The sequence below is a fragment of the Gopherus flavomarginatus genome, chromosome 13 (genome assembly GCF_025201925.1).
Source record: "Gopherus flavomarginatus isolate rGopFla2 chromosome 13, rGopFla2.mat.asm, whole genome shotgun sequence".
Lineage (NCBI taxonomy): Eukaryota > Metazoa > Chordata > Testudines > Testudinidae > Gopherus > Gopherus flavomarginatus.
Window position 1 is genome coordinate 16161613 of NC_066629.1, and position 576716 is coordinate 16738328.

At 46.5% G+C, this 576716-nt stretch overlaps 7 protein-coding genes and 1 long non-coding RNA gene across 48 annotated transcripts; 4 read left to right on the top strand and 4 right to left on the bottom strand.

The window, feature by feature from the left end:
* The first annotated feature begins 21039 nt into the window (after positions 1–21039).
* On the top strand, positions 21040–97687 carry PRDM10 (PR/SET domain 10). Of its 6 annotated transcripts, none has more exons than XM_050921554.1 (23): positions 21040–21265; positions 38737–38884; positions 41271–41435; positions 43300–43359; positions 47227–47346; positions 48889–49108; positions 49714–49955; positions 51260–51463; positions 53895–53967; positions 54897–55014; positions 56134–56263; positions 62418–62648; positions 73977–74324; positions 76280–76435; positions 78258–78437; positions 79597–79707; positions 81059–81259; positions 82726–82869; positions 87083–87253; positions 88837–88977; positions 91415–91583; positions 92517–92629; positions 94001–97687. In XM_050921554.1, the coding sequence occupies exons 2-23, from the start codon at positions 38834–38836 to the stop codon at positions 94235–94237; spliced, it is 3585 nt and encodes a 1194-aa protein (XP_050777511.1). In that variant the 5' UTR covers positions 21040–21265; positions 38737–38833; the 3' UTR covers positions 94238–97687. The 6 variants fall into 6 exon arrangements, with proteins under 6 accessions (XP_050777511.1, XP_050777512.1, XP_050777508.1 ...); XM_050921551.1 differs by having other exon boundaries at positions 21042–21265; positions 38737–38926; XM_050921552.1 differs by lacking the exon at positions 21040–21265 and adding an exon at positions 21267–21348 and having other exon boundaries at positions 38737–38926.
* Positions 97688–100599: 2912 nt separating this feature from the next.
* Positions 100600–101465, bottom strand: LOC127033698 (uncharacterized). 2 transcript variants are annotated; one of them, XR_007769187.1, is made up of 5 exons: positions 101383–101465; positions 101154–101229; positions 100849–100886; positions 100735–100772; positions 100600–100658 (listed from the first exon to the last, which is right to left on the bottom strand). It is a non-coding gene; the product is annotated as an uncharacterized LOC127033698 (long non-coding RNA). The 2 variants fall into 2 exon arrangements; XR_007769188.1 differs by having other exon boundaries at positions 101154–101191; positions 101383–101429.
* Positions 101466–101783: 318 nt separating this feature from the next.
* Positions 101784–138415, top strand: NFRKB (nuclear factor related to kappaB binding protein). Of its 4 annotated transcripts, XM_050921540.1 has the most exons (28): positions 101835–101904; positions 103750–103781; positions 104467–104567; positions 105775–105930; positions 106874–107075; positions 107549–107676; positions 110218–110392; positions 111387–111488; positions 112345–112418; positions 116804–116888; positions 118385–118565; positions 119844–119952; positions 120457–120583; positions 121437–121502; positions 122585–122664; positions 122763–122806; positions 123769–123829; positions 124957–125131; positions 126466–126572; positions 127164–127287; positions 128534–128658; positions 130443–130663; positions 130803–131079; positions 132785–133006; positions 133606–134391; positions 135108–135214; positions 136594–136729; positions 138004–138415. In XM_050921540.1, exons 4-28 carry the CDS (start codon positions 105796–105798, stop codon positions 138127–138129), a joined length of 3975 nt encoding a protein of 1324 aa, XP_050777497.1. In that variant the 5' UTR covers positions 101835–101904; positions 103750–103781; positions 104467–104567; positions 105775–105795; the 3' UTR covers positions 138130–138415. The 4 variants fall into 4 exon arrangements, with proteins under 4 accessions (XP_050777498.1, XP_050777497.1, XP_050777499.1 ...); XM_050921541.1 differs by lacking the exon at positions 103750–103781 and having other exon boundaries at positions 101784–101904; XM_050921542.1 differs by lacking the exon at positions 101835–101904 and having other exon boundaries at positions 103493–103781; positions 123772–123829.
* A 14533-nt stretch (positions 138416–152948) lies between these two features.
* On the bottom strand, positions 152949–192694 carry LOC127033657 (transmembrane protein 45B-like). Of its 2 annotated transcripts, none has more exons than XM_050921739.1 (7): positions 192627–192694; positions 165219–165338; positions 161739–161924; positions 157277–157486; positions 154956–155140; positions 153968–154113; positions 152949–153133 (listed from the first exon to the last, which is right to left on the bottom strand). In XM_050921739.1, the coding sequence occupies exons 3-7, from the start codon at positions 161920–161922 to the stop codon at positions 152992–152994; spliced, it is 867 nt and encodes a 288-aa protein (XP_050777696.1). In that variant the 5' UTR covers positions 161923–161924; positions 165219–165338; positions 192627–192694; the 3' UTR covers positions 152949–152991. The 2 variants fall into 2 exon arrangements, with proteins under 2 accessions (XP_050777696.1, XP_050777695.1); XM_050921738.1 differs by lacking the exon at positions 192627–192694 and adding an exon at positions 188132–188340.
* Positions 180269–236757, top strand: ST14 (ST14 transmembrane serine protease matriptase). Of its 5 annotated transcripts, XM_050921570.1 has the most exons (21): positions 180269–180326; positions 181190–181340; positions 187247–187343; positions 213238–213397; positions 214320–214447; positions 214947–215017; positions 216489–216649; positions 217579–217614; positions 217978–218215; positions 219981–220120; positions 220521–220618; positions 221693–221802; positions 223378–223508; positions 224777–224881; positions 227373–227480; positions 228974–229087; positions 229464–229586; positions 230065–230251; positions 231742–232016; positions 233046–233182; positions 234118–236757. In XM_050921570.1, the coding sequence occupies exons 4-21, from the start codon at positions 213241–213243 to the stop codon at positions 234277–234279; spliced, it is 2481 nt and encodes an 826-aa protein (XP_050777527.1). In that variant the 5' UTR covers positions 180269–180326; positions 181190–181340; positions 187247–187343; positions 213238–213240; the 3' UTR covers positions 234280–236757. The 5 variants fall into 5 exon arrangements, with proteins under 5 accessions (XP_050777527.1, XP_050777529.1, XP_050777525.1 ...); XM_050921572.1 differs by lacking the exons at positions 180269–180326; positions 181190–181340 and having other exon boundaries at positions 187241–187343; XM_050921568.1 differs by lacking the exons at positions 180269–180326; positions 181190–181340; positions 187247–187343 and adding an exon at positions 191176–191655.
* Positions 236758–242229: 5472 nt separating this feature from the next.
* ZBTB44 (zinc finger and BTB domain containing 44) lies at positions 242230–415648 on the bottom strand. Of its 27 annotated transcripts, none has more exons than XR_007769141.1 (11): positions 415490–415582; positions 396775–397449; positions 394793–395311; positions 387600–388667; positions 387341–387424; positions 377414–377498; positions 364922–365085; positions 361120–361203; positions 342611–342801; positions 329635–329815; positions 242671–242768 (listed from the first exon to the last, which is right to left on the bottom strand). XR_007769141.1 is itself a non-coding variant. In XM_050921631.1 (11 exons), the coding sequence occupies exons 4-10, from the start codon at positions 388615–388617 to the stop codon at positions 348191–348193; spliced, it is 1563 nt and encodes a 520-aa protein (XP_050777588.1). In that variant the 5' UTR covers positions 388618–388667; positions 394793–395311; positions 396775–397449; positions 415490–415582; the 3' UTR covers positions 347099–347541; positions 348185–348190. The 27 variants fall into 27 exon arrangements, 20 of the variants coding, with proteins under 20 accessions (XP_050777580.1, XP_050777578.1, XP_050777590.1 ...); XR_007769145.1 differs by lacking the exon at positions 242671–242768 and adding an exon at positions 259527–259610; XR_007769144.1 differs by lacking the exon at positions 242671–242768 and adding an exon at positions 312717–312903.
* Positions 415649–439576: 23928 nt separating this feature from the next.
* ADAMTS8 (ADAM metallopeptidase with thrombospondin type 1 motif 8) lies at positions 439577–471002 on the bottom strand. The gene is made up of 9 exons (XM_050921567.1): positions 470005–471002; positions 456305–456544; positions 455244–455376; positions 454048–454215; positions 453025–453323; positions 449699–449882; positions 448963–449135; positions 448694–448869; positions 439577–446075 (listed from the first exon to the last, which is right to left on the bottom strand). Exons 1-9 carry the CDS (start codon positions 470635–470637, stop codon positions 445343–445345), a joined length of 2739 nt encoding a protein of 912 aa, XP_050777524.1. The 5' UTR covers positions 470638–471002; the 3' UTR covers positions 439577–445342.
* A 23416-nt stretch (positions 471003–494418) lies between these two features.
* ADAMTS15 (ADAM metallopeptidase with thrombospondin type 1 motif 15) lies at positions 494419–526230 on the top strand. Its single transcript, XM_050921563.1, has 8 exons — positions 494419–496017; positions 509427–509559; positions 511412–511579; positions 512882–513165; positions 514165–514342; positions 518349–518530; positions 519410–519585; positions 521565–526230. Exons 1-8 carry the CDS (start codon positions 495052–495054, stop codon positions 522343–522345), a joined length of 2868 nt encoding a protein of 955 aa, XP_050777520.1. The 5' UTR covers positions 494419–495051; the 3' UTR covers positions 522346–526230.
* Positions 526231–576716: the final 50486 nt, after the last annotated feature.

Sequence of the window (576716 nt, forward strand, 5' to 3'; positions counted from 1 at the left end):
TGCTCCCCTCAACTCAGCAGTTGAAAGGTTGTAATTGAACTAGCCTTCAAATAGTAGTATTATATGGGGACTTTAATTAAAATCTTGATGGAAGATTTAAATAGGATTATGTCAGTTGTAATAGTGGTGAATGATAGTTCCATGCAAGCTAGAAATTGCAGAGATAGAACTGAGCCAAATCTAATTTTAGGAGCTAAAATACCACCCAAACAAGGAAAATTTGCAGGTATAAAGATGTTTTCAGCTATCAGTCCTCTAAGCAGCTTTGCAAAGACACCATGTAAAAATAATTTGATTGCAATTTCCTCCATTATTGTACATAACATTCTTCCAACAAAGACAACTATAGTAGAAGTTAGGATGAATGAAAAGCCTTTTGCCTTTCACCTCTAGTCGCATCCAGGCTTCAAAAACAACAGAGCTCATGACACAGCAAATCCAATTACAAGAAACGTTGCCAAGTTGTGTCCAAACACAGCAGCTTTTTTCAAAACGCAACTAACAGTCAAATGGATGCATCTGTGCACACCTATTCTGCTGCCTGTGTTTGTGTCAGAGTGTTTCTGGAAAATCTGGGCAGCTATCCCATATTGCCTCAGCAGTGGATAGAGTATTTGGAGGACATGAAAGCAGAGCAGCAGCATGTACGGTAACGCACTCTGGGAGGAAGAAGGACTGGCCAAACTGATTACACAGGCACACAGTGGGGTTCCCTACCATGTGGCAATACAACCTTACAACTTGCTTTCAGAGGAAACCATGTGCCATCCTCACCATCTGACAAGGGTCAAATACACTTAGGTCCAGATTTTTAAAGGTATGTAGTTGTTGCTGTGCTCAGCATTGCAATGCCTAACTGATTTAGAAGCCTAAATCTCATTTCCAAAATTCCACTCACAGTAGATGGGATTTAGATGAAGTACCTAAATCACTGCTGAAAATGAGATTTAGGCTACTAAATCAGTTAGGCATTGCGATGCTGAGTGAAGCAATATCTAAATACCTTTAAACTCTGGGCCTAAGCTACTACAATTTATTATTAACTATGTTGTACATGGGCAGCAGCCCCATCTAGGGTCAACCATGCAACTAACTCAGGGGTCTGCAACCTTTCAGAAGTGGTGTACCGAGTCTTCATTTATTCACTCTAATTTAAGGTTTTGCGTGCCAGTAATACATTTTAACCGTTTTAGAAGGTCTCTTTCTATAAGTCTGTAATATATAACTAAACTATTGTTGTATGTAAAGTAAATAAGGTTCTTAAATCGTTGCCTACCCCTGAACTAACTGGTTATTACAAGGCTAATGAAGAGATGTAGTGCAGACGCAGCCTTTACAAGTCAGCTAGGCCCAGATGCTCAAAGGTATTTAGGCACCTATCTCCCATTTTAATTCACTAGTAGTTAGGTGTCTAAATGTCTTTGAGGATCTAGGCCCCACAGCTTGGTCCAAAGTCTATCTACCCAATAGCCTTTGGGTAAGAGTACTTATCTGAAAAACAGCCAACTCCAGTAGGAAGTCACCACTCATACTTGACATTGGTCCCTTGAGTTTGGCAATGGAACTTGCTCAGAAAAGGTCCAAGGCTCATACAGAGTCAGAACTCAAACTTGCCCTCGAGAAGATGACATTCGAAGTCACAAAGACAATACATGGGACAAGAGGTGCAAAGACTTCATGGGTAAGGACAGCAATGAAGGAAGCTTTGCTGAGGAAGTGGGTTTTAAACTCTGGGTGACAGAGAGGGCTCCTGGTGTACGGGAAATAAGAGGCTGTTCCAAGGACAGAGGAGCAGGATGATGGGTCCTTAAAAACCAGGAAAAATGGTGCAATTCTGACAGTAAAAATGACAATAACTGTTAAGAAGAGGCCTACGGAATGAGGGGGGATGTGGAATGAAACACAGATAAATATATATCGTAAGTAGGGTGGAGTTGTGCTCAGAAGACAAGGATAAAACATGAAAGATGATGCTGCAGGCAAGAGGGAAGCTAATGCAGGGATCTGAGGAGGAGAAATAATGTGGTAGAACAGTGAGAGATTGCTGTATTTGTGGGTAGTGGCAACTCCTTCTGTCCCTCCACACATGCCTATTTTAACAGGGTGGTCTGCCCTTTTCCATGCCAGGAATCTGGGAACAGCCAGCCCTGTTTGAGTACCAAACCCAGCTGGGAAAGGGTCAGGTATAAAGGGGCTGAGAGAGCTCAGTTGAGAGGTACTGTGCAGGAGGAAGATGGGCTCCTGCAGCAGACTCTAAAGTAGGGGGATCAACGGGAAGGGTATGTCTTCCTATTAGCCCTGAGAGAGGCAAGGGGAAAAGCCTCTGGAAGATGTAGCCCAAGATGGGCATAGGAACTGCTTCGTTTTAATGTTGGCTGTTTTGTATTGGCATTAATAAACCGTGCCCTGTGGGGAAGGCCTGAAAGAGACTTGGGTGTGGCACTGTTTCGCACTGGCCTGCAAATCTTTAAGGGGCATGGACCCTATCTTGAGTTATCTCACGGGACCCCTAGCATTTGAAGAGTACTACTGCTCTGTATTCTGCACATAAACATGTACCGTTAATCTGGATTTCACATAATGATGTTGGGCAGGTATTTTAATTAAACCATTTTTTGTAAGATTTACATTGTGGCTTATGTTATCTGTTACAGTGATGGATTCTAATCAGATCCTGTCTCACATACAGGCACAGACTCTTATAAAGAGACCCCATGTTATTCTGATCCTTGTTTAAGTAGACTCCAGAATACATTAAAAAGGAAAAAGTTGAGAAGTTTGCTTCTTGGGCTAGTTGAAGAATGGCAGCATCGGCCCTTGCCAATGGAAGCAGAATTGTGTCTCATGCTTAAGCATCCTTTAATTAGCAGGAGCCCAATTGTCACTAAAAGTCAGCATGTGTAAATGCTCTTTGGTGGCATTTTGTCGGCACTTTTGCTGACAAAATACTTCCAGCCCCGCCTGCAGCGTTAGCTTTGTGACAAAGCCGCATTCACACTGCTACTTGCATCGGCAAAATTTTTGTCTTTCGCAGGAAGGGTGACCAGATGTCCTGATTTTATAGGGACAGTCCCGATTTCTGGGTCTTTTTCTTATATAGGCTCCTATTACCCCCACCCCCACCCCCGTCCCAATTTTTCACATTTGCTGTCTGGTCACCCTATTTGTGGAGGGGTGCGGGGGAAGCTTTTTTAAGTACCCGTGAAAGACAAAAGTTTTGTCGACAACTTCACAGTGTAGACATACCCTGGGAGATCTGACCAGGAAATGGATACTGGTGTCTCCAGGAGAAGAAGTGGTTCGCCTGCAGCTTATGTCCACAAACTTAGAGCCTTAGAAGGAAATCAAATGACGGTATGGCTACACTTGAAATTTCAAAGCACAGCCGTGTCAGCGCTTTGAAGTGTGAGTGTGGTCAGAGCGCCAGCAGGTAAACCACATCCCTTAATGGGTGTAGCTTGCAGTGCTGGGAGCCGCGCTCCCAGCGCTGCGGCACTGATTACACTGAGGCTTTACAGCGCTGTATCTTGCAGCGCTCAGGGGGGTGTTTTTTCACCCCCTGAGCGCGAAAGTTGCAGCGCTATAAAGTGCCAGTGTAGCCAAGTTTCTTTCCTGAAGTATTCTGGTGTTTCAGAAGAGGGGTCACCCCCATGAAGACTGCTTCTCCAAAGTCCAAGCCACTTCTCCTATAGTTTGCTTCTTATTATTGCACCTGCCTTGAAATGAACTGAATTTAAAATGTATCTGGTTTGGAGAGCTGGGTTCTTTGCTGAAGTGTTATTTTACAACTTCTTATTACAGTATTCCTCAGTGCATAAGAAGAGATACAGCAGCCCCATGCCTCCAACATCCGCAATCTCAAGTGAATTGATGGCCTTGTTTTCTCAGCAGTAGAGGAATACAATTGCACAAAGACAGGCTATAGTGGGAGCTGGCATTTTTAACACTGATATCAATAAGACCTGCAGTTTTAAAACAGACTTACAAGGATTATTCTGATTCTAAATTTTCCTCACTTGTCTCAATTATTTGTTTTTATCCCTAAGGACTACACTGAGATGTAGCTATCTATCTGTAACCTGTTTGTATGAGCGATGTACCCTCACTGCCTCTCGACTGTATTTTGATCTCACCCACCGTTCACCCCACATTGGGGACATGACAGACTGTATATGGTATATGCTGCCCAATACCAAAATACTGAACCCCCCCCCCCGTAGTCTGTATGCTATCCCCGATGAAACAATAACTGATGCTTTAAACTCTCTGTATCGTTTATTTTCAAATATTCACTAATAAACATTAAAATCTGGTAAATTATACAAAGGACGTCTTAAGTAGAGCCCTATTGGGGTTTGATTTTTTCCTTTAAAATGCAAATAGCTAGTAGTTAATTCCCCATTTGGGATCTAACAGCTGACTTTAAAATATGCAGCTATGATAGAAAAATACATTTCAGAAACTCCTGTAGTGTGGGAAAAGAAACATTGTTACACGAGTAGATTATTCTAGTTAGGCAGATATCTTTATTCATCTGCATTTTAGGCACCTTCACCAACAGTATATTGAAACACATAATTATTCATAACTCATTACAGGCAAGTCTCATCTTACGCAGGGATTCCGTTCTGCGGTTAGCATGTAAAGCGAAAACCACGTATAGTGAAACACTCATTGAGTTGAATGGCGGGTGTAATCACCCAAACTACAGATGCAGTTTTTATATTGTTATTTTTCTTTTTTGACCCTGTTTTTGCCAACCGTGCAAAGCTGAATTCGTGCATGTTAAATGAGCCTAAGTTGCGACTTGCTTGTATTGCTTTTGGCCAAATTCTGCACCAACATACACCTTGGTGCAACCTCACTGAAGTGTATATAAAGGTGAAATTTGACCCTGTTGTCTACTCTGTAAAATACTGTAAAAATTATACATCAGCACATTTAAATGTATTAGTGCAATAATCTCCCTCTCATTAAAAGAAGTCATACTTAAACATTCTGCTTTTTTGAGAACTTAAAAATTCAGCATGTATATCTTGAAAATAGAACCAGCTAACAGAAGAGTTGTTTGCCACCTTTACCTATTATACACTCACTTATTCTCAGCTTCAAAAATGACAGAAAGGCTATCCAAACCAAGTATCAATCCAACGATGAACTGAAAGTGAGATTTCCTTACTAATTCTAAAGGAAAATTTGCCATCTTATTCTTCCATGTCACCTTCCTTTCAATTTCAGTAACTGCCAGTTTTTCAAGTATAAAACATAAGAGAACTGAATAATAAATAATAATAATAATAAAAGCCAGAAAACACTTACGCCTTTGAACCACATGATGTTTCAAAAAATCTGCATCCTAGTAAAGACGAGCAGGGTCCAGTTCTCTCTGTGCTAAATGACATTGTCTTCTAGCGAAATCATTGGGCCTTCAGAATGTTCACGGGATCAGTCCCTAAGTAGTTAGTTTAACTAGAATCCTTGTATCTGCTAGTTGTTCCATCTTCTGGAAAATATATTTGATTCTCACATTTTAATATAACCCCTTCCAAAAAGATACATTCGTACACACACAAACACACACTGAACAGTTTTAATCCCATTCATGCCTCCAAAAATGGATTTATTTGTCATAAGGATAGCATGGAATGAATGAAATTTTGTCTAAAAAGAAATGACAAAGCTAAATGTCCATTGTAGTCTAATATTAACAAATAATATCTAGTTACAAAAATATACAGTATTTGGATAGCTCCAAGATGGAGAACATTTGCACAGCTCAGGATGGACATCAGGCTGCTCCACAGCATAAACTAGAGGAGCCTATAGTCTACTTTAATCATGATGGCTGCTGCCAATGGGCAAGAGGCCATTCTGGCAGCTGGGGGTTGCCAAGATGCCCTTGCCATGTGTCCCTTCCTGACTATCCCCCCGCTCGCCACACTGCCATCCTTGAGTGATGACTGGTGGTATAAGAGTTACTACAGTGACACTCCATCACCCAAGGATTCCACTATACTGGAGGGTGGCAGGGGAAGCCAGTTTTAAGACCAATTTGCATAAGACACTGACTCAAAAATGCCCTAAAGCAGGGCAGGATCTAGGCCAAAGTCTCTGCCCATATCTAAGGCCCTGATCTGGCAATGGGTTCTGCAAGCACGCACCCTTGTGCACATGCAGAATGCTGTTCACTTCAATGGGCAAAAAGGTAAATCCCAGGACAGATCCCTTGGCAGAGTCACAGACTAAACAATGCCTGCAGATCCCAAAACCTGAACAACAATTAGTTAACAGTGAAAGTATTCCTCAAAGAGGTACTTACATTCGGGGGCAGAAGGGGGGAATTGAATATAAGAAAAACAAAACTTTTTATGCCTTTCATCTATTTGCTTAGTATCAAAGCTATCGAGGATCTCTTCTCTCTTTAGTGCTAGAGACTGGCTTGAATCAAAACATTAAATCTAAAAAAGCCCCTACTCTGAGGTATTTGAAATCCACTCTTGGATCTAAAATTTATAGTTTGAGTCCATCTCTAGTAGCTATGTGTTTAACTCCCAGTGACAGTGAGTTGCAAGATCTTTCTCTCTTCCAGCCAATCCTCTTGTATCTGATTTTGCAGTGAACCCTGAACTGGGTTTGTCTAATTCCCAGTCAGATTATTCATGCCAGGAGTGGGAATAATTGACATGGAATGCAGGCTGAGTGGGTCTGAGTCAGGGCATATACATGCTAAGGTCTGTGGATCCTGGCCTCCTAACTCTTGCTGAGGGCCCCCCAGAGCATCCTCTCTGCAAGTTTCTGGGTTCCCAGAACCAGATCATGACACTGTACCTGTACCTTCTGGCTGGGGCTTTTCAGGCATATGCATACAGAGAAGAAGTCAGCCCATACTGGTGAATTTGAGAAGTCATTATAAGTAAGTAAGTAAATCCTTTTATCCATTAGCTGAATATCAGTGACATTAAAGCAGAATGTTTGGAAGCCTTCATGATCCATCGCTAACTTGGGGCACTCAGCAGTTGTCTTTCCAGTGATCTGCCACAAACCATCCATCCATGTTCTCGCAGGTCATCCCTTGGCTATGTCTACACGAGCATTTTTGTTGGCATAACTTTTATTGTTCAAGGGTGTGAAAACAACACCCTTCTGAGCGAACAAGTTACACCGACAAAAGCGCTGGTGCGGATACCATTACGTCGCAGGAGACACTCTCTTGCCGACATAGCTATCGTCGCTTATTGGGGGTGGTTTAATTATGTCGACCTCGGCAAAGAGCAGCTACATGGGAGATCTTACAGCGGCACAACTGCAACACTACAGCTGTGCTGCTCTAAGATCACTAGTGTAGAAATGGCATAATGACCAAGTTAGTTTGTTTTTTGTATAAACTGTTTCTCTTCATTCAAGTTTGTTCCAGTCTGAAATTTCTTCTTTAAATACGGATGAAGAAAACAGACGTGTACACTAAACTGTCCTACTTACTGTGTCTCAAATATTTGCCTATGAGGTTTTCAATAATTATATGATTCACTGGTTGGTAATGCATAGTCACAGCACCTCACCTTCTGTGTGGCAGAGGGTTCTTTTATTGCAGATCAATCAAGCAGCCAGATGTTGAAAAATCTAATAAAAGAGCATGAAGCAATAATAATTTCAAGGTGAATAAAGCCATTTAGTGTATGTTAAAGGACTGCTGTAAAGTTGTTTAGGCCTAAATTATGCTGCTGATATGCTTTTACCATGGCGTTTTTTTTATTTAAATGAAAACAGCATTTTGTTGAGGTATTACATTTCCCTGCAGCGTATGCAAGCTAGACATTGTAGCACAAAGTGCCTGAGAATCGGAAAATAAACTAACTAGAAACAAAACCAAAACTCACACTGATTTTCATTTTCAAAGCTAAGTAAAATGTAAACAGCAAAACAAAACCCCAAAGGGTGAAAAATAAATCAGATTGAAAAAAAAATCTTTCAGTTTAAATAATCATGAATTATTAGTAACAATGGTAAAAGCATTTTGAAATACATATATACGAACCTGAGTGAAAGTGGAACCTGGGCTCTAACTTACTCACACCCACCATGTCAGCTAGCCTGGATTGAAAGCATCAGCAAACTCTAGTAAGAGGTTTGCATGTCTAGATGGGAAGGATGCTTAGGGGCAACATCTGGGCTAAGTCTGCATTGAAGACATATTCTCTGTGATATTTTCCAATATGATCCAATATGCTGTGACCATCAGGCCCAATTTTAATTCTTGTGTAGGATGGAAACCTCAATGTTTTTTTGTTTGTTTAAATGGAATTAGACCCTAAAGAGTGCACTGCTTGACATGTTACTGTACACAGTATATATGTGACTATAAAAAAATAAAAACTGCTTTTCAAAATCTGGCTAGGTAATACAGATATTAGGACTCTATTTTGTCTCAGCCTTTCAGATATATAACTCTGTAGGTTGAAAAACCAATAAGCTGAACAAACAAACAAAAACACAGCATGAGTTTGCCACGTTCCCTTTTCAGGAACAATTGTATACATTAAGCAAAGAATAAGAGTTACTAAAACATTCTCTCTAGCTCAGGATTTCTACCCTAGACCCGCAGTCTTGGATTCAAAGCCCATTTGCTCCTGGAGCAGCTTCTTTTATGGCACTATCCAAAGAGCCCCTGTATTAGAATGATCTGTTACTAAATCCTCAATTACCCCTAAACCCTGACACAAGCTTTTATATTTTACAAGCTTTCCAAAGCAATGAATTGTATATCTGCAGTGCAGAGACAATGCAGGCAAATGAATCAGTCAGGGCCTTTTAAAAACTGGATATCAGAATATTTTATGACTATTTATAATGCATTTCTTTTAATATTAGTTATGAAATATTACTTTCCACCTGACAAGTGGCACGGAGAAATAAAAATAAAATCAATCAGCAAAATTGCAGACATGCAGAGAAATGATTTTTGTTTAGAATCTCCAGACTGCTTCATCCTTATTCCCAACCCAGAGACTGAACAGACATCACTAAATATAACATCATTCACTTCTCAAAAATGTCTTTAATGGAGTTAATGGTGTGTGCCTCATGTCCTTCCAAAACATCGAATACTTAAATCACTGGAAACCAGGAAATACAGAGTCAAGGTACACACTAGCTGCCGTCCGACAACTGTAACTCTGCCCCTGGAGCTGGCAAGATCCAATGAGGATATATTGTAGGAAGGTTTCAGTCAGGGCTATCCTATAATAGGCAGCCATAAGTAAGTGTGCCATTTTATATGGAGTGTTGTGTCCCACAGAACTACTTTCTCATTCATCTGCATACACACCAAATTCTTGACCAAAGGACTCCAAATGTGCACCAAAAAAAACAGTCCTGCACCTGCTGCGGCATAACAATATTCAAGATAAATTCATTATGCACGTCAGATAGATTTTAGAGCATTTTAAAACAGGGCCGCCCAGAGGGGGGGCAAGAGGGGCAATTTGCCCCGGGCTCCGCAGGGGCCCCCACGAGAGTTTTTTGGGGCCCCGGAGCGGGGTCCTTCACTCGCTTGGGAGCCCCAGAAAACTCTTGCGGGGCCGGGGCCCCGGAGCTTCTTCCGCTCCTGGTCTTCGCTGACGGGGGAGTCCTTCCGCTCCGGGGCGGAAGGACCCCCCGCCATCGCATTACCGCCGAAGCGGGACCTGCCGCCGAAGTGCAACCCGGTCTTCGGCAGTAATGCGATGGCGAGGGGCCCTTCCGTTCCGGGACCCGCCGCCGGAGTGCCCCGAAGACCCGCGGCGGGAGGCCCCCGCCACCGAATTACCGCTGAAGAGCAGGCTGCGCTTCAGTGGCGGGTCCCGCTTCTGCAGTAATTCGCCGGTGGAGGGCCCCCACCGCGGGTCTTCGGAGCACTTCAGCGGCGGGTCCCAGAACGGAAGGGCCCCCCGCCGCCGAACAGGGCCGGCTGTAGACATTTCGCCGCACGGGGGGGCCCCTGCCGGTCCCGCGACTTCGGCAGACCTCCCGCAGGCGTGCCTGCGGATACTCCACCAGAGCCGCGGGTGCTCCACCGGAGCCGCCTGCCGCAGGCCCCAGGAATCCTCTGGGCAGCCCTGTTTTAAACCTTTAAAAGAGCACAAAGTATCAGGGGATGAATATTGGGAAGCAAAAGATCAAGTGACCCAAATTGGCCCCCAAATTCTACGTCAGCACCTGTTGTAACATACCAGTTTTCAAGATAATGTCCCAATGCATGTGGATTATAGAGCACTTTGAAATGTCAGATATTAAACCAGCAGCTTTGGGTTCAGGGCAAAACTTCCAGGAGCCATGCGGAATACAGGCAGAGAGCACCTCATGTGCATAACGCATATTCTCAGAAAGCTATGTAGGAAAAGACTCAAGTTTACAGTAGAGGAGGGATAGCTCAGTGGTTTAAGCATTGGCCTGCTAAACCCAGGGTTAGGCATTTAATCCTTGAGGGGGCCATTTAAGGATCTGGAGCAAAAATCTGTCAAGGACAGTACTTGGTCCTGCTGTGAAGGCAGGAGACTAGACAGTTTTTCTAAGAGCTCTAAAATCCACATGCCTAGTCAAATTGTTTTTAAAATTGCTGTTCCTCATGCAGATCTGGGGTAGGGTTAGTGGTCTTAATTTGAGGTAATTTGAGCAAGGGGTTCTTGAGAGATAGCACCCCCCCCCAATCATATGACAGCAACATTTTATGGTTCTTATAATTTTTTTGTGCACACCTGTAGCTTAAACTATGGCTCTAATGCTCCCCAAATTTATATAAGTAAGAAAAGTCTAAGCAATACAGTATTAGGAGACAGAGGGGTAACTGTGTTAGTCTGTATCAGCAAAAACAATGAGGAGTCCTTGTGGCACCTTAGAGACTAACAAACGTATCTGGGCATAAGCTTTTGTGGGCTATAATCCACTTGGCTATAACCCACTTTGAAAACTTATGCCCAAATAAATTTGTTAGTCTCTAAGGTGCCACAAGAACGCCTCGTTTTTTTTAGTATTAGGAATGTAATTAGGAATTTCTTGGAGGATTAATTGTTATGCATGATCCAAAGTGTAAAGCATCTGGATTCATTTGACAGAAACTGCAAAGCGGGATAGGGTGATGGTTCCTCCCAGTGTGCCCAGAACTGTGAATCATCCTGTTACTCCCCCTGCATTAGTGAGAGAGAGACTTGCTGGTGCGAGTGTCAAGCTCCCTGACACCACCAGCCACCCAGACAATCTTCTCAGATCTCTGCCGGCCCTAACTTTACTTTGCAGGGTAATAATAGGTGCAACCCAATCCCTGAGTCCCTCTGAAAGCATCCTCCTGTAATATCCAGCCCCTGCCACTGGACACCCACAGTAATTACCGGGTTTACTGTTCCCAAGGGAACACTGTACACACAGCTTGATTGGTACAACTCAGAAACAGGTCCTTTATAACATAACAGCATATAGATATATTTACAGTGAAACAATCGTGACTTTATGATCGAAGATTCAGATTTAAGAGATACTAAGGATAATGGAAACAGAAAATGGCTACATAGAAAACAAAAAGTACAACACACTCCTTAGAGTCTAAACTTAACTGTAACAGGCTACAATCCGTGTCTAAAATAGTTTCTCACCTAAAACAATCTCGCCATCAGTCTACATGCCTGGGAACTATGGTTCATGGATGCATAGAGTGCTGTCTTTTTTTCCTCTCTCACTGTTGGACAACAGGGTGCTGTTGTTCCTGTCCTCCAGTTATAGTCTAATAAACCTTTGATGTGCACCTCTAAACAAAGCTCTTTTCTTCCCCCCTGCTGCTGTTCTCTTCCTGTTGACTTCCCATCCCCCTGGATGTAAATTGGGTTCCAATGCTTAGGCTTCCAATGCTTAATCTACATATGAACCTAGGCAGACATGTTAATCTACTTCCCTTTGTCTGGCAAAACCTGTTTGTCCACCTAGCTTTCAGTACATATACACAACTCCTTACATTTCATCCATACATATATCTTTGCAATGATTGTGAGGATCAATTAGCTTCAATTAGACACCATACATGGTTTTCCTTCTGGATAGATACTATGAAAATGGTGTGGTAGGTGTAGTGACTTTGTCAGGACTGTTAGGAATTGCTGACATAGAGCAGTGAACCTGTTGCCAACTGGCACCAATAGGCCTTTGTGTCATAGTTAGAGATAAGGGCAATCAGCTCCATTGAGATGTCAAAAATATTCATAAAATCCATGATGTATTCCATGTTCTGGGCTGCAGGATACACAAGCACTTTCAGTTGGAACTGCAGCAAATTGTTCACTGTCAGTCTGAACATCTGTGAACTAGACTCAGGCTTGTATTAGCAAATCCTAATAAGAAAAGCCACACTGGGTCAGACCGAAATTCCAGCTAGCCCAGTATTCTGTCTTCCAACAGTGGCCAGTGCCAGATGCTTCAGAGGGAATGAACAGAACAGGGCAATTATTAAGTGATCCATTCCCTGTCATCTAGCTCCAGCTTCTGGCACTCAGAGGCTTACGGACACCCAGAGCATGGGGCTGAGTCCCTGACCGTCTTGGCAGCAGCCGTTGATGGACCTATCCTCCATGCACTTATCTAATAAATCCTGAATTGTTTCACTGATTGCAAACTGGGATTACACAAGTTCAATAAATAATTTATAATTCCATAATTGTTGAGAAAAAGCTGAGCTCTAGCATACTTGAGGTTGCAAGAAGAGATAATAACATGTATTGTAAATCTGCTTCCTTGAAGACAACATCTGACCTTTGGGTCCCCAGCCTTCAGTGAAAGACTGGCTCGAACTCTGGGCATGCCTACATCATACGGCCCTTGGTTGCATCTGAGTGACATGAAATGAGCTCTGATGACAATAGAATGTCCACATTTTCTAAAAATACAATTATTGATAAACTAATCCAAAAAGCAAAGAAAAAAAAATGAAGGGTGAGATCAAGGAACCAAATTAACACATTTTAATCTTTAGTATAATTAGCTGCTAGGGTCCGAATTTGAAATGTTCCTGTGCCATCAGACATTTCTTAGAACAAGGCTCTGCTAGCCCTGTCTATCCTGGGCTGCTTTTTACATTTCCTCTGTGTTAAGTCCCATAAATGTTTCCTCTCCGAGTAGTGTTCGAAGGAGGGAGTCTTTCAGTCAAACACTTCTGCATGTTCTTCTGGTTGCACACTTGTCATGGCAGACACTTTTGCTTCATTCTTAACACATGTCCCAAATATTCCCATCTTCTTTCCTGGACATCTTTAGAGATAAGGAGTTGCTGAACTCGGATGGATCTTGGCATGTTATAAATTCATTCATTTAATACCTAATATTTTTCGAAGGCATTTGCTTTTGAACACCTTTCTGTGCATAGAGTGGAATAGATTGATTTCCCAAACTCAGTTTTGTTTCAAAATATCTCATTCCCTTAAATTACTCACCAAGATCAGATTCTCTTCTACCGAGACAAGTATCTTTTAGAGGATATATCCAAATATATTTAAGTGCAAAGAATAAATCAGTAAAAGTGTTTTGACAATAATCCATAAGGTGGCCTAAATCAATAAGGCTCTATGCTGACGCTGGTGTTTGCCTCTGTTGAGTTAATTGCAGGATCAGTTAATTCACACAGGAAGCTGCAGTGAGATGTAGATGACATATGCAGTGCTGCCAATTTTTGCAATAATTGGTGTGTGTCTTAAAGCCCCAGCACCTAGGGTGAGAATCTCAGCTTTCATTTAAAAATAGTACATTTCTAGCCCTCATCGATGTGGAAAAAAACATAAAAACTTGATCCCTAAAGGCTCAGAACCAAAAGGCAAATAAAGGGAATGCCATTTTTATTGTTTTAGTCTCATGATCTTTAAGTCAACCTCATGATTTTTGGAGACCTGACTCATGATGTTTGAATGCTTGGTGATGGCAGTACCACCCGTGGTCGAATTCTGGAGATCTTTTACTCAGACAACCATTGCCTCAGAATGAGACTTTTGTGTGAATAAAGCCCTGTCTACAGTATTTTATTAGCCATCAATATAGCTACACTGGTGCATGGTTTGCACTGGTCTGAAGCTGGGATACGTTGCAGCAGTACACATTATATTTACACTAGGGGTTTATACCAGTGCAGATGCACTGATACAGCTATATTAAGGTCTGATCTAGTGAGGTGCTGATAGGGAAACCCCCCCCGACACCACCTTACCCAAGGCCCCAGGCTTTTTTGCTGAAAATAAAGTAAGAGTAGGCCCTTAGCTAGAAGCAAGAGTTTTAACTCCTGCTAAACTTGTTTTTCTGTACAAAGGGCACGCTGAGGCAAAAAAATGTGGCCAGGGCCCCAAAAAGAGGAACTAGAATTGGATAAAGGGGAACCAGAAAATCTGTTAAGTTATAACAGCTTTTAGTTTATTATGGTTTATTAAGTTGCTTGTGTGGGCGTAAAATATAACTCATGATCATTTGACCAAAGGTACACCAATAGGTATTTTTGGACCCAAGTTCCTCAAAAAGGCCTGAGCTACGTGCAATAGCGTAACCACAAGTAGGTGGAAAACCAGGTGTCAATGTCCTGACGATCGCGAAACCTGTAAAATGGGGAAGTAACAAAGGAGCAGGCTTGCAAATTAGCTCATAACCGGTATATTAATAGCAATTGTTTTTAGCAGATGGTTAGAAGATGTTATTGTATTAACCAAATAAGGTATCATCGGATGTATGAGTTCATATGATAATTTGCGGTTTTCGGCTTTATAAACCCAGGTATCACTGCTGTAAGGCAGAGCGACTTACCCTTTGCTAGGGGATTTGTCGTCTCTCCGTGTGTACACATGTATATCTGATTGATCAATAAAGGAGCCTCAGGCTGTCTGATCAACTCAACACGGTGGTGGTCACTTTCCACGACAGTGCCAAGCACCTTCAGCTTCCATTCAAGTTAATAGGAATGAAGGGTGCTCTGTTTCTCAGAAGATCAGCTCCCTGGTGGCTAAAAACTAGAGCGGGTCACAAAAATTTCCATGGGAAATCGTCAATTCTTGAAAAGAAGAGCAAAAGGGAAAAAAATTCTGAAGCACCATTTCAAAACAAAACATTTCACTTTGAATCAACATTTCATTTTCCAATGTCAAAAAACTACATTTCAATTGAGAAATGTCATATTTTTCATTTCTGAACTGAAATTTTTCAGAACTTGTGATTTTGCAAAATTTTTCAATATTTCTACTTGTTTGATTCAGGATGAAAACAAATGTCAAAATGTGGAAATTTTCCCTACTGTTACTCCAGGAAGAACTTAAAAATTGACATTTCTCATTGACAAGACTGTTCACAATCATGGAAATACTGAAATAGTCAGAGGGACTTCTAAAAACTTGGTAGAAAATTAATGTAATAGATATTCTTACATAATAAATCTAAATAGTACAATGATCGGCACTCTAACAGTACTTCAATATAGTAAATATTTAACTAAGGTAATATAATACTAAGGTTTTCCTTGTTAATTCAACTTGTTTATTTGTAATATATTCAGAAACTTCAAAATGTTTAATTCCTGAGGTTTTGATTCACCCAGCCCTGTCTTTCTAATGGAGCTGAAAATAACATGGGTCTTTTATTTCCTTCATTGTTTGTACACAACTGATCTAATTGGGAACAATATTACTCTACTGCTTCTGCAGAACCAAGATCACAACAGATTTTTGTGGCTCCTACAAAGATGGCAACTATCAACACTGAAGGAATGTAATCAGATCTGCTGATATAAACATCTGCCAACAGGGTTCCAAACATTTTAAGTACCAAGACAAAAGAAAATTAGTTAAATTGGAATTAAAGCTGAAATAAATTTCTCCACGGTAGTTTTCTGGAAAAAGCTCCAGTTATTAAAAAGTCTTGAAATACATACGCCACTGCTTCACTACTCTTTTATTCACCCTACCATGAGTGCCCTCCATGTAATGTAATATTATTTTAATTGGGGTAGCACCCAGGAACCCCAATTATGGAGTAGGACCCACAGTATTAGGCACCGTACAGACTCTAAACAAAAAAGTGGTCCCTGCCACCCAAGAGTTTACAATTTAAGATGGGGTCTATCAGAAGTATCAAAGCAAGATAACACACAAAACCCTCTTGGCAATTTTGTCTGGCCTTGGGCCCCAGGCAAACTTCGTAAATGCCACCTTAGGCCTCAGACTTTGTAATTTTACATTGAAGCCACAGAAATATTGGCAGGCTAGTGGCAAGGCGTTTTCCATGAGGGGATCCTTGACAGAACGCATTCCTCCAGTTGGTACACCAAAGCTTGGCTTTGTTAATGCAGACCTTCAGGGGAAACTGTAAAACTCACCTTTTCCCTAGTCCTTTGATATATTCTTTATTAAACATGCACTGGAGATTTTGAAATGATTATATAGCCAGATCCTCAGTTGGGGTAAATCAGCATAGCTCCACTGAAGTGATTTACATGAGCTGAAGATCTTGCCCATTGCCTTAGGGCGCATTAATTAATGTCAGAGTTCTATACATTCTTATAGGGTGATGTGCCTGAGTGGAATATTTTTTATGAATGATCTGTCTGATGTTCTGAAATGTGCTGATTATATGATGGTGTCTATAAGTGTGGAGTCTCTAAGCTTGTATTAGCTTGATGCTGTCTAGAAACTGACATGCATTTTTTGTGTATTTTTGCGATTTTTGTATTGAAAATGGATCCCTTGAATGTGAACTGTACTCTCCTGCTCATTTCTTATTTTGACCTTTGCACACATTTTTGCAAATATTAGAGGGCAAAATTATGGCTGTGTGTGAAGGTGAAGTGGCCATCAGCAGTGATGAAGATGGGAGTAGGAAACTGGCTTGCTTATCTGAACATTGTTTAGAGGTTCAAGATTTTTTTTTTTTTTTAAAGGTGCAGGTCTTCTGTAAAACAAAATGTAGAAATTTTGTGGGCATTACGTGGACATCATTATATCTTTAAGTTTTCTATTAGAGAATGACAAATATGATTAACTTGGTTTGTGACGATGAGAGATTGAACTGGAAGAACCAATAAAGGAGAAAAGCTTTGTTTATTTGTGTGGTCTTTTGATGCAATGATCCCCTTAATCTAAGTTTAAGATGGCTTCCTTCTAAATTATTAATCTTATACCAACACCTCCACTATATCTAGTATCCTATCCTTATGGTATAAAACAGTGCAGTGTATTCAAACAGTTCAGAGGTGGTCAAGATAGAGCTGAAATTTTCCAATCTTCCAATTATTTAGCTTATAGACAGACAGAGGAGCAGCAGGGGAGTGACAAACTAGTGATGGAATGTACAATCCAATTTATGGTTCAATTTGCAAACCCTGACTCATGTAAGTAATCATCATGCATATGAGTAGTCCCAGTGACGTCAATGAGGCTACTAATGTAAAGACTACTTATGCAACAACTCACAAGGATTTACAAGATTAGATCAATGTTCTCCATACAGATTTTTATATAATCTGTAACCCATAATACTTTACAGAATTAGACAGTACCACAAAAAAGAATCAAATACATAGTAGCAAAGAAGGGAATTCAGAGATACAGGCAGGGGAGTATAGAGGTATCTTTAGCTTAGATTTGAAAGGAGGAGGAGAGTTGATGAGCTGGTGTTGAAAACTATTCCAGGTGCTGGAGCTGCAGAGGAGAAGGTTCTTGTACTGACAGTGGCTTTGTTGTGTGAGTGGTATGCTAATAAGCAAGTGGGGTTCAGCCACACAAGTTTTGTGAAGTAGGCTGATACACGGCAATGGGCCAAAAAGAAGCCATAAGATCACTTTCTAACTGTATTTTGAAATGAATGAGAAGAAAGCAGAATTGCTGGGAGGATGTGGGTGCATTGTACATCCGAGATGGCAGACAGCACCACTCGCAGACTTGCAGAGACCACAGGGAAGGGAATTGCAATAACTAAAACAGGAGAAGATGAAGGAATGGATAAGAAACTCAGCTGAAGTACTACTGAGGTAGCAGTATAACAAGGTGATAATGCAGTGATGTGGGAAAAAGTTCAGGATCAAGGATTACATCAATATTCCACACAATTAAGGAAAATGGGGAATTAATTAATGTAGTTTATTCTGGGTGCCTAGAAAAATTACATTGGTTTGACAATGAAGCTCTTTCTTTCTGGGATGTGTGTGTGAACATGAGGACACTAGATAAATGGGCTCTCCATCAAAACACCAGAAACAAAAAGGATTAAAAGAAGGGAAATGTAGGCTTTACATCTGATTTCAAACACAAGAGTTGATGACTCATGGTTTTCTCTATTTGGCAGCCCTTTATATCATATGATGTAGTGTATCCTTAGGCCCAATAGTTCTCTTCTGCTAAAGAGGGAAGCAAATACCCATAAATAATCCTTGGATTGTGGCCAGTGCAGGAGGAAGAGAAAGAATGGAACCAATGCCACATATTCTTATGTGCCAAGTTATAACCCAAGACATGTATGCATGAAAATATAACACAGTAGCATATGTATATTTAAGCAAATGTAACAATTTTCCTATTCTCCAGTCCAGAACACTAAAAAGGCACTATCAGGTAGCGTAGGCCTAAAATGCAGATTTGCTTAAAATACATGATTAAAATGTTTTCACGAAGTTCAAATTGAAAATGAACCTGTTTTTCTTTGTTCTTAAACATTCCTTTGCTGTGTTTGCCACTCAAACATATTAGCGTTATGTCAGTGTGAAAGTATGAAATTGACTATAATAAAATAATAATAATAATAAAAGGAAAAGATGACTGTTTTAATCATCTAAGCAAGCACACAATATCAGCAGAGAAAAGCAAAACAGAGCCAAATCTTGCTCCCTTTACTAATGCAAGTAATCCTACTGTCTTCAATTTTTAAAACTACTTTAGTTTTAATAATCTCAGGTGAAATTATTGACACAGGTAAGGCAATAAGCATCTAAGATTTTTAAATTGACAGTGTCCCTGTAGGTTTTAAATTTAAATAATCTAGTAAACATTCAACATTTTAGGAGACTACTTCAGTATACACTCATTAGCCCTTCCAGCATAGAAAAACTGAGCATCATACATCTTAAAAATAGAAGTTCTGGACTAGATCCTCACCTGAAAATCAGTTCTATTGAATCAATAGTGCTACATCAATTTACGTCTGATGAGGATCTAGCCCTCTCTGTGTTCTCGATATTGAGTCTTTGTGGCACTTTTTGTAAGAGTAGTGCTTTGCCTCTGTGTCCTTGATCAAAATTTCCCCTTCCCCTACTGCCCTGCTCTGTAAGTTAGCTGCCATACTCCACTGAGGAGATAACTGCTCACAAAGCAGCTGCATTTCAGTGGCGCTGGATATATATCATTTGTAAAGGAATTTGAAATATTATGAGAATGAAAGCTGCTAAAAAGTATTCTTTTTAAAATAGAACTTGCCAAATAAAATAACTTTCTGGGTATGTGGTAAATAAACACTAAGTTAATTAGCAAAAAGAGTATTTTTCTGTGCCATACCAATATAAAGTCTCCCCGGACCCCTTAAAAAGAACAGTGGTAACCCAAGAGAGAATGGAATATCAAATGGGTAGTTCAGAAGCTTGACCTATGTCAATTATTATCCTTGATTTATTTTAGATGACATTTAAAACTCAAATTTATTATATAACACATGAACAGAAAGTAGAAGTAAATGAGACAAACGATGCAGGAGTCTCCAGAATATATCAGAGCATCATCTAATAGTCAGGTATCACCCCAATTATATATACATTTCCTTGTGAACTGAAGTTATCCCTAATAACATTTTATAGTTTTCACTTTAGAATACAAATTCTAAGTGAGTCTATGAAGAAATAAACCAAATTTCTGTTTCTTTTATAATTAGCAAATATCCTTTCCCAAAGAATTTTGGGAGAGTGCAGCTAGTGGTAGTTTTAAAAAACCCACCTTTTCCAGCCAGTCTAGACAAAACTCAGAGTAAAATGTGCGTTAGATTAATAATTTTGTATTTACATGTTTTTTATAAACATCTGTGAAGCATTGTGTGTTCAAGTCTGTGCTGAAGATGCTATACAAAAATATGAAGTGTAAATGGACTAGGATCAATGTCTTTATTATACAACAGAAGCCAACTGACCACCCCCGTGGACCCACAAAAAACAACAAGAAAATAAAACCAATGTTCTCAAACAAAAAGTGAATTTAGGTTAGATTTTAAATTTATTTTTTCCCCTACAGAATAATACAGTGAAGAAGATGAAAGGATCACTTATGTCATCTAGTTCCTCCCTCCATAGGCATCCCTACAGCATGTGCACCAGTGCTTTATGTCTATAATATAATAATTCCTTACATTTATAAAGCAGCCTTCATCTCAAAGAGTCTAAAAACCCATTACATATGATGCAAGCACAAGAATTCCTTCAACTCCAAAAGGCAGCCACCTCTCAATGGCAGGAGGCTGCACCCAGTGCGCAACGGGCAGGGTGGGGAAATGTAGACCATGACTACCCAGGCACAAGGCCCCTCTTACAAGAAATGTCCCGAGGGCAGAACAGATGGAGACACAGGATGGAAGGTCCCATCACTGAAATGCACACACACAGCAAATGATACTGAACTCAGTTTATCTGGAGGATGAAGGGCTGGCTGAGTCCTGGAGTGTAGGGCCTAGAGACGAGAGAATAGGGTGAGAGGCTAGGTGTCAGGACGCCTGGGTTCCATGCACTGCTCTGTCACCCTGAACCAGCCAGCCCAATTCTCCATGAACTTTCTATTTGCTTCCCTTACCCGTGGAGTCATTTCCCTCCCCCCCCGCCCAGCAGGGGGCGCAGTTGGGCTTCCTTTCTCCCCGTCTACCCAACAGGGGGCACTACTCTACTCCCCTCACCTCCTCGCTCAGCAGGAGGGCGGAGCCCGACGCTGAGAGACGCATTATGATTGGCGAGCAGGCCCCGGCGGAGCTGAGCTTGAATGAGAGCGGCGCTGTGATTGGTGGATGGTGCTGGGGAGGGGTGGAAGCCCCGGCAAGGGTTCCCCTCTTCTTGTGGATTAAGGGGGGGGCTTTGCTTCACCTCCCCCCTTGGGACCCGTCCGCTTTGTGCTTTCTTTGGGGGAGGGGGGTGCGTTTGCCCGGTACCCGCGGGCTAGGGACTCCTGACCAATCAGCATGCAGCACTGATAGCTGTTGCCAGGCAGAATATGGTAATGAGGTCCGGGCGGCGCCCCCCCTCCTGCTCTGCAGCTACCATTGTGAGGTGAGGACAGGTGGGAGGGTTTGGGGCGGCGGCGGGGCCAGCGGCGGCGGCCGGGGTGCGGCACCCACATGGGACCCCCTCAGGTAACGCGATGGGACGGTCCGGGAGGGGACTCCGGCCCAGGGGCACTGCAGAAACAAGCTAGGGGTTTGGGCTTGTTGTTTTAGTCGCACCCAAGATGGCGCCGGAGCCGGCGGCTCCTTAGCGCTGGGGCCGGGACAAACCGTTCGCTCCCGCGGGTGGGGGGAGTAGGGCGCTGTCATTCCCCCCCTCTCGCAGGAGAGGTACAGTCCGCGTCTTCCCCACCTCCCCGATCGGGATCCCCCACCCGCCCCGGACAGGGGGGTAAGGGGCTGCCCCCACTCGCGTTTCCCCCCTCCCGGATGGTACAGTCCGGACCCCGGCACCTCATTAACGGGAGGGGGTGCCGGAGCCATCTTACTCCCCTCCAACACGCCAGGCATTTTGCCCCCGTGTGGCCCGTTCATTTTCCCCTGCCCCCGTCGTTGGATCATTCCCCCCTCCTTCGGTTTCGGTCTTCTTCCTCTCCCAGCCCTTGCGGTGCAACCTCTCTGCCTCTCCCCCCCTCCCAGTCCCAGAGTGGTTGGGGCTGAGTGACCGTTGGGTGACAGGCCAGCCGTGGGGGCTGTTGCACCTCGCGCTTTGTCGGGGGGACAGTACTGTGTGCTGTGGGGAGACCCTTGTTCTGACTGGCTACAGGCCTCGCACCCCCCTCTCCCTTTGCCTCTGGGGGGCTCGCGCCCCCTCCTCTGATTGGCTGGTGTTGGGGTCGTTTTGTGTGTATGTTGGGGAGACCGCTAGGCTCTAGGGCGGGGGAGCGGTTCTGCCCCCCACTCTGATTGGCTGGGGTGTGTCTGGTCCCCCTTCTCTGATTGGGGAAACGAGTTGGGGAGACCGTTGGGCTGCTAGTGCCCAATTCTATTGGTGGGGCGGTTTTTCTGCCCAGTGCGCCCCCCCCCCCCCACTCGTGATTGGTCGTCAGGGGCTGGCTTGGCTGGTGCCTTGTCCTGGTGTGCTGGGGACTGAGGCCCACTGGGTCCCCCCCCCCCTCAGCAGGAGGGGAGGTTGCCCAGGGTGCAGATTGAGGGAAGAAGCCGGGGAGTGGGCGTCCTGGGGATGTTTCAGGGGTGCAATGGGTGGCGCCTCCCCAAATCAAAATGAGAATGAGTTGCAATGCGGGAACCTTTGCAGGACCCAAATTTGATTTGGGGTACAAGAAATATTCCGTATTTCTCCTAAGCAATAGCAATTGTAGGAATACTATGGCAGGGCTATCTTACACTGACTACCTATCCCAGGATTTTGGGGACTGTGCTGTTTTTTCCTGGGTGTGATCCTTCCTCCCTAGCTCATGGGACACTAGGTGGCCTTAAATCATGAGAGGGGCTGTTGAAATGTGTATATATTGAGATGCTGACAATTTGGGATCTCAGTCACAGAGCCAGCTTTTGTCTTCCAAATCTTATGAGAAGTTTAAAATGGCATGATATTTTAATCTAGAGATTTAGCAAAAAGAAACACTACTAGAGGAAAGGAGATAAAACTTTGGGATGAGTGTGGTGAGCAAGAGGAGGAAAACAACAAAATGACAAATGTAGGCTGGGGTAAACCCGAACAGTATTGTAGTGTTTCTGTCACCTCCCTTTATGGAAATCTAAGAATGCTCTGTACCTGGATGTTCTGGACATGTCAGCTTGTGGCACATGTACTTTAACAAAGGCCCTTATTTTGCTTTTATCTCTTTCAGTTTCTGAGGCCTCTGCATTTTTTTTGCATTAGGTAGCTTTATTTTACTACTAAACATATTGCTTATATAACACTGTATGGATATGTTGCTGCTTTCCGAACAATTTAACAGCCAAGGGCCCTGACTCAAATTGCTTAGAATGCAAGGCTATATCGGCAGAACTTAAGTCACTGAGGGGTGTGAACCCCCTGAGTGATATAAGTTACACCTACTTAAGCGCCAGTGTGGATAGTGCTATGTCATCAGGAGAGGTTCTCCTGCCAACATAGCTTCTGCTGCTTGCTGAGATGATTTAATTATGCCACTAGGAAAGCTCTTTTCTGTCAAGATAGAACGTCTTCACCAGATGCACTGTTGCAGCATTGTACAGGTAGACGTGCCCTAAGTCTGAGCAGTCTGATGTGTGGGAGATCAGTTTTAGTACCAGAAGGCAAAGCAGTATCTTAGTGAAATGAAAGCAAGAAATCTTTGTGAAAGAAGGAACTTTGAAGGAGACTGCACCATATTTAGTGGGCAGCATGAAGACTAGAAGGCCAAGAATGGGAGAAAGACAAAGGGAGTAGTTAGAGAAGTTGATGTGTAGCAGCTTGGCCAACAAGAGGAGGCGGAGAATGAAATGAGGACACAGATTTAGGTAGGAGTTTGATGAAGTTGTTGTAGTCCCATCAAAAAGACTAAGACTGTTTCTTTGAGAGACAGATCTGGGTGCAAATTACAGTCAGCAGTTTGTAAAAGGAATCACATTTCTCTGAGTAGAAGATTCCTGTTATAATTTGCAACCCATGGTCAGTTGGTATGATTGCTTTTTGAAAAAAATTCAGCATCAGGATGTTATGCTGTCCTGGGATGCGTTCAGAATGCTTGATTCCCTGTTATAAATAGATTTTTAGCAGCTAAATCTAATAAACTGGGAAACGATTTAGGAACATGGTAATGGGATTTTAGTTGATCAGATAATATGATGACTGATGTGATATAAGAACCTAGATAGATCCATTCCACACAATTTGAGTAAAGATTTGTTTGTGTTTGGCCAAATTATTCTCTCTATTATATGGTTAAATAAATTGCAACCATTACTCCTATCCTGGAAATAAATAGACTTTTGTGTCCGAGGTGTAAATGTGATTTTCATCTCTAGTCCACCAGTGAAATATAAATCTTGTGGTCATACATTACCTGATTACAAACATCCAACCAGAAGGCCCTAGACCCTGAATTCATTGAAATAAATGTGTTTTTGATGAATGAAAAGTCAGAAAAAAGACAGCAGTCATGACTCAGTAGTCAGTGAGGTTAAACATATTGCACTTTCTAGCCCTCTTGCTGCCATGAGAGCAAATTATTCCAAAGGCTCTCAGAAAATTTACTGACCTCCCATGTGTGCTGGGATATTTAAGTTAAGTGTGGGATATAACTTGTTGCAGACATGTGTTGCTACTTTTGAACATAATAAACCATTTTGATATTAAAAGCTGGATGACAATTCACAGCATAATTCAGCATAAAACAGGGATTTGGAGCTGTGCTCCGGCTCTGCTTCAGCTCCAGGTGAAAACCTGCAGCTCCACTGCTCCAGAGGTGCTCCATGCACTGCTCCAAAGCCCTAGTATAAAACCCACCTTGCATGATGATCTTGCTGTCTTTGTATCTGATTAGTGGTGAAAGAGAGTATTCAATGCTCAGCACCAATAGCATTCAGCTAATAGCCATTGCTGTTTTTCCTGCAAACCTTTTCTGTAGCCTTGAGTAAATCAAAGCAACCCTTTTATGAACCAGTGTTGTAAAGGGATTCTCACTGAGATACTGCCATGGCTTTATGACTCTCTGAGCTGAGAGGTGGACCATTACACTTGCATAGCTCCAGTTTTCTCCCATCTTTATCCTATCAGAACAGGGGCAAAAAAGAATATTTGGAAACCCCTTGATGTTGGTTTCTCTGTGGGATCTCCCTAGCTGGCCTCAGCGGGGGCACTGCTTTAACTTCAAGGGTCCTGCTGCAGGATCTGTCATCTCCATTTGTCAGAGTCTTCTGCATATTCTCACTGTTGAGGACAGGTGCCCTTTCCCCAACTGCAGGAATATAAAAGGGCAACACCCTTGAAATTCAGATGCTCTTAAGTGTGTGTGTGTGTGTCTACTTCAGGAACCCTCATATCAAAAATCCCCATGGAAGAAGAACCAAAATATATTGAGCCCAGCTAATCCCAGGAGAAAAATGCTACCTCCAACCATGATTTCCAGCTAAGCAACTCTGATCTGAGACTGCCTACACTACAGCTTATGTTGGTATAACTCAGGGGTCAGCAACCTTTCAGACGCAGTGTGCCGAGTCTTCATTTATTCACTCTCACTGAAGGTTTTGTGTGCCAGTAATACATTTTAATGTTTTAGAAGGTCTCTATAAGTCTGTAATATATAATTAAACTATTGTTGTATGTAAAGTAAATAAGGTTTCTAAAATGTTTAAGAAGCTTCTTTTAAAAATTAAATTAAAATGCAGAGCCCCGTGGACAGGTGTCCAGGACGCGGGCAGTGTGAGTGCCACTGAAAATCAGCTTACGTGCCGCCTTTGGCACACGTGCCATAGGTTGCCTACCCATGGTATAACTTGTGTCGCTCAGGGGGGGTAAATAAATCACCCTCCAACTGCCATAAGTTACACCAACATGAGTGCTTCTGTGGACAACACTGTCGGTGGGAGAGCGTCTCCCACTGACATGGATTCTGTCACTCGCCGGGGCTGGAGTCATTAGGTCAACAGGAAAGCTTAGAGGGGCTACATTAGAGAGCTTACAGGGGTGCAGCTGCATCACTTTAAATTCTCTAGTGTAGCCATGCCCTGAGTCTCCTTATAAAGAGATGAAAGAAATCACTCTCTTTTTTTGCTTCCTTGAAAAAAAGGTGGAGAAAGAATTACTGTGATGGCCAAAAGATACTGGTATGGTGGAAGCTGTTAATGGATGCCATCAAGCAGGTCTTTGATCTATAGAGTAGTGGTTCTCAACCTTTTTCTTGCTGAGGGCCCTCTCAATATGCTATAAAAATGCTAGGGCATGGCAGAGGGTGCGGGGAGGGAGGACCCTTGGGCATAGGCATAGTTTTACTTTGGGGGTGAGGCAAGGGCTGGTGGGGTTTGAGCCAACTCCACAAAGCAGGGTCCAGGGAGAGAGTGCCACATCCATTCCCTGACTCGCTCCGGAGGCCACCCAACCTGTCTGGGCTGTAGGAGGATGCAACCAAAAATATAACTCCAAGGGGTCAGTTCAAAAAGTTTTAAAACCGCTCAGGGTGCAGGGAGAGGCTAGCTAGGGGCTGTGTACGGACAAGGGGGTAGCTCAGGGTGCAGGGAGGAGTGTACCTAGGGGCTGTGTGCAGGCAGAGTGTAGCTCAGGGTGCAGGGAAGGAGGTAGCTAGAGGCTGTGTGCAAACGGGGTAGCTTGGTGCAGGGAAGGCGATAGCCAGGGGCTGTATGCAGGCAGGGGGGTAGCTCAGGGGGCAGCTAGGAGTTGTGTATGGGCTGGGGATGGGGCTCCCAGTGCAGCTCCCAGCTTCAGCCATCCACTGCTCCTGGCTTGAGGAGGGGCGGGCTGCTGCCTTCAACCCCGCGCTGCTCCCAACTGATGGTGGGAGGGGCCACCGGCTTCAGCCCCAAGCCGCTCCCAGCTGGGGCAGGAGGGCCGCCAGCCTCAGCGCTGGGGCTCAGGGGAACTAGGTTTCAGCAACGGGGTTCCACAGCCCCCCTGAAAGGGCTCGTGGTTTCCCCATTGAGAACCGCTGCTATAGACAATCACAGACCTGGTTAAAGTCATGGGTGTGCTAAACACCCTTTTTTCTGGCTGGCTGGAAGGAGCAATTAAATGTTTATGAAGTGAGATAACTGAAAACTATAGAAGCTTCTGGCCAAGGCAGTAGTCTGCATCACAACCCCCGAAAAGGATCAGAGAGTCAGCTCCTTGGGCACAGAACTGACTGGAGAAGCAGACTTGGAAATAGTGACCAAGGAAACTGCCTGCTGTTTTTTGTTTCTAATGTATTCAGGGATGGAAGACTTGTGTATATTCTTTGTAAGTAAATAGGATTGAACCAAAGAATGTACCTGAGTACACAGATAATGTTGCCTGTTTGGTCTGAATGGTTAGCCAATACCGGCATTGTTTCTCTCCCTAATGGAAACAATGCCGGTATTGGCTAACCATTCAGAGCAAACAGACAATACTATCTGTGCCCAAAAAAATGGGAAGTGAATGTCCCATGCTCAAACACCATAGCAATTTTTGTAGTGTAAGAACCTAAATAGAAGACAAAAGAAATGGAATCAGATGACAGGAGGAAAGCTCTTTGGAGAGCCTCTCAAGAAAGCAGTTATATAGGCAGCGGACAAGGAGAAGATGTCTTTTCCCTCCGAGCAGACGGAAATATATATATAATTTCATAGGAATAAGCCCTACTTTCGGGGCTTTTCTGCCTCCAAATTCATTGGACCAGAAAACAAGATGACCTCGGAACTGACTCAGAATCAACTTCTTTCAGAGCACTTTGCTGTAACTAGAGCTTAGCATGATTCACCACCTTACTTGCCTAAAGATCTGTGTCCCATGGGGAAGACTCCTCAGCGTTGCAAATCCTGGGGCTTCTGCTTTGAGCAGGTAGTAAGGAATATGCAACAGAATCTCTTAGCACTCTCTCTCCCTTCAAACTCTTCATAATCAATTCTTCCCTCGTCACACTTTGTCCATTTTCCCCAAGAACTCCAGAATCAGGAAGTTAGTTCAGACTGGAGTAATAGAAGTTGTTCCAAGGAAAGAGAGGTAGCAGGAAGTCAGCTCTTCCATCTTGGTTCTGAAATAATTTGGTAGAGTTAGGAATTCTGGATTTATATCTCTTGTCTCCAGAATTTCTGAGTCATCCCCAGTTCAATTTCACTGTTCACCAATCAGTAATCTGCTTAATTTACTGGACTGAGAAGCACAGGGTCAAAGCCGTTCATCCTAAATAGAATTGACCAGATCCACATCAGTGGATACCTGTCATTTCAGCTGGGGAGCCCATTCAAACAATGTTAATGCTGAGGCATTGTTCAACTCTTGCAACATTAGCTTCCCAGAACTAAGGTATGTCGTTAGCTCTCATAAGGTAAAATTATCAGCATGTCCTCATTATAGCTAATACTATGACCATGGCCTACGCTAGTCAGCTAGGGGACACTAAACCTCATTCTTTGTGTGAGAAAGTGATGTCCTTTCTCAGGTATTCAGAGATGAACATAGCCTCTCTGGAAGTCTTTGATACTGAAAGGGAACTCTTTGCCACTGTCTTCTAGCTCAGTCGGAAGTGAGAGGATTCATAATGGACTTTTCAAACCTTTCTTCTCAAGAAGTTAGGAAACCCCAGTAATAACACCATGCAGGGAAAGCCAGTGCTTTGTCTAGACCTGTAGTTTATGCATTTTCTGAGACTGCCAGCAAGAGTGCAAGCTGCAGTTTTGGTGATATGGATGCTTGTCCACTGGAACTTGGACTGAAAATCCGATTAACGCCAATCGCAAAATTCCCATTGACTTCAGTGGGGCTGGATTTCATCTCCCATCCATAACTCACTTCACAGTGATTGATAATATAGGGGCTGATGTAGCCTTCTGATTCAATGAGTGCACTGGGAGGGGTTGGGGGTTGGGGAGGAGGTAAGAGAGGGCCCAGGCCTCTCGGGTTGCTGCCCTCTCGGTGGAGATAGGGGGCTCTGCCCTGTGTGCAGCTTTGGGTCTGCTTCCAGTTCCATCTCTCCCTGAGCTCCAGACCCACTGCTGATGGGAAAGGTATCCCCGAATCTGTGCTCTTGCCCTGGCAGGTTGACTTGGGCCCAGCATAGGGTGACCAGACAGCAAGTGTGGGGGTGGGAGGGTGTAATAGGAGCCTTTATAAGAAAAAGACCCCAAAGTTGGAACTGTTCCTATAAAATTGGGACATCTGGTCACCCTAGCTCAGCATGAAGATGCCGGTGGTGGTGATGGTGGGATCTGGGACAAGCAAGTTGCTCCCTGTGCTATCTATGGCAGGCGCCAAACCTGATTGGTGCTGAAACAGCATACGCCAGGTTGCAATGCCACTCACTCAAATTTGGCCTGGTCATCCCTCCGTCAGACTAGGACAAACTGACCCTTTGTTGGTGGGGTGGCAAGGCTGAATTTGAGTGAATGGCATTGCAACCTGGCACAAGGAGTCACAGTGCCACTCTCTCAAATTTGGCCCAGCAGCTTCTCCATTGTGATGTGGGGACAGCCAAGTCAAACTTGAGATGGTCCTGTGCAAAGGCACTGAATGCAGATTGGTTGATGTGGGCCTGATCTCTGTGAGTGCAATTGCACCCGTTGACCTCGACTAGAGCTGCCCTGGGATGCTAATAAATTAGTCGCTACTGACATAAACTGGATTAAATCTTGTGGTCTAGAAATGAAGAACACCATTCTCTCCTGCCAGCATCTGAAACCTTCCAAGTGTGTGTGTGTGTGTGTGTGTGTGTGTGTGTGTGTGTGTGTGTGTGTGTGTGTGTGTGTGTGTGTGTGTGTGTGTGTGTGTGTGTGTGTGTGTGTATATGTGTGTATATGTGTGTGTGTGTGTTAATTATTCATTGGTTTAAAGACATTTTCTGTTACGGAAAATATTTACCAAATAGAAACGTATCAATTTTCATATAAATGACAGACATTGCTGCTGGAATTCACTCTGAGGTGAGTTCACACTGGTATTATGAGTACAAAAGTAGAGGGTATTTATTATTCTGTATATGTTATAAAGGTGCCACTGTCCCTGTGCAAATGACTTTCTTAGCTGAACAGTTATTTTCTGCAAGTAAAAGGTTAGACCCCTATTATTGAGATAATATATTAAGGAGACAAATTAAGAGTTTTACGTTTGTAAAATTTAGTAACCAGTATACTAAACTGCTCCTGTCCCTGACACTGCTGTCACAGAAATACTAAGTGACAGATTATTTGTTATTCTCTAATTCAAAATCCATCATATCAATAAATGGTTGAGCTGCCTTATTTTCTAGAGAACATTTCTCAGATTAAGGACATGCTGAGATCAGTACCCGAATCAATGTAACTGCAGCTGCTTGAGTATCAGGAGCTCCTTAAAACTGTCTGCTTAGTGCAGTGTCCCTATAGGAGATACTGCCTGTTTTCCTCTTCCTGTAACTTCACCTCAGTCACCATTAAAACAGACTGTGTATTTTCTACACCGAGGACATTGAGGGATCTTTGTTATTGCATCGAAAAAGGAACACCTTTTTGGTTTCATTGTGATCCAGGACTTTCTGTTCCACCGCTAAAGGTTCCCTTCATACTAATTTTTTTAGTCTTTCATATGTGCTATCCTAAAATCCTTCCTTCTCTGCCTTTTACAATGTAAAATAATATCAAATAAACAATTTGAGACAGCAAATCTCAACCTTTTACCACTTGGGACCCCGAAACTAGCCATGGCATCTTGCTGTGACCAACTTAAATCCTACAGTTTTGGTGGACCTGTCCTTGGATTCATGGCAAGAAATTATGGCTGGTGTATGAGTCCTGATGCAGGTGGGGCTATTGCTGGGTAGCATGGAGGGGGACAAGTGCTTTATGATGAGGCTATTCATTGATGGTGTTGGGCGGTGGTATGGCTTGGGATGAGATTGAGGGTGATTGGTGCTGTTAGGGAGGATAGTGTTTGGATGGGGAACTGGCTAAGAAGGATGGGTGGGGTAGTTGTACTGGGGTTAGCAGGGCCCACGAGGAGGTTGATGCTGGGTGCAGAGTTGTGGATGAGATGTGTCTGTCTATGCCCAGTGCTTAGCTGTGGGCCATGCCACTTCCGATTTCCCTACAGTTGAATGCTGTGAGAGCTGCACACAAATTGGTTAGGGGTGGGGGCAGAACGGGGAGAAGGTAGGGGCAGTCACAGAAGGTGAGGGGAGGAGAAAGAGGGAGGAAATTGCTCCTTCCCTTCCTTGTCCTTGCTCCTGCTGAGTCCTATTACCCCTAGTTTCTTTTATCCGTGTAACTGGTGGTATAGGTCAAGCCCCTTCACTTGAGAATTCCTGAATTTAGCTCATTATTTTCTACATTTCCAGTTTTCCATATCACTGTCGAGGTGCACACCTGCATTTTGTCTTGCCCCAACCTTCCCTCCAATTTTGCGGAATCTCAGTGGAATAATATATTATTTTGGATATAATTGTTTCAAAGAATTTGCAGAATTAATAATAGAGTTGCAGTTATGGACAATAGAGTCTATATGACAAGGTGAAGAAGGAAGAGCGAGACATTAGAAGGTATCAAAGATGTAAAGATGGGTTTACACATGAGTCTTGGAAAGAGATGGAGAATTATAGCGTCGCATCACAGACGCATTTGACTTACGTGATTTTAACTATACGTACTCGACAAAACACACAAAAAAAGAAAAATAATTTAAATACTGTACCTCTAGTGCGAGTGATTTCACCGGCCATTCCACTCAATGAGTGTTTGACTATACACAATTTTCGCCTTACGCACTGACTTCAGAACCTAGCCCCCACATAAGATGTGACTCCTCTGTAGAGGCAGAGGCACGCAGAGAGACTTGAGCCAACATTGATAAGATTTTGGAAAGGTCAGAAAGGAGGCAAATGCTGGAAGAGAAGAGGGACAGAGTCTGTGAGGTTGGCAGGAGTCCCCAGAAGATTTTAACAAAAGTAGGACAATTTTAAACTGTATCCTGAAATGAATGAGGAGCTGGTGGAGTTGTTTGAGAAGTTTTCTGATGGGGTTGCACTTTATAGATTTAAGAAGACAGGCAGCTGCATTCTACATGTGCTGGCATCTGGAGGACTGGACTTGGGATGCCAAAGAGGATGGGGTTAAAGAGCTAGGTATTATTATTACTACAGGAGATTAAACCATGGATGAGAGTAAATAATCATTTAAATAGATCTTGCAAGAGAATGCTCACAAGAATCTGAGTGCATGCACCAAAGGCAATATTGTGTTGAATTTAAATAGGTAATTTCCTAATAATAAAGGAAAATATGTGGGTTTCGCCTCACGCCATATCCTGCTGTGTTGTTTATGCTGCATTCTATTGGTATCCTGTTTCTTTCACACTTGAGGATGATGATATGATGTATTTATATCCATTATCATTGCAGGCCTTGTGTCATCACCTGATTTCATACTGAGTGAAGCATGCCTGCTATTTTGAGGAGGAAAATGCTCTCTTTATGGGTGCTGTAAATGGTTTAGCATATTGCGCATTGGCATACTGCTTAACTTGCTGTTTATGCTCTATATGTGTCTCTGGGATACTATAGAAATTTAAGTAATGGAGTAATGTATGCATCCCTTCTGACACAGTAGAATCTCCCATTGGCATATTTGCACTGATGTGCTTGTATTCCTAAAATGTCAAACTTCTGCACGTGGTGTGGAAGAGCCCCCAAAATATTTGGAAAGAGAAATGTATACATGTAGAAAATGATCCATAGACAGGTAGCATGGATAGAGAGAAGAGAGCATTCCCTCATTATGCCAGATGTTTGGGTATCCCAGACAAAGGACAAGGCCCGTGGTCTTTCATATATAATTTAGTGGAGGCACCGTTCAGAATGATGGACTAGCACAGATTTGACAAATTTTCCATGTAAATAAAATTAATTACAGTCTTGTGCACAAGCTATATTTGAAGAAGCTAGGTTGTAATTAAGCTAAATATTAATGAGAGTTGTATTTTATTTTTATGGTTATACAACGAGGTGGCCAAACTTGTTGGCCTTCCGAGCCACATACGACAATCTTCAGAAGTCCGAGAGCCAGGGCACACCTGCCAGGAACCGGGTGTTGGAGCTTCAGCCCTGCTCCTGCTGAAGCCCTCAGTCCTGGCAGGTGCGTCCCATAGGGCTGAAACCCCAAGACCCCCCACTCCTCACTGGGCAGAAGCCCTGAGACCCCCCTCCTCACTCTGCAGAAGCCCCCACCACACCATCCTGCTGCATGGTAGAGGTCCTGAGCTTCCCACCCCGCCCCCAGTCTGGTGGGTGGAGAATGGTGGCAGGTCTGGGGCGCTCTGCATGCCGCACTTTAATGGTAAAAGAAGCGCATGTGGCTCGCAAGCCACAGTTTAGCCACCCATGTTATATAGGCTACAGATGGTAAAGTAAACAGTGCATGTTACCCTTAAGTTGGGCCACTGTGAAGTCGATGTCAGCTCACTCAGTTACCACCCTTTCTCAACAGCTAATCTGAATGCAATATTTCTGTTGGGTGTACTGAGTCAGAGGGGGACTGGACACATGTCAAGAAGTTTCCTTGGTAGATGACTTGATCCAACTGTCACCTCCTTTTAAAAGTTCCATAGCCACATGCTAGCTTGAGTATCTGTTACTTCACTGTGCTCTAAGCCAGTACTGCTGAGAGAACTGAGAAGATCGTAGGGGAGCCCTGACGTGCAGAGACATTAGTACTGATATCTTATAAGTAGGAAAGCTGGAGTGGATCTTGAAGCATTTGGAAGAAAGAATAGCAACCTCCCAGATTAATTCAAGGAGGGTCACCTATGTGTAAGGATCAGCAAGGAAACTTCTTTCAGCCTGTCCCCTTAGCATCTTCCTATGAGCTCAATTATAAAATTTGTTCAGGTTTGGTCTGCACCTCAAACTTAAGTTGACCTAGGTACATTGCTCAGGGCTGTGAAAACTTGCATGCCCATGCCATTGCAACCTATAGTTAGGTTGACCTAACTCCCAGTGTAGATACAGCAAGGCTGACAGAAGGATTCTTCTGTTTACCTAGCTACCACCTCTCAGAAAGATGGAATACCTGCACCAGTGGAAACACCCCTTCTGTCAATGTAGGAAGTGTCTACACCGTGGTGCTATAGTGGCACAGCTACAGTGCCATAGCTGTGCTGCTGTCGCGTAGCCACCCTCAGGTATTTCCATTTCCTGGCATTCTCACCTTCAGTGTCTCAGGATGTAAAGTGACTTCTAACTAAACCATTTTCAAACGTTCTGAAGTTGTGGACTCTTTTTCAAAGGCCTTGTCTCCCCTGGAAGTCTTTTGCTCCAATATAGCAGCACTGATGCAAATGCCCGGTGTAGATGCACTGCAGTGGTGTAAAAAGAGATTTGCAAAGTCACTTGTGCCTTGTTCCAGGGAAAGGTGTTTTGCTATATATTCTGATGTATTGCAGATATATAGACATTCAAATAGAACAATAACTTACCAGATTTCTTTTTTACACTAATTGAATCAAAGGCACTAACAGGTTCTGCAGGTTCTCAAAAGAATGTGGCTTTCAGAACCAACATGGTCTAGTAGTTACAACAAGTGACTAAGAACTAGGATTCCTGCATTCTCTATGTGGCCTTGAAGAAATCACTTAACTTCTCTGCCTCAGTTCAGCCCTGGTGTAAGCAAAATTTCCTCATCTGTAAGCAGTGAAATCCTCACTGTGCTCTGAACAGAATCTCAACACATCAGGCCAGATCTTCAGCCACCATATAACAGCATAGCTCCATTGAACTGGAACTATAATGGAACTATGCCAGTTGATAGAAGCTGGCTGTTCAGATTCAGCCTCCGGGTGTTGAACCTTTGAGTTCCATGCCTGAGTGAATCTTTCACCCTTCCCTTCACAAATGTTATGGAGGGTACAGCATGTGGATATAACCACAGGGATGTTGTTATCGGCCGGGTCCAGCTTCCCATATAGAGAGCGACAGTGGCCTTTTAAACAGCCAAAAGCACACTCCACAGTCATTCTGCATCGGCTCAGCCTGTTGTTGAACCGCTCCTTGCTGCTGTCAAGGCTCTCTGTGTAGGGTTCATGAGCCACAGCATTAAAGGGTAAGCGGGGTCTCCAAGAATCACAGTGGGCATTTCGACTTCCCCTATGGTGATCTTCTCATCTGGGAAAAAAGTCCTGGCTTGCAGCTTCCTGAACAGGCCAGTGTTCCAAAAGATGCATGCATCATGCACCTTTCCAGGCCAGCCTGGGTTAATGTCAATGAAACGCCCATGGTGATCCACAAGCGCTTGGAGAACCATAGAGAAATACCCCTTCCAATTAACGTACTCAGAGGCTAGGTGGGCGGGTGCCAGAATTGGAATATGCCTCCCATCTATCGCCCCTCCACAGTTAGGGAAACCCATTTGTGCAAAGCCAGCCACAATGTTGTGCACGTTACCCAGAGTCATGGTTCTTCTGAGCAGGATGCGATTAATGGCCCTGCAAACTTGCATCAACACGATTCCATCAGTCGACTTTCCCACTCCAAACTGGTTTGCGACGATCGGTAGCTGTCTGGAGTTGCCCGCTTCCAGATTGTAATAGCCATCCAGTTCTCCACCAGCAGGGCAGCTCTCAATCTCATGTCCTTGCGCTGCAGGGTGGGAGCAAGCTCCTCACACTGTCCCATGAAAGTTCTGCAGCCACTGCTCATCATCCCAGACTTGCAGGACAATGTGATCCCACCACTCAGTGCTTGTTTCCCGAGGCCAAAAGTGGCGTTCCACAGTGGTGAGAATGTCCATGAATGCCGTAAGCAATCTCATGTCATATTCATTACTGGAGTAGATATCATTGTTGGAGTCCTCACTGTCAGTTTGGATCTTAAGGAATAACTTGACTGTCAAATATGACATGACGTGACTCGTCAGCATATTCCTCAGCAGTTCGGTCTCCATTCCCGCAGACCAAAAGGAAAGACAGAGCACGCAGTACAAAAAACGTTGAAAGATAGCGCCAGAAGCACAGGGATTGCTGGGAACCGATGCATCACGGGGCGTTGGGACAGGACCCAGAATGCCCCATACTCCCCGCCCCCTTCCCACAAGCCACAGCACCAGAATGGTAAGAGCTGCTCTGTGGGATAGCTGCCCATAATGCACCACTTCCAATGCCGCTGCAAGTGTCGCAAATGTGGCCGTGCCAGTGCACTTGCAGCTGTCAGTGTGGACAGACTGCAGCGCTTTCCCTTCTGTGCTCTACGAAGGCTGGTTTAACTCAAAGCGCTCTACATGTGCTAGTGTATCCATGCCCTGAATATAGATTAAATCAAACCCAATGCCTTCTCCCTAAGCTTGGCTGTTCTTAGTTTTTCCCTGCAATAATTATATTGTAACGTTCAGTTTTGGGGCCAAAGAAGTCATTCCAACCTCCTTTATATTCAACATAGAAGAGCTATACCTACCACCATGAGTCAGCAGGAATGAATCATCACCAGCCTTCAAGATTCCATTACCTGTTTAAAGGGTGAGTCAGTCAAAAACCTCTGCCACACTGTTACACCATCTGTTAATTGGTTATATTCATGCTTTGCACTTAATTCAGTGCTTGGTTTACTTGATCAGAACCTTAGTAACCAAATCTCTCTCTCTCTCTCATGTACATGTAAATAGAATAAATAAGCCAAACAATAAAACCTTCAGCATTTATTTTGATCTATTTTGATTGTTTTAGGCAGGTAGTTATTGGATAATTGATTAAACTACTGGCTATGCAATTACTGCTATTCAATTAATACTGACGGCCAAAAACTTAGAATAAATTAATAGGAAAGGAATGCAAGAAAGATGGTTATGATATTATGATAAATACAGCTAAACGCTGTCTTGTTTAGACTTTGTTATTAATATTTATTATTATTATGCGCTGCACAATCCATTATATACACCCTGGTGATCATATGGCTAACAAAAAATCAGTGAATTATTTCAGTTAAAGTGACAGAAAGGATTTGATAAGAATAAGAAGAAAGTCTTATAATAATACTTACCTACATTACCAAGCACTTTGAGGTGTTTGGATGAAAGATGCTATAGAAGGTCAAAATACTATGTATTATTATCTATTATAGTCAATCCTTTCTTTAGCACCTTATAATATAGCTGCTTGGACAGCAGTGTTGATGATTCTCAGCCCTGACCATTGTTCAGTGCAGCTAATAGTGTTTTTTTCTTACTGGTAAGATCTCTGGCTAACGCGTCACTCATTGATATGGCATTGTATTTTTTCTTGCTTCTTCGGCTCTTTGCCCAGATTTTAGGAGTGAGTACTGTGTGGGCTGTATATATACCATCACTCATGAATGTAACATTTCTGTTTTCTTTTCCCCAGAGTCTAATGGCATGAGTGTATGTGAAGTCACATGACATATCCTACTATTTTCCATCAACCTTTGGGTTGAGCAGCATATGCATGTGATGTGTTTCTTAGCATGAGGGAGTCAGTGGGAGGCTGTTACCAGTGATGATAGCATGACATTCTGTCTAATAACGCACAAAAACCTCTTGCCTCCGTTTGTTGTTTTTCAGTGTGGAGATAGTGTTAATTTTTCCATCACTCTATGGGATGACGTTACAGTAAAACTTTCCTGAATTATTGCTTTGTGCATTCTAGGGAAGACCTGTGTAGGATATATGTGCTCAGGTCCTGCAAGGCTCCTTGGTTGTTCGTGAAATTAACAGAAGGCAGAAAATGCCTGGTTTTTCCCCCTTTTACTAACTTGTCAGTGACAAACCGAATGCCAGCATTTATGGGAATAAATTATGACTATAATAATTTGCCTTTAAAATGTAAATCAATGATAGCATCAATGAGGAACCACCTTTTTTCTTTCTGGTGCACAGGCAGGTGCTGGCATCAGATCAGCCCAACTAGACAGTCAGTATAAAATAAAGTTAATTGGACTTGCTGAAAAATCAAATGGGCTCAGCCTCATGCTAATTCCTAAATCTATGATTTAATATGACATTGGAGACAAAGGACTGGGAAGGTGCTGAATGACTGACTAAACTAATCAGCAGAGCTATAAATTACACTTCTGAGATTCCCAATGGCAGCTTGAGAGGCTCAGATAAAATCGCAAGGGGTGAATAAAACCTAGCATGGAAGCAATTTGTCAAGATTTCCAGGCTCACATCGATTAGAATTTAAGCTTCATTGTTCTTCTCTGTCTGTTTAAAAAAAATGTCTAGTTTAATAGTACTGTATTTGAAATGCCAGCTGCACACAGAGAGTTGCCTCTAAACTCAGGATCGGTTTAGTGTTGCATTAAAAATTAAACAAATACATTGAAAAAACAGTGGCTGCCTCTGAACATAATGATTATTTTTGTGAAAGACTGAAGTTCAATTCCCAGCACTATCCCTTGATCCCTAGGCCATTAGAGGCTGAGAAAGTTGTAGACGGAACATCTTGTAGCCAGGAAGAAACAAACCCTTTCTGACCAGTGCAGGAGCAGAAGTGACGGGCTTCAAAAGAAATCCAGTCTAACCCTAAGCTGATGGATGATCTCTGAAATGTGATGACCTTGAGGGAAGGGAAATGGATCTTTTTTAAACTCCTCTCTCTGCGCTGCAATAGTTATCACATTCAGTGCTGCAGGATGGGAGGGTTGCTCCATGAGTATCTGTTTCTCCCAGGCCTCCTAAGGAGCTCTGCCATTTGCAGTTGTTGGCCTGTTTCCTCATCTGCTGTAGATAGAAAATACTGTACAGCAGGATTTGGGAAAGAGAACTGAGAAAAAAGGTGTTCATAAAATTAAGACTTCTGTCATAGAAGCACATCCCTGCATGTGGTAGATAGTAACACCTTTCAGCTGCCTTTCTGTTACACTTGAAATTGATTGCAATGTACTCAGCTATTTAATATCTTGGGTCTCTTTTCTCTCATTATAGCCATGTTACAGAAGATCACCTTGTCTTGTGTGAGTAGAGACATAGCGAACACATGAATCTATTCAGCCAAGCACTGCTTCAGTAATTAGCTATCACCATGGAGCACCACAGCAGGGACGAGATGGATTCGAAAGAGGAAAGTCCACAGGTGTGGTCTGAATCTGCTGAGCAGGAACAGAATACTGCTCAGGTGACCAGCAGCTTCTAGAAATGTCTCTGATTATTTCTTAGAGTCAGGGATTGAGTTGGGCTTGCTTGCAGCAAGTCAACAAGCTCATACTTTTTTTCCGGAGCCTGCCATCTTGTGCTCCAGAAGCTAAGCTTGAGAAGAAATCGATGCGTAGCCACTATGTTTGCAAAGTAAAGCTTGAGCAATTGAACTGAGTGTAAACCAAAGCTGTGAACTCTGTCTGAGTTTGCAGACAGCCTGAAACAATAGCTCTGAGAGATATTAACTATCCCTATTCATTTTGAGGGATGTGATCTCTGGAGCCTACCAATGGCCATTTAAATGTCAACATTGTCCACAATTTCACTGCTAGTATAAGCACACAGCGCCGGGGGACAACAATCATAAGAAGCTTTGCACAATCTGCTGGTAGTGGCATCAGGAATGGACATAGTTGGGCTTGGAAGCAGGGGTGGAAGCTTGGGAAAGTACCACAATTTCTTTCTTTCTAATTGGACCTCTGGTTAAAGTTTTGTGATAGTGCAGTAGGAGGTGGTGCCAAAAGGAAATATGTATTTTCCAGTGACCACTACAGCCAAATCCTTCTTTTATGTGTAAGGATTCATTGAATTAGTCCAACTGAGGTCAGTAGGATTAGTCACATGACTAAGACAAGACCATAATACATATGTAGTAGATTCCTACTGCCATTTTTTCATTGTAAGCATAACAGAAAGTCACATCACACATCCGCTTTTCTTTAATTTTCTAGCACCAATGTGGATCAGTTCAAAGCATCACTGTCAAGAGTAATATCATATATGCGGAATTTTTTTTAAACCGTGGTTATTATTGGGCCTTAGATTTATAAAAATCTCATTTACTTTACATTGCTTCTGTTTCTCTCTTTCCATTCCACTCAGTTTGGACAGCAAAACCAAGTTTCATTAGTTAAAAATCAGTTGCATGTTTACTTCTCAAATATTAGTAAGATACTGTTGCTCAGGGTCTCAGCAGTGCAGAGGAATGATTTAAAATACACATTAAAAACAATTATTCAGTTTTTGTTTCACTAAATTTGCACAGGATTGTGAGTAAGGCCTTGAAATCCTGGCCGTCCCAATAACTTGCTCTCTGGACTTTGCAGGAAGCTCCTCCTGCTGTAAAATGGGAATAACAATGCTTACTTCCTCTAGCTACTGCAAAGGAATGTTGTGAGGATTCATTAGTACTTTCACAGCATCCTGGAAATGAAAGGCACTCTGTGCATGCTGTATATTATTCTCATCATTATTATTACTTTTTAAATGTCATTTTATTTTCAAGATCTACGTTTGGTGCCTAAACTAAGATGCTTATGTTTTTTCTTAGAAAAAATAACCCAAAAGACCAAACAAAATCAATTATTTTATAACAAGTTTTAATAAAATAATATGAATTTTATTTCAAACTCTGTGAAAGTGCAGTACCTGCATATACTCTGGCTAAGATACTTTGGAAATGGTTACCTAAAGTTAGGTTCCTAATTCCATATTTAGATATCCAAATAAATGGCCCAGCTTTCAAAAATGCTGAGCACTTCAGCTCAAAGTTGTCAAGAACAGAACACTTGCCTACTGGCAACATAATTAAGAACAACTCATTTCAGACAGGCCACCATGGACGACAATTTCCAGTCACTACCTGGCTAGATACGAACTGCTGGCCTGGAGATGCAGTCTCTGTATCCTATAAGCAGCTTTAGGAGCTATCAAATAATTTTTGCAATTATATTTTTTTCCATTCAAATAGCTTTATGCATGTACATTTTACAGGGAAATAATCCCACATATCACATTCCAACATTACAGATATAGTAGTATCACTTGCAGCAGAATCCGTAAGTTCATGAACTATTTTAGCTGTACAAATAAGAACTAAATAATTACTATCCAAATACAAAACTGAATAAATGAAATAATATAAATCCACAAAATTGTATTAAAATAAATTGAAAAAGTATATAAACAATTAACAAGGCTTGTCCTGTGTCATATGAACTTATTTTTGCAAAAAGCAGAAGGGAAAAGAATGATCCAAGAACTAAATGTTAGGAATGGCTATGTATAAATATTTATGTCTCTAGTTAAAATGCAGAGTAAAAAGGAAAAGGATGTAGTGATTTTTATGTCCAGGTTTCTACCTCACTGGCATTTAGATTAGGCTTCTCAGTCCAAATTATACAATGATTTTTGTGTTATGTCCATAACAATTGGCAATGTAGAATGGACTCAGGAGGTCTTTAGATGATGAATATGGCTATTATGAGTGTGGACACTTTCACAGAGGCATTTATTTAAGGATATCATCTTCATTTCTTCTCCAGGTGCACTTTGTCCCTGAAGGTGGAACAGTGGCACAAATTGTGTACAGTGATGATCAGGACCGTCCCCCGCAGCAGGTGGTCTACACGGCAGATGGCACCTCTTACACCTCAGTGGACACCTCGGAGCACACATTGGTTTACATCCATCCTGTGGAGGCTACGCAGGCACGTGTAGTTCCACATCTGCCCCCTTCCTGCCCCCTGTGGGCTATACAGAGTAATAATTTGATTCAGGATTAAAGCCAGCTGCCTGCAAAGTTATGTGATTTGTATAATGGCCATCAGCTGTGCATAACCACCTCTCTCTAACCTTTGGTGAAGAGGAAGTATGTACTGTTCATTCCAATCAACTCTGGATATGTGGTAATCAAGGGATGCTGGGGCTATTAACCAGGAAGTACTGGCTATTTTATTTCAGTTAGACTGGACTGTAATTAAATCAAAGGTGTTTGTAATCACTGTAGAAATTCTGCCTGCGCTATAGTCCATAAAATGCTAAAAGCTGTAGGCTGTGAATACTTAGGAGAAGTCTCCTTGTTTTGCACAGCACAGTTCTGGTAATTAATAATAATAATAGATTCTGCACTTGTATAGCACTTTTTGTCATAGGCAAAAAAATGGATTTGAGAGGCCTGATTTTTGTCCTGCATAATTATTAGATTAAATAAATATCCTATAACTGCTGTTTCTGATAGCGTATATTTTATATGATATAGATGTATGTATCTATAGCTCCATGTGTATATATAATATATTTAAAGGGAGAGAGACCTTGTCAAGAGCATTTAATCCCTTTGCTGATATGGCAGCATTCATATTAACATTATAAAAGAACTGTATTTGGTATATGGGGCAACACCAGAGTTGCGTTTTGCCCCATTTTCCAACTATGTCATAAGACTCTGAACTAGTATATACAGAATTTCTCATAATATGATGCATAGGCTGCCCACAATTTTCAAGTCCCATCCAGTTTGAGAACAAAGCAGTGAGGGACTGAGGTGTTGTGAGAGGAGATGGCTCACGAGTGGAAGTGCCTAGAAAGTTACTAGTCACGTACCTCAGAAGGCCCTCAGACTTAGTCTTATTGTTCAAAAGATGCTGTAGTGTGTAAATAGGACACTAACATACATTTGAGCACACTGCATTGTAAAGCACTGATTGAGTTTTTACAGTATTGTGTTTATTCATTGTGCAGCCAGACCCCTTCAAGGGGTGATATTTTTAAATCTCAGAAGCCAAGGAGAGTTGACCTTGGTCAGTACTTAGTTTTCCTAGGGTTTTCTCTTTCCAGATGCTGTGAGAAGCAGTGATCGTGGTTCACTGGGTGGCACTCCTTCTAGTTACCAAAACAACTCTGGAGGTGTCGTTTCTCAAATGAGATTAAAATCCAACTTCCTGACCACTTGTAGCCATTAAAGATTGTTTAAATATAGGAGCTGTTTGATACATCTTCTTTTAAGGGGCTAGTTCCCACACTTGCAGAATGATGGATTTAGTAGTCTAACAGTCTTCCATCTCCAACTTCTTTACGTCTTCTTTACTCCATTTTGAGTAAACATTTTACCTCTCTCAATATCCCTGTAATTTCAATTGAATCTAATATGTCTAAATTCTTGCCCTAAATTGTTCTGTAGTGTTCCTGTGTACTGTTAAACAGCTGTTGTATTTCATCCTAGAGGTTGTTACCCTTTAGCAATGGAGAAAAATATTATTCCATATATATGATCAGTAAAGTCTGTAAACACCTGTTGGGTATCTGAATGAAAGGTGCTATATTAATGTAAAATTATTATACTTTTATGGAGCTGCCACTAGTCTATATGGAGGCCACTAGTTTCTGTTTAATTTCTGCATAGATGGGGTTACTTGTATAAACTGAATACAGCTGCCACCGTAGTATGCACTTTAGACTTCAGTAGAATAAATAATTCTTACATAGGTTGCTTCTTAGCAGGAGAGTAATTCTCCTTGTGTGATTTGGTAGTAAACTGAAGCCTGACTGATAACCCTTTTTTGCTTTGTTTAGACTCTATTTACAGACCCGTCCCAAGTGGCTTATGTCCAGCAGGATGCCACAACACAGCAGGTAAGAAGCCCTTTTTTTCTACTGGATCCTAAATATCACAGTGAAGGAACTCTCAGGGCTTGGCTACACTCAAAACTCCAAAGTGCTGCCGCGGGAGCACTCCCGTGTCAGCGCTTTGAAGTGTGTGTGTGGTCGCAGTGCCAACGCTGGGAGAGAGCTCTCCCAGCACTGCAGGTACTCCACCTCCCCATGGGGATTAGCTTGCAGCACTGGGAGCCATGCTCCCAGCGCTGGGGGACACTTTTTACACTGGCACTTTGCAGCGCTGTAACTTGCTGCGCTCAGGGGTGTGCTTTTTTCATACTTCGGAGCGAGAAAGTTGCAGTGCTGTAAAGCGCCAGTGTAGCCAAGGCCTCAGGGAATGCAAGGGGCACCATCGTGGATTGTGTTTTCTACTCTGGTACTTTGAGTTATGTCCAAAACAAATTGTGTTCTCTTTCAGTCAATCAGTACCAGCTTCTTGGTGATCATGAGCAACAAACCTTACAATAACAAGCCTGTGCTATCTTGACCAATGTGTGTATAAATGAGTAGAAAAATTGTAGCAGAATTCAATTTTAAGCTTTAAAGGGGTTATATTATTACTACTCTTGATTTTTTTTTCCTCCTTAATATTATGAAAAATCAGGGCCGCCCAGAGGATTCAGGGGGCCTGGGGCAAAGCAATTTCGGGGGCCCCTTCCATAAAAAAAAAGTTGCAATATTATAGAATACTATAATCTCGTGGGGCCCCTGTGGGGCCCGGGGCCTGGGGCAAATTGCCCCAGTTGTGTCCCCTCCCCCCTGCCCCGGGCGGCCCTGTGAAACATCCCTCAACAGTGTCCCTTTAAATGGGAGAATAGGTATGTGTGATTGTTTTGTTTTGTTTTGTTACTTTTGGTTTTTAGTTTAGTCACAGGTAGCCAGCCAGGCTTCTAGATTTCCTCAGACAGGATGTGATCCAAAGACCATTGAAGTCAATGGAGTCTTTCTGCTGATATCAGTGGACTATGGATCCAGTTGTTAATTTGCCAAACATTTCTCAGGTATTTCTTAGGAAAGTAATTGTAAAAGCTAAATAGTTAAATTACTTTGTCCATGACTGATATGTGTATTCCAGGCTTTCTGCTTGATGTGCTCACCAGTTTGAAATTGACTAGGAGCAGCATGAAATTGAGGACTGTGGTTGTGAAGGCTGGACGATCCGAGATTTTTTTTTTCTGGGTGGGTGGGGAAGGATTGTTTTTCATTTTATCTAATATGTATCCAAGGATTGGATAGTGTCACGTGTCAGAGAGGTAGCCATGTTAGTTGCATCTGACGAAATGGATATTCACCCACGAAAGCTCATGCTCTGAAACGTCTGTTAGTCTATAAGGTGCTACAGGATTCTTTGCTGCTTTTAAGGTTGGATAGTTCAAGGAAATGGTAATAAGATATGGATACTTTCACTTCTAGGTTATTGGTTCAAAGTCAGCCCTAGTCATTACTGATTTAAAAATCATTACCATTTGATAGCTGTTTAGTGACCTATATGAAGTGAGATGGTAGATCTCAATCAGCTCCATAGTATAAAAGGTACCACCGCTACAATCAATTCTATCCTGCAACCTTGTTAACAGTCACAGCAGAGACTTGAAGGAATGAACAGAGACAGAGAACAAGGTCCTTTCTCACTGCTAGAAGGAGACCCTCCAAATCAGGGTTGAGGCACATGGGTAGAATGTGAAGGAAGCTTACAGTGCTGTTGTCTGTGCTCCACCTATTCTGTGGATAGAGGATTGCAGTCCATAGTTGCCATTCTGGCATTTTTTATTAGATTGGATTCATATTTAAAAATAACAAACAACCCCACCCTTATTATTCTCTGCTTAATCTGTGTTTTTTCAGTAGGCTTTTAGCTGTAAATGTATGGTCAAACTTAAATCCAGAAACTTTATGTACACAATGCAAGTTATACACTTAAAACACAGCAAGGGGATACTGGCTCCCGTCCCCACACATATGGTATCTCCTGATAATGACAGGATATGCCACGTGAGGACCAAGCACTTTATTTCTATATCCCCAACCTTCTCACCAAGGTCCTGCCCCTACACTAACATCTTTTAATATCATCATTTTCCCAGGCTAGGACTTCCATTTGTTTATGAACCGTTATCATATCATTAGAGCAGCTGCTGCTTCTGCCGGTGTTATACATACACATTTCCTGTGTGAAATCTGAACTAATCATAGCAGTTAAAATGATAAAGAAGGCTCCTCCTGTCTTTCAAAAGAACTCGATATGAGAGGGCCATTCCAAGAATTTTTTTTAAAGTAATGTTGATTCCTTACAATGCGCGTAATGGAGATGAGAGTAACAATGTGTTTGAAGTGTGGTTATATATGGAGGTGCTAATATGATATATGCACAGACAGAAGCTTTGTGTGAACTCCTCATTGCTGGCAGGTCTGGAGGCATGCCCCTGAATAATGATGCCTGTTGCATTGCCATTTGGCATAAGGAAATGTCAATATCAGGCAGTTAATTTCAGCTGTCTTCTTGGCTGCATCCTGGTCATTTTCACACTGTTCTCTGCAGCCCTAATTGAAAAGCAATTTTATAAATTAGACCAATTAAAACAACAACAAACTCAAAGGAACTAGGAACTTGAGTATCCACGTATTTTGTGGGTTTTGGAGTTTTTTTTGTCTGTTCCCTGAGAGAATACTTTGCAGCCTTTTGGGGAATTGCATTAATTTACAGCTCTCTAATATACTGGCCAATGCATCCATTCTGTTGTGCCCACTCTAGTCCATAGTGAAGCCTGGACTGTTCTAATATTATCTCTTTTAGAGCAGAACTAGAATTAGAAAACATATACCACCTCCATATGTATAGCTATAAGAGAGGCTTTCTCCCTCTCCGTTCTTGACTGCACACCTTTTGTTCTGGTTTTTGATCATCATTTAGTTCTCTCAAGGCCTCTCTATAGATGGACAAGGGTTTGTGTCTCAGTTGAAAGACTGCTTATATAATTACATGCAACACTAGCACCAGTCAGTGTTAAAGATTAAGAAAGGTGAAAGTTCAGACAGCACAGTGATGAACATCATGTAAAATACCTGCATAGAAAGTAGAAAGCAGCACTCAAAAGTCAGGAAAGGTCATTCCTGCAGTATTAATTCAGCAGCCTTACACATCTGAATTGTTCTGTGGGAGAGGTAAATTAATATACTCAATAATATTTTCAATTAAGATGTGTGTTACTATAACAAGGAAAACAAGAATAGAAAAATACTCCATGTGCCGTGCAGCCAGCTAAGGAGGCCAGTAGATAATGCTAACTTTTGAAATCTCGAGTTTTGAGTGCTTCATCTCTCAACTTAATCTCATTATTACTAGTTTCTATAATGTATTGTCCCTTGGTTTGTTAAAGGAAAAGAAACAGAGAAGAAATTAGGGAGCTATAGTCTTTGTTGCAAGGGAAAGGAAAAGAGAGGGAAAAGTGTGTATGTGGGAAGAACAAAAGGAAAAACAAAGTCCCCGGTGCATTAGTTCTAGCCGGAATCAGCTAGCGAAAGGGCATTTAAACACACTTGCAGCTAGCATGGTTTTAATCCCAGACTGGAAAGAATCTTAAATTCAAGCTGAAAGGCGGAGATGGAATATTCCAAAGCTGCAAAATTCAGATCTGGATTCAAAACCCTTTCCCTTAAATTCAGGAATGCTTGGGTCCAGGTGCTTGGTTCAGGCCCATCATCTCTACCAAAAACACCGTAAGAACTCTGCATTTTTTTTTCATCTTGTGAAGACCTCCAAGAAGCTTTGTGTGCAGGGCACTGCCCATGTATAAGTGACTGATAGAAATGCTGCAGTGCTAAAATGAGTGCCTATGATTTTAGGTAACTGTGCTCTTGCCTGCTGCTGCTCAGAGCATGAATTCCACCAACCTCTCCGTGCTCGGCAACGTTGCCGAATCCCCACAGCAAATGGCTCTGGAGCAGGGTCCACAAGCAGACAGAGTAAGTTGCCAGGACCCCTTTTAAATGTAAAGGTACTCTGATTTCACTGCTCCATGGAAACAGATGATTAAATATGTCTGAGTGATGCGAACAAAAGTTTTAATGAAGGCTTCTACACCATTCCACCATCTTATCATGTAATGTGGGGCTTTTTTGAGGGAGTGGGGGATATTTGTTTAATGTATAGTGAAACATGCTCTAGGGACTGTTCTACCTGAAGCAATCACTTTAAAGCAGCGGTTCTCAAACTGGGTCGGGACCCCAAAGTGTGTCGGGACCCCCTTTGAATGGGGTCACCAGGACTGGCTTGAACTTGCTGGGGCCCGGGGATGAAGCCCGAGTCCCACTGCCCAGCGCTGAAGCCATCAGGCTTTGGCTTCGGACCTGAGCGGCAGGACTCAGATTTCAGGCCCCCTGCCTGGGACTGAAGCCCTTGACCTTCAGCTTTGTCCCCCCTGCCTGGAGCAGTGGAACTCGGACTTTGCCCTCCCTGCCCCCACCTGGGACAGGGGGACTTGCAGGCAGGCCCAGGCTTCAGTCCCAGTTCCTGGGGGCAGGAAGTAATTTTTGTTGTCAGAAGTGGGTTGTGGTGCAATGAAGTTTGACAACCCCTGCTTTAAAGTATTTTCCCAAGGCTTTGAATATCAAATTCAATAATTCCTACTATTATATGTGACCAGTGTCCGTTGGTATCTTTTTGGTAGTCTGTTAAGACAGGTTTTACAATATATAATCTTTCTTGTTCTCTTTCTGAGATACCTATTTTGGAGGTGAGATATTTTTGTACATTGTGTAGCATTTACCTCTGCTTTTTGTGTGGATGAAGGGAAAGAAAATCTTCATTAAAATCAGAGCTAAAACGAAACACCCATTAGCTATTAAGAATCAGCCTTGTTGTCTTATGTTGATAGGGTTTTAGATCTTAATTATCTACTTCCTTATTGAAATCTGCCTCTGTGTGTGTGTGTGTGTGTGTTTGTTTGTTTGTAGGTGCACGTGAGAGAGTGTGTGTGAGAGAGAATGTGAACTCTGCCTCTGTGTGTATGTAAGGGGTTGTTTTCATTTGCTTTCATGGTAGGAGGGAGAAGATCATATATCAGAGCGTTGAATAATTGCATTTTATAAATCAAAGTAAATTAAAATAGACCCAAGGTACTTTCTTCAAGCACAGACAGGGAGTGGGATTTGTTTAGTTGCTAAGACCCTCTGAAGATTCAAAATTCCTCTCATTTGGTGCATCCTCCTGATGTGTCACTATTTTATGGGGTTGGGTAGATATTTTCACAAAGCGCCTACCTGGCAGGGTTCACAGTACTATGAACGGTGAAGCATTACAGGTCACATAGCCTCAGCGATGATATACTCATGATTTCACTCTCCCTCATTCTCTGTTTGGTTACAAAGGAATCAAAGAGGTGAAGAGTAGGTTAGCAATAATCTTATTTTCTTGCCTTTGTGATAGAGGTGATGATCTCATTGTGAGCTTTGATAACCTCTGGGTAGGAGAGCCATCTAACTTTGTGTTGTGAATTCTTTCCTTAGGCATCATTACCAGTGCATAACCAGGTATTACCTCCTATGGAGGCAGTAGATGGTTCTGATCCTTTAGCACCCCTGCAGAACCCAATGGGGAGGATGGAAACAAAAGAGGAAGATGATGACGATGAGGAGGATGATGAAGATGAAGACGAAGACGGGGAAGACACTGACTTGGATGAATGGGACCCAGATCCACCTCGACCCTTTGACCCCCATGATCTGTGTAAGCGTAAGAGGAAGCATTTAGTTTATTGCCCTTTTCCCCCTTCCATGGTTGGTTGGTTTGTTTTTTTGTCAACCATTTGGTAAGTGGAGTCAAAGACCATGCAGGGCTTTAGAGATCATAGCCAACATCTTGGATTGCACCTAGAATCATAGGTTTCAGAGTAGCAGCTGTGTTAGTCTGTATCTGCAAAAAGAACAGGAGTACTTGTGGCACCTTAGAGACTAACAAATTTATTTGAGCATGCTTGGGGGTCGCATAACTAGAAGCATATGTACTCACACCAGCCTTTATCTGACTTTGATGGTGGACAGCTGCATTCTCCATTAGCTGGGGCCTCTGAGATGCTTTCAAGGAGTGAGTGCACTGTTTGCTTATAAGTAAAATGGGAGGCTTCTCTTCTATGTTTCATTTTAAGATGACAGCCTTCTTAAAGCATAAACAGACCATTGGCTTGAGTGCCGTGGTACCTGCAGCAATTTCTGACAAATATTCAGGTCAGAGGCGGTTAAAGGGAGCTCATATCTTGTGTATAAGGGCCTTTCTTTATGTCAGTGCATGAGAATTCATGTCCATTATTCATTTCCGCTCTGACTGTGTTGCAGGGTGTGAAGAGTGTAATAACGCACATCCCTCAGTGTGTCCGAAACATGGACCCTTGCATCCAATCCCAAACCGGCCAGTGCTGACCAGAGCAAGAGCCAGCCTCCCCCTGGTGCTCTATATAGACAGGTTCCTGGGGGGAGTGTTCTCCAAAAGACGCATTCCCAAACGCACACAGTTTGGCCCCGTGGAGGGACCGCTGGTCAGACAAACTGAACTGAAAGACTGCTACATTCATTTAAAGGTAACACTCTGAGAGAGAGAGAGAGAGAGAGAGAGAGAGAGAGTGTGTGTGTGTGTGTGAGAGAGAGAGAGAAACTGTACACCTACTTGTTTTTCATGCCCTAGAATCTGTTGTGATTTTATCAGAGGTGATCTCTCGACACCTTCATTTTACTGCAATGCAACTGTTACCAATCTGGTACAGCCAGAGAGCTACTTAGTCATCCAAGGTAGTTGCAGAAAGCCACAAAAGAGTCAAGGTGCACATCTTGATACTGTTGTGCTGTGAAATATCTGTCTCATGACACTGAGTGCTGTGATTCACTGTTAGTAGACTAAAGCAGAGTGTCCACACAAATGTTGCAACTCCATCTCAGGACCTTTTGCAGCCATTGTGTTGTGGCATGCTATGACTTCAGTTGGCAGAATTTCTTCTTTCTGCCTCTTCCTCCCCTGACTTCTAGACGGAAGGGGGATTTTCTCCTTTTTTCAAATCTGTTTAGATGAAAGAGGAGGGATTTGAATGGCTCTGATCTATTTGCTCACTGATTTGCGTGCAGGGAGTACTCCTGTATTCAGTGGAGGTGAGGCCACAAAGAGCTTTGAGAAGCTGTAGAGGCACAGACTGACGACCACTAGTCCATATAACCTAATACGTTGGGTCAGGGATTGGCAACCTTTGGCATGCGGCCCATCAGGGAAATCTGCTGGCAGGCCAGGACGGTTTGTTTGCCTACAGCGTCTGCAGGTTCGGCCGATTGCAGCTCCCACTGGCCGCGGTTCACCATTTCAGGCCAATAGGGGCTGCGGGACATCCCTCAACCCACACCGCTTCCCGCAGCTCCCATTGGCCTGGAACGATGAATCACGGCCAGTGGCAGCTGCGATTGGCTGAACCTGCGGACGCTGCAGGTAAACAAACCATCCTGGCCTGCCAACGGATATCCCTAATGGGCCACATGCCAAAGGTTGCCAATCTCTGCATTAGGTCTTTGCCATCTCCAGTTTCCATGGCCCATTTGCAGAGGTACATCAAGTATAGATGAATGAACATACTTCTTTCACTCACCATCTGAGGGAGGGTCCACTGTCTCTGCATGTCCCTTACAATCATAGATCCCATCTGTGTCTATTTTTAAGCCCCTTCCTAAGTTCCATCTGTTGCCAGAGTCCTGTGGGAAAAGTGAAAATCTCAGCTCTGGCTGCATTATCTTCCCCATGGAGAAGCTGTAGTTGTCAGAACAGATTTTTAAGGACCCAGGTTCCTTTGCAGTATGTGACCACTGTGAAATTCGACTACTCTGTGCATTTTGGTTTTTGCCCCAGGTGTCTCTTGAGAAGGGTGACAGAAAAGACAGGGATTTACAAGAAGATCTGTGGTTTGAGCTGTCCAGTGAGGCGCTTTGTAACTGGATGATGTTTGTGCGTCCAGCCCAGAATCACCTGGAGCAGAACCTGGTGGCATACCAGTATGGCCACCATATTTATTATACAACAATTAAGAATGTGGAGCCCAAACAGGAACTGAAGGTAAGAGACTGCAGTGCCCACCCATCATGAGTCTCCTTTATAGTGGGAAAGAAGGTAAATTGAATTGTAGAAAATATCCCAAATACCCAACTCAGTAAAGATCCCACGTATGCTACAAACTGAAACCCTGTTATCTCTAGACGTGCTTGTAACTTTAGTGTAGGCAAAGCCTTAAACATTAGCATTGATTGCTCTAAAATAGTCTGAGCAATTTCTTAACCTTTTTAGCTTGCTAGAGCAGATGGGGGCCTGATCCACAGCCCAGGGAAGTCAGGAGAAAGACTTTCATTGATTTCAGTGGGTTTTAGATCAGATCCTAAGTGAGGAAGCTCAAAATAAATATATGCAAATGATCTCTCTCTCTCATAGTGTATTCCTAGCAGCCTTCTTGACTTGTACTCCACTGATTATAACCTAACTAGTACTGCAGCAGTGTTATGTTCTGTTTTCCTCTTCCCATTCGTCCCACCCACACATTAATATCATTGGCTGCTGGTGTACTAGTGCTCTGTAAACTGATGAAGTCTGTTGCTTCACTCAACTTTCCTGTGACTTTTGAAACTTATGCTCCACACATAGAATATAATTTTTAGGTTTCTGGTTAAGAACATGATGGAGTTACTTTTTGTGCCAGACTGAAAACATTTTAATTAAATTGAGCTTAGGGCGGGATGGTTGGGAGAGGTTGCTTTAATTTCAAACATCCATTTTGAGAATTAATTAGAAGGCTGATTGCCGCTGTCAGGAATTTTCTTGCTGTTGTCTGTGTCCTTCTCTCTCTCTCTCTCTTGCCTTGTCTACATACAGAAGTTTCAGTAGCTTAACATAAATCTGTTTTAAACCCAAGTAGTAAAATCAGACCAAAACTCTGTGTAGAGGGACACTTATTTTGAAGTTAGAGTGACATTTTTGGTTTTATCTTAAATCTGTTCCAAATCATTTTAAGTTGAATGAATATAAGCCTGGTTTATCTCAGTTTAAGAGTGTCAATATGGTCTTTTGTTCCCATTTAACTAAACCAAATTGAAATCACACTGTGGATAAACCAGCGCAAATCTGCATCTTGACAAATCCTTAATCTTGTTTCATGTATTAGCAGTGCCATTTGGGGGCAAAAATCAGGCTGATAACAGAGAGTTAAAACATCTCCATAGTATATTTTTCTTTCTCCAATTAGGCATTCATGAAACAGTAAGTTTTGAGTAAGAATGAAGCCAGGAGGGTCATTAAAGCAGAAGCTTACATTGCTTGACAGACTCATGGGCCTTTGTTGTTAATGAGCTGTTAGTTTCCCTTTTCCAGGAATATTTGTCCTCTCAGTGAGGTGCCTGGGAAATAACAAATACCTGCTAATGACTCCAACAAGAGCATCATTTAGGCTTGGCTTCTGCTATACAAATGTACTCGGTTCTCCCAGAAGAGAAATACACAAATGTGTCCCATGTCTTTCACTCTAAAGGTTTTGTCTACACTACAGCTTATATTGCAGAACTTATGTCACTCAGGGGTGTGAATAACCCCCACTCCCGAGAGAAATAAGTTACACCAACATAAGTGCTGGTATAGACAGCGCTATGTCAGCGAGAGAGCTTCTCTCACCAACATAGCTTCTGTTGCTCATTGGAGGTGGATTAATCATGTTGATGGGAGAGCGCTCTTATATCAGCATAGAGCGGTTACACAAGAGATCTTACAGTGGCACGGCTGCGCCGCTGTAAGCTCTCCAGTGTAGACATAGCCTAAAATCCTGTTTAAGGCTCAGTCAAACAAGCCATTTGTAAGTTCAGTCTTTTTAATGAAATGGGTTGCTAACCTCTGAAACAGTACCAGAATCCTAACCTTGACCCTGCCTCTACTGAAATCCTTATCCAAGCTGTAGCAATTTTCTGTCTTGCTTACTGCTCTTCTCTCTTCATTAGGCTTCTTCAGTCCCAGTTCTCTAAATTACAGGGAGTCCAGGTTTTTCTGTAGGAAGCAGGAGCATGATGGTCCAATCCACTATTACCGTAAACACATTTTGAAATGAATCTCTGCATGCCATGCTGCATATTGTCTGTAAAGAAAAAAACGACCATCTCTTCTGGAAGAATCCCTGCTAAACATGTATTCCATCTTTTAAGATCATATAGTCAAGTCTAGTGAGATTAACCTCATTTCCTTTCCAAGTAGTGGTTACCATGTGTGAGATGAAGATTCATATTAGGAAACGGTACCTGAAAATCAAATGGACACACTTTGTGAGCAATGCTGCTTTATTCCTCAGCGAGGGCACAATGAACTCAGCAGGCTTTATCGAGGGTGAGAGGAGCAATACAAGTTATTGGGTCAGATGAGAGGACTAAATCCAATGCTTAAGAAAACCTTCAATGAATTCCCCTCACTTCGGGGTTCATCTGAGAAGATGCCTTTTTGCCTTGTGTGTTTGGTCCAGGTGTGGTATGCAGCCTCCTATGCAGAGTTTGTGAACCAGAAGATCCATGACATATCCGAGCAGGAAAGGAAAGGTAGTTTGGTCTTTTTACTTTCCTCCTTCTCTGTGGCTATTGTTTTAAAAAGAGGTGACTAACTTTATGACCCATTATAATGGTCCCAATCTTTCAGGCAAAAATTCAAATGGGAATCTTACATATGCCAGAGTTCCAATATGGCGCCCTCCATTTGCTGTTATAACGCTAAAATCAGGATAATTCAGCCTCATGCTTAAAAGCTTCAGGTTATTACCAGAGGGTGTGCAAGAAATTTCCCCTCATGTATATGGATATATTACTGGGGGCTACAAGAGAGGGGGTTGCTTTTCTCTGAAGTATCAGGTCACTGATGGTGGTGGAGTCCTGTACTTGAAGTACCAATGGTAAGAGCCAATATGATATATCTGTGTTGCAGTTTTGTTGGACAGTGTAAAATACAATAAAACCTAACCTATATTAAGGAGAATATCCTCACTAGGCAGCCTCCTGTCTTAAATAACTGCTTCAGAGTCTCAAGGAGGTTTAACCACATATACAAAGGAATTGATTTTTGCTGGTCTGATAAGCCAAGCTTAAGTTTCTGGGTATGTTGGACTGTATTTTTGTAATTATTTACTTGAAAGACTTATCTGTTGTTTAGAAATGCAACTTAATGTATGGAATTTGTTAGGAGGGCCATGTAAATATTTAATCTCTCTCTGGCCTTCAATATAAATGTTCCTCAATCCCATTCACTACCCTCTTCCTTTTTGTGCAATCAGCTCATGTCAGCCTATAGATCAGGGATGCTAAGGGAGAAGCTTGCTACCATATAGAGCTATACAGTAGAGGGATTGCAAGGCACAGTCTTCATATGGAAATGTGGCCTGCAGAGACTACTTGGGACAAAAGGACTTGGAGAAAACTTAGGACATTTAATTGTTGATGACTGAGATGCTGTCATTGATACTTTCAACTTAATATAGTTCTCCGAGACCAAGAGAAGAACTGGCCATGTTATGAATGTAATCGTCGCTTCATGAGCTCAGAACAGCTCCAGCAACACCTCAACTCCCATGATGAGAAGCTGGACTTCTTTAGCAGGTATTTGTGATTTTGCAGAAACTGAATTTCCCAACTCCCAGCACTTTATATCCTGTCTATTGATAGCACTAGTGATAGGTGACTCTCCAAAGGTCTGGTTTTATTATTAATTATATAGCACGGTAGATATACGGGATGTTTTACAGAACTAGTAGAAGAAAGGGCCTCTAAACCCAGGGGTTTACAGTCCCACTCAGACAAACATGGGACAATGGTTCAGGCAAAAGAAGGTAGGGAGATATCACTGGGGAAGCGATTGGCATAGGTGGCTTTGTATAAGAAGTGATTTGAAGGAAGGGAAGGGCACTTGTTATATGGGAAGTCGGGGTACAATCCTGTCCTATTAAAGTCAGGGAAAGTTTTGCTGTTAACCTCAACAGGGCCAAGATTTTAGCCATTTGGATGCTTATCAAATTTACCCTGACCTCTTGAGTCTTCAGAATTGGGCTAGAAATCTCAAGAGAACCAACTTTCTGGTGACATTTCTGGTGCATCAGCTCCCTGTTGGGCCAGAAATTGAAAGTACAGAAATGTCCAAAAATTGCAAGTGAGAAAGGTATCCACAAACATTTTAAACCTTGAAAGGTTTGAATCTAGAAACGAACGGCAGGTCAGCAGGAGAGAGGGAAAATATCTCTTATTTTTTCTGAACTTGACTGCGTCTCTCTCATTAGCAAGGAAATGGGTGCTAATACATAAAAAATGGAACCCCTCAGATTGCTGTCTGACATCAGTAGAGAAGCATCTTTCTTGGGACAGATGTTATGCTTTCAGGTTTTAATGTTTTCCAGGATGCCTAGAGAGCTGCCACTGGCTGTCACTGTAGAGGATTTGATAAGAGCGAGTAGCTCCACTGCTTGTCCCTACAGTCCCGCATCAAGTGACATATGTTTTTTTGGCATGGGGTTTTATTTCCATTGGGAGGTGATAGAAGTGTGCACCAACCAGAGACCTGGTTTTTGCTTCCAAGGTTTCTTCACTTTTTGTAATTTACTGGAGGCCATTATTACTGAACTGACTGGGTAATTTAGGGGTGATTGCTTAGAAAAAGTGCAGGAAAAGAGTGGACTCCAAATCCATGTCCTCTTTCTCTAACTCGGAGCACTGTATGTTCTGCAGAGCAAGAGGCAGAGGTCGCGGGCGAGGAAAGAGGAGGTTTGGGCCAGGCAGACGGCCAGGGCGCCCCCCGAAATTCATGCACTTGGAAGTAACCAGTGAAAATGGGGAAAAGTGTGAAGAAGGAACTCAGGTATATTTGGGGAAGCGGTGGAGAAAAATATCATCTACGATGTAATCTCTTGATTTATGCCTGTGTTACTGAGGGCAGAATGCGGACGCTAGTTTTTATTGTTCTGGCAGTGGCACCTCAGCCAGGGGAAAGCACAGTAATTTATTTCTAACTTGCATTTCTACAGCCCTTTTTATCCCAATGGCTTTTTATCACCACTTACTGGAAAACAGTTATGGGATGGAACCTGGCAGCTGTTTAACAATGCCACAGTAGTGACAGCATTGCACAGCTGTGTAGGGTGGACTGTGGAAAAGGTCATCTCCAGTTGAAACTGCAGGGGGGATTTAGGTAAGCAGTGGAATTGGGCTGGTACAGTAAGGCCAGGTCTACACTAGAAACTTGCTATATAATAATGTTGGTTAGGGGTGTGATTCTTTACAATATTTTTATACCAGCCAAAAGCCTGAGATGCAGTTATACCAGCGTAAAAAGTCCTTTTTCTGGTACATTTTATTTCCTTTGAGGGAACTGATATAAGCTATCCCTGCAAAAAAACCCTCTCTTTTGCCAGGATAAAGTGCACCTCACCTGGGAGGTAGGGGAGTGTTGCTGGTATAGCTCTGCCAGCAAACTCTTTCTGGTACACATCAGGCTTAGAGTTAATGCCCTTCTTTTTACGAAAAGCGTCAAAGGTGATCAGTGGTTTAGTTTTATGTCTCAGATGAAAACCAACATCTGGAGCAATGATCTGCCCTTAGGCATGTTGCTGGGGCATTGGTTCAGTACTGACTGAGAGGGAAGATAGCATACGTTGCATACAAATGACTCTATTGCATCTTTTAATGCAACACTTAGGAAAAGGCAGATCGATGTAATTGGGGACTCCCTAACTAAGAAGAACAGATAGGCATGTCACCAGAGCTGATCCAGAGAACAGAAGGGAGCTGAGGTATGGGATGTGAACCTGAGGATCCTAATGAAAGCAGGAAAGGATCCGCCGATTATCATCCATGTGGGAACAAATGATACTGCTAGATTCTCACTGGGATGTGTTAAGGAAGACTATGCCAGACTGGAGAAGATGCTTAAAGAAATGGAGGCTCAGGTGATCTGTAGTGGGATTCGACCTGTGCCTAGAGGAGGAGAGCAAAGCCGAGATAAGATTAAGATGGTTCAGGCAGTGGTGCTAGGAGGAGGGCTTTGGGATGTTCGTCCCCTGGGAGGCATTCTCGAACAGAGGACTGTTCTCTTGGGATGAACTCCACCTGATCAGGGAGAGTAATGGACTTAAAGTGTGGAGGCTGGCACAACTGATTAAAAGAGCTTTAAACTAGGAATTCAGGAGAGACAGCTGTAATCTCATGCCTGATTCCAGTATTGAGTGGGAAGAAAATCAAGTAAAGGAGGATACTGCAATGGAGAATAGAACAACAGCGGATAGGAGAATGGACATCAAGAGGAAAGATGGTGCCATTCCCACTGACAGTAACAGTCAGGCGATACTGGCAGAAAAATGACTGTACCTAATTTGTCAAGAAATCTATGTGAGGCCAAGCAGAAACAACAAAGATGTCTGTACACCAATGCAAGGAGCCTAGGTACAAAATGAAGGAACTAGAACTACTGGTGCAGGAAGTGAAACCAGACATTATAGGGATAACAGAAACATGGTGAAATAATAGTCCTGACTGGAATACAGGTATTAACGGGTACATGCTGTTCAGGAGAGAGAGAAATAAAGGTAAAGGTGGTGGAGTAGCATTGTATATTAATGATGAGGTAGACTGTAAAGAAATAAGCGATGGAATGGATCAAATGGAATCTATTTGGGTCAAAATCACTTTGGGGGAAAATGTTAATAGAGGCTCTGCTGGGATAGTGCTTGGGGGTCTCCTACAGACCCCCAGGATCCAAACTGGATATGGATAGAGACTTGTTTAGTACTTTTATTGAAGCAAATGCTACTGAGTATTGTGTGCTTATGAGAGACTAATTTCCCAGTGGAGGACAAATGCTACTAATAGATATTCTGGATGTGATAGCCAACAGATTTTTTTTTGCCAAATAGTCACTGAACCAACAAGAGGTAATGCCATTTTATAGTTAGTATTAGTAAGTAGTAAGACCTCATAAGAGAACTGATTATAGAGGACAACCTGAGTTTGCGTGATCATGAATTAATTCAGTTTAAACTAAATGGAAAAATAAACAAAAATAGATCTGCGAATAGGGTGCTTGATTTCAAAAGGGCAAACTTTAAAAAATTAAGGGAATTAGTCAGGGAAGTTGAGTGGGCTGCAGAACTCAAGAATCTGAATATGGAGGAGGTTTGGAATTACTTTAAGTCAAAGTTGCAGGAGCTTTTAACAGAAAGCCTACAAGGAATGGAAGAAGGAGTGGATCAGCAAGGAAAGCTCTCTCTTAGATATCAGAAACTTTAAGGATAAAGTGAAACCTGCCAAAAGCCAGGCAGAGTTGGACCTTGAAAAGAAATTTAAAACCAGTAGTAAAAGGTTCACTAGCCATTTAAATAAAAAGAAAACAAGAAAGGAAGAAGTGGACAGCTGAGCATTGAGGACGGGGTAGAGACTAAAGATAATCTAGGCATGGGCCCATCCCTAAATGAATACTTTGCCTCAGTTTTTAATAAGGGTAATGAGGCGCTTGTAGGTAGTGGGAGGGTGGCTAGTGAAAGCAAGGATATGGAAGTTGAAACTACCACATCAGAAATGGAAGCCACACTCAAGCAATTTAGTGGGACCAAATCCAGGTCCCTGATAATCTCCATCCAAGAATATTTAAGAAACTGGAATACGAAATTGCAAACCCAATAGTAATGATTCTTAATGACTCCATAATCTCAGGGATTGTAATCTATGACTGGAGAACGGCAAATAAAGTATCTATATTTATGAAAGGAAAAAAATATGTTCTGGGAAACTATAGGCTTGTTTGTTTGACCCCTATTGCGTGCCAGATCTTAGAACATATTTTGAAAGATAGAGTAATTAAAGGTAGCTGTAAATGGCAATTGGGATAAAGTACATCATAGGTTTTAGAAAGATAGATTGTGCTAGACCAGTCTGATCTTTTTCTCTGAGAAGATAACTGATTTTCTAGACAAAGGAAATGCAGATCTAATTTGCCTGGATTTCAGTAAAGCATTTAGTACAGTTCCACAGTGGAAACTATTAGTTAGATTGGAGAAGATGGGGATTAATATGAGAACTGAAAGGTTAGTAAGGAACTGGTTAAAGGGGAGACTACAGTGAGTCATACTGAAAGATGAACTGTCAGCCTGGTTGGAGGTTTTTAGTGGAGATGAAATTTAATAAGTCAAAGTGAAAGGTCATGAATTTATGGAATAACAACAAGAATTTTTGCTGTAAACTGGGAATTTACCAGTTGGAAGTGGCAGAGGAGAAAAAAGAACAGGGTATATTGGTCGATCACAAGATGACTATGAGCTGTCAATGTGATGTAGCCATGAAAAAGGCTAATGCAATCCTAGGATGCATGAGGCGAGGTATTTCCATTAGAGACAGGAAAGTGTTATTACCATTGTACAAGGCACTGTTGAGACTGGAATACTGTGTGCAATTCTAGTCTCCTGCGTTTAAGGAAGATTAATTAAAATTGGAACAGGTGCAGAGAAGGGCTTCTGGAAGATGATCAGAAAAATGGAGAATCTGCCTTACAGGAGAAGACTTAAGGAACTTGGCTTGTTTAGCCTAACAAAATGAAGGCTGAGGGGAAACACGATTGCTCTCTATAAATACATCAGAGGGATAAACACCAGAGAGGGAAAGTAGTTATTTAAGTTAAGGGTCCGCGTTGGCACAAGAACAAATGGATATAAACTGGCCATCAACAAGTGTAGGTTTGAAATGAAGCAAAGGTTTCTAACCATCAGAGGAATGAAGTTTTGGAAGAACATTCAAAGGGAAGAGGGAGGGCAAAAAACCTAACTTTTGTCAGACAGAGTGTGATAAATTTGTGGAGGGAATGGTATAATGAGGTTGCCTACAATGGCATGCAGCCTATCCACAGGCGCTATTAGCACATACAGTAAAACCCTGTTTATCCGACCTTCCATTATCCAGCTCTCCTTATCAACTGAACAACCAGCACAGAAGGTCCAGAAGCAGGCAATCTCTCCTGTGGCAGCCCTGCACTTTCCCATTATCCAGATTATCTGAATTTTTGATTATCCGATCTGGCTCTGGTTCCAATTAGATCGCGTAAATGGGATTCTGCTGTATCTGCAACAGCTGGACATGGGACACTAGAAAAGGAGTGTTCTGAGTTACTACAGCAAATTCTTTCCCAGATGTCTGGCTGGTGGGCCTTGCCCACATGCTCCAGGTCTAACTGATCACAATATTTGGGGTCGGGAAGGAATTTTCCCTTAGGTCAGATTGGCAGAGATCCTGGGGGCTTTTTGCTTTCCTCTGCAGCATGGGGCAGGGGTCATTTGCTGGTTTGCTTTGTAACTTGAAGTCTTTAAATCATGATTTGAGGATTTCAGTAGCTCAGCTAGAGGTAATGGGCCTGTTGCAGGAGTCACTGGGTGAGATTCTATCACCTGTGATGTTCAGGAGGGCAAATTAGATAATCATGATGGTCCCTTCTTGCCTTAAAGTCTATGAGTCTAAGTCTGTCATCTGGCACAACTCTACTTGTCTTAGCAGACAAGGCTCAAGGTGGTATGGCCACAGATAAATATAATTAAGTAGGGCCAAAGGATAGAAATGCTACTACATTCTACAACAGGCACCTTGTGAACACTGCGGCATGTCAACTCTGAATGCCATAGGAACGCACTGTGTACATCACTGCTGGGGAGGAGAGACGGACATGGTGTAGCACAGCATGTCATTTAGGAGGCTCTCAAACTCTGCAGCCACTATAGCTGTGGTAGGGTTGGAGAGTTCTTGTTACACTGAGAAGCACAGTGGAAGAGACCTGATGCCCTCCTGACTCACATTGACTCAACTCAGTGCTGTGTATTATCCACTGCTTAAATGAATGGCCTTACCCAGCCTTTCATAGATGTTAAAGTCAGAAGGGACTATCATCATTATCTAGTCTGACTTCCTGCACAGAACTTCAACCAGGAATTCCTCATCAAGTTCAGCAGTTTGTGGGAATTTACCAACCAAACCAAGATTTGAACCTTGGATCCTCAGATTAAAAGTCTCCCCTGACTGAGCATTCAGTCTGGCTGCATTTCTCCTTGCAGCGCTCTCTTTCTCCTCCCCCTACTGCTGAGCTTTGCCAGGACACCTCTTGTGCTTAGATGCCCTTGGCTCCCCATTCCATGGCTTTCATCTCACTCAAATCTCACTAGTTGTTTTGTAAGCAGTTAATATAACAATTATTTTTCTTAAGGTATTGGAATCTTCCATCCCAGAATATTTATTGAAATTTGTCAGGGAGGAGAATGTGGGGTTTGGGGTTTCAGGCATTCTGCTTCTCAATCCCAACATCCCCTCCTCTTCTGAACTGGTCTAGTGAACAGAAAAGCAGCTCTGCTGTGTAACAAATGTAAATTCAACACACAGTTTGGTTTTGCTGCTGCCTAGAGAGGTGGAGACTGGGAGTCAGATATGAAAATAAACAGAACACAATTTTATGTCCTAGTGTCTTACTCCCAGCTTCACCGCTCCTATTAGTTTGCTGGATCGGGCAAACTTTGAACATGAAAACATCATAAGATTTCAATTCACTTGACAATTAACTTGCACGAGAGAGAAACCCTCTGTATTTCCCCTGAGGCCCCATCTACACTAGGATTTTCCCTTAAAATTTCCCACTATGGCTAACAGGTTCATCTCCCTTGGTGATAGCAATGGTAGGGCTCTAATGTTGCTAGGCCACCTGTGGTTTAACCCCTGTGTCATAAACAGGCTTGGATAATATGGTGGTTAGAACATGGGCTCCCACCCGCAGCACCAGCTACACTACTGCTCCCAATGTTGTTACCACTGATGGAGCTGAACTGCTGTCAGCAATGGGAAATTTTAAAGGAAAAAGGCTAGTTCAAGCCAATGTAAGGAGTGTGATCATTTTACAGTGTGCAGAAATCCAACCACCTGCCAGTTGAGTATTATTAGAGTCTTTCTTGCTGGGTGAGGGAAATAATCACTGGCTGTGTGATTTGCGATTTCAGGACTTGCTGAATTTTTCCTGCAAGGGGCAGTTTGATGAGGCTGGACAAGCCACACTGAATGGGCTGGAACAGCAGGAGCAGACCCCAGTGCCGCCAGAGACACAGTCGGCACTGGATCAACAACCAGAAGGCCATCCAATGCAACTCCAGCAGCAGCAACATGATGAAAGCCCGGTGCCTACGCAGAGCACCATGACAGCAGATGACATGCGGCGAGCAAAGCGCATTCGGGTAAGTGAAGATGATGGTGGCCCATGCCCTCTCCTGCGCTCTCACTTTGCTTTAGCCAGTGGAAGCCTTGGTTGGCCAGTCAGGTGGCAGCTGGTCTTTTTCTCCAGTGTGGTGTCCGTCTTCAAATCCCAAAGACAGCATCTTACGCTCAGAAAACTCCCTCTCTCAGAAAGGAAGACAAATCTAATACAAAGAGTTAGTGTGTCATGAGATGCTAGTGAGATTTGGTCACTAGTTGGAGCTGATTCAATTCCAGCACAATAATTCCTTCATAGAAACATAGTCCATCCAAGTTGGCAGGTAGGAGCGCTCTGGACAGCCGGCCAAATCATGATGCTGTGGCATGGATTAATGGCCTCTTCAGAGCACCATCTGCGTGTCTCGCAGATTTGTTGGCTTTAGAAGTCATTGCCAAAGAGGCATTGTGTCCATTCATTCCTATGATGATGAAGATGAAGATTTTTAATGATAAAATTATTTCTTGGAGTAGGAAACCTTCTCCATTTATGAGGGTAAAAGCCTGTGCTGAGAACTTTACTTTCCAACAGTAACCACTTTGAACCTGTGCTTTGTGGCAGCTGAGAAAGCTGCTTTTTCCACTTTGTGTGGGAGGGAAATGATTCAGGCTAATAATCCTCCAAGCCATGTAATTGTGAGATCGGTTTATTTAGCCTAAAATCTTTTTTTCCCCTCCTCCATGTGTAAAATTTTGATTACAGAAGGAGACAGCTGCAAACAAGTTGAGACTTCATTTTTAGGGGATGAGAGAGAGAAAGAGAGAGAGGATTAAAAAAGGAGACAATGAATGATTCTTATGGGGGACATTGAGCCAGACTTTACTCTCAGCATACACCAATGTATATATGACAGCACTGATGGTGTTACTTAACAGATACAGTGACTTAACTAAAAGTAGAATTTGGCCGAGTCACACTAAAAATGCATGAGTGTGAAACTTATTAAATGCTTGGCATCTACGAGCCACTGTTCTGTGAAGTGGTCTTTCTTTTGATCTTCCTCTCTGTTGAAAACACTAGACTAGTAATGGTGTGTTTATGTAAGGCCAGGGGCGACTCCAGGCACCAGCACAGCAAGCGTGTGCCTGGGGTGGCAAGTTGCTGGGGGGCGGCCTGCTGGTCGCTGTAAGGGTGGCAATTCTGCAGCGGGTACGCAGAAATGCTGCCAAATCTGCGTGACCGTGCTTGGGGTGGCAAAAAACATAGAGCCGCCCCTGGTAAGGCCACCAGACAGCTGTAATCCAAGAACACTGGGAACATGGCTGGTAGGAGCAGACAGTGGTGGTCAAACTATTATCGAGTAAGGAGCCAGCTGCTGAAGCTCTGACAATAAATAGCATTGGACCACTTCCCCAGTGTGTCTTGATTCATTTTGCATAAGATAGTACAACTTCTGTCCTAAAAGGTGCAATCGTGGGTGTGATGGGGAGAGGTGTTTCATTGGATTTCTTTAATTACTGGGTTTAAAAAAGATCTGAAGGTCTCACTCTTGGTTTGGAGGTAACGGGGAAGAGATTGACTTGGTTTGTCTCATGCATTAGCCTGTTTCCTGGAAACTTGAGTTTGGGTCACAAGTGAGATGAGTGTGGTGGTTATTTATTCCTCAGTGACATGTTTGCATCACAGATCTCCTCCCTCAGCTCCCCTTGCAGATTGGCATATTTGACAACCCTTGATTAGCAGAATCTAGAGATGTTGGTTCTTCAAAGCAGAGGTTTTTCAACTCAAGGGGGCATTGGAAGAACTGCATATGGGATGGTTGCATAGAGCCTGCCTAGGTTATGTTAGACTGTGAGCAGTTGTCATTCGACCTTAGATTTTAACCATGAAAATTCACACAGTACTGTGACAGTTTGTCAGAACTTACTCTTCCAATGTGTGCGTGCAATTCACTGCACCCTGTTATCACAGTATGTGGCTAGGAAATGTCATAAACCACCAAAGGGAATGGTTTCAAATATGTAAAACATCATTTATTTTTAAAGAGCAGGTACAAAATTTGTGGCTACCCATTGGGACCTGGACCTAGGTAGCTGTAAGTCACCCAGATTACATAGATTGGATTTCTTACTCAACAGCAATAATTTGGCACTTGTCTTGACCTGATAGTTGAGAAACTATACAAGAGACATGAAAGTAATTTCATTTTCATAAGCTTGATGAACCTCTTCTACCTTTCTAAGAAAGGAATAAAGCATGAGGTGATGGTAGGACTGCCCCTCTTCAGGCAAACAATTCCAGTCAAAGATTTAAAAGAAATAATTATCATGAAGAGGCCTTGTGTGATTTTTCCAAGCCTTTATTAGGCACAAACCTCAGTTTTACTATGTCTCCTTCTGTTGCACTCTGAAATTAAACATAAAAAGGTATCCTGGAGTATGAGTAGAATTAAAAAAATAAAATAAAGCTTTTACATATGTTCAGACATTTGCATCCTAGATATAACTGAGGGTGCCTTGTTCAATGAATTGACGTTCTTTAGAAATGACACAATTCTTTGGTATCTGCAACAAAGGGGAGCAATATTCTTTGTATTTTAAATAACAAAAAATGACTTCTGCATTACAATACACAGTAATAATAAACTAACTCTTAATGGACGTTCACATGTGTACCATTGCATTAGCGTTTATATCGTCCTGTAGCATGCAGCCTCTTGAGAAAAGCATAGTAACATAAACCTATGCGTATGCAAGGCTGACAATGTGTCCAGTAGAGGGCAGTATGCATGTAGGACTTGATCCAGCCCTCTTGTTAGTCAATGGAAAGATTTCCATTGGGTTTCAGTGGGGGCTGGATCAGGTCCACACTGAAGGAAGTACATAGATATATCTGTCACTTCTCTCTTGGGTTTCTTGTTTACAGCTCTGGCACTGATTTGCCTTTGCAGTTCTAGAACTTGTTGCCTGAAGTAGACATCATCTTTTTGAATGTATTCCATGAAGTAAATAATTCTCTTGAGACATATTCTGTTTCATTTACTCACATGATCACATGGCGAAGATACAAAGCTGTCATAACACAGTGTTACAACAATCAATATAAATATAAGGCTTGCATGGAAAGCACCTGTCAAGATGAGGACCATCCTCCATGTTTTGGGAAGGTACAAATCTACATAACAAGAAGGCTACTATTTTTAGGCTTTAAGTCAGAGGGAATGGCTTAATGGTTTAAATTTCTAGTTTGAAACACTGAGATTCACTGGAACAATAGGTTCAAATCCTGGTAGGGTCAACACATGCCTTCTTCTGTAGAGTTCATGGAGTTTATTCTGCGGGAGACTTGAGATCAGACCTTAAACACTGAGGTCCTGCCTTGTTTTATGTGGACACTAAAGATCCTATGGGACACTTTTTTTGTAAGAGTAGAGTGTGACAGACTGACAATATATTGGACAAACCTTATGGAATTAAGATAAACTTTACTGAATGAATTTAAACCTTATTGAATTAGGTTTAATACCTTCGGGGTCCATTGTATTAAAAATGCACTTTTTTATGTGTCATCGTGGAATCGCATGTAACTCCTCGAGGAGGAAGGGGATGCAAATATAATTCCTCCGGTTGTCAGCTCTTTGAAGCTCCCCCCTGGAAAGGTTCGGATATACTAGTTCACACTGGATTTTTCAGGGACCAACAGACAAAGTAACAACTTTTGGATAATTAGCCTGGTTTTACGTAGGCCCAGGGCTTTCTTCCTGATCCCATAACTAGATCGGACCCCTAGCCCACAGGAGGTCCTAATCCTCAGGGAAGGGCTGGAAGAACTGGGCCTAATGAGGCACCATAAGACTGAGTGCTTGTTCTGAGATGAAGCTGTGATGACCTTGAAACCTTGGTGGGATGCTGAAGGACTGCTCCTGCCAGAGCCCATTTTAGAGTTGGGGTGATCTATTAGCATGTGTGTAGGTTCATTTATTGTTTGTAATGTGTTTTGTCTGTAGTGCTCTTACCTTGAGAACAAAAGAGGCTTGCATAAAAAGAACTTTGTGGGCAGTCACACTGTTAGCTGTCTCTGAAGAGAAAGCCAGCAGGCCAGCTTGAGCAGCCTGTCTCTGTTGGGAATAACATGGTGAAGGCAGGGAACTGTTCAGCCGGGAAATAGCCTCTCAGAAGGACTGGAAATGCTGCTTCAAGAGAGGTGACAGCCAGAGGAGCCAGCGGGTGCCCTTGCTGAAACATAGGCAGAGAATACAGGTGCAGTTGCCCTGAACTGTGACATAGGGGTTTACATCATCATCTTTGGCCAAAATAAATGTTTCCTACCCACTGTTGTGCACCATCCAATGTGTTCGTTAGTTGCCACTCTCTAGATGCATTTCAAAAATGGCTGTACTTACCTAGGCTTGATCCTGAAAGTTTCTCCATGTGGATGACTCCCTGCACTCATGCAGAACAGCTTGCAGGACAGAGGTGCTGTTTCTAAAGCACAAAGGGATCCTTCAGGCTGAAAGGCACAATGGAAATGTAAGAGATTATTAAATTCTGATGAGTATCAACCAGTAGGACAGCACTTAAATCACTACCCGTTACTTGCCAGCAATCCGATCCTGGCATCCATAACCTCTTTATCTTCCCATAGCTACCACCTCTTGCCAGGCACATTTCTTTCTCACTGAGACTTTGCAGGGTTCATTCTATACTTTTTAATAAACACACTATCTGAGAAAACATGAAAGGCACAAAGACAGTGTGTTTTAAAGGTTATCTGTGATTTTCATCTCTTCACTCTTACTCACATCTTAACTCCTTGTAGGCAGTTATTAACTGAAGGGCAAATCCTGAACTCCCTGCTTAGTTCTTACTGAGGCTAAACTCCCAAAACTTCCTAAGTGAAGAATGAGCTAGGACTTCCAGATCTGGCCCTGACTGATAATGACCCACAGGAGACTGATTTCTGCCCAAGTCAAGTCTTCTGTTTTACGGTCCATTTCATAACATAAATATTTTTCTCTCCCCCAATGCTGCCTGCTCAGTTGGAGCTGCAGGTAGGTTTAGTTTTTATCCTGTGTCTACCTAATGGAACGAAACAAAGTTGCCTGCCATGTCATTTTGTGCAACCTCTGCTTAATGTCTCCAGATGGAATCTGCGTTGGTGATGGTCTTGTGTTTGTTCTTTTGTATACAGATCATGCACGAAACTGAGTGTCATCCCGATAACTATGTGTTTGTATAGTTTCGCTTAGTCCCCTTCAGACTGATCCACTGCAAGGAATTAATAATAGTTAGCTCTTTAAAAGATGTTTAAATGAATCATCCAAAACATTAAGCTGGGTATTTAATGGGCTGTCCCTTTGCGGCCTCAGAACCTGATTCAAGTCTGTCTGGTGCACCTCTGTGTACATGAGTTTGGTAGTTTGTTAGTTTTCAGTGGCTTTAGTAGTCTGGCAGAGTGTGCACCATCACAATATATTTTAAACCTTTCTGTCTAGCGCTTTTAACAGTTCCCACTTAGGAAATACCTGATATGGAGTTGCATGCAATTTGAAAGAAACATTTTGAAGTACCTTGGGTTTGACCCGCCTTAAAACTACCTTAAATTTGGTGGTCAGTCATATAGATTCATTTAAATATCTAGTTTTCTAGTAAATTAGCATTTCTTGTAATGACTATTAACAAGTATTGTGGTGATAAGGTCCATAGTAATGCCTCTAAATAAATAGTTTTTAAAAATGCAGCACTTGGTTGTTAATAAATATATTTCAACAACTACCACCACTTACGCAGGACTCCCAAATGTTCATTGTTGAAACTTTTAGGGTAAAATCCTGAACCTATTCAAGTCAAATGGGAGTTTTGTCATTGAGCCAGGATTTCACCCTGGATTCAGTAGCAATAATTAAAGACACACTGGTCAACATAAAACTAATTTATAAACAAAATATCCCTTATCTATGTTACTAATAACAACTACAGATAATACAAGTGGGATAATTTAAAAAATCAGTTATACTTTTACTATTTTCTTTTTACATACTTTGAATGTAAATGCAAAATGTTATGTATTTATTTATATTTTAAAATGTGCTCATCAAATATCTTTACGCATACTTACAGAAATAACACATTCATTAAATAAAAAAATAACATACAAAAATTGTGCACATCACTCAGTTTTGGCTGAGACTAGTCTGGTCAATATCACTTAAGTTTCCAGTCAGTTTCACTTTACTGGTTCTCATGGCATTAGCACCTTACTACAGTGTTTTGAGTTTATAATATAGTGAAAGGAGAATGTTTAAATTCAAAACTAAATGGAAAACAAACAAGCAACCGCCCCCCCTCCCAACCGTCCACAAAACCAACAACAACACTAGAGAAACATATATACTGATTTTGTAAATCCCCTTACTTTTTTCAAAATCCAAAATACAGATTTATAACTAGTTGACAATAGTGCTTTAATTAACAAACTATCTCCAGAGCAGATCTGGTAATAGTCATGATGTAATTGTACATATAGGGTAATATACAGGAAGTGCCATGCAGTATCAGTCCCAGGGTCCAGCTAGTCCAATATTCTGTCTCGAATACAATATGAGTACCAGAAGTGTCAGAGGAAGGTGTAAAAATCCCACAGATGTGAGACAATCTGCCCCTCACATTAGGTCTCATCCTTATTTCTAAGAATTAAAGATTGGCTTACACCAGCTCTATTAAACCATACAAAAAGGAAACAGGATGGATCATGGAATTGGTAGCTGGGAATCAGAACCTTTCCCGCTTCTTGATCATCTATTCAAGACCTTCTTGGTCATCAAACCTGATCAGAAGAAACTGGAGAAGGGGCTCGTCGCCATCTTATAGCTGCTTTTTGGCCTGCGTGAAATGGGTCTCAGTCCAGTTCCCAGCGAACAGGTGTTTACCTCATTATTGGTCCACACTGATTGCCTCTGCTGAGACATTCATGAATATAAGGGGAGAAAAATCTGAATCAAGATGCAGTGGGCTGCCCTGAGAGTGGAATTTTGCTCTGAAATTAAAGCCAAGCCTGACTGCTTTTCTAAAAGTCTTTGTTCATTGCTATCAAGGAAGAGCCTCATTGGCAGTGGGTGAGGAACTGGAATGGTGTAGCTATCTATAAAATCCAACAAAAGATATTACCTCCCCTATCTATGGTTATCTTAACTACAGGTAGATCTTTTGTAACACTTATGTACAACCATGCAGAGTGTGGCTTCATTGTTTCAAATTCTGCAATTAATTACACTTAGAGCTGAAAAAGGAAAAGAAAAATGATTTTTAAACTTCGAAGAGATAAACAGAGGAGAGTATAAAAGTCTCCAAAAGCCTGTTTGTAGATCCTCATCTGGGGTAATGAGCATAGCCTTTTGGACATCGATGGAGCTATGGCAGTTTATTCTGGATGAGTATCTGGCCATCTGTTTTGCCACTGTGGTAAAGTATTTGGGTTAAATACATTAAGAAACAGTACTGGAGGAGATAGAAATTTGAATTGCATCTGTCTAGACTGTTTGACTTCCTGGTAAATCCCTGTAATTAACGGAAAATTATGCATTTTTTTATTTCAAAGCACAAGTAAATTGTTATACAAACAATAGAAACATGTAAACCCAAGATTATGGGACAGATTGAAGTGCACATAGGGAGCTACACCTGCTTACTCTAGGACTGAATTTGGCCCAGTGTTTCTTAAGAGAATTGGTTTTAGCTGTTAGAGGTGGGGACTGTGAGTCAGCACTTCTGGGTTCTGTTTCTGCCCTTGTGTGACTTCGGGCAAATCACCTCACCTTCCTTTGCCTCAGTTCCTCCATCTGTAAAGGGGAGATAACAACACCTCCCAGAGACACTGTGAGGTGTAATTTCTCATATTTGCAAAGTGCCTTGAGCTCTTTGGCTAAAAAGAGGAACAAAGAGGACCCCGGGGAATTACAGACCAGTCAGCCTAACTTTGATACCTGGAAAGATACTGGAACAAATTAGTAAACAATCAGTGTCTAACCACCTGGAGGATAAGAGGGTTATAAGGAATAGCCGGCATGGATTTGTCAAGAACAAATTCCAAACCAACCTATTTTCGTTCTTTGACAGGATTACTAGGACCAGCTGTCTAGGAAGCAGTGATATATCTTGATTTTTAGTAAGGCTTTTGATACAGTCCCACATAGCATTCTCATAAGCAAACTAGGGAAATGTGGTTTATATGAAATGACTAGAAGGTGGGTGCACAACTGGTTAAAAGATCATAGTCAAAGAGTGGTTATCAATGGTTTGCTGATCAATGGGTATCAGAGGGTGCGTCTGATTTGGTCTCTCAGGGGTCAGTCCTGGGTCTGGTACTGTTCAATATTTTCATTAATGACTTGGATAATGGAGTGGAGAGTATCTTATAAAATTTGCAGATGACACCAAGCTGGGAGGAGTTGCAAGCACTTTGGAGAACAGGATCAGAATTCAAAATGACCGTGACAAATTGCAGAAAATGATCTGAAATCAACAAGATGATGAAATTCAGTAAAAACAAGTGCAGAGTATTTCACTTAGAAAGGAAAAATCAAATGCATAATGACAAAATGGGGAAAAACTGGCTAGGTGGTAGTACTGCTAAATCTGGGGGTTATAGTGCATCAGAAATTGAATATGAATCAACAACGTGATGCAGTTGCAAAAAAGGCTATTATCCTTCTGGGGTGTGTTTTTAGGTGCGTTGCATGTAAGACACTGGAGGTAATTGTCCTGCTCTACTCGGCACTGGTGAGGCCTCCCCTGAAGCATTGTGTCCAGCGCTGAGTGCAACACTAGGAAAGATGTGGACAAATTGGAGAGAGTCTAGAGGACAGCAACAAAAATGATAAAAGGTTTAGAAAAGCTGACCTCTGAGGAAAGTTTAAAAAAACGGGGCATGTTTAGTCTTGAGAAAAGAAGACTGAGGGAGGACCTCATAACAGTCTTCAAATATGTTAAGGGCTGTTATAAAGAGAACGATGATCAATTGTTCCCCATGCCTTCTGAAGGTAGGACAAGAGGTAATGGGCTTAATCTGCAATAAGGTAGATTTAGGTTTGAATTAGGGACAACTTTCTAACTACAAGGGTAGTTAAGTTCTGGAATATGGTTCCAAGGAAGGCTGTGGAATCCCCAGCACTTGAGGATTTTAAGGACAGTTTGGACAAACACCTGACAGGGATGGTCTAGGGTTATTTGGTCCCTGCCTCAGTGTAGGAGGCTGGACTTGATGACTTGATGACAACAGACGTGTTGGCGCATAAGGTGCTACAGGACTCTTTGTCACTTTTTACAGTGTAAGAGTGACTCCCAACGCCAGTGAAGTCCATTATAAGGCACTCGGGATTTCAGCTAAATTAATCACTGGTGTCGCTGAACATTCCAAAATCCTCTAATTGTGACTAGAAATTTTCCCTTGCCATGGGATGGTGTCTGAGATTACATGGGAAAAGGGAATTGTGTGTGTGTGTGTGTGTGTGTGTATGTATAGTGTTTTGTAGTTTTCTATAAACAGTTGCTGTTACATTTTGCTTTTACTGGAAAGAGTGGACGGTTTCCTCCTTTACAGTTTAGACAGTGGAGAAAACCATTCAGATTCTCTTCATGTGTCTGTAGCCCAGTACTCCAGAATAACTTCCGAGGTACCTTCTAATTCTGACAGAGCAGCTTTGAACCCTGCTTTGTCAGTATCTGCTGTTTGACACTGACTCAAGGGTAGCAGCGCATGCCAGCCAAGAAGTCCCATAAATAAAGGAGAGTGGAGATGGTTTTAACCAGGGAATTTTGTTCTCTGTTTACTCTAAAGCATGCTGATAACAAGCATGTTCAAACACAGTGACTAGCAGCATTCTTGCCTTGTTTCTCTGACTAGCATGGATGTGGATTAAAAAAAAAAAAAAACAAAAATCAGAGAAGCTGAGTGGAAAGGAGACAACAGTAAACACTGGAAGGGAGATCTTGTCTTGATGGAGTGTAAAAATTCCTTAGATTTTAATAGCACTGTGAGAGAAATTGCTGAAGCCCCAGCCCTTTTCAGTCTTCTGCACTGTAATATGGGATTTCATATTTGTTAGTGTAATCTGCTCCCATATGCACTTCCAACCAGCATAAAAAGTCCCTGGCCCCTACTGAAATGCAGGCCCACTGGGCAACCAACTATTTCCACAGGTTGCTAGTCCAGCTGTGACTGCTCCTACAGCAGACAGAGCAGAGATCAGGAGTTGAGCAGGGCTACGCTGGATTTGTCTACTTTAGAAGGCAGGAGAAGGAAAGAAACAGCAGTTATTAAATGTTATAGGAAAACTAGATCAAGGGAAAACAGACACTGAAAGAGGAGGCGAGAGAGAGAGAGAAGAAAACATATACAATAGAAAGAAAGAGAATGAAAGAAAGAAAAATGGAGTGAAGGAAAAGGGAAAGAGAAGGAAGCACGATAGCAGGAGATATATAGTAAGTTAATTTAAAAATATATATTTAATAGCATTTAATGTCTAAACATTGTAATGAATAAAAATGCAATTAATTCTTGATTAGATTTATCAAATACCTTTGTTTGGCCCACAAAGTTCCACCAAAGCTCTTACCAGAACTCTGTATGTGTTTCTCTGTTAGTGTGTTCACTTCTCTATTTCACTCACGAACACACACACAGTGTGCGTTTAAGGGTAGAATTGTGTGGGTTCCCCACAAGATATTACTTGTTGCTCTTGAAGCTGCCTATCTGGCCCTGCTGTAATGCTTTTGAAACTCCCATTCCTCTTTTTCAATAATACTGTGAAGGTTTAGGTTAGCCAGAGATCCACTTGATCCAGCCTTATTAGTTTGGGGCCATGCTAAACCACTGCTGCAGATCTCTCTGATTCTCCTTGATGCAGAAACCAACCCCCCCGAAAGCTGCAGATTCCCAGAGGCTCTCCTAACAGATAATGCATATGAGTAACTGAGAGATGCCTAAATGTGGTGGCTAATCAAATATAAATACACAGAGCCTTGTCCTGAGAAATCAGCTAGATGCCAACACCTGGAGAGGGAAGAGTGAGTTTATGTTACAGAAAAATTATGTGTCAAAATGTGTTTAGAGCAGGGCACAGGGACTCAGGACTCCTCTGAGTTCTATTCCTGGCTCTGCCGCTATCTCACTGTGTGACCTTAGGCAAGTCGTGTAACCGCTCTCTGCCTCAGTTTCGCCATCTGTAGAATGGAAATCATACATTTTTACCTCAAAGGGGTCTTTTGAGATTTAACTGCTCAATATCTTGACTCACTTACAATTGATAATACTTGTATGTAAAGTTTGTATGTGATAATAAACACTGATGTTCTTTCTTGGGTGTGTCTTTCAGAATGCTGCTCTTCAGCATCTGTTCATCCGAAAGTCCTTCCGTCCATTCAAATGCCTGCAATGTGGGAAGGCGTTCCGGGAGAAGGACAAGCTGGATCAGCACCTGCGATTCCATGGGCGGGAGGGGAACTGCCCTCTGACCTGTGACATCTGCAATAAGGGTTTTATCAACAGCGGCGCCCTGGAGAGTCACATGAAGTTCCACTTGGACCAGAAAACATATTCCTGTATTTTCTGTCCTGAGTCTTTTGACCGCTTGGACCTGCTCAAAGATCACGTGGCAGTCCACGTCAATGATGGCTATTTCACCTGCCCTACCTGTAAAAAGCGCTTTCCTGATTTTATCCAGGTGAGTGCCGTGCTGACCACATGGCTTCCAGGTCTTTGGCACGTGTAATGCTTCTCAGTACTGTTTCCATTCAGGCCAGCTTATGCTGTAAGTCTGTATGCTCTTACAAGCTAAGAAGGATTAGTTTGTGGATGGGAAAACTGACAGCATTGCAGGAAGTGGTAACATTCATTTTGTAGATGGCACTTTTCCCTCTCGATCAGTAGTGACCCAATACCTCAGCATGGTGTAGTGTGGTTGGTGCAGTGTTTTGGACAACATGAAACAGCATTCTTGATCGTTCATGGTTGTTCGAGATGCATTGCACAACAGGTTTTTCCCTCTTCCTGGATGCAGCAGACATCAGAATGTACCCTTGACCCTAACTGCTAAACTTACATATTAAAATGCATTATATATTTAAAATCCCATGGCTTTTTTTGGCAAGTGTAATGATGTTGACTCCAGGGCAGTAATTCCAGAGCATTTCAGTATGTTCTGCTTCCATAAATTTCTCCTGTAGTTGAATATATTCCGCTTCATTTCCACATTCCGTACAAGTAGCTGCGTTTGAGAGGTGGGTGATATAACTCCTTTGTGCAGTTTGTGGGGTCCTTCAAGATGAAAGACATTACAGAAATTTTAGAGTACTGTTTTCTTGCTTGGTGAGAAAAATGTAAACCTAGCTTACATACATTCATTAAACTTAACATGAATGAAGAAGATGACATACATCTCACTAAGGTACCAGGACCTGAGACTAAACATGGAAATCCAGTTTCAAGTCAAGTGATAAATCCAGGAACTGATAGGCATTATCCAAAAGTTCAAAGAAGAAAAGATGTGGGGGGGATTATTAATACAATCCTCCACCACAAAATAATCCAGCCTCTTTTAACATGGAGCAGAAAAAAAAATAAGCTAGTTACCTAAGCTATGACCATCTCCCCCATCAATTTTCCAGTTAAACTGATCTAGTAAGGGAAAAGTTCCCAAATTCTTTCCACTTTTTCATATGCTGCTGTATGAATTATTAGGTCCAGTCACTCCTGCAATTAATAATCAGAAATCATGGTCTACTTCTCTGAGTAATTATTGTTGTGCAGATATAGATACCAAGTGGCTCCATGGTGCAGAAGGAAAATAAGAATTGTGTCAAAGACCCTGTTCTTTTCAGTGCCAGGATTTGGAATTCCAAGCCTTACTAGCTGTTTTATTAAAGATCTTGCTGTGCACCTGATGAGGCAGAGGACATTCCTAAAACATGCAAAGGAAACTGCATTCAGGAAGGTGTTCAAAATGAATCGCTCCCTACGTTCCATGCATTCTGTAACTGCCACCTAATTGTTTCTGATCAAAAGGAATTAATCTATGTTCTCAAATTTCCTTCAAATGAAAGAAAGAGAGGGAATGAGCATCAGCTGACTGTGTGACTCGAAGATGTTGGTCTAGTAAAACCATTGCCACTACATCAGCCATCCTTTTTTATTGTCTTTAAAATACCCAGTCATGCAATTGCAGGTGCCTTCGAGAATCATTCCTAGGGATATCAGAGTGTCCATGCAGATCTGTAACAAGGATTATGAGGATTCATTCATTATGCTGTTAGCATCTGTTAAGCTATCAGGACCCCAAGTATTCTGATAAACCACGTCTTTCACGCTGAAGAATTGAGGTTTCCCTAGGACAGACTAGAGAACTCTTAAAAACTCTTTTGGCACATCTCCACGTCTCCCAGATGTGCAGGAGAATAGGATTCCAAAGCACCACTAGGGAACTGCTTTGTCTAATGTTTTCTTGGAAACTGTTATTCAAGGCTGTTCAGTTTCTTGTGCTGATGGATTCTATCCGAAGAACAGAGCTTCAGTAGTAACCAAGTCTCCCCCTGGTGTTCTGAGAGCTGCTGTGATGGTTCCATGGTCTGTTTGCTCCATATCTTGAGTGCCCTGAGTTTTCTCTGTGGTCTTCACTGCCAGGTGAAGAAGCATGTGCGCAGCTTCCATTCGGAAAAGATTTACCAGTGTACGGAATGCGACAAGGCTTTCTGCCGTCCCGACAAGCTGCGGCTCCACATGCTGCGACACTCGGACCGCAAGGACTTCCTATGCTCCACCTGTGGCAAGCAATTCAAGGTAACGAATCTAATGGGCTGTGGTGTTCCCAAAGCGATACTGGAACAGCATTTTCTCCCTCCTTTGTCAGCAAGATTGTCCTCCCAGAAACAGAAGCAATCAGCACCTATAGACATGCTAGGTTGGCAAGCAGATTGCATGCACTGTTCCATGCAGTGTGTGTGCTGCAGCATATGTTTTTGCCTTACTCTCTCTAGCCTGAGCAAACAATTCAGCTCTTGCTTATAATAAGCTTGTTAACACCAACGGGCAGGTCCATTCTCCTTCCATCCGCTTGTAGAGTCAATTTGTTGGATAGTGTTCCTGCAAAGTGCCACCAACATTGTGCTTCCCATTACTTGGTTTAGAAAATCTTTTTTACTGAGATCAGTGGACTAATATCCCAGACAAGCCACGAGAAATAAGTTATAAGTGGCTATGGAGATCTGATCCTAACGTTACAACTCTAAGTACAGAACAGAGGGAATTAAACTGCTGTAGAGATTTTTAAAGGGACTGTTTGAAACTGAACTGGACCGAAGGGGAGCAAAAATCTAATAAACACGTGTGAGAGTTTTCTGGTAAGATCCACACTACAATAGTGTTCTAAGTTTGGTCACCACAGCATGAAACTATAAGATGCTTCAGCCTCTGAAAAGTTAAGAAGAGTAGCACAATGTGATCACAGCATCAAACTAGAAGGACAAATGAAACAATGGCATTCATGCTGCCTAGAGAAAGGGTTATTTAGAGGAAAAGTGACAGAAATACTCTGCTCATGGGGGGAAGTATTGTGTAATGGGCTCTGCCCAAGAGTTGGGACTCCAGACTTCCATTACCAGCTGTGATCTTGGCTTATTGTGCGGCGTTGGGCAGGTCACTTTAATCTCTCTAGGCCTCAGTTTCCCCATCTGTAAAATGGGTGTAATAATATAGCCCCCTATAATGCCTCAGGAGGATAACAATGCCTGTAAAACATTTTGAGATGACAGCTGCTGCAAAAGTGCAAAATGTTACTATGTTGTTATAATTATAAAGCCTTTCACAGCATGGATAACATCAGCCCTAGTAGCTATTGTTACCATAATGCAGAGTGCAGGACAGAGGTGCATAAACGGAAAGGCTTGGGTGGAAAAAATGTACCACGACAGTGGGCCACCTAGTGAGATCATTTTGAAGTAGGACTCCCACTGAAGTCGGGAAGATAACTAAGAATGGATGCATGTGTATCTTTGCATTGAACAGAGCCAACTGCAGCTGCCCTGTTTTTTTCCCCTTGTGTTTGGCATGTGTTTGTGAAAAATGCCATAATTCAGGCCTGAGACCTCTGCCCAGATATAGCCAGTGGAGGTGCAAGCCTCGTCTCTGCCTTTGAGAGACTTTTTCTAGAGGTTGGGGGCGGGGGCGGGCTTGGCCTCTGCTGCTTAGTCAGCAGCTGGGCTCTACCATCAAGGGTTACATTTCGTGCCAACTTGTAGTCATGGGAACCCTTTGCCACTGGGAACTAGACTGAGACCCACCAGCTCATCTCTCGGAGACCAGTGAATTAGCATTAGTCAGGTAACTGCTTTCAGTGCCTGCCAGCCATAAACTTAGAAATGAAAGGTTCTGTAGCTTCTTACTGATCCAGTTCTCCAGTCAGCTTCTTTAATAATGAAGGTGCAGCCCACAGAAGCAAAAGTTCCCAGCATGCCGTGCTCCATCCATATCGTAGCAGCCTGCTCCACGTTGGAGATGACAGTTCCAAGAATGGACCTATCTGTGGTATGCATTTTGGCCACCCCTTTAACAAACAAATGCTGTAAAATTGATTTTTTTCCTCTCTGACTGTTGTCCTAAACAGAGGAAAGACAAGCTCCGGGAGCACATGCAAAGGATGCATAATCCAGAAAGAGAAGCTAAGAAAGCTGATCGAATCAGCCGCTCCAAAACCTTCAAGCCTCGGATAGCTTCCACCGACTACGAAAGCTTCATGTTCAAATGCCGACTGTGCATGATGGGCTTCCGGAGGAGAGGCATGTTGGTTAGTGTCCTGATGCTCTTGAGATCTCTGCCAATGAGCTTTTGTCAATTAGGAATGATTTGCTACATAAGATAGCTTTGTATTTAGCTTTAGTGAATAGTAAAGAAATGCCTGTAGATTTCAGGTGATTAGAACAGAGGAATGCTGAGAAAGAACTGCAGGAATTGTAGTTCTTACAAAGGGTCCTCTTTTTGTTTCTTTCCTTTCTTTTTTAGCTGTCCCCATGGTGTATAAGCATTGTGATGCATAATACAACCATCATAGTGCTGTCTGGGCACCAAGTTTGAGATTAGTAACACAATTGCATAGTCCAGATGGGACAGGGAGGCTCCACTGCTCAGTTTCCAGATGTTCCTCTATTATTTACTAGGAAGTTTGCTTTGTTCCTCTGTTCCCACTACTGTTTCTCTCTCTTTTCTCGTTTTTGGCTCCTTCCTGTGAGGGACCTCACCAGCCTTTGCTGCTGAGGGAAAGCTTGTGCAAACACATCTTTATTGCACACCACAGGGGCTCAGGGTGGTTGTGATCTCTGCTAATAAAGAGTTACACAGCCAGGGGGCTTCTGATGATAACACCTTGTTCCCAGCCCTCTGGGTTTGAGCCTCTTCTCATCTTATGTGGATCAGGCATGCACATTCTAGTATCTGCCCCACAAGAAATAAAATTCCACTTCGGGAAACCGTCCCTGTGAGATTAGTGGGGAAGGATGCTCAGTGCATTGGGAACCTTGGTATACACACAAACTGTAGTGCTGCCTGGAGCCAGCAAATTCTGGAGTAATGCGAAAAATCAGTCTGAATCAGACCCCCGCCTGGGTGTTCCATGGCACTGGCTCAAACAAAATTAAACTAGTGTATATCAGGAACATTCACCAAAGGAAATTTGTATGAGTATATTGTTGCTTTTTCCAATAGCAAGCCTTTCAGCCACAGAAACTGAAAATGGGATGCAGGGTGACTAGGTTCACTTTCAGTAACTGACCACAATGGATGTGAACCCCAGTGCCATCAGATGAGCTGGGTGTGTGTGTTCTGGTTAGCACTGTTTTGGTGGGGCACTGCACTGGCGAATCCATACTCCCCGTGACCAACAGTAGAGTCCATTGTTTAGCTTCCAGCTGTAACATACTCTCTTATTCTGATTTGTTTCTTTCTCTTAGGTGAATCATTTATCAAAGCGACATCCAGACATGAAAATAGAGGAGGTGCCAGAGCTAACATTGCCCATCATCAAACCCAACAGAGATTACTTCTGTCAGTACTGTGATAAGGTGTGTAAGGAAGTCACCAATCAAAGCAACAAGGAGTCCAGTGGCGCTATAAAGACTAACGAATTTATTTGGGCATAAGCTTTTGTGGGTAAAAAACCCACTTCTTCAGATGTATGGAGTGAAAATTACAGATACAGGCATAAATATACTGGCACATGAAGAGAGAAGGAAGTTATCTTACAAGTGGAGAACCAGTGTTGACAAGGCCAATTCAGTCAGGGTGGATGTGGTCCTCTCCCAATAATTGATGGGGAGGTGTCAATACCAAGAGAGGGAAAATTGCTTTTGCTATTCAAGCCCAAATTAATAGTGTTAAGTTTGCAAATTAATTGTAGCTCTGCAATTTCTAATTAGGGAGTTGCACACTTTGTAGCTTCTGTAGGCTCAGCTTGTTTCACACACCACAAGCGCCTTGCATTGTTGGAGCCCACGTGACTAAAGGTCTGGTTTTCAGAGGTGCCACGAACCCGCAGTTTCTTTTGACTTCAGCTGGAGCTGTGGGTGCTCAGCATTTGTAAAAGGGAATTAGGCACCTATTTACCTTGAAGGATCTGGACCTAAGACCTTTTATTATGAGCTATCCACTTCTTAGCCACATTTCAGTAATTCCCAGTGCTCTGTGTAGCCTGCAGCTGCTTCTCCTTTACGTTTGGGTGCCTGCTTTTTCTGAGTATGACCCACTCATTGACCTCTCTTTCTGATATGGACTTCTATTTGTTCCATAATGTGATTCACTGATGCCTCCTATATGTGGTTTAGAAGAGCATCCCACTCCTTGCTGAATGTTTCTTTAGTTTTGTTTGGCTTGCTTCCTTTTTAGATTATTATAAAAGGTTACTTTGTTGTTTTTCTCTATAGCTCCTATAATGTGTCTAAAGAAACTAGACTTGAAACAGACTTGCTGATCCCTTATAGTTATTAAAGACCCAGTGATGCTTCAGCAAGAGTAGAGATGTTAATCCTAGTAGCCTAGGCAAATTCCAATTCTGGTGATTACATTCTGCCTCCCATGACATTTCATCTTTGAATGTCAGTTGAATAGGGGTTTCCTCCTCAATTCCTGACCTAAGTAGTTGTGTGGTGCTGGGTTTCTGTGCAGTGTCAAGTAGTTATTACATGCCATCCTGGAGATAGTTGTCTCACTAGCTGGTAAAGTGATATGTGTGTGTGTGTGTGTGTGTGTGTGTGTGTGAGAGAGAGAGAGAGAGAGAAACAACTATCATAAAATTGTTGTACAAATCCCTGTTAAAAGAGGCTTGTGAACTTTCTGGATGGAGACACACAAACTCTATCTGTTTGGGGCACTGCCATTGGTGTTAGGCTGCTTTTATTCAAAAATTTTGACCCACAGGTGTACAAGAGTGCCAGCAAACGCAAAGCCCATATTCTGAAGAACCATCCCGGTGCTGAGCTACCTCCGAGTATCCGGAAACTGCGCCCAGCGGGACCGGGAGAGCCAGACCCCATGCTGAGTACTCACACCCAGCTCACGGGCACAATAGCCACTCCACCAGTCTGTTGTCCTCACTGTTCCAAACAGTACAGCAGTAAGGTACTGTGAATGTCTCCTTGCCTTAGAACAGAGCCCCTCCCTAGTGACGTTCCGCCACAGCTCTTGCATTGGTCAATCCAGGGGTTCAGCCCTTTCATCATGAATCAGACAACAGATTTCAAGCTAACAGAGCACTAACAATGTGAACACAGTTTACTTGATTTACAAAGAAAGGAAGTGTTTAGTGGTTAGATTAGGGAACTGGTTGTCAGGATTCCTGGGTTCCATTCCAAGCTCTGCCACTGATTTGCTGCGTGATTTCTACGAGCGTAGGTTAAACACTTCCCCCAGGCACAAATTCCTTCCTTGCCCTTGGTATCGCTGCCACCACCAAGTGATTTAAACAAACATTCAGAGAGGGCCACTTGGAGCCCTACCTCCCCAAAATATCCCCCCAAGCCGCTACACCTCCCTTTCCTGGGGAGGCTTGAGAAGAATATCCTAACCAACTGGTTACAAAATGAGCACAGATCAAACCCCCTAGGTCTTTAGAACACTGGAAAACAATTAGGTTCTTAAAGCAACTTACCCAACATTTTTAAATACATTTTTATCTGCTTGAGTGTCAGGGCTTGTCTATATGTGGAGATTGACCAGAATAGCTACTGTGGACTAAGCTCTTAGAGAATACCTTCCCATGTAGACACTCTTATTACAGAATAAAAGTGTTTACACAGAGTGTTATTCCAGAATAGTTATAGCACTTTAAATTCAGACCCTGCCATATTCCAGAAAAACATCCCTTAGCCAAAGGAGATAATACTTATTCCCTTCCTGGGTACATGAGTTTAAAAGAGTTTTTTTTTTCCTTTTCCAGGGTTGAGTCCTGATGAATTCCTGGTTTTCTAGGAGCAGGCCTTGCATGGTACAAGCAGAGCTTTTGCTCACAGTATTTCCTGCTTTTTAAACACTGGCAGACGGATTTTCCAAAGTGTGCTCTCATTTTGTATGCCTCCAATTTTGGATGGTCACTTGAGACATCTTGGGCCTGACTTTCAGAGCTGCTGAGCATTCACAGCCCCACTTGAAGACAATGGTTGTTGCAGGTGCTGAGCACCTGTCAAAATCAGGCACAACGTGTCCCAAGTTGGACACCCAAACTCTGAGGTACCCAAAATCAGGGCCACTTCTGTGAATTTTTTCCGTAGGTTTTTCAAAACTCTCCCCTTAGGTTTCTTTTGGTGGGTCTTTTTTTATGAGATGGGTAGTAAAGAGAGGAACGACAGAGTCAGAGACAGAAGAGGCTTTCTGCGCTCTTCTGAACGAGTACTGAAAACATATGACTGTGTGGGGAAGATTGGTCCATGGGGCCATGAAATTTGAGAGGCAAAAGCTGATCATCAGGCCAGTCTAATTAATATGGACTCCATGGTCTTTGTGTTTTCTCACTGGTGACCTGAGCTTTGTGTGGTCTGAGGAATCTCGCTGGCCATCTCCCTAACCCTCTTCTCTGCATCCGTCCACAGACCAAGATGGTACAACACATTCGCAAGAAGCACCCTGAGTTTGCTCAGCTCCCTAACACGATACACACGCCTTTGGCAGCAGCCGTCATCAGTTCCACCCCTGCAGTTTTAACCACTGACAGCACCACCGGAGAGACCGTTGTGGTAAGAATGCAAAGGATGGTAATCCAGGCCATCTGAGTGAAACAGTTAGATGTCCTAGATCATATTATTATTAGCATTTGCTTGGCTCCCACCACTTTGGTATTACAAGGCTTATGTCGAGACATTCCCACAGATCACTTCTACATATGAATCTTTGCACTTTACTGTTGTTCCTCTAGAGGTTCTGTATTTCCCTGTTTGAAGATCTAAAGATTTGCTCACTAGCCTTACCCCATGCTCTCCTGTCCTCACTCCCCATATGTTATGGACGCCAGATGGTATTTTTGGAAAAAAAAACCTATGTGATTGAGGAGCACAAGTGCCAGCAAAAGTCAATGGCACTTGTGCTCCTAAATCACTTTAGCACCTTGGAAAATCTCATGTTCCATCCTAATGGCGAAACACTGGATGAAACTCCCTTTAGTGCTAGTCAAAGCCACCCCTTAATCATTTGGGTGGGGTGTTATTTGAGTGATCTGAGCTCCCTCCATCACCACTGGTGAAGCGTGCTGCCTCCACAACACTCCCAACTCCCAAGGCAGTGATTGGCAGAGACCAGAAAATTGTTCTTGTCTCCCCTGAATGGGAAAGGACCAACCTCCAGCAAAATTTAAAAAATGTCATCCACACTTTAAAATTTATTTCAAGACTGTTCACTGAAACTGTTAGTAACCGTGACCAGAGTGTGCTTGAGAGGGCAAACTCATCCATAATTATTATTATTTATATTACCATAGCACTTAGGGGCCATAGTCAGAGACGAGAACCTTATTGTGCTAGGCACAGTACTAACAGAAAATGTCCCTGATACTTCTGGCTCAATACATCAGATTAACCAAGTGTTAATTGTTTCTTCATGTTCGGTAAATACAATAGCACAGAGCAGCACTACTTCACTTAGATAGGTAGGATAGCTGGAATATATTTGGAGAAAAGATTATTCAACCTGGAAACACGGACCAAGCTCCTGGAAGAACAAAATTTCTGCTTCTATAAAGAATAATTCTGAGCTTGTGGATACAATTTTTTGTTTATTTATTTATTGTTTATTCTATTATGATAACACCTAAGAATACCAAACAGGATCTGGGCCTGTTGTGCACAACGGCCGTATAAACACAAAGCAAAGAGCAGTTTTCAGCTTCATTACAATGTCACATTCTAGTATTTGAGCATTTAGATCTGCATTAAGATTGTGCACTTATGTGCCTAACTGAAGCTCCCATATGCTGGAATAGGACTTTCTAGATAGAGCTCTTGATGCACACGTTTGCGCTGATACGTGAATAAAAATGCTACAATCGCAAGGAGCAGAACTTCCTCTTTATTTTTGTATCACCTGAAAATACTATTGTAGAAATCATTTTCTGATTGACAGGGCTGGTACAAGCAGAGAAAAACGAACAGCCACTTTGCATCCTGCTTTTTGGGGGAATATGAATCCCAGGCAAGATCTGTAACTCATGCAGCAGCCTTATCTGCTTCTTCAGCAGCTGGACCAGATGAGGAATAAACTCATCTCTGGCTGCCTAGGACCCTCTCTTGCTTGGCAGTCCTGTAGATCATAAGGATGGCACTTACCATTCAGTTCAGTTATACCAACAGGAAGATTTTCAGAATGTTCCAAAGACGAACGGTTACATTTCCCACCTGCGAATCCAGATCTCTTTTGGCTTGTGAATGAAGATGGTAACAGTGTGATGTTGGCACATGGGGTTTCTCTGCACATGGCTGAGTGAGGCTAAGGCTGAATTAAGTGGGCACTGAGGATCACCAAACATAGGTCCTGTAGCTGGGACTGGCTGGAACTAAGTTTGGAACCCACTAGCATAGGCAGCAAGAGTCAGTGTAGAGCTCCAGCCTTTGATTTCTGAGCCAGAAGCTGTTTAGTTTCTGATCAGCATTACTTGATCTAAAGCAGAATGGGCACAATGCCAATCACAGAGGCACTTTCCACAGTGCCAGGCAGCATGAGGAATCTTGACCACCGCTTTGGAAGTTTCTGAATTCCCCTGCTTCCCTTCTATGCAGAGGGAAGAATGGAACTATTAGGTCCCTCAGCCTATTGCAAGGCAAGAATTAAATCCCTGCACTCCAACAGCTAGGGAAGAGAGAAGGGAGATGGAATCCTTGTTCCCAGGAGCCCGGGGTGGAAAAGTGTAGAGATGTGATGACAATCTTGTGAAACTACATCTGTACAAAATAGCAAGACTACTGGCAAACACTAAATGGATTAAAAACTGGCTAACTGATAGGTCTGAAAATGTAACTGTAAATGAAGAATTGTCATCGGTCAGGTCTGTTTCCAGTGGTGTCCCACAGGGATCAGTTCCTGGCCCTACACTATTTAACGTCTTTATCAATGACCTGAATAAAAACCATAAAATCATTACTGATAAAGTTTGCAGATGACACTAAAATTGAAGCCGTGGTAAATAATGAAGAGGACAGGTTAATGTTTCAATGTGACCTAGATGCTTGGTAAACTGGGCACAAGCAAACAATATGTGTTTTAATTTGGTTAAGTGTAAATGTATACATCTGGGAACAAAGAATATAGTGCAGGCCGTTTTAACGGGATAGGGGACTCTGTCCTGGGAAGCAGTGCCTCTAAAAGATTTGAGGGATAAATTAGCTGAACATGAGCTCCCAATGTGACTCTGTGGCCAAAAGAGCTAATGCGATCCTGGGATGCATAAAGGGGACTCTTAAATAGGAGTAGAGACATTATTTTGCCTCTGTATTTGGCACTGATGTGACTGCTGCTGAAATCCTTTGTCCGGTTCTGGTTCGCACAATTGAAGAAGGATGTTGATAAATTGGAGAGGGTTCAGAGGAGAGCCAAGAGAATGTTTAAAGGACTTGGAAATATGCATTATAATGATAGACTACAAGAGCTCGTATGCAGCATTGTTGTAGCTGTGTTGGTCCCAAGATATTAGAGAGAGACAAGGTGCGTGAGGTAATATCTTTAATTGGACACTTCTGTTGCTCAGAGAGACAAGCTTTCGAGTTACACAGAGCTCTTCTTCAGCTCTGTATAAGCTTGAAAGCTTGTCTCTCTCACCAATGGAAGTTGGCCCAATAAAAGATATTACCTCACCCACCTTGTCTCTCAAAGAGTTCTGTTTAGCTTAACAAAGAGGTGGTTAAGGGGTGACTTGATCACAGTCTGTAAGTAGCTGCATGGGGAACAATATTTCATAACTGGCTGTTCAATCTAGCAGGGAAAGGCATAACACAACCCAGTGGCTGGAGGTTGAAGCTGGAAAAATTCAGAGTGGAAATAAGGCATTAACAGAGAGAATAATTAACCATTTGAACAATTTATCAAGGGTCATGGTGGATTCTCCATCGTGGGAAATTTTTAAATCAGCACTGCATGTTTTTCTAAGAATTATTCTGGGGCAGGTCTCTAGCCTGTGTTAGATGGGAGGTCAAACTAGATGATCCCAGTGCTCCCTTCTGGCCTGAGGGCTTGGCTACTCTTGAAACTCCAAAGCGCTGCCGCGGGAGCGCTTCCGCGGCAGCGCTTTGAAGTGCGAGTGTGGTCACGGCGCCAGTGCTGGGAGAGAGCTCTCTCAGTGCTGGACGTACTCCACCTCCTCATGGGGATTAGCTTGCAGCGCTGGGGCACTGTTTACACTGGTGCTTTGCAGCGCTGTAACTTGCTGCACTCTGGGGGTGTATTTTTTCACACCCCTGAGCGAGAAAGTTGCTGCGCTGTAAAGCGCCAGTGTAGCCAAGGCCTTAGACTCTATGAACCTATGAACTGTTCTCTCACATTTACTCACCATCATGACACGGCCATTGCAGACCCTTCACAAGATGTGATTATTTTGTGGTTGTGTGAAAGTTCTGTCTTTGGCAAGGTGGTCCACCAGCAATTAAAAGCTGAGCACAGCTGCGTTGAGTAACAGGAGAGTAACTCTAAACCTGGGAGAGAATGCAGTTTCTTCCTGTATGCCTTGTCCCTGCCAGTGGTAATGAAAGAGAGAGAGCATGAAAATATGGGTCCCCCCCAGTGCAGAACAGAGCATTCCCACTGGCCTGATTGCTGACAGAATCTAATTAAGTGGAGCTCCACACACTGTAAACTCTTCTAAATTACTGACTAAGCTTCAGTGATTTAGGTTAGGTTAAGTACAAATGTGCAAAGTATTCAGTCCAAGAGATAATATTGCATGATGCACTGTGTGCCTCTCTTCCTCAGACAACAGATCTGCTGACGCAAGCAATGACAGAACTGTCCCAGACCCTGACGACGGACTATCGAACCCCACAGGGAGATTATCAGCGAATCCAGTACATCCCTGTGTCACAATCCACAGCTGGCCTGCAGCAGCCCCAGCACATACAGCTGCAGGTTGTGCAAGTGGCCCAGGTAGGTAATATACTGAAGATGTATTTTATATCTCTCCCCAAGCCGAAGTGACACCACAGTTTTGAAGACTTTAAAAAAAATGTTTTGATGGTGAAAGGTTTTGGGTAGTTATCACCTGGAGACTGAAAATCAAGCTAAATTGCTGGTGCTGCTCCAGGGACTGCCTCTCAGGAACTGACAAAAGTGGGTCAGTGGGTGACCCACTTCTGCAGTTGAGAGAAGCAATTTGACACCCCTACCCCCCCCGAAACCTGGAGCCAAAATCTGAAAGTTTGGAAAGTGTTTGCTTTCCCCATGTATTAACTCTTAGAGTATTCATCCTCTGTGACATTCAGTAACCCCTTAAAAATAAATATAGAGGGTAACAGGATTAGTGGAGCTGAGGAAATGGATTTCAGGCAGCTTTGCGCAACCAGAGCAGCTCCTTTAAACCCTTCAGTCTCTGATTGCTTGGGTGGATCTGAAAATATCAAACAGCTTATATTTGAGCCTGAAATGGGGAGCTGTTTCCTGTCCTTTTGTTGCTCATTTTTAGCAATGCTGCACCCCTTGTTAACAATGGCCTAAATACTGGCACCATTTGACGTGAATTTATGAAGTTTTAATGATTCAGATGCTGAGATTCTGGTGCCTGCAGCTTTGAATTGATTTTAACGAGGTGTGATGTCTCTAATTAAATAACTATAATTAAGTAGAAGTTGGTGCCTCTAAGGGCTTGGCTACACTTGTGAGTTACAGCACAATAAAGGAGCCCCAGGCGCTCTAGCTCACTACCCGTCCTCACTAGCAAGGCACGTTGAGCAGTCTAACTCTGCGGCTACAGCGCTGCTGGTACTCCACCTCGGCGAGTGGAATAACGTTTGCTGCGCCCCGCAGTGCCAGTGTGAAACTCCATCTCCGCGAGAGGTGTAGCACTTAGGTGTAGTTAGATCGATATCGTGTCAGTGTAGAAACTGCGTTGCTTACATTGAGTGGTGCTGCCTGTCAGAAGCCATCCCACAGTGCCCACACTGACAGTTAAATCTATGCAAGTGCTCCTGGTGAGGACGCGCACCGCCAGCAAAAGGAGCATAGTGTAGACATGCAAAAACGATTGAATTACTGTGGTGGCTGTACGTCGACCTAACGTAGGTCTACTTAATTTTGAAATGTTGACTTGCCCTTAGTCTCTCTGTGCCTGGGATCCCATCTGTACAGTGTACTTCCCTACCTCACAGGGGTGTTGTGAGAATAAATACATTAAATATCGTGAGGCAATCAGATGCTATAGTAACTGGCACCATATAAATTGATAGATTTAATAATTAGAGAAATGTCTCTTTGCGCAACTAAATTGCTCATTTACCTTCCATTATGACGCATTTTTTTAGCCCTGTTTACAAGTTAGCAACAATCCTGTTGTAATGCAGGCTACTGATCACTCCAAGTGTTGCTTATTGTTTAATATTTGTATTATGATAGTGCCCAGAGGCCCCACATCAGGATCATGGTCCCATTGCTCTAGGTACTATGCAAACAGAAAGGTGGACACAGTCCCTGCCCCAGAGAATTTACAGTTCACAGCTCTGCTTTGATTTTCCAAGGCTACCTCACCTCACCAGTCCCAGCATTCCACGGTGGACGTTGGACAGCTGCATGACCCCCAGACGTACACCCAGCATGCCATCCAGGTGCAGCATATCCAGGTCACAGAGCCAGCCCCAACAACTCAATCATCATCACAGGTATCCCACGCTTTCAATGCAAAGAGCATTCTCCGTGCCAGGATGCTCAAGCTGGAGTTTTATACAGCTCTGTGCAGCTGATGCGCTGTCCGTAGGACTCTCATTGAAATCCTTAAGAGTACGGCACGTGGAGCTGTTGCAGCATTAGGACCTAGAGATTATTTAAAATAGTTCCCAGATATTCCCATTTATCACATCATATGCAAGGTAAGGGTGTAAAGACACTTGAGTGGACATATTTATGACTCCATATGGTTAAAGGGATGAAAGAAGTTCACAGATCTGCAAATACTGGCCATCCTCAGAGGGAGTTCATGGGAACATGGGCATTTTAGAAAGACATTATGGACTCTGCATGAGACTAGGAAATCCTGAGTTCTAATCCTGGTCTGCCATTAACCAGTTCTCTATGCCTCAGTTTTTCCATCTGTATAATAGAGCTAATGATACTTAGAGTATTTGTTATGTCTATACAGTGCATATTTGAAAATATAAAGTGCCTATGTACAATGGTGGTGGGTATTTTAGAAATGCAGAGATAACTTATCAGACAGATGGATAACTTATTTACTAATTTATTTAGATTGTTTAAATGGGCAGTTTCTTTTTTAAAAAGCAAGTCTCTTCACATATGTACAAGATTAACATATTATTTAAACAAAAGCATTTACATGCTCTCTTGGTGCCAATAAAGGATTCTCAGGAGTCTCCCAGTCATCTGTCCTAAAACCCCATTTGGCTTCACTCCCTCCCTCAGAAACGCTTGAGGTAAAATATAGGCCTCGCAGTCATCAAATTAGGCTGTGGCCAACACAGGAGTGAGGTAATCTCAAAGGCCTTTCACTGAAAAGGCTCTGCCAGGAGCCCTCTCTTATATAAGCCAGGGGATCATGCAGAGAGGCAGTCCTGAAGGTATGTACAGCCCCCACATTGCTCTCTAGCTACTTGTTTTAAAGCAGTGATGACTAATGGCACAGATATTCCCAGGGTCTGAAACCAATAATGAATTATTTCTGTTACACACTGAAACTATCTGAAGAAGAATTAAAGTTCTTTTCCTAAGTGTCAGAAAGTTCAAAATTCAACTCTTGTTGCCCCAGAGAGTGTTCAATTTGTAGTACTGGTCTTTTCTGAGCAGTTAAAAGACTTGTACGGTTTCTGGTTCTGATCTCGGCTCCCTGCCCCAGACTTGCCGTGTGACCTTGGGCAAATCAGATCTCTCTACCTCCGTTTACCTATCTCTGAACTGGGTCTAATAATACTGACTGAGCACACAGAGAGGTTGTGAGGCTAAATCCATTAATGTTTGCAAAGGGCCTTGAGCTCCTTGCATTGAAGGAGCTATAGAAGGTCAAAGCACTATTATTATTATAGTGACTAGTGGTAGAGCAGGACTTCATTGTAAACATGCTACTAAGTTTATGGTTGTCCACAGAACAGGTGCAGCATGGGTGGCAGCAGCGCAAGGTGTTCCCATGCTGTTCTGCCACCCTTGACCTGGTATGAGAGAGACCTAAGGATGAGAAAGGAGTTTATGCTCCATGCGCATTCATTCAGAGCTTGGCCTCTTCTGAGACTGCCGGTTGTGGGAGTGGTTATAATATGGACATTTTTTCAGTTAGGAATGACTCTGGGAACCCACTGATTCCTGTGCCAAAAGACAGCTGCAAATGTACAATAACTATTGAGCGCTGCCGACCTGGGCTGAGGTTTGCATTATCAACTAAAGGATTAATCCGATAGTATCCTAATTCTAAGGGTATGTTGACCCTACCCGCCGGATCGGCAGGCAGTGATCGATCCAGTGGGGGTCAATTTATCATTTCTAGTCTAGACACGATAAATTGATCCCTGAGCGCTCTCCCGTCGACTCCTGTACTCCACCACCATGAGATACACAGGTGGAATCGATGGGAGAGTGGCAGCAGTCAACGCACTCCAGTGAAGACACCATGGTAAGTCGATCTAAGTACGTCGACTTCAGCTACATTATTCACGTAGCTGAAGTTGCGTAACTTAGGGTATGTCTACACTACCAGCTGGATCGGCGGGTAGTGATTGATCTATTGGGGATCGATGTATCGTGTCTCATCTAGACGCGATACATCAGTCCCCGAACGCACTCCCTGTTGACTCCCGAACTCCACCAGGGCGAGAGGCGGGAGCGGTGGCCGTCGATCCTGCACTGCGAGGACGCGAAGTAAGTCAATCTAAGTCGATCTAAGATACATCGACTTCAGCTATGCTATTCTCATAGCTGAAGTTGCATATCTTAGATCGATTCCCCACCACCCCAGTGTAGACCAGGCCTTAGATTGATCCCCCCTCCAGTGTAAACCAGGCCTAAGAAGAACGTACCTCCAGCAGTACAAATGCGTGTAAGCCGTATCCTGCTGGCAGATAAATAATTATTTCTGCTTTCATGGTGTTGTTCTAGGTGGGAGCTCAGCCATTGAGTCCCTCATCACAACAGTCTCAGCAGGAACTCAGCCCCTCCCAAATGCAAACGACGACATCAGCACCAAGCCAAACTCTCCAGCAACAGCAAGGATCCTCAGTCCAGCACACGTATCTACCCAGCACATGGAACTCATTTCGTAGCTACCGTAAGTATCGGAAATGGAGGAAGGTCAGCAATCCCACTAACTCCCTTTGGGACTGGATTCAAGTCTCTTAGCCCCTTTTCCTCCATTTCCCCAGCTGTAAAATGGGAAATGCAACACTTCCCTACTTCACAGAGGATTAGGAGGATTCATTAGTTAATGTTCATTAAGCTCTTTGAAGGGGAACAGGGCTATATAAATACAAACTATTATTATTGGACTTTCCCCTTTCCAGGCTGGAGTCGCACCCTTGTGTTTTAAGTGGTCTGTTTTAGCAGGCTGGTTTCTCTTTTCCAAGGAGTACATTTGGCAAGAATAAGTCTGCCTTGGAGAATGGATTGTTTAAATGCAGAGGAAAGCCCTAACGCATTCCGGAAAGGCTCATTTAGGAGAGGGTGACACAAAATGGACTTTTCGCACCTGATGTCAAGTACCTTCCTGTGCAACTCTGGCCAGCAACCCTCTGAATCCTGGAGCAACACATCCTTGAGGAATACTTCCATGTATGGCAACAATGGATATGATGGCTGTGGACTAAAGAGATCCTGAGATGATGTCAATTGGTGTAGCTCCACTGAAGTCAATAGGGCGATGCTGATTTTCACCACCTGAGGATCCAGCCCTAGGTGTCTGATTCTTTTTTCCACAGGATCTCAGACTTTGCCGAGATACCCAGAAGCCCAACACTTAAATTGTACGACCGGCGTCAGTTGCTGCCTAATCTTAAAGCCCTTGGAGACTGGGTGCCAGCATGCAACTTCCATCTTCATTTAAGCAGCTGCACTGCACTTAATGCTGAAACTTGTACTCTTTGTCAGTCAGCCTGACCTCTGCGTTAAAATGAGGATAGTCACAGGCCCCACTGTAGCACTCCTTGGCTTTATCCATACTAACCTCTGAGAGTCTTTAACTGTATTTCTCGATCCTCTCTTCTAGCATCGGAAATTCAGATGATGGCCATCCCACAGGGTCAGTATGTGATCGCAGAGACAGCGGTAGGCACTCCTGTCACCACAGTGAACACAGGGCAAGTGAAAGCAGTCACCCAGGTAAGCAGAAGGAAGGCAGTCTTTGTTCTGGGAGGATGAATTAGAGATAAAGCTCTCGGTCTGAACACATGAAAGAAACACCAAAAGAAATGTCGGAGGGACACAAAGTAGGAAACATGTTAGTGTCATACCAAGGATACATGTAAAGGTGTTTTCTGAAGTTATGTGCCTTACAATTGATAAAAACTGAATGTGCGTGTAAGTGACAGAGAGAGAGAATTGTATGATCTAAAAGATCATAGGCTTTCTGCAACACTTGTACCAAGTACCATATTGAGGCAGTGTCCATAGCTACGCTTGCAACCCTTAGTTACATAACATGCTGGGACTCCGGCGGCCCAAGGCTGAGGAGCAATGTGGCATTGTTCTTTAGGGTCCAGGAGGCAAGAAATGATCTGTTTGGTGGGAGGTGTCAGTCATCTACTTCAAGGGAAAACACAGTTAATTATTTATGTAGTACCACAATCCCTATGAGGTGGGGTAGCAGGGTGATCTGCCCCTTTAAGGGGCTGCAGAGCTTAGGAGCAGCAAGCCCTGGCCTAAGGAGAAGCCTGGCAGGTAGGAGCTGGGAATCAAAGCCAATCATTAGCTGCTGCTTAGCTGGATATGCTGGTCACCCTGCTACACAAAAGTGAAAATGAAGAACCCTGTACCAAGGCATTTACAGTCCGATGCCACTGTTTGGCTGACATATACTCGTATGAGTGGCTTTACATGAGCAAATAATTCCATTTAGCTCATCAAACTGAGTCCAGTAGGACTATTCCCTTGCATAAACGATTGCAGGATCAGGGCCCAGATTAGTAGTATTGATTAGTTATAATACTTGAGATAGGTAAATGTGTATTAAAGCTGGCTGCAGATAGAAATGAATTTTCAAAACAGTTTTTAGAAACTTTTGTCATTGTTAAACTCTTTGCATAACTGAATGGTGTGAATGGACTCAGTGAAAGCTGCCATGATACTTATATTGTCTAGCAGGAGCTCCAACATACTAATATAGGATACAGAAAATGCAGCTCCAACTGGAATGTATGGGAAAATAGTAGACTTTTTAGCGTCATTCTAAAATAAGTTAGTTATTTTAATTTTTTGCATGGGTGGATTAATTATATAGTTGGTTTTAGCCAATGTTAAATTAACCCTTTTTTTTATAGTAGTTAAATGAGCCTTACAATTTTGAAAGTATCCTGTTTGTGTTTTATTCTGTAAACGTTTGAATTCAATACAGTTTAATTTTATAATCGCTCATTCATATAGACAATATTCCCCAGTGCTGAGACAGAAAAGTTGTAATAAGGTGTGAGAGAAAGACGGCTATTCTGCTGGTCTGAAATATCACTGTAACTTGTGCTTCTACTTTCTGTGCAGACCCATTATGTGATATCTGAAGGTCAACCCGATCTGGATGTAAAACAGAACTCTTCACTCTCCAGTGGGGTGCAAGTGGGTGTGTCTCAGCCATCAGCACACTGTGACCCCTTGGAATCACAAACAACCAATCAACAGCAAACCACACAGTACATCATCACTACAACCACCAATGGGAATGGGGGCAGTGAAGTGCACATCACTAAACCAAGAACTTTTTCCACAGAGCACGAATGAAGAAATCCCATCGTGTCACCTGACTTTAAGAACAACCTATCCCCCAAAACATCTGGGTGTCCTGGAGCTCATTATGTTTTAAAGTATTCATGCACATAACTTCAGCTAGAATCTTGGCGCTCTTGCTGATGCTTTATAAGGGGGTTTAGGTCACAGCAACAACTAAAAAATACCCTCAAAACCCTTTGGGAATGGTGCCATCTTATGCAAATCTTCAAGAAAAAGGAAAAAATGAGAAGTGGAAACTGTGCTTGCCCAGAACTTTACTTTTTGGCATGTCTGATGACCCTTATTTTTCCTTTGAGGAAGTATCACAGTAGACAACATTTATTATAAAGGTAGGGGAAAATACTTGCCAAACAAATAGCTAATGGCAGATTATGCCCCATGTACATTTCTACCATCTGCAGTTAAACAAAAAGACATCATGTAAACTGCCTATGGTATTCGCTTTATGTCAGAACTGCTCCCTGTGTCTTTATTTTTAAATGACCAAGGAAGAAGGGAATATACCAGCTAGATAAAGAGCAGACCACCTGGAAAGAAGGAGCAGCAGCAAATCGGTGACTCCTTGTGTACACGTGAGTGTGAGAGGGACAGATGTAACAATGAAGCTGTGAAACTGTGTAGAAGCAGTCAATTAAATTATTATTTAGCAACCTTTTAGAACTGTTTACATGCTGTCTGTGCTGCCCTGCCAAGATGTTCTGGGGAGAAGGAAAGATGCAGTCTTGAGACCTCAATGTTTGGAATTGAAATCCTAATAGCACATGACGGTAACACTGAGCCTATTATGTTTTTTTTTCCCTACACTCACAGGGAACTCTTCTTTTCTCTTGTAAACCAATAAAAGGCTCGGTAATGTTTAAAGCTCTATAGTAGCTTTGTGCTGTGACCCCTAATGATGGTTGTATGAAGAGAGAATTGGGGGAGGGAGTTTAAAGAAATGGATTTTTTTTTTTAAACTTTTCTTTGGTAGTTTTAAAGTAAAAAGGCACTCTGAACTCTGTGCCTTACAGTTGCCGTTTGAAACTCACTTTAACCTGCAATGTCAGAAGAGAACCTTTGTAACCTGCTCCCTGTGTACACACTTTTTGCAGACGTGGTATACTTATCTCTAGGGCTGCCTCAAAATTTAATGTCTTTTCCCTGTGAAGGTTGAATGGAAAGTTGGTTGCTCTGATAAAGTTGGTTGCTCTGATTTTCCATGTACCTTGTGCTGCAATTCCTGTGGACTGTTTCATAAAATCACCAGCCTTGGACTCAGGAAACACAAAAAAAGAATGCTAGTGGACCACTATTATAGGATAATGAAAGCCATCTCAAAGGATTGCTTGATCTGGCAGACCTGGTATTTTACAGAGCTTGTGTTATGGTTTGGGACCAGGAGACAGGGAAGCTGTGTCTTTAAAGCAGTTTATTTGTTCTTACATTGCTCCCCTTTAAGGATCTGTTTGTTTGTTTTAAACCAAGGGGAAGGAGGTAATTTTTATTCTGGTGCTTAGGAGGATACCACAGCTCCACAGACTTCATATGCCTAAATCTTTACTGACTGCTTGAAGAGCTACCCCAGAGTGTCAGTGTCTAATAGGATACATTGTAAACTTTGGTCTTAATGGCCTTTTGTGACATCATAATTAACAGATGAAATCTCTATTTTGAACAACTTTTCTTTGGTGCTACACTGAAGATCCCTTGCTTACACAAGTGTGCCCGTTGGTTCTGGTGGGGCTACTTGTGAGTGTGTGTAGGAGTTGCAGTAGCAGGCCTGATGATGCCAAGCCTTAAACTGAAGTCCCAGTCTAAAACCGTAACTGGACAACTACTTGATGGCAAAGTCTGATGACACATAATGCTGTGGTAAATAACATATCTGTTCATATGGAGTGGAAACAATGACTGCATGATGACATAAACCCTGTTTAAATATTGGCTGGCTCAGCACTGCTTTAGGGTAGTCTTGAAGTGATTGGCCAAAATGTAGACTAAATTGGTACCTGGGATCCTCCTGCTTTGACTGTCCCGAAATGATGGAGCATTAACAAGTTAGGAGCTTGGGTTCTGCTCCAAAGCCCACTGAAGTGAATGAGCATTTTTCCATTGACTTCATTGGGGCTTTGGATCAGGTCCTTTCTTTGCGGCGGTGCTGAGCAATGGTCATTCCTATTGATTCCAACTGGAGCTGTACATGCTGAGCACTTCTGGAAATCAGGCCCTTGGTATGTTGTTTGTGTAGGAGAAAAGAAAGAAGCTCACTGGCCTGACTTTGCCTCACAGCTTCTTATTAAAAAAAGGAGGCTTTTCTCAGATTGCCAGATGATCTACTGACTAAAAATGAAGGTATACACGTTCCTCTACACACTCCTACAAATTTAAAGTCAGATATGTGGTACTACAGATAATGAGAAGTAGGTGATTTGAAAATGTCACATGGTAAATAGTTACTGTTTTACAGGAGTCTTTTAAAGTCTTTAAAGGTCCAGTTACCAGATATGAAGAATAAGCCTTTAAAGCATTGCGAATGTAGGCTTTAAAAAACAAAGTTTTCTTCAACTTTGTTTAGAAACCATCACTTAATGGGGACGTTTGTTCTTGTACCAGTTACTTCAAGTTAAAAACTAGCCTGTTGTTATGGAATGCAGTTTGAAAATGGCCTTTTTGAGCTTATATCTTGTTTATCGAGATTTTTGTTCTGTGTCTCACAGCGGCACAACATACAAAACCACCAGCCAGAAACCAAAGAAAGCGATAGTTCACTTTGTGTCTCAAATTAATGGATGGATGAGAATACAATATATACAAAGAGAGACATAATCTTCCCTGGGAATTAAGCATCATGCATTTTCATTCCAAAGTAACGAATTATAATGATTACACAGATCTGGGGAGAGAACAGAAATTTGGTAGTGAAAAACAGTCCTACAGTTGTGTCTGTAGTGCAGGGCTTCTCTTAAAAATGAAAATCTGTTTCTATGGCTGTGTGCAGACCTGCAGTGCAGAAAACATATAAATTTCTTTTCTTTTGCTGGAGCCAGCCCAAAGATCTCTGTCTCCTAAATAATGTCCCATCAGAGCTTAATTGTGGAGTACCCTTCATTGTCACTGAGAGCTAAAGGCTGCCCTAAGAATTACATGCTGGGTGCTCCGTTTGGCTTCCATTGAGTACCCCTGCTCCTGCATCTCAGCCCAGAAGTTGGCCCTGATTCTCTGCTCTCCAAAAGAATCTTACTTGCTTCTTTCCAAGAACTGTTAAAACACCTGGGACTAAATCTGGATCTTTTGTGAGACACTGAAGCTGACTGACTAGTTGCATCATTCTGACCCTGTTCTGTTATTTAAATGTGTATGTTTGTTGTACATTCAGTGACTGTTATAGTGTTAATAGTATCGTGCTACCTGGCAGTTGTAAAAACAAAATTAATAAAGTTTTCTTCTTTTTTAAATACTGAACATGATTTGTGCATTCATGAGAGTTGCAGCAGCAGCTGCTGTAGTCAAATATGATTCAACTTACACCTGTAAATTACTTGTTTTAAGCTTCCAGACCCCTAATTTCCAGTTTTTGCATTCAAGGCATTGTATAATTCTGCCCTTCCGTACTTCTGTTCTTGGGTCTTTTTGTATTACCCTCCACTATGCCATATACTGATTGTATAATTCTCCAATAAACACCTCCTTCTCTTCTTCCATGCTGCCTCCCACCCATGCATGAAAAGTCCACCCATGTGCAAGGCCACTATCTTTGCCTTGATCAAATCCTTCCTCAGGACCCAATTTATCAGCGTAATTTGGTATTGTCTTTATTCTATAGATAGCCACCAAATGTCATACAATTTTTGGTAGCATCCTAATCATACACCTAGACCATGTCTACACTAGAGACCTTATAGAGGCTCAACTGTACTGCTGCAGCTGCACCACTGTAAGATCTCCCATGTAGCCGCTCTATGCTGATGGGAGAGAGCTGTCCCATCAGTGTAATTAAATCACCCCCAACAAGCAGTAATAGCCATAGCATGGTGTGGTGGCCACTGGAAATCAGTAGCTAAGCAGTTCAAATCCATCCTATGTCACTAGTGGCTAACGGCTGATACCATGGGATGATTGTTTGGTGACCTTTGTGAATATGGGTGTCAGTCCAGTTCTTCATGACAGATGTCTGCAATACATGGGGAAAAAACATGTCCAACCCTTGTTGGCAGTCTCAGCAGTATGAATGGAATGGGCCATGGAGACACCTACCCACTCCTCCCCAGATCTCTCTAGGTTAGGGTTCAAGAATACTGACCAGATAGTGTGGAAAAGCTTTCACTGCTGCTACCCAAGTTGTATCCGTGCTGGAGAATCTGAAGACATGAGGTTCCTGGGCTGTCAATCTGGTACCTTTCCACCAAAACTAAATTAAGTGATAGGAAAGAAAATAAAAGTCTTTGGTTTTTTTGCTCCCCAGCCTGGCAGGGGCTGTGAGTACTACATACTCCTCATCAGCAGCCCTGCCAGCAAGAATGGGGCAGATTCTGAAGGTACTGCTACTTGGGCCTTTGGGACTGGAGGGATGGTAGCTATGATACAGGATATGAAGAGTGGGGATGGGGAGCGGGAAAGATCCTCATGGTTCTGTAAGAGATGCTGGAGATGGGAACCCCATAACTGAAGTGTTTATAAAACTGTTTGAGGCCTAGACAAAAAAAATGAAATACAGACTATGCTGGTATAACCAAAGATTACACTCAGTGAGCTAAAAAGAAATGAAAGGATTCCTGTGTCTCACTCAGAGTCACATATGGCATTAGCCGCTTGATGGTATCTTTTCTGCAGAAGGATGTACAGAGCCAATGATGTAATAATTAATGCAGTCCTTCAGAAAAATAATAGATAGGACTTCATATCTGAAAAATCAGAGGGGCTTTAATCTCATCACTGCTGTTAATGTATGAACTGGCCATGCAAACAGTGGTTAATTCCAAGGAGAGGAGCGTTACCTAATGATGTAGCATCACATCAGCACCATGTGATTTTCCTCTGTGTATTCTTGATGAAGTTTCATTTTGACATTTTAGGCAATGATCTTTCAGAGCAGTATTTGAGGAGCAGAGCTGGCTCCATGGGAGCTGCAGACCCAGGGTCTAGGAGGACAAGAGCAATTGGGGAGAAGGGTCTTGGAGGACTCATAGGATTGAGCATTGAGGAAGGGAAATAAAATGAGCTTAAACTTGGGCACTGTAAAAAGTGGTGATTGTGGGTTTTAATGATGGGAGTTAGTAAGGAACCTCCCCTAACTTCATGCTATTGCATAATTGTCTACTATAGAGAAAATTCCTTCCTCCAAAGCACTTGGCAACAGACATTGTAAGTAAGGCTACAAATCTGTCATGAATTCTGTGATTTTATGAGATGTTTGTGATTTCTTGAAAATTCCAATAATTCAGCCCCGGGCAGCAGGGCTCCGGCTTCGCCTTCAATAAATCTATGATTTATTGTTTATTGTCCATGTCGTGTCTCTGACTTTTAATAAAAATACCTGTGCTAAAATCATAGCCTTAATTATAAGAGAAAAGATGCTGGATTAAATGGATCTGAGACAGTGTGGCAACTCCTATGTTCTTAAAGGGTGTAACTGGTAACTAAGGTGGGGAAAAGGGAATGAAATGGATTCCAGGGGAGGAGCACAGGGGACCACCTGCATAACTGCTGCAGCTGAACTGATTCCCAACGAAAAGTTGCCCTCATCAAACAGCCTTGTACATGTTTGTAAAGACAGGTTTAGCCTGGTCTGGCAGCTGTCCAGGTAGCTCAGTCACAGCATGTGATAAACCAGTTTTGGCTACAGAAACGCATCAAGCATGTTTAGAGACCTTGGAACTAGCAAGTGCAAAGTCACCCCTGCAAGGAGAATGCTGAGAAAAGCTCAGACTCTGTAAGACCCCCCCCATATATCTACACACCCCTCCACACCAACGCACCTCCCCACACACCTATGCACCCCCTCCCCACCAATGCACCTTTCCCCACATCTATACACCCCTTCCCCACCAATGCACCTCTCCCCATACCTATACACCCCCCTCCCCACCAATGCACCTCCCCCATCTGTACACCCCCCTCCGCACAATCCACCTCTCCCCATACCTATATACCCCCTCTGCAAAATGCACCTCCCCCCACATCTGTACACCCCCTCCGCACAATGCACCTCTCCTCATAGCTATACACCCCCTCTGCACAATGCACCTCTCCCCATATCTGTACACCCCCTCCGCACAATGCACCTCTCCCCATAGCTATACACCCCCTCTGCACAATGCACCTCTCCCCATTGCTATACACCCCGTCCGCACAATGCACCTCCCCCTACATCTGTACACTCCCTCCGCACAATGCACCTCTCCCCATATCTATACACCCCCTCCGCACAATGCACCTCTCCCCACATCTGTACACCCCCTCCGCACAATGCACCTCCCCCTACATCTGTACACCCCCTCCGCACAATGCACCTCTCCCCATATCTATACACCCCCTCTGCACAATGCACCTCTCCCCATACCTATATACCCCCTCTGCAAAATGCACCTCCCCCCACATCTGTACACCCCCTCCGCACAATGCACCTCTCCCCATATCTATACACCCCCTCTGCACAATGCACCTCTCCCCATACCTATATACCCCCTCTGCAAAATGCACCTCCCCCCACATCTGTACACCCCCTCCGCACAATGCACCTCTCCTCATAGCTATACACCCCCTCTGCACAATGCACCTCCCCCCCACATCTGTACACCCCCTCCGCACAATGCACCTCTCCCCATAGCTATACACCCCCTCTGCACAATGCACCTCTCCCCATTGCTATACACCCCGTCCGCACAATGCACCTCCCCCTACATCTGTACACTCCCTCCGCACAATGCACCTCTCCCCATATCTATACACCCCCTCCGCACAATGCACCTCTCCCCATTGCTATACACCCCCTCCGCACGATGCACCTCCCCCCCACATCTGTACACCCCCTCCGCACAATGCACCTCTCCCCATAGCTATACACCCCCTCTGCACAATGCACCTCTCCCCATTGCTATACACCCCGTCTGCACAATGCACCTCCCCCTACATCTGTACACTCCCTCCGCACAATGCACCTCTCCCCATATCTATACACCCCCTCCGCACAATGCACCTCTCCCCACATCTGTACACCCCCTCCGCACAATGCACCTCTCCCCACATCTGTACACCCCCTCTGCACAATGCACCTCCCCCCACCTCTGCACCCCCAGCTATACACTTCGCCCCTTCACATCTATGCACCCCACTTCCTCGCTCAAAACCCCTGATTCCTACTTTTTCCGGGGCCGCCCCCTGCGCTGCGCTAACCCCGCCCACAGGGCTGCAGCAGCTAGTTCGAGCCACGGCCGCTACCTGCCATTACGCATGCGTGAGAGGCTGCCGCGCAGACGCTTGACATGGAGGTCGCCGGGAAGAGGAGGTGCGCATGCGTACCAAGGGTCCGTCAGGCTCTGCTGGGAGCTCCGCCTGCTGGGCACCGTGCTCGGGCTCGGGCTCTGGGGAGAGGGTGCGCGCGCACGCGCCTCTCCCCCCCCTCCCTCGCTCCGCAACCTCACTGGGTGCTGCTCCCCTCCCCCACGAAACTTAGAAGCTGGGTGAGCCGCATGCGGCCTGGAGCCGGTTGGGGGGACTCCTGGGGGCGGGGAGCGGGGGGCCAAGGGCCTGCGGGGGGGGGGCTCCTGGGAGCGGGGGGCCAAGGGCCTGCGGGGGGGGCTCCTGGGAGCGGGGGGCCAAGGGCCTGCGGGGGGGCTCCTGGGGGCGGGGAGCGGGGGGCCAAGGGCCTGCGGGGGGGTCTCCTGGGTGTGGGGAGCGGGGGGCCAAGGGCCTGCGGGGGGGGGCTCCTGGGGGCGGGGAGCGGGGAGCAAGGACCTTCTGGGCGTGGGGGGCCAAGGGTCTGCGGGGGAGCTCGGGGGGGGGCAAGGGCCTGCTGGGGGGGCTCCTGGGGGCGGGGAGCGGGAGGCTAAGGGCCTGCAGGGGGGCTCCTGGGTGTGGGGAGCGGGGGGCCAAGGGCCTGTGGGGGGGGGCTCCTGGGAGCGGGGGGCCAAGGGCCTGCGGGGGGGCTCCTGGGTGTGGGGAGTGGGGGGCCAAGGGCCTGTGGGGGGGGCTCCTGGGAGCGGGGGGCCAAGGGCCTGCGGGGGGGCTCCTGGGTGTGGGGAGTGGGGGGCCAAGGGCCTGTGGGGGGGGGCTCCTGGGAGCGGGGGGCCAAGGGCCTGCGGGGGGGGCTCCTGGGGGCGGGGAGCGGGGGGCAAGGACCTTCTGGGCGTGGGGGGCCAAGGGTCTGCGAGGGAGCTCGGGGGGGGCAAGGGCCTGCTGGGAGGGTTCCTGGGGGTCGGAGCGGGGGGAGAGGGGCCTGCGGGGGGCACGCCTGGGGGTGGGGAGCGGGGGGGCAAGGGCCTGCGGCGGGGGGCTCCTGGGGGTCGGAACGGGGAGACAGGAGCCGGGGGGGGCACACCTGAGGCGGGGCAAGGGCCTGCTGGGGGGCTCCTGGGGATGGGGAGTGGGGGAGGGCAAGGGCCTGCTGGGGGGCTCCTGGGGATGGGGAGCAGGGGGGCAAGGACCTGCGAGGGGGCTTCTGGGGGTGGGGAGTGGGGGGGCAAGCGCCTGCGGCGGGGGGCTCCTGGGGGTCGGAACGGGGAGACAGGAGCCGGGGGGGGCACACCTGAGGCAGGGCAAGGGCCTGCTGGGGGGCTCCTGGGGATGGGGAGCGGGGGGGCAAGGGCCTGCTGGGGGGCTCCTGGGGATGGGGAGCGGGGGGGCAAGGGCCTGCTGGGGGGCTCCTGGGGATGGGGAGCGGGGGGGCAAGGGCCTGCTGGGGGGCTGATGGGGAGCGGGGGGGCAAGGGCCTGCTGGGGGGCTCCTGGGGATGGGGAGCGGGGGGGCAAGGGCCTGCTGGGGGGCTCCTGGGATTGGGGAGCGGGGGGGCAAGGGCCTGCTGGGGGGCTCCTGGGGATGGGGAGCGGGTGGGCAAGGGCTTGCGAGGGGGTTTCTGGGGGTGGGGAGTGGGGGGTAAGGGCCTACGGCCGGAGCTTCTGGGGGTAAGGGCCTGCGGCGGGGGCTTCTGGGGTCGGACAGCTGGTTGGTCTATGGGGTGAGGTGGTTGGGTTCCCAGGGATGAGCTACTGGCATGGTGTGAGGGTTCCTGGGGAGCAGGGTGATCCTTGGAGAGAGAGGGGCTTTTTGTTGAGGGTGGTTGGCAATGCTGTCCAAGCCACTGTTTGTTACCTGGGTCCCTTGTGTGGATATGTACCCTCAGCCAGGCAATTTCTTTTTCTCCATCCTGTGCAGTTACTGTTTGTTCATTGTAGTGTTGCTTCTGACTTTGGTTATCAACTTTTGCTATTAGCAGAAAAAGCATTGAGTTATTTTGGGGGATGAGCACTCCCTGAAGAAATACCTAGACTTTGCAAACAGATCTAACTGGGTCCATCCTTCTTTCCCAGGGCTCTTTGGAAGGGAGGGTTAGAGAGGGATGGTGAGTGCCATTTGAGAAGTTTGTTTTGTTATATATTAGTGGGTGTATATTGTTATGGTTTCTGTGGTTTGCATTTGATTTGTTTTGGTTGCATTTTATCAATCGTTTATGTTATATTTTGTAAGTGTTTTGAGCCTGGAATAGGTCACAAAATCTAAATAAATTTGAAAAACACATTTGAAAATAAATGAGGGTGATCTGGAAGAATGATGTAACTCTGCGTCTTATAGTAGCTGGTGTAGAATATCATGATTGTAATATTTTTAATAGGGAATGGTAGGTCAGGCATTGAATCTGCTGTGTAAATGGTCTTTAGGCAGTGGGAGCAAGGACTGCTGAGATTTATTCCTGACTCTGCCACTGGATTTTAGGCAAGTCCCATAGCCTCTGTGTCTCAATTTCTCTCTGTATTGTAGAACTAGTATGAGTTCTCATACCTCACAAAGCTTACAGGGCATATTTTGTAAACCCCATTGAAATGTTAGTTGACAATATTGGATTATAATTGTCTTTATTGGCAATGTAGTTGTCTGTTTCTCCAATTTATGATGAATTCATGTGGTTTAACCAGATTATTTATGAGGCTAAAACCCCTGAACTTTTGTTTTAATTTTAAAAAAGTAAACATGTATTCCCATTTTTCTACTCTTACTGATTAAAGTTCAATCTCTTGTTTTATTCACAGATCAGGTATGCATGAGACGACTTCAGTTCACATACTTTAATCCCGCTTCTCGAATGTTCTTAATCCTTGGCTAGAGTGTCCGCGCTTTCTGGAGGCAAGAGGTAATTCCTCCTCTGAACCAATTTAGTTCTGAAAAGGGACTCATCTCCTTTGATATATTGAACCAAACTGCACTAAAGATTGGAATAGAAATGAGATTTTAAAATTAATTACATTCAGTGTTCCAGTGGCTGAACATGAATCAGGATTCACATACAGGGCAAATTAATGAATGGCTTAATGTTTGTTGTTTGGGCAAGACTGATGCTGCTGAGTAGTTGGCCCTTTGTAGATGGTGTATTGAAGTCACAACCACAGAAGCGAAGTTGTGAATTCTTTAATGTTATATTGCTACTTAGTGTGGCATGTTTTGCATGGAGGCATGAGAGTAATGTTTAACTCACTTGTAAGAAAGCTTCAGGCTGCTATGGAAAATAAAGGAAGTATATTTACAGGTCTCGCATCTGGTCAGAGCCATGAAGTATCTTTGCAGACCAGTAGCCTGAGGTCTGGTTTGCTCAGCAGGCAACACCCTCTAATTCCAGTAGCTCTTTGTTTATGATTCTTTATACACTTCTCATCTATTCCCTTATCTTGGGTTTTTCTGTTTCTCGTAGTTTGCATTACTCTACTTACAGGTTTCACCCTCTTCAGAATCCTGGGTTGTGAGGCTTCTGATCACGAACCATAAACCATGTTGTAAGATTGAATTTAATGTAAAGGTGATTTATGTTTGGGCTTCCAAATTAGTTTGTGTAGGAGAATATTTTTTTAATTTGGATTTAAACATTCCTCGATAGTGTTTCATCCCAAATATTGCAGCAGTGATGTAGTGCATAAGACTCAGAGTGAAACTGACCGGGCCGGTCTTTATTATTTAAGTTTAGTGACAGGCAAAATATTAATTGCATGTATAGTGAAAAGTAAATTATTAGGAATGCAAACAGTTGGTAGTGTTGTAAGTGGAACAGGTAAACAAAATTTAAAACTATGGTTATTAATCATCTAATATCCATTTCTGTTTCCCTAATGTTCTTTATATGTACTCTGTGTATGTTTGTGTGCAGGCATGTCACCTGAAAGAGGGATAGTCCCTAGTACACCTCTACCTCAATATAGCGCTGTCCTTGGCAACCAAAAACTCTTACCGTGTTTATAGGTGAAACCGTGTTATATTGGACTTGCTTTGATCCACGGCAGTGCGCAGCCCCTCCCCGCCCTTTGTTGTTGGCAAATTTATGGCAGCAGATAATAGTTGATTTTGTTCAGGGACTGAAAATACAGTGAAAAATGGATTCTCTGGACCACATGCTGACAGACCCATTGGAGCTAGGACCATGTGGGGAGGGAAATGGCACACGGATCATGGAGGACTGCATGCTAGGAGCAACAAGAGTTAGCCTGCCAGAGGACCTCCTAGAGGATGTAAGTAATAATAAGAGCACTTTCCATTTCCAGAGTGTTTGATAAACATAACTACTTACTTGCCTCACAAGGAGGTTGTGGGTATTATTCTCACTGTTTGACAGAGGAAAGTCAGAGCAGTTGTGGGATGGGGGGAAAAGAGGGGTAACATCTTCAGGTGTCCCAGGCCCTGCTGAAAAAAGGTGGGTTTTGAAATCAGCTTGACTCAATCTGGTTAGTTTAACACAATTGGAACTCTCTCTTCCCTAGACATCTGTATAGAGACAGTTTTAACAGCTAGCACAGGGGTTCTCAAACTCGGAGTTGGGACCCCTCAGGGGGTCGCAAGGTTATTACATGCAGGGTCACGAGCTGTCAGCCTCCACCCCAAACCTCGATTTTCTTCCAGCATTTATAATGGTGTTAAATACATAAAAAAGTGTTTTTAATGTATAAGGGGGGGGTCGCACTCAGAGGCTTGCTATGTGAAAGGTGTCACCACTACATAAGTCTGAGAACCCCTGAGCTAACAGTTGAGTTACCTTGTTGTGTTGTAGCCTGGGCTCCCTCCTAGATTACAACATAGCTAGCTAAACATGATTTTAAAGGTGTTGAGTGATGTTTCCAGTCGCATTAACTAAATCTATTTTAAAAGCCCCTTTTGTTTTCTAGTCTGTTCCTTATCTAGTAAACATAGTGACTCGCAATCTCTTCTCAGATCTAATATTAGAACATCTTTCTGTTACTTTTATACCTCCTGATCTCTCTCTCCATCTGCTGTGGGTCCTCATGACTGGAATCCTTTAATATGTTCTCCTTTCAGTGTTTTAGACTACCACTTTCCACAGTCTGTACCCGACAGTGTCTTGTTACTTTTATTTCCCTCTGGAAAGCTTTGAGGGATAAAGATTTGTTAAAGATGCTGGCAGGCATTTTGCTTCATTCTTGTCTTTATCTGCTTTAGCCTGAGATCTTTTTTGAAGTTGTCAGCCTATCTACGTGGCAGGAGGTTCTGACAGACTCACAGCGAGACCACCTAAAGAAGTTCCTGCCCCATTTCCCGGAAAACAACCCTGAGCACCAGAACAAGCTCATCCCAGCTCTGTTCAGCGGAGAGAACTTTCGCTTTGGAAACCCACTGCACATTGCCCAGAAACTCTTCCGGGGTCAGTGTCCACTCATTCTGCTTTTAACTTTTTTTTTTTTCTTTTTATTTAATGTATATCTGGTGAAAGGTACCAGGTTGATAGCGAAGGGGGCTGAAGCTCTGTTTATTCGTGGAGTTGGTACAATGCAGACCTGTTTGCTGAGACTGTCAACAGGGTATCAGCTAGTGCCAGCTGTGCCATTTTTGTGATGTGTACACTGGTCTGCTGAGCTCTCCAGATGTATTTCTCAGAGGACACTGTAATGCGGCAAGAACTCTTGGTCATGTGACCTAGAACAGCAAAGCTCCAGATCTTGTCACTCCTCCGAGAACTGCAATCTCTTTGATATTATACTTGATTTTTCAACAGGTCGTGGCTGCTGTAGGATCTGGGTTATTTATGTAGAGAAAATAAACTGCAAACTTTTAAAAAGGCTTTAATCTCATCTTGCAGTGAAGGGAAGTCAAAACAGTTTTTATTCTTTTCTACAGATGGGCACTTTAATCCTGAAGTTGTGAAATACCGCCAGCTCTGTTTCAAGTCCCAGTACAAACGCTACCTGAACTCCCAGCAGCAGTACTTCTACCGACTCCTCAAGCAGATCCTTGCTTCCCGCAATGTAAGTTCTTGCAGGGTGCAGTGAGTTACTTGATACATTACATGAAGAACATGATTTAACTTGGTCTGTTGAAGGATTCGGTGGTGTTCATGTAGCCGCTGTTCCCTGCTGGAATGTTTTTTTTAAATACTGCAGCTGTTTTGATTTCAGGCTTGGTTGGTCCCTAAATGTAAAGCTGCTGAAAGGATTCTGGATGCTCATGCAGATATTTGACAAGTATCTATCTTATCCTGAACCTGCACAGATACCTCACTCTTCTATGTAGTGCCTTTTTTTTTTTTTAAATTTTCTTGAGGACCTCATTGTTTCATAAACAATTTATAGATTCCACAGTCGGAAGTGACCATTGTGGTCATCTATTCTGACCTCCTGTATAACACAGCACATAGAACTATCCCCAAAATAATGCCTAGAGTAAATCTTGTGGAAAACATCCAGTCTTGATTTTAAAATTGCCAGTGATGCAGCATGACTCGTGGTAAATTCTTCCAGGGGTAGTTACCTGCTCTTAAAAATTTCCAGCTTATTTCCAGTCTGAATTGGTTTAGGTTCAACCTCCAGCCAGTAGATTGTTATACCCTCTCTGTTAGACTGAAGAGCCCGTTGTTAAATATTTGTTCCCCATGCAGATATGTATAGAGTGTAATCAAGTCACCCTTTAACCTTCTCTTCGCTAAGCTGAATAGATTGAGCTTTGCGTCTGTCACTAGAGAGATGTTTTCTAATCCTTTAAACATTCTTGTGACTCTTCTCGGAACCTTCTCCAATTTATCAACCTTCTTCTTGGATTGTGGGCCCCAGAACTGGACCTAGTATTCCAGCAGCAGTTGCTCCAAGGCCAAATATAGAGACCAATTATATTTAGCACTCAGCTTTTCTCCCCTCTCGCTCCTTCCATCCCAGCAAAAGAAATATTGTTATTTTATGGATTGGCAAAGTGATGGTCAAGTGACTTCCCCAACATCATGTTGTTCAGTGGCAACGTTGGGACTAGAACCAGAGAGTTTGGACTCCCTGGGCTAGTCAATTCCCAGTGCTGACTTCTTGTTACCTGTGTTAGCAACCCCTTATTACTGACTCCAAGTATTTTGCTCTAACCATTAGTTTGCATTCCATTTTCGTTACGACACTGGTATCTTGGCTTTTAAATGTATCTGACTAGGAGTGCAGTTAAGTGTTGTTTGAGGTTATTTTTTAATATAACAATGTTTTCATCAAGTTGGTAACCTTCATGAAAAAATACTACTGTATTAAACATTAGAAACGATTTCTCTTCAAATTGTATAAATCTTTCACCTTCTTTTAAAGCTGGCTGCGTATGTTGTTTGAAGGCTAATTGGACAGTTTTTCTCCTGCTGAGATTGAGTTCAGTGTCCAGTTTCTTTTGTAACTGGTCCTAAAAACCTAAATGTATCCACTTAGATGTTACTGATGCCATACCCTTTAGCAGGGGAAACCCAGAGTATGAACTTGAGTCTCTTGGTAGGTAAGGAAGGAGGAACTGACTTCAAAATAAACCATTTATTTGTAATGACGTCGCCACTTCTGCTATTAGTCAGTAGCTTCACCTTTCTTAGGCAGTCCTTAATTAACCACATGACTCCTGGACCTTTGATCTGACGATCTCAAAAGCATTTTACAGATACCAGTTAAACTCCACTATCTCTTGAAGAAGCAGATCTTGGAAGCTGCAGTTTGAGTGAAACTAGACAGTGCAGTGGAGGTACTGTGGTAAGGAGTAGGGAGAGTTTCTTGCCGCTAGCAAGTAGAACAGGTCTGGACTCGTGGAAGGGCCACTCCTACCCTGCTATGCTGGGAAGATTGCTCCGTCTGTGCTCCTGAAGCATCTTGCCTGTCCCTCAGGCCGGGAATCAGAGAGAAGAGATGTCACAACAGCAATTTAGGCTGGAGGCATATAATTGCTGGGCTCCATGCCATGATGGTGGCTTCTAGCTAAGGTTAGATAGGGAAACTGAAGTGTTTCACCTATTGAGTGGGAGGGGAGCTCTTACATTCAGGATGGAAATGGGAGGTGGGGTTTATATGTGGGACAAATATCTCTTTTGTTATCCTAAGGGTTAAACTACTTTTTTCCTTTTTCTTTTGAAGGATATTTTCCCCACCTGTTGATTTAAAGCCAGTGTTCCAAATGTGTGTTAAGCCTGATGGAGTGCAAACCTCTTCAGGTGCTCTTCCAAACAATGACTAGTCTATTCTTGACAAAATGGATCATATAGAATGAGAATAAGGGATAATGAGAATGGAAAGCGATGCAGTAATACAATCAGTTATTAGACTTCCCCTTCATTAAGAACTGGCATACTTTTTGGGATTCCCTGCATACTAAATGCTAGAATGCTGTTAGTTAGCTTGTAAAGAACTGGGTAGATGATACCAGCAATCATGTAATGATGATATGTTAAAATTTTTAAACTAATTACATTGATCTGTAGGTGGGTATAAGTTACTCATTCCCCACAAAGCTGGACTTTGCATCCCAGAGTCTTCCCTGTGTTGTAGATGTCTGTCTCTTTACTTCAGCACCTGCTCAATCTGGCTAGGAAAGGTGGCCCTGATCTGACCCTTAAGAAAAAATACCCATCCCCTCCGTGTGGCCCGGAAGAACGGGATAGACGGACACATCAACGCTACCTGAAAGTCCTGAGGGAGGTGAAGGAGGAATGTGGAGACAACACCTTATCCTCTGATGAAGAAGGTAATGTAGCCAGTGTGTCCCAGGAATAGCATGAGAGACTGGGGTGTGGGCTGGGCTGGAAAGCCCTCTGCAGATACTGGCACAGTTGAAAGCCTCCTTTGGCCTTGATGCCGGAACTGGACATAGTGACTTTCCCAGTTTCCTAGGACTTTTACTTTTTATTGAAGAATGATAAATCCTTCCTCAATATCTTTCTGACATAAACTGGCCTTACACAGTGCAATGGATGGCTCAGGGAACTGGTGGATAACTGATAATACAGACTTCCAGCTCTTGGTGCCTGGTTCGAGTCCTGTCCAAGATGATAGTAATCAATGGTTACCACCTTCTGACACGCTTTACGCCTAGGTGGGGATTCAGAATCAGGTTCCTAGTGGATAGGAGTGCACATCACGGAAACCGTCACCTTTATTTACTCTTAAAGTTCATGTGTTTTCTTTCCCTGACAGTCTTTTGTGTGTTTGTGCGGGCTGGGAAGTGGGTGGACCATGGTTCTCCTGCATGTCCTGGGGCAGATACTCAGACTGTTTATTTGCAGGTGGAATCAATACCATATTTTTTTCAGAGCTTTATACAAAATTTTATTAATAATGCCTCACAATACTGCTGTTAAGGAGATAAGAATCATTATCCCCATTTATAGATAGGGAAATTGAAATATTTATGCAAAGATGAAGTGGCTTGGACAAAACCCTGCACAGCATCAGTGTTGGGATTAGCACTGAGACTCAACTACCAGACTAACTATTAAACCACTGTTCCTCTAATCCAGGTCTGCTTTTCATGGCTGTTTAAATAACCCATCCAGTTGGTGGAAGGGAAGCTGCCAGGGAAGTGAGGGGATGGGGAGAGTGTCTTTTTGACGGTAAAGTAGCTATTGGATTCATGTTTCATTGATATGGCTCCTTTGAACCCTGGGGACAGTGTTAATAGGCTATTTGGGCAGCATTCCCTGTAGAAATAAAATTGAATTTACAACTTTCTATTTTCTCAGATCTAAGTTCCTGGCTTCCAAATTCTCCAGCACATTGCCCGAGTCCAGCTCTTCCCGTCAGAGTGATCCCCACATTGTCAACTCTGGATATGAAAACAGCAGGTGAGAACTGAGCGAAGGCACAAGTGAAGTAGTGAGGAGGTGCTTGGAACTACTTACGCCATGTCTACTCTACCATGTATGTCGGCAAAACTTATGTTGCTCAAGGGTGTGAAACATGCGCCCCTCCACACCTCTCCCCGAGTGACATCTTTTGCCGGTGTAAATGATAGTGTGCACAGCAGTATGTCAATGGGAGAGCTCTCTTCCATCATCATAGAGCGGCTGCACGAGAGATCTTACAGCGATGCAGTTGCATCCGTACAACTGTGCTGCTGTAAGGTCTCTAGTATAGACATAGCGTTATTCTGGAAGGGTGATTTCTTCCAGTCCTTTCTGGAAAGTCAAGGACATCATGAACATGATCTTTTGTAATGCTTGACTTTGTTCTTGATCCTTGAGGTCTCTAAATATACTCCTTCCGGTTCCCTCCTTTTCTTTTGAGGCAAAGTAATATTTTAACACACAGCCATCCTTCCTCTCTGTTGTTGTGATGTGTATGTTCATCAGTGGTCACTCTCTAATGGGTAAAGCAGCCCCCCATAATGCAAATAGAACAGTGTTACTATATATCAAGGGAGCTAATGCTAGGGCTGTCTAGTCAAATCTGCACACTCCTCTTACACACTACTCCCAAGAAAACCACCAGGAAAAGCTGGATAAGAGAGTGTGGTGCCTTTCATGACCTGGTCTGGTTGCGTCACAGACTGAATTTCAAGCTGTCAAGTAGCATTTAGCTATTAAAACTTGAAGACTGTTGAAGGCGGGGATGGATGAGGAAAAGGTATGTTAAATTACTGCAATAACAGACTGACAAGGAATTTTGGTAATAGTTTTTCTTGGGTTTATTTCATTGCAGATAAATTTGATTTTGGGGAGAATGACCTGAAGGTGATGCTGAAGAAGCATCATGAGAAACGGAAACGTCAGCCTGTAAGACACCTAGGAGACATGGGGCTGGGGATTACCTCTGTTTGTTTTTTAGCTTGTCTGTCAGCTGTAAGGTATAATGCAGTTATGGCTGGTAAAAGTATTGTAATTTCTTAGGGCCCCTTCTCATACAGCTCCTCTACTTTCCATCTGTCATATCTGCCTTACCAGCCCCCAGTGAAAAGTTTTTACACCTTTTTCAGCCCTGTGAAGTCAGCTATGGGGAGACCCAAGTGGGGTTCTATTCTTCTTCCTCATGCATCCTCAGCAAAATTTTCAGCTAGGTGGTGGGTTTGGAGTCTCTGAGGGTGGAAAATAAAATTAATCTTGGTTTCCAAATCCCAGGGTGTTGGAGAATTATGGCTTTGCAGGCATGGTCCCTGAAAGTGCCAGGAGTTAAATGCCAGGAGTTAAATGTTTGAGTTCTAAACTGCAGTTTGATTTGGGATCCTAGGGAGAGAATACATCTGGAACTCATGAGAGCTTTGTCACTTGTCAAAGCATAACCACAGTTTAACCTTTGTAAGGCCCTAGGGTTAAGTCTACATGGATATTTAGCTTTTGTCTTTTATGCTGACATCTACAGAGGTCTCCTGGAACTCACCAGTGATGTGTTATGGGGCGATTAAATGTTGTTTGTGAACTATATGCCATGCTTTGTATGAAGTATATCAGGGGTAGGCAACCTATGGCATGTGTGCCAAAGGCGGCATGTGAGCTGATTTTCAGTGGCACTCACACTGCCCGGGTCCTGGCCTCCAGTCCAGGGGGCTTTGCATTTTAATTTAATTTTAAATGAAGCTTCTTAAACATTTTAAGAACATTTACTTTACATACAACTATAGTTTAGTTATATAGTATAGACTTATAGATTCACAGACTCTAGGACTGGAAGGGACCTTGAGAGGTCATCGAGTCCAGTCCCCTGCCCTCATGGCAGGACCAAATACTGTCTAGACCATCCCTGATAGACATTTATCTAAGCTACTCTTAAATATCTCCAGAGATGGAGATTCCACAACCTCCCTAGGCAATTTATTCCAGTGTTTAACTACCCTGACAGTTAGGAACTTTTTGCTAATGTCCTTTTTCCTAAATCTCCCTTGCTGCAGTTTAAGCCCATTGCTTCTTGTTCTATCATTGGAGGCTAAGGTGAACAAGTTTTCTCCCTCCTCCTGATGACACCCTTTTAGATACCTGATAACTGCTATCGTGTCCCCTCCCAGTCTTCTCTTTTCCAAACTAAATAAACCCAATTCTTTCAGCCTTCCTTCAGAGGTCATGTTCTCAAGACCTTTAATCATTCTTGTTGCTTTTCTCTTTACCCTCTCCAATTTCTCCACATCTTTCTTGAACTGTGGTGCCCAGAACTGGACACAATACTCCAGCTGAGGCCTAACCAGCGCAGAGTAGAGCGGAAGAATGACTTCTCGTGTCTTGTATCAGAGGGGTAGCCGTGTTAGTCTGAATCTGTAAAAGCAGCAAAGAAAGGTGCACTCTATAAGGTGTTACAGGATTCTTTGCTGCTTCTCGTGTCTTGTTTACAACACACCTGTTAATGCATCCCAGAATCACGTTTGCTTTTTTTTCAACAGTATCACACTGTTGACTCATATTTAGCTTGTGGTCCACTAGGACCCCTAGATCCCTTTCAGCCATACTCCTTCCTAGACAGTTTCTTCCCATTCTGTATGTGTGAAACTGATTGTTCCTTCCTAAGTGGAGCACTTTGCATTTGTCTTTATTGAACTTCATCCGGTTTACCTCAGACCATTTCTCCAATTTGTCCGGATCATTTTGAATTTTGACCCTGTCCTCCAAAGCAGTTGCAATCTCTCCCAGTTTGGTATCGTCCGCAAACTTAATAAGCGTACTTTCTATGCCAACATCTAAGTCGTTGATGAAGATATTGAACAGAGCCGGTCCCAAAACAGACCCCTGCGGAACCCCACTTGTTATACCTTTCCAGCAGGATTGGGAGCCATTAATAACTACTCTCTGAGTATGGTTATCCAGCCAGTTATGCACCCACCTTATAGTAGCCTCATCTAAATTGTACTTTCCTAGTTTATCGATAAGGATATCATGCGAGACCATATCAAATGCTTTATTAAAGTCTAGGTATACCACATCCACCACTTCTCCCTTATCCACAAGGCTCGTTATCCTATCAAAGAAAGCTATCAGATTGGTTTGACATGATTTGTTCTTTACAAATCCATGCTGGCTATTCCCTATCACCTTACCACCTTCCAAGTGTTTGCAGATGATTTCTTTAATTACTTGCTCCATTATCTTCCCTGGCACAGAAGTTAAACTAACTGGTCTGTAGTTTCCTGGGTTGTTTTTATTTCCCTTTTTATTGATGGGCACTATATTTGCCCTTTTCCAGTCTTCTGGAATCTCTCCCATGACTTTCCAAAGATAATAGCTAGAGGCTCAGATACCTCCTCTATTAACTCCTTGAGTATTCTAGGATGCATTTCATCGGGCCCTGGTGACTTGCAGGCGTCTAACTTTTCTAAGAGATTTTTAACTTGCTCTTTTTTTATTTTATCTTCTAAACCTATCCCCTTCCCATAAGCATTCACTATACTAGACATTCCTTCAGACTTCTCAGTGAAGACCGAAACAAAGAAGTCATTAAGCATCTCTGCCATTTCCAAGTTTCCTCTTACTGTTTCTCCCTCCTCACTGAGAAGTGGGCCTACCCTGTCCTTGGTCTTCCTCTTGCTTCTAATGTATTGATAAAAAGTCTTCATGTTTCCCTTTATTCCCATAGCTAGTTTGAGCTCATTTTGTGCCTTTGCCTTTCTAATCTTGCCCCTGCATTCCTGTGTTGTTTGCCTATATTCATCCTTTGTAATCTGACCTAGTTTCCATTTTTTATATGACTCCTTTTTATTTTGTAGGTCATGCAAGATCTCGTGGTTAAGCCAAGGTGGTCTTTTGCCACATTGTCTATCTTTCCTACCCATCGGAATAGCTTGCTTTTGGGCCCTTAATAGTGTCCCTTTGAAAAACTGCCAACTCTCCTCAGTTGTTTTTCCCCTCAGTCTTGATTCCCATGGGACCTTACCTATCAGCTGTCTGAGTTTACCAGAATCCGCCTTCCTGAAATCCATTGTCTCTATTTTGCTGTACTCCCTTCTACCTTTCCTTAGAATTGCAAACTCTATGATTTCATGATCACTTTCACCCAAGTTGCCTTCTACTTTCAAATTCTCAACGAGTTCCTCCCTGTTTGTTAAAATCAGGTCTAGAACAGCTTCCCCCCAGTAGCTTTTTCAACCTTCTGAAATAAAAAGTTGTCTGCAATGCAGTCCAGGAACTTATTGGGTAGTCTGTGCCCCGCGGTGTTATTTTCCCAACGTATATCTGGATAGTTGAAGTCTCCCATCACCACCAAATCCTGGGCTTTGGATGATTTTGTTAGTTGTTTAAAAAAAAAGCCTCATCCACCTCTTTCACCTGGTTATGTGGCCTGTAGTAGACTCCTAGCACAACATCACCCTTGTTTTTTACCCCTTTTATCCTAACCCAGAGACTCTCAACACTTCCGTCTCCTATGTCCGTCTCCACCTCAGTCCACGTGTGTACATTTTTAATATATAAGGCAACACCACCTCCCTTTTTACCCCTGTCCTTCCTGAGCAAACTATACCCATCTGCACCAACATTCCAGTCGTGTATTATCCCACCAAGATTGTGATGCTAACAATGTCATAGTTGTATTTATTTATTAGCACTTCCAGTTCTTCCTGCTTATTACCCATACTTGTCGCATTTGTATATAGGCATCTAAGATACTGGTGTGATCTTGCCTCCCAGTTTTGCCCTGACCCTCCTTTCTCTCTGCCATTATAGCCCACGCTCTCTCTTGTTTCCGACCCATCTCCCAGGTCTTCATGTTCTCCACTTACCTGTGGGATTTGCTCACCTGTCCCCCTCGAACCTAGTTTAAAGCCCTCCTCACTAGGTTAGCCAGTCTGTGTGCAAATAGGGTCTTTCCCCTCCTCGAAAGGTGAACGCCATCTCTGCCTAGCAGTCCTTCCTCGAATAGCATCCCGTGGTCGAGGAAAGAGCCCTTCTAAAAATGTTAAAATGTATTACTGGCATGCAAAACCTTAAATCAGAGTGAATAAATGAAGACTCGGCAAACCACTTGTGAAAGGTTGCCGACCCCTGAACTATATCATAATTATGTGAGGGGGTGAATATGGAGGTTCCAGGGGGCTGCTTTTTAGATATAGAGTGCCACAAGGGTTAGGTAGTTTCCTCGGTTCACCTTCAGTAAGCTGAGTTTCTGTGGGCAATCCACAGATAAGTTCTTGATCTCACCTTTTTCTCTGGTGCCTCTTTCCCCTATCCCTCTTTGTCCGGTGTAGGACCACCCTGACCTAGTGACAGGGGACCTGACTCTCGATGACATCATGACCCGTGTGAATGCCGGCCGAAAGGGCTCCTTGGCAGGTCAGTGACTTGGGTGCAGTGTTGTCATGAGAATGTGCCCCTTGGGCTTTCTGTTGCTGCAACTCTACAGAGGGAAGGAGAGTGGTTGGTTGTCCATCAACTTACAGTCCACTTTGCCTGTTACCAATAAACAGCTCGGAATGTTAACAAAAATAAACATAGGTATAGATTTGGGTCTGGAAAAAATTTCCTTTTCGGAAATAACCCCAATTGAATGGTTACTTGATAAGCCATTGGATCTAAATAGTGTAGACACAGGAGATTACATGCACAAGGAAAGCTGAGGGTAAGTATAATATGTGGCATGTTAGATATCTAGGTCAGTGGTTCCCAAACTGGGGTTCATGAACCTCTGGGGGTTTGCAAAATGTTACAGGGGGTTCTCGGGAGGGAGGAGGGGGTATTCCCTAATGGTGGGCAGAGCTGTCCCTGGGGACTCTGGGCAGCACAGGATCAGCAGCCTCATGACTTCTAAGAGCTAAGCAGATCAAAACAAGCATATCTATCACACTGAGGAGATTTCAACTTCAGGACTCCTTATAAGAAATAGAAAGGGAGGTAAATATTTTTTGCTGTTTTTAAAATTAAATAGGCAGCTAGTATTGTTTTTGAAATTATTATGAAGAACAAGTTTAAGCTTTGTTGTTATGTATGTTGTTTGCCAGGAGTGCTCAAGCCTTGAATGCTTGTGTAGGAGGAACAATTTTAGTTGGCTTCTTAAAGACCTTCATGCTGTTTCACATCTGATACTCCTTGATAAAACATAGGAGCCTTGTCTTATAACAGGTTTATTCAAAGTGCCACAAGCTACGAAAGTGAGATCTTGGAAGAATATTACTGTTTTCATAATGTAATAAAAATACTGTAATGATAAATAATTAATAAGCATGTCATAAAACCAAATTTTATATTTCCAAGGTCAGTGCTTTTATATTTTATACTCAGGTAAAGGAGAAAATCCCTAGAAATATTCATTTTTAGGAGGGGATTCGTGAGACTTGAAATTTTGGTGAAAGGGGTTCACAGGTTGTTAAAGTTTTGGGGAATCACTGATCTAGGTAAATACACCAGTCTTCCTAATCTCAGATTTCACTTATTTTTTAAACACCCCTTTCCCCAACTAAAGAGTTTCTCTAGTCAAGAGCAGTGCACTGAGGAAGAGAGGGGGATTTTCTGTGCAATCTCCCTACAAATAATGCAGAAGATTGAATCAGTGCCCTGTGGCAATGACTGCTTGTCTTGCAGCAGTTCTGGGTGAACTGCTGTTATATAGGGATATGTATAATATTATACAAACACCTTTAAAGATACAAAAAATAGTCAGTCACTTGCTCCAAAAAGTTAATCTCGATTCCAGAGGAATAATTTGATGGTAGAATTAAATGCATGCCAAACACATTTCCAAATACATAACTGAGTATCTAGTTAATTTCTGATGCCTAATGTTATACACTGAAATGTTTCGCTGAGATTTGTTCTGTCTCTTTTATCCAAAGCCTTGTTTGATCTTGCCATCATGAAGAAGAAGGTGAAAGAAAAGGAAGAAAAGAAGAAAAAAAAGTTGAAGGTTATTAAATCCGAGGTGGAAGATTTGGCCGACTCCTTTAGCAATGCTGATGGAATCCCCCCAATATCACAGGACCCATCCACCATTGCTCTGTCAGCTGTTAAAGAAGAGTAAGTGGTTTCCAGAAAGTGAATGGGGGTGTGTGGGGGGGGGGGAGAGTATGTGAAAGAGAGTGAGAGAGAGAGGCTATATCTATACTAGAAGCTAGGGACATGATTCCCAGCTCACAAACACACACTTGGGTTAGCTCATTGAGAGCTACCGTGAGTATAAATAGTAGTTTAGCCATGATAGCATGAGCAGCAGAAGCAGTGGCATGGGTAAGCCATGCTGAGTACAAATCCACCTGAATCACCTGTATATATTTGCATGACTAAGCTATTGCAGCTACACTACTTTTATGCTCCCTTGCTAGCTCTCAACGAGCTAGTGTCGGTAGGCAAGCTGGGAATCCCATGTGTAGGTCATAGTGGAGATGTAGTTGCAGATCAGGAAAGGTGCCTGCAACCACCAATAACTTTTCTAAAGACATCCGCTGTGTTTAGTTTTCATCCAGACTGCGCCCCATTGAGTGTGGTGCAGCATGTGCATTAGAGCGAATGGCCTTCCCTCAGAATCAGTCCTCCCTGTTTCTAGCTATTTTATATAACTACAGTTAAGCAAAAATGGATAAATGGGTGGAAATAATCCCTTATTTTGTCAGAAATTCCAAAATAATCCCCATAGCACCTCCTTCTGGGATGAAATGGGATGGGAAAGCATAGACCATGGTTCGAAAATGTGCCTCCTGCTGTGGGTGCAGTTCTTAAGAACCCCACCAGCAGGCCCACTATAATCAAGTCAGGAATCCCAGTTACAACATGATAGGGCACTGTGAAAATTTAAGTTCATTTAGTGCTTGGGACCTTACACCTGAGATACAGAGTTCATTTGGTAAACTGAATCAGGAGCATTCTTTAATACAACTAGTCACAAAGCTTCTCAAATCAAATGGTGGTGGGGTTCAGTGGATTGACTGAGGTGCATTGGCAAAGCTCCGTACAGTTTCCAGAGCTGGAGTAGCTCGGGACTGAGGTTCACTGACAGAGCTATGGAATAACCTTTGCCTGTACCATGTCTGGCTCTAACCCATGCTTAGCAGCTCTTCACTCTTCAATCATTACTGGGGGAAAGTCACAGCTGTCTCATTTGGTTGTGAGCCTTTTCCCCCATATAGGCTTGGAGGGAACCATGAAGAAGGCTGCTTGCCTCTGTTTCATGCAACTTGTGGTGCATAAGCTTATGTAATTATATAGGGTTTATCCTCATTTCTGTGTGTATGTGAAATGCTGATAAAATGTTATTAAACGCAAATTATTTAACATTTTTATGTTTTTCTTCATTCAAAGACCTCTTGAAGAGATCAAGCCATGCATTGGAGTAAATGAAATCTCTTCCAGCTTCTTCTCTCTCCTTCTGGAGATCCTCCTTCTAGAAGGACCTACTAGTCTCTCTGTGGTAAGGATCTACTAATTGATAGCTCTTGTAGAAGTCTTTCTATATTCAGCAAAGTTAGGGAATTTTGTGTTAGTTACACATCAGTGATTCCACCCGAATCAAATGAACAAGCCTTTAGATACCCTTCTTGGTTTTAAACATGTTTCATAAACGCAGGGGAAGTCCACTTTTGCATCATTCATAATATATTTGAACCCATCTGACTGTAGAACTTCTCTCTCCCTTTTTTCCTGTTCATATATTAACTACAGCATGAGGGGGGTGCAACTTGTTTTTCACATATGCAGCCTTCATTCACACTGGTGCAAGAGCTTTCTCCTCTGCAACTTCTGTTGTCTGACATAGGTTCCTCCTATGTGTGTCTCTTCACAATTCAGCTGGTCACATCATTTTCTTTCTTGACTACCCTTTCTTTCTCTCTGCTGTATATTCTATTAATTCTATATATTAAACCTTTAGAGCTTGTATGAAAGACACTGTAAATGCTTCTTGTTTCTTTTTCAGCTTGAGGATAAAGTTCTGGATTGGCAGTCTTCCCCTGCAAGCACTCTGAATAGCTGGTTCTCCTTTGCCCCTAATTGGTCAGAACTGGTTTTACCTGCTCTGCAATATCTGACAGGTGACAGCAGAGGTAAAACTCGCTTATTCAAACTCCAGTACAAACAAAATTACTATTTTTATCTGTGTTGGTCTGTATTTTAACCCCAGTCAGCAATTTAATTCCCAAAAGCACTGAGTCATTGCCAGCGTTGCTTGTACCTCTGACAGGGGTTCTGCAGCATAGTTCAGTGTTGTTGCCATTGTTTTGTATCCTGTTACCACAGTGCTTGGGACCCAGCTTGGTTCCTGATATCTTTATAAACTTTGTATGTTGAACTGAGTGCTGGTGAAAGGAGCCTGAAAGAGCCCTGAGAACTGAAGTTCTCTGATAATCCACAGAACAGGTACGACCTGGGTAGTGGCAGTGCAGGCTTCTTCCATTATGAGCCCTGCATTAAGACCCCAACACTGGGAGCACAAAGAGAGTTCAGTCTCCATGGTCCATTTGGTCCCTGGCTCCTTAGTTGAGGCTTCTAAAAGAGGAGCAGTTAGTATCATTTGTGAGGATGGTCTTTGCAATGTGGGTTTTTCACTGGGAATTGGGCTGTTGTTTCCCAAATTCATTTCATGTTGGCCAAACAGCAGCCACATATGGTCACTTCTGGTCTCTTTCATTCTGAACAGGATTCAAACTGGCAACCTAAAAGTGAAAGGCTCAGTATTCTGTTCTGGTCTATTGAGGTTTCCACGGCCACCCCGACCTGCTAAAATACCCTTCGTCAACTCCATATTTAGAGATGTAGTGACTTAATCTGTTAGAGTGCTTTATTTCTCATCGTGAGACTAACTGCAGCTTGAAAGACAGTAGTAAAAGTTTGCATGTGCGCCTTTGTAAAGCATCTGTGGAACATGGATGTGAAATGCCTTTATCTCTTCCATTGCAGATGTTCCTTCCAGCTTTTCTCCCTTTGTGGAATTCAAAGAAAAAACTCAGCAGTGGAAATTACTTGGTAGGTAACTTGTTTCGTACCATGTTTTCTAAAGAGTTAAGATCAGATGTTTTCTCCAGGTGTTTCCTTCCCAATTGGCTGCAGCTTGGCGAAATGAGAAGAGCAGCTATTTCAGTAGTCAGCTGCTCTCTCTACTGTTAGCTATGGCAAGACCTCTATAACCTGCAAGACTTACGAGAGGAAAGTCTTGTCTGTGCCACCATTAAAGACTCAATGATACACATGGGACAGCTATGTAGAGTAAGTGGCCAGAGGGGATGGAGCATCTTTCTTTCTGTTGTTGACCTTCACTTCCATCATTCAAGCATGACTAAAACATTTTTTATGTTTGCACTTCTGTAGTGCCTTCCTCCCAAAGATCTCAGTGTATTCTGTAGACATTAATTAAGCTCATCAGTCCTCTGTGAGGCAGGCAAGTGTTGGTACAGATGGGGAAACTGAGGCATAGCTTGATGGATGCTTGCCCAGGGTGTCAATAAGTAAATGGCAGAGCAAGGAATAGGGTCCCGACCTCTTGACTTGTAGTTCTGTGCTCTAGCCACCAGGCAAAACTTCCTGTCCTTAACCACAGTGATTCTTGCTCGTATTCACAGGCTTAAACCAGTTGTGAGCTTTGGACTCAGGAAGGTACTCCTGCTCTCCCTTCAGAATTTTGGTGTGGGAATTTTCTGCTCAGGGATTAGGGGACTGGGTTTCACTTTCCTGGGGTTCACTTGGAGCAATGAGTGAGGATCATCTGTCAGTATCAGATGCACTTATCCCACAGAATCTTGCCTGCCATTGCTGAAGTTTGGGGAGTTGGATATTGACTGTTGTTGTCTTCCTTCACTATACTGCTGTATCCACCTGTGGGATAGCTAGGGCTTCCTGAACAGCTTGTGTGTATTTAACTCTAGCGTAATAATGGTGTGTATGGAGTTTGATTTACGTGTAAGTGGAAGTTGCTCTGGAGCTGAAGGTATGCAGAGTGAGGGACGTGGTGGGAACTGATCAGGATGTACAGATAGGAAGGATGGTGCTGGCTCCATAAAGAATAAAGAACTTCTCCTAACCATTTTTTCTTCTTGGACTTTTTGTACCAGGCTCTTCCCAAGACCACGAGAAGGAACTGGTAACGCTCTTCCAGCTCTGGTTGGAGACCAAAGACCAGACGTTTTTCAAGGTGAGGCAGTCTCTCCTTCCGTAGCATAGATGCCAGCAGGGTTGTAAACAGATAATAGCAGGTATCACAGGCTGACATTTCTCTTTGTTTCTTGTCAGGAAAACGAAGACAGCTCAGATGCCACTACACCGATTCCCCGGGTGTAAGTATTTAGCAAAGAGGCCTCCTGAAAGCCCAGGCCTGTGAAGCCTACTAAATCTGTGGGATTGAATCATCAGCCTCTGGGCCTGAATTGCTGCTTCTGGAGCAGCCGTCACCACATACTGTCTTTTCTCTTCGTAAAGCTTCTGTCAGGGCCACTTAGTCAAGATCTTTGCTGATGACTTTACTAATGACATTAACAGACCTTTATCAGTATAAGTCTTGCAGAGCCAGTGCAGCACCAGTAGCATGAGCTGGATTCTGTGCTCCTTTTGTGCATTTCTGACCATAGAAGCTTCACTACAGACCATAGCTGGGTTGTCAGATCTCAGGTTTAGTTTGTTGTCCTGGCCAAATTCCTACTCTGGCAATTTAGACTCTTCCTCCTTAAGTTCTCCCTACCATTTCAATTACTTGGGGAATTATTCTTTGCTTCCTGCTTACATTTCTGTGTAATGTGAGTGTGCTTTGTTAGACAGATGCTACATTCCATCCTAGCAGTAGCAGCATTTTGATGGTCCCTAAATTACAGATCACGTGCATTTCTGTAGAACCTCTTCTCTCATTGTCTCAGAGCTGTATGTATTTTAAGAAATCTACCTCACAGGAAATTTGTGAGACAAGTACAAATACTGACACACAAATGAGGGTGCAGAGAGGTGAAGTGACTTTTCCCACAATCCAGATAGGATTTCAGTGACAGAGCTGGGGATAGGACCCATGTCTCCTGACTCCCAGAACCCTGCTCTCACTTCCAGATGATGATGATGCTTTTGCGTGGATTCAATTTGGAGAATGCTTTGAGATCCTTAAAGATGAAAGGCTCTGTATTAATATAGGTTCATTCAGAATCTGTTCCTCCTGTGTGAGACACATTTGCAGGTAGGCTGTGTCCTACTCGATGTCCTTTGGACCTATAGTTTGACTGTAGTCATTGAGGACTGACACTAATCTTTGTTTCAGAAGGACTGACTATGTGGTCCGTCCCAGCACTGGGGAGGAGAAACGCGTTTTCCAGGAGCAGGTGAGGGAAGAGTCCACTGTTTCAATGTGCTTGTACTTAAGTCATCTGGCAAGTAGGATAATTTAGGACAGGAGTCAAATATTTTCTGCAAACCTCTTACAGTGAAAATGAGAACCATTGTAATATATCTGTGCTGCCTTCATGCATGCTTCACAGCACGTTGCATTGAGAATAGAGCCCAGTACTTTCAGTGCTCCATACACTAGTGCTTTCCACTTGGGATAAAGGAGAGAATACATTCAAATCAGTAATAGTAAGGCTTGCATCCGTGTTGCAGCTTCCCACCACATGACAGTCACCTAATCAGTACTCTTGAGCAGGTCTGATTCCATCCACCAGCAGGCAGTGGAGCATGGTTGCACACACCAGGAAATAGTCAGTGTAGAAGATGTTCGTAGTAGATGTTGGTCTCAATGCATCTTACAGGCTGGCAGTCCATGTAAGGGCCTGTGCACTAGGAGAATTGCTCTTCCTCTTCCATATGGATGCTTCATATTCAGCTTGTGTTCAACAGTGTGACGTGTATGCAGCAGGTCACTTTCCCACTTAAGGTGTGGTAGAATGGTGGGGTATACATTGGCATGAGAATCCTTGCCACCTGGTTGTAATATGGTTTCTGTCACCTGCGCTGGCTCCATTCACTAAAGGGAAAATAAGCTGGTGGAATTCACCTTTCATGTTGGGAATCTCTAAATGATTTGACACTTGTGATAGTTGCTTAATATTTTGCAACACTTCACATTCCTCCCCCCTTGACTCTAACTGATTGTTAGTTTAGCCAATTCAAGCACAATACATTTAATTCGTGTTAAAAATAATCCTTTGTGTAAGAGGTGTTATATTGAATTAGGACCTAAGGGCACCAGTTGTCAGGTGCTTCAGGGAGAGGCTTAAAAGCCCCTAGTGCACTTCATAGTGCATGGTGTTGAATCATGGGAGATATTTCTTTCTGACCTGACTGTTACTGCCTCACACCCTGAAGCATGAAGAATGAGTCATTTCACCCAAGTTGTAGTGCAGGTGTTCTGCTCTTTAGATACATGGCTAATTGTCAAATGTGCTAAGACCTTTTCCGTCACCATATACCTCCTGCTGAGCTGTGTCCTCTCCCATCTCCCCACATCCAGGAGCGCTACCGTTACAGCCAGCCCCACAAAGCCTTCACCTTCCGCATGCATGGCTTTGAGTCAGTGGTTGGTCCTGTGAAGGGAGTGTTTGACAAGGAGACCTCGCTGAACAAAGCCCGGGAGCATTCTCTCCTGCGATCCGACAGGCCTGCATATGTCACCATCTTGTCTCTTGGTAAGGTGGCAGTGTCATCTGCAATACAGCTTTTTTTTTTTAAAAAATTTAATACAAGTTGCCTCACACAGGGAGTTACACAGCAAAATCTTAGCTGGAGGAATGGGGAATTGGGTGACATAGGCAAAGAAGAAACATGTTTCAAATGAGGAGCTGGTAAGGAGCTGGAGAGGTTCAGGGAGGCTGTTCCAGATGGCAGGAACAGCAGAAAAAAAATTTTTGCAGTTGAGAGAGCGATAGGAAATGGGGAGTAAAGCAGAGAAGGAGAGAGATGAGATCCTTGAGGCTGGTTGGAGCAAACCATGGAAGGTTTGGAAATGGGGAGAGGTATTTTGGGCTGGATTCTGATATAAAGGGCCCCCAGGGGAATTGTTGGGCAAAGTGAGTGAGGTGTATGAGAAGGTGGGTGTCAGCATTCTGCACATGCTGGACTCAGGCAGTACGGAATAGGGGCTGCAGTAGCCAGAGAGAGAGAAGTCGATGGAAAGATGCAGAGTGGGGGTGAATCCAACTTTGTTTTAGAAAGCTGGCTCTTGTCATATGCTCCCATGGATAACGTTTTCGACATTGTTTCTGTTCTACATTTTTATGCTCAGTGAAGAAAGAGATATGGATCCATTACAGATCAGGTCTTAGTTTTGGAAAGAGCCTGTTAGGAACTGTGAGCCATGGGGATTTAACTCATGCCTGAATGCGCTATGGTACTGCCTCTTCATGAAGCGGAGTGTTAAGTCTTCTGGCAGAAGGCCCAAAGGCGTAGTCCACAGTACGGGCAGAGATAGCCATGACTCATAGCTGCCCCTCCCTGTAACTACATTTGGAAGACCATCTTTAGCAGTTGTGGGTTTCTGTTGCTGAAACAATCTCTACTGATTAAGAGGGAAGTTTCAAGCAGGAGCAAATGTTAGTGCAGAAGGTATTTTGCTTTAAACCATTATGGAAGACTACATGCAGATTAGGTACAGCTCTTGGGCTGCTGGTTGCCAGATTGGCCCTCTGTATTGCAAAGTTTGGATGTTTGATGTTGAGTGGCAGAGCCAGAATTTGCACCCCTGAGTTAGTCCCTCCAGCCCACAGGCCCGCAGGGGTTGAAGATAGTGCATGTTGCCCTGGAGCTGCCCTTTGCCATTTATGCAGTATCAGTATGGTGGTTCTGGAAAGGTATCCGTGGGAAACTCGCCTCAGTCAAAGGAAAGAGGGAAAGAGCCCATGGTGGGGAGCCTGTGGCTGAGAAGGAGAAACAAAACAGGAAAATATAAATTGAAGGGCTTGAAGACAGTTGCTAAGATTTGCAGCTGGAGCCCTGACTAAGCCTTGTTTTCCTGTTATCTCAGTTAGAGATGCTGCGGCCCGCCTTCCTAATGGAGAGGGTACACGTGCTGAAATCTGTGAGCTGCTTAAAGATTCCCAGTTCCTGGCTCCCGATGTCACCAGTGCCCAAGTAAGTTGGAGGACAATAGTCCATATAGGGATGGTTGCCATTTCTAAGGCTCAGAAACCACCATCTCCTCCTGAAAAAATCCACTGATGAAGATAGGCACTGTTTGGTGATGGACATTAGGCCCGGTATCTTGTGGCTCATGGAGGTGGAAATGGGAGCTGTATACCATTTCATTGGGCTGCTACAGCACCCACACCCTGTTTGGGCTTTGGATGGCCAAAATACAGCTAGCAGGCCAAATGTGGCCTACAGAGTTCATAGACTCTAGGACTGGAAGGGACCTCGAGAGGTCATCGAGTCCAGTCCCCTGCCCTCATGGCAGGACTGCCATACTACTCTCATCTTTGCTACAGAGCTGAAGGTCTCAGCAGTGTGAAGCTTCATCTTGATCTGGGTAGACAAACAGCAACATAAGCTGGAAGCTGCATTCTCCAAGAGCTGCACCTCCTTATTCAAATGAGGTTCGCTAATAATCGCTTCCATTTTTATGCCAGATAGGTTCAGCCTTTAAATTCCTGGTCATTTACGAATGTGGCCATTGTTTGGGCAATGTTTGAGCACGTTTAGTTTACTGTGAGTTCTGTTTTTCAGGTTAATACAGTTGTGAGCGGTGCCCTGGACCGGCTACACTACGAGAAAGATCCCTGTGTGAAATACGATATAGGACGCAAACTGTGGATATACCTGCACCGGGACAGGAGTGAAGAGGAGTTTGGTAGGTGCTTGCTGTAGGGAGCTGTAAAGCATCTGGACTGGACTTGTTTTTGACACTTTAAAGTTCAGTTTAAAATCTCAATATAAATATTTGAAAGAGTTGGTGTCTTTCAATATAAAAATGTCCTGGCCTGTTACTACACCAGTAGGGAAGCAGTGGCTCTGAAAACGATTTCGGGGTTGTGGCGGATAATCAGCTGAAAGTGAGCTTCCCAATGTCATGCCCTGTCCAGAAGAGCTAATGGGATCCTGGGATGCATAAACAGGAGAATCTCAAGTAGGAGCAGAGAGGTTATTTTACCTCCGTACTGTTCACTGATGTGACCACTTCTGGAATACTGTGGCCAGCTCTGCTATCCACAGTTCAAGAAGGATGTTGATGGTTTGGAGAGAGTTCAAAGGAGAGCTGTGAGAATGATTAAAGAGTTCGAAAATAAGTCTGATAATGATAAGACTCAAGAAACTCAATCTATTTAGCTTAACAAAGCAAAGGAATAAATGTATAATAACAGGCTGTTAGGTCGACCAGAGAAAGGTATAATGCAACCCATTGGCTGAAATTCAGACTGGAAATATGGCACAAATTTTTAACACTGGAATACTTGGAACATTTTACCCAGGGTCATGGTGAATTCTCCATCTGGCAATTTTTAAATCAAGATCAGATGTTTTTCTAAAAGATCTGCTCTAGGTATTACTTTGGGGCAGTTGTATGGCCTGTGTTATACAAGAGGTCAGACTAGTTGATCACAGTGATCCCTTCTGGCCTTGGGATCTATGAAATATCTTTTACATTAGTAGAAATTAGAAAATGTTAAAAAATCTTATTTGTCATCTTTTGTGCTGTTTATTATTTGCTTATCTTGGGTAATGAAATGAGTATAGTCGATTTCACTTCCCTTTCTGGTCAGTTTCTGGTCTTTATGACACCATACCATTAGCTGTTGAGCACCGATAAATAGAATAATGTATCAAGTTGAAAGATTTGAATGTTTGTCCAGAAAAGTAGTGATCCATGTGCAAGAACTGTGTACAGGTGTACATACACGGTGTACAGGTGTAGTAGATGCATATGCAATTGTCTGTGTTTTTGTGCACATTTTTTTCACGTGGATTTCCATCATCTTGGCCAAACTTCCAGATCTTTGTCTGATTTATTTTTTGTTGATTGACAACTGACAACTTTTGATATGGTGTCTCTCAAGAATCTAAAGTTGGTGAATAGTCATTCAAGTCTGCTGCCTCAGTTTTTCTTTATTCAGGGATTGTCCCCCAATTGTTCCTGTCTGCAGAACGGATTCACCAAGCTCAAGCTGCTGCAGCAAAGGCCAAGAAAGCGCTTCAGCAGAAACCGAAACCTCCAGCCAAGATAGTAAGTTGCTTTGTGCAAGTGTGTGGTACAAAGAATACAGGGGGTAGGATGCCTTTGAAAGTGGGACGCTGAACTTTTCAGCTTGAGGCTATTGGTTCATATTCAGTCCATGTTCATAGGGCTTCAAATCATTACCATCTGTTGGAGTTAGATTCACACACACAGAATGAATTGGTGAGTCTCAGTCCAGTTCCCAGTGGACAATTGTCCATGCTACAAAATCCACACCACAGTTGTCACTAATAGTCATCGGTAGTGGTGGGCTCAGCAGAGAGGCCAATGAAATGGAATTATGCATCCTTCCCTAAGTTGAAGCTCATTGGCAGGCTGCTGTGTGTATGACGCTTGTCCTGCCATTATCTGTGCTGTACTTGAGCTATGGTTAAATAGAGGACTTCATTCTCCAGGGCTGTCACTCCAGCATTTTTTATTAGCGCTAAATAATTTTTGAGCAAAATTATTTCCAGTTAGAAAACTAGTGAGCTGGCAGCAGGAGGTATGAGATTATTAGGTCTGTCTGACATAGTGGAAATAGAAGACTAAGAAATCTGCATACATCCTTGTCAAGGTATGATTCCCCCACTCTGAACCTCAGTGTCCAAAAGATGGGGTATGTGCATGAACCCCTCTAAGCTTAATTACTAGCTTAGAACTGATAGAGCTGCCACCACCCAAAAATATAGTGTTTTGGGACACTTTCTAGCCCCTAAACCCTTCCCTGGGGACCCCCAGACCCAAATACCTTGGATCTCAAAACAAAGGGAAATAAACCATTCCTCTCCTTTGTTCCTCCCAGATTCTCCCCTCCCTGGGTTACACTGGGAAATAACTGTGATTCAAACTCCTTGAACCTTAAAACAGAGAGGAAATTCACCTTCCCCCCCTTCTCTCCCCCTCCCAGACTCTCCCTGAGAGAGAGACAGTGATCCTAACACAGAGAGAAATCAGGCTTTTCCTCCCCGCCTTCTCTCCTTTCTTCCACCAATTCCCTGGTGAGACCAGACCCCGTCCCCTGGGGTCTCACACAAGAATAAAAAAACAATCAGGTTCTTAAAAAGGAAAAGCTTTTAATTAAAGAAAGAAAAAAGTAAAAATTATCTCTGTATAATCATGATGGAAAATGTTACAGGGTCTTTCAGCTTATAGGCACTAGAGAGAAGCCTCCCCCCAGCAGAAATACAAATTGCAGCAAACAGAGATACAGTCCTTCCAGCAAAATACACCTTTGCAAATAAAGAAAACAAACATAAATCTAATCCACTTTCTACCTATTACTTACTATTTGAATAGAAGAGACTTTTTCAGAAGATTGGAGAGTCTGTATACATGTCTGGTCGTTCCCAGACCCCAGAGAGAACAAAGAAAAACTCAAAAAGCACGAACAAAGGCTTCCCTCCACCGAGATTTGAAAGTATCTTGTCCCCTGATTGGTCCTCTGGTCAGGTGTTCCAGGTTTACTGAGGTAGTTAACCCTTTACAGGTAAAAGAGACATTAACCCTTAACCATCTGTTTATGACAATCCTCCACTACTGAAATGCAGTCACCCCGAAAGCACCAGTAGCCAAACAGCTCCAGTCATCGTTTGCCACACTGGGAAGGGAGGAGAATCATTATCCTGTAACCCCAAGGTCCTGCTTTTATGGAAGGTACTTTAAGGGCTCGTTTACGTCAGCACAGAGAAGAGTGCCTCCATTTTTAAGGTCTCACCCACAATATCCCTGCGCAGTGAATTACTGCACTTGTTTCCATAAGGACCCTCACTCCATTTGTGCTTCTGTTGCAGAAGTCTAGTAGCAAGGAGAGTTCAGTGAAAGTGTTCCCCAGCAGTGCTTCAGAGCCCAGCCAGCTGAGCCTCAGTGACTCCAGCATGCCACCAACCCCTGTGACTCCAGTGACGCCCACCACACCAGCCTTGCCAGCAACACCCATTTCACCTCCTCCAGTCTCTGTGGTTAGCAAGACTGTTCCAAGTGTTGGACCGGAGCCAGCTAAGCCAAGCCAAAGGTAATGCTTCCCCTGCACTCCTTTGTGTTCCAGTATCAGCAGAGAACAAGTTCAATGCATGAACTGTGGGCACTGTTGGTCTCTCTTGTTGCCTTTCTGAATAACTTCATTAACCCACTGACTTTCCATTTCTCCATAGCGTTCTCTTGGTGTCATCTCCTCCTATGCCTCAGCTTGGGACACTGCTCTCCACAGGTCAGAGTGCACAGACACAGGCTGGGCCACAGCCACCTCCCGCCAGGGTGGTAAGCCATACCTCCGCCTCCTCGGGACTCCCCCAGGTCCGAGTGGTCACTGCGCAGTCCAGCCTCCCACCTGTGTCTCAGCAAACCCCAGTGGTAACACAGCAGCAGCAGCAACCTGCATCAGTGCCTCAAATACGTGCTACAGCCACACAAACAAAAGTACCACCTCAGGTGAGGATAGCCATGTAGAAATGGTGAGCCAGCTCTCAAGTACTTTTCACCCTGATAGATCCCATAGCACTCTGGAGATGATGTATATACATCAGTCACCAGCTGCTAACAAGCAATCTCATGAGAGGTGGAGCACACCAGCCATGCTAGACCAGCGCATCTGCATAACAGTCTTAGTATTATTTCTCACTCACTTATATGGCACCATAAATTGACTTAGAAGTTTACAAACATAGAAGACCCAAAGCACTTACAGTCTAAGACAGACAAGGCAAATGAAGGAAAGAATGGAGCAGAAGTTCAGGAAAGGTGGCAGGTGGAGACAACATTGGGAAGAGAAGGCTTCCTGGAAGAAGTGGGTTTTAAGGAGGGATTTAAAAGGCACTTAGAAGAGGGGAGACGGTTTCAGGGCTAAGAGGCAGCACAGTACAGAGAGAACAAAACTGAGAATGGGAAAATATGGAGGAAGTAAATAGATGAGAAGAAAAAGCACGAGACACATGATTGTGTAGGGACCTGGAATTAACATGTGAGACACTTGTGTTTAGTGCAGTAAGTGGCTTTCTGTCTGTGAGGGGATTCAGATTAAATATGGCTGATATGCTCAGTGACGAGAGGAAAGTGAGGTTAGCAGCAATGTTTGGTTTAGACTGGAGGTTGCGGAGAGGAGAAATAGAGAGGCCAGAAAGGAGATGGTTACAGTGATGAGTGATGGCTAATCTCTTTGGGGCAGCAGTCATCTTATTCTGTTTGTGCAGCACCTAGCACAATTGGGCTCTGATTCCTGGCTGGGGCTGATAGGTGCTGCTGCAATACAAATTATTACTAAGTCGTGAAGTCAAGAGATGACAAAGCCTTTAGCAGTGGAGACTGTAAGCAAAGGGAAGACTTTCATTATAATGAAGATGTGGTAACGGGCCTTAGCAAAGGAACTGGATATAGGGGGAGAAGGAGAGAAATCAATGATAATGAGGTTATGGGCTTAGAAGGAGGAAGGTAGTGGAGTATTAATGAAGGTAGCAAATGGGAGTGGATCAGGAGGGAAGATGTTAAATTCAGTTCCGCAGAAGATGAGAAAGTGGCAGGATGTCCATAAGGAAATGTCAGGGGAGAACAGAAGATGTTGGTCTGGACAGAAGGACATGCATCGGAGGACAGGGTACATAGAAGAGAGCAGCTCTGAAGTTATGGGGTCAGTTTTTTTGGAGTGCAACATGAACTGTCCCTGGTTTGAATTTGGCCAGGTCAGCAGGGTTGATGCTTATTTTTGTGAAAACAGCCACGTGACTTTTTGCCACGTGATTAGGGCCCTTGGAAGGATGGATTAACCTACTCAGAAGTTACCCAAGGAAAAATGGACACTCTGACACAAGCTACTGCCTGCACTCAATCCCTGACTTTGGAGTCTGGGTACCATCCTGTTTCGATGAGGTGAAACTGTTGTTGTAGGTACAAATTTGTGGCCCAATAAACTTGACAGTACACACCTTTTGCCAATGAGGGTTTGGGGTAGCTGTGTTTCCAGGCCTTCTTAAAGAACAGTTTCAGGGAGGGACATGAGTGGAAGCATATGAGTCAGGGCAGAGAGAAGGGTCCCAGGCCTGTTGGACAGTGTGCGGGTGAGTGGCAGAAGGGCAGAATGGGGAAGTGACCATACGTCTTTTGCCTGTGACCATGCATCTTTTGCCTTCACTTTTTACATTAGGCTGTTATGACTGTACCAGTGAAAGCCCAAACCAGTCCTGTACAGGTGCAACGGCCGGGAGCATCTGTGACAGGACAGGCAGGTATCGCTGTGACGGCACTCTCTGCAGCATCCAGCCCCACTGCAAAGCCAGCAACCAGTTCTCCAGGCAGCTCTGGCCCAACCTCCTCCTCTTCCACTGCTGTCATCCAGAACGTAGCTGGCCAGAATATCCTTAAGCAGGTGAGAGGCACAAATGGGAAGCTGAACTGTGACTCACTCTTCTATTCCTTGTGGCTTAACAGAGGGCTTAGGTGTCTAGATGTGAAAGGCTAGTGGAAAACTACAGCAAGTTCATTACCGCCGGAAGGTTTTGTTGCCCATGCAGGTTCAGGCAGTTGAAGGCTTGCTGGGTTTGGACCATGTTTTCAAATTCCAGTGTATGCACTTGGTCACACTGCAAGTGTATATGTGGGTGTGTGTGGAACATGCAGACACCAATGGACATTTTTGACCCCTTTTGGTTACTAGCCTGGTAGCCTTGGATATTTCTTCCCCGAGCTTGACTGAAAGGGAACTAGAATCTATCGTCCCTCAATCTCTTGTGTGGTGTGGGGGGGAAGGGAAGAGGTGCCAACGAATGAGTCATCGACACCATTTCCAGCAGCACAGTGCTCTCTAGAGCCTTATTTGGAGAATTGGTTTGATTCTGATGGGGAAGAGGTAGAAAGAGCAGCATCTGCTGAGTAATATCAGCCTGTTGGGAAGTTTTGTTTGTGTCTGGCTGCTTCTCTGGTCATTTTCTCACTGAATATAACAATTGTATCTTTTTGAACTTTCAGGTGGCTATTACAGGCCAACTTGGCATGAAGACCCAGGCTGGAAGTGGCATCCCACTCACAGCTGCTAACTTCCGGATCCAAGGAAAGGATGTACTGCGCCTGCCTCCCTCTTCCATCACCACGGATGCCAAGGGACAGACTGTGCTGCGGATCACCCCAGACATGATGGCCACCCTTGCCAAGTCTCAAGTCACCACAGTCAAATTGACTCAGGACCTCTTCACAGCTGCTGCCGGAAGCACCGCTAGCGGGAAGGGCATCTCTGCAACTCTGCACGTGACATCCAGTCCTGTCCAGTCTGCTGATTGCCCAGCCAAGACTAGCACAGCCACTTCTGCTTCTCCCAGCCCTGCTGGGACCACAGTTGTTAAAGTGACACCTGACTTAAAGACTGCAGAGTCAACCAGTTCAGCTTTCAGACTGATGCCTGCTCTGGGCATGACTATGGCAGACCAGAAAGGCAAAGCCATTACTACAGTGGCATCCACTGAGGCAAAGCCAGCTGCCACCATAAGAATTGTGCAAGGGCTGGGGGTTATGCCACCGAAAGCAGGGCAGACTATTACTGTAGCCACTCATGCCAAGCAAGTGCCCTCTTCCTCTTCAGTGAGCATGCCTGGCACAGTTCATACCTCAGCTGTTTCTTTACCAACCATGAGTGCTGCGGTGTCCAAGGCAGTTGCTGTGGCCTCTGGGGCAGCTGGCACTCCCATAACCATAGGAACAGGAGCCACTGCTGTGCGGCAGGTACCCGTGAGCACCACAGTCGTATCTACATCCCAGGCAGTAAGTAACTCATGCTGTCCCTTGTGGTTGGGGTGAGAGGGGATAGTCTCATTCCCTCTTTCTGCTGAAACATCCCAGATCCCAATTAATTAGGGAACTAGCTGATATTAAAGCATTGAGCATTTAAGGACTAAGCAGGAGCTGTTGCAGAAGCTGAAGGTTGGGCAGCTAGGTGAGGTAGGGTACAGATGGGGCTGTGGGCATCAGAGGCGGTATGAGAGGCAATCCATGTGACAGTCCGTGTTACCTGGATGTTAAAACGATCAGCAGTGAAATAATAAGTAGCTTTGACAATGAAATTGGCGCCTTTAAATTGAACATTAATACTTTACTGAGGTGAATGGGGGCAGTTTTGCCAGCACTTCTTGCATTTTACTGCCCAAAGATAAGCACCTACAACAATGTCTCAATATGTCTCAATAAAAGCAGCTAAGTAAGTGATCTGATAACTTCAGGCTCTCAAGCTGCAAATATTAACCAAACAACCCTTCCCTGGAAAATGCTGCTGTGGAGACATAGGGTTGAGCAAGCTGTGAGGTGAAGTGGGTGGGGTACATTTTAATGAGCCAGAAATGAGAGAGAGATTTCATTAGCAAAGCCAAGAACTGTTGTCAGTTTCTACACCAGGACTGCAAGTGGCACCTGTATGTTCCCAGGCTCTTTTCTGAACTCCGTATTACTCCCAATATTGTTTTAATAATCTTCCACTTCCCTAGGGTAAACTGCCAGCTCGAATCACGGTGCCGCTATCAGTGATCAGCCAGCCAGTGAAAGGCAAGAATGTGGTGACAGCCCCCATCATCAAGGGCAACCTTGGGGCCAAGTAAGTAATGTGCAGCCTACCAGTGAGCAGCATCTCCGTTTGCTCTCTAAGTGAGATGGAGAGGTCCAACAATCAGGTTCATGGAGATCTAGAAATAGAGTTTGGACACACCACAATCACAGGAAATTTGAGGGGATATGCCCATCTTGCATGATCCTTGCATGATTCCGGCTCAGTGCTCCAGAGGAAGACACCTCCAGATCATTCCTCCAAGGAAGTGGTGGGCAACCTGCGGTCTGCATGCGGCCCATCAGGGTAGTCAGATTGCGGGTAGCAAGACATTTCGCTGACGTTGACCATCCACAGGCACGACCCCCAACAGTTCCCAGTGTCCATGGTTCATCTTTGCAGGCCAATGGGAGCTGCAGGAAGTGGCAGCCAGCACGTCCCTGAGGCCTTCTGTTTCTCGCAGCTCCCATTGGCCGGGAACGTCAAACCACGGCCACTGGGAGCTGTGGGGTTCTGTGCCTGCGGACAGTCAACGTCAGTAAAGTGTCTCATGGCCTGCAATCAGATTACCCTGATGGACCGCATGCGGCCCGCTGATTGCCCACCACTGCTCCAACGTCTTTGCCCTGGAGGAGAATTTATGCCTTACTCTGAATTTAGCTATCAGCTCAGCTCTGTGCACATGAGCAAGAATCACCCTGAGGAAGTATCTAATTCTATTCATGGTCTGAGGGCCCGTCAACATGAGAGAAACTAGCACAAGTGCAACTGCGTCAAAGTAGATCCCATCAGCATGCAAGTAATGGTCCATTTTCATTTCCAGACTCCTTGTCACATCACTTAAGGCAGAAAATTCCACATGCTGATTGCATTCTGCATTATCTAGGAGGGTGTTTCGTTACCCGCCATCTGGTTAGACTAACCCACAGACAAGAAGCTGGGGTGACCCTCAGAGCTGCCAGTGTTGCAGTCATGTGACTAGCATGCAGTACCTTCTGCCATGCAGCATGGTGAACATTAGCATAACCTATTCGTTGTAACCTCTGTCAATATAGTCAAATGAAAAATTTAGAACCAATGCTCAATGAGGTCAGTGGCTTTCATCTCTTAGCAGCTGAAGAGCAGTTTCATCAATGACAAGAGCTGCATAGACACACAAATACTTTCATATCAAATCAGCAGTAACTGCATTTAGCTAATACAGATACACTACGACAGAACCATATTACCATTTGCGTTTCCAGCTGTTTTTGAAAATAACTAGAATTTGGTAGTGACTCTGGAATGCTGGGGTGGTCCCAATGTCTCACTCAGAGCTAAGTTGGGAGCTGCATTCAGGGCTATATGGGGAGTCCTAGGTTGTGTCTCTGAGTCCAGTTGATTCAGCCCTCTGCATCACTATTGACCTCTCAGTTGGTTTCTGTCTTTAGCATTAGTGGACTGGGTCGGAATATCATCCTGACTACCATGCCAGCTGGGACAAAACTGATTGCTGGGAACAAACCAGTGAGCTTCCTGACAGCCCAACAGCTACAACAGCTGCAGCAACAAGGCCAGGCCACGCAGGTAAGAATACCTGGCAGAACTATAGGTCTGCCCATTCGCTCTTCACTGCAGTAGCATCTCCATGAAGGTCTTGCCCATGAAGACACAAGGTTCCATTGATGTTGGTACCCAATCTGCAAATGTATGTCTTTGGTGTTTGCACTGAGCACATTTAGTTCATCTCCCCACTTCTATAGCATCTGGATTTGTTTTGTTTTAAATTTTAACGAAATGTGCTGCTGGATAGTAAGGATGAAGAAAAAACAATATTAATGTCAGGCAGCGTGCCAGTTTTTCTCCCTCTGCACTGACTTAGGGCTGAAAGGATTGTATCTTACACTTACTGATAATTTTGCCCTTGTCTAGCACTTTCCAACCAGAGATCTGCAGCTTGAACTCCCTCTGTCTCCTAGGGCAAATCACATCAGTCTTTGTGCATCAGTTTCTCATCCATAAATTCAGTATAATAGTAGTAACTGGGAAGTTGCAGGATACTTTCAGAGCCTGTGATATGAGGCTTGTAGAAGTCCAGAGTATCTAACAGATCAAATGCCTTTGTTCTGAAAATCTGAAAGCAGCTGAGATTTGGGTTTTTATTCAAACTGGTGATTAATCCGTTTTCACTAGACTCAGACTCATAGACTTTAAGGTCAGAAGAGACCACTATGATCATCTAAGTCTGACCTCCTGCACAACGCAGGCCACAGAATCTCACCCACCCACTCCTGTAACAAACCCCTAACCTATGTGTGAGTTATTGAAGTCCTCAAATCATGTTTTAAAGACCTCAAGGTGCAAAGAAACCTTGCCCCACGCTGCAGAGGAAGGCAAAAAACCTCAGGGCCTCTGCCAATCCACCCTGGAGGAAAATTCCTTCCCGACCCCAAATGGCAATCAGTTAAACCCTGAGCATGTGGGCAAGACTCACCAGCCAGCACCCAGGGAAGAATTCTCTGTAGTAACTCAGATCCCACCCCATTTAACATCCCATCACAGACCATTGGGCATATTTACCTGCTAAAATCTCTTACCCTCCCCCCCGACGTCCCTCCACTGCACTCTCCCAGACCATCACTGGATGCTTTGAACTTGCTGATGCCCAACTGTGCAGTCAGTGCCTTTCAGTATTGCTCGTATGGGTGACTTTTGGACTAACTTGAATGCTGGCTGTGACTGAATCAGGTGAAGTCTTTGCCCTGAATTAGTGCTGCTGGCCCATTGGGATTGATGCTGTGTGTGTACAGTGTGACATATTGTGCTTTGCTGTGAATTAAATGCTCTTCAATTTCAAACAGGTGCGAATTCAAACAGTATCAGCCTCCCATCTCCAGCAAGGAACAGTGTCGGGCTCTACCAAAGCAGTCTCTACTGTTGTTGTGACAACAGCACCATCTCCGAAACAGACACAGGATCAACAGTGAGCATCAGTTGTGAAAAGGGATCACTTTCCAAGAGCTTACCTGGCCTTATTATCCTTCCCCCATCTATCACCAGTCAGGGCTTCTTAGGTGCCAACACAGACCATCCAGAGATTGGACTAGAGCCTCACCTGTGCCAAAAGGAAAACATGGCTTGCCTTGGGCCAGAATTGTGGTATCCAGTGAAAACCTCAGTACAGCAACACAAGACTCTGTACTTAAGAACCTAAACATCTCAGTCTAGAGTTGTAAAATCAAGCTCTATAACAGTGACTAATTGGAGGTTTTACTACACGTCTTTATTCTCCTCTCATTCTAATTGCCCTTTTTGCAAATGGCAGTGTGCCTTGCTATCATTGCATTATGTTCTGAGTTAGCCTCAGGCAGTCAGCCTGGGTTCTTCCTTTGCCGGTGAAACTTGCTGCTAGGGGGAGACGGATTCAGTGATTCTCTGAAGTCATGGACAAGCTTCATTCTTGGTCTTGAAGTCCAGCTATCAGCTCCCTTTATATACTGTAGAGGTGACTGTAGTTGGTGGCTGATTTTATTGTTAGGGCTTAACCTTTGTGTAATACAAATTCTATATATTTATTTATTTTATAACTTTTTAAGACCTCTCCTTTCACTTCCCAACCCAGATTCTTTATTGACTGCAATCACCATGTCAGATTTCTGAAGAAACTTTCCCTTTGTTATCCTTGCAAAGGTGAGATAAAAGAATCCTGTCCCATAGCATGCCTGATGAAGAAAATCTCTGCTGTACAATAGCTATTGTATGTATGTATCTGCATGTATGAGTGTCTGGCAATGAATGAGCTCAGAGCAAGGACACAGGAAGACAAGTCTGCCAGGGAATTTCCCTTCTTGCATTTCTCAGTGACTGAACCATCAGCCAGAGAAGACTACAGCCTGTTTAAAAGGAGAAGAGAACAAGGCTTCAGTTTTGTCCATGCTGCATTCACTCTGACTCAAGCAGGAGAAGTGTTTTACTTTTAACCCCTGTTGATGCTGGCCTGGCCTTATTTGATTTTTATCTGTCTCCAATTTTTATCTTGATATACAAGTTTTTGGGATTGTGCATGTTACAGATCAGGAGGGGAGCAAAAGTCAGTTCACAACTCTGACATCACTGGAATTTTTTCTCTGAACGAGTCCAGAAGAAGTGTCAGGATAGGAAAAAAATAACAATGCAGAAAACAGTTTTATTTACAGCCCATGCTCCAGAGATCTAACCACCCTCCTGTTTAGATCTGACCTGCCATCTCCCTTCAGTTCTAGACAGAAGGTTTCATTTTGGCAAGGAAAGAGTTCTATCATACTGTTGTGAAATATAGCGTGGTCATCTGATCTGCTAAGCGCTAATAGACACTGTTTATCTGCTTTTATAAGGAGGTTTCTTTAACATTGTTCCTCTTCATTTTTTTAGTACACTGTTTGCCTTTGATTGATACCATCATTGAATATAGTCTATTTCAAAAAGAAAGCCCTGCTGTTCGTGGTCTTCCACTGTTTAGCTGAATTGTTGAGGCTGGATTCTGCTTGAAAGCCTCAGTTGTAGGTACTCGTTGCTGGCTCACATACTGTTGATCTGGGCAGCATGAGGCTTTTGATCAAATTTAGATTGAGACCTTATATGTCGTGCACTTTGTTTTTAACTATAGCCAACCCACTTGGGAAAATCAGATAAAAAAAATACATCAAGAAGCAGATGGCAGCTGCATTTGAGGAGAGCTAGGTACCTAAATGCAACATTTTAAAATACTCACTTGAATCATGTTTTTTGTGCACTTAACAAGATCTGGAAAGATAAAGCTGCCTTTCCCGTCTTCCCCATATGAGTCACTTCCTGTGTCTTTGTCCCTTTTCCTTCAGTATTGCAAACAGGAAGGCTTCTGGTTTTGGAGCTGGGTTCTTTAACCCGAGTTTAACTCAGTCAGGTAACCAAAGCTAGTCAAATATAGAGCTAAACTGAGATGCTGTCCACAATACTCCTGAAATGTTTTTATATCCTATCCCAAATCAGGGTAATCCCCATTTGCTAGTCATGTTTAACAGAGTTATGTCTCAGGCCTTAGAGACATGTGCTGAATATCTTTCTTAGATTGTGCAGCACTGCGGCTTTAGTATAGCCTGTTACTGGTAGTTAGACATGGTTTGTAACTCATGCCATTAATGGGGAAAAAGCTATACTCCAGCATCAGATCAGGAGCATTATTGTGGTGGGAGATACCTTCCATCCTGCAGAAGGAGGGGTTTACTCTGGGCCAGCCAGGCTCCATTAAACTCCACCCTCTTGAACCCTTGCCCCCATTATTTTTGATGGTTTTGAGCTTGTTTTCCTTTTAGCAGCTGGTGCCACAGATAAGTTATTTATTATCTGTGTTGTAGTAGCACCTAGAACCTACTCATGAAGGATCAGGGCCCAGTTGTGTTGGGCACTGTACACACACGCACGCACACACACACACAGGCCCCTCCCCCAAAGAGTTTACAGTCTGTTTAAAACATACTCATCCACTCAACATACTTGGGGTATCCATGCAGCATTCATCGGCTCTGTCAGCCCAGGGAGAGTTTGAAAGCCATTTTCACCAAACCTAGTTCTCCCATTTGTTTGTTTGTTTTTGCCAAACCATTCTAGCAGTTAGGCAATGTTCCGCCTGCCTATCCTATTTCTAGGCTTGGCAGAATTCTCTTTTTTAAAAATAATTTCAATGGATAATTCAATGTTTATCTCGAAGCTTTTTCCCCATTTTTATCCATTTAAATTTTCGTAGTTGTGGGAAATCATGGAAGGGGTCAGATAATAATTTAATGACAGTAGATGTTGCTATTCAAAAGTTTAAAGCTTTATAAGCAATAAAGCCAATTGTCAATATGTCAAAATGTACAAAGTAAATACCAGTAAATCAAACTTTAATACATTCTCAAGCAGCATTTTTCTTACTTTGCCTCTCTATATACTTTGGTTCTTATCAGTGGAAGTTTGTTTGTAGTGAAGTTAAAGACAAGATGAGTGAGGTAATAACTTACTGGACCGACTTCTGTTGATGAGAGCGACAATCTTTTGTGCTTACCTAGAACTCTTGTTCAGGTCTCGGAAATGTACTCAGCGTTAAAAGATGGAATAGAATAGACTGCGTAGCATAGGTAGTTAAATAATATTTCAAGGGACAGTTCAAGGTGAAGTGGCCTGTTAACATCTTTCCAGTCATAGAAGGGAAGTGGAGTGGCAGGAGGAAGATAAATGGGTTACAGATTTTTGCAATAAACCATAAATCCAGTGTCTTTTTTCAGTCCATGGTTTTTAGTATCTAGAAAAGTTATTAATTTAAGCTCCCAGACTTGTCTTTTGAAGGAGCTGTGCCAGGTTTCTTTTGAGGATGAGGACTGGGAGGTCAAATATAGAGCAATCACTTTGTGAAAAGTGTTCACCCAGAGGTGATACGGTGTTTTTGTCGTTTGTCATTTTTCTGTGTGATTTCTTTGAGAGCGTAGTGACAGTCTCGTTTCACCATATACACCTCTACCCTGATACAAAACGAAGTTGGATATAATGCGGTAAAGCAGGGCTGGGGGTCGGGGGGGGCTTCTTGCTCCGGCAGATAAAAGCAAGTTCAATATAATGCAGTTTCAGCTATAACGATTTTTTGGCTCCCGAGGACAGCATTATATTGGGGTAGAGGTGTAGTTGTTGTTGGGGCATTTGATGTACTGGATGAGGTACATCACATGTTGTGATAGGCATATGTAGGACCTATGGATCTTGAAAGTTGTGTTTCAGGGGTGGGGGAGGGGTGTTGATTATCGTAGCAGTGGAGATAAATCTACAGGTTTTGCATCTGTTGTTCTGGCAGGGTCTGGTGCCGCTTTGAATTCGTGTGTCCTGGTCTGTGGGGAGCTTGCTTCTGATGATGAGCTTGATGGGTTGTTTGAAGGACAGAAGAGGGGATTCAGAGAACACTTCAGGAGGTGGTCCCCATCGAATGTAGGTTATAATTGTTGGATGATTTCCAATGTGAGGTGGTAGGTGACAGCTAGGAGTGTGTGTCGAAGGGGTGTTTATTTCTGTATTGAAGCAGTTCTGCTGGGGTATTTGGGGGGGCCTGTTCAATGATGCAGTCTACTACTCTGATGGAGTGTCCTTGATTGGTGAAGGCATTTTTAAGTGTGTTATGGTATATATCCCAGACTTCCTTTTTGGAGTATATTCTGTGGTATCTGAGTGCCTGGTTTCTTGGTGTTTTTGGCGTGGTTACTGGATCTGTGAAGGTAGATGTGATGAGCCATAGTTGTTCTTCGAGTGATTGCTCATATCCATTCCAGTTAGGTGTGCGCGCCGCGCGTGCACATTCGTCGGAAAACTTTTACCCTAGCAACTCGGTGGGCCGGCCGGTCGCCCCCTAGAGTGGCGCCATCATGGCGCTTGATATATATCCCTGCCGGCCCACCCGCTCCTCAGTTCCTTCTTACCGCCCATGTCGGTCGTTGGAACAGTGGAGCGCGGCTTAGCTGACCTCCACTTCCCTAGCTACTCGTAGTTCTCGTATATAGTTATACAGTTATAATCCTTTTATATATATATTTGTATAGTTATACGTTTTTTCTCTGCTAACATAGTTAGTTTGATAATTGTTAGCAGGGTTCAGGAAGTAGCCCTTCCATGAACCCGGTGCCGGAGCCCATGCACGGCTCACCGGGTTTTAAAATGGGCTCGGCCTGCCAGAAGCCGATGCCGAAGGGAGATCCACACGACTCCTGTTTGAAGTGCCTCAGGGAATCACTTGACAGCTAAGTACCCCATTTGCAAGGCTTTTAAGCCGAGAACAAAAAGGAGCGGGGCTTTCACTTACCCCTCCACCTTGGGCGCCGAGCGATGATCAAGCGGCTGGCAGAAGTGCCTCCTCGGCACCGGACCCCGCCGGTACTGCCAAGGCCTTTCGGCACCGGCCGTCGCCGGCACCGAAGTCGACTCGGCACCGCTCCCTTCCTCCGAGGTTGAGAGAGCCTACAATTCCTGCTGGTGCCTGACGGCTCCCCGGCACGCGCCGTGGTAGAGCCCCCTGCTCCTGCTGCTTCCGTGCCACCTGCATCGCAGCCAGAGAGCTCGCCTAAGTCGGATGGCCCGGCACCGACACCTGCTGAGGCACCAACGACGTCTGCACCGTCGATCCCGGTCCCACAAGGGCCGTAGAATCCGGTGCCTGACGGCTCCCCGGCACGCGCCGTGGTTGAGCTACTGCTCCTGCTGCTTCTGTGCCAACGGCACCGCAGCCAGAGAGCTCGTCTAAGTCGGATCGCCTGGCACCAACACCTGCTGCGGCACCGACGACGTCGGCACCGTCGATCCCGGTCCCACAAGGGCCGTAGAATCCGGTGCCTGACGGCTCCCCGGCACGCGCCGTGGTTGAGCTACTGCTCCTCCTGCTTCTGTGCCAACGGCACCGCAGCCAGAGAGCTCGTCTAAGTCGGATCGCCTGGCACCAACACCTGCTGCGGCACCGACGACGTCGGCACCGTCGATCCCGGTCCCACAAGGACCGTAGAATCCGGTGCCTGACGGCTCCCCGGCACGCGCCGTGGTTGAGCTACTGCTCCTGCTGCTTCCGTGCCAACGGCACCGCAGCCAGAGAGCTCGTCTAAGTCGGATCGCCCGGCACCGACACTTGCCGCGACACCAACGACGTCGGCACCGTCGATCCCGGTCCCATAAGGGCCGTAGAATCCGGTGCCTGACGGCTCCCCGGCACGCACCGTGGTTGAGCTACTGCTCCTGCTGCTTCCGTGCCAACGGCGCCGCAGCCAGAGAGCTCGTCTAAGTCGGATTGCCCGGCACCGACACCTCTGAGGCACCGACAACGTCGGCACCGTCGATTCCAGTCCCACAAGGGCCGTGGAATCCGGTGCCTGACGGCTCCCCGGCGCGCGCCGTGGTTGAGCTTATTGCTCCTGCTGCTTCCGTGCCGACGGCACCGCAGCCAGACAGCTCATCTAACTCGGATCGCCCGGCACCGACGCCTACCGAAGCTCTGACGACCTCGGTACCGTCGATCCCGGTCCCACGAGGGCCTTCGAATCCGGTGCCTGACAGCTCCCCAGTATGCACTGTGGTTGAGCCTGCTGTCCCCTCCATGCTGGAGACATTACCAACGGCGAGGGATCTCATTGCCATGACAGAGTCGATGCTGCCTGACCCCGGCACCGCCGGTGCAGGTAATACAGTCTCTTCATGTGACCGTCCTCTGTCAGCACAGCAGAGCGGCACCGTTCATGATCACGGTCCCGCAGACACTCCAGATCCTGTCGGCACGCCCGACACCACTTGCAGTCCCGGTGCTGTTTTCCTCATCGGTACTGGTCGCACTCGCTGCACCGGTCGGTATCCCATTCGCCGACCCGCTATCGGCACCGTTCCAACTCCCGGCACCGCGACAGGTATCTTGACTCCTGTAGCCTCTCCCCGAGCCTCGAGATCTCGGTCGACCTCCAGGCACCATTCTGGTTGCGGGTCTGGATCTCGTTCCAGGTACCGGTACGCATCCCGGTGCCGGTTCCCGGTGCCGAGTTGGGCAAGGTCCGATAGAGTCAGAGACTCTGCCTGCGCCTTCTTTTAGTACCTCCATGGCCATCCGGACACGCATGCGTGTCATCCCACATGCGCAGATCTTATGCTCAGGACCACGATTCTGATATGATGGCCAGCGGGCGCCAGCCCGAAACCGGCCAAGAGTTCGCTGCCATCTTGGAGGACGGGGGAAAAAAGGTACCCAGAGCGTCCCTCCAGGCCTCGTTGGACGCAGCAGACTCTGCAGCCAGGACTCTGGCCTTTGGTGTCGCCATGAGGTGCATCTCATGGCTCCAGGTTTCAAACCTCCGGCCGGAGCTGCAGTATGCCATTCAGGATTTACCCTTTGTTGGTAAAGGCCTTTCGCGGCAAAGACAGCCCCAGGCTGCCAAGCCTGATGGGCAATAGGGTCCTAATGCGCTCTCTCAGCATGCATATGCCAGCGACCAAACGCAGGCCTTTCTGTCTCCAGCCGCCATACTCTGTGCCTAGCCAGAGACAGGACTTTGGCAAACGGCGAGGCCAAGGTGGTCGCAGACGAACGTCAGGACCCCTAAAGAGCCCAGGTCAAGGTCCCTTGCAATTACCACTGGGACCAAAGACGAACCTTCCAAGGTGCGCCTGAGGGCGGTGTACCAGTCACAGGCCGGGATCCCAATCCCGCTTTCTCCTGGCGTGGCCCCAGTTAATTTCAGATCACTGGATCCTGCGCACGGTGGAGCATAGGTACCACCTCTAATTTGTTCCAGCCCTGTCCCCCCCTCAGGGACCCCTCTCACGAGCAATTCCTCGGGCAAGAGGTGCAGACACCGATAGACGAAAGGGGCAAGGGGCTTTACTCCCGTTATGCCCTAGTCCCCCACTCGAACGCAGGTCTCAGACCTTCCTAGTCCTGCACGGACTCAACCGGTTTAGGATAAGGTTGAGGTTCCGCACGGTATCCCTGGGAACCATTATTCCATCCTTGCCTCCTGGGGGCTACTATGCCGCCCTGGATATGAAGGACGCGTACTTTCGCAACGCCATCTTCCCTCCGCACAGGAGATACCTCCGCTTTCTAGCCAACTGTCAGTACTTCTGGTTTACGGCCATAGTCGCCGCCTACCTTCGCTGACGTCAGATATGCGTTTTTCCGTATCTGGACGATTCGCTTATCCAAGGAGACTCTGAGACACAAACCACTCAGCGCGTGGGCATCGTCACGGTCTTATTCACAGGTCAAGGCCTGATGATTACTATAGAGCAATCCACTCTGGTTCCCACGCAGAGGTTGGACTTCCTAGGAGCTATCCTGGTCTCCTACCTAGCCGGAGCCTGCTTATCACAACTGCGGTTTTAGGCGATGGCAATCATCTGAGGTCTGCAGACTTTCCCAACGACCTCGGCTCGTACTTGTCTCAGTCTCCTGGGTCCATGGTTGCCTGCAAGTTTGTAACCAAACATGCCAAGCTCCGCCTCTGTCCTCCCAAAGTCCGGCTCACCTCGGCGTACCACCCGGACAGGGAGCCAATGGTCATGGTAGTCACCGTTCCCTCGAGCACCTTAGGCTCCCTAGAGTGGTGGCTAACTCCCTCCCTGGTGTGGGCAGGGAGGCAGTTTCATCCGCCCCAGCCCTCACTGCCCCTGACGACGGACGCGTCATCTCTCTGCTCAAGTGCTCATGGTCACCTCCGAGCTTAAGGCCTTTGGTCTTCTCGGGAGCTGGCATTCCACATCAATGCCCCAAAAATGAGAGTAGTCCGCCTGGCGTGCCAGGGGTTCCAGCGGCAGCTGCGAGGCCGTTGTATCTCGGTGTTTACAGCCAACACAGCGGCCATGTGCTTCATAAATATCCAGGGAGGGACATGGTCCTCCCCCCCCCCCCCTTTTTGTCAGGAGGCCATCCATTTCCGGGACTTTTGCATGGCCCACTCCATGGAGCTGGTGGCGTCCTTTCTCCCAGGCGTTCGGAACGTCTTGGCGCTTTGACTCAGCAGGTCTTTCCTGTCTTACGAGTGAACACTCTGCCCCATGTGAGGCGTTCTGCTTTCCAGAAGCGGAGATGTTGCCTCACATAGACCTGTTCGCTCACCGAGAGGGCAGAAAATGCCAGATGTTCTGCTCCTTCCAAGGTCTCTCCTCGGGATCGTTCTTGGACGCATTCCTGATGCCGTGGAAAGGCCAACTCCATTATGCCTTCCCACTGTTCCCACTGGTTCATTAGGTCCTGCTCAAACTCTGCAGGGGCAGAGCGCGCATCATCATGATCACTCCAGAGTGGTCCAGGCAGCACTGATATACCACGTTGCTCGGCCTGTCAATAACAGACCCAATTACCCTGCCACTCCACACAGGCCTCATCACTCAGGGCAACGACAGGCTTCGTCACTCGGACCTGCAGCCTCTTCGCCTCACGGTGTGGCTGCTGCGTAACTGAGCCGGGGTGACAGGAAGCCTTCCACCTGGTCAACGTACCGGGCCAGGTGGAAGCGTTTCTTCTACAGCTGCAATACGCTCGATCTTGCTCCTGCTGAGGTCTCGACCCCCTCTATTTGGCCTGCCTCTGGCCTTCAGCGGCAGGACCTGGCGGTATCATCGCTGAGGATACGCTCAGCAGCCATCTCTACCTTCCAGCCAGGCTAAGGTGGACGTTCCGTGTTCTCACGCTCTATGGGTTCGAGATCCCTCAAGGGCTTGGAGAGCTTGCACCCTCGGGTGCGCCGCCCAGCCCCAACCTGGGACCTCAACCTAGTTTTAACCAGACTTATGTCTCCCCCAGTCGAGCCGTTCACGACTGACCCGCTGATATACGTGTCTTGGACGACAACTCTCCTCGTAGCTGTTACATCGGCCAGACGGGTCTCCGAGCTCAGAGCTCTTACGAGGGTCCCGCCGTACACTAGGTTTCACAAACACAAGGTGCAGTTATGACCGCACCTGGCTTTCCTCCCTAAGGTGGTTTCGGCCTTTCATGTTACCCACAGCTCAACGCAATGGGCACAACCATTGCACTCCTTGGACATCTGTGGAGTGCTCGCATTTATATTGCGCTGCCAGAACCATTTCGTAAGGTGCCCCAGTTCTGTCACGGTAGCGGGCCAAAGGGAGGGCTTGCTTGTTTTCCTCTCAGAGGATCTCATCTTGGGTGATGGCGGACTTCTGCACTTGTTATGATTTGGCTCATATTTCCCCAAGCCACATCATCGTGCAGTCTACCAGGGCTCAGGCTTCATCTGCCGCCTTGCTGGCTCGTGTTCCTACCCACGAGATCTGTCGCGCAGCTCCATTGGTCCTCGGTCCATACCTTTGCTTCGCAGTATGCCCTGGTTCAACAGGCAAGAGATGCTGTAGCCACTGGCTCAGCAGTTTTCATTCTGCCACATTTCACTCCGACCCCACCGCCTACGTAAGGCTTGGGATTCACCTAACTGGAATGGATATGAGCAATCACTCGAAGAAGAAAAGACGGTTACTCACCTTTGTAACTGTTGTTCTTCGAGATGTGTTGCTCATATCCATTCCACACCCGCCCTCCTTCCCCACTGTCGGAGTAGCCGGCAAGAAGGAACTGAGGAGCGGGTGGGCCGGCAGGGATATATATCAAGCGCCATGATGGCGCCACTCTAGGGGGCGACCGGCCGGCCCACCGAGTTGCTAGGGTAAAAGTTTTCCGACGAATGTGCACGCGCGGCGCGCACACCTAACTGGAATGGATATGAGCAACACATCTCGAAGAACAACAGTTACAAAGGTGAGTAACCGTCTTTTTCCTTGCTTATAGTTGTTTGTAGGGTTTCATTGCTGAAGCTGATTATGGTTTCCAGGAAGCTGATGCTATTGTGGGATTGTGGATTTATGGTTTGTTCTAACAATCCTTCCACTTAAACCCCAAACCCCTATTCTATTGTTTTCTCCCTTTCCTCCCTGTGACTGGAGAGGTGTTAACAGGCCTCTTCACCTTGAATAGTCTCTTGAATTATGACAGTCTTTTCCACGTCTGTTGAGCTGTGACACTGAGGACCTTTCCCAGACCTGAGGAAGAGCTCTCTGTATGTCAAAAGCTTGTCTCTCCCACCAACAGAAGTTGATCCCAAAAAAGCTATTACCTCCCTCTCTTTGTGTTTCTACTATCCTGGGACTAGCATGGCTACAACACTGAAAACAGTGAAATTGATACTTACCAACCATCTAATCCTTTCAAACCTACCCTATTTCCTACCTCCAGTAGCACTGAGGATGAGAGAGAGGATACCCCTTCCCAGAGAACTTTTGTAGAAGTCTGATGCTATACTTTTAGGCTTGCTCTGAAGAGGTTTTTCCTACAGACAGCGTTCCATGTTTTTTCACTGTTTACTTGAAATGCTGAGGTCATCTCTAGCATTTGGTTAAGACTTGGCCTTCTACTTGGCTCTAGCTGAGGCAGTCTTGTTTTTCTGCAGTTAAGAACTTGGGTCTCTAATTCACTTGCACCTTGTCACAGATCAAGTCTCTCTCTCCCTGCTGGCAGCCTAGCAGATTGCTGTGAAAGGAATCCACACCTCTGGATCTCCAGGTACTTTGAGTTTCCCTGGCTCTCAGCAAACTGCATTGTTTCTTCCCTTGGCCTTTCTGACACATTCCCTGGGCACCGACTATGTCTGCTACCCCTTCATGGAAATAACGCCCCTCCGCCCACCTGCTGTAGGCCCCTAGGACCAGTACTGACCCCTGGGATACCCTAGTAGATTAAACGCGCCCTCTCTGTGTTCCACCTGATAAGGCAAGCCTTCTGGTTTACCTTTCCAGTGGGTCCCATGGGAATTGTAACACACAACACATACCAACTTTGCACAGTGCTCAAACGCTGAGAAATACAGTGTACAGATCATGTAGAAAACAACAAATATGCTGAACCCAAGGCATTCGCTAGCTCAACTTTGCTCAGTGTCCCTCTACGTTCAGGAAAGTAGATAGGGATCCCCCTGCTTCATCAGGCTCTCCATGCTGGGTTGCTTCTCCCTCCTCTTCCGCTGGAGAGAAAAGTCTCCCAAAGTAGAGCAGCTCCTGCCCCTTTATAACTTTCAGCCCCCCTTTGTCGACCCAGCCACATCATGCAGGGCTGTGAAACATCTGCAACCCCACTGTAGACAGTAATAGATCGATGAAAGAATTCTTCCATCGACCTGCTCCCACTAGGGTTACCTCTCCCTTGGCGGACGTAACATCTACAGTGAAGTTCTGCTGCAGCTGTACCACTGTAGCGTTTCAAGTGTAGGCCAGCCCTCAGATGATCACATCCCTGCCAGTGACTTCATTGCCCATGTGACCATCTCCCTGACTTCAAATTAAAAAAAAACAGTTTGCTCTGGGCAGCAGCCATCTCCATATCATTTAGATGGAGGATTGTCAATGTTTAATGACTCTTATCAGGCCTTTGCACTACAGGTTGGAATTTTAGAACAACAGGGAGGCAACAACACAACAGAGAAGATGACGACTTGCCCCATATTCTAAATAAAGATATTGTTCATGATCTGACAGTGAATTCATGAAGTGTACAGGCAAATTCCCCAAATCATCACACCCCTCTAGATCTAAATGTTACGTGGCTTATACCGGCCAAGAAACTGCACTTGGCCATTCTTATTGCAAAGCCTGTGCTAACTAGTGTTCAGCTGACACTCCTCGCCCCTCACCAAAATGGTAGAGCTTTTTAGATCCTTGTTCTTATGGGCTCGTTAAATGGAAAGAGTTCTTCATTCCTTCACTGTCACTGCTAAGCTGTTTGCTGAACACGAGCAGCCCTCCCTGGGTTACTGCTGGTCTGAAGCTCCTTCTACTACAATTTGAGGCATATGGCCTGAGGTTCAGGAGCAGCTACCTCTGCATAGACCCTTTGTGTGGAAAAGCTACACATGGAGTTAGAAAGAAAGTATGTATTTTTATGTGAGTGCCTTAGTTCCTCCTCTCTCCACCAGTGGGATAGACACACTTCTTATCAAGAGAGAAACTTCTAACCGTCACCCACAAGGACGAAGGCCTGGTCTGTGATACAGGGTTAGGTTGATGCAAGACAGCTTGTTAACTATGGAAACAGCTACATTTAAATTTCGCTCCTGCCGGTGTAACTGCCCAGCTACGCCAACTTAATAACTCCACCTCCATGAGAGGCGTAAAGTCAAGGATGATATAGTTAGGTGGATGCAGAGTCAATGTAGATGCTGCGTTGCTTATGTCGTCTGTTACTGGCTTTCAGGAGCCTTCCTGCAATGCCCCCCACTGACAGTACAATCAATACAAGCACTCGTGAGGACGCACACCGCCGACAGAAGGAGCAAAGTGTAGACGTATACTAGCAATGTAATTGTGGTGGTGGCTGTATGCCAACGTAAGTTAGGTCAACTTAATTTTGTCGTGTAGACGTGGCCTTAGTACACTTCCCCTACTACACACACATCCATAAAATATCAACACCTTTAATGAGAAGCCAAGTATGCCTTTTTTAACAACTGGTGGGTGGGTATGTACTAAAAAAACGAAGCCAGTCTGTTCTGTAACTGTACAGGGCACCCTGATGGCTAGGGTGGTTCTTAATTAAAATGACTTTCCAGACCATGATTTAAATGTTAGGAGCCACTTTTCATCTTCAGAATGCTTTACAATAATTCTTACACTATAGATGAGGTAGGTTAACCTTTTTCTGAGTTTTTAAAAACAGGGAAACTGAGGCATATCACTGTGATATGGCCAAAGTAGCGGAGAATGTCCATGGCAGATCCAGATTTAGTACTTGTGACTCCAGTCCTGTACCTGGTGCCTCTTTTCAATACTTAGTCATCTTTCTGTCAAGTATTATTTACATAGCCTGGCATTCAGCTCTAGAGCTAATGCCTGAGTTCTTGCCTTAAAGGCACACATGATACACCTCAAAGCAACAGGCACCAGAACAGGCAGCGTTGTTATGTGGGAAGGGAGAATGTGCTGCTGTTTCTGTTTAATGGAAAGGGTGTCTGTCTTAACGGCGAGGGTAGGAATGGAATGATGATGAGCAAAATTCTCCAAGTGCTTAAGACTCCCACTGTAACTCACTTTGCCTAAGTCCCTTTATATTCTGCTGAAAGAGAACTGAATGACAGCTAGTGTACGTTCATTTGCATTTACAGTAGTGGGTAAAGTCTAGCTGGGTGAATAATTCATGTTTCAGTTCACTTGGCTGTTTTGATTTTTTTTTAAAAAAAAAGGCTGCTTGAACTGAATTTGAAAACTGAAAAAATGTTGCTGAACTGAAATCTGTTTTGGGTTGAATGAAGCATGTCGTTTGACCTGAAACAAATGTTTTGGGGTATTCTTAAAGGGCTAGGTTCACAAAACAAACAGAAGAGCAAGAGGCGGTGATGCCTTTCTTCTGTTTTGTGAATGGCATCTAAGCCAGAGGGGGGAATCTTATGAATTGTGGTCAATCAGTATTGCATTTTTTTAGCAAATAATAGTGTTAATTTTTTTTGTCCGGCTGTAATCTAGAGCACCTGACCAACATTGCATCCCCTTTGTGCTAGGTGCTGTACATACATAATAGGAGATGGTCCCTACCCTGGAGAGCTTACAGTCTGAATAGACCAGACAGTGGTGGAAAGGAAGTATTGTTATCCTCCTTTTTACAGTTGATTAACCGAGACACAGAAAGGTTAAGGGACTTGGCTAGAATTACAGAGGAATGTTTGGGAGGAGCTAGGAATTGAACGCAGATTGACGGATTCTCTGTTTATTTTTCCTCTCATTAGTTATTTGTGGAGCTGCACGTTTGTCATCAGGGGGAGTGGGGGGGTGAGTCAGATACTGTTTGTTTTTTTCTCTATCGGTCCATGATGTCTCTGGGAAGCCTCAGGGCACAGGAGCCCCACTGAAGGGTGAGTGGGGGATGGGCTCACTCTGCAACTTCTCCCAGGCTCTCCCAGCCTTTGGGGGTAGCCCCAATCCTCCCCCAAGGGCCTGACATCCCCTAGGGCCAAGACCCAACACTACCACTCTAAGGCGACCAGACAGCAAGTGTGAAAAATTGAGACGGGGGGGGGGGGGTAATAGGAGCCTATATAAGAAAAAGACCCCCAAATTGGGACTATCTCTATAAAATCAGAACATCTGGTGACCCTACACCACTCTGACATATCCCCTCAGTGACTTGAACATTTCTTCCTAACCCTGAGACTTTTTTACTAAATGTACTGTGAGCGCGCTGTGATTTTTTTATTTGTTTATTTATTTTATTTTTTTATTTTGTCAAAAAACACCATGACAAATCTGTAGCCCATGTTATTTAGGGGGCAGGAAAATCCTCCTGGCTTCTAGGAAGGAAGAGACCCCAGTGTGGAGTCAACATTTTCCACATTATCCGTTCCCAGTAGGAGAGGAGTATACGAACTCATGTCAAACGTCGAACTCCCAGTTTTTCTCCATCTGCCATATTTCTTCCACCTCTCAATGCAACTGTAACAGATTAATATTGATACAGGCATAGTTAACAAGCTATGAGAGACAGCCTCCCACCTTCAGGAAATAAATGGAGAGAACTAAGATTTATGAGACTTTTTTGCATAATTTTTCATCTTCGGGGTTAAATTTTAACAAGGTCCTGTTGCATAATGAGGCAACCCTTCACAGACAGGTCCTAAATTGACGATCAGAATTGTGAGCTATTAGTTTAACCCCAGTGGTGCTGAGTATACCACATATTGGATAGCCAAGTAGCCATGTTTTCTCCAGGGTATCCTAGGCTCATCTTGGCTGCCTACAACATGTAACTCAATGGATTGGATGTTCCATACCAAACTGTATGTAGAGTGAATTTATATTTTGGCAGCAGGGAAGCAGTTAAATGTCACTTCTGTTTGCTGCTCTCGTGCTTAAATAAGTTCAGAAGGGGAAAATGTTGAGGGTGTTTTATTTTGGATTGAGCATCTAAAGTTGCTACGTTAGGGGTGTGTTCACCCATGGAATAAGTCCATATAACCAGCATTGACAATGGCTAGGCAGTGCTGGAACCCTTGCTTATTACATCAGTCGGAATCATCTCACTCCCCTATTTTTTCTTTCACCCGATACATAGATAATAAACTCTGTGGGGCGGGGCAGGGGTCATCTTTTTGTTAGGAGTGTGCACGGGGGCAGCCCTGATTCCCCCACTGCTACCACAGTACAAATAATGGGAGTTCTGTGCTCACTGCATATAAACTGTTACCTGTTGTGTCTCTGACACAAACCGGGCTAGTGACTGTCAGCTCTTCACAGACAATTCTCCCGCCGCCTGGCCCCACTACGTACCAATAAACGATGGCGTAGTTGATGATTGAGAGGAGGAGAGCACCTAGATAGTGCCAGCTCAAGCACATGGTGAAAAACATGAAGTTTTCATGATCAGTCTGGTCCCAGCCTGGCCCTCCCCATGGTGGGTACAGCACAAATCCGATCTAGTTAGAAGAAGTGGTGATATGATGAGCAGGCCAGCTCCTCCAACACTCCATCCTCTCCTTTCTTACATGGCTTCAGTATCAAATATGCATGCACTGACCAAAGGCTCCTAATTGCACTATGTGGTTTGGGTCCTGGCTATACAGAAGGCCCACCTATCTGGGGTACTAACATTAGTATAGTAATGGGGGAACTATCCAGTTTTTCTTTGTCTTCATAATACCCCTGTGAGATAGGGAGGTATTAATATCCCCATTTTACAGTTGGAGAGTTGAGGCACAGAGGCAGCAAGTGACTTGCCCAAGATCACACAAGTAGTCTGGCAGAGCAGGGGATTGAATCCAGGTTTCTCAAGTCCAAGGCTGGCACTTTAACCACTAGCCTATCCTATTTTCTCAATGCACCAGCTTGTCAGCTGAAATCATCTGATACACTTGTCCTGACTGTCCTTACCTTTGAATTTAGTCAGAAGGCGGCAGGACTTAGGTTCTAGCCTCTGGAATTTGCTCTCCCTGTTTGTCTGACAGAGCTCAAGGCTGCTGACCTCGAGGGCACAGTGCAAGACTTGCTTGGCTTCTAGATGAGTCCTGATTCTATTAAGTTGTGAGTGCTATAATGTGCAACAAAATTACCAATATTCCCAGGCTGAGCCACTCTTAGCCTTACAAATGTGTGTGTTTGGTTTTTTCCCACCAAATCAGAGGTAATGTTTGAAGAACCAATGCGTACAATTATAACCTGGAGGGAGAACTGCTGTAACCTGGAGAGCTGTTAGTTGTGCTAGTTTCAGGATATTAGAGAGAGCCAGTCAGGCTGAAAGTACAGAATAAGAATTACAAACCTGCAAGAACCAGGATCCTTGGAGAAGGAACATGGCAGTCCTTAAGAGCTCCAGGACTGGGTGATCTCGCATGAACACTTCCAGAAGGGAGCAAAGGGCACCACCACATATGGCAACCAGCATCAGTGAGTGGAGGTGCTGATCCAGCGGGGGGCGGTGATGGGCATGAAAATAAAAGAGAAAACCTACCAAAAGTCAAACCAAATTGTGCTAATGCTGCTTAAATGGTTAGTGATGAACTGGACACCAAGAGCCAACCAGTGACCCTGGAGCCTAGGTTGCGGCTGATTGAAGAAGAAATTTCCCTACTTTGGGCACATGCAACTGCTTTTAAAGGAAAAGGTGTCTGCTACATATTTGGGTCTGAGTGCAGATCGCAGAGAGGACCTATTGTTCTGAAAGGAGATGTTGCCACTTAAAAACTCGAGGCAAGCAAGTAAAGGAAAACTTTCTGGGGAAAGTCAGGTCCTAGTGTCCAAATGACTGAGGCAAACAGTCTATTCCCAGTTGACTAGACAAGTCACTGGTAAGTGACTGTTGGTAAGTCAGGTTGTGTGAAGTACCTTTCTTCCCGTAAATAACTGACTGTTCTGAATCACAGTGTTTTGGAACAGAGCTTTCTCTCTTTTTCTTCTAGTGCCAATGCCCGAGTTTCTGCTCATTCTTTGAAAATGTCTCATTCCTTTTTTTTTCCTTTTGATGATGAAACTATGCCCATGTGCCCAGAGATTTTCCAAGTTTCTCTCTTAGCCATTGATTTGAAACAACGAGCCAGTAGCCTTCCCTGAAATGACAGTCTCAAGTGAATAATTTACAAATGAGAAGGATTTTATAATTGTTTAAGCCACATAGGCCTGGTCTACACTTAATATTTAAGTTCACCTAGCTATATCGCTCAGGGATGTGAAAAAATTCACACCCCTGAGCACCATAGTTAAGCCAACCTAATCCCCAGTGTAGATGTGTCTAGGTTGATGGAAGAATTCTTCCATCGACCTGGTTGTTGCTATGCGGGAGGTGGATTACCTAAATAAACAGAAAAACCCCTTCTGTCGATGTAAGAAGCATCTATGCTACAGCAGCGTAGCTGCAGTTGTGCCTCTGTAGTGCTTGTAATGTGGACATAGTCATGGTGTTGCTGATGGATCAGAAGAGTTAACAGGATTTTGAAACAAACCTCTAAGAGACAGATCCCCAAACTGTGGGTCTCACCCTCCTGGGGGGGAGGTACAGAGGAATGTTTGGAGGGTGCGTCGAGGCCTGAGCCAGCCCCCACAGAGTGGAGGGGAAGGAGCACCACCCTGCTCCACTTTCAGCTTTCCTCCAGCCCCAGCTATGGCCACAGCCTGGTCAGTACTCTGCACCTGGCCCCGGTCCCAGCCCCTGGCTTCAGCCCCGCCCCTAGTCCCCTTACGCCTGTCTGCATCCCCTCCCCCTGGGAGCTGCAGCCCCACTTGGGGGGGCACAGATGGAGTAAGAGGGGCATGACCCCAAAAAGTTTGGGGACTGCTGCTATAAGAGCTTCTGACTCATCTATTGCTATAGAGGAAGAACTGAAAGACTGACCCAGAGGACTTGAATGGAGGCTGATAGAGTTCAAGAATCTCACTCTTGAATATTACATTCAAGTAGAGCACCAGGAAGATTTAATCTAACCATTCCTGGTTTATTTTTCACCTCTTTTATCTCTAGTAAATGGTGTGAATGAAGGAGGGATATTTTCAGTAAGTGGTGTGAGGCTCACCTACACTCCTAGTACTTTAGTCTCCCTTCCCCTAAGAGAAGAATGGAACATAAAAAATCTAGGCATTCAAATATTTGGTGACAGGACCCTCTTGAAGCTGGACACTGCTGCTTTGAATCGAACATATCCAAGTGCCATTCAGAGCCATTTTACAGTGTTGGGTAAGATAACATCTGTGATTCAGAACTGAGTTGGCTTTGCCTGCTGCAACACTGTCTACTCAATTTTTAAGGGGCAGAGAGAAGCCCTGCTAAATATTTCCATACAAAAAAGCCTGTTATCGCCCATGTGCTGTGGACTCTTCTCCTCCTTAAAGAATCTGCCTAAAAGTTAATGTGTGGGCATAAAAGTTTGTCTACACTACTGGTCAGTGTCCCTGTATGCTTAATCATGTATTGAAACTCAGACAATGCCCAGCATATAAAGTGCGCTACAAGAGATGATTAAACAGTGTTCAGCGTGGGTGACAGTATAGGTAAACTGCTTTTCTTTTTATCCCAGGTGATGGGCACTTAGCAGCCCAGTTATGTTATTTCGGCTGCCGCAGTCTTTTGTCAGTAGTGCTGTTGCTACTAACCTTCAACAAACAGTGCCTGGGAGAGCATGAAGTGATCCAGCCCTGGGGGCAGCCCAAGTGGGAGCGGGATGAGAATATCCACTAGGCCAGCGAGGCCATAGGCGAAGTACATGGTTCCATGTATCCAAGTCAGCAGGTCCACCCAAGTGTGATCCTGGGTGTAGAGATGCAAATGGGGGCCCTCGGGAGTAAACTGTCCAGCAAGAATCCCTATCCAACAGGAAAAGGGCAGGTGTGAAGGAAGAACAGGATCCAAGTCACTGAGAAAGCTACTAGCATTTCACCACCTTTCTACTCTAGATTTGGCACAAAGGTGAGTAGAGGATCAGAATCTGGGTGCTGTGCAAGGATCCCTTTACCCCAGCCTTCCAGCTCTGCCTGTGGCACCCCCCCACCCCGCCCCTTTGCCCTGAGAGCAAGGTGCAGCTGCGACAGAGGTAAGTACTTTTAGTTTAAACTAGATGTGACATGGAGTATGCACTACTGCAGGGCATAGTGAGATCTCTTGTCATAAATCTGCAAATGATTTACAGCGCATCCGTCTTCTTTTAGCTTCAGAAAGATCTATTACTATTCAAAAGCCCAGCATGGCCTAATTACGAACTTTAACTGGAGGACAGAGCAGGCTATTGGAGCCTGCTGAGCAGATCCTGCCTGCTTTCCCATGGCCTATAGCTAGGGCCCTACCAAATTCACAGTCCATTTTGGTCAATTTAACGGTCATAGGATTTTAAAAAATCATACATTTCATGATTTCAGCTATTTAAATCTGAAATTTCACGGTGCTTGTAATTGCTGGTTCCTGACCCAAAAAGGAGTTGGTGGTGGGGGGAGTCACAAGGTTATTGTGAGGGAGGTTGCGGTACTGCTACCTTTACTCCTATGCTGCTGTTGATGGTGGCACTGCCTTCAGAGCTGGGCAGCTGGAGAGTGAAAGCTGCTGGTTGGGAGCCCAGCTCTGAAGGCAGCGCTGTCACCAGCAGCAGCAGCACAGAAGTAAGGATGGCATGGCATGGCATGGTATTGCCACTCTTATTTCTGCGCTGCTGACAGCAGAGCTGGGCCCTCAGCAGCCACCACTTTCTGGCTGCCTAGCTCTGAAGGCAACAGCGCAGAAGTAAGGGTGACATAGTATGGTATTGCCACCCTTACTTCTGTGCTGTTGCTGGCATGAAGCTATCTTCAGAGACGGGTTCCTGGCCAACAGCCACCACTTTCCGGCCGCCGCTGTCCGGCTGCCCAGCTCCGGGGTACAGATGTAGGGACCAGCATGAGAACCTCTAAGCTTAATTACCAGCTTAGATCTGGTTTTACTGCCACCACCCAAATCCTTTAAGAGTTATTTGGGAAACTCGGGGTATGTGTACACTATGGGATTATTCCAATTTTACATAAACTGGTTTTGTAAAACAGATTATACAAAGTCGAGTGCACGTGGCCACACTAAGCACATTAATTCGGCGGTGTGCGTCCATGTACAGAGGCTAGCGTCGATTTCCGGAGCGTTGCACTGTGGGTAGCTATCACGTAGGTATTCCATAGTTCCCGCAGTCTCTCCTGCCCATTAGAATTCTGGGTTGAGATCCCAATGCAAAAACAGTGTCACGGGTGATTCTGGGTAAATGTCGTCACTCATTCCTTCCTCCGTGAAAGCAACGGCAGACAATCATTTTGTGCCATTTTTCCCTGGATTGCCCTGGCAGACGCCATAACATGGCAACCGTGGAGCCTGTTTTGCCTTTTGTCACTGTCACCGTATGTGTACTGGATGCCGCTGACAGAGGCGATACTGCAGTGCTACACAACAGCATTCATTTGCCTTTGCAAGATAGCAGACAGTTACCATCCCTATTGTACCATCTGCCATGCCATCATAAATGGGTGATGAGATGATGGTTATCAGTCGTTCTGTACCATCTGCTGCTGTCATGGGTGCTCCTGGCTGGCCTCGCTGAGGTCAGCCGGGGGCTCATGGACAAAAATGGGAATGACTCCCCAGGTCATTCCCTTCTTCATGTTTTGTCTAAAAATAGAGTCAGTCCTGCCTAGAATATGGGGCAAGTCTACTAGAGAACCAGAGAGCACAGCTACTCCGTGTCAGAGCCCCAGAGATCCCGCAGAAATGCTGAGCTGCATGCCATTCTAGGGGGTACCCCTGCAACAACCCCACGCATTGCTTCCCTCCTCCCCCAACCCTCCTGGGCTACCATTGCAGTGTCCCCCCCCCCCTTTGTGTGATGAAGTAATTAAGAATGCAGGAGTAAGAAACATTGACTTTTTAGTGAGATAAAATGAGGGGGAGGCAGCCTCCGGTTGGTATGATAGTCCAGGCAGGACAGAATCTTTTCTTTAGACATGAAAGTGGGGGGCTGATAGAGCTCAGCCTCCCGTAGCTATGATGAGGATGGTTACCAGCTGCTCTGTACCATCTGCCAGGAATGACCGAGAGTCATTCCCATTTTTACCCAGGCACCCCCGGCAGACCTCACCAAGGCCAGCCCAGGAGCACTCACGGGCTGATGATGATGATGGATAGCAGTCATATTGTACCATCTGCCACCAGGAAGGGGATGCTGGTGTTCAGCGCTGCATCACCCTGTCTACCAGCAGCATGCAGTAGACATAGGGTGACATTGAAAAAAGGCAAGAAATGTTTTTTTCCCTTTTCTTTCGGGGGCGGGGAAGGGTGTAAATTGACAACATATACCCTAAACCATCTGGGAAAATGTTTTTGACCCAGGCATTGGGAGCTCAGCCAAGAATGCAAATGGTTTTTGGAGACTGCGGGGACTGTGGGATCGCTGGAGTCCTCAGTACCCCCTTCCTCCCTCCATGAGTGTCCGTTTGATTCTTTGGCTTTCTGTTACGCTTGTCACACAGCACTGTGCTGTGGCCTCTGTCTATCATAGCCTGGAGATTTTTTCAAATGCTTTGTCATTTAGTCTTCTGTAAGGGAGCTCTGATAGAACAGATTCGTCTCCCCATACAGCGATCAGATCCAGTACCTCCCGCACAGTCCATGCTGGAGCTCTTTTTCGATTTGGGACTGCATCGCACCCATGCTGATCAGAGCTCCACACTGGCCAAACAGGAAATGAAATTCAAAAGTTTGCGGGGCTTTTCCTGTCTACCTGGCCAGTGCATCCAAGTTCAGATTGCTTTCCAGAGCGGTCACAATGGTGCACTGTGGGATACCGCCCGGAGGCCAATACAGTCGATTTGGGGCCACACTAACCCTAATCCGACATGGCAATACCGATTTCAGCGCTACTCCTCTCATCGGGGAGGAGTATAGAAACTGGTTTAAAGAGCCTTTTATATTGATATAAAGGGTCTCGTTGTGTGGACGAGTGCAGAGTTAAATCGGTTTAATGCTGCTAAATTCGGTTTAAACGCGTAGTATAGACCAGGCCTCTGTCTACCTTCCCCCCAGACTATCTCCCTCTCAGTAGCCTTGAGAGACTTCTCCACCAAGTTCCTCGTGAACACAGATCCAAACCCTTGGATCTTAAAACAAGGAGAAATTAACCATTCCCTCTCCTTTCCCCCCTACCAATTCCTGGTGAGTTCAGATCCAAACCCCTTGGATCTTAAAACAAGGAAAAATCAATCAGGTTCTTTAAAAAAAGGCTTTTAATTAATGAAAGAAATGGAAAAATAATCTCTGTAAAATCAGAATGGAAAATAACTTGACAGAGTAATCAGATTTATAGAGCCCAGAGGAACCCCCTCTAGCCTTAGGTTCAAAGTTACAGCAAACAGAGGTAAATCCTCTTAGCAGAAAGGAACACTTACAAGTGGAGAAAACAAAAATAAAACTAACACGCCTTGCCTGGCTGTTACTTACAAGTTTGAAATATGAGAGACTGGATTGATTGTCTGGTCCCTCTTAGTCCCAGAACAACCCCAAAACAAAGAGCACACAAACAAAAATAACTTGAGGGGGATCAAAAGATCTTTGAAAGTATCTTGTCCCCTTATTGGTCCTTTGGGTCAGGTGTCAGCCAGGTTACCTGAGCTTCTTAACCCTTTACAGGTAAAAGGATTTTAGTGTCTCTGGCCAGGAGGGATTTTATAGTATTGTACACAAGAGGGCTGTTCCTTTCCCTTTATAGTTATGACAGCAGCGCAGAAGTAAGGGTGGCAATACGGTGACCCCCCCCCCAAAGTAACCTTGCAACCCCCCTGCAACTCCCTTTTGTGTCAGAACCCCAAATTTGGGAAATGCTGGTCTCCCCCGTGAAATGTGTATAGTATAGGGTAACATCATACAAAAGACCAGATTTCACAGTCCATGACTTGTTTTTCATAGCTGTGAATTTGGTAGGGCCCTATCTATAGGAGAAAACTTATTTGGTGCTCGTTATTCTTACCGACAAGTGTGGGTGCTGACACGTTGGCCAGCTGGGGGAGTGACACACTGCTACTAGCTGAAAGGAAGGGAATGAGCTCCAGTCCTTACCCACTAGAGCAATGATCACTTTGCCCATCGCTTCCAGGAGCTCCAGATACTGGTACCACTTATTTTTGCTGATGTTTTCATTCTCCCTCTGCATGAGATACTTGATGGGATATTTCACAGACCACAGGACCCCAACTGTCAGGAAGTAACACCCTGGCAGGGCATGACCTTCAAAGCTTTTCATCCCTGAGTGTCATGAAAAGAGAAAACAATCAGTGTTCATGCTGGAAAGCAAATGAGGTTTTCTGATGCTCTTAATTACAGAGGTAACTGTGAGTTGTATTGTATTACAGCATTTATAACTGGCCAGCAAAATGAGCAATTCTTCCCAGCCTATTCATAAAGGGCTGATTGTTTTTCAAAAGTCCTGAGCACCTACAGAGCCTGTTGATTCCTTTACCCACCCAGGTTTGAAAATTTGACTTCAGTAATCAGGATTTATTGTGTAGGAATAATACTAATTCCCAGCTCAATCTTTTCCTCTTTTTTCTGAGATCCTAGGTAGGTTTCCAGACAAGGTGATCATAGAGAGTAAAAGGTCACTGGCTTTGGAAAGGATTGTATTTAAAATTGTTTATGGGGACTTTGGCTCTGAAGCCAGAATGGGGTATGGCTTTGCAGGTGGCAATTATTTCATGAGAAAGAGGCTCTTATGATGACTTTTTCCTATGCCTATTTCTAGGACTGATGTTTTTCTAGTGGTGTGGAAGAGCCAGTGAATAATGAGGTGACAACTTGTATTAGTATTATATATTATAGCCAGTGTAGGTAGGACTGTGTACAGTTAAGGTTCTTCCAACACTTCCTATTTATAAGACCCTGTTTTCAATTGCTTATAAATTTGCCAGACTTTAATAGTTTGAGCTGAAATTTCCCATGCTAGATGTCTGCCTCAAGCCAAATTTTGGGGGGAAATTTCAGCTAAAACAGCTGGGCCATTTTTGAGAACAAGATTAGGAAAAAAACACCTTTTGTCCATCTTAAAAAAAAAAAATCTTAAACTGTTTTGTTGAGAAGCTGTAGTTCCCCCATAATTTGGAGCAAGTCCTTGAAATTTAGCGGGGAAGAGGTGGGTGGTGGCTATGGTGCCAGGGATATGCCTTTGGGCATCCCTGTGAAAATTTATCCAAATTAGCCCAAGTTAGAAGTCTCTGGAAAATCTCTGTTCGCACACATGCAACAGACACTTGTTAGAATCTAGCAACTAAACTCTCCAAAGATTTCCTCTATGCAGAGCACATGCCATCCCCTCGTAGTGCTGAGTAGACTACATTCTGTTCCCAAAGAACCACTGAGCATGCGTTGTCTTTGGGGCAGCCAGCTCTGGGCTGGACTTTCCCTTCAACTGCTCCTCGGCCTCCAAGGGTGCTGTGGTGCCAGGTACCAGAACTGAGAGCTTGTGTCCTTTTTAGGGGGTTCTTTTCACCTAGGTCAGGTGGAGGGGGAGAGAAAATTCGGCCATATTGTAAATCAGGAGTTTCCTGCTTAGGCAAGAAGAACAATAGTCTTATCTGACCATCTTAGTTTCTATTCTTGGAGAAGGGAACGTCTCACTCATCTGTGGTTCCTTAGACAAAGCATCCTATACAAAGTCAATTGTTTTCTTAGGATATGTCTACATATTTCCCTGTATGTCTACTTATTTCCCCACAGCAGGGAGTCTCCGAGCCCATACAGGCTTGAGCTTGCAGTACGGCACTAAAATAGCTGTGTAGACATTGCTGCTCGGGCTTTGAAGCCTGGGGCAGAGGGTGGATTTCAGATCCCCAGTTCCAGTCCAACCCTGAACATCTACAGTGCTTTTTATAGTGCCATAGCATGAGCCCCTGTAGACCTGGCCTCAGAGACTCAATGCTGCAGGGGTTTTTGTTGTTGTTTTTTTTAGATCACATACACATAGCCTTGTTGTTGTCTTTACTTCCTAGGTAGCGTTCAGAACTAGGTCGGTGCATCGTATTCTTGAGTAAACAGATGAGGTTAGTTTCTCTGATTTTTGAGGGCCAGGAAGAATTAATAGTTATTAACTATTGCAGGTCTTTTTGTCACCTGTACCTCTCTCATTCCACTGAGAGGAAACCAATGAAGAGCTTACCAAGTGTTTTTATAAAGCAAAACCCAGCCAGAGAGCAAGCTCATGCAAGTCACCCTGGAACAGCCAACAGTCTGCTGGCTACAGCACTCACCTGGGAAGGTGGAAACTCTGGTGCAAGTCTCTGGTCTGCATCAAGCGGGGTCTCTCACAGCTCAGGTGGGTGCCTACCCCTCCAAGCTATTGGTGGGTGCGCCTGTCCTAGCTCAAGGAATAGGCATTTTCCGTTGAAAAACCGCTATAGAAAAATTCCCAGTCCTCTCTAATAATAATAATACCTCTGAGCAGTGTTTAAAAAAACAAAAACAAAACCCCAAAACTTATCTGAACTCATTAGTTTTCCAGCTAGCAGTTGAGTTATATAAAAATTGTCATTACTGAGTTGTTTAGTAATCTAGCCTTGCTATTGTAATAACCACGTCAAACTCGTATGACTACTGTTTTGCAATGTTGCGTATTATTTAGCAGAGATGATTATAGCAGCTTTTCTGAAGTCTGTAAGATCAGAACCAAAGTACCCTTATCAGAAGGAAAGTTGGAGCTGTGATGCTTTAGAGATTTTACTTGTCTGATATAATGAACCTGCACCAGATCTTTAAAGACTGGGTCCTTGTTCATAATTTATTAAGTGCAATGTTTAAAGATCTAAAAATCCCCCTCTGATGGGTTCTTCATCTGCTCACTCCTGTGATCTCTGCACTGGTATTCCCATCACTAACCTCCTTGGCCTCTGACTAGAGTTTAGCCCATTAAAAAGCTTTGGTATTGCAAAGGGTCTATACAGTATTCTGCATATTCATCTCCCTACCCCCTGTCTCTCTCCTGGGGTTTCATTCAACAAGGTGGAAGTGTCAGATTCTTTTAGCTAACTTAATAACTTCAAAGATATTTCTCTTTCCATCATTTATTGCTTGTAAACCTGAAGCAGAAGGAGGCTTAAAGTCACTTTTCCTGGAGATTGGGGGAGTTTTTTGATGGATCCAAAATATTGGTCATACTCTCCGTATCTTCCACCACCACATAGATTAACTCTCTATTCTCATCCTCAATGCTATACGTTTGCTTAGGGGCTTGAGGGAGACCCCCCAAGATACTGTGGGGAAGTGAGGAGAAGGCATGTAACTGCAGGAATCGCCGTGCCCCTGGACTCACTCCCCGGGTCTTTTCCCTCTCCAAGGACCTGCACTTCACCTCCTACCAGCAAAGTCTGGATAACAGACCACACAAAGCTTTGTGGTGTCCCCCCGTGGCCACCTCCTTAGCATCCAAATGATGTTGCCCTCTCTAATCCAGCATCAGTTTCCAGTCTGAGTGGCCGGTCCCCACATAAGTACCTGACTATAATGATCAGTTGTATACTTCCCATTGTGGAATGAGGAGAAGGAACTTACCTGTGCTGCCCACACCACGCTGCTCATGGTCTGTCCCCCTGGCTGCAGAAAGCAAGATGCATCTGCCCCCTCTTGATCTCAGGATGCTGTATGAGCTAGGGCAGGCTCAGGGTTGTTCCCCTGGTAATAAGGTGGAGAACAGACAGGAGCAGTTGCGTGAATGAACATTCCAAAGATCAAAATCTGTGGGTGTTCCCTTCTTTTGCAATATTTTATTCATATAACTGCTGAATCTTCTATAATCTCTTTCCCCACCTTCATGGTCTTTGTATTATTGAGATTTCCTCACATTGCTTCCCCTCCCTAATTTAAATGTCACTTGAATGTTCTAATTTTTTAATTAACCTAATTTTCCTTTGAGGCATTAAAGAAAAGTTGGCGAACACATACTGCTTGTTGTTGATTTTTAACCTTAGAAATACCAGGAATGGTTTTGGTGGAGAATCTCTGGGAGGTCTCAGGTTTTTTGTTTTTGTTTTTGTTTTTTTACTTGAGTGGACAGGGGGACTGAATCTTTAACCAATGTTAGTAACTGAAATTAAAGAAGGGATGACCATTTATTTTTGGTAACATTTTTTTTCCTGCAAGAATCAAGGTGAGAAGAGAGTTTAAACAGAAACTGCTTGGGTAATTGGCAAACGTAATAAGAAAGCATGGAAGAGAATGTGAGATTTGAGTATAACGTTTTGCCTAGTTTGAAAGACTTTTTAAAGCAAGACTGGTAAGACATAAATATCTGTGTGTTGGAAAACAGCAATCAAAAGCTAAGTTCTTTGATCATCCCCATGATGTGGCATCCATGCTAGGCCTGTACAAAGTGCCCTTATTTTACTGTGGACTAGGGCAAGATGTACCCCTTGATGGCCCTACTTAGCGTTCCCGGACCTCTCATCCTGACCCTCCTGTCCCCTACCTAAGCATGCTGCTCCACTACCCAAGCAGCTCACATCTCTCAGTCCTGCTTGGATTATCACTCTGCTGATCACCAGTCATAGAGACAACGAGGAGTCCGGTGGCATCTTAAAGACTAACAGATTTATTTGGGCATAAGCTTTCATGGGTAAAAAACACCACTTCTTCAGATGCATCTATTTATTTATTTATTTATTTATTTATTTATGCATCTGAAGAAGTGGGTTTTTTTACCCACAAAAGCTGAATTGGTATGACTGCCAGCGAGAGTTGAATACAGCTAACGCATATGAATGGAGAATCCAGAAGAGACAATGGGAGCCCTGATGACTGAACGTTTCACGCCTAATGGTTGGGAAGCAGAGGCAGGCTGAACATGTGAACACCGCTGGGTTACAGCAAGAGACCAAGCAATGAAGAGTCAGGTCTCAGTGTTGACACAGAGACCGACTGAGACCCAAGATGGAAGAGCATGGCACTTTGGGACAATCACTGCTACCAATATGGACTGTGACTTGAGCATGGCTTTATCATCCCCAGGCTAAGAACTTCCAGTTGTTTAATCAATGCTAGCTTGTTTTGAAGAGGCTGGCCTGCCTCACTACAGATACACCTGGTTTGCCTCACTCCCCAAAGGAATGGAAGATGCGCAGGGAGTTTGAACTAAGGTGGACTCGCTGTAGGAGCTCAGGGTGATAAACTGGGTTGCTGGAGCCCAAAGGCACAGTCGAGGAGTTGTTGAGGCAAGGTGACTTGCCTTTGTGACTAAGTGTGAACCTTTGGGTTTGGGCATGCTAATGGGTTGCTCCCTGGAGACTGTCTAAAGGCCAGGGCCCAACACAGACCCTGTAAATCCATGACACCTTGTCTCTTCAACAAAGAGCACCCTGGCTGAGAATGGGTGGTAGCAGAACTGGTTCTGAACACAATTTTCTTACCTCTTAAGCGTGCAGCTATGCTTGCACATTCTTCTCTGGTTTGGTTCCCAGCCATTGTCAGCAATAGACGTGCTACCCAGTGTAGGCGAGGCTATTGCTACTTCTGAGCAATGCCCATAAAAGTCAAACAAGTTCCTTCCAAATGGAGGCCAATGGGCCATTACACAATAAGTAACTCAGTTCTGGTTACCATCTGCAGTGGGGGTGGGGGCTGATCGTTCCCCAGGGTGAGCCACATCTACCCAAGGGCTGCTGGGGGGTTATATTGAAGAATGAAACTATAGCACTCAAGGGAACATTAATGTCAAGCCAACAGAAGGCCTCATCTCACTTCTTTTAGAAACAAGACAAGCCAACAGCCCACCAGTCTCACTGTGTTGCTTGTGAGAGGTGGCAACAGCGAAGCAGTTAGAGGAAGCTCAGCGTGACAGCAATTGTTGGTGCTCTGCCCCCTTAATTACAGCTCTAGTTGTTAAAGTAGGGCCTTAGGGCTTAGGGCCACCGAGATATATGGTGAGCAATGTCAGCATTCCCATCAGTGACTGCAACTTTCCACTGTGTGTAAAAAAATATATATAAAAATTCATCATCTGCCCCTTGATTCCAAGCCAAAAATGTGACTGGGTCGAGCTCTGCTCCAAGTGACCCCAGTGTGACTATGGAGACACATCACTGACATCCCTGGAGTTTCTCCAGGTTTATCCCACTCGGTATCTGAGCTTTCCCCACCCTGGACATTTGCCTTTCCCATATCAAAATGACGACTGTTTTCCTACTAATGTTTCCATTCCTTTCCCTGACGCTGGCAGGAAGGGTCAAATGGTTTGGTTTCCCACTGCAGCAACTCCCCCAGCACTGGAGGATTCTCCCCTAACCCAGCTGTAGTTTGGTCTGGTGGAAATGGATCCTGACTGACTGACGTGATTCCAGGCAATGGCAATTGCTCGCACAACCCGGTGCCTGGCACGGCTCTGCGGGAAGAGCCTTCTCTGGAAAGGGCTAACAGACAAAAGCTTCACAAGGTAAACTGAGAGTCTGGCTAGTTTCAGGGCCAGGGTTCCTTGGGGACAGGCTGAGCCTGCTGCAGGGAACCTTGCTCTCCCTACTGTTCTTGTTGTCACGCAGCACACACTGGTTATACCTCTCCTGTTAGGCTGCAGCAATCAAATTATGGCCCCCTCCTGCACAGGGAGGCTAAGACATGCTGCACGCTTTCTCTCTCTAGAGCATACATGCATAGCTGCCAAAAATTACCCTTTACTGTTTGTAAATCCCTGTGAGCAACTCAGATCCAGGGATGGTTTGATTGGCTATGGTGCAATGAAGTTTGGTTCAGAAACTGCTGATGGGTCTTGAGTCTCTGATGGGAAATGGAAATAGGAAAATCCCACTTCCCCCATACAGATAAGTGACAGACAGGAGCTGGGAGAGATTGAGAGCAGGCAAAACCCAAACATTCAATAATAGAACAAGTCTGTAGGCAAGAAAAGGCTCGAGGAAGAGGGATCAGGTGGATTCACGGGGCTTTTCAGATCACACCTTTGCAGTGTATTTACATTCCACAATCTCAGCAACTGGAAGCTGCTGCTGGTTTTCCAAGCATCCAGCCAGCTGCTGCTCCCTGGGATAGTTTTGTCTTTGCATCTCTCACTATGGCAGAGTTACAGGCCATCTCTTTGGGATGTGAAGGGTAACATGAAGGGTTTCTACAGGTATGTTAGCAGCAAGGAAAAGGTCAAGGAAAGTGTGGGACCCTTAATGAATGAGAGGGGCAACCCAGTGACAGATGATGTGGAAAAAGCTGAAGTACTCAATGCTTTTTTTGTCTCGGTCTTCACAGACAAGGTCAGCTCCCACATTGCTGTTCTGGGCAACACAGCATGGGGAGGAGGTAAGCAGCCCTCAGTGGTGAAAGAACAGGTTAAAGACTGTTTAGAAAAGCTGGACATGCGCAAGTCCATGGGGCCGGATCTAAGGCATCTGAGGGAATTGGCTGATGTGATTGCAAAGCCATTGGCCATTATCTCTGAAAATTAGTGGCAAACGGGAGAGGGTCCCGGAGGATTGGAAAAAGGCAAATATAGCGCCCATCTTCAAAAAAGGGAAGATGGAGAACCCAGGGAACTACAGACCAGTCAGCCTCACCTCAGTCCCTGGAAAAATCATGGAGCAAGTCCTCAAGGAAACCATTTTGAAGCACTTGGAGGAGAGGAAGGTGATCAGGAACAGTCAACATGGATTCACCAAGGGCAAGTCATGCCTGACAACCTGATTGCCTTCTGTGATGAGATAACTGGCTCTGTGGATATGGGGAGAACAGTGGATGTGATATATCTTGACTCTAGCAAAGCTTTTGATACGGTCTCCCACAGTATTCTTGCCAGCAAGTTAAAGAAGTGTGGATTGGTATCATAACCTTAGTCCCAGTTTTGGACCTTAGCGTCCAAAATATGGGGGTTAGTATGAAAACCTCCAAGCTTAGTTACCAGCTTGGACCTGGTACCTGCTGCCACCACCCAAAAAATTAGAGTGTTTTGGGGCACTCTGGTCCCTCTGAAAAACCTTCCCTGGGGACCCCAAGACCCAAATCCCTTGAGTCTCACAACAAAGGGAAATAATCCTTTTTCCCTTCCCCCCTCCAGGTGCTCCTGGAGAGATACACAGACACAAGCTCTGTGAAACTACACAGAGAGACTCCCCCCTCTCTGTTCCCAATCCTGGAAACAAAAAGTGCTTTCCTATTCCCCCAGAGGGAATGCAAAATCAGGCTAGCAATCCAACACACAGATCTCCCCGATTTCTTCCTCCCACCAATTCCCTGGTGAGTACAGACTCAATTTCCCTGAAGTAAAGAAAACTTCAACAGGTCTTAAAAGAAAGCTTTATATAAAAAGAAAGAAAAATACATACAAATGTGCTCTCTGTATTAAGATGATACAACACAGGGTCAATTGCTTAAAAGAATATTGAATAAACAGCCTTATTCAAAAAGAATACAAATCAAAGCACTCCAGCACTTATATTCATGCAAATACCAAAGAAAAGAAACCATAGAACTTACTATCTGATCTCTTTGTCCTTACACTTAGAAACAGAAAATTAGAAAGTAGAGCTACTTCTCCAAAGCTCAGAGAAAGCAGGCAGGCAGACAAAAGACTTAGACACAAACTCCCTCCACCCAGAGTTGAAAAAATCCGGTTTCCTGATTGGTCCTCTGGTCAGGTGCTTCAGGTGGAAGAGACATTAACCCTTAGCTATCTGTTTATGACACACCCCCCAAATTGCAGACAGTGGGGAAGCTCACTGGCGGCGATTTCCTTCTAGAACTTGAAAATAAACAGATTAATACAACACATACACCTTTACATATACTCCTAAGTATATAACTAACAGACTTCTACATTTTAAGAACACTTTTTAACTACTGAATTCTGGGAAACTCTCACGGGAGAGTGCATCAGCTACTTTGTTAGAAGCTCCTGTGATGTGCTGAATTTCAAAATCAAAATCTTGGAGAGCTAAACTCCAACGAAGAAGTTTCTTGTTGTTCCCCTTGGCAGTATGAAGCCACTTTAGTGCAGCATGGTCAGTTTGTAGTTGGAACCGCCGTCCCCAAACATATGGGCGTAGCTTTTCCAGGGCGTACACAATGGCATAGCATTCCTTTTCACTGACTGACCAGTGACTTTCCCTCTCAGACAGTTTCTTGCTGAGAAACACGACAGGATGGAAGTTGTGATCTGTTGCTTCCTGCATGAGCACTGCTCCTATACCACGCTCAGATGCATCTGTGGTTACTAGGAATGGCTTGTCAAAATCCGGGGCCCTGAGCACAGGGTCAGACATGAGCGTCGCCTTAAGCTGGGTAAAGGCCTTTTGACACTCATCAGTCCACTTAACGGCATTTGGCTGGGTCTTTTTGGTCAGGTCGGTCAGTGGGGCAGCGATTTGGCTGTAGTGTGGTACAAATCGCCTGTAGTATCCGGCCAAGCCTAAGAAGGATTGGACCTGCTTCTTTGACTTTGGGACAGGCCACTTTTGGATAGCATCCACCTTGGCCTGTAGGGGGTTTAGGGTTCCTCGACCCACCTGGTGCCCCAGGTAAGTCACTCTGTTTTGGCCTATTTGACACTTTTTGGCCTTAACAGTTAGTCCTGCCTGCCTGATGCGCTCAAAGACCTTTTCCAGGTGTAGTAGGTGTTCGGGCCAGGAGTCTGAAAAAATGGCCACATCATCGAGGTAGGCAACTGCAAATTCTCCCAGTCCAGCTAGTAGACCATCTACCAGCCTCTGGAAGGTGGCGGGTGCATTTCGAAGGCCGAAAGGAAGGACATTGAATTCATACACCCCCGCATGGGTGACGAATGCTGACCTCTCCTTGGCAGGTTCATCTAGCGGTACTTGCCAGTACCCCTTGGTTAAGTCTATTGTAGAGATGAACTGGGCACGTCCCAACTTCTCCAATAGCTCATCGGTACGTGGCATTGGATAGTTGTCCGGACGAGTTACAGCATTTAGCTTACGGTAGTCCACGCAAAAGCGTATTTCCCCATCTGGTTTGGGTACCAGAACCACTGGAGATGCCCATGCACTGGTAGATGAGCGGATTATACCCATCTGTAGCATGTTCTGGATCTCCCGTTCTATAGCAGCTTGGGCATGAGGAGACACTCGGTAGGGTGGGGTTCTGATTGGGTGAGCATTACCTGTATCAATGGAGTGGTATGCCCGTTCAGTCCGTCCTGGGGTGGCTGAGAACAATGGGGCGAAGCTAGTGCACAGCTCCTTGATTTGTTGCCGCTGCAGACGTTCCAGGGTGGTTGAGAGGTTCACCTCTTCCACGCCACCGTCTTTTTTTCCCGTCGTAGTAGACACCGTCAGGCCACTCAGCATCCTCTCCCTGGACTGTAAACTGACAAACCTGTAAGTCTCTGGAATAGAAAGGCTTGAGAGAATTAACATGGTACACTTTAGGCTTTAGTGAGGAATTGGGAAATGCTATGAGGTAGTTTACAGCTCCCAGGCGCTCTTGGACCGTGAATGGCCCTTCCCATGATGCTTCCATCTTATGGGCCTGTTGCGCCTTCAAGACCATAACCTGGTCTCCTACCTTGAAAGAACGTTCTCTGGCATGTCTGTCATACCAGGCCTTTTGCTCTTCCTGAGCATCCTTTAGATTCTCTCTAGCAAGGGCTAAAGAGTGTCGGAGGGTGCTTTGCAGATTGCTTACAAAGTCCAGAATGTTAGTTCCTGGAGAAGGCGTAAACCCCTCCCATTGCTGCTTCACCAACTGTAATGGCCCCTTAACCTCGTGACCATACACAAGTTCAAATGGTGAAAACCCTAAACTGGGATGTGGTACAGCCCTGTAGGCAAACAGCAACTGCTGCAACACTAGGTCCCAATTATTGGAGAATTCGTTGATGAATTTTCGTATCATGGCCCCCAAAGTTCCATTGAACCTTTCCACCAGGCCATTGGTTTGATGGTGGTACGGGGTGGCAACCAAGTGATTCACCCCATGAGTTTCCCACAGTTTTTCCATGGTCCCTGCCAGGAAATTAGACCCTGAATCTGTAAGGATGTCGGAGGGCCAACCTACCCTGGCAAAGATGTCTGTTAAGGCCAGGCACACAGTGTTAGCCCGGGTGTTACCTAGAGCTACTGCTTCTGGCCATCGGGTAGCAAAGTCCACTAAGGTCAGTACGTACTGCTTTCCTCTGGGCGTCTTTTTTGGGAAAGGGCCCAGAATATCCACAGCTACTCGCTGAAATGGGACATCAATTATGGGGAGTGGCTGGAGAGGGGCCTTGACCTGGTCTTGGGGCTTTCCCACTCTTTGGCATACCTCACAAGACCGGACATACTTGGCAACGTCCTTGCCCATCCCCTCCCAGTGGAAGGACTTCCCCAACCGGTCCTTGGTTCTGTTCACCCCAGCATGGCCACTGGGATGATCATGGGCTAAGCTTAAGAGCTTCTCCCGGTACTTAGTTGGAACCACCAACTGTTTTTGCGGCTGCCATTCTTCCCGGTGTCCACCAGAAAGAATTTCCTTGTATAAAAGTCCTTGGTCTATAACAAACCGGGATCGATTAGAAGAGCTGAGAGGCGGTGGGGTGCTCCGTGCCGCCGCCCAAGCTTTCTGGAGGCTGTCATCTGCTTCCTGCTCAGCTTGGAACTGTTCCCTTGAGGCTGGGGTCACCAGTTCTTCCTCAGACTGTGGACTTGGGCTTGGTCCCTCTGGAAGCGATGTAGGTGATGGGGTTGTTTCCGTTGCTGGTGAACCGCTCTCCGCTGGTGCACCTGAGGGTATTTCAGGCTCTGGCTGAGCCTTTTGGGTATGGTTGTCTTTTTTGCTTCTGCCAGTTCTGGCTCGCTGGCGTCCTCTGGCGTTGAGTTTGAAGATGTGGTTGCACTTGCTGGTGCTGGTTGCTGTTCCAGTTCCGGGCCTGGGACTGGAGATGCTGTGGCTGTTTCAGTGGTAGGCATGGAATCCGGGTCCACTACCTCTGTCTGGGTCTCTGGTAACACAGACGGGGCCTCTGTGGACGGCTCAGGAACAGGAATGGGTCTGGAAGCTTGCCTGGTTTGGCTACGTGTAACCATTCCCACTCTCTTGGCCCGCCTCACCTGGTTGGCCAAGTCTTCCCCCAGTAGCATGGGGATAGGATAATTGTCATAGACTGCAAAAGTCCACATTCCTGACCAGCCTTTGTACTGGACAGGCAGTTGAGCTGTAGGCAAGTCTACAGCTTGTGACATGAAGGGGTAAATTGTAACTTTGGCCTTTGGGTTGATGAATTTGGGGTCAACGAAGGATTGGTGGATAGCTGACACTTGTGCCCCCGTGTCTCTCCACGCAGTAACCTTCTTTCCGCCCACTCTCAAATTTTCCCTTCGCTCCAAGGGTATTTGAGAGGCATCCGGGCCTGGGGATCTTTGGTGTGATGGTGGTGTAATGAATTGCACTCGCATGGTGTTCTTGGGACAGTTGGCCTTGATATGTCCCAGTTCATTACACTTAAAGCATCTTCCATCTGATGGGTCACTGGGCCGAAGTGAGTTACTGGAGACTGGTGAGGTGGAAGAGTAGGGCGTCTGTGGCTTGACTTGGGTTGTATGTGGGGTCTTTGGCTGTCCTCGGTTGTAGGGTTTATGGTCTGTGTACCCCCTGGGGTAATCGTTCCCCTTGACAGTAGCTTTCTTGCTTTCTGCCAGTTCCATCCATTTGGCTCCAATCTCCCCCGCCTCAGCGATATCTTTGGGATTTCCATCTTGTATGTACCGTGTGATGTCTTCAGGAACACCATCCAAGAACTGCTCCATTTGTATGAGGAGGTTCAGTTCTTCCAAGGTTTGAATGTTGTTTCCTGTTATCCAGGCCTCATAGTTTTTTGCAATGTAGTAGGCGTGTTTGGGAAATGACACCTCGGGTTTCCACTTTTGGGTTCTGAAGCTCCGACGGGCATGATCTGGGGTTATCCCCATTCGGTATCTGGCCTTGGTTTGAAAAAGTTTATAGTCATTCATTTGCAGCTTAGGCATTTCAGCTGCCACCTCTGCTAAAGGTCCACTGAGCTGTGACCTCAATTCTACCATGTACTGGTCTTCGGGGATGTTGTACCCAAGACAGGCTCTTTCAAAATTTTCCAAGAAGGCCTTGGTGTCATCACCTGCCTTGTAGGTGGGAAATTTCCTGTGCTGTGGAGCAATATTTGGCGCCGGGTTGTTAGGGTTGGCTGGCACAGGCAGCCCAGCTTTTGCCATCTCCAGTTCATGTTTTCTCTGTTTTTCCTTCTCTTCATTCTCTTTTTGTTGTTTTTCCATTTCTTTTTGGTGTTTTTCCATGTCTCGGCGGTGGGCCGCCTCTTCTTCTGCTTGTTTCCTTCGGTAGGCCAACTCTTCTTCTTCTAGTTTTCTTTTGTGTGCTGCCTCTTGGGCTGCCTGTTCTCTTTGGAAGGCTGCCAGTTTCATGCTTTCTTCCTTTTCTTTCATCTCCATCTGTCGCCTGTGTTCAGCTTCTTTGATTTGTTCTTCGGCCTCAATTTTTGCCTTAGAAGTCATGGTTCCTGTTTTCTTGTGTTGGGGTGCCCTCCGGTGTTTATCTTCTGAACTGCAGGTTCTGTTGCCTCCTGAAGTCTGCCTAGCAACAGTGCTTTTTTTCCCTTTCTCTCTCTAGCTAATGTTCAATGAAGGGAAACCAGAAAAACCACTTTATTTGCATGCATATAAGTGCTGGTACTTGCCTCCTAATGGGAGGGCTATTGCATGACAAAAGACCCTCAACAGTCTCTTAATGGCTTCTCGCTTAACATGCAAGCCACAAACTGCCAGAGAGAGCAGAAAAAAAAATTCTCTCTGGTTCCCTTGTAAAACCAACTGTTTCTCTCTGCTAAAAAGCCCCTAGCAGAGAAAAGAAAAATATAATATTCCTACTGGCTTCTGGATTCTGTCTATCCCGTAACCGCTGCTACACCATATCATAACCTTAGTCCCAGTTTTGGACCTTAGCGTCCAAAATATGGGGGTTAGTATGAAAACCTCCAAGCTTAGTTACCAGCTTGGACCTGGTACCTGCTGCCACCACCCAAAAAATTAGAGTGTTTTGGGGCACTCTGGTCCCTCTGAAAAACCTTCCCTGGGGACCCCAAGACCCAAATCCCTTGAGTCTCACAACAAAGGGAAATAATCCTTTTTCCCTTCCCCCCTCCAGGTGCTCCTGGAGAGATACACAGACACAAGCTCTGTGAAACTACACAGAGAGACTCCCCCCTCTCTGTTCCCAATCCTGGAAACAAAAAGTGCTTTCCTATTCCCCCAGAGGGAATGCAAAATCAGGCTAGCAATCCAACACACAGATCTCCCCAATTTCTTCCTCCCACCAATTCCCTGGTGAGTACAGACTCAATTTCCCTGAAGTAAAGAAAACTTCAACAGGTCTTAAAAGAAAGCTTTATATAAAAAGAAAGAAAAATACATACAAATGTGCTCTCTGTATTAAGATGATACAACACAGGGTCAATTGCTTAAAAGAATATTGAATAAACAGCCTTATTCAAAAAGAATACAAATCAAAGCACTCCAGCACTTATATTCATGCAAATACCAAAGAAAAGAAACCATAGAACTTACTATCTGATCTCTTTGTCCTTACACTTAGAAACAGAAAATTAGAAAGTAGAGCTACTTCTCCAAAGCTCAAAGAAAGCAGGCAGGCAGACAAAAGACTTAGGCCATGTCTACATCTAAAATTTTGCAGCGCTGGTTGTTACAGCTGTATTAGTACAGCTGTATAGGGCCAGCGCTGCAGAGTGGCCACACTTACAGCAACCAGCGCTGCAAGTGGTGTTAGATGTGGCAACACTGCAGCGCTGTTGGGCGGCTTCAAGGGGGGTTGGGGGAACGCGAGAGCAAACCGGGAAAGGAGACCAGCTTCGCCGCGGTTTGCTCTCGCGTTCCCCGAACCACCCTGCAAACCGCAGGGAAGGAGACCTGCTTGTTCGGGGAACGCGAGAGCAAACCGCGGCGAAGCTGGTCTCCTTTCCCGGTTTGCTCTCGCGTTCCCCGAACCACCCTGCAAACCGCAGGGAAGGAGACCTGCTTCCTCGGGGGTTCGAGGAACGAGAGAGCAAACCGGGAAAGGAGACCAGCTTCGCCGCGGTTTGCTCTCGCGTTCCCGGAACCACCCAGCAAAGCTCAGGGAAGGAGACCTGCTTGCTCGGGGTTCGGGGAACGAGAGAGCAAACCGGGAAAGGAGACCAGCTTCGCCGCGGTTTGCTCTCGCGTTCCCCGAACCACCCTGCAAACCGCAGGGAAGGAAACCTGCTTGCTCGGGGGTTCGGGGAACGCAAGAGCAAGCCGGGGAAGGAGACCAGCTTGATTACCAGAGGCTTCCTCAGGTATGCTGGGATACCTGCTTATTCCACGGAGGTCAAGAAAAGCGCTGGTAAGTGTCTATACTTGATTACCAGCGCTGGATCACCAGCGCTGGATCCTCTACACCCGAGACAAAACGGGAGTACGGCCAGCGCTGCAAACAGGGAGTTGCAGCGCTGGTGGTGCCCTGCAGATGTGTACACCTCCTAAGTTGCAGCGCTGTAACTCCCTCACCAGCGCTGCAACTTTCTGATGTAGACAAGCCCTTAGACACAAACTCCCTCCACCCAGAGTTGAAAAAATCCGGTTTCCTGATTGGTCCTCTGGTCAGGTGCTTCAGGTGGAAGAGACATTAACCCTTAGCTATCTGTTTATGACAGGATGAATGGACTATATAAGGTGGATAGAAAGCTGGCTAGATTGTCGAGCTCAATGGGTAGTGATCAACGGCTCAATGTCTAGTTGGCAGCCAGTATCAAGCGAAGTGCCCCAGGGGTCAGTCCTGGGGCTGATTTTGTTCATCTTGATTAATGATCTGGATGATGGGATGGATTGCACCCTCAGCAAGCTCTCACTTCCCACATTTCCAGTTCCTTTTGTCTGCTGCAGGGCTGTCCTCATTGAATTAAATCCCGGTTTAATTACTAAACCATTCAGCAAACCAGAAGGAAAGGCTGGCTGCTTCCCCCATGTCAGCTCTGCTGCTTGGCAATCTTCTCTCTAGCTTTATGGACCAAGAGAAATCTCTTCCTCTCGCTCTTAGGCTCCCCATTCTAGCCCTGTCACTGACATTTCTTCCTTTAATTCCATTTCCCTTCATGGCCCTAAGCCAGAATCCCAGATCCAGATCCCTCCAAGCGTAGGGTGACCATATGTCCCATCTTGGCCAGGACAATCCCCTTTTTAAGCCCTGTCCCGGCTGTCCCAACTTTTTTGGCAAAAGTGGGCATTTGTCCCATTTGCTCTTGATTAGCTGATAAGAGCAAATGGGACAAATGCCTGTTTTTACCTTTTAAAAAAAAATGGTGTGTGGAGGAACGTGGTGGGCAGGGCGACTGACGATGCCAGCCCCAGCCTTTGGAAAATATGGTCCCCTGTCTAGTATGTGCATCACTGCTCACCCAAGCCCTGCCTGCCCACCCCATGCCCTGTGGGGATGGGGGCTTGGGCCAGCAGGGGGAGGGCTCAGGTCAGTCCTTTCAGTGTCCCATTTTCCCTTTGGGAAATATGGTCACCCTATCCAAGCATGAATAAAGTCCCCAATCTAGAAGACAAGGTTCCAACTCCACATCTTTTCTTCAGACTTTCAGGTCCTCTTATCATCTCTCCCCTCCAATTGCAGCTGTACCACAGCTCATCTGACACACGTTGCTCATACTCTTTCACCCGTCCCAGCACAAATATTCTGGCTTCCTGACTGAAGCATTCCTCTGCCAATCAAGCTGGTGCAGGGGGCAGGACATTTTCTGACAGACCCCAGCTCACTCTCTTTGTGAAAGGTGACAAACAAAAGGAATAAAATTAAACTCTGCCTTTTGCCTCTTTGTGATGAGCTGTGCAGAAGTCTTCAATCCCTCCCCCCACCTTTTATTAACCTTAGAAATATCAGGAATGTCAAGTTCGGCCTCCCCTAGTGCTCCTGGTAGCCTCACTGGAGGTCTCAGAGATGTGGAGTGTGAGCTTTCTTATTCTTTAATCAAAGGGTGAGGGAGTCTGTTGACTCCTTAACACTGACCTTTTCTCCCAAGTGTTTCTCAGGTGTCTGAGTTAAATACATTGTTAAAAGCAGTGTCTGACTAAATATTTCTCATTCAGATTTAAATGCATGAGGTGAATCTGGCCTCCATTGAAGTCAATAGAGTGAGGATTTTACCCATAGTACTTTTAATGCCATAATCCTTTTCATTCTCCAGTCATCCATGGAGTCTTGCGAGGAAAATTGGGCAGAGGAGATCTAGTTTCCAGTGCAAAAGCACAAGCAGGAACAGCCCAGCCATGTGTTAGGCCCTTTCTGTGTCTCATACAGAAGCAAAATAGAGCACCCACTTCCACATTGGCGGGTCCCGTTCCAGCTCCTCAGCTGTGTCATTTTAGAGCTGCCATCGACACGTTCTTTATACTCAGGAGCGGCGCCAGGGTTTTTAGCGCCCTAGGTGCAGGGCCGGCTCTAGCCATTTTGCTGCCCCAAGCACGGCAGCATGCTGCGGGGGGCGCTCTGCCGCTCACCGGTCCCGCGGCTCCGATGGACCTCCCGCAGGTGTGCCTGCGGATGCTCCACCGGAGGCACACCTGCGGGAGGTCCACCAGAGCAGCCTGCCGCCCTCCCAAATCCTGGTGCCCTAGGCGACCACCTAGGTCGCCTAAATGGAAGCGCCAGCCCTGTTTATACTGCTGTCTTCCTGCAGAAATGCCCTCTCCTTTTCGACTGCTGCTGCTTCCTCTTCTGTTGAACATCTGTATTTGGAGCCAAACCCCAATGTCGTCACTTAGTTGTTAGGTAAAACTCCCAGGTAACCCCTGTTTCTCTTCCCAAATCACCGGTATTTCCATGACTGAGAAAGCAGATCCTCTTTCCTCTTCATCAGATGGCCACTGATAACAGAATGATGTGAGTTTCATTATTGCCCTTTAGAGGATGGACTAGGAAGCGTTCAGCTTCATCTCAGAGACCTTCCCCCTCTACTGCTAACAGCAATTGTCCATTGTAGTCTCTATTGGTGTGTGCTTTTAAAGCAGGAAGAGGCTGTCAACAAGAGGTTTTGAATCTCTGTGCTGGAGAGTGGCCACCATGAAACTGTCACTAATTATGGATTTGTTTCAGTACATTACCCTTGCAAATGTGACTGAATTTACCCTCGTTCCCTTCCTGAGAAGTATGTGATCTCACAGAGAGGGACTGTGGCTCAGAGAGGTGAAAAGACTTACCCAAAGCTACAGAGGAACCGTGGCTGAGACAGAAACCCCCTCCCGGCCCCCAAAACTTCTGACTCCTCATTCTGTGCCACAAACACCAGATCAAATGGGTGACATTAAGTTCCAAACACCAATTCAGCAGCAGCTTTCACTTTAATTGTACTTAGTTCTTCTAGATGGCTTTCACTGAGAGCTCTCAAGCACTTTACAGCCCTGTGTTTGATTCACCCACCTGTTGCTTTTTATCATTAACAGAGACTGTAAATGCTTTAGCAGAGGGACGTCTCTTTTACTGTGTTGGTACAGCACCCTGCATAATGGACAACCTGAGTGAGAGCCCTCGGCGCGATGTCATGGCAGATGGGAAACTGAGGCACAGAAAGACAAGGTGGCTTACCCAAAGTCACCCAGCAGGTCCATGACAGAGCTGGGAATGGAAAGGAGTCCTATGCCCAGATCCTCAAAGGTATTTAGGCACCTGATTTCCACTGAAATCAATGGGAGATAGGTGCCTTTGAGAATCTGGGCTCTAGTCACTAGCATCCCTAATAGCTTCAGCAACTGCCCTCAGGATGTTTATAGAGTAGCAAGGGCATGAAGGACCCTGTCCCTAGGACATCTGCAGGAGCCTTGCAATTGTCTGCCCAGATCCTGGATCACTTCCCTGGTGTGATGCAGACTGTTACCGTAGATATAACTATAGGTAACATTTATGAATATCGTTGCCCTGGCTGCACGCAGGACTTCCTCTTGCTCAGCACTAACTTGGATTGCCAGATCTTCTCCTGTGTACTTATTGCTGGGAGGGAGGTTCAGGCACTAGCCTATCTAGTCTGGAAATCCTCTTCTGAGCACCCTGCTTCCATGGCAATATATGCTAGTTCTGTTGTTTCAGCCACTTTAGTCTGATTGCTGCTGCTTGAAGGGCCCAGCTGTGCCTAGCTCTGGGGTGAGCTCACAGCGAGGGAGTGGGCACAAGAGAGGTCTCTATCATTAGCAATTCTTGTAGGAAGCATATAAGGAAGCTCCAATAAAGGGAAAGAGTGTGTGTGTGTGTGTGTGTGTGTGTGTGTGTGTGTGTGGAGGGGGGAGGTGGGGGCATGCAATGAAACCTGCAGCCTGTGGAAGGGGATAGCAGATGTCACTGCTGTGTGCGATCTCTGGACCGTTGGTCCTTCCTGAGGTGAGGTATTTCTGGGAGCTGCCTCAAGGGTGGTTCTGTTCTAGTCAGGTTCATACAGCCCTCATGAAGGTAGTGTTTGAGCCCCTGCCTGAAGTGCATTAGCATCTTCCCCAGGTGATCTGTTCTTTCTCTCTCACTCTGCCCAGGGAACAACCATGAATGGGGATGATTAATTCTGTTTTACACAAGTGACGTGTAAACTCACCTGGACACCCTGCTACCATGAAAACAATTGAAGGAGCCACTGCTTGACCACACCCAGTGAACACATCTTAAAGGTGTTAAAAACTGTCTGAGGTAGGTGATAACACGTTTTAAACCCCACTTGATTGAAGTATACTAGCCAGCCTGAGGTTTTTTGATAACAAAATACCATTTTCCCCCCTAAGCTAGACAAGGCTGAAGTCATCAGATCCTGGTTTGCAGTTTCTCAAAGTTACTGGCTCCTGGGTTGACCATTTAAACCTAGACATGGGTTAGCAAAAATGGGACCACTGTAATGCACTGGAAATTCATAAACACGGTCACCCACTGCAATCCAGCAATAAGCTCTTCAAACCAGCTCTCTGGCGCTGCTCAGACTGGGCTGTTCCATTCGCTGCATTTTGCCAGCTCTCGCCAAGGTCTTGCTTTCCAAAATATCATTTGCAACCAGGCTTTGCAGGACTGGGAGAACGACGAAAAGAAAAATATAAAGGTGCCATACCCTCCCTGACCTGAGTAAGCTGCTTGTTCTGATGCTGCTGCTGTGGATCGTGACAATCTTAACCCATCCTTTTCACTCAGCTATGGATTTTCTTTACATGTTACGGAAACCCATCAACCCAGATCCCCATCCACTGCTGGACTTTCAAGTCAGCTCCTCCATTAATACCATTTGTGGTATGTTCCTCTCTGCACTTTTTTTTTTTTTAACTCTTTAGTTACTTAGGAAGATGTAAGAGGTTTACAAATTGTGGCTCTGTAAATAAAGGCAGACCAATAATCATTACCACAGTGAGCTTTTGTTTAGAGAAATATTATACAGTAATAGGGCTATCGCATCTCTCTATTTAACCGAGTGTTACTATATCACAGAGTTACCATCTTTACAGGACCCAGGACATGCTGTTGCTAGTGATTTTATTAAATTCAGTGAAACCCTTGATTCCATATATTTTATAAACTAGGTTTTTCTATTAAATGTTGTTCAAAAATTTGGACAGGGATGCTGGTTTGTTTGCAGGCAAATATACTTTAAATATTGAATAAATGGTAACCAAATATGTAAGTATCTACCTGTCCCCTATTCATAACTGGTACGTTAATTTTTCCATAACAACCACCTCTTGGACTGGTCCTGCTTTGAGCAGGGGGTTGGACTAGATGATCTCCTGAGGTCCTTCCAACCCTGATATTCTATGATTCTCTCATATTTTTTATACCATTCCTGTTGAGTTGGACTATTTTTCTTGTTCCAATGAGTAGCTATCAGTGTTCTTTCAGCTACTAGCAGGCAAGAGATTAATTCTTCATTTCCTTTAGTGTGACCATTTCTTCCCGGAAGCCCCCAGATGATTACCCAAGGATCCTTTGGTAACAAATATCCAACCATTTGTGATATTTGGTTAAGAATTGCATCCCAATACTCTCTGCTGACTAGACATGTCCAGCATCAATGTGTAAAATCTCTTCTTTCACCAGTTACTCAATCATTTATTTATACACCCAATCTATGTGTATTATTTCTTAACCTGACTGGTGTGCAGCACCACTGGAACAGTAGTGTAAAGAAATTTCCTTTTCTTGTGCTACACACAGAGGTTTTTCCAGATCAAGCCCCATTCTTCTGAAGTAACTGGTCTATCCAGATTGTTTTCCTGGAGTGTCCACACACTTTTTATATCAAATGTCCATCAGGAATACGACTGTCGCTGTCACTCTGTCTCAAAGAAAAATTTCAACTGGTTTCAACTTTATGAAGAGGATATTTGCCTGCTGCAGTACCACATTAACCCACTAGATGGATGATTGCCTCAGCGATATCTCAACAGACTTGAGAAATGGACTACATGTATTTGTATTTGTACTTGTACTACTTGTAGTCTGCATCCCAATTTAACTTCTCCTATCAAAATACTTCCAACGGAAATCATCTGTCATGGACCAGCACAGTGAACTGATTTATGACACTCGCAAAAGCCTGAGATCCTGCCTTCAAAAATCCACCTCAGAGCGCTTGTGTGTGTGTGAGATTTGTTGCAGACAATTGCAAGGCAACTGAGCATCAGTTAAGTCCATTGGCTAGTAACAAACCAGCAAAAAATAAACAATGCCAAGGTCCTGTGTGCATGCAACCAAGTCAAGGCATCTACGTATCTGGTTCTAGTTTATCATCAAGATAGGACCTTAACTATGTCTGTCAGTGTGTTGGGTGTGCCTGACCCTTTAGCCTGGTTTCAGAACATACAACCCATTGGAACCATACTGCCAAGTCCTTTGACTTGGTTGCCATTAAAATGCAGTTGGTAAGTGCTACCTTTCCTAACTCACAGCATACTGCAGAGGTTTTGCCTTTAAAGCCATGATCTTAGAAAGGCAGGGCAGGAAGGGACTTCTTGAGGTCCTCCAGCCAGGGGCGGCTCCAGGCCCCAACATGCCAAGCGCGTGCTTGGGGTGGCATGCTGCGGGGGGCACGCTGCCGGTCGCCAGGAGGGTGGCAAGCAGGCAGCCTTCGGCGGCACCCCTGCGGGAGTTCCACCAGAGCTGCGGGACCAGCGAACCCTCCGCAGGCACGCCTACGTGAGGTCCACTGAAGCCATGGAACCAGCGACCGGCAGAGCGCCCCCCCGTGGCATGTCGCCATGCCTGGGGCGTCGAAATGTCTAGAGCCACCCCTGCCTCCAGCCAACCATACTGAGGCAGGATTCAGCAGGTAAACCTAGCCCATCCCTGACAGATGTTTGTCTAACCTGTTCTTAAAATCCTCTGGCAATGGGGATTCCACAACCTCCCTAAATAGCCTGTTCCAGGGCTTAACAAGTCTTGCAGTTGAAAAGTTTTCCTAATATCTAACCTAAATCTCCCGTGCTGCAAACTAAGCCCATTTCTTCTTGTCCTACTACTGGTGGACACGGAGAACAATCAATCACTGTCCTCTTTAACATACCTTTTGTGAAGACTGTTCTTGTGTGCCTTCTCTTCTGTAGACTAACCATGCCCAATTCTGTCAATCTTTCTTCCCAGGCCATGCTTTCTAAATGTCTCATTTTTATTGCTCTCCTATGGACTCTTTCCAATTTGTCCATGTCTTTCTTAAAGTGCAGTTCCCAAAATGGGAAACAGTACTGCAGCTGAGGCCTCACTAGTGCTGAATAGAGCAGAACAATCATGTCTCGTGTCTTACATATGGCGCTCCTGTAAATACGCCCTAGAATTATACGTACCTCTTTTGCCGCAGCATCTCACTGTTGACTCATATTTAATTTACAATCTACTATAATCTCCAGATCCTTTCCTGCAGCACTGCTGCCTAACCAGTTTTTCCCCCTTTTTGTAGTTGTGCATGTGATTTTTTCCTTCCTGAATGTAGTACTTTGCTCTTGTCTTTATTAACTTTTATCTTATTGATTTCAGAGCAATTTTTCAATTTATTGAGATCACTTTGAATTCTAATCCAGTTGTCCAAAGTGCTTGCAACCCACCTCCCAGCTTGGTGTTAGATGCACATTTTACACATGTACCTTTTACGTCTTCATCCAAGTCATTAATTAAATTACTGAATACTACCAGTCCCAGGACAGATGCCTGCGGGACTCCACTTGATATGTCCTCCCAGTCTGAAAGTAAAACCATCAGCAATTCTAAAATTCTATTTTATATTAGAATATAATATTTATAATATTTCAGTCTTAGAAATCAGTATATGTCATCACCTGCTACCCTTTAGTCTGTTAGAAGAGGGTAGGGGGATTATGGAAGATATGATGCTTTATTGTTAGCATTTCAGATCTTCTTTAAACATGGGTTTTTCATTCAAAAACCAGTTTTGTTTGTGAATTATCACAACTCAGCCCCCCATTAGAAATTTTCCTGTGAATGTATTTTGAGGGGTGGCTCAGTTTTAGGACCTTGATATTTAGTTGCTTTTAATGGTATCCCAACAGGTCTTTCTGAGAGGAGGAATCCAATTTCAAGGTTCTTAAAGGGGTTGTAGATGGTATCAGGAGATGAGCTGCCATTCATAGAATCGTAGGACTGGCAAGAACCTCGAGAGGCCATCTAGTCCAGGCCCCTGCATTCAAGGCAAGACTCAGTATTATCTAGACCATCCCTGACAGGTGTTTGTCTAACCTGCTCTTAAGAACCTCCAATGATGCAGATTCGACAACCTCCCTAGGCAGTTTATTCCAGTGCTTAACTACGCTGACAGGAAGCTTTTCCTAATGTCCAACCTAAACATCCCTTGCTGCAATTTAAGCCCATTGCTTCTTGTCCTATCCTCAGAGGTTAATGAGAACAATTTCGTACACTGCAATTATTGAACAGCTTTCTAAGAGTAATGACACATGTCAGCTCTTGACCCACAGTCAGTGCAAGGGCACTGGTTTATGACAACTTTAGTCCTGAGCTACTCAACCATAGATCCCCGGATTACCGGTTTCCTGCTCTTACCCCACCAGCCCATGCTCCTTCTATGTTTCACAGTCTCCTGGGCATTGGGTATTTAGCTGAGAGACTATGATGGCTCTGAATGGCATTTTCCGCTCATTTGCTTTCACTGTGTCTCCTCCCAGTGAATCAGCTTTTTATTTACTCTTCGGAACATGAGGCAACCAGACACCACGTACAATTTGTTTCTTCCCTGATCCTACTTTTATCACCATGCTAGTAGCTGGATGAGATTTAGGTCTGTTCTGGGAAAAGAATGTGGACATAGATGGGTTGGTTTCTGTAGCATCTGTAGGGCTGCCTTGCGGAAGTGTGTGTGGGAGGAATGGGTGCTAGCGACTGCTGCTGGAGGCTGGATTTAGGACCTGCCCCTGAGAGCAGAGCATTTCGAGTTTATTGGCTTCCAGTGACGGAAGCACTTTAGCTGTGAAGCAGTTTGAACTCAGCCCTTCCCTAGCAGGGGAGCGTGAATGCTCATAGACTCGATCACAATGGTCCATCCTGATTTAGCTAGTCTGACCTCCTGCATAGTGCAGGCCATAGAACCCACCTACTCCTGTACCAGACCCCTAACCCCTGGCTGAGTCACTGAAGTCCTCCGATCATGGTATAAAGACTGCAAGTTGCAGAGAATTAAAACTATTGCTGTTGTGGTCTGCTATGCAGTGAAAAGTACCAGGAACTTGGCAGCTAGCCGACATCTATAGGTCACTGTGTGCACATATTCATCCTACAGCAAGGGCGTGTCTAGCCCATTGGTGTACTGTCTTAATGCTTTAGCTCATCTTGAATGGATATCAGGGCCGTCTTTAGAACGCAGTATTATTAAACTGGTGCCTTATACTGGCGCATTCGGCTCTGTGAATACTGGTGCCCCTATACTGGCGCGTTCGGCTCTCTGAATACAGCTTCAGCTACAGCGGAGGCAGGGGGGTCAAGCACCTCCTGGCAAGATGAGAAGTCAGCTCCTATGGACCCGGTGGTGCCCCACATTTTCCGGTGTCCTACACAGCTGCATATGCTGCATATGCCTAAGTTGTTTAGGGCAGATAGTGTATCAAGCCCTACCTCCGTGAGCTGCTTTGACGTGTAATGAGTAACTCCTGTAACAGTTATGGCATGATTGCTGTTTCATGCCAAAATACATTGTATTAAATACATGGACCCTCCCTGAGATCAGTTTCAACCCTGGTGTAAAGGTAATGGCCGAGTTCCACCCAGGATGAATTTGGCCCATAATGTTTAAATGGTGTATGAAGAATATGGTCACACTTTTTCTAAAGGAATGAATGTGTCTGAGTAGTTAAGTAGCGAGCGCTATGAGTCATAATTCCTGAGTTACTTACCTCTCTGCTTCAATTTCTGCATCCTTTAAAATGGGGCTAATCCTACTTGCTTCTCTCAGAGGGGCACTAGAAGATTTAATTCATTATGATTTAGATTAGTGCTTTGAGATCTTTGGGGGAAAGGAGCCTAGAATTACAAAGCGTTGTTACTACGTTTATTAGTATCATGGAGTTTGAGGTCAAAAGTCTGATCTCTGTGTATTGCAGGCCACAGGCAGAGAATAGGAGTGACAGAGGTGAATGAGTGCCCGAGGGCTTGGCACTGGCAAGGAACTGATTAAATGAGCTGTACCCAGATGATACGGTAAGTGACCCACACCCATGTGCTGCACAGGAAGGTGAAAAAAACCAAAGTCACTGCCAATGTGACCCTACATAGGGAGATGAATTAGACCCTGAGCTTGTGAGCAGGAACCAGCCAGCCAAGCACCTTAGAGGGAGAGAAGACTCTTTACCACCTCCAAGCACTGGCTTTCCCGCTCCAGTATACCATCTCCAGCCGTGGCCATCCCTGATGGTTCAAAGGAAAGAAACATACAAAATACTGGGCGGGGGGGGGGGGAGAATCCCCTTCTGACCCCTACCTGTGGTCATTTATTTTGTCCTTTCACTTGATCTTTATCCAATGGTGTTTAACTGACTTACGCTGATGATGTATCAACACCCAATAAAAATATAACCTTTGTGAAAAAAGAAAGCTTTGGAAGAATATATTCATGATGGATATAACCGCATATCATTGAAAAAGTGCATAGCGGATTGTCAGCTCATTGGGGCAGAGACCATCTTTTTGTTCTGTGTTTGTACAGCGCCTAGCACCGGGGGTTGTGGGCCATGTCTAGGGCTCCTGAGTGCTACTACACTACAAAGAATAAATCAATAATATCATCATTGCAATGAAATACAGCTAAGGCCAGCTCTCTGCCCCCAGGCCTTAGCAGTGAAATGCCACAATTAGCCAGGGGCCTCTGACTCCTCTGTCTCTTTAGCTCCTTTGCATCATCACATTTCAGCTTGCTGCCTCCTATGCAAAAAGCCACTCAGCACAGCAGGTGAAAGCATTAGCCTGTAAGCAATAGGAACCAGATTTACCAAAGTGCTGAACGCTCACAACTCCAAGTGACATCAGCAGGGGCTGCGGCTGTTCGGAAACAATAAATCAGGAGGGCAGCATACACATCCTGCCTTCAGCCCCGGCGCTGAGCTCCTTCTGCTTCGTTCGCTGACGAAATGGGTGCTGAGGAGGGATGGGAGAGCGAAGAGGATCAGGTCAGGGAGGGTGGTGAATGGCTAGGAAAGGCACTTCTGCCTGCACACCGGAGTAACACACAAACTGCACTCTGGCACGCAGCCCCCGAGGGTGTGGATCCCAGGGCAGGGAGTCTGGTAGAAACACAGCCATGTATTGCACAATGCAGCTGGCTCTCATCCACTCAGTCCTCTACGATACTGCATAGGGCACCTGTAAGCCCCACCTGCTCCGGAGACTAGCCAGCTATCAGTTTCAGCAGGCTGACTAACACAGCTGGGTTTCGAAGGGTTACATCTTTATCTGGAAAAACAACTAGGAGTCCTTGTGACACCTTAGAGACTAGCTTAAATTTGTTAGGTGCCACAAGGATGACTCCTTGTTTTTGCTGATACAGACTAACACTGCTACCACTCTGAAACCTGTCATCTTTATCTGGGGATACTTCCTGGTTAAGTGATTGGGATGGTAGGAGCTTGTGGGAGAGCAGGAGCAGGAGGGTGGGGAGGGAGTTAAGGTTTTTACGTGAAGGAGAAGGAGCTGTCTGTGTACCTTGGGGTTTGCACGTACACAAAGAGCAAATCAGAGGAACACCCGGGCTGCAGGAACAGCCCACAGCAGGGGTGAGGGGAACTACAGATTTGCAAGCAGAATGATATATTTTAGACAAAGGAAAACAGCAGAGAGAGAGCACAGGATATGTATGTGTCTCCTCTGTCACAGGCTGTCATAGCCACAAGTGTGAGAACAACATGGCAGTTTCTGCTGCGCACTGGCAGGGTTTTTAGGAATATAAAAGAACAGTGCATGGAAGATCACACTTCCCCAGCTACATACACCGCATCTTGTAAGGACGGATTAAGGCTGGATCCTTGCAGGAGAGACCAACGGATGTGTAAGGGACCCAGGGCAGCAGTGAGGAACACAGGGCCAGGCTCTAATCGGTGTTGCAAGCATATTAGAAATTCATATGGGAGATGCCCAAGTTTGGAACTGAGACTAGGTCAGAGTGCTTTGCTGGTATAGCTATCCGCATATAGCAGGCCAGCAAACACTAGCAGAGTGGGTGCATCTTCTACTGACAAAACTGTGCTTTTGCCAGTACTGTAGCATCACTTATTCCAGCCTCCCTGAGCAAAACAATCGATACCTGTGAACGTTACAGGTTTGCCAGTATAACCGCATCTGCACTAGTGGCTTCTGCCAGGACACCTATATATCGGTCATAGAGCAGACCTCCTCACATCTCTGACCAGCACAGCTATGCTGACAAAAGCTTTTGTACAGTAGATGTGGCCTAAGAAGGCAAGAGCTGGGTTGGAGGAGACCCTATGATGGCAGGCGAGGAAGATCAAAAAGTTGGGGGAGAGGAGCTGAAAAGTTTAGATGAATCCATGTTTCATTTATTCTTAATCCACCCCTGAGTCTTGACAGTTAAAAATTAGGGAGTTCAGGGATTTGGCCCCTCCTACCCACACAGTCCATAAATAAAGAGCAGTGGAGGCAAAAGTGGGTGGATAGAGTTTCAATATAAATAGACCCCAGCCACAATTTTTAAATTTGTGTCCAGATCAGAGTTTCCCCAAAGGCTGGAGTGTTTGGATCTGAAGTTCTGTTGTGGATTCATCTCAGAGTCTAGCGATAGACTCAGTCAATCCCACTGCAGCCACATCTGTTGTTAACCTTAACATCTGACTGTATGGACACCACATGCTATGCTAAAGGTATTTCTCTGCACCCTGAAACTGTTACCAAGTAAATGCCCTCCCTTGATTCATCAGAGCTTGGCTGCCCACAAAAGTGCTGCTGCTTTAACTAGTCAGGTATTGCTAGAATGGTACAACCTCCCTAGTGTTGATGCAATTATATAAGCATAAAGCTGCTTTATGCTGGAATAGGTATTCCCATACACGAAGTGGACTAGACTATACTGGGCTAAGGCTCCTTTATACCAGTATAACTGGCCATGCTAGGGGGTGTACCAGGACCTCGAGGGTGATAAAAAAAAAAATTTGCTCCTAACAAAAAATAGTTAGACTGGTACAGAAATGGTGTGTAGAGCAGGCCACAGTGACCAAACAAGGAGGGACACCCAGGCATTATAATCCTTGGTGCAGTCTGCAACCCTGTTCACAGCAGCAAGAAGGTGGGACCTGGTGTTTGCTGGTTGGGCAGTCCTTTGTTCACTCCCGGTTGCTTCCCAGCTCTATTCCAGTGGCTCACATTGTCAATTTCACCTTAGCAGCCTATTCAGAAAGGTTTGATTGCTCTGTGCCTGCATGAAATCAGCACATTTTCCCCAGCACAACCTCTTCCCCTGAGAAGTAGGGCTCCATTGTTACCTTTTGGCTGCGTGTGTGTCTATTAAGAGGAATCCACTGTAACTCTAATTGCTGTATACCCCCAAATACCCACTCCCAGCTAGTGCCTGGGGGTATCCCCAAAATTTGAGAGGGTTTGGGGGAAGGTTATTCTGGTGGGAATAAAAGGGGCTTTTCTGCTGCTGGTTCCTTTATGTATACATGTTAATTTCTATGATGCGGGGGGGGGGGGGCGCGTCATTTTACTGTAAATCAAATCAATGGTTGGGTCACCGAGAGCTTTTCTAATTGTTCAAATATATGAAATGTCCGCTCCTCACCAGTGTGTGTGGACACCCCACCCATAAGGTGCCACCATCCACCTGTATCAGCGCGCCTCACAGGGATGGAGGATTGCAACCATCAGGGTTTTTTGGTTTTCTTTGCAAGTGAACGGAGCTGCTGAATGAGCCATTTGCAGGGGGCAGAGCCTTTCACCTGCCAGGAGGAAGAGGAGCGAGAGGAGGGGCCCAGGCGAGGTAATCTCGTGTGATCACACACAAAGAGCGACACAGCCACACCTTGAAACTACCTGAGCCCAAGGAGAAGGGGAGGAAAACTCCAGACAAACAACACAGGGAGGAGAAAAGGGGAAGGAAAGCGAACCGAACCGCAGGACCCAAGTGGGAGGGTAACCTAAGGGGCAAGGAAGTGCTGTACTCAAAGACCTTCTCGTTCCCACAACTGGCTTCACCCGGTCGGTGAGTTTCAGCTGAAACTGATCAGCCATGGACTCAGGTTCCTGAGCTACTCAGCCACCAGGAAGGACTTTGTACACCGAAGCAGGAACAACAGCTCTTGTGCGCTGGGATTGAAAACGTTGAATTGTTTGGGGTGCAAACTCCACCCCCACGATTTCCCAAACCTCCCCAAAAAAAGAGGCGGGGGAGGAAACCATGAAGAACTATCGGCTTTCCGAAGAAAGAAAAATGAATGATTATCAACTTCCCCCAGGACAGAAACTGGAAACCTCGGATTCAGGGCTGAAGTACAACAATAGAAAAGAGGTGAGCTGCATTTGCAGGGCTGTTTTCTAACCATTCCCCTCTCCTGTTTGCCGAGTGAGTGGAGGGGAAGGCCAGTTCTAAGGGCGCCTGCTCGCAAGATGCAGATTTCTGGCTGTTTTCTAAAATAAAAACGAGTTAAAAGTATTTTCTAGTGCTGGGACGAAGGCTTGTGGAGTGACTTAAAGAGCATTCTGCTTTTCTGGCTTGTGGGATAGATAAGCAGCCACTCCTGTTCAGCGAATAACACATAGGGGGGAGGGAGGCTGGAGCTGGTTGCTGCTCTAGCTCAGGGTGTCTTTGATGGCAGGGTTTGGCCTGGTCTGATTCGTCCTTGCAGGGCTTTTCATATGAGAAATGCTGTCTGTTAGTTTTCACAGCAACAGGACTGTTGGACAGGCCTATCGTCCTGTCTTGCCTTAGGTGGAGTTAACTTACAGGAGCGCTCTTGTGCAGACTCTTTCTGCAAACTGGAATCGGTTTAACTTAAATCTGTTTTGAGCCTACTTTGGTTAAACCAGGGTACAGCCTTGTATGGACTGTCTTAAATGGACTTAAACCCAGGTCGTTTTGATTTTTAGCTTAATGCAGGCCTTGTCTGTGTGACCAGTTGTAGGGCTCAACTCTGAATCCCTTTGAGTGCAAGTAATTGAGTTCAATACAGGGGTAACTGGGTAAAATGCCATGGTCTGTGTTTATACAGCCCACACTAGATGACCTAACAATAGTTGGCTCTGACCTTAAAATCCATTACTCTAAAAACCAATTGAATTAAATGGGTGCAAACATAATTTCAGTACTTTTAACTCAAGTTTGAACCAGGCTTCTACTATTTCAGGTTAAAACAAATACTGGACAGATATTTTCTATAGTTCTAAATGCAGTTTAAGTGTATCAGGAGTCCACACTGTTTTGCACTGGATCTAACTCAAATAGTTCAAAATCATCCCTGTATTTGATCTAGAGCAAGTTACCTGTGTAGCCCAGGCCTTGTGTCAATTCAGGGGGCTGTTTTGTTGCTGGTTAGTTGTGTGGAGTATTTCTCTTGCCTTGTGAAAGAGGGCCAGGCTAACCTGGCCTTGTCTCTTAACTCCAAGGCCTTGGCTATTATGTCAGTGGAATTTCCTGCTAAGGCCTCACCAGGATGTTGAACACTTTATCTCCTGAAGGGTAAGGTCACATCAGAGAGGTGATTTTCTGAGGGTGGAATTGGGCCATTGGTGCTGACCAGAAGTGTGTGCACCTCTTGCAGTCTCTGCTTGTTTAAAACCTGGTGTTTAGAACATTGTATTTTTATATTTAAACAAATGCAAGTGACTTCCCTGATTGTTTCTAGTCTCTTAGTTGTTGATCTATGACCTGTAGGTTCCAAGTTGAGCTATTGTGAGCTGCAACGGTGAACAATTGCTGAGTCATTTTCTTCTTGCCCTGAATGAGGAATTTAGTTATGCAAGGCAAATGGCTTCATCGGGTCTCAGGCTGTGGGAATATCTGCATTAACTGCATCAATCTATGCTCAAGTTACTCCTCTCCAGTGAGCTTAACTTGCAGCCATGCTGCAAAGCAAGTGCTGTGTCCACACAGGTCCTGGGGATGGTGTGAGGAGGAATTACAGGAAGGCATTGGAGGACTAGTTGTGCTACCTTGCATCCTGGCAGGGCCAGTGCTTCCATTTAGGGGACCTCCTATTTAGGGAGGCGGCATTTTGCCACCCTTGGTGGCAATTCGGCGGTGGGGGGTTCTTTTGTGCTCCGGGTCTTCGGCGGCAATTCTCCGGCAGGTCCTTCACTCGCTCTGGGACTCGCCGCCGAAGTTCCCCGAAGACCGGGAGTACAGAAGGACCCCCCCCGCCACAGAAATGCCACCAATGACTGGGAGTGTGGAAGGACTCCTGCCTAGGGTGCCAAAAACCCTGGCACTGCTCCTGCATTCTGGTTGTGCTAGCAGCTGATTAATTGTGCTCCCAGCCTGTATGCCCTTCTAGGCCGGCCAGCTCTAGCTAGCATCACTGCAGCTGAGTGAAGGGGTTTTGCTGTGGGTGGGATTCTAGGAACAACATGTGAGTTAACTTTGCAGAGAAGATGAGCTGTGTCTTCTCTGCAGAGTTTCTACCTATCTTTGCCCTGCCCTGTCCTGCCTAACTTGTTACAGATTTCAAGAATCAGTAATTGTTTTTGTATCTATGCAGGCTGGAGCAGATCAGCTGCTCTGTAAAGACCTTTTATTGTTTTACGTTCTATGCTGCTGAGAGCTTTCATTAAGCAGAAAAGTGAGGGGTTCTCAGATTTGGAGTCAAATTCTGTTCCATTATAGCCTCAGAACCCCATATGGGTCCCTGATGTGAACAAGAGCAGAACATGAACAATGGCAGGTCCCCTAGAAATACCATTGATGGAGAATCCATAACCCAGCCAAGCAGAGCAGAGATGGCAAGGTCTGATTGCTTTAACCCTTCCAGGCTTCATGTGCAGCTTGTTCAGAGGTCATAAGTGTGGCAGCTGAGGAGCTGCTTCTGGCCAGCAACCTCAATTACAGTTCCTCCTTGAGCTGACCAGAAAAGACTGTGTCTATTAGCAAAGCTTTGTGGCAGTGCCACTTGTGTGAGCTGTAGTTGTATAGTTTGTCCGTCCCACAGCTGAGTGAACTCTTCTTAGGAATAATTTTACCTGATTTAATTCAGATTTTCTTTTCTTTTCATGGGTTAGCAGCAAGCAGGTGGTCTGGTTGGTAGAACAATTCCAACTACTTCACTGAAATGAATTTTAGCCTTTAGGCTGTTTGGTGACCTATTCACTGCAGCTCAGTGGTTTCTGATTGCAGCTGTTTCCACTCCTCCTGTGTGCGGTTTCCACATGGGGCTTGTTAAGGCTACTATTGCTGACTACATGCAGCAGAACTGGTGCTAATAAGCAGTGTTTTGCTGCAGTTGTAGCCAAGAAGGACAAACTATATTCAGGACTAGTTCAGTAACTATGGTTGAATCTGCTCTGAGCAGGAGGATAGACCAGAGATGGCCACTCAAATGCATAGACTCATAGACTTCAATGCAAGACAGGACCATCATGAACATCTAGTCTGATCTCCTGCTCAGCAGGCCACAGAACCTCACCCATCCACTCCTGCAATAGACCCATAACCTCTGGCTGAGTCTCTGAAGTCCTCAAATCATGGTTTCAGTAATTCAAGTTACAGAGAGTCCACCATTTACACTAGTTTAAACCTGCAAGTGACCCATGCTGCAGAGGAAGGCGAACTTCTGCACAGGGTCTCTGCCAATGTGACCTGGGGGAAAATTCCTTCCTGACCCCAAATATGGTGATCAGAACTCATGAGCCAAACTATTTGGGACCTTTGCTCTGCAAACAAAATTTGCTCTGTTTGTGGTGGGAAATGACTAGGCAGTGGTGTTAAAGTGAATACCTGGATTGTATTGGACCACACTTTGGCCACGTCCAGACTAGGAATTAAAATCGATTTTAGATACGCAACTTCAGCTACGAGAATAACGTAGCTGAAGTCGAATTTCTAAAATCGAGGTACTCACCAGTCTGGACGGCGCGGCATCGATGTCCGCGGCTCTCCGCGTCGATTCCGGAACTCCGTTCGGATTGATGGAGTTCCGGAATCGATGTAAGCGCGCTCGGGGATCGATACACCGCGTCCAGACTAGACGCGATATATCGATCCCCGAGCAATCGATTTTAACCCGCCGATGCCGCGGGTTAGTCTGGACGAGGGCTTTCACAGATACTACTTAGTGTTTACCCAGATCTAGGAAGCACATTATTTCCATCCATTAGAGGGTTATAGAGACATATATTCACTAGCCTTTTTATTGAAGCCTTTTCCCATAACATCAGACCAAAAGCATCAAGCAGAGACACGTAGCTAGTATGAAGACAAGAGGATGGTTCAGCCTACACACACACTTCTTCCTAAGGGCTGGTATGTAGGTGGGGAAAAGTTTGTGACCGCAAAGAGGTTTGTGGTTGCTAGTGGTGTTGACTGGTAGCAATCTTAGGAGTTTTCTGCTGCTTTTCCAAGGTGAAGAGTGGTTGGATCTGTTCAGAGCAGGGATTAGGGAATAATGAAGGAATAAACTGTAGATCTTTTAGGAGTAAGACTAGTTTTAGTTAACAAAACTCCCTGCTGTTTAACTCCTGCCTTAGATTGCAAGGGTCAAATTTGTCAAAGATGACTGTGAAAAAGCACATGGGAGCGATACAGGAAGGACGCTTAAAATGCAGAGAGACAAAAGGGGCCTTTTTCATCCAGGAAATTCCAAACCATGAGTCCTGTCAGTGCTATCCCGACAAAAACTGTGTCCCTGCCTGCCTTTGGCAACAGGAGAAAAATGTTTTTCCAACAGGAGCAGTTGGTTTCAGTGTTGCCAATCCTAACTACTCATGAATCATGACCCCTGCTCCCCATCCTATCACTGGCATAAAATCATGAAATGGCAAATAAACGTTTTTTTTAGAGGGGAGGATATTTGCCTTCTGGGTTATTTTAAACCTTTAGGATGCACTTTCAAGCTTCTGCCTGCGACCAGTAGGTCTTGAAAGTTTGACTGTTTTTACTAAGTTGTTTGAATCACAGACTCATAGAAATTGTGGGCTGGCAGGGACCTTGAGAGGCAGGACCAAGTTAACTAGACCAGTGTTTGTCCAACCTGTTCTTAGGGCTTGTCTACATCACAAAGTTGCAGCGCTGGTGAGGGGGTTACAGCGCTGCAACTTAGGAGGTGTACACATCTGCAGGGCATCACCAGCGCTGCAACTCCCTGTTTGCAGCGCTGGCCGTACTCCCGTTTTGTCTCGGGTGTAGAGGATCCAGCGCTGGTAATCAAGTGTAGACACTTACCAGCGCTTTTCTTGACCTCCGTGGAATAAGCAGGTATCGCAGCATACCTGAGAGAGCCTCTCTGGTAATCAAGCAGGTCTCCTACCCCGGTTTGCTCTCGTGTTCCCCGAACCCCCGTGCAAGCAGGTCTCCTTCCCTGCGGTTTGCAGGGGGGTTCGGGGAACGCGAGAGCAAACCGCGGGGAAGCAGGTCTCCTTCCCCGGTTTGCTCTCGCGTTCCCCGAACCCCCGTGCAAGCAGGTCTCCTTCCCTGCGGTTTGCTCTCGCTTTCCCCGAACCCCCCTTGAAGCCGCCCAACAGCGCTGCAGTGTGGCCACATCTAACACCACTTGCAGCGCTGGTTGCTGTAAGTGTGGCCACTCTGCAGCGCTGGCCCTATACAGCTGTACTAATACAGCTGTAACAACCAGCGCTGCAAAATTGTAGATGTAGACATACCCTTAGAAACCTCCAGTGATGGGGATTCCACAACCTCCTTTGGAAGCCTGTTACAGAGCTTCACTACCGTTATAGATAAAGTTTTTCCTAATATTTAATTTAAATCTCCATTCTTGCAGATTAAGCACATTGCTGTGTCCTACTTTCATTAGACATATAAAGAGTATTGTGAGCAAATTCTCTACAACAGCCCTTAACATATTTGAAGACTATCAGGTGCCCCCTCAGTCTCATGTTCTCAAGACTAAACATATCCATTTTCTTAACCTTTCCTCAAAGGTCAGGTTTTCTAAATCTTCCATCATTTTTGTTGCTGTTTTCTAGACTCCAATTTGCTCACATCTTTCCTAGTATGGTGCCCGGAGCTGGACACAGTACTCCAGCTGAGGTCCCACCAGCACTGAGTAAAGTGGGGCAGTTACCTCCTGTGTCCTATATACAATGATCCTATAAATACACCCCAGAATATTAGCTTTTTTTTTTTGCCACTGCATTACATTCTTGGCTCATACTCCGTTTGTGACCCACTATAAACCTTTTCAGCAGTACGACCATCTAGCCAGTTCTTCCCCACTTTGTAGCTGGGCATTCGTTTTTTTTCCCCCCCTTCCTAAATGTAGTACTTATCACTTGACTTTACTGAGTTTCTTCATGCTGATTTCAGACCAATTCTCCAATTTGCCAAGTTCATTTTGCTTTCTAATCCAGTCCTCCGAAGTGCTTGCAACTGGGCCTTTGGTGCCATCTGCAGATTTTCTATAGCCTACTCTCCACTCCATTATGCAAGCCACCAATAAAAATATCGAATTCTACCAGACGCAGGGAAGACCTCTGCAGGACCCCAGGAGATACACCCTCACAGTTTGACAGCAAACCATTGCTAACAACTTTGGTTGTGCAGCCATCTGAGTTCATTTAGAGCACATTTCCCTAGTTTGTTTATGAGAGGAATGTTATGTGGGACTGTGTCAAAAACCTTAATAAAATCAAGTTATAGCTACTCCTGGGGGTAGGGGGCGCAGAATTCATACCTTCCGCAGATTTCTTGGCTTCCCTGCAGAAAAATGGGGAGCAAAGAAATCTGTGGGAAACAAACCCCCCTTCCCTAGCAGCAGATCACCGAGGAGGGAAACTGGGTGTGTGTATGTGCCTCCTTGGAGAGATGGTAAGAGGATAGGGCTGGGTGCCTGCCTGCCTTGTGAAGGAGTGAGACAGAAAACTGTCACTCACGTTGCTGTTGCTGCATCCTTGACTTGGAGGCCTAGGGCTGTGTGAAGCAGGCTCTGTCCCTGAGGCAGAACAGAAATGTAACAGTTAAGCAGGCAGGCTGCTAATGTTCCCATTGTCAGTTAATTGTTCCCATTCTTAGTCAATTAAGGCTCCTTTACCTTGGCAGAGCCTTATTGTAAATAACAGTAACAATCTTCAGCCAGGAAAGTCTATGTGGGTTCTTATTGGTACGGTGCTGGCTCTGCCCCTCCCCAAAAGGGGGGGCCTCTGGCAAAAGGGGCAATGACATTAAAGCGCTGCCACAGCAGCGCTTTAAGCAGGGTCCTTAAAGTCAGCGGTACAGGCCGGTACCGGTGGCTACTTTTTACTGGTATGTTGTACCGGCCCATACTGCCTTGCTTTCACCCCTGCCTAGAGGTCAGCCCCACAGTTTGGGGCACTGCTCTAGGTGCTTACAAATGAATTATTAGCTTCTTCCAGTATCTTTCTAGGTTTCAGAAGTTCGGGTGGCTGGTTTATAATTCTCTCTTCCCCCATTTAAGGATAGAGGTGAGAGTATCAACTAATGACTAGCCTCCAGGGGCTGGGGGGGCGGTGTGGGTGTTTTTAAATGCCAAATATCTCAGGAGTTGGCAACAAATCTATTCCGCTGTGTCATAGGCCTTAGCCTGCTACAAATAATGGAGATTCTTCTTTAGCTCAAATGTAGGTTTCGAAGCAGCAGCAGCAGAGTTCTAAGTGGGACCAGATTTCTTGCACTAGTTAAGTAATCATGATGCTGCCTGTGCCCCCGGGAGCTTAGGGTAGACAGACCAATCAGCCCCATGGCGTGCTGGGTGCCTTTGCGGAATGGCGACCATATCAAAGCAGGTACATGAGACTTGATCCTGCCTGCACACCCCAAACTCCCACTGAAGTCAATGGGAGCTTGGTATGCAGATCAGGTCGTAACGATTGGGTTTGAAGTGAAACTCCCTATTGATTTCCATGTGGGATTCTGCTTGAAACTCATTGAGGGAGGCAGTTCCTTGTGGGGGAGCTTTTTTAACATCTTTACCTCTCTACAGCTCTATTGGAGAACAGGTTTTTTTAAAAGGGTGCACACAAGTGTCAAGACCTGCTTCCTTTCTCACAAATAGAGGTGTAAATTGGGGTTCAAGATCCATTGACATGATGAATGGCATTTCACTGGTCTGAGTTAGATCAAAATCAGGACCCTAAAGTAACTTTTTATTCCAAAGAATTCTAAAGCCTTATGTACAGTTCTATTCACGTATCTGATACAGCCACTTCTGGGGTGCAGGGTTCCAGCCAGATGGCACACAGCACACTGCCCAAAGGCAGCTGGGTAGGTAACCCTGGCCTGGGTGTTGGACCACATCTGTAATGTCTATGCAGTAAACATAATGGGGTTCAGTTTTTCATCTAACTCAGAAAGGCAACAAGGTGAGTTGGCTTAGTGGGGAATTGAACCTGTGGCTCTAAGGAGTCAAGGTAGTTTCTAACCAGAGGCATTGAGTGTGCAACCCTCCTTACCAGATTTATACTTAACTGATTCCCCATGGTCTTTTCCCCCTTTTCAAGAAGGACACTTGTGCTGGCAGGATGCTCTGTCTCTCATTTCCTGTAGTTAATTCTTTCCTGAGGTTAATCTCCATTTTATAATCTAATCGTCCTTAACAAGGAACTGGGGAGGAAGAGAAATGCAGAAACTGACAGGATTTCTCTGCTATCCTAAGGCTGTTTAGTTTCAGACGTCTTATCTTCAATTGTGTTTGTTCTTATCAAAAGCCTGTTCCAGCCCTGCATGAAAAGGACTAGTGATAACCTTTTGTTATATACTTCTGTAATAGTGCAAGCAGGGTTTACACAGTATCTGGGTGCAACACTGTTATCAAACTGAATTGTCTGAACAATTCTGACCTTGTGCTGGCTTCTCATGCTTACCCTCGTACTGCCCAACTAACAGCTGTTAGGTTTGGTCTCTGTAAAAGGATGGTGACCCTATTTCTCTCCCATACCTGTACATTACAGCCAATATGTGAACACTCACTCTCATTTGAAATTTAGTGTGAAATCTCGTGTGAAATGTAGACCATTTTAAATGACTTGCCCACTTTGAACATGTACATTTTGTTGGCTTTTGGATTGTTTAGATTACTTTGTCATATGCACCATGTGCCGGCTCTCATGATTTTTATCTTAAGTCCCACGATATGTAGTGCATTTCTTAAAGCTCCAGATCCTGGAGCCATGTGGTTGCTGAGAATCTTAGTTCTTAAAATAATCATCATCAGAATTAATAAAGCTAAGTGGCTAGCCTACATAGATCCAGAAAAAACTTGAAAATGTGTCCTCAAGGGCTCAAAACCCAGCAGCAAATAACCCTCCTAAAAAGTATTATGTGTATTTTTAAATGTCATGATTTTTGGGGACTGCAACTCATGAGTTTGTTTTTTTTGGGCTTGGCTATTGGTTTTTAAGCAGAACTTCCTGTTGATTTCAATAGAGAATTCTGAAAACCCGCTGTGGAATGCAATCCCGTGTGGTTTTTAATCATCATTGCTGTTACATCTTGCATTATTAAAACAAATAATATTTTCATGTTTTTCTGGTTTCAACTGTAATGCTACGTGTTTAGGTTCTTGTGTTGGGACAAGGGAAATAGATATGTCAATTTCACTTCAACAGTTAGTTACTGACTAGTTAGTTGGTTTCCAGGCTCTGGGATGTGGCACCATGGTGGACCTGTATGGATTTCAGGGGAATATTTAGGATGAGATATTTCAAAGTAATCAAAAAGATTGGGTGCCCAATTCCCATTCAAATTAACATGAATAGTTTAAAGTGAAAATCATGTCCTTACTGCACAAAAATACCCTGTTTCCAGTAGAACCACTGGATGTGTATGTGGGAAAGCTTAGAGATAAAAAGGCATCTACTACTCTAAAAGTTTTTATAGGAAGCCTGTTTCTGCAGATTTTGACCTGACTGTCTAAAGTCTCATTCCTGTTAAAATCCAGGAGAGTTCTGCCATTGACTTCACTGGGAGCAACAGCAGCTCAAGCACTCATGTCTGAAGCACAGAGTTGGACATAATTTGTCTGGATGCAAGTCTGTCATGAGGTGCAAGCCCTGACTAACGTAGCTGTACCAGCCAAAGCCATCAGTGTAGACACAGTTGTAGTGGCAAAGCTGTGGGGTTTTGCTGTTATAAGCTGCATCCCCACTAGGAATGCTTTGCCAGTGTAGTATACTGGGATAACTGTGCTGACAAGACCTTCCAAGTGTAGATCTGGCCCCAGGTTGCATATTTGGTGTTGATTTGAATAATCCTTATTAAACATCAGCCTGGGCAGATGAGACCTGGGGTGTGCAGGTCTTAGGATTCACAGGCTGGGAACTGAAGTCGTGAATGGAAAAACTTATTTCCAGATGATGACAAAAAAAACTTTGAACAGAATGGCCCTGAATCAAGGTCAGATGCCCGCTCCAGTCCAGCAGCCCTGCTTGGTCAGATGAGACCTGCCTCTTCCTAGAGCTCTCAGCCAGCCCTCTGACTTCTAGCTCCTGGACATGTGCTGGGCTCTCTTCTTGTCCAGGCACTCTTGCTTTAGGGTTTCTCTCAATACGTGCACTCCCCCTTGCAGTAGTCAGGCATAATAGTTGGAGAAGAGGTTGAAGCTGGATGTAGGGACGGGACAGGGCCCAGGGTGGTGCTGGAATTGAGATCAGTTCAACTGCTATCCTGCAGTTGAACTAACTTTCCAGTATTACTTTCCTTTCACTTCCTTTCCCTCATTCTTCCTGATCTATTGCCCTGCAGCCTTCTCAGCTGGAGCTGCGGAGCGAGCCAGAGCCTGCAGCCTGGATCAGAGCCACTGGCTCTAAATGCACCAGGGTTTTGGAAAGGTCACAGGTAACCTTTCTCCTGGTAAATCCTGATCCTCATGGGGAGGTGAAATCCCTCCTGGAATTTGGGAATCAGCAGCGTGGGGAGAACAAGTATTGGGTGGCATTGCAGACTGATGTCAGCAGCACAGAGCCCCGAGACAGTTTGCCTGCTTTTGAGAGTGTTGATTGGTTCAGCTGGAGGATAAGTCTCTGGAGGCACAGTGGGGTGTGGGCTGATGGTGAAGGCGAAGTATCCAGCACTGGGTCTGTGACTTCTGCTCTACCCAGTCCCTCACCGCACACTCAGTCCCTGCCTTTTGCCAGCGTGGATCTCATGCCTGTGCCTGGAAACTGTCCTTCGGCCATTGTGCCTCTCCTGGGACCCCACCAGCTATGTAGATGGACCTTGATCTCTGCCTCATGTCAGAGCTAGGATGAGAGGGTGCCATCAGCCCTGTGGTGCCGGGCACATGGCTTGAAAATTCCAGGTTCGGCTCCGGCTTGGGTAGGGTGGACCGAACTTTTTTGTTGTTAAACGAAAATCCTTCTTGTGTTCCTGTTGTGAGAAGAGCTGGGGGTGGTGTGGAGAGCAACAACGTGTCCTCTCTTCCCCTCCCCAGTGCGGAGTGAGCGGGTGTCGGAAGCAGCCTGGGTGGAGCCCGGTATCGCATGTGCTGGGTAGCTGGATAACTTATTGCATCTGTAGCGTTTGTTCTTGCTGTCACTGTGTCGCATGGCCTGGCGGCTCAGAACTGTATAGTGACAGCATGCTAGGACTCTCTGATGCACCTTCTCCACAATCAAAGTCCTCTACTCACCTCAGCAAAGGAGACTCACCATTAGCTTCTAGCAGTATAGGGCTAATGGCACACAGCTGAGCACTTTTAATCCCATCCAGCAGAGGGCAGTGGTGTGTACACATACAAACCTTTACTGGGTGTGGTTGTGTTTAAATCCTGCATGCTGTTAGGTCAGGCATCTCTCAAATTGTAGTGGCTCGATCTTCTGAACAGCATAGCACCTGAAGGTGATGATGCTGAGCAGTGGCAGCTTGCTCCGTGAGCAGTCTGACCTCCTTTTTGTCCTCTCTGCTGGCTGGGGCATCTGCTTTTCAGTAAAACCTTCCTAGTTCAAAGACCTGCCCCTTCTCCCTGCTGCCCATGTGTGCTCTGGGCTTGCTGCTGGCAGCGTGAGTCATTGCTTTCCCTGAAGTTCTGGTTTTTCTAGACAGATCACAGTATGTTTAGACAGGAATTGTGAACAGCTGGATCACAGAGGAGGGAGAGGCTCACTGCTCAGGAAACCCTGCTCTTCCTCCTCTATGCCACATGTCGTCATCAAGTGAACAGCTGCTCTTGGAGGATGGGGAAATCCACTGCCCTGCTGGTGTTTCAGACCGGAGCACTGGGGGGCTTATGGCACAGCACCTGTCTCTACGGGGATGCGTGAGGAATGGTGTTCCCCTGCTTTCAGGTGTCCTGAATGTAACAGCAAACTGGACGGGCCTACTGTTGGTCAGCACCTTGCCTGACTGAGAACAGAATTCAAAGGGACTGGCCATGACAGCTGATGTAGTGGGTGGGTCCTGAGAGCTAGCCACGGGTTGGCTTTCAAGCCTCTCCAAGCTCTGCTTACTGGTAAGAGACACACAGAGGGTGTCCAATCACTATTAAAAACTAAGTTTACACCTCCCAAAGTGGGTAAGTCCCCTTATCCGCCACTTGCCCATGGGGAAACCTAGGCACAGAGGAAGCGATTTGCTCAAAGCCACAGAGGAAGCCTGACAGGGTGGATAAAAATCAATGATGATTTTTTTTTAACCAAAAAAACTGTGCTTTTTTTAATTTAAATTAGATTTTTTTGATAAAGTGCTTTTTGAGAGGAAAAACCTATCTAAATATTTTAATAAAGATACATTATAGCTCAAAGAGATGTCGTCATGAAATTGAATTAGAATTTATAATCCCTATCGTATAAGACAATATATTCATGTAACGTTTAAGGAAAGTTTTGTAAATGAGTTCCAATAGTTCATGGATTAGGGACCCAATTTGATGGGGTTCCAGGGGCTTCTGTATAGATTATTTAGGTTAATCTTTCTATCTACCCAATGGGACTCAGTGCTCAGTCCAGATGATACCATCAGAGATACTTTTTTTTTTCGCAGTTCTCAAACGGTGGATATGTCTCTGAAGGTAACATGCTTGTTAACAGCAAAAATGTTTTAAAATAAATAAATTTAATGGGTAGAGGTGAGACCTCAACTCTGTTGTCCCTCTGCAAATTTGTGTGCACAGTGTCAATCTCTTACCTCTCTAAAAATGCAAAGTTTCAAAAAGTTCAATGAATAGAAGATTGTTGGGGGCAGAATAGATCTGGACAAGGAGAAGAAGTCTAGAAATAAATGTGAGAAGCGAGGCACATAGGCTTTTTTGTTAAAATATTATATGTTTGCTGTTGAAGAAAAAAAATCCAGAATTCTTAACGTTGTTGTTTTTAGTTAAATAAAACAATCTAAGTGTCTGTCTGTCTGGTGGTGATCTCCTCCTAATACAGCACAGCAACAAAATCCTCCAAATATTAATGATTAACCTCTTGAAGTAGAGAGAGTTCACCTCTCAGTGACTCCATAGATATCTGCTTCAGTTACCTTTGGTAAATGAAATAACCAATCATTCATTCATTTTCTGATATAGCTGTAAAACTAATCTGAAAAGCTTTCAAAATAAGTCACTGTTTAGAAATGTATAGTGTGTATCTTCTAAAAATGAAACCGACACCTATCTCTGAGTTGTGAAGAAAATGTGTTAACTTTATAACAACCAACAAGAATGCACTTTTATGTAGAAAAGCATGATTAAATTGAGTCTTCCTGAATAGACACCCTGCTGTATTAAGAGGGCAGAACTGTCTAGTTACAATGGAGGAGGCACGGGGAAACTAAGTGACTTGCCCAAGGTGTCACAAGAACTTTGTGCCAGAGCAGGGAATTGAACCTGGGTCTTCCGAGCCCCAGGCTAGTGCACTGATCACTGGACTGTCCATTCTAGACTCTGCTGATCTCTCCTTCTGGCACTTGGAAATCACTCACGCTCTGTGCCTTGGTTTCCCCAGTTGTAAAACAAGACTAATACCCATTTGTGTAAAGAGATGCGAGGCTAGGATTTGCAAAGCAGCCTAAGGGAATTAGGCCCCAGTTCCTAAACCCCTTAAGCTGCTTTTGAAAATGAAACATGTTTACTATTAGTACCTGAAAGCCATTGCCCTGTGGTGGACAAAAGGGGGCTAGAAGGAGAATGGCAGGGAAGGTATATTTCCATGCTGTGCCCCCTGAGAATTCAAGTCCATGAAAGGAAACACTTTCTGGCAGGTAGGCACTAAACCTAAGTGAAGACACATTCTCAATTCATGACATGACATGTCACCTTAACCCATGATCAGTGGCTTGGTTTCTGTACCAAGTGACTGATGTCTCTCTAGTCCTCTTGCCTGAGCGATGTGTAACGTTTGCTGCTCGCAGGATGCTGCACTGTTCCTGATTGTGTCCTCAATGGCGGGGATAACAGCTAAGCCAAGCCTGGCAGCCACAGCAGTGAAATCCAGAGGAATTTGCTAGGGAGATACAAGGAGTAGAACAGGCGTTAAAAGGGGGAAGAAATGAGCAAAATGAAAACTTGGTGGAATAGTTTCCCTAGAGATGGTGGAATGCTCTTTTAGTATAAGCCTTCCCTCTACTGGCAAAACTCAAGGACTCTCCTCCCTAGTTTATTCTAGAAGACCTTTAGCGACCTTTCAGTGCAAATAAAATGTACCTGGGAAGTGTTGCAGCTACTGCAGTGATGGGCCTTAGAAGTAAAAGGGAAAATGAAATATATGGTAGGAACAAAGTTTTAAGATTTTCAACCAAGGTGATGAGCCTCCTCCATCTCGATCTTCTATTATCATCCCTCAGTTGTGTGCAGATGTATTGTGTGTTTAGGAGAAGCAGGGTTCTGACTAGTGCAGTGGTCCCCCAACACGGTGCGCACAGGCGCCATGGCATCTATGTTCACCTGACTACTGGCCGGCGGACAAGCATCTGCCGAAATGCCACCAAAAAGCGGCATAATCAAGAGGCGTCGCCGGTGAAAAGCAGCGTCCCAAAGAGAAGTTGCCACTGAAATGCCGCTAATTTTTGGCGGTGACGCCTCTTTCCATTGCCACGTCTCGATAGCATTTCAGCGGATGCTTGTCCGCCGGCCACGGTCCTCAGTGGCTTGTCCTCCGGCGCCCGCCACCTGGAAAAAGTTGGAAACCGCTGGACTAGTGGTTTTTCAGGGAAAGGGGATCAGCACTTTGAATGGGTTACTCCAGAATGAATAGGGGTCTTGGAAATGGCAATAACAGCTGAGAGAGAGAGAGCTCATAATACAAATTGTGTAGTTTGGATCCCAACTTCTTCCAGGTTTGGGATGGGGATGATGTCTTGTGCCTTCAGAGCGAGGGGGTTGCCTTGAGTAGGCCTGCTGGGAGCTGGTGTGAATTAGCAAGCCTTGTCCCAAGACCCATCGGCATATAACCTTCTCTGAAATCTGGTTTATAAATTCGCTGTAATTGCTTAATATTCCTACAGCCTTTGGAAGATGTCAAATGCTAACTAAGTATTCTGTACATCACACTGCACGGCTGTTAGTCTGAGATCAGACCGAAATTAGGGCCGGTGTGTTAGGAAGTGTGACCTAGAACTCAAAGAAGGAGGCTGGAAGGTGCGGTGAATGTGAGAATTTGGAGAGACAGGGATCACTGATGTCCAAAGGCCCAAGTTTGCAGCTGTGGCGGCTGTATGCCCACTATTGTGGAACTGTGTGAATCTTCGAGGTTTGGTGCGTACAGTTTTTTTTCTTTCAGATTTTCAGTTCGAACCCAAAAAAACCCAACAAAAATGATTGTCTCAGCTGTAATTGTGGGCACTCTAGGATCTTTGGTATTATGGGCATTACTCTTGTATTGCAGAACAAGAACAAAGCTAGCAGAATACCAGTGTGAATTCCTTCATTACAAAATCTCTGCATTTTTCAGGGGAGGAAAAAAATTGGGTGTAGATGGATTGGCTTGTGGGGGCTTTCTTTTTTTGGACTAACTTGCTTTGTTCCTGTTGACTTTAGTTGCGTGTGTGGCGTCTTACTTCCCGTTGAGTCATCGGGGCTGCTAAGGAGGAGAAATTGTAGTTTTGACAGATGGCCTCCTGTCTCGAGAGTGGTGTGAAAGGAGAATAGGGCTCGGTGCCACTTCAAGCTACCCAATGATTGACATGACTTCCCACCAATGGCAAACAAATCCAGCTGTAGCGTATCTAGCTGAACATTTTTATCCTGTAGTTAAAAGCTGAGTCGTGGGAGTAGAGTCAATGCATCTGGTCAAATGACACCAGCCCACAGATTATGCAATAGCTAGGGAGGATTTGTGGTCAGACGGGCAGAGAGCTATAAAGCAAAGACTGGAATAGGAGAATCTGCTTCCAGCATCTGAGAACTGAATGTATTTTTTGAATGATTTTAGGCCCCCAGTTTTACTTTGTGAAGCTGAATCTTCTGGGTTTTTCATTGATCGTTGCATGGGAACGGAGCAGCTGGTGGAAGATGCCACATTAACGGTCCCGGAGACTGAAGGCTCCTGTTTGACCACAGAGTGCCTATGTCACAAGGCGCAGCAATGCAAACTGCTCCCCCTGCCCCTTACTGGTCTGTCCTCTCCCTGGGCTGAGTGTGTGGCAGGCCAGGAATGCTGATGGAACCTGGTTCCCTGCATGCCATTGGAGAACATTGGGCCACCTGCAGTCTTGGTCCTTTAACCGCCTGCCTTGCGGGAAGGGAAGGTCTTTTACAGCAACTCAGGGCTGATCTATACTACAACAGCTAGATCGACGTAAAGCAGCTTGTGTTGACCTAATTATGTCAATATCCACCCTACAGCCTTCCTTGCGCCGATGTAAGTGCCCTAATATACTGATGACATAAGTCCACCTCCACAAGAGCCGTAGGGCTTATGTCGGTGTAGTTAGGGCAATGCAGTGTCTGTGTAGACACTGCTTCCCTTCTGTCAGCTGTCTTGTCAATTTCACAGCTCAAGCAGCTAGAGCCTAGCTGCCCCCTGCTCCCCTGGAGAGCTGAGCGGCTGGTCCCTGTTCCCCACTGGGGTGAGATGTCTCAAGTGGCTTTCCCCACTAAGTGCAGGGGAGCCCATGAGGCAGCCAGGCTTCTGGCAGGGAGCTGCCAGCGGAGCTGAGAGACAGGACTCTCATCTCCCCACTCTGCCCTTCTTAGGTCGGTGGAAGCGCTTTCTAGCGTAGGACATATCCTCGGCATTGTTCAATGGAATTCACCTTGCAGGACAGGTGGAATTTGAGAAGGCCAGGACTAGCAGCACCTTGTTTTTCTGAATAAAAACATGAGCATTGTTTTCCCCCCTCTAATAGCAGAGACAGCGGCCTGCTCTTTGTAAGAGGCGTGAAGGGAATAGAATTCCAACATGCAAGCAGTGGCCAGGGCTCTTGCAGTTGTTGGAAATGCCAGGATCAGCTGTTCTCTCCCAAAGAGCGGTGATGTTGGGATGGTTAGTTTAAAATAAGACTCTTGTGTGCAGTTGTGGCTGTTGGGGTTATAGTGGAGCTGGAGGGGAAGGGGACCTCATAAGGGTCATGGCTGGATTCAGAGAAGCATCCAGACAACCTCATTCTATTCTGAGCCTCTTGGTCAGCACGACTGGGCTGGAAGCCTCCAAGGGGGTTGCGAGCACATTCGGGAGTGTGACGAGAACCGTATTGCCATCCCAAAGCAGTCAAAGCACGTGAATCAAATTCCAAACACCCATGGGATTGGCTCAGAGATGATGAGATTATTTTTGCTTTTAAATGCTACACTGGAGGCTTTTTATTTTCTTTCTGCTTCCGGAGTCTTCAGGGTTTGCATTTTCAAGCTTTTCTCTGTAACCATCAAGCTAGGCCATTATTTATTCCTTTATTTCAAAGGAAAGGTGAGATTCTTAGGGGATAACGTGACATCAGGAGCCTGGGTTTTAAGAAAAGCAACTACAATAATGAATGATGATAAAATCGGGAGAGCTGACAATTCTGTGAAAATGACCTTGATGGAGGTATTTTATGCCTCCGGTTAGGGCCAGTTACTGATACTGAGAAGAAATGTGTCAGAACCTCCAGGAAGCTTTGGTTCCAATTGGTTTCTTTTTGTCCATCCTGAATGATGTGCACTATATAATGTGTACAATAAACTGGTCCATTTGTGCAATATTTCGGTTTCATGGCGATCTGCCTGTCCTTTATTCTGTTGCACCCAGCCTCATGGGGATTGCATGCTGTCTAGGCAAACTAGGTCTGTATAGTGTGGGCCATCATGGACTTCATGGTGGCTCTGCTCTTCACCCTGTTTTGGTGGAGAGCCCATCTGATTATCAAGTCACAGCTGTACAGGGTGGTATTACAAACACTCCACAGAGTCAGCTGATGAAGAGACAACCAAGAGTGCTAGCAGCCATCTTAATAGATCAGACTCTCAGGGCTTTATGGTAACGATGTGCATCTGAGTCTTGGACTAATTAATTCTGCGGATAACTAAGAGAGGTCTTGAAAGAGCTGATGAGAACACTGTGTTCCTTTAGTATCCAGGGCCTTTCAATGACCATTTTAATAGTTAGTTACAAAGGGTTACATTTACACAGGGCTTCCTAAATCATCAGTAGAATGTGTTCGGTTGGGATAAAAGGCCTGAGGCCATGGCTTGGGAAAGAGGGTTTGGAGAGGTTACTGGGGAAGAGGGCAAGGTAGGAAGTATTTCTGGAATTATGGGAGTGTTAGGGTAGAGCGTGGGCTCAGCAGCAGGCAGGAAGTGGGACACTATTCTAAACTTGAGAGCTGGGGGGAAATAAGGGAAGGTGCAAAGATGAGAATAAGTGAAGGAAGCAGTGCAGAGCTTTGCAAGCACTAGGGCAAATAACCGGGGAGAACAGATACGTGGATCAGGTAGGAGGCGGCTGAGTAGGGTCTTGCCCTAAAGGGTCTTTGGATTTGTTGTGAGGAGCCTTGAGGAGAGGTGACATGGCCAGGGTGAAGGGGATGGCAAGGTGAGCTGGGCAGCAGTTAAGGACAGGCTGGAGTAGGCTGCAGCGCTCGAGGGGAGAGATGGCCTGGACTCGCTCGTTACTAGGCACATTTCAAGTTGAAGGGTCCCAGAGCGCTTCAGAAATGCAGCCACCTCAGGATGAGAAGGCGGGTAGCCGGCTTGCTACAGGGGAGCAGAAACTTGGCCAGTGAACTGGGGCTCTGACGCCCTGCTCTCATGAGGAGTGCTCTGGGGTTTTTAATATCCCTTCCTAGCAGCTAGGTCTTGGTGGTGTCAAAGAGTCTCAGAAAGGCATGGGGAACTGTATGAAGCTCTGGATACGGGGCAGGATGAAGGGCTGCATTAGCCCAGGTGGGATTTGAACCGCTTTAAGTGGGATGTGTCTAGACTGCAGGGCTGATGCTTAGAACTCTGCCACACCCTCCAGATGGTGCATAAAACAGGAAATAGCCCGAGAGACCTCCTTGCATCAAGGGCTGAGTGTACAGAGTGTGTGCAACCACCAAGGCTGGTGAGAAACAGAAGTAAATGCAGACTATATCACATGCTTCCTTCTTCCTCTTTGCCCCTCTTTCTGTGATCTTGGAAGGAAATGCACAGGCTGTTTCTGGGTCCCTCCCTGGCCTGGCTGAGTTTGCTCCTTGCAGGTACGTGGGAGGGGTGAGGCAAGTTGGGGGCAAGGGTTGTGAGAAAGTGAAACTCTGTGTGTGTCCCTGAAACCCTCCTGGCATGTGGCAGCGAGTTCATCAGCACCTCCCTGCAGCCTCTGGGTTTCTGTCTATTCATACTGCAGCTGAGTCAGGCTCCTGAGCTCTCCTGTGTAATTGGTATGGCATTCCCTCGGTAAGTGTGAAAACCACAGGTGCTCTTAGCCATGAGGGGAGGGGTGCTGCCCATAGATTTGACTCTATTAAATCTAGCACTCAAATGCTCTGCTTAAATGTAGACTGGCAAACTTCACAGCTTGACTCTGGGTGTCCTGTTCTTAGGCAGAATGTCCCTGTAGGAACATCCCACAGTCAAGTGTCAGAAACAGTGATCTCTAATGGTTAGAGCGAGGAGACCCTTGGCTGAACTCCCAGCCTTGCCACTGCCTGACAAGTCACTTTGCCCCTCGGTGCCTCAGTTTCCCCAGCTATGAGAAGTTAATACTTGCTTACCCTTGTACTTAAGGGCGCATTTACACTAGCACATTTTACTGCTACTAATGCTCCTCTCCTATTCTATAACTGCTGCTATACTGCCCTCATCACCCTGATATCCTAACACCTTCCAGCTGTGAGTAACTAAAATCTGTTGTGTGCTCTGTTGCACCTCTCTTCCTCGCCAGGGAGAACTGTTCGTGGTGTGAAGTGTTTTGTTTGGGGTTTGTTTATGTCCATGCTGCTCTGCATTTATTAGAGGCGGCAGGTCAAAGTCGTGTGCTTGGAACTTGAAGCAGGAGGAGGGGAGGTTTGGGATGGTTCTTAGTGCCCGTGGGAGTTGGTTCTGCAGTCTCAGCCAGGGCCCCCGAGAAAACTCTGTCTCCTGCATGGGCTGGTGGTGATTTATGGCAAGGCTGGAAGCTGGAGTGGAGACAGGACCAGGGAGCTCTGACCTCCCCCTACCCTGCGAATTACGGTGCAGCCTGCTGGTGTGGACCGAGCCCAAGCTCCATGTGATACCCACATCCTGATGGAGTATCTTTGTCCACTGTCTTTCTGTGCTCTGTAGATCCGCGTGCTCCTTCATGCTTTCCCAGTATCCCACGTGAGAGTTCTTGGTTTTATGCTACTGAAATTAATGGCATGAGCTTCTTTCTGAACATAGTACATTTTGCATGTCAGCATTCCTGCATCCTAGTTCCCTGTGATAACCACTAGTCCCACTTACTTCCATACGTCTCACTGGTCTCCTCTCTTTAAGCAATCAGAGCTCTGACTGGCGTGTTCACACATTTGGTCTGTTTTCACTTTTGATTTCCTTTAAATTGAATCAACTTACCTTTTGTGAATTCAGGAGCTGCTTGAATTCGAGTTGCAGAAGCATCTTGACTTTCCTGCTCCCAGGAAAGTTTTACAAGTTATTTATAGTTCGGTGTGTGTTGCAATATGCGCACGGCTGTGTGTGGTGCATGCATTTTGCAGAATTGTTTTGAATAAGTTCCTGTTAGTTTCATCAGCTTGAAGACAAAGTTCTCGTAAGATTATAATGTCATGATTTGCATATGTGCACTAGGGCCATCTGCTAGGTGGAATGTTGACCTGCTCAGTCTTCTGGCAGAACTGATCTCTTGGGTTGGTCTGTGCTTTTGGGACCTAGTCCTGGTGGATGGGTGGGTAGGTATTCATTAGCTAACAACTATGGTGTCTGTGATTCAAGGATCACTTCGATGTTTGCCCTACTGTTGTAGTGAATTTCTCTGTAATGATATGTTGAATTATCATGCAGGAAGTTATTTAACTCTCTTCTCAGGGGTGGCCTATTACTACAGCAAGATGGAGGATCTTGGGGAGAAGGTGCCAAGTGCAGGTTACCAGCACTGATGCTGAGCACTAGGGTGGGATCAGGGCTGAGCTGGGAGAGGGGGCATTATTTTAACCCTGATCAGCGGCAAGAGAGCACTTCCGATGACTGTTCTGGCACCCCCCGCCCCCTCGGGATCATGATTAAAAAGAGAAGAGGATTAGTGGTAACACTCTTTATTACACAGAGAGGTCCAGTGATTAGATTACTGCATATTTCTCTAAACAGAAGCTCGCTGTTGTAATGATTATTGTATTGTCTGATCTTTACGTGGCTAGAATTGTCAGCCCATTAAAACTGCCTGAATAAAGACTTTGGTTAATAAATAAATCAGAGAACAGGGTCTTTGTGCTTCATGTTCATCCTAGTTCCCTGTGATAACCACTAGTCCCACTTCGTTCCTTGCGAGGGGAAGCAGGACTAGAACCCACATCTCTAGAATTCCAGTCCTGTCCCTCTGCACCGAGAAGCGCCGCCACCAGGGCATGGCGTGCATGTAGCAATGAGCTTTCTAACTCTGTGTCCCCGACTCCTCTTCCTAGGACATGAACGGCCTGGAGGAGGGGGTGGAGTTCCTCCCCACCATGAATGCCAAGAAGGTGGAGAAACGCGGCCCAAAGCGATGGGTGGTGGTGTGTGCTGTGCTGCTCATCTTCCTGCTCGTCTCCCTTATCGTCGGCCTCCTGGTGTGGCACTTCAAATGTGAGTGTGGAGATTCCCCGCCTGGACATTGCAGCTAGACTGGGTGGCTAGGGTCGGCTCACCCATGGCACCTGACCCCTCCGGGTCGGAGGGCTTTAATTCCCATGAATTAGCTGACCACAGATGAACGCTGCTGCTTTTTGGGTCCATGGGCCCCGTTGTATTGTGACTGCGCAAACACCGAAGAAAGATTTGGTCCCTGCTCTGCAGAGCTTGCAGTCGAAGTGCCATGTAAAAGTTGGACGCCTCTCTGCTTAGTGTGGTTTATGGGGCTCAATTGCACTAATTGGGGGGCAGCAGCATCATCCCGTGCTGGCTGGGGTGCCCCCCTTGGTGACCGACTCCTGAGGTGCTGTGGGTGAAAGTGGGGTGGCCATTGCAGGGGCCTCTGGCACTTGAGCATCCCAGTCCCTCCTGTTCCCTGCCTGTGGCACGCAGCAGCTAAGTCTCCTCCAGCCTGCAAGACTGTGTCTGATTTTGGTGGCTGGGGGTGGCAAGCAGCCTGAGGTCAGACTAGATGATCTGGTGGTTCCTTCTGGCCTTTAACTCTATAGCTCTGTATGTGGTAGTGTAACCCACACAGCTCCTGGGTGTGGTGTCCTGTCCCATCTAGTGGCACTGAGAACACTTAGAGAGAGTTAATGAGTCTGCTCTACAACCTTGGCCAAGAGCCAGTTGGCTTTTAGCTCATGCCATAGAGGGTCAAGCACTAAGCTCCAGAAGTCCCAGGTTCTGTCCCGCCTGCTGACACTGGGGTCTGTCTGTCTGTTTTCCAGTGGTTAGAGTAGGAAGTCAGGACTCCCGGGTTCTCTTCCCAGCTCTGCCCCTGCCCTTTGTAAGCCAAGTTCCCCGCCTTGCTCAGGATCTCTCGGTCTGATTGCTGCACTGAGATCCTTTCTTTTTCTGCAATGGCGTTTTCCAGACCGGAGAGCCCCTGTCCAGAAGGTTTACAATGGCCACTTGGTGATTGTGAATATGAACTTCATCGACGCCTATGAGAACTCCAGCTCCACCGAGTTTGCCATGCTCTCGAAGAAGGTGCAGCAGACGGTAAGGGACTCGCTGACTCCTCCCCACGTGGGAGCTCTCAGCTCAGCCATCTTCCCGCCCCAGAGATGATCATGAGTGCTGCGATTCTGCACTGCAGTCCCCTTGGCACTTTCTGCCCTGATCCCTCCCCGTGGCTGCAGTACCGGCCTTGTGCGTGTCCACCTGAGCTCAGTGCCGTGGAACGGGTCGTGGATCCAGCTGTGTAGGTATATCTAGGATGCCAACACCCCTTCCGCTGCCTCCAATCGCTGAAGTATCTGAGCACCTCACGGATGATACTGAAGTTGTCCTCCCATGACTTTGTAGGTGTCTAAATATGGACTCGGGAGCCTGCCTTAGGTTCCCAGGCTTGCAAACTTTGGCTGTGATGTTATGGGGGGTGTCTTTTAACCTGACTCTGTTAACACCCAGATCTGCTGGGAACTGAATTGCTCCTGATTTTGTTTAGGTGCTTATCTGTATATTTAATGTGTTTTTCTTACCTTTTTTAAAATTCTAGATCGAGGAGATCTATAAAAATAACCGAGCCATTGGCCCTTATCACAAGAAGACAGTAATAACTGCATTCAGGTGGGTGCTGCTTCCCTATAGTTACATCCTGAGCCCATACGTGGGGGCAGGGAGCTGGTACATCCCGGAAATTAGGGGGAGGTAAAAATTCACCTTTCCTGGGGTATCATGGGACAGATCCACCTCACTGCAGCAATAGCTCTTGATTTTCCCCCATGCACAGAGAGCAGCTGTGGGCTCCCCAGTCGGGCTCCCGTTTATTTTAGATTGAGAGTAAGACGGACTCAATGTAATGAGTTGTCTTTGTAACACACTGTTTCTGAATGGGAGCAGCCCCCAGGGACCGGAACGGTGCGGCACCAGACGGAAATGAAGTGACGTTGCTCTGCGATGGGCCTTGTGATGGTATTAAGGGATAGACTCTCTGTGGGTGACTCAGTCTGGCAGGGCTCTTCCCTGAACAGAGCTCTTGACAAGGCCATATTCAGCCAGTTTGTTTAGCTCACTTTCTGCCCCCAAGAGCCTCAGAACCAGACTGAGCCAGGGGGTTTCAGGTGAGAGTAGAGTGCGCTCATCCCCGGCAACCTCCACTGCTCCTGGGTCTTGCATTCAGAGTGGAACGGGTGCAGAGGAGGACGTCTCGGATGATCCGAAGAATGGAGACACTACCTTGTGAGAAGAGACTCAAAGAGCTTGGCTTGTTTAGCCTAACCAATAGAAGGCTGAGGGGAGATACGATTGTTCTCTGTAAATACATCAGAGGGGTAAATACCAGGGAGGGAGAGGAGTTATTTAAGTTAAGCATCAGTGTGGACACAAGAACAAACAGAGATAAACCGGCCATCAACAAGTTTAGGCTTGAAATTAGGTGAAGGTTTCTAACCATCAGAGGAGCAAAGTTCTGGGGCAGTCTCCTCAGGGGAGCAGTGGGGGCAAAAAACTGAACTGATTTCAAGATTGAGCTTGATAAGTTTATGGAGGGGCTGGGATGAAGGAACCGCCTATGATGGCGGGGAGCCGATCTGCTACTGCTACCAGAAAATATCTCCAGTGGTTGGTGATGGGACACTAGATGCAGAGGCTCTGAGTTACTACAGAGAATTCTTTCCCAGGTGTTTGGCTGGTGAGCTTTGCCCATATGCTCGGTGTCTAACTGATTGCTGTATTTGGGGTCAGGAAGGAATTTTCCTGTGGGTCAGATTGGCAGAGACCCTGGGGCTTTTTCACCTTCCTCTGCAGCATTGGGCACAGGTCCCTTGCTTGTTTAAACTAGTGTAAATGGTTGGTTCTCTGTAACTTGATTTGATGACATCAGTAACCCATCCAGAGATGAGGAGTCTATTACAGGAATGGGTAGGGGAGATTCTGTGGCCTGCAATGTGCAGGAGGGTCAGATTAGATGATCATGATGATCTCTGCTGATGTTAAAGTCTGAGAATCTGAGTCTCCAGATTCCCTCTTCTCCTCCTCTCCCCTCCCATCCCCTGGCATGTGCACGCTGTCGGTAACTTAACTCGCTTTCCCCCTGCAGTGAGGGCAGTGTGATTGCCTATTACTGGTCGAAATTCATCGTCCCAGCATACAGGGCTGAGGCGCTCGACAAGGCCATGGCTGACAAGCAGAGTCTGATCCAAACGGTGGAATACAGGGCACGGAACCCCGTGCTGCAAGTTAATTCGATTGTTGCTTTCCGTGAGTCCTGTCTCCATTCTCCTTCTCTTCTCCCTTGTTGGGCTCTGGGTCAGGCGGGAGGGAACTGCTTAATGCCCCTGGTAATTCTAACTTTGCAGGGTTTCGTTGGGAGGCGGAATAGACCTTTGCTTGGAGGCCTGCGAGCTGTCCTAGTCTTAGCTTTGCCACTAGTTTGCTGGGTGTAGGTAGATCTCTTAACGGCTCTATGCCTCAGTTTCCCTGTCTGTACAATGGGGATGACGTTTGCTTGCTTTGCCCGGCTTGTGAAGGTTAATGACTGGGAGTGGCTTGAGAGTCCTTGGAGGAAAGGCTTTACAGAAGGGCAAAGTGCTACTTTGACAAGCACTGGATGCCTGGGACAGGTGACGTGCTCTAGGTATGGTGCAAGGGAAGCAGCAGTAGCAGCGCTAAGGGACTCTTGGGGGTGGGGCCGAGCCAGGGAGTGGGATTTTTTTTTTTTGGCTCATGAGAGCTCATGTCCCCTCTGATGGGGGCGACGGGGCTGGGAACCGGGACAGGCTGGCTGGAGAGAAAGGAGGATTCCCCAACCCCAGGCAGCTAGTGAGGGGCGGCAACTCTTAGGCATGGGAACTGGAAGCAGGTGGTGCTCATGGGGAAACCTGGCGCTTTCCCTGCTGCTTCTGGAGAGAGCTGGAGTCCTCCCTCCAGGACGAGATCATCAGAGAACTCTGTACTGTGGCTCATTTGCTTGGATTTTGAAGCCTCTGGACCTGAGCCCTCTCCCCTATGATCGAAGGCACCTACGCCAGAACTCTGCTTCTTTTGGGGGCAGAGGATCAGCTTCCCCAGGTCTCTGCCAGGGAAGATGCTCTTCCCCTCCCCCGTCAAATGCAGGCTGGCTGGGTGCGCCCTGCCTAGCATCTGAGCGGTGAACTTGTTACTAATGAAATGTGTATTTTTTCTTGTAGCTGCTGATTCCAGTATAATGCAGTCACCAGGAGACAGTAAGTGTAACTCTTACTGTTTTTGCCAGCAAATATTGTCCTTGAAATGGAGGGTGGGACTGATTCCACTAGGATCCCCCTGGGTTGAGCTTTAGGAAACTCTTGTATTTGCTGGGAGGCTTTTCATTCGTGGCCAGGAACGGCCTGGGGATGCCCATGATTCCAAATACGTGACCTCTCACTGGGCCTGACTCGGGGTCCTCCAGTAGGATTAGGTGGGCCTCTCCCAAGTGGTTGGACCTTGGTGCTTTTCATCTCTTGCGGTTTAAACCAAGAACTACCTGTTTGCGATGTCTATCTGCTTTCTCTTCTGTGATGCATTTACTGACATCCGGACCTTCTCCCCTGCCCTCTTCTCCGTAGGGAGCTGCAATTTTGCCCTACACGCCAAGGAAGGCGAGATCACCAGCTTCACTACCCCGGGCTTTCCCAACAGCCCGTACCCGAACAATGCTCGTTGCATTTGGGTCCTGAGGGCCGACGCTGACTCTATCATCAGCCTTACCTTCAAGACCTTTGATGTGGAACGCTGCAGCGAAGGGAGCGACTTCATCAGGGTCTACAACTCCCTGAGCCCCGTGGAACCTCACACACTTGTGACGTGAGTGACTTTTCTGGGCTACCTCCTTCCGTGGAGAGATTTGGGCGGGGCTGAATGTGGGGCCCGTCCACAGGCTTCTGAAGGGTGTCAAACGCCAAGGAGTGAGAGGAGTTTCCTGAGCCGAGCAAGGAGTATAGTTAGGAGTAATGGTTTATGCTGAGCCACAGGACTCTTGTGCTGAATAACAAGGGAATTGTCCGACAGCCAGAGCTGCTAGACTGTGGAATTAGCCTCCGAAGAAAAGTGAGTAGGAATCAAGCTCTTTAGGGCAGCGACTGTCCTCCTGTGTGTCTATGCAGCACCCAGTACACAACCGAAGTAATCAGATACATCAGGGTGACACTGAACTCCAGATTTAACAGGCTGTTGGGGTCGGACCGAATGCTAACTGAACAGAGCAAGAATGAATAAATGCAAGACCCGCACGAGAGCAGCTGGGGGTGTGAGCAGAGGGAATGCAGGGAGAAAACTGAGATGGGAGGAGAGAGCTCTTGAATAAATAGGTCATCTGAAGCTGCCTTCCTGGGTGGATTAAGATAATGAATATATAATTAATAATTCACTTATTGTGGTGGCACTTAGGAGCCCCAGTCATGGCAGGCACTGTATGAACACAGAACAAAGAGATGGTCTCAAGCCAATAGAAATAGTCCTTTTTAATGCATATTCCAAGGGAAGCAGTTTGTTTTTTCGCCTGCCGAGCTTTCTCATGGCAGAGTTAGCTGACCTGAATATTATCGCCATAAGTCTCTACAAGTGAAACTGTCCTCGCTGATTTGTGTTTGTCCACGCGGAGGGAAACACAGCGAATGGACAGTCGTCTGGTTTTACAAAACAATCACTTTAAATAACCTTCACATATTGGCAGCCCAGGCAAAGAAATGTTCGCTTAAAACAACTGTGGGGGCTCTCAAGATGTGGCGCAAACTATGAAAAAGTTGAACCGAAAGAAAAACCACTTGGGTTACGAGTTTCTCAGGACGGGGCTTTTGTTTTGTTTGTATAGCTCCTGGCACAGTGGGGTCCTGGCCTGTGATTTGGGTCTCCGGGCTGGGCAGTGTTCGTCTAGCCTTGTTAGTACCAGGGTATTAGAGACAAGGTGGGGGAGGTAATAGCTTTTGTCGAACCAACTTTGGTTGGTGGGAGAGACAAGCTTTCAGGCTTCCATGGCACTCTTCTTCATGGCTGGGAAATCTGCTCCAAATGTCATATGCCTAAAAGCTGCCAAGCTGCCCATTCCTGACCACATACGATCCCTGTGGCAACGACAATTGCTCACAAAAAAGTCTTTCATTTCTTGTCATGCAGTTTAGCAACCAGGAGGAAGAGCCCACTCTGCAGCCCCCAGTAACAGGGTCCCATATCTCAGGAGCCACTGTAGTACATGGAGGCAGCGTGGCCTAGTGGACTGGGACTTGAGACCTGAGTTATGTTCCTGGCTGTGCTACAGGCCAGCTAGGTGACTTTGGGCAAGTCACTCCCCCTTGCCCCTGCTCCATGCCTCAGTTTTCCCAGCTGTTAAATGGGGATTATGAGCCGGCCCTCCTTTTGTAAAGCACTATGAGGTCTAGTGCTCACTGGATATTATATGATTGAGCTGATAGTGTCCCTTTATATCTGGGATTATTTTTTCTGGGGCGGGGTAGGGACTCTACGTGGTCGGGAAGGGGAATGCCAAGCAGTGAAGAGGGCGTAATGTGGCGACCGAGCGCCTGTCTCTGCTCCACTCCATTGCGTAGCACTCTCTGTGCTTCCCTCCTCCCAGGCTGTGCGGCAGTTACCCTCCATCCTACAACCTGACCTTCCTGTCCTCCCAGAACGTCATGCTGGTCATGCTGATCACCAATGCCGAGGGGCGGAATCCTGGCTTCAAGGCAGAGTTCTTCCAGCTCCCGAAGGCTAAAAGTAAGTAGGGGGCTCGGGAAGGCCCCCCTCTCTCATGAAGGTGAGGAAGGGAGACGCCAGATGCTTGTGGTGATGCTGCTGCCAATTGCACAGAAGTCCCTTAGAAGCAGGTCTCTTCCTGGATCTCAGAAGCTCTTGTCTTATCCACAGTGCACTTGGCTTCTTTAATGATGCCCCCTTAGGAGAAGGGGGAAGGAATTATGTTGGATTAGCTGGAATGACCACCTAATTGGTCTCCTGGGTTCTATCCATGCCTTGGAGTGGAGCCGCTATCTCCAGAGATTGGCTTAACCTCATTAAAGGCTGCTCTGCCTGTGTCTGTTTTTGCCTTGGGTAGTAGCCGAACACTGCTTTTTGGAAGCCCTGGCATCTTGATTTCATTTTCCTGCTTGTCTTCTAGCCTGCAGCAAGACTTTGAAAGGACAAGGTGGAACCTTCACCACCCCTTACTACCCGGCCCACTATCCGTCCAACATGGATTGTGTCTGGGACATAGAGGTGAGAGCATGGGACGGACCCTGCTGCCTAGTATGGATTGGTAAAAGCAGGAGGTGGAGGCGGCCTGTTGGGGTCAGCTTAGCCCATTGTTAAAGTCATGGAAGTGAGTTGGGCAGGTGATCTCCAAGACCAAGAGATTAGCAGGATTCCCACAAGGAATAGGGGTGAGGATAGTTTTTTTTAAAGGTGCCTAACTCCTGTTGACTTTGTAAAGCCATAGCACTGGCTATGGCTTTACACAGGGCATAAGGGACCTCAGGAAACAAGCCAGCCTCTGATTGATGGGGTAGGAAGAAACTTCTGCCATGAGCAGGTTATTCCACTGGAGTTGGTTCTTGTACTTTCCTCCGAAGCGTCTGCTGCTGGCCACCATGGGGGATGGGATGCTGGAGATGATGGGCCCTGGCTTGACTTGATTTGTCCATTTCTGTGTTGATTTTTCCCTTCTGTCAACGTCCCCTACATTGTATTGGTCAGTCCTTGTTCTGAATGACTCCAGCGGTGTTGTGAGGCTTTTCCCTGACCCATTTGCGTCTGTCCTCTGGAACTGACGAGGTCAGCTGGGCGCTGGGTAACACCTGGCTCTGTGCAGCTAGGACTAAAGCAATGTATGGCCTGGCAACCTATGGGAGCTGTCCAGAGTAAACTACAGGTGGTAGATTGTCTGACTGGCCTGGTCTCTGTTGTGAATCAGGTTTGAAAAAGCTCTGCATAAATACCTGAAACACCCACCCCTTTTGTGACGCTCACCACTTTCTTGGGGCCTGGTGGCAGGGTCCTGGTTTAAACAGGAATTTCCAAGACTTGCAGAGACAAAAGAATGCCCCCCGCTGAGGCAGGGAGGCACAGAGCACTGTGCAAATGCCAAAGATTATTTGTGATTTTTATTATTGTTCTGGTCTGGCCTTTCCTCATGGACTCATCTTCTGCACCCCAAATCTCGCCCATCTTCCATCTAAATTGGTGCGTCTCTCCCTTTTTTGATCGCCAAAGGGGGAAGGAAGAGAAACTAGTTTCCTTGCCTCTCACTCCCCTTTCACTGCCTCTGCTGACTCTTGTCTTGCCTCTTCTCAGGTCCCCTCTACAAAGAACGTGAAGGTGCGTTTCAACCTGTTCTACGTATTGGAACCTGGTGTCCCGGTCAGTTCCTGCACCAAGGATTATGTGGAGATCAGCAATACCAAGTAAGTGCTGGGCAATGTGACGTGACTCGGAGGCACAGGCTGGGGACAGCCAATGAAACAAAGCGTGGCAAATTAGACTGATCAAAGGAAATACTTTTTCACACAACGTGTCATTAGGCTGTGGAACTCACTGCCACAGGGTCCTTGAGGCCAAGAATTTAGCAAGATTCCAAATGGGATTGGGCATTTATATCGTTGACAAAAATTCTCGGAGCTGCTATAGCAAATGTGAACAGATTCTGGAAGGGATATAAAACCTCATGCTTCAAGGTTTAAGCCAATAACTATTGAGGATTAGGGTGAGACCTTCTTGGTTATCTCGCACTTTGCTCTGAAGCACCAGGCACTTGCCACTATAGGAGATGGGATACTGGACTGGATGGACCAGGTGTCTGATTCAGTCTGGCAGTTCCTGTGTGCCATGGAGAATAGTAGGATTACACTATTGTTTCTGTGAGAGTCTGGTTCATTGCCTGTCACTGGGGATCACTGCTTAGTGGCTATAGCTGGAAGTTACTCTACTTGGTTTTCAACATCAGATGCTACAAAGCTAACTGCTGTCAGATGCCGGTTAGGAATCCAGATAGGACTCTTCTTTCTGTTCACACCGAGCAGCGCTGTGCTTTCAACCTAAGTAAAAGTCCTGAAAGAGAAGCACAAAAGTGAAGTGGAGAAGGAAAGTGTCGAAGTGTGAGTCATCTGAAATGAATACGCCCTGGCAGACTTGTAGAAATTTAAAGGTGAAGTGTGCGGAAAGCAAGATCAGCTATGAACGCTACTAGGACAACTTGGTTACGTTAGCTTTCCATTAATTCGTTAATGGAATTGAAAGCCACATCTGCTTGCTATTTTGCAGTGTAACAACTCCTGTAAAAATAATTCATGATTTTAAAAAGTTTTAATAGAAGTGAGGTATCTTGTTGAGTGCTTGGGTCACTTCTCTAGTGGAAAGGTGGGGGAAATCCAAATCTAAATATGGACCCAAATTTCACAGCTAGCCCTTGGTAGCACTTGTGATGTGGTAGCACTGAGGAGTCCCAGCCAGGGACTAGGACCTCATTGTGCCGGGCGCTGTAGGCATACAGAATAAAGAGACTGTCTGTGCCCCAAGGGATTTACAATCAGTATAAAAAAGACAACAGGTGGATCCAGGCACAAGGAAGCAATGTGACCTTGCTGGGCAGCATGAAGGGCAGTTGTCTCTCAGCACACCAGCTACCAACAGTTGTCAAGATTTTTGCAGGCCCTTATATCTTGCATGGGCCATATCAAACAGCCTCCTCCTCATCACCGATCTAAGGACTCCAACTTTGAAATCCAGGTCTCAACTTTGCAGCTATGCAGTTTGGGGCGAGGCATCTAAATCTGGCACCTGGCATGGATTAGCGGGGTGACCATGCTGGGGTCAGTCCTTGTTTAGAGTGAGTGGGAGTGAGAAGACCCTGTTGGTGTCCTAGGCCAATGGACGTGTGTGAGGCACAGAGAGGAAATTGCCTTTTTCTACTGTTGAGGGAGGGACCCTCTGTTCTGTACTGTAACAGTTCCTAAATCTGTGCTGTCCTCCCCTCCCGCCAGGTACTGTGGCGAGCGCTCCCAGTTTGTGGTGGCAAGTAACAACAACAAAATCACAGTCCGGTTCCATTCAGACCAGTCGTACACAGACACTGGCTTCTCGGCAGAGTTCCTGTCTTACGATTCCAGTGACCGTGAGTTGAAACCTAGATGCTGTGAACTTTCAGGGGAACTGGCTTATTTTCTTAGCTGCTGAGGAAGGAGGTTATTGGTCTGGGTTATTGGTCTGCCCTTTGACCTCTGGAGGATTGGGGTCGGAAATGAAATGAGCTGTAGTGACAGGTGTGCATAGCCCAGCTGGGCCATCACATCTTAGGGAGGACACCTGCCCGCTTGGCTTATTGCTGTAGTCGCCCTATAAGTTGGGTTGCACGCATTCATTGTTCAGTGATAAAATCCCGGGAATTCTATTTGTATCTATTTGCACATACCTTTTTTTCTAGTGCAGTTCTGAGGCAAATGCAGGTTATTGTTCAAAATGGGCCAGCACCTTGAACTGGACCACCCCAAATCTGAATTTTGTTAGTGTAAATGGACCAAAGGAAATTCTAGCTCAAATTTAATGAGACCACCCCAGGTTGCAAGGCCTTAGACATCAAGGGTATTTGAGTGAAAAGAGTAACTCTCTTTCACTGAGAATAAGGAGCAGATAGTTGTAGTCACTGGACCCAGCACTACAGGGAGACAGAGAATCGTAGAAGCAGGACTAGAAAGGACCTCAAGAGGTCTTCTAGTCCGGTCCCGTGCACTTGATGATCAGACTCACTGAATCCATGAGGTACAGATACGCTTGTGCTTCGGGGAAGTCCGGATCAGGATCCAGTCTGTCTTTCTAACCTGCTCTCTCATGTTTGTTCTCACATAATGTCTCATTTTGGCTTCCTCATGCCAAGTGTCCACTGAGTGGAAACGGATGTGGTGAGATGCAAGCATAGGATAGAACAGCTGACCCAGGTCTAGGAACGTCCCAGTGCAGGAAGCAGCGGGTTTTCCCTGGAAAATCCACTCCACTCACACAGGAGCATTCACTCACGCTGGTGCTAGGGTGACTAGATGAGAGGAACAAAATATCGGGACACATGGGAGAGGTGGGGGGGCACCGGTGGAACAAAATAATTTTTTTTAAAAAGGGAGTGCTCCCAGCAGAGCGCCAAAACCCAACAACCCGGAGTGCGAAATATCGGGACAGATGGCTTCCCGACCAAACATCGGTTGGGACGTGGGGCAAATGACTAAATATCAGCACGTCTGGTCACCCTAACTGGTCCAGGTGATGTGTCCTCAGTGCAGCATGTGTGTTCAGAGAAATGGACACACCGAAAATTGAATGCCAGAGGAGCTGATGGTTATTGGCAAGGCTAATGCATGTTGCACCTTTCTCTTTCTCCCTTGTTGCCTGCAGCCTGTCCTGGGAAGTTCACCTGCAAAACTGGCCGCTGCATTGATAAAGTCATGCGCTGCGACGGCTGGATGGACTGCACGGATGGCAGCGACGAACGCTCCTGCAGTAAGTCCTTCCTTTGGATTCTCTTTGCAGGGCCATGTGATGGGATGGAGAGGTCTCTGCAGAATGTCAGCAAGTGGGAGGGAACTTCTGACTTGCTCTGGGCTCTCCCAAGTGGACAGATTGGGATAATGCATTGGGGCTGGGGGCGGAAGGCAGTTCTTGGTAGTCCAGCTGCAGGGCTGGAGGTTAGCCAGGTTGGGATGTCTTTTAGAACCTGTGCATCCTAAGCTGCAAGAAGTACCCTTTACGGGGAGAGATCTCTGTGGAGAAAGTCCTTTCTTCGTTGCTGGGCCCAGCAATCCCCTCTGGCAGCTTGCAGAGCTGCTGTCTTGCTGGAGATGAATTTAGACATGGGTTGCAAGTCCAACGCTGTGTCAGTGGCTCCGGCAGCCAGCTGCGTGATCTGTGGAGTGCACCACCAGCAGATCCTACCAGCTGGGGCTGCCGAGCTTTTGGGAGATGGCTCTACCACGGCTCTACACAGGTTGCTTCAGCTCTGTACATGCGTAGCAACTGATGCAAAGGCGTTGGTGCTGCTGCTGTTCCTGTTATTCGACAGGAATGAAAATGGATCTTGGTGCAGCTGCCTTCATCCCAGCACCCAGCTCACTGAGTTGATTCGAACCCCTTGAACACTGGGGACAGTGTGTGCGTGTGTGTGTGTGTCTGTCTGTCTGTCTCTCTGTCTCCAAAGATCAGCCTTCTGGTGCTGTGGCCTTTTGGCTGGAGACCTGAATCTGACTGTGGGTCAGCTGGTCCTCCCCTTTTCATGGAAGAAAGTCAAACCCTGCTGGCTTGGGGAACACCCCCGACCAACTAGCATCAAGCTCCCAGTGGAAACAGCTTCCTCCCCCAACCTTCAGCCCGGTGTAGATAAGGGAGAATCAGCGGCTTGATCAGTCTGGAATCCCTTTATAGTTTGTGAGCCTTCATTCTTATTGTTGTTAATCTCCCTGCAAAGAACCAGTGCCTGGTGACTTTCACTCACTAACCTCCCTCCGACCTCTGCCTGTTGGAAGATTGTTTCTGCCATTTAATCCTTGCTGATGCTGCTTTGTGGTCCCAACCACCTGGCTCCTGCATGCCCTACGGGGCTGGTGTACCCGCACGCATTTCATTACATTTCAAGACCTGTCATGCTCAGGGCACTACGGTGCTGTTTATCACTCCTTCTCAGGCAGACAATGGGAGGGCATGTGTGTTTGTGGATTCATTTTTGTCTCTCTGATTAATATATAATCCCACAGATAATGTCATTAGCCATGGCCTGGAGTCAAGGGGAGGAGATTGGAGCCTCTGGCTCAGGTCTCGTACTAAATGACAGGACTCAACTCCCTTGGGATGAAAATGGTGTGCTCCTGGCCCATGGGTGCTCACTGCCCCCCTGGGGCGATGAGTGGGTGGTTGGGCTGCCCGGGTGTGTACTCAATGCCAGGCTCTTTTCAAATGAAAAATCTGTTCTCTGGTTCTTTGCTTCCTCACCCTAGAAACACATCAGGCTCTGTCTGTGTGACTGAGTGTGACCAGTTACTGACACAGTAAGCTCAAAACACGTTTACTGCCCTGTCAGTAGCCATTGGCAGCTGATTATCGTGTTCCAGACGAGACCAGAGACTTTCTGTAATGGCTTTGGCTGGTGTTGCTTCCTCCTGACTCTTCCAGTGCATCCCAGAGTGCATTGCTCCATGTGCTTCTGGTGTCGGTCTGTGTGCACGTTCACTGGGCACTCAGTCCTCTGCTGAGGCATGATGGGGTAGCTGCACAGATTTTCCCAGAATTTACTGGGGCAAACACTTTAGCAGTATGGTTGGTGAGGATGCCCAAACTGCATGGAAAAAGATGCTGCCAGGGTGCCACTCAGCCATGCTTGTTGTAACCCACTCAGATTAAGATGTTGCAAATTGGCTACCAAAATATGTCTCTGCATGTAGCCAGTCCCTCGGGCATTTGCAGGGCACCATGTGTGTGAAGCTGATGCCAAGCGCCAAATTGGCCAATGACTGACTGGCTAGAATGGCTAGTTGTTGCAGAAGGTCTCATCTCATCCAAATGCTCAGCCCCAGATGTTGAGCAAGTCTTGGTTTGATGGACTAAACATTGGTCCCCATTTGATGTTAGAGTGGCTCCTGTTTCTCCTCCTTAAGGGTGCATTTGAAAGGTTCTTTGTGGCTTTGAAGATCCTCCTTGGTGTCCCCAAGTTATGGGAGCTGCAGGCTGTCCCTGTACAGTCAGTCGTTCTGGCTCTTCTGTTTGTCAGGAAGGGGCCCAGCCTGGGAGACTGCTAAGCACATTCAGCTCCTGTGGGTGGAGATGTAGGAAGGACTCTGGACCACCCAGGGCTGTGTCCAAAGTATAATCTAGGCATGTCTCCAATGGAGAGGGACCTGCTGAAATGTCACTGTCTGAAACCTAGCACCAGCTGGTAGTTGTGTATCGTACCAGTGAGTGATGGCATCGCTGCATCATCTAACATCTCCCCTTTCCTCTCCAGATTGCACCAAGGAGCAGTTCAGGTGTAATAACGGCTGGTGCAAGCCACGCTTCTGGCTATGCGACGGTGTGAACGATTGTGGGGACAACAGCGATGAGCTGCAGTGCAGTAAGTGACTCGCCCATTGCTTCGCCCAACGCTGAGACCTGGCCGTTAAGTCACAGTGTTGAAGGCCAGAAGAGACCAGCAGAACATGTGGGCTGACCTCCTGTATAGTCCAGGCCACTAACACCCCCCCTTTGCCCCCCCGAAGTCAACAACCACAATCACCCCTCAGGAGAATAAACTAATGTGTGCTGCAGACAGGGAACAGGAGGGACCGAGACCTGACAATGCATGAAAAACACTGGTGGGAAAAGTGCCAGAGCTGGTGAGGTGCGAGCTAGATCTGACTCTAGCTGCAATTGGGGCGACTGTGTGTGTTTAGTTTTAACTGGTTTTAAGAAAGACAGAGGGAGGATCAGCTTTACCTGCAAATAAATAAATATAAAATTAGACTGACTGGAACTAGATTAATAATTGCACTTTTTTCCCACAGAAAAGCAAGAGTTTTATAATAACTTATTTAGATTTCAGAAAAAAGTTTCCTATCCCATGTTCCTGGGTGCCCTAACATCATTAATCCATACAATAAATGCAATTAAATTAAATACCAGCCGTAGTAAAATCAGTTCTGTGGGAACTCTGCTGCCAGCCAACTACTAACCTCCTGCGTGATCTAGGAAGTGCCCCTCAACCAGACCCTTTCAAAGCAGGTTTCTTTTGCAGAGCACCTAGAAAGTTGCCAAATTCAGGCTATTTGGGACAAAGTAGCAGTAGTGTATGGGGCTGTGTAAGGAATAACTAGGCTTGGAAGAGATGGATTTTTGTAAATGTCAATTTCATCGCACACTCAAAAACTGAGGAACAGCTATTTCTGTCGATTGATGATCAAAACTGACAGAGGGGCAAAGTAAGAAAATTGCTGCTTGAGAACGTATTAGAGTTTTGGTTCAAGGACATTTTGCTTTGCATAATTGGACAGGTGGTGTTGACAATTTGTGTCCTTTTATAAAGCTGTAACTTTCTGAATCTCAAAGTCTGGTGTTCAGTAACTATTGCCTGACTCCAGCCCCAGTTTCCAGCCACTCAAAATTGAAATCAATTAAAATTGGAGGGGGGGCGGGGAATGCTTAAACAAGTAACTGCACACCTGTGAAAATTTAACTTAATAGCTCAAAAAAAACCAACTTAAAAATCAAAATCAATATTACCCATCGAAATGACAAATCAATAACAATGGGAATTCTGCCAAGCGTAGGAATAACATCAGTGTTTTGTGGAAAAGGGGAGAAAGAGAAGAGCAGATTCGTAGGAGGAGATGGAGAAAGAAACAGAAGGGAAATAGAACATGAGTGTTGGGTTAAAGGTAAGAGGTGTTAGTCTAAGCTAGAGAACCACAGGGTCCATCTGCGTCCTGCAGCTTCCGTAAGGAATCGCCTTTATATCCCTGAAAGCATGGTCCTGTCTCCTCCATCAGGTGGGTCCCTTAAAGCTGGATCTTTGGCACTTTGTGCCCTTTTTTCCGTTTCTGAGCAGTGGCTGCTTCCTCTCTCTCCCAGAATGCCCAGATAAGAACTTCAAGTGCAGCAATGGGAAATGCATCCCTGAAACCCAGAAGTGTGACGGCAATGACGACTGCGGGGACGGGAGCGACGAGGGCACCTGCAGCAGAGGTGAGGACAGGCTGGGGAGGAGAGTCTTGAAATGGGCACAGTTAGTAGCGAGCCACGAACAGGGCTTCCATTTGCGGGAAATCTGTGGAACCACGACCTTGTGCCAAGAAGGGGATCTCGAAGCCGTGACACAGGGACACAGGTGGGATTCCCGTGGGAGCTGCATGTCACTGGTGTTGCATGTACCAGCATAACCGTGTACCTGAAACACCGAGAGACTCATATTGTTCCCACACCCTTCTGGGAAGGAGCCTAAAAGGCTGTCCCAGACAACATTCCTCCCGGCCTCAGCGTCTTTCTTAGGAGCTAGTGCCTGGGGGGTTCCCCAGCACCGTGCCATCTGGGGCTAACGCTTCTCCCTTTGCCCTGCCTGCAGTGGTGTCGGTCTCCTGCAAAGATTACACCTACAAGTGCCACAACAGCGTGTGCCTGAGCAAGACCAACCCGGAGTGCGATGGGACCAAGGATTGTGCTGATAACTCGGATGAGGAGAGCTGTGGTGGGTGATGCCCCTTCTCGGTGCTGGTGTGGTGGCTGGCACGCCCGTAAATCAGGGCTTAGATCTTGAGACCTGCTAATTATCTTATGGAGTTGGAAAGGGAGGTTGGGGAGGGGATAGTTTGGGCTCCAGAATGGACACATTGTGCCTTTTGGAACTGATTTGTTTTGCTAGGGAATAGCCAGACTGTCATCAAGAAGTTGAGGTGATGGTTTGATCTTTGTTTTTAAATTAAAAACTTTATGTAGGACCTACACAAACGCTTTTATTCACACACTGCTGACTCTGCCACTGCAGTTCGCAAACTCTATTCCCACTGCAGCGATAACTCTAATGATCAGTTGCCAAAGCGATTGGCCACATCAGCACCATTAAATAGATTCCCCAAGGATGGAGCGGGAGTCTGACGAGATTGAGAGCAGGTAACTAACAGGAGTGGTCTCTTTTCTCCGGTCTTTCTCTCACTCTCCCATATCAGACTGTGGGATCCGCTCTTACAGCAAGAAGACCCGGATCGTTGGCGGGCAGGACTCAGAAGTGGGCGAGTGGCCGTGGCAGGTCAGCCTACACGTGAAAGGCCAGGGGCACGTCTGTGGAGCCTCGCTAATATCGGACAAGTGGCTGGTTTCAGCAGCACATTGCTTCCAAGACCAGGGGACAATCAGGTTGGTAGGTGCTGTGGGATTGGGTCTCGGCTACTCTATAGGGTTGGGCAGACTTGGTGCCATGTCAGACACACGCATGGAGGATAGGAATTGCTATAGCAGATCAGACCAGCGGGCTCTGTGGCCTAGTATCCTTCCACCAGTGGAGGCCAGTACCAGCTGTTTCAGAGGAAGGCATAACCAACAGATGTATAGGCTTCCCCTGCCTGTAAGGGAATAACTGAGAATGTTCTCTCTAAAGGAGAGTTTACTCTGATGCACAGGGGATGCTTCTTTCCCTCCACAATTCAGTGGATGCTTTGAATCCTGTACTGGTTCTGGTCCATGTAATGGCTCCAACCCCATTGTTATCAGATGGCAGCCTCTGTTGACTGCCCCCCAGATCGATGGGGATGATAAGTGCGCTGCCACTGGTCATGCTTGTTGGATGGGATCCTTGACTCCTCTCCAGCATCCTGTTGTGGCTGGTAGTTCTTAGCAAGTGGTGGCTCTGCCATTGGACTGCTGGGGGAACCTGCCATGCTTAGAAAAATGGAAGGGTGTGAGTTTATCATCTCCTCGCTGGTCACAGCTGTTTAAACTGCTTCTCGGGCCACCTTCCAGGTGGTTCGCAGTAGGTGCTCTGGTGTCTTGGGAAGCAGCAACACAAGGATGATCTAGTCCTGCCAAGGGATTGGGAGTCAGGAACACCTGGGGTCTATTTCCAGCTCTGCACCTGATTCTGACTGTGGGTGAGACCCTTAATTTCTCTGTGCCCATCTGTGAAATGGGGATAATACCCACCCTTGTGAAGAGCTGTGAGAGGTTTTTGGATGCCATGGAAGCGTACGGTAGTGGCATTGTGCTGTGCATATTCTGGTAGAGAGCTTTGCAGGGAAGCTCCATGTTCTACAAAATAGCCCAGCAGCCACAACGGAGTTCTGAGGGGCTCCTGGGAGCCCTATGGAGCTGGTCAGAAAATGGGCACTCTTTTCCCCCCTATGGCGAAGTTCAATTTCAGTGAAAAAATCAAAATGGGAAGTGGTGCCTCATAGGAGTTGTAGATTGGCTGCCTTATGCTCCTGTTCCTCCTAGGCCAGGTTCCGTAGTCAGACTAGATCTCTCATTCTGCGCCTCTCATAATAGGGGCAGGTCATTGCATCATGGGAATCAGTGACTGTAGTGCATCATGAGAGATGTAGTCTATCTGGGGCGTCCAAACCATACAGGAGAATGGGGGCATGAGGTACCTGAACTACTGCTCCCATGAGGCTTCGTGACAGGATAGCCCAAAGAGTCCTAATTCAATTTTCAGGCATTTGTTTGTTTGACCAGAAACCAGACATTTCCGTGGAAAACAAAGGCTATTTTATGGAAATACAATTAGTTGACAACCCAATTTTGTTTAAAAAAAAATTTTTTTTGCTGGAAAACCTTTTCCCAGTCCAAACCCTGCCCTAGAGCTGTATCCAGTTTCACCCCACGTCACCCTGTGGCATGTTTCTGTGCAGTTACTCAGACCCCAAGCAGTGGACGGCCTTTCTAGGGCTTCATGACCAGAGTGACCGGAATAACAAGATGGTGCAAGAGCGGAGCATCAAGAGCATCATCAGCAACACCCAATTCAACGACTTCACCTACGACTACGACATCGCTGTGCTGGAGCTGCAGAGTCCTGTCGAATTCACCACCACTGTCCGGCCCGTCTGCCTACCTGATGCCACCCATGACTTCCCTTCTGGCAAGGAAATCTGGGTGACTGGATGGGGGGCCACCTCGGAAGGAGGTGAGGGGGTCACCTGGGAAGGAGTGAGGGAGGTAGGGCTGGATGCCTGTAATTGCTCTGGGTGCACCAGATGCCACTTGGCTGATCAGTGTGTAGACCGAGTGGGGAGGGGAAGAGCCTACAAGGTCTTGGTAGAGACTCACCTCATTGGAAACTCATTCAACCAATAGGCCGCCATTGTGGGGCCCCTGTGCCGAGAATGAAGGCATGTTTCCAGCAGCTGAGAGAGAGGATGTTTTGGGACTGTCTGGAGTGAGTCCAGAGTCTGCTGCCAGACTTTCCCCTCAGCCTGTGCCACACACGCTGCCCCCAGCCCTTGTAGCTGGTTTTGGATCGTCTTGCTGGGAGAAAGTGGGCTCCCGTCAGGAGCCTGGGATGCAGTGATGGGGAGAGGTCAGGGCGAGGCTGGTGGCAGGGCCGGCTCCAGGCACCAGCATTCCAAGCTGGTGCTTGGGGCAGCAATCTGCAAGGGGGCAGCAGTCCCTGTTGTTTTGCCCCCAAGCAGTATGCCGAATTGCCGCTGCGCATGGCGGGAGCAGTCCCTCTGCCCTTAGGGTGGCAGGCACGTTTGCGCGGTGGTGGCAATTTGGCAGCAGCTTCTATGTTTAGCTGAAGCTGCCGCGGTCAGCTAAACATAGAAACTGCCACCGAATTGTCGCCACCGCACAAACGCGCCTGCCGCCCTAAGGGCACACGGACTGCCTCCGCCGCCCACAGCGGCAATTTGACGCGCTGCATGGGGCGGCAAAAACTGTAGAGCTGGCCCTGGCTGGCGATCAGTAGTGGGACTGAATCCGACAGGAAGGAAGGTGTCTCTGGGGCGCAGCTGGGTTCTGAGGGCTAGAGTTTGGGACAGGGTCTGGGAGGGGCTCGCTTTGGGGGAAGGCGTGAAGGGAGAAGGGAGCATGTTGGTGAGGAGAGCACTTGTTCGCTCGTAACCCTCAGGGCGCTGAGGATTAGGAGTTGGGGCATGTGCTCCCCACCCTAGACTCTATGCACGGAGGGGACTCCCATCTCTGGTCCTTATAGGTGCTGGTGCCACCATCCTGCAGAAGGCGACGATTCGAGTGATTAACCAGACCACATGCAACACACTGCTGACCAACCAGATAACACCACGCATGATGTGTGTGGGGATCCTGACGGGGGGTATCGATGCCTGCCAGGTAAGGGCCTCTGGGTTTGGAAGGGATTTGACCAGATTGTGCTGAAACCCCGGGAAGCGAGGGTAGCCCTTTCTTAGCAAGCTAGGTCCAACACCGTGGCTTACTTTGTGTATCTGTCAGCCCTGGTGCATTCTGGATACTTAGGCAGTCTCTCTCCTAGGGGAGATTTTATTTCCTTAGTGTTAATCAATGGGAATCGCTGATGTTGTCCTTTAACACCCCATCCTTTGGAGGGGAGGTGTGTGCGGGAGGCGTTGTTTGGCTCTGGATTCAGATTTCAAAGCATGGGTCACCACCATTTGCTTGTCGATTTTCATCCAGCCCTGGCTCGCTAGTGCCGGGAAGCTGTTGCTATCGGATAGCTGTTTGCCTGACTCCTCTGGCCTACCTCCCCGGAGCCTCCGTCTCCACCCGCATTGCAAGGACTCTCCTGCCTCAGCCAAGGATCAAGATAAGGGCCGAGACAGCTTTTAGTGCTGCTGCCTGCATAACAGGTTGCCAAGACGGTTCTATTCACCAGCGTGAAATTCGCTGGAAGACGGGACTTCTGTTCCCCAAGTACCATCAAGGTCCCAAAGGGAGGGGAAAAGCTGAAAGAGAAAGTTAATGCAAACATCAAGGCGCTTCAGACACTCTTACCTCCTGCAAGGTCTTTTTAGGTGAAAAAACAAACTACTTGGGAAATTCCCATGTGAAAACTTCAAGTTACAGTGAGGGTCGATCACCCTCACAACTCTTACCCCACCTCTAAACACACTCCTGTGGAAATGACCAGCGGACGTAACTTCTAGAAACATTCCACGTCCCTTACGAATTCCTTCGTTTGCTTAATAACTGTATGTGGGCAGGGGCACGTTTTTGTGCTCTAAATGGAGGAAGAGCCCGAAGTGGGAGGGGATTAGCCTGGTTTAATCTGCGGTTCTGTTTCCATGCAGGGGGACTCGGGCGGGCCGTTGGTTAGCGTGGAGAACAGCAGCAGGCTGTTTCTGGCTGGTGTGGTCAGCTGGGGAGATGGCTGTGCCCAGCGGAACAAACCAGGAGTCTACACTCGGGTCTCCAAGCTGCGGGACTGGATCAAACAGCACACCGGGATCTAGGAGGGCTCCAGCGACGGGCTCTAGATCCAGATGGACACGCAGGGCAGGCGGTGCCTCTCGCGTTCGGCTCTGGGTCTCTTTCAAGCCGGTGGTTGAAGACACTCCCAGCTGATGTGAAGGGAATCGTGTGTGTATGTGTGTGTCGTTTCCTCCTCTCCCCCATGGGACTGGACCAGCAGGATGCCTGGCCTGTTCGAAGGCATGGGGGGAAGGAGTGGGCAGCTCGGATCCTTTCTCGTATTCCCTCCCCTCCTCCTTCAGGGAGCTGCCCCTAATGTGAACTTAACCCCTACCTCTGGTGAGCAGGAACCTCCAAAGGGAGAGGGTAGGAATCCCACCTCTCCTCTCATCTCACCTCAGCATGAACTGTGACGGGCGGACGTTCTGGAGGGAGTGCGGAGAAACCCCTGCTCATCCTAATCCAAAGGGACAGGGCTGCAGCAGCCACCAGGAGGTGCTGCACCAAGGACACGCTTGTCCATATGTAAAGTGGGGCTGTGTAATTGTGCGCGTGTGTTTCCAGAACTGCCCAGTTGATGGCAGGTGATGGCAGAACTGGGTTTTTTTTTAAATTTTATTTTGATGAATCCTTTTGTTTCTGACCCTGAGATTGACATGCTCGTGAGATGGAAATTCCTTGTCTTCCAATCTTCCACCTGCCCCTTCCGGCCTGTTGTGTCCAGACACCCGCTTAGACAGCGCGGGAGGGATATGCAGCTTGAGTCATCACTAAACTCCCATTCAACCCCTACTCTCTGGTCCTAGCAGCCACCTAGGTCCTGTTCAGATGGACTTTTAGATACTCGTTTTTTTAACCATGTTTGTGGTTGTTTTTGGACCAGGTTTAATTGTGAGGAGCTCCAATCCCCCTGACAATGCTGCATGGGGCAGGTTAGATGTCTGTATTGGTTGCCTACTGTTGAATGACCCCCGCAAAAACTCCTCTTGGGGACTCCAATAAAACACTTTTATACAAGAGGTTTAATATCGAGAGGTAAAATCTCCCTTGATCTGTCAATGATCTCAAAGCTAACCCTGCTTGCTGAGCACTAGGCTTGTGTACCCTGCGCACTAAGGGATCTATCACATAGGGGGATGGATCTACAGAGCCTGCATCTCCTTGTGAGAGGGGGTCGTGCCAAAACTTAAACACAGAGGTTTGGCCACCAATCTCGGCACGCTGCTCAGATCCATGCAGGGCACTCCCTTCCAGGTCTTGAGGTTTCTTGGCAAGGTTTGTCACACATTTCCACAAGGAAATGCACTGTAGCCTCTGTTGAGGGGCATCTGGGGGTCACATTGCAGAATTCCAGATGAGCCAGTTGCTAGTAAGTTGCAGGGTGAACTTTGCCCTCCCCCCTGCCCCCCGTCTGCCTGTTTTTCACAAGAATGGTTTAAATGTGTCCACTGGAGAGCCTATGTGTGTGTGCGCGCGCGTGTTATCTATCTTCTGACCTGTTTACGGTCAGATTGGCATTGCCACAATGTGCCTTAAGTGTAAGATATGAAGTGTGATCTCATTAGCTGTCTGTGAAACCCCACGCCTGTCTGTGGGATGTGAGCGCCTCCATCCTTTACCTGGTTCTTTAGTCCTTGCAGGAGGCCGAAACCTCAGGTGCCATATGAGATTGTGGAGACAAAGGGTCACACGGTGGTTGCTCTTCACGGTACCCCAAAGTAGGCCCTCAGGCAGTGCGTTGAGATCCTGAGCACGGGGCCGACCCTGCAGCTCTTATGGGGACCAGTGGGAAGACTCTCTAATGCCTTTGGGCAGGACGTAGGCAGGGCATGGATTGGGCGCCCCAAAAGGAGACTTCTGGCTTCTTGGGAACATGATTGTAAGCCCTGTTCTCTGTGTGTGTATGTGTAGTGGTGATCTAATAGAAGCTATTTTGTGGTTGGCTAGCATTGCTAAGGGGACAAGGTGGGAGTAGAGACCTGTAGGTACCTGTAAATGGCCCCTCTAGGAATCTTTGGTACTTCCCTCTTCTTGCCAGTGCTGGGCCCCAATCCTGGATTTGCTGGCACCTGGCTCATCACAGGATCAGGCAGCAATCTGCCAGGAGAGAGGGGAGCTGATAAGCGTGTAAAACCATTTGCTCCTATGAACAGCTTGCCGCAGCCCTAATAGAGAGTGTTGCCGTTTTAGGAAATGTCTCTGCCTGCTCCTGGTCCTTGACGCAAGCCGGGCTGGGGGAGGGGGGGGCGCTTGATGGCTTTTTAATCTTTTATTTTTTTAAAAGGAATGTTGCAAAATGATTTCAAATGTGCTGATTTTTGATCTGGTTTCCTTCTGTATATATTGCTCCCTACCGTAGTGTTGTACATACTTCAGAGTGAAGGAAGCAGGCCTCTCCTGCTCACTATAACCTCCTTCTGCATTTCTTTGTTGTAAAGTCACTTTTGTAAAGATCTGAATGAAATGGAGAGGCTTGGAGAAAATCTGTATTAAACTGGGGATTTTTGTATTATTCTGAACATTTCGTTCTTTATTTTGCTGCACTCAGAAGGCTTGGGGCACTTCGTAAACCTCGCTGATCTGATCTCAAGCTCCTCTGTGAGGGAGGGATTGTTGTGCCTATTTCACAGCTGGGGAAACTGAGGTTCAGAAAGGTGACTTGACCCAAGTTGCAATGGGGAAGGTCTAGGTTGGATATTAGGAAACACTATTTCGCTAGGAGGGCGGTGAAGCACTGGAATGGGTTACCTAGGGAGGTGGTGAAATCTCCATCGTTAGAGGTTTTTAAGGCCTGGCTTGACAAAGCCCTGGATGGGATGATTTAATTGGGGATTGGTCTAGATGACCTCATGAGGTCTCTTTATAACCCTAATATTCTATGATTGTGCAGGAAATGGGTGAAAGGTTACCAGATTTGGTCTGAAATTCTAACAGTGACAAAGCTGCAGAGAGGAAGCATGGTCCAGTGGTTAGGGCGCTGACTGGAGGCCTGGGTTAAAGTCCCTGCTCTGCCAGATTTCCTCTGTGACCTCGGGCAAGTCACTTAATCGTGCCATGCCTCAGTTTCCCATCTGCAAAATGGGCTAGCCTTGTTCTACTTCACAGAGTGTTGTGAGGGTCAATCTGTTACCCATCATATGGGGCTTGGATGCTCTAGGGAGCGGGGTCAGGTACGTACATCAAATAGGTGCTTGTGGATCACTCCAGAGGGTACCAACAGCCAGCCAACCTTGTTGCAGCAGCCCCCTGGGCTGAGCTACAGAAGAAAGCTGAGTGCAGCAGGGTGAGTAACCCTACGAATCTCTATCCGGTATCAGCCGCTGGCGGCCTCTGCTATTGGTGCAGGGCAGTGTGATGGCAATTTGTACTTATGCTCTCAGAGAGCGGGGTTTTCACTTTCCCAAATCTGTCTGTCATGAGGCATTGAAACAACCCAGCGGCTTTCCATCCCCCTCAGTAAGCGCTGCTCCCTGGGAACTGCCTACATGGCAGTGGCGTGAGATCCCTGCTCAAGGCACACCTCTGATCCTGGGCCTGGGGAGAGGAGGGAGGGTTAGCTAGTGATCTCTTGGGCTGTAGGAGCATCCTGAGCAGAGCTGGCCAGAAAGTCAAATGCTGACGTTAGGGCTGCTCAAACCTGGGCTTCGGCCCATTGTGGGGATGGCATAAACCATACAACTTGACTCCAGACCTGGGCTCACCCAAGCTGAGGTTCACCGGATCCTGGGCTTTGACTGACTGCCCGGTGTGCTCACGTACCTATTAGCCCTGTGATCAGAGTCCTTTCCCATGCTGGACGGCGGGATGCTCTGTAGGAAAGAGCCTTAGCATGCTGCACATGACATGGGCCTTGCCAAAGGCTGGCTCGGTCACAGATGGCAGTATAAGGAATGTGTAGTAAGAGGAGGCCCTAAGATGTAAACTTTGGTATCAGAGGCCTGAGGCCTGAACTAAAATAATGGCCAAGACTTTGCTAACATAAAGCAAAGTGAAGCTGTGAGCCAGAGGCAGGCCCTGCTCACAGAAGCTGGCAAGGAAAGGGCTGATCCTGCAAGAAGATACGTACCTAAAAGGTACTGAACACTAGAGATCAGAACATTCACATACTTGCACATTCCACACAGATAACAAGGAACAGACTGACCCATCCCAATGACAGGGGCAAAAGGATAAAATGATGGATAGAGTTGTTGTGATCGAACCAACATATACAAGGTGAGAGGCAGCACCTTACTACGTAGAGGGGCTGCACCTCAATATGTCAGGAGTGATGTGTAACTTGTTTGTACCTGTGTATAAAAATGTATTCCTGGGGCGATGTCTTTGTCCGGCCGAGGGGGCAGTGGAAAGTCCCGCCACTGACTGAGCCGGGTCCATTGCCAAGAGGCACTTTCTTGTAGTATGCCCTCAATTAGGCTAAGAAACCTACAGGGAACTGCCATTGTGTCCAAGATGGCTATAAACCTAGCAGACGTGACTTTGCACCTTACTAGAGTCTGTGGTCATTGGGGGTTCTCGTCGGGTCTGCTATCTGCAGAGCTGGGGCAGCACACAGGGTGAGCTCACGCACGCAGCCGAGTGATACCAACTTTGGAGAGAGCAGAGCAGAGCACCATACCAGTAGTGCTTCTAACGACAACACCTCTGACAACACTTCTCTGACAACAGAATGCAGTGGGAAGTCTCGGTGATGTGAACTGGCTGTTTGAAGGGGGTGCCTGGAATTCTGCACTCAGGACACCTGCCCATTGGCACAGAATAGGCTGCTGCAGAAAAAGGATCTCCTAGAAGGGCCTTGATTTGTGACTGGAGCAAATTGGATGCAGGTTGTCAAACCTAGTAAGAGACTGCCTCCGGTAGCATCCAGTCCAAATAGACAAGAAAGAGGGTGGGAAAGGGGCACAGAAAGGTGGAAATAGAACCCAGGTTTCCTGACTGTGGTGCCAATGCTCCATCAGCTAGACCATGCTTTTCTGCCCTTAGTCTGAATGACTCTTCTTCAGCTGTACTCGCCCTGCAGTTCAGTTTCTGGGGCTCTCTGGGCCCAGGGTGGGTGGATGTGCTTTGTGTTGCTCCCCCTCCCTAGCTAGTGCTTCCTGTGGGTTTCCTTACTGGGTCCTTCCAAGTATCCAGTTGTGGGGACTTCCTTGCTCACCAGCCAGGACTGAGCATGGGGGAAACAACTGCCTCGTTTGTCAGCAGAGAGCTCTGTGGAGGTGAGGCACACAAGAAGGGAGGATGGAGTGTGTCTGGGCTTGTGTGTGCGCAGAAGTTACTCCAGAATAAGGCAGGGTGTGAATTTAGTATGCTGTAGCTATCCTGGAGTAAGAAGTTCCCCATGGAGAGCTATTCCATGATAACACTAGTAGAATCCTTATTCTGGAGTAACTCTGCTGGCCAATTTCCCCATGTAGACAAGCCCTTAGAGTTTACATGAGCTTTGCTGTAATGAAGCACTGTGACCATTAGATGGCAGTGCAACCCACAGCCAATTTAGGATGGATTATAGCTCAAATCTCTGGTAGTTGAGACAGGAAAGGCTGATTAGACCCAGTCTGTTCCCTCTGCAAGGGCAGAAGGTGGTCCACAAACAGAAGACCGGTTGTGCTATTTGGCTGCGAGCTGTCAGCCTCCACCCCAAACCCTGCTTTGCTGCCACCATTTATAATGGTAGTGAATAGATAAAGTGCTTTTAATTTAAAAGGGGAGGTCACACTCAGAGGCTTGCTGTTTGAAAGAGGTCACCAGTAAAACAAACAGTTCAAGAACCACTGCCCTAGAGGAAACTGGAGGTGTTGTATTTCCTCTGACTTCTGAGAAGCCCCAGCAGCCTCTTGGAATTGATTTAATATAAGGTAGTGTCTAAATTGGAGCTGGCAGCTTTGGGCCTGATCCTTCTCTTGCTTACACCAGTAGTTACTCCAAGGGTACCCTGGCTTTATCTCAGTAAGAGGCAGTGTTGGCCCCTCCTGTTTCAAACATATTAAATACGCAGCCCCTCCTTCCCTATGAGGCAGTAACATGAGTCAAGAGGCTGCTGAGAGACTGAAATACAATTGCACTGCCTGAAATTTGAGTGGATAGAGCTGGTTTGGGCCAGAAGGAATTGCATCATCTTTCTTTGAGGAAAGAAGAACTCCAGAAAGATACCTGAGCTTTTCCCCTCTTACCTTCACAGTGGCATCACTTCCAGCCATTGTCATCAACATCTGCCTGGCTGTTGCCTGGACCCAGACCCAGCACTATTGAGGAAGATAGGGACCAACTAAGGAGCCTTCTTGCCAAGTAGGTTAAAGCTGAATTGTGTTAACAAGCATTCAATCATCTCTGGGTACAAGTAGCAATAGAATGGGTGACCATGTGAGATGGTGAACCTTTTGCCTCTGGCTGGTCCAAGTCCAGCCCATGCTGGAAGGGATGCAAAGTTGCTACCAACTGACAGTTGTTGGTTAGCCTACAAAAAGTGAGTTGGAGGGTTTACATTACAGATTCCACTGGAAGTCTAAACCAGTGTTTGTGAGAAAAATTGTGTGTCAAAATTGGGGGGAAAAAAATCAGTTTGAGAGTTTTTTTATATTTCAGGTTATAAAAAAAAGAATGATGTATTCAAGTGTGTGTGTAGGGATTCCCACCCTGCATGACCATGGAGAAGGAACTTGCACTCCTAGCAGAAAAGGGAGCTCAAGCCTGGTCATGCTGCACAGCTCTGCTGTACCTGTCTGTTACAGAAACAGAATGTTTCTTTCTAGGGCTGGTACCTTTCACCAGCATGAACATACTTTGAGCAGTTTTAAACATGCAGGAGAGATTACACACAATAAAAAGCAGAGCCACTGTCTTTTAATATTGGAAGCATTCATTTATGTTTTTGTAAACTTTTAGAAACATTGCAGTAAGCTGTTTACAGATAAACCCTCTCTTTTAAACACTATACAGGCCCAGTGTAAAATCCATTCTCCTATGCTCCCTGTGCTTCTGAACTGTTCCATCAGCTCTGGTGAAGGGGAAGGTGCTGTGCTTAACAGACACAGTGAAATCTACTCCCAAGAATTTAAAGTAGTTCAAGGTTCCTTATCTGCCTTGGAGCTCCCCTACCACTTTCTGGCCTTGTATGATCCATTTATGATCTTTTTGCTTTGTTGCCGGTGGGCAAAAACCCACACATAGCAGCAACTATGAAACTGATCACACAAAGCGGTGTTGTCACAGCCAGAGTAAAACAGACATGTTTTTATCCCAATCTTTCAGTTACATTTATAACAAGAGTTGATACAAAACTTTCACAGAGAAGTGATTACATTAATTAGCCCTGAACAGCTCTCAGTCATCTACTACAATGGTCTCCACCAGGAGCTAGTGGGAAAACAGCAGAGGTCTCAGCTACAAGGCACTTAATAACCTGTTTAAAGCACACAGCACTTTAGGACAGGTGCTAGCTAGAGCCACTGAAGGCTGCTTTGGGGGAAGGTGGGAGACGGGCTGAATATGGCCCCCAGGCATCATTGCTAGTCAACACTTATTTGAGGAGAGGAGACTGGAAGAGGGGAGGTGGTGCCAGCCTGAGCCAGGAGGGGGGCTGATGCTCCTGGCTCTCCATAGCCCCACCCCTGCTCCTCCTAAATTCTGACCCTATTTCCTCCCAGGCCCTGGCCAGGCTGTGGCTGCTCCTCAGCTCCCTGCTGCCCTTCAACTGCTCACAGCCAGTAACAGCCACCATGCTGAGGGACCTGGCTCTGGGGCCAAGAGCCCTTGGGAGCAGGATCCAGGAACCCAAGCCAGAACAGGCAGCTGTGGGGAGTCCCACATCCTCCACCTGCCCTGGACAGGGCCCCCTGATGGGCAGAGACACAGGGTCAGGAGCTGCTTTCATGGCCCCCCTCAGCTGCTGGTGGTGCTGCCATCTTCAGAGCTGGGCACCCAGCCAGCAGCCACTATGGGGGAGCAATAGTTCCTGCAAGCTTCCCCCCTGTAGTGCAGCCCCTGCTTCCAGGTGGTGTTTTATTTAAGAATCTCAGCATGGGCAGTGAGTCTGTCTGTGTGGCCTGGAAAGATTTCAGTGCCTTTTTCTTGATTTCTTTCCAGTCTAGTGAGAAAGGAGTTAGTGGCATGAGAATTATACCCAAGTGGCTGCAGTGAAGGCTGGGAGAGAGGGAGTCCCAATTCAATATCTGCAGCTGTCAGCTTGATGATGATCTTGGGCATAAGACCTGCAGAGGAAGCTTACTGGCTACCAGCAGAATAAAGAAGAGCAAGAACCGAAACAGAGCAGAATTCAAAGACAGATTTTTGCAGTGGTGGTTTCATCTCCCCAAGCCTAGGGGGAAACACCATGGCCTCAGCCTAAATTATAGTGTAAAGGAAACTGGGTGGGTTGTGCTGCTTGGAGCAGCTCAAATCTCTGGATCATAAAGAATATGGTCACACTAATGCATGCCAGCCCGATCACCACGGCGAGGATGTTGATGGTTCTTGCAGTGTTGGAGGCCGCCTTTGCTCCTGCGATGTCTCTGCGTGCTAGGCACTCCTGCACCTGGGGACAGAGGCATGGGCTAATTAGTGACAACGTTTTGTAAACTGCTTTCAGATCTGTGTGTTTTGTACCTAATGAATTGACTTCCCCCCAAAAGGTAAAATAAGAGACCTGTATGGCAGGCAGGTAAAAGAGAAACAGAACCAGATTCTGCTTGGTTATAAATCTAAAGTCGCTCTACAGATTTCACTGGAGTTACTCTGGATTTACACCAACAAACATGAGGGCAGAAACTGGCAGAGTTTTCAAAAGCAGCCCCTCGTTTTTAGACATCAGTTTTTGGGCACTCAACTTGAAAACCCGTTTGGCTTCAGAGGTACTGAGTTCTTAAGAGAGCTGTTGGGTGCTCTCTGCACCCCTAAATCTAGTCCGTAAGGTATCACAGTGGGCAGACAATCAGTGACTGTGCCTGAACATTTAGGCTTGGCTGACTTGTCCAAGACCATGCAGCAGTCTGCTGTTCTCATGCCTGGAGACAGGGGTGCTTCATGCTTGGGTAGGTCAGCTCTCCCTCCTGGGGCAAGATGACTCAAGTATCGGAGTGCAGGGCGGAATTTAGATTAAATCTCTTCCCTTTAACTCATTTGTGTTACAACTAGATTCTACCAGGGGATCAAAAGTCTCAGCCTCTCAAAGATACTGAGTTCATCTAGCCCAGTGGTTTTCAACCAGGGCACATGTAACCTTGGGGTACACTGAGGTCTTCCGGTGTTACATCAACCCAGCTAGGTGGTTGCGTAGTTTTACACTAGGCTATATAAAAGCCACAGTCCAAGTCAGTACAAACTACAATTTCATACAGCCAGTGCCTTGTCTATTCTGCACACAAATGTAAGTACAATATTTATATACACAGATTTTATAATTGGTAAAAACGAGAGAGGAAGCCATATGTCAGTACTAGTGCGCTGGGACACTTTTGTATTCTGATGTCTGATTTTGTAAGCAAGTAGTTTAAGTGAAGTGAAACTGGGGGGTACACCAGACAAATCAGACTCCTGAAAAAGGTACAGTCACCTGGAAGGGTTACCACTGCTCTAGCTCTTGGTGGCATGACCACCCCCCAATGCTGTGGCGAAGAGTAACATGGTACTGTTCCGTACTTCTAACAGAGGTGTAACACTCCCACCCTCTGTCCAGAAACGTATTTGCAACAGAGTTCTGCTGAAATAAGCCAGCAGTCACCAGAACAGCCAGGTTGAGCAACACCTTTGAGAATGAACCATCTAACTGAAAAAAACAAACAAACCCTATCTGGTCTGTTATCCTCCCATACATTGGTTACGTGACTGTTTTCCCCCCCCCATACATTTTAATATCTTTTAGTGATGGTGAGAAGGGTTTGTCAGCCCAAGAAGCAGCTGTGCAAGACTCCCCCCAACTCCTCACTGTATTTTAAGCCCTGTTGCTTCCTGTTTTTGAAAGCTTCATGGGTTAGGCAGAAGCCACTGAACTCAGTGTGGGGTTAGAAAGTTTTTGCTGCTCACAACAGAGCTGACATCCATTGTCAACTGGGAGGAGAACAGAAAAGGCTGTTGAGAAAAACTGCGCAAAGCACTGAATTCCAAGGAGGGGGCCTAGACAAGATGATGATTTTAAAATGAGTTTTCCGTCCTATTCCCCCATCCCATCCCTTCATTCTCAAGTCCCAGTTAATCAGCTCCTGCCAGGATCCTGCCCCACAAGCTGCCTGCCCATAAACATATGGGGTCAGAATCATCAACATCAAATCAGTTTTCAGACTTGAGTGACTGCACTGTAGAAGGCATCAAAGGCCTGGCCTTCCCCTCTAGGCCATTGCTTCAAATCTAGTCCAGGTTAGGAGCAACTACGCATGGTTACTTTGGCTGTGAACAGTCTGCGCTTCAAACCAGGAAGGTTTCGAAGCAGAGGAACTGCCAAGTTCAGCTCTGAATATCCCCAGGGGTGGGATCGATCTAGCTTTTCTTTTGTAGTCCAGCTGCACCTTTTGAATGACCATTGCCTTAAAATCTAACATCAGAGGCTCCCGAGTAGGCGTGTAACTACTAATGCATCCCACCAGCAGTTATTCGACTATCACAATATTACTGCAACAGGATTCCCACTGTGAAGGCCTGGGTGATAGCCTGGCAGCTGCCAGGCTGACCTGCCTCCCATGAGCTGTGCAACTCCAAGGAGGTGCAGATCACAGAACCGACACCTCCCAGTAGGCACTATCCCACACTGATCAAAGGGAATGTCTCCAATGGCAGCGTAATAGGATATTGCTGGGGAACGCCTGCTCTGGTCACCATGTAGCCTCTGCTGGGCACCTCTTTGTTTAAGGAGTCAGCAGCGGGCTAGGGGCTCTCCTGCCATGCATGGGAGTCCTGTTCATGCTGGCATATCCAATGCAAAATAGGAGGTTAGGGTGGATCTTAGGTCATCTTTGTTTTGGAGGGGACACATTGGGTCCAGAATCTTACTAAAATGATAGGAAGATACAAGAGTTTAATCCAACTGCTGTGTGAGAGGTTATTCTGACATTTCTTTGCTTTTACAGTCAATTGTCTATTCACTTAAGCTACTGTTACAGGTAACTATGATTACAGGGAGGGGAATTCCCCTTTACTTTCTCCAGGCAACTTTCTCTCCTGATTTGTGGGTCACATATGGCAATGGGGGGAGGAGGAGTGTTGAGCTGTAACTTGTCTCAATTAGACTTGTAACTGTTTCTTATTCTGGACACCAGGCCCCCAGGAATTCACCAAGAAAAGTCAGATGCATGAACCGGCAGACTTGGAGGCTGTCTGAAACAAGGCTGCACTTTGACTTCGCCACTACTGTGGGTAAGGAAATACAGGGCATGATACTGGAGGCAGCCGGCAACCTGCTAATGCCCTAAGAGAAGCTTATGAGATGTCTCACAGCTACATCTCTTAAGAGGAGGCACTTTCCAAGAGGAACAGATTCAGGGATTATCTTTGGTGCCCCATACTAACTACAGGGGTGGAGTTGGACCATCTACCACCTTGACTCGTTCAGTGGGGCCGAGCAGACTTCTAGACAGTTGCTGACAGCTACCACACCCACTTCCATGTGTACGTGACCATCTTGAGCTAAGTGAGAAGTCGAACATGTGTTTAAGTCAGGGTGTATTGCTTGCACTGACACGATACAGTTCTGATTTAAGAATCCTGTATTAGAGGCTGGTGCCATCGGCTTGATTCTTAATGTTTTCCTCTCACTGTACAATTAAATCGGAGTTGAAAACCAGGGGCTGGGTAAAAGTATGGCTGTAAAGGGTTTCATATTGCTTAGTTCAGGGCAAGATGACTACACTTGTAAAACAAGGTTTTAAGGTCTATTTACTTTGCAGCCCTGCTGTAGGAAGTCTTTATTCTTAGTAATCTGTGTGTCGGGTGTTTATGGGAGAGTTACTGCTTCACGTAACCCCTAAGCAAATGAAGTAAATTGGTCATGAGCTGAGCAACTCACTTAGCCAGCTGTGCAAAGTCCCTCTCAGCAGATGTTTCCAGGTCCTGGCATAGCACTGTCAAGGTGCTGCACGGCTTGCTGTTCTACTCCTGTCCATGTAGGTAGCGTCCACACTGAAGTGTGACAGCAGCGCCTCAGGGTTTCAAGTGTAGACAAGGCTGCACAGCCAGTCAGGGGGACAAGAAGCTAGGAGGAGGGAGGTAAGTTCTGAGTCTCACTCCTCAAATTAGCCCCCTCCACTACAAGACTAGTTGTGGTGGTGAAGATTTCAGATCAGGAGGACTGGAAAATTCACACAAGTACACCTTAAATTGTGGGAATTTTCTTTTTTGCTTTGGGAGCTGAAAGCCTAATGAAGCTTTGTCTAGAGGCACAGTTGTCTGTCAGATGAAATACAATAAAGGTGTCGATTCATCGGCTCTTTAAGAGGGCATTATTAAAGATCAGTGGGCCCAGGAGAGACTTCAGCCTTTAAGTTGTCCTGGTAAAGTGGTGTGAACAGTCTCTAGCCACTCCAATATGAGCAAGAGAAAAGACAGGCCAATTAAAGTTTTACTAGGTCCAGCTGGGCTCTTCCTGAGGAAGAACTGTCCCTTCCTTATTACTTGAAACCCTCATTCTTTTGTTAACGTGTAGCTAGTTACCTGAATAAATTAAGCTGGCACAATTGCCTTGTTGTTAAACCTTGAATAAACACCCTTTCAGTATCCAGTCATGGCTGTGTTACACTTCTGCAAAGGGATTGAGTAATGTACTAAACCCAGAACTAAAGCTTCCCCAAATCCTGCAGTAGGTTAGAGCTGAACTTTCCAGCTTCCCCCTCTCTCTAGAAAACCCCTATGATGACTTGGGCTCACCTGTTGCTTGGGCAGTGGCTAAAAGTGTAGAGGGGGTAGACTTTGTGCAAAGATCTTTCAGAGAAGATAGACCAATGGTCTAGTTGAGGAAACCCTACCTCTAGAGTAGCCAACTCAGCAGTATTAAATAGGTGGGAGAATTGCCTTCCTTGCTCCCTGACAGACAGTGCATAGCCTGGCATGTTCAAATCCCAGCAGATAAAAGGGTAGGGGGGAGACTTTTCTCTGCAGCTCCCATGGGTGACCCACCTCAAAGCATGAGATCCGAATATTCATGTCAGAGTTTGCATAGTTACAAGCATTCGTGTCATAAAATCAGCCCTCAGCCCTTAAATGTCCAGCTACAGAACTAAGGTAAATCAGTGAAAATAGTATGCTCGCTTTTGTGTTAGAGTTAAACTTGGAAGGAGGATTAGATTTGTAATCAGTAAATGGGGATTTCTGTCCAAACACAAGAAAAAAAATATTTCCATTGATAATTGGAATTTACAGCTAGTCTATGTGAGAGAAATGCTGCTTGAAAACTTTAGTTTGATTTAAGGACATTTATTTTGTATATTTGGACATGTGATGTTGACAGTGTTTCTGAAACAACATCTACTGTCATTGTCTGACTCCACCCTCAGAACTTCCTGCACCTCTGAAAATTTTAAAGTCAAGGGAGGGGTAGAAAGCCTTAATCCATAATTTTGGGCAACCCTGACCATTTAAATAGAAAAATCAGAAACTGCTTAAAAATAAACTGGTATACATCCATTTTTTAAAGATAAAGAATCTAGTTCAACCAAGTCTGTAGACAGAACATAAGCTGATACCACGCCATGCTCTAGAACTCTTTTTCTAAATATATTCAGGGCTGTCTGCCTTTCATATTGCCTGGGGCTGTGAGAACTTAGCCATTCATTCAGTTTCTCCAAGATAAAGATTTAGAGAGGTCCGAGAAGCAAGGATAGACCAAGTGCTAAGATATACTGCTTGGTATGCTAAAGCAGACCTTGGTGCAATATTCTGCATAAATGTAATGGGCCATCATATTGGGTAGATTAGAAGAAAGCCACACGTAAATTGTAGAGCACCACGTTAATAATGATAGCTGCCATGTGCCTGTTCCACATAACCACACTAGCATTCTCTCTATCAGAGAGAATTTGATTATAGAGTCTGGAATTTCCAGACTCTATAGCTAGAGAACTAAAGCCCTCACCCACAGTTTGGGGAGAGGGGTGGTCCATGTCAATTCTCAGGAGAGAAGCCCTTGACAAGCCACTGCTGTGGGAGGGGCTGGAGCTGGGATTTCTCCAAGGCTGCTCTTCAGGACTTCTGTTGGGGGGGTTCCCTTGTTTCATATAATTCTCCACCTAGTAAGGAGCTTCAGATTTCAGACCCCAGAGCTGCTCTGGCAGCTATAAGGGAAGGGGAGCAATCTCCTCCGCCTTCAATCCCATTGCAGGATGTCTTGGGAGGCTACAAGAGTGGATGAGGAAGGAAGGGATGATATTTTACCTTTTCTCCAGCCTTCTGCACGGGGTGCGCTTGCACACCTCCACTCCTTCCTCAGCTTTTCTGGCTCTTGAGAAGAGGGTGTCTGCTACTCTATCCCTCCTGCAGTCTCCCCTTTTGGGCTCTCCTACCCAATGATTAGACTGATGCTTGTTACTTTCACATTGACACAAGCTTCCAAACAGCAGCAGAAGAAACTGACAAGAAGTGGGTTGTTTTCACTATGGACAGCTTGAGAGAACTCGGAGCTGCAGACTCCAGAGCCATCAGTCTGCAGACTCAGGATGACAATACTGCATTGATTCACACACCATTACCAGTCAGAAAGCTTCCTGAACAGCAAGAAGGGATAGATTTTTTTGTTAAAGCTTAGATTCTGCAGAAATTGATAGTCCTTGCCCTCTGATTTTTCAGACCCAGCTGAACAGGTAAAAAGAACCTGCCTAATGCAAGTGTGGATGAAGAGAGGTAAGTGGTGGATTAACAGAACAACAAGCGCTACACCAAGAGGAAGACTAAAAATGTACTGAATTCAAAAATCAGCAGCAAAAGTTAAATTCATTGGGCCAAATTATATCAGTGTGAATTTGGCCCATTTGTTCCAGTAAGTGAGAAATCTGGCTGATTGCACAAATGCATTCTGGGGGTGTTGCTATATCATTAAGAGAGACAGCTCTTTAAAACTATTGGCTTACAGGCTTTTCCTGTAAAACATCCCGTATTCTAAAGCTTTGCAATTTTCATGCTTAGATCTCAAAGTGTGGAACTCTGGCAGGTAAAGCAGCATTTTCCCCACTTTACAGATGACAAAACTGAGGCCAAACAAAAACTTAAGTGTTGCTGCTGCTTCTGCCACTGGGTGTCCTGATTCTCAGCCCAATGCCTTCTCTGTTGCACCATATGTCCTAGTCATGCAAGGAAATGCTACAACATTACACAATCACTATTGAAAATTAAACTAGCATTGCTTAGTCAACAAAAATCAAGTCACACAAGGCTTACAATCTCTGTTTGTTCCTAAGAGTGCTGAGGACCTGTGACTCCTATTGAAGTCAGGGAGATGCTGGTCTTCAGCAATGCTCTGGATCAGCCCCAGAAACAGCACTGCAGAGGATATTAGATGTAATGAACACAGGGAAGTAAGTAATTCATTGTCATTAAGATATATCCAAGATACAGGTAATCAAATATATAGGGAAAAGCACTTGAGCAAGTGGCTTAAATACAGAACAGAACAGGGAAGATGTAGATGGCAGCTCTGTGTGGTTTCATTAAGTACAGAATCAGAGCAAGATGCATTAGAAGGGAAAATTAAGGTTAACAGGCAGTCTATAATGGTCTGTACAACAGTTCTAGCAAGTTCTGAAGCTCAGTGAATGTCAAGGATTGTTAATTTCACAGTAATGAACTGGGCTGAAACATGAAATTGCAGCCTGTTGCCAGGGACTCAACGTGCTCAAGTCTAGGTCACTAGAAGTTGGAGGTGCTCAGCAGGATCAGAGCCTAGATATGAAACCCAGGAGGGACACAGCAGATGTCTGTGAAGAAGGGGTCATCCTGAATTGAAACTGATCTTTGGTTTGTGCACCACTGGCAGGGGGTTCCTCATCGTTGTAAAAAGATGCCCTGCGGCTGCATGTTCAGAATAGGGATACAACTATACGTCCTTTAAGGAGCGTCCATGGTCAATGGGATAGAGCTAGCTGCATTAGAATGAAGACTTTCCAGTGCCTTAGGGCACTGCTCAAACCCCACAGCAGTCAGCTGAAATGGATACCATTACTCAGTGGAGATTTGTGTCCTGGGGTGAGGAGTTTACTGAAGGTTTCCTGTCCCATTAGGGGGTCTCTGAGGGCCAGCCCTTCAGGGGCATATGAAGGGATATTCAAGCCCTTACCTTCCTCTGAGCCCAATCCTACTGTCTTTACTCATGTAAGTACTTCTGTAGCTCCAGTCACCACCCCAGTAACTGACAGGAGGTAGGAAAGTATTGCATTTACAGATGGGCAAGTGCAGGACAGATCTGTTAAGTGCTACATTCACAAAGGGACTTAAAATCCAACAATTAGGCCCCACCGACATGCACAAAATCCCCACTCTGCTGCTGCTTACTCCTCTAGGAGCCTAGCGGCCCCCACAGGAGCTGCTTGGAGCCCATGCTCATGCCCAAGCCCTGAAGGGATTCTCAAGCAAAGCATTCTCTTAGAAATCTTGCTTGGGTGGCCTGCTCAGGTAGGAGTGCTGAGCATTCTTCCCTCCCTGATACACACACAAGACAGCCGGGGGCAAGCAAGGTACAAATTTTGGGGGCAGGTGTGCATCCTTGGAATACCCAAGTACCCAGGGGCAAATGTTCCAGTCACCAGGCTACTGTCTCGCTCACTAAATACGAAGTGGAACAGTTTCAACCACAGAGATTGAGACACCTACCGCACACTACCCCATAGCCAGGTGGGATGGATATTTTCCTAGGTTCAAGTTTCTGCTCCAGATAAGGTATCTCTGGGATTTGAAAACAAGACTCCCACATCCCAGGGGAGTACCCTGCCCCTAGGCTAGTGGCTGTATTGGGGTGCATCTGTTCGTCTCTCCCCCCCAGAAGATGGCTGACCTGATTGAGAAGGCTAATTGCAGGAGAGAGTTGATGGCTGAGACTCCCCAGTGAGGTTAGACACCTTCCTGCAGCTTGTTGTCAGGTACCTACAGACCCAGATCCATGGGAGTTAAGCACCTAAGACCCTTTGTGGATTGGGCCCTAAGCCCCACTCCTTTTGTCTGCATTTCACTCCTGGCTGGCTTAGGCAGCTCCCTGTTCAGAGTGCTGGCTTTTGAGAATCCCTCTGTTAGGGGCCTAACTCTCCCCTACAATGCATGTTAAGCCTGGGTGCCTAATGTGGGGCTCCAAATTCCACTGGGTGCCAGGACACCTTTAATCTAGTCCTTAGCAAATTGCCTGAGGTGACCCAGGGAGTCTGTGGTAGAGCCAGAACTGAACCCAGATCTCCCGAGTCCCAGCCCAGTGCCTGAACAAAGCCATGCTTCCTCATCTAAAGCCCCGAGGTGTTAGATCTGTAGGACGCTGCGTAAAACTGATTGCTGTGCTGCTTGGCAACAGTTTTCTTGGCAACAGTTTTCTATTTCCTTTGGATCAGTCCACCTTTGTCCACGTCATCCCTGACCACTTCCTGACAGTCTAAATCATGAGGCAGACAGGAGATCAACAGCAGGTTCCACCAGGTATGTGATGGAAGAGGAGAGGGCACTGGGCCTGCATTTGGCCAGAGATCCTCAATTCAGCCAGTTGCTCAGGGGCTTCACTGTCTAAGCAAATCTCTCACCAAGTCATTAGATCCTCCACCTCATGGAACATCCCTGATCACAATCTTTGCCATGCTCTAGCACCTTCCTTCCAAGCTTCTCCACATGCTGTACACTCAATAGCTGCTTAAACCTCATGACATTGCTTAGGGGTTAGAAAGGGGGCAATGCTTTACACAGGGGCAAGTTATAACCCAGAGCAGTGAAATAACTGGCCTGAAATCTCTCCCACCAACAGAAGCAGGTCCAATAAATGATATTGCCTCACCTGCCATCTCTCTAATTTGCCTATGATTATACTGTCTGAACAACATCCTGGAGAGAGTCTCAGCTCAAAGCTAGGGCCCCCCCCCCCCCGGCATTAGCACTGTGACTTACCAAGACCTTTAGCTGTGTGCAAATGTGATTGGGTCCCTCCGCCCCTCCCCAGGGAAAATAAAGCCAGAACAGTGAGTTATTCAGATTCCTTCCTGCTATTCTGCCCCGTTTCCTGCCTAGAAATCACAGAATTACCGGCATGGGTGGGCGAGGTCTCCACTGCATGACTTGGAGCCTTTCATTAGCTTGTTTGTACACGGTGAGGAAAGAGGTTAGGCTGAGCACGCAGCTGCTGCTGGCAACTGCCATTGTGACACAGGGGAGATTTTGATTTGACAGAGGAGTCCTGATTTTTAGGGGCCAATGGCACTTCTGGAAAAGTTTACGTCGATGGGGCAGGGGCAATAGTTGTTCAGTTTAAAACCAAACTGCTGCAGGAAGCACTTTATCCAGAGGTCTTGCCCCTGCTGTACAACTCCCCTTCCTCCTCCTGCCCACCCAGATTCCTAGCACACATTCAACTTATCATAGGTGCCAGTCCACCAAGGTAGGCAGGTTACCATTTTACACACTGCATCACGTAGCCCAGTGGTGCTCAACCAGGGGTATGCAGAGGTCTTGTGGAGGTTACATCAACTCAGCTAGAGATTTGCCTTGTTTTACAACAGGCTACATTAAGAACACCAGCAAAGTCAGTACAAACTAAAATTTCCTATAGTGCTCTATAAACGGAATGCTGACATGTAAGTACAATATTTATACACCAAATGATTTATTTTATAATTACATGGTGAAAATGAAAGTCAGCAATGGTTCAGTGACAGTGGGCTGGGAGGCTTTTCTATTTTTTAGGTCTGATTTTGTAAGCAATTAGTTTAAGTGAGGTGAAACATGGCCAGACAGGGTTATTCATCTTGTGTAGTTTATATATATTTGTTTGTTTGAGGTTGACAGTGTAACCAAATGGTGCCTGTCTATGCTGTATTGATACTTCAGAGATCAAAAGGAGATATTAACATTTAAATGAACTGTAAATATAGTGATGATGTATAGCAATCACCTGTGAATGGTGGTAAACAGGCAAATGCCTTATGTTAGTTAATTACCAGTGATGCTGAGGAAATAGGTCCATTTCAAAGATTGATGATTGCCTGTTGTTGGGCTAAGGATTCCGTACTGTCAAGGGAAGGCCTGGAAGTGTATAAACATGTCTTGGGTTCTGATCCTTTTTATCAGATATGCTTGATCCTTTATGCAGGGGAAGCTTAAATCCTAAGACCTGGATCATCCTGAATATGAACACTGGACTATAAGCTATGGACTAACTCTGAAAGACTTCTAGAAGCTACCGAGCTCCTCCTCTCTACTATAAAACTGCTCTCAGAATGGTACTCATGTCTATATGTCTACTGTCCTTTTAACCAATACTCACTTTTCTTTTTCAATAAATTCTAGTTTAGTTAATAAGAATTGGCTGTGTGTATCTGGGGAAGATCTGGAATATTCATTAACCTGGGAGGTAATGTGTCTAATCCTTTGGGATTGGTAGAGCTTTCTTATATGATTGATAAGATATTGAGTAATCCTCATCATATTTGACTTTAGCGTCTGGGTGAAAGCCTAAGGCTGGGTTGCTTTAAGGGAATTGTGTTTTGGCTGCTGGGTAACTAGTTAAGTATTACAGAAGCTGTTTTGAGGCTAGCTTAGTGGATTTAAGTACAGGAATGACCACCAGCTTTAGGGATTGTCTGCCTCATTCTTTGGGGTTCACCCTAATTGAGTGACCTCAGCATGGCTCCCTGGGACCCTGGTCACAGCAAGACAAAAATCAGACTCCTGAAAGGGTATAGTAGGCCGGAAAGGTTGAGAGCCACTGACCTCAATTGTAAACTTTTTGGGCCAGAGACTTCCCCCCAATCTCCCCTTCCAGGGTCTGTCCAGCCCTGAGCACAATGGGGCCCTGGTTCATGACTAGGTCTCTTAAGCTCTACCCTAATACAAACAATTAATTATTAATAATTAGACCCAAGCCATCTCAGCTGACACCATGCTTAAAAGAGCAGCAGCCCTTCTATCCTAGAGTTCCCAGAGTCGATAACAATGGTGCAGATTCTTCAGTGTTATTAATGTCAGGTGATTTGGGCCAGATTTATTGAGAGAGAGAGAGAGAGAGAGAGAGAGAGAGAGAGAAGCTAGAACAGTGACTGAGCCCATCCAGGTTCCAGGATTCAGCAGGTCCTGGAGTGGCAGAAGCTGTAGCTGGAGAAGAGAAAACTGCTCCTGCAGAGGGAGGAAGTGGAGCCCAAAAGGGCTTGTTGAACAGGAGCTGCATCGCCAGTGTAGGGAGAAAAAAAAGCACAATGAATGGGGAGCATCGGGGCCATCTGCATGGAAGCACAGCACCAGCACAACAGCACCGCCAACGTGAATGGGACCTCATTGCAACAGAGGAGCCAGAGACCTAGTGAACATAATGGCCATACTGGGTCAGACCAAAGGTCCATCTAGTCCCGTATCCTGTCTTCTGACTGTGCCCAATGCCAGGTGCCCCGGTGGGAATGAACAGAACAAGTAATCAAGTGATCCATCCCCTGTTGCCCATTTCCAGCTTTTGGCAAACAGGCTTGGGACACCATCCCTGTCCATCCTGACTAATAGCCACTGATGGACCTATTCTCCATGAACTTACCTGTTAGAGTCTTGGCCTTCACAACATCCTCTAGCAAGGAGTTTCGCAGATTGACTGTGCGTTATGTGAAAAAAACACTTATTTGTTTTAAACCTGCTGCCTATTAATTTCATTTGGTGACCCCTAGTTCTTGTGTTATGAGAAGGAGTAAATAACATTTACTTTCTCCACACCATCATGATTTTATAGACCTCTATCAGATCCCCCCTTAGTTGTCTCTATTCTAACCTGAAAAGTCCCAGTCTTATTAATCTCTCCTCATATGAAAGCTGTCCATACCCCTAATCATTTGTGTTGCCTTTTTCTGTACCTTTCGCCATATATCTTCTTTGAGATGGGGTGATCCCATCCCCATGCAGGATGCAAGGTGTGGGCATACCATGGATTTATACAGATGCAATATGATTTTCTCTTATCTGTCCCTTTCTTAATGATTCCCAACATTGTTTGCTTTTTTGACTGCTGCTGCACATTGGGTGGATGTTTTCAGAAAACTATCTACAATGACTCAGATCTCTTTCTTGAGTGAAAACTAATTTAGACCCCATCATTTTATATGTGTAGTTGGAAATATGTTTTCCCATGTGCATTACTTTGCATTTATGAATACTAAATTTCATCTGCCATTTTGTTGGCCAGTCACCCAGTTTTGAGGGATCCCTTTGTAGCTCTTCGCAGTCTGCCTGGGACTTAACTATCTTGAGTACTTTTTTATCATCTGTAAATTTTGCCACCTCACTGTTTACTCCTTTTTCTAGATAATTTATGAAAACGTTGAATAGGACTGGGCCCTGTACGGATCCCTGTGGGACACCGCTATTTATCTCTCTCCTTTCTGAAAACTGACCATTTATTCCTACCTTTTGTTTCCTATCTTTTAACCAGTTACCAATCCATAAGAGGACCTTCCCTCTTATCCCACTACAGAGCCTTTGGTGAGGAATCTTTGTCAAAAGCATTCTGAAAACAATCTCAATACACTGTATTCCCCCTGCCTACATGCTTGTTGACCCCCTCAAAGAATTCTAGTAGAGTGTTAAGGCATAATTTCCCTTTACAAAAACCATGTTGACTTACATCCAACAAATTGTGTTCATCTGTGTATCTGACAATTCTTCACTGTAGTTTCAACCAGTTTGCCCAGTACTGATGTTAGGCTTATCAGCCTGTAATTGCCAGGATCACCTCTGGAGCCCTTTTTAAAAATTGGTGATCCAGTAAGTGGGGATAGAACACAGCGTGCTGTCTCCGCATGGAGAACAGATGCGGACTAGTTGCCCCAGTTTAAGAAGGGGAATACAGATGGCTCTCACCCCCTTTGATGCCACATAGGCAACTCCCTCTGTGGAACATCTGCCCTGAGCACAAAATGACTGCCGCTCTCTGCACACCAAAAATGAGCACAGGAGTTTAAAAGAGTGACACAGAGAAAACAAGAAGCACCACAGGTTCAGATCTACCCACACCACAGAGGAAAATGGGGATACAAAGTGAAGTCCCATGACTATGCTCTCATACATGCTCCTACAGTAAACTGGGACCCTAAAGTGGCTCATATGGTCTGATTCAAAGGGGTTTCAAAGAAAATTGTTGATACTTGATATACATTGTTCAGATTACATGTACAAGATAGGGAAAAGATCTTCTCACCATGGGATGCATCAGAGCACTGTGCTGGGCACCAGGCTGTCGGGTTTCCCCCTGTGGAGCGGCTTTGTCTTCCCCCTCCTTTACTGGAGGTAAAAAGCCATAGCAGCCTACAGCCAAAGGGCCCGGCCAGTCTCTGAGGATTATGATCAATTTAAAGTGGCCTTGCTCCTTATATTTGAACCCACTCTTTAGACAAGTATCTAAGAGGGAGATGGCTACTCAGCTGGGGCTTTACCTCTGCAACTGGGGCAAGGGCAGGGGGAGTCTCTTCCAGAGAGGAGCTGCATGAAATGGTTGGGTTGGAACAGGCTTAGAATCTGTCCCCCCATGATCTCACAAGGTGGGTAGGGCGAGGAAGCCAAAAGACCTCAGTGCTACAGGCTGACGACTATCTGGATACCAGGCCTGGTTCTTAAAGGAAGCCCGAGGGGGACTGGCCCAAGCATGGGACCCAGGTGGGGGGAATATGCAGGTGCAGCTTAGCAAGGGGAAATGGATAATCTTAAAAAGGGGAAAGGGGGCAGCCTCAAGCTGACTCAGAGTTAAAACCTCTCCAGTGTCTGGGAACAGGTCACAAGTGAGCAAGCTGCCCAGGTTTCACGTGCCAGAGAGCTGGCCATGCTGCACAGTTGGCTAACATACTTACCATCCAGCTGGAAAGCCAGCCTGAATGGCAAAAGGTGTGGCCTTTACTAGGGTATTGAGCCTTGAGAGGGAGGGGAGTTCCACAGCATGCGCATTGGGCATACAATGTACACGTGGCTGAATTCACTCGGCCATCTGTGCACAAGTTCTCTTCCTCATGGGAACAGAAAAACCCGATCCCCAATGCAAGTTAAGGGGGAGACATTTTAGGGGTGGAGGGACACTAGCCTGTCCCTTACTCTAGTAGAACCCCCAGGGGTCAAATCACATCAACTGCTGGAAGGGAGACAAACATGGGGGAAAGCTTCCAAAGGTAGAACCATTTGCAGAGACCCTTAGCCCAGACCCCAGTAGAGATCCCTCAGGACTATCAGGGGCCATTGCAATTGAGATTTCCTGAAGAAGTGATTGATTTGGCAAGCTTCGGGCAGAGCCCAGCCCTGCTGGGCTGGTGCCTGGGCAAACAGCAGGCTCTGCTAGCCCACAGGAGCTAGGAGGAAGGTGGGGGCAGCCCCTCCTCACTGCTCGTAAAAAGCAGGTCAGCTCAGAACACTTGCACAATGTCTGGGAAATAGGAGAAACATGTCAGAACAGGAAAGGGAAAGGACTTTGGCACAGGGCCCCACAATCTGCGTCAAATTGGCTCTGATGCACAAGGCCAGAGGCAGTGGCCCAGGGCCAAGCCACTGCCTCCCATTACTGAGGGTTACGCAACCAGGGATTGCTATAGAGGACACAAGAGTTCTGACCCATAAGGGGAGGGCACAGAGAGGACTCTGGCTCTGGAGAGAGCCTAGGATTGCTCCCCAGGAAGGAACAGATTTCCTCATATGACACACACAGCCCAGGGGTGGGGACGGATATCCTGAGAAGGCATACCAAGAACTGGGGGGGGGGGGGGAAGGTGGATCCTTCCGAGCCCTGATTTTGGGTAACCAGAGCCCAGCTGGCAGTCAGGAATGAGGGACCTCATTCACAAAGAATGAGAAATTTGCTCACACACAAAAGTTACTCATAAAATATCTCTGTTAAGACATGCTCCAGCTGGTTTTCCCCCAGCACAGACAGTCTCAACAGAGAGGAGCTGCGGTACAGAGATCCGCACAGAGCAACTCTCATATTGTAGAACAGTAAAGTTCTGTAGCCTTTTACAATGTCCACCTGCAAGGCCATCTCACACCTGAAAGCAGCAAGCAATCTTGCGTACCCCTGGGCCTGCTCATCTAAGAAAGCCCAAAGCATTTCAGCATCTAATTTCCCAGCCCTCCTCTCCATGTCTCAGCATATGGTGCTATATTTGAACCTTCCCACAGTTTTTTGGCACTCTGGGGGTTATAAAACCATCTGTCTGTCAGAATATGCAATTATTTCATCACACTAGGGTCAGTTTCACCAAAATGAACAACAGTCTAATTCACAGATTCCCAGACAATGGCCAAAAAGAAAACATGCAAAAGTCGCAACAAAAGAACTTTTAGAGGCCATAAAAAAAATCCATGGAGTGAGTCATTGAGACTGAGGCCACCTTTATGCCACAAACTTTGGGTTGAGGCAAGTTACATGGGTATCAAGGCCAGGCAGTCAGTACATGATTAGGGCATGTGCATACTTGACTCCTTGCACACTGCAGGGGTGCTTGTGTTGGTGTGCAGGGTATGAGGCTTAAAGGGTTTCTAGCAGCTTGGGGCCCCTCAGTCACGGAGGTTCAGCAGGAAATGCATCCGCAACTCCCCTACAGCCACAGGAGTATTAGAAATACACAGAATGCCACTCACTTTTCCTTCTGAGGAAGAATTCACCAACTCAGAGCCCCCTTCCACTCCCTTAAGTATGCAGGCCAGCTGTGCTGCTTCAAAGGATAATTACTAAATACCCCCCCAGGCAGCACTGAAGTCTGCACACCATGGTGAAGGGAGGCAAAGTTTGCTGGGAACAAGAAAACACTACTTGAAAAAAAAACAAATGATCCTGCACTGAACTAAAACGTCCCCCGTGTCTTTAGAAACTAGCAGGCTCCCTTTGCGCCCGTCCCGAGTTAAGGGAAACAAACGGGAGGCTTTGCCCGGAGAGCCCAAGCACAGGGAGATTGGGGAAGCTGCAGTCTCCGCAGCACCGAAGAACCTGGTGGAGGGGAAGCGAGGGCTGCTAGCCCCGCGGCCAGGCTCACCTGCGCCGCTCCCTCTCCAGCCCCCAGCCTTTGGGCGCTTCCCAAGGGGGAGCGGGGCTGCTCCAGCGGCCCGCCCGGGGAACGGCCCCTTACCTGTCCCGAGTAGAAGATAGCGACCAGCCCCAGGGGCAGGCAGCAGCACAGGATGTTGAAGATGGACCAGTACTTGTAGGAGGGCACGGAGTCGAAGTCGGGGATCTCCAGGCGGGCGTAGGGCACAGCGCTGGGAGGGTCCATGGCTGGGGAGCCGGCAGGACGGGCGCAGCGGAGAGGCAGAGAAGGGGCGCGGGGAAAGCGCAGAGTTGGTTATCAAGGGGGAGGGAAATGGCTGGCTCACCTCGACCCCTCCCCTTCCAGCGCCGGGGTTTTCCCACGTGATGCCCTGGGCCGGGCACCCGGCCAGCTGTAATGCAATCAGGGGAGACCCACAGGCGGGCGCTGGGCGCGTTTTAATTAGTGCAGCATCGCCGGCCCGTCCCGCGGAGCCCCTGCTTCCAGCCAGCGCGGCAGCCCCCCCAAGCAAGCGCAAATCCGGGGGGAAGCCTGGGTAAAGTCAGCGTGGGAGGGAGCAGTAGGGGCTGGCAGCTCCCGGCTGAGCCGCACAGCCTTGGGGCTGACTGGATCACCTGGCCCAGCTCCGAGAAGCGGCTCCTTACGGGAAAAAAACCCTTAAAGAGCAAGGCTGCATTACAAAACGAATTGCCCCAGGTTGCCGGGCGGTGCAGCCACTGGGGGATTTAAATGGCTTTTGCACGTCCACACTGCGCTCCTTGTGTCGGCCGCGCGGGGCCTCACCAGGAGCGCTTGCACCGATTTCACCGCCAGCGTGCGCCATGGTGAGATGGCTTCTGAATGGCAGCACCAATCGGTGTCAGCAATGCAGGGTGGAGTTATGAAGTCAGTGTCGTCGGCAAGTTACACTGGTGGGGGTGTGTGTGTGACATTTTAGTGTAGACTCTTACAGAGTTAGGTCGACATAAGCTATTTTAGGTGGACCTCGCTGTGCAGTGTAGATCGGGGCAGACTCAGATGCTTAACCTGTTTCATGTGAGATTGTTAGATACTTGTCTAAAGCCCCACAAAACAATCCAGGGGAGACAGGGGCCTCCTGTGTAATCTTTAGCCTTGTGGTTAGGTCCTCCCCTGTGACGCGGGGGACCCTGTTTCAATTTCAACTTGGAAAAGCAATGACCCAGGAGGGATGTGATAGAAGTCTGTAAGACCATGAGTGGGGTGGAGCAAGTAAATAAGGGAGGTGTTATTTAGCCCTTCACCTAACCCAAGACTCAGAGGTGACCTGATGAAATTAATAGGCAGCTGCTTTAAAAGCACCACTTCAGGCACACTGCACTGTAACATGTAAGACTTGTTGTCAGTTGACATTGTGAAGGCCAACACTATAGGTGGGTTAAAAAAAGCATTAGCAGGGTTGTGAAGGATCGGTCCATCAATGGCTATTAGCCAAGGTGGGCAGGGATGCAGCCCCATGACCTGGGAGACACAAAACCTCTGACTGCCAGATGCTGGGCAAGGATGACAGAGAACAGATCCCTTCATAAGTGCCTCCTTCTGTTCAATGCCTTTGAAACATCTGGCATTGGCCACTGTCGGAAGACAGGTTACTGAGCTAGATGGATCAGTGGTCTGACTCAGGCTGGCCGTTCTTATGTCCGTAACCCCACTGCCTAGTGAGGAGAAAGGATTTGAAGGGGGCTCACCTACCGCCCAGGTAAGTGCCCTAATTATTGAGCTGTGAGCTACTGTGATGGGGGCTCCCTCAGTCTTGCCTGTGAAGCTGTTCCACTTTCATTAAATATTATTCAGGCCAGGTAAAGAGGGAGGCTCCCGTCTAGTCCAGCAGTTGGGCTTATCAGGTGGGTTATGAGCACTGGTCATTCAAATCTACTTTCTCCCTGCTGAGGGGCAAAGGGTTTGAAGAGGCCCCTCCTGCAGCCGATATATGTGACTTGATTATACAGCTATAGCCATGGGGCTTGGAGGTTCCTTTCATCTTGGCTGTCGAAGCTGTTCCACTGTAATTAAATATTATTTGGGCCAGCAAAAAACAGTCCCTCCTCGTATACTCCAGTGGTTAGGCTGCTTACTTAGGTGGTGGGAGATGCTGTAGCTTTAAATTCTCCTTCTGCATGTTACAAAGGACCATGAAGAGGTGTCTCTAGCAACTGTGATGTGTGTACTTATTTCTGTTCTTGCTTTTGCCTGTGGAAGCTGTTCCACTTTAATTAAATGGCCTTTGGTCCTCCCCAGACCCAGTAGCCTCTGTAGGCCGATAGTTGTGCTTTGTGCCTGGGGTGCTGGAGATGTGGGCTTGAACCTTGCCTGGTGTGCATCCGCTGACCTTTCTGTAAGAGTGAGGGGGTTGCCTGTCTCCTTCTTGCCTCTCGCAGCTGTTCCACTTTAGTTAAATGTGCTCTGGGCCCACCTCACAGCTACCCTCACTCTCTAGTCTAGTGGTTAGGCTATTCACCTGGGTTGTGGGAAATCTTGGTTCAAATCCCCTAGCTGCCTATTCAGCAGGGATTTGCACAGGGATTTCCTGCCTCCTAGGTGACTGTCCTTTATGGTGGGACATCCTTGTCCGAACCCCCTCTCTTTCTCTAAGAGTCTGTTGTCTTCTTGGGACGGAGAGGGGATTCGGACAGGGATCGCTCACCAGTGACTCTCCCCAGGAGGTGGCGGCCCCCAGTTCACACCCCTCAAAAGAGCAGGGGAGTGCCCTGGGGTCTGCCACAACCTGGGCGTGTATCCTGATCATGGTGGACAAGAGAGAGAGCGGGTTTTACTGCTCAGCAGCAAAAGCCCCTTTAATTAAAAGAGCAAGAGGCCCTCTGACAGGCCTCTTGCTCAGCTAGGAGGGGCCTCCTCTCACCCACCAGAGGCCCTCCTGTCCTACACAGCAAGGAGTTGAACCAGGGTCACCCACAATCCAAGTGAGCACCCTAACCCCCACACCACAGAAGTACTTGAGAGCTTACCTTGCTCCAGTTAATATATAGTTAAAGTGGAAAGCTTGAGCGGTAAGAGATTGAGGCACCCATCCTATCTCAGAGTAGGGATTTGAACCCACACCATTCTACTGCTGGGGCAAGTACCCAAACCACTAGCCTATAGTGGGAATCAGGTATACCTGCTGGCCCAATTCTCATGTCATACTTACTGAATGTGCCCTACTTTCAACAGAAAGGACCGAGGGAGACCCCACAGCCCACTACCTCCTAACTAGGAACTTAGGCCATTGGGTTGAGAGGCAGGCATTCACCCTTCAAATCCCGTCTCAGCCAGCATAAAGGGGATTTGAACCAGCACCTGCTGCTTTTGAGACAAAGCCCTCCAAACCACCAGACCACAGAGGAATTGATAGTGGAACAGTGGCCCAGTGACTGTTTAATTATGTCATGATATTGGCCCACCTTCAATAGGAAACACTGAGGGAGCCAGCTCATGGGAATATCTCCTAGCCCAGCACTTAGAGCATTTACTTGCCACGTAAAGGAGCTCAAGATTCAAATCCTGTCTCAGGCAGCATAAAGAGGATTTGAACCCCAACCTCCCACAGGCCGGCCACAATCCTAAGCCACTAGACCACACTGGGCTGCTGGCCAAACTTGCGGCCCAATGAATATGTAATGAAAGTGGAACAACTGCAGCAGAAAAATTGGAGGCTACCACCACACCCCAATGAGAAACCCTCTTAGCCCAACAGCTGCATGTTCACCTCGGAGAGAAGAGATGGTGGTTCCAATCCCTTCTCAACAAACTGAGGAAGGAGTTGAATCCACTTCGGCCACATGCTGGGGAAATACCCAAGCCATTGGACTACAGAGGGATTCACATCTCAAGACTGGCTGGTTACTACTGAATGAAAGTGGCACAGCCTTGTCATGCTCCAACGAGCAAGCCTCCTCAGGCTGTCCTTTCCTTCAGGATCGGGGCTCGCGCTCGAGAGACTGCAGAGCCCTCTTCAAATTTCTGCTCATCAGGCAGGGAGAAGGAAATTGTCTCAGCATCTTCCCCTCCCAACCTCTGCTTGCCGGCCATGGCCGGGAACCCCTCAGGTGACTTAGGTGCCTAATCCACTTAGTGTGAGCTGGTAAGGGACCTGCCGAATGCCCCACAAGACAGCCCAGGGGGAAGGAGGCAGAGGCCTCCCGTGTCACTTTTAACCTAGTGGTTAGGGGCCTCGCCTGGGATGGGGGGTCGGGGGCTGCTTCAGATTCAGCTGGGAAAAGAGACAGTTAAGAGTGGCTCCGATAGAGGTCCAGCCACTCATGTCTTGGGTGTACAACGTGACTCAGGACGTGTTGTTCACCCCTTCACGCAACGCAAGAACCAGGGGTCACCCGCTGGAATTAGTAGGCAGTAGGTTTAACCCAAACCAAAGGCTGTATAGGTGAGTCTCATCTTACGCGCATTTAACGTGTGCGAATTCAGCTTCGTGCGGCCAGCAAAAACAAAAAAAAAACAAAAAAAGAGACCAATAGCAATTGAAATACTGTAGCTGTAGTGCGGGGGATTCCAGCCCGCCATTACACTCAATGTAATTTTGACTCTACACGATTGTCGCTTTACGCGCCGCTGACAGCAGAACGTAACCCCAGCGTAAGATGAGACTTGTCTGTACTGTACTTTGCCCCGCAACGCACAGTCAGCGTGTGGAACTCGTCGCCAATTGATGTGGGGCCGGCCCAAACCAGAACTGGGTTTGAGAAAAGAATGAGAGAGTGCGGAGTGAATGGGTCCATCCGTGGTTGTTAGACGACAGGGTCAGGGACACGGCCCCATGCTCGAGGCATCCTTAGCCCGCTGCCTGCCAGCTGTTGGAAGGGGCCGACAGGACGGATTGCTTGATAATTGGCTTCTTTGGTTCATTGCCTTTGAAGCAGCCAGTGTCGGCCGCTGTGGGAAGACAGGATGGTGGGCTAGCTGGGCCACTGGTCTGATGCAATCTGCCCGTTCACGTTCTTAACTCTCCCCTCTGCCTGATGAGTGCCCCAGGTGAGTGCCCTAATCAGTGGGTCCCGGGCTACAGCAATGGGCGTGCCCTCAGCTAAAGCTGTTACACTTTAATGCCAGGTTCCGGGCCCCAGTTAAAGGCTGTGGCTCCCTCTCTGATCCCATGATTAGACCTCACAGAGGGACTATGAGAATGGCTTGTTCAAATCCCCTTTCGGCCTGCCTGGAAGGTTGGGGGCAGGGGGGGGGTGTTGTTCAAAGAGGGCTCTTCTACAGCCTGTCTATGCTCTGTGATTCCACAGCTCTAGCGGTGGGGGTCTTGTGAGCCTTTCCTCTTGCCTGTGACGCTGTTCAACTTTAATGAAATATTATTTGGGCAAAACACATCAGCCCCTTCCTCTGTGGTCCAGCAGTTTGACTATGGGTTTGCCGTATGAGCGCTGTGGGTTCAAATCCTTTCTCGGTATGTTGTAAAGACCTTTGAAAGCTGTCCCCAGTGGTTCTGGGTTGCATCTGATTCTGCGGTAGTCAAGTCTGTTGGGTTTTTTTGCCTATAGGTGTTCCACGTTAATGAACTATTGTTTGGGCAAAGCAGTTGTCATCCTTCCTGCCATGGTCCAGTGGTTGGGCCCTAGGTGTGGGTTGTAGGGGTTGTGGGTTCAATTCCCCAGGCCTGCTGATGCTGTAAAGGGTCTTGAGATGACCATTTGACACTGGCCTGGTAGGTCTTTGGGAGCTGCTTCTTTCTTGCCGGTGGAAGCTGTTCCACTTTCATTAAATGGTATTTGGGCCTCAGTTAACTGCAGTTCCCTCTGTAGTCTGATGGTTAGACTGCGTGAGTGGAGTGGGGATAAATGGGAGTTCAAATCTCTTCTGGTGCGTGTGCGCTTGTCTTTCTAGGGTAGTGTTGGGGCTGCCTGCCTTTCAAAGCTGTTTTACTTTAATTAAATGGTATTTGGGCCTCCCTCTCCCCCAGTTACCCTCTGTAGGCTGATGGTCCTGCTGTGTGCCTGCGGTGCTAGGATTGTGGGTTTGAATCTGGTCGGGGTGTGTCCCTTGACCTTTCTGTAATAAGGAGGGGAGATTACCTCCCTCCTTCTTGCCTGTTGAAGGTGTTCTACTTTAGTTAAATGTGCTCTGGGCCAGCCTCATAGCAACCCTCACTCTCTAGTCCAGTGGTTAGGATACTCGCCTGGGTTGTGGGAGATCCTGGTTCAAATCCCCCAGCTGCCTGTTCAGCAGGGATTTGCACAGGGATTTCCTTCCTCCTAGGCGACTGTCCTTTAAGGTGGGCCATCCTTGTCCGAACCTCCTCTCTTTCTCAAGAGGCCATTGTCTTCTTGGGACAGAGAGGGGATTCGGACAGGGATCGCTCACCAGTGACTCTCCCCAGGAGGTGGCAGCCCCCAGTTCACACCCCTCAAAAGAGCAGGGGAGTGCCCTGGGGTCTGCCACAACCTGGGCGTGTATCCTGATCATGGTGGACAAGAGAGAGAGGGGGTTTTACTGCTCAGCAGCAAAGCCTCTTTGATTAAAAAAGCAAGAGGCCCTCTGACAGGCCTCTTGCTCAGCTAGGAGGGGTCTCCTCTCACCCAGCAGAGGCCCTCCTGGGCTGCAGAGCAGGGACTTGAACCGAGGTGACTCACAATCCAAGCGAGCACCCTAACCCCTGTACTGTAGAGGGACACAAGAGTGTCCCTTGCCCCGGTTAATATGTAGTTAAAGTGGAACGTTTGAGCGGTAAGAGATTGAGACACCCACCCAGTCTCAAGTGACGCAGGAGGGATCTGAACCAGGTGCCAGCCCCGGTGCAAGCCTGCACCCTAACCCCCCGCACCATAGAGGGATTGGAGAGTGGCCTGTGCCCCGGTTAATAGATAGTTAAAGTGAAACGCTTGAGCAGTAAGAGGTCAGGGCACCAGCCCTTTCTCTCCCAGCAGAAATGGGATTTGAACTAGTAGAATGGATATGCCAGGTCAGCATCTTAACCCCTATACTATAGATGGCTTGGGGATATGGTTTTGTCCTGATTAATATATAGTTAAAGTGGAACACTTGTGAGGTAAGAGATCAAGATGCCAAGGGCTTTTCAAGGCCCAGAAAGAGGATTCGAACCAATAGCTCACTAGTTTTAGAGCAAGTATCCAACCCACAGGCTTACAGCTGAAGTTATATAGAATTACTGGCCCCATTCTCATATAATATTTACTGAATGTGACCTACCTTCATCAGAAAGGAATAGAAACAGAGAAGATGCGTAGAGCCCCCACGTCCAACTACCTCCTAGCCGAGCACTTGGACTTTTTAGTTGAGAGATGATCCATCAAAGTTCAAATCCCTTCTTTTCAAGAAGAAAGGGAATTGGAATCTCCCTCTCCTATAGCATCATTCAGTACTCAACCCACTAGACTACACCCAACTGTTTACTCTACCTTTTCCCCAATGAATATGTAATGAATGTGACCTTCCTTCAACGGAAAAGACTTTGGGCTCCAACTACCTCAGCACTTAGAACAGTCACTTAAGAGGCAAGAGTTCTGGGCTGAACTCTCTTCTCATTAAGAAGAAAAGGGATTTAAACGAGACCCACTAGAAACCTGGGCAAGTATCCAAAACCCTGGATTACAGAGGGGTTTTCATGTTCTTTGTTGCCCAATTATTATTAGATGAAAGTGGAACAGCTTCAAGAATGTGTGAAGAGCAACCAAATATCCCTTAGTTCAGTGATTGGGGCACTCACTTGATACAGCCTTATTCAAATCCCTTCTTGTGGGCTATAATGGAAGAACTGATCCAGAGTCTACCACATCCCCCATATGTTTTCTAACCACTGGGCTAATAGATATGCATGAGGCCTCTTCTCAGGACACACAAGTGCTCTTCAAATCCCTTTTTTGCACCAGGAAGGGAGAAGAAACTGACCAAGCCTGTCCCATACCCTGGGTGAGTATCCTAACCCTGGATCTGAATGTGATCATGGAGGTTGTTTGCTCCCGAACCTCCTTGTGTGGAGTTATGCGTGCAGTGTAGCTGTGTTGGTCCCAGCATATTAGAGAGAGAAGGTCCATGAGGTACCCTTTTTTACTGGACCCACTTCTGTTGGTGAGAGAGAGCAGCTTTCAAACTACACTCAGTTCTTCTTCTGGTCTGGGAAAGGTCCCTTAGAATATATGCTAACTATTAAACAATGTGTTCCATCTTGCATTTAGCTGTGCTGTTTGGGGTACTGTATCTATTGGGTGCTGTTTGGGGTACTGTACCTATTGGGTGTCTGGGAAGTGGGCGGGCAAAGCCCGCCCACTGCTAAAGGATCCTCCCCCAGCCTAAGGGGAGGAACCACAGGGCCACAGAACCCACTAAGTGCGGGGGACAACTAATAAAAGAACAGGGACAGGAGTGAGGTCAAAGGGTCAGAAGGAGAGAACCTAATGGGGACACCGAGCAGAGAACCCCGGACAGCGCCCACTGCTCCTCGAAGGCATCAAGGGAGCCAGTGGACGCCGCCCAGAGGAACTCCGCCCGGATGCGTGAGCGGACCATGGAGCGGAAGCAAGCCCCACAGTCACCGGAGTCTCCATCGGCCAACCTCCCCTCCCTGGTCGCGTGGATGGCCTTTTTCGCCAGGGCGAGGAGGAGGTTGACCAGGAGGTCCCGGGACTTCGTGGGGCCACGGATAGGGAGTGCATACAAAAGGAGGTGAGGGGAAAAGTGTAACCAGAAACGTAAGAGGATGGCTGTGAGGAGCCGGTGTAGGGGCTGCAACCTGGCGCACTCTAAGTAAACATGCGCCAGGGTCTCCCTCACGCCGCAGAAGGGGCAGGTGTCCGGGACAGGGGTAAACCGCGCCAAGTACACGCCCGTGCTCACGGCCCCATGGAGGAGCCGCCAACTGATATCCCCAGTGGGCCTTGGGACCAGGGTGGAGTAGAGGCTGGCCCACCGGGGCTCCTCACCCTCCAGAGGTGGCAAGAGGTCCCGCCACTTCGTATCAGGGCGGGACACGAGGGTGAGGAAGTGAAGGGTGTGGAGCACGAGCGTGTAGAGCTGTTGCCTCGGCGCGGTTTGGAAACGGACCGGCTGCAGGTCGTGCAGCCGGCTTGCGGAGAAGGGACGGGGGGGCCGGTCGGGCCTACGGGGCAGAGGCCCGATGAAAAGGTCCGGAGGGCTTGGGGTGGGGGGTGGGCGGGGCGTGCCCTCCTGCAGGACCCGGTCGAGGTAGGCCCGAGCAGCGGGCGGCAAAGCGGCCTCCACCTCCTGGAGTACGCGCCGGGGAGTGCAAGGTCTGGAGAGCCCCATGCGGTGAGCGAGCGTCAGGGGATCCAGCCAGCCTCTTCGGTCGTAGTCCAGGAGGTCTCCGACCCTGGTGGCTTCCGCCAGGACCAGCCTCTGGCGCACCGCGGGGGACTCCGCCACCTGCACACGAAGCTGGGGATTGTGTAGCAGGGGCTCCGCGAGGAGGTCAGCCCCCTCGGTGGCCGCCACGGACCTGGTCGCAGAGAACAGCTTCCAGGTCCGGAGGAGGTCCTGGTAGAAGACCGGCAGCCCGGAGAGGTCTCGCGGAAGACCCCTCGGTTCGAGATAAAGGAGCTGCCGGTCGTATCGGAGCCCTCGGAAGCGGCGCAGGAAGGCGTGCGCCAGGGCTCTCCACGCTGGACTACCCGCACCATAAAGGAGCCTCTGCAGTGCCTGGAGGCGGAAGCCTAGATGTGTGTACCTATTGGGTGTCTGGGAAGTGGGCGGGCGAAGCCCGCCCACTGCTAAAGGATCCTCCCCCAGCCTAAGGGGAGGAACCACAGGGCCACAGAACCCACTAAGTGCGGGGGACAACTAATAAAAGAACAGGGACAGGAGTGAGGTCAAAGGGTCAGAAGGAGAGAACCTAATGGGGACACCGAGCAGAGAACCCCGGACAGCGCCCACTGCTCCTCAAAGGCGTCAAGGGAGCCAGTGGACGCCGCCCAGAGGAACTCCGTCCGGATGCGTGATCGGACCATGGAGCGGAAGCAAGCCCCACAGTCACCGGAGTCCCCATCGGCCAACCTCCCCTCCCTGGTCGCGTGGATGGCCTTTTTCGCCAGGGCGAGGAGGAGGTTGACCAGGAGGTCCCGGGACTTCGTGGGGCCACGGATAGGGAGTGCATACAAAAGGAGGTGAGGGGAAAAGTGTAACCAGAAACGTAAGAGGATGGCTGTGAGGAGCCGGTGTAGGGGCTGCAACCTGGCGCACTCTAAGTAAACATGCGCCAGGGTCTCCCTCACGCCGCAGAAGGGGCAGGTGTCCGGGACAGGGGTAAACCGCGCCAAGTACACGCCCGTGCTCACGGCCCCATGGAGGAGCCGCCAACTGATATCCCCAGTGGGCCTTGGGACCAGGGTGGAGTAGAGGCTGGCCCACCGGGGCTCCTCACCCTCCAGAGGTGGCAAGAGGTCCCGCCACTTCGTATCAGGGCGGGACACGAGGGTGAGGAAGTGAAGGGTGTGGAGCACGAGCGTGTAGAGCTGTTGCCTCGGCGCGGTTTGGAAACGGACCGGCTGCAGGTCGTGCAGCCGGCTTGCGGAGAAGGGACGGGGGGGCCGGTCGGGCCTACGGGGCAGAGGCCCGATGAAAAGGTCCGGAGGGCTTGGGGTGGGGGGTGGGCGGGGCGTGCCCTCCTGCAGGACCCGGTCGAGGTAGGCCCGAGCAGCGGGCGGCAAAGCGGCCTCCACCTCCTGGAGTACGCGCCGGGGAGTGCAAGGTCTGGAGAGCCCCATGCGGTGAGCGAGCGTCAGGGGATCCAGCCAGCCTCTTCGGTCGTAGTCCAGGAGGTCTCCGACCCTGGTGGCTTCCGCCAGGACCAGCCTCTGGCGCACCGCGGGGGACTCCGCCACCTGCACACGAAGCTGGGGATTGTGTAGCAGGGGCTCCGCGAGGAGGTCAGCCCCCTCGGTGGCCGCCACGGACCTGGTCGCAGAGAACAGCTTCCAGGTCCGGAGGAGGTCCTGGTAGAAGACCGGCAGCCCGGAGAGGTCTCGCGGAAGACCCCTCGGTTCGAGATAAAGGAGCTGCCGGTCGTATCGGAGCCCTCGGAAGCGGCGCAGGAAGGCGTGCGCCAGGGCTCTCCACGCTGGACTACCCGCACCATAAAGGAGCCTCTGCAGTGCCTGGAGGCGGAAGCCTAGATGTGTGTACCTATTGGGTGTCTGGGAAGTGGGCGGGCGAAGCCCGCCCACTGCTAAAGGATCCTCCCCCAGCCTAAGGGGAGGAACCACAGGGCCACAGAACCCACTAAGTGCGGGGGACAACTAATAAAAGAACAGGGACAGGAGTGAGGTCAAAGGGTCAGAAGGAGAGAACCTAATGGGGACACCGAGCAGAGAACCCCGGACAGCGCCCACTGCTCCTCAAAGGCGTCAAGGGAGCCAGTGGACGCCGCCCAGAGGAACTCCGTCCGGATGCGTGATCGGACCATGGAGCGGAAGCAAGCCCCACAGTCACCGGAGTCCCCATCGGCCAACCTCCCCTCCCTGGTCGCGTGGATGGCCTTTTTTGCCAGGGCGAGGAGGAGGTTGACCAGGAGGTCCCGGGACTTCGTGGGGCCACGGATAGGGAGTGCATACAAAAGGAGGTGAGGGGAAAAGTGTAACCAGAAACGTAAGAGGATGGCTGTGAGGAGCCAGTGTAGGGGCTGCAACCTGGCGCACTCTAAGTAAACATGCGCCAGGGTCTCCCTCACGCCGCAGAAGGGGCAGGTGTCCGGGACAGGGGTAAACCGCGCCAAGTACACGCCCGTGCTCACGGCCCCATGGAGGAGCCGCCAACTGATATCCCCAGTGGGCCTTGGGACCAGGGTGGAGTAGAGGCTGGCCCACCGGGGCTCCTCACCCTCCAGAGGTGGCAAGAGGTCCCGCCACTTCGTATCAGGGCGGGACACGAGGGTGAGGAAGTGAAGGGTGTGGAGCACGAGCGTGTAGAGCTGTTGCCTCGGCGCGGTTTGGAAACGGACCGGCTGCAGGTCGTGCAGCCGGCTTGCGGAGAAGGGACGGGGGGGGCCGGTCGGGCCTACGGGGCAGAGGCCCGATGAAAAGGTCCGGAGGGCTTGGGGTGGGGGGTGGGCGGGGCGTGCCCTCCTGCAGGACCCGGTCGAGGTAGGCCCGAGCAGCGGGCGACAAAGCGGCCTCCACCTCCTGGAGTACGCGCCGGGGAGTGCAAGGTCTGGAGAGCCCCATGCGGTGAGCGAGCGTCAGGGGATCCAGCCAGCCTCTTCGGTCGTAGTCCAGGAGGTCTCCGACCCTGGTGGCTTCCGCCAGGACCAGCCTCTGGCGCACCGCGGGGGACTCCGCCACCTGCACACGAAGCTGGGGATTGTGTAGCAGGGGCTCCGCGAGGAGGTCAGCCCCCTCGGTGGCCGCCACGGACCTGGTCGCAGAGAACAGCTTCCAGGTCCGGAGGAGGTCCTGGTAGAAGACCGGCAGCCCGGAGAGGTCTCGCGGAAGACCCCTCGGTTCGAGATAAAGGAGCTGCCGGTCGTATCGGAGCCCTCGGAAGCGGCGCAGGAAGGCGTGCGCCAGGGCTCTCCACGCTGGACTACCCGCACCATAAAGGAGCCTCTGCAGTGCCTGGAGGCGGAAGCCTAGATGTGTGTACCTATTGGGTGTCTGGGAAGTGGGCGGGCGAAGCCCGCCCACTGCTAAAGGATCCTCCCCCAGCCTAAGGGGAGGAACCACAGGGCCACAGAACCCACTAAGTGCGGGGGACAACTAATAAAAGAACAGGGACAGGAGTGAGGTCAAAGGGTCAGAAGGAGAGAACCTAATGGGGACACCGAGCAGAGAACCCCGGACAGCGCCCACTGCTCCTCGAAGGCATCAAGGGAGCCAGTGGACGCCGCCCAGAGGAACTCCGCCCGGATGCGTGAGCGGACCATGGAGCGGAAGCAAGCCCCACAGTCACCGGAGTCTCCATCGGCCAACCTCCCCTCCCTGGTCGCGTGGATGGCCTTTTTCGCCAGGGCGAGGAGGAGGTTGACCAGGAGGTCCCGGGACTTCGTGGGGCCACGGATAGGGAGTGCATACAAAAGGAGGTGAGGGGAAAAGTGTAACCAGAAACGTAAGAGGATGGCTGTGAGGAGCCGGTGTAGGGGCTGCAACCTGGCGCACTCTAAGTAAACATGCGCCAGGGTCTCCCTCACGCCGCAGAAGGGGCAGGTGTCCGGGACAGGGGTAAACCGCGCCAAGTACACGCCCGTGCTCACGGCCCCATGGAGGAGCCGCCAACTGATATCCCCAGTGGGCCTTGGGACCAGGGTGGAGTAGAGGCTGGCCCACCGGGGCTCCTCACCCTCCAGAGGTGGCAAGAGGTCCCGCCACTTCGTATCAGGGCGGGACACGAGGGTGAGGAAGTGAAGGGTGTGGAGCACGAGCGTGTAGAGCTGTTGCCTCGGCGCGGTTTGGAAACGGACCGGCTGCAGGTCGTGCAGCCGGCTTGCGGAGAAGGGACGGGGGGGCCGGTCGGGCCTACGGGGCAGAGGCCCGATGAAAAGGTCCGGAGGGCTTGGGGTGGGGGGTGGGCGGGGCGTGCCCTCCTGCAGGACCCGGTCGAGGTAGGCCCGAGCAGCGGGCGGCAAAGCGGCCTCCACCTCCTGGAGTACGCGCCGGGGAGTGCAAGGTCTGGAGAGCCCCATGCGGTGAGCGAGCGTCAGGGGATCCAGCCAGCCTCTTCGGTCGTAGTCCAGGAGGTCTCCGACCCTGGTGGCTTCCGCCAGGACCAGCCTCTGGCGCACCGCGGGGGACTCCGCCACCTGCACACGAAGCTGGGGATTGTGTAGCAGGGGCTCCGCGAGGAGGTCAGCCCCCTCGGTGGCCGCCACGGACCTGGTCGCAGAGAACAGCTTCCAGGTCCGGAGGAGGTCCTGGTAGAAGACCGGCAGCCCGGAGAGGTCTCGCGGAAGACCCCTCGGTTCGAGATAAAGGAGCTGCCGGTCGTATCGGAGCCCTCGGAAGCGGCGCAGGAAGGCGTGCGCCAGGGCTCTCCACGCTGGACTACCCGCACCATAAAGGAGCCTCTGCAGTGCCTGGAGGCGGAAGCCTAGATGTGTGTACCTATTGGGTGTCTGGGAAGTGGGCGGGCGAAGCCCGCCCACTGCTAAAGGATCCTCCCCCAGCCTAAGGGGAGGAACCACAGGGCCACAGAACCCACTAAGTGCGGGGGACAACTAATAAAAGAACAGGGACAGGAGTGAGGTCAAAGGGTCAGAAGGAGAGAACCTAATGGGGACACCGAGCAGAGAACCCCGGACAGCGCCCACTGCTCCTCAAAGGCGTCAAGGGAGCCAGTGGACGCCGCCCAGAGGAACTCCGTCCGGATGCGTGATCGGACCATGGAGCGGAAGCAAGCCCCACAGTCACCGGAGTCCCCATCGGCCAACCTCCCCTCCCTGGTCGCGTGGATGGCCTTTTTTGCCAGGGCGAGGAGGAGGTTGACCAGGAGGTCCCGGGACTTCGTGGGGCCACGGATAGGGAGTGCATACAAAAGGAGGTGAGGGGAAAAGTGTAACCAGAAACGTAAGAGGATGGCTGTGAGGAGCCAGTGTAGGGGCTGCAACCTGGCGCACTCTAAGTAAACATGCGCCAGGGTCTCCCTCACGCCGCAGAAGGGGCAGGTGTCCGGGACAGGGGTAAACCGCGCCAAGTACACGCCCGTGCTCACGGCCCCATGGAGGAGCCGCCAACTGATATCCCCAGTGGGCCTTGGGACCAGGGTGGAGTAGAGGCTGGCCCACCGGGGCTCCTCACCCTCCAGAGGTGGCAAGAGGTCCCGCCACTTCGTATCAGGGCGGGACACGAGGGTGAGGAAGTGAAGGGTGTGGAGCACGAGCGTGTAGAGCTGTTGCCTCGGCGCGGTTTGGAAACGGACCGGCTGCAGGTCGTGCAGCCGGCTTGCGGAGAAGGGACGGGGGGGCCGGTCGGGCCTACGGGGCAGAGGCCCGATGAAAAGGTCCGGAGGGCTTGGGGTGGGGGGTGGGCGGGGCGTGCCCTCCTGCAGGACCCGGTCGAGGTAGGCCCGAGCAGCGGGCGACAAAGCGGCCTCCACCTCCTGGAGTACGCGCCGGGGAGTGCAAGGTCTGGAGAGCCCCATGCGGTGAGCGAGCGTCAGGGGATCCAGCCAGCCTCTTCGGTCGTAGTCCAGGAGGTCTCCGACCCTGGTGGCTTCCGCCAGGACCAGCCTCTGGCGCACCGCGGGGGACTCCGCCACCTGCACACGAAGCTGGGGATTGTGTAGCAGGGGCTCCGCGAGGAGGTCAGCCCCCTCGGTGGCCGCCACGGACCTGGTCGCAGAGAACAGCTTCCAGGTCCGGAGGAGGTCCTGGTAGAAGACCGGCAGCCCGGAGAGGTCTCGCGGAAGACCCCTCGGTTCGAGATAAAGGAGCTGCCGGTCGTATCGGAGCCCTCGGAAGCGGCGCAGGAAGGCGTGCGCCAGGGCTCTCCACGCTGGACTACCCGCACCATAAAGGAGCCTCTGCAGTGCCTGGAGGCGGAAGCCTAGATGTGTGTACCTATTGGGTGTCTGGGAAGTGGGCGGGCGAAGCCCGCCCACTGCTAAAGGATCCTCCCCCAGCCTAAGGGGAGGAACCACAGGGCCACAGAACCCACTAAGTGCGGGGGACAACTAATAAAAGAACAGGGACAGGAGTGAGGTCAAAGGGTCAGAAGGAGAGAACCTAATGGGGACACCGAGCAGAGAACCCCGGACAGCGCCCACTGCTCCTCGAAGGCATCAAGGGAGCCAGTGGACGCCGCCCAGAGGAACTCCGCCCGGATGCGTGAGCGGACCATGGAGCGGAAGCAAGCCCCACAGTCACCGGAGTCTCCATCGGCCAACCTCCCCTCCCTGGTCGCGTGGATGGCCTTTTTCGCCAGGGCGAGGAGGAGGTTGACCAGGAGGTCCCGGGACTTCGTGGGGCCACGGATAGGGAGTGCATACAAAAGGAGGTGAGGGGAAAAGTGTAACCAGAAACGTAAGAGGATGGCTGTGAGGAGCCGGTGTAGGGGCTGCAACCTGGCGCACTCTAAGTAAACATGCGCCAGGGTCTCCCTCACGCCGCAGAAGGGGCAGGTGTCCGGGACAGGGGTAAACCGCGCCAAGTACACGCCCGTGCTCACGGCCCCATGGAGGAGCCGCCAACTGATATCCCCAGTGGGCCTTGGGACCAGGGTGGAGTAGAGGCTGGCCCACCGGGGCTCCTCACCCTCCAGAGGTGGCAAGAGGTCCCGCCACTTCGTATCAGGGCGGGACACGAGGGTGAGGAAGTGAAGGGTGTGGAGCACGAGCGTGTAGAGCTGTTGCCTCGGCGCGGTTTGGAAACGGACCGGCTGCAGGTCGTGCAGCCGGCTTGCGGAGAAGGGACGGGGGGGCCGGTCGGGCCTACGGGGCAGAGGCCCGATGAAAAGGTCCGGAGGGCTTGGGGTGGGGGGTGGGCGGGGCGTGCCCTCCTGCAGGACCCGGTCGAGGTAGGCCCGAGCAGCGGGCGGCAAAGCGGCCTCCACCTCCTGGAGTACGCGCCGGGGAGTGCAAGGTCTGGAGAGCCCCATGCGGTGAGCGAGCGTCAGGGAATCCAGCCAGCCTCTTCGGTCGTAGTCCAGGAGGTCTCCGACCCTGGCTTGGGGTACTGTATCTATTGGGTGTCTGGGAAGTGGGCGGGCGAAGCCCGCCCACTGCTAAAGGATCCCCCTCAGCCTAAAGGGAGGACCCACAGGACCGCAGAACCCACTGATTTCGGGGGACAACTAATAAAAGAACAGGGACAGGAGTGAGATCAAAGGGTCATAAGAAGGGAGCCTGAGGGGGACACCGAGCAGAGAACCCCGGACAGCGCCCACTGCTCCGCGAAGGCGGCAAGGGAGCCAGTGGACGCCGCCCAGAGGAACTCCGCCCGGATGCGTGAACGGACCAGGGATCGGAAACAAGCCCCACAGTCGCCGGGGTCTCCATCGGCCAACCTCCTCTCCCTGGTCGCGTGGATGGCCTTTTTTGCCAGGGCAAGGAGGAAGTTGACCAGGAGGTCCCGGGACTTCGTGGGGCCACGGATAGGGAGTGCGTAGAGAAGAAGGTGAGGGGAAAAGTGCAGCCAGAAACGTAAAAGGATGTGAATGAGGAGCCGGTGTAGGGGCTGCAACCGGGCGCACTCTAAGTAAACGTGCGCCAGGGTCTCCCTCACGCCGCAGAAGGGGCAGGTGTCCGGGACAGGGGTAAACCGCGCCAAGTACACGCCCGTGCTCACGGCCCCATGAAGGAGCCGCCAACTGATATCCCCAGTGGGCCTTGGGACCAAGGTGGAGTAGAGGCTGACCCACCGGGGCTCCTCACCCTCCAGAGGTGGCAGGAGGTCCCTCCACTTCGTATCGGGGCGGGACACGAGGGTGAGGAAGTGAAGGGTGTGGAGCACGAGCGTGTAGAGCTGTTGCCTCGGCGCGGTTTGGAAACGGACCGGCTGCAGGTCGTGCAGCCGGCTTGCGGAGAAGGGACGGGGGGGCCGGTCGGGCCTACGGGGCAGAGGCCCGATGAAAAGGTCCGGAGGGCTTGGGGTGGGGGGTGGGCGGGGCGTGCCCTCCTGCAGGACCCGGTCGAGGTAGGCCCGAGCAGCGGGCGGCAAAGCGGCCTCCACCTCCTGGAGTACGCGCCGGGGAGTGCAAGGTCTGGAGAGCCCCATGCGGTGAGCGAGCGTCAGGGGATCCAGCCAGCCTCTTCGGTCGTAGTCCAGGAGGTCTCCGACCCTGGCTTGGGGTACTGTAGCGGGGCAGTTACCCTGTTCCTGGGAAAAAAAAGGTAGGCTGATTGGGGAAGCAGCCACAGCTGTGGCCACAGCCAACCAGGCCACACCTGGCATGGATATAAGGGCTCAGGGAGGGGTGGGGTCAGTCTTACTACAGCCTCGGAATGAGAAGGACCTAGCTGCTTGAGGGAAAAGGATACCTGAAGCAGAGTAGTGCTGGGGAAAGGCAAGAGGAGCTCCAGCCTGGCAACTCCCCAGGCTGAGGCCTTGTTTAAGTCCCAAGAAGGTACTGGGGCTGCAGAGGTACAGCCTGGGAATGGGCAGAAGCAACTGGCCTGACCCCCTTGCTGATGAGTGGCCATTACAGACTCCACTGTGCCCCAGTAAGAGGGGGCTACATGATGACTGGCAGTAGCCACTGAGGCAAGGTGGGTATAGGGGATTGGGAATCTCCCCTGGGAGGGGAGACCCAGAGTGTGGGGGCACTGCAGTGGGCAGAACCCCAGAGTAAGGGGCACTGGGTCTGGGAGGGAGATAGGGCCTGAGGCAGGTGAGACACTAGCCAGCAGGGGGTGTTCTGAGGCTGGAGATCAAGCTAATTCCCAGACTGACCAGCAGGAGGTGCTAGTGAGTGAGCTGCTACATGTGGTGGTGAGTGTTCTGTTACAGGTACTTCCCCAGTGAAAATATTTAAGGCTAAACTGATTAACATCCAGGAGCCCCAGTCCTGGCCCAGGACCCCACTGTGTTAGGTGCTGTACAACCACAGAACAAAATGACAGTCTTCCTCTCCTTCCTTCCCCCAAAAGGTTATAGTCTAAGTTTGACAAGAAAGAACAGCTGGGTATAGACAGAGCAGAGAGGGCAAGGGAGGGTGGGAAGAGAGACAACATTCATCAGCCTGATAGGCAGTAGACTCCACCCACCAGCAGCCTAACCACCATCAGTTTTATGTAGGCCTCATGGCAGAGATCTTTGCCAGATATGTTTTATTTTTTGTAACTTAAAACTCAATACACCAGCTGCATAAGTACCAGGGAAATAAGAAAACAACCTGGTCAAAGCCCATTTCATACTGACTAACCTCTTCCTGGGGGAGGAGAGGACAACCTGCTTGTGGTCTCCCTTGCTACATGCATAAACACAACAAATGTCATCAAACTGGTGACTGAATGTCCTGAAAAGGCCTCCCAGTCATCAGCCAAGCAATAGCAAAATGGTCCCTTCCCAGTCAAAGTGGTTGCCGGCCCCTCACTGTGTATAATGCAGTTGCCCATTATGGGTTTATCCAGCACAAAATGTGACTACCTCCTGAAGATCCTACCAGCAGCCCATTGTCCTTTTCTCTTGCTCCAAAGCTGGGGTAGTTTAGCTGCTGACCTTCGAGTTCTCCAAAGTGGTTTGTGGCCACCCTCATATTACTAGTCTCATTTGCTAGGAGGACAACTAAGGCATATGCATTAATGAACAGAGATCTCCTGCCTCCTAGTCCTGTGCCCAATGACACTAGACCACGTTCCCCTCAGCTTTGAGCAGCAGCTTGTGAAAATTGCAGGTCCCCACATACAGCACTCTGTGCAGAACACCTGAGGCTAGGACTAACCTGCTTGCATATATACATAGAAATCTTATTTGATGCATTGTATTAGGTTTATAAATTTGTGTTAAAATAAGTTTGGCTGTAATGCAAGAGACCTACAGGCCATATCCTGTGTGTTAAGCTAAAGCAAAGTTAGCATATCTAGATTAAGACCTTTTATTCAGAAAGGAAAGTTGACCTATATCTTGTTACCTAAATAGATGAGTACGCATGCCTGTCTGATCTCTTATTTAGAGGGATAGAGAATGACAAATGGCATAGGGGTTTTTCCCCACAGACTTAATAAGTACACCACAAGAGACTGATGTGTGTACATACCTGTCATCTGTATGCACATACATACTAGCCTATGGGGTAAGTGTACTCTAACATTTCTGTGGGTGAGGAATGAAATTTGGGCATAAGAAGGAGGAGGTCTGGCATTTGCCCTATAAAAGAGGTAACCACCACAATAGTGTCTCCATTTTCTTACTAGCTTTAGATCTCCATTTTTCTCTCTCCATTTCTCACTTACTATTTCCACTTTATCTATGATGACTGCTACTATTTGTAGGCTAAACTTGTTCTTAAACCTTAAGTTTCAAGGGAACTAGGCTAAGCTTGGTTTCCTTAAGTTTTATTCTTAGGCCATGGCTACACTGGTGCTTTACAGCGCTGCAACTTTTGCGCTCAGGGGTGTGAAAAAAACACCCCCCTAAGGGCTGCAAGATAAAGCGCTGTAAAGTATCAGTGTAAATAGTGCCGCAGCACTGGGAGCACAGCTCCTAGTGCTGCAAGCTACACCCATAGAGGATGTGGAGTATGTGTAGTGCTGGGAGAGCTCTCTCCCAGTGCTGGCGCTGCGACCACACTTGAAACTTCAAAGTGCTGATGCTTTGAAGTGCAAGTGTAGCCATACCCTTAGTTTGTTAGGTTTTGATATAAGTTTAAGAGTCAGGTAAACCCTAGTCAGCTTTAACAGCTCTTAGCATTTTCTAAGTGCTGCATCCCTTTCTCAAGAATTGAGAAACCTGAACTGCAAGGCTGGTCCTGTGTCTCTTACCACCAGGCTATCAAGGAAGGGTATGAGTATATTAACCAAAGCTTTGTTGCATATCATACTATATTCTCATATGCAGCTTTTGAATAGCGGTATTGCAACTGTAACTTTGTAATTCTTGAGTATTTTACCTTTTACTTACTATTATTGATTTTAATAAGTCTTTAAGGCTGTATCTGTCTCAGTGTGAGCTTCCTGTCATACCCCCAAGGGTCCTTTATAAACTCTGTGAAGCCTGATTCAAGACAAGAACTTTTATCTTCTGATCAAACAGATTGGCAGGCCTAAACCCATACTAATATTAAAATCAAATAAAATTACATAAACTAAATTCCCATATCCAAATTAATATCAGTACACACTAAATCAGGCTATAAGCATGGATACCTCCAGACAAAAGATGAGGTCAAAAATGGAACAGATTGCAACTGCTAACCCTTGGGATCGTGCCCTGTGGTCAACGCATCTCTCACTTAGACAGAGCTGGAGAATCGCTGCCTTAAAATGGAAACATCAGTGGCAGCTGACCGGCATTCAGTCCTTTCAGACATGGTTGCAAGGTATCCTTTGAATCAGGCTGAGAAAGCATAAGGGCTGGAGACACAGCTCCAAAGGGCTGTTACCTCCTTGCTTTTTAAAGCCTGAAGTTCAGGTTTTGAACATGGCTGGGAGATTGTGCTGCTGCCCAGCTGAAACCTGGGCCCCTGGGGGCTGTGTGCCAGGCCTCAACCATCACTAGCTGCCTAACCTGCAGCAGCAGCTCCTCTTGAGGCCAGGGGCTGGCTGGGGTGGGGCAGTGGGATCAACCATGGGAGGTAAGATGAGGAGCAGGGAGGGCAGCAGGGGCTCTGGGAGTGTCAGGCTGGGATGGGAGGTGTCAAATATTAAAACTTGTTCATCTGCTATTGAAAACAGTATGATTGGTGTTACTTCAAACACTGCCCTTGTTTTGTTTTTAAGATATTAATTATCTTGTTACACTTACTTTTATTGCATGTGATCTTTTTTCCAAACAATAACTTGACTGGGCTATAAAACCATGACACATTTATGAGCAGGATCCATTGGGTTTTTAATCTTTAGTTTTACATCTGATAAAATGGTGACTCTGATGGGTTTCCAGAAAGGGCTCTAACCATTTCTGATTTTCACAAGCCTGCTTCACATCTGGGGGGTGGGAGGAGGAGACTAATGACTAATTAAATAAATTAGTGAAAGAGAGGGAAAGGGGGAGACCACTAGTTCCCTGGTTATTTATGTAGTGATCTCTGCAAGGCATTTGTGTCCTCCTCTCAGCATAAGAACCTAGGTAGATCATAAGATACAATCAGCCCTGAATTTGAGATTTCTTGTAAGGCAGAGCCCCATGTTTCCTGATGGGGAAACAGAGGCATTGAGTAATTAACAGATGTGCCTCGAAGGTCTGTTTTGGGAATGAATGGGAGAGCTAGGAACAGAATCCAGGGGTTTTAAACTAACTCAATTTCCCTGCTCTAATACACTCAAGAGCAAGAGAGAGATGATCAATTCAGTCTCTCCCAGTATAGCGAAGCATGACAGAGGGATGAAATGGAATTGGTTTCTTTTGTGCACAAACCAGATTTCCCAGCTCTGTGCTCCTATTAATCACCTTTGATTTGTCCCACCACCGCACTCAAACATGAGCATACTTGGTGTGAATGCAAATGACCTATTTAATACCCTTCTGATGAGCTGCTGTAATGCTCCAGAAAAAACCAGTTCTCTTAAGCGTCCCAAATGGAGGCACACACACATTTGCAAATTAGCAATTCTATAGCAGTTTCCAAGGGTGCAACTTAACCAAAACAAAGCTAGGTGTGGGGGAAATAGACCCCAATCTAATTTTGGAATCTACTTTAATTCTCTCATTTCTCCTTTGTTGTACATTCACAGGAATCTTTTCAGCAACTATGTTCTCACTGCATATTTTAATGGAATTTGCTGTGGGAATGGGTTTTGAAAACTTTTTTCTACAATTTATCTGTGTAGTGCTGTTTTATTGTATGTTTGTGATCTTGTCTCAATCTATTAAAGATAATACATGAAATGATAAAAATAATTAATACAGGGCAGTGTTCAAAGGTGATTCCAAGCATGTCCTCCCCAGGAAAATGCATATTTGTCTAGGTTATTATATAGTTAAAGGTCTGCCCTGTGCTTATCCTAGGGTTGCCAATTTCTAGTCACATAAAAACGAATGCTCTAGCACCCCCCCAGGACCCTGCTACTGCTCACGACATTTCCCCTACTTCTGTGGCTTGCTCTCCCACAGCACACTTTCACTGGGGAGGGGGGGAGGACTCCAGCTGGGGATGAGGGGTTTAGGGTATAGGAGGGGGCTCCAGGCTGGGGCAAGAGATTCAGAGTGTGGGAGGGGGCTGCAGGTTGTGGCAGGGGTTCAGGAGGGGGTATGGGTTCTGGGTTGTGGGGCTCAGGGCTGGGGCAGGGAGTTGAGGCTCAGGGTTGGGGCATAGGCTAACCTTGGGTGGCTGCCAGTCAGTAGTCAGCAAGGCTAAAGCAGGCTGGCTTCCTGCCCGGCCTGGCATTGTGCTGCTCCTCAGAAGGGGCCAGCAGGTCCAGCTCTTGGGTGGGGGGAGGCTCTGTGCACTGCTCTCGCCCGCAGGCACTGTTCCTGACCAATGGGAGTGCAGAGCTGGTGCTTAGGGCAAGGGCAGTGTATGGAGACCAATGGTCCCCGACAGCCCTGCTGGCTGCTTCCAGAGCACAGCGTAGTGCCAGGACAGGTGGAGACTAGTCTGCCTTAGACCCCCAGCACCCCAACGGGACTTCTAACTGGTCAGCACTGCTGACCAGAGCTGCCTGGCTACCTGTCAAAAATCGGACACCTAGTCACCCTAGCCCATCACCCTGCCCTCTGCACACTGTACATTCCTAAACATTTCATCCATGATGCTGCAAACACTTATGACCATAAGTATCTTTATTACTGAGAGTACTGGACTACTCACAATAGCAAGGTTAAGCACATGCATATAGCAGGATCTGGGCCTTATATGACAGTAACATGGAGAGGCATCACAGTGCGCTAAGCGTTGTACAAAAGAGGATAAAGTCCCTCCCCAAAACAGTTGACAGTCTGTGAAACATCAGGTAAATAAACATCACCAAAATGAGTCTTCTGAAGTCTCTAAGGGGTGAGCTAACAACAGTGGCCCCAATTCATTTACTCAGTAAGCCAGACAGTGCCACTGAAATCTATGGGAGTAATTGCAGGAGTAAGCACCACTTACTGTAAGTCAGAAGGGGGCCCAGTGTCTGCACTATAGTTCATTCCAAAGGCACAGATGCTACAGAGAAATCACTATTTGCTACACTAAGGCCTGATCCCACAAACACTTACACATGTGCTTAACTTTACTACAGTGAGTGCTGCTAGAGATTTCAATGACCTCCTTGCTCATTTCACATATTTTAACATGTGCTAAACTGGTCATGTCTCCGTCGCCTTGGCTACAGCGGAGTTTTAGAGTGTGTGTGTTAGCATGGGTGAGCCAATGTGTTGTAAAAAACAATACACCTTTAAAACCCTAATTCCCACCTCTACAGTAGCCAGCAGGCAACTGAGGAGAGTTAGTTAAGATGTGACTCTGGAAAAACAATGAGGAGTCTGTGGCACCTTAAAGGCTAACAGATTTATTTGCATAAGCTTTCATGGGTTAAAAAAAACCCACTTCTTCAGATGTGAATCTAGGGGTTTCTCCCCGATTGTCACCCTGGTGGTTTGCTGTGCAACTCAGTTTCCCTTTCCTTTTCTTACAAGCACAGCCGGTTGGGGTGAGAAAGTTCCCTCCAGCTCTGCTGCCCCCTCCCACCTCCTTGCTTTTCTGGAGACAGAGAAATAGGCGTTAAGGCCTGCTTTTGATCTTACCCACACGGGGGAGGTGAGAATGACTCCAGTGAAGTTACCCACGTGTAGGCGAACGGAAAAGCACTCTTTTGCTTTTATACGCCAGCCCGACTGACTTTCACTTCCTTCACACCCAGACCTGCTGTCATTTCACTCTTAATGTGGTGAGTGAGTGATTTATGCTGCAGTTATAGATGTTAATATAGAATGGAAACATCCTCACCTCCTGTGGGCCAGATGAAGCCAACCTGAGGCAGCAAGGGATGTGATCTTTGAACTGGGAGAAGCCCAAGGGTGCAAAAGAAAATTTGGATACACCATTGTGGATCTCTGGGCCTTTATGTGGCTAGGCAGCCCCTCCATGCTGCTCAGTACCCCATGCCACCAATCTCTGAGGTCATCACTTCCTAGAGTGAAATAAAAGTTAGACACATGAAACTCCCAGAGGCCAAGGAAAAGAGGTACTGAAACCATTTCCCTTGCACCACCTTGTGGCACACATGAGAATGGCAAATAGCTACATTTAGATCAGGGGTCAGCAGCCTTTCAGGAGTGGTGTGCCAATTCTTCATTTATTCACTCTAGTGTAAGGTTTTGCATGCCAGTAATACATTTTAACGTTTTTAGAAGGACTCTCTCTCTACAAGTCTATATTATATAACTAAACTATTGTATGTAAAGTAAGGTTTTTAAAATGTTTAAGAAGCTTAATTTAAAATTAAATTAAAATGCAGATCTTATCAGTTTAGTGTGATCCTTGCCCTTGCTTTTCCTTGCTGAGTTTTCCAATGTCTGACACTAAAGTATTTGGATACTTTAAGGTGGACACAGGCTTCTGAGTGCTCAGTTGTTAACATTTCCGAACACTGGTAGAGCCAGCCCCCCGGGGCCTTAATATTCCTGGAGCCCGGGCACCACGGCCCCTTACAACTCACTGCCCCTGCCTTCCTGGGCGACCTTGGGCCAGTCACTCAACCTGTTTGGCTATGTCTGCGCTACAATAAACAAGCAGCTGCTGGCTCCAGTTCACGGGGCTGAAAAGAGTGATGTAGATGTTCAGGCTCTGAGATCCCAGAAAGGGTCTTGCAGCATCTGCATTGCTAATTTTAGCCCTGCAAGCCTTAGTCAGCTGCCCCAGGCTGACACTTGGTGCAGCAAGGTTTTTATCACGGTGTGGATATCTCCTTTGTGCCTTAGTTTTCTCTCTGTACAATGGGAACAACTGCCCTGCCCCGCATGGCTGTGAGAGGGTAAGTGTCTTAAAATAGTGAATTGCTCAGCTACTGCAGTGATGGGGGCCAGATAAACCAGAGAGTCCATGGCTGGACGGGACCACCAGCTTATTTAGCCTGGTCTCCTGCATGTCATAAGTCATCAGCAATTGAGATTAGACCAGATGTTACAGCCAAAGCTACAGAAGGAAGTTACAAGATTGCACAGTGCACTGCAAAAAACAGAAAGCCATTTACAGACAGAACCCCAGGCCGGCAGCAGAGTGCCACTGAAAATCAGCTTGCGTGGCACAGTTGCTGACTCCTGATTTAGATGATCAGCAGCAGCTTTTACACAACTTTCCTCAATTGCTCTCACATTTTCAGGACTCTCTCTGAGTTCACGGTGCATCACCGCTGTTATAAAACAATTTTTGGGAGTTAGTAGGGCCATGTGGGTCTAGAGGGTACTGATCAGTGTCACAACCATCATTAAAGGTGCAGTTCAAAGGATTTAGACAGAGGTCCAATGACCTTGGACCACTTGCTGAGCAGAGACACCAGCCAAGAGGTCAGCACACTGGTGATGCTCAGCACCTTGCTGTGGCTTCCTGGTTCATTTCCTGTGCCTATTCAAGCACCTATCTTAACTGTGGAGATCCTAGCAGATGGGTCAACTCATGAGCCACCAAGACAGCTGTGAGTATCATGTATGAAGTGATGGTATAGTTGTGTTGGTCCCAGGATATTACAGTGATCAGATGGGTGAAGTAATAGCTTGTATTGGACCAATTTCTGTGGGTGGGAGAGACAAGCTTTTGCGCTTATACAACTTTTCTTCAGGTCATGGGTGTAACCAGTAACAGCTCTCAAGACAAGGACATAGTTTCTGGTTGCGTGAACCCTGCATAAAAAAGAAAATGAATTCTGGGATTAGATATCTGCCCGAGTTGCAGAAGGCTGTACACTCAACCGAATGTCATTTCTTCAGCTGTCTGTCTAGTGTGAGAACTTTTGAATTCCACATCCCATCAAGTCCAAAATTTCAGGGAGTGTTGCAGGCATCAGTGGCCAGAACCCTACTGATTTGGGGTTGGGGGTAGGATGGAAAACTGACAAGGGAAAAATGGGGGACACAAGGAGTTCCTGCCATCGGTTTAACAGAACCACTCCTTCAAGCACTCTAACTATCTGTAGATCAAACTGGTTGATGGCACCCATTAGTGCCTTCCAGTATAACAGTATCTTTGCTCATTCTCCCAATAGAGTGCAACATGTAGACAGCCTGAATGGCAAATTATAATAGGGGGGAGGCACACAGAACCCCTGGCAAGGGGAAGACTGGAGGAAGGGAGTCCCTGAAACAGAGGGGGATGGAAGGTGGCCCAAGGAACATGTGAACTGAAATAAAGGATTCAAAGAGCACCTGGTGTGTGCCATAAGCTCTGCCTACAGAAACGGTTAAGTGTGAGACCCCCTAGTCTTACAGACCACCACCCTTGGCACCACTAATTAGCCTCCCCACTTGGCTGAGAGGCCAAGCAATGAGTGGGCCATGGAGACTGATCTCCACCTCTTGGACGAAGAGGGATTTCTCCTGCATGTTTGTGGGGGGAGCGGGGGGGGGGGACGTGCTGGAGAAGGAAGCTTTCCCTGCTTCCTGTCTACACTAGCAGCACTCAGATACTTTGCTAGTAGAGGTGAGCCTGAGCTGCAGTTTGCCTTAGGAGCTGTATCCCTCTGCGATGTCAGGCGGTTTGGACCAGGGGCAATTGATCAGGAGCTTGCTCTAGGAATAGGCCTCAGCCATGAAGTTCAGCTCCGGAACCCAACTACCCCAGAATTTGGGGCTGCTAGGATTGGATCTGGGCCCTTCTCTATTCTGTTTGAAACTAAGCAGATAGTTGTCTTCACCGCACAGACTGGGGTACATTGGCTAGATCTGAAGGCGGAGTCTCAGCCTACAATCAGAAGAGAGGAAGCACCAGAATGCCCCTTTTATCCATATCACAGGGTGGGTTTGCTCTGAGAATTCAGTAATGCAGGTCTCAGCTCCTGATGGTGGGATACTGATCCTGGACTTTTACCCTGACTTTTGCTGTCTAAACCAGCAGAAGGAAAGACTAAGCTAAGTACGCTTGGCCTCTCCCCAGTGAATCGAAAATCTCAAAGTACTAGTGCATTGCCAGCAGATGTCACTATCGAACAACACTGCAAGTAGCTGCAGTGCAGCTGCCCTGTCACAGTACAGAGGTGGGTCCAGATGTTCCGCAGCAGAGAAGAGAGTTCATTTGGAGTGGGTCCCTTAGGGACTGAGTTTCCTTGAGGTACATTAACTAAGCCCAGTAATACTCAGCCTGAGGGGTAAGGGTTTATTGTTGCCCCTCCTGTAAAGATGGGGAAATGGAGGCACAGAGACCAAGTGACTTTCCACGAGTTCACACAGCAAGTCGGTGGTGGGATTAGAACCCAAGACCCCTGTCTCCCAGGCCCTCCCATTCCCATTTTCTGTCCCAAGTCCACACTTCTGTATATCTCACATAAGAAAAAGAACTTAGAGGCAGGAATGGAATAGGGAGTTTGCCTCAGGGCAGTAGGTAGCCAGGGCTAGAAGAAAACTCCTGGGGGAACCAGGTCTATCCTGATCCTGGAGCTCCAGGGGACTCTTCCATGCAGTTGGGGTGCAAAGGCAGGAGGCAGCAGAAAGGAGGTTTCTATTGAATAAAGTTTTTAAAACTGTATACCAGGGCCCCCTGGCACTTCAAAGCTGTAGCAGATACTGCACTCTGATCTTTGTACTCCAGAACTACAGGCCTCGGTCAACCCCTTGCCTCAGCCCCAATTGACTCCACTAATCCAAACACGCTGAGTGCTCAGGAGCTGGAATTGGGATTTGATGTTCACAGCTCAGGCCGGGCTCAATTTGACAGAAGAATAGATTCTGTCCAGGGAAACAGATTTTATTCTGCCTATTACATGATGCTGCCTGTTTTTATAGGGAGGAAGAATGAGCTTGAAGTTAAAGATACTGGGCTGGGACTCAGGAGACAGTGAATTAATTACTTGCCGTGTCACAGACTTCCTGTGTGACCTTGGTCAAGTCACTTCAGTGGACCTAAGTCAGTGGAAAGACTCCCACTGACTTCAATGGGCATTGGCTCATGCTTTTAATAGCTCTGTGCCTCAGTTTCCCCAGCTGTAAAATAGCATATTACTTCCCTATCTCACTGGGGCATGGCAAGACTAAATCCATCAATCTGTGTGGAATAGGCAATGTTTATGGGGCCTTCTAAGTAGATAGATGTTACAATAAGGGAAAGTGTTTAAATCAATTTACCAGTCTCTAGTGTTTGTAAATTACTATGGCTGTTCTGTACCAAATGGTCACATACTTCCGTAGAACAGCCTGGAGCCCTTTGGTTTAGAGAGTCCTGCTTCTTTGTTGTTTCCACTTTCCAAATTGCACAAATAGTTTTCATTTCTTTTAAAGGAGTCCTGGAGAATGGGAGTTTGCATTAAGAAAAATTAACCCTTGACATTTGGTTGCTATCTAGTAGGCAATCAACACCTCACCTCCCAGTACTGTACATAGTAACAGTCTGGCATGCAGCAAGGGCTGCTAAGAAACTGGACTTCATTTGCTGGCTCCAGTCATATGACTGGAATGACAAAGGTTTTTGGGACTCGGTCCCGTGTTGAGTCAGTTTTATGGCAGCAGTGGGCTGGGGTTTAGAGATCTGGGTTCTGGGCTCTGTCATAGACAGTACATCCTTTTTCATGTCATTTACTCGCTCTGTGCCTCAGTTTCTCCCACTGTGAAATGAGGGCAATAATACTTCCTTCCTCTCACCCTTTACATATCTTGTCTCCAGACCGTAAGCTCTCGGGGGGCAGAGTGTGTCACCATGTATATATACAACTCCTAGCACAGTGCCCCTCCCCCGATCTTGGCTGGAACTATTTAATATAAATAAAACCACAACACAGGAGTTATCAAAATACAAATGAATCATAACAAAAAGAGAGTCAGCTATGGATTTAATATTTTGACTTAGCTTAATGGTCACACCTAAGGGCCTGCTTGTGCTACCCCTCCTTATTCTGAGAGGTCCCTGTTTCCACCAGTAACTCCCTGGAATCAGAGCTCTCACTGTATCCTGGCTCATGATCATCGGTCTGATCATTCCAAATGCCAGCGGCTCAGCCTTCGAGCCCAGAGTCAAACAAGCTAGTTACTGCCTGAATCGCTGTAATCCCCAGTTGCTCCATCTCTTTCTCAGGCTGCCTCGCTCTAGTAGCCAGAATGAAAGCTGGGCTGGGCTAATGACCATGAATGTGCCATTTGACTATTAGGATTGATTAGAAACAAAATTACCAAGAGCCCAATCCTGACTACAGGGCAGAGCTAAAGCTATTTGGGTTCCCTAGCTGTGCATTCGCAGCTCTTGGCTTGTCTGGATTTCCTTTAAATTCGGCATTGACTGAATATCTTGGGTTTATAGTGCTTGTTTTGGGACTAATTACAGCATTCTTGTAATGTTTTCTACCCTTCGGTTACTGATACGGCCTCGCTATCTTAATTCCAGTTTAACATAATTTAGCGTCCTGGAGTATGTGAATGTATCTAGCTAATCTCTCTCTAGCTGTGCTTGCATATTATCCATCGACACTTGACAATCTCTTTTCTTCCATGTATAGAAGCGTCTCTCTTGTGTGCTCGCTCTCTCTCTCTCTCACACAGACACAGAAAAATACACACACTCTTTCTCATATTGTGTCCACTTCCTGCATCCCTCCTGTGGCATTTCTAATGGTCAGTTGTATGAAGCAGTCACATTTGGACAGGATAGAGGGATGAAGATGGAAATCAACTTGCTTTAATGCACCCACGTGGGCTGGTTGGTTCTGTCCCCGCATTACCTCCACCACCACTGTGCATCTAGGCTCCTGCTGAACTCAAGACACTACATTCACTAGCTTGAACTTCCCCTACTGTTTACACTCTTCTGTGTTCTGAATTGACTTTGCTTCTCTCCCTCCTGTGTGTTAGTTACTCCTCCAGTTTTGTTCTCATCCACAAATCTGATCCTGCATTTACACCACACAAAAAGAAACAGGCAGAAAGCCACGGAGCAGGGCTTCATGGTGCAGCAAGGGGCTTGGGTTTTCATTAGCCTCTGGGAATCTGTCCAGGGTCCTAACCTGAACTAGAGCTAGCTTGAGGATCTGGACAGGCACTTTTCCCATAGAACAGAAGCTGCTCAATGGACCACCTGGAACTGCCGCGTGGGCTCTAGTACGATAACCACCAGATTGATCTTTACTGTCAGACTCTCCAAGTGAATCAAGAAAAATTCTTACTCAATCCAGTCCCTTAAAATTAAGGTGCTGAGCTGAGCCTCTGGACTAATCAAGCCTGCAACAGCATCAGGGCAGCCTCATTCACCAGTGACTAGGAGGAACAGAAACCAAGCTGGGTATCTACAGAAGACTCTGGGGCTAATTTTCTTAGTTACACAGGTGCAAATCAGGGATTAAGCGCACTGAAGACAGTGACACTAAACTGGTGTCAAATGGTGTAAGTAAGAGAAGGATCAGACCTTGGGTATATAACCCAAGTACATAGATCCTGAATGGCAGAGGGTCATCTGCCATCGTTCACACTTGGGTAGCTCCAAAGCAAGACAGTGGAGTGTGACACAGCAGCCCATTGGTGCCATCTGGCAACAGGTTCACTGCTTAGTAACAGCAACTCCAGCCAAACTCACGTCACCTAGCCCGTCGCCGTCATGGCATTTATCCATCAATGATGTCATGTAAGAGCCTCAGTGAAAGCTGAGAGCATGCTGATCATTAATATCGTTGTGAAATGTATGTCTAATTATTATGTAAAATAATAGAATGAAAATACATTTCTTAAGTCTGAATCAAGGCAGGGTTGACAAACAGGTCTCTGCCAGGTATGGGCTGGATAGTCACCTGTCTGTCTTGGTTCACACGAAATTGAGCATTGTAAGCCAACACACTGCAAGCTCCATTTACATCTGAAGTCAGCAGAGGGATGGGAAGTCAACAGAGAGGCAAGACACAGGAGAATAAATCCCGAGGGGGGTGGAGGTCCTCTTAAATCTGGGGATAATGACTTTGGGGGATATAAGAGGAAGGCAAAAGGATACCTCTTTACCCTGCACCTGCAGAAATAATCGAGTAGTGCGATTACATTCATGAAAACAGGCTCCTATCCAGCCTGGGTTGGAAATACTGTAAGACAACTTGGGTGAGTTTAGACTGCTTTAGACAGGAGGTATTAGCTGAATTGCTAGAAAGCGTGTTAGAGTTTTGTTTTATATGTCCTTTTGATGTTTCTATCCTTGCTCCCTATCTTTCAAATCTTAATCTTTGATGACAAACTGATGAGTGTTTTCTATATAAACAGATATCTCAGTGCTGTTACTCTGGGCTGATCAAACACACTAACGCGTTCACTGGCCCCTTGAAGATAGCAAACCTAGTATTTCTGTGAGTAGCCAGTGACAGGGGCTGGATAACACAGGGGCTCAGGGCCTGGGGTGCACCATTGTTAAACTGGAAGGCAAAGTTCAGGCGGGTCTGGCCAAGAGGAGATTTACAGGCTGGTGCTGCCAGGGAGCTGACAACCAATTAAGTGCCAGCAAGTTTCTCTCTCTCTTGCCGGAGGAAGGGATGTAACAAGGTGACTCAGCCCTGGGAACAAGAAAGCATCAGATGGAGTTACTCCAGATTTACATCAGTGTAACTGAGATAAGAATCTGGCTCAGAGCCTGTGCCATAACTAGAAGTCAAGCTGCTCTCAGTTATACTCCTTGTAAAGAGGAAGCAATTCCAGTGGTTACTCCAGATTAATATAGGTGTCAAAGAGCAGATCTGGACCTGTAATCATAGAATACCAAGGTTGGAAGGGACCTCAGGAGGTCATCTAGTCCAACCCCCTGCTCAAAGCAGGACTAATCCCCAGACAGATTTTTGCCCCAGATCCCTAAATGGCCCCGTCAAGGATTGAGCTCACAACCCTGGGTTTAGCAAGCCAATGCTCAAACCCCTGAGCTATCCCTCCCCCGACTATCAGTACAGGGCTGCTCCTGAGACACAGCCCTATGGCCTCTTCGGAAGTTTCAATCCCCATCCTAAGGCGTGGGGCCTCTGGGTGTGTGCAGTCATACCTCTCCCTCTCTAGTCTGAGGTGACGGCTGAATGGGTGAGAAACCTCTGGGACATTGGCTACATACACGACTTCCCTGGGCCTCCGCACTTCCCATCAGGGCTATGCGGTGCCACCCACAGCAGTGACTGTTCCCCTTCGCAGGCTGAACTGCTGTTAAGCCTCTGAGCGAGCGGATTAAGGGAGTCACTCAGGGTCTGTCACACAAATCTTCAGGCCAGGAGTGTGTCACATTGCTGGCAGAAGCCAAATGCTCTTTGAACCTACCCAGAAGGATCAGCTCATAAATATCACCGTTCAGTCCTATTTGGGCCAGCAAGGGGCTCATTGCAGTGAATCTGATGGGAAATATTTAGTGTATATTATTCTCACAGCAAAATGACTGACCAAGTATTATTATTAATCAACTACAATTGGTTAATTACATAGTAAAGCATCCTGATTGGTTAATAATTAAATCACACACGTTGCATAGAGCCGCAGGAGACATATTAAAGAGCCACATGCGGCTCGCGAGCCACTGTCTGAGCATCACTGCTCTACAGCATCTGCTCCAGTCACGGGATATAGGATTAGATGGACCATGGGTCTCTCCCAAGATCATAAATCCTATCTCTGAACCACTCCATTTCAATGGGTAGCTAGATCCAGTCTTTCCATAAACATCAGGCGCACTCCAAGCGGGTGGTTTCTCTCTCCTTCACTCAGTCAGAACAAGCCCAGGAGATCTGGGGCCTTCCCAGTCCTCCTGTTCCCCCACCCATCCATCCTCACAGTAACTTGAAGTTAAGGCAGATCTTATGATTGGCAACAAGGAATCAAACTAATCCCAGATCGAGTTAAACCACCAAGAGGACATTGAGGCAATTAAGTTTAGACAAATCCAATTACAATCCGGACCCTTTAACTGGCTTGGAGTAATGGAGGCCCTGCCACAACAAGCAGATATTACCGGGGCAGTTGGGCTGATCCAGACAGACTCTTGCTCAAGGTCCCTTGTCACTTGGGAATGGCACAGCTCTGGTCAGCCTTGCACTGCAGGCTGAAAAGAGAGAAGACAAGACTCAGGCCTTATCTACATTCCAATTTGCACTGGTTTAGCTAGACTGGGTTTACTTGAATTTGTGTTAGCCTCCACGTGGACACTCTTATTTAGGTTTAAGAGTGGCTCATTCTGGTTTAGTTTAAACTTGTTCCTAACTGACTTAAGTGAAGCCAAACTGCAAGGGCTCGGGTGGCCTTTGGCAGCAGTTTAACTAAAGCAATTTTAAAATCACACCTTAAGTTAAACTGGTCCAGACTTTAGACCTCCCTACCTGGGGAATCCTTCCAGCTTCTGTCCTTGTGGTTGTGAACACAAAGGGATTGTACTACAAGCAGTGTTGCATCAGTTTAATTTAAGGGGTGATTTTAAGCTCTCCTTCCACTGAAATACAATGGTTCACACACATGCAAATCTGTCTGTGGACATGGCCTGAATTATACTCATAGAAGACACTTAAATTCAGTGACTGCTTGCCAAGGGACTATTTCCCAACACCCTAGTCTCCCATCCCCCAGTATCTGTCTCAAAGGGTATGTCTACACTGCAATAAAACATATGCAGCAGGCACACGGGGCTTGGGCTGTGAAGCTATCAAATTTCAGAGTAGATGTCCAGGCTCTGGAAGCCTGCAATGGTGGAGGGTCTCAGAGCCCAGATGTTCACACTGCAATTTTATAGCCCTGTGAGCCCAAGTCAGCTTAGTGTGCAGCGTAGACATACCTCAGGTGGCCTCAACTTCCACTGAAGTATTGAATGATTCAGCTCCTCCTTATAAGTACTCAGATGCTATGGTGATGGGCATGCTTTCCCAGCTGTTTTATGAACATCCTGCTCACACCCTGTAACGTCTAAACTCACCACCTTCCTAGGGTTTGGCTTTAACAAAGTAATCAACAACACAAAATTCAGCACAAGTCTTCTTCCCAGCTTTAGCTGCTTCTATGGTTCCCCCTTCACAGCTGCTCAGCCCATACGCTAGGTCCTCTCTCACCTTCCTTGTAGCCCAGTGAGGTAGTGAGTCAGTGGAGCCCAGTTAACCCTTTCTTGGCGGGAGAGATGTTTCGGGCAAATAAATCATACCAGCTGTTAAATTGAATATACTAGTTAAAATGATGGGTAAAAATCTCAAAAACACGTACATAACTAAAGGTACTTTTGAATACCCACCCTCCCTAGAAACAAAACAACAAGCAGCAGGCCAGGACAAGTCATCGTGGAGTACCTGCGTGTGTGTGGACATTACCGCTTTGCTTTGTAAACTCCTTGCTGACAAAGCCAAGTTAAAAACACATGGGTGCTTGAAGAGGCCAGCTTAATTCCTGGATGCGTCAAATCAGAAACCACCGGCTGATCCTTGAATGACTGACGCTGTTCCTTAAGTAGTACACTGGGAGGTGGGGAGAAGAACGGAAGGACAATACTTTTCATCCATCACTGCAGACTGGATCTAAGCTAGCCGACTATCATCTGTCCTGAATTAATTTTGGGAGAGGAATATCTTAAAAGCCTTTTTGGCTCTGACATCACATTCCTTCCTTCCTTCGCCAATGTGTCCTTTATGCCCTGAACATATACGTGACGTAGCCAGGGTACTATCACCCCAAGATTACAGCGGGAGACATGCTGCGGGAAGGAACATTCTGCCCGTTCTTGCTATGAATGGATCTTCACTGAACCTTTGATTTAAAAGTTCCTGCCTTCCATTTTTTGTGGGTTTATAATGTCATCCAATTTATAATGGGGCTATTGTGATTCTTGAGTAACATGGTTTGATATGCAGGGAAGGTTAGGGGAGTAGAAAACTCTTTCTTCACTCTTGGCATTGCTAGGTATGTGTGTTTATTGTGTCTGTAACTGTGACTGTTCTTAATGTTTCCTCTAAATACTGTGTGGGTGCCTCAGTTTCCCCTATGCATTTCTTAAGTCTCTAGTGTGCATAAATTGCCAACGCTTTGTATCCTAGCAACAAATGGCAGGGAACCAAATGGCAGGGTCTGGAGGGCGTTTCAGTTTGGAGCTGACTAGGGACTGGAAGTGAGGGCAGATGGGGTGGTCTGCCTCGCTGGGCTCCAGAATTGACCCAGCTGAGGGGTCCCGTTCTCTGTACCTACAAGCTCTGTTTTAGACCATGTTCCTGCCATCTAATAAACCTCTGTTTTACTGGCTGGCTAAGAATCATGTCTGACAGCGAAGTGGGGGTGCAGGACCCTCTGGCTTCCCCAGGACCCCACCAGGGTGGGCTCGCTATGGGAAGCGCACGGAGGGGCAGAGGATGCTGAATGCTCCAAGGAGAGACCCAGGAGGTGAAGCCGTGTGAGCTTTTTGCCCTGAAGACAGTCTGCTCCAAGGGAGAGGAGGCTCCCCAAAGTCCTGATTGGCTTTGTGGGAAGCAGTTCCAGAGCATCGCCTGGGGACTCCATGACAGTAACGCAAGATGAGTATGGACTGGAAAGTATTTTGGAGGGCTAGCATTTGGTAAAATCGAGCTCTGAAGAGTGGTTGGGAGATGGGCCGAGAACATTATTAGATCAAAGGGGTGGACATTGGACATATTCAGTACAGATGGTCCCCGATTTATGCAAGCATTCTGTTCTGGAACGCCTTGTGGAAGTCAAATTTTACGTAAGTCGGGAACGTATACCTAACCAAAAAAAAAACAACTGCTTACGGAACTTTTTCCGTAAGTGCGGATTTGCGTAAGTCAGGTTTGCATAACCCAGGGAAGAGTCTGTTTGCTGAAGTCACCTGGGTCTGTTTGGTAAATGGCCTAGTTTTTAATGCCTGATCCAAGGAGCCAATGATCTCTTCAAAATAAGATATGTCATGAGTTTGCATGGAGAGGAACTAATGTTTTACTACCCTAGAAAGCTGGGAATATTAACTTGTTGATGACGTCTAGGATCTTTTTCCCCCCTAACACTGGTGGTATGTAAGAAATCACAACTCTCAATGTCACTGTTCCAATAACAGTCTTGGTTTCCTCCTCTCATTTCATTTCCAACCTGATTTTCATGCTCACTGAATTCTCAAGGACTGTTACAAGACAGTGCCAACACAGAATGCTGTCCAAGAGCTTGGAATCCCACATTTCAAGTGGAATACGTAATTCAACTCTGTCTCTAGGGACTCATCAAAATACTGGCTGCCAACATCATGCTAGAATTGAAATGAAGGAGAAAGCCATACTGACCAGCATCGCTAGTTTTAAAGCTGTGGGGTCATCTGACTCATTTTAACACCAGTGCCTTTGTTGTTACTGAACATGAAGTATGATGGAAGTCGTGTCAGAAGTATCCCACATGGAAGGAGATGTTAAGTTTGCTGGGAGATGGAATCCGAGATGAGGTGCAAAGTTCACGAGGTCAAGAGATCTCTTGAGCTCTGCTCTGACAATGAGGGGCCTGGAGTGGAACATCAGCCCTCCGTGGGCCGTTGCCGTCCACTAAACTGTGCTGGCAGCTCATGTGCCTATGATGAAGTTGGGAGAGGGACCAAAAAGTGGGACTTACTTTCAAAGGAGGATCTAGCTTCATTCTTCTCTTCTCAAGTTCTCATTACCTCATTCAGGCCCTTTGCTGTTGCCCCCTCTCAGATCCCATTTGCTGACCCCATTAGACACCACAGGGCCACCGTTAGCTTGCCAATTCCCAACATGTCAGATACTTCAGCAGCAGCACCTGAGGAGCTGCTCAGGGGGCACTTTGAGGTTTAGTTATCTGACTCACTCCTACCCATAGACGTATCAACATATACAAGGAAGACATTTCAAATGTCTGAGTGGGCTCAGAATTAAACAAGATGACATCCCCTGAGCCTGTTTAGCCCCAAATGCATGTAATGGATTTGCTCCGTAAACAAGAATGCTTACACTAAATGGAGTTCCAAAAATGGCTCCTCTCTTCTCCCCCTCCTGACTCCCTGCTCCGCAAGGGTCATTCCCCACTTTCTCAATGGCAAGGTTAGAGAGGAAGGATGGTCTCAAGATTATGGCACTGGATTTGAACCGAGGGGATCAGGATTCAGTTCCTGGCTCTGACACAGACAGGTTACTTCAGCCCTGTCTCTCTCCAGTCCGAGTTTGTAAAATAGAGATATTTCCTCTCTCACTCCTTGTCCGTTTTGCCTATTTAGATTATAAACTCTGCACAGCAGGGACTGTCTAGCACAATAGGGCCCTGATCTCAGCTGGGACCTCTAGGCACTGTTGCACTAGAAATAATAATGGCAACACTTCTCTGTGTCTCATCATTCCCCTTTATTAAGACCCAGGATGTGAGATCTTCAGGCTCCTGTGACTAGTCAGAGCAGCCAGCCTGGTTCAGAGCAAGTTATTTATGACACACACCAAATCCCCCATTCTCCCGTGTTACATGAGAGCAGAGAGAACTTTCCCATCACATGCTTTATTCCCTGCTGCTGCTAGCGTGTTTCAGCCTAACTATGTGCAACCTATTAAGAGAGAGAGAGAGGTAGCAGTGCCAAGAATGGGATTTCTGCAAGAGACAAACATTACATCAAAGATTAGCCCTGTCTTTGGGGAGCCAGGAGATTACAAGTGGGGGTCTGTGCCTGTGTGTGTGTCAAACAAACAGGTCCTATGTATTATCATAAGCTACTTCTGATGTGGCAGACTAATTCTTCCCCTCCCCATACCCATCACAAAGTTGAGTGCCAGATCGCTTTCCTCTTTGAGAACCCGAAGGGAGGGCTGCAGAAGAATCCCAAATAACAAGCCAACCCATCAGCCTTCAGAGCTAGGAACAGAAGGACCCAAGTCAAGAACAGATGACTTGCCAAACTGGAGAAGATGGACCTTCTAGCTGTCAATGCTTCACAGGAAAATATAACTGCTCACTTATCCTCATGAAGCACCAATGGAGGAGGGAGATGTTTTCTGGACTCCTCTCCAGCTGGTGATTGGCTAATGCCCCCGAAGCATAAACGCCTTGCAATATTTACCCTTGTTAGTGTCACCGTTGTAACTACTTTCTTATCCTTACTAATGTCCAATCCTAGTGTGAAATTTACTAAGCTATTTGGTTTCTTCAAGAGAACATGGACATATTGTCCTGGTGGATGTCACACGAGCCATTCCAACAGCAGAATGGGAAGCAAGAATCCCCTTGCTCGTTGCTGGGTTATTCAAGTGCAAACCACTGTGAACCACAGGAGATAGGTCATGAGCCTGGCCCTTCAGAACCAGCCTGAAAAAGAGCAGCATATCATGGCTGGACATCCACTCTACTTCTCCTACACGGCAACACAATGAACTAACCCCAAAGGAAACCAAGGCTGAGCCCACCGAGGTCCCAGTCTGAGGAGCCGAGAGTCAAACTGGACAACGTAGAGTCCTAATTACTAAACATCCAGGCCTCAGAGCAAAACCAGCCAGGCAATGGCTAAGCCCACAACGACCACAAAACTCAGTCTGACGTACACACCTTCTCACATACCCACTCCCATCTTCTCTACTTATAAGTGGAAAAATGAGGATGTTAAAAATCATATTTACTTCATCCCCCACTAGATGTCTCTCTTTGCCATGCTATAAAGGGCTCCTAGCTATCCCGCCTGCGGAGAAACATCTGGGATGACTGAGATGGTGAAGAGAGAGGCAGCTAAAGGGCAAGTGTCCATCCTGCAGTCCACGTCCCTTCCTCTCTCCAAGCCAAAGGGGTGGCTGCAGCCAATATGTGAGAGCACCTGGAGAGCACAGAGGAAGTATGAGAGACTCTGCAGGGAAACAAATGTAGTCAACACTGTGTTGAAGGGACAAGTGCAGTTCACGGCAGCCGGGAGACGTTGTCAGGTAAATAAATAGACCTCTCAGAGGGGAAGGGGATGGGAATAGAACTGAATCAGTTTGGAAAGTCCATTCTGTTTAGCTCCACGTTCAAGCCTGACAGCATTTATAATGACAGACTTGCTCCCCCTAGAGATGATCCTGGATCTAAACAGCCCTGAACTAGGGAGGGAAGAGGGTAGATTCAGATGTGGAATCTGAATCAGGATCTGAATTTGGCAGTTGGCAGAAATAAAACTCTGACCCAAAGACTCCCAGATTTGGCTGGTGGAGAATCCCTATCTAGACCTGATTTTTTGGGTCTCAGATCCTTCTCTATTTTCCACAGTCACTGTTGGCCCCCTTCTTCGGGCCTTGGTGTCTTTATGTATTGGGGTGTTGGCCCATCTTCTTTGCTCTGGAGCTGCTGTTTCTCTCAAGTAGTCTCAGAGACTTTAAGGCCAGAAGGGACCATCATGATCATCTCCTCTGACCTCCTGCTCATTGTAGGCCATAGAACCTCATCCGCCTGTAATAGACCTTAACCTCTGGCTGAGTTACTGAAGTCCTCAAATCATGGTTTAAAAACTTCAAGTTACAGAGGATCCACCATTTACACTAATTTAAACCTGCAAGTGACCCATGCCCCATGCTGCAGAGGAAGGCGAAACCCCCCAGGGTCTCTGCCAATCTGACCGGGGGAAATTCCTTCTCGACCGCAAATATAGTGATCAGTTAGACCCTGAGCATGTGGGAAAGACCCACCAGCCAGACGTCTGGGAAAGAATTCTCTGTAGTAACTTAGAGCCTCCCCATCTAGTGTCCCATCACCGGCCATTGGAGATATTTGTTAGTAGCAGTTGAAGACTGGCTACATGCCATCGTAGGCAGTCCCCATCATCCCATCCCCTCCACAAACATATCAAGCTCAGTCTTGAAGCCAGTTGGTTTTTTGCCCCCCATTGATCCGTCTTCTGTGCAACAATTGCTGTGCTGGATCTTAGACCCTGATTCCAGTTAGAGGACAGTCAAGGTAGCCAGCCACTGACCCTTGGCCAAATCTCTTTAACTCAGCTCAAGGTAGGCTGCAAAGCACTGTATCTAATCTCCCAAGATATCCTCAGTTTGTAACCTTCCAAACCAGCCTGTTGTGGGGTTGGCTTGCCAGAGCATCACACCCAAAGGCATGGAAACAAAATTGGTCTTTTGTCCACACACTTGGTTGGGTTGTGTGTGAGGGAAGCTTGCCCTGTCACTGCCGAGGCTGTCTTTGCTCTGTGGATAGACAAGGCAGCGCCCCGTCTGTGGGGCTGTCTGTTTGGCACTTCTCACCACCACTCAGTTTAGTCTAAAGTAAAAAGAAACTGCAAAGGGTCTGCTGAGGCCACGCTCTGAGCTGGCCATTTGCCCACTTGCGTCGGCCTAAATAAATCAGCAGCAATGTAAGCAGAGCATTGGGTCCGCTTTGTATTTCGAGCCATTAGGGATGAGTGGTTGCTGTGCTTGGGGCTGGAGATGTTTAACAGTAACACTGAGAACGGGGAAGGCAAGAGGCTTATGTAACCCGAGGGCAGCCCAGGAAGCAATTGGGAGGCGAAGCAGAGATGCAGACCTGTCCACACACAAAATATACAAGGGGGATTGATGTTCAGCTCATATTGCATCGGTCGCCTTAGAAATGGTGAGAAAAGTAAAGAGATCAAGGATCCCAAAGCAATCTTCGGTGCGGCCTTTAACCCCCAAAAGCCCACGCAGGCAAAAGAGTCAGGGAATGGGGAGCTGACAGCATTTCACGCTGCTGGGAGGTGGAGAAAACCCTAGCTAGATCTGCAGATGGTAGCTGGAAATGGCTGCATCCCTTGGAGGTGAGTGAGAGCAGGACCCAAAGCAACCATGCCTAGACCAAGAACAAACCCCAATCAGATTGTGAGTGATTGCGAAACCGCACGGGGCCCCCTGGAGAAATTACACATGATGAATCAAACCGAGGAAAATATCCCACATGGACATGGTTATATGGAAAAGATTTTCACATGACTTGGAAGGGCCAGATGAAATGACCACGAGGGCTTCCCTTTCAGAGTAAATCTAGGTATATTTCTGGAGTTCCCATTCTGGCCAAAATGAACAATTATGTTCCATGTTCCCAACTCCCACCCCCTGCAGTTTTAATTGGATACAGGATTCTGCTCCACTTTGTGTCCTAAATCCTCACATAGCAACAGCTGCCTTGTTCCACTCTGGAGGTAGCTGCATTTCACTGGCAGGGGTGCTGGAATAATTTGTATAATGAGGGGAGCTGAGAGCCACTGAACCAAACTGTAAACTCTGGATATAATGGAAACCACTTCAAACCAGGGGATGCAGCAGCACCCCCCCGTGCCCCTAGTTCCAGCACCCATGTTCACTGGTGCTCCCTGTATCCTAAGGATCAAATCCTAAGGGGTTCTGAGTACCTGGGAGTCTGTGGCTATGGCAGGTGCTAAGTGCCTCTCAGAGTTTGGCCCCAAGTGTGTATAGAGCTTTGGAAGCTTTCAGAGAAAAAGTGCTACATTAACGCACAGAATATTTGCCCTGTGCAACCAGTGAAGGCTTCTTGCTTGCCAGTGTCTCCAGTACAATTAACAAAGAGAAGGATAGAAACATGCTAGGAGGAGAGGGAAGCTGCCGGGGGAGGGCACCAGACTTGTTGAAAGAAACATTTCTCCATATACTGGCATTTGTGTGATGCATAAATGCCGTCTCCCTGTGCTGCCTAGTCCAAAGGCTTGGCCATAACTAGCACGCACACAGCAGGTACTCAAGAAGCGACTCAGTTTGCCCAGCGACAAGTGGCATGGTGCCAGCTGCCCGTCTGCTTGGCTGATTCTGACTCTCATGCCTGTGCCCCCCATGGTTGGCTGGCTTTTGTGCAACGCCCGTGGGCCCTGGCTTTGATGCCCACCTCCCTTCCCCCTTGACCCCCTGGTTCTTGGCTGGCTCTGGATCTCATGCCTGCTGCTCTTCTGTTCAGCTGGCCTGTACTCGGACACATGCCTCCCTTCTGCTAGGCTGGCGCTGGCTCCAATACTCACCTCTTTCATGCTCTTAGCTAGTCTAGGTTCTAGTACCTCCTGCCTCGGCCAACTCCCACTAGCCTGGGCTTTGAGGCCTTGGCCCCCTCCTTGTCCAGCTCCACTTCCATCCGTTATCTCAGGCTTTACTCATGTGTGCCACTGGCACTGGGAGTGTAGAGGTACCAAAGAGACTTTACTCCCGGTTTACACCTTTTTCCAGATCATTTATAAATATGTTGAACAGGACTGGGCCCAGTACAGACCCATGGGGGACACCACTATTTAACTCTCTCCTTTCTGAAAACTGACCATTTATTCCTACCCTTGTTTCTTATCTTTTAACCAGTTACCCATCCACGAGAGAACCTTCCCTCTTATCCCATGACAGCTTGCTTTGCTTAAGAACCTTTGGGGAGGGACCGTGGAACTTTTGTCCTCTGGCTTCAACCAGAAGTGGGGTGTCATCTCTCTCATACACACACACGCACACTGTGGGGCTAACAAGGACATTCTATTTCTAGCCGGTAGATGGCAGGCCAGGGTAAGCGCCACACCATAGCCATTCAGAACTTCATGGCAAGAATGGGGATAAATCTTAGGTCCTCCTGCTGCAAAAGCACAGGCCCTAGAATGTGAGCTAAAGGAGAACCACACTGAAGTAGGTTCCTCATCCTGTCTGTGGTACAGCCCCCAGAGGGCAATATTCTCTCACACCCAGCTCGGCTCTTACAGCACCCTTTTGTATCAGGCCCTACGTGTGCCTCAGCGCTAACCTACACCCTTTCTTGTATTTCACTTATGAGCTTGGAGTAAGCAATGGGACCATGCAGACTGCACAAGCCCATTTATTTCTGTACATTCCTCACTTGGAGAGCAGCAGCTAGCTTCCTCTCTCCTCCCAGTTCATTCTGGGGACACTACAGCAGAATCTCTGTCTGGTGTTAGCATCGCTGATCTAACTGTTCTTTGGAAAACATGGGTCTATCAAGGAGCGCATCCATGAGAGGAGAATTACTGTAATGTGTCTGTCGGCTTCTTCACTTGAAACAGTCTATTTCCTAAACACATTCCCCTGCTCGCTGATGGGGAGATGCAGGACGAAGCCACCTTAGCAGCCAAGACATAAGTGCACAGTCTCCATAACATCCCTCAAAAACAATTCTCTCAACCTGCCAGGCAAATTCATTATTTCACAGTTACTCAGGCGCTTATCTTATCGTGGCTGACGGCTCAGTGTAAACACTGCATACTTCAGCCCCATTTGGCTTCCTTGCTTGGTGATATTCTCCCAAGTACCTCACTGAGTTACAACTCCTCAGCGGTGGAGTGGCAGGCATCGCCAGCCCTCTTGCTCTGCTCTGATCCGATCCTCGGTGTAATGCAACAATGGGTTCCATCAGTTCTCTCACTTGTTGCTTTGGGAGACCCAGGTTCAGAGTACCAGGTTCAGGTCACACCTTAAACTGATTTAGTGGCTTCTGCTTGGTCCCTGGAGGATGCATGTCTAAATAAACACATTCCCCACTCTTTGGTGCAACTGGCAGACTTGGCTCAGGAGAAACCCAGGACTGGAATAGCAAGAGATGCTGCAGCTGAGGTCACTGGCAGAGTTGTGCATGGCTAGTCCAGGTAGCCAGAATCTGACTGGGGAGGAGGTAGGGCTCAGAACTCCAACATGGGATTTCCTAACAACTATTACTGCTGAAAAATAATAGGTGAGCAAATACACCTCAGCAAATGAATCAACTCAGGTTTGCATCTAGCTCCCTGATACTCAAACAGGCTTAAGATAGAGACAGTATTTTTTTCCTCCTAGGACGGTCATAAGACAAGGTACATGAGAACGCCATATATCTAGAACACCTGTCACCCAGAACTCAAGATGCTTTTGTAAACCCTGAGCCAAATCCTGCAGTCCTCACAGAGCCAGAACCTTCATTTGGTAAGAACCGGGGACGAGATTCTCCCCTCCTTATTCACAGAGCATGGAGCCTCACTCTGTAAACCCCCACTGAAATCAACGAGAAGTAAGATGCTACACAACATGAGTAAGGATAGCAGAATCAGGCCTCGAGTGAGGACACTAGGATAGGACATTGTCTAGCAGTATAGGTCACACTTCTTCCTCGTTTGCTCCTGGCCCAAGGTTAGGGATTTTGGTTGCCCCCAGCAATGGCTGATCTGTGCTGGCCAGCGAGAGTGGAGCCAAGACTCAGCCTATACCCAGCTCTCCCTCACCAACATGTTCTGGACAAGAAGTAAGGAAGCAACCAACCCTGAACTCAAGGTCTGAGCAGGAAATGTTGGAGTGGAAGGGGAGGGGTGGCTCTTACTTGCACTTACGGTTTTGCGTGGGCATCGTAGTACAAATCATGATCAAGAGGGCGTGAGGGTGGCTGGTTCTGACCCTTGATTTTAATGGGACATTTGCCAAGTCAGGTGCTAAGAGGTACAGAACCTGGCCCATCATTTATAAAATGCCAGCTCCTTGCAGAGGTGCTGGGGAAGTGCTGGGAATGTGGCAGCAAAATGAGGGTTCCCAGTAAGTGAGAACAAAAATGCAATCAAACCATTAGCAATCTGACCCTACAAGAGTGGCTGTGGCGTGATTGGGTCAGGCTTTTTCCCGGTTAGCAGCTGTAATTCTATAACTTTTTTTTTGTGTGGACAGAATTCCAATCTCGGAAGTTTCACGAAGGGTGAGGGGGAGCCTGGGCTTAGAAGAACACCCAGGGCCCGGGCCTGGGAAGTATGGAGTTGCTATTAGAAACTGAGGATGTGCCATGCTTCCCAGGATCAGATCCATAACTTCCAGCTGACTTCAGCTTCAGTGCAGGAGTTTTACAACTTTTCATTTTATCTTGTGCAACTGACTTTTCCCCAGCCTCCTGCCAACCCAGAACGTTAAGAACCTGGCATTCTCAGAGAGCAGGAGATGGGGTTACACTGCCTCTGTCACGCACAGAGACTCTTCCAGTGCATTCCTGCATGCACAGCCCCTGCATCCCCCAGCTCGTCTCTTCTCAGGGACAGGTGGGAACAATAGATGCTAGAAGCCTTGATATCAGCAGCCTGGATTGTTTTCTAATCCTGGAAGGAATGAGAAGGCCTGAATTCCCCCACCCTCGATAGTCATACTTGAACTGTGAAAGGGGACGGTTTGGTTAGGGGAAGTCTTGCTGATGGTATGTCTGGCTCTGTTGAGCAAATGCCAAGGAAGGAGCAGACACTGGCATACTAACAGACATGTTTAGAAGCAGTTCATGAGCCTCTTACTAGTCAAAGATAGAAGGCCACTTATTTATACTGATACTTTCATGAGCTCGGGATCCCTTTATAAGCTCAGTGCAGAAGGTCAGTATTTTTTCTCGCCGCACACATACTCCCATTTCAGCTCCATCTCAGCCGTGCAACAATGCCTGTCTGAACTATAAATCAATCGTGGGAATTGGGTCAGTTATTTGTCCTTCTGCGGCGCCAGTGTTCTTGAAGAACTTTACAAACATTTGTTAAGTGCCCCGGCACCCTTGTGAAGAAGGTATTATTATACCCTCTGTGTCAGCAGTACTGCACTCAATGAACTAGACAGCTAATTGGAGAGTGGTGTCCCTTTAAGGACTTCTGCACCTTGGTTATGTCACTGCAAAACTGCATCATGCCATGCTGACACAAGGCCCTGCATACACAATGTCAGGATATTTTTCCACGGTTATGTACTCTCTGCTTGTACCCGGTTGCTTATTAGAGGCAAGGGAAAGGTGATTCTCTTATCTTCCATCTCCTCTCTTACTGGCTTCTTGGAAGGATGGCCAGACAGTGAACCCATTCTGATCCAGCCCATCACTTCTATTTGCTCTGCCTCATATGCCTCAGGCAAAACAAGAAGAGCTCTGAGCAGTCTGACAAGTGTATGAGAAGCACATGTGGTGCCCTCAGCCCTGTGTGTGAAGTAACACTGATGTACTCAGATGGGGAAACAAAGACAGAGGCGGGTACTCACCCAAACCTGAGGCCAAGCCTGGGATAGAACCCATGTATTCAGTTCTATGCACAGACACCACAATTTCTGAGGGGGGAGGCAGGGAGCTTGCATTGCAGATTAATGAGCACGGGTGTTTACGTTAGTGACTGTCCAAATTGCATGTTTGCTGGGTCTCCGTTCTCTCCATATCAGAGATGGTTGGTTTATAAATAGTTATCAACTGTGGGCCTGGCAAACTCACCATGGGACCTGACAGCTAAACTGGGTTCTTTTCACCTCATGCATCAGGATTATTAATAGATGGCTCTGCAGCCACTGCTATACCCTCAAGGATATCTGTCTTCAGTGGCTTTGTAAACAAGTCTGTAGATGATGCCCAGAGAGTAGATTCCAGCTCACTCTCACAGGTAGCTAGAGGAAGAAGTAAACGTTTTTGTCATTGGCATCAGCCAGAGACAGATGGACAGAGGATGAACAGACCCTAGATAAACATAATAGTTTCTTCTGGCCTTATAACCTATGTATCTTTTGCGCAAGGTAGTACCATTTCCGATAAAGATTCACTGGCATAGGTAAGGCCTTTCACATCTGCTGGGCTTACAGTAAGAGAGACGACAACATACACAATGTCCAAGGGTTGCCTCGGAGACAGCAATAAGCAACGTGCTGCCAGATGACTGCGTCTCATACTGCAGCCAGTTCCTGCTAAAAATGTGATCTCAGTTGTGTGCGCACCATTATCAGACATTCCTGCAGGAAAGTCTGACTCTGATTCACCCAGCCACGGGTTCTACTTTATGAAGCTGTTTAGTCATGTTCGTTGGCTTTGTCTCCCAACACCTGGGCTGTAATTCTCTGCCCCAACAAACTCACTCGTTCACACATCCCGTCCCACACCAGTTGCAGTAAGACTGAGGACAATACAACCCGTGAGGGTGGAAAAGACCTGCTAGAACATCTGCTCCACCCCAGGTGGTGAATGCAAGATTGTTCCCTACGTTTTATTCCCCAGTCTGACTTAGAGGTTCCACCACTGAACATCTTGGGAGACCGTTCCATAGTCTCACAAAGCTCACCATTAGGAAACATGCCCTGACATTCTGCATGATTCCATCCCATTTCTCCTGATTCCATCCCCTTGTCCCGGCATACGCAATTCTTCTCCCATCTTGGCATTTGGCTCCTGGAAATAGTTAAATGGGTCTCCTGTTTTCATCCTTTGTCCATCAAGTTATATGTATTATCACTAAGGCTATGATTTTGTCAGGGACATTTTTAGTAAAAGTCATGGACAGGGCACAGGCAATAATGAAAATTTCATGGACGCCTATGACCTGTCCCTGAATTTTACTAAAAATATCCCTGACAAAATGGAGACTAAGCGTGGGCAGCTGCATGTGGGCTGGGAGCTTCAGGGGCCCCCACCTCCCATGTGGGCTCGGAGCTCCAGGGTCCCCTCCGCTGGCGGCTCTGAGATGCGGGGGTCCCCCCAGCCACCTACGGCAGTCCAGAGCTGTGGGGGTTCCCCCTGCTGCCAGCAGCCATCAGGAGCTCTGGGGCTCCCCCGTTGCCCAGGGCAGCCAGAAGCATCAGGGGCCCCCCCGCTGCCAGGATGGCCAGCAGCTGAGGGGGTCCCCCCTGCCACCCGTGGCAGCCTGGAGCTGCGGGGGTTCCCCCTGCTGCCAGCAGCTGTCAGGAGCTCTGGGGTTCCCCCTGTCACCAAGGGTGGCCAGGAGCAGCGGAGGTCCCCGCCGCCACCCATGGTGGCTGGGGGCTGTGAGGGTTGGATTGCAGCCCGCAATGACTGGGAGCAGCGTGGGGCTCCCACCGCGTGGGGCAGCAGGGGTATCCCACAGCTCCCTGCCTCTGCAGGTAGCAGGGGACCCTGCAGCTCCCAGCCGGTTCTGCCTGAAGTCATGGAGGTCTTTGAAAGTCAAGGATTCTGTGACTAAATCAGAGCCTTCATTATCAGTAGTTTTCACTCTTTTCACTTCCTCTTTCACTGGCTCCTCTTTGGCCAAATTGTGCTACATTTCTTAAAATGTGCACTACCGTTTTTCATTACACAAATAAAACAAAGCAAATGTTGAAAAGAATTAATTATAGAAATCACAGAACCCCAGGGTCAGGAGCGACCCCAAGGGTGATCTAGTCTAACCCCCTGCCAAGATGCAGGATTTGTTGTCTACTCTAAACCATCCAAGGCAGATGGCTATTCAGAATGAATACAAGATTAGGTCCCAGGATGCGGCTTTACCCTCTAGTGACTGATCCATTTAGCAGGTTGTATTTTATACTAGAGTTGCCAGAGTCACCCTGTCAGGTAAGGGGCACAGACAGGATTACCCACCACCACCACAAAAATCAACAGCTTCTCAAGTACTATGGAAAGAAGCAGGGAAAGGAAACACCTACTTTCTGATGGGGGTGTCAAGCAGAGGCAAAGCCTAAATAAAACAGCTGTCAAACTGGATCAGACCAATGGTCCATCTCATTCAATATCCTGACCTCAACAGTGGCCAACTGCAGATACTTCAGGGGAATGTGGAAGAAATCCTGCAATAGGCCATGATGGAATAACCAGCTCACAGAAAAATTTTCTTCAGCAATTAGAAACTGGCTCATGTCCTGAAGCAGGCGGCCTTGCAAACCTCAGGATTTTTAAGCCTTAACTGCAACAAATGGGGATATTCTTGTTATCCATATAAGTGATCAATCCTTCATTGAACCCTGCTAGTCTTGGCCCTAGTGATATCTTACGGCATCAAGATCCACAGGTTAAGTGCGCTGTGTGTGAAAACACTGGGGTTGACTGAAAGGGGCAGAGGTGGCAGCTACCAGGTAGCTGAAATCTTAAGACCCAGCTAACTAGGAGCAATGGCAGAGAGTTCACCTCTGTTACCCAGAGGAGGCAGACTAGGCTATGGTGAGGCTCTGGGACAGCCTCAGGGATAAGGGTAGGCCTGCAAGTGCTCCCAGCTATTCAGGAGAGCGTAAAGTTCTCTACTGTTCTATCAGTTTAATTAATAAGCATCCTACCTGTTTATAATTGACTGCCAACTCGTTCAAGTAATCACTCATCAGCCAACCCTAGCTGCTCAGCTAAGGAACGGGAAAGCTACACTGCTGCTACTCTGGCTGGCCTTATTTCATGGATAAAAGTTTTGACTCTGTCATGCTACTGCCTTTAATCAATAATTAAATTCAAGTAATCAGCAATAAGACATTATAGAACAGACTTGTACCTGGGCAAATGGGGTGCAACACTTGGTGCAGTTGTCACTGGACTGGAGGGGTGGCTAAGAAGACAGAAAATATCATAATGCCAATCTAGAAATCCATGGTACGCCCACACCTTGAATACTGCTTGCAGTTCTGGTCACCCATCTCAAAAAAGTTATTTTAGACTTGGAAATGGTACAGAGAAGGGCAACAAAAATGATTAAGGATCTGGAATAGCTTCCATGAAGAGAGATTAAAAAGACTGGCACTGTTCAGTTTGGAAAGAGATGACTCATAGAGGATATGATAAAGGTCTATAAAATCATGACTGGTGTGGAGAAAGTGAATAAGAAAGTGTTATTTACTCTTTTACATAACAGAAGAACCAGGGCCACCCAATGAAACAAATAGGCAGCAGGCTTAAAACAAACAAAAGGAAGTATTTATTCACACAACACACAGACAACCTGGGGAACTTGTTGCCAGGGTGGTTGCGAAGGCCAAAACTATAACGGGGTTCAAAAAAGAACTAGACAAGTTCCTGGAGGATAGGTCCATCAATGGCTATGAGCCAAGATAGTCAGAGATGCAACCCCATGCTCTGGGTGTCCCCAACTTCTGAGTGGCAGAAGCTGGGAGTGGACGACAGGGGATGGATCACGTGATGATTGCCTGTTCTGTTCATTCCTACTGAAGCGCCTGGCATTGGTCACTGTTGGAGGACAGGATACTGGGCTAGATGGACCATTAGTATGACTGATATGGCTGTTCTTACGTTCACTTGACTGGCATGAAAAGGGTAAATCACAATTGTAAGATTGACATCTAGAGAGTAAGATGATAGATGGTCTCACTTAACTAATTCTCAACAAAATTCTATATTTTATATTTCTCGCCGTTCAAGGAGATGGAGTTAAGAAATGGAACGGTTAGGTCGAACATTAGGAAAAACTTTCCTAATGGTGAGAGGTCTGCCAGGCTGTGGAACAGTCCCGAAAGGGAAATGATGGAAGCCCCATTGCTTAAATCACTGAAAACTGGACAAAATACAGGAAAATCTAATGTAGGGAACAAATCTGCCCCAGGAGGCGGTGGATGAACCAGATGACCTCATAGATCTTTTCCATCTCTAATGTCTGTGATTCTAGGAATTCCCAAAGGGAAAAAAAAAAGAAAGGTCGTTTACAGACCACGAACAGCTGAGAGCAGAAATCTCAGACTGGTCAGTGGGTATTGTGACCTGTGGCGCCTTGTGCAGCCCTCACTGGAAATGCCAAGGTCAGGGCAGGCTGCAAAAGGGAGAGCAGATACTCCCAAGACTGGTGGGTAACACTAAAGTTAAACTCTCCAACTAGTCACAAACTGTGCTTCTGATCCCCAACACTGGTTACCTAGAAGCAAAAAAGAAATCACACAGCCCCCTTTATTTCATTTCAGTTCTCTGGTTCCCAATGGGAACCTAGGTCCAGCACAATGAGAAGTTATTTAAAAAACTCTGCTCACTATACAAAATGTTCTTCTGACCCCAAAGGGTCAGCCACATTACCAGGTCAGTATAGGTTTGGCTCTTACCCAAAATACCATGCTGCCAGCCAATCCTTTAGTATCTAAAACTAAAGGTTTATTATAAAGAAAGAAGAAAAAAACAAGAAGAGAGATGTTAAACGGTAAAACAGTCACATACATACAAAGACTTCAAAGTCCATATATCAGGGTTCCTAGCAGTATTGGTGAGTTCGCTGGCTTGAAAGTCCCTCTGGAACCAGGAGCGCCGCCAGCTTTTTTGGTGCCCTAGGCGGCGGAAGGTCCCACTCCCAAAATTGCGCCCCCAACAGAGGCGGTGGACAGTCCCGCCCCCGAAATACCACTGACGACTGGGGCGGTCTCCTCCCCCAAATGTTAGTGCCCTAGGCGACTGCCTAGGTCGCCTAATGGGTTGCGCCGGTCCTGTCTGAAACACATCCACAGCTTGGATGGGTTTTTCAGTCCTTTATTCAGAGCTTCAGTTTGTAACTAAGTTCCTCCAGAGGTAAACAGCAGGATTAAAGACAAAATGGAGAAGACACAGCTGCCTTTTATAGTCTTTTGCAATGTCACTTGTGCTTCCTTTGTTCCAAACACAAACTGCTTGGAGGCCTTAGAGTTCTGTCCACAGGTATGCCCCTGCATGCCTTGCTGAGTCATAAGGTGTATCTGCCTTCTCGCAATGGGTCAATTGTATAGCTGATGGTCCTTAATGGCTAGGCAGTGCTGATACCCAACTCTTCTGGGAGCGTCACTCAGAAGCATAGCCCAAATTTGAAATACAGACATACATATATATCTATAACCCAAAATACAAAGGTAATACACACATAAATGAGATGATCATATCTGGCAAATTATAACATTTTTGCAGATAACCTACATGGCATATCTAGCATAACTCATTGCAATTTTACAATATTGATATTCATATCCTCAGGTGTCCCCCAGATTCCATACAGCATCACAGATACTGTAATGTTGCATGGGTTGAGAGGGGTTGTAACAATGACGAGGTGATCACACTTCGCTGTACTACCAGCATATTTCAATTTCTTGCACAACATTTCAAAACACTTTACAGAAACCAGCCAATCCCAAGTGAAACTGAACCAGTGAGCTATTGCATAAGGCTTGATGTACCTTCTCTGGGAGCTCAGAAACCATCAACAAGAATGAGGAAAAAAAGAGTTATTCGGCCAGTCATCCTCTACCCCTAGTAACTGGCAACTACCACACAGGGTACTTACACATACACAGAAAAGGCCCTTACAGCTAGGCTATAAAACACGGCCCACCAAGGAGAACAACAAAATAGGACATGGGTGGGACAGAGTCTGGTGTATAGGCAAGTAGGATCAATTGTCAGAGAACACTGGTCCACAATCAACTGGTGTTCACTGCAGACTTCTTCAGTCCCACCGGGGAAGCATATTTCAGGCTTACAGAAGGGATTGCTTCTCGGTGCAGTCCAAGCAAGGTGTTTAAGCATTTTCAGAGGATTTTTTTTGACCAAATGAATGTGAAAGAGCCACGTACCTCACACAGATGCTTCATTTCCATGTGTGGATAGTATCTTGGAGCAGTGGGAACTGGTGGAGGTTAGGAGAAAGTCATAAATCCTCATGGGTAATAAACAAAACAACAGGGAGATGTACTCAATTAGCTGCACTGGCTCATTAAAGGGAGTTTACTTTCGTGTGTCTCTAACACTGTCCTCATAGGGGTGTGTTCATACACCCAAGAACTGTAGTTGCCACAGAGAAGGTGTGCAATACCTAGAGACACCAACCGAGACCAAGGCTCATTGCGCTACGTACCTAAGAGACCATCGTTGTCCTGAGGAATTTGCTACCAAAATAGTAAAGATAGAAAAGAATGGGGAAAAGAAGCATTATCCCCATTTCACATACAGGAAACTGAGCCACAGAAAGACAACATGACTTGACATTCAGTATGGCTTACGCCACGCAGACATCTTTGACCACGTGCCTAGGACAACTCCCCAGGCAAGATTCTATTACTGTTGCATACCAGGACCAAAGCTTCTATCCTAAGTGAAGACAAACACTTACCAGAAAAACTGTAAGTGTTAAGCAACCCCACAGCTCTTCTGACAGGATATAGCTGATCCCAAATCTACAAGAGAGATGTCCATTGTCCTGGCTTGTCACAAGTCCATCATTTTGCTGGCTTTTAACTTCACTTGTAACTTGCATGGGCACAAATATCTTGAATGGTAACCTATTTCACCCCTTGAACCTACATTTAATAAAGGATATTTCAACATAATACTAACTTATTTCCTGTGACATCCACATGTTATCACTGAGGCCATCAGTTTAGCAGAATCCCAGAAAGGATTGGACATGAGAACATCCACGGCTACCTTGGGTAGGATAACAATTTTTAAAGAAAATATCCTTGTGCTTCAGGGCATAAGACAACCACTCATTGCTGGGGGTCAGGAAGAAACTTCCCTGAGGGACAGGTTATTCCATAATTGTACATTATGGGGGTTCCTTGCACTCGCCTCTGAAATATCTGGTGCTGGCCACTGTCAGAGACAAGACTAGCAGGCTACATGGATAATTAGGCTTTTCCAGAATAACAATTCAAGGCAGGCATAACACAGCCAACTACAAGATGCCTCGATGTTTTTCCACCTTTTTTTGGATTTATTCACCATTATTGGGCACACACCCCAAGTGAACTTCAAGTAGGCAGTTGAGTTGAGAATTACAGCAAAGACATTCGCCACAGCCCTCTGCATCTGCTGGTTATTCATAACAAGGGCACTGCCCATACAAGAACTCTGGCCCCAATCACTTTTCTGTAATATGATGGGCACTTTGCAAAGAAGCCAGAGGTTCTGTTACTATTGTAGCGTCAGCAGTCAGATAACCCACTCATTAAAACAAGGTATCTGCGGGGTGATGAATTTCAATTTCAGGATAATTATAGTCTCAGTGAGGTAAAACAGGCTTGTGCCTGTTCAGACCGCGTATTAGTCTTACACAATTGCTCCAGGCAAAACATGGTAAAAATAGGACAGTTTGTTGAGCTCAAGGACAGACAGCAGCAAGGTGAAACAAAAGCTTTTCCCATCAGTAACAAAGGACCTTCCGGTTCATCTGAGCCTACCATAGACATGTGTCCCCATTCGCTTCCTCTGCACTTGTACTGCCTCCTCCCATTCTCCCCACTCAGATAGTAAAACTCTATTTATCTGAAAGTTCTGTGATCTGAGATATAACACGTCCTCCCCCTCCATCACAAATACCCTCTCATGAACAATTGATGTTAAACACTACTGGTCAACCCATGCATCTGAATTAATTCCTCCACTTCCCTTCTCTACTTCTATTCTATTCAAATAGTTTACATTTTGCTCCATTTGTGACCACAAAGTTAAGAAGTTTTTAACCAGGAACACAGCTAAAAAACATTGTTGCCGAGTGAATAATCGCTAAGAAATAATTTATCATGCCAAATTGTACATGTTTTTCTTTTCATTAGCAGATGGTGATATTCCTGAATTTGAAGTTATTCATGGAAGTTTCCCTCTGTGTCATAACCATCTGTCACAACCTGGCCCAGTCTCATTCTCTGGATGGACACTAGTCTTGGTTTGGATCCAACCACTGGATCCCACATGCTTCCAAGTCCCCGGCTCTGAGTAGCAACTGATCCCTGTTCCTAGCTCTGAGTACCTCAACCACATGGTCAGGTGCAGATGCTGTCTCTGACACCCTTTTTGAGGAGTGGGACTCTGCAGTCTGGATGCTGAGATCCTGAAACCAGTGCCTCAGTCCTCCCAAGTCCCCCAGTTGCTGAAACACGTTTCCCCTTAGTCCATCTGGTTGTGGGAACTCTGATTTCCCAGTTACAATGTGGTAGTAAGTCAAGGAAACACAGGCTTAGCAAAGGAACTTCTTACACATATGTGCGACTGCACACACATTGTACTCTTAAAGAAGCACAAGAGAATCACAGATCTATGGACACACAACAAACTCTTGAACACACTCTTCCTTAGGGTCCTCACAAAGTCAATGGCCCTGCTGCTGGCAAACCCATTGTAGAGTAGTTGTTGGCCCCCTGATTGCTCTGTCACAGCTTCCCAGACACAGTCTCTCCACTAGGAGTCAAGGTCCTACTACAAAATCCACGCTCAAAGGTGACATTCAAAATGGAGTTTGAAATACATGGCATTTGCAAAACCAAAACAGACTCCATAAACGGACATAGACTTATCCCCCAAATTGTCAAGCAATTGTTTACTATACTCAATATTCGAGCTTCATGTGGCATTGGTTAGTGACATAGGTCACATGGTGTGGTTTTTGTTTGCTGGTTGGAAAGTCAGAACTAAAGTTGTGAATAATGCAGCAAAACATACAATTAGAATTTTGCATTGATAGAATGGAGGATTCAAGCATAAAACTCACTTTCTTATTAATTTGTATTGCCATAGTCCCCCCCAGAGCCTTAGTCATGTCCTGGAACTCCATTGTGTTAGGCACTGTACAAACACAGAACAAAGAGAAGGTCCCTGCTTTCAAGAGCTTACACTTTACGTATAAGACAAGAGACGACAGATAGGAGAGCACAAAGAAACAATGAGACAATATCGGCTAGCAGGATGGGCAGTGGTCTCAGCACACCTGCTGCCTAATCATTCACAAAACAGGATTCACACTAGGAAAACTCCCTCGTGTGTTCCCAGGAAATGAACATCAAAAGGTCACAAATGCAGGGGGCTGCTCTCGCCCCTCACCCCATCCCAGGCAGGTGGACTGTCCGTGGCATGGCGCCCCATGCTGCCCAGGCTCCCCTAATGGGCTCCAGCTGCCAACCTGGCTGGGGGCGTGGGGGGGGGGAAGGGAGGGAGACCTGTGGTGAGAAGTGGACAGGACAGGCTCTTTCACCTTCAAAAAGTGGGAGGACAATGGGTCCCTGGCTCCTGCGGTTCCAGTGCCCTTGCAGGTATGCCATATCCAGAATGGTGTCCATGATCGATGAAGAGAAATCATGTTGTTATGACACTGAGGCCCATTAGTGGTTTACTGCTCTGTATCAGCAATTCTTGTGAGGCCTGACATAGTCACTACACCTAGCACACTGTTGTCATGATATATACCCAAATGGTGATATCTCATTGGAAAACTCATAACTCTCTGACCATTAGTATTCTTGTGTGATGTACGTTTGGGGTGTGTCCAAAGTGCTATGGATATGTGCCAGAAGTATGTTTTTAAAATTTGTTTTGGAAAGCAGTTCATAAGCAAAGTCTGCTTTAGATAAAGAAATGTGTATTTGCTTGTCTGATCAACCTGGTCATCAGGCAGAAACAATGGAAGTCTGTGACGGGTGTTCACCCCACACTTGCCCTGAAAGGGTTAATGAAGACAAAGAAGGGAGCTAATTAACCCAACAGGCCACAGCTGAGAGGAACCAGGTGGCTAAGTAATCCCCAAATTGAATGAAGAAGCCCAGTTGAAGATGAATGAGCTGGGCTGGGACTATCAAGAAACTGGAAGCAGAGAGGGCTGCTGGGAAAGTCTGCAGTCACTCCCTGGGAGAAGGGAGGTATATTTGGGCTGGTAAACCCAGGGGGCAGCCAGGGAGGTAGGAAAGGGCTGAGGGAAAGGCAGTAAGGCCTAGAAGAGAACAGACCTTGATTGCTTTCTGGAGTGTCCCTGAGCCGGAACCCGGGGTAGAGAGTGGGCCCATGTTCTCCTGCCAGCCACTGAGGGAGAGGCACCACAGGCCAGTGAATGGGAAGACTGCCCAGGACTGCTGAAGGAAGACTTTGATACCCCAAAAAGGGACAATGCAGATCGTGACCTGGCTGGAGGGCTGAGTCATGAAAAGGCAGCAGCAGCTCGTGCAGTTACAGAGGGGCTGCAGAGACAGAGTGCAACTGTGGGATTGAGCGTCAACCTTGTGAGCTATTCCCCAGAACAACCAGGAGGAGGCGCCATCCTAGCGGTGAGTGAAGCACCCCGTCACAAGGTACATTTATATAAAAGGTAAACAAAGCCATCAACCTAGAGTGGGGCAGATAGCCTCTTAACTATAGAGACAAGGGGTCTGAACCTCAAACGATAGATAAATGAATTAACTGACTGTATACAATAATGTATTATAAGTGTATTGAGTATGCCTTTTCTGAAAACTTATGACACACTGGTGATTAATATCATTGTGAAAGGTATGTATAACACTAGATGAGGATTTATGGCTATTCACTAATATTATGCTTTAAAGTCTGTGATTAAAAGATGTACAACCAGACATGCCAGGGGGAGTTGATAAACAGGTTTTCTCCTGACAAAGAAAAGAGGCCAACACCTCAAATCATGTGTGGCCAAATTCAATGGGCTATTCATTTGCATTGGCGATTGCAGGGAGAGATCATTGGCATTGTAAAAACTCACCAGTGGGGGAGAGGACAGCCTGGAGTCTACACTTGACAGCCAGGTGTCCACAGCCAGCAGGGAAAAGGAACTTTATCGGGGTTTACTTTTCAAAGAATACATTTCAAAGGCATATTGGACTATAAAAAGAAAGCAGGGACACCCCCCTACCCCCATAGGTATCCATCACTTGAGGGTGGTGTCATAAACAGATAGCTAAGGGTTAATGTCTCTTTCACCTGAAGCACCTGACCAGAGGACCAATCAGGAAACCGGATTTTTTCAACTTTGGGTGGAGGGAATTGAGTGTCTGAGTCTTTTGTCTGTCTGCCTGCTTTCTCTGAGCTTTGGAGAAGTAGTTTCTACTTTCTAGTCTTCTGTTTCTAAGTGTAAGGACAAAGAGATCAAATAGTAAGTTCTATGGTTTCTTTTCTTTGGTATTTGCATGAATATAAGTGCTGGAGTGCTTTGATTTGTATTCTTTTTGAATAAGGCTGTTTATTCAATATTCTTTTAAGCAATTGACCCTGTATTGTATCATCTTAATACAGAGAGCCCATTTGTATGTATTTTTCTTTCTTTTTATATAAAGCTTTCTTTTAAGACCGGTTGGAGTTTTTCTTTACTTCAGGGAAATTGAGTCTGTACTCACCAGGGAATTGGTGGGAGGAAGAAATCGGGGAGATCTGTGTGTTGGATTTGCTAGCCTGATTTTGCATTCCCTCTGGGGGAATAGGAAAGTACTTTTTGTTTCCAGGACTGGAAACAGAGAGGGGGAATCCCTCTGTGTAGTTTCACAGATCTTGTGTCTGTGTATCTCTTCAGGAGCACCTGGAGGGGGGAAGGGAAAAAGGATTATTTCCCTTTGTTGTGAGACTCAAGGGATTTGGGTCTTGGGGTCCCAGGGAAGGCTTTTCAGGGGGACCAGAGTGCCCCAAAACACTCTAATTTTTTGGGTGGTGGCAGCAGGTACCAGGTCCAAGCTGGTAACTAAGCTTGGAGGTTTTTCATGCTAACCCCCATATTTTGGACGCTAAGGTCCAAATCTGGGACTAAGGTTATAGCATGAGTGGCAGCAGGTGGGATATAGACAGAATCCAGAAGCCAGTAGGAATATTATATTTTTCTCTTCTCTGCTAAGGGCTTTTTAGCAGAGAGAAACAGTTGGTTTTAAAAGGGAACCAGAGAGAATTTTTTTTTCTGCTCTCTCTGGCAGTTTGTGGCTTGCATGTTAAGCGAGAAGCCATTAAGAGACTGTTGAGGGTCTTTTGTCACACAATAGCACTCCCATTGAGAGTCATTACCAGCACTATATGAATGCAAATAAAGTGGTTTTTCAGGTTTACTTAACATTGAAAATTAGCTAAAGGCACTGTTGCTAGGCAGACTTCAGGAGGCAACAGAGAACCTGCAGTTCAGAAGATAAACACCGGAGGGCACCCCAACACAAGAAAACAGGAACCATGACTTCTAAGGCAAAAATTGAGGCCGAAGAACAAATCAAAGAAGCTGAACACAGGCGAGAGATGGAAAAACACAAACAGGAACTGGAAATAAAACAAAAAGAGATGGAGCTGAAAGAAAAGGAAGAAAGCATCAAACTGGCAGCCTACCAAAGAGAACAGGCAGCCAAAGAGGCAGCACACAAAAGAAAACTAGAAGAAGAAGAGGTGGCCCACCGAAGGAAACAAGCAGAAGAAGAGTTGGCCCACAGAAGGAAGCACGAAGAAGAAGAGGCGGCCCACCGCCGAGACATGGAAAAACAACAAAAAGAAAATGAAGAGAAGGAAAAACAGAGAAAACATGAACTGGACTTGGCAAAAGCTGGGCTGCATGTGCCAGCCAACCCTAACAACCCGGCGCCAATTATTGCTCCACAGCACAGGAAATTTCCCACCTACAAGGCAGGTGATGACACCGAGGCCTTCTTGGAAAATTTTGAAAGAGCCTGTCTTGGGTACAGCATTCCCGAAGACCAGTACATGGTACAATTGAGGTCACAGCTCAGTGGACCTTTAGCAGAGGTGGCAGCTGAAATGCCTAAGCAGCAAATGAATGACTATAAACTTTTTCAAACCAAGGCCAGATACAGAATGGGGATAACCCCAGATCATGCCCGTCGGCGTTTCAGAACCCAAAAGTGGAAACCAGAGGTGTCATTTCCCAAACACGCCTACTACATTGCAAAAAACTATGAGGCCTGGATAACAGGAAACAACATTCAAACCTTGGAAGAACTGCACCTCCTCATACAAATGGAGCAGTTCTTGGATGGTGTTCCTGAAGACATCACACGGTACATACAAGATGGAAAACCCAAAGATATCGCTGAGGCGGGGGAGATTGGAGCCAAATGAATGGAACTGGCAGAAAGCAAGAAAGCTACTGTCAAGGGGAACGATTACCCCAGGGGGCACACAGACCATAAACCCTACAACCGAGGACAGCCAAAGACCCCACATACCACCCAAGTAAAGCCACAGACACCCTACCCTTCCACCTCACCAGTCTCCAGTAACTCACCTCGGCCCAGTGACCCATCAGATGGAAGATGCTTTAAGTGTAATGAACTGGGACATATCAAGGCCAAGTGTCCCAAGAACACCATGCGAGTGCAATTCATTACACCACCATCACACCAAAGATCCCCAGGCCCGGATGCCTCTCAAATACCCTTGGAGCGAAGGGAAAATTTGAGAGTGGGCGGAAAGAAGGTTACTGCGTGGAGAGACACGGGGGCACAAGTGTCAGCTATCCACCAATCCTTCGTTGACCCCAAATTCATCAACCCAAAGGCCAAAGTTACAATTTACCCCTTCATGTCACAAGCTGTAGACTTGCCTACAGCTCAACTGCCTGTCCAGTACAAAGGCTGGTCAGGAATGTGGACTTTTGCAGTCTATGACAATTATCCTATCCCCATGCTACTGGGGGAAGACTTGGCCAACCAGGTGAGGCGGGCCAAGAGAGTGGGAATGGTTACACGTAGCCAAACCAGGCAAGCTTCCAGACCCATTCCTGTTCCTGAACCGTCCACAGAGGCCCCGTCTGTGTTACCAGAGACCCAGACAGAGGTAGTGGACCCGGATTCCATGCCTACCACTGAAACAGCCACAGCATCTCCAGTCCCAGGCCCGGAACTGGAACAGCAACCAGCACCAGCAAGTGCAACCACATCTTCAAACTCAACGCCAGAGGGCGCCAGCGAGCCAGAACTGGCAGAAGCAAAAGACAGCCATACCCAAAAGGCTCAGCCAGAGCCTGAAATACCCTCAGGTGCACCAGCGGAGAGCGGTTCACCAGCAACGGAAACAACCCCATCACCTACATCGCTTCCAGAGGGACCAAGCCCAAGTCCACAGTCTGAGGAAGAACTGGTGACCCCAGCCTCAAGGGAACAGTTCCAGGCTGAGCAGGAAGCGGATGACAGCCTTCAGAAAGCTTCGGCGGTGGCACGGAGCACCCCACCGCCTCTCAGCTCTTCTAATCGATCCCGGTTTGTTATAGACCAAGGACTTTTATACAAGGAAATTCTTTCTGGTGGACACCGGGAAGAATGGCAGCCGCAAAAACAGTTGGTGGTTCCAACTAAGTACCGGGGGAAGCTCTTAAGCTTAGCCCATGATCATCCCAGTGGCCATGCTGGGGTGAACAGAACCAAGGACCGGTTGGGGAAGTCCTTCCACTGGGAGGGGATGGGCAAGGACATTGCCAAGTATGTCCGGTCTTGTGAGGTATGCCAAAGAGTGGGAAAGCCTCAAGACCAGGTCAAGGCCCCTCTCCAGCCACTCCCCATAATTGAGGTCCCATTTCAGCGAGTAGCTGTGGATATTCTGGGCCCTTTCCCAAAAAAGACGCCCAGAGGAAAGCAGTACGTACTGACTTTAGTGGACTTTGCTACCCGATGGCCGGAAGCAGTAGCTCTAGGCAACACCCGGGCTAACACTGTGTGCCTGGCCTTAACAGACATCTTTGCCAGGGTAGGTTGGCCCTCCGACATCCTTACAGATTCAGGGTCTAATTTCCTGGCAGGGACCATGGAAAAACTGTGGGAAACTCATGGGGTGAATCACTTGGTTGCCACCCCGTACCATCATCAAACCAATGGCCTGGTGGAAAGGTTCAATGGAACTTTGGGGGCCATGATACGAAAATTCATCAACGAATTCTCCAATAATTGGGACCTAGTGTTGCAGCAGTTGCTGTTTGCCTACAGGGCTGTACCACATCCCAGTTTAGGGTTTTCACCATTTGAACTTGTGTATGGTCACGAAGTTAAGGGGCCATTATAACAGGTGCGGGTTCAAGAGGCCAGACCTCTTGAAATCACAGAATACTGGGCCCCTCACGTGAGGGAGAGGAAGTCTCTGGGAACTGAATACAGGTGAGAAAGATTGCAACTTGCCGCAGTTACATTTTGTTTAAAGTCTATTTTTATTTTTGTTTGTAATCATTTCTGTCTTGGCCCCTGATACTTGGTATCACTTGAAGCCAGGACTTTTCGTTTAATAAACTTGTTTTGCTTCTACAAGAAACCAAATCAGTGCTGTGCTAGAAATGAAAGTGTTTGTCAAATGAATGAGGAGCAATGTAAAGACTCTTTAAAGGAGCAACAAACAAGGTTCTGAGTGTGCTATGGTCAGCGGGACTTGACACTACAAGACTGACAGCTTGGGAGACATTTGGGACTGGAGAGGTGTAGGGATCTCTGCAAAAAGTAACCAGGCTATAGAAGCCAGAGTGTGACCTGTGTGCTTATAGGCTGGCTGTTGGTGTCCGGGCTGTGAACCACAACAGCATAGCATTGAAGGCAGTTAAGAGTTGCAGAGCAGGAAGTGACACATCCCTTTATTGGTCTGAGTTGAACCCCAAAATGTCTCTCTCAGTTCTTGAAGACAGTGATGTTATTGTAATGAATACTGTAACCAACTGGGATTCCAAGAATCACCACAAAAATGAAGCAAAGAATCCTGTGGCACCTTATAGACTAACAGATGTTTTGGAGCATGAGCTTTCGTGGATGAATACCCACTTCCCAGACTAACACGGCTACCCCTCTGCTACTTGACACAAAAATGAAGAGGGGGCTGGAGGAACTGACTCAGGAGAAAATGATTAAGAGGTGTGAGGGAGGGAACATAAACTGGTTAGTGATATAACATTACGGAGAGTGGAATTATTTAGGACAATAGAAGGGGGTGGATATAATGAGGAGTCATGGGATGAAATTAGGAAAGGGAAAATTTAGGCTGAATATCGGGAAAAACTCTTAATGGTGAGACCTCATAGGCTGTGGAATAATTTCCCAAGGAGAGGTGGAATCTCTACCCCAGAGTACATTTATAATAAGACTTGAGAAAACAATGGAGAATGGAATATAGGAAACAGTTTTCCAATAGCGGAGGAAAGGGATTAGATGATCTAATAGGTGTTATTCCCCCCCCCCCCCCCTTATTCTTATGCATCAAATCCTCAAGATGGTAGTCCTTATTCAGCATAGTTATTACTTCTGTCAGGATACAGCCCATTGGCCCACTCAGGATTGGGCCCTGTTGTGCTCAGTACAATACAGACAGAGAAATGGACATGGCTGCTTTCTTGAACAGCTTACAAGGTAAGAAAGGGGTTATGCCACCATAAGGAGGGTAAGATGTGGATGAGGGGTTCTGCCTTTTCTCACCAGGTAGAACATGCTCAGCAAAAAGCCAACAAGATAGGGTGATCAGATGTTAAGGGGAAAATATCAGGACCACTGCAGAGGGGCATTTATTTATTTATTTACACTCACCCTTCCTGGAGTTCGGCGGCAATTCGGCAGAGTGTCCTTCAGTCGCGGATGGTCTTTGGTGGTGTTTTAGCGGCGGGTAAAAAACCTTGCCGCCAAAGAAAGAAGCACCCACTGCTGAAATACCACCAAAGACCATCTGCGACTGAAAGACTCTCTGCCAAATTGCCTCCAAAGACCAGGAAACAAAATATTGGGACAAATGGTGTCCCGACCGTACTCTGATCAGGACGCGGGACAAACTCCTCAAAATCGGGACAGTACGTCTGGTCACTCCACAACAAGATTCTGGCCTGAAACATGCACCCAAGAACAAATGGGTACAAGACAGCGAACAGACCCAGAGCGAGGTGTGCCCAGCACAGCTGGCTGGAATGAGGAAGGCTGGTCCAAGCACACAGGATAGTCTGGATAAAGCTGTGAAGTCAGGAGTGAGACAAATGGAGCTACCCTGAGACCCCCATGGTCTGAGCAAGGAGAAAATGGTGGCAGAGGTGGGCATATGTAGGCAGGACCAGAACTGTGGAGATCAACTCCCACTAACACAAGAACACACAGGGGTCAATACTTAAGTATGGAAAGTGGGGTTGGCCTTTCTGGAAATGCTTCCAACATGGAATCCTGTACCCAATGCCATCCAGTTCTTTGCCAAAAGAGAAATTCAACCTAACCCTAATCCTTACAATACATCCCAAATAGTAATACAAAATTTCATTCGGTTATAGCCGCTTTCCTCAGAGTAGCTGTTGACTGTTTGAAGTGGGCATGGGAGTCAGGAGACTGTTTGTTTCTTTTAATAACTCTGCCACTGACTCACTTTGTAGCCTTGGGCAAATCACTTTGCCTCCTTGTATCTCTGTTTCTCTCTCTGTAAAATGGGATAATGATACTCTACCCACCTTGGTAAAGCATTTCCAGCTGAGAAAGTGCTATTGTTATCATATCAGATGATCCTGTAGTAGTTCATGTTTGTAAATCAAGCCACATAACACCCCTTCTGAAGCAGGCAAATAGCCTTGCTTTACAGAGAGGAAAACGTACAACAGAGGTGAAGAGACTTGCCCAGGGTGACTTAGTGAGTCAGTGACAGAGGTGGGAATAGAACCCTGGAGACGTAGGTGCCAGTCACCTACTTCAATTCTAGATTTTATTTGCTCAAAATGAGGGTGGCTCAGCCAGCTGCAGAAATCTGGACCAATCACCTCCCTATCCTCTCCACCTGTATTTATATATAGGTGGAACGAATACGCAGTATGTCCCACATCGGACCCTACGATCAGTACTAGGGCCCTGGAGAGTTTCAATCTGGATTTGAACTTCTCCAAAGCTCAGGGCTGTTCTTTGACAGGCTGAGTCAAACTGCTGTGTCTAGAGAGATGGGCCAGCTGAAAAGTTTACATCTATCCAGGCACTTATATGGCCTCCGTCAACACAGTACCTGAGCCTTTCACAAAGATTAATTAACGTACTCTCACAATATGCCAGTAAGGCAGGGAAGTCTTCTCCCCAGGTTTACTGATGGGGAAGGGGTGGGGGACACTATGAAGGCACAAAGAGGTGAAGACTCTTGCCCAAAGTCACTCAGGGAGTCAGCATCAGAGCCAGGAGTGGAACTCGGGTCTCCTACCTCCTAGTGAAATGTCTAAACCACAAGATCAACCTTTCCCTCAGACCACTGGGTACTCAGATTGGGAGCTTCTGTTTGGGCCCACTGCTAGGCCAAAACCCAGCCCATGACCTATGAAGCCATCACTGCAACTGCATTTGATGTCCCTTTTTTCTCCATTGTTTCGAGGGAGGCATAGAACGTGTCCTGAACCTCTCTACAAGATCTGGTTTCTGCTCACCAGCGTTACTTAGAGCTGTTGCTGCTGCTGAGTGGAGAGGGAGAAAAGGGGCTATTGAACACATAGTTTGAATGTGAACAACACAGAAGGAGTTTGTGTTTCCTGAATGGAAACAAAACCCCTTTGTATGGATTGGAGATTCAAGGGCCAAACTGTTCCCCTCAGACCTTTCCCCCGCCACTCCCCGGTCCTTTGGCTTTTTATTACACTCCACATGAGACATCTGGCCTGAAGTTTACAGGTCACAGTTTGCTTTGGCATTGGATGGATTTTGCAGCCCACCATGTTTAAACAGGATTTTATTAACTGAACCGAGTCCTTCTTTTCCGCCATGCTTCAAATTAAGATTTCCACATATGTGTTTAATAGAGATTCACTTGAGTAAGACACTTATTGCATGTTCAGTAAAAAATCAGCTGACAGAACAGAACACCCTCATTGAGGATTAACAAACCTATAATTCAGTGGATCCATGACAGCTGTTAAACCTCAATACAACTGTCATGTCATAATCCGTTCTTTTATTAAGATAACTGCGTTATTAATGATGGTTAAAGGGCTAACCCTTCTGCACGGATATAATGCCTTTCGCTGAAGGTCCTCAAAGCAAATCACAAACGTCGGTTTTACAGAGGAAGAGGCTAAGTATGTCTACGCAGCTCCTGGGAGGGTACTCCCCAGCATGAGTTGACACACATGCTAGCTTTGCTTGAGCAAGGGCACTAGGAAGAGGAGTGTAACTGGAGGTAGCAGAAGCAGCAGCTTGGGTTAGCTACCTGTGTACAAATCCCCCCATACTACGTACTAAGGCAACTGGCCCAGGCTACCACCTGTGCTACCCTCTTTGCTGCACTGGTGACATGCCCTCAACCAGGAAGGTGAAGCATTCTGCTCATGGTCTTGCGAGTTAGCGGCGGAATCAGGAAATAATCCAGGTCACTTGGCCAGGGTGGGTGCAAGGATGTTTCGCGCTCTAAGCGAAACTTCCACCTTGTGCACCTGCCCCCTCCCCCGAGCCCTGTGGCAGCTCTCCGCCCCCCCTGCTCCATGGCAGCTCCCCACCCCCCCTCCACCCTGAGGTGCCCCCCCCCATGGCAGCTCCCCCCAGCCCAGGAGTCGTGGAGCAGCTCCCCGTCCCAGCTCACCTCTGCTCCATCTCCTCCCCGAGCATGCCGTCGCCACTCCACTTCTCCTGCCTCCCAGGCTTGCGGCGCCAATCAGCTGTTTGGCACCGCAAGCCTGGGAGGAAAAGAAGCAGAGCGGGGCGGCGTGCTCAGGGGAGGAGGTGGGGCAGAGGTGAGCTGGGGCGGGAAGCGGTTCCCCTGCGTGCCGGGCCCTCACTTACTTGCTACAGGCAGCCCTCCCCATGCCCCCCTGCCCCAGGTCCCTTCACCTAAATGCCGTTGACGACTGGAATGGCCAAAGATCCAGCCACTGCGGTTGCCGCTGAAGGACCCAAAATGCCGCCCCCCAAATGCTAGTGCCCTAGGTGACCGCCTAGGTTGCCTAATGGTTTGCACCGGCCCTGCACTTGGCTCCCAATCCCCTGCCTTAACCACTAGATACACTTCCATTTTACCTTTAAGGAAGTGTAATCTGAAGGTCTAAGGAAGGGTGGCTCATTATAGCACTGGACTGGAGCTCTGCAGATCTGGGTTCACCTCCCAGCTCTGCTGCAGACTCCCAGTCTAACTGGTCACTTCATCTACACAAACAAGACAATGAGGGGAGAATAGAAGTATTTTTATCCCCATTTTATAGGTGGGGAACTAAGAGAGAGAGATTCAGGGGCTCGGCCAAAGTCACACAGAGCAGAAAATTGAAATAGTTCAGTGCCTTAACTACAAGGACTTGCTCAAAGGTACAGAGTCAGTGGTGAAACCAGAAACAGAGTCCGGGGTCAGATTTTTCTAGGGCTTTGGAGCGAAGCCTGGAGCAGCGGAGCTGCAGGGTTTTGCCTGTAGCTGGCGTGGAGACAGAGCACAGCTCCAAAGTCCTGGATTTTTCAACAGAGGACAGCACCCAGCAGCTCTCATCAGGACACTTCTGGGCAGTGAATGATGTGACCCTTGCTACTGAGCTCTTTAGAAAATGTAGCCCCTCATTCTGGTGCCTAAATAGAAGCTGAATTTTGGAAATTTGGCTCAAGGAGTATAGGCTCCCAGTCTTATGCTTAGTATGCTAGAGCCTGCTCTTCAGTCATCAGAACAAGACACTGTCGTCATTCGTTCAGGCCGACCTTCCATCATGAGATATACCAGAAGTTCCTGCTTGGGCCACAGGGCTCAGTGATGACATAATTCTAGCACTAAATCTAAACCACATTGCAATGCTTGGCTGAGTTTGCAGAGAGAGTTTTTTCTTCCTAGTCCCCAGATTTTTTAGTAACAATGATATTTTAGGTTTACAAAAATAAAAATACCTCCGTAGCCTCAGCACTTAGTTTGAAGATGCTCTTCCATGTATGGTAAAGGCAACTGACCACTTCCAAAGGTCATGCAGAGAGTAAAGCAGCGTGGGAGGGGCAAATTACTACTTCACACAAGACAATAGCCTTTACTGTAGCCCTGGGAGTTGGCCTATGAATACACTCGGGCAGTCTCCCAATTATTTGAGTATGAAGTGAAATGTGTTGCCAAAGCCCCATAATGGGCTGCAGATTTTGATATTAATTAACGGTTAAAGCATTTGTAAAATGCGCTACGTTCGGCTGGAAATTGCGTCACTTTTCCCTTGAGATATTTCATCCTTCTCAGAGATTCTAGGACAATCCGCTGTCCCTTCAATCACCATTCTGCATGTGGCTTTCACACAAGTTCGACTGACCCTTTCCCACCTATGCCTGGTCTACACAGCTGTTGTACTGGTATATAACTAAGCCAGTTAATGGTACTGATAGTTACACTGCTACAACCCCTACTGCGCACAATACTAGCATAACCTATTCCCCTTCCTCTACAACAGGGGTTCTCAAACTGGACTCCTCAAGGAGCTGCAAGGTTATTACATGGGGGGTCGCAAGTTATCAACCTCCACCTCAAACCCCGCTTTGCCTCCAGCATTTATAATGGGGTTAAATATATTTAAAAGTGTTTTTCATTTGTAAGGAGTGTGTGTGGGGGGGTCACCAGAATAAAGGCTGAGAGCCACTGCTCTACAGGAATAAGCAGTTTGGTGTCCCCTGGAAGTTGGAGCTGAGGGCAGGTACCTTGCTCACCCGCCCCTAGAAATGGCCCTTATCTGCACACACAAAAGGAAGTTTGTACCACTTCAACAGTAGTTAAAGCAGTGTAACTTTTGTATGGTGATATGGCCTTACTAGCCCATTTATTTACAAACAAGGAGAGATTCTTTTCATCCTACATCATCGGTTTAGATACTATAATAGTGGGTACTTTAAAAATATATTAGTGCTCTAGGGCCTGATTTTAAAAGTGCACTGAGTACCTGGCAGCTCCCATTAATTTCAGTGGGAGATGTAGATTTTCGGCACCCCCATTAAGCCATGGTTCAATTCCAGTTGAAATCAATGGAAAGTTGTGACAACAGGAGTTAAATTCAGCTCAAAATAAGGCCCTTAGTTAGGGTGCCCAGATAGCAATTGTGAAACAACGGGACTAGGGGTGGCGGGTCATAGGTGTCTATATAAGAAAAAGTCCCCAAAAAATGGCACTGTCCCTTTAAAACACGGGACATTTGGTCACCCTACCCATAGTAAACCCATTCCCTTGTCAAGCAAGAATGAAGAAAAATGGGTACAGATAAGCCACTTTTTTTGCAAACACTTGAGGATTGTTAAGAGACAATACCAGGACAGGAAAAAGCCTGGGACCTCGAAGAACTAAAAAACTATAGCAAACTAAAAAGAGTCTCTCTCGAGAGAGAGCAGGGAGTTGTTTGTGGGAACCAAACTGAGACATGCACCTGCTGGGGGTGTCTGAAGAAGTTAGGTCTGCCTTTTTCTCTAAATGCTTTGTTCCTATTGTTAAAACAAACACTGCATTGGTTTCAGAAGCCTGTTTTGTCACTGTACCACTGGTCACAGACGGGCACCTGGCCCTATACCCATGACAACTACTGTTCCTTTACACAACTGAAGACAGAAAAGAATCTTAGTCATTAGCAATGTCCACTAATCCCCTCTAGGACTAATCTAAATTAGCAGTGACCTTTCCACAACATTTTGCAGGAACATTTTGATCTATTTGTTTTGCATGACCCTCTGAGCATTCAACGTGCTTTTCCATCAAATTCTAAACTCTGCCACCCCTTCCACAAATCCCCTCTCCCTCCTCCCCCGCCCCCGCCCCCACCCCAGGTCAAAATTCTCTTCTTCTAGCTCATGATTTTGCCCATTCCAAATGTCACACAGAAGACCTCTGGCTGCCATTTTTGAGCATTTTTGGCATATAGAGATATAGAACAACAACATGTACTAAAAGCCCACATAGATTAATACAGGAAGTACACACACACACACACACACACACACACACACACACACAGACGTGGGGTTGACAAAATCTACACCTTTCAAGCAGAATTTCAGGCATCCAGAATAAGCAAACAAGTTTGAAATCACATTTTAAATTGTTCTTGCTGTTGTTCATGGTGTGTCAGACAAGGCAGCCTGTTATCTCCAGCAGCATTACTGATTTGTATCATCTATACACTATGACTACAAGGGCAACAAAACTTAAAAAATGTAGATTCAAGGGTGCAGGAACAATTTGGGGGTGCCGAGAGCCATCGAACCAAACCTTAAACCCTGTATATGAGGGAAACCATTTCAAGCCAGCAGGTGTAGCAGTACCTCCAGCACCCATGTGCAAATTTTAAACTAATAAAACCCTATCGTACCAGGCTCACAACCTAAACAAACTCCAGGGAAACCTAGGCACCTCAACAGATTCAGGTACACTTTGACTTTTAATCCTACCTTTTATTGTCTTCTCATTGGCTGAATACTCCAACAACTTGGAATATTTGCTCTCTCATAATGCTTTTGTGGGAGGCTGCCAGGTGAGATCCTAAAATCTTGGGCTGTCTTCAGGGTGAAGAAACATTAAACAACCCTTTCTCCGCACTGCACCAGAACACACAGCTGCTTCTTCTTGTCTCTGAAAAAGAAAGTCATTATGGCTTCTACTAGCCCATTTGACCACAGGAGATATGCCCAGCCAATCAGGTAACCAGAACCAGTACCATGGGACTCATCCCAGCTCTAAAAGTAAAGAAGGAATAGAGAAAGTTAGTGCATATGCTTTTTTCTGCATTGTCACCTTTCACCCATTTGGGTCGGGGGAAGACTCAGTTTTTTAAAGATTTATTTCTTCTTTACAAGATCTTCTTTAAAAAAAATAAAAGGCTAATTTTGTACCTCTCCTTTCTTTGCATTGTTCTCCAGTTCTTCCTTGCACTTCAGGCTTTGGCTGAATGTAGAGAAATTGCTGGATTATTTAACTTAAACGAATAGCCTACAAACCCCCCCCCCACAAACCAATCTCTGTTGCATTTTTCCATGCAGCCAGATTGCATGTTCCTTTATCTTTTGCATGTCTCCTTTTAGGTGGGACTATTAAAGTAGACTGGTCAGTTTGGCTTTCTGGGTCTCCGGCAGTAGTTCCATGTCTGGGATGTGCATAAAACAAAAAACCTGCACTCCACCCCAAAAACCTTTGCTTTCATTTCATTAGGTGCTTTATTTTCATTAAAACATTTCATTCCATATTTGCTATTGTCTAAACTTCCAAATTCTATTTTTTATTTTCTTATTTATAACACAGATTTTTTTTTCAAAGCAGGGCAGAGGATTGACTCATCCACTCTCATTAAAATTAGCAAGAGAAGTGGCATTGAAGGCAGCACAGCCCAGCAGATAGAGCATTAAACTAGGAGTCAGGCTGGCTGAGTTCTGTCCCTGGCACTGCGATGTGACCTGAGGTATGTTATTCCCACCCAGGGTCTGTCTTGTGTATTTAGATTCTAAGCTGTTTGGAGAAGGGACTCTGTTACTATGTGTACAATACAGCACCTAAGACAACATGGTCCCAGGATCCAGTGTGGATTACGGATGCTTCTGTAATACAGTACAAAAAATAAATCCCCACAACAGCTAGGAAAACTTACAACTGCAAAACCCTAAACTGGGATCCAGCCTTACTCGTGAACACCTGTGTAAATTACGAATTCTCCCACACAGCCAGCTCTGTATTAGTCTAATTGATTAGAGACACCTGCTTGTCTTTCAAGCCCTGGCATGAGCAGGGCTGGGGGGAGGACAGGATAAAGGGGACTGTACCCCTTCCATGGCATAGGAATCATACATCTGTGCCTCAGTGAAGGGGCCACGGCAAGGTTACTGCTCAGACACGCAATAGTAGGGTTACCATATTTGAACATTCAAAAAAGAGGACACTTCATGGGTGGGGGAGAGGGGTGTCAGCTTCGCCTCCACTCTGCCCCAGGCCCTGCCACTGCACCCTTCCTCACCCCCTGGCCGGCAGCTGGCTTGCTGAGTCCCTCCTGACTCCCCTGCCAGAAACCCCCATGCCCCCCCCCCCCAAGAACCCCGGCCTGCTGCTGGATCACCGCTTCTTGCCTCCTCACCTCCGCCCACCCATCCGCTGCTGGCTCCCTACTTCAACCCCCGCTGCCCACTGCTGGCTCCCTACTCAACCCCCACTGCTCATCACTCACCTACTCACCCCTCCTGTTGCAGGTCCTTCTGGCCCCTAGGATCAGGGGCAGCCAACAGGTCTCCACGTGCTGTGTCCACCACAAGTGCGAGCTCTGTGGCTCCCACTGGCTGGGAAAAGCACCAACGGGAGCTGCCAGAGCTGTGGAGTGGGGATTGCAGGCGCTGGCAGCACGCAGAGACCCCGCCATCCTCCCCACCCCGACCCAACCCTAAGAGTGAGAGAGACCTGCTGGGGGGTGAGGTGGGGAGTCCTGGCCTGGGGCAGCTCCTGGGAAGCATCCGGCAGGTCCCTCTGGCTCCTACAGTCGGGTTGGGGGGCGGAGGGCTCTCTGCCCGCTGCCGGCGCCTGCAAGCCCTGCAGCTCTGATTGGGCAGGAGGGAGCCAATGCAGCATGCAGAGACCCCCTCCGCCTCTGTGCCTTGGGGCCACCCACACTGCAGGCTCCTGCCGGTGGGCAGGCGCTGGGAGCTGCCCCAGGAAGTGTCGCCAGCCCCAGGACTTTGGAGTTAGGGTTACCATACATTTGTGTTTTCCCAGACATTTTTAGATATTTAAAAATTCCTCCCGGATGTCGATTTAAGAACTAAAAAGCCAGACATGTCTGGGAAAATATGGACCTATGATAACCCTATGCAATAGTCCCTCAGTCACACCATTGGGCCATGGCCTGGTTTTCACTGGGACACCATGCCTCTCCCCTGGCCAAGTACTTCTCAGTAGCTCCCTTGGGACATGGTTATGTCTCGTCGCACTTAGCTGTGTAGCCTCCTGGCCTATTTCAGCCCTGAGAAACAAGGCAACCACCCCCCTGCTGCCAAAGTGGTTCTCCCACAGGAATGACAATGGCTGCCCACTCAGAAGAAGAGAGGCCAAAAAGAAACCAGCATGATAGCCTGAACTTTCCTAAGTTTAGGCACCTGCTCCCAGAGCACCCAGTTCTGTGGCCCGTTTTTCTTAGCAGATATGGGGTAGGTGCTCTGTGCTGCATCCATACGGGTAGAGTCCCATAGGATAGCTCTAGGGGTCATTCAGGACTCTTAGCCTAACCATAACTCCATAGCCACAGGCCAGCTGGGGACTATACTCCTGATAGGGTCTCTCTAGTCAGTGAACTTGTGGGTAGTTGGAGTAGGGGGGTGAAACATATGGACAGCCAGAGAAAGAAGAAGGTATGGAAGGGAGTCAAAAGGTGAAGAGGAGCCACGGGTTGGGGAGCATCAAGGGGACAAGGGACGTATTGCTGGGGAGGAACATGAATGAATTGTTTCTTCTCCAGCATCAGGGGCTTCCCCCTTTTGAAGTGTGAAAGCTTATCACACTGCGGCTGGTTAGTTTGTTCCTTCATATAGCCACATGCAAGGTCTTTAGTCCATAGTGGGGCCTTTTCGCCATTTAGCAATATGAAAACAGTACAGTGGCCACAACCCGCTGGTTCAGGACCCCTGCTCTAGCAGGTAGAGTACTGGATGGGTACTCAAACTCAGGAGACAGGTTCTCTTCTCATGACTCTTGGTGTGATCTTGGACAAGTCACTTTGCCACTCCGTGCCTCAGTTTCCCCCACTGTAAAATGGGGACAATGATCCTGCTCTCCCTTTGCAAAGTGCTTTTGAGATCCACAGAGGAAATGTGTTACAGAGAGCTGAGTAGTAGTATCATTATTTTCCTCCAATGCACTGATTCCAATATTTTCTTACCACGTTTTCCTCGCTTCTAGGTCACAGGATAGAAGGCACCAAATAAGAGATGGCCCTTTAGGATGGATGGATGGGGGTCCCCTTACAGTGTAGCAAAGTTCTACAAAACTGAATTTGATCTTGCAGGGTCCAGGATCACACACGGTAGTGTCAGACACACAGGCCTGTGGGCAGGCAGAAGCTGGATTACAATAGCAAGAGGAATGCATGTTACTGGCAAAGGAAATTGCTTTTTGCCTAAGAAAAAGGGCGTTGTTTGGTGGTTAAAGAGGGGGAGGAGGGTAGGTTTTCCTCCCAGGGAAGCTACCTGCCTTAGAAAAGACCTCCCTCTATGGTCCCTATGCTGCCATGGAAAAGGGAGTGTAAAGTAGTGATTGGAGCTGGGAATTGTACACCCTGTGTTCTGGCTCTGACACTAACCACAGGCCTCAGTGTTTCCATGGTAACAACACTACTTCTTGCACCTTTGCAAGGTGCTTTGAGCTCCCTGGGATAAAGGGCATGAGATAAAGGCAGAGGGTTATTAGTGTTTAGGGCTACCTTGGCTTTATGAAAATAAAAAACACAAAAGAAAGGCAAAAACCCCTCTGGTCAATTAAATTAAAGATGCGAATACCCCTAATTACCACAAGATGCTCCCCAAGTCAGACAGCAGCTCTTCAAGCAGATGTGCTCACATTCTATTTCCTCAGCCCCCAGCTTGCGTGGGCAGATTCCAGCACCAGCCACTAAATAAAAATTGTCTAACAAGTGTCGACATTGAGAAACTGCCTTGGCTTTCGGTCCCTGCATTTTTCCCATCCTCCGGGCCAAGTTGCAAACATTTTGTCTGCATTATTCACAACAGAAAGAGCTTGTTTTAACAGAAAAAAAAAAAAGTCCATAAAAGCTATTGCTCGAAAGGAGAGTTTGCATTCTTTGAAGTCCTTCTGTGTTGTAGGAGACCTGCAAAGGGGTAGATTTGATCTTCTATGGTGAAAACCCCCAGCAAACTCTGTTCGTCCTGCAAGGAACACGTGCAGAGTTCAGTTGGGAACATATAATCCCAGCAAGGTTTTCACTGATAAACTTGTGATTAACTTTCGTTTAAATATAGTATGTCAGTGCAGGTTGTTAAGAGTGGCATACCTGATGGCTAATATCCTCTATTATTATTATTGCCTGTATTGTACCACCCAAAGACTCATCATAGAGCAGGATCTGATTGTGGTAGGTGCTGTACAAACACAGAATGGGGACAGAATGGCCAGCAGCCGATGAAACTGCCCTCAAACTGCTTCTCCAATGTACCTTTCAGGCCATGATTAAGCATGGGTGAGCAACTCCAGCACCCAGGCCTATTTGATCTTTGATCTCCCTGGTGAAATGGCCAACAAAGTGACCTGTCACAGTGGTAATTTCAACAGCCATCTTTGTGTGCTTCTGGGGCAGCACCATGGGGAACACTGGAAAATGCTGATTTGGATAGTGTTCTGATGCAGGGCAGGGGTGGCCTGGTCTATACACAGCACTGTACAACCATCATTGAATAAGTAACTAAAGGTGTGATTTTAAACTGATTCAGCTAAACTGGTGCAAAAACCCTGTGGGGAGACAAATAAATCAGTTTCAGCCTGACTCATAGAGGTTTAGCTTGCAGTGATACATTTAAAGGTGAAAGCTAAACCTATATAGCCCGTTTTAAACTGTGTGCGCGTGTCTACACAAGCATGCACACTGGTTTAACTTAAATCTATTTTGAACCAATTTTAGTTAAACCAGTACAACTTTTGTGGGTGAACAAGCCCATACGGTGGCAGGGATCTGTGCAGCGTTGCACATTCTGTGTATCCATGCTCCATTACATCCACTAAATTCACACACATACTTCAAGTGAAGTTAGCCCTGGTGGTAGGTGTCAGCCTATATAGATCCTGGAGTGCTGGGAACAGCCTATTTAAATTGATCCCTGGATGGTGGGTGGAGCCCTCCACTACAACAGAATTCCTGCCCTCTTGAATAGTCTGAGTCTACAGAACCCAGGCAGGTGTCCAGTTCACAGCCCTGGGGTCAGATGTGCTCTTGTCTATTGGCAGTGGCTAGGCAATACGCTATAGAATCAAAGAACCAGAGTGTTGGAAGGGACCACAAGGGTCAGTTAGTCTACCCCTCTAGGAAGATGCAGGATTTGTAGTCTCTAAGCCATCCAAGATAGATGGGTATCCAGCCTCCTGTTGAAAACCTCCAGGGAAGGAACTTCCATGACTCCCCAGTGCAGTTTGGTCCATTGTCTTAGTATTCTTACATCCAGCCAATGTTCTTCATTCTGCACCTACATAGTGAGAGAGACAAGTTCTGTGCTTGGCCTCTCTGCCAAGACTGCTGCTGTGACTTGTGATCTGGACACCTGCCCACTGGGAACGAATCTGAGCCCCCCCACCTCATTTTTCATAAGGCACCACATCACTCTTCAATTATGGTTATCTTTGGTTGCTAGCCAACTTAGCAAAACAATGATCTAGAGGTAAGTAGTTCTGTGTCCCATGAACAGTGCCCACCAGACTGCAACGGGCAATGGGGCTCAATGGGAGAAATCAAAGTAACCAAAAGTCTGCCCATCCTGCTTCATTCTGTGATGGGACTTGGGTATGCCCATGGGATAGGGGTTGAGCTATGGAGCCTGTGACTTCCTAGTTGCCATTTCAATTCTTGGTCAGGACTCCCGTGGCTAACAGTCAGCTGTGGAGTGTCTGGTGGTCTAACAGAGAGGAGGTTCCAAATCCGGTTGTTGATGCTCACATTACAACCAATATTAATTGGCTGTTGCTGCAGAGAGATAGAGATCAGCAACAGAATGGTCCATGGAAATTTAACTCACTTCTCATCGCTATAGGTGGCCTCTCCAGGGCAAGGGACAGCAATGCAATAAAGGTATCTAGATACTTATAGCCCCCAATCACTAAGCGTCCAGGATCTTCATCAACATTAGCAAAATGTTTTCTCACAACACCCCTGCGAGGAAGAAATATTAACCTCATTTTACAGCTGAGGAGCAGAAGCACAGAGAGTTTCAGAGATTGGCTCAGAGTCATGGAAAATGTCCATGACAAAGCCAGGAAAAGAATTAAGATCTCCTTAGTCGTCCTCCAGTGCTCTAACCTCTGGACCATTCATCCTCTGTGGCCTGTATTGTTGCAGTCCATGCTCTAGCTGCTCTTGAAGTACATCAGTGAAGAATGTTCACACAAATCGTAGAGAACTATTTGCTGGAAATTAAATCACTCCTCCATCTCATTTCTACAGCTGCCAACTAGCCTCCCCATTCCTCTCCTTTGCCCATAGCCTGCTCTCTCTCTTTCCCTTCACTAAGCCCTATTAAAGCCCAGAAAGCATCTGTTTTAATTAGGTAACAATTGTTATAACCAGAAAAAAATGTACTGGATTTACAGCAGCTTGGGAAAAATCTGCCTGAGCCTGTGATCGCCACCTGACCCCTTATCAGAGTGATGCAGTGCATGCCCCTCACACAGCTCCAGAAGGACAGAGATCAAATTGCTCTTTGGAATAGCTGGGGATTAAGAAATGTTATTTGAAACCTTGCCAGCTAATCCTTCAAAGAGTGAGGAACCATCCCCTGGAGCACCCTGATGACAGAAGGCATCTTTCCTGCTTGCCTGGAGTTCAGTTTAAGAATCCCGCTCCCTCCCTCTTCTTTTCTGAACGAGCTCCAAGGTTGATTTCCTGCGTGCTTGAATAGGACCAGCTTGACACAGCCTGCCTTGGGATGAAATCACCAACTTGGCTTGCCTCCTGTCTGAAAAACAAAATCCTTCTGCAGGGCTTTCATCTGGGAGAGCACAGGATTCTAAAATGCAAACAGGCCTCTGCCGACGGACCGATGTCTGAGTAAAGCTTTCACTAGCTATTCATTCTCTTTGGTTTTTAATAAAAGTTACCCTGCTAAGATTTTAACGCTTAAAAAAACTTCTCTTCCTGTTGCCTCGATAACTCCAAATTGAGGAAGAATGGCCAGCCAATCAAAATACTAAATAGTGAGAGGTCAAATCTAGGTAGAGTGCTTCAGAGACTCTGTGGTATCAAAAATTGAAAAGGGATGCCATCCAGGTAGAAATCATACCTAGGGCAAGCAAAGCACAGGACTAGAAGAGAGGAAGGATGGTCCAGTGGTTAGGGCACCAGCCCAGGACTTTGGAGAGCTGGATTCAATGCCCTGCTCCACCACTAACCTCCTCTGGGACCTTGGGCAAGTCATTTAGCAGTGCTGGACCTCAGTTCCCCATCTGTAAAATGGGGATAAGAGCTCTGCCCAAAATCACAGGTGTACTGTTAAAGAGCGTGAGGGGCTCAGTAATGGGGATCCAGATATGTACCTAAGCATGGCTAGAGAGAGGGGACAGAAAGCAGCTGACACAGGCTAGTCATTAATCTGTCTCAGGTTTCCCATTTGCAAAACAGAGATAAAACAGCCTCTGTACTAAAAAACTTGTCACTCCCTGCCCAAAGGCTACTTGCCAGCCTTCTCCTGTAAGGAGAAAGAAAAAAAGTTTTTATAGTATTTACAAGTCCATAAAAACGTTTGTGAAAGCTGAAACATTTGAAAAGCTGGGCTAATGCTGACCTACAGTGGTATGGTGAGGGACTCAAAGCTGGGATTGTCCAAAGGAAACTATGGGAATTTGCTCCCAAGATCCACTAAAATTCAGTGAGAGGTAAAGGTGATTTAGGCACATAACCGTCATTGACTTTCAAGGTGACTTGTGGGCCTATATCACATAGGCACTATTGAAAAATCCACCTGTAACTTCCTCTGAGGGGAAGATTTTGAAAAGCACTTAAGGGATTTTAGGAGCACAAGTCGCACGTGGGAGTCCATGGCAAATGGACACCTAACTCCCTTAGGCACTTTTGAAATTCCCCCCTGAATTTCTACGGAACTTGGGCATCTAACTTCCTGAGCTTACTTTGATATCCCAGCCTAATTCCTTAGTGTTTTTGAAACACTTTGGACTCTCTGACAAAGGTGCCAGGCACTAGGATTAGGGCCTATTATGGAAATGCCTGAACTACAGGGAGTAACAGAAAGTTCTATAGGAGGGCAAAGTGTAACTACTGTTAACTGAAAGTTGGGGTTCCCCAAAGCTTTGTTCTGCCTCTGTCTCTTCACTGTTCTCTGACTGATGCTAAACCTGGCTTGGAGTCACCTAAAACCACCACAGTAGAACAATACAATGGGCCAATATCCCACTCTCCCGTTGTTCCATAGCAGTCAGAACACTGATGCACTTACCAAACTCCCGACTAACTTGCTCATCCCTGCACTCCAGGTTTGTTTACCAGCTGTGCTGTCTGGCCTGGAAATTTCCTCCCTCCCACCTACTGCTAATGATGACACATCTGCCCAAGCACAACATTGACCTGCCTGCCCTTTTCCATGATGACAATGAGTGGGAAAACAATGGGCCAGGGTGGTAATTCCTCTGCTCTTTTCTCATCCTACCATTAGGGACAGTCAAGGTCGTGCAGCATTGTGGCTTCAACCTATCAGAAAGCAAAGAACCTGTCATTCAAGCTCTGAAGATAAGCCTCCAGTCCACCAGCTCTTTTCCAGAAAGCGGCTGCTGAAATAGGGAAGAAGTTAGGATAGAGAAATGGGAATAAAAGATACAAGGATCTAAGGCAGTGCCTCTCTTCCAGGGAAGGAGTGTGGAATAGAGCATGGGCAGAGAAAGGATGATGACTGAAGGAATTACCCTATGAGGATTCCCTTGAGGAACATCCATCCTCTCTGGTCCAATCAGTAGACACACTCAGGGACACACTGTAGAATGAATGAGCAGTGCACCGAGGAGGAAGTGGCATATCTTTTGTTGTTGTTGCTCAGAGAACCCTCCTATTGAAGGTGCCACTCTCAAACATAGCCAGAGTCAGTCAACAGTGGTTGACAAATGGGTGGGGTGATGAACATGGTATCGTGTTGCACACCTGGGAAGTGGAGGCTTCTGCCCAGCACATCATGAGTGTCTGAGTCTGGCGATGTTTGACGTGCTTGGGGTGCTCAGGTTGCTGGAGTTGTGGTTCTGCACCCATATGGGGGTGATGGCTTCTGTATCAGGCCCCTCGCTCCCAAAAAACAGGCAAACAATTTTTGGACTGTGCTGAACTCTCTAGAATGAGATCCACAGAACTTCAGCCTGCAGGTAGCACCCAGGGAACTCAAGCTACGAAGGAAGCAGATGTCACTGAAACTAAAGGGCCTCTTTAGGACATAATAGCTTAATGGGCCTTGTCCCCGCCCTCTGTGGCTTGCAATGGGTGGCCTGCACGCACTTGAAAAATGTGGGCAGACGGAGACTTTAGATACAGGGCTTGACTGACATATTCTTTGCCTTTTGGCTTTCTGGCTGGAGTAATGCTACACATCCTTGACTGTCCCTATAGGTCAGTGGTTTTCAACCTTTTTTCATTTGTGGACCCCTAAAAATTTTTGAATGGAGGTGCAGACCCCTTTGGAAATCTTAGACATAGTCTGAAGACCCCCAAGGGGTCTGTGGACCACAGATTGAAAACCACTGCTCTAGGTCTGGTGGGAGAAGTTAGTCCTAAAAATCCCCTGTATACATGCTCATCAATAAATTACTCACTGCAGGTATACAGAATATACAGAATTGCATACGTTTGCCCTAGCATGCGATAAAAAAGCATCTCAGAGCCACCTCAGTGCTACTGTTCCTTTTTTCAAAGATCTCCCATTCGAGCACCCCTTTAACCCAACCCTGCTTAGCTTGGGAGAGCAACCAGGACCACAGCACAAGGCTCTGTGATTGTGGCACAATGGGATTGTGTTTAGTGGGTGCACACAGCCCCACTGCAGGCAACGCTGGGTTAAGCCCTTGTTATGTACGTGCCAGTGCTAATTCTTGCTTGTGCTTCTGCTGGTTGGAAAGAGGGGGTCTGAGAGCGGCCATATGGTTATTATTGGTACTGGGGAGGCATGTGGCAGGGAATCACATTTTCCTTTGGGCCACACTCAGCCTGCACTTGTTTATCGTGGGGGAGGGACTGGAAAAATCATTGACTCACAGTAAGGAACAAAACATCGCAGCACTGAAGATGAAAACGGCTCATTTCAATCAAGCTTTATTTGGTTGGTGCAGGGAGAGGGAACTCAACATTTTAATGGGGAAATCTGGCAGCTGCATGTTATTCCTCTTGAGTCGAGTGCGTGGGAGGGACGGATCCCAGAGCCAGTTCTCTTTGGGGGTCTTCCACCAGTTTCGCTGCTCTGTACTATGCATGGTTTAACCCACATGGAAAAAAAACAAGGATCTTTGCTCCGGAAGCTGTGTCTATTTCAGCTGCCAAAGGGTTTTTGAAATGTCGGGATCAGAGGTGTGGTCTGATGTGAAACTGTAGACTTACAATCGCCTCCAAGCTATAGCAATTGTTCAGGCTCAGCTCTGAATCAAAACTTTGCTTACGGCCCTTATCTGTGTGACAGATATGGCCAGGTCCAGGAGATAGAGCACAGGACCAGCGCTCAGGAGACCCTAGCTTTGCCATCAACTTGCATGCAGGTGGGGCAAGTTGTGTCAATCTCTGAGACTCAGTGTCCCATCCACTTTGGGGCAGAGTTAGTGATGCTTATCCACTTCATTAGAGAGCTTTCTGATCCACAGTAGAAAAGCATTAATAGCATGAGTTATTCCAAGGGGACAAACCACAGTCCCAGATACCACACCGCTGAAGTCTGGAAAAAATATTTCTGTTCACATCCATTGGGATCCCCAGCTCCAGCAACTAGAATGAAAATCTCCTGCATGGTGAAAATATTTTCCACTCCCCCCAATGACACAATTCTCACCAGAAGGATCCTACCAAGCGTTAGGTGAGCCGCCCAGACCATCCAACGTTGGTTCACACAAGCTGCTTATCCAAAGCTCAAGTCTGTAAAACTGGGCTGGCAAACTCACAAGAACTGGCTCTCCCCAGTCAGGTTTCTGGTGCTTCCTGGTCCCTGCGAGAGGGGTTGAGAACAGACTCTCCATATCACGCCAGCCCCAGCCAGAGCACAAAAGTCACCCCCCCCGCCAAATTAAAACAACAGGAGGAAATTACCCCACATTTGTGCAAGTCTCCAAAGGTATGTGTCCACTGCAATCATGAGATGGGATTGCAGCTTCTGTAGACCTACCCAAGCTAGCTTTAACTGAGCCAGCTCAGGGATTGGAGAAGTGAAGCTGCAGCAGCATGCAAGTAACCACCCGGGGTCCTGAGTGGACTTGGACAGTCTGTGCTGGCACGCATGCTGTCTTGGCTTCCCTTCATCCGGTACCCGAGTTAGCTAGTTTGGGTACTTCAACAGAAACTGCAGCCACCCCGTGATGCAGCGTAAACATCCCCTATTATTACCCATTGCCTCATTATACACAGACCTCCAAGCTGACTTTAATCACTGTGCTTAAATGAGGCTTGACAAAAGGCATTAAGCTCACTTGTGAGGCTCCTGCAGACAACATCTAAAGGGGATCTGAACTGGGTCTAAGTTCTGAGCAAGGATTGCGCCAGGAGGATTCTATTGTATCTAATTCCATTTGCCCACCATGAACGCTGCCAGGACAATATGAGCATGGAAAGAGCAATAGTGTTTTCAGTTGTAATTCGCAGCTCTCCTTTCTGGCCTCTCTTGTCTGGCAGCAGGCAAACACATGAACAACGGAGAAGAGCCAGAGCTCCAAGTCCCTCCAAACATGTCCCAAAAAAAGGGGAAACTTTGTTTCTGCTCCCATTTCTTGCTGACGCCACACAAGACTAATCCATCCTCTCCACCGGCAGAGATCCTAGAACAGTGAGTGTCTTACACAGCTGAAGAGGTTCCTATCCTGAAGTGTAACAAACAGGAAGGAGGGATGAAACATCTGGAAGAAGCAGCTGGCTCTCATCTTTGTAGACGGTGTGTTCAGCACATATTCTATACCTGCCAAGGCTCATCTACCTACACAGAAACAGAACCTGGACGCTCAGACAGAACAGCGCCAGTCAGAAATTAACGTTTGTTACAGGTTCTTTAACAAGCAGGCGCATTGATGATCTCTTCATGTAATGCATAGAACAGTCTGCAGTTACACTGTGCCTTTCATCCGATGATTGCCAAGTGCTTCCACAAAGACGGTTATGCAGTAAGCTGGGGAGCCAAGGTGGAGTAAGGTTACACAACTTGCTCTCTATCATACAGGTAGTCAGCGGCAGAGTCAGGTAGAGAACCCCTGGGTTCTATGCCAACCAATCAGTGGAGGGGAGCAGAACGCACCTCCCAATCTATGCAGGTACTTACCTGGCTTCCATCACCAGAGAGTCTGAGCAGCCCACAATCATGAATGGATTTATCCTTATTACACCGTTGAGAGGCAGAGAAGTGCTATGGGGAACTGAGGCATGGGGTAGATTAACTGACTTGGCCAAGGACAAATTGATCCCAGGTCTCTTGAGGCTCATCCCCGTGCCCTCCCATCAGACCTGACTTTCTTCCTAGCCATGTGTCCCACACGAGGACACAGGCTACATCAGTCAGGGCATAAAAGATGAGGAGATGCAGGTCTTGTCTGGGGACGGGAGAAGAGAAGTCACTGCAGAGCAGCATGTCCCATCTTCCAGATGGGAACAGAGGAATCACAGGGTCGAGGAGGCGGCAGTTCCACCCAGGCAGCCCTACCTATGGACAGAAGGAGAAAAAGGTGCAGGGAAAGGAGTGGCTCCCTCAGGCTCATGGATGTTGATAGGTTAACTCCACTATGTATCGATGTAGTTCAGCCAAGCAGCAGCTGTGGGAGTCGCACAGAAAGAATCCCAGCCTAAGCTTCCAGGGGCATCATAAATTGCGAGCGTCGTCAGCCAGCAGAATCCCAAAATGAAATTATTTCCTCTGCAGTTGATTATTTCCAACCCTTTGTGGCCCTTACGAGACATGTTGAATTGACAGCCCTGCAGAATTAGGCACTCAATTTAGCCAGCAAACAGGTATAGCCAGGGCAACGGTAATGCAAGCATCCACCCCATTCTGTCCCTGCCAACGTGCTGTTACCCTGAACTGGAGGGACCCAAACTAGGGGAATGATGGGAGTCCAGGCTCTGTGGCCATTCAACTCATTGGGCTCTCTGCAGAGGCTGCCAAGAAGGGGGTGAATTAGAAGGGATGATTCTCACAACATGGATGCCCAGCAACTGGACTGAGAATCCACCAACTCATTCCATGTAGGCTACAGAACAACCATCAGTTGGTCACAGTCACTCCCAGTCTGGTCTGGCTATGAACCAGTGACCTCAGGGTAAAATGTTCTATCTCCTTGACCCATCCAGCTTTGCAGTATCTGGTATTCAGCTGTACCACTCAGGAGACTCAGCTGCTTGGGTCACTTAGTAACACTTACTGTCATGGTAGCAAACATACATCTTAGTCATTGGCAAGTATGGGAAGGGACAGGCAGAAAACACACGACAGGGAAGCAGTGTTTTGATCAACTGTGACATGAGCTGGGGTTTAACTGTAATCCCCTTTGCTGCAGTTCCCATGCTATGCAACTCAGCATCCTCCTCTGAAATGCCAGTGCTTCAAAATGACGTCCCCGGTGCGTGGGGCCAAACCCAACACAGATTTTGCCCCACATCCCAACATCTGAGAGCACTCCTGGGGTGAAACAGACCTAGTGCTGATGATTATTATGGCCAGACACACATCTTCTTGCACTGGCACAAAGCCACAAAACCATCGCGCTTTTAAGAATTTTTCCCCACTCCCAGACGCTGCTTTTCAATATTTTGTCTTAAATCTTCTGGTGTATTTGATTAATCTGACCCAGCTGTTTTCCACTCACAACAAATCATAAATCTATATGCTTATGTGAGACAGTGTGTGTCTAAGAATGTGTGTCCGAGGATGTGTGTGTGTGTCCACATCTGAATGTGTCCCCGCGTGTGAGAGAAATTGCAAACGTGTAAGTCTAAGTGGGCAAGAAAAGTTCAAATGTGAATGAGACCACGGCTGAGGCTGTGCATGTACCAGTATGCAGGGATCTGTGTGTGTGTGTGTGTACTAATCTCCATAAGCCCATGCATGAATGTGTGGCTGAGTTAATATACCTGTATGTACGTGTGCATGCACATACATTCAAACGTACATTTGTGTATGCTCACACATGTGAGCGTGAGAATGGGTGTAAGTTGTTGCATGAGTGTTGTGCATGGCGAGTTCATGTGTGTGTGGAGGTGCACATGTCTAAGCTCATGCAAGAGAGTGCATGAGTACATGTCAGAGGGTGTGTATTCCATGCACTGTGTACATGTTACAGTACATACGACTGTTTATGCAGGTGGGGCTGCAATCAACAACTGTCTGTTGTGTAGCTAGGGTTCTCCATACCACATATAGTTCAGAAAAGGAAGAAAAATGGCTGATGAAAAATGTTGTTATATACATTTTTTTCAGAAATAAAAAGCATTATTCAACGACTATAAAAGGCAAAGGTTTGGATGAAAGAGAAGAAGAGGGTTTGCCAAGTTGTTTAAAAAAAAAAAAAAGAGCAAGTTGCTGCCAGCTCCTGGCATGTGTATTCTTGCTTGTATAAATCAGTCTCCCTAGACCTATGGTAGTTCTTGCTGATGGACTATCAAACTCCTTGGCTAGATGAGCAGGACATGTGCTTTATATGCACTTACAGAATAGTAAACTGTTATTAAAAGTGGAAAAAAAAACCCCACAGTCTGATTTACTTGCGGTTTTGCCTGCCCTGCTATTTTAGCACAGAACAAACCTGTCCATGCACAGAGCAGAGTGGAAGCAAAAGAGATTGTAAGTGGAAAACTACAGGCTACCTCCTCTGTGCGGAAGCACTTGATGTGTTACAGATGCAAACTGAAACAAAGCAAGAACAACCTGCCCCCCGCAACACAAAAAAGAAAAACCAAACCAAAACAACCCCTGCTACCAGGGAATATTAAATCAAGAGATGGGCTCACGGCACTAAATTGTGTCAGTTTCCAAACAGTCCAAAGTAAACAGGGGCACGGTTCACTCTCTGTTATGAAGTGAGGTGGCATCTGCAAACTTCTGACCTTGGATATGGGTTTGGATAAGCCACTCTCATGAAGTCTGGTGGTGCTTGAATCCCCAGAGTGTGGGGTTGGGTCCATATCTCTGTAAACCCAATCACTAGATTTGGAGTGGAAAAATCCAGTGGGCTCAGTTAGCTGCTAATGTCTCTGCATTGCCAAACCGGAGAGCCTGGGGTCCTGGACAGGCAGGGTCTGAGCACACTGAGGAGGCAACACAATCAGGCATTGGAAGGAGGGGGCGCCTGATATTATGGGACAACTGGGGAACAGGGCCGGCTCCAGCTTTTTTGCCACTCCAAATGGCGAAGAAAAAAAAAAAGATAAAGCCGTGATCGGCGACTGCTCTCCCGTCCCACTTCATTCTTCGGTGGCAATTCGGTGGCCAGTCCTTCCCTCCAAGAGGGACCGAGGGACCAGCCTCCGAATTGCCTCTGAAGACCCGGACATGCTGCCTCTTTCCATTGGCCGCCCCAAGCACCTGCTTCCTGGCTGGTGCCTGGAGACAGCCCTGCTGGGGAAGCATGGATGGGCTTCCATGGGTCTCTTAGGCCGGTGCTGGGTGGATCATGGTCTATCTGGTTTATTTTGGGAAGAAAAGGGCATTAAAAGTAGGAAATCAGAAAGGATTTTCAGGGCTCCAAATGGGACATGGGGAAAAAAACATACGATGAAGTACTGAAAACCTGACCTGAGCAGACTGGTTGTCTCTATATGGAGCCTGCCCCCATCCCATGTTACCACCCATTCCACTTTAACAGTCAATGTGCTGCACATACACACTTACCGCTCAGGTTGTGTGGCTGGTACCTCCTGGAGCCAACCACAAGAGGCCCCAGGTGTCTGGAGAACAGTTGTTCTCGTCAGGCTCATCAGCCCTGCGCATGCTATTAGGAGTCTGCCAGCTTTCCCATTCTATGCTTCTGTTTTTCAGGAGATAAACGTGTCAGACCAATTCGCCCTGGGCAGTCACTTGGCATCTACAATATCAGTCCACATGCCAAGTTTTTAGAAAACACATCAGAGTAATCTGTCAGGGAATTTGAGTTTATAGGAATAAATAAAACCCACTTTGTTTTTAAAATGCCACTTTTGGCAACTAATTTGAAACCAACGTAGCTCTTAAAACATGGAATTTGATTGCTGGGAGCACAGCCATGCAAAACCCAGAATGCCTCTGTATGTAGCTCATGAGACCCTGAGGACACAAACTATGCTTCCTTGTCTGTCTTGTACTGCTCTGAGCACACTGTGTGTTACTTAGTTCGGTGAATCTCAGTGGACAGGTGCCTACATCACAAAGAAAAAGGACCCTGGCAACTGGCACTAGTGATGCCATCCCATTGGCACTCAGAATAGCCAGGGTGATCTGCTCACTCTAGGTCATTTCAGGGCAGGGTTGAGGCACAGCAACGAGGCAGTGTGGAGAAACTTGCACTACAGACGTCTCTGCTGTAACCTGTTGTGTGGAGGAAAATCAGTCCCCAGGGCTGTGTCAATCTTTCAGCAGCACTAAATTCATAGGACATATATTATTTTTATAATCTATATTGGTGTGACCAGAGTCCTAGGGGAGCCAACTGAGGTTACTCAGTTAGGGTGAACTGCAAAGAACGGGGCAGACAATCCCCAAAGCTGGTGGATATTCCAATACTTAGATTTACCAAACCAGCACAAAACAGCTTCTATAATACCTTATTGGTTACCCAGAAGCCATCAACACAGTCCCCTAAAAGTAACCCAGCCTCAGGCCTCCACCCAGAAACCCACGTCAAATATGATGAGGATAACTGAAAATCTTGTTCATCATATAAAAAAGTTCTACCAATCCCAAAGGATTGGACACATTACCTCCCAAGTTAATGAATATTCCAGATCTTGCCCAAATATACACTTATAGCCAATTCTTATTAACTAAACTAAAATTTATTAAAAAAAGAAAGAGTATTGGTTAAAAGATCAGTATGCATACAGACTTGAGCACAATCTTGAGATTCAGATTCATAGCAAAGATGGAGAGCTTTGTAGATGCAAAGAGTACTTTCCAAAATAGTTCATAGGTTATAGTCCAGTGTTTATATTCAGGGAAGTCCAGTCCAGGATCTCAGTCCTTGTGGCTTAGACTTCCCCTGCATGAAGCCTCAACCAGATCTGAGATCACAGGATCAGGACCCAAGCCATTGTTTATACAGTTTCAGGCCTCTTGTGACAGCTCGGAGTCCTTCAGCGAACAATAGGCACTCATGGGAACTCTGAAGTGGATCCATTTCCTAAGCATCGCAGGTAATTATCCACATAGATTAACATAAGGCAATTGCCTGTTTTTCCACCATTCACAGATGATTTTCTATACATTTCAAAGGGAGATGAATACAGCATATCCTATGTTTACAGTTCATTTAAATGTTAAGATGTTATTTTGATCTCTGAATTAACAGAATATAGCATAGACAGGGACTGTTTGATTACACTGTTGACCACTACCAATATATACATAAATAAACAAAACCACAAACAACATCTCTCCAAATGTTTTTGAGGGTTGAATATGAGTCATTTATCCTGCAGGATGCATAGCCTTTCTGGTCATACATCACAATTGGACATGTCCTTAATTACACATTTCCACCAGCCCGGCAACATCACACATTTTTATGGCTCGCTTATTATAACCACGTTTGGAGGACACCGCTTATGAAGAGCTTTAAAAAAAAAATTCCTGCTGTAAGAAAACTGGAGAGTAACTCCTGACCCCCTGGTGAGCTCTCACCCAAATAAGCAATCAAAGGAGCAGCTAAAAATAATCAGCCAAATCAATATTATTAGCATGACAGTAGCACCTAGATTGTCCAGCTAAGATTGTGGCCACTTGTGCATGGTGCTGTACATACACCTAATAAGAGACAAACTGTAAGCTCTTCAGAGCAGGTACTAAGTAGACAACATGAAGGTGGGTGGGGAAATTGAGGCAGACAGGTGGAGTGACTTACCTAAGTTCATACAGTGGTAGATGGTCCCCTGAATTCCAATTCATCTAACTGCTGGATCACGCTGAATTTCAGTAGAAGAGAGAGTTTAAAGGTTAAGCAAAACTGCAAGAAATTACACTGGGATACTTTAAAACTATTTGCTTAAGTCAGGGACTTGACCTTCTGGAGGTGGCAGGAGGCATCTCCTATTAAGATCAGACTTGTAGGGACAATCAGCATACTGCTGTAATCAATCCATTCATTTAAGTTAAATGCCACATCAATCACTGCAGTGTCCAAGTGACTAAACAGCACTAGTGACATATTGCAGCCAGAACATGAATGTATCTAGGGAGAAATTCACTGCTGAGCACAAGGCCAACATAGTGCCCCCATGCACCACTTACATCCTTAAAACAAGGCTTAAGTGGGATTAAAAAAAACAGAGGGGTGAATTTTACCCTTAGCAAACACACTCATAACAGCACCCTTTAGTGTGGCCTTTACATTTACACAGCACCTTTCATCCAAAGATCTCAAAGAATTTTGCAAATATAGGCAAGATCTCATTATCTTCATTTTACAGATAGGGAAACATACAAGGACGGATGAAATGACTTACCCAAGTCACACAGCAAATTGATGGCAGAATCCAAATTTAAATGCCATAGAACTCCACCTCTGGGAACTATTACAAAGGGGGATCTTGCCATTTAAACAATAAACAGCATCAAACATAACTGAACAGATTAGAATCAAATAAGAACATCTACATTGCATAGATACACTAAATTCACTCAATTAGTTTACCCTGCTCCTTCTTGAAAGGTGTGGCTGTGCACAGGTCACAAGGCACAAAGGGCTAAAGTAATGGGGGAAGAATGAGGTTAATCGGGGTCTGTTGGGAGAGAGATTTGGATTGCTTGAGTTGATTCAAGAAGCAGCACACAGTAGAACATGTCACTGGTAACTGAGCTAATGAAGCACCTCTGGAGATAGAAAAGCATAAGCTAAATTCAGTCTTGGCTTCCTATGGTACGTCTACGCTCCCCAAATCCCAGAGCCTGGGTTTGAACATCTACACTGCAGTTAAACAGCCCCATAGCCCAAGCCCTGTGAGCCTGAGACAGTTGGCACAGGCCAGCCACATTGACCTGAGCGCCACTCAAAAGCGTGGGAATGTTTGCCAGATGGTAAAAGGCAAACAAAGGGGGAATTTTATATATATAGGCCATATCCTTAGTAGGTTTATCTCCATTGTAGGCAATGGACCTGGCTGATTTACACCTAGCTCCCATGTTAAAAGAATTTTAAAAAGTGTTTTAAACAAAGCAAACAAAACTGGCATAAAATTAAACTATTAAACACCATGGCCCCATTTCAGACTCAAATGTGTTGTAGCTCTTAAAACAAGGTTCTCCCTTTAACATAAATAGTGTTTTTAAAGAGCAACTCCTTCTGTCCAACTATTCCTCAAGAAGCTTTTTCATCCAGGGCTTGCATTAATTTTGCGAAGAAGGTCAACCTGAAAGATTTTTATTTATTTAAAACATAAGCTCCTTAAAGGGCTTCTCTTTTTGTTTGTCTTTTCCTTTAAATGTATTAATTTCAGCTCAATCAGCTAAGAGGTTACATAACAGTTGTTTATAATTATTGTCACGTCAACCCCTGAAACTGATCGCTATAGCTCTGATGTTACATAAAGGCATTTTTTGTTAAACTGTGGCAAAGACGAAGTCTGAACTTGGAGGGGATTTCTACTCCCCCTTTTTTTTTTTTTTTTTGCTTTTTTTAAGTTCTGTTGTCTATTATGCAGTGCTTCAGACTTTTATTTCTGTGGGATTTTATTCTACACAGTTCATGGGTCTGTTTTCATACAAATAACACACTAACAATATAGTTTCTATCTCTCTCTCTCTCATGCCTCTCTATTCAATGCAGGAGATAGGGCCTTCATCACTGCCTTCCATCTTTGCTGGGCTCCTGCTGCAGTCTTAGCTTCTTCCCATGTAATTTTGATAGCTTTCTATTCTGCTTCTATTGTGCGTTTCCATGTTATCTTGGTCCACCTTATTGCCTCTTCTTCTGGGGTTTCCAGTCCAATATCTAATGCCATTTCCATGGACACCTTTAAAAAGTGAAGTTCGAGATCACTCAAGACAAAAGCAAGTTAGAGAAGTCACTAGCATTAAGGCCCCAATTCAGCAAAGCATGCAAGCACAAGATAACGGTGCATTGCTGAATAAGGATGGTTTGAAGCACATGGTTAAATGCTTTGATGAACTGGGGCTGCAGGGGCTGCTCCTGGTCAGCGTTACCAATTGCCTTCAACATGCAGGATCAAGCTTTTAAAAGGGGTTATTTTATTTTGTCATGGGAAAAGCACTGAAGTTAGAGGCAGAAAATGTGATCATTTTTTGGGGGAAAAAAAGGTGTTTCTATTTTTTGTCAAAATTTCATCAGAATTTTTCAGGAAAGTAGCAGTGATTTGATCATGAGAGCAAGACCCATCTCCTCTATCATCCATGATCTATTTCAGATGACATTTGTTCTCAGCGAGGAGTTTCTTTTCCCTGAGGAATAACATCCACCAAACCTTCCATCACATTCTTTGTCACCTTGGCAGCAGACCCACAGCCATCAGCCTCTGGACATAGTCCTTATCATATCTCCTAGGACAGGGCAACATATCTCCAAGGCTGGAATGCACTGAAGTTATTAAAACCCAATAAATATTGAGGATCATATCCAACCTTGGGACGAGCCACTGCTGGCCCCACTGATTCTGCACTTACTAGTTATCCACAATGGGCTCTGCAGTCACAGGTTGGATTTCCTGAGCAATTTTGCTGGAGTATGTGGCAGAGCCTGGATGAAGAAAGGTCAAAGAAGAGAAGTTCCTAAGTACCTGCTTTCCTGCAGAGGGAGGAGCAATTCCTATCCTGAGGTGACAAATAAGTGTAGACGCTTAAGCCCTAGGTTAGCAAACTCAGGGTCTGCTAACTTGAGTTCTATTAACCCTGGGCTCACATTGTAGTGTAGATATACCCTAAGACAGAGTACAACTGCCAAGTCAAGGTTTTCAATACAGAAAAAGTTTCACATCAAATTTAAATGCATGTTTAGCATATTTGAATTTGTATTGCAAAAGTCCCCTTGCATGCACATCCAAGTGACTTTGGACCCTGAGATCTATCAAAAACACATTCTGTTTGTCTTTTCTCATCTCAGCAGATGTTCACACTGAGGCTCTTATATTGGAATGTTGGCTTTCGATTTGTGCAAGTTCATTCAGAATCACTGCTCCTTTCCAATTTGAGCGTGAATGTCTTCACAGGGACTTTCTAAGGTTCCTATTTTCAGGGCAGTATGACCAGAAGAGTGTCAAGGCCTCCAGCTCAAATTATAAATCTGTCCAAAACACTTTTACCAGAACCCTGCTATTCCCCAAACAAAATGCGTTATGATTCCCACACCATACACCAGTCACGAGGCAAAGTTTTCAAAAGGGAAAGTAAGAGAACAAAATACGTAAAAACCCAAGCTGTTCTAACCTACTCCTCCAAAGCTCATCATGGATGCTTACCCTGTACTCTGGAATCTCACTGGCTTTTCTATTTAGTTTTCTAATCCCAATTTCAGATGCTGAATACAACAAGGATTGGACTGCTAGCATGCTCATATTTGGCAGTCACATCAGACCATGGCAGGAATGGCAAATATGCAGGTGGCTGGGTAGAGTTTTAAACATTTCAATCAAGCTATTCCAGAAGTCATGTGCCTTGACACCGGTTCCCTAGCCATGTGGAGCGGCAAGTGTTCAAGCAAAGCCAGGGCCAGGTGGACTTGTCAGAACAAGCCTAGTTTAACTGTAAGGAATGACAGACATGGCATAGCTTAAGTCCCCTTCCACTGGGCTTGTCCCATGGTCAAACTAAAGCTCATAGCTGCAACTGCAAAGGACTCCATCAACTGACATTTTAAACATTGTTCTATTGAGAGCAGGCCTGTTTCCAGTGATGTTCCACCAGGAAAACCACATTCAGAAGGAAGCCTTCCCCACAGAACAAATGGCAAAAGAATAGCAAGGATCGTACACACACAGATGAAAGTCAAATGATGTCAGGTACTTTTTTATAATACTCCTTACTCAGGTAGTCTCTGAGGTCACTCACTTTATTTAAAGTTACCTTCCTTCTGAACAGGATGCTGAAAAGTCATTTAGCACTCTATTTAACTACTTCAGACCAAAGTCAGCCCTAATATAAAAGGCTGAAATCCCACTGAGAGTTGCACTTGCTTATAGCCAAGCTGAACTGAGTCTATTGTCCGTACTCTTAGGCGTACATAAAGTAATGACACAAAGCAAATATATACTCCATAAAACATTAATATTTTAATGAAAAATCTTAGCTTCATGTTTCTATCCAAAGACACTCAAAACTAGGTATTCCTCCTTCCCCCCCCCCTTAATTTTGACCTATAAGGGGACCAGTTTGGAGATTTTTAATTTTTTTTTTGTATTTTAAAACATTTTTTTTTAAAGATTAAACAATCAGGCTAGCAAAAAAGTACCCAATACATACTTTTCTTATATCAAACAAGCTAGTATTTCAGTACAATGTAACTATACAGAATATATACATTACACATATGATCACAAAGCATACACTACAGGCTCAGAACAGATTTGAAAAAACATGATATTCACACTGAATACAAGAACTCTAAAAATGATTGTAACGTTGAAACGGCACTTAGTTTACAAAAAAGTCACAAAAATATATATAGCCACCAAGAACTATGGTTCCTGAAAAATACTAATAGCCAGATAGTATTATATAAAATGTGAAGTGTATTTAAACATCGTATACATTAAAAACAAAACCAAAAAACATTTCTGTTAAGTCAATAAACATGCCAAGTAATCTAGCTGTGACCAGCGTCAACAAGAGAAGCTGTACTGTGTATGAGATGACGACTGGATATACGGCTGGTGACTGGAGACTGGCACAGTTAAACGGGTTGCACTGTTACTAAAACACACAAAGAAGCCCAGTGATAATTTAATTCACATTTTTCCTCCTGCTCTACCACCCCCCTCCCTTTCAAGGGTTCCATCAAAGGCCAGCGCCCAGACAGTCAAGGCACTGAAACAGCAGGGCGAGGAAGCCATTGAGGACTTTCTTGTAGGCAGGGCTATAGTCAGAATATCAAAAGCATGCATCAGCTAAACAAAATGGTAAGTCGAAATCTCCTCTGGGGACTTTTATCAACCCTCAGGAAGACTGTGGTTTCCACACAGGAGGGCAGCCCCAGAAACTGATTTTTTTTAATTTTTATTTTTTTAGTGCAACCAGATCTGTAGGCGAGCCCTGTAGGATACTGAATTACTGTTGTAGCACACACTGAGTTAACAAAAACCCAGAGCTTTAATAATTGTATTTTTTTTTAAAGTTGACGTTTTATGGTTTATTCCCTCTGAATATTTTGCACTAACTATGTTCTGCTGGTGACCTCGGATGTGGTTGAGGCATAGTCCGACCCCATATTTGATGGTGAGACCAGTACTTTTTTCTGCCCAAAATGAACTAGGAACAGAAGGTGCTCCCTACATCTGCATATTACCTATGCCAGCCAATCCAGGCAGCGTGCACAAAGCCTCTACCCCTCCAAATTGCATATAAAATGCTACAGGGTATGCCCTGAAAAGAGGATGGCAAAATTCTCATGCCCTAAAATCTTTGGACTGGAGGGGAAAACCAGCAACCAAGAAGTGACTGAAGCCCACATATAAAAACGTAAAGCCGTATCTTAAAAACAATAAAATTTTATCCCATAAGGGACCTAGGGACCATAGTTTCATAAAATACATTTTACTGAATTGGCAGCTATTACTTTTTTTAAAAGTTTAAGTTCACACCTTTCAGCCTCGTGAAAACCAGAATCATTTTCAAAGATCTAGTCAACTAAACTCTCAGTATGAGAGACTTGACCACAGTACTTACTAGCCTGACAACTGAACTCAAATTGTAGTGAGAAAGACAAACCAACATGGACACAAAAATGTTAACCAGTGAGAATAAAAAACTGTGTTGTAGAAAACTGACATTCCAATTAGTACTGGGGGAAAGGTTAATCTCCTCAATGTGAATATATCCCCAACACTGACATTAATGGGAGCTGTATGCGCATGCATCAAAAGGAAACTATTATTTGGCCAAATTGGCCAGTGCAGAGCTGAAGCAACTACTTCTCCTCCTTCCTCTCTGTGTGGGGGCGGGGGGAGCCAGAGGTGACCCTCTCCCCTCCACCTTGAGGCTCTGTCCCACATAATATGTATGGAATGCAGCTCCATGTCTCTGAATCCTGCTCCCTGCCAAACAGAACCATCCATGTTCTGTGGTGGTCAGGGCCCACTTCTCGCATAAGTGGGTGGGGGAAGGAAGGATTTTCCACTTAATGTACAGATCGTCCTCTGTACACCAGAAGGTTATGCAAAAGGAAAATGCACTCAAACCACTTTGTGAATACATTTGGAGAATATTTGTCAATTCAACAGTTGCTGCAAGGGATACTACTGCCTCAGTAAACTGAACCGCCTCTATTTGAAAGAAAATATAAACAACATACTTTTTAACCAAAGTATAACTTAATTCCTTGTATCTATTTTTAGAAAAAGCAGTCCAGGAATCAAACTCCTCTGATAACATCTTTTAAAGAAGCTATGTTTCAGGTTTAATCCCCAGTGTAGTCTAAGCCCATGTCCAGACTACCCCGCCGTATCGGTGGGTTAAAATCGATTGCTCGGGGATCGATATATCGCGTCTAGTCTAAATGCGATATATCGATCCCCGAGCGCGCTTACATCGATTCCGGAACTCCATCAACCCGAACGGAGTTCCGGAATCGACACGGAGAGCCGCGGATATCGATCCCCGCTGTCTGGACGGGTGAGTAATTCGATCTTAGATATTCGACTTCAGCTACGTTATTCACGTAGCTGAAGTTGCGTATCTAAGATCGATTTTCCTCCCCTAGTCTGGGCGAGGCCTAAGGCATGCTGCTTTCAGTTTACTTAGACACTTATCTCAGTTTAGAACCTGGATATCCAGCAAAAGAGTATGATGTAAAATGTTGGAATATTTTCAATCTCTCCTGTGAGGAACATTAGTACTCCAATGAACTGAGCACTTCCAGAAAGACAGGGAAAAGAGAAATGAACTAAGATTTACATTTCATTTGGACTCCTCTCTATGGAGAAGGGATACATATATTCACAGGAAACAATTACAAATACCAACCAAAGAACAGATTAGAGCTACAATACAGTCCGTGTAGCTACCAAGTTTTAATGTGTTCTCTGCAGCATTTCAGACAGCAGTTAACCTTCCGACAGAATTTTAAGCCATCTAAAAACCAGTTATTCTAGGTGTTTCGTATGCTGCATTTGCACATCTCATGATCAGTAACTTATGTGTTACAACAGATCTTGTCCTGGGTGAAAACCATCTTTTTTTTTTGACAGAAGGAATAAGTCCATCCATGCGTGATGTGTTAATTCATTGTGCATTATACACAGTGGGCCAGTTGTAAAGTCTGAGTTTGTGTGTCTATCTAAGTGCTTTTTAACTTATGACTGACTAAAAATTGTCATGTACAAGGAAGACTTATGCTTTTATAAAAGAGAAAGAGGATCATGAATTAGGGTTTAGTACCAGATCCTTCTTTTATCCTGAACTACAGGGGGATGAGGGAAGAAACATTTAACGGGCAATGTCCCTTCTCACTGGATTCTCAATTATAGAAATCAGAAGTGGAAGAGGATTGGTCATCTGATCCAGTCCCTTCAATGGATACTGGCCTATTTCATAGTACAGTATTTTGAATGAAAAACTGCTCTGCTCTAAGCCTTTTACAGAAGACCAAGATAGACATATAAGATGAATTGTAGCTGAGACATTTTCTGCAGATCAGACGGGGGGAAAAAAAACAACTTAGCTTCAGTAATTTGGAAAAAACTGGGAATCTTATTAATGTTTTTTTTTTTTTTACACCAACACAGGGTAGGGAAAACTTGTTGAAAGAAACACTAGAAATGTGTAAGTATGTTACCACTGAAGCCTTTTAAAATGTTACCAATGTGCAACAAACTTTACACTGATTTGCTGTCAGCAGATATTTCCTAGTTCTACAGATGCATTAGAACTGCTGAAGTCATTGTGCACTAATCAGTCTTGCCATTTGAGCTCTGCACCTCCTCTTCCTCCCTTTTAAAAAAACATTTCTCTATGTTTCTCTTTCAATCCAATGTGTGTGTGAGACAGAGGGAGATGAGTTTACCAAGCAGATCTAAAACCAAGGGAGTCTGACACACGCCCATGGAATACTAAGGTCAGGTAATACTTAAACTCTCAGCATGCTGTGGATTGTGGAACACAGCGGTGTGTGTATCAAACAGAGTTAATTTCATCAGCAGCTAAAGAATTTATACAATCCCTAATTTAAGTTTCTAAGCTTTACTATAGCCCAAACTGCCTGCAACAAAATAAGAATCGCTGCTCTGAAAATCCCATACTCAAAATTTACAGCCTTTTCTAAATCTGGAAAAAATGAAATTGCAAATCTTTCACTTTATTGCTTGTTTGAGCTGTGTACGGAGCTGGAGTAACAGCCTTTAATAAACTAACTTGGCAAAGGTTTAAAATGTTTTGGAACAGGAACAACATAACATTGTTATATAGGGTTTTTATAAACAACCCTCTGTTGGGTTAGAAACTTGGCCTCTAAAAAGAATAAATTGGTTGTTTTGTCCAAAACAGACTAATAAAAACCCCAGAAAGCATACATGCATATGTATAAGCACAAAAGTGTGTAATAATGCACAAAAGAACTTTTTTTCTCTCTGTAAACTCTCTCTAGCCAGCTTTTGGATATTAGTGATATGTGTGATGGGGAAAGTGACTAGGACTGCAAGCAGTCTGGCCAAGGTTTAAGAGTTTTAGTCTGGGACATGTTTTCTTTTTTTAAAGGTGGTTTCCTTTACAGAAAGATACAGTGATGACAGATTTGTCAGGCTTGCATGGATTTATACTTTCCTTGACTGTATGTCTCGCCCCATATAAGCAAATCAGAACTGGTTATTTGAACGAGCAGTTTCTAAAAGGAGTGGAATATCAGAAGTGGGAGGACCTGGCATGGCGTCATCACTCAGTTTGTCAGAACTGATTCAGAGATTTTTTGGTAAAGAGACATTTTTAAAAAGGGCAGTACTGTTAAATTTCAGAAATGCTTACAATTCCAAGAAAAGGGTTACAGTAAGCAGTTTGAAAAACAGTAAGGACAAAGATAGGACATGCCATATTTTAAGCAGAAGATTAACGCATCTACTCAAAGTTAGTCAAAACTCTGCTCATTAATTAACTTGCAAGCATGCATGCTTGTACTGGTCATTTTAAAAGTGTCTTCTGATTCTCTCCCTTTAACAGACGGTCTGCAGAAGCATTAGAAATGTAATGAGCTGTTCTAATGGTGGAAGAAGGAAGTTGAAGTGATTTCAGTCGATTGCTTCTTCTTTAGAAGTGCATCACAGCTTCTATGATGCTCTGACAGGACCTTACTGTGCATTCAGTCAAACATTTTCACAGAACTGATCATTCAGTCATGAAAAATAATGTAACATCTGTTGCAGTTTTCTGTTTAAAGTGTAGCTTACAAAGTAAAAAGGGAAATCTCCCTCCTTTTGTTTAAAAAAATTAAATTAAAATGTACAGGACCAAACACAGGCACTTTCCAAAGAACAAAAATGAAGCCAAACCATGAATTATTCAATAGTAATAGAGGACAGCTCTGATTTCGGAGGGTCATCACTGGTTGCCTCGGCACTAGCATTAGTCTTTGGCTGCTCCGGCATGTCTTCCTCTTTCTCTGCCAACCCACCCAAAGACCCCAAGGGGAAAGTGCTTTCGCAATTCTGAGTCGACGAGACCTGCGAAATGACAGGCATGTGGACAGAGGAGTTGCTTTCAAACCCATGCTCTCCTAGCTCATATTGCCCGAGGGTCTCTTCCTGCTCCTGGTTTAAGTAGTCCGGGACTAGGAAATCACTAGAAGAGGAGCAAAGGACAGAAGAGAATGTTAACCTTTCAAAGAAACGTCAGATACAGCTCTGCTAACTACTGCATTGCGCAGGGAATAAAGAAACTATTATCACAGCATAGGGCTAAAATCTTCACTAAGTGTTATAACTCAGGTTTTATTGACATGTCTGGAGAAGCCAGACCTGGGATATCAATTTTTCATGGTTTATGCAGCCATATTTCCTCAGGGTAGCTTCATTATCTGGGTTTGAGCTTGAGGATGGGAGTTGATGTTAGTATCGCCACTTGGTGCGGAATGCCTCCACGCCAAAAAAGAGAGCGCTGGAGTTTTATTTTTTTAAGAACAAACTGAATTTAGTGCAGGCCAATTGAGGTCTATTCAACCTCTGTAGAGGGGCAGGGACTACCAGAGAATCATACGCAACCTTCCTCTCAAGGGAGAGGGGTCCAAAGTCAAAGGGAATTAAAAAGGCTAAAGGAAACAAAAGAGGCAGGGCTGAGGCGTGGGGACAAAGATATAACAAAAGTGTGCCAGTGTAGGACCCAGCGCACAGACCTGCAGGTGACACCCACTGCTCCAACAAGTCAAGGTAAAGAAATTGGATTGAGAGCTCCAGGCAGCAGCAATGAAAGCCTTTCCTCAAGTTGCCCCGTCAACGTGCCTCAACAATGACACAGGACTATTTCAGATGACAGAGGGTAGTTCAATTTCAGTAGCTCATTCCATCTTTGGCCCCTCTGCTAAGCTATCAATAAGGATGCCAACTGTGATGTTTTTTGTTATGCTGACATCTATCCTATTACAATAAAACCTGCTTTAGAGACTACCTCTGAAGAGAGACTGCCTGTCATGAATTGTCACTCACTTGAAGAGGCCATGGAACACCACCACTATCTGGTGTGCAAACTTTAAAGAGACACCACTTCTTACAAGCGACCACTGTTGCTAACTCCCATCCGTGGTCACTCTTGGCAGGTTTCCCTGTACTAAGAAGTGGACTGAATTTCATTTCCTCCCAAGCCACCTAGTCTTGGCTCTTTTGTCACAATAACTATATAGCTTATTCTCAGAAACTGGGGGCTGAAAATGCTCAGAGGAAAGGTCTCACACACTCTACCAATATTTCCTGATTTACTCTTGCGAGCATGATACAAAGTGAACATTTTTTTTTGCAAATATCCAGCACCAGACATATTCATAACTAAAACTAGTATGTGCACTCTCTGGTTTTTCCATGTAGTCCATTCAAAAGGGAGCAGTTTCCTAGAACAATGATATGAGATTCAATGACCCTTTTCTTTCTGCAGAAGAGGATGCACTTTTCCAAATCTAGGGGAAATCCAAATCGGGGAACAGTGGGAAAATGCTCTATGCTAACATGTTAATCTGTATTTTCAAAAATCAAATAAGGCCCAGGAAATCAGTAAAAGGAGTGTGTTTTAATGTATTCAACAACAAAAAGAGAGTGCTTACCACAGCAACCGCATCATCTCGTGGTATATTCATGCTACCTCTGGCACAAGTGGTACCCTCAATGAACTGCACACACCAGAAGGTACTGAACTTTGTACTTTTAAACTATATTTTCAGGGAAAGACAGCTGACAAGCAAACATTTCCTGATTTATGTTCTTTTGGAATTCTTTATACAAGTGGTGTAGAACTAACCACCAAACAAAATGTTGAAACCTTTCATAAGACAAAAAAAAGATGACATCTAGAAAACACCTGACAGATTATTGCTGGGGAATTTTAGTTGCTATGATGCAAAGAATAAACTTACATCAGGCTTACTTCATACTTTTTAAAACAAACAGCCTACTTACATATACACATCTGCATTATTGTGAATGAAGGAACTTTTGTCTTATTTTTTAAAACGCAACCTGTTCTCAGGAAATTAAATACTTAACAGTCCCTCTCTCTAGAGTCCCCCTCATTCACTTTCATTTATTTATCCCTCTATTTAAAAATCTCTTGTTTATAAACACTTATTCCATATCAGTGTGATATTACTGTGCTACTTTGACTCCTCAAGACTCATTTACAGGCCTCTGACGAGCTTTTAGTGATATGTTTTTGTATGTTAAGCCAATTCTTTACTATCTGATTAACAAGAAATGTGCAGTAGGCCTGTGTGATTAACAGATTGGAAATTTTAAAATTTGATCATTTAGCAGTAAAATAAACCTAAAAATGAGAATCAAGATGTGATCATCTGGATTCATGCAGTCTCGTAATAAAATCCTCCCCTCAATAAAAAGTACTTCAATAAAATCAGGTCGTAAACAGACAATCCAAGCTCTTTCAGATACAGCCATCAAATAATTTATAAAAACTCAGACTGTGGTATATAATGTTATTTTTAGCACTATTAATGTGCTCTTAGATACTATTGAAAAAACAAATAAGCTAGTCACTAAGAAGCAATCTTTCCATACTACTGGATTCTTCAATGCCTTATTATACAGTTTATAACACTAAAAAGCAGATCAGAGATTACAGATAGTAGTGCAAGAATGAACGTGACTGCAATTAGCTGGCAACCTGATGAGAGGAACAGCAGGCTGCCCTGAAAGCAGGAAGAGATGATTTAGAAAAAGCAAGTTTCCCTGTTAGGTTTTTGTTGTGCACCTCACCTGCTCTGGAAGTAGTTTGCTAGCTCTGATGCTTCATGGTTCAGACTCCTCAGGTGAACGATTAAATTTCCAGAGTTGGTGAACATGGCGCCACATGTTTTGCACTCGTAAATCCGAGGCTTGCGGATAATATGCCGGGAAACCCGCATGTGGTGTTTATATTCCCCGAAGGAAGTGAAAGTGGCACTACATATCTGGCACCGGAAACAGCGTTTACCTTCGTGCTTCAGGCGATGCATCTTTAGCGAGTAAGCTCGGGTGAACTTTTTCCCACAACGGTCACACTGAAATGGTTTAATGCCTGTGGGAAAAGAAGGGGAAATATTTACTTTGAGCAACTGGAGGTCACATTCGGCCATTTCTGTTCTAGAGGACAGTAGCTGTGACCAGTCATAGTAAAGTACTGATTTAATAAGGAGACAAACAGGTTATCTTTAAAATGACAGAAGTGATTAGCATAAACCTGATATTTCTCTCAATCAGATGACAAGGAAGTTTTATAATGACCAGATCCTTATACAGAGAGATATGGTGGATCCTTATATTGTTCTTCTTCACTATATAACTTAACCTGCTCTAAGGCTTCTGTGGATTAGAAACCAAGGCAAAGATACTGAGCTACAGCCAGAGCGTTTGGTGCAGCAGAACCTATAAACCACCTTGGCTGTCTCCTGATCTTGGATCAATTTAAGCTGGGCTGATCGGTGCAACACAGCAACCTTTAGATTGCTTTTAGTAGAAAGTTTCATCAGCTGTCTATAGCCCCAAAGGGCAGTTCTCATAGTAAGGGACTGCCTGGGCACAAGGATACCCTAGCTTATGCAAGGAGCCTGATAAGAGAGTTGTGGTGTAGGAGCCTACACAGTAGCTCCATGCCACCTGAGGAGGCTTGCATACAGGGGTGATCCTCTGGGGGTCAGGTAAGCAGGGCTGGCCTTAGGCCGATTCCCCTGATTCCCATGAATGTTCAGCAGCATTTCGGCGGCAGCTCTTTTGAATCAGGTCCTGCACGTCCTAAAACCAGCCCTACAGGTAAGTAAACCTTAATGCAGCTTTGCACAGTCAAAGGAGTACAAAGCTGGACTAACAGATCTGACGATCTGGCCCTTAGTTTTGTCCTACAACCAATTTAAAAGCCTTGTTACCAACTCTCTCATCATTTACTCACGATGTTCATTTCAAAGTGAATAAAAATATTACATGGTACAGCAGCAGTTAATTTGCAATGGAATTCCTATGCTTGAGAGAAATACACTCTCCCTAAACAATCACATCACTACTAACACTAATACTATACAAAAGGTTAAACCACAAAAAGTCCTATTAAATGGTTTGACAGAATTCAGGCCAAGAATCTGGAACTCTGACCTCAATTCACACTACAGTTCAAAAGAAAAAAAAATGCTAAATGGTCTAAATTAAGGATGTTGTTTCAGTCCAAGCTGTTAACTTTACTTGTCAATTCCTCTGCTGTCCTCATGTTTAAGTGAGCTCCTTTAATTGCGGCTTCCAACATAGTGAAAGCTACAGTTAAGGTTAAACGGAGTCTCTTTATAAACTTGCTTTCACATGCTAACATCCTAAAATATTGTCCTTTGGGGCTGAAACTTTCCATGCTTGGTCTCTGCTCAAAGGCATTTATTTTCTTGAAAAGTTTGAAGAAAATCTCTTCAGCCGTTTGAGTTAAGAGAAAATACTTCTGGCATTTACAGATTGGAGGTTTCTGCACACGAGTAACTCAAAAACAGCTAGTAAAAAATATCTGCCGACTTCCCGTGCAAGTCTTACTGACATCTGCCCACTGACAGATCAGGCTGAAATACTTCATGCATGCTTGGTGGATCTCTTAAAATTTTAGCAGCCAACTTGGGACAATTTAATAACAAAATATTCACAGGCAGGTTGTCTTGTTAAATGTTAAATGCCAAAAAACGATATTAATGGATCATTATTGGGCTCAATAACAGTTGCTAGTAAAAACTTGTGCCTTGAGAATCGTCGTTCTTCTGCCTACATAAATTTTATGGCATTTGTGCAAAATGACATGTCAAATATAAACCAGGAGACAGTAAACGTGTTACTGTTCAATTGCAAGGATCCAATTTCTCTTATATCAAAATGACTTGTATAGATTTAAACATTTTATTAGGTAAATAGTGGTTAACTCCACCAACAGTTGCTTACTATATACACTTTCTAAAATTTATTGTGTATTTCAGCCATAAACATGCTTAAAATATCAAAACTATTACGAATAATCTGATTTCTTAAAAACCATCAGCAAGGATCAACCATTCTGACTGATTGGCACAAATTCCATGTGGTATTCAACTATAAAGGGCATCTTCGAGGCCTGCACTGTAACTGTTAAAAGTATCTCTGCATTCACTGGACTATCAAAGACACAGTTAATGCTGATCTAGCAAATCCTACACGACGGGTGGGCAAACTACCGTCCATGGCCGGATCCGGCCCCTCAGGCCTTTGGATATGGCCCACGGGACTGCTCCTCATGGTGCTGTGGGCTCCGCGCTGCTCTCCAGAAGCAGCCAGCACGACTCCCCTGAGGCCCCCAGATGGGGGGGGACACAGGGCTCCCTGCATTGCTCTTGCCTCCAGGCACTGCCCACCTCAGCTCCCATTGGCCGGGGAGCTTTGGGGTAGGTACCTGGAGGCACAGCAAGGGCAGCGCACGCAGAGTCCTCTGTCCCCTCTCCCCCAGGATACGCAGCACTTCCTGGAGCATCCCGGGGCCGGGGACAGGGCAGGCGTGCAGGGAACCTGCCCTGGCACAGGCGCGCGCCACTGTCACCCTGGAGCCTGAAGGCCTTCTGCCCCCCCCACTCCCTACTCTGAGCCCCCTCATACACTCCGCACCCCTTCTCTGCCCCAATCCCCTGCCCTGAGCCCTTTCCTGCACACTGTACCCTCTCCCAAACCCCAACTCCCTGCCCTGCATACCATTTCCCCATCCATACAATTTCCCCACCCAGATGTGGACCTCAGCCCAAAAAGTTGGCCCACCCCCATCCTAAACTGTTAAATCTCTGGGTGGCAAACAGTAACAATCTCATTAACAACTAATCCTTTGGTCACTTGTTTGAAAGAAAACAAAATGTCTGCAAAGAAGTTTGGAGAGATACTGATTGCAACTACTTAATTTATTAGTCATTTTGATTGCTCCCCTTCACCCATCCCTGCAGAAGTTTCTGAGACACAGGAGGACATAATTACTAATCTCACCTACTCACTTTGGATAAAATGGTTTTGGTCACAGCTTTCTTAGGATTTATGAGTCTCTTCAAGCAACACAGCAGACAATTCTGACATCCAAGGTTGAACTCCAATCTACACCACTTGAGATTGGTATAATAAAAAAAAGCCAGTGCAGTACAATACTTGCAAAGGATTCAGAGGGCTTGTCTACACTAGAAACTTGCACGGGAGCAGCTGTACTGATGCAGCTGTGCTGCTGTCGTGCTTCTGGTGAAGACGCTCTATGTTGATAGGAGAAAGCTCTCCCCTCGACTTAATAATGCCACCTCCGCAAGAGGCAGCAGCTGAGTTGTCGGGAGAAGCTCTCTAGCTGACATTGCGCAGTCTACAGCAGCACTTAGGGCGGTATAACTATATCGCTCAGGGTGTGGATGATTCACACCTCTGAGCAATATAGCTTAACATCTTGATTTTGCCTCAAATCTTTCCATAAAAGCAGGAACCCCATTACTGTATGAATGTTTTATTCCATTAACTTTAATAAATGTTTTCATCCATACAAAGTTTAATTATTCTGCAACACTGCTAGACTGTATGTGGGAAAAACAGGTACATACACAGTGCTTAATCCCAATTTTTAGAAAAAGTCTCCCTCCTCTGAAAAAGAGATTGAAGCAAAAAAGCCAGTTTGCACATAGCAGTTCATTTAAAAACAAACAGTTGGAGTACCAGGCATGCTGTAAAACCAGCAAGCATCCTGGATCCATGACCTATTTATTCATGGAAACAGTGAAGTTTCTTACCTGAGTGGATGAGCATGTGCTGTTTTAAGTTCTGAATGCGGGTGAATCGGACCCCACAGGTTGGACACTGAAAAGGTCTATCTGGGCCATTTGGGCTGGGTCTCTCTGTGCTACTGGTAGAAGGGGCAATGTAGAGTTGGTAGGGATACTGAACATTCTCCAACCTGGAGGGAGAAAAATAATCACTAATTTACAAGCAGGCTTGAAAAAAAATGGAGATTGCTTGTCCAAAGAAAACCTGACCTGAGGCAAGAAATGACACTGGCCTCTGACCTCAATTTCTTTGGAAACAGTCACTGAAGAAAAAGAACAGGAGTACTTGTGGCACCTTAGAAACGAACAATTTTATTTCAGCATGAGCTTTCATGAGCTACAGCTCACTTCTTCGGATGCACAGAACACAAAGACAGGAGATATTTATACATACAGAGAACATGAAAAGGTGGAAGTATGCATACCAACAGGAAGAGTCTTATCAATTGAGATGAGCTATCATCAGCAGGAGAAAAAAAAACTTTTGAAGTGATAATTACGATGACCCATAGAAGGTGTGAGAAGAACTTAACATAGGGAACTAGATTCAATTAGTGTATTGACCCAATCATTCCCAGTCTCTGTTTAGGCCTGAGTTAATTGTATCTAATTTGCATATTAATTCGAGTTCAGCAGTCTCTCTTTGGAGTCTGTTTTTGAAGTTTTTTGTTGCAAAACTGCCACCTTCATGTCTGTCACTGAGTGGTTAGAGAGGTTGAAGTGTTCTCCCACTGGTTTTTGAATGTTATGATTCCTGATGTCAGATTTGCATCCATTTATTATTTTGCATAGAGACTGTCCGATCTGGCCAATGTACATTGCAGAGGGGCATTGCTGGCACATGATGGCATATATCACGTTGGTAGATGTGCAGGGGAACGAGCCCCTGATGGCGTGGCTGATGTGATTAGGTCCTACGATGGTATCACTTGAATACATATGTGGACATAGCTGGCATCCAGCTTTGTTGCAAGGATAGGTTCCTGGGTTAGTGTTTATGTTGTATGGTGTGCAGTTGCTGGTGAGCATTTGCTTCAGGTTCCAACCTATGCTTGCAACAAAGCCCGATGGCAGCTCTGTCCACATATCTATTCAAGTGACACCATCATAGGACCTAATCACATCAGCCACACCATCAGGGGCTCGTGACAGGATATGTATCAGTATGTTTCAAAGTTAGCTAAACTTGGTTATAATTTTAAGGTCACTAGGTAGCAGATGAAGGAAATATTTTAACTTTCGAAGAAATTAATTACCTGACATTATCTAAATACTCTCACCTATTATCTAACTGCAAACCAACTGGGGGGAATATAGCATTGTAATTTGGTTCTCTGGTGCGGTGTTTTCCTCCCGGTGGATGGGACACGTTAGTCAACTAGAAACAGCCCTGCCTGTCACTTAAACACAAACGTAAGAATGGCCATACTGGCAGTGGCCAGTGCCAGACAGCATCAAGGGAATGAACAGAACACGGCAATTACTGAACGATCTATCCTGTCATCCAATCCCGTTTCTGGCAGTCAGAGGTTTAGGGACACCCACAGCATGGGGTTGCATCCCTGATCATCTTGGCCAACAGCCACTCATGGATCTATCCTCCATGAACTTGTCTAATTCTTTTTTAAACCCAGTTATACATTTGGCCTTCATTACTTCCCCTGGCAACAAGTACTACAAGTTAACTGTGTGTTGTGTGAAGCAGTACTTCCTTATGTTAGTTTTAAACCTGTTGCCTATCAGTTTCTTTGAGTGATCCTTGGTTCTTGTGTTACATGAAGGGGTAAACAACACTTCATTATTAACTTTCTCCACACCGCTCATGATTTTATAGATCCTATCATATCCCCCCTTTCCTAAGATGAACAAAGTCTTTTTAATCGCTCCTCACATAGAAGCTGTTCCAAACCCCAATCATTTGTTGCCCTCTTCTGTATCTTTTCCAATTCTAATATATCTTTTTTGAGATGGAACAACCAGAACTGCACACAGTATTCCAGGTGTGGATGTCATGGATTTATATAGTGGCATCACGATATTTTCGGTCTGATTATACATCCCTTTCGTAATGGTTCCTAACATTTTTAGCTTTTTTGACTGCAGCTTCACACTGAGTGGATGTTTTCAGAGAACTAGTCACAATGACTCCAACAGCTTTCTTGAATGGTAAAAGCTAATTTAAACCTCATCATCTTATATGTAGAGTTGGCGTTATGTTTTCCTAATATGCATTACTTTGCACATATCAACACTGAATTTCATTTGCCATTTTGTTGCCTGGTCTCCCAGTTTTGTAAGATCCCTTTGTAACTCTTCACAGCCAGCTTTGGACTATCTTCAGTAATTTTGTAACATCTGCAAATTTTGCCAGCTCACTGTTTACCCCGTTTTCCAGATCATTTATGAAAATGTTGAACAACAGAGATCCCTGTACAGTTCCCTGAGGGACCCAGCTATTTACCAATATCCACTGTGAAACTGACCATTCATTCCCACCCTGTGTTTCCTACCTTCTAATTAGTTATTGATTGAAAAGAGGACCTTCCCGTCCTATCCCATGACACTGGCAGACCAACCAACCTATGCAGGACCCATAACAACTTAACAGGAGGCATTACAATTGTATCAGGATAATTCACTTGTCTGTGAATTTCTAAGAGATGTACTAGACCAGCAATCATTAACCAACTCATTTTTCATAACAGAGTATTTCTCTGTGTTTACCTATATCTTGTTAGAAGTTTATCAATGTAACCAAATTAACTTTTAGATTCTAAGTCAGTTTTCATGTCTTAATTACCTTACATTATATATGTGACTGTGTTCAGTTAACCTTAAGATCAAAGATGTCAGACACTGCAGGAAATGTATATTAACTACATTGTCTTCAGCTTATCTATCTCTGTTATAATGGAGGACCAGCTAATTGCATTATGTAAATGAGTGCAACTGGTGTACCCGTGTATGCACAGGAAACAGAAGATTAACTTCAAAATAAAGTTTAACAAATGAGCTGCATTGCCTATTCTTCCTAGGAGAAAAGCCCTGAGGCGGCTTGTCAGCCTGCTGGAGAGCTATAAAAGTGAAACCTCGGGCCTGATCCTGCATCTCTCATCTGCCAACCTTTAAACGGGGAAAGTTTAAGCTGTGGGACTGAGATCCTTCAAGCAGCTATTTAGAATAACCTGGAAAATCCATGGAAAATCTAACAGACTTTACATCTAAGCTGCCTTTAGATTCTGACCTATGGGGATAATTCCAAAGAGACTTTTGCAAGCCAGCAGATATCACATCACTGCTACAATCCTGATCTATGAACACTGAAAATCACTAGTATGCAAATCAGGGCAGGCAAACTACGGTCTGCAGGATTGCCACCTCCTTGGCACTGCAGGCCCCGCGCTGCTCCCAGAAGCGACCGACATTATGTCCCTGCAGCCCGACCGGGGGGGGGGGCACGAAGAGGGCTTCGTGCACTGATCTCACATGCAGGCACCACCCCCGCAGCTCCCATTGGTTGGCAACGGGGAACCATGGCCAATGGGAGCTGCAGGTACCTGCAGGCGAGGGCAGTGTCTTAGCCCTGCTGTGCGCCGCTGCCACCCTGCAGCCGCTCCAGGTAAGTGGTGCTGAGCAGGAGACTGCACGCCGAACTCCCTTCCCTGAGCCCCTCCTTCACCCCAATCCCCTGCCCTGAGTCCCTTCCTGTACAGCACACCCACTCTCACACCCTGCTCTCAACTCCCTGCTGCAGCCCTACATTCATGGCCCTGCATGCAATTTTCCCACCCCGATGTGGCCCCCAGGCCAAAAAATTTGCCCACCTCTGATGTATATCATTCCTTAAGCATTCTAATAACTCTCTTCTTTTATTAATAAATCTTTAGTTAATTTACTAAGGATTGGCTGACAGTGTGATATTTGGGTAAGATCTGAAATACAAAAATTGTTCTGGGGTAAGTGTCTGGGTCTTTGGGATTAATAAGAACCTCACATATGGTGAATTAGGTTTTCACTAATTCTTCACTATATTAACCTGTTTGTCAGGAAGGGAACCAAGGGCTGAAATGCCGAAAGGGGCTGTGTTTGGCTTCTGGTTAACCTGTGTGGCACTACAGAAGCTCTTTTGTTACTGGCTTGGTAATCTAATTATAGAAAAACCCTCACCAGTTTGGGGGGGGGGGGGGGGGGGGGGGCGGTGTCTGCCCTATTTCTTCCAGTCTGCCCTGAGTGTGGCATTCTCAGTGTGGCCCACCCAGGCACATTCTTTGACTGTTTATTTTGGTGAGGGACCCTGTCAAAGGCTTTCTGAAAGTACAAGTATACTATATCTACTGGATCACCCTTGTCCACATGCTTGTGGACAAGGGTGATCCAGGTGATAAAAATGGCATTTTCTATTATCTGTGCTTACCTGAAAATTTCCTATTACTGTGGCTGCTGCAGCCTGCTCGCAGCTTAGGGGCAGAACTAGACCTGTCTGTCACTGGCAGCAGGGGATTGCCCTACCACTTGAAGATCCCTGCAGTTGAGACAACTTCCACAACCAGGATAATTTTCCCCCTAATGGAACAAAATCAAATAGCTACATGTCAATTTCCATCTCTATTCTGGAAAATCCACTGGCCTTTAGGGGGGGCTCGATCTCTGGATTTTAAAACTCAAAAAAAGGAATTTTTCAGGTAAGCGGATATTTTATCATTTGAAAGTTAACAGATCCATTACAACAGGATTTTCACAGCAGTGGAGGAACTCAGATCATCCCTTAAATATGGGCATCCAATGTAGTGTTCCTTCCCCTGGGCACTAAGACCTGGAAGAATAGTTCTGCTAAAAAACAGCCTTTACTAATAATTGGATTTACCAGTATGCAGAACTGTAGTGAATTTATGCATCGGTGGTCGTTTGGCCACCTAGCAGATCTCAATACAAGAAATATGACTTCTCTGCCCTGAGAATGTCAGTGCTCCTGAAGTTTGGACTTGATGCTCAAGAGAAAGAAGAATATTTCTTGACTTTACTTTAGGAATGAATGGTATGACACAGTTGAGACGACTACACTTGTCCGAATGAAAAATACAATAGTGGGTCTCATCTGAGAAAGCTCCTAACCAACTTCAGAGCTTGTCTGATTGGAGATTACAGATACTGGGAGCTTTACTTTAATGGACAGGAAGTATAATGACACCTCCTACAGGGGCTCAATCTGCATAACGCTCTAAGGAGCAGAATGAGGTTCCAAAGTCACGTTCTATGGCCTCACAGAGCTAGAGCAACAACTGTTGCCTTAAAAAAGTACTTAATGCTGGGATTTGTACAAAATTCCCTTTTCCTGAGCATGTTGATAACATTATATTAGAGACATGACCTTTTTACTTGGACACTTATTCACTGACACTAAGGCCCTCCCGTAGGAATTCCAGGCTATATTTCACTTGTTTAACACTGCAGTTAAATTACAGACTTTGCATCAACCAGCAGAATAAGTTCTATTTGTTGAATGATTTTTAGGGTCACGAGACTGAATTCACTTCATTCATGTATCCATTTTAAACCTGTCTGCATTGGGTTGTTTTACCCCCTCAGAGGAGGTCTACTACTGCAAAAAACAGACACTGGAAGGCTCAATGCTAGGTTAATGAGGCCTGACAGAAAGACAACAGTTTCAGTTGCCTTCCTATTTTTTGTATGGTTCTGGGGAACAGTGGAAAAGGTGGGAAGGCGCACAGCAGAGGCATTGCTGAGCTTTGTAAGTAAATTCTGATCTACATCTCAGTCTCGACATGTGGAAAGGCCACAGGGTGCTTTATTATTGTTTCCAGATGCAAACAGGTGACTCATCAGCCCACTACACTAACTTACAATGAGTATGAACATTTCTTGGTGCAGGGTCCACTTTACTCAAACTTCTGCCATTTAAGCCTTGGTGTTCATCTCCCCTTTGATAGACAGTGCACACAGGGATAGTAAACTTTGCTCTACCCGGGACCGGAGAAGTTGATTTTTCTATGTGATTGATATGATCATGTTTCCCATGTTTATTTATAAAAAACCTCAGATACTTTCACTGTTACAACCCAAACAAGTCTGTGACTCATCGAAGGAACAGTGTTCTGAGGTCTCAATGAATCCTTGTGTCCCAGATCACAGGTGTTGTGCTCTGCTTTTTCCGGTACCTATTCCCTGAATTGAACTGAAAAGGCCCTCTCCATTACTCCCAGCTCGTATCAAATGAAGATTGCTCTGCCTGGTTTGCTAATGGGTGGATCTCTTCAAAAAATCTGATTTAGTACACTCATCTGAGAGAGTGGAGACTATCCAATGAGACCTTGATCTCTGCCAGTGGATGTGATGCAGAGGAGGAGAAGAAGAATTACTGGATGTTTCTCATCAACTCTTGATCGCTGAAGCATGTCTGTGTATAAGAACAGCATACCCTATAAAGCTGTATTTTTGTTTCTGTGATACTGCATGCCCTTCCTTTGTTCTTCATCTTCTGCTAAAAATGGTCTGAGGTAAAACCTTGCATCTGATAGTATTTGTTCTCATCCCAATCCTATGATTAACTTCCCTGGCACTATATGACTGCGTCCAAGATATCTTAGAAAACATATCCCTGTATTTTTTTTGCAGCTGACTCTGTACAGAGTCCTGATCAGAAAAATTGTCAAGGAAGAGAAGTGAATTTGTGTCTTCCTTAAAGTCAAAATTAATACTGGCATGATCCTGGAAGAGACCCTGATTTGACCATTTGTCAAATCAAATGGCAATAGAAGCTGAGAAAATAAAAAGCTGCCATCTGCATGAAAGAGTGGAGAATCGTCTACGTGATGGTGAAATGGGAAAGATAAGCATCCTTAAGGAACTTATGCCCTGGTCTGTTTGTTCCTGACTGCATGAGGCTAAAAAACAGGATGGGGAAAGGGTTGTACTGCTCTGATCAGAATTAAACTATGGATGGTTTCATTCACATCCTGGCATTTCCAGAGGTTGCTTGAGATTCAGAGTGGACAAAACTGTTCATGAGATTCTTGCCTTACAATATCTCCTGTGGACAATGTCCAGTGACCTCATTTTAACTATCAGAGGGGTAGCCGTGTTAGTATGGATCTGTAAAAGCAGCAAAGAGTCCTGTGGCACCTTATAGACTAACAGATGTTTTGGAGCATGAGCTTTCGTGGGTGAATACCCACTTTGTCGAATGTCATGCATCGACGAAGTGGGTATTCACCCACGAAAGCTCATGCTCCAAAACATCTGTTAGTCTATAAGGTGCCACAGGACTCTTTGCTGCTTTTACTCATTTTAACTAACGCAGTTGTTGCCATTCACTCCCAAACCAAAGGACCCAGAAACCAAACAGATGTAAATCCAGATAGGCCTGGTTTGGGAGTCATACATAGAGTTCTGAGGCAACTGAGAGCAGCTACTGACCTTGCCTCAGTTGCCTGCTCTTCTTCTAACTACCACTTGCAGTATTTTCTCCTGTTGTACTTCAGAGACTATTTCAATTTGCCTTACGATCCATAACGAAGGCTAAGATTTTGTCTCACATATTTTTAGTAAAAATCACAGACAGGCAATAAAGAAAAATTCACAGAAGCCCATGATCTATCCATGACTTTTACTAAAAATATGCATGACAAAATGGGGAGCTGAAGGTTCCCACACCACCCCGCCGGCCCCTGGCTCCCAACTGCAGGGCACCCTGCCGGCCCCTGGCTCCCGGGGTGCCCTGGCCAGCCGCAGCAGCTCAGAGCTCCCCTGCCCAAGGTGGCTGGGAGCTCAGGACCCTGGAGTTCCCAGCCACTATGGGGATGGGGCGACCCTGCAGCTCCCAGGTCTCTGGAAGTCACTGAATCCATTACTTCTGTGACAAAATCGTAGCCCTACCCATAACATCTACATCAGTGATTCGCAACCTACGGTCCATGGGCTGCATGCAGCCCAATCAGCACACAGATACGGCTCATGTAACATCCTCAGGGCCATACAGGTAGTATATATATTGTGTGGATGCAGCTCACATAACACATACAGAGCTGCATATATGACCCACAATGGCAAATACTGCTTTAGGTGCATGCTGCACTCAATGGAGGTGTCCAGAGGGAACAGCGCTGATTCTGTTTATTTCCCCTTTGGAAATTTGTTCCTATAATCTTGCTTTGAGAAGAGACTGAGCTCAGAATACTCCTAAACTATTTCAAGTGTCTAGCAAACTCTGTGTCCTGAAAGAGGCTGGGTTTGTCGCCTCTCCTTCCCCACAAAGACATGGCATCAACTTCAAGAATGAACTCCCCAGAAACTCTACCTGTCTCTAGCACAAGAGATCGACCTCGGCCTGATAGGTCTGCATTTCTCCTGGAGGGCCCAGCCTGGCGTATCAGCAGGGAACACTACGCCTGTTATGGAGGTGGCAACAGCTTTGCTAGAGTCCATGCTGTGTCCGCTGTCCTCTATCCATGGCATTAGAGAACGTGAGGGGGAGGAGGCGGCTGAACTCCGCAGTTGGAGGTATGGCTGCTGCTGCAGGCTGTATGGTGCACTGCCCTTTAGGTAATGTTCCACTCACAAAGTCGATGGAGAAGGAGCTACTTGTCCCTGGAGCCAGTTTTTCCAACCTTGCTTGGCTATTTTCCTGCCTGGGGGAAGGGGGTCTGAGGTGACCCTACCTGGATTGTGCTGAAGAAAGACTGCGTTCTGCCCACAGAGTCAGATAAGCTCACCAAGGAGATACTTGAAGAGGGGAGAAAGCAGGAGACATGCACCGTTCCTTTTGCCTCTGGCTTTTTTTGGCCTAGCTCACTCCCTGAAGCCTGTAGGAGCACCAGCTAATGCTGATGCAAATGCCTCAGAAGGCAAAGCAGAGCTGAGGGGACAATCTCCCTGAAAGGCAAACGCTATCCTGAGGTAACTGGTAATCAAACAATATTTTATTGAGTTAAAATAGTAAGAAATCTGAAATAGGGTTTGGAATTGCAGAAAGCTCTGCAGCAAGGCAGGCTTGGGTAAGCCATTTGCTTGTCCCTGGGGAGGCAGATAAAACTGGAGGGCATTTCAGGAAGCAGGGCATTTTCTAGCTCCCAATGACAGGTCAGTTTCTTTCCCATGCTGCAAGCTGGCTGAAGTATCCATCCTCACGGATCTGTGGACCTTAGCACAAGGAAGAAATGTAAAAACAATCACCTTTTCCCTCCCTTCCTTGCATTCTATACACTCACTTATTTAAATATTTGGAAGCTCTGAGCAATTCCTGTTACATCAGGTATTATGGGGAAAATCTAAACTAAAAAACAAACATTTTTGGAAGCTTCGTAAACATACATAAAATAAGTTTCATTTTAAGTAAGAAATTTTGTAATTTTTAAAAATTAAATAAAACCAAAGAAAACATTCCAATCAGCCCAGATCAAAAAACAAGAATTGTTAATTATAATTAATGTTTTATAACCTCCAGATATCACATTCTATAAGCAACTGATCTGCTTCTGACATTCTGTAAATGGACTGGAATGCACATTCCGCTATGCAAAACTAAATCCTGACAAATATGAACACTAAAACATTGTGTTTGTCCCAAGAATGTCCCCCACTTGTAGAGATGGACAAGCCATCTGAACAAATAGATTCTCATTAGACTTTTCAAACATTATATATTTCAGTACTAGTAATTTGACTCAACTTAATTTAACAGTAGCTAATAAACTAGACTAAACATTTAATCCGTCTACTACAAATCCATATTATAGACATTTACAATCTAAATGTTCAACGGAAGAAAGAATACTACAGTAATCAGTTCAATAAGAATAGTTCAAATACATAAAACATTCATGTGTCTACTTCAAGTCATGTATCATTTGACCAGCTTTTGAAACAAGGAGGCTATTTAATCGTATTAAGCAATTAACACTGAAAGAAGATATTTTACCAGAAAAAATATTTTCTAATCAGTATGATTTTTGCATGGAGAACATATTTAGATTAGAAAACAAAGATTAGCCCAACAGAAGAGCAGCATATGCATAATCAACTAAGCGTTTCAAGATGCAAATCTAGTATGTCTGTCTAAAACTTGATTGAGTTTCAAGAATCTATCAATAAAGGAATTTCCAGCAGAGGTTTAAACTAATGATCCATATGGAAAAAACACAATGAGCAAAGTTTTTGTATCCATAGCTGCTAACCAAGTGTGTTTAAAGCTTTGTTCAGTAACAGAACTCTGAGTGATAGCAGGAGAACACAAAGTTCTTATGCTTATTTCAGACAGGAAAAAATCCTGTTGCTTCCAGGAACCGGGAGTAAGTTCAAGCTATATTTGGGGTATAGTGTTTCTCGAGTGAGCCTAAGGCATAATAATGCTATCTGTAGGAGGAAGCATTTAGATTTTTTTTTTTTTTTTTTTTTTTTAAAACAGAAGGTGATAAGAGTTACAGGCTTTATTGTACTCTGAACACATAAGGAATCAGCATCCAACCCACTTCTCAAGTGCCTATTTTAATTCATTGTGCAGCATTTAGAAATAGTGACTTGCCCAGGAGGCCAGTTTACTGTCCTCCAGACAAAATCAGAGCCCCTTATATATACATATACATGCGCTGAAAGAGAAAGAGAGGGAGAGTGTAAGAGCACAAGTGTGTTTTTTTTTTTTTAACTACAATTTGTTTATTCCTCAGAGAGAAGAGCAGGAGAGCAGCTAAAGATTTTTCTGTTGATTGTGTACTACTGAGCTGAGCAGATCTGAATGCTCATAATGGTAATAAAGTCTGTTTTAGAGTGAGAAGAAAGTTTTGGGGTAGATAAAAAGGTCTTCCCACTACATTGAAGTTAAGAGTGAGCTTCCTGGAACTAGCCAATTTACGGGGTAGGGCCTGTAACTTGCATTTGAACTTATAAAATAAAACATTTGGTTTAGAAAATCCGAAGTCCCAGAGTGCAGCATTCTGTTCTTAATAAATGCAAACAGCTAGCAGCTTTTTCAGTACTGTGTAAACAGTACACAAATCCTCCTGGATTTTACTGATGGTTCTACAAATCTGTGTTTGGGAATTTTTCAAGCACAGGCTTAAAATGGGACATAAATTCCTATTTCTCCTTTATAGGTAAATTTCATAATTTTTTATTAAGTTTTTGATTCATTTATTGTCACATGATTTTTTTTTCATAGGAGGTGTCCGAATTGGATCCATGGCTGAAATCTGTCTGTGGCAGGTTTTTTTTGTTGCTGTTGTTGACTAGTATCTTTTAAAAAACCAGGATAGAGATGAACTTGGGAGCAGATCTGGTGGGACAGGTAGTTTTTAAAAGGATATTTAGGGTTATTTTAACTATTAGTCATAGTGATAAGAACTATGTTATTATAACTAAGTTTATATACCAAACTGTGTAAAATCTTAATCATACACTAAATCTTCTGCCAGCAGCTACATTCTTTTTTCACGTGTAACCCTACAATAGACAAAGTTTTACTTATCAGCTGCCAACAGACATTTTATGTGCTAGAAAAGTGCAGCTGCTGGCTGATGACGTCTTCTCTATCAGACTCTGCAACTGTGTCATAGCTTCTGGAACAGCCCTCAAACGGTCCATACCTCTTGCCCAACACCAACTCCCTTGATCAAAACATTTAAACACTAGGAAATTAATACACTAAGGCTTCGCTGGGAAACAGTGTGGCTCCATACATACCACATGTGACAAACTACAAAAGCTAGGAAATAAAATGTTATGCTACCCAACAGCACATACCCTATGCTCCACCCACAAGCACATACTTTCCTTTCAACACAACTACCATACACTTCAGTCCATGCTGCCATAACCCTAACTCTATATACCTAGGTATGCCAGCCTTCCATCACCCACTTTAAACAACTACCCACTCCCAGCACAGCAAACTACTATGTTAAACATTTACAATGAATAGTGATGAAATATGGTATTCTGGTAAAGGTATATTAAGAACAGATTGAGGGGACAGAGTTACTGTTGTGGTAAGTGTGATGTATAGTAGTTGTCGGAGCTGTCTCTCTCTCTCTCTCTCTCTCTGGGTGGAAGAGGAGAAACTATGTACTATTATGTGGATTAATTTTTCATTTCCTTGCTTTTATGTCAGATATACACTGTATGCAACAACCTTAACTGCTTCACAATGAAATCTGTATATAAATACAGAACAGCGTGAATACACAGCACAGGAATATAAGCTCATCACTTTCCTATTCAGTTTAAGTTGGAAACCGTGCAAAAGGAAACAGTGCAATTGCTAAGCAAACACGGACTTTCATCACCTCTGCTCTCCTAAAGTATTTGATCCTTCGGGCACTGATCGTACTTTATTCAACACAACGTGTATGTATAAGCAGCTAACCTTTCTCCAAGCAGGGCTGGGGCAAGTTAATTATAGCATACCACTCACTCACTACAGAACAGTTTGCATACTATGTTGGTACATACCGATCATCATCATCTGCATGAGCATTAGTGCCAGAAGTACTTTGGAGAGTGGGTAATCCTTCAGTAACCCCTTCATCTATTGAACCTGGGGAAGAAAAAAGGAACATCAATTTGCAATTTAATGTAAGTAAAAGTGCTCAAAAGGTGGGTAACTACATGTAAACGCTCTCTTCCAAGAGTCTCCTGCAGACACTCTTTACTGGCTGGAAGCACATTAATACTGCCAGAGCTCCTTCAAAACCAGCAGCATTTAGACCTCAGGATTCTTCCTTACTTTATCAAGAATTCAGCAGAGGGAATAGCGACGTTAATATATGGTCAAATATTCAGTGGGCCTACAAAATGAGAGGATAAATTAAAAGACGAATACAATTGTGTTAAAATGCAGTAACGGTCATCAATAAATGTTTTTTTCTCCTACACTAACACTTCTAAGCAAGAAAATGCTAAATTCAGGTAGAACAACTATGGTCCGAGATTTTTCAAAATGTTAAGGGATACTAAGCAATGTAATCCTGCTGCTGTCTTGGATCTTTATTTCCCATACCTTATGCATCCTCCATACACACGGATATTTAATAAAGGAATGTCAATTCCAGGTTCTTGGTGCCCTTGGCAGATTAAAAATGCAATCCAAAGGAGACTAAACTGTAGTATACCCACCACCTATTACTGCAAGGGAGATGTTCGTCTGCATAATGGTTCATTAGGACACACAATGTCTTGGGAAATTTAGCTGAACTGAGCTCTGGAAACAGATCTAGAATAGTATCAGCACTAAGGCCATGTCTACATCTAAAATTTTGCAGCGCTGGTTGTTACAGCTGTATTAGTACAGCTGTATAGGGCCAGCGCTGCAGAGTGGCCACACTTACAGCAACCAGCGCTGCAAGTGGTGTTAGATGTGGCCACACTGCAGCGCTGTTGGGCGGCTTCAAGGGAGGTTCGGGGAAAGCGAGAGCAAACCGCGGCGAAGCTGGTCTCCTTTCCCGGTTTGCTCTCTCGTTCCCCGAACCCCCGAACAAGCAGGTCTCCTTCCCTGCGGTTTGCTGGGTGGTTCGGGGAACGCGAGAGCAAACCCGGGAAAGGAGACCAGCTTCGCCGCGGTTTGCACTCCCTGTTTGCAGCGCTGGCCGTACTCCCGTTTTGTCTCGGGTGTAGAGGATCCAGCGCTGGTGATCCAGCGCTGGTAATCAAATATAGACAGACACTTACCAGCGCTTTTCTTGACCTCCGTGGAATAAGCAGGTATCCCAGCATACCTGAGGAAGCCAGCGCTGCAAACAGGGAGTTGCAGCGCTGGTGGTGCCCTGCAGATGTGTACACCTCCTAAGTTGCAGCGCTGTAACTCCCTCACCAGCGCTGCAACTTTCTGATGTAGACAAGCCCTAAATCAAACCTTGATATCCTTACTTAGTTTGTGTACTCAAATCATTGTTCAGACAAGTCTCCTTTGATTCAATGAGAGTTTTGCTTGACAGAGGACAGAGTAAACTGATAACAGCATCAAAATCAGGGTGGATAAAAATCAATGATTTAAAAAAAATTTTTTTATTTAAATCTGATTTTTTTGATAAAATGCTTTTTGAGGAAAAAACCTATCTAAAGATAGTTTTAATTAAGATATCTTTGAGCTATAATGTATCTCATCGTGGAATAGGCATTAGAAATTCTAATTCTATAGTATGAGACAATATATTCATGTAATGTTTAAGAACAGTTTTGTAAATAAATTCCAATAATTCACAGATTAGAGACTTAATCTCATGTGGTTCCAGGGGTTTCTATATAGATTATTAAGGTTAATCTTTCTATGTACCCTATGGGACTCAGTGCTCAGTCTAGAACAGCGGTCCCCAACGCGGTGTCCACGGGTGCTGTGCCCTCCTAGTGCTCAGTAGGGGAAAGAAGCCGCGGCCCTGCGGTTGCTGGGGACAGAGAACTCCAGGGCTGTGGTCGCCGGTGCTCTCTGTCCCCAGCAGATGTGGGGCTGCGGCTTCTTTCGGCCCCGCACCTGCCGGGGACAGAGAATTCCAGGGCTGTGGGTGCCGGTGCTCTCTGTCTCCGGCAGGTGCAGGGCCACGGCTTAGCTGGAGAGAAGCCGTGGCCCTGCGCCTGCCAGGGACAGAGAACTCCAGGGCTGTGGGCGCCAGGGCTCTCTGTTCGCAGCAGATGCGAGGCCCGCCTAGTGCCCAGCAGGGAAGAGATGCCAGGGCCCCCTCCTGCTGGGGACAGAGTACTCCGGGGTTGCAGGCTGCGCAGCTTCTATCAGGCGTCTCCCTGAACTGCCGTCCCAAACAAACAACAAAAAAACAACCCGCTCCGCCTCTGCAGAATGGACCGAATGCAGCCCCGTACCATGTGCTGACACAGGCATCTGCTTGCTCCACTGGTGCCTGGAGCCAGCCCTGTATGTGAGTATTCATCCTGCACTGATACTGCTGTTTTCTTGAGCTTTGCAATTTATTTATTTATTTAACATTTTGCTCCAAAATGAGTGGTTCAAATAAGAGACAACATACATATTATTTCAATCCACAGTGGGAAGAATATTAAATATGATGTTTTTCATATTATGTAATGTACAAATACAAAATAAGCCTTGAAAAATTGTTGGCACTCGCCATACACTTCTGAAAACATGAATGTGCTACTGGCCACAAAAAGGTTGGGGACCACTAGTTTACAAGATACCATCAGAGATGCTTAGTTTTGTAGTTCTCAAACTGTGGATTTGTGTCTCCAGAGAGAACATGCTTGTAAACAGCAAAAATGGTGCTTGTTTTTAATTAAAATAGTTAAATGAAATATTTTTTTTTAAAACAAACTCTTTAAAAAAACAATCTTAACACAAACCTGATTTTAAAAAAAACTTGAATGCTTAAATAAAACAATTAATATGCTTGTTTTGTTAAAATATTATATATAAAAAGTCCAGAATACATTACGTTATTGTTTTAGTTAAAGAAGACAATTTAAATGTCTGCCTGGTGATGTTCTCCTTCTAATATAGCATGGCAAGAAAATTCTCCAAATATGAACGATTAACCTGTTGAATTGGAGATAGTTCACCTCCCAATGACTTCATAAATACCTGCTTCAATTACCTTTGGTAAAAGAAATAACCAATCATTCATTTTCTGATATAGCTGTAAAACTAATCTGAAAAGTTTTCAAAATAAATCACTTAAATTTATAGTGTGTACCTTCTAAAAATGAAACCAATACCTATCTCTAAGTTGTGAAAAATATGTACTAAGGTTATAACAACCATCAAGAAGGCATTTTTATGTAGAAATCCATGATTAAACAGAGTCTTCCTGACTAGTGATTTAAATCAAATCAACTCTGGTCAAGATTGGACTGCATTTCACCGTAACAGAAAGGGGATAAGGAAGTTGAACAAGTCTCAGTGTCAATTTAGTTCCAAGAAATATAAAGCAGTACAAAACCCATCCTCTCTGCTAGAAAACATTACCTGTTTGGTAATGTGGTACAACTAGTGTGCTTCACACTGTTGCTTCTCGGGGTTGAGAGCACTGTATACACCAGGGAGGTGACTTGCATTCCTCCTTCATCCCTAACCCTGCCAGCTCCATGTGCGCCATCCTCCCATCCCCTTCTATTTCAGAGACTCCCTGCACGTTCCCATGCCAGGAGCTCTGTGTGCTCTTCCCCCCTGCCCACCTCAATTCCCTCCTTCTTCGCATACCAGTCTGTTGGCCCTCAATTGCTCCTGTGCAGCAGATGCGGAGCAGGGGTTGAGAGAGAAGGGGTGGAGTTGGGGGACAGCCTAGGGCTGAGAAGCGGTTGAGCACACCTGGGGAAAATTAGAAGCCGGAGCCTGTGTACTCACCCCATTCCAAGATCTCCTTTTTAATTCCCCCATGCCAGGAGCTCTGCATGCCTCATTTCCCCCATTCCCACCATTCTCCTTTATTTTCTGTCTGGGAACTAAGCCATGGGGTATGTCTACACAGCAAAGAAAAACCCATGACTGGCTCGTGTCAGCCAACTGGGGTCACGGGGCTGTTTCACTGCTGTGTAGACTTCCAAGCGCTGGCTGGCACCAAAGTTCTGGGACCCTCCCACTGTGCAGCCTCCTAGAGCTCAGGCTCTAGCCTGAGCCCAGAATTCTACACAGCAACGAAACAGCCCTGCAGCCTAAACCCCGTGGACCTGAGTCAGCTACCTGGGGACATGTAATCAATTGTGTGAAGTCATTAAAAGGCACATAATGGTGGCAGGAGACTATACTGATATATCAGTGAGAAATATGAACTGCAACATGCCAAAAAAGACAATGAAACTAAGGGTCAGGAGAAGGGGGAAAAAATCATACCCACTGAAAGGAGTTTTACCCACTGTATTTATCATATTCAAGTACCCTGAAAGACAACTAATTATGCTGCTTCCTTTTGATCAGGATCCAGTGTCATCTGTACAGAAAATGTAGACATACCACTAGGGTGTCAGCTTTTTAAGATGAAGTGAGACCATGGGCAGAACTGATATGAGGGTACTGTTATGCAGGAAGATGTTAATGGCTGCAATCAACCAGCTCTGATCTACAGACAATTACAGATCTGGTTGACACTGATGTGAGTGCTCACCAGATGCTTAGTGGTGGTGGTTGGGGGAGATGCACAGCTCCACATGTCCCTCATTTTCCCTTTTCAGGTTTTCCAATTTCAGCAAAAATAAATAAGGTTCTGAAGTTCTGGAATTGTTCAGTGTGGCATTCCAAAGTTGTTATTACGAACACAAAAAGAAATGTCATCAGGTTGCTTCCTTCCGTGCTAGTGTCCAGTGCAATCTTGTGCAAACCTCTTAAGCATAACTGACCTGCTGAAATGTTTGGTTACGGACATCTTAAATCCTGTATTCCCGTTTAGCTTGATCCTACGGCTTTGGATATCTTCAGTGAGTGCCATATCTAGCCATCTCATGGTGCAATCACAGACGGCCTGTTACATAACCCAGCTCCATTATGTTTTTAAAGTATCTCAAGTTACAGGTTTCTTAAAATGCATACAAGAACCAACTTGATTTCATTCAGTTTTCTACAGTTTGTAGCTAAAGCAACAGGGTTTACATCCATCCTCCAACAAGAGGTCAACTAGCTGTTAGGTTTGTATCTATGGCTATGTCTACACTACCACTTACATCTTGTCATTCAAGGATGCGAAAAAACACACCCCTGAGCGACATAAGTTAAACCAACATAAGCGCCAGTGCGGACAGCGCTATGTTGGTGGGAGAGCTTCTCCCGCCAACATCGCTACCGCCGCTTGTCAGGGGTGGATTAATATATTGATAGGCGAGCTCTCTCCCGTCAGCATAGAGTAGCTACACAGGAGATCTCTAGTGTAGACACAGCCTTAGATAAGCCACATAGTATATGGCCTGGGACCTGACTACCTGAGACACTGCCTCTTTTCCTCAGCCACTCTAACTCGGTAAAGACAGTTCAATATTCCAGATATCTAAGTGAGCTGCTGAAGAATCCCTTGGATTTTGAATTCACCCTTTCTCCTCCCTCCCATCATGCAAAACAGCCTGAATTTGTTGAACTTTAGGGCACTTTAATGTCTGCATATGGGGACAGGCATTTGGGGTTTTCATTGGGGATGGTATTGGGATTTAGTGGGAGTGAGGAAAGTTGATGGCTAAATTCCAACAGACTTCAATGGGAAAAGACCCACTGTCAGTATGCACTGAAATACAATACTATTTGGGGCTTCAGATGAGATTGTCAGATCAAAGATACAAATGGAAAGAGAAGAGATACAATGCGATATGGACACAGAGAAGAAGGGCAAAAATGTTTATTCCAAAAGGAAGAGTACTAGAATTGAAAATAGAGAAGCCTATTAAGATGTCAGGGAGACACAATAAAGGCCTATATTTCCCAACTGAAAGAAAAAAGTTAGGGATCCAAAATATAATGATCCCATATTTTGGGGTTACTGATGGAAGACTCACCTTTGACAAGTTTCTGAAAACAACATTATGAATATCAAATTTAAAACGGTGGTTCAGTGTGACTTAAAATAAGCGGAGTATTGTTGGGTACGCAAGTTCAGATGTAATACAACGTGCAAAAATAAAAAATTGAATTCTATATTGATTTTATCCTTCACAATATTGCCAACTAATAAAATCTAGTCCCAAAAGCATTCATTTGCTGCTTGAGTTTTTATTTTGTGTACTTATCTCTCTGATGGGGCTGACGTCAAAGAGTTATGAACATATCTTCTCAAACATAACTAGTGCTGCTACCAGAATGACATAGTATATTTATAAAGGCTCTCCTGCTTGTTTCTCTCCAGTATTATAAAGTGCTCTTACGTATTGTTTAAGTGATACTACATATAACAAACTGCAAATGAGCAATTCTTGCAGTTGCCCAAGTAGCAAATGAGAGCTCTTTACAATACAAGAAAAACAGGCAGGGGAGCTTTTATAAATGCATTATAAAGCTCTGAGATAAATACATGTAATTTTAAAAGGGTAATGTGTGTGTTCAGGAAAGAAAACGTTGTGTTTTAACATACCTCTTTGCCCTCAACAGTTACTGCTGTACTAGATCGTCCCTAATGTTGTGATAGTGTGCAAGGCAATACCTCTTTAGAAAAGAAAGGAGGCTTATAATGTGGCCTGTGCTGTAACTGTGCTTTATCATACCTTTAGTACAGCGCAAACCTTCTAAAATAGGGGTAGGCAACCTACGGCATGTATGCCGAAGGTGGCATGCGAGTTGATTTTCAGTGGCACTCACACTGCCCGGGTCACCGGTCCAGGGGGCTCTTCATTTTAATTTCATTTTAAATGAAGCTTCTTAAACATTTTAAAAAACCTTATTTACTTTACATACAACAATAGTTTAGTTATATATTATAGACTTATAGAAAGAGACCTTCTAAAAATGTTAAAATGTATTACCGGCACGCGAAACCTTAAATTAGAGTGAATAAATGAAGATTTGGCACACCACTTCTGAAAGGTTGCTGACCCCTGCTCTAAAACAAGGAATTTGCACTTCTTTAGAATACAGCAAAATAGGAATATAATCTATAATCATGGTATAATAATGCTGTGCAAACAATGCTGAATGTAAATTCAAAACACACTGATACCTTAAGGGACCTTTATGCCAAACAACAAAGGGAAGACAACACACAGTGTCAAAATATTTAATCAAACAGTTTTGGTAAGTTATCACATAAAAAACTGGTGACATGCTGGTCATATTGTGTGATCTGTGTACAGGTTGTATATAAAGAATTATGTATATGTGCTGGAAATATGATCTGGAGGCAAGCCTGCCTTAGACAAAGGAATGTGGATTTACCTCTCTGCAGCAAGATGTCTCTGGAGAACCTGTATTCACTCTATTATCTGCAAGGCATGGAAAGGACTGGCAGCATCTCAGGAGTTTGCTGGTGAGGCAGACAGATTGGTGCAGCAGAGAATTGTCTCTTAATCTACACTTCAGCAAAAAACTCTCTTGCTAAAGCAGAGGTAAGAGTGGCTTACAGCTCTAGGTGCCCTGAGGAAAGCATCACACACACATCATTCAAGCACACAGAATAGGATTCTATTATATTGACCTCGGGCCAACTTTTTTGTATCTGCAGCCATGAAGGTTCAGCAGCATGCTATACTGAACTATCCTCAAAGCTTATAGGCATTTGATTTTAGACTTTAGAGCATTTGGTTAAAATGATGGTCACTAATGCAGTACATAAAAACATGACACAAGACCCCAAACCTTCTTCTTGTGGTGTAAATATGGTTAAGGAACATGCCCTCGGTGGTAATAGAGCCAGAAGGGTAGAGATCAAAGGGTAAACCTTCAAGAAACTGTTGTGCAGCTTCAGCACTATAAGGTGATATTTTCAGAGCTGCTTCTCAGTAGACGTCATTTCACAGCTAAGGATTCTGGCTAGGTCAATCTTTGGCAAAAGGAACTCAGTCACACACATTACCAGGGCCTGGATCACTAGCGTATGTTCAGAGCATTTGTTCAATTCTAGGATTTTCTTAGAAAAGGAACATTTAGGCCAATCACTGAAGTCCCTCTCTTCACGATCTAGTGCTAGTCTCACTCTTATATTTCCATTCCTCCCATTCTCCTATGGTTAAAGATTACTTTTTTTTTAAATGTTGGACACGTATTTTTATACAGTGCTATTTTCTGAGTAGCTTAGAACAGATATCTAATGTACCTTTCCTCTGACATTTTCTATACAGATGACACTGCAGCCTGACCAAAAGGAAGCAGCATAGTTAGTTGTCTTTCAGGCTGCTTGAATAAGGTAAATACAGCGGGTAAAACTCTTTTCAGTGGGTATGATTTTTTCCTTTTCCTGATCCTTAGTTTCATTGTCTTTTTTTGTACGTTGCAGTTAATATTTCTCACTAATATACCAATATAGTCTCTTGCTATCATTATGTTCATTTAATGACTTCACACAACTATCAAATGTTCTTGGCAATTTCTTTTCTAGGGTATTGCTCCAATGTGTTAAGGACTGGGTCAAATTGCAACAGTTCAGTGAACCAGTATTTTTTTTTTCCTAGAGGCTGTTGGAACGCAAACTCCACTCTCCTTGTAGTCTATAAAATGACACATTTTTGAAAATGAAAGAAACTATCAGTAATTACTCTGATAGTATACTCACACGTTGTGGCTACTACTCAAAGGAGAATCACAAAAACTATGTGTGTATAACTCCAGTAAGTAAAGCAGTTTAGATTGGGCATAAACGCTACCAATGTAGAATGCTACCATATAAGATATACAAAATAATGACATGCAAAAAACAGCAATACACCAAGTGCTGAAGCAAGTACTAACATGACAAAGTTCCTGCTTCTTTAAAGCAATTGTGCAATTGAAATAGTCTGATTACAGTGGCCAGATATGTCCTCCTTGAAAGGGTCAGAGGGATCAGCTACCTACTACTCCCTCATGAAGACAGTGCTACACCCACCAGACAAAACTCTGAGGTAGAGTTAGCGTACAAGGCTATATTTAGAATTTTATTAGCTGAACCAGCATTTGGCATGATATTATTTCAATGAAGTCGACAAAACAGTTCTCAAATAAACCAGATTTTACTGAAATAATCTTTCAATAAATAGACTTTGTAAATAAAAAGGCAAATAGATAATCTGTGCAAAATTCTGGCAACCAAACTAGAAATATTGCAAACTGTGTTCAGATGTACTGAAAGTCCTTTTTAAGAGTCTTTTCTATGCCAAGAGAAAACCAGATTGTTATAGTGATGTCCTCTACATCAGTGGTTCTCAACCTTTCCAGACTACTGTACTCCTTTAAGGAATCTGATTGATCTTGCATACCACAAGTTTCACCTCACTTTAAAACTACTTGCTTACAAAATCAGACATAAAAAATACAAAAATGTCACTGCACACGACTACTGACAAATTGCTTACTTTCCTTTTGTCTGTATGAAATTTTAGTTTGTACTGACTTCGCTACTGCTTTTTGTGTAGCCTGTTGTAAAACTAGGCAAATATCTAGATGAGTTGATGTACCCCTGGAAGACCTCTGCATACTCCCAGGGGTACACATACCCCCAGCTGAGAACCACTGCTCTAAATATTAGCTATTGATAGATAACAGCTCACAGAGGAACCCAAAAATGGCTACAAATTGTCATTTGGGAAAAATGTTAGTCTCAGCATTTGGCAGAATAAGAGCTGCAATTTGTGATTAAATCCCTTTGAAATGGAAATAATCTATATATTATGACTGAACTATTTTGTTTTTGTCTGGGATATAAATTTGACAGCTTTCCACCATTTATTCTGCAAAATACGTTCTTAACTCTTATTATAAAAGGTCTCTACTATCACTGTACCTACACTGAAAAAAAGGCTTGATTTTGGAGATACCTTTAACTCCCTTGACAGTTATGGAATGCACCAATCTTTCCAAAACGGTACTCTGTGAATGGACTGTAGTCAAACCATTTGGCACTATTAAGAAAATAATTAATAAACTGTTAAAATCACTGCATTGCCTTTCATATGTTAGAACAACAAAATACAGTTTCACCAATATTCTGTGACCTAAAAATTCAAGCAGACCTTCTTAAATAAAATCACAAGTGCATGTACGTGTACATATATAAAATAGTAGAAGTGGCTGTACCTATAGAGGAAGACTGTGGGCTGATCAGGAGATCTTCCTGAACTTGCTCACTTCCTGGGACTGTCTGCTGATCACTCAGAGAACTCTGGGATGCACTGACAGGCTGCGATACTTCCTCGTGAACCTCCTCATCACTTAACCTTTCCACTTTGACACGCACATCTTCTTCAATCACAAGAGGAGAACTGGCCTTTGTGCTCTCACATGTCACGTAATCAGTAATTCTTCTGGCTGCCTCAGAGGGACCAGGGAGTTCCAAAGTCCTAGAATTCTCTACCTGTTTCACCTTCTCAGACTGAAGCCTTCGATCAATTCCAAAAGGAAAAGTCCAAGGAAAAGCTAAGGAAGAGTCTACCGGCTGATTTCTGGACTCTGCGTAGGAAGCTGAAGGATTGAGCACTTGGGGGGAGTTCGTCTGTGTGTTACACTTAAGTGGACTTTCAGGAGACATGACTATGTAGCTTTTGCGCTTTCTTCGGGACTCTCGACAAACAGGAATGGCTCTTTCCACCACACTGCATTCAGAGGAAACCGGAGAAAGGCTGCCATCTCGAGAGGTAAAGTTGCAGTTTGCACTGTTTTCTTGTCCTGCATCTAGCACCTTGTCTTGCTGGCTGTTGGGTGTATTCCATAAAATACTCGACTTCATGAATTCTGAGCATGTACTAGCAACACTGAACATTTGCATGTAGCTGGCTGCAGCCAACACATCAATAATATTTTCTGTGTTGATAGACAATGTGGCTGTGTAAGCATACTCCAGAAGGGGTATGAAGCCAGTCACTGTCACATGATGCAAGTCTAATACACTCTTGCCGTCATCTTCTGCTTGGCCAACTAGTTTGGAGCGGAAGAAGTCGCTGCAGGCTGCCAAGACCACCTTGTGTGCCCTGAAGATTTTGTCCTGCACGCGAATGGTGATGTCGCAGAAATGTCCATCGTTGCGAAGCATGTTAAGTTTTCCAAGCATCTCCTGGCTGTGAGCAGGGGAATTATGAGTAAATGTTTTTACACCCATTTTTTCACTTTTGCTGATGTTCTTTCACCATGCAAGTGGTCACAATTATCCTAAAAGACAGACAAAAAACATTATCTTTTGTCGTTTTTATAAAGCTATTCTATATTACAAATTTCTACACTGAGAATTAAAGATTAGTGACTTTGTATTTGCAGAACGAACATGAAAGAGAATCATTTTTTACACTGAAGTCCAGTACATTAGACCTTTTAGAACCAGACTGTCCCATGGGCCAGAAAAGATTATGAGAAATTATATTAGGTTTACTCTATGACAATGCACTGAGTTATTAATATTTTGTAATAATGCAAATGAAATGTGAAAGTCAGATTATCTGAATTCAGTCAATAATATCACTTTTCAGATCTCTGCTGTTACCTGTTCAAAGAAATTATCCTGTTCAGAGTTTGGTAATGGGGATACTTATCACCATTTGAGATTGGAAATATGGTCTTTTAAACTAGTATGTATGTGTCTTAAACGGTCCTGTATTTTTGTGCTCTGGAATCAGGCACCTATTGCTTAGTTATTAGTCTTCAGGGGCTTTGTGCAATGGTTCTGTAAACTGAAGATCCTGACATTCATTTGGGCTGGGATGCAAATGTGTAGAATCAAACAAACTTCTCAGTGAAGGGTCTAAATAAAAAAAGCCTTATAGAGTCCACTGTATGAATTTTCAGAAGACAGAGTTCAAGCTAGCAAACACAGAACAGTTTTTAACAATAGCTAAGCCGTGCTGCTGGTAGGGTAGGCAGTGATTGCCTAAAGCTGTTTTCAATAAATGATTTTGGACTAGGATGAGAGGTTGTTGAAAATTCCTCCAAAAACAAAATGCATTGTAAACCTCAAAGTACAGTTCTGGCATACCAAATCATGTCTATAACACTGGATTTTACAAGATAAAGCAAACACAAGGGACATAATATCTTCCTTTGCATATCTATTACTGAAACAATATAAACACAGAACACTTCCAATTATTTTCTTAGCCCTAGTCTACACTACGATGGGATTGATCTAAGTTACGCAACTCCAGCTACATGAATAATGTAGCTTTAGTCGATGTACTTAGATCGACTTACTGTGGTGTCTTCACATGGTGAGTTGATTGCTGCCGCTCCCCTGCCAACTCTGCCTGTGCTCTCGCGGAGCTGGACTACAGGAGTCGACGAGAGAGTGCTCAGGAGTTGATTTATCGCATCTAGACTAGACGCGATAAATTGATCTCCGCCAGATCGACCGCTGCCTGCCAATCCGGCGGGTAGAGAAGACATACCCTTAAGGACAAATCCTCTCTTTGACGCTAATCTAAGTAAAAAGGCTTGACAATTTCCTGGAGGTGTGGAAGGCACAGAATCCTCTCTTCCAGGCTACAGAGGAAACATTCTCAGGCCATTACTGACTCTTTGAAACCTACATGTCTCTGATTTTACAGAGGAATATGATGGTCCAACCCCTCACTCTAGACATGTGGAGAGAGTCCTTGCACAGTGAGGCTCTATGTGTATCTTCTGCTTCCATCTTTCGCAAGGCAACCATATCAATTCTGCTGCATGCACAGCCTTCTGCGATGGCAGAGGAGGGCAGAATTTGTCTGCAAAAGAGGAGACCTAGTTTCTGAGGCAGCTTTAATTATGTATTTAATTTTTAAAGGGAAAACAAGCTATCATTTCAGTTACTTAAGGCTCTAGGCATGCATTCCTGACATGAACACAACTCCCAATTAAAGTAGGGACCCCATTTTCTTCTGTGTTTATATGCTTTACACAATTCAGAAGAGGCTGGATACATAAATAAGGTGCTTCTCCATGTATAAATATCAGTGACTGAATTATATGTGATTGGTTGACAGGGGTAAGTCTCTCCTCCCTTCCAGCCATCACTACCTGCCTCTCACGCTCACAAATCTGCAAGCTGTTCTGTACAAATGGACCTCATGCCCAGAAGAAGCTTTATAACCTCATGGTCCAGGGGACTGCCTATGTGGAAGAGGTTACAGATCTGAAGCCTTAAAATATATGTAAATAGTGGCTGCCAGAGGCGCCTAGAGAATCTCTCTCATTACTCACTCCACTATTAAATATGAGCCATATTTCCACCTCACATTATCTTGTTCCTGTTATTTCACTCTTTTTATTGCAAACCACTTCAGATAGAGAAAAGCATTACTCCTTCTGGAGCACAGAATCAACTGACTAACATTACAGATGCAGTCACATGGCTGATCTAGTTCAATAACCATAAGTTATGACAGAAACATTAACCATTTATGAAGTCTGAGTCAAATTATGAAGACAACTTGGATTTAAAATGAAATTTCATGACACTGTTAAGGGAGAAATTAAGCATAAACAAAACACTTGCTAAGTGAAAGAAACCATATCCCAGTCTCATATCTATAGGCATCTGGAGACAGATAGTGCCAGAGACTTTGTTGATGTTTATAGTTTTACTGAAGAATAGGAGAGGCAAACTACTTTATCCGGGGAAGAGGACTCAAAAATGGAGAGCTGGGGCATGGATGGAGTAAGGGAGAACTAATCCTGATGCTACTTTGCAGCCAGGAGGCAGAAGAGTAATAGAGATTCCCCACAATAGCAACTAGGAGTGAAGCTGGAGTCTATGTGTGGCAGGATGGAATTGGAAAAGTTTTAACGATCTCCAGCCATAGGTCAATATAAGAGATCAATTCTGAGTAGAGAGCAGGGACAACACCCTGACAAACACAGGCATGCTTCCCCTTCCCAGAAACTGGTGGCATGGGTGCTGGACTTCTCATGCCATATCTCTCAGAATTAAACTCCTCTTCCACACACATGCAACATGCTACACCACAGTGTTTTCAAGTTCAAGGAATAAACCACTTACATTAACTGTTAAATTTAAAATGCTATTTGCACTGGGTTTTCAAACAAGTTAAATTTAATGGATTTTAAATCAAGTTAGAACTGTAGTGTAAGACTGATATTACATCATTTAAGGTGGTTTGTCTCATTTTTATTGGTTCAAGATCACTGAAGAAATCAAGTAGTTACTTCTAAAGGAGAAAGAACGAAATTTAAGATCTCTGAATCAACAAATCACATCTACCAGTTCATATCCTCTAAAGTACTTATTTTTCAACATCTGAGTGGTTTGTAAAACTTGCGTGCCTGGAAACTACAAACGTATTTGAAAGTATAAACTGTACAATGTATACTATGAAAAAACAATAAGTCCGATTTCAGCATTCTCTATCTTATATTGCCTGTCTCTCATTACTAATACTTTTGTTTCTCACTTGCCTCCTGCTTTTTAATTTTTCTTTATAGCTTAAGACTATCATCTTTGTGACGTAAGAGTTATACTGTGAAATTGGTTCTCTTTTTAAGGTGAGATCATAGGCCAACTTTACCAGTTGTGCCTCCTTACAGCAAAAGTGGATTTAGCCCTGTAACTTCAAAAATACACAAACAATATTCAAGATGTCAGCTTTATCTGACAAAGGTCTCCCATTTACACTGGGCCAAGAACACTATTCACTGAATATGGTTTAAAACACTGTTCAAAGCCAGCTCTGTAGCTCAGTTTGAGCCTCAGTGTGGACAAACTTTTTATTTTTCCAAAATAACAAAGGGCAGACCAACACTGCAAGATCTCCTTGCATGTAATTACTTCAATATAAAATATTCACTCTCTTGTAATAAATCCTATGGAATGCAAACCTGTCACCTTTAGAGATAATGAGTGAATACACTGAGCCATCAAGATACTGATTCCATGTTTTAACAGTCCCATCTCTTTGAGTACTGCATACTTAAAAGCACAAGCGTCTAGCAGAATTACAGTTAAGTTACTGCTATAAATGCCAGTTACATTAGAACTTGAAACACGTGCTGAGCTGTAGTATTTGCATGCATATTGAAGAACTTACATCAAACAGACAACATGCAATAAACGGTGGCTGAACTCCAGTTAAATACATCAAATTACAAGTTTGGGGATAATGGTCATTACCATAGTTTTCATAATTAGTCTGACCAGCCTACATCAGTTGCTCCACAGATGCTATATTTCTTTTACGACAGAGCTTGGAACTGTTGTAATCAAGGATATTAGGCCTAAAAATTGATCGACCTTAAGAGTTGTCATTAAGAGAGTCCTTACTATGTGAAGACCACTGAAAATTTATTTCTGCAATAAACTACCATCTCTTGGCTTAAATACTGATCTTTGCTGAAAGTTTTACATAGAGAGACCATTTATTGAAGTTAGTTTACAAGAGTCAACAGGGTTCAGCACCAAAAATGTGAAAATGTTCTTTTGGGGAGTGGGGGTAGACAATGTAACTTGCAAAGCATTACCTTTAAACTGTACTTGAAGCAACGTCTACACTATTTTCATAATACTATTATGTAGCTTGCCAACTACAGAACCAGTTTCTCCTCCCTTGGTTTTCACACCTCAACTGCTAGAACAGGGCCTCGTCCTCCCTGATTGAACTGACCTCATTATCTCTAGCTTGCTTGCATATATATATATATATATACACACACACACACACACACACACACACCCCTGCCCCTGGAAATTTCCACCACATGCATCTGACGAAGTGGATATTCACCCACGAAAGCTCATACTCCAAAGTGTCTGTTAGTCTATAAGTTGCCACAGGATTCTTTGCTGCTTTTACAGATCCAGACTAACACGGCTACCCCTCTGATACTTGACACTATTATCATCTTAACTCTAAGACACTCACTATGCTATTGAACATGTCAGTGTGTCTACACACAGGTCTGCTGCTAAACACTGTATCCACACTAGCACTACACTTCATTGTTTAAGCAGCAATGCTTTCTGGAGATGCATCTCAGAGCTCCCAATACCACAGCCAACTACACAGGCCTTGGACAGACTTCTGCAAGGGCCAAGGGAAACTGCACGCAGAGGGGTTAGTTTCTCAACTCCTACAACCAGTCCTGGAAAATCCCAAGATTCCTTGGGTGCAGGGGGGGCTCTCATAATTCCTCCATGGTCCCAAAGCTTATTATATAATTTCCTAGCACACCTGTGGGCCCCAGTTGCAAGTTGCTTCCACAGCAGCCAACTCCCCACTGACACGGATCCTTAACAGGGAAGAGAACTGTCAAAGGAAGAACTCCTTTTCCTGGATTTCAAAGTCACATGCCAGCTCTTGAGGCAGTGGCAGGTAGTCTAATATTACTAGTTGAGAGCCTGGTGCGAGGAATACCCAGCAAGAAGAGAGTCTCAGATGAGTTCCACGAGTAACTGCATCATTTCCTCCTGGAGGAAGGGAACACTCAAGCAGCAGTTATGGGTCAGGCCCACAAACACAGAGTGATTACACTAGATCGGTGGTTCTCAAATTATTTGATCGGACTCCTCTCCTTTGTGTCTGTAGTCATTTATGTCCCCGCAATCCCCGCCGAGTGCACAGATCGCCACCAAACTCTTAAGTCAAAGCACAGCGCAGTGGCTGTTGGCTGGGCACCCAGCTCTGAAGGCAGTGCCGCGCCAGCAGCAGCACAGAGGGGAGGCAATGTGAGAAGCGGTATTTGTCAATAACACTTTTCACAGCAGACTTAACACCCCACTGTCACCCTCACTTCTGCACAGCTGCTGCCACCCCAGGGCTGACAGCTGGAGCCCCACTGCCTCCAGGTGAGGAACTTGGGGGGAGGGATGGGAAAGAGAGCTCGGGCTACCTCCTGCTAAAGGATTCAGGGGAGGCAGAGAGGAGAGCTCGAGCCCAGACTGTCTCTGAATGAGGGATTGGGGGGTGAGGAGGAGAGCCTGAGCCCTGGCAGTGAGGCTATGGCTGTCTCCTTGGGTGGTGAAAATATTATTTGATACAGAATTATCTGAAGCGCAAGTAACAAATGAGTGGTTTTAAATACAGCTTTATTAGAAGTAAAGAGGGTAGACCAGCTGCCAACTTGTGACAACAGACTAAATTTGAAACTGAAAAAACAGTACACAGTGCATCCGGCATTACAAAACAAAGCCAAGAAAGCAATTCTTGCAATAAGACTAATATTAGCTCCAAAATGTGTAAAAAAAATGTATGGACTATTGTAATATACCCCCAACTAACTAGTCAGGCTTGCATATGTAACCTTAAATGCATTGTCCCAACAAGAAAGTTTGTGGCTACTCTTCTCTGCAATACCTTGGAGGTAGTGGAAGTGCATCACTTCAGGGCGCTGTTTCTCATTCCCTCTTCTCTGCACTGGCATGCACAGGCTATGGCTGAGATATGCCCCTGCTGTTTCAAGTACCAGAGCACTCTATTCTGGAGTGCACCATTACACGGAAGTGAGGGAGCAGATGCAAGCAGTGCACATGAGGCAGAGGGAGCAGGATGGCTTGAGGGTTTGTGTGTAAGCACCTCAAAATCCCTGAAATGTCTGTCTTTGGAATTCACTGTCCTCCCTTCACATCTGAGAGGATGAACATATTCAGCCATGGTCCGGCAGTTACACTGCTTGTCACCCTCTCTCTGCAACCTGAAGTCTCCTTTTTCCAAGCTCCAGCTGAGAAGGAGACTAGCAGAGGTATGACAACGCCTGAAATTCAAGCAGTCTGCCCTCTTTTGAATTATTCTCCTGGCTTGACGACTGTGAAGCATGTCCAGTTAGGACACGGGGTCTTCGTGCTTCAAGCCTGGGATGAGCAGCATTAAGAGGGCCTGTAGGAAAAGTCAAAAGTCTACATCAGTGTCCACAGCAACACAGCACCAAATCGTTTCTGGAAAGGGAAAAAACAGACACTTATCTCCACTTTTACATTCCAATACATAATTTCACCAACAGACATGGGCAGCACCACCGTAAGCTACTGCCTTCCCTTTAAGTTTCCCAAAGACTATCAAGGCATGGGAATTAGATCCTTAAAGATAATTTAATATTTCATCATTTTTAAAAAGGGGAGCTGTCCGAGAACATCACTTGTGCAGAAAATCAAATATTGATCATTTCTACACATTTCAGACTGTATGATAACATGTTATAGATTCCAGGGTATGAAAGGCCCCAGGTGTTTCAGGCAACAAGAGGAAAGCCAATGAGCTATACTAGAGAGTTGTTTTGGCATATGAAGACATTCGCTGGATGCTTGGAAAGTGTCAGCTGTAAAAGAGGTGGAGGGGGAAGGAAGCAGGTCATCCCTGTAGGCCTCAAGAACCATGTAGAATGTTGCATAAAAGGGAAAGTTTCTGATCTTGTGCCACAAGGGTGGATATTGATTAAGTCCAAAAACAGATTACGGTAGAGTGTCTGTAGTATCTGCCTTACTTAAATAAATTTGCCTATATTGCATGTAAGCAGTGCATGCACAAGTGCACTGTTTCTCATTTCTCTGAATGCACTTCACATTGCTTTATTTTCTTATAGCATATGATCCAAATCAATCGGATAACTTCAGTGAACTCTAGTTTGAAAATAACTTGTATTGTCCAGTGCTACAACGAAATGTTCATATGCATACGTGGAATAATCTGCACTTGTTTGCTTACCTGTATAAGTGGGATGTCATATTGGGGTTAAAAATGCCACCTGCAACTCCTGTATTGTAGGAATGCCTCTGCTTGTGTTACAGTCTGGGTTTTCCAACTAGGGTGGGGGTATCAACCACCCACCCTTTCTTTATGGCAAGATGAGAGGAGGTGTATCACAAAACTGTTCCTGTGGTAAAATGGGTTACCACTGGAAAAGGCCGAGTGCCATCGTTTTAAAGCAATAAAACCCTCCTAATTAAACTTTAGTGCACTGGGTGTGCAGTTCGCTTTTGAAAATTTTTCCTGATAAACCCACCATTTTGCCTGCCATTATGTGCCATGCCAACAGGCAGTCATAACCAATGGTAGAGTGGACATTCTTTCCTTGCTCAGCAACTGTGCCCCAGAAACTTTGCCAGAGATATCAAGGTGTAGGGAGGCTGGGTGCAGATTGGTGGGAAGGAGGCGGTCAGAGTCCAACCAGGAGATTAGATTGCAACTGGGATGGAACCTGAGGAGGCCACAGAGATGGATGGAAAATTCTGTGCCCAAATGAAGCGGTATCTGCCAATAATGGCTGCCTGCATGAACCTCACAATGTTTCCACCCAAAGACAGTAAAGGAGTGTAACAGTATAATAAATAAAAGGAACTTACCAGGCTGTCCATTAAGTACACCAGTCTTGTAATGGGGCAGAATCTAATAATTCAATTCATTTCATGAGGAAATGGACAAAACATTGGTAACACTCCTGGATTTACTCTTCTTTGTCTTCTTATAGGCCACCTTCATCCCCTTGATATGGCTTTCATTCTGGTCTGGGAAATTTCCAGTTTGGCATGATGATTTGAAATCTTATTGTAAGCCCTGTGATTTCTGTTAAAGAAATTCTGCATGGCTGGTGCCTTGGCCCAGGAGACAGCCAAAATTAAGATGTCCACAGTTGACATACTAGAAGCACTGTGGGTAGCTAGTTGTCAACATTATAGTTTTATAGCAGATAGATAACTAATTTACAGATGAAGCATGAAGCAGTTTCTGATCAGTTGCCAAAAGTAATTGGTTGCTGTGGTATCAGTCTTCAGCTGGAATGCATGTGGCCATTCAGGGAAATTTTAAACAAGTAGGCCTTGCTGACCCGTGAGCAATGAAGATTAGCTACATAGCCAAAGAGATCATTCCTGCAGTGTAAAGGGTTATGGAAGACCAATTTGACTTGTATGTTTTAAAATGACATTAGCCTCCATCCACATGGACAGTAACACAATAAAGCTGACATGAATTGCCTTGGTCATGGTCAGCACTAGCAGGAACTCCAATGTACGTGGAACCTAGACAAAATTGAGTAAATTGGGTTAGATGCAGGTTGTGCTAGAATCACACTAAAGGGAACACGTGATGTTAAATATAACTATAGCTTCTAGTCTACGGAAAGGTCTAAGTATCAAAGGCCACGTCCAGACTAGGTATTAAAATCGATTTTAGATACGCAACTTCAGCTACGGGAATAACGTAGCTGAAGTCGAATTTCTAAAATCGAGGTACTCACCCGTCTGGACGGCGCGGCATCGATGTCCGTGGCTCTCCGTGTCGATTCCGGAACTCCGTTCGGGTTGATGGAGTTCCGGAATCGATGTAAGTGCGCTCGGGGATCGATACATCGCGTCCAGACTAGATGCGATATATCGATCCCCGAGCAATCGATTTTAACCCGCCGATGCCGCGGGTTAGTCTGGACGTGCGCAAAGACAATCATGTTTTAGGCATGCAAACCTTGTCACTGCTCCTTTCATTCAAATCAGTTTAAAGCACTTAAGTTTCAAACTGTTGCAATTACAGCCAAACACTGCTGCCAAATCTGTTTGGTTCTGTTTGGTTCCAACTTTCTTCTGAGGAAGACTAGCTGTTATTTCCATTCGCAAGGAAAAACTGCTAGTATAAGGGGAGAACAATCAGTAATATTTAAAGAGTCTCATTTTGTATTAGACCTGTCAGAAATCTTGGCGGCATTAGCGGTACTTTATTTCATCCTCCAAAATAAAACAGACTACAGTCCCAATTATTTAAAAAACAGTAAAATTTCTGGCTTTTTCAAAGACCAGTAATTAGATATAAAGTAAATCTGCAAGATTTTTGGCCAAATTAAGAAAGAATCTATGTGCCCAGTAAACCCACAGAACTACGAGTAGTCTGGCAAATTCCAGAAGCCAGCAAGGAAATTTTTCCACTGTAGTCAAGTTCATTTATTCAAATCTGAAAATACGAGGTTTAAAATATCAATTAGCTCAAGAAAATCTTTACAGTGTTTCTTTGCAGCAATGTGCATGCATTCATATTTTAAAAAAACAAACATATCCTGATATATATAAAATATTATACCCAAACCACAGCTATCCCAAACCACCCACTCTGCTGCAATCATTCTCCAGATTTTAGCTCATTAGTACCCAGTTAGAGAATAATTCATTGCAAAATAGCCACATTATTTAAAACATGAAGGTTGCAGAGTTAGTTCGAAAATTTAAAAGTTAACATTCTTACAAAAAACCCAGTGTGTACAGTATTATTCACAATTTTTGTTTGCGAAATATGGAGATTAATAGACCTATTTATTTTCAACATGCACAATATATAAGCCCTACAACATACAGGATACTCATGTTGGCCAGTTTAATATTCACGTAAAGGAATATTTTCAAGTATGTGTGCCTAAATGGATTGTTACCTAAATTTAAGCACCCAAGATCAAAACTGTTGACTTTAACATTACGCTAATCTATTTATGCACATAATATTTTTAAAAGAAAAAAAAGTTACATTTGTCTTTTTTTGCTTCTTTATGATGTATAAATCTCTGAAAGAAAATTGACTTTAACATTATAATGTCCCTCTTTATGATGCACTTTATGATCTACTGAGATTATGGCACAACAAGAGTAAAACCTGAGCAACTGAGGGTTTGTCTAGACAAGAACTTTTTAAACTCAAGTAAACTGATAGCCAGTTAACTCAAATTAGCTAATGCATTTGCAAATGCCAGTGTGGACACTCAAAAATGTTTGTTCAGGATATTTATTTACAAAAACATATTTGCCATTTAGAGTTTGCTATCCATTAACTCTGGATTAAAATATTCTCATCTGGGAACACAATGAGGAAAAGGGACTGTGTCACACTGTTTTGGGCTTTTTGTTATTGTTAAGTGTTTAATCACATCTATTTTGAACTCCTGATTGGTTCTTGGGAGAAAGGCACTTTGATATCTCCACCCCTTCAGCTGCTTATTGAGAAAGCTGTTTTAGGGCAAGTCTACACTACAAAATAAAGTTAACCTAAGTTACATCAATGTACAGCCACCACAGTAATTAAATCGCTTTGCATGTCCACACTATGTTCTTTGTGTTGGCAGTGTGTTCCTCACCAGGAGTGCTTGCACCAATTTGACCGTCAGTGTGGGACATGATGGGATGGCTTCTGAAAGGCAGCAACAGTAGATGTAAGCAACGCAATGTCTGCACTGACACTGAGTCAACCTAACTACATTGACCTACACACTACACTTCTTGTGGAGGTGGAGTTATGAAGTCGGCGTAGTAGGCAAGTTACATCGGTGGGAGCAACATTTTAGTGTAGATCAGTGGTTCCCGAACTTTAACAACCTGTGAACCCCTTTCACTAAAATGTCAAGTCTCGTGAACTCCCTTCTAAAAATGAGTATTTCCAGGGATTTGCTCCTTTACCTGAGTATAAATTATAAAAACAGTGACCTTGAAAATATACAATTTGTTTGTATGACATGTTTCTTAAATACTATTTATTATTTATCATTATTCTTATTACATTATGAAAATGGCAACACTCTTCCAAGATCTTACATTTGTAGCTTGTATCACTTTGAATAAGCCTGTTATAAGACAAGGCTCCTATGTTTCATCAAGGAGTACCAGATGTGAAACAGCATGAAAGTATTGAAGAAGCCAGCTCAAAGAGTTCCTCCTACACAAGCATTCAGGTTTTGAGCAGTCCGGGCAAACAACGCACGTTACAAACCCCCTTCCAAAAAACCAAAGACTTCTCTTCTATGCAAGGTCACTTCTAATAACACTTCAGTGATCCATGTTAGGCTTTGAAGTTCACTCACTGAGATTAAACAGGTGGTGGTGAGTTTGCACCTTGTTCATGTTATTATGTGACTTAAACAGCAGAACCAGACTGGAAGGTACAAACATCTGGGCAACATCTTTTGATAAGTCCATCAAATTCTATCAGAACTCTCTATTTAAATATTTTCAGGCATGAGTGAGTTCTGCTGGAAATCTGGTGGGAAGTATCTAGTCTTAAAATACTGATTTTCTACAAGATATGCATTTTTTCATAACAACTGAATACTTGGTATCTGCCTTGGTTTTATAAAACATGCAATATTGCTTTGATTTCTACTTCCTTTGCAAACTTATTTCCAATACTTTAACACTGCAGGTTTTTTCTTTAACTGAGAGTTAATACAGCTTAGCAAGTGCTATTTTAGTTTTACACTAATTAATTAATTATAGTCAATCATAGTAATTTCCATGTTTTCCATTTAATTATGGTGTAACATTTAGAATGTGGAAAAGAAAGAGGGCCATCATTTTCCTTAATCCATTTCAAATATTTAAGTACAGAGGCTCAAACTGTGGAATTGTCACATCTTGGTGCACTAAGATGAGCTTCTAATACAGGGGCAGACAACCTATGGCACGTGTGCTGAAGGCAGCACACGAGCTGATTTTCAGTGGCACTCACACTGCCCGGGTTCTGGCCACTGATCTGGGGGGCTCTGCATTTTTAATTTAATTTTAAATGAGGTGTAAACATTTTAAAAACCTTATTTACTTTACATACAACAATAGTTTAGTTATGTATTATAGACTTATAGAAAGAGACCTAAAAACATTAAAATGTATTACTGGCATGCGAAACCTTAAATTAGAGTGAATAAATGAAGACTCGGTACACCACTTCTGAAAGGTTGCCAACCCCTGTTCTAATACATTTTTTTCTAATGAGGGTTTAAACACAGTAACTGTTCTCACTCATCTTTTGACAAATGTGAGAAAAAAGCACCTGTCTTTTCATCAAGTTGAATATATTGTATACTACCATAACCTGCAAGAAAATCCCCCAAGAAATTCCCTTCTTTCTGATGTCACTGTTTTTGTAAATCATGCGTTTTTATATCTAACCACAACTTTCTTTAAATTCTGGCAGAGGTATTTAAGATCAGTGCTTTCAGAGAGTAGAACCTTATTAAGCACTACTTGAAAGACAACCTTTAGATTTAACTGGGGCTGTCAATTAATCACAGTTAACTCACGCGATTAACTAAAAAAAGTAATTGCCATTAAAAAACTAATCACAATTAATCACACTGTTGAACAACAGAATATCAACTGAAATTTATTAAATGTTTTGGATGTTTTTCTACATTTTCAAATATATCTGTTTCAGTTACAACACAATACAAAGTGTACAGTGCTCACTTTATACTTTTTTATTACAAATATTTGCACTGTAAAAATGATAAACAAAAGAAATAGTATTTTTCAATTCACCTCATAAAAGTACTCTAGTGCAATCTCTTTATCATGAAACTTGAATTTACAAACGTAGAATTATGTACAAAAAAATCCTGCATTCAAAAACAAAACAATGTAAAACTTTAGCGCCTACAAGTCCAATCAGTCCTACGTCTTGTTCAGACAAGCACTCAGACAAACAAGTTTACCTTTGCAGAAGATATTGCTGCCTGTTTCTTATTTACAATGTCACCTAAAAGTGAGAACAAGCATTTGCATGGCACTGTGGTAGCTAGTGTCGCAAGATATTTACATGCCAGATACACTGAAGATTCATATGTCCCTTCATGATTCAACCACCATTCCGAGGCACATGCGTCCATGCTGACAACAGACTGCTTGATAACCATCTAAAGCAGTGTGAACCGATGCATGTTCATTTTCATCATCATGAGACAGATACCACCAGCAGAAGGTTGATTTTCTTTTTTGGTGGTTTGGGTTCTGTAGTTTCTGCATCAGAGTATTGCTCTTTTAAGACCTCTGAAAGCATGTTCCACACAGCATCCCTCTTAGATTTTGGAAGGCTCTTCAGATTCTTAAATCTTGGGTTGAGTGCTGTAGCTTTCTTTAGAAATTTCACATTTTTTTAATCGCGCAATTCATTTTTTTTAATCGCTTGACAGCTCCAGATTTAACCTGTTGCCTTTTAGAAGTTGTATTGTCAAAACAAAGAATGGATCCTGGGATATGGCCTTTAAGTGGTCTTGTGACCAGCAGGCCTTTCATGGGCAGTCTCATTCGATCCACTGTCAACAAGTGTTGGGAGCTTTACAATTTTTTTCATTAAGGCCATATCTAGACTAGAAAGATACGGTTTTTTAAAAATGTTTGAATATGTTTTCTTAACTTCTCCTCATACTTGACCACAACCAGCTAGAACATTTATAAACGTGCTAAATGCTTTTGACACTATTGTTTAAGAATGTTTCCTTGTCTAAATACAGCCAAAGAAAATTTACTATACTATAGAGTGAAAGAGTAAAATTGTAGTTGACAGCTGTCTGTGTAATCCAAGTAAACAAGTACACAAAACAAATAAACATTTTCCCCTTTAATCCTTCAGTTATAATAATCTGGCAACATTTATTTCCAAATACTGAGGTGCTTGAGTGATGCAACTTCCCAGGCACTGAAGTTTTTAGTGAGAACTCAGCTGAGATGGTGTGGTCATGTGGGCTGTATGTTTGACAGTGGAATACTGAAAACCATCTTCTAGGAAGAACTGAAGACAGTAACTTGTTTTAGGGGCAGACCAGGAAAACATTACAAATACACTCTCAAGGTCAACCTGCAGTCTTGTAATGTTGACCTCAACACCTGGGAGCTCTTAGCCCATGACAAGAGTAAATGGCAACACCTCTACGATCTTGGACTGAAAGACTGAGAGCCTGTGGATTGCTGCAACCAAGGAGGGAGGGCATAAAGCTAAAAGCAGCACACATTCATCCACAATTGCCTTCATCTCTGGCACTTGTGGATGGGGCTGCAGGTCCAAAGTTGGTCTTTGGTTTCATCTCAGCACTCACAATAAGTGACTGTAGCTCACCGATCAAACTCAGCGGGAGACTCCATCATCACAGTAATCTCACTTATGCTATTTAGAATAGTAGGCAAGCAATTTTTTGAGTAGCGCAATTGTTAAAATGATGTTCCATTAACAATATCTGAACTGTAACTGATTACATGTCTTGTTTTATAATGAATTTTATTTTCACGTGGTAAAATAATCTGCAATTAGCATTTGAAAAATTGCTATACAGGGGAACCATTTGACACTCCATGAAATAACTAGCAAAGTTTCATGGTGCTGCAATTCCTGCATAACGACAACAGTAATCTGCCAAATGTGGTTGCTGACCTACCAGAACGTGAATTAAAAACAGAATTGTTTCACTTGGTCTGAAAGCACTTTAAGAGACACTACCAACAGAAACATGTAAACAAATTTAATTGTGTTACTATCATCACTTTAGATGAATAAAAACAATACACAATTTAGTTTTTGTAATTTATGAATCTGTGAAGCCCATTTCACATTTGGGCTTAGGTTTGATAAAAAGCTTGACATTTATAACATTTATGTTTGGACTAAATTAAGTTGATTATTGTGCTTTTAAAAGGCACCACACGTAAGACCGGCAAGTAAAATGAAACTGCAGTTTTTTTTCTAGATGTAGATCTCATATCCTACATAAGTGTGTCAATTATCTGAACCCAAAGAATAGTCATAGTCATACCTAGATCACTTGTACAAACATGATTACAACACTAGAGTTGTTAGAATCAAATTTTGATGTTTGTGACCTCCCACACCCTCCACATATATTATACCTTTATAACAAATACTTAACTATTCCCAGCCCACCATCAGAAGCAGTACCTGAAGATGATATTGAAAACGAGCCCTGCAGTAACATGCAAATAGAAGGCAGTGAAAAATAAAAGGAAACCAAAATAGAATTTTTAACCTGTAAGGTACTACAAGCCACTGTGAATAATGATACAAACCTCTGACGTCTGCCACATGGCAGTGGCCACTTAGTGAAGCAATAAAAAAAACTTAAAAGAGCTAATTGAAGGAAGTGATTTTCTACAGCTGAATATAGCTTTTCAATCAATGTCAATTTTAGAAGCTCCGCAAGTATAACTAGTATACAAATTCAAACTTATGACAAAAATATTCACTCTTACAAACGTAGTCTGAGTAAACTCCACCCCAATTTAAAAAGCTATTTGTGGACATGCTATGTAAAGGAAATCTAAAGCAAAGTGGGATGCTTAATGTGCTTATTTGCATGCCAAAACACAATTATAGTGCAGCTCACAATGACTTATACAAACACTGGCATTTAAACTCTGGGGAGAAATAAAAAAAAACTTGAACATGCTTGTGTATGCATGTTTAAGTTTAAAAAGATGTCTATTCACAGAACAAAACTTCTGTCCCACTTAAAAAACCAAACAACACGAAGCTATGAAATTCAGTAGAATCTTAATTATTCAAATCAAACCAACCTGAACCCTCTATTTGAAAAGTCACATCCCTTTGGTTTTCAAACAAAGCAATATAAGATTCAAACACCAGTTCCAGGAGAGAAAAGTGGAGGTTACACTTCGAAAATCAGTCCCTTCTTCACTTCCTCTGAGAAACTGAGCACCTAGCTTCCTGGGACAGCAGAACTTCACTACCTGAAGAATTCTCCCCCATTTGTGTCTCTGAGACTTTACTCCTGTCACCCAAAACTCTGAGAGAATCTATCCCATAATTTTACACTAATATACAATTGTAACTTCATACATGAAAGCAAGGTAGGATAGTTTTGGGTTTGCTGGTTTTATGTGCCCTATGTATAATGTTTACTTGTAAACAGATTTCCTTTTATAACAATTGATATCTTTCCTTCCCTAACTTCAATAACAGGTTATTGGGAAAGGGTTACACTATGATTGATGATATACAATGGGAACCTGACATAAGAGAGAAATTGTTATTGGGGGGAAGGGAGAGCTCAGTGGTTTGAGCATTGGCCTACTAAACCCAAGGCTGGGAGTTCAATCATTGAGGGGGCCATTTAGGGAATTTGGGGCAAAATAAGTACTTAGTCCTGCTAGTGAAGGCAGGGGGCTGGACTTGATGACCTTTCGGGGTCCCTTCCAAGTTCTATGAGATAGATACATCTCCATGATTTGGTTTCTTAATGAGCTATGAAGCAAAACATATACCTCCACTTCACTCCCCAATAATCCAAGTCATATTAATGCCAAAGCTAAAGAGAAAACTGCAGTAACAAGAAACTATATGTAAGGAGAGAGTTCAAGTCACACATGCAAGAACTTAAGACAAACAGGAATCATCAGTCCAATAGATAGATAGATCAGGCAGCATGGAGGGTGATCAACTCCTCAAGGTACCAGATATATAAAGTATACGGACACTTCAAAGGAAAGTGGATTTAAAGAGTCCTGAACAAACTTAAGCAAGGAAGGAATACAGCTCTGTCTCAGCACACTGACCATTAGGGGCTAGTCTACACTGGCAGCGCTTTAATATGGCTTGTGTAGTCATGGCAGGGTGCTGGTTCTAAAACCCCACCTCCACAAGAGGTGTGGCTCCCTGTGTTCTAAAACCCCACCTCCCTGTGTTCTAAAACCCCACCTCCACAGGAGGTGTGGCTCCCAGCGCTGTGCACAGTTTACACTGGTGCTTTACAGCGCTGAAACTTGCAGTGCTCAGGGGGGTGTTTTTTCACATCCCTGAGCGAGAAAGTTGCAGCACTGTAAAGTGCCAGTGTAGACAAGCCCTAAGAGTTTGTTTTACTTAATGAACCAATTACCCGAGCAAAACCAAATGCCTAGGAGGAACTCTGTCCTTGGCCCTAGAAACTGAGGAGTGCTCTGCTTATCCACAGAATAGGCAACGGATGAGCAAAAGCAATGCAAGCTTCCCACATTTTTTTCCCCTGGTATGACTGAGTCTGCAAGGACTCTCTCTATGGGTAAGAGCACAGTCTCCTCATGGCCATTCAGTCCTTGCCCTCTGTAACACTGCCACTAAACTTGCCCAATTAGTGTTTTTATTGTGACATGGGTAACTTGTGCATTAAAAGCTGGACTCTGTATCACTGCAGGGTCCCTTGTTTTCTCTCTAAATCTCTGTGAAGTGCTATGCAGAGTCTGATACTATGTAAACATAACAACTTAGACTCCATGTTTGTCATGGAGGTCATGGAAGTCACAAATTCCATAACTTTCTGTGACCTCCATGACTTCTGCAGTGGCCCGTGTGGATGGCCCTGGAGCCCCCTGAGCAGCCCCCGGGCCAGTCGTACCTGTCGCTGCTGGGGCAGTCTCAAGCCCCCACCAGCAGCAGGAGTTGGGGTGCGGTGCTTACCTGGAGGTGGCTTCCCAGAAAGGCCAAAGGAACTCCCCTCCCTCAGCTTCTAGCTCCATGTGCTGCCTCTGCCCAAAGGCACCACCCCCACAGCTCCCATTGGCCGTGGTTCCCAGCCAATGGGAGCTGCAGAACCTGGGCTTGGGGCGGAGCAGGGGCAGCCAGTGGAGCTAGGAGCTGGAGGTCACTGCTTCCCAAGAGCTGGGTAGAGAGTCTGCACCAACCCTGCCAACCCCACTCCCTTCCAAGGCACCCCCCTGAGCCACACTCTGAGGTTTTAATCAGGGGTATATAGCAAGTCATGGATCATGAATTTTTGTTTACTGCCCATGACCTGTCCATGACTTTTACTAAAAATACCCATGACTAAAACGTAGCCTTAATAATAATCACATTTAGTAGTCATCAGATATTAACAATTTTCTGTCATTACTAACATGGGCTGGACTCACACCAGCAACTGAAGGGGCCGGAGGTGGGGAGAGCCTGTACAGAGTCCATTACCATTCCTGAGCGCTCCAGTACCCTGTGGTACATTACTTCTAAATGCTATCAAGCATGTTTCCCAAAAGACTTGCTCCTGGTAAAAACCCCAGTCATTTTAAGCCATCTTCCTGTAAAGCTATTTCTGTATATAATATCCAGGTACATAACATGCTAGATCAGCGGTTCTCTAACTTCATTGTACTGTGACCCTCTTCTGACAACAAAAATTACTATACTATCCGGGAGGGAGGAGAGGGGGAACGGACCGCTGACCAAAGCCTGAGCCTGCCCAAGACCTGCTGTCCTGGGTGGGGGTGGGAGGGACCAAAGCTGAAGCCCAAGGGCTTCTGTCCTGGACAGGGGGGTCATATAACCTTAGCCTTGGGCAGTGGGGCTTGGACGTGGGCCCCAGCAAGTCTAACACCAGCCATGGCGACCTCGTTAAAATGGGATTGCCACCCACTTTGGAGTCCCGACCCACAGTTTGAGAACCTTGTGCTAGATAATCTGCCATCTATTTCGTAAGTGCCATCTTCAACCAAGTTTAGCAGCCTGAAAGTCTTCCTCAATATCCACAAACTTTCCACTACAACTGCTCTTAATACAAATGAACAGGAGTCACACTTTTGCATGCAAGACATTGTACTCAGTAATTACATGGTCAGTACAGATATGCTATCAGAGAAAAAAAAGCCATTCATTTAGTAAGATGTTTGTGCTTTAGAGAAACTACGTTTATTCATTCCTCTCAAATAAAATGAATGGAACAGTTTTTCGTGAACAATGGGATAGGTATTTTAACGGTTCATCTGCAGAATGTGATTTCTTCCAACTTCAAATTTAAATAAAACTCATGATTTAGCTTAAGTAGACTTTTCTTTCTAATACATGTTACAAACAGCCTGCCTGTAAACACAATCTGTAGTTTAAGAGGCTTCTTCTGTAACTTGATTAGATGGAAGAAAGAATGCTGTTAAAGCTTTAGAATTCTTTTTTCTCTCTTCTATAGTGGTACTAGTTACAGCCATTTTTATTTTTACTACATTTTTATGCATCATACCACCCCATTGTTTTTCAGTGGTCCACTTTTATGCCCATATGACATAGAAGCACTAAGCATTTGTTTTCTTCCTGAGAATTCATTATGAGGACCAATTTTAACTATTAAGCAAGTTAAACAAAGTGGAATCCCCTGGAGTTGAGTCATGAGCAACGCCCAGATTTTTAAAAGGTATTTAGGCACTGCTGTGCTCAGCATCACAACCTGCAACTGGTTTAGAAGTCTGTTTCAAAAGGGATTCAGGCACTTAAGTGACTAAATTCCATCAATCAGGTTTTGTGACACTGAACACATCCACCCCTAAATACTTCTAAAAATCTTTGCCTAAGTGCACAGAGGTTGCATTTTCATATTTATTCCCAAGTATATTAAAACAAACCAATTCCCGTTTCACTGTTAACTTTTTAATTGTTATTGCGTTATTTCCAAATATAATTGTTCAAATACTAATATGTAGTGACATTAGAAGTAAGGCATACCAACCACACACTTTCTTCCTCGCAATTTTACATGTTCCTTATAACAAAACATTTTCAGAGAGGTGTTTTTTAAGGTGTATCCCTTTAAAAGACAAATTCCACAACTTATGTCATAATATTTAAAGTAATGTAGATTGTAAAAGCATTGTTCAGCTACATCATTTAATTTAAAAATGTGTGTGCTGTTTAAGCATGAAAATATTCAGAGTTTCTAAAGTCTGGCTGTCAGCACAGGCTGAATAATTTGGGATAACTTTCTTGCAGTGAATAAGACAGAAGTATGTGAACAGAGTGAGGGGATGTCACGTAAGTATTTAGAACAAATACATTATGCACTCTTTAGTAAAGCAGGAAAGTGAACAAAAATCATCTGAATGTATTGCCATTAATGAATACTAGAAACCATTTTTCAGAAAAAGGTTTGCTACATATCTGATAGGTTTCAAAGACAGCCTACAAGCTACAACGCTTTAAAAGAAATAAAGGAAAGATCTATATAGATTGGCTAAAGAGAGAAGATTTGGCAGAGACAGACATTCACAAAATTATGCTTATTTTTGGTCATTCTAGTTCATGGATTATAATTAAGGATCATAAATGGAATCCATCACCATTACTTAGAAAGCTGATTGCTCATCATCAGGGACTTTGCAAGGATCCCTTAGATTCCAGTAGTTCTCTCATCAAATCCATTTTTAAAGACACACCATTTCTTTTTTTGGCCTAGAACTCAAATTATCTTCAGCTTCCTTTTTTGCACCCCAAAACTAAATTCTTTGGTTTACAAACAATATCTTTACAGTACTCTTTTCCTGGAATTTTTACTTTTTTCTATTTTTTCATTTTATAATTTTAGAGTTAAGAGATTTGATTTTTTATTTCCTAGCAGACTTCTTATAGCAGCTAGGTTCTATAGTACCGAATGAACATATACTGAAACACTCAAGTGGATTGGTACAGAATTGATCTGATTTACCACATACAGCAAAGAAGGTGCTACTGGACTGCACGAGTGGGGGGGGGGGGTCCCAAAGCCTTCCTTTTCATCAACTACACAGTCTATTAAAAGAACAGACATGGCAGTAATGTCTATTATTAATCCTGTAATACAGACGTCATACAGCAAAGACTACTCATGAGAAGAAAGATACCAAAGAGAAAAACCTCCTCAACCAAATATTCACCAGGTTTGTCTATCCCTGGCAATACCAGAAACTTCACAAGACAGCAAACATTTCTACAATGGATTTAGCTACTTGTGCAACGCTATACACAGTAGAAAGGGAGTCAAATTTCTTTCCGACTCATCTAGCAAATATCCAACATCTGACTGGACCCTTATTTTAGCACACATTTTACTATGAATACCACAAAATTACCCTCCTTCAAAACAGACAGAACCTGTGACACAACCTCCTGCAGCAACAAATGATGCATGGAGTTCATTTCACTAATTCTTTCATTTACATCTTATGTGATAACAATAAAGAGAAGTATTAATTGGTTCTTCCCCCAGTGTATCTGTAAATCTCACACAGGGGACATTCCCTTCCCCTGTAAACTAAGTCTGTGTGTGTGTCAGGTTCAGGAAGCAAAGTAGGGAAATCACCAACATGCAAAAGAAACAACAAACTCCTTAGTGTAAAGGGAATCCTCTGTGCATTTCCCACTTGGGGAGATCAGCATAGAAGTGGAAACCCCTCTAGTAAGAGATTACCTGCCTACAGTTTTTTCCATCAATTTAAATACTGGAATAGAAACAAAGATTGTTAAATCACTGTAACCCTTCCCCCCCCCTGCCCACTATGGGTAGTTATATCACTACAGAAGTCTTTATATCAAAACAAGTTATATCAATAAAAACACCTGCACTGATATAATTGGATCACTTATTTAACTACATTGCTTTCTAAGCAGATACAGCTAAATTGGTGCAAAAACTGTGGATGGCCCACTCTAAGAGAGATCTCTATATGCCTGGTCCTGCAGTGGGGGTGGGACTCACACCCCTATGCAAAGGGCAAGTGTCTCATCACCCACTGCCCTCCTCCAACAGACCAGTTATCCTGTGAGTGTGCATACCCTGACGAGCCAGGAGCACCTGTGCTCAGAGCATCACTTTGCAGGGCTCCCCAGGAGACACCACAAGTGTGCATGGCACATAACAGACAAGTAATACCAAGCTGCTGCCCCAAACAGCTGCCCTCTATGGCTGTAGAGAGCAACTCTCTGGGATGGCGAGTAGCAGTCACCCTTGGGGAAGGATGGAGCAGGATCACCTCCAACCAAAGGATGAGTGGGATAGCTAGATGCCAGGGGGAGGGTTGATGGGAACAGGAAGGCCTCATGGAGGCAAGCGGGGAGGAAAGGGGGACAGAGACCAGACCAGGCTTTGGAAGAGAGAAAATGGAGAGGACTCAAGGGCTGTGGGAAAGGGTAGATGTCAGGAGGGAGTGGGGGAAATGGGGAGGAGGAGCTGCCAAGCTGCAGGAGAGGGGACTTAGGGGGCCTTCTAGGGTGTGTCCTGGAAGGGGCGGAGGCGCATCTCTAGAGAGTTTGTGTTGGGATAATAAATGCCAGGCAAGGTTTTGGACAAGGAAAATAGGACGGCCTCTAGGGTAGAGGCAGGAGGCATCTGGTGTCCTCTAGAGGGTAAAACCCCAAGGGAGAGGGAGGGTGGTTCTTGGGGTTGCATGGGGAGAAGAGCCCAGGGGGGCTCTTGAGGGGTTAATGCCCAGGGAGGACTCTTGGGGGAGCATAGGGGGGTAAGAGCCTGGAGTGGCCCTCGGAGGGTTACTGCCTGGAGGAGCAGGGGGCACTCACAGGGGTGCATGGGGCCTAAGAGCCTGAGGAGTGGTCTCTGGGGGGTAGTGTCCAGGGGAGCGGGGGATGGGGCTTTTGGGGGGGTTGGTGCCCAGTGGAGGGGGCACAAGAGTTTGGAGGGGCTCTCAGGGGGTTAGTGTTCATGGGAGCAGGGGGAGGGGTTCTCGGGAGTGAACGGGGGGATAAGAACCTGGAGAGACTCTCGGGTGGTTAGTGTCCAGGGGAGCAGCTGGGGGCCCTCTTGGGGGGTTAGCGCCCAGGGAGGGCTCTTGAGAGTACATGGAGGGGAAAGAGCTCAGTGGAGGCCCTCAGGAAGTTAGTGCCCAGAGACGCAGGCGTGTGTGTGCAAGAGCCCAGGGTGGGTTCTTGGTGGGTTAGTGTCCAGAGGAGCAGGAGGGGGCTCTTACGGGGTACACGGGGGGGAGTAAGAGCTCGGAGGGCTCTCGGTAGATTAGTCCCCAGATGAGTGTGGGGGAGATCTCGAGGGGAGAGGATAGTGCCCAGGGGAGCAGGAGGGGGGACTCTCGGTGTGTACATGGGGGCGGGGGGAGACGAGCTCAGAGGGCTCTCGGGGAGGTTAGCGCCCAGGGGAGCGGGAGCTCTCGGTGTGTACTTAGGGGAGTAAGAGTTCAGGGGGCTCTTGAGGGAGATAGTGCCCAGGGGAGCAGGAGAGGAGACACTCGGTGTGTACGGGGGCGGGCGGGGGGAGGAAGAAGGCCTAAGATCTCAGGGTGTGTCTCAGGTTAGTGCCCGGGGGTGGCACATGGGGGGTAAGAGCTCGGGAGGGGGCTCTCAAGGGGTTAGTGCCCAGGGAAACGGGAGGGGAGCACACGGGGGTTCAGGGGGTTAGTGCCCAGGGGAGCAGGAGCAGGGCACATGGGGGGTAAGAGCTTGGGGGTCTCTCAAGGGATTAGTGCCTGGGGGTGGCACATGGGGGGCAAGACCTCAGTGGGCTCTCGCGGGGTTAGTGCCCGGGGAAGCTGGAAGGGGGGCACACGGGGGTTAAGAACTCGGGGGATTAGTGCCCGGGGGAGCGGGAGGGAGGGCGGGCACATGGGGGGTAAGAGCTCAGGGGATTAGTGCCCAGGGCAGCAGAAGGGAGGTACATGGGGGGGTAAGAGCTTGGGGGGGGTTAGTCCCCAGGGGAGCAGGAGGAGGGCTCTCGGGAGGCACATGGGGGGGTAAGAGCTCAGGGGGGTAGGGCGGGGAAGCAGGAGGGGAGACACATGAGGGGGTAAGAACTTGGGGGGGCTCTCAGAGGGGTAGTGCCTGGGGGAGCAGGAGGAGGGACACATGGATGGTAAGAGCTCAGGGGGGCTCTTGGAGGGGTATTGCCCAGGAAGCGAGGGGGGATCTCGGAGGGCACATAGGGCGTAAGAGCTCGGGGGGAGCTCTCGGAGGCATACTGCCCAGGAAGCAGGGGGGGAGCTCTCAGAGAGGTAGTGCCCAGGAAGTGGGGGGCGCTCTCAGGGGGCACATGGGGGGGTAAGAGCTCGGGGGGGCTGTGCCCAGGAAGCAGGGGGGGCTCTCGGGGGCACATGAGGGGGAAGAGCTCAGGGGGGTAGTGCCTGGGAAGTGGGGGGGTCTCGGGGGGCACATGGGGGGTAACAGCTCGGGGGGGGCAGTGCCCAGGAAGTGATGGGGGGGCTCTCGGGGGGCACATGGGGGTGTAAGAGCTCGGGGGGAACTCAGGGGGGTAGTGCCCAGGAAGCGGGGGGGGGCTCTCGGGGGCACATGGGGGGTAAGAGCTCGGGGGGGGCAGTGCCCGGGAAGCGGGAGGGGGGCTCTCGGGGGGTAAGCGCTCAGGGGGGCTCTCGGGGGGTAGTGCCCGGGAAGCGGGAGGGGGGCTCTCGGGGGGCACATGGGGGGTAAGCGCTCGGGGGGGCAGTGCCTGGGAAGCGGGAGGGGGGCTCTCGGGGGGGTAGTGCCTGGGAAGCAGAAGGGGGGTTCTCAGGGGGCACATGGGGGGTAAGCGCTCGGAGGGGCTCTCGGGGGGGGGGGTAGTGCCCGGGAAGCAGGAAGGGGGTTCTCGGGGGCACATGGGGGGTAAGCGCTCAGGAGACTCTCGGGGGGCACATGGGGGGTAAGCGCTCGGGGGGGCTCTCAGGGGGGGTAGTGCCTGGGAAGCGCTTGGGGGGCGCTCGGGGGGGCACATGGGGGGTAAGCGCCCGGGGAGCTCTCCGGGGGGTCTCGTGGGGCACATGGAGGATAAGCGCTCGGGGGGGTTCTCGGGGGGGGTAGTGCCTGGGAAGCGGGAGGGGGCCTCTCGGGGGGCACATGGGGGGTAAGCGCTCGGGGGGTAGTGCCCGGGAAGCGGGAGGGGGACTCTGGGGGGGCACATGGGGGGTAAGCAGGTGGGAGGCTCTCGGGGGGGCAGTGCCTGGGAAGCGGGGGGGGGGCTCTCAGGGGGCACATGGGGGGTAAGCGCTCGGGGAGCGCTCGGGGGGTAGTGCTTGGGAAGCGCTCGGGGGCCCTCGGGGGGGGTAGTGCCCGGGAAGCGCTCGGGGGCCCTCGGGGGGGGTAGTGCCCGGGAAGCGGGAGGGGGGCTCTCGGGGGGGGTAGTGCCCGGGAAGCGGGAGGGGGGCTCTCGGGGGGGGTAGTGCCCGGGAAGCGGGAGGGGGGCTCTCGGGGGGGGTAGTGCCCGGGAAGCGGGAGGGGGGCTCTCGGGGGGGGTAGTGCCCGGGAAGCGGGAGGGGGGCTCTCGGGGGGGGTAGTGCCCGGGAAGCGGGAGGGGGGCTCTCGGGGGGGGTAGTGCCCGGGAAGCGGGAGGGGGGCTCTCGGGGGGGGTAGTGCCCGGGAAGCGGGAGGGGGGCTCTCGGGGGGGGTAGTGCCCGGGAAGCGGGAGGGGGGCTCTCGGGGGGGGTAGTGCCCGGGAAGCGGGAGGGGGGCTCTCGGGGGGGGTAGTGCCCGGGAAGCGGGAGGGGGGGCTCTCGGGGGGGGTAGTGCCCGGGAAGCGGGAGGGGGGCTCTCGGGGGGGGTAGTGCCCGGGAAGCGGGAGGGGGGCTCTCGGGGGGGGTAGTGCCCGGGAAGCGGGAGGGGGGCTCTCGGGGGGGGTAGTGCCCGGGAAGCGGGAGGGGGGCTCTCGGGGGGGGTAGTGCCCGGGAAGCGGGAGGGGGGCTCTCGGGGGGGGTAGTGCCCGGGAAGCGGGAGGGGGGCTCTCGGGGGGGTAGTGCCCGGGAAGCGGGAGGGGGGCTCTCGGGGGGGTAGTGCCCGGGAGGGGGGCTCTCGGGGGGGTAGTGCCCGGGAAGCGGGAGGGGGGCTCTCGGGGGGCACATGGGGGGTAACCGCTCGGGGGGCCCATGGGGGGTAAGCGCTCGGGGGGGTCTCGGAGGGTAGTGCCTGGGAAGATGGGGGGGGCTCTCGGGGGGCCCATGGGGGGTAAGCGCTCGGGGGGGTCTCGGAGGGGTAGTGCCCGGGAAGCGGGAGGGGGGCTCTCGGGGGGCACATGGGGGGTAACCGCTCGGGGGGCTCTCGGGGGGCAGTGCCCGGGAAGCGGGAGGGGGGCTCTCCGGGGGGGCACATGGGGGGTAAGCGCTCGGGGGGGCTCTCGGGGGGCACATGGGGGGTAACCGCTCGGGGGGCTCTCGGGGGGCAGTGCCCGGGAAGCGGGAGGGGGGCTATCCGGGGGGGCACATGGGGGGTAAGCGCTCGGGGGGGCTCTCGGGGGGCCCATGGGGGGTAAGCGCTCGGGGGGCAGTGCCCGGGAAGCGGGAGGGGGGCGCTCGGGGGGCTCTCGGGGGGGGCAGTGCCCGGGAAGCGGGAGGGGGGCTCTCGGGGGGCACATGGGGGGTAACCGCTCGGGGGGCTCTCGGGGGGGCAGTGCCCGGGAAGCAGGAGGGGGGCGCTCGGGGGGCTCTCGGGGGGGGCAGTGCCCGGGAAGCGGGTCTCTAAGGAAGGGCTCCGCAGTGGGGCAGGGGCAGGTGGCGGAGCAGGCCCGTGGCTGCCCGGGGGCGAGGCAGACGCCAGGCCCGGCTCCCGCTGTCTCCCCCCGGCCCGGCCCGGCCCCGTTACCTGCAGTAGCTGGGCCCGGCGCCCCGGGCCGCGCGCAGACCGAGCCGCTATCTGGGGCCGCGCCGGGGCCCCTGCTGGGCCATGGCGGGGGGGCCGCCGCTGCCTCGTCCCTGCTGGGGGGCGGCTCGCGCAGGCTCTCGGGGCGGGGGGGCACGCGGGGCCCGGGCGCTCGAGCTCCGCGCCCCAGCCTGGCCGGGCACTTTGTTTGTGTCCCACAATGCACCGCGGCCGCGGGCGGGCGGGCGGAGGCGGGGCCGCCTGCCATGCGCAGGCGCAGTGCGAGGCTCGCTCAGAACGTGCGCGAGCCGCATGCTACAGCCCCATGCTTGCACGGGCCTCAGCGTGGTGTAGGTTGCAGACCGTGCAGCTGAAGCACGCACGGTCCCCAGCCCCGTGCAGGGACTGCAACCCGATGCATGCACCGTCCCCAGTCAAGTGCAGAACTGCAGCCTGATGCATGCATGGTTCCAAGTTAGTGCACAACTGCAGCCCGATGCATGCACGCATCAAGCTCATGCGGGAGGACACAGTGCAGCCCAATGTGCATGGTCCCCAGTTCATGGAGGTACTGCAGCCTGATGCATGCATGATCCCCTCCCCAGGCTCATGTGGGTGGACACAGTGCAGCCAGATGTGCATGGTCCACAGTTCAGATACTGCTGCCCGATGCATACACAGTCTCCAGTTTAGGGGAAGGTACTACAGCCCGATGCATGCACAGTCCCCAGCCTAATCCATATGATAACAGTTCCCAGCCTGAAGCTCAACTGTCATTTGTAGCTGCCACTCCCATCACTTCAAATGGTCTTTCCCAGGTGCCTCCTCCTTTGCCTAAATGCAGCAAAACCACCTGACATTTCCAGTCCCTTTGGTGCTAAAGGAATGTCAGCTCAACCTTGCTGTGCAAAGAGCAGGAGAGAAAAAGACACTATCATTTCACATGACATGCCTTTTATGTAGGAAGTAGTGTGTAGATTTGCATCACCCCAGAGTCAGCTCTGAAGGCAATTGTGGTTCACTACAATAAGCCAAGGGCAGCTCTTGGGAAGTGCAGCCACTACCTGCTTCTTAGGATACCCTTGTTTCTTCCCTGTACTTTTGGGGAGACTGTCACCTCACGTGGTGCTCAGGGTTCTCAGGAGAATGGAATGGCATCTTGTCTGTGCTCAGGACATACAAGGCAAGTGCGGGAAATCTTGCTAATTCTCACACCAATGTGTATTCACCCAGGGGCCAGATCACAATCTCTCCCTTGGAAATGTACTCTGTGTTCAGCCACTCCTGCTAGTACAGAAAATGACTGAACCCTGCTTAGAAGGAGAAGTGTCTTTTAGAATTTGGCAGCGGCAGATTAGATAAATGGTTGACCAGATTAGTTCTGAAGCACCCTGGGGCCTCTTCAACTGTGGATTTAAGGAAGTACCCTTCCTCGCTCCTTGCGTGTGGAATTATTTTCTGGCAGCACGCTTCCATTCCCTGCCTCTCAAAAGTCACTCTGGGTGGCTGCATATTTGATCCATCCAAGTCAAACCTTCAGATCATTCCTCCCTAGAATTTGGTCCACGTCAGTGCTAACCCAATTTAAGCATGGCTTGATTTAACTTGATCAGTGCAGCCATTTGCTACACATTTTTGTAATAAATTCTAAATAAATTGCAGCAGGAAACAGAGTGAAAGGCCACAATCCAAAAGTATTAATCAGCAGTGAAAAATCTAAGTCATCTGCTGGAAAGTGACACACTGCTCACTGTTTTAAAGAAAAAAACAGGAGCAAGCTCTCAGTGCTGTATTAAAAATACTGGGGCAATTGTAATAGGTTCCTAGCAAAACTAGCGAGCCTTGCTGCAAACCAGTGTGAGACTGAGCAGATTCCAGGAATGATCTTCCTTCTTCGTCTTTCATTATTCTGGCTTTACACCAACGTACAGCAACTATAACAGAAGTTTGATTCAAAACTGCCTTGCACCTTGTGTTGTCATTTACACCTCTGCAAAGCAGGAGTAAAACTTTCCCATGCCAATTTGGCAGAGTTAAATGAAGACCCACTCTGCATAGGTGTAAATGGAGACACAAGTTGTGAGGCAGTGGAGAATCAGACCCTGGCTGCCATGGATTATTCCTGATTTACACTGATATGAGTTGATAATCAGACCTACTTTATACCAGCCTCTACACGCTGATGCAAAAATTGCCAGGCCAGTGCATCAGCTGATATAAACAGGCATAGTTCGCCTGATTTCAGTGGAACTACAATTAAGGATCATGCCCTCACATTTGGAGCCTGATTCTCCTCTCACCTATTGCAAATCGGAGTGTGGCAGATGTGGAGCTGCTGTGTACTAATCTAAGAATACTATAATAATTTATAAATTCTACAGGTGACTTGGTCAGTGAGGCAAAGATACTGTATCGTTGCGTTGGATTATTAGCCTTTCCTATATGAATGTATTGATCTAACTTAACAGGGGACTGTTGGCAAAACAAGCACACACTTGAAAGACAATGGGAAAAGTTTTGAGGATCCTATATCCTGTCTCCAGCAAAGGTACATGCCTTGTTTTGCCCCTGCTGGTAGGTAGAGATCACAAGAACAGCAAATGCTCAAAAGTACACTCTGGCGAGAGAAGAGCAGGGACCGGAGGATGCTGTTCCTGGTGAGACCAGACTGAGATGAAAGAGAGAGACACAGGTCCAGCAAGGGTGTCCAAAAGCATTTGAAATGCATCCGCTGAAGTGGGCTGTAGCCCGTGAAAGCTTATGATCAAATAAATTTGTTAGTCTTTAAGGTGCCACAAGTTCTCCTGTTCTTTTTGCGGATACAGACTAACACGGCTGCTACTCTGAAACTTGTCATAAAAGCAATTGAGGCTTCTGTGGCTTCCAGGGAAAGACAGGCACACACGTAAACTTTCCATTGGTGTAAGTGTTGTAGCTGTATTGGTCCCAGGATATGAGAGAGACAAGATATCTTTTATGGGACCAACTTCTGTTGGCGGAAGGTACCAGCTTTCAAACTACAAAGGTTTAAGACTACAAAGGTTTTCTATTAAATGCTTTTCTTCTGAATAAATAATCATGTGCTTTAAGGAGACTGCCTGGCTACTGCTGCTCCCAGAGGAAATAGAACTGCAGGTACTTAACCTAATTCAGATTTGCCAAGAATATCTTGACTGACATCTGGGGCGCAGGACCCAGTCTGAGAGTGAGAACATCATGTGATTCCATCCTAACAAAGGTGATGGCTTCAGGCCCGAGAGGGAGTACAGTCGCACAAGGGATCAGAGGGGCAGTTAGCCCAGATAAGGGGTAACTTTATTGATGTCCATGGAGTTACACTGTTGTAAAACCAGTGTAGAATAAATCAGACGCTCACTGCTGTGTAGTCAGTCAACCAGTTTGACAGTGGAACGCAACATATCTTAGCTTGGTACGGTATCTTCCACACAAAGCTCATCTAAAAATGCTGTACAGAGTCAAACAAAGATGCTGGATAGTGTGTGGCATAAGTTATTGAACAAAGCAGTGCTGGAAAGCTTGAATGTCTGGTGAACAAAGAAAGCATTCTAGTTAGAAAGCGATAACAATGGGTAAGGGACATTAATAGTCATAGAGGAGAGAGAAAAGGTACATCTTCAGGTGAGATTTTAAATTAGCTGGAGTGTCAATGGAGCATATGAAGAATATGGGAACATACGAAGAATATTCCAGGTAGGATAATCTGTAGAGAAGTTTCTCACCGCAAATGTGGCTTGAGGGAGAAGGACAATGAACTTCTGATCTATGCCACCTGTAATGATAGGTAGGTTCAACTTAGATGGTCAGATAAATAGGGATATAACCTGTGCGAACGGTGGCATGGACTTGCCCAACTCCATTCAGATAATGGGGTTCCAGCTAAGAATTATGGCAGTGACAGAAATGCCATCACGCTACAGTGGGGTCAGAATGACCTGTAAATAAACAAATAAGACTTGTCATACCGGAACAGACCAGAGGAGCATCTCAAGCAATACCCCACTGCTGATAAGATATTTCAGAGAAAAAGGATTGACACACCAGTAAAAAAGCATTTACATTTGTCCTTGTTTGTACATGTGCAGGTTGGCGATGAGCTATTAAAGTCAGTACAGAAATGGGAACGAAAGTGTCATGTCATTGCATGAAACAAGACACTGAAAAAATGATTTATTATTTGATACCTTTTGTATAGTAAAAGCACCTGAAGACCGCAGGCAGGCACTGTACAAACATATAGTAAAGGACTGTCCCAGGCCCCAATGACACAATGTATGTGATCATAGGTAATGAGTTATCATCGTGTAAAAATGAGGCATGAGGAAATGAGAATGGACAAAGACTGTAGGCGAGAACCTCAGTGGATGTAACTGAGTATACTTCCATAACGTTGGAGCAGTGCTGGTTTATACCAGTGAGGATCTGGCCCCATACCTTTAGGTGTTCTATTCTGTGCATGGTAGGGAGGCGTGTGAATTATCTAGGTCCTGATCCTGCAAACTCTTACACCCACAAGTAGACCTTTGAATTCAAGCGAGGAAGGACTACTCATGGGAGTAAGTGGCTGCAGGATCAGAAACACAGTTTTCTATGCAGATGCACTTGGCTTTCCACGGAAAACTCCATGAGGGTTGTTAGCATCCCCAGTTGAATTAACTGTGACAGTTGCCTGAACTCTGCCAGGTCAATTAGAACGGCCCACTGACCCAGTACAGTTCAGCAGGATCTGCCAATTGCATGATGACCCCCCTTGCGCTGGATTTTTCAAATCACATTTTTAGTTCTGCTTTGTCAGCCCTCACTGATTCATTTGCTCAGACTTTGGCAGCTGTTTAGGACTGAAGCAAAGTGAAATCATTAACTTAATATGCACGCAGATGCCAAGCTGCACAGGTTTTAGCAATGTGACACAGTTGCTTGGTATTTACCACGCAGTCATGCAGGGACATGACCGATGTATGCAGTCATTCACATCTCCCACTTTCAGCTTCTCCCAGGTCTGCCAAATGCCCCTCACAGGGAACAAGCCTGGTTGGGAAGACAGGCAGGTCAGCGTGTTTGATGCGCTTCCCCTCCCTTCCTCCCATAGTTCTTTCCACAGAAACTTGCTCAAGGAGAAGGATTTTGATTGACTTCAATAGGCTTTGGATAAGACCCCCAGTGAGAATAACCCTTTCATTTGTTTTTTTCCCAGTTTTCTCTTGTTCTTGGAGAAGCCTGAAATGGAATTGTGACACAAACGCGCCTTGGTGTCAGCTGGCAAAGGGTTCACTGCTCCAGTGGTTCTCAACCAGGGGTCCAGGGGGCCACGAACAGGTTTCAAGGGGTCCTCCAAGCATGGTCAGCATTTGACTTGCTGGGGCCCAGGGCAGAAAGCCAATGCCCCACCGCATAGGACTGAAGCCAGGGGCCCCTGAGCCCCGTCACTAGAGACTCAAGCTGAAGCCTGATCACTGTAGCTTCGCAGGGGCCCCTGTGGCATGGAGGCCCCAGTAGAATGGCCAAGTGTCCCAATTTTATAGGGACAGTCCTGATTTTGGGGTCTTTTTCTTACATAGGCGCCTGACATAACCTTAGTCCCAGATTTGGACCTTAGCGTCCAAAATATGGGGGTTAGCATGAAAACCTCCAAGCTTAGTTACCTGCTTGGACCTGGTACCTGCTGCCACCACCCAAAAAATTAGAGTGTTTTGGGGCACTCTGGTCCCTCTGAAAAACCTTCCCTGGGGACCCCAAGACCCAAATCCCTTGAGTCTCACAACAAAGGGAAATAATCCTTTTTCCCTTCCCCCCTCCAGGTGCTCCTGGAGAGATACACAGACACAAGCTCTGTGAATCCAAACAGAGTGAATCTCCCTCTCTGTTCCCAATCCTGGAAACAAAAAGTACTTTCCTATTCCCCCAGAGGGAATGCAACATCAGGCTAGCAATCCAACACACAGATCTCCCCTTGATTTCTTCCTCCCACCAATTCCCTGGTGAGTACAGACTCAATTTCCCTGAAGTAAAGAAAAACTCCAACAGGTCTTAAAAGAAAGCTTTATATAAAAAAAAAAGAAAAAATACAAATGGTCTCTCTGTATTAAGATGACACAATACAGGGCAATTTGCTTAAAAGAATATTGAATAAACAGCCTTATTCCAAAAGAATACAAATCAAAGCACTCCAGCACTTATATTCATGCAAATACCAAAGAAAAGAAACCATAGAACTTACTATCTGATCTCTTTGTCCTTACACTTAGAAACAGAAGACTAGAAAGTAGAACTACTTCTCCAAAGCTCAGAGAAAGCAGGCAGCCAGAAAACAAAGACCTTAGACACTCAATTCCCTCCACCCAAAGTTGAAAAAATCCGGTTTCCTGATTGGTCCTCTGGTCAGGTGCTTCAGGTGAAAGAGACATTAACCCTTAGCTATCTGTTTATGACACGCCCCCCAAATTGCAGACAGTGGGGAAGCTCACTGGCGGCGATTTCCTTCTAGAACTTGAAAATAAACAGATTAATACAACACATACACCTTTACATATACTCCTAAGTATATAACTAACAGACTTATACATTTTAAGAACACTTTTTAACTACTGAATTCTGGGAAACTCTCACGGGAGAGTGCATCAGCAACTTTATTAGAAGCTCCTGTGATGTGTTGAATTTTAAAATCAAAATCTTGGAGAGCTAAACTCCAACGAAGAAGTTTCTTGTTGTTCCCCTTGGCAGTATGAAGCCACTTTAGTGCAGCATGGTCAGTTTGTAGTTGGAACCGCCGTCCCCAAACATATGGGCGTAGCTTTTCCAGGGCGTACACAATGGCATAGCATTCCTTTTCACTGACTGACCAGTGACTTTCCCTCTTAGACAGTTTCTTGCTGAGAAACACGACAGGATGGAAGTTGTGATCTGTTGCTTTCTGCATGAGCACTGCTCCTATACCACGCTCAGATGCATCTGTGGTTACTAGGAATGGCTTGTCAAAATCCGGGGCCCTGAGCACAGGGTCAGACATGAGCGTTGCCTTAAGTTGGGTAAAGGCCTTTTGACACTTATTAGTTCACTTAACTGCATTTGGCTGGGTCTTTTTGGTTAGGTCGGTCAGTGGGGCAGCGATTTGGCTGTAGTGTGGTACAAATCGCCTGTAGTATCCGGCCAAGCCTAAGAAGGATTGGACCTGTTTCTTTGACCTTGGGACAGGCCACTTTTGGATAGCATCCACCTTGGCCTGTAGGGGGTTTATGGTTTCTCGACCCACCTGGTGCCCCAGGTAAGTCACTGTGTTTTGGCCTATTTGACACTTTTTGGCCTTAACAGTTAGTCCTGCCTGCCTGATGCGCTTAAAGACCTTTTTCAGGTGTAGTAGGTGTTCGGGCCAGGAGTTAGAAAAAATGGCCACATCATCGAGGTAGGCAACTGCAAATTCTCCCAGTCCAGCTAGTAGACCATCTACCAGCCTTTGGAAGGTGGCGGGTGCATTACGAAGGCCAAAAGGAAGGACATTGAATTCATACACCCCCGCATGGGTGACGAATGCTGACCTCTCCTTGGCAGGTTCATCTAGCGGTACTTGCCAGTACCCCTTGGTTAAGTGTATTGTAGAGATGAACTGGGCCCGTCCCAACTTTTCCAATAGCTCATCGGTACGTGGCATTGGATAGTTGTCCGGACGAGTTACAGCATTTAGCTTACGGTAGTGCACGCAAAAGCGTATTTCCCCATCTGGTTTGGGTACCAGAACCACTGGAGATGCCCATGCACTGGTAGATGAGCGGATTATACCCATCTGTAGCATGTTTTGGATCTCCCGTTCTATAGCAGCTTGGGCATGAGGAGACACTCGGTAGGGTGGGGTTCTGATTGGGTGAGCATTACCTGTATCAATGGAGTGGTATGCCCGTTCAGTCCGTCCTGGGGTGGCTGAGAACAATGGGGCGAAGCTAGTGCACAGCTCCTTGATTTGCTGCCGCTGCAGACGTTCCAGGGTGGTTGAGAGGTTCACCTCTTCCACGCCACCGTCTTTTTTCCCGTCGTAGTAGACACCGTCAGGCCACTCAGCATCATCTCCCTGGACTGTAAACTGACAAACCTGTAAGTCTCTGGAATAGAAAGGCTTGAGAGAATTAACATGGTACACTTTAGGCTTTAGTGGGGAATTGGGAAATGCTATGAGGTAGTTTACAGCTCCCAGGCGCTCTTGGACCCTGAATGGCCCTTCCCATGATGCTTCCATCTTATGGGCCTGTTGCGCCTTCAAGACCATAACCTGGTCTCCTACCTTGAAGGACCGATCTCTGGCATGTCTGTCATACCAGGCCTTTTGCTTTTCTTGAGCATCCTTTAGGTTCTCTCTAGCAAGGGCTAAAGAGTGTCGGAGGGTGCTTTGTAGGTTGCTTACAAAGTCCAGAATGTTAGTTCCTGGAGAAGGCGTAAACCCCTCCCATTGCTGCTTCACCAACTGTAATGGCCCCTTAACCTCGTGACCATACACAAGTTCAAATGGTGAAAACCCTAAACTGGGATGTGGTACAGCCCTGTAGGCAAACAGCAACTGCTGCAACACTAGGTCCCAATTATTGGAGAATTCGTTGATGAATTTTCGTATCATGGCCCCCAAAGTTCCATTGAACCTTTCCACCAGGCCATTGGTTTGATGGTGGTACGGGGTGGCAACCAAGTGATTCACCCCATGAGTTTCCCACAGTTTTTCCATGGTCCCTGCCAGGAAATTAGACCCTGAATCTGTAAGGATGTCAGAGGGCCAACCTACCCTGGCAAAGATGTCTGTTAGGGCCAGGCACACAGTGTTAGCCCTGGTGTTGCCTAGAGCTACTGCTTCTGGCCATCGGGTAGCAAAGTCCACTAAAGTCAGTACGTACTGCTTTCCTCTGGGCGTCTTTTTTGGGAAAGGGCCCAGAATATCCACAGCTACTCGCTGAAATGGGACACGGGGCCTCTGTGGACGGTTCAGGAACAGGAATGGGTCTGGAAGCTTGCCTGGTTTGGCTACGTGTAACCATTCCCACTCTCTTGGCCCGCCTCACCTGGTTGGCCAAGTCTTCCCCCAGTAGCATGGGGATAGGATAATTGTCATAGACTGCAAAAGTCCACATTCCTGACCAGCCTTTGTACTGGACAGGCAGTTGAGCTGTAGGCAAGTCTACAGCTTGTGACATGAAGGGGTAAATTGTAACTTTGGCCTTTGGGTTGATGAATTTGGGGTCAACGAAGGATTGGTGGATAGCTGACACTTGTGCCCCCGTGTCTCTCCACGCAGTAACCTTCTTTCCGCCCACTCTCAAATTTTCCCTTCGCTCCAAGGGTATTTGAGAGGCATCCGGGCCTGGGGATCTTTGGTGTGATGGTGGTGTAATGAATTGCACTCGCATGGTGTTCTTGGGACACTTGGCCTTGATATGTCCCAGTTCATTACACTTAAAGCATCTTCCATCTGATGGGTCACTGGGCCGAGGTGAGTTACTGGAGACTGGTGAGGTTGAAGGGTAGGGTATCTGTGGCTTTACTTGGGTGGTATGTGGGGTCTTTGGCTGTCCTCGGTTGTAGGGTTTATGGTCTGTGTGCCCCCTGGGGTAATCGTTCCCCTTGACAGTAGCTTTCTTGCTTTCTGCCAGTTCCATCCATTTGGCTCCAATCTCCCCCGCCTCAGCGATATTCTTGGGGTTTCCATCTTGTATGTACCGCGTGATGTCTTCAGGAACACCATCCAAGAACTGCTCCATTTGTATGAGGAGGTTCAGTTCTTCCAAGGTTTGAATGTTGTTTCCTGTTAGCCAGGCCTCATAGTTTTTTGCAATGTAGTAGGCGTGTTTGGGAAATGACACCTCTGGTTTCCACTTTTGGGTTCTGAAGCGCCGACGGGCATGATCTGGGGTTATCCCCATCCTGTATCTGGCCTTGGTTTGAAAAAGTTTATAGTCATTCATTTGGTGCTTAGGCATTTCAGCTGCCACCTCTGCTAAAGGTCCACTGAGCTGTGACCTCAATTCTACCATGTACTGGTCTTCGGGGATCTTGTACCCAAGACAGGCTCTTTCAAAATTTTCCAAGAAGGCCTCGGTGTCATCACCTGCCTTGTAGGTGGGAAATTTCCTGTGCTGTGGAGCAATATTTGGCACCGGGTTGTTAGGGTTGGCTGGCACATGCAGCCCAGCTTTTGCCAATTCCAGTTCATGTTTTCTCTGTTTTTCCTTCTCTTCATTCTCTTTTTGTTGTTTTTTCCATTTCTTTTTGTTGTTTTTCCATTTCTTTTTGGTGCTTTTCCATTTCTCGGCGGTGCTTTTCCATTTCTCGGCGGTGGGCCACCTCTTCTTCTTCTAGTTTTCTTTTGTGTGCTGCCTCTTGGGCCGCCTGTTCTCTTTGGAAGGCTGCCAGTTTGATGCTTTCTTCCTTTTCTTTCATCTCCATCTGTCGCCTGTGTTCAGCTTCTTTGATTTGTTCTTCGGCGTCAATTTTTGCCTTAGAAGTCATGGTTCCTGTTTTCTTGTGTTGGGGTGCCCTCCGGTGTTTATCTTCTGAACTGCAGGCTCTGTTCCCTCCTGGAGTCTGCCTAGCAACAGTGCTTTTTTCCTTTTCTCTCTCTAGCTAATGTTCAATGAAGGGAAACCAGAAAAACCACTTTATTTGCATGCCTATAAGTGCTGGTACTTGCCACCTAATGGGAGGGCTATTGCATGACAAAAGACCCTTAACATGCAAGCCACAAACTGCGAGAGAGAGCAGAAAAAAAAAATTCTCTCTGGTTCCCTTTTAAAACCAACCGTTTCTCTCTGCTAAAAAGCCCTTAGCAGAGAAAAGAAAAATATAATATTCCTACTGGCTTCTGGATTCTGTCTAGATCCTCCCACCACTGCACACCATGACATAACCTTAGTCCCAGATTTGGACCTTAGCGTCCAAAATATGGGGGTTAGCATGAAAACCTCCAAGCTTAGTTACCTGCTTGGACCTGGTACCTGCTGCCACCACCCAAAAAATTAGAGTGTTTTGGGGCACTCTGGTCCCTCTGAAAAACCTTCCCTGGGGACCCCAAGACCCAAATCCCTTGAGTCTCACAACAAAGGGAAATAATCCTTTTTCCCTTCCCCCCTCCAGGTGCTCCTGGAGAGATACACAGACACAAGCTCTGTGAATCCAAACAGAGTGAATCTCCCTCTCTGTTCCCAATCCTGGAAACAAAAAGTACTTTCCTATTCCCCCAGAGGGAATGCAACATCAGGCTAGCAATCCAACACACAGATCTCCCCTTGATTTCTTCCTCCCACCAATTCCCTGGTGAGTACAGACTCAATTTCCCTGAAGTAAAGAAAAACTCCAACAGGTCTTAAAAGAAAGCTTTATATAAAAAAAAAAGAAAAAATACAAATGGTCTCTCTGTATTAAGATGACACAATACAGGGCAATTTGCTTAAAAGAATATTGAATAAACAGCCTTATTCCAAAAGAATACAAATCAAAGCACTCCAGCACTTATATTCATGCAAATACCAAAGAAAAGAAACCATAGAACTTACTATCTGATCTCTTTGTCCTTACACTTAGAAACAGAAGACTAGAAAGTAGAACTACTTCTCCAAAGCTCAGAGAAAGCAGGCAGCCAGAAAACAAAGACCTTAGACACTCAATTCCCTCCACCCAAAGTTAAAAAAATCCGGTTTCCTGATTGGTCCTCTGGTCAGGTGCTTCAGGTGAAAGAGACATTAACCCTTAGCTATCTGTTTATGACAGCGCCTAGTATCCCTCACCGCCTGTCCCAATTTTTCGTATTTCCTGTCTGGTCACCCTAGGCCCCAGGCAATTGCCCTGCTTGCTACTCCCTAACGCCGGCTCTGGCTTTTATATGTGGAAAAACAGTTATTGTGGCACAAGTGGGCTGTGGAGTTTTTATAGCATGTTGGGAGAGCCTCAGAAAGAAAAAGGTTGAAAACCCCTGCACTACTCTGTGTCAGTAATTCTTGAGAGGCCTGACAAATTCAGTACACCTAACACACTACTTTCATAGTGTCTTGCGAGGTACAAGTTAAAGCTGGTGTCATGCTGGTCATTAATATCATTGTGAAATGTACGGTTAATGACTTATGGGTACCTACTAAAACTATGTAACAAGGCAGAATTGACAGGTTTTCTGTCAGTAAAAGCATATCAATTCACCTACACTTGTCTCTGATGTAAATTAAGCATTGTAAATCAAGCACAATGGCAGCCGCATTTGCATTCCAAGTCAAAATGAGGATTTGAAGTCAGCGTTGGATCAGCACCCGAGGGACTTAACCACAAGTGATTGTCCTGTCTTGGGTGCAAATACAATTAACTTTGCAGTATAGGAGGAAGAGGAAAAGACCCTGGTTTCATCCTGCACTTAAGGAAGGAATTGTGCAGTGCAATATATTCGTGAAAAATGGGATCCCAGCCTGTCCTGTCTGGAAACACTGCAAAGATGATTTCAGTGAGAAACTGCTTTAGAAAAAGATTTTACCCAATGAAGTGAAGTGTAAACCCTAAGGAGTGTTATACCTTATGTCCAAACCACTTCTGTTTCCATGCTCCTTTCTTAGCATCTCTGAAATCTTTGTCTTTGATTCTCAACCTCTTCAGTAATAAACATCTTTAATAATAAAGTTACAGTTGTTACATCTCTATGCTGTGGTGGTGCCAAGGCCCTGATCCTGAGTTGTACCAATCAAGCTGTGTGCATACACTGTTCCCTTGGGAATAGAAAAGCCAGTAATAACTGAGAGTGTCAGTGACAGGTGCTGGCCGCTACAGAGGGGCACTTCAGAAGCACTCAGGGATTAGGGTACACCCAATGTTACCCTGCAGGGAAAAGTAAGAGCTGGCAGAGCTCTGGGGAGACTGGGTGGCTAACAAATGCGGTGTCAGGGAGCTGGCAGCCAGTTTAGTACTAGCAAATTTCTTTCTCCCTGCAGCAAGGGTGTGTCTAGCCACCCCAAGAAAGCGTCACAGGTAGACCTGACCCACAGCACCCAGCTGAGATCTTTGCGTGCCTCATTAGGCTTTTAATTGACAGCAGATTATTTTGGATTTAAGAAGCAAGGTGCTGGAAATTGCTCACGAGTTACATTTTGATATACAGTGTTCTCTGCACATTGTACAGCACTTCAGACAATTGTGTAACCCTTGCCCATTAATTGCAAGGAAGGATTATGTGTGCACGGCATACAGCTCAGCTGAGGTTGTCATATTTGCATCCCCCAGCTTTCAATTTCAATCTCTCCAGCGCATCATCAAAGATCTACAACCTATCCTTAAAGATGAGCCCTCCCTCTCACAGATCTTGGGAGACAGGCCAGTCCTCGCTTATAGACAGCCTCCCAACCTGAAGCAAATACTCACCAGCAACCGCACACCATACAACATAAACACTAACTCAGGAACCTATCCTTGCAACAAAGCCCGATGCCAGCTCAGTCCACATATCTATTCAAGTGACACCATCATAGGACCTAATCACATCAGCCACGCCATCAGGGACTCGTTCACCTGCACATCTACCAACGTGATATATGCCATCATGTGCCAGCAATGCCTCTCTGCAATGTACATTGGCCAAACCGGACAGTCTCTACGCAAAAGAATAAATGGCCACAAATCTGACATCAGGAATCATAACATTCAAAAACCAGTGGGAGAACACTTCCGCCTCTCTAAGCACTCAGTAACAGACTTGAAGGTGGCAATTTTGCAACAAAAAAAGTCAAAAACAGACTCCAAAGAGAGACTGCTGAACTCGAATTAATATGCAAATTAGATACAATTAACTCAGGCCTAAACAGAGACTGGGAATAGTTGGGTCATTACACTAATTGAATCTATTTCCCTGTGTTAAGTTCTCCTCACACCTTCTATGGGTCATCTTAATTATCACTTCAAAAGTTTTTTTTCTTCAGCTGATGATAGCTCATTTCAATTGATTAGACTCTTCCTGTTGGTGTGCATACTTCCACCTTTTCATGTTCTCTGTGTGTATAAATATCTCCTGTCTGTGTGTTCCATTCTATGCATCCAAAGAAGTGAGCTGTAGCTCACGAAAGCTCATGCTGAAATAAATTTGTTAGTCTCTAAGGTGCCACAAGTACTCCTGTTCTTTTTGCGGATACAGACTAACATGGCTGCTACTCTGAGTTCTAGAAACATTACTCTAAAAACCTACCTAATTAATAGAGAATGAGCTCCTTTCTTTGAACCATCCTATCCACCTCTATAGCTAGGCTATCATGTTTGATTTAATTCTACAGGACGGTTAAAGAAAGCCCATGAGAAAGCCATCATTTTCTATAGGACTTTTCCATAAAGGGTGAGCCTGATTTTGGTCTCATACTCACTTTCCAACATTACAGGCATGAGCCGTTGACATTATCGAAGTTACGCTGGCATGAAACTGGAGTAGTACAGTGGTGAATCAGGCCCTCTAAATCCACTGGAACTAACTTTGAGCTTACTTAATTTGTACATCTGGACTAACATCCCCGAAGTCAATAGAGTTTCAAAGGTATAAACTGGACTGAGAAAAGAATTATGATACATTTTTCAAAAGCCCTGAAGTAACATAGGAGTCTAAATCTCATTGATTTTCACTGGAAGGCTCCTAAGTGCCTTAGTCCTGTGGTTCTCAACGGGGAACCCGTGGCCCCTTGGGGGTCGCAAGCAGGTTTCAGGGGGCCGCCAAAATAAACCAGAGAACAAGGCTGGCATTAGACTCTCGGAGCAGAAAGCCGAAACCTGAGCCCTGCTACTCGGGGCTGAAGCTGAAGCCTGAACCCCTGAGCCAGGATGAACATTGACCGTGACCTGCGCATGTGCCTGTCGAAGCCACCCCCGTGTCTTGACAGAATTGGGATGGGGCTCAGAAAGAAAAAGGTTGCAAACCCCTGCCTTGGTCCTGTTTGAAAATAAGACCCAGGTACTTTTGAAAGTTTTACCTTTAGGCTCAGAGTCACGGATCCACAAAAGGGCTGTGGCGTTGCTTCGCTCAGTATGGTGCTGGTGGCGGCCAGAGTCCGAATGAGGTTTGATGCAGGCAGGCAAGATAAGTGCAGGCAGAAAGAGGAGATCACAAGGTAAGCTTGCCCCCTTCCTCCTGGGGGCTCCACACATACTGTATCCTCACCCACAGCCCTCTGCATCCCAACCACAGCCTCAAGCAGAAAAAGTAGCTCACCAAGGGAACTGCCCCACTTGGCAGGCAAGATAAGCGCTCCTCAGCCTATCTTCACTCTGTTCCTGGATTGCACTGGTGTTTAGGCAGGAGATAGGTGTCTGGAAGTCTAGAACCAGGCAGCAGTACTAATGGTCCTAGGCAGAAGTTGAGGCCCCTAGAGAATTTTTTACCCCAAACATTTAGGTACAGAATAAGTTTAGGCACCTACCGTGTTAGTCAGCAGCTAAGTGTGGGTTGCAGAGTGGCGCCTACAAATGGGGCTTAGGGGCCTAAATATCTTTGCAGCTCTGGCCCAGAGTTCCTCTAGCCCTTTCACACCACACCATATATCAGTTATGGTGAAGGGGGGTGTTGATTCTTTGCTACCTTGCACCTCGTGCAAAACTCTACTGTAAGGGAATGCAGAATTCTGATCTGGTAACATTTTACACCATATTGCATTCTCTTTGCACACATACACACACACAAACAAGAGATTATGTGTAATGTAAACAATTATTTTGCAGATCCCGTAGTCCCTACTATGCACTGCCAAAGAGTCTCTTGGTTTTTTCCCAACAACACAGTAGCTAGATGCCCAGTTTTCCAGGACGCTGCTTTCTAATGAGTAGGGCTTGTGCTCTGCTTTACCTACGGGCCCTGTTTAGCTGGAAGAACTGCTAACAGCTTATCTTCCCTCAGAGCCGTTATCAGGAGGTTGCTGCTGTTACAGCAGAAAGATGTGAGAACTTTTTCCTTAGAGTTCCCTGAAAGTGTGGCATGAAGCACATGGCAGTTATCAGTGCTGTCTTGTATCTCTTTCGGCAGCTTGTAGCGCTCATTCCTGTGGAATGCTCGGGGCTTTGGCTCAGAGTGAACATTTTGTGCCACAAATCCAGGGAGCTGATTTGTTGGGTAGATCTTTGAGGGGCCTGCATCAGAGCAATTCACTAGTGATGACACTTAAAGCCCTCTCCGTCTGGCTATGAGATTCCAGTTTCCCGTCTATGCAGAAGACACCTAGGAATATCTCTTAGCCCTTTCGACAGCAGGCACAGCGTGATTGCCTTTCTGATAGCAAGGCTTGGAGGAGAAGACTAATTTTCTCAAGCTGACCGCTGACAAGCCAGAGCTGTGATTGATTGGGCTTTGCACACTGAGACCTCTTCTCCCCTCCTGGGCTGTTTCCTTTCATGGCAATGCTGTTCTTCCTGCTGCCAAAGTTTCTCATACTGGAAATATTTTTGACCTTGGGTGTTTGGAGCTGCATTTTCAGGCAGGCAGCCTTACTACAATTACAGGAATTATTCCACCAGGATGTTGCAACCCATGCAGAACTTTCTCCCCACTTCCCTATATTTTCCCCTGGAAGATCTCAAAGCACATTACAAAATATTCACTGAGCCTCAGAGCTCTCTGCACACTCAGTATTATATTGTCTTTTTTACAGATGAGGAAACTGAAGCACAGAGAGATTATGAATTGCCCATAGTTGCACCATAGTCTGTGGCAGACCCAGGAGCACTTCCGGCTCAAAATCTCGTGCTGTAACCCTAGAGGGACCGCCTTTCCCTGGTTTGCTCACCAGTCCAGGATATTGGCATGTGTTACTCCTGCAAGGGCGGCTCCAGGCACCAGCACACCAAGCGCATGCCTGGGGCACCAAGCTGCAGGGGGGCTCTGCCAGTTGCTGCGAGGGCGGCAGGAAGGTTGCCTTCAGTGGCATGCCTGCGGAGGGTCCGCTGGTCCCATGGCTTCAGCGGACCTTCCTTAGGCATGCAGCCGAATCTGCGGGACCAGGGACCTCCTGCAGGCAAGCCGCCGAAGGCAGCCTGCCTGCTGTGCTTGGGGCGGCCCTTGTACTCCTGATCAGATACAAGGTGGCAGGCACACTACCGTTGTCCTAATAAATTAGCCTCATGGGCAGTCCCTTGTAGTCAACAGGACACTGTCAATTAACTTCAATGAGTCTTGGGTCAGATGCTATTCCCGTTTTGATTCAGGTTCTCTGTCATATTTGGGTCCTGTACATCATTTCCTACCCAGGAACCAAGTCAAATCCCTTACATACAACACTCAGAACAGGCTGACTCCCTGCCACACTTACCCAATCTCTTTGATCGGGGTAGTTCCACAGGGAAACCTTTTTGCTGCTATCCTCAAGAGACTGCTGCCTATTCTTTGCTTTAGCCCTCAAGCTTTTAAGGCTGCCTTGTGGTTCTTCAATTCACCTCCTTGTTCTTGCCCATATTAGTCTTTAAAGGGCCATTAACTAACTTTAGATCAAGTCCACAGACTTAGTTGCTTGGCAACTGCCAATTTTTTTTCTCCAGTTATGTTTTATTTGGTTTTATCTTGTGCGTAGCGTGGCAGGCCATTCCCGTGCAGGACACTATGTATGTGTGACTGACTAATTGCCCAAGGGGAATACAATTCAGCCACCGGCCCTGCTGCAAAAGCCACACCGCAGATATGGATGCACCCGCTAGTGCCTGAGGGTCTGATCATGTGAGTGCTGAGGGCTCAGCTGCCTTTGAGTCACAGGATTGGGGCCTTAGCTGGCATTTGATAAAGAAACAACACGAGATAACAGGCAGGCAAAAAATCACGGACTGTTAAATGGTTCTGAGCCTGGACAGAAGGGGGTGGGTAGAAGGACCTGTGTAAAAAGCCTGTCAGAATAGGATGATTAGCCTTTGATTCCTGTTAGGAACGGCTCTCCAGACACGAGCGCTCTGTGTTGAACTCTCAGGCAGTTATTGTGAGACAAGATTTTCTTGAGAGTGGACTCTTGGGGATGAAAGAGAGCCTCTTGCCCCAGGCGTGTCGGATTGCCACATAGTTCAGATTGGCTTTTGAGGAAGCAAGGGTGAGAACACAGAGCATTTGGCTCAGGCAAACAGCTCTCAATGGGCATATGCAAAGAATGGCTTCTGCAAGGGGCCAATATCTCAGCTGCCACAGACTTCATTGCTTGTCAGCCCCTTTCAGAATTTCCTGAGTAGGATTCCCTCAGGACATTACATGAGGCTGAAGAAACAAATAATTGTCCCTCTGTGATGTTACACCTCATATTCTTTATGGAACTATGCTTATGATAATGAATATGGCATAACTGAGATATATTTTATGCAAGATGGCTCTTTTGTATCATCAGAAAGGTTATAATTTACTGAATATGATTATCCAATTTGTATGCCTGTATCATTTCTGTATCTAAAGTTAGGAATATTGACTGTCTAACAATGACGACTGTGTGTGTTTTTGGGAGACACCCACCAGACAACCAACCATCAGCCTTGATGGGCTGTGAGGAAGAAACAATAAGACTTTGAAGATACTAATCTCTCTCCTTCTTGAGAGGTGTCCTGGGACATAACTGTGACACTGCTAGGTCAGGTGGTCCTGCCACTTGGTACTAAACCCCATCTTGGACTTCTAGTAATTTTCCACTAAAAGGAGAGGGAGGTCAAGACTGAGAAACAAAAGATTCCTGCTTTATGTAAATCTTATTTAAGGCTGGGGAGTAAGGCAAACAGGACTCTTAGAATACCAGGATTGGAAGGGACCTCAGGAGGTCATCCAGTCCAAGCCTGTCCTCAAAGCAGGACCAAGTCCCAGACAGATTTTTGCCCCAATCCCTAAATGACTCCCTCAAGGATTGAACTCATAACTCTGGGTTTAAGCAGGCTAATGCTCAAACCACTAAGTTATCCCTCCCTCTATTGCCTTCCTGCCCATGAAGAAAGCCTGCTGAAAGTACCTGAAAAGACAAAGGAGCTGAACAGTGGAAAAGGCAAAGACGGATTCCAGACTAAGACAGGAGTCTAGGCTGTAAAGAGAAATAACTGGAAGGCTAAGCTACAGAAACTCTGCAACTTGCCTAAAACAACATTTAGGATGAGAAATTATTTCTTGAAACCAGTCCCTTTAAGATCTTAAGCGTAGTATGCGTGTTTTGTTTTATTTGCTTGATACTCTGCTTTGTTCTTTGTTTGCTATCTCTTATAAGCACTTAAAATCTGCCTTTTATAGTTAATAATCTTGTTTTTGTTTATTATTAAACCCAGTTTGTGCAATTGCTAACTGCGGGGGTAAGAAGTTGTGCATATCTTCCTGCACACTGAGGGAGGGGGCAAATTTATGAGCATACGTTGTATAGATTTCTCTACAGCACAAGACAATATTGTTTTGGGTGTACTTTCCAGAATGGAGCTGCACTTGAGTGGTGGGCGATTTCCTAGATGAGTCTTCTCGTAGGCTACGTCCAGACTGGCCGCCGGCGGGTTAAAATCGATTGCTCGGGGATCGATATATCGCGTCTAATCTAGACGCGATATATCGATTCCCAAGCGCGCTTATATCGATTCCGGAACTCCATCAACCCCAACGGAGTTCCGGAATCGACAGGGAGAGCCGCGAACATCGATCCCGCGCGGTGTGGATGGGTGAGTAATCCGATCTTAGATATTCGACTTCAGCTACGTTATTCACGTAGCTGAAGTTGCGTATCTAAGATCGATTTCCCCCCGTAGTGTGGACCAGCCCATAGAGAGCTGTTTGCAGACTCTATGTGATTCTACAGTTGGTGCTTCCCTACCTGTGTGTGTGCGCTGCCAGAGGCTGGAGAGCCTAATTCAGCAAAAAATGGGAGAGGGAGCCCAGGCCAGTGGAGCAGGCAGGCTCATTGAAATCCCAATATATCAGGTGGCATCCTAGAAGGCAAGTGTTCAACCCATCACACCCTCCTCCTTCTGACCCAGGCTGGCTCTATAATGCTTATTCTGAGCCCCACTTTTCCTTTGGCTTCAATAGCATTATTTCCCCCATTTGCACTGGTGGAAGGGCAATCAGATTTAGGTCCATATGGCCAAATTTTGCAAACCTCGGTGCCCAAAGTTAGGACTCTAAATCCTTATTTAGACACCTACATGAAAGTGGAGTGATTTTCGGAGGCTCTGAATGCCAACAAATCCCACTGAAGTCACAGGAAGTGCAAGTGTCCAGTGCCTTTGGAAACCAGTCTGCTTATTTAGGGAATAGTAAGGGAGAAGGAAATCCCTGGCTGCATCCTTAACTATAGAGCAGTGATACTCATACCTCAGTGGTTCAGGAACCAAGCTGGTGATCAGCATTTCCCTAAAGAGCCACAGTAGTGCAAATTCATTGTGTTGTTTACTATAGTACTATTCATATTTAAACAATCAGATGGGGAAATATTTAGTTTCTATATATATATACTAGTCTCATGGCAAATAAGTTAATAACTTAGTGCAAGTTCATAACTTAATTGGTTAATAATGTAGTAAAAGCATCCTGATTGGTTAATAATTCAGCTTAGTTACTAATTAAATCTCACTGTTTTAATATCATGGGCTGCAAAGAGCTGCAGGGGACACATTAAAGAGCTAGCTGCAGTCTGAGCATCACTGCCCTAGTCCATTGTGAGTGTTGGGAATCTGGCTTTGACTATGATTTTAGAGGCTTGGGCCCATCTCCAGGATAGCTCACACACATTATATGAGAATGGCTACTCTGTATTGTGCATTTATGGCGTGATCGTGTGGGATGCTTCACTCAAGGAGAGTGCTCAGGACCTGATAGGATTAAGTGAGTAGGTAACACATTTCATCCTACAGGACCACATAGTGCACTGCACCAGCACAGACATACGCGAATCACTTCATCCACTGCTGAAGTGCAGCTACTTCTGGGGTGGAATGTAGCAACTGTTTGGCACGACCCAGCAGTTTAGGAGGGGAAGTGAAGAAAATGCCATAACCAAGGAAATCTGCAGTGAGGGAAGTAGGCTGACAAAATATAATTACCTCAAACTGGAACGCAAGCTAGACACTGCATAACAGCCCTAGTTCTTCATGCGAGAATGGAGTGAATCCAGGACTGGGACACATCTTTTCTCCCTGGCAAAAATAAGGTAGCGCATGTCACTGCCTGCTGTCACCTAGTCTGTGTGTTTCCTGAAAAGGGACAACTGCAGAGAAACTCCAGTGACATGCATTTCCTTATAGCCTCCTCCTGCCCTGGTTTTTAACCTCTTAAATCTAGTTGTTGTGATACTGAGGCCTGATTAGTTGGTAGCTTTTACCAATCCATTAATAGTCTGTCACCCATGACTTCACCATATGCAGCAGCACCGAGTTGACCAATACTCATGAAATTCCATTGATAAGAGCAAAACAAAGTTTGGTTTGAAAATGAAGAGGAAAAAAATAGGCAATCCTGGCTTTTTAATGAGCTGAAAGATACGACCTAGCTGTACAGGGGCCAATGGAAGTTGTCTAAAATTAATGGTACGCAAGGTTCTAAATAGGGAGTCATGCATTTCTGTGCCCATTAACACAGTGACATGTTGTAGAGTAGGCTACTATGCACTGCCTGTGGTGGAGGACTAAACCTTTCTGTTGTTCCTGGGCTGAGACCAAAAATAGCAGCCCACACGCTCTGCCATCAGCATCATTTGCCCAATAAATCTTAGGGAAGGAATAAAAGCAACTGTTCCCAAACCACAGAGGCTTGCTAGGGTACCATTCCCACAATAAGCAAATGGATCAGCTGCATGTGCCTGAATGCATTGGAATCGGTGCCCTCAAGCAATGCCTGGTGCAGCCCCATTGCTCAAGCTGAGGGCAGGGTAAAGGAAACTTGGGTTTGGAGCATAGACCATGTGTATGCCAAGAGGGCTGGCTAGGTGGTGAGGTATGGAGGGTGGTCAAAGTGGTTTGCAAGGCGGTGAAGGGCAGCGCTGCAGCCCGCTCGCAGCCGGGTGAGAGGGGCTCCCCCCTCCAGCCTTGGGGTGCTTCTCCTGGCTGGGCAGGAGGAACCCCCAGGGGCTGCAGGAGGTGCTAGCTCAGTCGCTCCTTTAAAGGCGGCTCAGCCAGGCCAGGCTCAGAGCAGCACGGAAGGCAGAGGCCGGTGCAGGCTGCGAGGAGTGGTGCGTCCCGGGGTAGCTGGGCGGCACAGTGAGCAGTGGGGACCGCTAGTTCCTGCCCCCCGGGCTGGGGTCCGTGCCCTGGCTGGGTTGGGACTGGTGGAGAGCGGGGAGCCAGCCGGGGGCTCCGGAGCTGTGGACTGGGCTGCCAAAACAAACAAACAAACAAACGAACCATGGCAGGGCGGCCGGAATGTGCTGCCCTAAGATTGGCCAGAATGCAGCCCCTTACAATGTGCTGCCCCAGGCACATGCTTTCTCGTCTGGTGCCTGGAATCAGCCCTGAAGCCAGGCAAGGAGTGATCCTCTGCTGCATTCTGGCTGTTCCATGCCGTACTGGCAGCCCAAGGAACTGAAGCTGACTCTTCGGGAGTCTGTCTTCTTGCCTCAGAGATTCCTTAGGATATAGATGCACCATAATAATATCTGTGCCACTCCACCAGTTATGGGGGAAAAAGAGGCCCAGCCAGTGTGTCCCTCTACAGGGCTGGCTCCAGGCATCAGCATTCCAAACAGGTGCTTGGGGCAACCATCTGCAAGAGGCGGCAGTCCGTGTGTTTTTGCCCCCAAGCAGCATGCCGAATTGCTGTGTGGATGGCGGCGGCAGTTCATGTGCCGTTGAGGCAGCACGCGCGTTTCCACGGAGGCGGCAATTCGGCGGCAGTATCTATGTTCAGCTGCTCGCGGCGGCGCAGCTTCTGTTTTCCGGCTGAAGACAGACGCTGCAGCCGAATTGCTGCTGCAGAAACATGTGTGCTGCTCTAATGGTGCACGGACTGCCTCCGCTGTCCATGGCAGCACTTCGGTGTGCTGCTTGGGGCAGTGAAAACAATAAAGCCGGCCCTGTGGCAGTGACAACAGTTTTCAGAAAGGAACATGTTGAAATGTATGGCATGTGCTGGTTTTATTTTACTTTCCATGGATGGCATGCCAACCATCCCTACGGCTGGGGGTCTAGGTCTAAACAGAACAACAGATAAGCAACCATGTAATCCAAAGAGAAACGTTAGCCTCTATATGAGGTATGGCTGTGTTTTTGAAGGCTTCTGGTGACAGTACGGACTACAGAAGCAAAGCTTGTGTGAGCCAACCATGGAGTCAGACACACTCAAGTAAAACATAAGCAGAGTAATGGGTCAATTTCTGCTCAGAGACACTGGTGTAAATCCATAGTAAATTCACTGAAGTCAGTGGCATTAGTGTGTAATGCTGCTAGGATAAATTCAGAAGGGATATATAAGACACAAAGGGATGTGTTAGACTCCTACTGACTTGGCAATGTAAGATCCCAGTTGAGCACAACACCTAAGTACGTGCTTAACTTTAAGCATGTGCTTAAGTGGTTTGTTGAATCAGAGCCTAAGTCATTTAAGAGAAGGTAGAGGGAATCCAGCTAACATGTGCATCAAGAAAGGCAAACCATCTATATTATATGAAGTGAGACACCCTCTAAACTCAGTCCATACATCCAGATAAGTTTGCCACCTAATATGGCGTCAGAAGTGCCAAACTTTAGCAGCTGTATTTTTAGAGGATGATGCTACATTTATAACAATAAGGGCCAAATTCTGCTCTGACACCAATATAAATGCAGAGTAATTCATTTGGCAGCAGAGTTAAATGAAAAATGCAGTGGTCTCCCTATTTTAACTACTAGAGCATATTTCTTCTCAGGTCTAATAAGTCCTGGAGTTTTGCAGTATCTATTACCACAGCATAAGCAACCTGCAAAATGTAAACAGCTCCACAATTTCTCACAGATTTATTTTGACTGCCTCCTATCGTAATGTTTTGTTTCATTAGTTTAAAATCCAGAGGGACATTTCTGAAAAGTTATATAGAAAAACTTAAAGCGAGGATCAGAAATAAGGCTTGTGGGCTGGACATATAAAACACACAGAGGAAAGTATTCATGAAACCAAATTTAACCAGTAGAAAACAAAAACTGACAATGTGGTAATTTCCAGGAAGTCCTTTATTAAGAGATAAAGGCTAGCATTACAATTGGACTATCCATTTTCAAAGATTAACAAAACGGAACAAAACCCAGGATAAAACAAGAAAATGTTTCTTTGTTAAAATAAAATTAGAACGTTTATTTCTATTGGTTTGTTATGATTACAAAGCTTGATTGGAAATCGCGTCCTGATTTGCACACCAAACAGTAGTGAGATACGAGTTGTGTAACTAAGCAGTTAGAAAGATTAGCGAGATTTCCTCCCCCAAAACTCCACTGCGGGTGTGGGATGGGGGAGGACAGCAGCAGCATCTTAAAACACAAATGGTCACACCTTCTTTTCAGACAGTTACTGTACAAAACAAAAATTCATAATAAATATCTTACAGAAGAGGATCAGTACACTGCTACAATCCTTCACTGAAGGGAAACATATATACATCTCTCTCTATATATATAACTTATTTGACTTACATCACCATAAATGCTACATGTTTCTAAGAGAAGGATAGGTCAGGAATTCCAAAACAATCATCACCCAGTGAAATGTATGTATCAGACCTGGGCCCCAATGCCCAGGATCAAAACACCCCATGAAGAAGTTCTGATCTTGATCCAAATTTTGTGCTGAGAGTGAATCTCAATCTACGGTAACTAGAAGAGTGAGAACAAGAGACCAAAAAGGTCTGCTTAAAATAGACAGGATTGACATTGGCGTGAATGAGGAACTGGCAGGTTTCCTGCCCTTGTCACCTCGAGGTTAGCTTTACTTTTCAGTGGTCAGGGCTGGACCTCACATGCTGGCGTTAAACTATTAGCCTTCAGGAGCAGGAATGCAGCTGCTGTAAAGAATGCCCACTTCAAGCTTAGAGACACAGGCCTGTGCTGAATATAAAACAACAGTACCAGTGCAAATGCTTGCTATGATGTTACTTCCATATCAGGGACCAACACAGCAAAACACCATGGTATTTTTTCAACAGAGCTTTATATACCACAGATGCATTCTCTCCCTCGTGATCCAGCAAATCGCTGAAACCCATGCTTAACTTTAAACTCACTTGAAGTCCCTGGGACTACTCACAGGCTTAATGCCAGATGTACCTTACTGAACTGGGGACGAACAGTCCTCTTACACACTATTAGGACTAGAGCTAGAAAGCAATTGGGGAGTTAATCAAAAAGATCATGCTGATTGGGATTTGTCTGTAACCGGGAACTTACACATGCAAGAAGTTCTAGCTAATGAACTGCGCCATGGGCGTAAACAGAGGAGATCTCTCTGCTTGTTTGACACCAGTGTGAGCTTCATTATTAGTGCATATGTTTTCCTTGGCACACTCTCAGGGAAATCTCAGACTGCAATTTCTGACCTATCTCAAATAGGCACTACAACCTTGGAGAAAAGACACGTAGCTGCTTTTGAGTTAAACACTTACACACGTGAAGGAAAAAAAAAATACCAAAGCAAGAAAGCATGACTTCAGCATCCAACTATTTGCTGGAGCATGTGAGATGGTTTAAATTCCTGGAGATAGAGCAGCGTTCTGTGTATATTTCATTAGAGAGGCCTGAATTAAACCTCAAACTCTGGGGAAATTCAGCACTGGATCCAAACTTTGCAGCTGTCCATTACCTCCATAAAGGGGCCTAATAGAAATGCTGGATCCCTCATGCTGTGAACTTTTTCAGAGTCCGAATCCTGACGTGCACCCTCTGGCTCGGGTCTGACCGTTTTATATATTGTGTAACATGCCGGTAAAATGATATTGGAGGAGGGCACTATTGAGTTCATGACCTGCTCTGCAGACATTCTCAGATCAGCGAAGGGAAGCCAATGAGGATTTGTAAAGATTTCCCAACATATCTGGAGGAGAGCAAACTTGAGATTCTGTGGTTTGATTAAAGGAAACAACCAGATCAGCAGGGGTCTTCTCTTCCCTCCAGCTAAACCCCCAGGTTAAGAATAACTTCATTGGGAGTTATCTATATCCTGCTGGAGGAAGATCAGGGCCTGAACGTTCTAGGTCTTCAAAATTAAGCTAGATGTCTGGTGAGGACAGGCTTTCTGGAAAGATTACTGGTACAAACAGCCTTTCTCATGGTATTTTGGCGCATCTGCACCCAGAATCTAGAAACGAAGAGGCAGCAGTGCTAAGGTTCTATCTGGGTTCAGCTCAGGTTTGGGGCTCAGGTTTGGGTCAGTTCTTATTAAGAGATGGGTAGAAACCAGCCCTCCTTACTCTAACTTCTGATAAGAGTTCAAAGTCAAACCTCTCTTTAAGGGTCTAGATCCAAACCCCAAAGGTGAATATGCCATACTTTTGGATCTGGATTTTGAACACTTAAATCAGGAACTTTTGGATCTGGTATTTTGGTTCAGCCCAGTATTGAGATACTGGTTGAGATATTCAAATGCAACCCGAGGATTTAACCATACACCGTCGAGCGAGCTAGCTAGATTTCCTAAAAGAAAGTTCTAGAGTTTAACTGAAGAACCAAACTGTTGGTTTTAGCAGTTCTCCTATTCCTGCTGTCCCTTACGTTAAATATGGGGCAGCCAGCAGGCAGACTTCTTTATTCAAGGTGAACAAAACTGACTTCGCTTTCATTGTCTCAACTCCATTCCAAGGTGGAAGAGTCAAGTCCCTTCCCCTTTTCCTTGGCATGGCTGTTTAACAGGGCCTCAGGCAAGGGCCTCCCTTTCATGTGGGCCAAGCTAGCAGTAAATTAACGCTAGTTTATGCAGAGAGTGGGTAAAGGCTGGGGCGCCCCATAGCAGCAGCACACGTAGCAGCTTTTGTTTGAAAGGTCACTGACTGCAGGAAAAAATGGTGACCCCACTGTGGAAGTTGTCTTGGGGCACACCCCTAAGGAGGTTGCCAGAGAACATTCTGCATGAGTCAATTTCTGGAAGATTAATAATAACAACAACAACGAAAAAAATAAATAAATAAAAGAATGGCTCTTACAAGGGCTCTGCAGCCGCCCACCCACTCAGTGCTGACATCTGTGGCTAAAATAGCTTCCTCCCGGCCTCATCAAATATTGTTAAAGAATGAGAGTATGTTGCTGACCTTTAAGGAGCTGACCTCAGCCAGGTCTCTTCTATAGAGAGAAAGACCTGCGGCATGGCTGCAGCTGGCCTGCGTCAGCTGATTTGGGCTTGCAGGGCTCAGTCTGTGGGGCTAAAAATTGCAGTGTAGACATTCAGGCTCAGGGACCCTAAAAGGGGAGGGGAGGTGGATCTTAGAGCTTGGGCTCCAGCCTGAGCCCAAACCTCTGTGTTGCCATTTGCAGCCCCACAGCCAATCCCTGTAAGGCCGAGTCAATCGACCTAGGCTCAGAGGTACAGAGAACAGAAGTGATTTCCCCAAGGTCAGAAAGCAGCTGCAAAGCTAGGAACAGAACCAAGGAATCCTGCCTCCTAGTCCTAGTAACCTGCTCTTGCCACTGTTCTGATGGGGAAATGCTGGCATGCCCCTTCCTATAGTACGGGCTTTGCTTTTGCTAGAAAAACCTAGAATTAAAATACAGGGAAAATAGGGTCAATAGGTTTGAGAACCCCATTCCCTCCCCCAAATAGTTTTCAATGATCACAGAATCTTATCCTCCAGGAGGGCCACCCAGCCCTAATTAGAAAAGGACACACATGAGACAGACAGACAAATGGAGACTCTTTTAGTTCTCTGGGGTTTGTTTCCAACAATTAAATGGAAGCCGTACACACAAGAGAGACAGAATGAGAGCATCAAAAGGGAGAAGGATGCTCAGGAGTCCCCAGGGTACTTCTGGGTAATATGAGGCTTCCCTATTGAGAAACTTTGACGAAAAGTAAATTTGCAAATTTTCCCTAAAGACAGTCTGCTGCCAGGTCTGATCAGTCTCACCGGATGTGTAGCACAGGGAACTTGCTTCAAAAGGTGAAAGTTCAGAGACTGGCCAGATGTCTGCACTGGGGATAGACAACATCTGGGTCGGAGAGAGAAGAGCTGGCTGTGTTACTTAGCTCTGGCAGCAATTCCTGCTGGGGAAAAAAATAAAAAAGACTCCAGCCTTGGGAGAAGCTGTTTTAGATGTCCTAGTCCAGACTGGTCAGATGGAGGACAATACTAGGGCAAAGTGATGGGAGAATTGACTGAAAACCAAGGAGGGTTTCTGTGCCCAAGGAAACAGGGCATAGTTTAGATGCAGCATCTAGCTATATATCATGCAATAAACATTTCACTCTTTACCTTCAAAGCACTGTACAAACGTCAGCTAACCCTCATGACATCCTGTGAATCAGGGTAGTGCCAATAACCCCGTTTTACAGTGACTCATCTAAGGCTGCATAAAGGAATTAGTGTCCTTTAGACTCAGGAGTAGCTAGAGCTCAGTTCCCTACTCACAACACTCTGCCTCTTGTGACAGTTCATTGGTTGTCTGTGCAAGCTAACTGAGAGACACAAGTCGGAGAGGTTCAGATGGGCATGTGCAATGCTGGATTTGACTTTGCAGGCTGGCTTTTCATGGGGCTTCCACTGCATTTGTGCACCTCTGATGGACCGATTTTGTCCCCTCTCCTTTCATCTATTCAGATGGTGGATGGCTGTATATAACCATCTAGGAATAGAGATGGCCCTGAACAAGCCCCCTGGATCCAAACACCCCCAAACTTTGGGATAAAGGGGACTGAAATTGGAACCATGATCCACAGAAGTTTTGCAAAGGGGCCGAGCTTCAAATGGGCTCAACCAAAGCCCCAGCTCTGAACACCACTGAAGTTGAGACAAGGCAGAGGTTCGAAATTGTGCAGCTTAAGCCCCTCTGTAGTAACAAACCCTAATGGAATTTGCCAAATTAGTATAAGGTCATGTTTAAAGCTTCTGCTCGCACGGACGGCGCTTCCATTTAGGTGGCCTAGGCAATCACCTAGGGCGCCAGGATTATAGATGGGCGGCATTTTGCTGGAGGGGGTGGCAGGCGGCTCTGGTGGACCTCCCGCAGGCACGACTGCGGCAGCTCCACCGGAGCCGCGGACCAGCGGACCCTCCACAGGCACGACTGCGGCAGCTCCACCAGAGCCGCGGGACCAGGGCACGGGGGGCGGAGAAATGGCCGTGTGCCTAGGGCAGTAAAACTCCTAGTGCCGGTCCTGTCTACTCCCACAGTCTTTACTGAAGAGCATGGGAATTCTACCTGAGTAATGGCGGCAGGATCAGGCCCTTCGTCCCATACCGGTTTAAAAAACAAACAAATCTGTGTTAAACTCCGGGGTGCTAGAACAATTTGTATAGTGGGGGTGCTGAGAGTCATTGAACCAAATTGTAAACCCTAAATGTAATGGAAACCCCTTCAAGCCAGGGGGTGCGGCTATCCTACCCCTCAGCCTCCCTGCAGATGAGTCTCTCAGGCCACATATGGTAAATAATGGAGAATTGGTGGGCATGGCTGAAACTCAGGTCATCCTTTTGGGAAATAGCCTAGAATATGATTAATTGCTCCTTAAATTAAAAATAATTTGCTATTGATCAGTAAAAATAAATCACTGGACTCCTCCCTTCCCCCGGACTATTTCCCCCCCCTTCTGAGGTAGCTGTCTATTGGTGGGGGATGGAACCAGAAAAGAGTCTACCAAGCAGGTCTGCCCCCGGAGGCCTGCTCAGGTCAATTAGTGCACATTCACTTTTAAACCTACATCCCTGCTTGACTTGCCAAGTCAGGTCTGGTCTGGTTAGTAGTTGGCTACGTTATGTGTTTCCGATGCACTAGGCCTGCCTTGGCTCAGCATTCTTGCAGCACACAGGTGGTGGTCGCTGCCTGGGGCAGGGGCAAGCTGCATTTCTCAGGGGCTATGATCTTTCCTGCGTAGTCAATGCAGGTGGTGCTCCGCGTCCGCACTCCCTCGCCGCAAGTTCGGGAGCATGGCGACCAGGGGCCGAGACGCCAAATGGGGCATGGGAGGTCGCTGCAAGGCTTGATGTCCTCAGGCTTCAGAGCCTTGTCGCAGGTGGTGGAGGCCTGGTCCTCCACATCCCGGCATTCCACCGTTCGCCTCTGCCAGCCAGAGCCGCAGGTTTTGGAGCACTCGGACCAGTCTCCCATAACCCACTGCGAGGTCAGCATGGGCTGGATGATGTTGGCTGATTTCTTTTCCTTGACCTTCTGCTTGCTAAAAGGGATGTCCTTGGGGAGGAAGAAAGTGTACTTCACCTTGGGCGGGAAGACCTCACTGGAGACGGTCAGCAGTTGGACAGTGAGAGATTCCGGAAGCTGCTGGAAGCTCTGGAGCCGCTCCAGGGTTGTCAGAGAGCCACTGTACTTCAGGATTGTCCCCTTCACCAGGAGGTCTTGTTCCATGGCTGAAATGGCAAAATCTCCATTCAGGAGGTACTTGCCATCCAGGGTTCTCAAAGCCAGGTAGTTTCCATCGTGCCGGACCCCTCGGTGGCTGCGTTGTTTGATGTCAATGTTGGTAGCTCCAGCAGGGATTGTGACGATGTCATTATATCCATACCTGTGTGGATCAAGAGGAGATGGTTGTCATCCTGAACTTACAAACAAATTAGTACAGGAACGGGATAGCATATTGCCTGTGACAAGCGTGATCTAATCAGCGCTCCAGTGCCATGGATGGGGAAAATTCTGCAACAGCCTCCGATAAATGTTAAACGGGAGGGTTTTTCTGAACAGAATGTGAAAATGAGCAGTGCAATCAGTTATTTATTTTGATATGAAATTCCCTTTATTTTACACTGCCCCTACATTTTTACATTGCAGTGGGCCTGCAGAGTTTTGTACTGGAAGCTCAGATCTGCATTGGGACCTCGTCATGGACACAGAGGAGAGTTTTGACAGCTGGGTATGAGGCAGCTGGGGCTTTTGGTACCTAGGGAGAGATCAATGACAGTTTGGAACTTTAAGATAAGAACAATGGCTGGATGTTTCTGCTAAAACAATCAGCAGTTAAGCAGTTACTGATATTGATGTTTATATTGTCGTCTTTAGGTTTCAGAGTTAACATATCTTGTGAGATGAGTGGGGCATTTCACACCTCTTTAAGCTATTTTTTCCAGGCCATCTGCAGATTCAAGCAGATATCTCCACATTGGTTGCACTTGGTTTACGTTTCAAAGGTTTTCTTTGCAACCATCAGAGATAGCACCTGAGTTTTAAAAAAATGAAATCAGATTCTGGAGCGCAGTTTTGCCGCTGGGCTGGATTCCATGGCAAATTGTGTCGCTGTAGAATCCTGGAGTATACAGGGGCCTAGAGACTGCAGTGTGAGCACTGAGTCGTGGCTATGGACTAAAAGGCCTTTAAGTCAGGGACTGTCTGTCTTTGTGCCTTTTACATTATCTGTGCTGAGCAAACAATAATGAGAATTTGTGACAGGTATGAGGCAACTCACTAGAATCCAGCACCTGTAACTGACAAGACTATTTACACACAGCATTTCAAGGGCTTGTGTTGCGGCTCGCAGTTACGCGTAGAGTATTTTGGAACAAAGCCTTAGGGTCGAATTTTGCTCTCAACTGTGCTGGCATCCTTAACCCTGACCTTAATAGGTTCTCCTGTAGATCAAATCCTTTTGGCTGTCATTACCATGTTAATCGCTTTTCAGTCAACCACAAGCAGTTCATTGGCAAATGGAACTTCCATTCATTGTGTTCCCTGGAAGGAAACCGTTTAGGAAATCTAATTTGACCCCGGGAGTAATCTCGCCACATGGAATTTGATATCTTAGCCCTTTGTTACTCTCTTTCCAAGAAGTCTTTTCTATTGGACTCTGATGGCTAGTGTTATTCTGCTTGAAGTTTAACCCGTAAACACAAAGGGCCAGCTCTTCAGCTGCTGTCAATTGCCACAGTTCTATTGATGTTAGCGGCGCTACACTGATCTATACCATCTTTAGGCTCTGGCCCAGACAACAAAACTCGCCCATGTGTCAGGCCAGCACAAGATCACTGAGCCATTTAAGCATTGCATAGGTCTTATGCTGGCCCACTGCACACGGATAAAATTCAGCCTCTGAGCTTAGACTGTAAACACCTCAGGGCAGGGACTGATTTTTTTATTTGTGCCTGGTACAGCACCATGCACACGGTAGCGGCACCAGATAACCTTTGAAGCAACAGGCACTGCTTGGGTTACATAAGGAATAAACTTTGCAGGAGTTTCATGGAGTTTGGGGCAGAGATAACAAACATTACAGGGTCACTTGGCTGGATTCTGAGCTCATTTACCCTAGTGCAAATCCAGGTTAACATTATGGAAACCGATAGAGTTACGCCTGATTTATATTAGTGCAAATTAGATCAGAATCTGCCTGACTGACAGGTACTTTAGGTTCTAAATGTGTGTGTGAATTGTTTTTGCAAATCTTAATAATTTCATGATAAATTTAAAAGTTTTTTTTAAAAATATATATATTTAAAGTTTTTCCTGCAGTTTTGGCATCCACAGCATTGCAGCACTTAGATAGCGCATGAGAATCAGAAAGTGTAACAGACAAAAGACAAAATGTGAGCCTGACCGGGTCTGGTTTCACTATCCAAGCTGATTCAAGAGTAAAAGTTAAAACAAATGAGGAAAAGTAACCTAGATTATTAAATCTGAAATAATTGTAAACATCTGACATGCTGCTGGTCGTCTGTGTAAGGAAATATGCGTTTAGTAATGTGTGGGTGTATTCTTCTCTCTGCTACACCCTGTTTGAATGCATTAAAGTCAATGAGATTGCAGAGGTGTAGCTAGAGAGAAGAATCAGATCCTGAGCTACTGTAGGTCAGTGGAACTCCACTGAAGTCCAGTATTTGGCGCCCTCGGAAAAAGCCTTGGAAATAGTGACTATGTTTGATGATTAATCCCCTTTTCTCTGTGGGCTTGATCCTGCAAAGCTCCAATTAGCTGGAATGATGCAGAATCAGGCCCTCTAAGAGCATCTGTGCAGAGTTTGCAGGTTGTTTGGGGGTCTGATCCTGCAAGGGGCAGGACCATTATGGGATGAAAGCTGCTGCTCCAGAAACATCCCCAGGAGAGACAAACCTCTCTCACTTGGTGCCACCTTTATCCTACAATCATCTCCTTACATCACCCCCCGGAATACCAGGCTTCAACTTCCCCAGGACTTACTTGGATCTGTTGAGTGAGCCAGATATTTTCCTGCATGTCGACCCATTGCCACCGCACACCCCACACTTGTCCAGCTTCTTGGAGGAGCCAACCACGTGGTCACAGCCAGCCTTGATGCACTGCCCATGAACGCAGATGGAGAGGGTCTCTGGCCCACATAACGTCCCATCGATCACCTGGGCCAGAAGAAGCAGACAATAATGAGACAGTTCCATGACCCCAGTTATATTCCAGGCAAGGACAATAATAATTAAAGGCAAGTGTCTTACTTTGGCCTCAAATACTTTGAATTCGCTCCTCCCTCTGGCTCGGCAAAAGAGCTTGCAACGGTCCCGGGGGGACACCCCGGAATACTTGGGGAGCCACTCTAGCAGATTCCCATCCAGATCTGTGAAGTTGTAGCTGTTGTACTTTGCGCACTGCTGCTCTCTAAAGCTCTTCCCTGAAAGGAAAGGGAAATGTGACCCGACAGCAACCCAAAGGCAATCAATCACTTGCCTGAAATCTTACAAACGGCATCCACTCGTGAGCTAGGCTTGCTGCTCAGCCGTGCATGCACACTGCAAGTCTCACCACTAGACCCTCAGGGAGCTGGGTGGCTACCCCCACCAGAAGACTGTGGTCAATTAACCTGCAAAAGGCTCTTGGGGAAACGGTGACTGAAAGAGGTGGTTTTGGTGAATAAGCGTGCTGGTAGGTTTGGGAAGGGAGGCCGTGTGCTGCCTCCAGAAGCTGTGTGAGGGATACTCGGATTGTCTCAGTGGCAGACAGAGCCTCCCCTGTCTCCCTAACATTAGGCCATGCAGTGCCTGGCAGTCAGATCTCAGCAGACAGACTGCTGCCATAAATAATGCCTTGTAAATTATATCGATAGCTGTACAATGGCTCCTTTCACGTCCGCCTAAGCTCCCTCGCTGGGAAACCCGGCCGTTCTCTCTGGAGCGTCTGTAGACAGAGACAGGGATATTGTGTGGAGGGTAGTGTGACTTGCAAACAGGGGATTACCATCTGGCGGGCATTCCTCTGTGCAGCATGACTGATATTTGGCTCTCTGACCCTCGCAGTATTTTCCACCATTTTGAGGTGCGGGGTCATTGCAGTCCCGGTACGAGAAGTGCACTCCTCCTCCGCATGTCCTGGAACAGGCTCCCCATGGGCTCCAGGGGCCCCAGTTCCCATCCACCACAGGCTGCAAGACATTGCAAAGGATCCTGTTACGGAAGGCCCTCGTTATGGCAATGAAATAAATCAGTAATTACCCTTAGCTCTTATCTAGTGCTTTTCAGCAATAGATATCAAAGTGCTTTACAAAGCAGATCAGTATCATCTCCATTATACACATGAGGAAACCGAGGCACAGGGAAGAAAGTGACTTGCCCAAGCATTAGGCCAGCGTCCAAGCCAGGAACAGAAACCAGCTCTCCTGAGTGCCAGTCCAATGCACTACCCACTAGAGAGGCCATTTGTGGGATATTCAAAAGGGTTCTGGGTGCCAAAGACAGGCTTGTCCATTTAGGTTGAGATTTTCCAAGCTGCCTAAAGGAAATTTATTGAAGGCACAAATGGCAGGTAGGTGCCGAGCCCTCAATAGGAGTTAGGCCCCTAACTGCCATTTGTGCCCCATTTTCCCCACTGAAGTGACTGGGAGCTGGGCACGCAAATCCCCAGGTTGACTTTGCAAAATTCAACTGTAAGCCTGAGACCCAGGCCACCTCCCTCACCACATCACCAGCAGAGTCCAACCGGGCGGGGTCACTCGTGACGTTGGCTCCAGGTTTTAAACTTCGCACAGCCGGTGACAGGCCCGATGCAGGGGAAGGCCCTTGCCTCCAGAGCCCCTGCTTTCTGGCAGCTCACCAGAGCCCGGAGCTTCTGAGCCATCACCTTCCACACCAGAAGAGAAGATAGTGATGGGCTGTAACAACAGCCCCTGGCTGAACATGGAGCAGGACTGGGGCCGGGGGCCTGGACCACCCCAAGAGTAGGACAAGCTCCAATCCTTCGGGCAGCTATCATTGTACCTTTCAACTTTGTACAGGGCTTAGGGCTTGACTGTCAGAGGGAATGAGCATCTATTGAAGTCCATGGGTGAAATTCTGGCCCCACTGGTATCAGTGGGAGTTCTGCCATTAAAGTCAATAAGGGCAGGTGTCACACAATGGGAATCGACAGAGAGAGGGAGAGTAAGTTGTGGCTGGGCTTTGGGTTCATTTTGTGATAGGGACTGGGCTGCTGCTGAGCCTAGAGGTGGTGTTTGTCAGTCAGTGTGTTGCTACAGAGCGCACGGGGTAGGTGGTAGTGTTAATTTCTAACTAGATAAATATGACAAAAAACCTCACAAAACCCAATGGAGGTAGAAATATTTTTTTTTTAAATGCAGCCCAGCCACATGCTCTGGTTGAGGTTTAAACATCCCCTGTGGTGTTTGCAACCCAAACCTTGCAGCATCACCGGAGAACCAGCCAGGAAACAAACCTGTGGTGCCCAAGTGAAAATGAGCAGTCCACGTCCCTTGTACCAGCTGAGTGAAGTGCAGAAAGCAAACAGCAAGCAGCGGGGGAGTGCGGGGGGGGTGGGGAACACAAATATGATTGTTTGCACATTAAAAGATCGCTAGGATTGCAGCAGGAGCCCTCAAAAGGACAGGAAATTTACAGTTAAAGGAGTAAAGCTGCGATGCTTTGGCACAGCAGGAGAGATGTTCTCTCCTCAGTTCTTAGCCCCTGTGCTCAGTAGCAAGGTCACGAAGGCCAGGGGAACCACACCAGAGGAAAACTGTTGTGAATTATGACTCAGCCTTGTGACTTTTATCCTGACATTGATCCTGTCATGTAAATATGGAGGGCAAATAAAGGACTAAAGCACTAGGAAAATGACCCCATACGTTGCTTCCAAGCAGTGCTGACTGGGGGCCCTGATCTATCAAAGCACTTATGCACCTGCTTATCTTTAAGCATGATCAACTTTAATGAACCTATTCACGTGCTTACAGTTAAGCTCATGTTTAAATACTTTGCTGCACTGGGCCCTGATTCAGAAGTAGTTGATCTCCATGTACATTGAGAAAATGACTCAAAGGCACAAAGGACAATCTGCTCAGTCTAGTTCAGACCAGCACAAACCATAATGAAATTCACTGCAGAGTTAATCTATGAGCTGGCCTTGTCCAGCACAGGTTGAAATAAAATAAAAAAAACTCTCAATGTAACATACTATCAAAAGGAGATATTCACAACCCCCCTCCCCAGGCAAATCAAAAGATATGGGCCCTTCCTGGATACAGGTTAGGATGGATGAGTATAAGGGAACTGCCCCCACACCCCTGCCAATTTTGTAACATGAGGTGCTTCATTTATAAATTGCCAGCCGTCTAGGAGCCCAATTCTAATTGGCATAAACCTGATCCACAGGCAGGGCCAGCTCCAGGCACCAACTAAAGAGGCAGGTGCTTGGGGCCGCCAATACCAAGGGGCGGCCTTCTGGCCGCTATAGGCGTGGTACGTCCGGGTCTTGGGCAGCAATTTGGCAGCGGATCCCACAGTTCCTCTGGGAGCGAAGGACCTGCTGCCGAATTGCCGCCAAAGAGTGGAGCGGTGCGATCACACTGCTGCAGCTTTTTTTTTCTTTTGGCTGCTTGGGGCAGCCGAAAACCTGGAGCCGGCCCTGTCCACAAGGATCTACATTAGCAGACTTGATTGCAGGATCGGGGCCACTGACACTATCAGCAGTCAACACTCACGCCCAGAGTATTTGCTCATCTTGTCTCTTCCTTGAGAGCCAGGCAGAAATTGCTTGGTGTTTCAGTTCACCCTCCTTGGATGTAGGCAATGAGGAAATAGGGTCTAGCAGTCTGAGCACAAGGCTGAGAGTCAGGACTTCAAGGTTTTAATCCTATCTCTGCTAGTGAATTGCCATGTGGCCTTGGGCATGTCATGTCAGCTCTCTGCCTCAGTTTCCACATCTGGGGTTAACGAGACTTTCCTGGCTCTTAGGAGGAATCATGTATGCAAGTGCTAAGTATTAACTCTACTTAGATGGCAAACTGTTTGCGGCAGATGCTGTCTTTTTGTTCTGTGTTTGTACAGCACCTAGCGCAGTGGGGTCGTGGGCCATGACTTGGGATCCTAGTGCTACCGCAATACACATAATAATGATAATATGGCCTTCAAGGCTGGGCAGCGCCTAAAGCTCAATTGCTTTTAAAGATGATGGTGGAGAGGAAGATCATGGGCAGATGCCAGAGGGCCCGGCTCTTCAGCAGCATTCTTGATGAATAGTTCTTTCACCCGGGTAGAGACAGATCATCTCTTTCCCATCAGCCATTGAGTTACCTGGGGCTTCCTCGCATCTTGTGCCACGCAGCTGCTATCCCAGCACAGCCTGCCTACTCCACAGGGCGTACCGTCTGCCCACGGCAAGCTGCCATTTTTGGTGTGACACAGGGGCTCCCTAGTGTCTATTCTGCACCACAGCTGCGCACAGATGTCCCCGTCCGTAGTGTTTGGGCAGTGCCGGAACTCCTTGCCGAAAATCTGCTGGCACTGGCGGTCCAGGTCGTACATGGCGAGTTGGCCTGGAAGGTCTGTGGGGAGGACGATGGGTTCAGCTGGAGCATCAAGCAGACAGTCACCTGGTCAGTGAACAAGGCAAAGCAGAGTTAAATAAAGTCGTTTACCATTCACCTAAGGCATAGCCCTGGGCTCCTAGTGCCAGCTCCATTATCTCGTTCTGTCCAGCAGAGTTGACTTTATTACCCCTATGCTGTCCCTGATCAGTGGGCGTCATGTCTAAGCTGTCAGGATCCCCCAGTGAAGCATTTCCTCAGCTGCTATTGGCTGCATGAAGCTATCATAACCCCTGTCATAAACTCTGTGGTGCGGGTTGTTAAAGAGAGACGAGCAGCGAGGAAAGTGCGCCGGGGATGCTCCAGTGCACGGTGTCTGTGACGGAGAGTTTATAGGCCAAGCAGGTGGGTAAAAGACTGATATGGCACTTGGAGGCCTCTGACCTCTTCAGGCTTTGCCTGGCTGAGACATCTGCCAGGGCCCACTGCCTCCCTTTCACGGCTTGTATGTTCCAACTTGCCAAGGTGTTTGGGCTGGCCTAAGATCCATTAGAGATGAAGTCTGTGCACCCAGCTGAACAGGAGGTAGAGATATCAATAGGGCCATATTGTCAATGGCATATAGGCACCTAAGGATGCAGGTGGGGTTGAATGGGATTTTCCAAAGTGCCACAGCAGGTTAGGTGCCTAAATACATTTGAAAATCTGGCCCTGGAGGACCTGTGCTGGTCTGCGTCCCCCTGGTTTGGAACAACCCCAGCCATCCAATGGGTACTGAATTGATTCCTACCATGTCCCCCGTCCAGAAACTCTGTGAGGTACATGGCACTGCAGGGGGACCAGGGCAGGGTCTTGTTCAAGTGGACAAAGAAAGGAGCCATCATGTGGTGTTTTCCCAGGGGCCCAAAGAGCCTCTCACAGGTCTTGGAGTCATCATGGGGCATGCTGAGCACGTGTCCTGGAAGAGGAGAGATCCTGAATGTTAGCAAGCCGTCTTCCTCCCTCCTCCCACCTTCACCAGCTTACATCCTCTCTGAGTACACCTCGCCCAGCCTCTGACACTTCCCGCCCTTCTCAGGTTGACAGCCTTGTCACAGGTTTGAACGGTAAACCCCTATCGTTTTCCAGGAGAGTCCCAAACGGAGCACCTCACCTAGGACAAGCGTAAGCCAGGTGCAGGCAAAAGCAGGTGCTGCCACAAGAAACGGATGTTCAATAAGATGCTTGCTTGTGAGGTGGAGATTCCACTGTCCGCAACTCCATCCATTAACTTAGAGGTGACACCTGTATTTTTTGTGCCTGCTGCCCCAGGAGCGATCGAGCCAATCATCATATCTCAAGTGGCAAAATGCTACCAACCAGACTCAGTAACAAAGCTCAACAATATCTTTTCCCCCGACTGTATCTGAATTACACAGCGGGAGGTGATCTCACGTGTTGGACACAGACCAGTCTGAGTAGGCGCAAAGGACTACAGTGAATAAAAAGAAAAGGGTTTGGAGTGCTTGGGCGAGATCCTCCGCTAGTGTCAACTGGCATAGCTTGACTGCGGGGGGGGGGGTAAAAAAAGACATTTGGTGCTATCATCTTGTTCACTCTGTTTGGGTGTATTACCTCTGCCTCCACCCTGGGTCTGCCTGGTCTATTGAGCTGATAAACTCTTTGGGACAGGGACTGTCTACACTCTGAGCAGTACCTGTCACAGTTGGGCCCTGATCTTGATTGGCCCTTAGACACTAATATAATAAACATCATTTATAATAATAATTGAAGTCAATGGAGCTACGTCAGTTTACAATGGTGCTGTGCAAGTTTACACCAGTTGAGAATCTGACCCTCCAGTTTAAACTGCCCCCCTGCCAGAGCCCCTGACTTGAGAGAGATTTCAGAGCCGAGATGCTGGAGCTAATAAAGACCTTGCCATGGATTCTGCGGCAGTGGTCCGGCTGGCTATTCCTCCAGTACGTGCCATACAAAAGGAGTTACCTAGTTCATGAGCCAGGGTGTAGGCAGCCTGGAGACCCTCATCTTCAATCACAGAGCAGCTTTTGTTGGGGTCGCACATGGTGCCGATGTCAGCCACTCCCAGGGTGTCACAGCTCTGGTGCCCACAGAAGTCCTGTATTTGAAAATGGAGCCAGAGGAAATATAGTTAGAGAAAGCATGGGTCCCCATGTGATTCCATGGATGCATGGCCTATATGGATTTGTAGGTATATGGCTAACCAGGGATCTATCGATTGTTCCGTTAGCATGCCACTCCCTGGGACTGCAGGAGCCCTGGGGTCTACTCCCACATCTAACTTTTCCTGGTATGTTAACCTACGTCTTGCTACATAGATTGCTGAAAGAACTGTCTACGTCTGTATGTTTGTGCCAGGAGATGGTACTGCACGTTAGACTCAAAATCTACCAAGTTCTCTCATGCTTGAGGCACAGACAAAATGAACTCCTAGATCATTGCTATCTATAAATCCCATGGTTCTGTGATATGAAAATAAGTAAGACAAGATGTGGCCTATTAACTGACTACTAAATGAGATTCCTCAAGCAGCTGGTTTTCTGAAATTCACGGTTATGGGATCTGTAGGTCAGTGGGTTTCCAAGCAGTTTGCTTCTCTTCCTTTTCTCTAAAGTTCCCATGCCATTGCTGGGCACCTGACGATGAACCAGAATGAAAATATTTCATGGAGAGGAAGGACGGATGTATGGGTAAGCACTAGAGTGGGAATCAGGAGATCTAGCTTAAATCAGGAGATCCCAGCTCCGCCTCAGTGCCCCGGGGTTACCTCTGGCAAAGTCATGTTACCTCTCTGGGTCTCAGTTCCCCATCACTGAAATGGGATTAAGAGTCTACATTCTATTTAGACTGTAAGAGCTTTGGAGAAGGGACCCTCTTTTAATAGGTATGTACAGCACCTACCACTGTTAGAATATTGCACTGGAGGGGTATAATTCTGCCCCCTCCTTATCTCCCTCTATGCTCCAGGCCATGCCCAAGGTAAATTCCATATGGAATCTGGTCTCTCAGTGATTGAGACTACAGACCTGTCTAGTAAGCAGGACAGCAGTGTCGTAGTGCTCTGGGTGACGGTCACTAGCGGGGTTGAAGCTCTGTTGCCAGTTGCAAAAGTTGCGCAGTGTGAGCCCTCCGTTGTCGGACACTTCTGGCCCGGCCTTCTCATCCTCCAAAACCAGCACCTTCACCACCACCAAGCTGACGGAATTCTTTAGGCTAGGGTGCTGGTAGATCCGAGCAGCCACTGACATCAAGGTCAGAATGTGGTTCTGAAACAAGAAAGGCAGACGGACAACCAGGGTTAAACCTTGTGGAGGGGAAACTTCTGGGTCCAAAGTATGCAGTGTGAAGTCTGCCACTTTCTGTTCTCTCGCAGGGGCCACTCCTTAGGGTTTTATTAAGTCCTGGGCACTAGGGACGAAGCAATACAAGCTTTGTGATCACTCCTACAGCGTCTAAAATGGACACTTAGCAGACAGCATCTGCCTTTTCCACTGCCCTGCACCTTGGGCAGTCGTTTATGCCAGCCCAGAGTGGGCGTAAAATTCTTACATCTGCTCTGTACTGGTTTAAATTACAACCCAAGGTGCAAGGCAGGGGAAAATCAGATCCCCTAGATCGAGGTGTGTATCTCAGTCTATGTCTGCATTGCCTTTTGTTATAGCTTGGAGCACTGCTGATCCTCTGTATTGCAAATAACGCACTGCCGTCTGCAGCTGCTCAGAGAAGGATGTCAATGATCTAAGTGATGTGTTTGTGCATCCTCAGTTGTAGCATGAACCATGCCCTCATTTTCCAACCCCAGTCCTCTAAAGTCAGGAACCAATCAGAATGTAACCACTTTAACTAACATGTTCCATCTCAGTGCTGTGTATGTAACACCCACATATCTATGTGGTCAGCAGGGTTTGATCGGAGGGCCTTCAGCTCCAAACTACAGGCCTCTGCTAGTTGAGGTATAGCAAGAACTCTCTTAGCTAGCAGCAGTGGCAGGTTGTTAACCTATATGTGGAACAGCTACTAGAGGGGCTTGACACATACTTTGCAAACATTTTAAAGATACAAAATCTACATTATTGGATGTATGATTGCAGTACGAACATGGGCTGGGGGGGGGAAGCAGAGCTAAAAATCAATGTAATTCTGTCGACTTTAATAGAGCAAGACGAATTTTCACTAGCTGAGGATCTGGCCCCAAGTCTTCACTCTACTGTATGGTGGAGTATTTGCTGGTCTTTACACTCAGCTTCAAATATGTGCTCTTTAAACACATTCTCCACTCCTGAAGGGTGGTCAGCACTCCTGGCTCAGAGATTCCTAGGAGGTACGAGCACAGCAGGAAATAGCCGAGTTTTTCCAGCAAGCCCCAAGTGCTGCGGTACTTTAGTCTAAACCGTGTGTGGGCGTTATACTCTGGTGTTATTATTTGTGAATGGGATTTGTTCCTATAGCACTTATGCAAGCTGCCAAGCATTCACTCAGGAGTTCCTTCTGCTTGGGCGAACAGGCGAACCAGAGGTTACCGAATACGTCAAATGCTCCAGCAATGTTTAGGTTGATGTAAACATCTTATCAGCGCATTGAAATTCCTCCTCTGTTTGGCACCGTCTCACGGAATGATATTCATGAGAAAAAAATGCAGTCATTACACAACAGCATGAGTACTGAGAAAGAGAACGCGGCTTCTCTCATCCCAGGCAAATTACACTTTGCGGTCCCACCTCAGTGACTTTAGCATAATTATTTAATTAGATTAGATTCAGACATAAGGACTAAATTTTGCCCTTTCTTACACCTGTGCCAATCCAGAGCAGCTCTGAAGTCAGCAGAGCTGCTACAGATTTACACCAGCAGCTGAGACCAGAATTTGGCCCTGTGAGTTTAACAATCTCAGCTCTAGCTGGAGTGAACAGTATCCTGTAGTATGGAATGCACCAAGTTCTTTGCCTCAGTGGGGAATAAACAGCTCGCAACGCTCACAGCCTTTCGGGGCCAGTGATTTGCATGGGAGGAGCAGAAGCACCATTTGCTTAGAAAATTAATAAGACTCACCAATGCAAACATGTAAATCAGTGGCCATGATGGGTGTCTCGCTTGCATTCCAACATTCAGTGGATCGGAGGTCTTGTCACAACACGGAGCCTCTGATGCACTTTGCAACATTCATATATTAATAATGTACAAAATGACTTTCATCCCACAAGGATCCCCACACTGTGCGTGGAGATCAGTCATTGCTGATAATGCAGCCACCTCTGGGGTGGAATGAGAGAGCTGTTTAACAGCAACACTGCACAGTACCGAAGGGTGTGAAGTGAAGAATACCACAGTCAACTGCAACTGCAGGGAGCAGCAAGATTCAGGAGGTGGAACATAATTAACTAAACAGAAATGTGGCTGACACACTGCAGTCAGCGTATCCCTATTCTTATGAAAAGTGCCACTCCTAATTAGCAAAATGCGGTCAGGAGCTTGGATTTATGCCTCTTCTGAAAGACTAATTGGTCCACTGGGGGAGTCTTGAACCAATGCCATATAAGCAGGACATTCCTAGTTATCTTAAATCATTCTGCAACATATTATCCTATCACAGACTAGACACACGAACAGCTGTCTAATTTTAGCAATATGCACGTTAGTCAGATTCAGTCCATTACATTATAGCAGGCACCAGAACGAGTGAGGGGCGCACTGACTAGACCTGTTTATTCAGACTGGCCAGAATTCCATAATGCGACATACAGTTGCAAAGCATAGAGCAGGTGTAGCAAAGAATTCACTATCGTGGCAAGAAGCATACACAAGGCTGTGCAACTCGCAAAGTCCTACTGTTACTGTACCAGGGGAAACGTGAGAATTCTTTATCTCTGCCTCAAGGTAAAGTCAAAATGGGCACCCTAATAAAAAGGCCACAGAGCCGTGGAATAATGCGTCTGAAGAGGACTCCATATTTCACAAGACTGGGGTTGAAGTTGGCATAGTGACCTCCAATTTAAAGCAGATGGCTCCCTGAAGCACTTGAATGCATATGCGAACCATCCAGGGGTTCACATCACCCACCACTGAAATGCAGCTGTCTCTGGGGTGGAATATGGTAGCTGCTTAGTAGTATATAGCGATGGTTTGGTGGGAGGGGGATGAGGTAACAAAGGAGACTGGAACCAGAACAAGAATTTTGAAGGGTCTGAAAATAATTATCTATATTGAAATGGCCCAGACACCCGGGTTTACATTTCAGTTCTTGAAAAGAGAGTTATGAGATCTTTTCTGAACCCAAAGATGCAGGATCCTGGAGCATGCTCTGGTGGGGTAGGCTGGTTTGGCAGACCTCACAGTGGGGCTAGGGTTAAAATCTTATTTCCTGCCTGTATCTGCAAACATAGAAAAGAACTGGAAGGCAAAGATGGAAAGTGAACCGAACAAACAGCTATTTAGTGAAGATTAAAAGGTCAAATTCACTTGTTCCACCATCTGGTGTCTATTTATACCAGCGCTTTGCCTGTGCAGTGCATTCTGTTTCAGTATGCGAGCAAGGGCTTCCGCTGGCCTGTGATAGGAACCTGGCTGCTCTTGGGCGAGAAGCAAGACACCTGCAGAAAGTCCATTTGACCAACAGAGCCAGTTCAGAAACATGTTGTAATCTGAGGGCTTCTTCAGAGGCCAGTCACTGTGTTTTCACAGCCGAAGACAACATTTCAAGTTGTTTGATCCTGTTTGTCCACCTTCCTTTCTGTCACCCCAATCCTACCGGCCTCTCTATTAATGAAGAACGTCCAGAGTGAGATTTAGCCTCTCTGTCATTGGATCTCCACAAATTCCCCTTTGTGGTGTCCCTGCTGCCGAAGAAGCAGGGTTAGATTTAGGAAAAGGGTGGAATCAAGGCTGAGGGGATCAGATCTGATGAGGTTAAAAATCTTGTGAGAAGATTTTTGCCACCTTGAATGGCACTATGGGATCAGGAGTGCTCTTGTGAGATTTCTGCCATCTTGTCAAAAGAAACTGCTCTCAAGAGTTCACTCACATCTTTAACTAAAGCAATACAATTGGTCCTTTTCCAGTCTTGGATCTGATCTAGAATTAAAACTGGAGGGCCAGGTTCCAATCTGGGGAGATGAATCTGGATCACTATCAAATTCTCAGAGGAAAGAGAGAGGAATCTTTCCTTTTCACCCAGTGCATTGGTACAGCTGCCTGGGCAGATGCAAGAGGATTTGGCCCACACTGGAATAAAGCGGTACATTTCCACTGTTTAATGAAGCTCATGGTAACTTTCCATCTACCCTGTAGTGGTTGTGGAGTTGTGATTCTCTGCTGATTGCTATTGCGAGAAAACCAAATTCCATCCAATTCCCCCCAAAGGAAAAACAGACTGGAGAACACATCAGAAAATGCCACTCGGTAGCAGACACATCAGATTTAGGAAGTTAAGTGGTGACTCAGTTTCCCTCTGGAAATGATGTTTCTTAATATCCCTAATGAGGTGTTTGAAGATCTATGGCTGATGTACTGTGGAAGCCTAGATATTAATTATTATTAGGTATTATGATGCTCCAGTAGTATTAACAGCTCCTGCTCAGCTGAGTTACAAAGCAAATGAGTTGCCTTTCCAGCAAGGAACCCACGTGCCCCATCGGTCAGGCCAGCAGCTCTGCAGCTGACTGAGGGGAAAAGCACAAACCATTACAGATCATGAGACTGCTGCTAGCGTACAGCACAACACAGGGGGAAGGAGATAAGATGAGAGATAAGAACATAAGTGGTTAGGTTTAATTTGATCACATCTAAGGATTTCATGTGACTGCAAAGAGTCTTGCAAAACGCCTGTCTGCACACTTATTTATCTGAAGCTGCACAGTCCGCCGAATATTGTCGGGGGAAGGGTAAAAAACTGAATGAAACTGTACACCTCCCCCCTTCCCCCCCCCCACCCCGTTGCTGTAGGGTTGTTTCAGAAGGATACGAACCCACTCAACCTGTTTTTTTTTATGGTTGGGTTATTTCTGTAGGACACCTCCCAGTTTGATGTGTTATTGTAGGACCCACATTCTGATTTGCTATTGGAGGGTCGCTTTTTAAGCCAAACATCCTTACTGGCTGTGATTTTTCTCCTTAGAAGACAGCATTTATTGGAGGGGAAATAAGTCCAGGGCATTCTGTATGCAAACAGACCACGGGAAGAAGACAAGTGGCCGGTTTTTAGTACTGGTGAGCTCTGAAAAGGACCTTTAAAAGCCCCCCCAGCAGCAAGCACTGATTTGATACTATGCAGCCAGATTTTGTGTGGAACTTGTTCCTGGAGCGTTTGTCCCTGCGGCTGCAAAGCAAAACTCACTCGCTGCTGGTTGTTAGGGCAGTAATCGGTTGGTGCGTACAGCGTGGAGCCATGGGACTGCAGTGGAGCTCCTTGGGAGATGGCTCAGTATCAGCTCCTGTTCCCTAATGATATGGGCTAGAGGGAACCAGAAGGATGTTCCAGCCCCAGCTGGAATCCCTGGAGGGTGGGAAGCGGGGCAGCCTCCTCAATGTTTACCAAAGTATCTGGGAGCTCTTGGGGTTTCTGCCAGGGCCTTGGCTCTTGCCTCTCACGCAACACCTCCTTCTGCAGTTAGATGGCCGAGCCAGGAATTTCCTATCACAAAGCCAGGCTGCAGCCAAAGTAAGTTGTGGGCAGCGTGGGGCCAGGAGGCAAAATGAACCCTGGCCAGTCCTCCTGTTTGCTGCTCTGCTCATATTCCTCACGGTCCTCTTTCTTCTCCAGCTCCTCTTCTCCCTCTTTTCTTTGTTCCTTCACATGCTTTCCCCTTCCCCATCTCTTCCTTTCCTTCATTTCTTTCTAGTCCTTTCTTCCCCCCTGCTCCTCAGCTCTGTCTCTCCTCTCTCCTTTCCTACTCTCTCTCTCTTCTTCCCACTCTCCTTTCCTTCCCTCCATGCTTAAGCAGCTGAGGATGCTCCAATGTTCTTATCCTCTGCTCAGAGTGTGCTCTTTATACACTCCCCGCCCCATAACCTGACCAAGAGGCCTAGGGGAGGTGGCTCAGGGTCAGTACAGCTAGGCCTGGAATCCAACCTGCTTTCCTTCTCCTTTGAGATGACAGCCTTTCAGTCACCACGGCCCTTTCCTGATCAGCTGATCTATCGCTCATTACTGCCAGGTCAGCAAATATCATTATCCACATTTTACAGGTGGGCAAACTGAGGCACAGAAGGGCTAAAGTGACTTGGCCAAGGTGACGCAGCTTGATAGCGACAGAGCTAGGAATAGAACCCAGGTGCGCTGACTCCAAAGTTCCTTGCTTTTGCTACAAGAACACACTCCATCCCAGAAGTAGAACCCAGGAATCTTGACGCCTTGTCCCATCTTCTAACCTGCTAGACACACCGGATTGAAGAGATGAAGCAATGTCTGTTTTCTGAAGGAGCTTTGGATAGGAGCACAGTCACGTTTGTTTAGTCTTTTGCCACCACTGTAATTATTCCAGGCTAGGTTGTTTTCTCAGCATGTGCGAGTTGTGCATAGACCCTTAGGCATGAGATGCAGAGTAATCACAATCATCTCTTACACTGTGCCTTTCATACCAAAGTGCTTTATAATCAACAGTCACTTTGCCAGCAGCCACCTCTGGGGTCAGCTGTGGCAGCTGTTTAACATTATGCTGCAGTTCAGGAAAGGAAGCGGAGAAGATTCCCACATCCAGTGGGCAGAAAATTGAGGGGGAGGGGAAGATTATATTGGCCCCCTCTGGATTATGCCTCTTAAGATCCTCGCTCAACCTCAACCTGGACTTCTTGAACCCAGAGTTCAGCCTGCCAAAGTTATCTCACTTCCATGTGCAAGATAAACTCCAACCAAGAGCCCCGGAGTGGAGAGGTCAATGCATGGATGTACTCAGCCACCCACTTCTCTTGCTCTTCCTTTTCCTCCAGGGCTGCAGTGAAAAGCAGCTGGAAACAGCCCACGTTAATTGAACCTTCAGAGATGGCCCTCACACATTGTGGAATGCCCCCTTTATCCAGCAATCAGATAAGGAGGGCTGGCTCCTTTTGTCAAGGGATTAATTGAACTGTATTGTGCAAACTGAAAAATCCTGGCATAAGCCTGGAAGAGAGAGCCGGCACAAGGCAATCTTAGCTCCATCTCAATCACATCTGGAGCCATCTGCTGTCACTGTCAGAGAGCATAGTGGCCAGAGAGCACAGAGTGGCAGAAAGGCAGCAAAGCAAATATCTGTTTCCTCCTTGGAGAGCTACAACTATCGACCTGCACTAGATGGAAGCCCAGGGTGACATTTTCAAAGCCACCTAGGGGTTCAGACATCTAGTTCCCATTGGAATCAGCAGGAACTGTGCATCTCATTCCTCTAGAAGACTTTGGAAATTTCACCCTGAAACTTGATGGGACACAGAAAATTCATCTGAGCTGGAATAGCCGCTTGGTAGGTGGGAACTGCTAAAAGCAACTCTACCAGCAAGATCTGGTTGGGTTTAGCTCACCTGCAAGGTCACTTTGAGGATCAGTTGGCCTATGTAGAGGCTGTGCCCTGCTTGTCTGCAATAGATGGGAATTTGACTGTAACCCGATGCAATACAGCCTTGCTCCACAAACTGGGTCCAGCGGTTTAGCTACTGGCTGTTCTCAAAGGAACCAGATTGTACCAGGCCCAATGGAGCTCTAGTGCAGACCCCAACTGTATGGAGGAAACGCTACAGTCAAGGGTAGATCTTATGACTTACTCAGAACTGCGTATTTTATCAAGAGTCTTATGATAATTGATGCTTTTTCTTCAAGCCCCAGCTGCTGGAGTCAGGGGATACCAAGAGAGTCCCTGTTTTCTTTGACAAGAACAAAGGAAGTCTTCAGGCTTTTCTCTGTAACATGACCCCAGTGCACCCTGAAGGCTCAGAGACCAGATAGCAAAGAAAAAGGACCTAACATTTATTATTGTTTGAAATCTTATGATTTGTAAGACCAAACTCTTGGGGTTGGCAACACTGTGCCCACAGCCAAAGCCCTTACTCCTACCAGGCCGGCTGAGGTCACTCTCAAGTGAACTGGGCACGCTAGCCAGGAGACTTGCATCTGAGCCCCAGCTCTGGCACTGATTGGCTGTGCTGCCTTAAGCAAGTCAAAGACCATCATTTTCAAACACACCCATTGCTTCGGGTGCCTAACTCCACCCCCCTTGGGCCTGATTTTCAGAGGCCCCATCGAAGTCAGCGGCAATTGTGGGTGCTCAGTGTTTTTTAAATAATTAAGCCCTAGTCCTTTCCATGCCTCACTTTCCTCAACGGTTAAAAAAAAGCCCTATTGTGCCAATGGTGTTCATCCACCTTTGCAAAGTGCTGTGGGGTCTCTGGAGGAGCCGTGCCAAGCATTGTGTGCCTGGTGCGGGTATTTGCATTTATCACTGTAGAATCTAGGCACGGTTCATCACTGCCTGCACCATCTTGTGAAGGTCTGAGCGCCTCCCAAGAGTCGCTGAGCGCTCCCAAGGCATGTTGAGCGGAAAGCGCTCAGCACTGCTCAGGAGGTGCTCAGCACCTCTCAGGAACAAGCCCATAGGTGCAACAACAAATGCCCACTGGAATAATCTGATTCAGAGAAGTGATGAGAAATAGAGAGCCTTAGGGCCCGGTTCTGCTGTCACCTCCCCCACTGATGTCAGGACAGTTATTCCTGGTTTACACCAGTGTAAAGAGGGAGCAGGATTAGACCCTTGCTGTTTGAGCTAGGCTAACAGCTGAGCTACTTGAGGAAGGATGGAGCAAATGGAATGGACTGAATAAAACTTTGATAGAACTTCCTTAATAGCAGCATAAAATTGATTATAACTTACACTGCTCTGACTCTCCTGTTTCCTCTTATGTAAATCCAACGTCTGATCTGTTACAGCGTATGTAAGAAAATAGCTTCTTACTATAAACAACGCTTTTGACCTTTAATAAATATTTGGTAATTAAAGTGTTGTTATGGGAAGAAAAATAACTATGTAAATATAGTCCCTTCTGTCTCAACATTTTTGCTCCCTGTGCATCTTCCAGTCAGATGTGCTGCTCTCACTGACGCAAACAAGTTTGCATTCCCACTAGCTCAGCAAAGCCAGTTCAGCTATGGGAGCGTGAGCTGGATTCTGAGCCTCCCCCTGGCTTGCCAGTGGAGTTTCAGCTGCAGAACTCTTGTTACAGATCACACAAGAAGCCGAAATAGAGCCGGTGAGTGGGACCATTTGGAATAACCGTCCTGGCATGTGTAAACTCAGCACTAGAATGGAGTGGGATTTCCCGCCCCCCATGTTGATTTTTTTTGACCATTTTCTTTCTGCCAGAAAAAAACCAAAAACCTCTCTTCATCCTGCCCCACAAAATAAGCATCTTGAAAATGATATTTCCCTCCCCTCCCCCTTTTGGGATTAAGCAGAGAAATCAGTAGGGTGGGGCAGGATGGGGAACCGAATGAGGATTACTAGGGTATGCTTTGCCCTAGATTCTCCTCTGAGTTACATCTCTAAATCCTGAGGAACTCCCCTGAAATAAATTCAATCTTGCTTTTGTGAAAGATGATGAGCCAGAATCCAACCTCAGTTGCAGAAAATGGAGTTACGCTCTAATGCTTATGCTCCCTTCCCACTACACAGCTTGGTAACTTCCAATAGTGGATCGGGAGAGGGCCCCCTTCCACCCTTTTACACACTGTCCTGGGATCTCTTGGCTGATAAGCAGCCTGTTTACATGGCTCTCTCGTGGCATCACTTTCCTTTAAACCACGGTAACTAGCTTCTGGATTTGTCCCATAGCTACATCCTTGGCATGTCAGCATCCCATTGGTTCTAAGTGCAGCTCAGTGGCCATGGTGCCATTGCAAGCTGCCTAGTTAGAGCTCGATCACAGAAACCCAGCAAGATCAGTTATTTGGTCAGAGATCTGTTGATTCCACCAGTGTGTCTGTAGACAGCTAGGACCAGCTTCAGTAACTAGCTGGGGACAAATCCTGGAAACCCTACCACTCTTTTCAAACCACTTGTTGCCCATTTGAAAGCAAAAATAGGACATGGAAGATGCAAAACCTCATTACTACTACTATGGTCTGCACTGATGGCCCCTCTCAGGGCTGGGATGGGAAATGCAATGGTGGGGTGACATTCTTATGCAAGGTCAAGTTTTTTTGCCATGGGCTCAAAACCTTAGGTTCTTGCTTTCCGAATGCTCACTGACTTTGTCTGATGAAGAACTGAGCAAACCAGTTAGGACCTTACCATTTGGGTCACAATGTTGCATCTAACAGGACTTGATCTACTGCTATTTTGGGTGTAATCTATTTGGGGCAGGGACTTTGTCTATCTACACAGCACTGCGCACCCTACTGGTATTATATAAACAGCAACAAACAAGGGCCAAAACCAGAGTCTTGCTGAGCACCCTCAAGTCCCACTGAAGTCAGTGGGAATTGGAATGCTCAGCACTTCTCAGGATCAGGCCCATGCATGCTCGGACAATTAGTACAGTGGGGATGCTGGGAGCCATTGAACCAAATCGTAAACCCTGGATATGATGGAAACCACTTCCAGCCAGGGGGTGCAGCCTTCCCACCCCAGCACCTGTGATCAGGTCTCAACTGAAGAGAGCAGGAATGAGAATGTGCCCCACTGGGGACAACATGAAGGGAAGCCTTTGGGAAGGGGGTCAGACTCCACCTTAATCCTGCTGGCTGCTTGCTTACTTCAGTCAAAATGCAGCACATGGGTTTCATCTGGCTACAATTTATCCACGTGTATCCCACTGCTTCAATCTGAGCTCAGTACCTAGAACTACTTGTCTTGTCTCTTGCACATCCTCCCCAGCATGTGTGTGTATACATCCCACCCCCACACTCAAGCTGGTTATGGACCATTCACCATTTAGTATCAACTGCTGCTATCCTACAGACTTTACTGTTTAACACACCATCTCTCACTTCAGTACCTAAAACCACGAGTGGGTCACTCAAGCAACTCGACGACAAACCTAGAATCAGTCCGGCCTTCAGTGCCAGATCCACCCTCTGTTGCAGAATACCCACCACCAAAATGATGGCAAATACCTGCACAAGCAGGTGGCAGGGTAATATACTGAGTAGTGTGGATTCCATTCGGTGCCAGTGATGGCTGGGGTATACATGCCTCTTGAAGCATGGTCTCCTTTCCCTCGACAGTTGGACAAGTCATGTCCCTCTGTGTGCCTCAGTTTCCCCATCTCTAAAGAAGAGGAGAGTGATATTGATCTCCCTTGCAAAAAAACTATGAGATCTGCAGATAAAAAGCACTGTAAGACCTAGGGATTGCTGTTATCGTTACACTAATGGAAGTTACACAGGGATTTCTGGGGGTAGATTGTGTTCTGCTGTCTAAATGTGCCATATGCTCCCAGACAAGAGCAGGTGGATTTCGTGCTTACACTTGTACAATTGCTCACGGTGCAGCTGATGGCCGGGAAGGTGGGTAGAAGTTGGGTTTGGGCAGAGACTATAGGCCAAGGGTTTGAAAAGTGACAGTGCTGGTGACGGGGGCCCTGGCTGAGAGCCCTGGAGACAGACACTCTCTGTCCATAGAGCAGGCTTGGCAGGGCATGAACCTTGCCAGAGAGCACCAGTCCCGACCTGGAGGGTGAGAGGAGAGATCAGCCTCCAGAGCTGAGTCAGTCCTTTGCCTCTCTATTCAGACTGAACACGTGGCCAATCAGTGCCATTGGTATGATGCTACGGGCACGTGAGACCTCGACTTGTAGCAGGCCAAGGACACCTCTTCTCCCATAGAAGAGGGAACGTTTCCCAGGGCAGGAGCACGGGGAAGAGTCTGTTTGCTTCGTGGCATGAGTGTGTTCGTGTGCAGGAAGGGTCTGCGCTAACTGATAGCAGGTGGCGAACCCCAAGCAGGCTGGGGCATTGTTCTGCTGAGGCTTGCATTACTCACCGTGCTAAAGCTTCAAGAAGGATTTCAGTTAATCCCTTTGCTTTGCGGCAGAGCAGTTTCCCTATATATCCAAGAGACAGAGATATTACCTCCTTCTTCCCTCTAAACTCTGTTCTCAGAACCAGGTGAAAAAGTAGCACTTTCTCCTTGGTGAGATGTAGGCCTAGACATGAATCACTCCACTGGACAGAGACACTTCCTTCACCTCCTGCTACAACAGCGTTTCCTACTTCCCCGGCTAGCTCTGTCACGATGTGAAAGGTACTAGCCTATAGCTAGTGACAATGCTGTTACAGTTAAGGGTGAGGGCAAATCCATCGCTAGCTGATCAATCCAGCTGCTCAGAACAGTCTCCACAGTTTTACTTTCAGGCTGAAACTGCACCCTTTGTCAGCTCAATAGCTGCACGGGTTTTGATGAAGCTTTGTTGCACTATCTTTGAATGACTTAGATAAGGAAAATACTATTAGTCTGGTTAAAACACCCCAAATCACTGCACGGCTGTGTGTGTGTGTGTGTGTGTGTGTGTGTGTGTGTGTGTGTGTGTGTGTGTGTGTGTGTGTGTGTGTGTGTGTGTGTGTGAATGCACAAACATCGCTTAACAATAGCTGAGTTTTAAAATGCGTTACACATGGGATGTAGCTGGACCTCAGTGAGGGATGTGCAAGTGATCATGCTCATTACAGGTTTGAAAGCCCACCTTACAGATGCTGTAGATTAACTGAGCATAACCAAGGTTGGAAATGGGTGACAGGGGATGGATCACTTGATGATTCCCTGGTCTGCTCATTCCGGCTGGGGCACTTGGCACAAGCCACTGTCAGAAGACAGGATACTGGGCTAGATGGACCATTGGTCTGACCCAGTCTGGCCGTTCTTATGTTCACCTTCAAGGATCATCTCTTTCATTTGATATCTATGTCACAAACTCGCACTTTAGTGACAGTTAGGATCTGAAACCACTTTAGGAACATTAGTTAACTAGCCTTATGCCAAAAGTACAGAGAATGTAACGGAAGACAATTCACTTGTTTGGAAGGGGGTGGGGGACCATGCTATAGTCTGTCATAGAACTATATCCTTGTTACAAAATTCAGCCAGATGGGGTCAAGACCCTATAGAAAGGGGCTCAGGTTTTTAGACCAATTTCTATAGCAGCCCATTACTTGTCTGATCATAGGATGTTTCCATACAGGTAAGCATCACAACCCGCCCTGGGAGCCGGGGCACTGGCCATGTTTAGAAATGCCCCTGGTCACCAGAAGGTGAATTCAGGTCTCTCCCTCCCCACCTGCCACCCAGTCAGGGTACCCGGAGAGGGATGAGCCGCAGAGCCTTTGCAAAGCAAGCTCCCAAACCGGAACCCCTCAGGATCACCCCTGAGCTCCAGGTATTTCTGCTCCGTGGAGACAGGACCGAGAAGCCTCTAGCCCTTGTGGGGAGCAGCCGGAGCGCAGCGCTAACACCAGGGCTTGGTTTCTGAGCTGAGACAGCAGGTCTCCTCGAAGCTCGAGGCAACAGGCCGGGTTCCTGGGGAGGCATCTCCTCGCCCTCAAGTCAGCGCGACCCCTGAGCGTGGCTGCTCCCCCAATGGGGCTCACGCCCGGATCTCGGATTGGGAGGGTCCCCCAGGAACCAGAGATGGGCTGGCTCCTGCCCCCTCTCATTCCCACGGATGTCAGGTCCCACTCGCGCCCGGGCTGACTCGGTGGGTGTCCCACTTGCGCGGACACGCGCGGAGGGTGGAGATGGACCTGCCAGGGGCTGGGGGAGAAGCATCTTCTTACCTTCAGCTCTTCCCCGTAGAACTGGACCATGGACGCGTCTGCCACCAGCAGCGTCTCCACGAAGCGGGCCTCGGACACGAAGCGCCGGGCTCGGCGGCTGGTCCCCACGGGCAGCTCGCTCCCCACGGGCAACTCGCTCCCGGGCTCGGGCGCCCGCCGCCTCTGGAGTCGGTGCGGCTGCAGCAGGGGATCGCCGCCCCCGAGGGCTGCGGGCTGGAGCAGGTACTCGTCCCCGTCCACCAGGAAGGAGCCGCGGATGCCCCGGCACAGGCTGACGGCCGCCAGCGAGCCGGGCTGCGAGTTGACGGTCCCGGAGTAGAAGCATTTCCTCAGCCCCGCATCGTCTTCCTCTGCCCGCTGGCCCGGCCGGCCCAGGCGCTGGATCTTCAGCCCGGGGGCGAGGAAGCTGGCATCGGGCGCCAGCTGCAGCACGAAGTCCCGGCTGAAGGCGGAGAGGCAGAAGGAGACCTGCTCTCCGCCCCGCGGGTCTGGGATCCTCACCGGCACCACCTCCTGGAAGTCCCCGGGCTGGCGGGGCAGCGCCCGGGCAGTGCCCAGCAGCAGCAGCAGGAGGAGGGGGAAGGCAGGTGCCAGCCTGCCAGGCAGGGGTGGCTCCCGACGGGAAAGGGGCATGGATGCCACGGGCTTGGAACCGGCCAAGTGCGACGGGAGACCCAAGTGCCACTCCCCGGGCGTGGGACCGGCGCTGGGGAGTGAAGCCAGATGCAGTAGGAGAGGGAGAGATTAACGTCGGCTGGTTTAATTACCAGCCCCAGCTCCCTGCACCTTTGCAAGCCAAACACCCAGCAGCTGCAAGTCAGCCGGCTGCTTGGGCAAGGTGCTGAGCCTGAGGGGGCCTGGGAAGGGGGCTTCGCACTCTCGCTAAGAGTTTGCTTCTCGCCTGTCTTCCCCAGGCGCTTCTGGCCAAGCTCGCCTGGAGCAGCCCCTCCAAAGCCTTTGCAGCCCCAAAGCAGGCTGCCGACTTCTCAGTATTTATACTTTCTTCCCCCTCGTTTGACATAAGAGGTTTATTTTTGATCTCGTACTATTCCACTTTCCCCTCCCCTGGGACCCAGAGAAGGAGGAGGAGAAGTGAAAAAGGGGAGAAAAAAAAAAGTTTTGGATGGAAGTGGAGGCCAATCAGGAGGCAGAGGGACCCGCCTCTCCTGTTTAAGTGTCAGCTCCAGCATTCCCCACCCCTCCCCACCCTTTTACTCGCTCCGTATTAACTCCTTCAGCCCAGCTTCTGCCGAGATCGAGGAGCCCGCTCTCACAGCAAGAAGTCCCTGGATTCCTGGCGAGTTAGTCCTGATTTACACGGAGATCAGACGCAGACCCTCCCCTGCCCCCCTAGTTTACACCAGTTTCACCCCCACTGATTCCAGAGGAGTTGCTCCAGCTTGCCATGTCAGAGTCAGACCCTGGGGGCCTGAATCGGCGCCCACCGATTGCAAGGAGACCCGCCGAGAGCAGAATCAGCCCCTTACCTTTCAGGCAGCATTGTCGCCAGGGCTGAAGGGAAATTTGCTGCATCGAGTTTTCCTCTGTAGTCCACAATTACCGCCCCCCCCCCCGCCCATATCAGCCAGCAGCAATACACCCTGTGGGCCAGAAGCAAATGCTAACTGTCACACAGAGAGTGCGGTCTCTGAACAGAACATCACACAAGCAGCTGGAGCCTGATGGTATGCAGGACGCTGTTTTCCTAAAGCCAAAATAAAGACCAGGTTTTATGGACTGGTTGGTAAAGCAGATTCCTAGTGTGTGCCTATGAGAATAAAATGACTCAAACCACACTGCTCCTCCCCCACCTTTTTTAATGTGGTGTGCCGGGTGGGGGGGGGTATTCCTGAAACTATCCCAGCTCATGATGTAGAGAAACAGAAATCACAGCAACCTTGATGGCTGAGGGTCTTTCTAGGGAGTAGCAGAGTCCTGTAGCACCTTATAGATTAACAGATGTATTGGAGCATGAGCTTTCGTGGGTGAATACCCACTTCGAGTGGGAGTCCTAGATCTGGAAGCTGCAGAGGCAGGTAAGTCACCTGTTAGCACGTGCCCAGCAAGGAGAATGCAAAACACAGCTCCAACAGAAAGCAGCTATTCTTGGCTGGGAAAGTTCTTAGAATCAGGCAGCACCTGTTGTGAAGGCAAGAGGGAAATAGACCCCTGTGATATATTTCTTTCCTTCGAAGCCCCCTTTCCCACTTAGGCCCAGAGATACCAAAGCTTTGCATTTCTCTTCCGCCCCTTATTAAAGATTCTATGGAACATCATCGCTGATGCTCCTTCTGCAGCCAACCCTATTTGCAATGGGCCTCATTTTAGCAACGTGCACCATCAACTCTCATGGGACTCAATGGAGTTGCAGATGCTCAGGATTGCGCCAAAACTTCCTTTCCCCTCCAGTGCACGAGACCCCAGCGCTCAGCCAATCTAACCTGTGTTTTAAAGTCTAACCCTTCAAATATTTGAAAGGCTAAAGTGGCATTTTGAAGCTCTAGGTACCAGGAAAATAAGTTTTATGGCCAAGACTTGGGAGGAGGGGGGACAGGATCATGGTTTACAGGCTATTTTCCCTACACAAATGTCGTAGTGTGAGGAGTATTTACATCTGCCCCTCTCTCTGATGGTCTCTATTTAAAAACCACATCTCTACCTATATAGTAAACACACAGCAGTGTCTCCAAATAGAGTGCTACCCAGGGGCTAAGTTTCTAATTACTGCTTGTCTTTTTAAAAGGAGCTGTAAAAACAACATGGTGATGATCCATCTGTGACCTCTCTCTCTGTGGCTCAATATTAAACGTGCTCAGTTTACAAATAATGGTTCTCCCCCACCCCGCCATCTCACTGTTGGATCTGAAAGTCAAGCTGGGGCCCCTCTCATTCACCCATCAGCATCTACAATAAGTAGGCTGCTGCTGGATCTGAGCTGCTAATCCTGTTGCTTATGACAGATGAGCTAGAATGGACTCAAGCACACTCTCTCTCTGTGCTTCGGAGGGGACAGAGTACTAAGATGTATATTTATTTAAAAATAAAAACAAACCCAAGGAGGCCAGTGGCACCTTAAAGCCTAATAGATTTATTTAGGCATTAAGCACTTCAGATGCGTGGAGTGAAAATTACCGATGCAGGCCATAAATATATATTTTGTAATTAAAGCCTGCAGGTATAACTCTGCTGGCACATGGCTGGGTGGTGTTAGAAGAGGCCATTTTTACATGGTGATTTTTCTGAAATAATATCACTTTCAGAATCACTTCACATTTCTCAAAGTTACCCCAAAAGTAACAAAGTTCACAATTGCGACACGGCCCTTCTGTAGTGTCCTTCATCCAGGAAGCTCAGCACACTGATGGTTAGCAACTCACAATGCTGTTTTGTGAGGTCCATATTCTCATCCCTGTTTTCAAGAAACCAAGGCACAGATAGCTGACGTCTGACAGGGTCACGCAGAGAGTCAATGAATAGAACCCAGGCCTCCTGACTGACTCCTTTTCTCTGAGGATAGGCCATCCTTGTCGTTAACTCTCACTGCCCTAGCATACATCCATATAACATGCGTAGAAACAAATGTGACTAGGGTTTGGTAGAAAGGAATTTGAGGATAATTTATATTCTGTTATGACCCCCAGCAAGCTTGACTATGGCAATAACAGCTACACAAGGCACAAGGGGAGGGGTGGGGGGACATCTTTCCAGTAGGATGCAGCTCATTTCTTATCCATGCCTTTGACCACATTTATATCTTAGATTTTAAGTAGCCCTGGCCTGGTTTTCATTAGTGGTTTTGTCTGCAAACAGTAGCTCGTAGTTTTTTGTAGCTGATACAAGTCTCTCAGGACTTGTTAAAGGGAGTTCTAAGGAATGCTTTGGGATAACAGAACCAAACCTGGTTTTCACCTCCGGCGTCATGCATCGTCCTTTCACAGATGAGGAGCAGATGAAAAAACAACCCCCCCCCCCGCCCTCAAACCCACTGACTTCTCTGGAGTATTTGTTTTTTGTTGTAACCCTTTCAGATCCACTTTGCAAACCACCAACTGAGGATAGGAGTTTAGGGTTCAATGCCAGTCTCAATGCAGTCAGTGGCAAAGCTCTTTGATTTCAATGAGAGCAGGATTAGGACCTTAATTTCCATGAGAGGGGTTGAGCATATATATAAAAGCATCTAATTAATAATCAGTGTGAGTTTAAAGCCCCTTTGAACAAAATGCTTGCAAACTCTTTCCCCTTCCCTCATCTCCAAGCACCTGAATCTATCACTGCGCTGAGCCAGGAGACTAAGGAACAGAAACCTCAGGGAAGCCACCACTATTTAAAAACAAAGAACCCCAATTCTAAGGTGCTGCCTCCTGGGGGAGTTTTGTTTCCAGGATCGGGCCCATTGCACCTGCTCTCATGATTCTGTAGCAATGAAAAGCCTCCAGTATCTACTGATCACTTTCACCTGTCACCTATGATACACTGTCTTGGGTCACCTGCCTGATTTGGAAGATGAGTTCTGTTTTGTAGCACTGACCCTGGTTAATTTGCACTCACTCCTCCGCCTTCCCTGTGCTGTCTAGTGACAACATCTAAGCACATACTGTCCTACCACTCCAAAAACAACCGCTAGATGTCAGTGCTGTTTTATCCTCTCTTGCTAGTGTAGCTAAACTCCTGGGTCAGGGGAATAGTCAGTGTCTGATAGTCTGTGTGAGATGAAAACACATTCTGTTATAAAAAGGGTTGGCGGGTAGCATTTAGTCAACTGAATTCAGAATCTATCCATCCATCCAGTGCTAGACAGATCATCTGCTTGCAATCCAGATTAAATTACCTTCACTCAGTGAGCACCACTCTGTGATTTGACTAACGCTTGGAAGTGTGTTCTCTACTGAATTTGCAGCTGACCCTCAATATTCCACCCAACTGACTGTGTCAACAATGATCAGCCCCGGGAGACAACTTTTCCCATGCGGGAGAAGAATTTCAACAAGCCTTACACTGCAAATATTGGCTCAAGGCATCTGGAGTCATAGGATGTTGAATCTAAGGTTTTCATTCAGGCTTGTAGCTGACAGTGAAGTGTGCAAATAGAAAAAAAGAAAAAAGAAAAGGATAGTGAATTATTTGTGTACACAGGGCCTGAGTCTGAGTTCTCTTGCATGGTGTGAGCCCAGAGGAACTCAACTGAAACTATCAGAGTAAATTTAGAGTAACCGAGAACAGAATTTGGCCCAATCTATGTAAATATTGTATCGCCTAAGGTTGAAATAATACACTTGATTAGTTTTCCTTTTAAACAAAACCCAGCTGGTAGGAACACATCTCTTTAGGAAAAGATCCATGGACAGAATTTGTTTCTTGCCTGATTATTTTCTAGTATGCTCAGTGAAACAGAGTCATAAACATGTGAAACTAAAGTTCAGACATGTTGACAGCTTAGCATTTTCTTTAGCTAACTTGTGAAAAAGAATTGTGGCCTTGATGAGCACCTGTACTGCTCAAGGTCAGGCCCTAATAAGTGGGTGAGTATCATACACACACACCACACACACGTATTAAATACTCAAATCATGTAAATTTGGCCACCAGAGGTCACCCTTGATTTATAAGTACTGTTAATTTAGACTATAAATACATAGCCCCCTGCAGTATTATGCAAAGAATCATTCAGACTTCTCCTCACTATAATGACTGAGTCTATTTATGTGTGTCAGTTTAGGGCCTTGAAATTGGCTTCAGTTAGTTTTTAGAAATACATTTATACAGAATTACAGAACTAAGGATGATATTATCGGCCTCCAGAGGGCAGTCTTGATTGACTGTGGTTTCAAATTATTTTCCACACTGACAGTCCAGTCAGTGGTACCCTTATACACAGGTATGAGAGTGTGCTTTAAGAAGAACAATTTTAAAGCTTTCCAAAAAGCCCTAAACAATAGCCCCATCATTCCAACTCCATTAGTCACTTACAAGGAAACATGCTAAGAAAACATAGGAGGACAATCTTGCGGTTTAAGCACAGCCTGACACCTCAGGAAACATGGGCTCAAGTCCCACCTCTGTGACCTTTGGCAAGACAGTTTAATTGCTCTGTGCCTCAGTCTACCCTCTGTGAAATGGGGAGAATGTTTCCTTTCTGCCTCTTGTCTGTTTTGCCTATTTAGACATAATGAAATGAGGTTATTAGTATTATGGCAATGCCTAAGGACAACAGCTGAGATCAGGGCCCCATTGTGTTAGGCTCTGTATAGAATAAGAGAGAATGTAAACTCTTCAGGGAGGAACTGTGTCGTCTCTGGTACAATGGGACCTCACTCTTGGTGCCGTCTTAATGCCTATAACTGACAATGATACATTCCAACATTTCTGGACACAGCTAGAGTACAACCTGAATTTACCCTCACACTGCTCCCGGAGTGAGGGATGTGCTAAGAACCCCCATTTTTCCGATATGGAACTGAGGAACTTGATGAAAGCCTATAGCAGAGCTGGGACTTGTACCAGAGTTTCCTAAATCCTTGGCTAGAGCCCAACCACAGGAAACCCATTCCACTCCCCTAAGAATTCTTCTTAGCTATTTTCATCATCAGAGCTCCAAATGTGATACAAAGCAGGGCAGTATTATTAGTCCCATTTTACAGATGGGGAAACCAAGGCCCAGGATGGTGAAGAGATTTGTCCAAGGTCACCCAGCATGCCAGTGTCATGCATAGACCCTAGATCTCCTGAGTACCACCCTAGTGGTCTATCCACCAGGTGCACGTACTGGTTTATTTTCACATTGCATTTCATACTCTTACTTTTAGTCCCCTTTTACACTACGATGGAAAAGTCGCATCTCTTCCTCCCATGTTTCGCCCTTTCCCCTGCTCAGTATTTCTTTCTTCAGAAAATTTAGCCCTGGAATGACACTGAACTCCTCTCTTCTACATGGTAACAGGCCTGGAGATGGGTGAGAGAGAATTGCACTTTATATGGGCTTCTTGGTGCTTTTACTGTCTCTGCTGAGATGAATGAAACATGCTGGTGATTTTGGGGACGTGCATTAGACACCAGGCTGAGATGTGGCAACTTGTTCCATACATGTCTTCACATACTCCTCACACAGCAGTTCCTTTTGGCCACTACGGACTGGTTCTTGATTTGACTAGGTCCCTTAGCCATGACAGATTTCTTAGCTCACTCAGTCCCCCCAGGCTTATGTTTCCTATGGCTCCTGAGACACATAAGCTCTGCTTTGTTTATCCTCATCGGCAGCTCTGATGCTGCCAAGCAAGCAATGGCCTGACAGGTTTGTGAGCCTTCTCCCGCTGCTGGGTGACTCCAGAGGATGTGAGATGGAGGGGCAAGGCACATGGCATGAGTGGCTCCTGACTGGATTATTTCAGTGATGGATCCATGGGCTAGCCCAAAGTCTGGCTTTGCAGCTGCAGGGCAAGCCATCTGCCTCCCACAGCATAGTGGCACCTGCACCATGCTGTTGTATTGCCATGGTCTCCTCCCCTGGGCCCTGAGATCCTCTCCACCCATCCCAAAGCCGCAGGCAGAAGGCAGCCAGGCGGTAGGGCAGTAGCAGAAACCAGACTCCAGCATGAACTTCCCCAGCTGGGATGGGTTCCTGTGTGGGCCTTTCACTCAGCCACTGGGGCAAGGAGGTGCTGTTCCCAGGCATGCAAGTTTTGAATGATACAACAGGGGCATCATCGGGTGAAACCCTGCAGAGCTCGATGAGGGAAGAGGAAGGGCAAATCCTACTTGCTAGTGAAACCCAGGGACTGATGTAACCACTCAGGGCACGAGAGGCTTCTTGCCCCACAGCAGCAGCTAGACCTCAGCAGCAATGTCTCCTGTCCCAACTCTGCAGCTCCAGGGGGAGACAGAACAAATCTAAGGACACATCCGCTAGTGGACAGGTCAGGTGGTACTCACATGCTTTCCTTCCCTCCCCACTTTCTTTCCCCTCCCCTAGTCTCCTTTATTTCCCCTAACTTACTTCCCCTCTTCATGGAGCAGGAACCCTCCTCCATTTATTCCCCTGGGGCAGATTCTCCTCACCTCTGAGCATATTCCTCCCCCATCTCTCTTCTCTCGTGTCTCCGACTCTTCTTCCCTTCACCTCTTGGCTACTCTGCAGCAGTTCAAGTACGTGCAAACAGGAGGGGCATTCTGCTTCTTTCCCTTGTGTGATCCTGCTCCACAGCCCCCTTCCTCATGCCCTGGGAGCACAGCATGCCTCCAGCCAGCTCCTCTGCCTCAGTCCCTCTGACCCATCCACACAGTTTGAACCTGGGGGCCAGGAGCAGAGAGGTGAGCCCCAGCCAGAGGAGATGGGGAGCCCCCCTGCAAAATACATCATTCAGCTAAGACAGATCAATTAGGGAGCAGCTGAAATGTGACTCTGCCTTCAGTTTTAACACTGAGCAGGGGTCACAGATTGACCCGTGGCTGAGAATCCTGCCCATTGGCAAATACCTCCAGTACCCTATAGCCCAGGGTAAGACTCTTACAAGGGGCATGGTTTGGGATTGTGGGACAGTCTCCTGCCTACCGCAGAGGGAGGGAGAGACATGTGGGAGATGCTGCCTGTTGGCAGTCTCAACGTCAAAGGGCCCTCGTTTAAGTCAAGCTCTGCTCCTGCCAGCACAGATGTGTTTGAGAATTGTACTTATTTCCCCTTATGAGGGGCCAGACTAGGCCATAGCAGGTCTGAGAGCTCAGGGGATGCTGGTGGACTGCAGAGCTGAGGTTGTCATGGCGCAAGGCCTCCCCAGAAGGAAAGCTGTAGGGCTCCCCCTAATCCTGTTTCTCACAGGCCTGCCAGGCCGTGGGTTTGGTTCTGAACCTTAGGGGAAGGGGATTGGAGAGTGAGAGTCTGACTAGCAGCCTCCACCGCAGCCCAGTCCAGCCTTTTTACACAATGCAATGTACTGGCTGGTGCCTATGGGTTCCACTGTCCCCAGAGGATTATTGGAGATAAAAAAAATCAGTGCAGCTACCCCGACAGCTAAGGATGATTCTCCCACAGACAATGTATAAAGGCTTGTGGGTTTATCTGCAATACCCCATCTTTGATGCCACAGGTACCTGGTTCAGTAGTCAATCCATCTGCACTGATCCATTACAGGGTTGTACCTGGCTGTGGGATCCATCTTGTTTCAGGAAGAGCTTTGCCTGGCTTGGAGCGTGTGCGTTCACCAACATGCCCTGCTGCAGGCCCAGAGGAAGTAAAAGTGTTGTGCCAGGTGGCAGATCTTACTTAGCCTCACGTGTCAGGCTACTGTGGAGCCAAAAGGCTGATGCTCCGTTTCCTAGGCAGAGTGCGAAGCCGGGAGCAGAAGAGTTTAAGCATTTTTTTTGCAGACTTTCCCTCCACTCACTTGGCTGAAATGTCAAATGTCTAGCACTGGAAAGAAAGTTTTGCTACACCAGAGATCTCTGTACTCAGGCAGCACAAATCTGCACAGGACAGATCTTTCAGACCAGAGTTGGCTGGTTCTAGGCCATCTGATTACAAAACTTTGCCAGGAGCTGCAGAATACTGTCTGGTCACTTGGTTCTGGCTTCGGCTCCTCTTTAGTCCCAGCAGCCACATCCCCGATGTAGTGGGAAGAAGCAGGTGGCCTAGTGGTTGGGCACATGATTTTCAAGTCTCCGCTCTCCTACAATGGGGAAAGTCAATATGTAAATTGGGGGTAAATAGTAGTGCCTTACCTCACTGGGGCGTTGAGGATAAATTCATTAAAGATTTGGAGGTGCTCAACTATGGCACAGACAGCCGCCAAATAAGTATCAGTTTCAGAGTAGCAGTTGTGTTAGTCTGTATCTGCAAAAAGTACAGGAGTACTTGTGGCACCTTAGAGATTAACAAATTTGAGCATAAGCTTTTGTGGGCTACAGCCCACTTCATCAGATGCATGCAGTGGGAAATACAGTAGGAAGATTTAAATACACAGAGAACATGAAAGAATGGGAGTTACCATACACACTATAAGGAGAGTGATCAGTTAAAGTGAGCTATTATCAGCAGGAGAGAAAAGAACTGTTTGTAGTGGTAATGAAAATGGCCCATTTCCAGCAATTGACAAGGAGATGAAAGGAACTCTGTGTGTGCGTGCGTGGAGGCGGGAATAAACATGGGGAAATAGTTCTGAAGTCAGCTACCAATGTCCAATACTTCCCCAGTGTTATTTTCCACATAGGTAGTTGCTGCAGGGATCTTACATGTTCATGAAGGGGAAAGAGGTGGGCTGTGCCAAGCCAGATAGGAGGGGAGGAATCTCCAACACAACCATTTTACTGAGAGAGAGAGAGAGGTTGTATGTTATGGTGCTGGATTAAGTCTCATGAGCCATCGACTCACTCCTGGGTCTGCCACAGACTGTGTGACCTTGAGCAAGTCCCTTAAAGTCACAGTTGCTCAGTTCCCCTTGGCCAGGGCAGGAAGCAGATGCTGGTCAGCACCCTATGAAAAAGCATGAGAATCCCTGCTCTAACTCTGCTGAGTTATAGACTGACAAGGAACCAAATCATTGTAGAACAGCTTGCTCAGTCCATATGGGTCTTTGGATTGTGAATCCCCATTACACCAGGTTTATTCCAGAAGCGTAAACTTTGGGCAACTTTTCAGACTTCCCCAGCTCAGGAGAGTTGCTATTTCATGAGCACAGTATTTTTGGTTTTGTTTTGAACCTGAGCTACACTCTGCATCCAGCTTTCCAGCAGGGACATCCTGGGGGAGGTTCATTAACCTGGAATGAATCCTGTATAAAACAGGTGTGTGCAGTATCAAGGGTTGTAAATCTCAGCATTGCATATTAGGGCTCCAGTACCAAGTCCACCCTGTGGATGCATTTTACATTAAATACCTGCATGATGTTTTGCTGCTGCTGCTTCATTGGCAGGCATTTTACGGACAGATAATTGAGGCCCAGAGACTATGTGACTCTATCAAGGTCTCCCAGGATGTTTGTGATAGAATAGAGGTCTCTGGAGTCCCAGGCTAGTGCACTAACCCCTGCGAAACCCTGCTTCTCATGCAAGTGTTTGATCAGAAGGGCCACTACAGAAAAAGCACCAATCTGCAAAGATCAGTCCATTTGGAAGGACAGTTCACCTACTCATTGCTTGTCCCACGGCCAACAGAACTGGCCCCCTGGGCCCAAAGGAGGGTTGAACCTTAGAAAGATTTGGGGTTCCAGAAAAGAGCAGTTGGATGCTTTGCTGAAGCTCAGTTGAACTACATGCAGCCCTCAGGCCTGCCAAGCTGGGCTGGAGGTGTGATAAGAACCAACATGCTTATGATATTTAGCTATTTCCAGATTGAGCACCAGCCAATGCACGTGTGACAGAAGGGTACCTCTAAACAGTGCTGAAGCTGTGTCAGTCCCAGGACTGATAAGGTGGGGGAGGTAATAGCTTTTATTGGACCACCTTCTGTTGGACACACACACACACACGTCTTTGAGCTACACACAGGGCTGTCCCTAGCGGGCTTCAGGCCGAAGTGACAAATCAGTCACTTCTGGGACCCACTCATAACTTCCAAGACTGACTGAAGGGCCCAGAGTAGTTGCCCCGATTCACTGAACCCAAGGGACAGCTCTGGCTACACAGAGCTCTTCAGATCTGGGAAATGCACTGAGTGTCACAGCTCAATACAAGCTGGAGCAGATTGCTTAGCATCAGTAGGTAACACACATTTAAGGACCCATTCCAGGTGAAGGATCAGAGAGGTAGCCGTGTTAGTCTGGATCTGTAAAAGCAGCGAAGAGGCCTGTGGCACCTTATAGACTAACAGACATATTGGAGCATGAGCTTTCGTGAGTGGATGCATGCATCCGACGAAGTGGGCATTCACCCAAGAAAGCTCATGCTCCTATACATTTGTTAGTCTATAAGGTGCCCCAGGACTTTGCTCTATTCAAGGTGCCCATACTTAGACATTCGCAGAGCTATACAGAAATGAGACTTCCATGCTCTAGTTCCCAACAGGCAGGGAGCAGGGAATGCCACTTGAAAAATAAACTGGTTTGCTCATCCCTAGCCTCCATGTACAGGAGATCCGGAAGGGCAGAGACCTATGGAGCAATAGGAGAAATTCCTATTTCTTCCTCAAAATAGTTGCTTAGCAGGGTGGCCCACTCGAGGGGAATTGGCTGTCTTAAGGACTTTGGTACACCAGGGAATTCTGGCATTGCTGTAGTTTCACTAATGCAAACCCCTAATTGTAGATGTGCTGCACGATGTACACAAGTGACATGCATTAGTGATGTTTACTCCACTTTTTATAGCAGCATGATACACTAGGGTTTGGCACAAATGCAGCTACAAGTGTGCAAAACATCCAAGCATAGACAGGACGCACACCCTTTGGGGACTAAGTTTAAGTGATTCCTGTGTTAGAATTACTTTTTAAACTAAGAATCAGGTGATTCATGTAGGCTTGTCCTTCAGTAGAGGACAAGGCCCTGTATATTTACACTCTACTCTGGTTCCTAATCAGTTGACATTGATTTATTTACGCAAATGTGTAACTCTCCCAGGCCAACTCTGTGTATATCTGCAGCTTTCACATGCATAAAATAGACAGGTAGGCATCAGTGTATTTATATGGCCCCCTTGTCACTGTGGTATCCAAGCGCCTTACAATTATTAGTGTATTTAGACACCCACAAGAACAGAGCAGTGCTATTACTGCCATTGCACAGAGAGATTAAGTGAGCAAGAATTGCTCCCAAGTTTCCCCATGCCACCTAAGCTCCACACCAGTGTTGTTTGGCCAATATCATGGGCCAGAATGATCGCTGCTGCAAATTCTCTGACTGCTTCAAATTACAGCAGGGATGGGTTTGGCCCTAGATGTATAACTACACCTCCAAACAGCTTGGTTTGATTCATCCTCTCTCCCTGGAGACAGGATACTCCTTCCTGACCAGGTGGTCAGGACAGAGCTCCTGGCTTAGGCAGCAGGGAGAACTGTTTGTCCAATTGGCCTGCAGTCCAGTTTCTGATGTAGCCAACATGACAAGTGGGGTAATAAAGCCAGAACTTCCTCTGCTAGAACCTTGCCACTCTATCTTTGGCTTCGAGTACTCTACCAGGCTATTTTAAACTACTTCTTTTTGGACTGCAGCTTATGGGAGATACTTGGGGTTCCCCCCCACCACCCAATCATTTGAATTGCAAAGTGGCTTCAGAATGTTAAACAGCAAAAAAATTTCTCTGCCTTTGGCAACACCTCAAAAGGAGCAGAGAGAGTTGGGAGAAGGGCTGAGGAGGAAGCATTTGAATCCAGAGCAGATTTAAAATTCTACATTAGGTTGGGATTTTGAGTTTAAAATGAAGGCAAGTGTTCATGTTTGGATCCAGTGCTTCCCAAGAATAGCTAGTGAGATCTGGGCGAGTTCAGCATCATCTGAACCAGATCTGGAAAACAACAAAACAGCTCCTTCTGTGTGTGGATACTATCTATTTTAGATCGTACCACTCCCACTTGCAACCTACAATTCAGGGCTGATTCCCATCAAAGAGAATGGAATTACTGGAGTGTAAAGCAGCAAAATCCAGCCTCAAGTGCCTTGAAAGAGATTTACTGTGCAATCCAATCAGTGCATCTTTCTCCTGTTTCTTGTCTTAGTTGATTCACAGAGGCACCTACGAAGGGCATCATGGTGTTTGCAGTTTACATAACACCAAGAGATACCATTTAGATTTCTCTTTACTGTACCTTTAAGGTAACAGAGCCTCTCTGCCAGCGGCAGGTCAGATACCAGGGACCATTTTGTGTTAGAGGTCACATGCAAAACGATACAAAGAGAATCATTGCATGTTCTCTTTGACTGGAGGCGAAACAAGAACGAACAAAGATAATCTGAAATAAAAATTCCATTTGTGACCCTATGAGCCCCTCAGTGCCAATTGGCCAACGGCCCACTGTTCTGTAATTCCATTCATTACACCAAACACATTTCTGTCATAGTTATCTGTAAAGAGTGTCATGTGAAGTAGCAAATAAGAGCTGGTGATGCCTCAGTAATCTGGAGTACTGTGTCCAGTTTTGGGCACACACTACAAGGAGGATGTGCAACAATTGCAAAGAGTCCAGCAGAGGGCAACTAAAAATATTAGGGGGGCTGGAGCACATGACTTATGAGGAGAGGCTGAGGGAACTGGGGTTATTTAGTCTGCAGAAGAGAAGAGTGAGGGTGGATTTGATAGCAGCCTTCAACTACCTGAAGGGAGGTTCCAAAGAGGATGGATCTAGACTGTTCTCAGTGGTAGCAGATGACAGAACAAAGGTCTCAAGTTGCAGTGGGGGAGGTCTAGCTTAGATATTAGGAAACACTATTTCACTAGGAGGGTAGTGAAGCACTGGAATGGGTTACCTAGGGAGGTGATGGAATCTCCATCCTTAGAGGTTTTTACGGCCTGGTCTGACAAAGCCCTAGCTGAGATGATTTAGTTGGAGATTGGTCCTGCTTTGAGCAGGGGGTTGGACTAGATGACCTCCTGAGGTCCATTCAGGCCCTGATATTCTATGAATGTTGTTGCATAATGATGTACACAACCTTTTATCCTCCATTGGTATATGTGCTGGAAAAATGGTCCTGAAATTTTATTTTGGGGCAGGCTTGATAAACAAGTTTTAGACAAAGATGTTGATTTGCCTGTGTCTATAATATAAACTGAGCATGGGGACACCAGAGACAATGGGCAGTTCATTTGCATCGGAGATAAACCCCAGTTATGAGGAGAATGAGGGAACAGCATTGTGTTAGGACATCCAGCAGTCTGAACCCTAGGGGTCATCTTGACACTTGAGACAAAGAATGCTGGGAACTGCAAAGAAAAGCAAAAGAGCTTCTTAAACCATCACTGAGAGATCAGCGATCCTTGCATGTATGGCTGGCTTCTCCTACCACAGGAGAGGCAGGTGTTCCCTTCAGAGATTTGGGAATCTGTGTCATCAAGGGGACTGGGTTGGAAATCACAAGAGCTGGGTTCTACTCCCAGCTGTTCTACTGCCTGTGACTTACAGGTAAGTCACTTCATGTCCCTGTGTTTCAGTTCCCCCCCACCCTATGTAACATGGGTGTAATACTGCTGTCCCTCCTTTACATAACAGCAGTTTAAGCGCCTTGTATACTCCAGTAGCCACTAGAAGGCCCAACCAAGATTAAGGGCCCCAAATCTGTGGATGAAATACACTGCATGAGAGCTAGGTGTTAGCTCCCAGAGACCACCTCCTCCTCCAGCAATGTCCAGTATCTGACTGAGGCATCAAAGGCAGGCATGCAAGTGATTTGACTGACTGCGCAATGCTTGACCCTGTGTGTGATCCCTTTTCACCTCCGAGGAATTCTTACAGCAACAGACTGAGATATCCCAAGGGAAGAGACACACATGGAAGATCTCCCCTGCTTATATATAAACTACTCTCTTCAGTAGTGAAGCCATCCGGGGACAATGTTAACCGCAGATACATTAGAGGCAGGGCATGAATATTCTCTTTAGCTGTCTCTCAAGAGAAACATCACTACAAAGAAACCTGTGTCTTCCTTATGTTTTTCAAGAGCATCCCAGCAGCAACAAGACACACCTGCGCTGTCATCAGTGTCAGGCTGAGAGACCCTGTGATGCGGGGTGCATAGGGCAGTTTGCAGCCCCAAGGTATTAGGAGAAGGTGCTGGACCTGTTCCCTTCTTTTGCCTTCCAATAGGCCTGTCGAGAGTTTAATCCACAGGCTATTTCATTCCCCTCCTCTGTCCAACTGAAAGGACAGAAGTTACCCTCACCTCCTTGTATATTAATTGGGGTGTCAAGGCCATTGCACAAGGCACTGGTAAAACCTCAGCTGGAATACTGTGTCCAGCTTTGGTCACCCATGCTGTTCTTTGTATTGCTGAAGCACCTAGGAGCCCCGCTCATGGACTTAGGCCCCTGTGTGCTAGGTGCTGTACAAACAGAACAAACAGACAGTACATGTTCAAGAAAGGCAAATTCAAACAGGTGCAGGTACAGAAAAGAGCTATTGGATGATCAGCACCAATCTCACAAGGAGCAGATAAGAGCACTTCACCTTCATTTTACAAGGCTAAACAAGCCAAGCGGGGATCTGATTGCTCTCTGAAAATACATCAGGTGAAGGTTACAGGGAACATGTACCCGCCTGCAGCACAGGCCCAGCTCACCTCAGTTGCCCCTTTATCTGCCCATTCAGAGGAAAAGCATCTTTCAGTGGCAAATTCAAGCCCTTCTATTCATAGGGATGTGCCAGAGGCTGCAGACCCCTCAGGGCAAACACAGCTCCTCCAAACCCCCCACTCCCAACATAAAACAAGGTTACACCACAGCAGATCTTCAGTCCCATTTGAAGGCCACCATTCCCAACACAGCCACCCGCCAGTCATAAGCCCTCTGTCCTACTTCCTTTAGCTCCTGTTCCAGGGCTCCACCCCCCACAGAGAGCACCAAGACCCACTTCTTTCCCAGGAGTTTTCTCCTTGTACCCTAAGTCAAGGCTCCTGCAAGATGGCTCCCCACAGTATTTCACTTCCCAGTCCCCTCACTGGAGAGGTCTACCTCCACTCCTGGGGACCACCACCCCTAAACCAACCCTTTGCTTCTAGGCCTGGCATGCACAGGCTAGGTTGGTTCTTCCCCTTACTCCTCAGCAGAAGCCTTCCCACAACTTAGCAGGGTCCCCCACCTCTAGCCAGTCCTCCAAACAACTATCCACAGCGCTCATCACCAGCTGCTTACAGGTAGCACTCACCTTCCTTCAAGTTTTCTGCAGCTTTCCCCCTCTGGCAACTCTCTGCTGTGTCATCCATTTCTACTCCATTCTCAGAAAGCTCTCATCTGAACTCTTCCTCACATCCACTCTAGCTCAGCCTCAGGCCTTTTATACAGCCCCAGTGCCTTCTCTGAAGCCCAGTTGGGAGGCAGCTGACGAGTCACAGGTGCACTGGACCGCACTCACTCTTAAAGGGCCAGTTGTGCCATTGGTGCCAACTGGCAAGGGGCTCATTGTTTTTCACAAGCAACTCCTGTCTCAGACCTGACAAACTCGCTACACCTAATACACCACTTTCATGTTATTTATCCATGAAGGGTAGCACGTGAGGGCTTTCCTGAAAACTTGTAACTTATGAATACTCCTAATCACTGTGAGATGAGTATAGGGGTAATATTTAGGGAATAATGTAACTATCTTAGAACTATGCCTTGTGGTCTTGGAGTAAAAGTTAGTCACCAGGGAATCATGTGTCTTGGAGAGGGCCCATTCCAGCAGAAGGGAGGTGTCACCCCTCCTCTGGTGATGTAATACAAGGCTCAATTGTCTACCCTTGTCCCATCCTGGAACAGTCAGTGGAAACCGTCAAAGACAAGTGCAAACAATCAAACCCACTTGGAGGCAGAAAGGAATATTACAATAGACAGGGACGGCCCTGCCTGTGAATAAAGACAAAAGACAGATTTGGTGTATTGCAGGGTGGAGAAAGACATCCTGTATCCATTCACTGAGGAGGTGTCTTGCTGAGCAGGGGTGTGTTGTGAAAGATTGGGTCCTGGCTCCGTGGGGCTAGCAAACACTGCAAAAGACAGAACTTTGGGGTGAGGATCTACTTTGCTGGGTAGGAAGGGTGACTATTAGGAAGTGTAGGCCCTATGTTGCATTATCTGATTTTGTTTTGAGTATATCTACGTGTTTCCAACATGCACATTTGTTTCAGCTGGAGGCTCTGTTTTTCCTTAAACAAAATTTCCTCTTGTTTCACTAGAACTGAACGCGCCTGCTGTGTGTGGGATAGGAGCAGTGGACTGAGGGAAAACTGGTTAACTGGGGTACACTGCTCCTTTGGGAACAGGGGATCTGGGATGTCTGTGGGTGTCCAATGGTCAGGGGCTAGATACCACAGGGGGACACTTTGAAGGGACTTGGCAGCTGGGCAGGTTCAGAGGTGGGTGCTTAAGCAGTTGACAGGTTGGCTGTGTTAGGGAGCTGACACCCAGCTGGCATAGGCAAGACCATTGGGCTGGAAGAGGTGGCAACTTGGTGACTTCCAGCCCTGGGTGCCCTGAGAAGCGTCGCACCAGTCACCTTATGACAGGTGGCAAACCCTGGGAAGTGGAGGCAAGGGGAAAGGAGAGGTATTTAAACTAAAGGACAATGTTGGCACAAGAACAAACAAATGGGGTAAACTGTCCAGGAAGAAATTGAGGCTGGAAATTAGAAGCGGGTTTCTAACCATCAGAGGGAGGCTCTGGCACAGCCCCTCCAATGGAAGTAATCAGAGAAAACAATCAAACTAGCTTTAAATTGGAGCTTGCTAAGTTTATGAGCAGGCTTCCATGATAGGGTTGCCTGTGATAGCAGGGGATGGGCATCTGTGACCAAAGAGGTCCCTCCCAGTTTGATATTCAAGTCCTCATTCAAGCCTATTGGGATGCTATGGCCAGAAACCAGTGCCGGACACTTGGAGGAGAGGAAGGTGATCAGGAACAGTCAACATGGATTCACCAAGGGCAAGTCATGCCTGACCAACATGAATGCCTTCTATGATGAGATAACTGGCTGGCAAGAATGCTGTGGGAGACCATAGCAAAAGCTTTGCTAAAGTCAAGGTATATCACATCCACTGCTTTTCCCTCATCCACAGAGCTAGATCATCAGGCTCAACAGGAAATGATCAAAATCTCGATCTCTAGTTGGCAGCTGGTGTCAAGCGGAGTACCCCAGGGGTTGGTCCTGGGGCTGGTTTTGTTCAACACCTTCATTAATGAGCTGGAGGATGGGATGAATTGCACCCTCAGCAAATTCGCGGATGACACTTAGATGGGGGGAGAGGTAGATACACTGGAGGGTAGGGATAGGGTCCAGAGTGACCTGGACAAATTGGAGGATTGGGCCAAAAGAAATCTGATGAGTTTCAACAAGAAGAAGTGCAGAGTCCTGCACTTAGGATGGAAGAATCCCATGCACTGCTATAGGCTGGGGACTGACTGGCTAACCAGCAGTTCTGCAGAAAGGGACCTGGGGATTACAATGGATGAGAATATGGATATGAGTCAGCAGCGTGCCCTTGTTGCCAACACGGTTAACGGCATATTGGGCAGCATTAGGAGGAGCATTGCCAGCAGATCGAGGGAAGTGATTATTCCCCTCTGTTCAGCACTGGTGAGGACACATCTGGAGTATTGCATCCAGTTTTGGGCCCTTCACTACAGAAGGGATGTGGACAAATTGGACAGAGTCCAGCAGAGATCAATTAAAGTGATTATGTGGCTGGGGCACACAGGGACGGCTCTACATTTTTTGCCACCCCAAGCACAGCAGTCAGGCGACCTTCGGTGGCGCGCCTGTGGGTGATCCGCTGGTCACGAGGATTTGGCAGCGTTTCTGTGGGTGATCTGCCAGTCCTGCGCCTTCGGCATACCTGCTGCCAAATTGCTGCTGAAACTGCAGGACCGGTGGACCTCCCACAGGTATGCTGCTGAACGCTGCCGGACTGTTGCCAAGAAGGCTAACGGCATTTTAGGCTGTATAAGTAGGGGTATTGCCAGCAGATTGAGGGACGTGATTATTCCCCTCTATTTGACATTGGTGAGGCCTCATCTGGAGTACTGTGTCCAGTTTTGGGCCCCACACTATAAGAAGGATGTGGAAAAATTGGAAAGAGTCAGCGGAGGGCAACAAAAATGATTAGGGGGCTGGAGCACATGACCTATGAGAAGACGCTGAGGAAACTGGGATTGTTTAGTCTGCAGAAGAAAAGAGTGAAGGGGGATTTGATAGCTGCTTTCCGCTACCTAAAAGGGGGTTCCAAAGAGGATGGATCTAGACTGTTCTCAGTGGTAGCAGATGACAGAACAAGGAGTAATGGACTCAAGTTGCAGTGGGGGAGGTTTAGGTTGGATATTAGGAAAAACTTTTTCACTAGGAGGGTGGTGAAGCACTGGAATGAGTTACCTAGGGAGGTGGTGGAATCTCCATCCTTAGAGGTTTTTAAGGTCAGGCTTGAGAAAGCCCTGGCTGGGATGATTTAGTTGGGAATTGGTCCTGCTTTGAGCAGGGGGTTGGACTAGATGACCTCCTGAGGTCCCTTCCAACCCTGATATTCTATGATTCTATGACACTAGTCCGGTCCATCCCAAGTTTGACGCACAGGGAAAAAAACCAGGAGTTGAGTTGCATGTTATAATAACAGGGTTTTGTTTTCTTTAGACATGTGGCCACAAAGAATAAACAGAGTGGGAGGGTTAGATTAGAGCAAAAAATGTCAAGTTCAAAATGCCCATGTGCTCTGCTTGGGAGCTTTGAGTCATGGATTCCGGCAGGGCTTTCTGATCTGTGAGGATCCCCAGCAGCGGAGCCATGGTGAGAGAGAATTGGGTTATGAGTTGCCCTCTCATTCCTGCTGCCAGAGGAAGGGATCACATGGTGGGATAATTCCTTGTATGTCAAAGGAATGAAGAGCAATGAGATTAAAAGGCTGATTTTTAAAGGGTGGCATCCTCTAAGCTTCTATTCCCTGCCCATATGGCTGAATCACACTGTATAATTCTTCACTGAATTATGGAACAAAGGCCTTAGAATCCAGTTTAAGTAGGACTTAACTTGTACCTTGTCCTGGCCCTCTGCATCAGTGAGCATTTCACCGATGGTGCACTCTGCATCCATATGGGATGTGTGACATCAGCCTCCAGATAAGGGACATCCCTTCAGATATCAGGGGACCAGCCAAAGATGTGGAGAATTGTCCACCACCCCCAGGCAATGTCGGTGTCAAATTGGGAGATTGGCCCATTGCCACATTCAAATCTGAATTCAGATTCTGAGCATCCCTGGACTTTGAGAGTGTTTGGATCCAGGAGTTTGGTTCAGGCTCCTTTCTCCAGCACTGAGTCCTCAGAAGCCAGGTCCCCTGTCGTGTCTTGAGTTGCTCATACTTAAGCCTGGCCTTTTCCTCTTGCACATTCATTAACTGTGCTTCTGAGTCCATCTCAAAACATGTCCACATCAGGGCACACAGAATCTGATGTGTTATCAGGTTCAGTGTGAGATTATCTGAGGGGTTCCCTCCTCTGCTCATTACTTTCTGACTGCAGCATGCAAAAGAGAAACCTTGGATAAGAACTCAAGTTTACCAGGCTATCAGCATGCACGCGGGACTCTGTTTAGCTGGGTTAAATTAAGGATCCTCTGAGCAGTTCGGAAGGTCTGACATGAAACATGAAGTATGAATTCCCAGCTGAACCCAAGTTACTGCTGAGTTTTGGCTGATGTACAAACAGAGTTTGATTCATTAAAGTCACTGAGTTCATTAGCTAAAATTATGGGTTCATCAAGTCTGATTTTTGGGTCACAAGTTCAGCTGGAAGGTAGTTTATGGAGTGACTTGATGGTGAATCCAGTCAGTGGTGAGATCCTAGTGCTAGGACAGGCAGGATTGCAAGTCAAGAAGCTTACACTCTCCCTTAGGCAGAACTGTTGGTTTATATTTTGGAAATGCATAAAATTCTTCTGCTACCATCACTTCCATGCCAAATCATTTAAATCACATCAAAACCACCATGTCTACACGACTGGCTTAATTTACCATTAAATCAACTCGGTGGAGTAAAAACAAGCCTTTGCTTTGAATACGTGACTTATGTGTAAGCTGCTAACTGTAGAGCATTATTTAAATGCATGTGTCTAATTCAAGCATAAAACCATTTAGCATGGAATGAGAGAAGCCAAAGATGGAAAAAACCTATTTGATCACCTTGTGCATCCCTCCTGATCAGTACAGGATTGTTCCATACAGTATGATCACCAGTGCTTTGGCAGCTGACAAAGACACTATAGGCCCAGATTCTCAAAGCATCAGTGGAAATTAGGAGTTTAAATACTTTTGAGGCTCTTACACTCCCCCAGACATCATTCCATAAATCTGTTGACACTACTCCAATTCAGCAAGGCACAGGAGCAAGTACATGACTTTAAGCATCATTAAAGTCAAGGAGACTCCTTGCGTGCTTAAGCACCTTGCTGACTCAAAGCCAATGTGCTCATTGCTGTAATAGCTTATTTATTATTATTACTTCCAAAGACTCCAATCAGGATCAGGGCCTCATTGTGCTGGATGCTGTTCCGCAGAGAGTAAGAGAAACAGGTCTTGTTCCAAAGAGACTGCAGTTTAATGCAAGTCAAGAAGTAATAAACATGTAATTAACAATTAGAGGGAAGTGGGGAATGAGGTACTGGAATTACAAAGCCAGACAAATAGCCCAAGGATTGTATTGTCTCCCTTGCATTGGGACATGCTCAGAAAGTAAGTGTGCTAAAGGTTTTGTTTGGGGCAGTTATTGTCAAAGGCACACAGGCTGAGATTTGCAAGACAGTGCAGGGGATTTAGCCGCACATCTCCTCTAACATTAAACCCTGCTCTGAAGATCCCAGGCATCTTTACCATGGGTCAAATTCTGCTCCCTTGATTCCTTGGGCTAAATTGTGACTTGGACAGCACATCAATGCAGCAGAGGAAGAGGGAATAAGAGCCCCCCCCCATTATGAATCAGGGCAACCCTGACCTTGAGCCTGTCAGTGTATGAGAGTAAACAGGGCTAAGTGCTCAGATGGGGGAAGATTTTCAAGCACTAGGCAGCCAATGTGCCAGACAGCTTTGAAAATCCAGCTACTTATTTTGGTGACTAAATGAGAGCAGAGTGTGTCTGAAAATTCCAGCCTTTTTCCATCAAAGCAGGTGTGTGGGGAGGGGCATAGGAGGAAACTAACCCCACCCCCTCCATTCATTGGTTGGTGCAGCTAAAAGTGTGTGTATTAACTAACCATTGGTGAAGGCCAGTAGCAAATTACTAGCCCGCAGGAGGCTGGTGGGGAGCAGAAGGGAATTATGATGGGGATCTGGCAGAAAATTGTTTTCCCCTCCTGTGAGAATTTTCCAAATTAAAAAAAATATATTCCTTGTCTAGAATTGGGCCAAAAATCAAAATCTTGAAAAATTTCACGAATGAACAATTTATTAATATTATTTTTTGTTTGGGCCAATTGAAATATTTTCCTTTGATCATTTTGAAAGGTATCATTTTGATTTTGCCCCTCTGTTCATTCTTAACTTTGTTTTTAGTAGAAATTAAGTGAAATTTCAAAAAAGACAAAAGTCAGTTTGAACCGTAAAACCTGAAGTTTTTCTATTTGAAAAAGTCAAACTAGGACCTTGTTACAATTTCAAAACTTAATTTTTTTTCAATGCTTTTTCAAGTCAGGAACATTCTCCAAACCAAACTGAGCGACATGGTATGGATCACTTAAGAATATAAAAACATAAGAACAGCCATACTGGGTCAGACCAAAGGTCCATCTAGCCCAGTATCCTGTCTTCTGACAGTGGCCAATGCCAGGTGCTCCAAAGGGAATGAACAGAACAGGTAATCACCAAGTGATCCATCCCCCGTTGCCCATTCCCTGCTTCTGGCAAACAGAGGCTAGGGACACCATCCCTGCCCATCCTGGCTAATAGCCATTGATGGACCTGTCCTCCATGAATTTATCTAGTTCTTTTTTGAACCCTGTTCTAGACTTGGCCTTCGCAACATCCTCTGGCAAGGAGTTCCACAGGTTGACTGTGTGTTGTGTGAAAAAGTACTTCCTTTTGTTTATTTTAAACCTGCTGACTATTAATTTCATTTGGTGACCCCTAGTTCTTGTGTTATGGGGTCACCAAATGAAACTAATAGGCAGCAGGGTTAAAACAAATAAAAGGATTATCTGTTCTGTTCATTCCCTCTGAAGCACCTGGCCACAATTGAAGACAGGTTACTGGGCTAGATAGACCATTGGTCTGATGCAGTATGGCCACTCTCATGGTCTCACGTTCTTTCTCTTTCCCCAACCGCAGTCTCAGATTCGAGAAATTGGTATTTTTGGGTGAAAAAAACATTTTGTGGCAAAAATTCCAACTGGGATTCTAGGAGCCAATATTCCTTTCTTGGGACATTTTTGGGGTGACACCATTATATGCCATGTCCTTGTGAGGGAAGCTAGCCCGCTGATTTCAGTAGGATCAAAGGCATTAATCAGCCAGTGCCGGGGAGGCAAGCTCAGACTCTGGCTCTGAGAGGCAGAACTCGGTGCAACATTAATTTTAAATCAAATCTCCAAACTGCCAGGGCAATGGCAGAAAGGTTCCTTGTTCTAAAGACCCTTTTTTTGCAACCAGTGGTCAGCAGTGAAGACTAATAGCTTCTCGGCAGATAAAGCCAGCACTAATTAGGAGAAGGGAGACACAATGCAGCCTTTTTTGGACCCTCTAGTGCATTGTCTAGCGAGCCCTTTTTACATAACATGCCCTTGGCACTTCTTCTTGAGCTATCAACACTCTGGGAGGGTCAGAACACTAAGATCTCGTCTCAAAGCAGCCACAAACAAACACAATAATAAAATAGGACAACAGACCCAGGGAAGCCAAGACTTTAATCAGAAACACCCCTTACCCAACAAAAATAAAATAAAATAAAATCAAAGCTGCCAAAACAACCCCAAAGTGGAACAAAGTGCAAAGCAGCTGCAGGAGAGGAGAAGGGGAGCAACTCCAGCAGTTTGGTCACAAGCTGCTCTGGCTCTTTAAAAACTTGCTGCCCTGTGCAGTGATAATAGTATTTGGAGAGCTACAAGTGGCTGAGGGCAGGTCCAATAAGCGCCCTCAGCACCTCCCTCCCTCCCCCCCTCCAAGAACTCTGGTTACAAATCCTCGCTCTTTTGCCCATGACAGAAATGTATATAAACCCCCAGAAAAGCAGATGCACTTGAAAAGACAGGTACAGGGGGCAGGGGCTGGGTAGCCCCTCCACGGGCGCTGGAGTTGGAGAGGCTGGTGCTGACAAGAGCGCGCTGCTGGGGATCCTGACAGCTGGATTACCGGTGCGAGCGGGCTTAGGTGCAGGCTTTGATTGTTTCTTTCCCCCTCGCATGCCTGGATCAGGCTGCTGTGGCTGCTGATCTGAAACTGCTCCTGGCCATCCCTTTCAGCAGCGCCTGGGATCATGCTGCTGCTTCCAGGCATCTTTGGGCTGTGCCTGGCCGTCCTGCCCTCGCTCTGCTCCCCCCTGGAGAGCGAGATCGTGACTCCGCTCCGCTTAGACCCGGACATCAATGGGCGGCAGTATTTCAGAAGGGGCCCGGAGGAGCCCAGCCCCCAGGGGGTGATTTTCCAGATCACCGCTTTCCAGGAGGATTTCTACTTGAACCTGACTCCAGACGCGCAGTTCATTGCGCCCGCCTTCGCCATCCACTACCTGGGCGCATCCCCCAGCGCGGCCAGGGAGCGCCCCGACCTCAGGCACTGCTTCTACTCCGGAGATGTCAACTCCGACCGGGAATCCTTCGCAGCCCTCAGCCTCTGCGGGGGGCTCCGGGGGGCTTTCGGGTACCGAGGGGCTGAATATCTCATCAGCCCGCTCCGGAATGACACCGGGAACGGGGCGCTGAGGAACAGCCAGGGGGAGCACCTCTTGCAGCGCAGGAGCGCGCCTATCCAAGCCGGAGACCCCACCTCCAGGTGCGGCGTGGGCTCCAGCCTCAACCCGGCCATCCTGCAAGCTCTGGAGAAATACAAAGGCTCCCACCAGCAGCGGAAGAAGCAGCTGAACGAGACCAGGCTGCCTAGGAAGAGCGGCCGCTCCAAGCGCTTCGTCTCCATCCCCAGGTACGTGGAGACGCTGGTGGTGGCTGACGAGTCCATGGTGAAGTTCCACGGGGCTGACTTGAAGCACTATCTGCTCACCCTCATGGCCACGGCGGCCAGGCTCTACAAGCACCCCAGCATCCTCAACCCCATCAACATCGCGGTGGTCAAGTTCCTGGTCATCGGCCAGGATGACAAGGGGCCCAAGGTCACCGGGAACGCGGCGCTCACCCTGCGGAACTTCTGCGCCTGGCAGAAGAAGTGGAACAAAGTGAGCGACAAGCACCCCGAGTACTGGGACACCGCCATCCTCTTCACCAAGCAGGTGGGTCTGGGGGCCGCGCGCGGGGAGGGGAGGCTTCGCAGGAGTGGGGGGCAGCGGGCCAGGCTTTCCTTCCCCTGGCACTGGCTGGGACAAGGCCCTGGGCCAAGCGCAGCACTGCACCCTTGCTGCAAAGCTGCCCCTTGCCCTCCCCTGCCAACGCGCAATTCACTCTGCGCGGCTTGCGCAAAGCAAGCCCCGTTCCGCTGTCAACCCTGCAGCCTCGCAAGTGAGCGCTAGATCGTCCTAGCAAAGGCAGGCCGGGTTGAGGCATGCGCAAAAGCGCAGGCTGGATTTTGCAATGTCACTTAACTTACAGTATTTCTGTTCTACTGACTCTGGCCAATACGGTCCGGTCTCCCCCAGCTCCAGCCTCTCAGAAAGCGCTGAGTGATAGGAACCACTAGCGTGGATTTAGCATTGAATCTGCGGGTGCGCCTCGTGGCCAGTAGGAGGCGCTCTAATGATGAAATGTAAAGCAGCTCAGGCTATTCCAGCAGAGCTGGGCGTGTGGATCTGGGTCATTAGCCTGAGTCACAGTTCCAAAGGCAGGGGAAATGCTGAATAACAAGCCTCCTCCCACAGAGCGGTTACAGATTTCTGCAAGGGCCCGAACTCGGGCTGGGAGAGCAAAGATGATGGTGAGGGCAGAGGGTCGAATTAGAACTACAGGGCAACCCAGGGCTTCTGCTGGATGCCTGGCATGCGTGGAATGCCTTCTGAACAACAGCCCAGAAAAATCACTGTCACAGGCTGCGTGCAGCCAGGAAACCGGTCGTGGTCACTACTTTCTCCATGATGCAATTTTCACCAGCCAGTTTGCAGGTATTTTATATCGGACAGGAAGGAGACCCCCACGCTCAGCACTAGTATCTATCGCAGCTCCTGAGTCTCTGATACAAAACAGCAGAGGTGGGGTCACACTGGGGCTCCCAACAGGGCACAGGAACTTGCTTCTCTTTGCAACCTACCCGAGTCCATCTGAGGACAGCCCCAGAAGCGGGGCAAGCATCCGGCCCTGCTTTCCGAGCCTTCCTCCTCAGCTGGGAGTAGCTGGAAAGCTCAGGCCTGGAGCCGGTGCTGTGCATTGCACCTGCCAAAGAGAGAGCCTCTCCCAACTTCACACTTCCTCTGACTCATTCGCTTGAAGAGCCCCCTGAGAACCTGCAACTCTCTCTCCTCCATTGGTCCTGAGTGAATTTAGTGCTGGTGAAAGGCATCAGATCCCTGCGGGCTGGAGTCCTCTCCCTGTCCACAGAACAAGTACGGCACAAGCAGCAGTTGAGATGGCTTCCCCTCAGCCCCTGCTGCTGTGGTCTGGAGGGAGACCCTCTGAGGCTCCGCTGAGAGATGGAAGCATTAGATTTGATGTGTTTCAAGCTCTTTCTCTTTGCCTCATTCAGTCCTTGGACTCAGCTGATGCCGCCAGCAGTGGTACCAATGTCAGTGCTGTTTGGGATGATTATTTTGCTCCATGGTTAACTGTTCAATGGGAACAAGACTGAGAGCGGCAGCTCACTTGGCATGGGCCCCTAAACAGCCAGCAGATGGGAACGAGTGACTTTCAGTCACCGCCCACTCAGACTGGATGCAAACAGATGACAGGCCTGAAACTTCCTTGGAGAAACTCTGCCACACTCACACAGCCTCTGGGCTCCACCACTGCCCTCGATCCCTGGGAGGAGTCCCACTTCTCCCCATGGGAAATGCTTGCACACATCAAGTTTGATATTTGCCCCTTAAAATACTCAGAATACTTCACCCCAACTCGTTAAAGCACTCTGGGCTTTGCACTCCCGTTTCCATGGCTGCTGTTTGCTGAATCACATCACATTGCTGCTCGGATGCTTATGTGTATATTGAAGCTTTTCCTTTCTGCTACATTGATGAGTGCTATTGACAGCCTTAACCAATCACCTCCAATTACCTACCTGGGCCTTCAGACCAACATAGGCTAGATTGTACTCTCAGCTACCCCTCTGCAGTTCCTACACAGTGTGTAAACCAGGACAGAATCTGGCTCCGTGGACCGAATCCTCATCCTGTTGTTGAAAGCAATGGGAACTTGGCCACTGGTTTCAGTGGGACCCCGATTTAGGCCAGTGACTGTGATACCGTGTGGCTATAGACATTAATGGGGTGAGATGTTACTCGCTGAATTTGGAAATCACCAATGGAAGGTATCAGGCAGGAAAAAGAGGCTAGTCAGAAAGAGAGGAAGTGTCTACAAATACATGATATCATGGCAATCAGCTATGGTGGGTTGGACGATAGGGAAAAAGCTTATAGAATAGTGACAGTGATTCTTCAATTCTTTTTTCTGCTCTCTTTATTCTGGGGGATTAGATTCCAGAGCGGAAGCTGTGGGGTCATTTTCGTAACTTGTGTCCTAGTAAGGCACTCCTGGAAGGAAAGCCTATTGATCACCACAGGACTTAATGATCAATGTGAGATGAGCACCACAGACCTGTGACAACAACTAGCAACCTCTGATTTAGCCTGGAATGGGAGTGACACAACCAGTGACAATTTCAGCAATGGAAATTCATCTCCTCAGACCACGTCCTTTAGCCGGACATGAATCTTTTTAATTGGGAACAAAGGCACATGGCCCGATCCAAAGCCTGCTCAAGTCAACTGCTTTGATTGGGCTTTGCATCAAGCCCTGCCTGGTTTACGACTGTTGCAAGAACAGACAACATGTTGACACTGTCCCCTAATGGGCCAGATTCACCTCGGCATAAACATGTTGAAGTTACTGGAGTTACACCAGGGATGAGTTTGGCCTTAAACATGCACGTGCTGCCACATTGGCTGCATTTTTTACGCATGACAAAACTATCCATTCCTGAAACCCCAATGCAAGGGCACATGATCAACGGAGACATCTGCCTTCCCTGAACTCATCCATCTGTGGTCTCCTGGTACCCAAGAGTTTATCTCCCTGCCAAAAGCTGTTACATAAACCCTTAACTTTTATTTCGTTTAAAGGCCAATTGATAGGCAGTTTCCAGCTGTAGTCAGCAAGTCACTGATAGATGGAGTTGTCCTTTCTCAATCTGGCATCAGGCGCTTCTACACAGCCTTGTTTTCTATGATGTCAGTTGCTCTGGATTGCGGATATGTCCTTGGTGAACTCATTCTGTGCATCTGGCCAATTCAGGTCTGCCAACCAAGCATGAGCAAGAGATCTCGATCTTCCCACTTTAGCTGGCACTTGAATAAGGGGCCATTGGAGCATATGGCGTTAGGATGCACAGCTGCCCCTTGTGACTGCAACTACGGAATGGAGAATGGTTCTGCAAGCAGTGTCCAGTAACTTGGCTGCACTTACAACCATCTGGAAACTGATGCTCTGCAGCTTTGTCCGACTTGACATCTGCCAACGATGACCATGGAAGTTCTTAAAATGTCTACTGTCGTTAAAGGGCTGGCTTTGCCAAACAGCTGTTCTGTTTACTGCTGTGCACCAGAGGCGGGAGAGGGTATAGAATTCCATTACCCCTGGACTCAAGGGTGGGGAGCTTAGAAAACAGGCGGCTGATAATGACAAGCTCAAGCAGCTTTGAGCCAGGCTGACCCAGTTGTGTGTTTGTGGAGGAAGGAAGTTCCATCCTCTGAGTGCTTGACACAACTGCCGCAAGGTTCCCTGCAGCCAACCTTCAAAGCATCCGGAAAGACACTGATTATGAATCACTGAGGAGGCGGCCAAGCCTGGAAGGAGAAATCCAATGGGGACAGCAGCGAGTGGTTGCATAATCCTGAGTTGCTTTAGTGGGGATAAGGAGAAAGCTGAGTATCATATGGGATTATGGACCCCACGAGAGATGGGACCACAGTCGCTGTGCTTAGCTGGCGAGAGGCAGCGGCTCGGGTCCCACGTGGAGATGGTGGCATCTCTGCCAAGTTGCGGCAATGACAGTGTGTGTAGGCTGTTCTCCAACACCCACACAATGGAGGGGCATGAAAGAGGGCAGGCTAGGAAAGTCTAGGAAGGGACGGAGAAGAAATACCCTTTCTTAGAATGTGAACACCCTCATGCACAGAGCTACCTACCTTAGGAAGAGGAGGAGAGGGGAAATTCTTATTCTATACTCCATTAGCTCAGGAGCTATTGGATTCAGATGGCAGAACACATCTTCTGCCCAGTTCATCATCTCACGGCAGTGGGCAAATCAAAAAGAAACATGTAGGCCCTCTGGCGACCCTCCGTGATGTATGAGAAAGGAGTGTGGGCAGCATGCTGGCAGCGTCTGTTTCATCTCCTATGAGCGCAGCTTGGCAGGGTCAGAGAACGGTCTAGCTGGGAAGGATAGATTCTCTTGCCTTGCTCTGCACTGACTCTGTCACCTTGGACGAGTTACTTCATCTCTCTGTGCATCGGTTTCCCTATTTGTGAAGTGGCCGGAAATACAGGGTTATGGTGAGGCTCGGGGCCTCGGGATGAGTGGGCTGTTGGAGCAAAGTATTATCACCTTATAAAGGGCCAGAGGGCAGAGCCAGACCAGGAGAGCTGTGTCTAGATCAGGCAGGGAGCTGGCATGACAGGCAAGGCCTTAGTATACTGTAAAATCCCATTCTTGGACCGGTACTAGTATCATTTTCAGCATAGCCAAGACGAAGTGAAATAATGAGCATGACTTATCTGTGAACATTCTGCAAATCCCATTGGATGCAGCAGCTGTAACTGGGCTGTTTCCACCTTCCACCCTTTCCCATCATAGCCAGATCTGAGGGGATTTTAAATGGGTGACACTTGCGTATGAGGTTAGCATTTTCCTGGCTTCCAGTGGGATGGGAAAGCTCTCCCTAATCCAGGCTCGGATGCTTTCAGCCCCCTCTAGAGTTTTGGTGGAATCATGTTACACTGTTTGATGCTGGAATCACTGAGGAAATTCTCTGGCCTGTGCTATGCAGAAGATCAGATTAGATGAGCCTAAAGAATCCATTAGTCTTAAGATCTCTGAGGATTCAGGTAGGAAAGGAGACGGTTTTAGGGAAGGAATAGTTTGTTTGCTTCTTGCTTTGGATTCTTCTTGCTACCTCTTTCCAACATGTAGTCTGCCTATCTAGGCATCTATAAATTGCCATCCCCGTAGTACATAGCTCCTGCCTCTTCCCAGTGGTCCCATTAACAATCTGCCCTTGTGCTGCTACTGCAAAATCTTCCTGTGTTTAGGAATATGCTTTGCCCAGCTGCACATTTTGGGCTTGGTCCTCTCCTGTCTTGCACCTATGCAAGGCGGGTGCAAAATGCTGTGAGGCCAGGAGCCTCCACTTGCTTGCACCAGTGGTGCAATTTCACACCCACACATTGCACAAGTGTCAATGCTGACATGAGGCCATGGAGAGTCAGGCTCTTTGCATTGCAAACTCACACTCTCTTTTCTCTTTTCTTCTTCTCATGTACTCCCCCTATTTCCTTCCTTTCCCCACGACCTGTAACCCTCTCTCCTCCTAATTGCCTCCTCTCTTTTCTCCCTCTCTCCTCTGTTCTTCGTCCCCATCTGCTCTCTGTAGAGTCTCTCCCCATACAGAGGAGATGCTATCCCATTGTTACTCTGGGAGCCCCCAGACACATCCCCAATCCCATGTTTTGGAATCTCTTACTCTGCTGACTCCTCTTTGAAGCTCCCCTCACGCTGTGCCCCTTCACTGACCTTTCTGAGCCAGGTTTGGGAGCTGACTGGACCTCCAGCGTGGCTGGAGGAGGGATTCTCAGTGGGGGTGAGGGGCATGGCAGGTGGGTGTGGCGCTGCCAGCTGGCATTTCAAAGGGGAATGGCACCAGGAGGCTGAGGTTCAGATTTGAACCCAGGCCCAGAGGTTAAAGGAGGGCTGGGTGAGAGCTGCTTGTTAATCTATTCCTGCAGTCAGCAGACAAGTGGGTCAGTGTGTCAGTGCAGGTGTTCGGCAGGGAGCCAAGAGCGCTCTCAGCCAACAAGGAAACAGGAACTCTTAAAAGAGCAATGAGCAAGGAGATTCCACCAGCTGTCCTCTCCCCGGTGTGTCCCCAGGATGCCCTTGCCCCTTTTAACCAAGGGCATTTGCCCTCAGTGGCTCTGCCTGTGGCAGTTACTCAAGCAGACTTACCTAAGCTACAGCCCAGGGCTACTTTGCTTCTTGGTCCCAGGAGGGAGCAGATCAGCCTAGAGCCGGGAATAAATGGTTGTTCTGTAAACACGAGGCCATCTTCAGCACAGCAGTGGCTGAGCAGGGGCCCAGCATTTTGTTTTGCCTGGCCAGTTTGAGGCATCAGGCTTTACTTGTACTGATACTACTACAACTCTGCCCTGACTAGTAGTTTCTCGGTGTACAGCTCCAGGCACTTTACAAAGGGAAGGTCGGTATCAGTATCCCACTGTACAGATGTGGAGGTTAAGCTGCAGAGATGGGAAGTGAACTGAAAAGGGTCCCATGGCACGTCTGTGTCTCTGACTCCCTGTCCAGTGCCTCATCCATTGGATGCTGCTGCTGCAGCCTTCACGAACATGTATATTTCCCCTATATTTATCTAAGGCATTTATCTGGCCCCTGCTAGCATGGTACCAGAGAGCCTCATAACCTCTAACAAATTTATCCGTAGAGCATTCCTATGCGGTAGAGAAGTGCTTTTATTCTCATTTTTACAGATGGGGAAACTGAGTTACAGAACAGTTAACTGACTCTCAAGACGTCAGAGGCAGAGCAGGGACTTGATCCCAGATCTCCGGCTAGCATCCTAACCACTGGACCATCCTTCCAGGGGTGACGTTCAGAAGCAACACAATAATGCATAGACTCACACCTCCTTCAGTCTGTGAACACTCAGACCCGCAGCCCTCAATGCTCACCGGGAATGGCAATGGGGCTTTCCCTCCCTCCCCCAACAGAATCCGGGCCCTGACACTTTGGATTTCAGAGGGTCTGGTTCTGATCTCACTTAACTCAGTTCTAGACAGGTGGTGCTCTGTTGATTTCAGTGGGGTTACTCCTGGTTTGTACTAGCATGAGTGAAAGCAGTCAGGCTGCATGGTCTTTATGCTACTCACTGTTTCCCTTGGACAAGATTTAAGAAAAAATGCAAAAACAGAAAGAGTGAGATGGAAAGTTAAAGGGCATAAAATAGGAGCGAGATCACAGAGATCTGACTTGCTTGGCAACACACAATCCTACTTCATCTAAACCAGATTACATTAGACTAAGCTAAGCACCCTCTATCCCTCATGGGAAAGCCAGGTCAGCAGTAATGCTGTCTAGCAGTTAGTAGACCAGACCAGGGCTCCCCATCTGCTGGAGATGAACCACTCACCTCTCAAGGCGGGGGTCAGGCTCGGATTCCTGGCTTCTATTTCTAGCTGGGTCACTGACTAAAGGTGGTCACTTACCCTATCCGGGGTCCAGTGTAAAGTGAGGCTCATAATACCAGGGGGTATGAAGATTATTTCCCTGGTGGTTTGTTAAAGTGCTTTGAGATCATCAGCTGTGAATGTCCAAAGCACCGAATGATGGGAAGTGCCTAGGTGTTCCTACGCATTGCCGTGACTCCCACCTGGCACATAGGCAAGTCACGCTGCTGATCTTCCGGAGCCAGGGACAGCCGCAAGGGCAGCGTAGAGCCAGTCTGTCTGAGGAGTTGAGATCAATATCCATCCCTGGTGGGCAGGATACAGGGGCCTGGCCATCCTGGCAGAGGCATGGGCACGACTCCCTCTGAAGTCAGTGGTCAGGAGTTCATGCAATGGTGGTGCAGCCCACACATGATGGAGAGACTGTTGGCTGTAGGCATTATGGAATCCAACAGGGCCCCGTCACCAAGAACTGACTCACCACAGCACTACAGACCACTGCAACAGGTGGGGAGGAAACTGGGTATTTCCCTAGTATCTCTCTGCACATAGGCCCCCACAACCTAGGGCTGCCTCTTAGAGAACAACAGAGACAGAGCGGTTAGGCCAGCTCTCCTGAATTCCTCAGCAGCCATCAGGGCTATCTCGGTGATGGATTTGCTGAGTGCCCTCTTGTAACCTGCCTGTCAGAGAAAGAGAGATTTCCCTCAAGACATATGAGCTACAGCCCTCAGCAGTCAAGGGAAGAAAGCTGCAGGAGCGTCCTGCCTGGGCCAGGCATTGGAGATAAGCTGCCAGTTTGCTCCCTGCCCAATTGTGGTTTTAAGCTTCAAAGATCAAATAAACCAGATCAGACTTGCACGCCCTCAGCTCTGTCCATGCACTTTAAGGGTGCACCTCCTTTCTGGGACTCCCCCTCAGCTCTGCCAATGCCCCTCAACCCTAATCTGCAGTAACCCCTCCTAGTCCTTCCATGGGCTCACAGTGCAGCTCTGCCAGCTTATCTCTGATATCCGAGTTGTGGTTCTCTCCTTGTCATCAGTTGTGTCAAAGTGCGTGATGGCTTTGTGATGCCGATATGTTCTCAAAGGGGACCAGGGTGAGCCCATCACGTTATTTCACATGCAGACAAGTGCAGATTTGTCCATCCAGTTCTTCGGTCGTGAGAGGCTTGCTTCTTTGCTATGCAAAGGTCAGCTCTTTCCCGACAGGTTATTACCCTGATGTTTTCAAATTATTTCATGAATTCTCAGCCATGTGCTTGCTACTAAAGCCAGCGGGGCAGGGCCAGAACCCTCTGAAGTTGTTGACGTTGGTATTTATCAATGGATGTACCTTGAATAAGCCCCCAACGGTTTGGATTCTTATTGGAACTTCAGTTTGGAGACCACCTCAGCCTCTCTTGTGCAATTACACAGCATAAGAACGGCCATGCTGGGTCAGACCAATAGTCCAGCTAGCCCAGTATCCTGTCTTCCGACAGCAGCCAATGCCAGGGGCCCCAGAGGGACTGAACAGAACAAGGTTGTTCAGTCCCAGTATCTGGAGAGTCAGCACCGGGCTGTGTCCCTGACCATCTTGGCGAATAGCCATTGATGGACCTGTTCTCCATGAACTTATTAATTGTTTTTTTGCTAGTGGCCTGGACAGGAACGCAGCACGAATCACTTTTATTTATTGTGTGGTAGCACCCCAAAGGCCCAACTGTTGTAGCTTGATCCCATCGATATTTAAGCTGGGAGAGATTCCCTGCTCCTTCCCATAGCCTGTCCTGCGAGCACATCCTCTCCTGGATTCCTGCGTCTCCCACCTTGATCTCAGAAGATGATAAAGAGGTGAAAAATGATGCTCAGCTCTTCACAAGCAAATGAAATGTCAGCGTGTAAATTCCAGGCAGTTACTTATCTTCCCAGACTCTCCCCTGTGGCTGCACTTCAAAGGAAAAGGCTGCACAGCCAGGGGCGAGTCCAGGGCCGCTTAGAAGGGAAAAACTTCGTGGAGCTGTCAAGTGGAATCCGATCTGAGAGTCCTGGAGTGAGGCCGGCACTGGGGATGGGTCGCCCTCTGTAGGTCTCCTTAACTCCCTCTTTCCCTTGAGCTCTGGAGAAAGAGAAAAGTGTGAGGAAAAGGAGGAATGACACTTTGTGCTTACGCAGCAATAATATTGTGTATTTGAACAGTGACTTATCTGACTGTATGATTTGTACTACAGTAGCACACATTGGCCTCAACAGAGATCGAGGCCCTGTTGTGCTGGGCCTTTTTTGGACATAAAGTGAGGTACAATCCCTTGGCCTTCCTTCAAAGAGCTCACCATGGAAATAGACAGAACAGACACAGGCTGGGAGAAAGGAAGTGTGGTTATCCCTATTTAAGGGATGAGAAACTGAGCTAGAAAGACGCTAAGTGACTTGCCCAAGGTTACCCAGAAAGTCTGTGTCAGAACCAAGAATTGATCCTAGATCTTTCGCTCAAGGAATGTGATGGTCTAAGCACTGTACAGGAATTCTGGCCCCAATCCTGCCCCCTTTGCAGACAATAGCAAAACTCCCACAGATTTTAATGATGCAGGAGCTGACCCTAATGAAGGCATTCTCATCACTCGCTCCATACCAGGTGTGTAAGGGTCACCACTAGCCTTTTACAGATGGGGAAATTGAGGTACTGAGAGGTTAAAGATCCAAACCTTCAAACTGGCATACCAAAATCCATATTTTGACATCCAGATAATTGGTCTGGTTTTACCAGAGGCGCTGAGCCCTGGCAGTTTCCATTGACCTCAGCAGGAGTTGTGAGTGCTCAGCACTTCTGAAAGAGGGGTTACACCTCTTGTAACCTGGCTGCTTCCACACCCACCCCTCCTCTGAAATTTAGAGTGGATGCTCCTTGGGGCAGGGCGTGTGCTTACCATGTCTCCTGTGAAATGTTAAGCACGCTTTGGGGTGCTATAAGATAATCAATCCTGGGTCTGACTTAGGCACCTCAGGGTGAAGATTCTGGTTTAAGTGATTAGTCAGTGGCAGAGGTGTGAGAAGAACCCAGGAGTCCTGACTTCAAGTGCCGTGCTTGGATTGTAGTTCTTTCAGAGGGGAAATTTCCCTTCCCTCCATGGCTGTGCATCCCCAAGGTCTATCTCTGTTATCTCTGTTATGTAGTAGACTATTAACATGACTGCATGTGTTCTGGTTTAAGGGAATTCCAGGCCCTGGTGTAGTTAGCCTATCTGGTTCTCTTTGCCTGTGAGCCACAAAATAAGGAAGCAATTTATATCTGGCAATGGCACTGCCCAGCTGAAGTCTATATACCAGCCTCTGTCTCCGTAAGCAACATCTGCTAGACACGGTCAGTCCTGGCTCTGAACAACTCTATCAGAGCGAATCTCTTATGGCATAGATGTGGCATAACCCCTGCTTGGGGCTTCTGCTTTCAGTGGCTGTCACTATTGTCTTCTTCAGCGTTGTCTGTGTGATCACACGGGAACTAGGGGGAAAGGTAGCATCAGACCTAAACCTCCCAGCCTGGGAAAGAAGGGGAGTGGGTTACAAGGAGATCAATTAGTTGCCTTCAGGGTTTCCAGCTGGGAGATAAAACTTACCTCTCTCTGGTGTTAACTGGGAGGCTGCAGATTTCCCCAGCTGCAAAAAACCTTTCGGCAGCACCTCATCAGAGCGGGAGAAGCTTCCTCTATGAAAGGCTGTTCTGGGTTTGACAGAGAAACCCCCTTGTTTCTCTCTTTGGGGCTGGGGATAATCTCCCCAGCTACCTGCTTCCTTAAGTCTATCTTCCTTAGATGTTTAGAAAGCCCCCATCTCATAGAAGTGTGACAGAAATAGGAATCAAACCCCACTCTAAGCCCCAGATTAGCATTTTAACCACTGGACCATCCTTCCTAGTAGTTACAGTCTCACAACTGCATCCTTCATCTCTGGCTCAGCTCCCCCATCTGTTTCACTTCCTCTGCTACTTCTATGCTCATTCCTTCTGAAAGGTTCTCCTTTGGTGTGGTACAGAGAGGCAGCACCAGCTGGTGACGAGAGCATGGGTATAGGTCTTCTATTTCTGGCACTGCCACTGGTTTGCTGTTACTTCTCTACTCTATGCCTCAGTCCTCACATCTGTAAAATGGGGAGAATGATACTTAGCCTCTTGGAAATGTGCTCTGAGTTCTTAGGATGAGTGGTGCAAAGTATGATTATCATTATCAGGGTTCAATCCATTGGTTAAAAAGGCAGCCCATTCCCTGCAAGCTTCACAGAGTGCCATCTCCTCCTCCAGAGAATGAATCGTGCCATTCACTGGCTTGTGTGAGCTATCTGTGTCTGGGGCGCACAGATAAACTGCAGTATCCAGTGAGGGCTGAGAGCTGCAAATAGATTGTTTAGGGTAGGGGAGTTTAAGTAAATGTTAGGGGAAACTGGTATACTGTTTGCATATTTGAAAGAGGAAGGCTGGTCTGGTGGTTAAGGTGCTAGCCAGGGAGACAGAAGGCCTAACATCCTGTAGGACCTGGGGCAAGTCTCCTCAGTCAAGATTTACTTATGACTTTGGTTGTCTCAGTTCTTGTGGACCCAACCTGAGACACCTTAAAGGGACCTGATATTCAGTGAGCAGATGCTCATCGCTTTCTGAAAAATCAGATCTTGTTTAAGGTGTCTTGAGTTGGGCACTCAAAATCGCCAGTCACTTTTGAAAACCTTGGTGTTTGTGTTAGTTTCCCCAGCTGTCCCAGGCTCCCCATCCTTTGGCAGTCTGGAGCATTTCGACTCTAAACTCTTTGAGTTAAGAAGTATGTCTGCCTCTTTGTTTGTACACGGTCCAGCACTGTGGGGTCTTGATCTCAGCTGGGGTCTCTAGGAGCTATAGTAATACACATAATAATCAAAATGAATATGCATGTGTATGCACTGTGCCTATAACAGTAAGTATGTGTGCAGAATATTTTGATGTTATTTGCCTATGCTTAAAAAATATCCCCACTGTGCAGAAGCCCATTCTGAAAGCAGACAGACACTCTACGACAGAGGGCATCCTCAGGCTATCCTCTGGCAGGGACTAGTCCTGCTTTGGTTTCATTCAGACGGACTAGCGCTGGACAACCCTCAGGCAGTTCACAGCTTTGGTTCAGATAATCCCTCTGCAGCCTGGCTCCTCCAAACCCTGCAGGCCTCTGGGATTTGCAGAATCAGGCTGGGAATCTGGCAGTCAGGTGCTTCTTTGTGCCATTTCTGCTATGCCCAGGAAATACTTTCCTATGAGTTCACAGTTCTCCAATGCTTCTGGACCCTCCAGAACTCAGACAGGTTGGAGCCACTATGAAACTGAAAGAGGACAGGGGAAGGAATGGAATAATCTTCTGGCCCTTAAAAGGTCAATTTCCGTTTGCATTGCGGGCGAAGGTAGGGCCAGTTCTTGTTTAACTCAGACTGCCTGCCTGTTCCCAGTGCAGGGCTGGCATGGGGCCTGAGCCAAAGCCCATGGAAGTCAATGGGAGCCTTTCCAATGAATTCAACAGACTTTGGATCTGACCCTTCAACCTCTCAAAGCCAAGCAGCGGTGAGAAACTGACCTGTCTCCTACCTCTGGGTCTGATCCAAAGCCAGGAGTCCTCCCATTGACTTTAGGGGGCTTTGGGTCAGGCCCTTTGTCCTTCTGAAAGGAAAAGAAATCAGGCTGCCTCCCCTGGGGTTTAGGCTGGCCCCCTCCCTGTGATAGGGGCCTTAGAAGTCAGGAATCAGTGTCACTAAAGACTCAGGAAGATGTTATATATATGGTATCGCTAGTGCCAGGGCTAATTCCAAACGTGTCATTTCATCGCACTGGACAGCCCAAGGTTGTGTGTATTTTAGGTCAGTGAGCCACAAAGGTTTCCTGGCTCCTACTCAGTGTAAACAGGGATGTACGGTTCCTATCCTGTTGTCTCCTATCGTTCTTGTTTTCTAGGGGTTAGTTAGTGCAATAACAAAAGCTACGTTCTGACATCTCAGAGGGGTTCCTCTGGTGCTGGCGTCTCAGGGTCTGTAGCATTAGTGCAATCCTTGCCTGCCGCTAACTGGTCCAATGTGTCCTCTCCCCACGTTCCCTGCAGGATTTGTGTGGCGCCACCACCTGCGACACCCTGGGGATGGCTGACGTTGGCACCATGTGTGACCCCAAGCGCAGCTGCTCAGTCATCGAGGACGACGGGCTGCCATCTGCCTTCACCACGGCTCACGAGCTGGGTAAGGGGCTGAGGTCCGGGGCAACGCATGCCCATCCCCTTTCGGGGCTGCTCCCTCATTTGTTTGCAGCATGGCTTTTTGGGGAACAGAATTGGGCTTTCTGGATCCACCCCTGTGCCTCGACTTCACAGGTCTCAAAGCGTGTGGCATCCAGTGGGAATTTGAAGTGCAGGGGAACAAAGTGACATGCCCCAGGTCACACAGGGAGGCTGTGGCAGCGTCAGGATAGAACTCAGGAGTCCTGATTCCTAGCCCACTGGAATGTGCTGCCCCGCTGCTAACAGCATAACTGCATTTTCTTGTACAGTTTGCTGACTCTCTGTTTCCCTTGCTGCACAATGCTAGCGTCACCGGGGGGGGGGGTGCTGCCATGACCTGCACGAGTGTCCGATCTCCCGGGCAAGCCATTCATTCCCTGTGTTCTCATGCCTCCGCCTCGCACGTTGTCCCTCAAACAGTTGCCAGACCATTTCTGGTTTTAATAGCGAACGCCTCCATCCATCATTCTGTGGCTTAGAAAGCTGCCACTTTAACCAAACCCACAGCAGAGATGTGGAGCCCCAGGCTGCGGTTGCCTCCTGGGGGGGAAAAAAACCCATATCCCAAACCTGCTAATGTTTATGGCTCCATAATTAGGAGGGAAGGGGGAGGGAGGAAAGCCTGAGATGTTTAAAATAACTCTGAATTGCAGCCTCAGGAAGTTTAGACAATAGCCAAGTGTCCGGAACAGCTTTCTGGGGAAACTCCACCTCAGGGTGAGAAAGTGAGATGCACCGGCTTTCTTCCCAGCACTTCTGGGAGGTGAGAGAGGAACTGCTGGAAAACAGCTGCTAGGAAAGCGAGTGGGGCCAATGTGGGCGGGTCAGCCATCCCAGCTATATTTTGTTGTTGTTATTGCCACTTTAGTGCAGTTTCCAGGATTCAGGTGTCCTGAAATAACACACCAAGGCTGGGATGCATTAGGCATGCACCTAAATCCGGAGACACTTGCAGTCTCTGGGGGACTGAGTAATGAAATTGCTCTCTCTCTTCAATGTTCTCTCTTTCTTTCCTTCTTTTCTCTCTGAATAACCCGCATCCATACATGAAGCAGATGGTGTGCATTTTGGCCAGCAAAGTGCCAGCTCAGAGACCCCAATTGGCAGGCTTATAACTTGTCTGTCTTAAGGGCAATTTAATTTAAACACAAGGAATGGAGCTTGTGGAGCCCGGGGTCAGGGGGACAGGACACCCAGACCATTAACCACAGGGCTGCAGGTATTTCAGAGCTGTTAGTCCCACAAGCAAAAGGATTTCATCTGGCTTAGCCAGAGTGGCCAAGATCTGGGGCGATGGGACTCATTAGAATCGGGGAAGATCACAGGGATGGAGGGGAGAGACATCAGCTGCTGAGGCAATGGTGGTTTGGCTGTTACAACAGGGCTCATATAGGTGTGGTGGTTCATCAAAGCAAATGAGGGCTCCGTGGCATTAGCTAGAGCAGGGTCCATGCCAGCGGTCTGTGGCGCAGCTTGCCAGGATCCTAGGGGACTAGCCAGATATGTATATAAACTGAGACTAAGCACACTACCCACATATAGGAGACTTGGTCAGATCAGAGCCTTCTGCTAGGAAAGGAGAAGTTGCCTTGTGATGAAAGGATGGCCTTGTGGCTCAGACATGGGCCTCCTGGCTTCTCCTTCTGGCACTGCCCTAGGCTTCTTAGACAAGTCACTTGGTTTCTCGGTGCCCCAGGCTTCTTAGCTGTAAAATGGGGATAATGGGACTGATGTTGTGAATTGCTTTGAGATCTACGAGTGAAAAGCACTTTGCGAGAGCTCGGGACGACTAACGGCCCCTCTCGCCCTTCCAGGGCACGTGTTCAACATGCCCCACGACAATGTGAAAGTCTGTGAGGAAGTCTTCGGCAGGCTGAAGACCAACCACATGATGTCACCCACCCTCATACAGATCGATCGTGCCAACCCCTGGTCGGCCTGCAGTGCCGCTATAATCACCGACTTCCTGGACAGCGGGCACGGTAAGCTGGGCATGCTGGGAAGGGGGACTTGGCTGCAGTTGCTGACGGTGGCTCACCGTTATCGGTGTCTAAGGTGCTGTAAAGGCATGCAGCACTTAATAAAACAGATAGGGGGCAAAATCCCTGCCCGGAGGGGCCATCCAGCTGGCAAGGGTTCAGACACAAAGTGTGGAGACACTGCAGGGAGGAGAAGCGGGTAGGCAGCGAGGGCAGGAGTTGGGAGCCTGTAGCTACCTACTCCGTTGATGGGACCCACGCTTGCTCCGTGATGAGATCCGCTCCATCCCAATGCTCTGGGTCATCTTGCCTTCTCCCAGCTGTGGGTCATCAGTTCCATTTCGCCTGCTGGGAGTTTAAATGTGAAGAATTAAAGCCTTTCCCTTTCACAGGGATGTGGGGGTGGGGAGGAAGGAAGCAACTGTGCTCCTCACACCAGATGTCTGCAGCCTTGAAGCCCTCACACAGCTGAGCTGGGACATCCCTCGACTCCACAGACTCCGGCACGGTTCTCCCTTTTTAAACAGTTTACTCTTGGCAAGCAGTAAATCGTATAAGCTGCGTTCATGCAGGAGGTCACTAGTGGCCGAGGGCAGGTCAGCTTGGGCCCTGGCTAACTCGGACTCTGGTTTCTTTGTTTCAACCTGATTAAACCAAAGCCAGGTCAGGCTAGAGAGTCCACCTGCCTCTGCCCACTGACATCTCCTTCCCCTGCATGCACCATTTCTATTGTGCTCATTGCTGTGGGGTCTACATGACACAAGTCCTGCAGCCATCTTCTGGGACGCACCTCTGAACAACTCATGGCCAACATGCTTATGTCTTGTGACCCAGAGGGGTTGGTTGAGATTTTCAAGGGCTTTCAGCTTTAATGGGAGATGTGTCTAAATCCCCTAGACTGATCTCAAAAGCTCAATCGTTACTTCTAAGTGTGAGGGGAGGCTGGTCACTGGCCAGCCTGATGAAGCTGCTAGTCAGTGCCAGTTGCATTGGTAGGTTTTGTGTAATGGACACCTGTACCTATAGGAACTGGATGGAAACCATGGAAATGACAATTGCTGTTGATTAGAAAAATCACACAGGCCTTGTTAACAGAGAAGAAAATCCAGCTGTAGCTTTACTTGCTGGCCTCCTGCTGCAGTGAGTTCTACAAGTTATATGGTGCCAAGTAACGGGTCTGCCTGCACCAGCCGTGAACGTCTGCTTTGCATAGTCTCCAAGAGTTGAGTGCAGCAACACCGTGTATTGAATGCCTGGTCAGTCGAATGATATCTCCCATTTATTATTTCTCTCACTGCCCTGCAGGGGACTGCCTGCTGGATCAGCCCATCAAGCCCATCTCGCTGCCAGAGGACCTCCCTGGGGCCAGCTACAACCTCAACCAGCAGTGCGAGCTGGCCTTCGGCCTCGGCTCCAAACCCTGCCCCTACATGCAATACTGCACCAAGCTCTGGTGCACGGGGAAAGCCCGGGGTCAGATTGTTTGCCAGACGCGCCACTTCCCCTGGGCTGACGGCACCAGCTGCGGGGACGGGAGGTTCTGTTTGAAGGGCACGTGTGTCGAGAGGCATAACATCAGTAAGTACAGGGTGAGTACCTGACCGCTCCGTGATGGGTGATGTGAGTGGGGAGGGCGGGAGACGGGGGTATATAGGGTGAAGCCTGGCAAGGCAGTTTGGGCTGACGCTGAGAACATGTAGCTCAGACTTCTTTGTGCACTGAAACCAGGCGACGTAGTGCCAACGCTCTCCCAGGGGCTGGCCACGGGAGGGACATGGCTGAAAGCCACCTGGCTGTACCTTGCTGCAGGGAGGGAAGCAGCCAGAAGTTGAAGGGGTTTGTCCATTCCCCACTTGCACAGGTGTGCTATTCATCATCATCCTCGAGTCTAGCCATCGTGACCGTTTCCCCAGGGCGCTGGGCCTGGCTGCAGTTATCCAGGGCTCCTCCAGACCTGATAACCGCAGCGCACTCCTTATGCAGTGGCCTCATCACGGAGTGAGCACTTGGAGGGCTCAGAGTGGTGTGCATCTCCATGGCTGCCACCCAAGACGCTGGCTGTGACAGGGTGTGTCACTGGAACTTGTTGCAAACAGGCCAGCCAATTCCAAGCACTGCGGAAAGTCAGCAAGATAGATTGGAAAGGCTCCACTTCCCATCTGTAACCCGGGAGGCCAAACTCAGTCCCCAGCAGGTGTATAAACAGCAAATGTACTCGTGGGGATGGAGAAGAGGAGGAAACAAATGAATATCTTTTGCAAAGGACTTGCAGCCCTGGTTGCTGGGGCTGAGGCTCCCCTCGACTTAGCTCTTGCCCCAGGACAGAGCTATGCCCAAAATGCCGCTCTGAAGCAACTCTGCTCTCCCCTTGATGCCTGGCAAGTGTTTTCTCATGGCACTAGCTGTGAATGGTTTATGCTGGGCATGGCAGCCATAGAGGGTAGAGTCCCTTCTGCTTAATGCTGGGTACCCCCATCTGAGTCTGATTCCCCCCACAGGGGGACCCAAATATTGCACGTCCGGCTGCTTTTGAAGAGACATGGCTGTAGGGCAAAGGGTTTTTCCTCTTAACACCCTCTCTCCCGCAGGTGGATGGCAGCTGGGGGAAGTGGACCTCGTATGGTCAGTGCTCTCGGACCTGCGGTGGAGGAGTCCAGCTAGCCAAGCGCGAGTGCAACAGCCCCACGCCTGCCAATGGAGGGAAGTACTGTGAAGGTGTCCGAGTCAAGTACCGCTCCTGTAACCTCGACCTTTGTTCTGAGTCAGGTGAGGCTTCCCCAAGGGATGGGGCCAGCCGGGAGGGCAGAGACCTGCCCTGGCACTAGTTTCTAATGGGCACAGTTGGGCCTTGCAAAGAGCTGTACATGTTAAAAGCAAACCACCAATCCCAAGCAGCTACCTGCTATCCTGCTCAGTCTCATTGCTGTTGGTTCTCCATTGTGCTAATGGTGCTATTCGGTGTCACTGAAGTTAGTGGCAGATGAGGGTTTTGGAGCTGTGAGCCTCAAGAGCTATGGAGGTTTGGGTCAGGTGACCCCAAAAGTTTGGCAGCTTTTCTGCAGGTGACACAGATCTCTCTGGTCTGCAAATCATGTTAGAGATCTCAGTAGGTACCAGAGGAAGGTACTTCAGTGGTTAGAGTACCTAGTACTTAAGGGGAGACAGACTCGGTGTGTGGCCTTGGGCTAGTAACTTAGCCTCTCTGGGCCTCAGTGCCCCGTCAGTGAAATGGGGACAACAGCACTGCCCACCTCGCAGGGGAGTCGTGAGGAAAAAACACCAGAGACTGTGAGGCGTTCAGACACTGTAATGGGACCTGTAAGTGGAGAGATGTTCCACAGGTTGAGTGTGTGGTCAGTACGGATACACAAACAGAGTGGTGTCGCAACCTCTTGGGACCGCAAAAACGAGCAGGCACATGAGGGAAGACAGACGGTCAGAAGGGATTTTCATGCCAGAAGTGAAGAAAACAGCTCTAAATATTAATCTTACAATGGGTCTAGGGAGATCTAAAGTAGGTAACGATTTAATGGGAACTCGAGTCTTAGTAGAACCGACTTTGGCCCATTCCTTCTCTGCTCTATTTCCACTCAATCCAGCGGAGCTGGAAATACCATAAAAATCCCAGTTCTCATGGTATTTCTGCCCTGGCCAACATTCAAAGGCCCACACAACCTGGTTGATGGGGCAGAAAGAGAAAGTTGATCACACCTGAAAATAGCTGGTTTGGGTTTTTAATTTGCGCACGTCGATTAGGAGGTGGGATTTGCAGCTAGGAACGTCTGACCTAGCTCCACCTGTAGTATCAAGCAAACAATACATTATTAGAGACTAAAGCTCGGACAGATGTCTGCAACTGTTGTTTCATCTGCGCACAGCAGAGCTAAAGTTAGAGTATGTGAAAAATATGCAGAAATGTTTTGTGAATGAGCAAAATAACTGTAATAAAAAAATCCAATTTTCTGGAACATTTTGAGCACTTTAAGCTGGTAAAAAATAAGCAAGAACATTTTGCAAAAAATGTCAAACATTTTCGAGGAGCTGGAGCTAGCATCGCCATAGCAACCATTGCAAGGTTTGCAAGTTTAGGGACAATTTCACTAGAGACAGTGGGCCCAATTCTCCTTGGCCTTGCTGCTACGTGCAGTCGTTTACAGCAGCCTATTTTATTGAAGCCAACAGAGCATCGCCAGCTTACCCAATCGGAGAACCAGGCCTGGCCAGGGTACTGCAGTATAATATTACACACTGGATAGGTGGAAGTGATTTTACAGTTTGCAGGGCAGAGGAATATAGTGCTAGTTCATGTGCGTGAGAGAGAGATTATACACTCCAAAGTCACTACGCACCACCACAATAGCTGTGCTCTTCTGGGGGCTACGCAGATCACTAAGCACAAGACAAAGCCACTGAGAGCTGGGTACAGAGCACAGTCAGCTGAGGGGTTCTGGCTAGGGAACAGTCTTCCAGGGGAGGTCAGGCACATCCAGTGTCTGAGTATCGTTGGAAAACGCTGCACAAGTTTGAGAAAGCCAGATCCCATAAATGACACTGACGGTACAAACCCTCACTTTCTATTTCCAACCCTCGAAACACCATCCCACAAGCAGAGTTTTGACCCCAAAAAGGGAGAGTTGCCAAAAATGCCATGAAATCCTCTTGGAGCTTTGTTCCTCTTACTGATTATGCATGGAAGTTGCCCAGATGCTATGATGATGGGCAGCAGTCTAAAACCTTTCAGATAGGTATCTAACAACCCCTTAACATCCCTGCACAGTGTGAGACCTATACTTCAAGCTCTGGAAGGCATTCTGAGCATGGCCTTCTCACAGAATTATTCAGGTCTGGAGAGTAACCAAGATTTGTGCAGCTCAAGTGTGGATCCATTTGGAAAGGCCTGTTCAGTTAGCTTCTCCTCCTTTTTCCCACCAGCAGGACCTCGCTCCTAATGCCAGCTACTCCAGCTTTCTCCCAGCACATGCCTCTTCTAATGTGCTGGGGGGGAATTGCCTAATTCACCACAGCTGGGCTCAGCCATAGTCTCTGCACTGAGGGGCTGCAGTTCTGTACTGTAGTTTCCTCTGCTCAAAAGAGTGTGTTAACTCTTTCCTTGCCATCTCCTGGATAAGATCTCTTTGTCTCTTCTAATAATATAACTGTCAGATATCTTCTTCAGTTTTTATTGCACACTGCTCAGAGGCCTCGCAAGGACTGCCTAATATACAGATAAACAAACATAGTTTGGAATATCCATGGTATGCCCACACATTGAATACTGTGTGCCATTCTGGTGGCTGCATCTTAAAAAAGAGATATTAGAATTGGAATAGGTACCAAGAAGGGCAACAAAAATGATCAGAGGCATGGAAAAGCTTCCATATGAGGACAGACTCCAAAGACTGGGACTCCTTAGCTTAGAAGAGAGACAACTAAGGGGAGGGGAGGGAAGAGGAGATAGGATAGAGGTCTATAAAATCATGAATTGTGTGCAGAGAAACTGTTATTTACCACTTCACATAACACAAGTACCAGGGTCACCCAATTAAATTAATAGGCAGCAGGTTTAAAACAAACAAAAGGAAGTATTTCTTCACACGACGCACAGTCAACCTGCGGAACTCATTGCCAAGGGATGATGTGAAGGCCAAAAATATAACTGGGCTCAAAACAGAATTAGATAAGTTCACAGAGGATAGGTCCATCCATATCTATTAGCCAAGATGATCAGGGATCTAACCCCATGCTCTGGATGTCCTTAAACCTCTGACTGCCAGAAGCTGGGACTGGATGACAGTAGATGGATCACTCAAGAATTGCTCTGTCTGTCCATTCCCTCTGAAGCATCTGACACTGATGACTGTCAGCAGACTGGATACTGGGCTAGATGGACCATTGCTCTGACCCAGTATGTCCGTTCTTATATTCTTACTGTGTTGCTTTGAGCAAGTCACTGCCCAACTCTGTGTCTCATCGCTTCCCTATCTGTAAAATGGGGATAATACTATTTACTTTCCTTTGAGACCCTTGGGTGAAGAGCTGTATTATCTTTTATTACACATCTTGTTCCCATTTCTGAAAGACTGCAGGAACATCCAGAGGCCTCCCCCACCTTACTAGATATGGCCTGCAATATGAGGCAGTGATTGCCAAGGAGTGAGCCAGGCACGCAGACTTTACAGTCTTGCTGGTTTCATTTTTCCCTGGAGTAAAAAGGTGGCAGTTGTTTCGAGCAATGGTTGTGGGATGTTACCCCTGGAACTGACACTGCCTTAGCTGAGAGTGTGGCTTGAAGTGGCTTTCTATACCCTCCACCGCGGGTGATACCATCCCACTGTTATCGTACCTCCACAAACCACTCTCGCTTGTATCATCTCTTCATTGGGGTTGCCTTGACTATACAAAGAGTCAGACAAGTTTCCTCTGAGTCTAGGACATAACATGTCTCACAAATCGCAACACCAAAGCTTCATTTGCTTCAGTAAACCCAGAAAGCCAGATAGTCTGGCAGACACCTACAATCCTTAATAGTCCAGTTGGGGACCAACTCAGACCAGCCATACATTTGGAACCAGAGCCTAGCCTCACTCATGTAAATCAGGAGTGACTCCACTTAAGTCAGTGGAGCAGAACTGGAGTTAAACCAGTTGCAGTGAGAGAAGAATCTGACCCTGGGCATCCCCAGATTCCAAGGTGCAATACTGTATGGTTGATGCTGCCTAGCTAAGGATGTCCTCTCCGGTGAAATGCCCACGCGTGCTTTGTATCCTTCCAGGGCTAGGAAAGAGTTTCCGAGAGGAGCAGTGTGAGGCTTTCAACGGCTACAATCACAGCACCAACCGGCTCACCGCCACTGTCTCTTGGGTCCCGAAGTACGCGGGAGTCTCACCTCGGGACAAATGCAAGCTCATCTGCAGAGCTAATGGCACTGGTTACTTCTACGTGTTGGCTCCTAAGGTGAGCGAGAGAACAAACAGTGTGAACTGGGGACCAGGGGGGAAGAGGGTAAATGAAATCGAGTAAAGAGCTATAGGGAAAAACAAAGGCACCTGGAAATGAATGAACAAAAGGATTTTTTTTTTTGACCCAGCAGTGACATTTAGAATTCACTGCCCTGGAGGCTGGGAGTCAAGAAAAAATAGCCTGTTCTTTGGCTATCAGTGTTGTCATGGGGCATAAAGGGGGTCAGATGAGAGGCCATGTGCCAGATCAGCTGGTGTAAATCAGTGGAGCTGTGCTAATTTACATCGGCTGTGCATCTGGCCCCATGCCTGGCCTGTGTTTGTAAAGCATCCTAGCTTGCATGCCTACGGCACTAAAACAGGAATAAAGGATAACAACTAGACACTTCCCTCCGAGGATTCTGGCTCACACGCACAGGGCGCGGCTGGCTGCCAGACTTGGGACTGGGAATGTGGTGTGCACATGACACCGCCAAAGGGTTAATTAGCTCTCCAAAGCTGCTAGTTTGCAGGGTGCTGCCCTCAGAATTAAATGTGAGGAAAGAGAGAGAGATATGTGGTTATAGACGTGGCAGTCAGCAGTCAAAGAGCACCGTTCTGTTTAGTGCCTCTCTAAGGCACAACCCGTAATGGAGGCAATGGTGGCTTTATGTCCTCCAGCATAATACCTCCTCCATACTGGGCTGCACAGTCAACTTAGCTTAGAGCAGCTGCTGGCTCACTGGCACGTAGGGCTATGATAGTCCCAAATGGGCACCCAAAAGTTCTTTCTTGGAATGCCAGCAGAACATACACAGTTGGGGCATATATCTTCGCCTGAGCACAAAGTGATTTGATGGCTTGTGCTTTCCCTCTGCCTGCTTGTAAACTTCAGGTTGTGGATGGCACTCCCTGCGCGCCTGACTCCACCTCGGTCTGCGTCCAGGGCAAATGCATCAAAGCGGGATGCGACGGCAAGCTGGGCTCCAAGAAGAAGTTTGACAAGTGCAGCGTGTGTGGAGGAGACAACAAGAGCTGCAAGAAGGTTTCAGGCTTGTTCACCAAACCCATGTGAGTGCCAGAGGATCCTGCTGCTTTCCCCGTGTGCCCTATAAAATAGGCCTCAGAAAACATAGGGCTCGTGGAAGGGAGGGACCAATGGTACTGTTTCCAGGGATGGCGGTTCTGCCTTTAGCTTCATCGATAGGCCCTGATTCTTTGGAAGAGAAGGTTCCAACTTCTAGGCTACTCTCAGGGGGTTCAGTCTGGTCTCTTGCACTGGGGATGAACTGTCTACAGTTGAACCTCAAATGGGTATGCTAGATCAGTGGCTCTCCACCAGGGGTGCACGTACCCTTGGGGGTACACAGAGGCCTTCTAGGGGGTACATAAATGCATCTAGATAGTTGCCTAGTTTTACAACAAGCTACATAAAAAGCACTAGCAAAGTCAGTACAAACTAAAATTTCATACAATGACTTGTTTATACTGTTCTATATATTATAAAACAGAAACAGAAGTATTTATATTCCAATTGATTTTTTATTTTTATATGGCAAAAACGAGAAAGGAAGCAGTTTTTGAGTAAGAAGGTGCTGCGACACTTTTGTATGGTGTGACAAAGTTCCTCCTCTACCTTGGTGGGTCCTGCGCTTATTGGCAGATTTGCTCACCTCAGTGATCTTCCCCACAGTCTGGATCAACTCCTCCTGTGTCTGATCAGGAATTGGGAGGTTTGGGGGGAACCTGGGCCTGCCCTCTACTCCAGGTTCCAGCCCAGGGCCCTGTGGATTGCAGCTGTCTATAGTGCCTCTTGTAACAGCTGCATGACAGCTACAACTCCCTGGGCTACTTCCCCATGGCCTCCTCCACACACCATCTTTATCCTCACCATAGGACCTTCCTCCTGGTGTCTGATAACATTTGTACTCCTTAGTCCTCCAGCAGCACAGCCTCTCACTCTCAGCTCCTTGTGCCTCTTGCTCCCAGCTCCTCACACGCACTTCCTCTCCTCTGGCTCCTCCTCGCCTGACTGGAGTGAGCTCCTTTTTAAACCCAGGTGCCCTGATTAGCCTCCTTGATTGGCTGCAGGTGATCTAATCAGCCAGTCTGCCTTAATTGGTTCTAGCAGGTTCCTGATTACTCTAGTGCAGCCCCTGCTCTGTTCACTCAGGGAACAGAAAACTACTCATCCAGTGACCAGTATATTTGCCCTCTATCAGACTCCTGCACCCTACTGGTCTGGGTCTGTCACAATGGTTTTGTAAGCAAGTAGTTTTTAGGTGAGATTAAACTTGGGGTTACGTAAGACAAATTAGACTCTTGAAAGGGGTACAGTCATCTGGAAAAGTTGAGAGCCACTGTACTAGATGACTCAGGGGCTGATCCTGGACCAGTGACCCTTTCAGCTGTAGGTTTCTGAATCAGACCCAGACCAGGTTGGGAGTGAGTGGGTGGTTTTACTGTGGCTTTCTAGTGGACTGTGTAAAATGAGTGATTGCTCTTAGCCTAGTTCCTAGTGGTCAGGTGTCTACATTAGAAAGACTCAGCATCACAATTGCCTGCCTTGGTAGCCATCTCAGCAGAGGGACCAAGGAAACCCATGGAGACTGAATTCCACTCTCATCACTAAGGGTGACCCCTTCAGGGAAGGGTTGAGGCCCAGTGAGGGGACAGGGAGGCCTACCCTGATGCTGTCTGTCCAGCACCTCTTGTGGGGATTTTTCAGGGCCAGGAAAGTCTCAGAGACAGGGCTATAGAGCTGCTGTAGGGCTGCAGAGCACTGACGGGGCTGGAATGGGGTTCTGTGGGTCAGGACTGAGGCACATTGGCAGAGCTGTGGGGTCCCTCTCTTGGTCTAGCAGAGGGGGGGTTCAGGTAAGGGGAAGGGTCCTGGCAGAGCTAGGAGGAAGAAGTTTGGGAAGCACTGGACCTAGAGCGGACAAGTCTCACCTCTAAGAGCAATAGCTTATGAATGAAAGGCCTATGTCCCGTGATATTGGTGGTGCTGACACCACCTCTCTGGTGGCTTGTCTGCTATTCTCTTACAGGCACGGCTACAACTTTGTGGTGATCATCCCAGCAGGAGCCTCCAGCATTGACATCAGGCAGCGGGGCTACAAGGGCCTCATCAGCGATGATAACTACCTAGCTCTGAAGAACAGCCAAGGCAAGTATCTGCTGAACGGGCACTTCATCGTCTCGGCTGTGGAGAGGGACCTGATGGTGAAGGGCAGTGTGCTGCGGTACAGCGGGACGGGCACGGCGGTGGAAAGCCTCCAGGCCTTCAAGCCCATCCAGGAGCCACTGACCGTGGAGGTGTTGTCAGTGGGGAAGATGACTCCACCACGCGTGCGCTACTCCTTCTACCTTCCCAAGGAGAGCAAAGACGATAAGTCCTCTTACCGGAAAGATGGGAAAAAGCCGCCCGTGCTCAACAACAATGTCCTGAGCTTATCCAATCGCTTGGATCCGGGCAGGCCGAATTACAAACGTGTGTCCTACAAGTGGGCGGCCAGTGGTTGGGAGGCCTGTTCCGTCTCCTGCGGCAACGGGCTGCAGAAGCGCTCCGTACACTGTCGCGACTCCTACGGCCAACTGGCCTCCGTGTGCGATGCTGCTCAGCGGCCCGTCGATGTCAGGATATGCGGCGACCCCTGTCCCATGTGGGAGGTGAGCCCCTGGTCCCCCTGCTCCAAAACCTGCGGCCGGGGCTTCAAGAGGCGCATGTTGAAATGCACTGCGCGGGCCGGTCAGCTCTTGCCTCGGGATCGCTGCAACCTCAGGAAGAAGCCTCAGGAGCTGGACTTCTGCACCCTGAGGCCATGCTGACCCCACGGGCGCTGCTTCCAAAGAAGGCCTGGTGTCTCTCTGGCTGGAGATAAATGGCTGAAGGCTGAACAGCAGCCGGGGGGAGGGAGAAGGGGAGCTGTCTGAAGTGAAGGGTCTGTTACATAGGGCATATCAGCGGACAAAGAACTTGTACGCAGGGCGAGAGCATGCACACGTGAGAGGGGCCCAGTGTGGTGTTATAGAACAGGTTGCTCAGAGATGGAGTAAAATAAACATCTACCTCGAAGCTGCCAAACTGTCCAGGCTCCCTCCCCATCCAGAGGAGGCTATGGGCGTGAGGGGGAAGGACAGGAATGAGAGCAGGACTGGTTTCTGGGGACTGCTCTCTGGGATCCACCAAAACATCAAAGGACAACAAGAGTGTGTTTCTATATCGCCATGGCCAGCCTCCCTTTAGGCTTCAAAGGGTCATGCCCCAACCTCCAAAACACTAGTGCTAGATGGGACCAAAAAGAATTACCATTGCAAGGACGACAAACTATACTGCTTAACGACCAGTGCAATGAAGTGCTGGGGTCTATTAAGAACTGATACCTTCAGGGCTTGCTAGCAATGACTCTGCAGCCAGTGTGTTGCTGCTCTCCAGACCTGTGCAGCAGCGTTGTTGTGCAGGGCTGTACGTGGGTCATTGATCAGCAGCTTTTGCTTTTCATGTGTATGGACCGAACAACGTAGATTCTTATGGTGCTTAATATCTGTATTTTTATTTTCCTTCCTCGTGGTTGACGCAAACCCTGCGTGCCTGGGGTAATTTTGTCATTTTTTCCATTGGATCCTCTCAGAAGACTATGCCTCTTTATATGGTGCTTTGAGAAGGGTGTATGGAGGGGCAGTGTATCTCTAATACAAGGTGGGTATGTATTTTAAAGAAACCTCTTTAGACCAAATACCATTTACACTTAGGTCCCTTTTTGCTTTGCTAATAGTGTAAAGGTGCCTTAAAAGAAGCACAAATTGCATTCCCATGACCCCTTTACATGGCTGAAGCATAAAGGGATCTTGGTGTACATGAGAATATGGCTATAATTCTAGGAGGTACTGCACAATGGTGCCCCACCACGGTGCTTCCTGCCAAGAGCATTGTATGTGTGACTGCCACGGGTGGCAAATATTGAGTCTTTTTTCAAAATGGTGCTCCGTGTATGTTACTGTCACTCCGTGCCCAGTAGTTGCACTATCCTCCACCCTCTTCTCCTAACATCGTTGTTCAGGGTTATTTCTCAAAGACACATAGAGATCTTTGGTGCTGAAGTATAAAAGAAATGGGGACTAACTCTCCTCCCAGAAAATGAATGCATGGGCCTTTCTGGCCTTAAGATCTATGCTATGTACCCTACTTAAGCCCATCTCTAATTTTATGGGGTGTGTCTATCCTGCAATTGTGGAGCATGATTACATCTTGTGCAGACATACCTGAGCTAGCTTTAATCTAGCAAGTTCAGGTCCTGGAGCAGTGACGCTGCAGTAATGCATGCTTCAGCCCAGGCTAGCATCAGCAGGGGTCCAGGAAGGCTTGGACAACCCGTGCTGAAGCACAAGCCAGCACAGTTTCATTTCGCCAGGACCCAGACTATCTAGATTGAAGATAGTTTGGATAGGTCAACTCAAGCTGTAATCAGATCCTGCGATTGCAGTGTAGACAGACCCTAAGGAGTCTGTCTACACTACCTGCCGGATTGGCGGGCAGTGATCGATACAGCAGGGATGGATTTATCATGCCTAGTCTAGATGCGATAAATTAACCCCTGAGCGCTCTCCCATTAGCTCCTGTACTCCAGCTTGGCGAGAGGCGCAGGCAGAGTCAACGGGAGAGTGTCAGCTATCAACTTACTGCAGTGAAGACACTGCAGTAGGTAGATCTAAGTACGCTGATTTCAGCTACGTTATTCACGTAGCTGAAGTTGCGTAACTTATATTGATACCCCCCAGGGCTGTCTGCAAGTGTTTCAACTGTCATCAAGGGGACAACTCACCGGTTTAAAGTGAGGCATATGCCTTGCTGAATTGTGGCCCCTGTAGCCCGATTTCCCCACCTGTTCAGTGGGGATCACGATACTTGCTCATTTTTTGCAAAGCTTTTTGAGATCTTAGCATGGAAGATACCAGAGCAGGAGAAAGTATTTTTTATTATTGGCCCTTGGCTGGGTTGTAACTCAGGTGTTGAACCGAAGACCAACCATCTTCCAGTGCTAGAGAACAGCAGCTAGCTGTAGACCCCCTGCACTCTAAACAACTCATGAACAACTCACATTTAAATGTTGCTTGGCAGTGGGCTATTTGTCAATTCCTGCCCCTCTAGTGGGCTCCGCATGGCTCCACCATAGCCTTTCTTACCCATGTGCCCCCTTCCAGCCAGCCCACTGGATCCATTTTGATAGGACATTCTTCTAGAGCGAGCTTGCCCTCATGAGCCCACCTCCCAAGTGTGGGCCCATAACAGAGCATCCAAATCTCTCGTTTGAGCATACAACTGCGTACTGAAGGGCACAAAATCTGTCCTATAGGCAAAGTGCTGCACTGAGCATTGTTGGATGTTTTTTCCAAGCTTTGCCCATGGATCATTCTCCAGCCCCCAAGCCCTATATTGTCCAGAGGACTCGCTCTGATGTTGGGATGCCAGCAACAGTAGTTAGGGAATGTCTTGCGAGGCAGCCTCTCCACTCTATGGGGAAAATGATTCTTCCTTGTCCCACTGAAGCAAGTAGGAATTCTGGCATAGACTTCCGTGGGATGGGACTGGGCCCAAAGATCTCTGGGGTTCAAAATAACCCCACCTGGAAATTCAACCGATTTTTTATTACAAAGGGCATTAACCACACCTAATGCTGAATTTCAGATCAACATACTATAGCACTGGGATTATAGACAGTTCTTCAATGGCAAAAGCCCTTTCTTATTTATAGATTTAGGGCTTCTGGGTTGGATCCTCCTCAGGTTTAAATCAGCATAGCACTGTTGCCTTAATTGCGCCATTGACTTTGAAAGAGCTACACCAAATTACACCAACTCTCTCTCCCCACTGTCCTTCACAGATGCTGTGCAGAATGGGAGATGGGGTTTGTTGTTACCTAACTCTAGCTATGATTCAGCACTTCATCTCATCCTACTTAAAGGCCCTGGTTAACATCATCCAATATTCCCTTAAAAATGTGCCCAGTCTCCAGAACAAATCAGCTCTTGAGTGTTTACTTCACTTTTCCTCCCAGTGTTTAATGATCAATGAGCATTGATAAGATAGTGTCAACTCTCAGCATTCCCATAATCTCTCATGATATAAAATTAGTATCAGCATAGGGGAGAGAGAACTTTGACTGGTTGGTTACTGGTTACAGAAGAGAAATAGTATGTTTTAGTGAGAGAGGATCAAGAGAAAGGAAACAAAATCCCATTGGGCAAGCGGTTACTAGGATTATCAAAGAGTTCTGCACTAGGTCAGACTGGACCAGGCCCTAGACCAATCAGTGTCTGTATGTAACACTTCTACTTTACCTCTTTCCCTGTCTCAGAGTCCACCCCCTCATCCTTAGGAATATACATTACGTTTATTGGTGGGTTTGCTGTGTCTAGCACAGCTGACCCCCTCCTGGTTCCAGTTGTGTAGCTGGTCCTGAGGGGCTGCCCTTTGGGTCTTTCCATCGAAAAGAATTGGTTCCCAACACCATCAAGAATTGTCACAGTCGTGGGGGTGGGGGGGCGGGGTGGGGGGGGTTGTTTTGTTTTTTTGTGGTTCTTTTGCAAGATGTATGGCAGAAGGACAGAAATGCCTATTGTACTGGCTGCTTTGTGTATACCATGTATACTGTACATCAGTCTTTGCTGTTTGTGCATTGATAGCAAACCTGAAATAAAGTGGTATTTAAAGTTTCATCCGATTCTTTGGGCGTATGGGTCTGTGCATTCTGTCTATTTGGGAGCAGAATCTGGCCATGTTTTCAACCTAACCTCCCTAGGGTTCAACTTGTATTCCATAAGGATGTAGTTTTCATATACGTTAACGGGTCAAGATACACCCTAAAGAGCCTAAAGTTTACGTTGAGGAGAGAGCATGTACCAAACAACAAGCTTGGCTTACCTCCATGGAGGCTGGAAGAATTAGATTTGTTTTTAAATATAATTTCAGATATATTGATATTTAAAATAAAAAAAATGGTTAAAACCAATCAATTTACGTGTCCTCGGTTGTGTGAGGGGCGAGTCAGACAATTATTTGACGGTAAAGATTCAAAAAGTTAGCGCTTCATAACTGCTAAAACAGAGAGTTTACATTGGAGCACCTCTGAGGCCAGGCTGATGCTATAGACATTCGTATGCCCCGGCACCTGCCAAAAAGATGTGGAAAAGGTTGTCAAGTGGCTGACTGGCTCACCGGTCCCCCTTCTTGATGCCACAAAACAGCGAAAACCTTTGGTCCTGGATAGAAGGGCCTTCATCCTTGGCAATGTGGACTGACTTGCTTCAATGTTCTGTTCAGTGGTTTTGGGTCCAATGCAGCTCCTCAGTGGACCTGAAGGTTCTCTTGCCCCTCCCGGCCAGGGATCCATTCTGTGCTAGTTCCAACAAATGTATCAATGTCTTTTCTTGGCAGGCTTGCCAGTTCCTTCTTCAGCGACTCCACCAGGGCTCATGGAACTCTGTATTTTGGTAGCCTTATGGGCTGCACATGAGGTTCCCCCCCACAACTTCAGCTTGCCCTTTAAGTGTGCATCTCCTGGAAGGAGGTCCTTATATTCTGTTACAATGCTGGACAGGGTCCAGGGTGACTGTTCTCCCTCTTCTCTCACATTGAGGATATTCCGGTATTGCTCTGTGATTAAATGTATGGCTTTCGCTGCCCTGCTGCCCAGCAGCGGGTGGTACTTTTGTGGGCGAACATATTTGCTAAGTGATAATGTCTCTTATCTACAGCCTGCATTTTGCTAATTGGCCTAACAATGGTTTCATTGTACATCACTAGCACTTGGTCACATTTCTCCACTCGAACATTGCTGCTTATCACTGTTGCTAGGATTACATTGCAGCTGGTTCCACAGTCTAGCTGGAATAAACTTTGTTATTATTGCAAACATGGCAGTTAAATGGCTGGCAGCCTCCTTCTGCAGTGCATTGAATCTTTGGATATGCTAAAATCATATTGCAGACATCTTCCTCTTCATTCTCTCTTTCCTCAATCACCGCATGGACTGTTGTTTTTTTCTTCACGGGGGCAGCTGTAGCCTTGCAACATAAAATGATTCCTCTTCCTCACACTGCTTGCACCACTGCCCATAGGCCAAGCATTTTAACTTTTGCTATTTGTGCTGCTCTCCATAGTATATACACTGATGTCTGCAATCCCAATTGGTCTGCCTCCATCCTGCTTCTTTTAGCTAGAGCCTGCATTCTTGTTCTGATCCTGTCTCTGGACAGTTCAGACACCTGCAAATAGGGTTAGAGCAGTTTCTTTCCACAATCTCTCTTGTAAGCTTGAATCGCTTCATGTGCTTGCCCCCCGTCAAGGAATCTTAATGTCTTCAGAATTACATGTGGGTGCCAGAGCTCTTAGTTCTGCAAATGTTAGTATCCATTCCCTCTTCTGCTTTTGGTTTCCAGTAAAAAAAAACCAAAAACACTACTCTCTCTACACTCTCTCTGCCTATGGTCACAGTACTCAAACACACGTATTAGCTGTTCATGTTTTGGGCATTATTTCTGGCAACAGTGTCTTTCTCACGTCTTCTCCTTTTCCCCAATGAGAAAGTTTTTTTTAATTGTATCTTCATTTTCTCATCTTTTGCCCCGTGGTCAGCTTCCTGTAAAGACTCATTTCTTGCTTCCATGCTTGTGCAAGGTAGATAGGAATCTAGTATTACCTGTAGTCTCAGTTCCTCCATGCTGCTGTTTGCTCTGTTTCTGGATGATACTTTCTTTGTTTCATTCTTGCTTACTGAGTCACACTAGACTGACTGTTTCCACTCTGTTTCATGCCCTGTGAGCTGGATAATGGCATGAGCGACTTCAGCTAAACTAGTTCTTCATTAAAATAACTTTTTACAGACATGCTGCAATGGCAGCTAACATTCCAGCCATGTGCACGCAGACTTACTTCATGGTGCCTCCTCCAAACACATTCCTCCTGCAACCTGTGCTCCTCCTTTGAAGTTCCATGCAGGTTGCTATAAGCTGCATCTTCATCAAACTATGCTTGTGTTACACCAATTACTCCTTCTCAACTTAGGTAACTCTATGAGAGTCTATTCATTTACATTGGTGTAATTCCCATCGACTGCAATAAGTTAGCTGTGAATCTGGCCCACTGAATTTAATTGAATCTAATTTGGAGGAATTCCCATGTTGAGGGGCTAGAAGATGGTCGCTTTTATTGCTGAAAGGAAGGTGTACATTAGAATAGCCTGTGCAATACTTTAACTGACCCCTGTTTACACTTCCTTGAGACTCCTCTGGACTATCTTATGCACCAACGCTTGAGGGAGTCTAGGTATGCCGAGTCTGAAGGAGTTATACTCAAAGGGATGCTAAGTTATATCACTTTGCACATCACCTGTGAGTTCTTCATGAATGCAACTCCAGATTTACATGGGTGCCAATGAGAGCAGTTTGGCTCATTAACCATGTTGCTAGGTGCTTAGAAAACATTAGCTATGCCTTCCGTTGCTTGCGGAATGATTCCCAGCACACCCTTGATGAGTCAGTTCCCGCTCCTTAAGTCATATCAGCGCCAACATGAGATAAGCCCCAATTCCTTCCTTGTAGCAGGACACTTCTGTACAGAGACAACTAAAGTCACATCCAGCTTTCATCAGGGACAGTTTGTCCTTTTCTCTATTTTATCCCAAACAAAGGAGAGGACAGCTTGATTGTCACATTGCAGTTGCTTGGCAAATTTTGAGGGCACCCCAAAATCTTCGGGAGTGAACTTATTTTGCAAAAGAAATTGCTACCACTCCCACATCTAAATTACCAATTGAATGTGATTGATAGTTTGTTCCTCTTTCCCCCGAAAAAGAAAAAAAAATCTGTTCAAATATATGACAATATTGCAAAGGATCCAGTTACAAACAGCTTTATCAATAACACATGGCCAGATTCTCAGATGGTGCACATGGGCCAAGATGCAGTGATTGCAATGGAGCGATGCTCATTTACCCCAGCTGAGGAGCTAGCTGGAATGTGTAGATGGCATAAACGTCTCCTGCTGCTGCAGAAGTGGGGCATAAGGGAGATGAAGATATTCATCCTGTCCGATTATGATTGCTGGATTTCTAAGATAGCAGCAAACCAAATGGATGCATATGTAATAACCTAGTCTGGTAGATGCTGGTGTGGTAGTATGGGCATCTCTCACTGTGTCATCATTGCTTTAGAGTGAAATTCAGAGGACCCACACAATTTAAGTCCCACTTTAGCATAAGATCTATGTGCCACTTAAGTCTCGCTTAAGCACAATGAGCTTTGTGCTAACCCTCTGCACAAGGGTGAACTTTACTCTTATCCCATACCTCTTCTTCTGCGTTCCCATGTGACGAGAGGCGGGAACTGAATTCAAGTTAACCCCTTGTTACCTGGGGACTAGATAGCACCACTGCATCTCATCAAATGCCCCTAGGGGGCAGGAGGGAGGAATCTATGTGGCTGCAGAGAAACCATCTCCAGGCGAAAAATTAAAGGAAACAACCACCACTATCGGAAACCCCAGCTCAAAGTAAAGTGATTAGAGTTTATGTTTGGTCAACTCCAAGTTTGTTTGCTCTGTGCCTTTTCTGGGAATATTGCCTAGGGAAAGCCACACAATCACTTATTGTGTCTGAGAAATATACTATTAAAGGGCATGTTATAAGTGATGTACGGGACATGGAACAGCCATATTAAACAAACTGCTCAGGAACAGGATATTGGCAAAGAACAAACATTAAAAAAACCCAGAGAGCATAACTAGTGGCAGAGGAAAGAAGTTTTTACTGACAGGGAAAATCTCAACCAATTGCTTTATCTCAATTCCAAAATACAGGGTTTGAAAAAGAAGCATGTAATATTCCAACAAAGGGTTAGAAAATCAGTTTTGTGATAGGGGTGATCCATCAATGGCTATTAACCATAATGGTCAGGGAGGCAACCACGTGCTCTGGTGTCCCTAAACCTCTGACTGCCAGAAGCGGATACTGGACAACAGGAGACAGATCACTCAATAATTGCCCTGTTCTGTTCATTCCCTCTGAAGCACCTGGCACTGGCCACTGTTGGAAGACAGGATACTGGGCTAGATGGATCATTGCTCTGTCCCAGTATGGCCATTCTTATGAGATGTGTTAAGACCAAAATGGTCAGGTGGCCTCCTAAATCCATATTATGCCTATGAATTTAGGCGTCTAGCGGAAGACACCCAAATTAGAACTTTTTCCCTGAGGGATCACTTCTGCAAGGTCTTGAATGCTGAAGGCCAGATCTGCAGCAGTTGTTATTCACAGAGCTCCATTGACTTCAATGGAGTTATGCTGATGGATACCAGCTGAGGATCTGCCTCTGAAAACCAAAACCACTGAGAGTTCGGAATGCTCAACACACCTTGCAGGACTGAGATTTATGGCTTTATAACTTTCTTCAGATCTGTTATCCCAGTGAGAAAAATCCCATACGACCATACTGAATTTAACACAGATTTAAGCTGGAGCACATGCACTAATGTAAATCTGTAGATTTCCCTGGGGTCAGACTGGGTTTAAGGGACATCAGTTTCTGGGTTTCTGACACTGAGCTCTTTTCTTTCCTATTCGTAGGGTCTCCCTAACAATGTGGTTCAGTCTGTTTTTGTTTGCATCTGGAGAATGAAACCATACACACACATTTAATGCAGTTCAACTCATCCACTTTAAATTCAGACCTTTAGTTAATTCGGATTAACTTTCCTGAAGGTCCCTATGTAGACAAGCCTTTACTATCACCGGGTCCCCAGGAGACAAGTACATTGCTTAGATAAACCCATTTGTAACCACAGCCAGTCCTCTCAATATTCCTACCCCTCCAAAATAGCCTGAGAGCCCCCACCATCTAGCAGAAAGGGAGCGGGATATCACTTCAACTCAGCGTTCTCTACCCATCATCGCCTCAGCCTTTGGTTGGGTAAACTATAATCACCCAGGAGCCATCCCCAGGCAAGCCTTGCTCCAGTGAGGCAGCTGATGTACATACTCACACCATTTAGAAAAGAGCAGCTTACAATAGTTGGGAGTACTCTGCACAGCCACGGAAGCCGATGCTGGGTTGCCATTGCACCTCTCTCAAAGGAAGGTTCAGGAAGAGATATGGAAGCTCTCCTGCTTCCCAGTGGACATGGGCCAGCATGAGATGTGATATCTCCATTTCAGTGGACTGTCCATCACCCTACAGAGGAAGGAGAGCTAATTGATCCAACAAAGGAGGACTATTTATTACTGTTGGCCTGATGGCAGCCCCTCAAGGGCCCACCTGAGATCATGGTTCTTGGCACTGCACAGACACAGAGTAAGGGACAGGCCCTGGGTTGCTGACAAACAGCCTAACGGGTTGGAGGGGAAGCAGAAGCACAGAGAGGTGAAGTGACTTGCACAAGGTCAGACAACAGGTCTTGTGGCTGGGCTAGGAATAGATCCAGGTCTCCTGAGTCCCAGCTCAGTGCTTGATCCAATCATGCTGATGTCCCCTCGGAGAGAGTTATGGCAAATCCAGTGGATTCTGGACAGAGTCCCCAGCCAGCTAATGGCATTAGGCTATAGCAAGGGGACAAGTGTATCCAGACGAAGCCAAGTTGCTCCAGCCACTCACTATGGGAACTCCTCAGGTGTGTAAGTTGTGGCAATTTGACAGTAACTGCTACAGTATATGACAGTCACAGGGATGCCGCGAAGCTTGGGAAGCCCAAGGCATTCACGGGTGATATTGAATTCGAGGGGAAATGATGGCTCTTAGGAACCGTTTTAAGACCAAGAACCATAAGAAAAAGGAAGAGGTATTTGTTCAGAGTGTCTGACTCAGCTGCCTGCTGTCTCCCTCAGCCATGCCCAGTGCTCTAGGTCCCTGGATACACCTGTGAACTGAGAGAGGCTATTCCAGGAAGGCTTCGCATTTTAACAATGGGTGAGCTTGTAACTGCAAGGTCATTTCCTCTGAGTGGGCAGTTTCCAAGCTCTCTGCTGGCCACCCTCGGTGACGGAGTGCCCCTGGCTTTAGTCACTGACCTGCCAGCATTGTGCCTCCTGATCTCCTCTGCATTCAGGCCCAGAGCACTATTTATAGAGTGTAGAGGAAAGTTCACTCTGAGAGGGGAGGGAGCAAATTCAAGATACAAGCGTGTAGCCTTGCCTTGCTGCTTGGCCTGCAGCCATGCCCACCTGGGCCTGTGCACTTTTGCCATCTCACCAGCCAGGCAAGGCGAGGCTGTGGCAGTGCTCAGAGGGAGAAGCTAGAGTGAAACCCAGGCATACAGCGGCAAGGGGCATTGGTGGCACTTTCCCTTCCAGGTCACTCCTGAACCAATGCATCAAGGCAGTGCTGTGCTGCTGGAGGTGCATCCTTTCACAGGCATCAGAAATCTGAGGTTCAACTACTTTATGAGCATGTAAAAAGCTCCCGAAGAAAGAAAGTCTAGTGGTGACAACACTGGAGTGAAATTCGTGAGTCCTGGGTTTCATTCCTGACTCTAACTGAGATTTCCAGGACAGCTTGCTTAATCCATCAGAGTCGCAGCTCCTTGTCCATGAAATGTGGGCAGTGACACTCCCCTACCTCACAGGGGCATTGAGAGAATGGATTGATTTACATCTGTGAGGTGCTTAGGTAGTACAGTGAATGGAACCATAAAACTATGGTTACCAAAGTATCTGAACACCACAAAATCTTTAGCATATTTCTCCTCACAACATCTCTGTGAGGTACAGAAATGCTATTATCCCCATTTTACAGATGAGAAACTGAGTCACGGAGAGGCTATGTGATTTGCCCAAGGTCCCACAGGAAGCTTGTAGCACTACCAGGACATAAGTGGAGCAATTGACAAGAACAGAGATGTGGGCATGGCCCAGCTCAGTTAGGGTAATTACTACATTTTACCAGGCCTAAATCTCCTTCCTGTTACAACTGTATGCAGAATTGTTCTTCGCTACTTGTATGGAGCTGCTAAGCAGCTCTGTGTAGCAGCCTAGAGAAGACTGGAATAAGTGACTCCTATCTAACTAGAAATCATGATTACTAACCTTTCAGGATGAAAGGAATTGTACAAATATAATCTCCTTATCAAAAAGGAACTGTAGAAACTCTTGTTCCTTACCAAGGTCACCTTGTAGCTTTGTTCACTGTTCGAACTGGCTATAAGGCACTTATAAACATTTCCCTGCAGCCCACATTTAAATTAACGTTTCTGGGTTTTAATTCCTCTTCATTCTGTTAGCACCCCAACACATGCCAGCAGCAGGACCACAATGTGTCAACAGCAGGTTGCTTTCAAACACTTGCCATTAATAAAAGCACAATAGCACCTTATAAATCACATCGGGCCATGTTTTGCTTTTAGAGGGAAGTCATTTAATAAAAAGGCCCATTCACCTCGATGGAGCCACCAAACAGAAATTATTTGCTACACTAATACAAGCCCCCCCCACAACCTTCTCTCTCTGAACTTTATGAAGGTGTTTGGTGCTATGCGGAATGCATGGTTTTAAGGACATCCCAGTGGTCTCCTGGACATGGGCTCGCAGGAGTCTCTTTGAAAACCCCAGCCCAGGAATTCCCTGAAACTTTCATTTATAAAGTTTGTAGTAGGGGCAGACAGGCAGAGGGGCTAGTATGACCCAGGGGTGAGGGAAAGAGTCAGGTAGAAGGAAGTGTAGATATCCCTGTTGTAAGCCAGCTGGAGGTGCAGGTAAGTGGTTTTGGGTAGACGGGAGAGGACTTAATACGGGATTTAGTAGAAGTAGCCCTAGCCTCAAGCAGAAAGAGGACTTCCACTGTTTGTTGAACATTATAGGAGAATCGTCATGCATGCTTTTCTCCAGCTGCATTTATCCCAGAGCATTCTAGAGGAGCGCACCTCCTCTTCTACCCTCAGAACAGCTCTGAATTTTCCCTGATGTAATATGCTCCCCTTCAGCCCAAGGCGGTGCCTTTGATGCATTCATTTGTGGTGGTCAGCACTTAACACTGGGAATCTAGCAGTGACTAGAGCTGCTTAGAATGTTTCAAATATTTTTATCCTACGGCTTTGTTCTCCTCCCAGGGAAATTGCGGGGGGGGGGGAAAGGAGGAGGAGTAGTTGAAGGCAATTTCTCCACTTACTCTAGGACACGATGGTAGGGTTCCATCCTCATTCCTTTTGCACACACACGAGGCCGTTAGGGGCATGTCTACACAGCCCGCGGCAGCTCTGAAGCCTTCACCCTTCCCCTGGCTTCAGAGCTTGAGCTCCAGCCCAAGTCATAATGTCTACCCAGATATTTGTAAGTGCGGTAGCGCAAGTCGCACGAGCCCTAATCTGTTGACCCAGGCTTGCAGCGGAAACATACCTCAGCCCCACCCAGGCTGCCTCACTAATGTTCCCCTAGAGTATCTTCAGTATGTGGAGACACCTAGTTTTAGGTCTGTCTCATCTGACACTGCAGATGAGGGCCTTAGCCACTGTTTGGAAGAGATTGGGGACAGGGATGATTTAGAAGCCTTCAACTACCTGAAGCCTTGATAGCAGCCTTCAACTACCTGACGGGGGGTTCCAAAGAGGATGGAGCTAGGCTGTTCTCAGGGATGGCAGATGACAGAATAAGAAGCAATGGTCTCAAGTTGCAGTGGAGGATGTCTAGGTTGGTTATTAGGAAACACTATTTCACTAAGAGGGTGGCGAAGCACTGAAATGGGTTACCTAGGGAGGTGGTGGAATCTCCATCCTTAGAGGTTTTTAAGGCCCGTCTTGACAAAGCCCTGGTTGGGATGATTTAGTGGGTATTGGTCCTGCTTTGAGCAGGGGGTAGGACTAGATGACCTCCTGAGGTCTCTTCCAACCCTGATATTCTATGATTCTAGAAAGCCCGAAATAAGTTCGGGACCTGCCTGCTTTCCCAAGTGACCTCTCATGCCATTCTGCCACAGCTGTGCTCTATAAAGAGCTGCAGTTCCCCTTGGGCACGTCCTTTGAGAAACTAGCAGCTTTACTGAAATAGCTCCACTCTTCAGGGCACACCTACAAGACTCATCACCTCAAAGCACCCCATCATGGCAAGGCCTAGCATGGTGCTGCTCTGCCACCAAAGTGGGTCCCTACAGCCTGCTGTTCAACACTCCAGACGGTCCTCAACTGCTGGGCTTCCTCCTTTTAAACCCCAGACCCCTGCCAGGTATTGTGTTGCAGCAGGACTAACTGAGCAGAACTGACTAGCACCAGTCCTCTTGGCCCTTAAAGTAGCAGACTGCCCTGTTACGGAACGCTACAAAGTTCTGGGGACCGTTCAGAGTCTGGGTGGTTTTTTCTTTGCTGTTTACATTAGTGGCAGGTTCATTTACTCTAGTTGTGTTGTGTGGGGGCCTGTTACCCTGCTGGGTGGTTACTGCTGTATTACATGACTGTTAGGGCCCCTAGAACCAGAGAAGGGTCTCTTTATTGGCCTTTAAATCAAAACAAATCCCCACATTCTTAAAATAAAATGATGTCTCAAAGAGATAAGAACTGAGCTACACAGCCTTTTGCTCAATGAGCCCCAGCCATGACACACAATCATCTTATCTAGCACCCTATTGCCATAATATCTGAGCTCTTGCAAATCATTAGCATATTTATTCTGACGACACCCCTGTAATGCAAGGCAGGGCTCTTGCCCCCTTTTAACAGATGGGAAACTGAGGCACAGAGCAGGGGCAGCTCTAGGTATTTTGCTGCCCCAAGCACAGCAGGCAGGCTGCCTTTGGTAGCTTGCCTGCGGGAGGTCCTTGGTCCCGCGGATTCGGCATCATGCCTGCAGGAGGTCTGCCAAAGCCGAGGGACCAGCGGACCTCCGCAGGCATGCCGCCGAAGGCAACCTGCCTGCTGCCCTCGTGGCAACTGGCAGAGCGCCCCCCCTTGGCTTGCCGCCCCAGGCATGTGCTTGGCGTGCTGGTGCCTGGAGCTGCCCCTGGCACAGAGAGAGTAAGTGACCTACCCAAGTCACACAGGGAGTCTGTGGCAGAGCAGGAAATTGAACCCAGATTTCCACCTTTGTGCTCTAACCAGCAGACCATCCTTCCTCTCTGGCCTTGCAACATATGTTACACAGAAGAGGTGTGGTATGGTATGGGTGGGATTTTGACACATGTTCAACCCTCTAGGCATCTTTGGAAAAAAAATTAAAAAGCCCCCACTCTGTGTGTAGACATCCTGCTTAAACACGGGGTCCAAAGACTGGGGCCCAAACCTATCTCCAGGCAAGCCAGTTATTGCAGGGGAACTGGATGGCTCAGGCTATTAGTAATTGGGGTTCTGGTACCTTTGACCTAATTGGTAGCCAGCCCAGGTCATCAGTCAAGGAAAAGTCAGCTCTGTGAAGGGAGCCCCCAGGGGAGGGGTGTCTGAATTGCAAAGCTATTGACTCCAAATACCAACCCTGTGGAAACCGAGCTTTCTTATCCAGGGCGGGATGAGGCAGTATTTTTGTGTACTATGTGGATGAACAGATCTTTAGGCTTTTGGATGTAATGTAATGCAAATCAGTGTAATGCAAATCATGAGCAATAACTTTGCTAAGTGATTTAATATGCCGTGCATTGGTGCCAGGGAGGAAGTCATACGTTGCTTTCTGTCCAAATCAACTAATTCTTCGCTCCCAATTCATTCCTTATGTATCTCTATTTAAGTCAATGGAAGGAAGACGGCTTGATCTGTGCATACTGAATACTTTTCAAAATTAGATTCCGATCCTGGGTCTGGGACTGAACGGGATTTTCCTTGTTTTCCTTTGTTCTAAATGGAAATAAAAGGAACTGGGGGTGGGGAAGAGAACAATATTAAATGTATGTTGAGGGAGAGAAACCTTCCTAAGCAATGTTAAAAGGCCTCCTGGTATTTCTTTTTGGTCAGAGGATTTAGTTCTGATTGAGATGTGGCTTCAGATCAACTTGTTGAGCCTGGGTTCCTGTTTTTTTTTTTGGCCAAGAAACAAAAACAAACAGACGTAGATTGAATTAATGGGCCTAATTCGTAACATGTGGAGTGAAATGCTGCTCCTGAGTGTAACCAAGCTGTGCAGGATGACTCGGGGCTCTTAGCAAGTCATGCCTAGCATCAGATATATAAAATATAGGTGGTCATGTGGGGTCGGCAAAGCCAAACAAAACTGGCAGCATGCACCAAAGGATGATACCACGAACAAGAAACATGTTGGTCTGTGATGTGGTAAACTCATTTCCCACTCAGATGATTGAAGACAGCTGAATCGCTCGATGCCCCTTAGTTTATTCTGCAGTAATCACTGTTTACTGCATGACTCCTGCCGGCTGATCACTGAATTAGCTTGCTGACTCCATCACTGGATTGTTATACAGTCTATTTTTTTTTAAATTGTAACCACTTTTGCAGACAAAGCAGCTGAAAGTAAGTCTCCAGCTTTTCAGAAGGTAAAGAGGGAGGAGCAAATCAGTGACAGTTCTTTCCACTTAGTAAAGGGGATGTGTCTTTAAGGGAGGTGGCACTTTCTTGCTCCACCCAGTGGGAGGAGATAAGTCCTGGGCACCCCAGCTGGTGCAAAAGAGGCAGTTGCATGATATCTGCTGAGTGGGCAAGAGGTGCGAGTCATTGGAGGGCACTGGGTGCATGCAGCCTCAAACTCTGAGCAGGTTTGAGGAAGCTCATGGCACAGTTGGGGCCTGCATGCGTGAAGCCAGGCTGAAAATCCTATATGGGATGGACTGGCAGGGAGGCTCGTGGACACACCTTTCTGGGGGTCCACAAAGATTCAGTGAATCAGCATCAAATTTAGTCCCAATCCACTTACAAGGCAGAGTGGATGGGATGCCCAATAAACCAACCGACAACATCTGCAACAAAATCCCTGCCTGATACCTGCTTCTGTTGTTTTAGGCCAGGGTTCGGCAACCTTTCAGAAGTGGTGTGCCAAGTCTTCATTTATTCACTCTAATTTAAGGTTTGGCGTGCTAGTAATATATTTTAACATTTTTAGAAGGTCTCTTTCTATAAGTCTATAATATATAATTAAACTATTGTTGTATGTAAAGTAAATAAGTTTTTTAAAATGTTTAAGAAGCTTCATTTAAAATTAAATTAAAATGAAGAGCCCCCCGGACTGGTGGCCGGGACCTGGGCAATGTGAGTGCCACTGAAAATCAGCTCCCGTGCTGCCTTTGGCACGTGTGCCATAGGTTGCCTACCCTTGTTTTAGGCTGCTATTAGTCCTTTCCAGCAAAAGAGTGAGTGAGTGTTCAATGCCAGATTGGAACGGCGCAGCAATTAGCAGACAGGACCTGCCTAGCTCGGACATAGCACTTGCATCCATAGCTCTTAAAGTGTTTTACAAAAGCTGCAGGCTTCATAAGCCCCGATTTTAAAAACTGAGGCATGGAAAAGTGATGGGACTGCCCAAGGTCACCCAGCAGATCAGAGGAAGAACCAAGTACCAATCCAGCATACGACTCACTGAGCCATGTTACCTCCCATAGGCCAAAAGCGTGGAGGATGGACGATGATCAACAGGAAAATGCCTATGACTCACAGGTGGCAAAATCCTGAAGTGCTTCCGCAATCGATGCTCCCACTGATGTCTGACGGAGCTTTGCAATGGCAGAGCTGTGGCCATGGTGATTAGTTCTCAGCTTGAGCTTGTCAGAGCAGAGAACAGTGAGGCACTGGGAGAAAGGGAGAATTGCCCCCATCCCAAGAGAAGGCACAAATTAAGTATCTCTTTCCTCTATGTCGTCACATGGAAATGCCCTAGTGTGTCCCAATAGCATTCAGATATTGACAAATTACCTTGCACGCAATTTGTTTTTCAGCAGAGCTGACCTCAAACTGCAAAACCAAGATCTGAAACAGAATTTCAAACTCCCAAAGCCCACACTAGGTCAGATCTGGGAACTTGTCTCGGGTCCCTTTCCAATTTGTGTGTGTGACTGGGACACTTGAAAGATTTCCTTTGGCTGACTGCAGGATTTGCTAACCTTCATAGCCTTCTTGCCGCAATGTGTGCTCTCTAGAGGCATAGTATCATAGAATATCAGGGTTGGAATGGACCTCAGGAGGTCATCTAGTCCAACCCCCTGGTCAAAGCAGGACCAATCCCCAACTAAATCATCCCAGCCAGGGCTTTGTTAAACCGGACCTTAAAAACTTCTAAGGAAGGAGATTCCACCACCTCCATAGGTAACACATTCCAGTGCTTCACCACCCTTCTAGTGAAAAAGTTTTTCCTAATATCCAACCTAAACCTCCCCCGTCTCTGCCCAAGATTTGAGTCTAGCCAAGAGAGGCTCTCCATGCAGGAAAGTCTTTTTTTCACCCCAAGCCAGCTTTGACTAACACTGATAATGGCCCCAGACATGCACCTGCAGGAAGTCTGGACCAGTGCCAGATAAGCATCAGATCTAGATCAAGAAAGGAAGGACCTGATGACATGTTTTACATTACTAGGAGGTGGGTGGGGAATAGCTTTAAAAGCCTCTACATGCTGCTGATCTGCAAAAGTGAGAGAGTGGGGGAGATACTGATCAGGTATGGGGTGATGCCCACTGACCTTCCTAAAGAATCAGACTTCCTAGCCAAGAAGCTGATGTTAGAACTGCCCAGTTATGCGCCATGAAGATGGTCAGATTCTTCCAGCAGTCCTAGCCAGGAAAGTGAGCCTACGCAGATTTGTGGCAAATATGCTTTCAGCTCCTTGCTGATAGTGTCGACTGTACCAGAGCTCTAAGCTGGAAAGTGCTGGAGCTCCATGCTGAGGTCTCCATCACAGACTTTGCGTTTATGAAAAAGGCTTAATCTTCAAAGAAGTGGCATCAGAAGGAGGAAGATTATACTCCTCTTCTGAGATCCATGTCAGCATCTCTAATGAAGGGTGGAAAATGAGTTGAGTAAGTCAGGCAGCTGTTAAAGATTATAAACCTTTAACTAAGTAAATCCTTTGGAAATTGCAGCCACGGGGTGATCAGGGAGCACTTTTCATCCGAGTACCACAAAAGGCACTGCTTTTGGATTTGGCATAATTCACATCAGGTGCAGCCAGGACAGCAGACGAGACTGATGAAATAATGGAGGGTAATTTAATTTAGCAGGATTATTTTTACATCTTTTTCTTGTAAATGAATTTAGCACTGGTGAAAGGTGCCAGCTCAACATCCCTGGAAACTGAAGGTCTCTGTAGTGAAGTGTTTTGGAGTCTTCTACATGATAAGAACATCATTATAACAATAACAGCTAGTGATTATATGGGCAATTCTATGCTACAGAGCTACAGCTTTTTTTCTGTCCCTTAAAGTATGAATACTGACTAGTGATTGCAGAGATTAGCAAGAAGCATTTTCCCCACTCTTAGGACAAGGTAACTAAAGTCCCCACTTGCACTGTTTCCACGTGGGTGTCCAGCGTATTAAAACCCATCAAATCTAAATTCTAATCCCAGCTCTGCCACAGATCTGCTATTTGATCCTGGGCAAATCCTTTGATGCCTCTGTGCCTCTGTATATTTTTGTCTAATGCGGAGGTAAAAAGTCTCCCTCCATGGGCTGTTGTCAGGATAAACTCCATTTATGACTGTGGGGTGCTCAGAACGGTGGCGTTGAGGGCCATATCAGCATGTCGAGTAGGATTTTCTGCACATAGATAGAGATCTCCTGAGCTCCGGTTCTCCAGTTTTTATATTGCATTTACACATGCCAAGTCTCTGCATGCATGCTGAACAGGATTGTCTCCACATGTAACCGTAGCAATGGAGAACAGCTGCGGGTGTGTGTGGGTGTGTATGTGTGTGTGAGAGAGAGAGAGAGAAATATAGTGGATGTTATGCCCAGACTCTTAACAGATTGAGTTGGAGTCCAAATGGACTCATCAAATGAGATGTCCAAAGCCAGTCTTCCATCTCTGCAGACTGTCAGCTGCTCTCTGCCTGCCTGCCCGCCACCATGGCTCAACAGGGCGGGACCCATAATGGCAATAGACTTATTAACAAGTGGAGCACAGCACTGACACAACTGTTTGGCTAGAGCAGCACACTCTTTTCCTTTCTGCACCAGCCCCTTTGATCTCTGCTACCTTGACCTCACCTCTCAATGGACCAAATCATCTTCAGCATTAATACCGCAACAGGAAACTTCCTATAGCAATGGGTCTGGGTTTCCTTTACACTAAGGCCCCTTTATGTCACTCTGGCACTACAGAGGGGCCTTAAAGTGGGTGTATGTGATTTAGGAGACCAAGAACAGAGCAGCTCAATCCTAATTAGTTTGACAAGGGTAGGGGGCAAGTTAGAATGCCAGCTGGAAAATCAGCCATAAGCTTCTCTGTGCATTAACTAGCTAGTCAATCTAGCTCAGTTAGAAGTGATGGGCTTGATGCAACAAATACTGGATGAAGTTCTCAAGCCTGTGTTATATAGATCATCATAATGGACCCTCCTGGTCCTAAAAGTGATTATGGGTACCCCAGCTATAGTAGGTAAGAAACACTTATCTACTGATATACACCGTGTCCCTGAGTCAAAGCATTTAAGCACATTCTTAAATTCAGCCATATTACTTCAGCAAAATATTCAGTAATGGGACTTAAGCACATGCTTAAGGGTAAGGACAGGCTTGAGTGCTTTGCTGAATCAAGGCCTGAGTGCATTTGTGCTTTAGAAATAAAATAGATATCATCTCCCTCTCTCCTTAGGTCACAGAACAGGGTCCTTTTATTGTTAATTTACTACCTTGATCTTTCAATTAACTAGATATTGTTCATAACATTTTTGAAGTCCAACACTTAATATCTGAATAGCAGAAACATGTTATATCAGCTTTAGGGACAATAGCAGCATGTTCGAGATGACTCCCTACATTCCCGATGACATGGGTTATCCAGAACCCATCCCTTCTGCTTTATAAATACAGGCACCAGAGGTACAGAAAGAACATCTGGACAGGAAAGATGAGGAAAAGACTGACTGAAGGCAACATGTCTTCATGGCTGAAAAGATTAATTGTTTTACGTCAGGGTAGCTAACAGGCATGAGATATCTTGAGGTAAAAAAAGCTCAGTTGAGACAAACTTGCTGAGATCAGCCCCTGGAGGGGATACAGGGCTGGTTTCCTATGGGTAAAACTAGAGGGCTTCGTCTTCCCCTGTGGTTTTGACCTTGAGATAGCCCATGTGTGTTAGTTACCCTGTTGTAAAAAGATCACCCATTTTAGCAGGGAAGGTAAGGCCTAAGGTACTTATAAGGCCCCTATTACCATAGGGTATGAACTCTCACACTCTTTAGTAACTAATCCTCCAACATCCCTGAATGCTATCATCTCCGCTTTACTGATCAACTAAGACACCAAGCCTATATCTACACTACAAGCTAGGGGTGTGATTCCCCTGCTCATGCACACATACTCATGTTGGCTCTCACACTAGTGCAAGTATACATGGCAGTGACACTGTGGCACAGCTGAGTGGTGCCAACTCACCAGTTTCACATGGGTTCATACTCTGCATGGGCTCAGCCGTGCCTCTGCTGTTGCCACTAATGATCTGGAGTCCAGGTTTGTCTTTTGATACCCAGTCCCAGGCCCTTCTCATGCACATCACACCACACCCATGAGCTAGGAAGCCGAGTCCCTGAAATTTATGGAGCAATCGAGCCTGTGTTCATTTGGGAGGTCAGTCTGGCCTTAAAAATCTGTGGATGAATATGCTGGATACTACCTTGGAAATGCATTTGCCCCACTGTGACCCATTCACTGGGTCCATCCTCACCAAAATTCATTCAAATGGATGCACTGAAAACTGGTTCCAGGGCGCATGCAGCAGATCAGGGGCTGGTTAAAGCCACTGGAGACAGCCCCAATAATAATGATGTATTACAACAGGCTATTGTTATGGGCTCACAATCTCTTTGTCCGTCTTCGCCTTCTCCTCCCATTCCTTCTTTCTTTGCTGTTCCATTTTCACTTTCTCTTTCTTGCTGTTGCAGACAACAGGACTAGCTGCTCATCTACCAGGGTACCTGACAAGCTGGCTTTCTATGCATGCCAAACAGAGGGCACAGGGAGCTCTTGAGTGTTTGCCCCTCAAGCCCAGTAGCTCCTCTCTGCCAGGGCAGGAATCTCTCAGGGCAGTGGCTGAAACTTAATCTACAGCATGGAAAAGCCACCTGAAATGAGTTTGCTTCGGAACAAATAAATGAGCAATGATAGGAAGCAATTAACCCATACGCAGAAATCTCCTGCAGGCTGAGGTGTCCGAAATGGGCACACAAGTGCTGTCTCGGGCTATGATTAATTCTGCGCTATGTCTTGAAGAGCTACCAGTAGTACCAACCCCAGCATTTAAAACACAAAAACACACCAGATATAAAATAAATACATAAAATACCTCATGCCTTCTAAGGTAACAGGAAAAGCCAAACAAAAACCTAGATTCCCAGGCCTTATACCAGGTCTTCAGCCTCACCAGTCGCTCTCCCTTTATTCCCAAGGCTTACAGCTCCCCTCCCACCCTCCAGCAATACACAGCTAAGGTCTGGTTCTTACAATCCCTTGCAGATTCCCTGAACTGCTTCCTACCTTTGCAGGGATCTGTCACAGAGCTGCAATCTCCAGTCACGTCTCCTTGGAGTTTCCATTCTCCATGCAGTTTTTCCTGGCTCATTGGTGAGGCACCATCTCAGGGTAGTTTCTAGCCACTCTGGCAGCCACTCTCCTCGACCTCAGCTGAAACCTTTTATCACAGCTAGGGCTCATCAGCTGCAGCTGAAGAAGTAACTGACCTATCCATTAACCCCTTCTTGGCTGTCACAGTGTGATGGGGTCTACAGACCCCACATTGTGGCACGTGCCAAGACAGTGGGCCCGATTTGCTGCTGCCCTGCAATCTAGGTCATTTACCCCAGTGCAGAGTCAGCTCCAAGGGGGTATAAAACACTCACCGGATAGCATTGTGCACCCTGGGGTAAATGGCTACATAGTGGGCAATGAGAGCAAATGCCAGACCCAGTGGGACTATTCGCATCAGTAAGTGGACCTTGGCATGCCAAAGAGGAGCAAAATTAGGCTCAACATAATCTAACATTAGCCTCCCTCTCCACCAGACAACGCTCCTAGCCCTTGCCCAAATAGGCACTGTCAGCTGCTGGTTTTCAGATGCTTTCCCAGCTTGACTTGCTGATCGTTCTGAGGTTCACCAGTTCATATGATTATCTTCCCTACAGCAACCGCACCATGGCTTTTGCAGGGCAGTAAAGTTTGCAGGTGCCCCAGCTTCTGGGTGGGAGCTGCCCGAGGGTTGGGGAAAATGCAATGCACCTTTTGTAGAGCACAGAACAAGGAGGAGGTGGAAATGGTCAGAAGAAGCCACCCCAGTTCATGCTGCCTTCCCCCCATGCAAAAGGAGCTGGGGCAGTTTGAAAGCCACTCTGTTCATGGCTACAGAATACAGCTGAGGCCTTTAGAGCTGTCATCCAGCTAAATGTGTGCTGTTGTAGAGACTCACATGCAAAGGGGGGTTTGTGGGAGCAACACAGGTCCGGACCCTTAAGAAACCACAGCCAGTGTTTGCTCCTAGGAGAGCAGATATTCCTACTCGGGTCCCATCTCTGAGCCCATTCTGATGAGTCACACATTTTGGATTGCCCAGCAAAGTCCCCCATTGGTGGTTGGCATTACCTGGGCTAAGCCATCAGCTCAGAGTGCCAGGGAGTGTTCATTGTGATCCAGAGAGGAGGAGGAGGAGGAAATAGTTAGGTATTATCCCTCTGACCCAATGGCATTTGCCTTTGCAGATGTGATTGCTGCTGACTAAAGAAACAATGACCGTGGATGAGTTGAGGCCAGCAGTCTGTTCTCCATGCTGCCAAACGCTGACAGAATGGAATCTGGAAGGGAGACAGCTCTGATTGGAAGATCAAACTCTCCACAATGGCCACGTCTCCCATTCAGCACCAGCTGACCTACAAAACCGCTTTCCTTTGTCCTGTCTGGTTTGGTACTTAGATACAGTTCTTAACGGAGATGGGAGGAAGCTCTGCTTCCGTGCACGCTGGGTGTGGACAAACGCTGGGAGAGAGGGCAGAAAGGTGTGGTCTAGAAACAGAGAGGGCTCGTGGAGAGCAGAGGGCTAGGGATCAGGGTCTGTCACTGGCTGTGCCGCTGATGCATTGTGTGAACCTTGGGACATTTCTGGGATCAGCATTTGCGAAGTGGGGTGCCAACAGTTAGGTGCCTAGGACAAGGTTTTCAAAAGTGACTAGCATGGGTGATGGATGATGGAGGCTAGAGGAAGCTAAACCTCCCCAAATGTCTGCTAATACTTCCTGCCCCAGCCCTGAGGCCAGGGCTCAGTAGGGCTTAGAGCTCCCGGCTTGGGTTGGGGGCTCCTCTGCACAGCTCTGGGTGCAGGCAGGCTGTCCCAGGCTTGGGGTTGCTCTGGGCACCGGCTGGGGTTTGAGGCTGTGTCGGCGGGCTGGCTAGTGAGAGCAGGGAGTGGGGGGCATAGTGGGGGCATGGCCTTGGGCAGAAGAAGCGGGACAGGGGTAAGGTGACCAGATGTCTCATTTTTAAAGGGACAGTCCTGTTTTTGGGGACTTTTTCTTATATAGATGCCTATTACCCCCCACGCCCTGTCCTGATTTTTCACAGTTGCTATCTAGTCTCCCTAGACCAAGGTAGCCTCTCTGAATGGGGGGTGCACATGCTTCCCATGGTGACTAGTGATTTTGGGAGCCCAACTTGAGACACCTTAAAGGGGCCTGGTTTCCAGGGGGCAGGTGGGTGCTCAGCACTTTCTGAAAATCAGGCCTCTCTAAGGTATCTCAAGTTGGGCTCCCAAGAAATGGGAGAAACCAAACTTAGTCACTTCTGAAAATCTTGGCTGCCGTATGTAGTGCACCCAGCTGGGACGGCTGAGCTCTTAAGGGCGCTGCTTCCCCACCTACACAGCTCAGCCAGGAAAAAGATGTCACGTAGGCTGAGTTTCTCTAAAATTCAAAACACCCTTGAAATAAACTTTTTAAAACTGCTTAAATGACAGGAGAAGACATTTGTGAATGTGAACTGAGTTTGCAAAGCAAACAAAATTGTTCCAGAGGTTTGATCTAGTGTTGGGTGAAGGCTGAGATGCTCTACGCAGAAACTCTAACACACAGTGGGAAAGACATAGGCTGAGGAGACGATTATGACTTATCTAAGCTGCTGTATCCAGTTAATGGCAGAATAGCAGCTGTGCTGCAGCATATGCCAGGGGATAATGATGGAGTGGGACTTAATGATTGCAAACGATACAATGAAGATCAACCGTTCTGACGTGAGCTAGAAGATACAATAGGCAGCCATAGGGTCAGAGCTAAAACCCCTTGTTTTGCCCAAGGACCATCTCCAGAAAAGTATCTGATGGGCATCAATGTGTCAGATCCGCCTGAGCAAAGGCCGAGTGACGGCAGAGCGGTGACCAGTGGGCAAGTTCCCTCATTGTCGCTGCAGGAAGGCAGGGCATGTGCAACGGACGCCCCTTTGCAATGGAGGAGGTGGCTGGGGGAGGTGTCCGAGCTGCTGCAACAGACTTTCCTTCATAGCGTTGAGGTCAAATCCTTCTCATGCTGCCAAAGCATTTTCAGGCCTCTGCTATGCAAGCCCGTGGGGTATATTCATAGCTCTTAGCTCCATCAGTAGAATCCAGGGGTGCCAACTCCCATTCTGGTACCCTATCAGACCACACTGCCCCCCTTCTTCCTCTTGCTCCATAGACATGCCCCCAGCATTTTTAACAGGACAAGTTTCTGATGGCAGAAAGCCGGTAATATAAAGAAACTTGCTTCTGATTCACACTCTCTCATTTTCCTTGTCCCTGCTACCGAATATTCAACCTACACCCCACAATCTCCTCTGTTGCAATGGGATGCGGAGAGCTTGATGGTGCACCGACAGCCCAGGCAGACAAAGGTTAAGTATTTCATCAGCCTCCCCCACCCTTGATCGTGTCTCTGAAGAAACAGAAGAATCCCACCCCCCACACAGACTCTTTTTCTTGGCTCAGTCCAGAGAACACACAAATAATAATAATTTCTACATTGCTTTTTTCGGTGCCATGTTTCAGCAGCCTCGGGGATTTAATAAATTAAATGACAAAATGAACAAGTAAAGCAATAAACCCAAATAAACAAATAACTGATAAATCCGGAATGGAAAGGAGATAAACCCAGCTGCATTCCCCCTCTCAGCGTGAGGCACAAAGGCTGAAAATGACTGGAAACCAGGCAGTGTGATGGGAGAGACAAACAAAAGGGCTTCAGGACTTCCTTGATGGATGCCAGAAATGTGCTACAATGGATAGCTAGAGAGGGAGAGATACAAATACTTGTGTTGTCTGTGGAACAGGCCTTGAATCCCACCCCCGGGGCCTGATTCTTCTTTCACGCTGGTGTAAAGGTGGAGTAGCTCCACTGTAATTCCCCTGGTAGGGGACACATCTTGCTTCAGGACACACATTCCCTCATCGATGTGCAACTTGTCTGACATCCTTTTGTGGTGGCGGTTCATGTGCTCATCCAGTGCGGCTGGACCAGTGTCAATTTTAGGCCAACAACGGCAAAGCAGGGCTGACAGCTACATCATCACAGAGCGGCAGCAACTCTGGGCTACAGAGACGTGCTGATTAATTTAAAAAATGCTAACTTGCATTCACCCTGAAACACAGACCCTGGACTAGGCTTAACAGGCTGCTGACTGGGAGTGCGTTGGGGTCACCCTGAAGTATAACCCAGGCTGGTGAGAGCCAGAATGTAACCCAAGTGTAGCCTGCAGGCTGCAGTTACACACAGACACTCAGGGTGTGGCTTGCATGCCGGGAAAATGTTTGTGAGCAGCTAAGGTGGGAGCTACTTCAGCAAGGCGTTGTAGGGCACCTGAGGTTGCAGGACAAGGGGGACGCAACAGCTCATTAGTCTGGATTGTACCCTGGTATTTCACACCCTTGTGAGGAAGGGAGACGTTACTAACCACATTCTGCAGAGGGGGAGCTGGAGGCACAGAGAGAGGGACTAGCCCAGAAGTATGGGCAGAACCAGTGTTCCTGAGCCCAGGCTACTGTTCCAGCAACATGACCTTTCTTCCTCCCAGTGGCCCTTACACATGTGAGTGGGCCCATGGAAGTCAATGAGCCTGAGCATGATATGAAGGAAAGCTGTCTGTCCTTGGCTGATTTACAGAGGGTATTATTCATCTTTCCTTTGAGCAAGTGAGATACGTTCTGGTGACCTGGGACATGTAATCACAAATGCATCAATGTTTACCAACGATGGAACGGATGTCGCCAGGTGGAAACATCTCTTCTCCCCACTGTACATGTTTGTGTGACAGAGATAGTATGACTCAGCCAATGAGCATGTTTCTCCTTCCTAAAAAAACAGGAGTACTTATGGCACCTTAGAGACTAACAAATTTATTTAGTCTCTAAGGTGCCACAAATACTCCTGTTCCTTTTGCGGATACAGACTAACATGGCTGCTACTCTGAAATCTTTCTCCTTCCTGTAATTTGAAGTAAAATGACATTGGTATCAGCATGTGCGTATGACACACTGCAAACCCTCATTATGAATTTGGCTTTCGCAGCTGCTGACATTTCTTTGTTATTTTCTGTTGCTCCGTGCTTATTTGCCATGCATCTTCCAACCTTCTCTCAGGGGTGGGGAGGATGGGGGAATACTTTTTTGCTGCTAATTGATGGTCATCCATGAGTCACCCTTTACATCTCTTGCATTCTGCATTGTTTTATTCCAGGCATCCTCTGAAGCAACAGCCAGCATACAGTTCTCATCATAAGCTAGACTAGCTTGAATGAAAGCATTTCCTATCACAGTCAGCATCAGAACTAAGTCCAATCACATTCCAGTAAAAGTGCCCTCGGTGATGCTGTAGGACTGTCCTCTGATGACCAATAGAGAGACAACAGGGTATCAGATTCAAAGCTCAACAGGTCAGTGGAGGTGTTTCAACTAACTTCAAAGGACTTTGGATCAGGGTCTGAGAGAAACAATGGAAGAACTGCCGTAGTGGGTCAGACTAATATCCCATCTAGCCCAGGATCCTGTCTTCTCATAGTGACCAGTACCTGATGCTTCAGAGGCAATGAACAGAACAGGGCAACTATTGAGTGATCCATCCTGTGTCGTTCACTCCCAGCTACAGGCAGCTGGAGCTTTAGGGACACCTGGATATGAGCTTGTATCCTTAACCATCTTGGCTAATAGATATTGGTGGACCTATCCTCTATGAACTTATCTTTTTTTAACTTTGTTATACTTTTGGTCTTCACAACATCCTCTGGCAATGGGTTCCACAGGTTGAGTCTATGTTGTGTGAAGAAGTATATCTTTATGGTTGTTTTAAACCTACTACCTACTAATTTAATCAGGTGACCCCTGGTAGGTCTTTATTTAAGGTATTTTTCACTGTTGATTCTTTGGGCTCGTACACACTACCACTTATGTCAGTATAACTTATGGCACTCAGGGTTGTGAATAAGCCACCCCGCTCAGAAGTTACACTCACCTAAGTGCCAGTGTGGTCAGTGCTATGTTGGAAGGCGAACTCTCTCCCGTCAGCAAAAGGCATCTTCACTAGACCTGCTACATCGGTGCAGCTGTGCTGCTGTCGCGCTTCTAGTGTAGACTAGCCCTAATATACTAAAGTCAGAAGTCAGCTAAGTATTAAAATGAGTTCCTAATTTAATCACATGAGGAATCCCACTGTTTTGCTGGATCAGGGCCTACTATACAGTATATAAAAACTGATAGAGAACATGTGCTATATCTCTCCTTGTTATTTTATTCCTTCAGGACCTCCCCTGTTCCTCTACTCTCCTCCCCACTTCAACCCTAACGGCTGACCCTCAAAATATATATACTCATATTATAAATGCACAATAGGAAAAATAAACCTTCAACAAAGAAAAGAAACCCCGGCAACACTAATTGAGATGTGTGTCCTGCTCTCTAAGCAACCACATCATCCCTTTATTGTAATGTCTGTGCACTCCCTTATTTTGTTTTTCTCATATCCCCTTGTTATGCCATGTCTCATGTATACTGTAAGCTCCTTGGGGCAAGGATTGGGTCTTTTATATGCTCTGTAAAGTGGTCTGGGCTGCTGAAAAATATTCCATTGAAATCAGGCTTTCTGGTCAGGCTACATCTTCCATAATGCACTATGGCCAGGAACTATTATGATGAAGAATGTCCACTCACCAAGAAGGGATAAAACGGTGCATCATGGGAGATATAGGCTGGCGAGAGAGTCTGGTGCACACAGGAGAATGGAAATACCTGAACTACAACTCCCATGAGTCACCATGCTGCCATTTTGAATAGAAACATTTTCGTTTTCAGCGGAAATATTTCTCCCAAAAGTCAAAAACTTCCACAGAAAAATCCCTTCTTTTCTGATCAGCGCTATCTAGCACAATTTAGATGTGAAACCACTACTGATCATTGTTCTTAATCTTTATCTGGATAATTCTAAACACTCTTGATCAGGCCCTAAAATTCAGATTTTTAAAGGTAATTTAGATGTTGCTCCATTCAGTGTTTCAATGCCTAACTGACTTAGGAAACTAAGTCTAAGGCACAACTGAAGATAAGCTTTAGGGTCCCTCTCCACAGCCATGATGGGTTCTGAGTGCCGCTTGAGAAGACATTTCTGAGCTAGCTTTAATTGCCCAGACACCTGGGTGATTAGTTGCAGGGCTAGCCAGCTCTGAAACACATGGCTGCAGCTTCATTGCTCTGTTACCCGATATTAAAGGTAGTTTGGGGATGTCTACTCAACCTGCAGTGTAGACGTACCCTTAGGCTTCTGATCCAGTTAGGTGTTGCCACGCTGAGTGAAGCAATGCCCAAATACCTTTACAAATCTGTGCCTAAGTGCTTTGCTGAATAGGGATGGGCTTAAATGTATGTTTAACGTTAAGCAGACCTTAAGGTTGCTTTGCTGAATTGGTGCCAAAGAGCCAAGGGCTCCACAGACCACAGCCTGTGAATCTCTGGCCCACCATGCCATTATGTCTGTATGAGATATGCCTACGTGGCTCCATCTTTATGAGCTATGTACTTGGAACTGTTAACACTGTGAATTCAAGAATCCTGCCTTATGATTCTCCTGTGAGAACAGCAATGCCCATGAGTTGCTCCCACGCATACACCCAACTCCCCCTCATTGCCATTTGCTTTTTCAAATTGTACTTTAATCTTTAAGCAGATCTCTGCTCGCAAAATGACAACATCTACATAGTGTGTATAAACCAATTAGCCCAGAGTGTTTGTATAGTCTTTGCGATCTAGGCTTCCATGTTTACTCACATTGGGCTTGTTTAAAGCCGATTTGACAGTAAAATGAATGAGTACATTTTTGTTATGACTCAGGCAAATCTGACATTTCCCCAGGGCAGGGTGTCTGATTCAAAGTTCAGGGGAGTCTTTCCACTTGGGTTTGGAACAGACCTTTCATCTGTGTCAGACAATTTTCAGGGGACTAAATAAAGAGGAATAACAAGAAGAGGTCAGGTGGGCAGAGTAGGTTCATTATCACTATAGTTTCACATGCAGAAACAAGTGTCAGAGTCTCAACTGGTGTAGATGAGTGGAGCTCCCCATTCATTTCATTGCCTATTGACACCGGTTGAAGATGGCTCCTGCTGTCAGGAGTGAATTAGGCTCCTGGTTTCTCTTCCCCATTCTGCCACTGGCCCACAAAGAGGCCTTGGCCAAGTCGCTTTGCCTCAGTTACCTCCATCTGCAAAATGAGGATAAGAATGGATTCCTCTTCACCAGGGTGCTGGGTGGCTTCATTCACATTTGTAATGTGCTTTGAGATCCTTGGATGAGTCTGAATGATTCTTACTCAGGTTGCGGGTTAGGCTTGGTGGTGGAGATAGGGGAGGGGATTCTAGCTGGTGATAGCAACCCCCTTTTAAGGAATTAGAAAAAGGTTTGTGGAGTGACTATTGTCAACCAGGCTAGGAAACTTGTCTGGAATTTAATGCTCATCCTGGTCAAGTAGACTTTTTTTTTTTAGGTACATTGGGCCTACTTCTCTATTGCCCCGCGCTTTGTGCTGTCATATACCCCAGCGTAAGCTAGGTGCAAAGTATGACCACTTCAGAACGGCAGCATTTTACACTTGCCTTACGCAGGAGGGCATGACGATGCAAGGAGCAAAGTCGGGCCAGTCGAGCTTGTTATTCTCTGGGCTCGCCTCTCGCGTGGAATCAAGCAGCTCCTGTAGGTGAGGCTTGTGAGTCGTAGTATTGTAATAGGGAGAAAGGAAACAGCTGCTTGTGATGTTTTGGGGATCCCTCAGAGCAGTAAGCGTTCTGTCATCGCCTGCCATGTCAATTTGGGTGCCCTAATGCTGTGCGGTTACGGCTCGGAGTTCTGACACCAATAGCCAGCCTACAAGCATCAAGGCCTTACCCTGGCTCCCACCTGCCTGGTTACTCCTTGCAAGGTGACCCCAATAGCTGTTCTGGTTCTGAGTCTCCCCAAGTCCGTCCCCAAAGCTCTTAACTTCCAGACACTCACACTTGTCCATTCTGGTTGATCACCCCACGCAGGAGTGAAACCTGCCTCCAGTCATCAGTCCACTTGGGGCTGCACCCTCCACCCTCTTGGCACCCCAGAGACCTGCGTAGGGCCTGAATAAACAAAACATTTATGAAATAGAAAAATCACAGATTCAAAGATGAAACGGTAAGGAAAAGCAAATCCACAGCCGTCACAGAAAATAAACAAGGAGACACAACCACAGATTTCACACTTCTATATCAGCTAAAGTCCCTTTTCTAATACAAGTTACAGCTTCCCAACATGTGCTTGGTCCTAGAGGGGATCCAGTGTCTGACAGACAGCACACCACTTAGATGCTGGCCCTTCGTTTCTAGACAGCCTTCACTTCAAACCCCTTCACTTTCAAGAGGGTTTGTAATTTTTTTTCTCTCTCTCCGACTATGCTAATTCATGGTGACACAGAGCGGGGGGAACTCTCTCATTCCTTAATGTTCCAAGACTGGGCATTTTCTTTTCAGTTTAATGGCTTTCTATTCATTTTAATGGTCCACCATTGTCTTTCCTGGGGGTTGTACAATACTTGGAATTAGTTCCACTTGCTTCCCCACATTGCTGGGAGGTGACGGTGCCGTTCAGTGTACAATGTTCTACACTCACATACGTGAGTGCACGTGTAACCATAACCTGTACACAGATAGGGTGACCAGATGTCCCGACTGTATAGGGACTGTCTCGATATTTGGGGCTTTTTCCTATATAGGCTCCTATTACCTCCTACCCTCTACCCTGATTTTTCACACTTGCTATCTGGACACCATATATGCAGCTCTCCTAGGCACCATCAAGTTCAGAACATTACACCCTTTCATAAGAGAGACCTTACTTGACATATATTGATACACAATAACAGTGTATACAACCAGTTGATTCAATTATTTATTCTTTAGGGTTCACCCACTGTTCCCTCCTTGGGGTGTCTGGACTCTGATGGTCACACTGTTTCTCCTGGGCTGAGATTTTGTTTCCATAGACAGTGACCTGGTAGTTTCTTACACTGAAGCCTCTTCCAGGCAGCAGTGCTCAGCATTTCTCCAAAATGCGGAAATGCTTTTCTCCTGCTGCTTCTTTTCGTAGCCTCTTTTGCCTTCCTCAACCCTCTTAGACCCAATACTCTATTACTCTGGGTCACTTCGTGGTTGGGAGACCTCCAGAAGGCATCTCCTCCAAGGTCAGTGTAATGATGTGGGTCATCCAGGTTTCCTCCTGCACTTTCACTTGCATCTTTCCTGCCTGAGTTGGAAAGCCCTCAAGACTCTCAAAGTGAACTGTGAGAGCTGGAAGGCAGGGACTGGGTTTCTACTGTGCAGTGCTGGACGGTACCTGGGTTCTTTTCTATCAGAACCAGACAGGAAGTTTCGGGAAGGGTGCATGATGAGAAGATGTTCCCTTTCAAGCAGATTAGTAGGGCTTGCCTTTGCCTTGAATGGGGTTGTTTCAGAAGCACTGTGGCCATTTGGAGGCATCTCCATAAGGGATGGGTGAATCTGATGGGGTAACCCAAAGCCAAGCTCAATCTCCCTTATTTTCTGCTTCTTCAGTTGCAGATGTCCTCCAGAAATAGAAATTCCAAAAATAGTATGAGAAAGAAGCTGTTTTGGGAGCTAGAAGGGCTGGGAATTCTGCAAGAGAACCAGAGAGCTCTCATGAGGTTTCCGAACAAATTCACAGACCCAAGAGAGTCAGGTTACTTGGAAAATTCAAACCAAGTTTGTGCATTGATCTGAAAATCTGGATACTCACCCAGCTTTGATCTTGATAGAGCTTTGCAACTAAGCCCCTTCCCCAGATCTGTGTCCTTAAAACTTTCCCTTGTAATTCTAGCAAGGGATAGGAGGAAATTTTGCAATAACAGACCAAGTCTCCTGATAATGCTGCTGTCAACCAACACAGGCGGGCCGAATAAACAGCACCAGGCAGAGAGAACTGCTTTCACTCAAGAGGCCAGCTGTTTCCAGGGCAGAGAAGTTTCTGAGCTGTTTAGTTCTTAAACAGACCCTGCTGCATTTATATGAGTTTTCCAAGATGTCATAGTTTACCCTATCAAGGTTTCCTTCCCCTTCAATGGCAACTTTCTCCAACCACTACTTCTGGATGCCCCACTTCCTTAGGAGACATTGCAGTCCTCTGCTGGTCAACATGGAAGCGACTGATGGGAGAATCACTAGGCTGCAGCCTCCCTGAGTGAGGCAGATAGGAGGAGGCGGTAATAATTCAGACTAGCAGGAAGAGGAAGACGGTGGCAATGAAGGTCTTGTTGGTTCTGGTCATCAGGGTGCGAGGCCTGGCCAATGATGGTGGTGAGGTGTGGAAGAGGTGGGAGGTATTGTAACAAAAGTGACGTTAATTTGGGGATTGATGGAAGGAATTTGGCTAAACAGTTAGAGAAAGGGTCTAGAGCCCCAGTGTTTAATGAAGTGAATGCAAACTCCCAGACTGACTTTGGATCAGATCCTAGGAGTCGGAACTCCTGAGTTCCATTCCTAGCTCTTCCATTCATTTGTTGCTTGAGCTTATCTTCTCCATGGTTCACTTCACCCCCTGTGTAACTGGTAGAATCACATCACTCTAGCTGCCTACACAGAAGAGAGAAACATGACAGCTGGTCAACATTTTCTAACCGTCAGCATTTTGATTAAAAACAAACGGGGGATTAATTTTTTTCATGACAAATTTTTGTGAAAAACTCATTCCATTTTTCAACCAGCTCTAAGAAACATATATTTTTCTCTTTCAGTTCTACTAATCCTAGCTGTTACTTGGGTGGCTGTCACTCTGATTCCCATTGTACTTGTGTAGGAACTGAGACACAAAGAAGTGGAGTGATCATTCTGAGGCCACACTCTGAATCGATGGCAGAGCCTGCTAAGATGGAACCCAGGGGCTGCTTGAACTGGGGAATCGCATTGCATCCTTCAGTTAAATGGAGCCAGTGTTTGCCAAAATTGGGCTTATTTTCATTGCAATTTATTTGTATTTCTTAAAGTTAAATCCCTCACCCAAGCTGTTCTCTGATATGCCCCTGATGGAGGAACGGGTCTGGCTCAACAGCAGTGTCTCCCCACATTCCCTGGATGCTAATGCAGTTCAAAAATGCCAAATCTCAAAGCTCCAGTGATTCCCGAGGGCAGCTGGGGAGCCAGGCACAAGATCAAGTGTGGCCACATAAATGCAAATGGGAAAACCACTCAAAGGGCACCTTTCAAGTGGAACTGAGCTGTCAGTTGCCTGCGACTGGCATAGTAACACCTCCAGGCCTGTAAGGCACCACACAAACCATTCCAATCACTCATTTCCCAGATATGGTGACCTGAACGAGTGAAACAAAATCAAAGGGTTCCTCAACCAGTAGAACAGGGCCCTGTGCTCAGATGCAATCCCACTGCCCAACTCACGGCCTGCTACTGATTTCAGCAGTGCCTACATGCCAGGTAAACATATCCCTGCCATGTGGGCATTGCTTCTTGATATTGACACAGGTTTGCCTCTCTCTCTCTCTGTCGATCTTTGTTCCCAACCATTGGTTCCTGAGCTGTGAGATAACAGAGGCTTTGTACATCTCTTCAATGTAACAGTTTTAACAGGTTATTGGATCTATCTATCCATGCATCAATCCCCTTACACACTTATCTATCTATGCCCGCACACCCTCATTTACCTACCTACCTAGGATTTTACAAGGCTGCCATAGTATCTAAGCACTCATGAGAGGGATACAAGTACAGCACAGAGAAAGTTTGGTTTTGCATTAGAAATGTTTGCTTTGCTGCCATCCAAACGGAAACACAGCATTTCAGCCAAATACAACGTATTTCTTGATGAGCCCAAGAGACAGTGAAGTAACAGCATCTTCCAAACAACACTTCATCAAATGCTTTAGAGAATTAACAATATATAATAACAGTAACTGCCAAAGGCACATGAAGCATTTAAGGCAACCAGTTCCCTGTGAATTTTACTGAGATCTGGACACCTCATTCCCATAAACTCTTTTAAAAACCCAAGCCAAGGTTGATTTTCAGAAGTGCTGGGCAAGCGCAGCTCCTGATGTAGTAAAGATCTGAGGGTAACCAGTACCTCTGATAACCAGGGCCATGTGTTAGTTAGAGCACAAGTTCTCAGCCAAGGGCATGACCCCTGGAGAGTCACAAACTTGCTTCAGAGAGTCACAGCCGCCTTTCCTTTCTTTATGGCTAAATGAGAAGAGGGTCCCAAAATGTTTTCCAGAAAAAACAGAGAACCACGGTGCTAGGGAATCAGGTAATTATAACCCAGTCATCCAGCAGAACCTCTCACAAGAGATTTTAAAATCTCAACTGAGCTGTAAACTTTGGATTCTGGTTCCAGACTCCCCCAACGTTCAGAGGAGTCAGATTCGTGGCTTTGGTTCCACCCTTTGCCTAGATGGGACTGGGATCCCACTGGGATCTGGATCCTGATTTCCCTGAAACTCTGAATCTGGAGGTTTGTTTCTGGTCCTGCTCTGTTTATTCCACAATTCTGTGACTATATGTTTCTGCTGCATCCCCTCAGTGTTTGGAAAGGGGGCACCAATCCTACTCCCTCCTGACCCTCTTCTAACAAAGTATATGAGTGTGCTGCCAATGATCCCCCCTTTATAAGGCCCTTGGGCCTGACTCTTCTCTCTCATATTGGTGTAAATCAGAAGCAATTCCACAGCAGTCAGGGGAGTTACACTGCTGGAAAGCCCCTTTGCTCTGCGGAGTGAAGGAAAAGGAACATGTGCCTCACGCACAGACCCCTTCTGCTCTGGTTGCTGCTGGTCATTGGAAGGGTCTCTGGGGAATAGGATGGCCCAGTGGGTAAAGGGGACCCTAGCACTAAGAAATGAGATGAGTTCTCTTTCGTGTCTCCTTCACAGAGGGAAGGCATTCGTCATCCCCCGGCAGTTCCTTTGTGCCTGCTAAGGATGTAAGCTGCCCTGGAGAACATTGTCTGCCCCAGGTGCAGAGACCCCCTGCTCCTGGCAGGCTGCTGGTGGAGCGAGGGGAGGACAGGAAGTAGGAAGGCATGGATCAGATGTGGATCAGGTGTAAAAGGCTGCACATTAGAGGAGACCTGCACTTCGGTGATTCGTCACCCCTGCAGTGGTCAATAGGGGGGTCTCATTTAGGGTGACCCTCAAGCTGCTCTAACCTGCATCAAGGGTTGCACTAGCCCTTGGCAGCCCCTAAATCGGTGAGTGGCAAGCTGCCTCTCATCTGTCCCTGCACTGGTACCTCCCCCCGACTGTGAGAGCCGAGTTTGCTCTTGAATGCTTAATGACTTGTGTTTATGAGAGCTAAAAATATTAACTTGGGGGAAAGAAAGGTTAGTTTGCTTCATTAGCACTCAGGGGCCTCATTGGCTTGTTTTGGAAAGAAGCTTGGATAAAAATAAAATGGTATAAAAATCCCAGTGTGGTCGCAGCTTCCTCCAGGGAGTGGGAAGCTGGAAATAGAGATGGCTGAGACCCTGGGACCTGGTTTATGCTTTAACTTTTGAGGAGACAGTGGAGCTCTGCTAGCAAATAAGTATCAAACCTGGTACCTGCCTATGTGCCTGGGTTCTGCACAGAACTTGCAGATTGACACGTATAATGCAGGTGGTAATTAGTCAAGCAGAAGATGGAGATGGGAAAGGAGATTGGTGTAGGAGGCCTCCTGAAAGAAGGCGGTTTTAAGGAGAGTTTTGAAGTAAGGGAGGGAGGGATGTGATGGAGAAGAGGCGAGAAAGGAATTCAAGTGGAGCAGGTGGTGGAAAGGGGAGACGTGAGGATTGAGCGGGCACCGAATTGGCATCATGGAGGAGATGACACTGCCCGAGTCCTTCTCAACCTTTTGGAGGAAAGGTCTGGAGAAAGCTAAATAATAAGTAAAAATACCAGAAGCAGGAGAAATGCCGCTGGAGTGAAGGAGGGGCTTCTTGGTTGTGCTAGCCTGGGGCTGGATTCAGAGTCCTTCAGGCCCTGGGCATGGTTCTGCTGAAGTCATTGGGCTTTTCTCTGTGGCGGACTATGAGTCCATTGATCTTCGCTGCTGGTCAACAGGAACTGCCTCAGCCACTGCTGGGGTGAAACATGGCTGCAGGCTCACAGCAGCTCTATGCAACATTGCACGCAGCACGGGAAGTGAAGAGTAACTTCCCCAGCTGAACCTCCAGGGGAGGTTGTAGGGTGAGTGCACTCTCCTGACCCTATAACCTCCATCCATTTCCATGCCACTTCCATTCCAGTGTGGCCTCTCCTTTTCCTGCTGCCCGGATTCTAGGAACTAAGGGGAGGAGATGCCTATGACACCCAGAAGGAGACTCTGTCGTTGACAAAGAAAATAACATTTCATTGTTCCAAGCACATGATCAGGGAGCTCCCATGTAGCATGAACATGTTGGGTGCACAACTCCCACCAAAAGGGAGATCATCTTGCCGTGTCCTTTATTCAGCAGTGGTAGCTGAATGATTAAATGTGGAGGACACATCGAGTAATGGAGACCCTATCCCCATGTACTGGTGTGTTGCACGGATTTATCACCTTTCATTGGGGGATCTCAAAGCACTTTCATTTGCTTTCCTCAAGGAGAAGTGCCCCCATGGCCTATGGACACTCTTGCACATGGCTCTAATTAGTAGCCTGATCAGTCAGGACAAAGACTGAATGGGCGTTGGAGACTGGGCGCCTGTCTCAGCGCTAGTGGGGATCCTATCAGGTGAGGCATGTTTGTGGGGCAGGGTGGCACGAGAGAAGCTTGCATGGCTGCAGTATATGCTGCACCTCTTCTGTGGAGAGACAGAGGATGCCAATCACTGGGGATGCCAGCCTAGCACCATGCACACATAGGCATCCTTAGGTCCAGACCCTCAGCCACTGTAAATCAATGTAGCTCCACTGAATTCAAAGCATCTGTGTCAATTTACATCATGTAAAGATCTGACCCTGAGCTTCTTTCGTGATCTGAAAATCCCCTTTGGGGCCCAGTTCTGCTCTCGGTCCCTGTCCTGCAACAGAGCGACCATCAATGGGGCTAGGCAAGTGTCAGAGGAAAGAATCAGGCCCGCTGAGTTTGCTGTGGGCAGAAATGCTACGACACGGCTGTTAGAGCTAGATGAACACCCTGGATCTTGGCTGGCTGGGTCCCGCTCAGAGCTTTCATGGTAGAAAGATGAAGTGCTACTTCCCGTCCCCACGGGGACCTGAGCCAATGCCTGGCTGGGGTTATCTCCCCAGTCAGGGGAATGTTTGCTTAGTAAATCAAAGCGCTTCCTTTTCATCGCCACTCTCTTCAAAGGGGGCTGTGTGCTGACGGGGCAGGATGTGTTGGACCAACACTTCACTCTCTTCATCCTGCAGCTTCCTCCTCGCGGGTCAGCAGGATGTCCTGTGCTGGGCTCGATCCTGCGCCAGCTGAGGCCAGTCAGAGTTTGGGCCCATCCCTTTGAAGCTGTATGAGGAAGGAAAAGCCAACCCCAGGCTCAGGCCAGTCACTCTGAAGGCTTCAGGACCACTTGTGTGCACCTCAGGAACTGGAGACGGGCACCAGGAACACAAAGGGGCCATGAGGAGCGGGAGAAAAAGATTGCTAGGTTACAGCTAGTTTATTTGGGGCATGAGGAATAACACAGGCACCCTGCCCGTCCCTGTGCAGCCGCTAGGGGAAACTGTGAGGTACTGGGAGGAGAGGTCTCTCAGGCAGCAAAGGATGGGCAGGACTCTCTTATATTCAAGACCTGAGGCCGGGCTGTCTCATGAGTCATGTTGCCCTGAGCTACCCCTCTTCCCCAGCCCTGCTGTAATGCTCTCTCATCCCCACTGAGACGCCGACTTGTTCCTGTGAATTTGTTCCTAGCAAAATGCACCATTGTCTAGAGTCATAGAGAGGAGTTTTCCTTAGAGGCATCATATGCACTTCTGCCCTAGAGTTCTGCCTACGTTTGTCATTCATCCTGGCTGGTTATTCCAAACCTGAGCCCCTCGGCCCCCTCTGCAGAACACACAGCTCTGCCTGTGCCGTTCCCTCCTGGTCGACAGCAGCCCTCTCTTCTAGACCTGAGCACCACCCACCACAGCACTGCCAATGCACCTCCACCCTGACCTGTAGCGTCCTTCATGGGTTCAGCCCATTGCCCCTCCACTAATGAACCTCTCCTCTGTCCCGTAGCAGCCCTGCTATTCTAACTCTTGGCCATGTCTGCAGATACATGCCAGTCCATCCAGTCCAAGGCCTCGCCTTACCACGTTGCTGCTGATGTACCTCAATTCTGCTGCTCAGCAAACAGCTTTTCCACGGCAGACATTTTCCAGGCATGCCAAACTGTGCATTGTTTTTGTAAAGGGAGGAAAACATTTATGAGGACTCAGACTCAAGCCATTGCCAACTGAGTTCTTTTGATTTATTTTAAAGGGCATTTTGTTTAAAAGAAGACAAAGAGATAAATCACTGACATTCATAGCTCTTCCACTGAGAAGGGAGCTACTGTACCTCCCCTCCTAGGCCATAAGGCCCTTATTGTGTTGCCAAACCTCTCCAGTGACCTTATATTGGTGATCTGATGTGCCAACGTACACAAATTGTACATTGTGCAAGATATTTCCAATGGCATATCAGGCCACTCAGACCTTGTACAGTGTCAATGAAGCCTTTACAATTGGCATTGGCTCAGGAAATCAATGGGGGTATTGTCTGCAAAGAATGCTACGCAGTCTATAGTGGCATGGGGTGATGGCACAGAGGTCAAATTGCAAGGATGACTCCAGTAACTTTCATCATGTGCTTATTAATACTATGCATTATGTACGAATTCTAATGCACCTTCCACTTAAGCACATCAAAAACACTAGTCCTAAATAATGAAGCACCACAATAATCCAAGCATATAACAACAGATGGATCACTTCACCCAGCGTAGAAATGCAGTCATCTTTGGGTTGGAACATGGCAAGTGTTCAAGGACTTCATCGGCTGAGATGCAGTTGACTTTGATCACTGACCCTACAGCAGTAAGAGAAGATCAATAGTCACATTAGATAGGACTGTGAAAAAACAAGAAGTGAAGAACTTTGAAGACCTCTTGCTTCAGGCTCCCTCTAACAAGGGGTGGTGAGGAAGAAACACCACTGCTGAACAACTGTGTGTGAATGGAGAAGATCAGAACCCAAACCTGAATCGTGTCCAGAATTTTGCAGGTGGTCCCTATCTCTATATGATGGGCCTGACCCAAACCCTGAATCCAAACAGTCCCGAAGTTACGAAAGCTCTGACACTTGGATTTGCGTCTGGATCTGACATTTACAGATCACGCCTAACTCTTGTGGAATCTTTGTGTCTGGTGATGAAAGAGGCAGAAAGAATCCAGCGGTATTGCCAGCTCCATGGCTGAATTTGCAGTGCTTGGAGGTTAGAAAAATAACCCTTTAACTTGTAAACCAAGCAAATTTGATCTGGAATAACAGCAAGGGGATCAGTGCTTAATTTGTGCCAAGGCTTGCCAGGCTGAGCTCCGGCACCTCTAGGCTTGGCAGTTCAAAGTTCTGGCACCTCTGAGCTTGCTGCATCAGTTATGAATGTAAAAAAATTGCTTGAACACAAACATAAGAATGGCCATACTGGGTCAGACCAAAGGTCCATCTAGCCGAGTATCCTGTCTTCTGACAGTGGCCAATGCCAAGTGCTCCAGAGCGAATGAACAGAACATGTAATCATCAAGTGATCCATCCCCTGTCATCCATTCCCAGCTTCTGGCAAACAGAGGCTAGGGACATCATCCCTGCTCATCCTGGCTAATAGCCACTGATGGACCTACCCTCCATTAACTTATCTAGTTCTTTTTTGAACCGTCTTATAGTCTTGGCCTTCACAATATCCTCTGGCAAGGAGTTCCACAGGTTGACTGTGCGTTGTGTGAGCCGCGGCACCTAAGTGCTTGAGACCCAGCAACTCTTTTATTACAAATTAAGCACTGGAGGGGATAAATGATGGATGCCAGTTTTACAGCCCCTTTTCAGAGCAGAACCACAGTCTGAACTAGCAGGAGAAATCATGTGCAAAGTCTTCTCCCTAAGCCAAGTCTCAGCCTGATGAGATTGAATCTAACTGAGCTACCCCTTCTGCCTTCTCAAAAAGGCAGGTTTGATCATGGAAACACCAACATGAGCCCTAGCTAGCTGGCTTGGCTCTGCTAGAGTCGGCACTGAGAGCTGGCAGCCAATCAATGTCCCTGTTCATTCAAACCAATGCTGGGATTTGATGTTTTGCTTTCACTTGTGATTCAGATGTGCACGGACAAGTGGGATCAGTGTGTGCGGCAGAGGAAAGATCAGAGGCCTGGTCAAATCCAGCAGCTAGAACTGAACCCTGACTTCTTCAGTCCAGAATACCTACTCGTGAGCTTCATTTTCATGACAACTGATAGTCCAGGAAGGACCTTCAGTGAGCCTAATGGGATAAACCTCTTGGATGCTAAAACTGAGGAACTTTAAAGAGTTTGAATCCAGACCTCATCCCATCTCTAGTGCCTGGCACTCATTCTGTGCTGCTCAGATTACAAGCTCTCTGATTGGTAGAATATCAACCATTCAGAAATGTTCTTGTGCCCATGGCCATCTCTGGGAACGTTCGTCTACCTCTGGCAATCACATTGCTGAAGAATAACAACCAGTGCCCCATCTGGCTTGACGAAGAGTATGAAGAAGTTGATGGCATCAAGAATTGTCAGTTGGCGAAAAATATCCCCTTTCCTCAGGGGTCACAAGAAATAATCAAACATATTTCCCTTCAGGGCCTCAAATTTACCATGAAAACAAAAGGCTACCACCAAATATCCAACTGTGTTGTGAAAAGAGAGATCTCTTTTTCCCTCATCTGCCTGGTGCAAATTTATCAAAATTCACAGAGTCTTAGAAATTTAGGACTGGAAGGGGCCTCAAGAGATCATCTTATCCATCTCCCTGGGCCAAGGGTGGGGATTAATAGTTTTACCCAGCATTATGTCATCTCTGTTGGAAGAAATCATATTTCCTGGGAGAAATGGCATAGTTCTCTACTAGATCAAAGTCCTGGTCCTCCACCACTGGAACCAAAGGGAGTTTTGATTCAGTGTCCACTGTAATGATGATGTGAAAATTGGTTTTTGTAGCTCAGTTGCCAGAGTCATGCTTGGTATAGGTGGCTGCAAAGGTATTGGCTTCCCAGAGATTGATCTTTTTAGCTAGGATTATCATCTTGCTGGTGTATGAGTCGCTTCTGTCCAGGTCTGATACCAGTCTCCAGTATCTCCACACTAACAATTAGAGAAAATGAAGTTTGTGGGGATGGAGGTGAAATTGGAACAGCGCCTCTTACACATTCTGTCTTGGGAGCGTCAGCAGCATGAACGGGATCCTGTATGCACACAATCCAGGAAAGTAGGGTGCCTCTCCTGCACCTCAATGGACACCGATAACATTGTTACTTGGCAGCCCTCACCCATCTTGCAACGCCAACGTTTGTGCACATGAAATTTCTCCGAGAGCCCTGCCTCTCTGAGGATAAACAATGAGTCAGCTAATCCAAACCAAACCCGTAATAAAACACAGGAGGTCAACTCGGTACAAGACTGAAATCTTGAAAAGCAAAATACCTCTTAAAGAAAAAATTAATAGCGCAAAAGATATCTCCCTCGGCAGATGTGGAGAGAGAAGGGCAGGGAAGGAGAATTAAGGACACATTCTCACTCCCCTTCAGGTGCCCGAGAGCATAGTTATGGCTATGCTATAAATAGATAAATCTGTGCTACCTTCTTGCATTCTAATCGAAGAACTAGGAGACTAGTTTAAGGCTGTTGGATTGCAGTGAGCAGTGATGGCCTCATGCCTCAGAGAAGACCCCAGGCCCAGTAGTGTAAACACACTAACCTGTGTGTAATTATATGGAGTCAGGAGGAAGGATGGGCTTGTGGCTGAGGAACTGGACTGGGCCTAAGATGCTAGTTCTTTCTCAGACTGAGAGGAAGGATGGTGCAGTGGTTAGGGTGCGCTTCTATAGACACCTTGGGTGAGTCACTTAATCTCCCTATGCCTCTCCTGATGGCATTTATATTGCCGTAGTATCTGAGCACCAAACAGTCTTTACAGTATTTATTTTTGGCTCTACGAGCTAGGGCAGTGCAGTACTATAATTGGGGACAATAATACTCCATTCACCTGTCTTGCCTACTTAGATGCTCAGCTCTGTGCGGCTGGGGCCATCTAAACAGACAAGACAGACAAGGGTGAGAAAGGAAACAGAAGCCCACAGAAGTGAAGTGACTTGACAAGGTTACAAAGTAATTCAGTGGCAGAGCCAGGAACAGAGCATAGGTCTCCTACATCCCAGCCCTATCCACTGGACAGTATTGCATGAGCAGATACACCATCTCCTCACTCTCTCCTGAGCCTTATGTTCTCGCCAACTACTGCCTTTCCCCTAAACATCTCATCAAAGGATCTTTACATACCTCTCTAGCCCCCTCATTCTCTTCCTTGCCTGTTTTAACTCTGGGTTGTTCTGGGGGCTGCAGTGCGGAGCCTCCTTTCCATTGGACAGTTGGGGAGTCCTTCCTTTCTCCTGATTATTCTTCTCCTATTCTCTTTGACCCATTGACTTCCACTGGGGATACTCAGATGCAACTGGGGCAAGTCTGTTCATCACCCACTGGGCTCGGTAGAGAACTCCAGATCCCAGCACCCAGACTCAGGTTATACCTGCATTGCAATTAGAGGAGAGACTGTCACATGTGGAGACATCCCAGAGCTAACTTTGATCTAGCTAGCTCGAATAATCTATTAGGCCATGTCTACATCTAAAATTTTGCAGCGCTGGTTGTTACAGCTGTATTAGTACAGCTGTATAGGGCCAGCGCTGCAGAGTGGCCACACTTACAGCAACCAGCGCTGCAAGTGGTGTTAGATGTGGCCACACTGCAGCGCTGTTGGGCGGCTTCAAGGGAGGTTCGGGGAACGCGAGAGCAAACCGCGGCGAAGCTGGTCTCCTTCTCTGGTTTGCTCTCTTGTTCCCCGAACCCCCGAGCAAGCAGGTCTCCTTCCCCGCGGTTTGCAGGGTGGTTCGGGGAACGCGAGAGCAAACCGCGGCGAAGCTGGTCTCCTTTCCCGGTTTGCTCTCGCGTTCCGGAACCACCCTGCAAACCGCAGGGAAGAAGACCTGCTTGTTCGGGGAACGCGAGAGCAAACCGCGGCGAAGCTGGTCTCCTTTCCCGGTTTGCTCTCGCGTTCCCGAACCACCCTGCAAACCGCAGGGAAGGAGACCTGCTTGCTCGGGGTTCGGGGAACGCGAGAGCAAACCGGGAAAGGAGACCAGCTTCGCCGCGGTTTGCTCTCGCGTTCCCGGAACCACCCAGCAAACCGCGGGGAAGGAGACCTGCTTGCTCGGGGGTTCGGGGAACGAGAGAGCAAACCGGGAAAGGAGACCAGCTTCGCCGCGGTTTGCTCTCGCGTTCCCCGAACCACCCAGCAAACCGCGGGGAAGGAGACCTGCTTGCTCGGGGTTCGGGGAACGCGAGAGCAAGCCGGGGAAGGAGACCAGCTTGATTACCAGAGGCTTCCTCAGGTATGCTGGGATACCTGCTTATTCCACGGAGGTCAAGAAAAGCGCTGGTAAGTGTCTATACTTGATTACCAGCGCTGGATCACCAGCGCTGGATCCTCTACACCCGAGACAAAACGGGAGTACGGCCAGCGCTGCAAACAGGGAGTTGCAGCGCTGGTGGTGCCCTGCAGATGTGTACACCTCCTAAGTTGCAGCGCTGTAACTCCCTCACCAGCGCTGCAACTTTCTGATGTAGACAAGCCCTACACTGGCTGTATGAGTCCACCTGGAACTTAGGGTATGTACTGCAGCGACTAGTCCATGCTGCCGTAGTTTTCCTGCTATTGTTATATGAGCTGCAGTGTACCTATCGGGGGGGGGGGGGGTTTGGAACCTGCAACCAGATCTGAATGACAGGCCCAGCTCTATTTTTCATGACACCAGGGAAGTACCGGTAAATATGTTTCTCTTGTTTGTCAGGATGCTGGGGAGGGTGTGTGTGTAATATTTTCACACCCCTTTATTTGGTCTCCCCTCTTACCTCTCTACCTAACACCCCCTCTCCTACAAATTCCTGGTTTGGAGATCCTGGCATAGAGAAAAAAAATACCTGCAGCCAGCTGACAGCTCTGCCTTTGGACTGCGTGGGTTTAGTGTTTGACTCTAATCCCATAGTTTACACAGCGGAGCCCTGGGCCAAACCTAACGACTCCAAGAACCTGCCAGAAACCTCAGCTTTTCCTAAGCCCTATAAACAGTTTCCTGCCTCCGACCCTGCACCTGCTCCCCCGTGCCTGATAGTGCTCCTCATATCGGAGCCGAGAAGAGGAAGGGATGATGGTGGCCCCAGGGGGATAAGAGAAGCCTGTAGGGGCATGCTGAACTGTGCTCTCCCAACCATCCCCCCTCCCAGCTTTCCCCTCAGCTTTCATATCCTTCAGCTGCTTGGCAGGGACCGCTCTGAACACTTCGCCTGCATTGAAACTGGCTGCATCTTCTGCCTATGTGAGCTAATTACATGAAGTGCAGTTTCTCCCCAGGGACAATGTCATTTTTCCTGGCAAGCCAGGCACCAGCTGCTTCCAAAAATACATTCCTGCCTTGAGCGGTTTGCTGAGTGTTTTTATCTGACAGTTCCTCTCAGGCTGGAGCGTCCCGATGGCCAAGGAGTCAGATGTCCAGTGCCCACTTGAAATGATTCCTTCCTCACCATGAGCCATGGAGACAGGGACAGTGTCCAGCCTGAGTCCTTCAAACAAACGTTCTCTTGGTTGTTGAGTTATTTGCTCTTCAAGCCATCAGGCTGATTTCAGCTTGTTACTTTCAGGCAGAGTCACCTCAACATCTGTCCATGACCACTTGGGGGACTTCTCTTTTTTGATAGGTGTTCTAAGCAAATCAGAGTGTTTTCCCTCTCGGGTCAGATTTTCTTCCCTCCATGTTGCCTGCTCCTGCAGTAAAATGACTCTCGTGCATTTGGGACACCACATCCCCCTGCTGGGACAGCCAGCCACCACCATGATTCTGGCTCAGCATCAGGCAAGACAGGCGAAGCAGATGATGGAAGCCCATGACTTAAATGTAAATGCCCAGGGCTCGATAGGAAAAACATGAAGGCAAGAAACACCTCTAAGGCAAGATGATAAATACATGCAATCTGCTCTCCCTTACTGCCTAGTACAAATGTCCTTCTGAGGCTATTGAGCAAGAGTGCTGGTCTAGGAACTGTCTCTCTGTATACCTGAGCAGGCCTGTGGAAAGCTGAAGGATAGATTGCTCCCCAGAGAATCCACCTCAGGTTTCACACTAAGCCCAGCGCAGGCCTTTGGGTCTTCAATCAGTGATGAGTGGATACTCCTGCAGGGTGGTACAACTGACCGCTCCCCCATTCACTGGGAATTTATCTATTTCACAGCTTAAAAAAAAACATGGGAAATTTTGTATTCCAGGATAATAATTGCAACTGAGAATCTGGAGAAAATATATCAGTAATAATAATAAATCTCCTCTGTTCTTCTACTCCTTCTATCTTAGGATCTCAAGGCATTTCATCAGCATTGATAAATTAATCTTCCCAACACCGCCAAATCCATTAGTATCCTCATTTTATAACTGGGGGAACAACTTCTTGGCCAATGGAAATGTTAAATGGAAAGTCAGAGGCAGAGTCAGGACTGGAAACCAGGAGTCACAAGTCTTTTCCTCACTGAACTCCACAGGGTCAAGCTTCAGCCTCAAAGTGTATGACACCACCAGAAACCCAGACTAGAATTCTAGCCCTGGAATTCACTGTTACCTGCCTGGTACAGCACATCAAAGCCCACATTTCCAGCCAGGGACGAGAAAAAGCTATGATGTCATTTCAAGTGTATGATGTCATTGTTTTACTACTATGTCATCACAGCCATAACTTTTGATTCTTTTTCTTTTATGTGTAAGAAAAATCCAAGCCACTGCTACAGCATCTTAGCCAATAGAAGTGGAGCATATGTGTGAGATAAAGTAAACTGTATAAGGTTGATTGGTTTACCCCCACCAGGCACTGAGCAATTCCGTGATCTGGAAGTTGACACAGACAATCATTTTTCCTTTTGTTTTTTCCTCCCTGTTTCTCTTGAACTAACAAAAGCCTAAGGCCACAAACAAGCAGGACAGGCAACCACTTGCATGTGACTGCAATAAAAACATGCATTCCTTGTCATTGTAGTGTGATCTGCTTGATATACAGAAAGCACAAAACAGGAAATGGTGAATAAGGTAACTGCATTTATGAGGAAAAGATGTCCCGTTTGATGATGAGGCTGTTTTTTCTTCTTCTTCTCTGGAATAACTTGGGCAGGACTCAAGACACACTGCAAAGACAAGAGGCTTTATCTGATCCACACAAGCAGCAAGTTCTTTAGGATGAGATAATTTTTAAGTGTCTTTGCCCACAGACCAGCACAATGGGATGCTAATCCTGACTAGGGCCTGTGGATGCTATTGTAATAAAAATATTTATCTATCTAGAGCTGATGCAATGAGCTGCATATTTGTGATGCATGCAACAAGTTTTATAGGTCCTGCAAAGCCCAGGAGCTATGCTACGAATGATTGAGCATTGTCTCCTGGTACCTTCTTTATTAACTATTTACATGTACGGAGACACAGAACACTCTAGTATCACTATCTATGTGGCAATCTATTTCTAATTCACTCATCACTGTGCTATGAGTGTCAAAACAACTAGCTATCTAGGAATTTAGTATCATGCTCATCACTGTAATCTCTAAGCACTGAGACATCACCAGAGGCATTGTTGGCTTAATACTAGCTTGTGACTGTTTAGACAAGACTTGGGGACTCTCGTAGCAGGACGTATTTTCTTCATGATGGCTTGGTTCATTGGGTGTCTTCATTCTTAGTAGGGCTGTATGAAGACTGCTAGCTAATCAGATGGCAGGTTGCAAATTGCATCAACTTTTAAGGTACTTATAAGGACTGCCTCAGAGTTAAGGCAGAGCCAGACCTAGGGAAATCTGGCTGCTAAAGTATATGGCGTGAAATCCTGGCTCTTGCATGCAGAAGAAGAAAGAAAAAAGGATTTTGTTAGTCTTTACTGGCAGAATTCAAGGATCTATGTGAAAGGGACATAAAGTCATTTCCTTCTGTATAAATCAGCTGAATGGTTTTAGCTCACTCGAAGCTCTTAAACAATGATCTCGGAATCAAACGTGTTGATTGGTAGCATGTACTGGCAACTGGCTCCATAAATCACAGGCAGAGAAGAGTAACTCAAGTCTCCAAGAAGTGCCGATTTATTGCCCCTACTAGTAAATCAACATAAAACCATCATATTCCTTGCGAATTATTTTTACAAATGGAGCCCTCTCCCCTGCACAGGGAAAGGTTCTGAATCCTGGCGAGACAGGCATATAACTCGCAACGGGCTGCTGAATAGCAAGCCAGCCTCTGGCGAAGGCATTTGACAATGGAAAGAAAGCATCCCCCCACTTTCCTGTGTTGAGGATCCCGTTGGCTGCACTTTTCCATTCTGCCGCAGAAAATTTAGTCTAGTCTCACTCCCTGGCCCCTCACAAAAGTCTCCGCCTTTCACCCCAGAGAGAACTATGCTATCAGTCACCTGTCACTTATCCTAATGGCTAGCAAACTTTCAGTGCCCATGAGACGTGCCCGCAGTATGAATTGTAGCCATCAGAAATACAGTGGTCCATTTGAGTGGCTATTATTTCACTTGAGTTTCTTCCCTATCTCTAAGGGTATGCCTACACTACCCACAAGATTGGTGGGTAGTGATCGATTTATCGTATCTAGTGTAGACGTGATAAATTCAATCCCCGAGTGCTCTCCCATCAACTCTGGTTCTCCACCGTCGCGAGAGGCGCAAGCAGAGTCAATGGGGGAGCAGCAGGAGTCAACTCAGCGCCGTGCACATGCGGCGGTAAGTAGACCTAAATACGTCGACTTCAGTTATGCTATTCTCGTAGGTGAAGTTGCATATCTGAGGTCAACCCCCCCACAGTGTAGACCAGGGCTAAGACACTTGTATGGCCTCCATTACCATAGTATCTAAGCATCTCACACTGTATTTATCTTCACAACACCCAGTGCTATTATTTCCTTGTATGGATGGGGAACTGAGAGACTTAGTAACTTGCCCAAGGTCACATGGGAAATCAATGGATAAGCAGGAAATGGAACCTAGGTTTCCTGGCTAGCACCCTAATCACTTGACCAACCGTCCTGCCGCTTGTTAACTCAGTATCCTATACAGTAAGGCTTTCACCTCGGCAGAAAACTCTTGCAACAGCATTGGTGAAGATGCTCCAAAGGTAAAGGTGCCGCTGAGCATGGAAAGGTGGGGATCAGAGGAAGATGAAGTCATCTGATCCAAGTCCATGGAGGAGTATGTTCTTTAGGATTCTGAACTGAGTGCAAGAGTATTCCTGATCCTGTTAAACTCCTTGGGACTGATTACCATGTATACTAAGGTCCCATTACATTGCTCTGCTAATGTAAAGGGGCTTAAAGTGGACTTAAATGTAGCCCTAGTGTGAATGAGACTCAGGCCCTGCGTTTCCCAGGATGTTTTCTCTTATGCACCACTCTACTGGTGATCTGTAATTGCTAAGCTTTTATTCTTATTGAAAAGCTACTCCTCTGGTTTGATCTATGAGCTTCAAGTAAAGGCCTGGTCACAATCCATCACTTGGTGGAAGATGTTTGTGTGTTTATGTAAAATGACAGACTTGCTGATCTCGGAGCTGAAACCAGATACTTTCCCAGGACAAGGAAAAGAATTTAAAATCTAGAAGCACAGGAACCCAGAAGGAGGGGCTGATTCTGTGTTGAGACGAGGACTCAGGTCAGAGGGTCTTTCAAAATATCCATACTTTGCTTTCCCCTGAAGGTCTCCAAGAACTTCAAAAAGTTCTTACCCCCTTTTACAGATCAGGAAACCAAGGCACAGAGGAGTGAAGTGAATTGGCCAAGGTCACACAGCCAGTCAGCGAGGGAGTGGGGAATAAAAACCACATTTCCAATCTGAATCCTGGCCGTTCTCTGCTCTGCCCAGTAGACAATTCTACATTTGGCAACCAGATGATCATTCCAGCCTAGGGAAAATGATTTACCCTTTCATTAAGGACAAAATGTTGGCCATCTACTGCCTAGACCTCCGCTGATATACTGGTCATCCCACCCAATGCTGTTGGGTGACTTTTGCTACAGCAAAGTAGCTGATCTAACCTCCCATCTTAGTTTACCACTGTATCCAGTGGCTTAAAAGCACTGAAAGCTGGGGTGGGATGAGATGTCTAAGGGATCTGATGATGGAGCATTTCACTTCTGAGTCAACAGTCTTTCCAGTTGAGGTAGGCAGAGATCAGAAGTTGATACTATCTGTTGGCTGCTTGATAGGCTATGAAATACATCATGAATTCATAGATTTTAAGGCTAAAATGGACCATTATGCTCTGGTCTGATCTGCTGTGTAGCACAGACCTGAATATTTCACCTAGTGATTCCTATGTGAAGCCCATGATGTCTTGTTGAGCGAGGGCAGATCTTCTACAAAGACACATTCAATCTTGATTCAAAGATTTTAAGCAATGCAGAACACACCACATCCCCAGACAAGTTGTTCCAATGGGTGTCGCCCCCTGTTAAAAATGTGCTTTCAACTTCCAGTCCAAATCTGTGTACCTTCAACTTTCTGGCCACTGGATCTTGTTATGCTTTTGCTAGGTGAAAGAGCCCTCTGCTATCAGAATTATTCTCCCTGCATAAGAACTCGTAGACCATGGTCAAGTCATGGTCAAACTCCTGCCAGCCTCCTCTGTCACTCCATCTTCCCCATCACCACAAATCCCCTGCTGCCTGATCCCAATCACTGGCCAATGGGGCTGCCCAAAAGCATCGTATCTATTGCGTGTGGCTTTGAAACGGCTGCCTGGGTTTCAAGGTGTCACGGAGTCCCCGGGCGATGCTCTGGAACTGCTCCCCACCAAGCCAGTCAGGACTTTGGGGAGCCTCCTCTCCCTTGGAGCAGACTTGTTCAGGGCAAGAAGCTCACACGTCTTCACCTCCTGGGTCTCTCCTTGGAGCATTCAGCATCCTCTGCCCCTCCGTGCGCTTCCCACAGCGAGTCCACCCCAGTGGGGTCCTGGGGAAGCCACCGGGTTCTGCACCCCCACTTTGCAGTCAGACGTGACTCTCAGCCAGCCAGTAACACAGAGGTTTATTCGATGACAGGAACAGGGTCTAAAACAGAGCTTGTAGGTACAGAGAACCGGACCCCTCGGCCGGGTCCATTCTGGGGGGCAGTGAGCCAGACCCCACACGTCTGCCCTCCACCCTTGACCCCAGCCAGTTCCAGACTAACTATCCCTCCCAGCCCCTCCTCTCTCCTCAGCCCCTTTCCCCGGGCCAGGAGGTCACCTGATCCCTTTGTCTCCAACACCTTCAGCTGGCACCTTTGCAGAGGAGGGGCCCAGGCCATCAGTTGCTAATAGACAGAGTGTCAGGCATTTAGGTGCACTGGCCCTTTGCTCTGCCAGATACTTAAGAACTGCCATGGGGACACTGAGGCACCAACACAGTATTCAGAGAAAACATTAAGAACTTTCCCAGTTCGTCACACAAGGATGCTACCTCTTCATCCTTAAGCAACAGGGCCATCCTATGCTCCGACTACAAGGCTTTACACACCTCTATAGCATTCCGTATGCAGGGAACACAGCACAGAAAACTCACTGGGAAGGAACTTCTCCAGGGCCTGCAGGGTCATTCTAACAGCAATGTTAGCTGCGAGTGAACAAATTTATTAATGGCTCCAATTCAAGGGGCTGGAGAGGCGTGTGCAGCCTGGAGGCAAACAGCAGCCACAGCTCAAAGCCAAACCCTGTCCAACAAATACCTGTTAACTGGGGGGGAGATTTATGGCACTCCAGTTTGTTTATATACAAGGTGTATCCAACTCCAGGTCCAGCCCACGCCTGCATCTGAGCCGATCTAAGTGAGGTGAGTGATGCAAGAACCTGCTCAACCCTACCATACGTCTTTGCTGAGTTGTGAAACTGCTTTTGCTACTTTGTTCTGGGCAGGATTTTTCATGTTTGCTGATTGTTTGGATTTGGTCACAGCCCGGAACAGCTGATCACACTGTGGGTGAAACATTCCTGAGGAGACTGGAACCAGAACGGAGCACAAACCCTGCTATGATGCCTGCTCTCAGGAAACTTCTATCATCTCTCTGCTTCTGAGGCCAAAAAAGTGGGCAATAAGCCTTGAATTGTATTCTTTAGGGTGCTAATAGAGCTAGGTGGTAACTGGACTGAACGCTCTGTGTCACCAGTTCAAATCCAACCACGGTAGATTAATATTATATTCTGTATTTCTAGACAGCCTTCTGCATGGGGGTCTGTAGATGCATTACAGCCAAGCTTGACACCTACCTCATCTCCAACACCATGTGAGCTAGCTGGGGATCATCTCCATTGTACAACGGGGAAAACTGAGACTCAGACAGGTGACGTGACTTGCACAAGGTCATCCAGCAGCTTTGTCTACATTAGGGAAGGGTTTTTTTTGGGCGGGGGAGGTTTCCATTGGTGCTGCCACTGATTCACAGGGGTATTGGGGATCAGGGCTCTGAAAGGGAAGTGTGATCTAGCAGTTAGAGAAAGGGAGTGGTATTAGGACTCCTGGGTTCCTTGTCCCAGTTCTGTCAGGCTGTGTCTGTCTTAGACAATTTTACATGTGCACACACAAAAAGTCTACGAGTGGCTGCTGCCATGGAAGCAAATTCCAGGCTGGGAACAGAGATTTTTTCCACCAGGGGTTGCATGTTTTGCCCTTGAGTTTCTACTGCTCAGCAGACAGTCCTACTGGGAATAAAGAATGAATGGGTTAACAGCCTAGGCAGGGAAGGTGGGGTTTGCACAGAGCCCTGTTATTTCCCAGGCTTGCTTTCTCCTTCCCTGTCTGTCTCCATTGGTTCCCCTTACCCTGTTCCTCCCAGGGCAGTGGTAAGGATCTGCATTCCTGCATTATCACACTTCCACATCCCCCCCTCTGTGTAACCCCCCACCCCTCTTTAGTGCACTGATGCCAGGGAGCTGAGCTGTGTGAAACCTCCCACGGGCTGGTGGGAACTCGGCTTCCAGAGAGAATCCGACTTGTTTCGGAAGCTTATCTCCCAGCACCTGCTCTCCCAGCGAGGAAGGGAGGGGGGGACAGGGGAAGAGGGCTGCGTGCATGGAAGTGGGCCAAGGAGATAGGCCTGGATACAACACCCCCCTGGAGACTGATGGCCTGGCTCTGCTCTGTCTGCCACTGGTGTAGACCTGGAGGAACTCCACAGAGGTCAGTGCAGTCAGACTGGCACAAGCAAGAGGCAAATCAGGCCCTGCATGTTTGTCAGAGCTGCATTGCCCCCTCTGTGGCCTGATCCTGCCCCCACTGAAGTTAGTGGGAGTTTTCCTGTTGATTTTAACAAGAGCAGGATTGGGTGCTGGTGTACAGTCAGGCTCCCCTTCCTCCATCCTAACGGAAGAGGCTTCCATCCTGCCTGATGTCTGGGAATGTCACGCTTTCCCACTGGACGTGTTTGGGAAAGCAAGATCCATGCTGAGGTTACTACTGGAACCTAAGATTGTTCACCCTCCTGCCCCTCGTCTCTCAAGGCATGCAACCATCGTAACATGCAATCACTCCTGGACTGCTGCGTATTGGACCTGTTGTCCAAGAGGAAATGACTCCACAGTAGCCCATTGCCAATCCCATCAGCCATCCAGCCTCCCTGTATGATTGTTCTGACAGGCAGGAGAAAGGCTCTTGATTGCTGGTACCCAGTGAAATCTGTTCCCTTGCTATTGAACCTAAGTGCTTTTCTCGGGATCTCTGACAGTATCGGGTGCAAGTCTGACTTGGTACCAAGCTAAACGCTCCCAGTTATTGCCCGTTCCACTTCCCAGGCCCGGTGGAAGGGCTGAGCCACAGAGAAAAGGAATTTCCTAGTGCAATGCGAGGTTTCCAAGGCCCACTGCTGGAGTGAGCTGTGACTCAGCTCTCTAGCCACAACCGAGCTTGACTGGTCTTCTCCAGCCAGCCCCTAACTGCTGGGCTTCGTCCCTGGGCTACACCCAGCACAGGTTTGGCAGAGCAGAGCTAACTGAACAGGGCTGGCTAGCCCCCGGCCTCCTGGTCCTCATAGGTATGGAAGCACAGTCTGCAGCAGCGAGCCTCCCACCTAAGCCAACAGACTTGGGTTCATGCTAGTGCTCAAAAACCAGCTGTGTAGATTGTACATTGAAGCTGCAGCTTGGGCTGGAGCTTGGACTCTGAACCCCTGTCCCCTCCCCAGCCGTGCGGGCTGTACAGACACATCCTAACGGGGCAGGCCACCCTCTCACAAGCACCATTCCCCAAATGCTGCCCCAGCTATATGGTGGGCTTCTCAGGCTGGTTTGAAAGACATGGGGTACAGCATGGCCTAAGAGGACTTTCTCGG

Bases quoted from the DNA above. Each gene is read 5' to 3' on its own strand.
- ADAMTS8 (XM_050921567.1), bottom strand. From the start codon at position 470,637: ATGCCCCTTTCCCGTCGGGAGCCACCCCTGCCTGGCAGGCTGGCACCT. The intron at 454,216-455,243 runs GTAACTCCTTTT...CTCCTCTTCCAG, and splicing joins CACCCTGGCTCATGAACTAG to GACACGTGCTCAGCATGCCC. The intron at 449,136-449,698 runs GTAATCCCCTGT...CTTTCCTTTCAG, and splicing joins AGAGGAATGCCCGCCAGATG to GGAAGAGCTTTAGAGAGCAG.
- NFRKB (XM_050921541.1), top strand. From the start codon at position 105,796: ATGGATTCTCTGGACCACATGCTGACAGACCCATTGGAGCTAGGACCA. The intron at 118,566-119,843 runs GTAAGTGGTTTC...CTTCATTCAAAG, and splicing joins CTGTCAGCTGTTAAAGAAGA to ACCTCTTGAAGAGATCAAGC. The intron at 135,215-136,593 runs GTAAGTAATGTG...TTCTGTCTTTAG, and splicing joins AAGGGCAACCTTGGGGCCAA to CATTAGTGGACTGGGTCGGA.
- ZBTB44 (XM_050921618.1), bottom strand. From the start codon at position 388,617: ATGGGTGTAAAAACATTTACTCATAATTCCCCTGCTCACAGCCAGGAG. The intron at 387,425-387,599 runs GTACAGCCACTT...TTTTCTTAATAG, and splicing joins CCCACAGTCTTCCTCTATAG to TGCCAAATGGTTTGACTACA. The intron at 361,204-364,921 runs GTAAGAAACTTC...CTTTTCCCACAG, and splicing joins GCACATGCTCATCCACTCAG to GCATTAAACCATTTCAGTGT.
- LOC127033657 (XM_050921739.1), bottom strand. From the start codon at position 161,922: ATGAAAAGCTTTGAAGGTCATGCCCTGCCAGGGTGTTACTTCCTGACA. The intron at 155,141-157,276 runs GTTAGTAGCAAC...GACTTTTGGTAG, and splicing joins CCAGGCACTGTTTGTTGAAG to GTTTTCTCTTTTATTTTCAT. The intron at 153,134-153,967 runs GTACGTAGTGGG...AATCTGTTACAG, and splicing joins AACTACGCCATCGTTTATTG to TTGCATTGAGAGGTGGAAGA.
- ST14 (XM_050921568.1), top strand. From the start codon at position 191,545: ATGAAGAACTATCGGCTTTCCGAAGAAAGAAAAATGAATGATTATCAA. The intron at 215,018-216,488 runs GTGGGTGCTGCT...TTCCCCCTGCAG, and splicing joins ACAGTAATAACTGCATTCAG to TGAGGGCAGTGTGATTGCCT. The intron at 223,509-224,776 runs GTGAGTTGAAAC...TGTTGCCTGCAG, and splicing joins GTCTTACGATTCCAGTGACC to CCTGTCCTGGGAAGTTCACC.
- PRDM10 (XM_050921551.1), top strand. From the start codon at position 38,834: ATGGAGCACCACAGCAGGGACGAGATGGATTCGAAAGAGGAAAGTCCA. The intron at 49,956-51,259 runs GTAACACTCTGA...TTTTTGCCCCAG, and splicing joins ACTGCTACATTCATTTAAAG to GTGTCTCTTGAGAAGGGTGA. The intron at 79,708-81,058 runs GTGTGTAAGGAA...TTTGACCCACAG, and splicing joins TCTGTCAGTACTGTGATAAG to GTGTACAAGAGTGCCAGCAA.
- ADAMTS15 (XM_050921563.1), top strand. From the start codon at position 495,052: ATGCTGCTGCTTCCAGGCATCTTTGGGCTGTGCCTGGCCGTCCTGCCC. The intron at 496,018-509,426 runs GTGGGTCTGGGG...CGTTCCCTGCAG, and splicing joins CCATCCTCTTCACCAAGCAG to GATTTGTGTGGCGCCACCAC. The intron at 519,586-521,564 runs GTGAGTGCCAGA...ATTCTCTTACAG, and splicing joins GGCTTGTTCACCAAACCCAT to GCACGGCTACAACTTTGTGG.